Below are 461,600 nucleotides of genomic sequence, written 5' to 3'. Positions count from 1 at the left end.
CCACATTTTGATGTCTTGTCAGCAGTTTAATAGGTTTTCTATAAATACTGTATATAATACTCAACTGTAGCCGTTAAGGGCACTTGCCAGGAGATTCTGGGCCTATTAGAGATGCTTAATAATTTGTCATCTGGTATTCTTTGAGCTGATCTTGAAGAAAGCTCAGGAAATGGTGCATGAGAGATTGTGTCAACCTGTCAGGTGCCACAGTAGGTGCTTAACTTCATACTGAAGTTGGAAAGCCCACTGCAACTTTTCACACAAAGGTCTAGTTATTCCATGGAGAATACTGTACATCCTTCATTGGATCACAAAATAAACTCCAGAGATCATTCCATTGGTGGCAGTCTTCAAAAAAATAAAACACTGTCCACTAGATTTACTCGATCACAAGATCAGCCCAGATCTATTTGCCACAAACATGCTGCATCACTGCATAGTACAGAAACTGCACTGTGGCAGACAGGAAGGCTCTACAACAGGTAGTCTAAACTGGTCAACACAGCACTGGCCATCAAGGATACAAGCATATACAGAAAGCTGCTAGAAAACGGTCAGGATTCCAGCCACCCTGCTCATGGACTGCTTGTCTCACTCCCACCAGGTAGGAGGCTATGTAACATCCACGCTAGGACCAGCAGACTCAAAAAGTTATGTTCACCAAGTAGTAAGGCTGATCAACACCTCCACCCACTAACCCAACCTACCTCTACTTTATCATTTACTGTCAGAACCACCTTATGTACAGACACTCATGTCCCTTATGTCACTTTATGGACATACAATCAATCTGTGATAAAAAGCTAACTTAAATATTTATATTTATTGTGTTTCTTTTTAAATTAATACGTTCTTTCTTCATCATATTGTGTTTTTTTGTGCTCATAAGATCTGGAGTAACAGTTAGTTTGTTCTCCTTTACACTTGTGTACTGGAAATGACAGCAAACAATCTGAATTTTGAACAGGCACAATTGTGATAATCTCTCCTATACAGAATACCACTAATGCTTTGTCATAATGGCGGGCAAAGTGAAACAGCAAGCTCATGTTGCACACAGGCCCCAGTCAAATGTACTAAGAAGCCAAAGTTAACATTCTTCTCTAGATGAAATGGGAGATAAGGTGATACATGTGATGTACTTCAAAGCTGGTGGGGAGTATGAGTTAAGCTTTAATGAAAATCCAGCACTGTAATAACTTATTTTGCGTTGCTTATTCCACATTATGAAATCTGAACAACAAAACAAATAGACCTCGATGTCCCTCTCTATTATAAATCTCTAAGTACGACAGTAGCACGTTCAATATACTTGACATTTAATGGCCAATGAGAAACAGCATTTCACATTACAATGCAATGAACTGTAGAATTGCTAATGATAATGGATTTGCAAGTCCTGTTTTACAATTAAGAATGCAAAAATGTAGATTTGTTAAAGCGAAAAGATCCCAGGTGTACAACATCAAAGTGCTCACATAGCTACTGGGAAATAAAACTGACTCCTTTTAACGAATACTGAAAAGCCATTGCCTCGTGAAGGTTTTGGCTCTGATGTGACACAGCCTTAATAAGGTGTTACCAACATAATAACACATTTCTTACATTACATTTTGAATAAGTTCAGATGAAATCTTTTTAGTCTGACTTTCATGATGCTCCATTGACAAAATCCATCATTTAGTTTTTCTTTCCAGGAACCTGATACAAGTAACAATGATAGGCCAGCATGTTGATTTCTTTTTGCTGGACTTCAAAGTTATTACTTTTTAGTTATTCTGGACAGAATTCATTTTATTTTAAGTTTACTTGCTCATTTATGTAAGAAAATTGGAAAAGCATGTGAACTATTCACTTTAGAAAATGTTTGAAAACAGTGTATTTCCTTAGGTAACCGTCTCATAAACAATTATTCCATGTACTCTTCACTGAGAAGTTCTTCGATATTTATACCCTCTATATCAGTCGACTCAGTCTTGCTCGTGGTTTTGGGGGCCCTGGAGCTCACCTCTCTTTGAGAGTGGCTGCCCTGGCTACGCTGGGTGCTTTCTGGCTGGCTGGACTCCTTCTTTACATCTCGGCTGCTGCTCAGAAGCTTCTGACTCTCAATGAAATACTGATTTGGATGACTCAGAGAAAACCCCACTTCATCAATCTACAAAGTGGATAGAAACAAAAATAAGTTAGATTGTACGTAACAGTTTAAAACAAATTGAAGTACAGTACAAGCCTCAAAGGAAGCTGGTTGTATAAAGATTATAAACAACTTCTATGCTGAAAGTTTAATATTTCTAGTAAAGGAAGAAGAAAACTCAATTTTAAAATGTTATTTTAAAGACCAATGAAGAAAACAAACCTATTAGATCATAAGACATAGAAGCAGAAATAGGTTATTCAGCCCATCAAGTCTGCTCCTCTATTGGAGCCTCTGTCAAAATTACAAAAGGAGATTTACTGGTTCTGATTATGTTGAATGCAATATAATTTTATGAAATTATGGAAAATGGTTTTAACAAGCTAAAATTTCTTTAGTCTTCTACTCAGTATAATTAAGGCTGATTAAGGATAGTCATGGCTTTGTGCGTGGTAGGTCGTGTTTAACGAATTTTGTAGTTTTTCGAAGGAGGTTACCAAGAAAGTAGACGAAGGAAAGGCTGTGGATGTTGTCTACATGGACTTTAGTAAGGCCTTTGACAAGGTTCCACATGGGAGGTTAGTTCAGAAGGTTCAGACACTTGGTATCCATGGAGAGGTTGTAAACTGGATTCGAAATTGGCTGTGTGGGAGAAGACAGAGTGGTAGTGGACGATTGCTTATCAGACTTGAGGCCTGTGACTAGTGGTGTGCCTCAAGGATCTGTGCTGGGACCATTGTTGTTTGTTGTCTATGTCAATGATCTAGATAATAATGTGGTAAATTGGATCAGCAAGTTTGCTGATGACACTAAGATTGGAGGTGCTGTGGACAGTGAGGAAGGCCATTAAAGCTTGCAGAGGGATCTGGACCAACTGGAAAAATGGGCCAGAAAATGGCAGATGGAATTTAATGCAGACAAGTGTGAGGTGTTGCATTTTGGAAGGACAAATCAAGGTAGGACATACACAGTAAATAGTAGGGCACTAAGTGCGGAGGAACAAAGAGATTTGGGAGTTCGGATACATAATTCCCTGAAAGTGGCATCACAGGTAGACAGGGTTGTAAAGAAGGCTTTTGGCATCCTAGCATTAATAAATCAAAGTATAGGAGTTGGGATGTTATGGGGAGGTTGTATAAGACATTGGTGAGGCCAAATTTGGAGTATTGTGTACAGTTCTGGTCACCTAACTATAGGAAGGATATCAGTAAGATTGAAAGAGTGCAGAGAAGACTTACTAGGATGTTGCTGGGTCTTCAGGAGTTGAGTTACAGGGAAAGATTGAACAGGTTAGGGCTTTATTCCTTGGAGCATAGAAGAATGAGGGAAGATTTGATAGAGGTTTACAAAATTATGAGGGGTATAGACAGAGTAAATGCAAATAGGCACTTTCTACTTAGATTAGGAGAGAAATACGAGAGGACATGGCTTTAGGGTGAAAGGGGAAAGGTTTCAGGGGAACATTAGCGGGAACTTCTTCACTCAGAGAGTGGTGGGAGTGTGGAACGAGCTGCCATCTGACATTGTAAATGCAGGCTCACTCTTAAGTTTTAAGAATAAATTGGATAGGTACATGAATGGGAGAGGTCTAGAGGGTTATGGACTGGATGCAAGTCAATGGGACTAGCAGAATAATGTTTCAGCACAGACTAGAAGGGCCGAATGGCTTGTTTTCTGTGCTGTAGTGCTCTATGGTTCTAGTATATTAAAATTTTAAATATTAAAATTTACTAACATTCGACAAGTCACAACTGAGGGAACAATCAAACTTGCTTTTCATAGATCAGCTACACCAAATAGTTACAGGATAGTGATCAATCTTCCAGTTGAAATAGTATACTTAAAAAACATGAGCCTTGAAGTCCCACACTACCAGATTCAGGAACAGCTATTGCCCTTCAACCATCAGGCTTCTGAACCAGAGTGGATAACATCATTCACCTCAACACTAAACTGATTCCACAACCTATGTACTTACTTTCAAGGACTCTACAACAAATGTTTTCAATATTATTTATTACTAATTTACTTATCGTTAGTATTCGTTTTTTTTTGTATTTGCACAGTTTGTCTTATTTTGTACATTGGTTGTTTGCCTGTCTTTGTGTGTGGCTTTTAATTAATTCTACTGTGTTTCTGTATATATCTACTGTGAATGCCCATAAGAAAATGAATCTCAGGGTGGAGATGGTGACATATGCAAACTTAGATAATAAATTGACTTTGAATTTAAACAAGGTAGATTTACCTTGCAGTTTAAAATGTCAGAAACAACAACAGCAATTTCCAATAAAGCAAATCATTTATGTAACAATGCAAAGAATCTTCGAGGAATCTTGGAAATGCTTTACTAGCAAGTTACTATTGAAGTGGAGTGGAGGGACATTGTTGTGAGATTAAATATTTGTGTCAAAGATCCCACAGGCAGCAAATTAAAGAATAAATGAACGATTTCAGTCTATTTTAGTTGTGTTCACCTGTGAAAGAATCCAGAATACTCAAAAGACTCTTCTTTGAATAAAGTCATAGAGTATATGAGACTCAGGCCGAAGGGGTGGGGAAACTTAAACTCTAGATATGCTACTTGTTCAGTTCTGATTTAAACTGTCACTCTATGACTCTATTCAAAGCACAGCCTTTTTGGCATTCTGGATTCTTTCTCTCATATACAAATGTGATTTGTTTCCACCTATCACTACACATCATAAACAATATTGGTTAAATATACTGAATGAAGAGGAGGGAGCAATTTCTGGAATAAAAGAGTGAACAAAATTATTTGGCGTGTAGCAGTTTTACAAACAAAATTATCTAGCATTTTGAAGTAAGTTATTTTCTTTAAAGACATATCATAAATCCTACTTCTAACTCCATGGCTCACTTTGAAGGACTCTACAACTCATGTACTCAATATTATTTATTATTATTTTCTCTTTTTTATATTTTCACAACTTGATGTCTTTTGCACATGGGTTATTTGTCCGCCTTTGCTGTGTGTAGTTTTTTTTCATTGATTTTAATGTGTTTCTTATTATTTACTGTGAATGCCCACAAGACAATGAATCTCAGGTTAGTATATGGTGACATACATATACTTTGATGATAAATTTACTTTGAACTTCAAATGTGCTGATTGCCTATTCTAAATCAGTTCCACAGTTTGTGGCTATATTTTGTTTGATTCCATTCATATTGGCTCATGATGTTTTATTCCACTGGAGCTGTAATTTAAATGTATATTATGCTTTTATTTCCTTGGGTGCATTTTAACATTCTTCTTTACCTTACTGTAAAGTAGTCTTCTGAATGGCTGAAGACGAAAAATTACAATAATAAATTTGACAAATAATTCACAAGTGAATATTTGGAATCCTTGCGTGGCAAAGCATCATGTCAAATATTAAACAAGCATCTTGACTGTCTGCAAGTTTTGATTCATGTATGATTCTTTGTCGTAACTTTTTTCTCTGACAGTATCTTGGATTGTTACATTCGTGTTTTTAACATTCAGCTCAAGATGAAATAGGAGATAATATTCCATAAAATGCCTTGATAAAACACTTGTCATTTTGATAAATGGTCCAACAAAAAGACTCATGTGATTTAATTATCTATTAAGATAAAATGTGATCTCAGCTGACAATATACAGTGCAATAACTGGTTTTAACTCACTGAAAGGAAACACTGGCCTATTTAATGAATCAGGTTTTACATATTCATATTTTTTCCCTTTTCCCACTCAAGAAATGTAGGCTACTGCAAACTACAAAAGACTGCTGCAAAATACAAATGCAATGTATTGTGCCTCAGTAATAAAACCATAAAAAATTAACAAATGATGGCAGCTAATGACAGATGTGAGTCGTCTTCTGAGACTCTAACTTTCATGCACCAGTTGCAGTCACTTCCCAAAGCTGACAAAGTCATTCTCATTACTCTGCAGTTGAAATTAAACATGTCCTTACATTGTGGGTTAGCTCAAAGTATTTCTGACAGGCCAGCTGGTAATGCATTCCCTTGACTAAATCCATAATCTGTAGAGGAGAAAAAAGAGAGACATTGAGAAAACTTGGCTCATCCAGTTCCCGGAGTAGTGCATAGCAATAATAAGCATTTAAGTATTGCATAATGGCTTTGTAAATGTGGCAATCACAAGCAGCAATAAAAAAAAACATACGTATTCCCGACAAGATCATTCAAACACATTCTACCTTTTAACTGAAATCCAACCATAAGACATAGGAACAGAATTAGGCCATTCAGCCCATAACAACTAGCAGGTTTAATCTTGTGGAGATGGCTGATAAGTAGAATAACAACAGTATGAGATTTCCGTTATTCCAGTGATTTGAATATAGTGACTCACATGGATGCTGAACAATGAACGAACGGTCCCAGTCTGAGCAGCTATTATCAACATCTTGTTATTCACTCTTTCCTCATTCATGATAAATTTTGTCTATTTACTTGAAATAAAGTGCCATCCAGATCAGTTTTCTCAAACAGTTGTTGAGAACTTAAGTTTATTATGTGATTTAACAGAATTTCTATTTATTTTCCAAAAATGAAATGTAATCCAAAGTGGTGAAGTGAGAAAATAATCTTGGAAATGTTGGAAAATTTGTTGATATTTCTTATTTGTATCAAATACAAACACTGCAAGGATTTCTAACACCTGGCAGCTACCATTGATTATCAATGTATAGGTATTGATAGGTATCTCTGCCAATGTCATTTAGCAGATCAAAGCAAATTACATTGTTAAAACTTAACTACACAGCAGCTATGTAAAGGTTCAGTTAACAATTCAATTTTTATCCTCTGACAGTGTTACTGTATTTGTGTTTATATTTATTTCTTACATCCAAGGGAGTAAAAATCTTTATGTTGCTTCTCCATCACAATGTACATGCAATAAAAAGGGTAAACGTGAGAGGATATTACCCAAACACTAAGATTGTTTTGTATACATGTATGTACAGTCAGAAATTGTGATTTCCTTCAATGTGGCTCCCTTACATGAACTGGGAAGATTTGAATGCAAGTATTCTCCAACAAAGATGCTTAAAGCCACAAAATTATTTAAGTATTTGACCTGTTTGTTTTTTCTTTCAGAGGCTGAACAGATAAAATCCATCACAGGACTGAATGTCACATGCCCACGAGGGGAATAAAACCAGCTATTGTTTTATGCTTAATAAAGTGAAGCTAAAATAACACAAATTGCACACCTCACCCTTGTTCTGTGTGATGCTAATGCCCTGAAGACTCTTTTTGGTCTGCAGTTGTGCCACTAAATTAAGACATGAGCATTGCATTCCCGTAAAGCCTCTGGACTACAAACACGGGAGACATAAATGTCAACAGTCATTTCAAACACTATTCATTATATGCTGTAGGGCAGTGTTGTAAGAACAAGGAAAATAAAGAGATCCTTACAGAAGAAACAAAGGAGCTTCTGTTCGTCTAGTATGTTTGCCTATGCAAGGGGTCAAACGCGAAACATAAATTATCAAGCAGCATATGTAACTCCCCATTTTGACTGACTACAAGTGACTACTGAACTGATTCCATCACCTATGGACCCACTTTTAAGGACTCTACTACTCATACCCTCAGTACTATTTATCTATTTTTTTGTATTTGCAGTTTGTCTTTTTTTGCACGAGTTGTTTATCAATCTTCGTAGTTTTTCCAGTGATTTTTACTGTATTCTTTGTTCTGTTGTGAATGCCTGCGAGAAAATGACATATAGTGATATACACTTGGATAATAAATTTCATAGTCATAGTCATACTTTATTGATCCCGGGGGAAATTGGTTTTCATTACAGTTGCACTATAAATAATTAAATAGTAATAAAACCATAAATAGTTAAATAGTAATATGTAAATTATGCCAGGAAATAAGTCCAGGACCAGCCTATTGGCTCAGGGTGTCTGACCCTCCAAGGGAGGAATTGTAAAGTTTGATGCAACACAGGCCACGTTTGAACTTAGAACAAAAAAACTGACCTCATCCACAAGTACTGTTGTCCACGAGGAGAGCAAGGCGCATGCATTCAGTAACATCAATCTTTTTTTTATTCCTTTCAAATGTTCCTTCCTATCCTTACTGAGCTGGCCTTTGCAAAGCATTCTGCTCCATCACCATTAAGAATCAAGAAACTTAGAGTAGGATATGGTAACAGAAACGTACTTTGCTAATATATTTACTTTGAACTTTGAAGTATGATTTTGTTTGCACCAACAATTTGCGACTGTAAAGCTAGCACAGTTATCCAGAAATTCCCAATAAAGTGCTATTTCATGGAAGGCAATACGTGAATGCGAAATGTCTTGCAATATTCCCATTTACCACCACAATAATGAGGTCATGTACATCCACAGAGAGGAAATGGGAAAGAATGGACAATCATTTCTCAGCTATGTTAAGAGTCAAGTCCTATTCCAGTGTCTTCAGCACATTCTCACCTGATGCTCCCACAGCAGTACTGAGGACACTGTATTGTGGATAAAGTATAAAGGCTTCAAGGACCAAGAATCAATTTTATTCACTATATAACACGTACATGTATTAGAAATTTGCTGTGATGTTGTGCTGCAACATGTAATGAAAAAAAACAATGAAGTTTTTAGCACAGATATAGAATAAAATGGGCACAAATACATAAATGCCAGCATGTATTTACAATGATGTAAGCAGCATTATAAAAAGTGGTTTAATGTGTTTACAGTAATAAGACTTAAGTAATTAGAAAGAGTTGGCTTGGGGGGGGTGGTGTTGCTAACTAAAATGGTTGATCAGATCAGATAAATAAATCAGGGCCACCACAGCTAAGTCAGATGAACATTACAGAGTGGATAGTCACAATCAGAAGGTACATACAACAAATATATTTTCTGTGATGTTCTGCCCCAAGGTACTTAAAGTTGCATTGTTAAAACAGCTTATTTAGTCATTACCATGCTGTGTGGAATCCTGCTGTTCATAAATTAGATGCCAGTTTGTTACTATATAATTAATAGATTTCAAAAAAGTGAATCCGAGCATGAAAGGTGCTATGTAAATACAAGTTTTAATTGGTCAACTCGTTGCTCCTTCTCTGAGTAACACTAGGAGGAACCCAGTTGGTGATCATTTACAGGCCACAAGCTGACAATTTATAAGACAATGTAAAAACTTGAAAATATAATACTTAGAAGGCTCCAACATTGTGTGTAGGAATGAGACTTTGCACTTTTAATGGTGTAGAGGGGAAAACTGGAGGAGAAAATTAAAGTGGTGAGAAGAAAAGTGGTTTGGACAATTCCAGATTTGTATGGGATACAGTTATAATTCAAAACCCCATTGGACCTTAAAACGTTTGCATCTCCAGATTACTTGGGAGCTGTCTCAATTTATTCTGCAACATCGTCAGCAGCCCACTACTGGGAGCCAAATTTGATTGTGCTGGCAGAGTACACCTGACTTAAATGATAATTATTCGGTTGGAAATAGAACCCGATAATAATAACTGCCATCTTCAATGTGAATTTTTAGGGAAGAAGCCACCAGTGCTTCCAGTTGACCATTTACAAGACTCACATAAACTTTCTGATATTAGTGCATACAGTTTATTTGGGTAGTAGGCTTTTTTTATATACATGAAAGCCACAACAAAGAGCAGCAACAAAGCTTGATCCAAAATGCAGTAACTATCTGAAATGGGGGTTCACCATGTCTAGTCAGATTGAGACAATTGATTTAGATATACTAAAGTTGACTCTTATTTTGATGAATGTAGGAGTTCATCAGACTTTACACATCTTTAAGTATTGCCCTAGATTTTGCTGCTGATATGAAGACTTTATTTTAAGATACATCATTCATGAACTTGTAGGACTCTGCAGTTAACCTCACAAAACAACAGCTCGTCCTCAATCTCCCTTCTGTGCTTCACGTTGCTGCATTTGCACGTTAAGTTCCTATTAACTTCAGTACAGAAATTAGGACAAATACACTACATGAAAATGATAAACTTTAATATGAAACCACCAATGGATTTAATAGAAATAAATCAAGTTAAAAACCAAGAGAAATAGCTGGTGAGAGTTAGGGTTTGATGAGAACTTTCGCCCTCGAATAACAAGTGATGTTGGGTCATCTGTTAATTCTATATATGCAATTAGATATTTTTTTACAAACTAAATCAATGGGACAAAGTTGGAAATATAAAATTAAATAGGATCAGCCAGGAACTCATCAAAGAGCACAATAAGATCAAAAGCTTGCTCTATTCCTGACTCCACAGAAGGCTTGAGATAAAGTCTAATTAAGGGGGCATAATGTGAGATGTGCCATTCCTCCAAGGTCTGAACCAATGTTTTAGGTAATTTTAGGAATTATTAATCTGTATATATATATATACATACACACACACTCAGTGGCCGTTTTTAAAGTGGCCACTGAGTGTATGTTTGTGGTCTTCTGCTGCTATGGTCCATCCACTTCAAAGTTCAACATGTTGTGCATTCAGAGACACTTTTCTGCACACCACTACTGAACACCTTCCTGTCAGCTTCAAGCAGTCTGACCTCTCTCAGTAACAAGGTGTTTTTGCCCACAGGACTGCTGCTCACCGGATGTTTTTTTGTTTTTTTCAACCATTCTCTGTAAACTCTAGAGATTGTTGTATGTGAAAATCCTAGGAGATTAGCAGTTTCTAAGATACTGAAACCACCCTCTCTAGCCACCAACGATCATTCCACGGTCAGTCAATCACATTTTTTCTCCATTCTGATGTTTGGTCTGAATAACTGGACCTCCTGGCTATATCTGCATGCTTTTATGCATTAAGTTGATGAGATGATTGGCTGATTAAATATTTGCATTAAAGAGTAAATGCACGTGTACTTCCTAAAGTGGTCACTGAGTGTACATACACTTTTTTTTTAAAAAAAAGAAATTTTATTTAGAGATGTGATTTGATTCATGTTATCATTTAGATTCCATTTCCCTCTTCCACCCTAGCACTACCTGACTCCAGAGCTCAGATCACTTGTTGCTGGAACAGTCACACACATCAGTTACCAACAGATTGATGGTGGGTAACTTGCTTGCTAAGAAGACCACAGTAATAATCAGAATCACTTCAGAGGCCCCTTTCAAGCGAAACACCAAAATGCTGTCATAAAACAACGAACTTCATGACACATGTCAGTGAACCTGATTCCGAATGTGGAAGTTGTGATCTCGCCAAGAGATCTGCTCTGCTTTCATTCTGGCTGCAGTTCTGGAAGCCAGCAGGGAAGCACAACTCCAGTTCTGCTGGGAAATCTGCCCACAGAACTTGTGATGTGACTCCATCCATCCACTGCAATGCAGATGACCAATTCAGATAGTTTTCAGCTCATTTTGTACAGACCCTGAGCAATAAGTAATTATAATGTGTATAATATTATTAGATTATGATGTATTAATTGTACACATTATTTATATTAAGATTTTCATATCATTAAATGTTTAATCATCATCAAGTTTATGAACATCAGTCACTTTTATAAGCTTTCAAAGCTGTTTGCAGGCCGGGGTTGATCATTTATGGTGGGAAGTGTCACACTGTGCAGCCTCTTGATGATCAGAAGTCAGTTTCAGGAATGTGGTCCAGGTAATGTTACAAAGGAGATAAGGAAGGAGAGGTGGCTCACCCTTCACTCTGTCATACTGGATAGGAACATTCTGTAGCCTGGACATGTCCTTGGGACAGATGATGTGTGTCACTGATCTACATTGAACTATTTCAATAAACTGGCTGGTCTCAGAACTCAAAGCTCTATCACAACAGTCTAACTTGCTATTCAATCATCCACCCAGGGTCACTGACCTACAACCTCCCTCAATTAAGCAAGGGCTGTGTTCTAAAGTGTTCATTCTTGTGATGGCACCCCAGCTGTCCTCTCCTCTAATGTCTCTCCCTTGGCTACCTCTGTATTCTTCCGAGCACTGAAGCCATTCCTGGGTATCTTCATATTCCTTTTTTTTAAAATCACACTGTCAGATGTAGCCATGTCGTGTCTCCGGAATTCCCTTCATAAAGTTCTCTGCAATTCTAGTCTTCTTTAAGCTCTTAGCTTCTTGGCATTGAATCTGCGTGATACTGTGATCCAGAGGCTCTTCAGAAATCAAGAATGAGGCATAAATCTCAGTGGTAACAACCGATTAGTAGATGTTACAGCAATGAAGAACAATCAAAGAAAGAAAAACAACAAAGTCGTAGAGGTCCTCTATTAAAAACTAGCTCAGTCTAGAGATAACAAAACATTCCAGTGGTAAGGAATAATCTGGGAAATATTCAGGTTCAGTGGTGTGACAAAAGCAGCAGAGAAACTTCCAGAAACACACATCAAATTTGCTGGTGAACGCAGCAGACCAGGCAGCATCTCTAGGAAGAGGTACAGTCGACCTTTCAGGCCGAGACTCTTCGTCAGGACTAACTGAAACCCGAAACGTTGACTGTCCCTCTTCCTAGAGATGCTGCCTGGCCTGCTGCGTCCACCAGCAAATTTGATGTGTGTTGCTTGAATTTCCAGCATCTGCAGAATTCCTCATGAGAAACTTCTAGAGCAATGCAGAATCAGATATACTGAAAACTAATTGAACAATTACACACATACACGTGATTATATAAAAATTTATAAACAAGCATATGAAAAAGGACCTAGTGCTTTCCAGGCCTGTATGACGAATAAACTCTTCTTGGGCTTCCATCTGGGTACAGGTATCAATTTTAACCAACAATTTAATGACAAGCTCTGCCATCTTCATCAGGGATGATGCCCAGCCATGTCTAGTCCAGAGGTACACATACCCCTGTCATCTATCCCTCATGATTGATTAGTCTTCATCCAATCAAGTTTCTGCTGTCCCACCCCATTTACAATCGAATTCCAGTTCTTAGGGAAGGATCTTGAACTTTGTTAAAATTCTCTAGTTTTATTTCAATGGCTTCCTTTATCAGATGGTCCCAAAAGCCATTGGCATGGCACAGTAGTTTTGTGCCGTCAAAGTCAATCCTATGGCCATTGCAAATGCAATATTCTGCTACTGCGGATTTCTCCGGGTAACCCAAACAGATACACCACCCATGCTCCTTGATGTGTTTCCACCATGTGCCCAGTCTGGCCGATACGCTGCTTTGCATTACAGGGAATCCTGTAAACAGCAGCTATCCTGAGGAAATGAGGCATTCCTACAGAATGGCTACAAGTTGAAGGAAATCAGTCGGGCCCTTAAAAAGGCCAACAGAAAAACCCGGAAACCCAACAACAAAGAGGAGCACATCGCTACCACCTGTCTTCCCTATATTTCCACAGTTTCTGGAAGGATTACCAGGATCCTGAAGAAATACCAGATTAATGCCATCCACAAACCCATAAGGAAGCTCAAATCACAGCTTATGTAGGTCAAAGATGACCTGAGCTCCTCCAGCATTTTGTGTGTTCTGGATTTCCATAATCTGCAGAATCTCATGTGCCTGGGATAAGAGGACTGTTTTATCAAAAGAGCTAAACAAAAGTCTGTATTCTTTGTTCCTTAGAAGAATGTGGGGTGATCTCAATGAAACATATAAAATCCAAAGGCTTGACAAGGTAACAGTTAAGACTTAGTTCCAAGATAAGGGACCAATCAGTTAAAACAGAAATTACTCTTCACAAAATATTGTGGAGGCGAGACCATTAGAAGTACTTTGGAAGCAAATACATTTTGAAATACATGGCAATTGGGGACTGATGATTTGGCACAGGAGGAGTTAAAGCCTGGAGTAGATTAGGCAAGATCGTACTGAATAGCAGGGCTGGCTTCAGGAGGCAGGCGACCTACTCCTGCTTCTATCTTTGTGTGCTCGTGTTTACAGAAACAGGTCGCTCTGTCCCACCAATCCATGCTATTGTTAATCCATTACACAAATGCAAATTTTGATTTTTCAGACAATAAAGGAAAAAACTAAAATAATATTTTCAATTGTTCAGCAACTTGAAATAATCTGTACATTAAAACTGATTAATTGTAATTGGCAATCCACGATGACCTGACCAGACGAGGACTACTTTGATAAATGCAGGAGACGATGATCAACAATGAAAATGTATTCCAACTGCAGAGGCAGATGTAATAAAACTATACTGATGAAAAACCCCTTGTCTTTTTTCATCTAAGATAAGGCTACCACAACTTATTTTATGCTTCTTAAGGGAGAATGAAAGTCCCAGAGGAATTCATGATGAAATGCATTTATTCTCTCCATTCTCCTACACACACCTGGGGATCTGTTGGTTTGCTGCTAATTATTTTTGAAGAATGGAGCCTGTTACTGCTTTTCAGGGTCACTAAGCAGCAGGATGTATAAGAAACATCTGTCCGTTCACCATAGTTTTAAGCTGTCTCTTACAAGATTCTCAGTATTTGTGCAAAAAAAAAGACTAGGTGAGACTCTTCTTAGGATAATTAATGGCAGAATTTGCCACTACAGGACAGCCATGGCAACATCAAATGAACCCTTTGTACTTCATGCAAGTTTGAATTTATTATTTTAATTGAATCCTTTCCAGTAATGATGATAGGAACAGGATTTTTTTATTATTATGATTGAAAGGACATGGACTTTGCAGGCTGAGCCAGCATTTAACTTGGCAATTGCTAACCTACTTGAATCTCAGCAGGCTTGAGGTGTGGGTATACCCACAATTCTGAATAGGAATTCGATGGGATTTCCACAATTTTGTCCCAGGCATGGTGAAGGAACAGCAATATACACTCAGTGGCCACTTTACTAGGTACAGGAGGTACCCAATAAAGTGGCCACTGATTGCATTTTTGTACATTCATGGTCTGCTGCTGTCGTAGCCCATCCTCTTCAAGGTTCAACGTGTTGTGAGTTCAGAGATCCTCTTCTGCACACCATTCTTGTAACGAGTGGTTATTTGAGTTACTGTCGTCTTCCTGTTACTTAAACCAGTCTGGCCATTCTCCTCTGACCTCTCTCATCAACAAGGCGTTTTTGCCCATAGAGCTGCCACTCACTGGATACATTTTGCTTTTTGCACCATTCACTGTGAACTCTAGAGACTGTTCAGCGTGAACATTACAGATCAGCAGATTCTGATGTTTGGTCTGAACAGCAGACCATGTCTGCATGCCTTTATGCATTGAGCTGCTACCATATGATCGGCCTCTTAGAAAGATGTATAGGGGTACTTAATAAAGTGGCCACTGAGTGTATTTCCAGGTCTGAATGGTGAGTTAGAGTGGTGGGTATTCCCCAAGCTTTTGATACCCTTGACCTTCCAGCTGATAGAGGTCTGGGGTTTGGAAGGTGCTGTCTAAGGAGTCTGGATCAGCTGATGTAGTGCTCCTGAAGATGACACAACTGCTGCTATTGAACATTGGTGGTGGAGTGAGTGAAATGTTGTGAATGGACTGCCTATCAAGCAGGCTGCAATCACTTGTACCATGACTAGCATCTTGAGTGTTAATGAAGCTCTACTCATTCAGGCAAGTGGAGAGTATTCCATCACATTCTTGACTTGAGCCTTGTAGATGTTGGACAGACTTTGGGAGTTAGGTGCTGAGTTACTTGCCGCAGGATTCCTCACCTCCAAAGGGATATGGAAATATAGGTCCACAATTCATTGAAAGTGGCGTCACAGGTAGATAGGGTCATAAAGAAAACCTTTGTAACATTGTCCTTCATAAATCAAAGTATTAAGTACTGGAGAAATGGATGTTATATTGAAGTTGTATCAGACATTGGGTGAGGCTTAATATGGAGTATTGTGTTCAGTTTTGGTCACCCATCTACAGGAAAGATGTCAATAAAATTGAAAGAGGGTAGAGAAATTTTATCAGGGTGTTGCAAGGACCTGACACCCTAAGTTATAAGGAAACGTTGAATAGGTTAGGACTTCATTTCCTAGAGTGTAGGAGAATGAGGGGGAATTTGATAGAGGTACACAAAATTATGAGGGGTATAGATAGGGTAAATGTAAGCAAGCTTTTCCCATTAAGGTTGGGTAAGACTAGAACAAGAGGTTATGATGTAAGGGTGAAAGGTGAAATGTTTAAGGGGAACATGATGGGAAACCTCTTCACTCAGAGGGCAGTGAAAATGTGGAATGAGATGCCAGCGGAAGTGGTGGATTTGAGTTTGATTACAACATTTAAGGAAAATTTGGATAGTTGCATGGATGGGAGGGGTATGGAGGGCTATGGTCCTGGTGCAGGTCAATGGAACCAAGCAGATTTATAGTTTGACATAGGGCCAAAGGGCTCGTTTCTGTGCAAATTATTTTCTATACTCTATAAATAGGAACAGGGCATTCAGCCCCTTTAGTTAACTTCACGTAATAGGCATCCGTTAAGTCTTGTGAGACCATGGATTTGAGCCTTGGAAGGTTTCCAGGGCGCAGGTCTGGGCAAGGTTGTATGGAAGACTGGCAGTTGCCCATGCTGCAAGTCTCCCCTCTCCACGCCACCGATGTTGTCCAAGGGAAGGGCACTAGGGCCGATACAGCTTGGCATCGGTGTTGTCGCAGAGCAATGTGTGGTTAAGTGCCTTGCTCAAGGACACAACATGCTGCCTCAGCTGAGGCTCAAACTAGCGACCTTCAGATCACTAGACCAACAACTTAACCATTTGGCCATGCACCAACACAACTTCACATAGCATTTTGATTAATATTGATTGTCTTAATTTCAACTGTCTATGTTGGTTCCAAAACCTTTACTGCTATTGTTGAACAAAATCATATTATGTTTAATCTTTCCAACCTACCCACAGCTCCAGTGACTTTGGGAAGAAACATATTTCTTCACTCCTTTAAGTGAAGAACTGCTTTTTGACATCATCTCTTAAATGATGAGCTCTAATTTCATTATTCTCCTTGTTTTGGATTCCTCCATGAAAGAACTTAGCTCTTTCCACCTTATCACTTCCTTTTATCATCTTAAGCTCATCCCTTAAACTAATTCCACTCAAGCAATAGTGTTTCACTACAATAGGACAGCATTATTGAGCTACAGAGCAATACAGCACAAAACAAGCACTTCAGTTCAACTCATCTAGGCTGACTAAATTGCCTAAGTGAGTTAGTGCCTGTGTTTGTCCCCAGATCGAAAGCTTTCCCTTCCATGTAACTTTTTAAATGTCATAATTGTACCTGTCTCTAACACTTCCGCTGACAATTTATTCTATACATTCATCATTCTCTGTGGAAAAAGTTGCCCCTCAGGTCCCTTTCAAATCTTAAACAACAGGAATTCTGCAGATGCTGGAAATTCAAGCAATACACATCAAAGTTGCTGGTGAACGCAGCAGCCAGGCAGCAGGAAGAGGTACAGTCGACGTTTCAGGCCGAGACCCTTTGTCAGGACCCTTCGACCCTTCGTTAGTCCTGACGAAGGGTCTCGGCCTGAAACGTCGATTGTACCTCTTCCTAGAGATGCTGCCTGGCCTGCTGCGTTCACCAGCAACTTTGATGTGTGTCCCTTTCAAATCTTTCTCATTTTAAATTTACACATAGAATGATCCCTACTTTTAGCTGAAACATGACATCTCAACTCCTATACTCAATATTCTGTCTGATGATGGAAAGTGTTCCAAATGTCTTCTTCATACCCTTGTCTACCCATGTCTCCATTTTCAAGGAAGTAAGTACATTTGGCTCCAGGCCTCTCTGTTCTACGTTTGTAGAACACTCCCTAGAGCTCAACCATTTATTGTAAACACAAGAGATTCTGCAGATGCTGGACATGTAGAACAACACACAAAATGCAGGAGGAACTCAGCGAGTCAGGCAGAATCTATGGAGGGGAATAAACAGTTAAAATGTTTCGGGCTGAGATTCTCCATCAGGTCCATTTATTGTGTATCTGAACAAATTAACCATTGTGGGACAATCTGAACTATTCAAATGAGAATGAAACAGAGGGCGCCTTTCACTTCAACTCAGGAGGGAGAAGTATTTTCCCTAATCTTCACTTCTTTGCCTAATAACTGTCAAAGACAACATGGTGTTAGGGAAACTGTATGTGGCCATATTCTAATGAGGGCTTGCCCATCCATGTAACTGCTGGCCATCACTAGCATATGGCTACAATTGAGAATGGAATGTTAAGCGATGAGACAAGCTAAAACAACAGAGCTTCAGTCTAGTCGCAAGATTTGGCTTCACAACTTCACAGCAGTTTTGTGCTACATCCAAAAAATATATCAATAAAAATCAACAATAAGTTAGGCACACACAGCACCCCCAGGTTATTGGTTATGAAGTGGGATCACTCACCTGAGTTATTCCTGCAAGTGGAACCTTATAGGACTGCAGCTTTGACTTCAGTATTTCAGGATCACAGTGCCGAAATGGACAGCCTAAGAAGAAAAGCAATGTAGAAAGAATAGTTGATAAAGCATGAGAACCCTGTGCCCTCTCAGACACTGGATGGACGAAGTTCCATGGCATTACTATAGAGCACAGCAGAAAAGTTCGACTATGCCCCCGCTAAATTTTATCCCCTTACCCAACCATACAGCTATAAGAGATTGCTCAGTCATGATCACATTCCACACTTTGGGGTGACAAAGTGATTGCTCTGTTTCCAAAATAAAAGGAGAACATATTGGAGACAATAATGTGGTATGGGACATCTGAGATCACATTATGTTTCTTTGCCAAAGAAAAGCTTGCTTGCTTATGCATTCTACTAAATTCTGCCCAATTTTTCAGTTTGCAAGCATTTGGCTGGTGCGATGATGCAGTCACAGTGTGCCACAGAGTGCTTTCTCATGACAAATGTGTTGTTTCATGGGATAGCTCGACTTAGCTATGGTGTTTGCACATTTTATATCAACACTAATTCCAACATAGAAACTGAAACATAAATAATTCCCAATCTTTCTGCAAAACTGTTACATAAATTTAAGAAATAAATGAGGTCAACACAATGCTCAGATATAATTTTTCGAAACAACCTCTTTATCATTAGATTTTCTAAGATTCATAATCCAAGCTCTTCTCAGAACCTGGCCTTTTGCAGTCTGGCCACAGCGATTATAACTGGGACATTAAGTATTTACAATCTATATTAGCAAATTGGATGAAAAGAACAAATAACCTGCAGCCAGATTTGCTGATGATAACAGGGTAGGTGGGAAAAGAAGTTGTGAGAAGCACCCAAAAAGTCTGCAGAGAAATCTAACAGGCTGAATGGCAAAAATCTAGCAGAGAGAATATTGTGAGGAACAACGTAAAGTTACTCACTTTGATTAGATCAGATTATTGTCATTTACATCAGAGGGTAATGAAATTCCTGGTCCACATGAAGCTTAGAATAGGTAGTATATACTGTATAGCTATAATAAATGATGAGAGCAAAACAGCAGAATGGTGCAAGGATCTGAAGTTGGGGGAAAAATAAATACTAAGGTGACAATAGAATAACCAAGAGAGGTAGAGTTAAGAACATCACGGGGGGGGGGGGAGGCGGAGGGTGTGTGAAAGAGGTGATTGGTTCTAATAGTGGAAAAAGGCTGTTCTTAAATCTGGATGCTTAGACATTCAAGTTCCTGTATCTTCTCCTAGAATATAGAAGAGTGAAAAGGGAATGGCCAGGAAATAAATGTGAATACATAGGAAGTACAGTACAAAGAAACAGAATATTGTTAAATGAAAATAATTGACAGAATACGCTTAAACAAGGCATCTGTGAGTGCTTGGAGATGAAACAGAGAAGGTTAGCACACAGGCACAACAACAAATTAGGAAGGATTATCGAATTTTGGACCATTACAAAGGGAATGGAGTATCAAGATAATAAAGTTTTGATACAACAATACAGGGCTTCACTGGGACAAGAGCTGCTGTACATTATATAGTTTTGATCTCATTTTAGAAGGGATATCTTCGCACTACAGGCTGCTTGGACAAGGTTTACCAGGTTGAATTATGGTTGGAAGGGTTGAGCAGTTTGTGCGTATACACACAGAAAGAATGAGAGATGATTATATTTAATTTGACAGTAAGGGAGCTTAACAGAATAGACGCTGAGAGAATTTATGGAAGAATCTAGATCAGGGTGCATAAACTTAAAATAAAAGGTTGTTCATTTAAAATGGAAAGGCAGTAAAATTTCATCACTTAGAGGACCATGAATCCTTGAAGTTCTCAAATCCTGCTATGGTCATGTTGTTGAATATACTCAAAGATGAAATAGGTAGACTTTAAGATAAAAGGAAAATCAAGGAATCCTATGGGCAGGCAAAAAGCAAGTAGAGTCATGATGCAACATAATGGCAGAACAAGCCCAAGGGATCTTTATAGTCTCCACTCTCTCAAATTAACCTCTGTATTCCCTTCAAAAAATCTCTCTAGTAGTAAATGCAGAAACAAGAGTCCGAATATGCACAAATCAGGATAAAAAAAAGTACTGGAGGAAGGCTACAGATCAGGCAACATCTGTACAGCAAAATGGGCAGCTGATGATTTGGGGGCGAGACCCTTCTTCTGGACTGAAAGAGTAGAGGGGAGAGAGGCAGTATAAAGGGGTGAGATATAGGGATGGAGCAAGTGACAGGTGGATCCAGGTAAGGAGGGGTGATAGGCAGATGGAGGAAGGAAGAGTGGAAATAGTGACAGATGCTGGCAGGTGATAGCTGGGGGTGATAAAGGGGATACAGATCATGAAATATAACAGGACAGGAAGGCAAAGTATGGGATCAAATTCGGAAGGTGGGGTGGACAAATAAAGAACAGTAGTGGGGGGAGTGACTAATGGGAAGTGTATGGGGAGTGGGTAGTTGGAGGAGAGGAAAGAAACATAATGATCAGGACAATACACACAACATGCTGGAGGAACTCTGGATTTCCAGCTTCTCCAGAACCTCCTGTGTGTATGACGTGGATTCGGTGTGTGCAGGAAAAACTAGGCAGATCAGGATTATGAGAAGGGACTGAAAGACAGCAGTTTACCTGAGATCAGAAGATCCAATGTTCATAATGTTGGGCTGTAGTCTAACAAGGTGGAATATGAGGTGCTGTTCCTCTGGTTTGTGTTTGGCCTTAGCCTGGCAATGCAGAAGGCCAAGGACGAACAGGCTGGTGTGGGAAATGTGGAGTGGAATCAAAATCAACTGCAACTTGGAATTCCAGATGGCTACAGCACACAGAGCGCCTATGCTTAGCAAAACAGTTGTCTAGTCTGCGCGTGGCCTCACTAAACTTCCTTTTCCCACACCTTTGAGCATAAACATACAGCCAGTGTTACAACTTATCTGTCCTTTGCATCTCAGTGTAAATCTCCTTTGATAAAAATTGCTGTGAAGCATATTGGACTGTCTTAAAACACTAAGGAGCTGTCTAAATGCAGGGGGCTGTAGAAGGATTGTGCTCCTATTTTGAAGTATTTAGATCAGGATAGCAATGGCATTTAAATTGCTGAGACAAGTTGTTTTCGGACTAGTTCCTAGTGGATAGGTTCAAAATACACATGTCCTTCAAAGCCCACAGAAGAAATAGTGCAAGGGACCGGGGTGAGAGTGGCTTTGTAGGTTTATTCAAAGGCCTACACAGAAGGTGTATATTTTGAACAGGTGTAAGCATACTCACTGAGGTTTGCTTTGCAATGGAATGACAATAAATTGGCAAATTTCAATGAAATTAGAGACACAGGAGACTGCAGATGCCAGAATCCAGAGCAAAACGCAAAATGCTAGAGGAACTCAGTTTTCTCGGGCAGCATTTGCAGTGAGAAATAGATGGTCGCCATTTCTGGTTAAGACCCATCATCTGGACTAAAGGAAAATAGCTCATTGTGAAGGGGCAAGGGGAAGGGATGGGAAGAAGCAGGTATGTGATTGGTGAATCCAGATGAAGAGAGGTAATTGACAGGTGGAGGCTAGGAGGTGATAGATGAAGGGAACATAGTATTGCCAATAATAGAATCTAAAATGAAAAGAGGATGGAACGTAAAACTAAATATGGGAAATGGAGTGGAGAGCTCTCTAACGTTGACTGTCCAGATGCTACCTGACCCATAGAGTTTATTCCAGATTTTGTTTAGTTTGTCTCAAAAAATAGTCCATATCTTAAAGTTTAATAAATGGTTTATGGCTCTCATATGGTTTTACTTGGCCAATGCTTGTGTGGGAGGGCGTTCATAGGATGCCCATTCCCAAAATATGAGCAAAATGTCCTCATCAAGATGGATTGCAAAGTATAGCCTGAAAGAATGGCTCATGGCTCATCTCATTCTTAAATGAGGCAGCTAGGAGTCTGACAGAGCAGAACTGTGATTGGCACAAGCTGCACCCTCAAGACCTGTTGGAAATGTAGCCTAATAATTACTTTTCCAACTGTTCCCTCCAAGTCCTTTCACTGCTTTAAGAGACTGTGACTAGCCTATCAACTTACCATGATAGTCCCCTTGACTGGGTGCATTTGACAGAATAATCTTCATGCAGCTGAATGGTGTATAGTCAGTTCTCTTGCCTTCCTTTCCATAGCTGTGCCGTATATTGTAGGCATATGATTTATCAAACTAGACATCAAAACAGAATAGAAATATATGTATTATTCATTATTTGGTACCGTGCACTCTCATTTGTAAAATGCCCATCGACCTGAAAAATCATTGCCTGACCTGCGGAGTGGTTCAGCATTTTGTTTTATCACTCATGTCTGAAATATGGCTGAACATACAGATGACTGATGATTGGCGTGAGAGCCTATTCCAGTCACCTCAATGCAGTTAGACCAAAACTCAACTTTGATCACCTCATAACAGTACTCATCTTGTGCTGACGTGACTCTCAGATGAAGTGTGACCCATTTAGTTAAGCTACCAGAATTCCAAAACTGCTTGTGCTGTGACAGCAACTGTTATATACAGCAAAAGGTACAAGTGGTGATGGTGGGGATTAACTGGGTGGGAGAATCACAGGTTAGTTCAACATATGTTTCTAAAGAACACAATTACATTCTTTCCATGATACAAAAAATCCTGGCAAAAGTTAAGAGGATGGAGAAAGAAATAGAAGCAACATCAGACTTCATGACTTTTCATAGATCTGGATTGCTTGTTTTGTTTCTCCCTCTACTGATGCTGTCTGAGTTCATTGTCTGTTTCCAAAATGCTCTGTTTTAAATTAATATTTCCATCATCTTCTGTCTATTGCCTTACAATCTTTTTCCACAGAGTGCAGAGGAAAGATAAGCCGTTATTCTTATCTTAAAAGGAGGAGGGAGGAGAAGATGGCGGCGCGACACAGCGCGCGCGGCCATTCCAAATGATATCGTATGTGTAACTAGGGGCTGTGCACAATCCTGATTTGATGGAGACAGCCATGTGAAGCATGGAGGAACACCTGGAGAAACCTCTGAAATGCCCTTTTCGCTGCTGTTGCTACTGTGCGATCAAGAATCTCTGGAGGGGAAGGCCCCAAATCCTCGGCTTTGCCTACTGCCTGTTGTCGGGGCCGGGGTCGAAGCGCTCGGCAGAGATGTTGGAGAGCTGGTCGGAGGCTCGGAGTTTTCGGACGGACTCGGAGTCGGACTGTGGTCAGATGTTTCCAGGATGCTGCATTGGCAAGTTTGCGGCGATGGAGGTTCACTGTCTGCATGAGATGATGGGACTTTCAAGAGACTTTGAGACTTTTTACTGTGCCATGGTCTGTTCTTTATCAAATTACGGTATTGCTTTGCACTGTTGTAACTATATGTTATAATTATGTGGTTTTTGTCAAATTTTCAGTCGGTTTGTCATGTGTTTCTGTGATATCATTCTGGAGAAACATTGTATTATTTCTTAATGCATGCATTATTAAATGACAATAAAAGAGGACTGCGTGTCCTCATAATCTAATCTAATCTAAACTGACAGAACCAACCATAGAGAAAAGCAACATTGCTGTCTTCCCTGTTCATGAGCCATGAAGCCAGGTTTCTTGCAGTTGCTCTGCCAAAATAAATGCCTAGGTTGCATCCTACATATTAAGGTATCATTTTGGGCTTTCTCATAGTACATGTTCAAAGAACACTAGGAACAGAAATCAAGATCAAACATGTTTTTTCTTAAATTAAAGTTGGATTACTGAAAATACTATTCCATATGCATCCTTAACTACAGTGATTTGTAATCCTTCAATTGTAGCTAGTTGGAAAAAATAAGTGGAATAACATCAGAAACAAAAATTGCTTAATGGATGCTTTAAACCTAGATCAGAACTCAACCTACGCCAAAGACAACTAGCTACTTATTAAATGAATTCATTCGTTCTGATTTACAATCTGGAATTTACTAGCATGTGCTTTTCTAAGAACATAAAAGTGAAAGTTTTACATGAAAGCACCTTCAAAATATTTTTATCCAAACATGTTGCTAATACTCACCTAAACTATGGATTCAAATACTTGCAGCAGCTTAATCTTTAATGAGGTGCCAGTAGCCAAGACAAAGGATAAAAACCAATTATTCCTAGTATCTTTGGGCTGTGAATAATGCTGCAGAATCACCATCTTAAAGCTGCTAGCAACTGCCAAGCAAGGAATTTTGCTGAAGAACCTTTCTTTCCTTGGCTCCCAGTAAAAATCAGTTCTACATTTGGCCTATTATTTAATATCAAAGATACAATGGACAAGCAAATACCCCTGAAGCACTCTGCTTGAGTGAAAATTCTACTACAATAGAAACAGCTGGTTAAGATACCTTTGAATATAAAAGTTCATGCAGCCAAAGTGTTAAGTTGGATCATCAAAGTTAGCTAAACTTCGCTTGTTATTCCTTTCTTAAACCTTGCTTTCTGACAAATTTTCAACAAAGCTTTTGACCATCTTCCTTTGGACAGAGAAAGCCATCTGGTCTATTAGGCCTATGCTGGCTCCCAGAGCAATCCTATCACTTCTATTCCTCCAATTTATTTCACAGAACTTATTATTATTAACTCCCTTCAGAACAGAGACGAGGAGGAAGTTCTTTCGCCAGAATCTGTGGAATTCATTGCCACTGGTGCCTGTGGAGGCAAAGTCATTAGGTACATTTAAAGCAGAGGTTGAATTGAAATGAACTGAATTGACTTTATTTCTTACATCCTTCACATACATAAGGAGTAAAAATCTTTACGTTATGTCTCCGTCTAAATGTGTAATGTGTAATCATAGTAATTTACAATAGAGCAGTCAATGTAACATCGAGTACACTCAAATCAGCGTGAGTTAATCAGTCTGATGACCTGGTGGAAGAAGCTGTCCCGAAGCCTGTTGGTCCTGGCTTTTATACTACGGTACCGCTTCCCGGATGGTAGCAGCTAGAACAGTTTGTGGTTGGGGTGACTCGGGTCCCCAGTGATCCTTACACACCTGTCCTTGTAAATGTCCTGAATCATGGGAAGTTCATAATTACAGATGCGCTGGGCTGTCCGCACCACTCTCTGCAGAGTCCTGTGACTGAGAGAAGTACAGTTCCCATACCAGGCAGTGATGCAGCCAGTCAGGATGCTCTCAACTGTGCCCCTATAGAAATTTCTCAGGATTTGGGGGCCCATACCAAACTTCTTCAACCATCTGAGGTGAAAGAGGTGCTGTTGTGCCTTTTTCACCACCCAATCGGTATGTACAGACCACGTGAGATCTTCGGTGATGTGGGTGCCAAGGAACTTAAGCTGTTTACACTCTCAACCCCAGATCCATTGATGTCGATAGGGATTAGCCTGTCTCCATTCCTCCTGTAACCCACAACCAGCTCCTTTGTTTTTGCGACATTGAGGGAGCGGTTGTTTGCTAGACACCACTGTGTCAGAGAGATGACTTCTTCCCTGTAGGCCACCTTGTTATTGTTTAAAACAAGCCAATCTATGTAGTGTCGTCCGCAAATTTAGTTAGAGCAGATTAGAGCAGTGGGAGGCAACACAGTCATGGGTATGCAGGGGGTAAAGGAGGGGACATAGTACACAGCCCTGAGGATCTCCTGTATTGAAAGTCAGAGGGATGGAGGTGAGGGAGCCCACTCTTACCACCTGCCGGCAATCTGACAGGAAGTCCAGGATCCAACTGCACAAGGCAGGGTCAAGCCTGAGGTCTCTGAGCTTCTTGTCGAGTCTGGATGGAATTACGGTGTTGAATGCTGAACTGTAGTCCAAGAACAGTATTCTCGCATAAGCATCCTTCTTCTCCAGATGTGGAAGGACGGTATGTAGAGCAGTGGCTATTGCGTCATCTGTTGATCGGTTGTGTCGGTAGGCAAATTGTAGGGGGTCCATTTTAGGAGGTAGCAAGCTGCAGATGTAATCCCTAACCAGCCTCTCAAAGATTATACTTATTAGTGAGGTGATTGCAATAGGATGCCAGACATTCAGGCATGTTACTTTGGTCTTTTTTGGTACAACATTGTTGGCACATGGCCAAACTGTTAAGGCGTTTGTCTAGTGATTTGACGGTCGTTAGTTCAAGCCTTGGTTGAGGCAGTGTGTGTGTCCTTGAGCAAGGCACTTAACCACACATTGCTCTGCGACAACACTGGTGCCAAGCTGTATGGGTCCTAATGCCCTTACCCTGGACAACCTCGGTGGTGTGGAGAGGGGAGACATGCAGCATGGACAACTGCTGGTCTTCCACACAACCTTGCCCAGGCCTATGCCCTGAAAACTTTCCAAGGCGCAAATCCATGGTCTCATGAGACTAACGGATGCCTATGAGGTACAGGGACAATGGTGGATCATTTGAAGCAGGAGGGCACTCTACACTGGGAGAGGAAGAGATTAAAAATGTCAGTAAACACACCTGCCAGTTGTGCTGCACACATCCTGAGTACTCGCCCTAGGATGCCGTCCAGTCCTGCAGCCTTGCGACTGTCCACTCGTTGGAAACATCTGCATACCTCAGCCTCAGAGATAACCAGGTTGCAGGTTGTAGCGGTGGCTTTCTTTGGAGGCTCAGAGTTAGCGACATCGAACTGAACATTAAAGTGATTGAGCTCCTTTGGGAGAGGGGCCGCGATGTTGGTGGCACCACAATGTTTGGCTTTGAAGTCTGCGATGGTATGCAGCCCTCGCCACAAGTGACATGTGCTATTCGTTGTGAATCTTGACTCAATCTTGTCGCTGTATTGTTGTTTCACAGCCTTGATAGCTTTGCGCAGATCGTAACTGCTTTTCTTAAGCCCTAGCTGATCGTTGGCGATGTAAGCTCGATGTCGCGCTATAAACTACTGATCCAGGGTTTCTGGTTTGGGAAGACCCTGACTGACTTCTGGGGGACAACATCGTCAATGCACTTCCAGATGAAGCACGTGACTCCATCAGTGAACTCAGAGACATCCTCATCACGGAAGACATTCCAGTTGATGTTATTGAAGCAGTCCAGCAGCATGGAGACCGACTGTTCGGACCAACAATGGATGGTTTTAACAATGGCCGCCTCTTATTTCAGCTTCTGCCTGTATATCGGCAAAAGCAGGATTGAAGAGTGATCTGATTTTCCAAAAGCTAGACGAAGGAGAGCTTTGTAAATGTTGCAAAAGGGAGTTTAACAGTGGTCAAGTATCTTATCTCCACAAGGGCTCACCTGGATGTGCTGACAAAACTTCAGAGAGACTTTCGTCGATGACGCTCAATTAAAGTCACCGGCGACGATGAAGGCAGAGGGTGTGCAGTCTCCAGTGTGTTGATGGTCTCGTACAGTTCCTTGAGAGCCAGGTCAGTATCAGCCTGCAGCAGAATGTACACCGCTGTGATGATAACAGCCGTGAACTCCCTAGGCAGCTAGAAGGGTCAGCACAGCAGTACCAGGTATTTCAGGAATGGGGAACAAAAAGATTTGAGTATATGCACATTCTAGAGGTCGCACCAAGCATTGTTGACCATGAAGCATACCCCTCTTCCTGTCCGCCTGGAATAGGAAGAACCCAGTGGGCTCGATGGCATGATCCGGTATCCCGTCAGCCAGGTCTCCACGAAGCACAAAACATTGCATTCCTTTGTTTCCCGCTGATAGGAGATTCTGGCTCTCAGTTCACAAAGCAGTGATGCAGCCAGTCAGGATGCTCTCAATTGTGCCCCTATAGAAATTTCTTAGGATTTGGGGACCCATACCAAACTTCTTCAACTGTCTGAGGTGAAAGAGGCGCTGCTGTGCCTTTTTCAACACCCAGTCGGTATGTACAGGCCACGTGAGATCCTCGGTGATGTGTATGCCGAGGAACTTGAAGTTGTTCACCCTCTCAATGCCAGATCCACTGACGTCAATAGGTGTTAGCCTGTCTGCATTCCTCCTGTAGTCCACAATCGGCTTGTTTGTTTTTGTGACATTGAGGGAGAGGTTGTGTTGGCGCATGGCCAGGTGGTTAAGGTGTCGGTCTAGTGATCTGAAGGTCGCTAGATCGAGCCTCAGCTGAGGCAGCGTGTTGTGTCCTTGAGCAAGGCACTTAACCAGACGTTGCTCTGCGATGACACCGGTGCCAGGCTGTATGGGTCCTAATGCTCTTCCCTTGGACAACATTTGTGGTGTGGAGAGGGGAGACTTGCAGCATGGGCAACTTCCATACAACCTTGCCCAGGCTTGCGCCCTGAACACCTTCCAAGGCGCAAATCCATGGTCTCACGAGACTAATGGATGCCTATTAAGGGAGAGGTTATTTTCCTGACACCACTGTGTCAGGATGATCACTATTAAATGTATCATGCAAAAAAACCAAATAGTTTTCATGAGTTAGTTCATTGTCCATTCATAAATCTGATGGTGGAGGGGAAGAAGTTGAGTGTGTGTCTTCGGGCTCCTCTACCTCTTCCCTGATGGCATCAAGAGAAGAGGGCATGTCATAGATGGTAGGGCCCTTAATGATACCTTTGAGTTCAAAGTTCAAAGTATATTTATTATGGAAGTATATATATGTCAGCATATACAACCCTGAGAATCATTCTCTTCAAGCAATCACAATAAATACAAGGAAACAGAATCAATGAAAGATAGCACCCAAAAGGACGGAGAACACCAATGTGCAAAAAACAACTTTGCCAACACAAAAAAAGAAGCAAAAGAAATAATAATAATAATAATAATAAACAAGCAATAAACATCAAGAATATGAGATGCAGTGTTCTTGAAAGTGAGACCACAAGTTGTGGGAACGGTACAGTGATGGGGCAAGTGAAGTTATCCCCTCTGGTTCAAGAGCCTGATGGTTGAGGGGTAGTAAGTGTTCTTGAATCTGGTGGTGTGGGTCCTGAGGCTCCTGTACCACCTCTCACAGCAGTGAGAAGAGAGCATAGCCTGGATGGTGGGGGTCCTTGATGATGGATGCTGCTTTCCTGCAACGGTGCTCTGTATAGATGTGCTCAGTAGCGGAGAAGGCTTTACTGGGCCGTATGCATTATACTCTTGTAGCTTTTCCGTACAAATTTGCGTACCAGAACTGTGATGCAACTAGTCAATAAACTCTCCACCACACATCTATAGAAGTTCATCAAAGTTTTAGATAACATGCAGAATCTTTGCAAATTTCTAAGAGTGGAGGTGCTACCATACTTTCTTTGCAATGGCACATATGCTGGGCCCATGACAAATCCTCTGAAATGAAAACACTGAGTTACTTAAAGTTGCTGACCCTCTCCACCTCGAATTACCCCAATGAGAACTGGCTCATGGACCTCTGGTTTCCTTCTCCTGAAGCCAATAATCATCTCTTTGGTCTTGCTGACATTGAGTGAGAGGTTGTTGCTGTTACACCACTTAGCCAGATTTTCAATCTCCCTCCTGCATGCTGAGGCATCACCTTTGAAGATGTTCTTGATGATGGAGAAGCCAAGATGGAATTGGTTGAGTTTGCAACCTACTGCAGCTGTTTCCAACCCTGTGCAAGTGGTCTCTCCATACTAGAAGGTGATGCATTTGACTCCAATCTCTGCATTTTTTAAAGTTCACTAGCAGCATGAATATCTATTACAGGCTCACCCTTACCCACCCAACCCATTTTACACAACTTCCTTGTTTGATATTCACCTAACTCATGTTCCATAATCTCAAATTCCACATTCTCACCACAGGATTTTCAAATACAAGCTTTTTTCATGTCCAAACAACATAATAAATTCCTTCAGCTAATCTCAAACATAGAAAGGAATATCTTCCTTCAGTCCTGACGAAGGGTCTCAGCCTGAAACGTCGACTGTACCTCTTCCTAGAGATGCTGCCTGGCCTGCTGCGTTCACCAGCAACTTTGATGTGTGTTGCTTGAATTTCCAGCATCTGCAGAATTCCCGTTGTTTGCATCTTCCTTTCATTGTCAGCATGTCTTCCTGTCTCCTTCAATGAAGAACTACTTTCTCCACACAACGACAGAACCACTTTATAAGGGGACATTACTCACAGGCACATTAATACTTCACCATTGATGACCCAGTCAACTACACCATGTGACAGAATAGTTTGAAATTCAAAAGATATCCTCAATATCTGTTTCAGTACTAATAGAATTTTCACTCATGCATGGAGATGCTGATATATCCTTCTCTATTCAATTTTGTTGTAAAATAACTTAGCAGAACAAAATTTGAAAAATGAATCTTTTCTAGAATTAATGATAAATATTTAAAGGGGTGAAATGATACATTATTTATTATTCCCAATCTCTGTACACTGTAGTGTAGTGGCTAGCGCAACACTATTACAGCACTAGTGGTCAGGGTTCAATTCCCTCTGTCGTCTCTAAGGAGTTCTGTACACGGATTTCCTCCATGTGCTCCGGATTCCTCTCACATTCCAAAGACGGACAGTTAGTAAAGGTTACTAATCTGTGGGCATGCTGTGTTGGAGCCAGAAGTATGGTGAAACTTGTAGGCTGCTCCCAGTACATTCTTGGACTGTGTTGGTTGTTGTCACTTGACATAAGTGACGTATTTCACCGTGTATTTTGACAAATAAAACTAATCTTTAATCTAACAGAATTCTAGTATTAAAATGAGCTACTGCGCTGTTTATTTGTAAGGGTCAAGGTCGATAGATTATACAGTTTTCAGCACAGATAGAACAGACAGAGGGGCAAGGGATGGCAGAAAGAGTGACTGAGGCTAGAAACACAGAAACATAGAAAACCTACGGCACAATACAGGCCCTCTGCACCACAATGCCGTGCCTCCACCACAATGCCGTGCCTCCACCACAATGCCGTGCCTCCACCACAATGCCGTGCCTCCACCACAATGCCGTGCCTCCACCACAATGCCGTGCCTCCACCACAATGCCGTGCCTCCACCACCATCACCAGCACTCATCACTCTCTGTAAGAAAACTTACCCTGACATCTCCTCTGTACCTACTTAAAACTGCGCCCTCTCGTGCAAGTGCAAACGCAAACACGAGGAAATCTGCAGATGCTGGAATTTCAAGCAACACACATAAAAGTTGCTGGTGCCCTCTTGTATAAATCTCCTCTGCACCCTTTCTATAGTTTCCACATCCTTCCTGTAGTGAGGTGAGCAGAACTGAGCACAGTACTCCAAGTGGGGTCTGACCAGGGTCCTATATAGCTGCAACATTACCTCTCAGCTCCAAAATTCAATCCCACGATTGATGAATGCCAATGCACCGTATGCCTTCTTAACCACAGAGTCAACCTGAGCAGCAGCTTTAAGAGTCCTATGGACTTGGATCCCAAGATCCCTCTGATCCTCCACACTGCCAAGAGTCTTACCATTAATACTATATTCTGCCATCATATTTGACCTACCAAACTAAACCACCTCACACCTAACTGGGTTGCACTCCATCTGCCACTTCTCAGCCCAGGTTTGCATCTATCGATATCCCACTGTAACCTCTGACAGCCCTCCACACTAGCCACAACACCCCCAACCTTTGTGTCATCAGCAAATTTACTAACCCATCCCTCCACTTCCTCATCCAAGTTATTTATAAAAATCACAAAGAGAAGGGGTCCCAGAACAGATCCCTGAGGCACACCACAGATCACCGACCTCTATGCAGAATATGACCCGTCTGCAACCACTCTTTGCCTTCTGTGGGCAAGCTAATTCTGGATCCACAAAGCAAGGCCCCCATGGATCCCACACTTCCTTACTTTCTCAATAAGCCTTGCATGAGGTACTTCATCAATGCCTTGCTCAAATCCATATACACTACATCTACTGTTCAAGAAATTGGCATAAGGATACAGCAAGCTCCAATAATCTACTGGACAATTGTTAGAAATCCCGATCGTTTTGCACCTGGCTCGTGGAGATTATTTTTAAACCCACGTGACTCTGGCACTTCCTTTAAATCCACTGGCGACCTATTTCCTGCAGTCCTTTTAAACACTGCAGTTCAGCTCCTAGTATTCCCTTTGGAATCACCCAGTTTGCTAGAAAACTTGGTGTACTACTTCATAACATCTCAAAGAAAAGATAAATTAAAATGTATTATGGTCTTGACAAAGTGATATCCAACAGTCCCTAAAATTTGCAGGACAAATACCAGTGAAGTGTTGTGCATACTGGATTATTGTAGTTTCACTGCAGCGTGAATGAGATTTATAATGTTGGGTTTCTCAGAATTGTGATATGTATGGCCATGAGAGAGTTCTATATGTGTCAGGTATCCAATGTGTTCAACTGCAGGTAGAAATCTCTTCCTAATGGGAATCCAGCAGCAATATAGTAAAGCAATACGAGAGGTGATTGTTAAGTTTGTGGCCTAAGGTAGAAGGAGTCAATTTCAGAAAACCTAGCACATTTATTTTTCAACATATTCCCCTCCTATATGTACATGCAGTCCAGCGGTCGTGGAGCATACGGATCCCTTCTTTGTAGAAGTGCTCCACAGCAGGGGTGATTGATAAGTTCGTGGCCTTAGGTAGAAGGAGATGAGTTATACAGCTCTTGTTACATGCCTGTGCAGTTCAACTCTTTGAGTGATAATGCAGAAAGTTTGAAGTTTCTCATCTCCTTCTACCTCAGGCCACGAACTTATCAATCACCCCTGCTGTGGACCACTTCTGGAGGTCCAAGATGCGGATTTCTACAAAGAAGGGATCCGTATACTCCACGACCGCTGGACTAAATGTGTAAATGTAGGAAAAATAAATGTGCTAGGTTTTCTAAAATTGACTCCTTCTACCTTAAGCCATGAACTTATCAATCACCCCTCGTCTACATGTTTCAGAGAGGAAAATAGTAGAAACCAGGGGACCAGTGGGAAAGTGGCATGAAAAGGGTAGACTGGGCTACCTCCTTCTAGGCTGTCTATTTGTTTTTATTTTCGATATTGCTCACTTTCCCTATCAATCTTCACCATCCTTCATCATTTCCTTACTCTTCTAGTAATCTTCTTGGTCAATCCAGAATTCATGGCCAAACAATTCTTACTGCAGGTATCACAACTCATTGAGTTATTTACCATTCTTGCAAGGCACATCATACGGATTTAATGCCCTTCCCACTTACTGAAAATTCAAGAGATCTTTGGTCCAAGTGGAGCACCTGTGACTTTCCAGATGTGGTATTGTTTCATTTCCCTAACTCACCTCTTCTAAGTTTAAATTACAAGAACTTAAAAATTATCAGGAGCCTTGATGCAGGAGATCAGGAAACACTGATTTCACTGACAAAATGGGCAGCCACTGGAAGTCATGATTTTAAGATAAGTTTCAAAATAACTAAAGGAAGAGTAGATTTTGATTTATGCTATTGCCATTTGACCCATCAGTTCTATGCTGGATCACTCATCAGTCACATTCAACCACACATTTCCTCTAATCTTTTCCCTGTCACCTGTCTATCAACCACACCAGTTACTCCTGCCACCCACCCATCACTGGAGTCATGAGGCTTCAGCACAAACATCCAAGCTATTAGGTTGCACTGTTTAAGGGGATTTAAGGGTTACATCTCAAAAGGAGATGGAAACAGATTTGAAGGGGGATAAAACTGCAGTGCAATAGGCAAAGAGTAGAAATGTGAGTAATTGTCAGTTCTTTCACAAAGCTTGCATAAACAACCTCATCCTGTCTTGAATGATGATGGAATTATCTGATGTGATTCTTGGTGTAGTACTTCTAAAATAAAATCTGCATTTTGCTTTTACAAAGGCTCATTTTGTTTTAAGCGAACTATGGTCAATGAGTATTCAAACCTGCCTCACCGACAGATTCTCATAGAGGTAAATTTGTCAGACTAAATTTGGAAATAGCATAAAAATGGTAATTTTTTTCCCTCTGGTAATCTACTAAGTTTACCAGTTACCCAAAAGTAAATCTATCTTCCCAAGTGTTGGCCCGCAGTCCTGCAAGTAATGACTATTCAAGTGTTCATCCAAGATCTTTTCAAATGTGTTCAGAGTTTCTGTCTCCACTATTTTTATAGGCATTGAGCTCCTGAACTCCCTTCTTTGAAATTTCCATCTAATCCTTCAACCAATAAAATGAAGCCTATATTCTTTAGCTACAGACCTCTCTGAGACTAGAAATTGGCTCTTACTACTTACTGTCTCAGCTTCTCATAACTTTGAATACACTTGGACCCCACTTAACCATAGAACCATAGAAACTACAGCACAGAAACAGGCCTTTTGGCCCTTCTTGGCTGTGCCGAACCATTTTCTGCCTAGTCCCACTGACCTGCACACGGACCATATCCCTCCATACACCTCCCATCCATGTATCTGTCCAATTTATTCTTAAATGTTAAAAAAGAACCCGCATTTACCACCTCATCTGGCAGCTCATTCCATACTCCCACCACTCTCTGTGTGAAGAAGCCCCCACTAATGTTCCCTTTAAACTTTCCCCCCTCACCCTTAACCCATGTCCTCTGGTTTTTTTTCTCCCCTTTCCTCAGTGGAAAAAGCCTGCTTGCATTCACTCTATCTATACCCATCATAATTTTATATACCTCTATCAAATCTCCCCTCATTCTTCTACGCTCCAGGGAATAAAAGTCCTAACCTATTCAACCTTTCTCTGTAACTGAGTTTCTCAAGTCCCGGCAACATCCTTGTAAACCTTCTCTGAACTCTTTCAACCTTATTTATATCCTTTCTGTAACTTGGTGACCAAAACTGAACACAATACTCCAGATTCGGCCTCACCAATGCCTTAAACAACCTCATCATAACATTCCAGCTCTTATACTCAATACTTTGATTAATAAAGGTCAATGTACCAAAAGCTCTCTTTACGACCCTGTCTACCTGTGACGCCACTTTTAGGGAACTTTGTATCTGTATTCCCAGATCCCTCTCTTCTACTGCACTCCTCAGTGCCTTACCATTAACCCTGTATGTGCTACTTTGGTTTGTCCTTCCAACATGCAATACCTCACGCTTGTCTGTATTAAACTCCATCTGCTATTTTTTAGCCCATTTTTCCAGCTGGTCCAAGTCCCTCTGCAGGCTCTGAAAACCTTCCTCACTGTCTACTACACCTCCAATCTTTGTATCATCAGCAAATTTGCTGATCCAATTTAACACATAATCATCCAGATCATTGATATAGATGACAAATAACAATGGACCCAGCACTGATCCCTGTGGCACACCACTAGTCACAGGCCTCCACTCGGAGAAACAATTCTCTACTACCACTCTTTGGCTTCTTCCATTGAGCCAATGTCTAATCCAATTTACCACCTCTCCATGTATACCTAGCGACTGAATTTTCCTAACTAACCTCCCATGCGGGACCTTGTCAAAGGCCTTACTGAAATCCATGTAGACAATATCCACCGCCTTCCCTTCATCCACTTTCCTGGTAACCTCCTCAAAAAACTCCAATAGATTGGTCAAACATGACCTACCACGCACAAAGCCATGTTGACTCTCCCTAATAAGTCCCTGTCTATCCAAATAGATTCTGTCTCTTAGAACTCCCTCCAATAACTTACCTACTACCGACGTTAAACTTGCCGGCCTATAATTTCCCGGATTACTTTTCGATCCTTTTTTAAACAACGGAACAACATGAGCTACTCTCCAATCCTCCGGCACCTCACCCGTAGACAGCGACATTTTAAATATTTCTGCTAGGGCCCCCGCAATTTCAACACTAGTCTCCTTCAAGGTCCGAGGGAACACCCTGTCAGGTCCCGGGGATTTATCCACTTTAATTTTCCTCAAGACAGCAAGCACCTCCTCCTTTTCAATCTGTACAGTTTCCATGATCTCACTACTTGATTCCCTTAATTCCATAGACTTCATGCCAGTTTCCTTAGTAAATACAGACGCAAAAAACCTTTTTAAGATCTCCCCCATTTCCTTTGGTTCTGCACATAGCTGACCACTCTGATCTTCAAGAGGACCAATTTTATCCCTTACAATCCTTTTGCTCTTAATATACCTGTAAAAAGCTCTTTGGATTATCCTTCACTTTGACTGCCAAGGCAACCTCATGTCTTCTTTTAGCCCTCCTGATTACTTTCTTAAGTATTTTCTTGCACTTCTTATACTCCTCAAGCACCTGATTTACCCCCTGTTTCCTATACATTTCATACAACTCCCTCTTCTTCTTTATCAGAGTTGCAATATCCCTTGAGAACCAAGGTTCCTTATTCCTATTTACTTTGCCTTTAATCCTGACAGGAACATACAAACTCTGCACTCTCAAAATTTCTCCTTTGAAGGCTTCCCACCTACCAATCACATCTTTGCCAGAGAACAATCTGTCCCAATCCACGCTTTTTAGATCCTTTCTCATTTCTTCAAATTTGGCCTTCTTCCAGTTCAGAACCTCAACCCTGGGACCAGATCTATCCTTGTCCATGATCAAATTGAAACTAATGGTGTTATGATCACTGGAACCAAAGTGCTCCCCTACACAGACTTCCGTCACTTGTCCTAACTCGTTTCCTAACAGGAGATCCAATATTGCATCCCCTCTAGTTGGTCCCTCTATATATTGATTTAGAAAACTTTCCTGAACACATTTTACAAACTCTAAACCATCTAGACCCCTAACAGTATGGGAGTCCCAATCAATATATGGAAAATTAAAATCCCCTACCACCACAACTTTATGTTTCCTGCAGTTGCCTGCTATCTCTCTGCAGATTTGCTATTCCTACCCTCACTGGCATGTAGCACAGGTAGCAATCCTGAGATTACCACCCTTGAGGGCCTGCTTTTCAGCTTCCTACCAAGCTCTCTATACTCACTCTCCAGGATCTCCTCACTCTTCCTTGTTATGTCATTGGTACCGATGTGCATCACGACATCTGGCTGGTCACCCTCCCACTTCAGAATGTCATGCAATCGATCAGAGACATCCTTGACCCTGGCACCCAGGAGGCAACAAACCATCCTGGATTCTCTGTCACGACCACAGAACCTCCTATCTGCACCTCTAACTATCGAGTCCCCTATCACTACCGCTCTCCTCTTTTTCCACCCTCCCTTCTGCACTGCAGAGCCAGACTCAGTGCCAGAGATCCAGCTACTGCAGCTTGTCCCAGGTAAGTCGTCCCCCCCAACAGTATCCAGTGCGGTATACTTGTTGAGGGGAATGGCCACAGGGGAACCCTGCTCTACCTGCCCTTTCCTCTTCCCGCGCCTGACAGTGACCCAATTTCATGTCCTCTGCTCCTTTGGCGTAACTACCTCCCTGTAGCTACGATCTATAATCTCCTCATTCTCCCCAATGATCGGCAGGTCATCCAGCTCCTGCTCCAGTTCCCTAATGCGGTTTGTCAGGAGCTGCAGCTGGATGCACTTCTTGCAGGTGTCGTTGTCAGGGACACCGGAGGGCTCCCTGACTTCCCACATCCTGCAAGAGGAGCATTCCAACATCCTGCCTGACATTCTCTCTACTCTAAACTATTTGAACAAAAAACTTACTGGAACCTACCCTGGCCTCTGCCTGTTAACACTGAGGATGTGTTTCTCAGATGTGGAGTGCTACATAAATCAGTGCTAGGCGGAGTTATTATAACATTACATAAATGGACATGTGTGCCTGATTTAAAAAAACCAAACCCAGGATATATGATATATTATTTTGTATATACACAGTAATTTCTGGAGTAACAAACACACAAATAGGCCTAACCTGTACATCAGTAGAGCAGCAACATACCACAGCAGCAGTGGAGGGATGCGGGTGGTGGGTACATCTTAAGGGAGGGTCCAGGCTGTGGGTCCTCCTCTAACTTAGACTTCTTCTTCAAGTAGGCATCGACATTTGACTGCCTTTTCTTAAGTTTCCTCTCAGGAAGCAGTTCTTAGTAGCAGGGAATCATGTCAAGAACACCTCGTTGCCTTATTGCTTTGTTCCTAGTCAGGGCCATTATTGATAAACTGGTCCATGATTGTGTGACCGCGGTGTTGCTAGCACTAAGGAATTTTGTGGTGATGTTTCTTGCTGGTGTTACCTCTTCTCCATCCGTGTCCTCAGATTCACCCCAGGATGTGTTGCTTTGTGAGTTCTCGAAGCTCTTTGGATTAAGGCTCTTGCCATGAGTAACTTTTCAACATCACCATCATTAACATCCTGTAATCCCACCTCACTAGGCAGTTCAACGATGTTTTGGATGACTGGTTCCACCTGAAATCTTAGAATGTGTTGTTCCATGCTTCTGGCCATAGCTTCTAAAACACTCCACTCATGCAGTTTGAAGTTACTTCATCCCATGCTGTTCTGATATTGTCTACAGCTTTTACGACATTGTAATTTTTCCAAAATTGTCTGATGTATTTTTGTCTTGACCTTTTGTTTCCTCTGCAAGATGCTTGAATATGCGATGAAGGTAGTAGGCTTTAAAATTCGATATTACTCCCTGATTCATTGGTTGGAGTAATGAAGTGGCGTAGAGTAGAAGGTAAACCACTTCTACAAGAATATAGGTCCGAAGCGTGTCAAGATTCTCAGGGTGGCCTGGGGCACTATCAAACACTAACAATGCTTTAGGTTTAAGGTCAAGCTCCTCACAATACCGTTTCACTGCTGGACGAAAATGTGAAACAAAGCAATTTTGGAAAACATCAATCGTCACCCAGACTTTCTTGTTGGATTTCGAAATCACTGGTAGACTTGACTTTAAAATTCCTTTCATTGCTTGTGGAGTTTCATAGTGATACACAATCATAGGATTTAACTTAAAGTCACCTTTAGCATTTCCTCAGATGCAAAAGATGACCTTGGAACCCAGTTTCTCTTCTCAGGAGATGGAAGTATGAGAAGGCATTCTTTTTCCAAAATAGGCCCATTTCATCCACATTGAAGACAAGCCCGGGAGGATAATTGTCCTTTTCAAGTTAAGTCAAGTCGTGAAGTCACTTTTAATTGTCATTTCAACCATAACTGCTGGTACAGAACATAGTAAAAATGAGACGTTTTCCAGGACCCTGGTGCTACATGAAACAATACAAAAACTACACTGAACTACGTAAGAAAAAACACAAAAACTACACTAGACTGCAGACCTATCCAGGACTGCATAAAGTGCACAAAACAGTGCAGGCACTACAATAAATAATAAACAAGACAGTAGGCACAGTAGAGGGTATAGTAGGTTGGTGTCAAGCCAGGCTCTGGGTATTGAGGAGTCTGATGGCTTGGGGAAAGAAACTGTTACATAGTCTGGTCGTGAGAGCCCAAATGCTTCGGTGCCTTTTGCCAGATGGCAGGAGGGAGAAGAGTTTATATGAGGGGTGTGTGGGATTCTTCACAATGTTGTTTGCTTTACGGATGCAGCTTATGGTGTAAATGTCTGTGATGGCGGGAAGAGAGACCCCGATGATCTTTTCAGCTGACCTCACTATCCGCTGCAGCAAGTAGAGACACTGCTGGGCTTTCTTTGCTATGGAGCTAGTGTTGAGGGACCAGGTGAGATTCTCCGCCAGGTGAACACCAAGAAATTTGGTGCTCTTAACGATCTCTTCGGAGGAGTCGTCGATGTTCAGTGGAGAGTGGTCACTCCACGTCCTCCTGAGGTCAACAACCATCACTTTTGTTTCGTTTACATTCAGAGACAGGTTGTTGGCTCTGCACCAGTCCGTTAGCCACTGCACCTCCTCTCTGTATGCTGACTCATCATTTTTGCTGATGAGACCCACCACAGTCATGTCACTGGTGAACTTGATGAAGTGGTTCGAGCTGTGTGTGGCAGCACAGTCGTGGGTCAGCAGAGTGAACAGCAGTGGACTGAGCACACAGTCCTGGGGGGCCCCCGTGCTCAGTGTGATGGTGTTAAAGATGCTGCTACCATTTCGGACTGACTGAGGTCTCCCAGTCAGGAAGTCTAGGATTCAGTTGCAGAGGGAGGTGTTCAGGCCCAGTAGGCTCAGCTTTCCAATCAGTTTCTGAGGATTGATTGTGTTGAATGCTGAACTGAAGTCTATGAACAGCATTCGAACGTACGTGTCTTTTTTGTCCAGGTAGGTTAGGGCCAGGTGGAGGGTGATGGCAATGGCATCGTCTGTTGAACGGTTGGGACAGTATGCGAACTGCAGGGGGTCCAATGAGGGGGGCAGCGGGGACTTGATGTGCCTCATGACAAGCCCCTCGAAACACTTCATGATGATGGATGTGAATGCAACGGGACGGTAATCATTAAGGCAGGACACTGAAGACTTCTTCGGCACAGGGACTGAATTATGGCAATTATGGCCTTCAGTGTTGCAGGAAAATCCTTGGCTGCCTTGGTGTGAACTAATACGCAATTGGCTGTAAGTGGCTCAGAGCACGTGCAAAGCACTGTCACTGACTGACTGAATGCTTACTGTAATGGCCACTCTTGAGAAGTTTTAAGTGTTGTTTAAAATAAATCTTTGTCATTTAAAAATATTTCAATAAAGAATTGAAAAACCGCGTTGTAATGAATCAATGCTATGGGGGGGTAGCATTATGCGGGGTCTGAGTGTACAGTTATATTTCTCCTCGACCTTAGTTCCAATGAAAACAAACCCAGCCTTGGCACACTTTCCTTGCAATCATAGTTTTCCAATCTTAGCAACATCTTCTTAAATCACCTCTGCAACCTCTCCAGTGCCATCGCTCTCTTCTTCTATTACGGTGAACAGAGCTCTACAGTTGTACAGTCTGTACAGTCACTTGTACAGATCTAGCACAGCTTCACTACTATGCTGTTTAATGCATTGGCCAATAAAGTCAATTGCCCCATCCATCTTACTCACCTATCCCACTATCCTCAAGAATTTCTGTACATGCCCTTCAAGATCCTTTTGCTCATCCATACATTTCAGTATCCCCAGCTACCTCGTGGGCAGTCACAGGACAGACAAAGGTTATGGGACTAAACCCAGACAGCAACTCCAGACTGGAGCCCCTAAGGCAACTGGATGTCATTGAACATCCTTCAGCAGCTCCTGCAGCCAACTTGGTGCCAAACACATTGCTTTATAAGGTTTCCTTTGGACTACACTTGTGAGGCCGAGAGGGGGATCTTGACAACTGGGCATCTCAAGATCTCCATACCTTCTGCTCAGGCTTGTGATGATAATCATCATCACCCATTGTCTTTCCAGACAGGTGGATGCCAACAACATCAACGTTTCAGTATGTTGTCATGTACGCCATTGTTTAGTCTCTCCACATGCACTTCTCCAGATTAAAATGCATTTACAAGTTTTGTACCTACTTCACCAATACTTCCTCTAGTCCAGAACTTCCATTCACAGTATAATCCACACTGCTAATCTTGACCTCCATCTTGGTCCTGATGAAGGGTCTCAGCCTGAAACATTGAGTCTTTTATTCCACTCCGTAGATGCTGCCTGACCTGCTGAGCTCCTCCAGCATCTTATATGCGGCACACTGAATTTCTGGCATCTCCTGTTTACGCTAACCTTGATATCGTCAGCAAACTTTTCAAGTGCAGCTGCCACTTTAAAGTCCAAATCATTTGCATGACAAAATGGGTGTAGTATTAACTCAAAGTGTACCCCACTGCACACAACCTAGTCACTAAAATTTCTGATGACCACTGCTTTTTCCTTGTTTCCACTGAGTCAAGTTATAACCCAATCTAACTTACCACTGTCTCATAGATCATAAGGGTTTTTTTTATATTTTTGATCAATTTGGCAAGTCAGACTTCCTCGCTTCCCTAAAGTTTATATAAACCACATCAAATATGCCATCCTTATCAACACTTTCATCTCCCTAACTATTCAATAATCATATGCAAGTTTTCCTAACAAATCCATACCTTCTGTTTTCAATTAACACCTCTCTCTCTAAAAACTGATGCATGCCATCCAATCTCTCTACCTTTGGATTGACTGATCTTGGATTGCTAGACCCGTTGTACACATTCACATAACAGCTGCAGCACAGCAGTATTTATTTTATCAGAAAATAGTATAGATTTTTTTGTTTATAGTGTTGATTTGACATCGTCAAGCTTATCCATCAATCATCCTTCAAACCAGCAGCTTCCTACAGTGAAGGGTGTTGTTTAAAAAGAGAAACATAGAAACATAGAAAATAGGTGCAGGAGTACTCGTTGGAATTTAGAAGATTGAGGGGGGATCTGATTGAAACGTATAAGATCCTAAAGGGATTGGACAGGCTAGATGCAGGAAGATTGTTCCCGATGTTGGGGAGGTCCAGAACGAGGGGTCACAGTTTGAGGATAGAGGGGAAGCCTTTTAGGACCGAGATTAGGAAAAACTTCTTCACACAGAGAGTGGTGAATCAGTGGAATTCTCTGCCACAGCAAACTGTTGAGGCCAGTTCATTAGCTATGTTTAAAAGGAAGTTAGATATAGCCCTTGTGGCTACAGGGGTCAGGGGGTATGGAGGGAAGGCTGGGTTCTGAGTTGGATGATCAGCCATGATCATAATAAATGGCGGTGCAGGCTCGAAGGGCCGAATGGCCTACTCCTGCACCTATTTTCTATGTTTCTATGTTTCTATGTTTCTCTTTTTAAACAACACCCTTCACTGTAGGAAGCTGCTGGTTTGAAGGATGATTGATGGATAAGCTTGACGATGTCAGATCAACACCATAAACAAAAAAATCTATACTATTTTCTGATAAAATAAATACTGCTGTGCTGCAGCTGTTATGTGAATGTGTACTAACTCACTTAAAATACCATGGAGGTTTGCCCATTTAAAATACATTGTGAAAATTGGACATGTTCTTAACCAATTTCAAATTCTTGTGAAAGAAAATATCTTAGAGAAAACCAGATTGTGAGGACAAGAGTCCATAGAACAGTTTTATAACAGCAAAGTTAGTATCTGTCCTTGAGCCTGGTAGTATGTGCTTTCAGGCTTTACCTCTCTCCCCCCACTCTCCACAGGAATCATTCCTTCCATGATTCCCTTGCCCATTGGTCCTTCCCCATTAATCTCCCTTGTGGCACGGATCCTAGAAAATTTCAGAAATGCTACACCTGCCCATTCACCTCCTCCCTCGCCTCCATTCAGGGCCTCAAACAGTCCTTCCAGGCAAGGTAGCACATCATCTGCGAATCTATTGGGGTTGTGTACTGTATCCAGTGCTCCCAATGTGGCCTCCTTTACATTGGTATGACCTGACGTAAACTGGAGGACCTCTTTGTCGAGCACCTGTACTTCATCTGCAAAAAGCAGAATTTCCTGGAGGCCAATCATTATGATTCCTATCCCCATTCCTGTTCTGACATGTTGGTCTCTTATCCTATCAGATTCCTTCTTCTCCAGCCCTTAGCCTTTTCACCTATCACCTCCGAGCTTCTTGCTTCATCACCCCCCTTCCCCACCCATCTGACTTCACCTATCACATTCTAGCTTGTCCTCCTTCGCTTCTCCCACCTTTTTATTTCTGGCATATTCCCTCTTCCTTTCCAGTCTGGATGAAGGGTCTCGGCCTGAAACATCACCTGTTTATTAATTTTCATTGATATTGCTTGACCTGCTGAGTTGCGTGTGTTGTTTTGTATCTTCTGCCCGATGGGAGGCAGGAGTAAGAAGGAAGAATGTCTTTGATTATGCTGGCTGCTTTACTGAGACAATGAGAAGTGTAAACAGAGTCAATGGAGGGGAGGCTGGTTTCTGTCACATACTGAACTGCGCTCACAACTCTCTGCTGTTTGTAGCGGTCATGTGCAGAGTATTTGCCATACTAAGCTGTGATGTTTTCTATTTCTTTGATAAAAATTGCTGAGGGACAAAGGAGATATACCAAATTTATTTAGTTTCCTGAGCACGCAGAGGCACTGACGATTGCCACTGGTCTAGAGACAATCAGGTTCAAGGTCACAAACCAGCACCAGTCTCTCACATCTGCTCACGATCAGACCCACGAACTATGAGTCAGAGATGCAAGTCATGCTGGAATCTGAAGCAAAAAACAAACTGCTGGAAGAACTCAGCAGGTCAGGCAGCATCTGCGTCAGTAAAGGAATCGCAGACATTTCAGCTCAAGACCTGTCCAGCCCTTACCCACTACGTTCTTTCAACAGTTTTTCTGTAGTCTGCAAATCAGTCTTGACCAGGCTTACTCATCATGATGTCTTTATTTTCTCCTTTTGCCTTAAAACTTATAAGAACAAGTCAATTTCTTTTTAAAGAAAATCATTCATCACCTTTATTCTGTCTTTTTAACAGATTGACCTGAGAGAAAAATAAATCCTTTTTTTAGTTCTCCCATTAGTATGAGGTATTTCTACAGAGTTCTAACTTTAGATCATAAAAGCCATGGAAAATCAGTTTCAAGACTTCAAGTCCAAATGTGAATCACTCTTTACATCTAATAGATATAATTATGAAATCAATCTCAATCTCATTCGCTAAACATACCCGGCATACTACTGAAGTATTAATCTAACTTCTAATTTTACTAATCTTAAAGTATTAGCCGGGGTTTGAAATACTAGAATCATGAAGTCACACAGCACATGGCCTAACTCATCCATGCCGACTAAGATGCCCATCCAAGCTAGTCCCATTTGACCATAAGTTTTACAAAATAATTTCAACATAAAAGCTCTTCAAAACTATTATCGGATATTATTAACCTTTTTAATAAGAACAATAAGATGTAAGGCAATTCTTGCCAATTCTTGATGCTCATGTCTTTCAGCTGTCTGGGGACAGTTCTGAAAATCATAAAAACAAGATGATCTGCAATACTGAAAACCTAGAGTAACAAACGCACAAAATGCTAGAGGAATTCAGCAGGTCAGGTCGCACCTATGGAGAGGAATAAACAGTCAACGGTTCAGGCCAAGATCCTTCATCAGATGTGTGCTAATGCTCTGAAATGCACCCTTTGATATTTAACAACACTGCTCATCACTGGAAGCCTGTTGTCAAAGCCTTCCATTAAATACCCCACTCCCTTATACCTATACAATTGGTGAAACCATGAGCAATACTAAGAGGACCATTTCCATGCAGGAAGTTTTGGAATATCTTCTGCTTTCAGTCACACTTGAATGCATCTTCTCTTAGATTCATACATAGTGAAGATGATTACAATTAAGTCCATGAAGACTTTATTTTGAATAAATACAAAGGCTTTAATGGAGACACAAGACTGCAAATACTGGAATCTGGAGAAAAAGGCTATCTGCTGGAGGAACTGAGCACATTGAGTTGCTCTGTGGGGATGGGAGGAAGGAATTATCAATGCTTCAGGTTGAAATCCTCCATTAAGACAAACTCAGCTTGACCACCTAGGTTCTCCATCACATTAGTTGTTGCTGCAAATTCATTGTATTTTGAAATATAAGTTACCAATTATGGTAATATTTTTCCCTATGTTTATTCTAGTGTTCCCATGGAAAACTGGGACTAAAATAGACACAGAAAATATATCGTTACTCAATGGAAATGAATAAGGCCAATTAATGAAAAGCTGCATGTAACGATCCCACTGTTCCTTAAAAGAACAGAAGAGAGTCTCTAATATTCCTCAATGATACGAATTTGTAACAAATATTAAATTATACAACTACTATTGGAATTGGAATATTATAGTCTCATGCACCAAAGTACATAAGAAAAGCTTGTCCCACCAATTCACTTTATTGGATTTAGTGGAGATATTTTTGTGGTTTCAGTTATGAGTTGTTTGATATCATTTTAAAGATTATTTAAATAGACTCTGTAGAATAGAATCAGAGTATTATAGACCTGAGGCAGCTAATCAATGTTTCAAGTTGACTCCAGCTCTTAAAAAAAAAGAATCCAATTAGTTTTTCCACACATCTGCAATATTTTTTCTCATCAAGTTCTTATCCAATTCCTTTCTGAACATTAAAATTAAATCTATACCCACCACTCTATCTACCACTGAAATAATTCTAAAAAATTGTTTCCTTAATATTGTCTTCATGTTGTCTCTGTTTCTTTTCTAGAGTCCTGCTGGTTCCACATTTAATGAAACAGTCATAGCCCAATAATCACTTTCATTGACTTTTTCTCATATTAACTCTTATGTTCCCCAAGGATATTTCTTGGATTCTATGTCCTTTTTCATCCTACATGGTGTTCTCGCCAACATAATCTGAAAACATCAACCTCCCACATAAACAACACCAAGTTTAATCTCACCACCAATATTCTTGCTCCTCTCCATGGAAATGACAAGAAATAAGAGCTGGTGCTGCATCATCTATGATGGTGTCCTGGCTCACCAACACTCTTTCTTGATGAAGCAGCAAGTTACTTGTACTGCAGAAATCAAATCCATGTTGGGACACCACTTTATAGAATACCTCTGTTCAGTCCCAGAATGTGATCCCCAGCTTCTAGCTGCCTGTCACCCTAATTTGCTATCCCCTTCTCATTCAAATCTCTGCATTCAGCCTCCTGCACTGTTCAGATGAAGCTCAGTCTTAAGCATGAGGAACACACAGCACCTTCTCTTATATACCAGATACCTTACTGCACTCTGGGTTCAACGTTAAGTTCAAAATGGCAAATATACCTGCCTTTTCTTTTACATGAGCATTCATTTCTTCTCCTTCAAGTAATTACAGGCTTTGGTCATTAACTCCTATTTACACTTCTCCAAGACATTTGACTGCTCAATATTTCCAATGTTTTCTTTTTTTAATTTAAACAGATTAATTTTATCACATGTACACTGAAGCATACAGTGAAATACAGCATTTGTATTAATAACCAACACATCCTAAGGATATGCTGAAGGCTGCCCACAAGTGATGTCACACATTCTGGCACCAACATAAGATGCCCACAATACTGGGCAAAGACAACACAGAACACAACAAAGCCCGAGTGTTGATTGGAAGTTGAAACATAACAAAACAAGCAACAACAACAGCAAAACAAGCCCACTCCTCCCTACCCCCTACTCGTGCACACAGACAGCCCTCCAACCCTAGGACCGGCAGTGTTCGACGTCCAGCCTGCAGTGAAGTCATGGATTCGCAAACACTGGGCTTCAACTTCCCCAGTGGACTTCGACTTCCACCGGGCCCTGACTTCCAATCAACTTTTAGGTTGACGTTCAATCTCTACTCCAGGACTCGCCGATGATGATGAATGAGTCCCCAAACTCTGGTCTCACCAAGTCACATACTTAGTGGGTCACCGGCCCTTGTGCCCCCTGACCACATGAAACACCAGTCCCGGAGACCACCAATGGCTCACTGATTGGGAGTGGGGTAAGAGTCCAGTCTTCATTCTCGCTGGTCTATCAGCCTGACAATCAACCACAGATGTCCATTAGACCATATGACATAGGAGCAGAATTAGGGCATTCGGTCCATCGAGTCAGCACGGCCATTTCATCATGGCTGATCCATTTCCCTCTCAACCCCATTCTCCTGCCTTCTCCCAGTAACCTTTCACACCCTGACTAATCAAGAACCTATTAACCTTCACTTTAAATACTCCCATGGTCTCCACAGCTGCCTGTGGCAGCAAATTCCACAGATTCACCACCCTCATCTCCACTCCAAATGGACGTCCCTCTATTCTGAGGCTGTGCCCTCTGATCACACCAAATGAAATATCCTTCCCATATCCACCCCATCTAGGCCTTTCAACATTAAATAGGTTTCACTGAGATTCCCTACACATTCTTCTAAATTGCAGTGAGTACAGGCCCAGAGCCATCAATTGCTCTTCATACAAGAAGCCTTTCATTCCGGGAATCATTCTCATGAACTTCCTCTGAACCCTCTCCAAGGTCAGTACATCCTTTCTTAAACAAGGAACCCAAAACGGCTCACAATACTCCAAGTGAGGCCTCAAATCAAATCATATTAAATTGTTTAACTATCTTTCAAACCATACATGGATACAGTCAAACAAGACAGTGTTCCTCTGTGGCCAAGGTTCATAACACACATTCAAAAAAGCGAGAGAAAAAAACCACAAATCTTTACGCAAGAAAACCCATGTATAGTCCAAGACCCTGAGTGGTATAAAAATTGATGGTGCAGCTCCCAGCAATTCAGCCTGTCATTCCACCGGTCGAACAATGGTGGGCAGCACCAACAGGAGAGCCCAGCCCTCAAATGAGCATGGACACCATGCTACACCGCTCCTGGCATTTCCTCACCTGGACTATACCAACAGGTAAGCCCATGGGTTGAGGCTTAGCCTTGACCACAACAGAGGCCACATTGCTGCCTCATCACCGGTCTCTTCACTAAACAAAAGGAAACAGGCCTGCCGCATCTTACAATCAATGTCCAACAGGGTCTTGTGATTACAAGAGAAATGTCCAAGACAGTCAGTCACGGTTACACTGCATGCTGCTTTCATGCACCAGCTCCTCCTAACCCTCTCCGGCCCAACCGCTGGCCTCACCTTCTCTGGCCCGATCAACCTTTGATACTCTAGCCAGTTGCTCCAAACAACAAGCAGATTACTGATGTGGTAGATTTATTGTACCCATAGTTCTTGGGAGTCCAGTATAATCTTACAATCAAAAGATACACATAAAAGAAAAGTGCACCTTCAGTTGATCCCCAAAGCCGCTGCGTTCAATTGTACCGCCAGCTTACCAGAACACCTCACCAATGTCTTATAAGGCCTCAGCATTATATCCTTGCTTTTATATTCTGATCCTCTTGCAATGAATGCTAACATCGCAATTGCATTATGCACTACTGACTCAACCTGCAAATTAACCTTTAGGGAATTTTACACCTTGAATTTTTTAACTTTCTCCCTATTTAGAAAATAGTTTATTCTTTTATTCCCTCTAACAAAGTACATGACCAAACACTTCACCACACTACATTACATCTGCCAGTTCTTTGCCTATTCTCATCATTTGTCTTAAGTCCTTCTGCAGCCTCCCTGCTTCCTCAACACTACCTGCCCCTCCATCTACCTTTGTATTGTCCACAAAACTATCAATTCAGTCATCCAAATCAGTGGCACACAATGTAAAAAGAAGTGGTCCCAACACCGATTCCTGCAGAACAACACTAGTCACTGGTACCCAATCAGAAAAGGACCTTTTGTCCCCACCTTTTGCCCTCTGCCAATCAGCCAGTGCTTTATCCATGCTGGTATCCTTCCTGTAATACCACAGGCTCTTATGGCACCTTGTAAAAGGCCTTCTGAAAATCCAAGTACACAGCATCCACTGACTGTCCTTTGTCTACCAGGCCTGTTATTTCCTCAAAGAAATCGAAGAGGTTTGTCAGGCAAGATTTTACCTTAAGGGAAACCATGCTAACTTTGACCCCATTTTATCATGTGCCTCCAAGTACCCCAAAATCACATCCTTAGTATTAACTCCAACATCTTCTCAACCACTTAAGTCAGGCTAACTGGCCTATAATTTCCTTTCTTCTGCCTCCCTCCCTTCTTGAAGAGTGTAGTGACATTTATAATATTCCAGTCCTCTGGAACCATGCCAAAATTGATTGATTCTTGGAAGATCATTATACTAATGCCTCCACAATCCCTTCAGCTACCTCTTTCAGAACCCTGGGGTGTAGTCCACTTGGTCCAGGTGACTTATCTACCTTCAGACTGTTTAGTTCCCCAAGCACTTTCTCCCTAGTTAAAAACAACTGCCTTCACTTCTGCCACAACACTCTCGAGCATCTTGCATACTGCTATTGTTTTGCACAGTGAAGACTGATCCAAAATACTTATTCAGTTCTTTCGCAATTTCCTTGTCCCTGATATCTACCTCTCCAGCGTCATTTTCCAGCTGTCCAATATCTACTCTTGCCTCTCTTTTACTCTTAATATGTCTGAAAAATCTTTTGGTATCCTCTTGGATATTATTGGTTAGCTTACCTTCATATTTCATCTTCCCCCGTCCCACCCTACCCATTTACGGCTTTTTAGTTGCCTTCTGTTGGTTTTTAAGAAGTTTCCCAATCCTCTAACTTCCCACTAATTTTTGGTCCGTTATATGCCCTCTTTTACTTTTATGTTGGCTTCCCTTGTCAGTCACGGTTGCGTCATTCTGCTTTTTGAATACTTGTTCTTCTTTGGGATGCATCTATCCTGTCCCTTCTGAATTGCTCCCAGAAACTCCAACTATTGCTGCTCTGCCGTAATCCCTGCCTACATCCACTTCCAATCAACTTTGACCAACTCATACCTCTGTAATTCTCTTTACTCCACTGTGATATAAATTCAGAGTTTATTCAAAGATTCAAAGTATATCTATTCTCAAAACATGCATGTAGTATACAACCCTGAAACTCATCTTCCCATAGATGGGCACAACGCAAAGAAAATCATGGAACCCATTCAAATGTAGCCCCCCTGGCCAGCCTCAGGGTCACTCGGCTCGCTGTCGTCTAGGGAAACAGCCCTCGGCCCTGCCAAACTGGGCAATTAGTTGTGTGGATGCTGTGTGATGTACCCCACCCCGCCCAAATAATAGACAATACACCGGATACGATTAAATGATTTACAGTTAATAGATATTACTGGAACTAAATAATTAATAGAGAATAAAATATAGAAGGAAAATCAAAGGCGCCACACTTATCAAAGTTCAATCTCTTCGTGCACAAACAGTTGGAGCTCAGGACCCTTCTTCTTCACCCTGCGACCCCTTGGACCACCTCGACCGGCTGCCTGGGATCAACAGCGGTGGTCGACCAGACGCTCCACACGAGTCCCTCTCCGTCTCCTCTCCTCGCCGAACGCTCGGGGTCCGACCCCGTTAGCAGACTCACAGCACCTGGTCCATCCTCTGTCTCTCTCTCCCGCCTTCTCCCCCAAAACCCTGCGCGTACAGTATCTTCAAATACACCAGAAACATAACAACTATCTCAATTGGTTCGGAACATATTCTTATCACACTCTAACCCAAAACAAGCTGCTAGTACAAGAACTTACTCAGCATTTAACATAATAAAGAAGCATTCCCAAGTATAACATAACAAAGAAGCCATTTTAATTAGCCTACGCAGTAACATAAAAGATGAAACCCCCTTACACAAAGAAAAACATGAAGCCCTTCCCACATCCCCCCCAAAAAAAAAACAAATTGTGCAAATGGGGAAGAAAACGAGTGAAAAACACAATATAAAACACCAACCCACAAAGTTGTCAGAAAACTCTCGATACATCCAGTTTGGCTCAGTTCAGTTCAATCTAGCGCTGTGTTGTACGTTGACTTCAGGCCACAGAGCCAATCTGCCCTGACCAAAATCACACAAAATAGCAACAAAAAAAGGAGCGACCAGAAACTAGAAACACAACATAATGTGAACTACAAAGACTTCAGTTTCTCCCTCACTAATTGTAGGGTGGATTCTATGATATTATGATCATTGACTTCTCAGGGTTCCTTTATCTTAAGCTCTCTAATCAAATCCGATTACAAACAACCCAACCTGGAATAGCTGATATCCTGGTGGGCTCAACCACAAGCTGCTCTAAAAAGCCATTTCATAGGCATTCTACAAATTCTCTCTCTGGGGATCCAAAACCAACCTGATTTTCCCAATGTGCATATTGAAATTCCTTATGATCATCACAACATTGCCCTTTTACATGCCCTAACATGTTGTAATTTATATCCCACATCCTGCCTGCTCTTTGGAGGCCTGTATGTAACCCCCATCAGGGTCTTGGTACACTTGCAGTTTCTGAACTCCACTCACAAGGATTCTTCATCTTCTGATCCCATGTCACCTTCAACATGGCTCATCCAATTTTCCTCTCAGCCCCAATCTCCTGCCCTCTACCCATAACCATTTATGCCCTGACTGATCAAAAATCTATTAACCTCTGTCTTAAATACACATAAAGACTTGGCCTCCACAGCTGCCTGTGGCAAAGAATTCCACAGATTCACCACTCTCTGGCTAAAGAAATCACTCCTCATCTTCAGTCTATAAGGACGGCCCTCTATTCTGAGGCTGTGCCCGCTGGTTGTAGACTCTCCCACTATAGAAACATCCTCTCCACATCCACTCTATCAAGGCCTTTCACCATTTGATAGGTTTCAATGAGATCATCCTTCATTCTTCCGAATTCTAGGGAGTACTGGCCCAGAGCTATCAGACGCTCTTTATATGACAAGACATACAATCCTCGAATCATTTTCGTGAACCTCCTTTGAACGCTCTCCAGTTTCAGCACATTATTTCTAAGATAAGGGGCCCAAACCTGCTCACAGTACTCCAAGTGAGGCCTCATTGGTGCTTTATAAAGTTTCAAAATTACATCCTTGCTTTCATATTTTAATCCTCTTGAAATGAAGGCTAACATTGCATTTGTCTTCCTCACCAGACTCAACCTTTAGGGAATACAGCACAAGGACTCTCAAATCCTTTTGCAACTCAGTTTTTTTGTATTTTCTCTCCATTTGGAAAATAGTCTACCCTTTCATTTTTCTCTACCAAAGTGCATGACCATACACTTCCCAACAGTGTATTCCATCTACCATTTCTTTGCCCATTCTCTGAATCTGTCCAAGTCCCTCTGTAGCCTCTCTACTTCCTCAAACCACCTGCCCCTCTACCTATCTTCAAATCATCTGCAAACATTGCAACAAAGCCTTCAATTCCATCATTGACATACAACATAAAAAGAATCAGTCGCAACACAACCCTCTGTGGAACATCACTACTCACCAATAGCCAACCAGAAAAGGCTCCTTTTATTCCTACACTTTCTCACCTGCCAATCATTTATCCATGCTAGAATCTTTCCTGTAATACCATGATCTTGTAGCTTGTTAAGCAGCTTCAAGTGTGGCACCTTACCAAAGGCCTTCTGAAAATTCGAGTGCACAACATCAACTGATTCTTTGTCTGTCCTGCTTGTTACTTCAAAGAATTCCAACAGACCTGTCAGGCAAGATTTTCCCTTGAGGAAACCATGCCGACTGTGGCCTATTTTATTATGTACCTCGAGACTTCATCCTTAATAATCAACTCCAACATCTTTCCAACCAGTGAGTTCAGACAAACTGGCCTATAGTTTCCTTTCTTCTGCCGCTCTCCCTTCTTGAAGAGGGGAGCGACATTTGCAATTTTCCAGTCTTGCGGAACCATTCCAGAATCTAGTGATTCTTGAAAGATCATTACTATTGCCTCCACAATCTTCAGCCATCTCATTACTGATGCATCCATGACATCTTCAGCCACCTTTTTCAGAACCCTGGGCAATGCACCATCTGGTCCAGGTGACTTATCTACCTTCAGACTTTTCAGTTTCCCAAGAACCTTTTCTCTAATTATGGTAACTTCACACATTTCATGCCCCCCAACATCTGGAACTTCCACCATACTGCTAGTGTCTTGCACAGTGAAGACTGATGCAAAATACTTATTCAGTTCCTCTGCTATTTCGTTGCTCTCCCCTGCCATTACTACCTATCCAGCATTGTTTTCTAACAGCCCGATATCCGTTCTCGCCTCTCTTCTACACTTTATGTATCTGAAGAAACTTTTGGCATCCTCTTTAATATTATTGGCTACCTTACTTTTGTAATCCATCTTTACCTTCTTAATGACTTTTTTTTAGCTGTCAAGATGTTGCTGACCCTGACACTTGGGAGACAACATACCATCCAGGTGCCTATCTCATCCACAGAATATTGTGTCTACTTCTCTAACTATAGAATCCCCTATCACTACTGCAATCCTCTTCTCTCCTCTTCCCTTCTGAGCCACAGTGTCAGAGACCTGGTTGCTGCAACTCCCCCTCGGTAGGTCCCCCGCTCTTCAGCGGTATCCAAAACAGTATGCTTATTATTGAGGGGAACAGCCACAGGGGTACTCTGCACTAGCTGCCCATTTCCCTTCTCTCTCCTGACAGTCTTGGAGATGATCTCCTGCAACTTAGAGGTGATTCCCGGTAGGTCCCATCTATCTTTCCCTCAGTTTCCTACATCAGCCATCGAGTTGTAGCTCCAGTTCTTTATGACGTTCTCTCAGGAGCTGTAGCTCAGTGCAACAGGTGCAGATGTGGCTGGAGATCTCACAGAAGTAACATGTCTCACACAAAGAGCACAACACATACTCACTGGAGTCATACTCACTGCTCTAACTTTGCATTAACAGATGAAGAATGAAGAAGAAACTCATCAGGTAATACCTCGCTCAAGCCTGTTCTAGCTGAAGCCAGTTGAGCCAAAGCCTCCCCATTCTAATCCTGGTCCACTCCAACAATGGCCACTCTAGAAAACAGATGCACCACTTGTCCCTGCCTTATTTTTATTTGCCCTTGCTAATGAAACACAGCATGACTACATCACAAAAAAAAGCCGAAATCCCACAAAAGCTCCTTTTTCAAAGTCCATAAGACCATAAGACATAGGAGCAGAATGTGGCCATCTGGCCCATTGAGTCTGCTCCTCCATTCAATCATGACTGATCCTTTCTTTTCCCTTCTCCCCCTAACCTTTGATGCCATGTCCAATCAAGAACCTATCAATCTCTGCCTTAAATACACCCAACGACCTGGCCTCCACAGCTGCATGTGGCAACAGTTTCCAAAAATTCACCACTCTTTGGCTAAAGAAATTTCTCCGCATCTGTTTTGAAAGGATGCCCCTCTATCCTGAAGCTGTGCCCTCTTGTCCTAGACTCTCCTACCATGGGAAACATCCTTTCCACATCTACTCTGTCTACGCCTTTCAACATTCGAAAGGTTTCAATGAGATACCCCCTCAACCTTCTGAATTCCAGCAAGTACAGACCCATTTCTCTCTCCTTTGGACCTGTGTGAGGCCTCCTCTACCAATTTGACTGCGATTGTGCTGCCCATATCAACATTGCTGGAGGCCCAGACTGACATCACTGACCCCCAAGTCTCCTCCTCTCTATCCCCAAACCTTCCCAATGATTTTGAAAAAACAACTAAGTCTGAGCCACAACCTTGCCATAGACCACAGCTCATTGACCAGATGATAAGTATGGCAAGATGATTAGTCAAGATGATAAGTATGGTAAGTTATCTGCAACAGTTCTAGGAAAAACTTCAGTGAAAGCAAAGTGAAAGCTGAACAGGCATGTAATTTAAAAGTGGTATGGAAATTAAAGCAAACGTCAAAGGAAATTAAAAACTGAGATGACAGAACTATTTCTGAAAGTGTGGACACAGCTTAGAAAATGCAGTACTCAGTTGTCAAGTTTGGTATTTACATAGGAAAATGACTCGTTTCCATCGTATCATTACCCGTGTGTTGGTGCCTGGATGTGCAAATTAGATTTGACTAAATAAAGATCTTTGCAGACCTCACCTGCAGAATCTTGTTTCCTGGCACTACCAACTGAAGGAATAGTTAAGAAATTTAGATGTAGGAGAGTGTTATCACTCTAGTCCCATATTTTATCTTCCCATATTTTGTTATGACATAGAAGGCCATATGTGTCTATGTTGGTTCCCAGAGTAATCCTATTGCCCACTAATTTCCCCTGTAACCTATTCTCCCAACATTCCTATCAACTCTCCCCAGATTCAGCTAAAATCTACAGATAATTTACTATGGTTAATTAAGCTAGCACTCCACAAATCTTTGGAGTACGGGAGGTAACCAGAGCAAATACACCAGCAGGGATGGTGAACTTTAGGCACACATACCCCATGCACATAAATTTTGTTGGAACATGGCATAGAGCCACCCCTCAAGTCTTTAAACCCCACCCCCTGAAATAAAATGATACCTAATGATTATCTTCACAGCCAAATGAAACAGTAAATAATTTTTTATAACGCGAGAACAGTGGGATGTTCATACAGGGAACATCTCACGCCGGCTTGCTGCCAACTAGACAGTTATGAGAACACACAATGCTGGATGATACGTTTAGAAATCCTCGCAGACCTATTGTACACATCAGTATTTAGATAGCAAAACGTTACACTAACAATACTATTTAGGAATTATGCTGATTTTCATTTGACTCTTTAAAAGATTAATATTAATATTATTAATAACTTTTGAACAGATTTTCTAAAATGCTTCATTTATTTCAATCCGTCTGTTACACTATTATGAATAGTAAAACAATGAAGACACATAAATAAGCAACAGAACTCATCCGTTTCCATTAGAAAGGTCCATAATTATTTTTACAAATGCATTAATCAATGATAACCCCTGCTCAAAATTATCATGGCATATAAGAGCATTTCTTAGAAGTTTATCACCAATTTGAGCACCCGCTTTCAAAAAGGTTTGCCACCCCTGACCTAGAGGAATCACACATGGTCCCAGGGAGACTGTGACACCACAGGTCAGTATAAACCGAGAGCAGAGGAGCTGAGTTTCTCAGCAGACAAGCAAAAGTTCAAAGTAATTTTAACATCAAAGTACATAGATGTCACTATATACAACTTTGAGATTTGTTTTCTTGTGGACATTCACGGTAAGTACAAAAAAAACACTGTACCCAACAAGACAGACAAACAACTAAATTGCAAGACAACAGACTGTGCAAATACAAAAAGAATAAATAAATAAACAAGCAAGCAAGCGAACAATAAATATCATGAATATGAGGTGAAGAGTCCTTGTAAGTGAGTCCGTGGCTTCAATGATGGGGTGAGTGAAGTTGAGTGAAATTATCCCCTCTGGTTCACAAGCATGATGGCTGAGGGGTAATAACTGTTCATTAACCTGGTGGTGTGGGTCCTGAGACTCCTGTACCTCTGTCCTGATGGCAGTAGCAAGAAAGGAGCATGGCCTGGATGGTGGAGTTCCTTGATGATTGAGTCCTGATAAAGGGTCTTGGCCCAAAATGTTGATTGTTTACTCTTTTCCACAGATGCTGCCTGGTCTGCTGAGTTCCTCCAGCACTTTGTGTATTGCTTGGGTTTTCAGAATCTGCAGATTTTCTTGTGTTTGTCCCTGATGATGGATGCTTCTTTCCTGTGACAGTGCTCTGTACAGATATGCTCAATAGTGGGGAGGGCTTTACCCATGATGGACTGGGCTGTATCTACTATTTGTAGACTTCTGTTCAAGAGTATTGGTGCTTCCATACCAGGCTGTGATGAAACCAGACGGTATATCCTTCTATAGAAGATTGTCAAAGTTTTAGATGGCATGTCGAATCATTGAAAACTCCTAAGGATGTACAGGCACTGCCATGTTTTCTTCTTAATAGCACTTACATGCTGGACCCTAACATAGCTTCCGAAATGAAACCACCAAGGAATTTAAAGTTTATGACCCCCTCTACATCTGATTTCCCCGATGAGGACTTCCAGTTTCTTCTTCCTGTAGTCAATAATTAGCTCCTTGGTCTTGTTGACATTGAATGAGAGGTTGTTGTTGTGGCACCACTCAGCCAGATTTTCAAAGTCACTCCGAGATGGTGAGTTGTCACCACCTTTGATTCGGCCAATGACTGTGTTGTCAAAAAACTTGAACATGGCATTGGAGTTGCGCTTAGCAGTAAATGTGCTATGCTTATTTTATAAAGAATCTGAGAAGGAATGCTCTAACTGCACACGAAATAAATGCACACCTGAGAATTGACTGAAGAGTCTGGGAGATATAAACTAAGATATAAAAAAGTCAGGAGTTATTTATAAGAGTGAACTTGCTTTTGTATTGCATCTTTCTTAACACTGGGCAGTGGTGATTTACAGATAAGTGTAAAGGACAGCAAGGTCCCATCATACCCAGAAGTCACATCATGTGATTGTATGAGATTTTTTAAAACAAATTTACAAAAATGCAGCTGTGGCTGACTTTACCTAACACAGATGAAGTGAATGCTATAAAGATTTTTAAAAATGTCAGAAATGCATATTATCTGACAATGTTAATTACATTTTTCTCTGTAAAGCTATATGACGTACAGATGGACTTTCAAGGCTCGTTTCAATTCATGCTCTTCCTATTATTTTTATTTGTACATATCACCTTCTTTTGCACATTGGCTATTTCTTAGTCTTTATGTATAGTTTTCCTTTTATATAAAAGTCAACTGATTATTTTTCCCTGTAAATACTTGCAAGAACATGAATCTCAATGTAATTTAACTTGAAGGACTTAGTGTAGGATTCACGTACTTGCGTACTTGACAAGGGCTCTAAGCTGAAGGGCTTGTTTCATTGTTGTTTTTATGACTCTGTGATTAATCAGTTTTAGCAATTTTGCACACGGAATAAATAATAGTCAAGGTATTGGGGAGAAATGCTTTCTTTAAAATGGTGTCATGAGTTCTTCAGCTTAAGCAGTCAGCATTACACTTTACAGTGCCAGTCCTCAGATCGGGATACAATTCCCATCGCTATCTGGAAAGAATTTGTACATTCTCCCCATGACGGTGTGGGTTTTCTCCCACATGACAAAGACATATGGTTAGAGTTAGTAAGTTGCAGGCATGCTACACTGACACTCAAAGCAGAGCGACATTTGCAGGCTGCCTCCAGCACTTCTCGGACTATGTTGGTTGTTGATGGAAAACAACACATTTCACTGTACATTTTAAACTAAAGCTGATCTTTATTCCATTTGCGAGGGCAAGAAGAACCAAGTGTTTCCATGTTAAACTTTGAAGACAAAGCATCCGACAGTATAATGTGCTTTTTAAACTTTCAACTGCAGATATTATGCATGAATTTTTGGTATAGTTTTGAATTCACAATCCTCTGCCTTGACAATGATGAGTGCTACCAGTTCACCCAACCACACAGACCATTTCCATTTTATGTTCAAAAGAGGAAATTTTTAATAAGAACAGTTGGCAGGAATTGTGCAGCAACTTCAGAATCAGATTTAGGTGGTGAAATGTGCTGTTTTGCGGCAGCAGTACATATAAGTTACACTGAGAAATTACACTGGCAGTACTTAGTAACACCCCCTTTGGCAAGTATCACAGCTTCTAAATGCTTTCTGTAGCCAGCTAAGAGTCTTTCAATTCTCATTTGGGGGATTTTCGCCCATTCTTCCTTGAAAAAGTCTTCTAGCTCTGTGAGATTCTTGGGCCGTCTTGCATGCACTGCTGTTTTGAGGTCTATCCACAGATTTTTGATGATGTTTAGGCCAGGGGACTGTGAGGGCCATGGCAAAACCTTCAGCTTGCACCTCTTGAGGTAGCCCATTGTGGATTTTAAGGTGTGTTTAGGATCATTATCCTGTTGTAGAAGACATCCTCTTTTCATCTTCGGCTTTTTTACAGACGGTGTGATGTTTGCTTTCAGAATTTGCCGGTATTTAATTGAATTCATTCTTCCCTATACCAGTAAATGTTCCCATGCCACTGGCTGCAACACAAGCCCAAAGCATGATCGATCCACCCCCGTGCTTAACAGTTGGAGAGGGGTTCTTTTCATGAAATTCTGCACCCTTTTTTCTTCAAACATACCTTTGCTCATTGTGGCCAAGAAGTTTTATTTTAAATTCATCAGTCCACAGGACTTGTTTCCAAAATGCATCAGGCTTGTTTAGATGTTCCTTTGAACCTTTTGAAGAATTGGAAGACTCTTAGCTGGCTACAAAAAGCGTTTACAAGCTGTGATACTTGCCAAAGGAGATGTTACTAAGTACTGCCATGCAGGGTGCCCAAACTTTTACTTCAGGCCCTTTTCTTTTTTTGTTATTTTGAAACTGTAAAAGATAGAAATAAAAAAGAAATCTTGCTTAAAATATTAAAGAAATGTGCCATCTTTAACTTTATGCCTTTTGGAAATCAGTTCATCTTTTACTCGCTTAGCTATTCACAGTACAGAAATTTTGACCACGGGTGCCCAAACTTTTGCATGCCACTGTATATTTAGAAGTTAAATAAGTAATTCAAAAAGAGTGAGGTAATGTTCAAAAGTTGGTTCACTGGCTGTTCAGAAATCTGATGGAGGGGAAGAAGTTGTTCCTAAAATGTTGAGTGTCTGATTTTTAATGCAGGCAGTGCTGGATCATTGTTGAAAAAATCTATTGCTTTGTTTCGAAAAGCTAAATTTTAATCAGAAATATATTCCCACACAATGATGCAGGTGAAAATGCTTAGGGAACTCAGTCAGGTTTAATTTTATTTTATCCCTTTATGCAATCCAGTTCCTCTGTCAAAGATCACGACAGCACACTGCATTACTATTAATTAGTGCCAATGCTAAGCTCCAAACAAACTGTTCCAGCTCTTATTGATTGCCCTACAAGAAGTCAGCATGGATTTAATGGCCTGAATAGCTAAGTAATCACCTTCCATGTCCTAATGATTCTATGTTCCTTACTAATCCAGGAGCTAAAGCAGTACAAGGTACTAGAAGTGTTAAAGTATCTATTCTCACCACTGTGCCAGCCAATGAGTTGAGAAAGCAAGGCAAAATCTCTGCACAGCAAAAAAATAAAGCAAACAAACTCTGCTTAATCAGAAATTACCCTATTACAAAAATAAAACTGAGAAAGAAAAATACTTTAAGGAAGTTATAACCATCTCACTGCAAGGCTCTATAAAGGATTGCAAGGACTGCTGAGAGGGGCTCTCTTCCACCTATCCGAGATATTTACCAGGACAGTTGAGTACGCAGGGCCCTCAGCATTATTAAAGATCCCTCCCATTTGTCCCACAATCTCTTTGATTCGCTACTATCAGAAAGAAGGTACCCTAGCATTAGGGCAAGGACTGTTAGGCTGGGAAACAGCTTCTTCTCCCAGGCCGTGAGACTACTGAACTCCCTACCTCCCTCAGGTGTCATCACTTCTGAAGCCCCAGTAGTGTTATACTATTTAATTTTTAAGTAGCGAGGTAAATGCACCTAATGTTAAATGTCAATCTTCTGGAATATAACTTATTATTTGTTAGTTTATTTGTGGTAATATTACTTTGCATGTTGTGAGAGTTATATGTACTGTGTTATGCATCTAGAGAAATGTTGTTTCATTTAGCAGTATACAACTACACAGTTGAATGACAATGAACTTCAACTTGAAAGCAAGCCGAGTTATCTTGCAAATTACAGTAAGCAGAAGTCAGTTGCACAATGTAAAAGTCAATCCTGTGTACTTGGAGCACAAAAACACATTAAGACTAGGCCACAAGGCCCCTTAAGTCCGCCTTGGCATTCACTTTAATCATGGCAGCAAACTGGTCTATACCTGGACCAAACAGATTAGTGCCAGAGGTGAACTAGGGGTGTCTGACTTTGAGAACAAAGCAAGATATTACCAAATCTGGGATTAAGATTCTTAGTAAAACATGGGAAATGCTCTGGTGGGTGAAGTTATCCCTCACACAGAAGAAGGGGGTGGCTATTGGGGGTCCATCGTCCCATCTCTGTGGGAGTTCATTGGGATGTTGTTCTTAGCCTGACTATGCCACATTAATGATCCTTCACCTCTCATCAATGGGATGTGTGCTGATGCCACAGTGTGCAGTTCCATTCACATCTCAGAAAATGAAGTGGTCATGGCCCGGTACGTGGACTCAGGACTCCAGGTCTTCCAGCTGTCTCTTGTTTTGGTTGCGTTAATCACAGACACTTGATTCCTAGCTTGGGGCTTCGAATATAAGTAGCCTTGGGAACTGCGTGCTGCTGGTTTGTCTTGTCAAGATTCCCTGGGAGCAACCTGTCAGTGAAAGGCTAGAGCGGCCACTTGCCACCTTTAGGCTGTGTTGGGGAACCATCCCCTCGTGGAGCCTTGCTGTCTCTGTGGTATGGATTTGGCTGTTTCCTGGGCCAGCTGAGTGGCTGCCAGCCACTCTGAGCTAGGTAGGGATCCGGCTGTTTCCATAGCCAGCTGAGGTTATGATTATGAAGACACGTAGTCCTCTTTTATTGTCATTTAGTAATGCATGCATTAAGAAATGATATATTATTTCCTCCAGTGTGATATCACAAAACACAGGACAAACCAAGACTGAAAAAACTGACAAAACCACACAATGATAACATATAGTTACAAACAGTGTAACAATACCATAACTTGATGAAGAAGTCCATGAGCACAGTAAAGTTCAAAGTTTCTCAAATGTCCCACATCTCACGCAGACGGGAGAAGGAAGAAAAACTCTCCCTGCCACACCGACCACAATCCGACTGAGTCATCCGAAAATTTCGAGCTCTGATCAGCTCTCCGACACCGAGTACTGAGCACCATCTCTGTCTGAACGATTCAACCTCCTTCTCAGTCGCCAAAAGCAGGCAAGGCCGGGGATTTTGAGGCCTACTCTTCGAAAGATTCACGACCACACAGTGACGACAGCAGCGAACGGGCGTTTCAGAAATTTCTTCAGATGTTCCTTTGTGTTTTCACATCCATTCTCCATCAAATCAGAATTGTCCATGGCCCCTATTTAACAGATACAATATCATTTTCATCGAAGAGTTGCGCACGCGCGGCGAACTGAGACTCGGAGCAACCCTGATGCAGAGATGGAACTGTCTGTCGTTCTTTGGCGTTTGTCTCTTTTTGTCCTTGCCTCTGTGGGGTAAGTCAGTCTGTTCTGCCTTTGCCTTGCGGGGGTATCTGTCTTGTCCTTGCCTCTGTGGGGGAAGTCAGGCTGTTCTGCTGTTGCCCTGTGAGGGGACCTATCTTGTCTTATCTTGCTTCTGTTGGGTAAGTCCGGCTGTTCTGCTGTTACCTGATAGATGGTCCTGTCCCACCTTGGTATGGAGAAGAAGTTGAGTCCTGGCTTGTCTAAGTATAAGTCCTGGCTCTATGTCTATGTACTGTCCTGTCTCATGTTGGTGTTGTGTTAAAGATGAGTCCTGGCTTTTCAAAGGATAAGTCCCGGCACTATGTTGATGTACAGTTCCCAGTTTGTCTCCGAGCTCCAGCCTCTGAGTTATCAGCCTCCGCAGCTTCAGTCCTCAAGACCCCAGCCACATCCTGTCCTGTAGTCATGTCGTGTCCTTGCCTGGTTCTGGGGCCCAATCCCGAGGCAAGACCCAGGTTCTGGGTCCTTGTCCAGTCTCTGGCTCGGAGCCCAAGCTCAGGCTCCTAGTGCATAGTTCCTTGTCCGGGTTCCCTGTCTTGTCCATGTCCTAGCCCAACTCTGCGTTCTTGTCCCTGCTCCTTGTCTGCATCCTGTCACACCCCTACGCTCATCAAGTCCTGTCCCTTGTACTTCAGTATCTTTGTCTTGTCCGTTCCCAACGCCCCCCCCCTTGTGACAGAAGCTGTTTGTACTACCTGGAACAAGGCCTGGACAAAGTCAGACATGAGTGTTGTATTTATTTGTGCACAGGATAGGGAGGCTCTGTTATTGCCCTTCACCAGGATTTGTTGTTTCTAGTTATACATTTACAGATGTGCACGTAGCTGGTAAGGCAGCACTTGTACCCCATTCTAAATTGGCCCATAAACTGAGTCACTTGTTAGGCAGTTTCAGAGCAGCTAGTAATCAGCGTTGTGTCCAATAGTACAGCCCTGTTTCCTGGTTAAAGTTTGGAATCATTGATGATCTATCACATTACCTACAATGCTACTTAATGACTCTCTCATTGTTATTCTAGAAGTGCTGCCTATCAGTGCAGTGCTGTTATAATGTTGTGACACAGTATTTTTTAATCAAAATTGACACACTTAATACACATTTTTGATTCTGATTTCACTAAAGATCATAGCCTTAAATATCATACATTTGCCACTTCGGCTCAGACCAGTTTATTACACGTTTCCCTGATCTGTACTGTCATAAGTACTGAATGCTAACTAATAGTATTACCAGAGCCTTGCACAGCAAGGCTTGATGGCAAGGACAGTACTACCAGGATGTACGAGCGCAGCAGGTGCATGGGAGCCATCATTCTTCACCAAGAGATGCAACACCCTAACTAGTCCTGCACCGCTGCTGCATCCAAACCCTGAGGCATCTGAGCAACAAGTATAGGAGACCATTCAGCAGAAGGACTGTAGCCCAGCGACACCTTCTCAAGGTCAGTACAGACTGGATAATGAATTCTGGTTTTGCTAGCAACACCCAAACTTTTTTGGGAACGATTTTGTTTTTGAACTTTTATACGTGGCCCAGCAACATGAGCTTTAGTGCTCTGCGAAGCAGTCCTCCCCCATCCCCACTTTTTCCAGAGAACTTCACAAAGCTGCCAACATGCAGATCATATTATAGTGTTTGCCTCCACATGTTCAAACACAACATCGCTCACCTTTTATTAATCTTCCCACTTTTATTTCCCTGTGCCTAGCACCCCTCAGTGACTCAGATGACCTTATGCAACACTGAGCATGTACTGTCCGGTTTGCTTCACTCAGGCTATTAGAGCAGACATGAATAAATAACAATGAGTAAATGAATCAACCATGTGCACAGGCCATCAATTTTCCACATGAGAATACATTCAGCTTTAAATGTGATATTTAAATATTAATGTGCTTCAATCAGAATCAATCTAACCAATTTAGTTTGCTGCAGGATCAGAAGCTGTTTGTGCCCATTATTTTTGCATTCTGATCGAACTTGGCTTCAACAAGGCCTCATCCACCACAATTAGCTGCTGCTGTTGATGATGCAGAATGAAAGTTTTCATGCATTTAATCAGATTCGATTGAACAAACTCTAAAGATAATTAGAAGGTGGACTTCTTCAACAATGCAGTCCTCAGATTAGTTAACTTCTTCAGTTCATATTGCATATTTCTGGAACTAAGACCAATCATTGTACAAAGCTACATAAAGTTACTGTTTTAGCCTGAAATATTTTTTTAAATATTTCAATACTGGGTTAACATATTGCAAGTTTTTGTTTTCCTTTTGTAGTTCTGTAACTCATGTTCCCATTGACACTTACCAATTTTTTACAGATACATCCTAAAAAGCATCCCATCCAGATGCACCACAGCTCAGTATGGCAAGAAGAGTGCAAGAAATTGCAGAGATGCGGGCACAGCCATAAGACCATAAAACACAAGAGCAGAATTAGCCATTCAGCCCACTGAGTCTGCTCCACCATTCAATCACAGCTGATTGTTTCCGCTCTCAACCCCTTTCTCCTGCCATCCCCTGGTAACCTTTGATGGCCTGACCAATCAAGAACCCATTAAGCTCCACTTTAAATATGACTTGGCCTCCACAGCTATCGGTGGCAATGAATTCCGGAGATTCACTATCATCTGGCTAAAGAAATTCCTTCAGGTCTCTGTTCTCAAGGAATATTCCCCTATTCTGAGGCTGTGCCTTCTGGTCCTAGACTCCCCCACTATAGGAAACATCCTCCCCACCTCCACTCTATCTAAGCCTATAAATGAGATATCCCCTCATTCTTCCAAACTGCAGTGAGTACAGGCCAGAGCCATCAAACACTCCTCATAGGTTAACCCAGTCTATCACAAAAACTAGCCTTCTCCATTTACTCTACTCTTACACTGCTTCACAAAAGCAAACAGCATCAAAGATCCCACACCCATCCTTGTCATTCTCCCTTCTTCCAGAAGAATTCTCCCGTAACTTCCGGGGCACCTAGGTGCGAATAGTAGCAGTACCCTCAATGGATGCAATTAAATATTCCCGTTTCAGCCTGATACAACTAAAAAGCACAACTGCTTCCAAGGTCAGTACAGTCAACAAAGATGTCTTAATGCGTTTACATGAACTATCGCTGCTTAAAACTGACGGAAACAACACAGTCTGTGGTCAGAAGGGCCCACGGAGAAAATTTCGGAGTAAGTGTGGGTGGAGATCAGGACTGCAAGTGCGTTTAAATTCCCTATTCCGATGATCTTGCTGGTGAACATGCAGTCTCAAGTGAATAAAATCGATGATCTCAGAGCCAGGGTGCTGCATCAGAAGGACATTAGGACCGCATGTGTCCTTTGTTTCATGGAATCCTGGTTAACCCCTTCTGTACCGGATGCAGTGATTCAGATCGACGGGTTTACTATACACCGTCAGGATAGATCCATAATCTCTCAAAAGCAGAGGTGGAGGAGTATGCCTCATGATCAACTCTTCTTGGTGCAAGAATATATCAGTGCTGTCCCAATTCTGCTCACCAGACCTGGAATATCTAGCAGTAAAGTGTTGTCTTTTTTTACTTACCACGGGAATTCTCTGGGGTCATTATGGTAGCAGTTTACATTCCACCTCAGGCCAATGTCAATCAGGTTTTAGATGATCTGAGTAATGGGATCAATGTGCACGAAACAGCGCACCCTAACGCCTTCACCATCGTTGTGGGAGATTTTAACCAGGCCAGTCTGAAAAAAATCACTAAGCAATTAACACCAACAAATCACTTGCAATACCAGGGGAAACAACACACTGGACCATTGTTACACCACCATCAAGAATGCCTACCGTGCTATTCCACACCCTCACTTCGGGAAGTCTGATCACCCAGCTGTACTTCTACTCCCTGAGTATAGACAGCGACTGAAGACTGCAGCACCAGCAGTGAGGACCGAGAAGGTTTGGGCAAGGGAAGCACAGGAGCACCTACAGGATTGCTTTGAATTGGCGGGATGGACTGTATTCAGGGATTCATTTTTGAATCTGGATGAGTGTGTTGCAGTTGTTACCGACTTCATTAAAACCTGTGTGGATGAGTGTGTGCCTACAAAGACTTACTGTACATTCCCAAACCAAAAGCCACGGATGAACCAGGAGGTACATCATCTGCTGAAGGCTAGATCTGTGGCATTCCAGTCCGGCAACCCAGGCCTGTACCAGAAAACCAGGTATGATTTGCAGAGAGCTATTTCAAGGGCAAAGACACAATTTCGAATGAGGTTAGAGGCGATATCAGATGCACGGCAACTCTGGCAGGGACTGCAAGACATTACTTCCTACAAAGCGATGCTTCACTACCATATGAACTCAACTCCTTCTATGCACGTTTTGAAACGGAGGACACAGCTGCAGTTGTGAAGATCCCTTGTGCACCTGATGACCCTGTGATCTCTGTCTCAGAGGCCGATGTTAAACTCTCTTTAAAGAGAGTGAACCTCGAAAGGTAGAAGGTCCTGATGGAGTACTTGGTATGGCTCTGAAAGCCTGTGCCAACCAAATATCAGGAGTATTCAAGGACATTTTCAACCCCTCACTGCTAAGGGCAGAAGTTCCCACCTGCTTCAAAAAGGCAACAATTATACCAGTGCCAAAGAAGAATAATGTGGGCTGCCTTAACGACTATCGTCCAATAGCACTCACATCAACAGTGACGAAATGATTTGAGAGGTTGGTCATGACGAGACTGAATTCCTGCCTCAGCAAGGACCTGGACCCATTGCAACTTGCCTATCATTACAACAGGTCAATGGCAGATGCAATCCCCATGGCTCTTCACACAGCTTTAGACCACCTAGACAACACAAACACCTACGTCAGGATGCTGTTCGTCAACTATAGCTCAGCATTTAATACCACTATTCCCACAAACCTGATTGAGAACTTGCAGAACCTGGGTCTCTGTACCTCCCTCTGTAATTGGATCCTTGACTTCCTAACTGGAAGACTACAATCTGTGTGGATTGGTGATAACATACCCTCCGCACTGACGATTAATAATGGCGCACCTCAGGGATGTGTGCTTAGCCCACTGCTCTACTCTCTGTATACACATGACTGTGTGGCTAGGCATAGCTCAAATACCATTTACAAATTTGCTGACGATACAACCATTGTTGGTAGAATCTCAGGTGGTGACGAGAGGGTGTACAGGAGTGAGATATGCCAACTAGTGGAATGGTGTCGCAACAGCCTGGAACTCAATGTCAGTAAGACGAAAGAGCTGATTGTGGACTTCAGGAAGGGTAAGTCAAAGGAACACATAGCAATCCTCATAGAGGGATCAGAAGTGGAGAGAGTGAGCAGTTTCAAGTTCCTGGGTGTCAATGTCTCTGAGGATCTAGCGGGGTCGCAACATATTGATGTAGTCATAATGAAGGCAAGACAGCGGCTATACTTAATGAGGAGTTTGAAGCTAACAAATACGCTCAAAAAGCAGAAGGCTGCATCACTGTCTGGTATGGAGGGGCTACTGCACAGGACCGAAAGAAGATGCAAAGGGTTGTAAATCTCGTCAGCTCCATCTTGGGCACTAGCCTACAAAGTACCCAGGACATCTTTAGGGATCGGTGTCTCAGAAAGGCAGCGTCCATTATTAAGGACCTCCAGCACCCAGGGCATGCCCTTTTCTCACTGTTACCATCAGGTAGGAGATACAGAAGCCTGAAGGCACACACTCAGCGATTCAGGAACAGCTTTTTCCCCTCTGCCATCCGATTCCTGAATGGTCTTTGAAGCTTTGGACACTATCTCATTTTTTTTAATATAAAGTATTTGTTTTTGCACATTTTTAATAATCTATGTTTATTTATTATTATGTTTTGTTTTATTTTATTTTCTTTCTCTCCCTCTCTGCAAGATTATGTATTGTATTGAACTGCTGCTGCTAAGTTAACAAATTTCACGTCACGTGCCGATGACAATAAACCTGATTCTGATTCCTCCCCCCTTCTGTTGGGCAGAAGGTGCGAAAGGTTGAGAACATGCACATCAGGCTCAAGGAAACTTCTGCTATAAGCCGCACGGTTGTAAGTTAATTGAACAGACCTCTTGATCTCACAGTCTACCTAGTCATGGCTCTTGCACTTTATTTGTCCACTTCTCTTTCTCTGTACCTTCGACACTATATTCTACATTGTTATCGTGCGATCATGTTTGCTGTTGTGTGCTGGGGCAGCAGGCTGAGGGTAGCAGACACCAACAGAATCAACAAACTCATCCATAAGGCCAGTGACGTTGTGGGGATGGATCTGGACACTTTCACGGTGGTGTCTGAAAAGAGGATGCTGTCCAAGTTGCATGCCATCTTGGTCAATGTCTCCCATCTACTACATAATGTACTGGTTGGGCACAGGAATACATTCAGCCAGAGATTCATTCCACCGAGATGCAACACAGAGCGTCATAGGAAATCATTCCTGCCTGTGGCTATCAAACTTTACACTCCTCCCTTGGAGGGTCAGACACCCTGAGCCGATAGGCTGGTCCTGGACTTATTTCCTGGCATAATTTACATATTACTATTTAATTATTTATGGTTTTCTTACTATTTAATTATTATGGTGCAACTGTAACGAAAACCAATTTCCCCCAGGATCGATAAAGTATGACTATGACTACTGTTTTTTTCTTTTAAACCACCTTGATGTTGTGAATCGAATGACCTGTTAGGATGTCATGCAAACATACAAACAAAGCTTTTCAAATATCTTTGTACACTTTGCAACTAAAAAATTCCCTGCAGTTTTGATGTGACCCCACCCCCCCCAATTATTTTGCACTTTGCAATAGGTACAATGCACAGTAATAGTTAATGACATAATGTCAGTTGAACACCGGGAACACTGGGGAATTAGGAAATGAAGTATAGTATTTGGCCTCGTGAGACTGCTACTCCATTTAATAAGGTTACGGCCCACCTAACCATGATCTCTGCTCTGCATCCTCATCTATCTTTGATAAACTTACACTGTGTTTATCAAGAATCTATCCACCTCTATAGTGAACACAATACAAAGGCTTAGCTATCAACATTCTGCAGAAGAATCACAAAAACAGGAAGAAGCCTTTTACTCATTGCAGTCTATTCTGCCATTCAGTTAAATTCAAGTTCAAAGCTATTTCATTTCTTTTATTCACAACACTAAAACTGGACTCATTCTTAACAAAGAGAAGAGATTCTGCAGATGCCAGGTGAAGGCACTCAGCCTGAAACACTGACTCTTTATTCCTTTCCATAGATGTTGCCTGGCCTGCTTCAATAAAGTTCCTCCAGCACTTGGTGTGTGTTACTCTTCTCTATAAAACTTTGATATAAAATGGGAACAATGTAGTGATACCCAAGTCCCTGGCCAGAATTGAGATGTAAAAGAGTTGAAGTTTAGAAGTAGGAAAGTTTTGGTTATAATTGTACAAGGAGTTAGCGAAGTTACACCTGGGGTAGTGCGCATAGTTTAGGTCTGCTTATCTAATGAAGGATTTAGCAACATTAGTGGCGGTCCAAATGCAGCACAACAGCATAGTGATTAACATAATGCTTCACAGCACCAGCAATCACCAGCTGAGGTTCAATTCCTACCGCTGTCTACAAGGAACTTGTGATTCTTCCCATGGCCATAAGGGTTTCCTTTGGGTGCTCCCATTTTCTTCTGCATTCCAAAAAGACACATGGGTTAGGGTTAGGGTTACTAAGCTATGGGCATGCTATGTTGGTGTCAGAAGAGTTGTCATACTGGCAGTCTACCCCCAGCACGCCCTCAGATTGTGTTGGTCATTGACACAAAACACTTCATTTCACTGTATATTCTGATGGTCATGTGACAAATAAAGCTAAACTTAAAAAAAAGATTCTCAGATTGAGTCTAGATTCTTTCCTGTCACCTGTCTCCAATTAGATGCAAGTTAGTCATTCCACTGTGGGGTGGAAATGGTTTCAAATATTACACAGTAAAAAGAACTGGGTAAATTAATGCAGATCGTAGGAAATAATTAGCCAACAAGAACTAACTGGATGGTTCTTTCAAAGAGCTGGGACAAGAATAAAGGGCAGAATGATCTCCTTCTGAGATGAACAACCTAAAATTCTATTCTAAATTATTTTAACACTGATACACACAGAAATTGAAATGTACTTAGATGACTAGAGGCAAAGGCCATTGGCAAAGTGGTACTATAACCAGTTAACTCAGAGTCACAGCAGTTAGGTAAAATATAATGATAGAAGAGCCAGCAATGTTTTTTAAAAAATTGGTAGCTTCTTATATTTCCTTCTGTGGTTAATATTCAGAATGTACAGCTGATATCTGCCAACTTGCTAGTAAGGCACAAAAGTATTTTCCCATTCTTAAAATGGTTAAACTGAACACGTAGATGACATCCATTAATTCCACTTTTAGAAATTTGCCTTTGGTGCAAAGGAAAGTCATGAAAATTTAACTTTTATCCTGTCAAAATTAAATTTTTCCTTTGCAGAAAAATTGAAATATCACATTGCAGTTTCAAAGACATGAATACTACAATAAGTAACAACTTTTGCATGACTATCAGCATCAGGATTGTGTTACAATGATTAAAATTCACTCCAGGAAAGAAATTTGTTGATGAATTCTGCTGATGAATTACCTTATCTGGTTCTACTTTTCCTTTTATAAACTCTGATTTCCAGAACTGCAAGGCTTGATCTAGGGTGATGCCTATCCCCTTGAGATAAAGTCCATATTGCATGCGACCACCGTGTCGGAGATGATGGTGATCCCGCAGAGCCTTGTGTAACTGCCGCATACAGGGAGGATAAGATTTTGTAGCCAGCTGAAATAATAAAAGAGATAATCACTTAAAACTTTGGTATCACTTAAATGGCAGCTTGAGGTATTTATTTTCAGTATAAACTGGACTTTGTGACTCAGTCTTTGAGTTTGTGTAATTTCAAATGGACTTGATGTACACCTGTGAATCGCAAACATATTTGTGAATTTTTAAAGCACATTTACAGTATAATCCAAACACAGGAGAAACTTGAAGAGTCAAAAGAAACCTATACCTACACCATCAAGTTGATCCAGGGAAACCTTCCCAACGTGCTTCTGAACACTGTAGTCCTGTCCAACATACGCACAGCTGCAAAAGAAAGGAAGTTCATGAAAAACTGCTCATGCATCCTTCACACAAGTATATTTGCTCATACCCCCTGTAGTTCAGCTGCCACAGTGGGTAAACCATCCAAACCATGAAGATCAAGTTTGATGCTCCATTTGCCTTGATTTAACTGGTTATAGTCTCATCAGATTAATGACAAGTTTAGCTCTATTTGTCAAATGAACAGCAAAACGTACAGTGAAATGCATCATTTTGTGTCAAATCCAATTAGCGAGGATTGTGCTGGGCAGACTGCAAGCGTTGCCACATTTCCAGCACCAAAATAGCATGCCGACAGTCACTTACGTCAAAAACTGTACATCTTTGGAATGTGGAAGGAAATCAGAGCACTTGGAGGAAACCCACGTGGTCACAGGGAGAATGTACAATCTCCTTATAGACTTGCAACTGGTGCTCTAAAGTGTTGTGCTAACCACTATGCTACAGCAATAGAAATATTCAGCAACCAAAAGAAAATGGAGGGAGGCACTGTCTCTGCAACATCATAGAGAGCATTCAGGCTAGATACATAACCACTGGTATGGCAACTGCTCTGCATGTGATTGCAAGAAATTGCAGAGTTGTGGACCCAGCTCAGCACATCACAGGACCAATCTCCTCTCTATGAACTCTGTCACTGACTCAATAAAGCAGACAGCATAATCAAAGACCCCTCTCAGCTCAGACATTCTCTCTGCTCCTCTCGCCCCTCTCATCAGGCAGAAGATACAAAAGCCTGAAGGCACACACCACCAGGCCAAGAACAGATTCTATCTCACTGTTATCAGGCTCTTGAATGGACCTCTGATATACTGAGATGGACTCTTGGCCTCACAATCTACCCCGTTATGAGCTTGCACTTCTTCATTTAGTTATACTGCACTTTTTCAAATAGCTTTTACACTTTATTCTGCAAAGTTATTGTTTCACCTTATTCTAGCTCAATGCACTGTGTAATGACTTGACCAGCTTTTCACTATACCTTGGTAAACGTAGCAATAATAAACCAGAACCAAAATAAATTAACAATGACTTTAAAAGTGATGAGTGGGGGGAAAAAACTGACAGGGAAAGTCATAATTAACAATAAATATTGAAGAAAATCTTAGTTAAAACATAATTAATGCCAGAAATCCAAGATCAAGACTTATCAGCCATGACCTTATTGAACCGTGGACCAAGCTTGAGGAGCAAATCAGCCGACTCTTGCTTCTCGAGTTCATGTGTGTGGGAAAGTTCAATTCATTTTGATATCATTTCCATCTTAAGAAAAGGCACGTGAGAAGAATATGATTTACACTAAAGGTACGACTGCGCAAGCACATGGATGTCAGCGAGTTAGACCAGCGGAAGTCAGAGTAGAGGGAGACAAAGCAGGGGAGCTTTGGTTCAATGGGGCTTTGGCGATAGGGGGTCAAGGTGAGGTAAGCTACCTGTGAGGAATAGGAAGTATATCTGTGAGGCCAGAGTTCTGTACTGGGTGTCAGATGTGGGATGTCCGGGAGATTCCCAACCTTCTAGATGGCCACAACTGCACCAGGTGCGTTGAGCTGTAGCTCCTTAGGGACTGCGTTAGGGAACTGGAGATGCAGCTCGATGACCTTCGTCTGGTTGGGGAAAGTGAGGAAGTGATACAAAGGAGCTTTAGGCAGGTAGTCACACCGGGGCCTTGAGAGACAGGTAAGTGGGTAACAGTCAGGAGAGGGAAGGGCAAGAGTCAGATGCTAGAGAGCACCCCTGTGGCTGTCCTACTTAGCAATGTACTCCTGTTTGAGTACTGTTGGTGGGGGGGGGGGGGTGGAAAACGACCTACCTGGGGGAAGCAGCAGTGGCTATGCCTCTGGCTCTGTGACTCAGAAGGGTAGGGAAAGGAAGAGGATGGCAGCAGTGATCGGGGGCTCTATAGTTAGGGGGTCAGACAGGCAATTCTGTGCACGCAGGAAAGAAACACGGATATCAGTTTGCCTCCCAAGTGCCAGGGTCCGGGATGTTTCTGAAAGCATCCACGATATCCTGAAGTGGGAAGGAGAACAGCCAAAGGTCGTGGTACATATTGATACCAACGACATAGGTAGGAAAAGGGACGAGGCCCTGAAAACAGACTACAGGGAGTTAGTAAGGAAGTTGAGAAGCAGGACCACAAAGGTAGCAACCTTGGGATTACTGCCTGTGCCACATGACAGTGAGTATAGGAATAGTGAGGTGGAGGATAAATGTGTGGCTGAGGGATTGGAGCAGGTGGCAGGATTCAGATTTCTAGAACACTGGGACCTATTTTGGGGCAGGTGTGACCTGTACAAAAAGGACAGGTTGCACTTGAATCCAAGGGGACCAATATCCTGGCAGGGAGATTTGCTAAGGTTAATGGGGAGAGCTTAAACTAGAACTGAAGAGATGGAGGAAGAGGTGGTTGGCTCACAAATAGAGAAAGCTTGTAGGCAGTATGAGAGGGAGAATAGGCAGGTGATAGAGGAGGGATGCGCTCAGACTGATGGTCTGAAATCCGTCTATATTAATGAAAAAAGCATCATGAACAAAGCAGATGAGCTTAGAGCATGGATCAATACTTGGAGCTATGATGTTGTGGCCATTACAGAGACTTGGATGGCTCAAGGGCAGGAATGGTTACTTAGAGTGCCAGGCTTCAGATGTTTCAGAAAGGACAGGGAGGGAGGCAAAAGAAGTGGGGGCGTGGCACTGTTGATCAGAGATAGTGTCATGGCTGCAGAAAAGGAGGAAGTCATGCAGGGATTGTCTACTGAGTCTCTGTGGGTGGAAGTTAGGAACAGGAAAGGGTCAATAACTCTACTGGGTGTTTTTTATAGACCTCCCAATAGTAACAGGGACATTGAGGAGCAGATAAAGAGGCAGATTCTGGAAAGGTGTAATAATAGCAGGGTCGTTGTGGTGGGAGATTTTAATTTTCCAAATATTGATTGGCATCTTCCTAGAGCAAGGGGTTTGGATGGGGTGGAGTTTATTAGGTGTGTTCAGGAAGGTTTCCTGACACAGTATGTGGATAAGCCTACAAGAGGAGAGGCTATACTTGATCTGGTATTGGAAAATGAACCTGCTCAAGTGTCAGATCTCTCAGTGGGAGAGCATTTTGGAGATAATGATCATAATTTTATCTCCTTTACCATAGCATTGGAAAGGGATAGGAACAGACAAGTTAGGAAAGTGTTTAATTGGAGTAAGGGGAAATATGAAGCTATCAGGCAGGAACCTGGAAGCATAAAATGGGAGCAGATGTTCTCAGGGAAATGCACGGCAGAAATGTGGCAAATGTTCAGGGGTTATTTGCGTGATGTTCTGCATAGGTACGTTCCAGTGAGATAAGAAAGGATGGTAGGGTACAGGAACCGTGGTGTACAAAGGCTGTTGAAAATCTAGTCAAGAAGAAAAGATTACGAAAGGTTCAAAAAACTAGGTAATGATAGAGATCTAGAAAATTATAAGGCTAGCAGGACGTAGCTTAAGAATGAAATTAGAAGAGCCAGAAGGGGCCATGAGAAGGCCTTGGTCAGCAGGATTAAGGAAAACCCCAAGGCATTCTACAAGTATGTGAAGAGCAAGAGGATAAAAGGTGATAGAATAGGACCAATCAAGTGTGAAATGGAAAAGTGTGTATGGAACTGGAGGAGATGGCGGAGATACTTAATGAATACTTTGCTTCAGTATTCACTACGGAAAAGGACCATGGCGATTGTAGGGATGACTTACAGTGGACTGAAAAGGTTGAGCATATAGACATTAAGAAAGAGGATGTGCTGGAGCTTTTGGAAAGGATCAAATTGGATAAGTCACTGGGACCAGACGATGGGGATGGGAGAGGTTCTGGAGGATTGGAGGGTTGCAGATGTTGCTCCCTTATTCAAGAAAGGGAGTAGAAATAGCCCAGGAGATTATACACCAGTGAGTCTTACTTCAGTGGTTGATAAGTTGATGGAGGAGATCCTGAGAGGCAGAATTTATGAACATTTGGAGAGGCATAATATGATTAGGATTAGTCAGCATGGCTTTGTCAAAGGCAGGTCATGCTTTACAAGCCTGACTGAATTTTTTGAGGATGTGACTAAACACATTGATGAAGGTAGAGCAGTAGATGTAGTGTATATGGATTTCAGCAAGAGGTTGGTGACCAGTGGTGTGCCTCAGGGAACAGTGTCTGTTCTGGGACCCTTCTCTTAGGAAGTGGAGGGATGACACAAAGGTTGGGGGTGTTGTGGATAGCCTGGAGGGCTGTCAGAGGTTACAGCAGGATATCAATAGGATGCAAACCTGGGCTGAGAAGTGGCAGATGGAATTCAACCCAGATAAGTGTGAGGTGGCTCATTTTGGTAGGTCAAATATGATGGCAGAATATAGTGTTAATGGTAAAACTCTTGCAGTGTGGAGGATCAGAGGGATCTTGGGGTCCGAGTCCATCGGACACTCAAAGCTGCTGCGCAGGTTGACTCTGCGGTTAAGAAGGCATACAGTGCATTGGCCTTCATCAATCGTGGGATTGAGCTTAAGAGCCGAGAGGTAATGTTACAGCTTTATAGGACTCTGGTCAGACCCCACTTGGAGTACTGTGCTCAGTTCAGCTCACCTCACTCCAGGAAGGATGCGGAAACTCTAGAAAGGGTGCAGAGGAGATTTACAAGAATGTTGCCTGGATTGGGAGAATGTCTTATAAGAATAGGTTGAGTGAACTTGGCCTTTTCTCCCCAGAGTGACGGAGGATCAGAGGTGAACTGACAGAGGTGTATAAGATGATGAGAGGCATTGATCGTGTGGATAGTCAGAGGCTTTTTCCAGGGCTGAAATGGCTAACACGAGAGGGCACAGTTAAAAGGTGCTTGGAAGTAGGTACAGAGGAGATGTCAGGGGCAAGTGTTTTTTTTATGCAGAGGATGGTGAGTGCATGGAATGGGCTGCTGGCGATGGTGGTGGAGGCGGATATGATAGGGTCTTTTAAGAGACTCCTGGATAGGTACATGGAGCTTCGAAAAATGGAGGGCTATTGAGTAACCCTAGGTAATTTCTAAAATAAGTACACGTTCGGCACGACATCGGGGCCAAAGGGCCTGTATTGTGCTGTAGGTTTCTATGTTTCTATGTATTTTTTTGTAAATTACAACTCAGCTATCTTATTCAGATTTAGGAATCCTTGCAAATTCTTAACACTGCTCTTAAATCATCCTGAGACAACACAGGTACATTGGCATTTCTCTCATCACTGCTCTCAATGCATTTCAGACCTATGCTCAAAGCCATCACCAGCATATGCATACTCTTGACCTCTTTGTACAAACACACACCATCACAGAGCTGTCCTCGTCCAAAGTTCTATTGTATCCTGTATATATTGAGCGCTTCAATGGGAAAAAAAAATTTCTCCTTCTTTTCAGACGTAAGATGACTTCAACAGTTCAAATTCCAGTATGCCTCTGGATCCTTATTCTCTTCACTTTTCTCTAATCTCATCTCTCCCCACCCATTGTCAAGTTCTTAATATCCCTCATCTTCACAACTCTGCTGATAAGCCATCAGTGCCTAGCAGAAGTCTCAGTTTCATTCTCTCATGGCCCCAATATCAAACTCTTCTATTGCCTCCATGGTCCGTTTATTTAATTGAGAGCCCTCACTCCAAACTGTCGACCATTTCTCCTGAATCCAGAATCGCTGGCTCAAGTGGAATCATCTTTCCATCCTTTTACCCTCTCGAGATCTATTCATTATTTACTGCCATCTCTACATTGCCCACTGCCCTTAATCACACCAACACACACAGCCACCCTGCCTCTCCCTTCCCCTTGCAGTTCTTCACTCACAAAGGAACAATCACATCACTATCTTAAAACCTGCAGAGAAAAGAAGCATTTTTAAGTTTAGTGAACTGATTTCCATCTTACCCAATCTCAGCATGAACTGTCAGGATAGTCCGAGCATTCATCACTTCTCCCTTTAACAGAGGCCGAATTAGCTCCCTTTCCACTACCAATCTCCTCGTGATTTAACTCATTCTTACATTATGTAACTTCGACTTTTACTCCCTATACTTTCTTCATATCAAAGGTGCAGCTTTGGATACTCACACGGCCTGAACTATGCTTGTGCTTTCACTGGATGTGCGCAAGTCTTTGTTCAATCCTATTCACTCAACTCTTTTTCTATTGTATTCATGGACGTTCTGGTGCTGCTTTCTGCAGATATTTTATTGCAAAGAAAAATTAATTATTTTTGTTGCCAATTTCTTCCCTACTCTCACTTTTTCATGGCCTATCTGCACATTGTACCTATCCATCCCTCCTTTCCTCCTGCCTGTTCACATCTGTCTGAATGCCACTTGAATGGAGTTATGGTATTTGCTTCTGCCAGTTCCCCTGGCAGTGCATTCCAGGCACCTACCACTCTATGTAAAAAAAACTTTCCCCCTCTCACCTCAAAATCTGTGCAGTCCAGTTATTTGACATTTCCACTCTGTGAAAAAGACTATCACTACCTGCCCTATTTATGCCTTTCATAATTTTATGTATTTCTAGCAGGTCTCCAATGTGCTGGAGGAAACTGCTAAAGCTTGTCCAACCTTTCCTTGTAGCTAATACTCTCTCATCCAGGCAACAACTGGTGAATCACTTCTGTATCCTCTCCAAACATGTTCCCTTTAAACATTTCACCTTTCACTCTAAACCCATGACCTCTAGTTGTAGTCTCACCTAACCTTAGTGGAAAATGCCTGCTTGCATTTATCCTATCTAATACCCCTCTTAATTTTGTGTATCTCTATCAAATCTCCCCACACTCTTCTATGCTCTGGGGATTAAAGTCCTAACATATTCAATCTTTCCCTATAACTCAGGTCCTCAAGTCCTGACAACATCTGTGTAAATTTTCTTTTGCACTCTTTCAATCTTATCGACATCTTTCCTGCAGATACATGACCAAAACTGTGCACAATACTCCAAATTCGGCATCACCATGCAACTTCAACGAAACATCTCAACTCCTGCACTCAATACGTAGATTTAAGGCGGCAAATATGTGCCATAATGTGTCTTTATGACCCTACCTTCCTGTGACGTCACTTTCAAGGAATTAGCAGCTGCAGTATAACTTTGCAACTTTTATACCCACTGTCCCAACAGATCAAGGCATGGCATACCCCCTTCTTCACCACCTTATCCATATGTTGGCACTTTCAGGGAGCTACGAATCAGAATCAGGTTTATTATCACTGGCCTATACCATGAAATTTGTTAACCAACAAGAGAAAATCTACAGATGTTGTAAATCCAAGCAACACACACACAAAATGCTGGAGGAACTCAGCAGGCCAGGCAGCATCTATGGATAAAAAGTACAGTTGACATTTCGGCTGAAACCCTTTGGCAGGACTGGAGAAAAAAATGCTGAGGAGTAGATTTGAAAGGTGAGGAAGGGGGTGAGAGAAATGCCAGGTGATATGTGAAACTTGGAGGGGGAGGGATGAAGCAAACAACTAGGAAGTTGATTGGTGAAAGAGGCAGAAGACCATGGAAGAAGGAAAAAAGGGGTGGGGGAGCACCAGAGGGAGGCAATGGGCGGGCAAGGAGATAACATCAGAGAGGGCCAAAGGGATGGGAAATGATGAAGTTGGGGGGGAGGGAGGTATTACTAGAAGTTTGAGAAATTGACGTTCATACCATCAGGTTGGAGGCTACCCAAACGGAATATAAGGTGTGATTTCTCCAACCTAAGTGTGGCCTTATCCCGACAGTGGAGGAGGCCAGGGATGAACATATTGGAATGGGAATGGGCAGCTACTGGGAGATCCCGCTTGTTCCAGCTTTATCTCCCTTCACCATTTCCCATCCCTTTGTTCCTCTCTCATGTTATCTCCTTGCCCATCCATCGCCTTCCTCTGGTGCTCCTCCCCATTCTTCCTATTTTTCCTTCACGGCCTTCTGCATATTTCACCAATCAACTTCCTAGATCTTTGCTTCATCCCTCTCCCTCCAAGTTTCACCTATCACCTGGCGTTTCTCTCTCCCCTCCCCCACCTTTCAAATTTACTCCTCAGTTTTTTTCTTCAGTATTGCCAAAGGGTTTCAGCCCGAAACGTCGACTGTACTTTTTTTCCACAGATGCTGCCTGGCCTGCTGAGTTCCTCCAGCATTTTGTGTGTGTTGCCATGAAATTTGTTGTTTTGCAGTAGTAGCAGTTCAGTGCAAATTACAAAATTACTATAAATTACAAAATAAAAAAACTCTGTCAATCATATTTATTGTGCGTGTATAACTATTAAGCATCTATTGTAATGAATGCAGACTTTAACACCAAATTTTTGATGTTGAAGAGGAAGAGTAGGACAAGACATTAAAAGCATGTCCTGGGGTTGGAGGCCTTTGTGTGTGTGTGATTGGGTGGGAAAGGGACTTGTTTTGCTGTTGTTATCCTGTTTTGTTTTGTTTTGTTATTACTGTTTGTGCTGCTCGGCTGAACATTGTGGGCATGCTATGCTGGAGTGTAACGCAACACTTGCAGGCTGCCTCCAGCACATCCTTAGGTTGTGCTAGCTGTTAATGCAAACAACACATTTCATTGTATGTTTTGATGCACGTGTGATAAATAAATCTGAATAATATCTGGTTCTGTTTGATGTACACACCAATTTTAATTCCTGTTAACTTGACTGTTTACAGCCCAGCTTAATTTTTCTCCAATCCCTTGATGGCCAGATGACACTGATGAATTTGCATGTTAGTAGTTGCCCTGCTTTATAGCACAGTTCATTATAATCCTAGATGACCCTCTGTGAGATTCCCTTATAAGTTTGTGGGTTTGATTGGTACCATATCACTTTCAAACAATTGGACTACCAGGGTTTCAATTCCTGCATGTGGATTAATGAACAAGTTTGCTTCCGAACTCAGTGTAATCAGAATAGGTAAGAAATTCTTGACCTTTCAAGGTATCACTTGAAATAATGAAAGTACTGCTTGTTTTTTCCCCCTGTGAATACAGCTAAGTAATTTACTCAAGAGTTTACAATTTCACAGATTCTTTGACATTTTTCACAAGAAGACAGCAAGAATACCCTTTGAAGTGTGAAAATTTGCCCTCATGCTGAGTTTTTCGCACTCCATTGGTTATTGCACTCGTCATGAAAGGAATATTCTATGATAAACTCAAAATGTTATCTAACAGTGTCTTCATAATCAGAATTTATTATTCAAAACCAAAGCAAAAGATACAACCTGCTAGCAGACCCTGCTGACAGGAAACCATTTCAAAAACTCAATTGTTGTGCACAGTAGAGACAAATGTTCCTTCGTGACTTGACCCAGTTGAATTACAATGTCCACATTAGCTGAAAACGCTAACATTTCAAATTAAGTGAAGCCGATTTCTATAAATAAAACACATTTGGTTTTATTTTTTCCCCCAGGTGTTGAATCGAGCAACAAATGTTTGAATCCTGCCAAGCAATAAAAATATAGTATATGCATCTGCTGATTTTTTTTTCAGCAAAATGATATTTTCTCAATGTTGCTCAAAAGCAGAGCTGCCAAACTGACAATTAAAATATTGGAAAAGTTCCTGATTTCAAGTTACTAATGAATAGCAATAAACAAAGCAATTCATAATTGAAGTGAAAACTTATTCAGACCTCCTGCTGAAGGGTTTTGGCCTGAAACATCGACTGTATGGGAGGTTAGTTAGGAAAATTCAGTCGCTAGGTATGTATGGAGAGGTGGTAAATTGGATTAGACATTGGCTCAGTGGAAGAAGCCAGAGAGTGGTGGTAGAGAATTGCTTCTCTGAGTGGAGGCCTTTGACTAGTGGTGTGCCACAGGGATCAGTGCTGGGTCCATTGTTATTTGTCATCTATATCAATGATCTGGATGATAATGTGGTAAATTGGATCAGCAAGTTTGCTGATGATACAAAGATTGGAGGTGTTGTAGACAGTGAGGAAGGTTTTCAGAGCCTGCAGAGGGACTTGGACCAGCTGGAAAAATGGGCTGAAAAATGGCAGATGGAGTTTAATACTGACAAGTGTGAGGTATTGCACGTTGGAAGGACAAACCAACGTAGAACATACAGGGTTAATGGTAAGGCACTGAGGAGTGCAGTGGAACAGAGGGATCTGGGAATACAGATACAAAATTCCCTAAAAGTGTCGTCACAGGTAGATAGGGTCGTAAAGAGAGCTTTTGGTACATTGGCCTTTATTAATCGAAGTATTGAGTATAAGAGCTGGAATGTTATGATGAGGTTGTATAAGGCATTGGTGAGGCCGAATCTGGAGTATTGTGTTCAGTTTTGGTCACCAAATTACAGGAAGGATATAAATAAGGTTGAAAGAGTGCAGAGAAGGTTTACAAGGATGTCGCCAGGACTTGAGAAACTCAGTTACAGAGAAAGGTTGAATAGGTTAGGACTTTATTCCCTGGAGCGTAGAAGAATGAGGGGAGATTTGACAGAGGTATATAAAATTATGATGGGTATAGATGGAGTGAATGCAAGCAGGCTTTTTCCACTGAGGCAAGGGGAGAAAAAAAAACCAGAGGACATGGGTTAAGGGTGAGGGGGGAAAAGTTTAAAGGGAACATTAGGGGGGGCTTCTTCCACCACTCTCTGTGTATGGAATGAGCTGCCAGACGAGTATAGAATTAGCTGCCAGACAAGGTGGTAAATGCGGGTTCTTGGATGGGAGGTGTATGGAGGGATATGGTCTGTGTGCAGGTCAGTGGGACTAGGCAGAAAATGGTTCAGCACAGCCAAGAAGGGCCAAAAGGCCCGTTTCTGTGCTGTAGTTTCTATGGTTTCTATGGTATGTACTCTTTTCCTAGGTGCTGCTTGGCCTGCTGAGTTTCTCCAGCATTTTGTGTGTGTAGCTCTTTGTTGACATCACTCTTCCCTCTGATTCATGGTCTTGGGTTCAAGTTTCACATCAGAAAATGAACCACAAACATCTAAGACAACATTTCAGTGTAGGACTTAGAGAGGACTGCTGAGCAATAGATATCATGTTATAGATGACATTAAACTAAGATCTTAAATACTTTTTCCGGAGTAAGTGTACACAAAAAATTATCTAAGGCGACCTAGCAAATATGAAATGACAAACATTTAAATTATTTTCTGAACATCATCCCAGATATCAGGTACAAAGAGATTAGTTTATTTTGTCATACGCTGACTGAAAATTTGAAACATAAAGGGAAGTGCATTGTTTGCATCACACCAAATCAGTGAAGATCGCACTGGGGGCAGCGGGCAAGTTTCACCACACTTTCAGTTCCAACAAAGCATGCTAAACCCAATTTAATAACCCTAACCATATTGTATTATTTGGGATGTGGGAGAAGGCTGGAGCACCTAGAGAAAACCCACATGGTTGGTGGGGGGAGGAGGAGCATATAAACCCATTACAGAGAGACAGCAGTGGAATTGAACCCAGGTCACTGGTGCAGTAATGGCATTATGCTAACCGCATGCCTCCCCTTGACGCAAACCCAAAATAAAGGAAGCAGATACTAGAAAGTACTTGCATCATTATTCCTCTTTAAAAATTGCCATTTTCATTGCTGAAAAATTTACTTTATCCATTGGAGAATTCAAGTTAACAAGTAAATATTTGCTAGATCTGAATAAGGCCCAAGGATAGCTTGCAATTAGTGCCTGAAAGACAACTACCGTCACAAAGATAAAAACAATCATGTGACATACCAGTTGTTTGACCAGGCAGCTATTGTTTGAACTTGATGCTCGCACAATGACGATGGCTCCCACAAAGGGAACATTTTGTTTAAACACAATATTCCTTTTCACTGTGAAGCTGATTACACTGTTGCCCAGCTTGGGTGTCAGATTTCTGTTTAATCTTTTGTATGACTCTAGAGCTTTTCTCCCAACAGTTTTCTAAATGGCAATAACAGTGTCATAATTGACACTTTCAAGGGCTTAAAAAGGCTGATTCTCCAGTGACACAGAATGCATTCCCATCCTTTGGATGCACTATTAAATGTATTCCATTTGATTTTTTTTTAACAATTGCTCCAAAGTTAAACCAGTATACTAAATGAAGTAGAGACTTAAGTAGTTCCTATGATTCCAAGAATGGCATTTGAATAATTTGGACAATTCTCTTCATGTCATTCAAAACGACCTAAGTGGCTACAAAATGCTGATGTCTGCAGCACATGATATTCAATTAGTGTACTAGCACTTAGTAACAAGCATTACAATATGAAGAATAATCTTGAGGCAATTTACAAGAAAGCCCTCATCACTTCCATAGTCAAATCAAGCCAGAATATTATTTTAAAACGCAAACACGAGGAAATCTGCAGATGCTGGAAATTCAAGCAACACACACAAAAAATGCTGGTGAATGCAGCAGGTCAGGCAGCATCTATAGGAAGATGTACAGTCGACGTTTCGGGCCGAGACCCTTCGTCAGGACTAACTGAAAGAAGAGATAGTAAGAGTAGTGCTGCGTTCACCAGCATTTTTTGTGTGTGTTGATATTATTTTTTAAGATCTCCACAAACTCTTATGGGTGTGTTTCTGGGAAGATGGTCATTATAAGTTGAACCTAAGAATGTAATGCAGTTTCCAGTTGGCAGAATTTTGCTCTTAACTATTGGTCTGTGTTGTGTATGTGGCCTGGTTACACAACAATGCTATTAATAAAAACGTTGGAGATGGGAGCTAAGTTTCATGGACCTTTACTAGCATAACCCGAACTCGGCACACACATACAGATCAATACGCACCTAATAGTGCATGCAACGATGTGTTACTAAAACATAAAGTAGTCCCTTATTATACTATAGGCTATACGGTAACCTCCTCCCCTTTTATTTTAATAGTGTATCAACTGTTTTTTTACTGGGGCATTATGCTAAACAAATATGTTTACCCTTAATATACAAACGCCTACCACTTGTTTACTTAGCAACTTAATAATATCAAATTATAACAATGTAATAATATCGAATTATAACAAGCCTTTTTTTCTACTTTTGCTCTAAGACCTATAGTCACCTCCATCTTGCAAAGATGATGAAAGCAAAGTGAAATCCATGAAAAGGTGAATGTTATTCTTAAAAATATGTACAATCATCAAAACTGAGATGGCATTGGAAAGTGTCTTCAAATAGTGTGTTCTTCAGTCCATCAATAAACTTCTTAGTTTTAAAACCGATTTCCATATAACAGTCATGAAAAGTTGAGCTCTGAGCATAGGGAGTTAAGAAGATGTGCACCTCCAACTTGCTAAGAGTTCTAGGCAGCAGATCGCCTCCATATAATGAAGACTCCTCTGTGCAGCTGTCCTAGATATATACGCATCTTTATATGCACATCTATATACACATCATATATACTTGTCTTCCTTACCCATATCTCATTTGTTCCAAATGAGCTAATCACACAGCCAATCTTCGTACTCTCCTTAGATTCCAAATAGGTAACCTGACCTTTATGATACCATCTCTTATCGTCATATAACTTTCTATCTTCTATTCGTGCTTCATATCTTTGTGCTGGTGATTTAGCAAGAGAGCTGGGAAGATGCTCAGGAGAAGACGGAGATGCTGGTCATTTTGGAGATTTAAGATTATTGAGAGTTCACAGATCTTCCATTATCTGTTCATCTGTTAACAAGTAATTTAACTGCGCAGGTGCAGATTTTCATCTTTTGTCTGTAATTGAACCATGGTCATTATCTCTCTTCCTTAGTTTCCTAGTCACTATTGGCTTTACCTCCATAGAATCTCCTGTGGGTTTCATTGTTAGCCTCTCATTCTCAATCATCTTTTACTTTTCTTCTAACTCAATCTTTTTATCTTCAAATTCCCTCACTGCTGCTTTCTTCTCTTTAATATAATTCCTTTCCACTTGTTCTGTCTCTAGTTGCAGAAAAAGTTCTGCATTCTTTCCTTGTATCGTTGTTCTAGTTTATTCATCCTTTTCTGATAATCCTGCAAAGTGCCTTCCTGTAACTGCTGTAGCTGCCTTTTGAGAGATGTCAAATTCTCCTGGTACATCTGCTCTTTTACTTCCAGGTCGTCTTCATCATCCTGCATATTGGCAATATCTGTCTCACCTGTATCCTCTGTATCTTCATCTGATTCACGGGCACGGATACTGTGTTCATTCTCATCATCGAAGCTGTCTAGCCCCTCCTCGTCATTGTAATAGTTGACCATGGGTGAGAGGAGAGCTGCGGACATCTTCCCTGCTGAGCTGCCCTCCTTTGTTGACACAACTAGTGCCTTGATGGTGTGCCATTCCAACTGGATTTTCCTGAGCCTTTCACATCCCAGCAATGGTGGTCCTCCATTTTTCAGCACAGAGATTCAGCTGCTGTGTTTTGTCTCCGTAGGTCACTACCACTTTAATTTTGCCTTCGAGATGCACTTTCTGTCCTGTGTAAGTCTTTAGCAGTAGTTTAGTTCATTTCAGAGGTATGTGAGAAAACAGCCGTTTGTAGTCATGTAGAGATCACTGTTAAAGCTGAGCCTGTGTCCAACTGCATTTTCAGTCTCACGCCTGCCACTTGTGATCCTTACTACTCTTCGATCACCTGTCTCTTTCACGCTGTGAAGTTGCAGACAAGACAATTCACTTTCGTCTGAGCTGTTTTCAGCAGAACTGCTTTCTTCCATTTTGTGTACATTGTTGTATTTTCCTTTCTGGGGTTTCTTGTTTCTCTGTATTTTGTCCTTTTTCTGTTGTTTACTAGCTTTGGGGTGTATGGGGTGTCAGGGAGGGGTAGCACCTCTGGTGGAGGAACATGTCGTGTCCTTTTCAAGGCGGTTAGTCCACCTTTGGTCCCCACCTGGCACTCAGCTCTCACCTGTGGCTCCTCCTAGCTGTTTGCATGTGACAGCGGCCACACCCCGGGCAACGGCTTCGACAAGCTGACTAAACCAGGTGAGGGTAGCTGACGGGTCTCAAACCCTTGGTGAGATAGGGAGTTGTCTATCCCAGCATGTGAGAACAGACTCCGGCGGTTTGAGCGGACGAGACCAATGGAAGGTCCAACGGTCAAGAAAGCAGTCTCTGCAAGCGTCATGAAACGTGTAGAGCAGGACAAGACACAGAAGACGTCCTGCTCATCCACTATGCCTAGTCCCATCTCCAGCCGTCTCGACTCTGTCTTGCCACTGGATCCAGATGGAAATTGGGAAGAGAGAGTGAGGCTGACGCTGCACAACTCTCCCTGACTTAAATCCAAATCATGCACTAGTCTCGACACCATCAAATGGTGTTGAGGTCCGCATCGATGTCGACGATGGACGAACACCAGCTTTGCATACTCTGCCAGTGTGGCCCTGTTTGCCACAGTTTCTGCATGCTTTGTCTTTAAAGCAACAGTCATCAGGGTCATGTGACATGTTCTCACAATGGTAACATTTCTTTCTTTCATTTCTGTTCTGTGATATTTTATCGCAGCATATTCCAGAGATTTTTGTTGCATCTCTGAAGCACCCCGTGCTGCTGTTTCCATTGATATTGCAATGTTCAGCACCTTCTCTAATGTAAGGTCCTTTTCACCCAGGAGCTTCTTCTGTGTGGTTTCACAGTGCATGCCACACACTAACCTGTCCCTCAATGCGTCCGATAGACCAGCTCCAAATTGACCATGTTCTGACAATTTGTGCAATTCAGCACAATATTCAGAAATGCTTTCATTTTTGCTCTGATTCCGTTTGTGAAATTTAAATCTTTCAGCAATGACCAGTGGTTTGGGGTTTAAATGCTGTTGGAGAGTGTCTACTATTTACTTGAACGTTTTGTCAGCTGGCTTTTCAGGGGCTAACAAGCTCCGTAGCAGGCCGTATGTTTTTGTTCCCGTAATACTGAGTAAGATGCTGGTTTCATTTCATCATTAACACCATTACCCTGACAATATAACTCCACTTTCTCACTGTAAGTTGCCCAGGCTTTAAAGCCACTATCAAATGCTGTAATGGTTCCAATCATCGCCATCTTTGTTATGTTAATTTAGCCCCGTTTTCCCCTTGTATTCTTTTTGACTCACGTGTCCTTTTTGCTAGTGCCACGTGCGCACTCTGTCTAGATGCACGTGTTGCTCCTTTTTATCTCCTTTCTGGGGCAGGAAGACCCTCAGCCCCTGGGAGTCAGCGCCGGCTGTGGTCTCGCCTGGACGTGCTGCGGCTCTGACTTTGCCTCTTGGTCTCCCGACGTTCCCAACCCCAGCTGTGCTCCCGCTTCCTTTCGGATTCGCGGCCTCACTCTGCCTCCTTCTCCTGCTCCTTGGCTTGTTCCTTGCGTTCTTCCTCCAAGTGTCGATATCAACTAAAACCTGGCGTTCTGCTAAGTGTCCTGCCTCAACAATTACCATCCCGTTGCTCTCACATCCATCATCATGAAATGTTTCGAGAGGCTCGTCATGAGGCACATCAAGACCTTGCTGCCCCCCCTCATTGGACCCCCTGCAGTTTGCGTATTGTCCTACCGCTGAACAGACGATGCCATCGCCATCACCCTCCACCTGGCCCTCAGCCACCTGGACAAAAAAGACACATACGTTCGAATGCTGTTCATAGACTTCAGTTCAGCATTCAACACAATCATTCCTCAGCACCTGATTGGAAAGCTGGAACTGCTGGGCCTGAACACCTCCCTCTGCAACTGGATCCTAGACTTCCTGACTGGGAGACCTCAGTCAGTCCAGATCAGAAGCAGCATCTCCAACACCATCACACTGAGCACGGGGGCCCCCCAGGGCTGTGTGCTCAGTCCACTGCTGTTCACTCTGCTGATCCACGACTGTGCAGCAATACACAACTCGAACCACATCATCAAGTTTGCCGATGACACGACCGTGGTGGGTCTCATCAGCAAGAACAATGAGTCAGCATACAGAGAGGAGGTGCAGTGGCTAACAGACTGGTGCAGAGCCAACAACCCGTTTCTGAACGTGAACAAAACAAAAGAGATAGTTGTTGACTTCAGGTGAGCACGGAGCGACCACTCTCTGCTGAACATTGACGGCTCTTCCGTTGAGATCCTTAACAGCACCAAATTTCTTGGGGTTCACTTGGCGGAGAATCTCAGCTGGTCCCTCAACACCAGCTCCATAGCCAAGAAAGCCCAGCAGCATCTCTACTTTCTGCGAAGGCTGAGAAAAGTCCATCTCCCACCCCCCATCCTCACTCACCACATTCTACAGAGGATGTATTGAGAGCATCCTGAGCAGCTGCATCACTGCCTGGTTCAGGAATTGCACCGTCTCGGATCGCAAGACACTGCAGCAGATAGCGAGGTCAGCTGAGAAATTCATCGGGGTCTCTCTTCCCACTATTACAGACATTTACACCACACGCTGCACCCATAAAGCTAACAGTATTGTGAAGGACCACACGCATCCCACACACAAACTCTTCTCCCTCCTGCCATCTGGCAAAAGGTACCGAAGCATTCGGGCTCTCATGAGCAGACTGTGCAACAGTCTCTTCCCCAAAGCCATCAGACCCCTCAATACTCAGAGTCTAGACTGACATCTACATCATTTATTATATTGTAATTTGTCCTTCACTGTGCCTATTGTCTTGTTTATTAATTATTATACTGCCCTGCACTGTTTTGTGCACTTTATGTAGTCCTGTGCAGGTCTGTAGTCTAGTACAGTTTTTATGTTGTTATACGTAGTCTAGTGTAGCCTTGTGCTGTCTCACATCGCCTAGTGTATTTTTGTGTTGTTTCATATAGCACCAGGGTCCTGGAGAACATTGTTTCATTTTTACTGTGTACTGTACCAGCAGCTTATGGTCGAAATGACAATAAACTTGACTTGACTTGAAAGACGTAGGTTCATTAACCTCATCACCAATTTGTTGTGTATGTGGCCTGGTTACACACAATGCTATTAATAAAAACGCTGGAGACGGGAGCTAAGTTTCATGGTTCTTTACTGGCATAATCTGAACTCGGCACACATGTACAGATCAATATGTGCCTAATAGCACATGCAACGAAGTGTTACTAAAACATAAAGTAGTCCCTTATTATACTGTCGGCTATATGGTACAGTCTGCAAATGGAACAACTGCAGATATGTATGGTAATGAGTAATGACATCAGTTTTGTAGAATGAAATACAATTAAAATTTAACATGCGGTAAGAAATACACCGATAATTATCAGAAAGACTTGCACTTATATGGCAGCAATAAAGATCTTAATCCCCCGCAAGCATTTTCTAGCCAATTAAGTGTATTTTTTGAAGTGCTGTTAATGTTGTAATATCAGAACCAAGATAAACAATTTGCACTCTGCAAGATCACAAAACAACATTGACCAGATAATCTACTTTCAGTCGTGTTGGTTGAGAGGTAAATACACAGCATTGCTCCAAAGAGAAATTTCCTGCTCTTCAAAATAATGCTGCTGGATCTTACATAGCCACCTGAGCAAGCAGATGTGGGCTCAGCTTAATGTCTCAGCCAAAAATCAGCACCTCCAACATTGTAACCTTCCTTCAACACTACACTGGCTGAATTTTGACTGTGATGTAAATCCAAAGCTACGTGACTGGAAGTGAGAATCACGTCCCATTCAGCAGTCAGGATAAATCTCAAAAACATATGCACCATAAAAAAACATTCAGATTCATTTACCACATACACATCAAGACATACAGTGAAATGCAATGTTTGTGTTAACAACCAGCACAACCTAAGTTTGTGCTAGAGGCAGCTCGCAAGTGTCAACACATATTCTGGCACCAACATAGCATGTCCACGAAGTACCACAGAACACAAACAACAATAGAACACAACAAAACAAGCCCCTTTCCTCCCACCTGCCTACTCACCCACTCCATGTTTAAATGTCAGCAAATCAGCATACAAGGGCAAATTCTTATTTTGGCCTGACCAAGCTTCAATTCAGTATCAACTTTGATGAATCTTGACCACGAGGTCAAAGCATTTAATTCAATTGATGTCATTTCTGTAAGGTTGTGCAACAATTATTTTCTGCCTGTACGGTGAGAAACAAATACTGTAGGGAGTATAAAGGGAGGGTATCTTTGCTCATAGCGTAACAGCATAGTAAACCGTTAGCAGGTTTACTTAATATTAGAGAGTATTTTCAAAGGTTTCAAAGGTAAATTTAATGTCAGAGAAATGTATACAATATACATTCTGAAATGCATTTTCTTCACAACCATCCAAAAAAACAGGAGTGCCCCCAAAGAATGAATGACAGTTAAATATTATGTAACATGCTGTAGGGTTTCACTGCTAATATAATGGTTTCTCTGTAGCAGAAATGCTTGGGTTATGACTGGAGATAACGGGGTTTGGAATGTGGGGGCTATTCAATGAGAGAACTGTTGTTCTTTCTTGTGAGTCTGGAAGAGAGATTTTCGCGAACTCAATATACAAGTTTGCTGATGACACCACAATTGTAGGCTGTATCTTGGGTAATGATGAGTTTGAGTACAGAGAGGAAATTAAGAACCTGGTGGCATAGTGTGAAGACAATAACCTATCCCTCAACATCAGCAAGATGAAGGAATTGGTTGTTGACTTCAGAAGGAGTAGCAGACCACACGACCCAATTTACAAACGTACATTGATGGTACGCAAGTGAAACAGGTCAAAAGCTTTAAGTTCCTCGGGGTCAATATCACACACAAATAACCTGACTTGGTCCAACCAAGCAGAGTCCACTGCCAAGAAGGCCCACCAGCACCTTTACTTCCTGAGGAAGCTAAAGAAATTTGGCCTGTCCCCTAAAATCCTCACTAATTTTTATAGATGAACCGTAGAAAGCATTCTTCTAGGATGCATCACAACCTGGTATGGAAGTTGTCCTGTCCAAGACCGGAAGAAGCTGCAGAAGATTGTGAACACAGCCCAGCACATCACACAAACCAACCTTCCGTTCTTGGACTCACTTTATACTGCATGCTATCGGAGCAGTGCTGCCAGGATAACTACGGACACGACCCACCCAGCCAACACACTTTTCGTCCCTCTTCCCTCCAGGAGAAGGCTCAGGAGCTTGAAGACTCGTACGGCCAGATTTGGGAACAGCTTCTTTCCAACTGTGATAAGACGGCTGAACGGATCCTGATCCGGATCTAGGCCGTACCCTCCAAATATCCGGACCTGCCTCTTTTTTTTTTGCACTACCTTACTTTCCCTTTTCTATTTTCTATTTATGATTTATAATTTAAATTTTTAATATTTACTATCGATTTGTATTCCAGGGAGCGCAAAACACAGAATCAAATATCGCTGTGATGATTGTACGCTCTAGTATCAATTGTTTGGCGACAATAAAGTAAAGTAAAGACAACTTGCTCACCCGGTATTCGACATATCACAGCAAGAGGGGAGGCATAACAAACAACTCACTGATTTACGATGTTAAAAGTCCGTTGCGTTGCTTTTTCTGAGCTCTGTGCCCAAAGATCTCAGGTTCTGGGCACACAGCCAGAGATCTTCTGTCCCCCACGACATACCTATTTCCTGCCAGGTCACCGACCTTCGGTCTGCCCGTCTCCAGAGCCATGAGATCCCGGAACTCTGAAGGCAAGCTAATCTCTTAGGTGTGTTGCCTCCCATGTGCAAGGGACCAGGATGTCTCAGAGTGATTGCAGTGCCTTTTGGGAGGAGAAGTTGAACAGTCAGTTGTTGTGGTGCATGTATGTACTAACAACATAGGAAAAAAGCAGGAGGTAATCCTACAAGCTGAACTTAGGTAGATCGAAAATAAATTTAAAAAGCAGGACCTCAAAGGTAAAAATCTCAGGATTGCTGCCGATGCCACGTGCTAGTCAAGGGTAGAAACAGCAGCATAGTGAGGATAACTATGTGCTTGAGGAATAGTGCAGGAGGGAGGATGTTAGATTTCTGGGGCATTGCGACTGGTTCAGGAGAGGTAGGACCAGTACAAACTGGATCGCTTACACCTGGGCAGGACCAGGATCAATGTCTAAGCCGGATAGTCTCCTCGTGTTGTTGAGGAGGGTTTAAACTAATATGGCAGACTGTGGAAATCCAGGCAGAAAGACAGAGGGAAGAAGAACAGAGACCAAAGAAATAGTCAGAAAATAAATAAGAGTGGAGTACAGAAAAATCAAATGCAAAGGACAGAAAAGTTACAAGATTCTAAAAATACAGTGAGTGTAAGAGCACTTTATCTGAAAGCCTGTAGTATTTGAAACAAGTTTAATGAATTTATGACACAGATTAGTACAGAAGAGTATGATTTAATGGCCATTACAGAACTATGGCTGCTGGGTGGAGACATCTGGGAATTAAATATCCTAGGGTATCAGATTATAGGAAGGTAAGGGAGGTGGGGTAGTGACTTAGATCAGCTCCAATTTGCCTATGTCACAACAGGTCAACAGCAGATGCCATTTCATCGGCTCTTCGCTTAACCTTACAACATCTGGACAGTGATGATGCATACAATAGGATGTCCTTCATTGACTACAGCCCAACATTCACTACCATCACCCTCTCAAAATTAATCAATAAGCTCCAAGACCTAGGCCTCAATACACCTATTTTCTAAACACGGATAAAATTCAAAAATCAGAGATGCTTAGGGACTTGGAAGTCTTAGAGCAGAATTCTCTAAAGGTCAACTTGCAGGTTGAGTTGGTGGTAAGGACGGCAAATGTTATGTTAGCATTCATTTCAAGAGGACTAGAATAAATGCTGAGCATTTATAAGGCATTGGTCAGACCACACTTGGAATATTGTGAGCAGTTTTGGGCACCTTATTTTAAGGAAACATGTGCTGGCATTGGAGAAAGTTCAAAGGAGATATGCAAGAATGATTCTGAGAATCTAAGGGCTAATGTATGAGGAGTGTTTGATGGCTCTGGGCCTGTACTCAACAGTTTAGAAGAATGCCGGAGGATCTCATTGAAACCGACTGAATATCGAAAGGCCGAGATAGACTGGATATGGAGAGTATGTTTCCTATAGTGGGTGGGTCTAAGACCAGAGGACATGGCTTCAGAAAAGAGGGAGCGTCCATTTAGAACAGAAATAAGGAGGAATTTCTTTAGCTGCAGGTGGTGAATCTGTGGAATTCATTGCCACAGATGATTGTGGAGGCCAAGTCATTGAGTTTATTTAAAGCGAAGGTTGACAGGCTCTTGATTAGTCAGGTCATCATAGATTACGGGGAGAAGGTAGGAAAATGGGGCTGAGAAGGTTAATAAATGAGTCATAATGGAATGATGGAGCAGACTCGATGGGCCAATACTATATAAAACCTTGAGATTTGTCTCCTTACAGGCAGACACAAAACAAAGAAACCCAATAGAACCCATTAAAAAAAGACTGTCAAACAACCAATGAGCGAAATAAAGATCATATAAGCAATAAAAAGTAAGCAAATAACATTCTGAATTAAAGTTCACAAAATTGAGTTCACAGCCACAAAGCCAGTCATCACTGCAGCTGGTCCAGGAGTCCGTATGTTCCAGGCCACAGCCTCAATTCAGCGCAGAGACGAGAGACACCTTGCTGAGCAGCAAGCTGAACACCGGCCTGTTCGTTGCCTCTGGCCCCGACACCCTGAACCTTTCAGCACTCAAGTTGGCCAAACCAGCTCGTTCCTCACTCTAAGGCCCGGGCACCGTTGCTTTGAATCGGCTCCAAGTCTGTTCCAGCTCGTTCCCGCTCGTTCCCCACTCTCAGCTCTGGGCCCCGCTGCTTTGATTCAGCTCATGCCCGACCTTTCCAATCCAGCCCGACGTTAAATTGGTCAAATGTCGGCTTGTTCCTCAGGCTCTTGAACCAGAGGGGATAACTTCACTCAGCTTCACTCACCCCAGCACTGAGTTGTTTCCACAAGCTATGGACTCCCTTTCAAGGACTTGTCATCTCATGTTCTTGATATTTATTGCTTTTTTTTTATTTCTTTGTATTTGCCAATGAATGCCCACAAGGAAATGAATCTCAGGATTGTATATAGTGACATATACGCATGTACTTTAATAATAAATTTACTTAAACTTTGAATGTAAATTAGGATGAGATCAGGGCAATCGTGAGAGATGATATAAGATCTAAGAATAGAACTTCATTGTTATTGCTTAAGACAACGAGATTGTGACACTACTACAGTCCATGCAAAAGCAGTTATTTACAATGTGTGGGTATGGCTTAACTTAAAAAAATAACAGCTAATAACCCTCAAAGGCCACTGACAAGCCAGGGTGTAGCATTATTCAGCTGTACAACAGCACTCAGGAAGAAGCTGTTTTTCAGTCTCACTGTCTTGGCTAAGATGTTTCTGTATCTCCTACTGGATGGCAGGAGATTGAACAGACAATGTCTGGGATGGGATGGGTCTTTAAAGATGTTACTGGTGCTTCACAGGCATTGATAATTGTAGACTGTCTCTAGGTCCAGTAGTTGAGTTCCAGTGATATGTTGAGCCGTCCTAATCACCCGCTGAAGTACTTTGTGATCTGTCTTGCTGTAGCTGGAGTACCACACTATCATTCTGCATGTCAGTACGCTCTCTATCGCACATCAATAAAAGTTGGGCAGCAATTTTTGGGACAGATTAGTTCTCCTTAGCACCTTAGGTATTATAGTTGATGATGTGCCTTCCCTACTATCGCAGTAAGGAGCAGAATGTTGAGCCCATCTAGGAGAAGTAAAGGTAGGGAGTGGGGAGAAATTGCAGTTGGGAGTTGTGTATGCTCCACCGAATAATCCAAATAATATTGAAGTAGCACAGGCAATAAAACAAGAAATACCTGATGCAGCTGTCAAGAGGGCTTTAACTTGCACATATATTGGGTGAATCAAGTTGGTCAAGGCAGTCTTGTGAAGGACTTCATAGAAAGCATCTGTGATAGCTTTCTTGAACAGCATCTTAGTGAACCTACAAGGGAAAATGCTGTCTTAGATCTGGTCCTGTGCAACAAGACAGGAAAAGTTAACAACCTTGCAGTAGGGGATCTTCTTGGAAAATGTGATTGAATTTCTCATACAAATGGAAGGTGCAATAGTTTGCTCTTAAACCAGTGTATTGTGCCTAAACAAGGAGGATGACAAGGAGATGAGAGTGGAGCTGGCTAACATAGATTGGGAACACATTATCTGGTGGGACAGTTGAAGAACAGCGCAAGATTTTCAGAGATTTTTCATGATGCTCAAAAAAAAAGTATATCCCAGTTAAAAGCAGGGAAAGCAAGGATGGGAGAACTAGCTTTGGATACACTAAGGACATTAAAGAGGGCATCATAGTAAAAGCTCATGCATACAAAGTCACCAAGAGTAGTGGGAAACCAGAGGATTTGGAATACTTTAAAAAGCAACAAAGAACTACAATAAGGAAAGGGAAGATGGATTATAAAATTAAACTAGCAAAAAATCTAAAACAGATAGTTTTTATAATTATATAAAGCAGAAAAGGGTATTTAAAGAGAAAATTAGGTTCCTTGGAAGATAAGTAGGGGCAATTTATATTGGGTAATGTGGAAATGGCTGAGGCCTTGATCGACTATTTTATAACTGTCTTCATGGTAGAGGGCTCAGCTAACATGAACATAGAACATAGACTAGGACAGCACAGTATAGGCACTTCGGCCCACAATGTTGTACCGACCCTCAAACCCTGACTCCCATATAACCCCCCCACCTTAAATTCCTCCATATACCTGTCTAGTAGTTTCTTAAATTTCACTAGTGTATCTGCCTCCACCACTGACTCAGGCAGTGCATTCCACACACCAACCATTCTCTGAGTAAAAAACCTTCCTCTAATATCCCCCTTGAACTTCCCACCCCTTACCTTCAAGCCATGTCCTCTTGTATTGAACTTCCCACCCCTTAACTTAAAGCCATGTCCTCTTGTATTGCCCTGGAGAAGAGGCGCTGGCTATCTACTCTACCTATTCCTCTTAATATCTTGTATACCTCTATCATGTCTCCTCTCATCCTCCTTCTCTCCAAAGAGTAAAGCTCTAGCTCCCTTAATCTCCGATCATAATGCATACTCTCCAAACCAGGCAGCATCCTGGTAATTCTCCTCTGTACCCTTTCCAATGCTTCCACATCCTTCCTATAGGGAGATGACCAGAACTGGACACAGTACTCCAAGTGTTGCCTAACCAGAGTTTTATAGAGCTGCATCATTACAGCGCGACTCTATCCTTTGACTTATGAAAGCTAACACCCCATAAGCTTTCTTAACTACCCTATCTACCTGTGAGGCAACTTTCAGGGATCTGTGGACACATACTCCCAGATCCCTCTGTTCCTCCACACTACCAAGTATCCTGCCATTTACTTTGTACTCTGCCTTGGAGTTTGTCCTTCCAAAGTGTACTACCTCACACTTCTCCGGGTTGAACTCCATCTGCCACTTCTCAGCCCACTTCTGCATACTATCGATGTCTCTCTGCAATCTTTGACAGTCCTCACCACTATCCACAACACCACCAACCTTTGCGTCATCTGCAAACTGGCCAATTCACCCTTCTACCCCCACATCCAGGTCGTTAATAAAAATCACGAAAAGTACAGGTCCCAGAACAGATCCTTGTGGGACACCACTAGTCACAACCCTCCAATCCGAATGTAATCCCTCCACCACGACCCTCTGCCTTCTGCAGGCAAGCCAATTCTGAATCCACCTGCCCAAACTTCCCTGGATCCCATGCCTTCTGACTTTCTGAATAAGCCTACGGTGTGGAACCTTGTCAACTGCCTTAATAAAATCCATATAGATCACATCCACTGCACTACCCTCATCTATATGCCTGGTCACCTCCTCAAAGAACTCTATCAGGCTTGTTTGACACGATCTGCCCTTCACAAAGCCATGCTGACTGTCTCTAATCAGACCATGATTCTCTAAATGCCCACAGATCCTATCTCTAAGAATCCTTTCCAACAGCTTTCCCACCACAGACGTAACACTCACTGGTCTATAATTACCCAGACTATCCCTACTACATTTTTTGAACAAGGGGACAACATTCGCTTCCCTCCAATCCTCCTGTACCATTCCCGTGGACAAGGATATAAAGATCCTAGCAAGAGGCTCAGCAATCTCTTCTCTCGCCTCGTGGAGCAGCCTAGGGAATATTCCGTCAGGCCCTGGGGACTTATCCATCCTTAAGTATTTTAACAACTCCAACACCTCCTCTCCCTTAATATCAACATGCTCCAGAACATCAACCTCACTCATGTTGTCCTCACCGTCAAGTTCCCTCTCATTGGTGAATACAGAAGAGAAGTATTCATTGAGGACCTCGCTCACTTCCACAGCCTCCTGGCACATCTCCCAACTTTATCTCTAATTGGTCCTACCTTCACTCCTGTCATCCTTTTGTTCTTCACATAATTGAAGAATGCCTTGGGGTTTTCCTTTACCCTACTCGCCAAGGCCTTCTCATGCCCCTTTCTTGCTCTTCTCAGCCCTTTCTTAAGCTCCCTTCTTGCTTCCCTATATTCCTCAATAGACCCAGCTGATCCTTGCTTCCTAAACCTCATGTATGCTGCCTTCTTCCACCTGACTAGATTTTCCATCTCACTTGTCACCCATGGTTCCTTCACCCTACCATTCTTTATCTTCCTCACTGGGACAAATTTATCCCTAACATCCTGCAAGAGATCCCTAAACAGCGACCACATCTCCGTAGTACATTTCCCTGCAAAAACATCATCCCAATTCACACCCGCAAGTTCTAGCCCTACAGCCTCATAATTTGCCCTTCCCCAATTAAAAATTTTCTTGTCCTCTCTGATTTTATGATAATGCTAAAGGCCAGGGAGCGGTGGTCACTGTCCCCCAAATGCTCACCCACTGAGAGATCTGTGACCTGACCCGGTTCCTTACCTAATACTAGATCTAGTATGGCATTGCCCCAGTCGACCTGTCAACATACTGTAACAGGAATCCGTCCTGGACACACTTAACAAACTCTGCCCCGTCTAAACCCTTGGAACTAATCAAGTGCCAATCAATATTAGGGAAGTTAAAGTCACCCATGATAACAACCCTGTTATTTTTGCACCTTTCCAAAACCTGCCTCCCAATCTGCTCCTCTGTATTTCTGCTGCTACCAGGGGGCCTATAGAATACTCCCAATAGAGTAACTGCTCCCTTCCTGTTCCTGACTTCCACCCATACTGACTCAAAAAAGGATTCTGCAACATTACCCACCCTTTCTGTAGCTGTAATAGTATCCCTGACCGGTAATGCCACCCTTCCCCCACCCCCCATCTCTTTTAAAGCACTGAAATCCAGGAATATTGAGAATCCATTCTTGCCCTGTTGCCAGCCAAGTCTCTGTAATGGTCACTACATCATAATGTGAGACCTTCGATACAATCACTATCACTAAATTAGGGATAAACAAACTACTGGGCCTCAAAGTAGACAAGTCCCCATGTCCTGATGGAATGCATCCCAGTGTGCAGAAAGAATGGTGAGAGTTATAGTTATAATGGTGTGATAATTTACCAAGTTTCTCTGGGTTCTGGACAGGTACTAGTGGATGGAAGACAGTGAATACCACGCCATTGATTAAGAGAGGATGTAAACAAAATGCAGGTAACTGCAGTCCAACACACACAAAGTGCTGGAAGAACTCAGCAGGTTAGGCAGTATCTATGGAAATTAATAAACAGCCAACCTTTCGGGTTGAGAACCTTCATCAGGACTGGAAAGAAAGCGGAAAGATGCCAGAATAAAAAGGTGGGGGGGGAGGAGTGGGGGAGGATAAGGAGGACAAGCTGGAAGTTGATAAGTGAAGCCAGGTAAGTACGGAAGAGGAGGTGAAGCTGAGAGGTGATAAATGTTGGAAAGGAGAAGGAATCTGACAGAACCATGGGAGAAAGGGAAGGAGCAGGGCACGGGGGAAGTAATAGGTCAGTGAGAAGGGGTAGGAGGCCAGAGTGGGGAACAGAAGAGTAAAGGGTGTTGGGGGGGGGTGGGGGGGAGAGAACAGAAAGAGAAATCAAAGTTCATGCAATCAGATTGGAGGCTACCTAGACAGAATACGAGGTTTGTTCCTCCATTTTGAGAGTGGCCTCAATGGGATAAAAGAGGAGACAATTGACTAACATGTTGGTACTGGAATGGGGATAAGAATTAAAATGGTTGGCTACCAGGAAATTTCACTTGTTGTGAATGGAACGGAGGTGTTCGACAAAGCAGTCCCCCAGTTTACACTGGATCTCACCAATGTAGAGGAGGCCTCTTCAAGAGCAGTGTATATAGTAGATGACCCCAACAGACTCACAGGTGAAGCTTTGCCTCACCTGGAAGGACTGTCTTGAAGAGGGTAGTGGAGGTGGTGAATGGGCAGCTGTAGCATTTCTGTCACTTGCAGGAATACATGCCAGAAGGAAAATTAGCAGAGCAGGACAAAAAAAACAAAGAAACAAGGCAGTTGTCGGTGCCTTGGAGGTTTATGGCAGGGAGTTTCTCCCTTTTGCCGCCTGCTATCGGGGACTCAGGAGTCGATCGGGACTTGAGACTTTTTTTTTACCGTGCCCATGGTCTGTTCTTTATCAAATTATGATATTGTTTTGCACTGTTGAAACTATATGTTATAATTATGTGATTCCATCAGTGTTAGTCTTTGGTTTGTCCTGTTTGCTGTGATATCACTCTGGAAGAACATTGTATCATTTCTTAATGCATGTATGCATTTCTAAATGACAATAAAAGAGGACTGAGTGTTCTCATAATCTAGATAATCTAGAATCATGGAGGTAGCGATTCTTGTGGAAAGTGGAGAGCGGGGTGGGTGGGGGGGAAGTAACAATGCTTTTGACAGTAGGATCCTATTGAAGATGGCGGAAGATGCAGAGAATAAGGTGTTCGATGGTGAGGCTCATAGGCTGTTGGATGAGGACAAAAGGAAGTTTTTTTCTGTGTTAAGGTGGTGGGAAAACGGGGTGAGCGTGGGAAATGGAGGAGATATGGACAGCATCAATGCTGGAGAAAAGGAAGCCCTGTTCTTTGAAGAAGGAGGACATCTCTGCCAGATGGCTTAACGTCTGTATTTGGGAAAATTCTTGAAGCTATTGTTAAGGAAAAAAAAGCAGGACCTCTGGTTAGAAATGATTCCATCAAACAGACACGGTATGGATTCATGAAGGGCAGGTCCTGTTTAACAAACTTATTGGAGTTCTCTGAGGATATAATGAGTGCAGTGGCTAGAGGGAAACGGGTGGATACTGTATTCTTGGCGATCCGGAAGGCACTCAAGAAGATGCTGCATAAAAGACTTATCCATAAGATACAGTTCCACATAGAGTTGACAGTAATGTGTTAGCATGGATAGAGGATTGGCTAGCTAATTGAAGGCAGAGAGTTGGGATAAATGGATTCACAAGTGGTGATGAATGGAGTGCCGCAAGGTTTAGTGTTAGGCCTGAAACCGTTCACGATATACGTTCATTATTATACATAAATGATTTGAAAGAAGGAACCATGTTTACTGATGACACTAAATTGAATAGAAAAGCAAATTGTTCAGGGAATATGGAGAGGCTGCAGAGAGATACTGATAGGTTAACCGAGTGGGCAAGGGTTTGGCAGATAGAGTACATTGCTGAATGTGAGGTTATCCATATTGGAAGGAAAAATAGAAGATCAGATGAAATAGTGAAAGATTGCAGCACTTGGGAGTGCTTGTGCATGAATTGCAAAAGATTGGTTTTAAAGAAAGCAAATGGAACATTAACCTTCATTGTTAGGGGAAATGAATTTAAGAGCAGGGAGGTTATGCTGCAATTGGTGGAGGCTGCATTTGGAGTACTGGGTGTTGTTCTGGTCTCTTTACTTGAAGAAAGATATACTGTCTTAGGAGGCAGTGCAAAGAAGGTTCACCAGGTTGATTTCAGAGATGAGGGGGTTAACCTATGAGGAGAAATTGAGTCACCTGGGACTATACTTGCTGAAATTCAAATTCTGACAGGGATAAAATATAAAATTATAAAAGGGTTAGATAAGATAGAAGCAGGAAAGTTGTTTCCACTGATAGGCAAGACTAGAATTAGGTTACATGGCCTCAAGGTTCAGGGGAATAGATTTTGGACAGAGTTGAGCAGAAACTATTTTTTCCAGAGAGTAATGAATCTGTGGAATTTTCTGACCAGGAAAGAAGCAGAAGCTACCTTACTAAATATATTTAATGAGATTACAGTAAAATAGATTTTTAGGTAGTAGGGGAATTGAGGGCTGAGGGGAAAAGGCAGGTAGGTGGAACTGAATCCATGGTTGTACAGCTAGGATTCTATTGAATGGCAGAAGAGGCACAATGGGCCAGATGGCTTACTCATGCTCCCATTTCTTATATGCTCAGAAACCAGCAAAATCTTGAGGTAATAAATGCCAAGTTGCAAATGACAAAAGCACAAAATTAGTGGCAAAATTGAGTGTGATCAAATAACCTAAAACACAGTTACAAGGCTTGGTGCTGAATATTGAATGGTACTTGACCTTTTGTACAGACAAGCAAAAAGAAGGGAACAGTGAGGAAAGTACATTAGGTCATAGGATCAGAAAATCAGCCCCTGATGAGATAACTCAGGTCAGTAAAGAATACTAGAATAAACTGGACAGCCAGCAAACTGCCCCAGTACATCAACATCTATCTGACAATGAGTAGTTTTCCATAAGCATGTCATCTTTACAAAAACAGCAGGACAAATCCAATCCAGCTAATTAACATCCAGTCAGTCGATCCTCAAAATGATGAAAGGTACTGTCAACAATGCTATCAAGTGGCACTAACTCACCAGTAATCACTCACTGATGCCCAGTTTAGGATTTAACTGCGCACCTTATCACAGCTTTAGTAGAAGCATGGAAAAAGAATGGAATTTCAGAAGCGAAATGACAGCAAAGGCCCTTTACATCGATACAATATTCGAATGACTGTGGCATTAAGAAATCCGGGTGAAACTGAAGTTAATGGGCATCAAGAGGCAAAACATTCCAGAGGCTAGAGTCGTACCTTTGTACAAAGATAAATGGAAGCAGCTCCACCGGAAGTTAGTTCACCATCTCCTTCTCAAGCACAATTACAAATGAATAACAGATCTATTTCTTGCCCAAAGAGCCCATGCCTCTCCATTACACTCATGTGATCAATTATCCTATTAACCTGTACGTGTTTGGAATGTGGGAGGAAACTGAAGCACCTGGAGGAAACCTACTTTGTTACAGGGAGAGCATATATACGTCTTACAGACAGTGACAAAACTAAACCCAGGTCACTGTTACAGCATGGCGCTACCGTGCTGCTCTATTCTGGCTTTTTCAAAATATCAACAAATAATGTTATAATGAAAGAAAAAAATGATTAGGTAAACATTTGCACAGAAAGGTGAATAGCCCTCCCCTCATTCCCATCACTTGTATCTTAGGTTCTGAAAAGCAGGGAGAATGAATATATTTGATTGCCATTTTGCAAAATTCCACAGGTCTCAGAATTCTGAGGACTGGAAAATAGGAAATACACTCAGTGGCCATTTTATTAGATACCTCCTGTATCAAATAAAATGGCCATTGAGTGTATGTTCATGGTCTTCTGTAGCCTATCGACTTCAAGGTTCAATGTGCTGTGCATTCAGAGATGCTCTTCTACACACCTCTGTTACAATGTATGAGTTATTTGAGCTACTGTCACCTTCCTGTCAGCTTGAATCAGTTTGGCCATTCTCCTCTGACCTCTCTCATTAACAAAGCACTTTCACCCACAAAACTTATGCCCAATGAATTATTTACATTTTCCACAACATTCTCTGTAAACTCTAGAGCAGAGGTTCTCAACCTGTTTTATGCCATGAACCAATAAGCAAAGGGTCCATGAACCAATGGTTGGGAACCTCTGCTCTAGAGATTGTTGTATGTGAAAAATCCCACAGGAGATCAGCAGTTTCTGATACTCAAACCACCCTGTCTGGCAAAAACAATCATTCCAGAGTCATAGTCATGGTGATGACATTTCTTCCCTATTCTGATGTTTGGTTTAAACAACAAATAAATCTCCTGAGCCTGCCTGCATGCTTTTATGAATTGGGTTGCTGCCACGATTGACTGATTAGATATTTGCATTAACAAGGTGTGCAAGTGTATTTTAAAAAGTGGCCTGAGTTTATAATAATGATAAAGCTAATTAAGAAAGGAGCTGAAGAGAAAAGAGGAAATGGATGTCACTTAGTCCAACATGAGTGACAGGGAAGTGCTAGAATCCATTAAGATAATAGAGCGCTTAAGCATCACATGATTAGCCAGAGCGAACATGACTACATGACATTATGAAAGAGAAATCATGTTTAACAAATTAAAGCTCTTTGAAGAAGTAACTACCAGTAGATTTCAAAAAGCATTCAGTAAAGCATCTCATGAAAACAGCTCTATAAAGTAAGGATACTTACAAATGAGGGACAAATTAACTGTGCTGTATCTTGGATTGTCGAAGACAGAAAACAGAGTAGGGGGTAAATGGGTCATTATCAATTTAGCAAGTTGTAACTGGCAGATTGTTCCTTGCACAGTGTTCAGCAAGAAAGGAGCTAAGAATTGGGATAAAGTGGCACTCTCCTGTTAGTGCATCACACCATGGGAAGTCTGGTGTTTCAACATCAGAATCAAAGATTAAAGATTAGCTTTATTTGTCACCATGTACATCAAAACAAAGTGAAATGTGCAATTTAAGTCAATGACCAACACAGTCTGAAGATTTGCTGAGGGCAGCCTGCAAATGTTGCCAACATAGCATGCCTACAACTTACTAACCATAATCTGTATGTTTTTGAAGCACCCAGAGGAAACCCACGCAATCAGGGGAAGAACATGCTAATTCCTTAGACAGTGGTGGGAATTGTAACCCCGATCACTGATACTGTAAAGCGTTACGCTAACTACTATGCTATCATGCCACCTAATCATTCAAACCAATATTTAGCATATATATTATCACAGAAAACACTTCTTTAACACTGCAATATTCTTCCAAGGAAAAGACAGATGCATGGTACCCAGTTAGTACAAGGGTCACCCTCTGGATAAAGCATTTGGATAAGTACATGGATATTAGGAATTTGGAGGGAAATGGGTCAAACATAGACAACAGCTCAATGAGCACCTTGGTAAGCACGGTTGAGATGATCAAAGTACCTGTTTCAATGCTGTATTAACTCTATGACTCTGACTATCTCTTCACTATTTTCATAATCCCAGAAGACTTCTGAATTCTTTTTATATTAACTGCCACTCTGCCACATTATTTTCACTGTTTCTCCTCCACCTGGACCCTCATTCCCCTCAAATAAGATGCTCCCTACCACCCCAATTCTAATTCAGGTTTTTCTTCTTGTGAGCAGATCCTTGGGATCAAAATCAAAGTCAAAGTAAATTTATTATCAAAGTATGTATATGTTACCATATACTGCCTTGAGATTCATTTTCTTGTAGTCTTTTACAGGAAAATAAAGAAATACAATAGAATTTATGAAAGCTTAACAAAGACTGACAAACAACCAATGTGCAAAAGATGACAAATTGTGAAAATAAAATACAAATAATACTGAGAACATGAATTGTATAATCCTTGAAAGAGAGTACTTATGTTGTGGAATCACTTCAGAGTTGTGGTCAGTGAAGTTGTCCACACTGGTTCACAAGCCTGATGGTTGAAAGGTAATAACTGTTCCTGAAGCTGATGGTATGGACCCAAGGCTCCTCCATCTCCTGCTTGATAGTAATCGCAGGAAGAGAACATGGCCTGGATGGTGGGGTCCTTGATGATGAATGCTGCTTTCTTGTGGCACTACTCCATGTCAATGTGCTCAGTGGTGGGGAGGACTCTTTCTACCATAGCTGGGCTGTACCCACCACTTTTCTGTAGCCTTTTCAGTTTCTGGGCATTGGTGTTTCCATACCAGACTGTGTTACAACCAGTTAGGATACTGTCCACTAGAGAATATTCTTATCTATACTCGAAGTTTGTCAAAATTCTAGGTGACATGTCAAATGGAAGATGATTTACTTCCACTCCCATAGTGTGGAGTCTGTGGTGGCTGATGTGGACACATCAATACCATTGATGTCCCATGTCCAACAAGTAGCCTGGAGGTGATAGTCCCTCTGTCATTTATGCTGAGCTTCAGTAGGCTTATGCCACCCTAAACAAGTTTCAAATTTAATTGTCATTCAACTATACACAAGAATACAGCCAAATGAAAGAGCTTTGCTCTGGGGACAAGATTCAAAACACAGTACCAACAGCACACAAAGCACAAGGCAAATATAGCACATATGATTACAATAGCAGTAAAGCACAGTCACTAAAAAAAAATCCCAAGCCCCCGAGTGTCATGTCCTGTCAATTGGAGGTGCATGGGATGATTACCTCCATTCTGAGCAGTCACATGACAGAGATTCACATGAGTGCAGTATTTTTCCCCCATAGATAAGAAAGTTTTGAGAACATTCTTGAATTTTCTCTTTTGTCCACCTGATAGTATCTTGCTGTGACAGACCTTAGAAAAGAATCAGGTTTGGGCATATCCTGTCCATGCAAGCCAAATGAGAACTTGCAGACGTTCTCTGATGACTCTGCGGTGGTTGGGTGTATCGGAGCTGGGCAGGAGTTGGAGTACAAAGGACTGGTGGACAAGTTTGTGGGGTGGTGAGGGAGGAGATGGAGATGGTGATTGATTTTAGGAGGAAGAGGCTATGATGAGTCCTGCATACATTCTGGGAGAAGTTGTTGCGATGGTGGAGGATTACAAATACTTGGGTGGTCACCCTGACAACAGATTTGACTGGAAAGCCAACACCAAGCCTGTTTAAAAGCAGGGGATGAGCAGACTCTATTTTCTAAGGAAGCTGAGATCCGTCAATGTGTGCAGCAGGATGCTGCAGATATTTTACCAGTCTATTGTAGTGAGTGCAGTCTTCTTTGCAGCTTTATGCTGAGGGAGCAGCATCCATGCTGGTGATGGAAAAAATACTATATAAACTCATCAAAAAGACTGGATCTGTCCTTGGCAGACTCAATATTGACTTAGTGGTGGAGAGGAGGTCACTAAACAAACTGTTATCCATTACGGACAATCTGGCACATCCTCTCCATGACCGACTGAATATACAGTGGAGCATCATCTCGAACAGACTAATTCAGCTCTGCAGTCACAAGGACTGTTACAGAAAAGCTTTCCTATCAAATGCAGTAAGCATCTACAACAGTTCATCTCTATGAGACAGGAGAACATACATCATAGTCCAATAGTCTCTTTTATTATTTCATACATTATTATTGCACATTGGTAAATTATTATTGTGTCTATTAAGTGTGCACACTTAAGTCTGCACACTGCTAAGTGTGCTTTTAAATGATGCTGCTGTAACGAAAAAATTTCTCACTCAGAATCAAAAAAGCATTCATCATTATTATTATTATAAGTAGAGGTTGGGATGTTGATTGAGGAGAGTGTGCTGACATTGGTTCTTTTACCTCGCCAGTGGATTTGGAAGATTATAAGAGACAGTGATTGTGGAACACCTCCGATGTTTAAGCTGCCAGAGGGTAGTCCACATCTTGGAAGTACACAGGAGGGTGAGAATCATTGCTGCATGGAGCTTTATGTCACATTGAGGATTTGATCTTCAGATGTCCTTTTCCTCACAAGACCAGAGACCGTGCTGGGCACAGCAGGTGAAGGTGAATTTCATTATTGATGGATGCCTTTACTGTGAGAGTGATCCTGACACATTTAGAATCAGAATTTGAAGAAGGTTTAATCTCACGGACATACGTCATGAAATTTGTTGTTTTGCAGCAGCAATATAATGCAATAGATTAAAAAACTATAAATTACAATAAGAAACATATATAAAAATAATTGAAATAAGTAGTGCAAAAAGAGAGCAAAAATAGTAAGGTATTTTTCATGGATGGTCATTGTTCATTCATAAAACTGACGGCAGAGGGAAAAAGCTGTTCCTAAAACTTTGACTGTGTGTCTTTAGGCTCTTGCACCTCCTCTTTGATGGCAGTAATAAAAAGAGAGCATTTCCTGGGGTGGGGGCACTTAATGATGGATGCTGCCGTTCTGAGGCACCACATTCTGAAGATGTCCTCAATGCTGAGGAGGCTAGTGCCCACGATGAAGCTGGCTGCATCTACAAACCTCTGCAGCTCTTTCCAATTGGAATTGGTCAATATTTCACTCATTGTGAACCTTTTGAGTCATGCTAGTACTGAAACTTGTTCCTCATCTGTGACATTCATCTTAATCCTTCTATCTTATTCAATTCAAGAAAACTCTGGCTATGAATGATCCACCTCTCCCTCCCCCCATAAGAGTATACAGATTCTGTACCTGAGCCATCTCCTCTTAGAACATTATCTGTGACTTAATTATAATTTTGCATACCAATCTTTAATTCCATACCACTATGATCATTTAATGAGCTGCTCTTAATCCCTTTTTTTTAAATTTGCTGCCCTTCAAATACTTCCTTTACTGGAATGTGGTACTATGATCACTCTTCCTTGAATGTTTACTTAGCTAAAATGTTCACCTGACATACCTCATCCCCTCAGAATCAGAACAACTATTTCTTCCTTTCCGTTGAGACTGGAGTAATACTAGTAAAGAAAATACATTTCAAGATATCTACACCTCTTCCCTTTACAGTATACTGGCTACTTGTTTATCAGGACTAGCCATAGAGTTCATTAGCATTAATTACTGTACAAAGAAACAAGATGCGGATATTTTGAAAGGAGTGTGGGAGTGGAGGGTAGGAAGGATTTGTTTTGCTGTTGTGTCTGTCTTATGGTAGACTGACTGTGTGTTGTTCCGCTGAAGACTGTGAACATGCAATATCGGTGTCAGAGGCACAGCAACACCTGAGGTTTGCATCCAGCACATCTTCAGACTATGCTGGTTGTTAATGCAAATGATCCATTTCACTGTAAATTTTGAAATACACATGCCTAATAAATCTAATCTAATGAAGAGGTGAAAGCTGCTCCTACAATAAATATATTATGAACATGTCTAACAACAGGTGGCTGTAGGCCAACTAATCCCAGAACCTACTAACTGGAGTTACCTTAAAATAAAATATTTTGATCACCATATAACTTGGAGTAGAATAATCGCGACACCACTGAAGTCAATTATACTCATTCTCATTGTTCAGTATCTCTAGATACAATGGCCAATGTGTTCACAAAATCGAGGAATTTGGGCTTTGAAATGGATTCTATTAAATTTATCTATCCTACTTGTATAAGAATCTTTCAAGAGACATTTTGGTAAATACATTTTTTACTTCCATGGTTGGGCAGCAAATTAACAGCAATCTCCAAGCTTCTTCTCATCTACTTGGATTATGGAGTTTGGGGAAAGCCACCTGAAAGGAGCTGCCAAAAATGAGCTATGCAAACCTGACTGTGTGGGTCGGCTCATCGTCTCTGCCTACCCCTGCCTCACTGAGCTTGTTTCCTCATACCTCAATTCCATTCTATCCCCTTTGGTTCAGTCCCTTCCCACCTTGCATCCATGACACTTCTTATGCTCTTGATCTTAGTAATTTTCAATTTCCTGGCCCTGACTGCTTCATTTTCACTATGGACATTCACTACCGAAACACTTCTATCCCTCATCAAGGCTTCAAAGCTCCCAGCTTCTTTCTTAACAAAAGAACCATCCAATTCCTCTCCACCTGGCAAAACTGGTCCTCACCCTCAACAAATTTTCCTTCAGTTCCTCCCACTTTCTCCAGACTCGAGGGGTAGTCATGGGCACCTGCATGGGCCCCAGCTATGCCTGCCTCTTTGTTGGCTACACAGAACAATCCATGTTCAAAGCCTTCCCGGTAATATTCCCAACTCTTCCTCTGCTATATTGATAACTGCATTGGTGCTGCTTCATACACCCATGCTGAGTTCATCAATTTCATCAACTTTGCCTCTAACTTCCACTCTAACCTTAAATTCACTTGGTCCATTTCTGATCCCGCCCCTTTCTCGATCTCTCTGTTTCCATCTTTGGAGACAAAACAGTCAACTGACATCTTTTATAAACCTGATTCCCCCAACTCATGCTCAATGGCTTAGAGACATTACATCCTGCTTAGACCTTGAAAAGATTCATTATTCACTTCTTAATTCGGACATGAAGTTCCATAAGGTGTGGGGACCTTTTCTTTAATATTTTCATAAATGCTCTTTAGATTAAAGGTTTATCCTCTTTTTTTTTGTATTTTATTCCCTTACTTTCAGCTTTTTTTTTTCCTGTTTAAGTTTTACGGTTTTTTTCATGTGAAATATATTATAGTTTAGGTAGTAGGCAATACGCTTTCTTTTTAATATTTACAGCTCTGTGGTGACAAAAACTCTGTTTAACATTTCCTTACATCGAAATGGTTGGCTTGGAGTTGTGTAGTGGGAGGGTGGGGAGGATACTAACTTTATATGCTTTTATTTTGGGTGCTTTTTCTTTATTGTTATAAATTGTACATTAGACATGTTTGTTTTGCACTGTATAAATCTCTTTTTTGCCGGTGTTAGTTGTATTGTAGAAACTCAGAAAAAAAATTAATTTAAAAACCCTACTGATGCCCTCAGTTATCTTGTATCTCTTCCAACATCATCTCCTGTAAAAATGCTATTCCCTTTTCTCAGTTCATTCACCACTACTGCATTTGTTCCCAGGATGTGGCTTTCCATTCCAGGACATCTGAGGTGTCTTCTCTCTTCAAAGAATGAGACTTCCCTTCCTCTACTTTTAATGTTGCCCTCAGCCGCATCACCTTCATTATCTGAACATCTGTGCTCACCTCATCTGCCCACCCCCTCAACAGTGATAAGAGTCCCTCTTGTTCCTGCCTACTACCCCATGAGCCTCCGCATGCAACATGTCATCCTCCATAACTTCCATCTCCAAAGGGATCCTACCACTAAACATAACTTTACCTTGCCACCCCCACTGCTTTCTGCAGGGATTGCTCCCTCTGCGACTCTCCTGTCCATTCATTCCTCCCTATTAATCTCCTTCCCAGCACTTATCCCTGCAAGTGCTACACCCGCCCATTCACCTGTGAAGCTGCTGGGGTCGTCTATTGTGTCCAATGCTCCTAATATGGCCGGCTCTATATCAGTAAGACACATCGTAAATTGGAGGACCGCTTTCTCGAGCACCTCCTCCTTCTTTCTTCTTCTATTTGCCTTCTGGTCCCTTATCTTTTCTCATCTGCCTTTCACTTCCCCTGGGTCCCATCCTCCTTCCCTTTCTCCTACAGTCTACAGTCCTCTCCTTTCAGATTCCTTCCTCTCCAGCCTTTTATCTTTCCCACCCACCTGGCTTCACCTATCACCTTTTAGCTAGTCTCCTTTCCCTCCAACCATTTTTTTGTTCTGGTATCTCCCCCCTTCCTTTACAGTCCTGAAGAAGGGTCTCAGCCCGAAACAGCAACTACTTAATTCATTTGCATAGGTCCTGTTGAGTTCCTCCAGTATTTTGTGTAGGCAGCTGTAGAAAAAGTTCCCTCTAGTGGCCAAATAAAAAGATTTTTTAAGCTACCACAGAACAGATGTTTTACACAAAAGCTGCCTGTTCAATCCAAAAGGCCCTTGTTAGTACTTGCACTCCATACCAGTAGATTTCCACCATGTTCCTCTCATCTTGGTAAACTATTTTTACCCCTCTTGATGGGTTTATCTGTTTCCTCTTAAATGCATCTGTCTTGTCTTCCTCATCTACCCTCTTCAGCAGTGACTTCCATCTCCATTATGGACGTGCTTTGGATGAACTTTCCCCCATTTTTTTTTTCATTGGAGATTCATAGCCCACAGATTTGAACACAATGCACAGGAAAGTATTTCTATGATTGCCCTATTTGGCATGAAAGCCTGAACTCAGGTCTCTTCGCAGCCTTCTCTTTACCAGGTAAAAGAGTCCACATTATAGAAATAAGGCCAACTGGTGGTGTAGTGGCATCCACACAGGACTTCAAGGACAGTGGTCCCGGGTCCGAGTCCAGCAAGCTTCTTGCACACTTTCCATCCGTACTAGGTTAACTGTCGAGCTAGTAAATCGGTCTCATAAAAAAAACAAAAACACTAAAGAAATGGCAAGGTTGTGGCTCGATGCGTGACAAGGTGTGGAAAGGAACAACAATGATAAAAATATACCAGTGAATTTATTTTTAACTTATCCCTTTAACTTCTGGAACACTGTCTACTTACTCCAGATCTGATCTAATAAAGAACATAAATAAATTTATAACTTTTCTCACTGTCTTCAGTCCATAAAGATCTGGTGTTAACCAATAAATTGCAATGTGCACAAGGCCTAAGGATGTGCAAAAACAAAGGTGATTTTTAGCTGGAATTTGCAGGAAATGTCTTACTTATTTTACTTAATCCATCCACTTTGTGGTAATGTCATTGCACAATAATAAATCATTCCAGTCCAGTAGTGGGAATGGTATGTAACAAAATAAGCATTTCGCTCAATGCCAAAGAAAAAATATAAAGAGCTGCTCATTAGCCACAGGAAGGGGAGAGGCGCATGTGCTCCCGTCTACATCAATGGTGTGAAGTTTCGAGGGTTGAGAGCTTCATGTTCTTAAAAGTGAGCATCACCAACAACCTCTTCTGGCCCAACCATGTAGATGCCACAGCCAAGACAGCTCACCAAAGCCTCCACTTCCACAGCAGACTATAGCTTAACAGATTGCCGATAACTATTGCCAATTTTTATCAATGCACCAGAGAAAGTACTCTATCAGGATGTATTACTGCTTGGTGTGGCAACAGGCATGGCGAGGGCTCTGCACATGATTGAGAGAAGCTGCAGAGTTGTGGACACAGATCAGCACGTCACGGGAACCAGCCTCTCCTCAATGGACTGTCTATACTGCTCACTGCCTCATTAAAGCAACCAACATAATCAAAGACCCCACCCACCATGGACATTCTCTCTTCTCCCTTCTCCCACTGGATCAAAAATACTAATGCCTAAAATCACGTACCACCAGTCTCAGGGAGAGCTTTTACCCCACTGTTGCAAAACGAATAAATGGTTCCCTAGGACAATTAGGTGGACTCGAGACCTCACAACCCATCTCGTTATGATCTGGCACCTTATTGTTTACTTGCACTGCACTTTCCCTGTGGCTATTACACTTTATTCTGCAGTCTGTTTTTATGTTACCTTGTTCTATGTCAATGCAGTGTGTAATGACTTGATCTGTATGACCAGTATGCAAGCCAAGCTTTCCTCTATGCCTCGGTTCAAGTGCATTATACATCCAAGCTGCAGACACTCAGCACAATACCTCAATAGTACACGCCTGCCCACCATCAGTAGCATCTACATGAAGAAGGCAACATCACCAAATATCCCCACCATCCCGGTAATGCCATCTTCTCACACTGGTAAGAGTATTAAACAGATGACAAAATGGACTCTAGATCTCACAAACTACTTGTTGTCTGTCTCCATTACACCTTCTGTAACTGCAAGCCAATGCTGTGTTCTGTTATTGTTTTCATTTGCATTGTTTAATGAAATGACCTGCATGCACACAGAAAAGAAGGTTTTCACTGTAACTCGATATATGTGACAATAATAAACCAATGTTCCCCCTATTAGAAAGGGATACACAAACCTCTAGACCCCCATCAGATTCAAGCACAGCTACTTCCCTTTAACCATTCTGTCCTCCAACCAACCTGAAAACCCTCATCGTTAACCCAGTCTAGCAACACTATGACCACTTTGCACTAGAATAGACTTTTTTCCTTGTGTAACACACATCAAAGTTGCTGGTGAACGCAGCAGGCCAAGCAGCATCTGTAGGAAGAGGTGCAGTTGACGTTTCAGGCTGAGACCCTTCATCAGGACTAACTGAAGGAAGAGTGAATAAGGGATTTGAAAGCTGGAGGGGGAGGGGGAGATCCAAAATGATAGGAGAAGACAGGAGGAGGAGGGATAGAGCCAAGAGCTGGACAGGTGATAGGCAAAAAGGGATACGAGAGGATCATGGGACAGGAGGTCTGGGAAGAAAGACAAGGAGGGGGAGGGGACCCAGAGGATGGGCAAGAGGTATATTCAGAGGGACAGAGGGAGAAAAAGGAGAGTGAGAGAAAGAATGTGTGCATAAAAATGAGTAACAGATGGGGTACGAGGGGGAGGTGGGGCATTAGCGGAAGTTAGAGAAGTCGATGTTCATGCCATCAGGTTGGAGGCTACCCAGACAGAATATAAGGTGTTGTTCCTCCAACCTGAGTGTGGCTTCATCTTTACAGTAGAGGAGGCCGTGGATAGACATGTCAGAATGGGAATGGGATGTGGAATTAAAATGTGTGGCCACTGGGAGATCCTGCTTTCTCTGGCAGACAGAGCGCAGGTGTTCAGCAAAGCGGTCTCCCAGTCTGCGTCGGGTCTCGCCAATATATAAAAGGCCACATCGGGAGCACCGGACGCAGTGTATCACCCTAGCCGACTCACAGGTGAAGTGTGTCCCTCTGTCCCTCTGAATATACCCCTTGTCCATCCTCTGGGTCCCCCCCCACCTCCCCCACCGTCTTTCTTCCCGGACCTCCTGTCCCATGATCCTCTCGTATCCCTTTTGCCTATCACCTGTCCAGCTTTTGGCTCCATCCCTCCCCCTTCTGTCTTCTCCTATCATTTTGGATCTCCCCCTCCCCCTCCAACTTTCAAATCCCTCACTCACTCTTCCTTCAGTTAGTCTTGACGAAGGGTCTCGGCCTGAAACGTCGACTGCACCTCTTCCTACAGATGCTGCTTGGCCTGCTGCGTTCACCAGCAACTTTGATGTGTGTTGCTTGAATTTCCAGCATCTGCAGAATTCCTGTTGTTTGTTTTTTCTTTGTGTTCTATTTGTATTCTTTCTTGTAAAAATTCATGTCATTCTAGTGACTGTTGTATATCTGAGGCTGTGCACCTGTTGCTGCAAGTAAACTTTTCATTATACTCATGAATACGGTAATAAACTCAACTTTGACTTTGGTACACCAACAGAAATGGTATCTTTTGCACAAGGATTATGACCATCCTCTTCGGTTGATGCTTGAGACACCATGAGTCTGTTTTAAAGTAGAGAGGAGATTTATTCTCACTGTGATTTAAAATATTGATTACTCATCTAACATAACCAGAAATAGATAATCCATAATCCTGTTGTTTGTGGGCCCTTGCAGCAACTAGAGTATAAAACTATTTGATCAGCTCAGCTTTACGGACTGAAGCAATAAACAGAAATAGAGTTCATATTTTTCTTTTTAATTTGCACCAGGGAAGCTAGTTGGGGAGAGAATCTTTCAGGCTCCTGTAATACTTGGACATAAGCAAACAGCCAATCACAGATGCTGCTTCGCCCCTCCCTACAACACCTACTCTTCCAAATCTTGATACATCATTTTTTTCTTTAATACATGTACAGGCAGACAGGTAGGTTTACAAGTACATGTTCAGAAGTAACACCTTGCTACAGTTCAGCATTCAACACCATAATTCCCTCCAGGCTTGACAGGAAGCTCAAAGAATTCGGCCTTGATCCTGTCTTGTGCAACTGGATCCTGGACTTCCTGTCAGATCGCCAGCAGGTGGCACACATGGGCTCCCTCACCTCCAACCCTCTGCCTCTCAACAGAAAAGCCCCTCAGGGCTGTGTACAGGTTTCCCCCGCTATCTGAAGGTACAGCGTTCCTATGAAACGGTTCGTAAGCCGGAATGTTGGAAAGTGAATAAGCAATTACCATTTATTAATATGGGAAACATGTTTGAGCGTTCCCAGACCCAAAAAATAACATACAAAATCATGCCAAATAACACAAAGCCTAAAATAACAGTAACATATAGTAAAAGCAGGAATGATATGATAAATAAACAGCCTACACAAAGTAGAAATACTTTCCTGCAGCACTGTCTAGCGCAGAGAAAATATCTCAGAAGCGCTCTCGGCAGAAACACTCTCTCCGGTAACCTTTAAGCTATGAAGCTGCAAAATCATACCAAATAACACATAAAAATACACAGCCTATATAAAGTAGAAATAATGTATGTACAGTGTAGTTTCACTTACCGGAATTGGGAAGACTCCATTAAATTGCAGTTTTGTCAGTTAAACACTTGCTTATACAAATAACCACCTGATGCAATCGGCAATCGCCTCTGATCTGGGCCGACATTTACGTGCCCGGTGGCACCTAATTAATTAGCTTGTTCATTTTGGTTTTCTTCTTAAAGATGTGCTGGGTGCGTTCCGACTACCGCTGCACTGCTGCATTCTTCGTGGCAATGTATCGGTCCGCGGCCAGGAGGTTAGGGACCACTGCTTAAACTATGAAGCTGCCGTCGCCTCAGAAACCGATCAAACCACCCATGACTACCTTTAAATTCCACTTTCGCAACACTTCCATCACCATCATCCAGTGCTTTCTGTTTCAGCTTATTAATAAGACTGACTGATTTCTCCTTAAGTATAAGAAAACTTAAGGGAACACCATGCTTTGTACATCCATCAATCCACTCAAGCAATAGACTTTCCATTTTATCCATTATGGCAGGGGTCCCCAACCTTTTTTGCACTGCAGACCAGTTTATTATTGACAATATTCTTGCGGAACGGCCAACCAGGGTGGGGGTGGGGGGGGGGTAGGGTTGCCAACGGACAAGAGTAGCAGTTAAATACGTTGTGTTTACCCCGAGAAAGACTACCATGACCGTGAAAGCTTGCGCGGGCACCTGTGTGCACATGCATGACGTGTACGTGCCAGTTTTTTTCTACAAATCATTTCTGGCGATTCTGTTCAGTGAAACTACACTGTACATACATTATTTCTACTTTATATAGGCTGTGTATTTATCATATCATTCCTGCTTTTACTATATGTTCGTGTTATTTTAGGTTTTATGTGTTATTTGGTATGATTTGGTAGGTTATTTTTTGGGTCTGTGAACGCTCAAAAATTTTTCCCATATAAATTAATGGTAATTGCTTCACTTTACGCCATTTCTGCACAAGAGGTTTCATAGGAACGTGCTACCTTAGCGGGGGAAATACGGAACAAGGGCGGTCCCGTATGGGACAAACCAATTTAGCCCAAAGTACGGGATATCCCGGCTAATACGGACAGTTGGCAACTCTGGGGGGTGTTAATCACCAGCAAAATATAGGTGATAAGTCAACTATAAGTCACTTTTAAGTGGCTAATACACTCAATTTCATTTCTAAAAGGGCTTATCTAACGAATTTACAAACGGTTTGTAATATTAAAAACAGCGCATATTTTCCTCGCATGAATATAGTGATAAGTCAATTATAAGTCACTTATAAGTCAACAGCATCATAACATTTTAAGCAACGTTTGAATATTAAACACACAGCACACATTTTCCCCGTATGAACATATAAAATTATTGCAACACACCAATATCGCTGAATCAGTGGGAGCCCTGGGCTTGTTTCCCTGCAACAACGCGGTCCCATTGAGGGGTGATGGGAGACAGCGAAACTCGAAGGGGGTTCCTTATGTCCAGTCTATTCTGCAATTTAGTTTTCGTTGCATTCATTGCAGACAACTCTGCTTCGCAGTGATATGATGTTGGAAATGGAAGCAATGTTTTCAGTACTTTCATGGCTATCTCAGGATATTCAGCCTTGACTTTGATCCAGAATGCCAGCGGAGATGTTATGTCAAACATACTTTTCAGCCCGCCGTCATTTGCAAGCTTGAGGAGTTAATCTTCCTTCCGCGCTGACATGAATGACGCGTGCGTAATGACCTCGCGCACGTTCAAGTTCAACAATGGGCGTGACAGGGAATGAGGAAAGGTGCAGCTGACTCATATCGTCAAATCATATCGTTTCCTCGCGGCCTGGTAGCACATGCTTTGCGACCTGGTACCGGTCTGCAGCCCAGTGGTTAGGACCATTGCATTATTGGATGCCGACTAAGAGAGGCCACTTTGCTACAAGCAGAACCAACAATAACATCAGTAGCTTTCAAAATTCTTTCTCTCTGTGTATAAATAGTGCGAATGGTGGACGCAGGCAAGTTCAACACGCGGACAATGTCCTTACTCTGTTCATCACGATCGAAGTGTTTAATTATGTCTAGTTTTATGCTAAGTGTAACACCCTTACAAGCTCTTTTAAGCTTTTCCGATACCTTAGAACTCATCTTGCTAACGGATGCACAAAGTAAATCGAGATAAAGCACATGTTTAAGCAATACCAGCGAGAATGCAGTTCCGGGGGAGGAGCCTGGCTGTTAGGGCGCGCGCTGCCTTTTTCGTAACAGTGAAAACACCTTCTGTTAGTGAAAACAGGTAACTAATGTAGGTCTTTCGTAACAGCGAGGTGTTGTAACGCGAACTTTCTGAAAATGGGGGCCACCTCTACTAAATCTCCTCCTTTACTCCCTGTACACCTATGACTGTGTCACCACCCACAGCACTAATCTGCTAATTGAATTTGCCAAAGACACTACATTGATTGGCTTAATCTCAAACAATAACCAGGTGGCCTACAGGGAAGAAGTCATCTCCCTGACACAGTGGTGTCAAGAAAACAACCTCTCCCTCAATGTCGCAAAAACAGAACAGCTGTTTGTGGATTACAGGAGGAATGGAGACAGGCTAATCCCTATTGACATCAATGGATCTGGGGCTGAGAGGGTAAACAGCTTTAAATTCCTCGGCATCCACATCACCAAGGACTTCATGTGGTCTGTACACATCAGCCGTGTGGTAAAAAAGGCACAACAGCACCTCTTTCACCTCAGACGGTTGAGGAAGTTTGTATAGGCCCCCCAATCCTAAGAACTTTCTACAGGGGCACAACTGAGAGCATCCTGACTGGCTGCATCACTGCCTCGTATGGGAACTGTACCTCCCAGCACATCTGTAGTTGTAAACTTCCCATGATTCAAGACACTTACAAAGACAGGTGTGAAAAAAGGGCCCGAAGGATCATTGGGGACCGGAGTCACCCCAAACACAATCTATTTCAACTGCTACCATCCAGGAAACTGTACCGCACCATAAAAGCCAGCATCAACAGGCTCCGGGACAGCTTCTTCCACCAGGACATCATACTGATTAACTCATGCTGATTGACTGTTACATTGACTGTCTTATTTATTATAAATTACTATGATTGCATATTGCCTAATTAGACGGAAACGTAACATAGAGATTTTTACTCTTCATGTATATGAAGGATGCAAAACATAAAGTCAATTCAATTCCCAATGTCAATGCCCTTACCAACATTACCTCTCATGCAAACACAGGGCTAACTTTTAAATTGGTGCCAACTCAACCATCACAACAAATCACTTAACAGAGGAACCGAATCAATTGCTGATTCTTCCCATACAATGGACCTTCCAGGTCATGCTCTCTTCTCACTACTACCATCAGACAGGAGGTATTGGGATATTAAGCCCCACATCACCTGGTTCAAAAATAGTTGCTACCCTACAACCATCTGGTTCCTGAACTTCACTCACCCACCTCAACTCTAAACTGACACTACAACTTATATTCTCAGTATTTACTTACTTATATTTTTTTATTTGCGCAGTCTCTCTCCTTTTGCATACCGGTTATTTATCAGTCTTTGTCTATGGATAGTTTTTCATAAAATTCTATTGCATTTCTTTATTTTCCTCTAAAAGCCTACAGAAAATGGATCTCAAGGTAGTATACGGTGACATATATGCACTTTGATAATAAATTTAGTTTGAATTTTGAATTGTGGGCAATTGGACGATCTTTTTCTTTTAATTTAAAACTGACTGAAAATGTGGCATGCATAATCTTCCAAACTGTCCAAGTAGAATCAACAATGCAGTGTATCATCAGAAGCAGGAAGAGATAAAAGATCGCTAATACAAGAAAGCTGAAGCACAACCAAATAGACAGTGCCATCCTGCTCTCCATTCTTCCTGCTTCAGGTTCATGGACACATCAGTATCAGTGGCAAAACAAGACTGTAAATGAACAACCCCACATTTACCTGCCTTGAATGAACGTACTTTGCCGTTACAACCAACTATCATTAAACTACGCATGCTTGTCTACACACATGGAAAGGGCACGTTGAGTTTGCCCTGAAACACTGATAAAAGATTTGAAATTTAAAATTTGCCACCCGCTCAGACATAAGGGTAACTAGTTAGTGATATATGTCACTGCCTATCTAGATCAGGCATGGTCACAGTTTTAGTGCTACGTTAGTTGGGGAATATGACTGGAGAAATTCATACATGGAGTTCTGCATAGATCTCAGAATTAAAATAATGTTCAAGGACTTTAAAATAAAACAGATAGCAACATAGAAACATAGAAAACCTACAGCACAATACAGGCCCTTCGGCCCACAAAGCTGTGCCAAACACGTACTTACCTGAGAAATTACCTAGGGTTACCCACAGCCCTCTATTTTTCTGAGCTCCATATACCTGTCCAGGAGTCTCTATCTCCGTATCCACCACCATCGCTGGCAGCCCATTCCACGCACTCACCACTCTCTGTGTAAAAAAACTTACCCCTGATATCTCCTCTGTGTGTCAAGGTCCGGTCCGTGTAGTCTGCATTCCGGTTCACGGTCCAGTTCATCATTCCTTATTCCAGGTTTTCCAGTTTTTCCTTGTTCTGTTGGGTGCTCTAAGTGAGGCACCTGATTCTCATTTTGGGCTGGCTACATAAACAGCCACTGGGTTCCGCTTCAGTTGCTGGACTATTCCCTCCCCTTCTGCCTGAAGCCTCACATTGTACCTTTGCCTGTGTTCTCGCCTGTAACGCTGTCAGGTTCAACCACCAGGGCAAGACCGGGGCCTTGCTGTGTCTAGATAAGGAACTGTCTTTTGTTGTTTGGAACTGTCTCTTTATGCCCTCGCCTTTGCTAGGTAGGTCCAGCCATTTGCCACTACCTTGAGTTGGAAATGGTCTCTTTGTGCCCTCGCCTCCGCTAGGTAGGTCTGGCCGTTTGTCGCTACGTTGAGTGGAGATCTGTCTCTCAGAGTTCTGTGTACGAGTCCCGGCCCTACGTCCTGCTCCCAAGAAGGGGTCCTGACTCTGTGTAGAGCCCCAGCCCCAAGTCCTGTCCCCAACTCTGTGTTCTGTGTTCCTATCCTCCCTCGACCAAGGCTCTGCGTTCCTGTCCTCCCTCGACCAAGTCCAGGCTTCGTGTTCTCGTCCTGTCCATGTGCCTTGCCCAAACCAGGAGTACCTCACCCAGCCCGGTGCTGGGGTTCCCTCGTCCTGTGCTGGGGTTCTCTCGTCCTGTCCAGGAGTCTCACGTCCAGTCCTGTTGCCACTCCTCGTCTAGATCCGGGATCCGAGCCCGAGTCAAGACCCAGGTTCTTGGTCCCTGTCCAGTCTCTGGCTCGGAGTCCTTATCCAGGTTCCAAGTTCCTAGTTCCTCATCCAGGTCCCGCTTTCCTAGTCTAGTCCTAGCCCAGGCCCTGCATCCTAGCCTCGTCCAGGGCCTGTGTCTTGTCCAGCGTCATTTCTTCCTCATTTCCCTTGCTTGCTTAACACACCTAGTCCTGTACCTAGTACTTCAGTGTCTGTGTCTTGCATTTGGGCCCACTACCAGCGCCCCCCGTTATGACACTGCACCAACTTCCAAGCACCTTAAAACTGTGCCCTCTCATGCTAGCCATTTCAGCCTTGGGAAAAAGCCTCTGACTATCCATGCAATGGAGGAATCTAAGGTGGGGGCTTATATGGGAGGCAGGGTTTGAGGGTCGGCACAACATTGTGGGCCGAAGGGCCTGTACTGTGCTGTACTATTCTATGTTCTATGTTCAATCAATGCCTCTCATCATCTGGACTGATTCAAAGGATTCAACATGGTTTTGTGTAGGGGAGATCATATCTCACATATCTGATCGAGTTTTTGAGGAAGTAACCAAAGAGATTGATGGATGTTAGGCAGTGTATCTAGATGGACTTGAGTAAGTCTTTTGACAAGGTCCTATATGGTTGATTGGTTCTAAAGGTTAAGGCATAAGGGATCCAGGGATGTAGTGGGACTTGATCCAACATTGGTTGGGTGAGAGGGAGATGTTAGTTCACGGTTTTCTCACTGGAAGTCTGTAACAAATGTACAGGGGTTCGTGAGGGGACCTTTGTGTTTATAATATGTGGAAATTATTTAGATGAGAATGTACTGGATGTAATCAGTAAGTTTGTAAGTAAGATGTAGTGGGTCATAGATCAGCCAAAGAATTCAATGGAAAGATGGCAGAAGATATTTAATCCAAACAAGTGTGATGTATGCACTTCTGGAGATCAAATTCTGGTAGGGCAAAGTAAATAGCAAGGACTTTAAGACGTTGATGAGCAGAGAGACTTTTGGAGCAGAAGCCCAAAGCTCCCTGAAAGTAGCAAGACAGGAAGAAAAGGTAGTGGAAAGAACATTTTGTATTCTTGCCTTTGGAAGCTGAGATACTGAGTTTAAGGGATGGAATGTCATGTTGTGTTGTACAAAACATTGGTTATAGCACACTTAAAGTATTGTTTACAGTTCTGGCCACACACAACAGGAAGTATTGGTAAGGAGAACACAGAGCAGATTCACTGGTATGTTGCCTGGAATACAAGGGTGTAGTTAAAAGGAGAAATTAGTTGAATGGATAATGAACCCATGTAGCAATTATTTACAAAGGTGGCATCTGAACGAAGATCGAATGATATTAGTGGATCTGTAAAGGAGAGAATCAATGTATTAACAGAAATAGAACCAAGAGCTTTGGATTTTCTAAGTTAAACGTGAAGACAGCAGATCAGAAAGGAGCTGGAGAACGGTGCATTATGAGGGCTTTGCTGAGGAAATGAAACAGCAGAGGCTTGAACCTTAAGTGACAAAAGCCATGGTATACTTGGCCAATGGGATTAAGGAGATGACTGAAGAAGAGAAGAGGGCTTTCTTTGCCTTCTAATCGCAGACAAATCCTCAACTGAAAATGAGTTCCAACATAAATTACCAACAACAAACCAGGTATAGTCCAATATATAAAGAAAATGTAGAACATTCCAGCATCCAGTTGTCTTTGCAGTTGCAGCATGAAATGCTAAATTTCAGTAAAGTGCCAGTGTTTCTGTTAACACAAACCATTAACAGCTACAGATGTAATTTACAACATGGTAACTAAGCCCTATTCTCACCCCTGGTGGAATGTTTCAGAGTACACACTACAAACAAGCTGCAATAATGAACTTTGTGCAACACAACTATAGTTATTTTAGAAAGGGTACCCTTGATCAATGAACTGAACTACATGCCCATTATTCCTAAAATATCCAATAAATATTTAAGTTTAAGCTTATGAAAGCAATTTAAAAATACATAGGAAAAATACTGCAATCTTACAATGAAATTGTTCATTTTGACATTATAGCTCAGATGTTGTATGCAGCAAATCACCGTCATAAGATCCTCATCAGTGCAGGATTAAATTTAGTATACTGAATGTAAATTGTTCTAAAAGGGATTATTACCTGAGGTGGTTCAGCAGAGGTTGCAGACGCTCATCTGACTGTATAAAAGGCAGCGATCTTGATGTCAACTGCAGAAAAGAGATAATTTTCTAATGAAATCCCAAACAAAAGACAACATTTATAAAGGTACAAGTAAAACTATTTCACTCTTCCGGTCAACTGCTCATCTCATTCATAAATTTAAAAAAACACGTAATTCTGAATAAGAAAATCAGGAAGGAATGTAGAGATTGGAACGTAGCAGCTCTAGCCTGATCTCCAGTCTAAGCCTTCGCTCTGTAGTCCTTCCTTGCTCCACAATCCTCAATATAAAAATCTATCCATCTCACCTTTGCAATTATCACTTAATCCCTTTCCCCACATATATCTGGTTAGTGTTTGGACAGTAGAGAGTTCCAGATTTCCACTACTCTCAGTTTAAACAAGGGCAGCTAATTTCATTACTGAACAGTCCAGGTCTAATTTCAAGGTCATGCCACCATGTTCTGGATTTCTCCTCTGAAGGAAATGTTTTTCCTTCATCAATGTCATTAAAGTCTTTAATCAATTAAATCACCCATTAAATATTTATAATCAAGGAAATGCAAATCTAGTCAGTCAACTGTGTGCTCAAAATCTAAACCTTTTCATGGTGATATTATCAATTTAGTGAACATGTGCTACATCGAATCCATACTGAAATATTCTTCCTGAGGTTCTGGTGCTCCAAATTGAAGTTAGCATCTAAATCAGGCAGATTTAGACCATAAAACCATAAGACAAAGGAGCAGAAGTCGGCCTTTCGGCCCATCGAGCCTGCTCCGCCATTTTATCATGCGCTGATTCATTCCCCATTTAATCCCACTCCCCCGCCTTCTCACCATAACCTTTGATGCCCTGGCTACTCAGATACCTATCAATCTCTGCCTTAAATACACCCACTGCCTCCACTGTGCCCGTGGCAACAAATTCCACAGATTCACCACCCTCTGGTTGAAAAAATTTCTTCGTATCTCTGTTTTGAATGGGCGCCCTTCAATCCTTAAATCATGCCCTCTTGTACTAGACTCCCCCACCATGGGAAACAACTTTGCCACATGCACTCTGTCCATGCCTTTCAACATTCGAAATGTTTCTATGAGGTCCCCCCTCATTCTTCTAAATTCCAAGGAGTACAGTCCAAGAGCGGACAAACATTCCTCGTATGTTAACCCTCTCATTCCCGGAGTCATTCTAGTAAATCTTCTCTGAACCCTCGCCAACGTCAGTACATCCTTTCTTAAATAAGGAGACCAAAACTGCACACAGTACTCCAAGTGAGGTCTTACCTGTGCCTTATAGAGTCTCAACATCACATCCCTGCTCCTATTCTCTATTCTGCTAGAAATGAATGCCAACATTGCATTCGCCTCCTTCACCACCAACTCAACCTGGAGGTTAACCTTAAAGGTATCCTGCACGAGGACTCCCAAGTCCTGTTGTATCTCAGAACTTTGAATTCTCTGCCCATTTATTTCTTCTGCCAAAGTGCATAACCATACACTTTCCAACATTGTATTTCATTGGCCACTTCTTTGCCCATTCTCCCAATCTATCCAATTCTCTCTGCAGACTGTTTCCTCAGCACTACCGGCCCCTCTACCTATCTTTGTATCATCAGCAAACTTAGTCACAAGCCTATCTATTCCATAATCCAAATCGTTGATGTACAACGTAAAAAGTAGCGGCCCCTAACAAGGACCCCTGTGGAACACCACTGGTAACCGGCAGCCAACCAGAATAGGATCCCTTTATTCCCACTCTCTGTTTCCTGACAATCAGCCAACGCTTTATCCACATACGTAACTTTCCCGTAATTCCATGGGCTCTCATCTTGTTTAGCAGCCTCATGTGCGGCACCTTGTCAAAGGCCTTCTGAAAATATTTGAGGTCTCTAACACTAATATTTCGTATTCTAGCAGCTTGGGAAGAAGCCAGAAGGTTGTTTGGCCACCGTGAATAGCCCTTATGAAGTTTTGGATCCTGGTGCTTTTGCAATCCAAAAATCCTTAAAGTCAAGAATAAGGCATACAAATTTAATGCAGCCGTGTTATTAAGTGTTACAAGAACAAAAAATGAACAAAGAGCCAAGAGAACAAAGAAATTGTGATTGTCTTCCACCAAAACCTAGCTCCGGCTAAAAAATAACAACATTCCAATAATAAGAATTAGCATATAAAATAGCCATATTCAAGTGGCCCAACACCTGCAACAGAAAAACTCAGAAGCTTCTCTGAAAATACAAAAGTAGTCATACTGCAATATCTGGAGTATTCACTGAACAATTACATGTAAGCAGGCAATTATATAAACATACAAGTACAGGAAAGTTAAACAAGAAAATTAAATTCTGCACCCTACTCCAACAATAGTTAGGCAACAAGGGTAATCTGGGTGAAGTTAAAGGCCGTGAGGGAGAGAATAGGTTACAGGGAAGTTAATTGGACAAATAGGACTTATGCGACTGCTTAGAAATTGGACTGCTTGTGGGACTGATTAGACTCCAGGTCTAAATGTCCTATGATACTGGGGAAATATTAAAATCTGCTTTATTTCTTGATTTCCAATCACAGGATTAGAGTGATTTATATACTTAGACCCTTAAATCTCTCTGCCCAAACACTGACCCTAGTTTTTTGAAGCTACTGTTGTGACACTGCAGATCCATCTATCAGCTCCCTCACCTTTTGCAGATTAGAGATGTTCACCAGGTTTTCAACAAGTTTCCGTTCTTGAGAAATGTTTGTAACCTAACAGTTTACAATTGAGAAACACAGCCATGAACCGAGTCCCAACATGGCTGTAGATGCCTATAGAGGTGGGTTGTCCTGTAAGGATGGACAAACTGTTGAAGCGTTTTAAATCTCAACTTTGCCATTCCATATATAATAAAGCTCCTATTGACAAATTTAGCCTAAGCCCATCAAGGACAAAAATATTAACAAGAACGCTGCTGCTGACCTCGATGGTATGTCTTTAAATAGGACTCACAAAAAGGACATCAACATGTTTACTAGAATGTATGGCTCTCAGGTGCGATGTAGCAAAATTCCAGTTAGTATCAGTCACCAGCAGATGGAAATTCCATCCTGTTGTTCTTTACTTGTGTGGGTTGAACACAAGTAAAGATAAATTAGCTTTATTTGCCACACGTGCATCAAAACGTACAGCGAAATGCAGCATTTGCGTCAAAGACCAAAGAAGCCTGCATGTGTTGCCACACTCCTGGTACCAACATCACACGCCCAAAGCTTACTATAACCCTAACTCGTAGGTCTGGAATGAAGGGAGGAGACCCGAGCACCTGGAGGAAACCCATGCAGCCACAGGGAGTATGGACAAATTTCTTATGAACAGTGATGGGAAAGGAACCCATATCACTAACGCTATATAGTGTTATAGTAGCTGCCGTGCCCTCCTGTCAGGTGTTTGTTAACTGGAGGACCTGTGCAGCATTTGCAGGCTTCAGCTTTGTAAACAATAGATTAGAATAGATTCAACTTTATTGTCACTGTGCTGAGTACAGATACAAAGCCAATGAAATGCAGTTAGCATCTAACCAGAAATGCAAAGAATAGTGTTATTTACAAAATAACTGTGAATAAAAAGTAAGTGCTACAGTACACAAATATAAAAGTACTGAGACAGCACAATATGGGTACAATACTGCTTAGCGCTCTGATGAGAGGTTCAGCAGGGTCACAGCCTCAGGGAACAAGCTCTTTCTGTGTCTTCTGCTGCAGGAGTGGAGGTTCCTGTAGCACCTACCGGATGGGAGGAGAGTAAAAAGCCCATGGTTAGGGTGAAAGTGAGTTAGCCATGGTTAGGGCGCTCAGTAGGGCGGAACAACGTAATGATTCCACCTTTTTAAAATAAGTGACGTAAGTAAGGTGATTATCCTCTACAGTAGCACTTCACATATTGCTGTTGAAGGAAAAGGGCACATACTTAATGATGTGGTAACCAGGCTGTGTCAATCTGGGGAAAACTGAGTGTCAACCGGAGTGTGGCACATTAGATAGTATTCCAAAAAATATAAGGAAACATTTTATTAACCACAACTGCCTCCCAAATTCATGATCCCTTTTTTTTTTAAAAATAGCACTAGTATCTTTGAACATGTTGGCATTAAAAGGTAATAAAAGTGAAAGGTTAAAGGTTGCCAAAAAGTTAATAATAGGAAATGCTAGAAATCAGAATTAAAAACTGAAAATGCTGCAGAGGTCAATCTGTGTATCTCGACAAGTTGAACAATTCGCCCACAGACAGAATTACAAACAGTAAGTGGAAAAGCTAGTAGAATCAGTTTATGTACCAATCCAATATTTCATAAAACTTTGAATCACACCGATTTATAAACTAACCAATGTTTCAACCTTGTATGTAAAAAATTCTACAGTCAAATGTAACCTTTCCCCTCTTAAGTAGCAGCAATAATGCATAAGAGACCAGTCATTCCGGGGAAATACAGGACATCTCATTTGCATTTAGATGACAGTTTTCTGTGGAGAGAGAAAAGCAAGATTGCAGCTTGTATCTTGGCACACCTTCCTGACATGATCAAGTGGAAATGAACTGAATGATATGCACGCCTCAATGACTGAATGTAGAATTATTAGGTAGCAGGGTAGGAGAGAAAGACTGAGATAAATAAACAAATTGGAGAATATATTCACCTACTATTCCATTTACCTAATTTTATTGCAAAAACTACCAAACATATAACAGCAAAATTGTTTTGGCTTCTTGCATTGGATCTAATAATTCCTTTCTGCAGCAATCAACAGCAAATTTACCCAGTTGTTCAAACATATGGTCATAAAATAGAAGCCATGGAACTTATCAACATCATTTAACTTACTATTTAAATATTCAGTGTTAGAAGTGGAAATACCTTCCATTAAAAGCCTCCATCCATCCAAGAGGTCATTTTTCAACTCTTGGAGAGAGGAGAACAAAAGTTCAAAGTGATCTCAGTCCATTAAGTGGATCTTGGAGAATATTCTGACTGGTTGTATCACTGTCAGGTATGGTGACACCAATGTACAAGATTGTAAAAAGCTCCAGAGGGTGGAAACTCAGCCAGTTCCATCATGGGGTGTGTGTGTGTGTGTGTGTGTGTGTGTGTGTGTGTGTGTGTGTGTGTGTGTGTGTGTGTGTGTGTGTGTGTGTGTGTGTGTGAGTGTGAGTGTGAGTGTGAGTGTGTGTGTGTGTGTGTGTGTGTCCTCCATCGGTCATCGGTTGTGGTTGACCATGGGTACAGCGCCTGTCCGACGTTATAAAGCGAAGCTGGAGTGGCCTCTCCACGGCGCAAGCCAGGGCAGAGTTGATACGGAGATCTGTCTGTTGCCCATGCAGTGGGACCTCTTCCCCCCACCCCCCCATGCTGATGACAAGTCCAAAGGAACAACAAAAGTCAACACAGTTTGGTGCCAGCAGCATTGCAGGAGTTGCCGTGCCAGTGCTGGGTACAGCAGTCAGCCACCTTCGGGACTCCGACTCCAGATTTTTCCTTAGGGTTTACTCCCAAAGCCTTTCCCGTGAGCGGGTACAGCCGCAAGGCAGCGGAGGTTTGAAATCGGAGTTTCCCTCTCCTAGATGAGCTACCATCCGTGGTTAACGAGCCCCATCTGCCCGGAGCAATTGGTTTTAAGGCACCAGTGGCCCGCTTTTGCTCCTTCTCCTGTCAGTGAGAACAGCTCCGCCGGGCATAAGAACTATGCCACACATGAAGGCCAGGAGTTGGACTTGGTTGTCAAAGGCTGTTTGAAACGCACACCGTGAAGAGCATTTGTTTAGCAGTGGGAGCTCATCCCCACTACCACCCTTCAGCTATGACTACTAGTGGGCACTAGCCCCTCCATTATCATCAAGGACATCTTCAAAGGGTGATGCTTCAAGAAGACGGCATTCATCATAATACTTAGGCTGCTTTGCCTTCACTGAGTGACGAGGTTGCTTGGAGAGAGCTGGAGGTTGGATCTGTCTGTGTATATCACCCAGGTCTGATTTAACTAAGATCTTATAAGCTTCTGATAAAATTCTGTATAATCCTCAAATTAAGTTAGAAAGACATCTCACATTCAACCCTCAAAACATCCACATAAATAATTTCAGTGATTCTTGCAAAGCTGCAGAAAGAAAAAACCTTTAGTGCACATTTTAAGTACTACAGAAGTGTATGTCCACTGTGGATAGTTGTGAGTTCCGTTTTATAAACAGAACATCGTGCAATTTGCCAATTCCAAAAATCTACCATTACAATTGCAGAGAAAATCCACCTGGGAGATTTTAATTCTTGGACAAACAACAGTCCATAGGATGTGCAGAAAGATGCCTTGCTAATGTGGAGAACAAGTTACAATAATTCAAGCTGTAAATGGGTATAGTTTGAATTAGTTGGTCATTCCACATGTCTAAACCCGCATCCTCTTGCTCCCTCAAAAACTAAATGAAAAACAAAAACAATGAAATTGAAAGTTAAAGAGAAGAGCTTGCCTTTACAGTGAAACTTGTAAATTATGGACAGTAAAGGGATTGGGCTACACATTTATGAATTTACCCTTATTTTAAAAAATCACTGTACATACCAATAATGATTGTAACAATGATTCTAAACCCTGATAAAAGTAGGGAAATTGCAGGATGTTTCAATTCAAATCACATAAACACAATCACACAACACTGCTGTGCTTTGTGTCTGCAAGCTTCACAGCAATTTGCCCTGCTAATATGATGAACTGAGACCGAGGTTTTGGGCCTATTCCAGGGATTTAGATCTAAGGACTCAATTTGATTCGGGATGCTATTGCTTGCCTCTTTCATTTGCATGATTTATGTTTTCTTCCTCTTTCTCTGTGCATTGGGTGTTGGTCTTTCTTTTTCTTTAATTGGGTTCCTTCGGGTTTCTTGCTTTGTGGCTGCCTGTAAGCAGACAAATCTCAAGGCTGTACAATTTATACATCCTTTGAGATTAAACGTACCTTGAATCTTTGATAAACCTGTAAAGAATGTGCATCAGATGAGATCCAAGTCCTCATTTCCTGAAGAATAATTCAAATATGCAGAATGAGCAGGAATGCTGTCAGCCTGAAGAATTCAAGTACTGGATATAAGAATAAGGAGGAAGCACGTAATGACCCATTAGTAGTGCACAAACTTTGAAAATTCTGAACTATTTTGAGGTACAAAAAGATGGCATATTAAATGCTATCCATTTCAATCTTTTTATATCTGCTGCAACACCTCTTATTTGAGAGGGCCAAGAAGAGCCATTTTGCCGTTTGTTTTTTTAATACTTAAACAGATTTCAGTATATATAATGTCGATCAAACCTCAGTTTATGGTAAGGTGTTTTACAATGGACACCATACTGGTCACTGTTACAACAGTGAAAATGAGAGAAGCAATATGGTCAGCATGATCCCATAATATAAAGTGAGTGGTAGACTGAACTGTTGGTTACTTTGACGGTACATGAAAGGGAGAATAGCTCCCAGTTAGAAGCATTGTTGTTGAGCATTGTAACTTGGGTAAAAAAAAAATTGTCACAGTCTAAGTTGATGAGATTTACAATACAAAATCATTTAATACATAATGTGAGGAGATAAAGTAATTGGCAGAGATGGAAAATGCAAATCTGTGGTAAATAATTTCAGCAAGTAATAAAAATTAAAAGTAAAGAGATAATTTCTCCATTATATACTGAACAGAAAGGCAGAAGTGGGAAACATGATGAGTAAGAAGTAAAAGAAAATTAACTAAATATAAAGGATTCAGAAGTAAACTATGTTAAATTATATCTCACTTAGTTTACATTTTAATGCTTCCATCAATAGCACAAATTTAATAGTTAACTGTAATTCAGCAAACACATGGGAATTGGCACAATACAAACAAATTTTAGTTCTGAAATTATGGAACTTCCATTTATATAATAAAGTGCAGTAATTATGAAAATGGCATCATCCAAGTTTACAGAGCTTTTCAATTTTGACAGTAGATGTAAATCTGTCCCAATACGACACCATGCACATCTGTTCCTTAAAAGTAAAAAAAATCTGTAAACATATAAAGATCCAAGAGTTTATGGAATTTGTCTTTGGTGCATAAAGCACATTTTTTCAGGTTGATATTTCTGGAGTAGCTGGTGTTGGAGAAAATAAATATGGCTGGAGCATGGAGAAACTCCCCGATTATTGTATTCCCAAAATCTGCCGTAGGGTTTTATAAACAAGTGTAACAGCAACTCCAACAGCATTCAAGCATCTTATATTATGCATTTAATTTCTGAGGAGGGCCAATTTTTTTAAAAATTTGACAGCAAGAAAAATTACCACTTATAAACTGAAACCCTGAAATAAAAACAATTTAAAATGAAAGTCATCACTTTGATCAAATTTGAAGAGTTTTGAAAAAGCATTTACCCTCCACAACTGTTTTCATATTTTATTATTATTTCATTTCCTAAATTTAAAATATATTTAAGTTGGATTTTTTGAGCTAATCTACAAAACATTGTGCATCTATCAAACCAATTAACAGGGTTGGCAACGAGCCCAGTTCCCATACAAGCCCGGTGAGGGGCTGTATTTATATCACCTATATAATGTTGTTGGGCCAGCCAGTGGTGTAGTGGTATCAGCACTAGATTTTGAGGCGAATGGTCCCAAGTTCGAATGCAGCCAGGCCCCAAACTGGGCAGCAGCAGTATTTGTGCAGAAGAGCATCTTCGGCTGTATCTTGCCACAAAAACCCAATGGACAACACTATCCACAGAGTCGCTATGAGTCAACAACAACAAATAATGTTACTTTTGAGAAGTTGGGATTATTCTGTCTGTGCAGTGAAGCTTAGATTTTTTTAAATATAAGAGGTGTTCAAAATTGTGATGGGTGATTTCCATTGCCAAGGGATGAGCAATTGAGCTAGATTCTCAAAGCATTTGACCAAAATCAGGGGAAAAAAACTGGAATGCTCTGCCTGACAGGAGTGTGTCATCAGATTCTGTAATAACTTTTCAAAAGGGAATCTAGTCAATACTAGAAACGGAAAAAAAACTGTACGGTTATGTGATAAAAAAGCTGCAAGGCAGACCAACAATCCAACTGCTGTGCTTTACAATACTGCAATTTGAAGTGTTAATGATTACAAGAAGTAATTATATTATACTGATCAAAATTAAGGTCTTCACCTTGGGAGTTAATTAGTTTGACCTTTGGTCAAACAGAGTAAATACATCAACTGAATCTATATGCGAAATTCATTAATGTGATTATTTACATAATCATTCTTCAGAAACAAAAGTTATTGAAACTTAAATGACCCAAGCATCATTGCCTTTTCTGAAATCACATCACATCTTACTCAGAACCCTTGCTCAAATCCCTGTAACTAGCTTCTGTGAGGCATCCTACACAATGTCCAAGTATCAAAATTACCTATAAAATTCCATGAGATTGTATCAAAAATAATTTGTTCTTTTTCCTTCAAACTAGCAGTTTCTTATAATACAGCATGGTAGCATAGCAGGCAGTGTAATGCTATTACAGCACTAGTGATCAGGGTTCAATTCCCACTGTTGTCTGCAAGGAGTTGGTACATTCTCTCTGTGACTATGTGGGTTTTCTCTGGGTGCTCCAGTTTCCTCCCACATTCCAAAGACAGACAGGTTGGGGTTAGGAAGTTGTGGCCATACTATGTTGGCACTGGAAGCGCGATGAGACTTGCGGGCTGGCCCCAGCACAACTATGTTGGTTGCTGATGTAAATATGGCATTTCACTGTATGTTTCAATGTACATGTGACAAATAAAATCTGTCTTTACTTGTGGCCGGCTGGTGGCGTAGTGGCATCAGTACTGGACTTTGGGGCGGAAGGTCCCGAGTTCGAATCCAGTTGGCTCCTGTGCACGCTTTCCATCCGTGCTGGGTTGAGTGTCGCAAAAAATAAATTGCCTGCTACAGAAACATCAACAGCAAAAGGCTGATGGCCTATGCTCTCTCGTGAGTTTAAAAGCAATTTCTCTTCTTCTCAGTGGACGGGTTACTGAGGGTTAGTAACTTGTGGATATGCTTTGTTGACGCTGGAAGCATGGCAATGACTGTTTTGGTCGATGACACAAATGCGATGACACAAATGACACATTTCACTATACTTTACAAATAAAGCCTATCTCATACTATCCTCCTTCAATACCTCTCGACCATCACCCTCACCTGATTCTATTCACCTACCCAGTCACTGCCAGAGAATCATCAGTAAATGCTCTTCTTTCCATGTCTAAACATCAATTCTTTCTGAAAAACCACCAACACACATGGCTACCTCATGGGTGTTTCCTGCAACATTGAAAAGCACAATATTGGTTTCCACATGTAGGCTGATGTTACTCAGTTCTCCCTCTCCATTATCTCCCTTGACACCTACCTTGCTAATGCATGGTCACATAGTACCTGACATCCAATTGCGCATGAACTGGAAACTAACAAATACCAAGAAGGCCAAAATCTCGCCTTTGCTTCTCAGCACAGAGTTCATTCCCTAGATATGCATACCATCTTTTTGACAATTACTGAAATATGACCTTTGGATTCACAGTATGAGTGTCACAGTTCACTAGCAGACGTCATCACCGAGATCATTTATTTTCAACTCTAAGATTTTATAAAATTAAAATTTACGAGATTAGCTTCATTTGCCACATCAAAATGTATAGTGAAAGGCATTGTTTTACATCAAAGACCATCATAGTCTGAAGATGTGCAAGGGGAAGTCAACAAGTGTTGCCATGTCTCTAACGCTAACATATCATGCACACAACTTACCAACCCTAATCCGTATGTCTTTGGAATGTGGGGGGAAGCCTGAGCACCTGGAAGAAACCCACAGTTACAGGATGAATGTACAAACTCCTTACAGCCAGTGATGAGAACTAACTCTTGTGAAGAGAGTGAGTTATACTAACCACTATGCTGTGCTCTAATCTGAGGCTTCGTCCCTTGCTGAAATCAGTCAAGGCTTTGTCACCTCAGTCATAACCATCGCAATGCATCAAAAAAATTTTTGGGATCCAGGCTATTTGCTGTTCATCTCTACTTGTTTCTTAAGAAGGTGGAGGTGATAAACTGGCCAATTCAAAGGATATTTTAAGGGTTGATCACATGAGGCGTATCTGGACTCACATGTAGGTCATAATGGAGAAGGATGACAGAATTACCCCTTGAAAGGACAAGAGTGGACAAGGGTGGCGTTTTATGCCTATCCAGTAGTTTTGTAACAATCTATGTCACAATGTTGCTCACTTTGACAAACTCCACAGTATTAACTAAATATAAATTCCACAGCTGTCATGAAATTTGAAGCCAGACATCTGGATTTCTGCTCAGGTAAGTTAACCACTATGCCAGATCACTGCACTTTCCTTTCTCTGAAATGTCCCCCAGTCCTAAAGCCCATAAGGTGCTCTCTTCCAATTATGCCTGAAGATAATCCCAAAATCTAATCACATTAACCTTGATGGGTTACCCTCAAGACCTAAACCTTTGGAATTCTCTTCCACATCGCTTTCTTCCTTTCAGACACTTTTTGAAAACTTCTCCTTAACGAAAAGCTTTTGGTTATTTGGCGTATCTGCTTAAGGGCTCATCACCAACATTTTCTTAATAGTGCTTTTGTGAAGTGCCATGAGGCATTTTGCTACATTAAGGGTACCATACAAATGGAATTTGCTAACTGTCATCCAATGTTTTAAATTTGCTGCAGAAAACATCATGTTTATGACACTTGTGAAACTTATCAATATTGAAAGGCTGCTGGCATTTATTTAATTAAGCATTCACAAAATCAATTGTTTTCCCTTAGAGAACCACAACTTTGGTGTTGGGTCTGGAGGCTTGCATGCTTCAATGACCCAGTGAGCTATGTTAGCTAGTCAGGGCTTCATGCTTTGGCTCTTGGTAGGGTCACCCATGTCAAAGGTCAAAAGGCAGAAGATCCTCTTTACAACTCATTCCTTGACTTCCTCATCAGGATAGCACAGTTAGTCTGAATCGGTGATAGTATCTCCTCACTGACAAACACAAATGCACCTCAAAGAAGCATGCTTGGCCCACTGCTTTACTCTCTCCACACTTATGAATATGTGGCGAAGTACAGGTTAAACACCATTTATAAATTTGCAGATGACACTGCTGTTGCTCGCAGAATCTCAGATGGCAATGAAGAAGTGCACAGGAGATAGATTGGCTGATTGAGTAGTATTGCAACAAAAGCCTCGCAAGACCAAAAAAGTGATCATGGACTTCAGGAATGCAAAGTCAAGGGAACACACACCAGTTCTCACTGAGAGGTCTGTGGTGGAAAGGGTGAGCAGCTTCATGATCCTGTATGTCAACAAAAGGGAGGATCTATCCTGGGCCCAACACATTGATACAATCACAAAGAAGGTACGCCAGCAGCTCTGCTTCATGAAGAGGTTGAGCAAATTTGTATGTCACCAAAGACTTACAAATTTCTACAGATGTACTGTGGAGAGCATTCTGACTGGTTTTATCATCATCTGGTATGAAGATACCGACTCAGGATTGAAAGAGGCTACAGCGGATTGTAGACTCAGCCAGCTTCATCATTCACAGAACCCTCCCCACCATCAAGGACATCTTCAGTGGCAATGCTTTAAGAATGCAGCATCTATCATTAAAATCCCTCACCATCCCAAACATGCTCTCTTCTCATTACAGTACTACCATCAGGGAAGAGGTACAGAGCCTAAATCCCGATACTCAACAATTCAAAAATAGCTTCTTTCTACCTGCTATCAGATTTCTGAATCAGTCCATGAACAGTATCTCTCTTTCCTTTTTTGCACTATTTATTTTGTAATTTATAGTAATTTTAGGTCTTTGCACTGCACTACCACCACAAAACAACTTTCATGTCAAATAAGCCAGAGATAATAAATCTTATTCTGACTTAGTATTTCAATCTGCCCCTACTTTGAAGTCAACACTAGCATATCCCTTACCAAAGAAATGTATCACTTCTGCAATAATGTGAACTCTTAACATTCCCAATACAAGCTATTTTTACACACTGAAGACTATTTTAACACAAGCTTTCCAATTTTGCCCATAAAGAAAGGAACTGAGATTGGATGAAATAATTTCTTGTAGGAACCGAATGACTGATGGGAAAAGAGAGACAATTTACATCAGCTGCAACTAGATTCAAATGCAGGTATGGGAAATGAAAGAATACCTCACCACCATGCTGATTTCAATCTATGTCCAACAATAGTGACTATCACTTATATAGATAACCTTACATAAAGGCATCTCCAAGCATTTTACAGCTAGAGAGGTGAACACTAAAGACAGAAAAGCCATTCATACCCTTGGCATGGTGACAGCACTTTGCAATGAATAGATCAGCTTGAAAGTGCATCGGTGTGGCTGTGCAAAAGGAAATAACTTGAACTGATGAAGTGCCTTTCCCAATCTTCGATATTTCAAGGTAGTTTGCAACTCATCAAGTGCTTTCAAGAGTGCAGTTCTGCAAGGTGAAGAACACACCACATTCCTTTTATGCATTGTTGGTTGAGAGATACACATCCAGGAAAGTCTAGCGCTTTTCTTCAAAATAGTGCTCACTCAAGCAAGGAGACTGAACCTTACTTTGTCTTTCATTCACATGGCATTTGCTCAGAACTACACAAAGTCTGGATTAAAGAAATATGGATTAGATTAAAGATCTAATCTAGATTAGCTTTATTTGTCACATGTACACTGAAGTATTGAAGCATACGGTAAAATGTGTCATTTGCATCAAAACAAATCAGCGAGGATTGTGCTGAGTAGCCCTTAAGTACCACCATGCTTCTGGCACCAACATAGCATGCACACAACTCAATAACCTTAACCATATGTCTTTGGAACGTGGAAGGAAATCAGAAAACGTGGAAGGAAATCAGAACACCTGGAGGAAACACACAGATCACAGGGAAAATGTACAAACTCCTTGCAGACAACAGGTTAAATTCAAACCCGATCACTGGCACTGCAAAAGCAGTATGCTACCAAGCAGGGTGCCAGAAACACAAAACAAATCACGAAGAATTCAGCCTGTTGAACTTCACTGTGCAAATAATGCTGCCTCATTTCCCATATTGTACTTTAACTGCATAATCGTTTGGAACATTGTGAAGTTGTGAAAGGTGCTGTTTAAATGCATTTCAGTCTCTTTGGTACAAAAACTGTGTGACTGAAGTGGACTCACTGGACATAGATAAGCCTCTATTTACCTGATTAGTTCGAAATATTTTCAGTTCAAGAGTCAAGTTAACAGAGCCAGGAGTATAGATTCAAGTATATCTAAACAAATGCCTTTGCTTTAAAAGCCAAGTAAAGATATTTCCAAAGGATTTTAGAAGTCAGAAGTATTGTGGCTGAACAGTCTTGATCTGAAATACTAACTGTATATATCCCATCCATAGATCTGCCGAGTTACTCCAGCATTTGTGTGTGTTGTTCCAGACTTCAAGCATCTACAGAAAATCTTGTATTCATTCATTTTTTATCCTGATTCATCTCATCTTCTCTCACTCCACTGGCTTCCTGAGGTAAATTAGGCTATGTTGCCAGGCCTATTGATTTTGATAATTCCTGTGCAGTCAGCCATTTCTTGACAATGTGATTAGCCAAAGGCTGGTTTCTAGCCGGTGGAAATGAATCACCTATTTCAGTCTTCCCATTGTAGATGATTAGAATATTCAGTTTAGCACTTGCATGTTGAGCTCTTTGTTATCATTAAGGAATGGGATGTTCATGAAGGATCAGCCTCATATAGTTGCTAAAATGTCAAGGACCAGTCATAACAGAGCAAAGCCTGTGCGAGTACAATAACATCATTATCCTTTGACCATCAGGCTCCTGAACCTCAACACTGAACTGATCCCACAACCTATGGACTCATTTTCAAGGACTCTACAACTCATTATCTCAATATTACTTATTCTTTTATTTGCACAATTTGGCTTCTCTTGCACATTGGCTGTTTGTCAGTCTTTGTTGTGTATAGTTTGTCATAAACTCAATTGTATTTCTTTATTTTTCCTGTTTATGACTGCAAGAAAATAAATCTCAAGGTCATATATGGTGACACACTCTGTATATACTTTGATAATAAATTTACTTTGACCGTGTTCATCACTGCAGATATTCACTCTCTTCACCATGAACACAGTTTGAAGTATGACCTTCCGCAAAAGGTTCAAGATTGTTTCACGTCATCTCGTGTAAAGGAGAACGAAATAATTGTTCCTTCAGATTCAATGCAGCATATAAAAACACACTAAGACAAAGAACACAATAATAAAATCAACACAATAAATATAAATACACAGGCTAGCTTATATACATAAAAGTGATGCTTATATACATAAAAGTACAGACTGGAGTGTCTGTACATAAGATGACTCCAACAAAAAATGAGGTGTTGGAGGTTGTGGTGGGGCGGGCTAGTGGGTGGAGGTGTTGATCAGCCTTACTGCTTGAGGGAAGATGCTACGTAGCCTCCTCCCTCATGGGAATGGGGCAAGCAGTCTACAAGCAGGGTGGATGGGATCCTTCATGATATTGCTGGCCTTTTCTGTATATATGCACTGCAGCACCTCTACCAATTAGACCAGCTGTTGTTCCTCAATTGCTGTTGGGTAAAAAGTGATGTAACAGTTCTGGGGGATTATTAACACATGAAGTACATTAATTCAAGGAAATGATTCTCCCCGTATACTTGAAGGAAGGCTGGGATAGGGCATCAAATATTCTCTTTGCTTTTATCATCCATATCTCATGAGTGAGTAAAAATAAGTCTGAGCAGTAAAGGTTCTGCTTGACATAAATTACATCAGATAACAGCATATTTCTATATTTTGTGACAAATATCTTATTCCAATACAAATTTTTACGGTTGTGATTGCAGACTTGCTGGGAGCTGTAATTCCATGGCCGCTCGCCCAGTGTTAATATTGGCAATCAACTGAAGTTAGTATCATGCCTTCAACAATACTGACAAAGCATACAAGATATTTTTCTAAACCAACACCGAGGCATAATTTTGGTTCCGGATTATCATTAGAAATGCACGGGCATCCTCTGAAGTAAGTCAACCGTGATTAGTGGCATGCTTCATCAAAAGATGGATGGATGACAGAAGATATAATGCACCAATCTACCTGGACCTGGCATGGCCACTAGAAGGAAATAAAACTGGAGCAGTGATAAATGTGAAGGGCTGGAGAAGAAGGTATCTGATGGAAAGGAAAATGGACCATGGGAGAAAGGGAAGGTGGGGCTTCACTAGGGGGAGGTGATAGGCAGGTGTTGAGAAGAGGTAAGAAGCCAGAGTGGGGAATAGAAGAGGAGAGGGGGAGGGTGAAAAGAAGTAAAGGAAAAAAAAAATACCAGGAGAAATCAATGTTCATGCCATCAGGTTGGAGGCTTCTGAGATGGAATATGAGGTGTTGCTCCTCCATCCTGAGGAGGGGCCCATTGTGGCAAAAAGAGGAAGCTAGGGACCAACATGTCAGAACAGGAATGGGGATAGGAATTACAATGGTCGGCCTCCAGGAAATTCCGCTTTTTGTGGCTGAAGGATGAAGCGGAAGTGTTCTGACTAGTGCTAGCCACATGCATTTGTGTGGTCATTAGACAGTACACTCTGCTTATACCAAACAGTTTTTAAAATAGCGTCAGTAGTGTGTATGAAACAATTTCACTACTTCAAGAAGTTTGGAACTATGAAAAATTTGATAATACTAACAATCACCTTCAATGTTGCAATTAAAATGAAGATTTGGAGGATGAATTCATCAATGATATTGTATGAAGGCAGTTGATTATCTGCACTAGGTGTCTGCACTGATTTTGTTCATAGCACTCACCAGATGAATTCCTCCATTCAAACTATTAGGAACAATACACAGTTTTATAGTACTCTCTATTGGTAGTGTTCTAATATGTTCCGTATTTCCAGTAGACAGCAGAGCAGAATTAGGCCACTTGGCCCATCGAGTTTGCTCCACCATTCAATACACAATTTGTTACTCAGTTTGTTTCATTATACATTTTTTAAAACTATTTCCATGAAACTTTGGTTAATTGGGACAGCCCCTTAAATGTGCTAGTCCCAATTTGTCCCAACTAACTGGAATTGTTGTATTTCCAACTCATGTTCCAAATGCCGTTTGTTTATTTGTATAATTTGTCTTCTTTTGTACCTTGGTTATTTGTCAGTTATTTATGTATAGTTTTCATAAATTCTATTGCATTTCTTCAGTTTCCTGTAAATGCCCGCAATGTAGTATATGGTAACATGTAGTTTGATAAATTTTACTTCGATTTCAAATTTTTTTTGTAATTCATTTTTTATTGAAATTCAGTATCATACAAACATTTCCATTCAAGATGTATTTCAGCTACTGTATGTATATATCATATATTCATGTTTGCCACAAATCTCCACATAGTATTTATCTGAGATATACACTTATAGAAAAGAAAGAACTAACAAAAGGAAAACTATGTACAAGTAGGGAGTGATCATTTTTTTGACAATATAATCATTGATTTGTGAGAATAAAATCAGGCCTATGGGGTGTTTTAGTTAAACCATTTTTCCCCAGTATGAATCAAGTTGTTCCAATTTATGATTGACAGATGCTGTTATCTTCTCCATTTGTAAATGTCCATTGTAATTTCCATCCATGTGTTTAAAGTTGGGCTCTCCTGTGATAACCATTTCCTGATAAGAGTCTTTTTACCAGCCACCAGCAGTATATTCATTAAATATTTATCTCTTTTCAACCATTCTTGAGGTATATACCCAAAATATATGGTCTTACTTTCTAAGGGTATTTCACATTTAAAAATGTCTTGTAGGGTATTGTGTATCCCACTCCAATGGTCTTTGATAACGAGGCAATCCCAGAAAATATGGTAATGGCTTGCATTTTGATTTCCACAATTTCTCCAGCAAACAAGGAGGTTACTATCATAATGGGATTTCTGAGAGGGTGTAATAAAATATCTTAACAGGTTTTTCCACCTAAACTCCCTCCATTTCTGTGAACTGGTACACTTCCATTGATATCTCCATATTATTGCCCATTCTTCCTCGGATATAGTTATCCCTCCTTCCTTCTCCCATTTTATTTTAATGTATGAAGTCGAGTATGTTTTAAGATTTGACAGACCCTGATGCACGCTTGAAATGATTCTACTACCATTATCTGAATTATATGCTTTTCTAAACAGTTCTATCAAACATGTACTTGCTTGATTTCAAATTTAACTAAAATTTCAAAAAATAATTTAAGAAAATTAGCTCAAAACGTTACCAAATAGTTTTTAAAAAATGGAAGTACAGGTCATTCCCAGGTGATGAACATCTGACTTATGGATATCCCTTAAATAAAATGAACATTTAAAGCATAAGGATAGTCAAATTTGATCATCATCCCCACTTTTTACATTGTCCAAGAACCTAAATTAAAATTTAAATCAACTTTAGTACAAGGACATTTTTTCCAGAGATCATTCCAATTCTGATCCTCTGCATCGAGGACCCATTGTCATTTGATCCCATCATCCAAAAGCCTTCAGATCTCAGTTTCAAATATACTGCTTGATGATCCACCTATTATGCACTGAGATACTTAGATAATACCACAGAACTACAATGTCTATGTAAAATTTCTCATCTTATCCCCAAATGTCTGACCTATGATCTAAGATTATACAGGTTTCCCCCGCCATCCAAAGGTTCCTATGAAACGGTTTGTAAGCTGAAATGTCGTAAAGTGAAGAAGCAATTACCATTTATTAATATGGGAACATTTTTTGAGCGTTTCCAGACCCAAAAAATAACCTACCAAATCATGCTAAATAACACACAGCCTAAATAACAGTAACATATAGTAAAAGCAGGAATGCTATGATAAATACACAGCCTATGTAAAGTAGAAATACTTTTCTGCAATCATTGAAGCACTGTCTAGAGCAGTGAAAATCTCACGCATGCACTCTCGGCAGAAGCACTCGGCGGAAGCACTGTCGGTGCAGGCACTGTCAGCAGAAGCACTCTCTCCAGCAACCTTTAAGCTATGAGGCTGCCAAATCATACCAAATAACAAATCATACTAAATAACACAAAAATATACAGCCTATATAAAGTAGAAATAATGTATGTACAGTGTAGTTTCACTTACGGGAATCGGGATGGTGTGTTAGGCTGAGTTGTCGGAGGTTGGAGTGGTGGGAGGTAGAGGAGACTGGGGTGTCATCTCATCGTAGTCTGTTTCCATTACGGCAGCCAGGTCATCTTCTTCTATGTCTGCCTGCCTCGATGTCGAAGGTCAAGGTTTGTCGTCTGCTGTGGCTGATGTGCAAGGCTTGAAACACTACAGTATGTTTGACTGCTGAGCCTCGCACATTCTTCTATCATACAGTTCTTTGTAAGCACTCAAAACATCCTGCAAACCTGCCCTAAACCTAAGAACCCTTTCAAAATTAAAGTCATACTTTCCTGCAATCATTGCAGCGCTGTCAATCGCAGCGAAAATCTCACGCAATTGCTTCACATTCAGTTCCTGGACGACTTCACTTTCGCTACTGCGTTCAGTCTTGATTGTTATCTTATCCTCTTGCAATTGCATCAGCTCTTCATCTGTCAGTTCTTGGTCATGGGATGCCAAAACCTCTTCAACATCATCTTCGTCAACTTCCACAAACCCAGCCTCCTTAGCCAAGCTCACTATTGTCGTATTTATTGTTGATGGTTCAAAGCCTTTAAAATCGTTCACTGCTTTGGAACATAGTTTCCTCCAAACGCCATTTCTCATCGAGACCGTTAGCCTATCGAGAGCATCTCCAATGTTGGCGATTGTCAGTTCTATATTGTAGTCTTTCCAGATCTCTTGCAAAGATGCTTCGGAGTTGCCCTCTCTGTCAATGGCACTTACAATAAAACGCATCACATTTTGCGTATAGTAAGCCTTAATTTTGGCTATCAGGCCTTGGTCACACGGCTGCAGCAACAACGTCATATTTGGCGGTAAGAACACAACACGAATGTTACCGCCATACTCGGTAATGGCAGGCGGATGAGCAGCACAATTATAGACAATCACAAGACACCTATTATCAAGGTTATTTTCTCTACAGTATTTTTCAACAAAAGGACTAACGTATCTGCTCATGTACTCAGAAAAAAGCACCTGAGTGTTCCAACTGCTTGGATGTGAACGGAACACAACGGGAAGTATTTCCTTATCAACGCCTTTAAGTGTCCTCGGATTTTCTGAATGGTACACTAGTAGAGGCTTAAGGACAGCATCACCAGTGGCGTTAATAATAGGCATTCGATGCCTTGTGTCCCTTAGCCTGCTTTTCTTCTTTTGAAATAAATGTCTTACTCGGCAATTGTTTTCCAATATATTGCAGTTTCGTCACAGTTAAACATTTGCTTATACGAATAACTACCTGCTGTAATTATTTTCTTCAGTTCTGCTGGGAACTTTTCAACAGCTTCAGTATCAGCCGAAGCACTCTCTCCAGTAAACATTAAACTATGAAGTTGCCCTCGCCTCAGAGACCGATCAAACCACCCGTGACTACCTTTAAATTCCACTTTCACAACACTTTTATCACCATCGGCCAGTGCTTTCTGTTTCAGCTTATTAAAAAGACTGACTGATTTCTCCTTAAGTATAAGATAACTTAACGGAACACCACGTTTTGTACACCCATCAATCCACTCAAGCAATAGACTTTCCATTTTATCCACTACTGGATGCCGACTAAGACAGACCACTTTGCTATGAGCAGAACCAACAGTAACATCCGCAGCTTTCAAGATTTTTTCTCTCTGCGTATAAATAGTGCCAATGGTGGATGCGGGCAAGTTCAACGTGCGGACAATGTCCTTACTTCGTTCACCACGATCGAAACGCTTAATCATGTCTAGTTTTACACTAAGTGTAACACCCTTACGAGCTCTTTTAGGCTTTTCCGATACCTTCGAACTCATCTTGCTAATGGATGCACAAAATAAGTCAAGATAAAGCACGTGTTTAAGCAATGGCTGCTAGAATGCAGTTCCAGGGGAGGAGCTTGGCTGCTCGGGGCACACGCTGCCTTTTTTTTCTGCATGCTGCTATTTTTTCGCGCGCAGCCTTTTTTCATAACAGTGGAAACACCTTCTGTTAGCGAAAACAGGGAACTAATGTAGGTCTTTCATAACAGTGAGGTTTCGTAAAGCGAACGTTCGAAAAACGAGGGACAACTGTACATTAGTCCTAATCCTAGACTCTCAACCAGATGAAATAGCCTCTTAGCATCCATCTTGTTAATACCTCTCAATATTTTATTTGGTGAACAAACAGGATGGCTCTGTCTCAAGTCTCATTCACCTGACCAGTGGTTAAATGCCATCCATTTTATCTGCTAAGGAAGTTTTCCACCACCACACTGGTAGCTTTGTACATTCCATCTCAGGCCAACATCAGATAGGCACTGGAGGAGCAAAGCAAGAGAATCAGTAGGCAATAAACTGTGCATACTGATGCCTTCCCTTTCATTTCAACCAGGTCAGCTTGAAGAAGACTCTGCACAACTACCACCAACATTTCACCTGTGGAACCAGAGGAGCCAACACACTTGACCACTGTTATACCACCAAGAATGCTCACCATTCCATCTCACACCTACACTTTGGAAAGTCGAATCACTCAGCTATACTTCTACTCCCAGCATTTAGGCAGAGACTAAAAACCACTGCACCAGTTGTAAGGACCAAGAATGTATGGTCAACGGAGGCAGAGGAGTGCTTGCAGGACTGGACAATATTCAGGGATTTAGCTTCAATTCTGAATAAATGCATCACAATTGTCACTGATTTCCAAGACCTGTGTGGGGGAGTGTGTGCCTTTGAAAACGTACCAGACATACCCAAACCAAAAGCCATGGATGAACCAGAATTTGTTGTCTGCTGGGGCCTAGATCAATAGCATTCAAGATCAGTGATCTAAGAGTGAGAAAACAATTCTGATTGAAGTTAGAGATGGAATCAGTTCTAAGCCAGCTCTGGAAGAGTTTGCAGGTTATTATTTCCAACAAAGTGAAACACAACTTCATGAATGATTGTGAGTGAGAATAAAACCACACCTGTGCAAACGGGCAAGCGGGCAGTAGTCCGTGCCAGGCAAAAAGCAAACTCTAGCTGGCCGGCTCTCCCGTCCATTCTGCTCCCCAATGTCCATTCCCTGGACAATAAATTGAACTACATCCGACTCCAACGAAATACTCGGCGGGAGTACAGAGTCTGCTGTTTCACAGAAACATGGCTAACCAATGGAATCCCGGACGCCGCCATTCAGATGGACGGAATCGTCTCGTTTTGAGCAGACAGAGATGCAGCTCTTTCCGGTAAGACTCACAGTGGTGGCTTGTGTGTTTACATCAATACGGAATGGTGTAAGAACTCTGTGCTGGTTTCCAGAAACTGCTCATCGCTAGTGGAGTTTGTGATTGTCACATGCAGACCATTTTATTTACCATGGGAATTCACCACTGTCCTTATAGTCAGTGTCTACATTCTCCCCAGTGCTAATGCTAAGGAGGCGCTCTGTGAACTGTATAGGGCTATTAGTGAACTGTAGAATGCACACCCTGATGGACTGTTTATTGTCGCCGGAGAATTTAACCAGATGAACCTTGTCAGTTCTCCCCAGATTCCATCAGAGCGTGGACTTTGCAACGAGAGGGGAGAATGCGTTGGACCTTGTTTACACAAACATTCCCCACGCATACTGGGCAGAGCCCTGCCCCCACCTCAGTTACTCAGACCACATCTCTGTTGTGCTAATCCTAGCATACAGACCGCTCATCAGGCACTCCAGACCAGTTCAGAAGCAGGTGAAAACCTGGCCAGCAGGAACCATCTCAGCTCTTCAAGACTGCTTTGAGTACACTGACTGGCACATGTTCAGGGAGGCTGCAACCAATGGTGACTCTACCAACTTAGAGGAGTAAACGGCACCAGTGATTAGCTACAAGCGCAAGTGCACTGATGACGTCACTGTGGCCAAGATCATCACTACACGCGCTAACCAGAAGCCATGTGCGTGCGCTGCTGAGGACCCATGACTCCACCTTCAGAACAGGCGACAAGGCAGCCCTAACAACAGCGAGGGCCAAACTGTCCCGGGCCATCAGAGAGGCAAAGAGTGCACATGCCCAGCGAATCCACAGCCACTTCCAGGACAGCGGCGACATGCAGCGCATGTGGAAGGGCATTCAGGACATCACCAACTACAGGACAACATCATCTGACTGTGCAGGTGATGCCTTCCTCCCAGATGCGTTAAACAACTTCTACGCTCATTTTGAGGCAGAAAATGACATAGTGGCGAGGAAGACCAACCCTCCTCCAAATGACCAGGTGCTGTCCGTGGCTGATGTGAGAACCCTGTGCAGGGTCAACCCATGGAAGGCTGCTGAACCAGACAATATTCCTGGCAGAGTGCTTAGAGGATGTGCAGACCAGCTAGCAGATGTTCTCACTGACATCTTCAACATCTCCCTGAGCAGCGCCGTCGTTCCTACATGCTTCAAGGCCGCCACCATCGTCCCCGTGCCGAAGAAGTCTTTAGTGTCCTGCCTCAACAACTACCATCCCGTTGCACTCACATCCATCATCATGAAGTGTTTCGAGAGGCTCGTCATGAGGCACATCAAGACCCTGCTGCCCCCTTCACTGGACCCCCTGCAGTTCGCGTACCGCCCAACCGTTCAACAGACGACGCCATTGCCATTAACCTCCACCTGGCCCTAACCCACCTGGACAAAAAAGACACGTACGTTTGAATGCTGTTCATAGACTTCAGTTCAGCATTCAACACAATCATTCCTCCAAAACTGACCGGAAAGCTGAGTCTACTGGGCCTGAACACCTCCCTTTGCAACTGGATCCTAGACTTCCTGACTGGGAGACCTCAGTCAGTCGGGATCGGAAGCAGCATCTCCAACACCATCACACTGAGCACGAGGGCCCCCCTAGGGTTGTGTGCTCAGTCCACTGCTGTTCACTCTGCTGACCCACGACTGTGCAGCAACATCATCAAGTTTGCCGATGATATGACTGTGGTGGGTCTCATCAGCAAGAACGACAAGTCAGCATACAGAGAGGAGGTGCAGCGGTTAACGGACTGGTGCAGAGCCAGTCAACAACCTGTCTCTGAATGTGAACAAAAGAGATGGTTGTTGACTTCAGGAGGACACGGAGTGACCACTCTCCGCTGAACATCGACAACTCCTCTGTAGAGATCGTTAAGAGCACCAAATTTCTTGGTGTTCACCTGGCAGAAAATCTCACCTGGTCCCTCAACACCAGCTCCATAGCAAAGAAAGCCCAGCAGCGTTTCTACTTTCTACGAAGGCTAAGAAAAGTCTATCTCCCAACCCCCATCCTCACCACATTCTACAGAGGTTGCATTGAGAGCATCCTGAGCAGCTGCATCACTGCCTGGTTCGGAAATTGCACCGTCTCAGATCACAAGACTCTGCAGCAGATAGTGAGGTCAGCTGAGAAGATCATCGGGGTCTCTCTTCCCGCCATTACAGACATCTACACCACACACTGCATCCACAAAGCAAATAGCATTATGAAGGACCCCACGCACCCCTCATACAAACTCTTCTCCCTCCTGCCATCTGGCAAAAGGCACCGAAACATTCGGGCTCTCACGACCAGACTGTGCAACAGTCTCTCTCCCCAAGTCATCAGACTCCTCAATACCCAGAGCCTGGACTGACACCAACCTACTGCCCTCTACTGTGTTTATTGTCTTGTTTATTATTTATTGTAATACCTGCAAAGTTTTGTGCACTTTATGCAGTCCTGGGTAAGTCTGTAGTCTAGTGCAGTTTTGTGTTGTTTTATGTAGTTCAGTGTAGTTTTTATATTGTTTCATCTAGCACCATGGTCCTGAAAAACATTGTCTCATTTTTACTGTGTACTGTACCAGCAGTTATGGTCGAAATGACAATAAAAAGTTACTTGATTTGACTTGACTAACTGCAGCATCTGGTGACCCTGTGATCTCTGACTCAGAAACCAACATCAGAACATCTCTCAAGAGGGAGAACCCTTACAAGGTGTCAGGTCTGGATGTGTAGCAGGTAGGGCAATGAAAACCTGCACCAAACAACTGGTGGGAGTATTCAAGAGCATCTCCAGTCTCTCACTGCTATATTTAACGCTCCAACCTGCTGCATAAAGTCGATAATCATGCCAGTGTCCAAAAAGAGCAAGGTGAGTTGTCTCAATGACTATTGCCTAGTGGCGCTCACATCTACTATGATGAAATGCTTTGAGACGCTGGTTATGACTCCTGCCTAAGCAAGGACATGGACCCACTGCAATTTGCCTCTCACCACAATGGGTCAATAGCGAATGCAATCTCACTGGCTCTATTCATCATTGGATCACCTGGGCAATAGCAACAGCTATATCAGGCTGCTGTTTATTGACTACAGCTCAGTGTTCAACACAACCATACCCTCAGTTCTAATCAACAAGCTCTAAAACTTGGACCTCCGCACATCCCTCTGCAAATGAATCCTGGACTTCCTCAACAGGAGACCACAGTCTGTGCGGAACGGAAAAAACATCTCCGTTAACGCTGACGATCAACACCGGTGCACCTCAAAGATGAGTGCTAAGCGCATTGCTCTACTCTCTCTATATCCACGACTGTATGACTAGGCACAGCTCAAATGGCAGCTATCAATTTGCTGACGACACATTATGGTTGTCAGAATTTCAGATGGTGACGAAGAGGCGTACAGGAGCAAGATAGATCAGCTGGTTGAGTGGTGTCACAACAATAACCTTACACTCAATCTCATTAAGGAGGACGAATTGATTGTGGTCTTTAGGAATGGGAAGTTGAGGGAACACAAACCAATCCTCAGAGGGATCAACAGTGGAAAGGGTGAGTAGTTTCAAATTTATGGGGTGTCAACATCTCTGAAGATCTATCCTGGGCCTAACATATTGATGCAATTGCAAAGAAGGCAAAACAACAGCTGTATTTCATTAGAAGTTTGAGGAGCTTTGGTCTTTCACCAAAAGCACTCACAAATTTCTACAGACGTAGTGTGGACAGCGTTGTAATGGGTTGCATCACCATCTGATATGGAGGGGCCACTGCAAACGATCAGAAAAGGCTGTAGAAGTTTGTAAACTCAGCCAGCTCCATCATGGGCACTAGCCTCTCCAGCACCAAGGACACCTTAAAAAAAAAAGTGGCTCAAAAAAGCAGCACCCATTATTAAGGACCATTGAGGAGGTGGTAAAGAGCCTAAAGAAACACACTCAATGTTTCTGGAACAGCTTCTTCCTCTCCACCATCAGATTTTTGAATGGCTAATGAACCCATGAACACTATCTCAATATTTTTTCCTTGCTTTTTGCACTACTTAATTTATATATTTATTGTAATTTATAGTTTTTATTATGTATTGCAATATACTGCTGCTGCTAAACAACATTTTTCACAACATTTGCGAGTTAAACCCAATTCTGATTCTGGGCATCTTGCACAAACATATCAATGTGAACACTTTCCATTCTCTTCCCTTTACTGACATGAAAACAATCTAACTCAATCTCTCTATTTCCCCTTCCTCAGACAATCCCCACAATACTTAATTACGTGATGTGATAGCGAATAAACCTTAAAGAGACCATCACTTATGAGTTAAACCGGGGAATAGAAGCATCTTCACTTCCGTTCCCCCCATGGCACATCTCAAAGCTCTTTTATTTTCAGTGACGAGAACAGATTTCTTAAAATTGATTTCTAATTAACACACAAAATATGGAACAGATGAAATTGCGGTTACCTGACAAGGCTAGTCCAGATCACACTTTTAGAACTTGTCAGCACAAGAAGGATTTATTATTTATTGCGATACCATTGACAACCCCAGCCCATAATCTTTGTCAAGAGGGAATTAAAACCTACCTCTTTAGCCCTAATCCATCAAAACAGAAGTTTCATGGTACTAAAATAAACTTATAAAATAAAATATAGGCATTGAGGAACAGATATGCAGGCAGATTTAGGGAAGGTGTAAAAAACAATAGTGCTGTTCAACTTCCCTAATATAAACTGAGATCTTCTTCTTAGTGCAAGAGGTTTAGATGGGGCAGAATTGGTTAGGTGCATCCCAGAGGGTTTCTCAAATTAATTTGTAGATGGTCCAAGGAGGGGCTATATTGGACCTTGTGTTGAGTACTGAGCCCAGACAAGTGATTGACATTTCAGTGGGTGGGTGAGCAGTTATAGAATAGTGACCCAAGTTCCTTAAGTTTTAAGGTAGCAATGGATAAGGTAAGATTAGATCTTGTGAAAGAGTATTAAATTGGAGTAAGGCAAATTACAAGAGCATTAAGCAGGAACTCGGGAGTTAATAGGGAATGGCTGTTTTTGGGCAAGTCCACATCCAACATGTGGAGGATGTGGAGGCCAAGTACTGTACGTTCTAGACAGAAGGAAGACAAAAATGGCAAGGTAAGAGAACCTTTGATGTCGAGGGAAGTGATGAATTTAATGAAGAAAAAGAGAAAGTATGTAAATCTTAGGAAGCTAGAATCAAACAAAGCCCTTCAGAATGAAATGAATCCAGAAAAGAACTCAAAATGGGAATTAGGAAAGCCAGGAGGGGCCATGAAAAGTCCTCGGCAAGTAGATTAAAATAAATCCCAAGACATTTATTCCTACATCAAAAGCTAGAGGATAGCTAGGAAGAGAATAGCACCACTTAAATATAAAGGGGGGAACATTTGCTTGGATGCAGAGAATAGGGGTGAAATCCTTAATGAGTAGTTGCAACTTTACAAAACTCCAGTTAGGCCACATCTGGAGTACTGCATACAGTTCTGGTTCTCTCATTATAGGAAGGATGGTAAAAGTTTGAAGAGTGCGATAGAGGTTTATCAGAATGCTGCCTGGATTAGAGCACATGTGTTATAATGAAAGTTTGGACAAACTTGAGTTGTTTTCTCTGGAGCAGCAGAGGCTTGGGGAGAACTGTTAGAGATTTATAAGATTATAAGAGACATAGATAGAGTAGAAAAACAATATATTTTTCCCAGGGTTGAAATGCCTATTACCAGAAGGCATGCATTTAAGATGAGAGGGGCCACAGAATGGTGGGTGCCTGGAATGCGCTGCCTGGGGTGGTGGTAGGGGCAGATACATTAGAAACTTTTAAGAGATGTTTAGACAAGCACATTAATGTCAGGAAAATGGAAGCATATGGACAATGTGTAGGCAGAGGGGATTAGTTTAGTCGGCTGCTTGAATATTACTTTAATTGGTTCAGCACATTGTGGGCCAAAGGGCCTGTTCCTGTATGGTACTGTACTGTTTTTAGTTCTAAATTTATGGTAATAAACGTCGCGGTAATGCTGCTCATTGTTTCAGCTTGTCATCACACTAAGATGTAGAAATTGAACACTTCAGGTCACCTCAGTCTGGCTATCATTAAAACTCTTTATTTAGAAACTCGAATCACTGCACCAATAAAAATAAAAGTCAAGCATCCAATGGCTATTGTTGTAGGACAGAACAGTTCCCTTTTCGATTGTCCGTCCTGACTTTGTTGTAACAAAAAGAAATTAGTTCAGATGTTATCTTTTAAGATTGATAATAGAGCTGGCACGTTGCACTGTTCTAAATGAAAAAAAACAATTTAGTCTCAAAGCAGACCATTTGCACAGACAGACACTTTGATTACAAGGTCAAATTGAAATTGTAAATATACGACTTAGACACCGCAATTGTTCTAACTGCTTTTCATATGTAACATGCTGCTTCCCATCTATTATGTTGAAGGGACAAAAGGTAATCTATGAAGAATCAGATATGCAGTTTTAGTTGAATTCAGCTTTCAAACACAGGTGGGGAGAGGTTGCACTCCTAGAAAACTGCATCTCACAATGCAAAGTCACCTACACGTCAGAAAGCACGAGTTTTTAAAAAAAGTTGCTTTCCACTCCCCCCCCACCACCAACATAATAAATAAAATATGCACGCACACGAGAGCAAAATTTTTGGCAGTGATTTGTGAATTCTGCAAGGGTGAATTTCTGTTACCCAAACAGCAACCTAGAAACTTGTTACAAAAAAGCAGCTCAAATTTACTGCATACGGGTCTTCCCCAAAATAAGTTTATTATGCAAATTATGAGAATGATTATTATACGAGAATGATTCCAGGAATGAAAGGGTTACCATATGAGGAATGTGTGGCAGCTGCATTCCCTGGAGTTCAGGAGAATGAGGGGGCGGGGAATCTCACTGAAACATTCCAAATGTTAAAAGGCCTGAACAGGTTAGATATGGCAACGTTATTTCCCATGGTAGAGGAGTCTAGGACAAGAGGGCACGACTTCAGGATTGAAGGATGTCCATTTAGAACAGAGATGTGGAGAAATTACCTTCGTCAGAGGGTGGTAAATCTGTGGAATTTGTTGCCACGAGTGGCTATGGAGGCCAAGTCATTGGGTGCATTTAAGGCAGCGATAGGTAGGTTCTTGATTAGCCAAGGGCATCAAAGGGTATGGGGAGAAGGCAGAGGAGTGGAGATGACTGGAAGAATTGGATCAGCCCATGATTGAATAGCAGAACAGACCCGACGGGCCAAACGGCCTGCTTCTGCTCCTATATTCTGGTCTTATGGACTTAATGTTTTCTTGTTCTCCACTATTAAGGGTAAGGATTATTTAACCGGTGAATATTGTGACATTATCAATGGATGAATGATATTTAATTTAAAAAACTCACTGCCTGCATATCGTCATCCAACTTATCAAATAACTGATCACCAACACCTCCATAGATCATTTGCAACTACCATTCAACATAACAAAGGAACAGAAAACTGAAAGAATATATTGTAGATCAATATGCAGATCAGTTGAACAGAGTTTAAAACCTCAAGTCCCAATGTGCTACTGATAATTTAATTCATGCTCCTTCAGAACCTAATCACTTCAAAACTCAGGCATAATAACACAACTGCTTGACCTTTACCCCAATGGACTACGTTAAATTTCAAATGTTCAATGTCCAAACGTAAACAAGCCAGAGGACTCATTTCTTCCTCACAACTAAAAATTTGGCCCAAAACGTTGACTGCTTATTCATCACCAAAGATGCTGACTTATCTGCTCAGTTACTCCAGCATTTTGTGTGTTGCTCTGGATTTCCAGCATTCACAGAATCTCTTGTAATCTATATTCACTGGATTCATACTTTAGGGTTATTGAAGAAAATACCAACAAATCTTCTTTTTGTACATGAATGAATCTAGTCCTTATGTCTGGAATTCCACATGGGGCTGGAATTGATTTTAAAATGCAAGGTGGTGGGTTGCTCTCCCTTTAATGGTTCAACTTTACCTTAAATAAGCAAATACGTGCTGGGTACGTCTGAGCCTGGTGGTATTTTGTGGAGTTGGTGACAGCTGTCCCAGTACTACTTTCATCAATTCCAACCATCATTGACCTTAAAAGTTAACTCTGTTTTTCTCTCCAGACGGTACCCGAACAACTGAGCATTTCCAGCACCTCCTTCTTTCATCAGAGCTCAATCACTGAGTATCTATGGATCATAACATTTAGTTGGTTCTCAATGACTCTCTGCAATTAAAGTCAAAGTCATGATGGATTGTTGAAGACTTTCGTTTAACATAAATGTGTCTTATTGTCTAGGCTGTTCAATAACCCCTGTAGACATAAGGAGCTACATTTCAGGGAGTCAATAACTACTTGCTTGATACTGATTAATTTATATTGGGGGATAGAGTTTGAAGTAGTCACTTTGTTACTGGTCTTTCTCACTTATCCACTACAAATATTAAAAAACCGGAGTAACGCTGCATCTTTAGTAGATTTCATTGGAGGTTCAGATTCAGATTCATTTATTTATCACATGTATATGTATCAAAGCATATAGTGAAATGTTTTGTTTGTGTCGCAACTTGAGGATGTGCTTGGGTAGCCTGCAAGTGTCACCACACATTCATGCACCAACACTACTAACAAAATGTATCCATTCTGGATAAGTGACAAAAAGCCTAATCAAAGAGGTGATTTTTAATCTCTTGAAAGAAGAAAGGTTGCAAAAGGTGGCCGACAAAGTCAGTAGTGAAACAGCTAAAATAAGGGATGTGCATAAGGTTAGAAATGGAGAAACTCAAAGTCAAAGATCAAAATAAATTTATAAAAGTACATATATGTCACCATTACTACCCTGAGATTCATTTTCTTGCAGGCATTCACAGAAAAAAGAAATACATTAGAACCAATTAAAAAACTACACACAAAAACTATGAAACAACCAATGTGTAAAAAACAAACTGTGCAAATTCAGAAACCAATAAACTTTCAAAGTACATTTATTATCAAAGTATGTATACATTATACAACCTTGAGGTTTGTCTCCTTACAGGCAGCCACAAACAAAGAAACTTCAAACGAACCCATTTAAAAAGTCTGTCAAATACCCAATGTGCAAAGAGAAAAAAAGCAAATCTTGCAAACAATAAAAGTAAGTGTAACCCCCAGGTTCAGTGGGCTACGTTAGTCTCGGGGAAGGCAGTCGAAGCCCCCGCCAAACTAATGAGATTTTGCTTGTGTGGATGCTGTGTGTTGTGTTCCCCTGTTACAACTCAGTACCATGAAAGATCAGGCAGTACACCATATGGAATTAAACAATTGAGCTTTATAATTCTTAATTTGACTATAGTGTTAGTGCAGAAAACAAAAAGAAAAAGAGCCCAGTTTAATGAAACAGTCTATTGTGCACACTGGAGCTCATGGTTTTCTGTCCTTGAACGCCCCATCGATTTCCTCTAAGTGTCGTAGACTCCTGGTCTAACAAGTGCCATTTAATTATTGAGGAACATACATTTCACCTCACTCTAGACCATAGACACATGCAGAAAGTACGACCAACAGCAAAAGAATGGAGCAAGGAGGACAACTTAGGTCAACAAGAGTCAAACATCATGCCATAGACTTTGCCATTACGCCAAAATAAATAAATTGGTATACTCAAGGAAACAAAACTCTCCAAAATCAAGAATACTGAACTCCTCATATCGTGCCAAGGGCCGGGAAATAAAAAAGGCTCTCAAGATCAAGCTCAATCCATACATGACTACCAGTTTGTTTCATTTTTCAATGAGATTGTATAACCCAACTGCAATTATCTTATCATATCTTTTTATATCTTGGATTTAATTGAATCTACCAATGTCAGATTTAATGTTAATAACACCCTTGGATCAAGTTCCAAAAGAATTCCCAATTTTCATCATTTGCTGAAGAAATGCTTCCCAAGTTCATTCACCATAGAGCAGGCCCTATTTCTTGTGGCTACGTATCCTGGTCCAGGACTTCACAACCAATAGAAATGGTTACTCTGCATCTGCATCTTCGAGTTCCTTAACAACTTGAAGACTTTGATAAAGGAATTTCTTAAATCTCCAAATTATAGAGGTGAAAAAAAAACACAAGTTAGTGTAATCTCAAACACATCAAATTCTGCAGGTGCTGGAAATCTTGAGCAATGCATAGAAAACTCAGTAAGTCAGACAGCATCCATGGAGGGGAATAAACAGTTGACATATCAGACTGAGACCTGTTCTTTGGGCCAGTTCTGACGAAGGGTTTTGGCACAAAATGTTGACTGTTTATTGCCCTACATAGGCGCTACCTGACTTGCTGGGTTCCTCCAGCATTTTATGTGTAGTTTGTGTAATCTCTTTTGAATTGGCCCTTTAGAATCCATGTGTCATTCTGATAAATCTATGTAATACACTTTCCTAAGTTACATCAAATACCAAACACAGATGAGGTCTAACCAGTATTTTGTACAGGTATGGCATGACTCTTAAGCCTTGTATTCCTGTACTTCAGTCATAAAGGTCAGCATTCTCCCCACCCAAGCAAAAAGGTGCCATTACTGCCTTTTTACAAGCAAAGTGTTGGTTTAAGAACTTTCAAGTAAGTAATCATTATTTAAGGTTCACATGACAAATAGAGAAGAGCAATAGAAAACCTAACTGGGAAGAGGGAAAACTTCAAGTGGAATGAAGGAATCTAGCCAGGGATAAATGGGACCAAAGACAGACGGGAGAAAAAAAAACTCACAAGACAATGATAGATCAGCATAGGGATGTTCTCATAAAAGGGAAAGTAAGAGGGAAAAGGAAGGGAAAATTGAAGCCAAGCCTTCTTAGATGACAAGAGCAAAGTACAAAGAAAAGGAGTATATCAAGCGAATTTGTTGAGATAAGCCAGAGAAATTCTGGAGGGAAAGTGAGGAAGAAAATATGACTGATAGAAAGGCGATATAAAATACAAACACAGAATGATAGCAAAGCGGCCTCAATTGTGTTTAAACAATACATACACTCAGTGGCCATTTTATTAGGTACCTCCTGTGCTTATTGAGGTGGTTGCTGACTGTATGCTCGTGGTCTTCTGCTGCTGTAGCCTATTCACTTCAAGGTTCAACATGCTGTGCGTTCAGATGCTCTTCTGCACACCATTGTTGTAACACGTGGTTATTTGAGTTACCGTAGCCTTCCTGTCAGCTTGAACCAGTCTGGCCATTCTCCTCTGATCTCTCTCAGATGGTTTTTTGACCACAAGACTGCCACTCACTGGATGTCTTTTCATTTTTGTACCATTCTCTGTAAATCCTAAAGACCATTAAGAGTGAAAATCCCTGGAGATCAGCAGTTTCTGAGATACTCAAACCACCCTGTCTGGTTACAACAATCAAGTCACTTAGATCACATTTCTTCCCCGTTCTGATGCTTGGTCTGAACAACAATTAAACCTCTTGAACATGTCTACATGCTTTATGCATTGAGTTACTGTCACATGATTTGCTAAGATATTTGCATTAACGGGCAGATGTACATGTACCTAATAAAGTGCCCACTGAGTACATGAGGGAAAAAAATAGGAAAGGTGGGGCCAATTAAAAGTAAATGAAGCTAAGGTTGGAGGATCACTTTGCATGGTTGATGTCAATGTTTTCCAAGGAAGAGGATACTGACAAAATATCAGTCAAAACAGATGGCAGAATAATGGTTGGATGAGAACTGACTGGCAGTGTGTACTGGAAATCATGGCCGTGTTTAGAATGGAAATGTCAAGTTGATCATCACTCTGAACTGAGAGTGACTGAGTGTGCAGGAGGAGGTAGGGGCTTCAAAGGGAGATGGGCAAGTTGAGTGAGTGGGTGGGAATGTTATATCACATCTAATGTGGGAAATGACAGGTCATCCACTTGGGGCACATAACAGTAAAGCAGAATAATTTTTAAATGTTGAGAAATTAGGTAATGTTGGATTCAGGGATCAGAATCAGGTTTAATATCACTGGCATATGTGGTGAAATTTGTTGCAGTACTTCTAACAAAGGCCAACACGCAGGTGCAGCAAGTGAGTGAGTGGACGGCCAGCCAAGTGGTACATCAGTCTCTATTACACGAGCAGTAAGCAAGTCTTACTGCAATTGTGGAGGGCTTCTGTGACACTGTACCTGCAATGCCATGCAGAGTTTTGGTCTTCTTACCCAAGGAAGAATGTACGAATTTAGACCAAACATTCACTAGATAGGTTCCAGGGACGGTGGGTCTGTTGTGTGAAATGAGACTGCATTGATTTGAAATGTACTCTTTTTAAAGCTCAGAGGGATGAGGGGGTATCATTGAAACCTGTAAAAATTCTATGAGGGCTTGAGAAGTTAGATATAGTTTGAGGACCAGGTAGCACTATTTCAGAATAATAGATAGGCCATTTAAATCTGAAATGTTAATTTTCTTTACTCAGAGGGTTACAAAGCTTTGGAGTTTTCTTTGCCAAACAGGTGTGGAAGCTCTATTGTGTTCAACCAAATCAGAGGTTAATAGATTTACAGTTATAAAGGTATCAACAAATATGAAGGCAATACTCGAAAGTGTAACTGAGGTAAAAAAAAAATCAATCATTATTCTTGACGAATGGCAAAGCAATGCCTTGTGCTGATGTTCAATTTAAGACAGAATTGATTATGTGAGGGAAATAAAACTATAGATTATTATTGATTTCCCACAGTATATGTGACCAGGTCCCAAGATATTTCATGAGGTCTGGAGTTGTTGAGGACTCACACAGCTACTTATTCCCATTTGTCTATCTTCATGCCCTCATCTCTCATGGAATGAACTCCCATGGGACACGACATATACAGGGAACGTAATGGAGGATTCCGGATGTTGTGCAACTAATCTATGACTTACAGACAGACACTTTTGACACTTAAGATCCTCAGGACTAGGCAAGATTGATTGGGCTGAGATCCACCTCCAAATTTCATGCCAAGATTGAGGGTAGGTGGTTTGCTCAAGCATACCTGTTAAGAGTGAACAACATGACTTGAAGGCATAGACTTCAATTTTGGCCTGACTGGGTGAAGGCAGCAGATTTCTTTTCCTGAAAGTAATCATGAGACAGATGGGTGTTTACAAATGCCAGTGAAATCACCATTACTGACAGTTTTTATTAATTGATTAAATTTAAAGTTCTCAACTGCCCTTGGGGGATTTGAACTCATGTTCAAGCAGGCCTCTGGTACCATACTGAATGCTGCCTGGTAATTTAACCTCTGTACCACCACATAAACCACTTATCCATTTTGCTATTCATGTTATTTAAGTCTCTTTTGTAACTTAAGATTAGATGAGTTACATTATTTGTCACATGTACATTAAAACATACAGTGAAATGCGTTGTTTGTGTCAACGACCAACACAGTCCATTGTTGTACCAGGGCAGCCCGCAAATATCACCATGTTTCTGGTACCAACATAGCATGTCCACAACTTTAAAACCCATCTGAGTTTGGAATGTGGGAGGAAACCATAGCACCCAGAGGAAACCCATGTAGTCACGGGGAAAACGTTCCTTGAAGACAGCATAAACTAAACCCCAATTTTCCAATCACTACACTGTAAAGCATTATGCTAACCACTACACACCATGCCGAATTTATGGTGCCATACTCTTTGTTTACATTGCAGGCTTGTTCGTTAGCTAAATCTGGAAATTCAGCTCTTAATGTCATTATTCCAGTCATTAATTAAAAGAGTGAAAATTTGAGTTCCCAAAACAGACCCAGCCAGAATATCACAAATCACTAAACAGAGAATTTACCCATTATCCCTCTGTTTGGATCAGTAATTTGCCCACAGATTACTGAACAATACAGCACAGAAACAGGCCCTTCAGCCCATCAAGTTGCGCTAAACCATTAATCTGCCTCGTTCCATCAATCTGCACCTGGTCCATAGCCCTCCATACATATCCTATCCATGTACATACTTATCCAAATTTCTCTTAAATGTTGAAATTGAACCTGTATCCACCACTTGCACTGGCAGCTTGCTCCACACTCTGAGTGAAGAAGTTCCCCCTCATGTTCCCCTTAAACATTTCATCTTTCACCTTTAATCCAAAACCTCTGGTTGTAGTCTCACCCAACCTCGGTGGAAAAATCCTGCTTACATTTACCCTATCTATACCCCTCACAATTATGTATACCTCTATCAAATCCCCCTCATTTTTTTACACTAAGGAATAAAGTCCTAACCTATTCAGCCTTTCCCTACAAGTCCCAGCAACATCCTTTCAAATTTTCTATTCACTGTTTCAATCTTATTTACATCTTTCCTGTAGGTAGGTGACCAAAACTGCAAACAATACTCCAGATTAGACCTCTCGTCTTATACAATTTCACCATAATATCTCAACTACTGTACTCAGTACGTTGATTTACAAAGGCTAATGTGCCAAAAGCTTTCTTTATTAGCCTATTTACCTGTAAAGCTACTTTCAATGAATTATGGATCTGTATTCCCAGATCCCTCTATTCTACTGAACTCCCTAGTGCCCTACTGTTCACCGTGCAAGACCTACTCTGGTTGGTTCTTCCAAAGTGCAACACCTCACACTTGTCTGCATTAAATTCCATCTGCCATTTTTCCAGATCCCAGTGCATGATCTGATATAGCCTTCCTCGCTGTCTACTACACCCCAAGTCTTGTGCATCTGCAAAAATGTTGATCCTGTTTACCAGATTATCACCCAGATCATTGATCTAGATGACAAACAACAACAAACCCAGCATCGACCCCTGCGACATACCACCAATCGTAGGTCTCCAGAGAGGTAACCATCTACTACCGCACTCCGGCTTCTCCTGCGAAGCCAATGCCTCATTCAATTTACTACCTCATCTTGAAAGCCATGCAGTTGAACCTTTTTGACCAACCTCCCACGCGGGACCTTGTCAAAGGTCTTGCTTAAATCCATGTAAAGTGGTGCTAGGAAATTTATGAACCCCATAGAATTTTCTCTATTTCTGCATAAATATAACCTAAAAAATGATCAGATCTTCATCTAAGTCCCAAAACTAGATAAAGAAACCCCAAGTAAATAATGAACACAAAACAATATTATACTTGCCCATTTATTTATTTTTTATTAAGAAAAATGATCTAGTATTACATGCATTTGTTAGAAAAAGTATGTGAACCTTTATTTTCAGTAACTGGTGTGACCCCCTTGTACAGCAATAACTTCAACCAAACGTTTCCGGTGACTGTTGATCAGTCCTGCACATAGGCTTGGAGGAATTTTAACCCATTCCTCCTTACAAAACTCCTTCAACAAAGAAATGTTGGCTGGCTTCCTTGTATGAACTACTTGCTTCAGGTCCTTCCACAACATTTCTTTAGGATTTAGGTCAGGATTTTGACTCAGTCATTCTGAAACATAAATTTTCTTCTTTTTAATCTATTCTGTTGTTGATTTACTCTTGCCTTTCAGAACATTGTCTTGTTGTATTATCTAATTCTATTAAGCTTCTGTTGACAGACTGCTACCCTGACATTCTCCTGCAAAATATTTTGAATTCACTGTTCACTCAATGACTGCATGCTGTCCAAGCCCTGGGGCAGCAAAGCAGCCTCAGACCATGATGCTCCTTCCATCATGCTTCACAGTGGGGATGATGCTTTGGTGTTGGTGTGCAGTGCCCTTTTTCCTCCAAACATAGCAGTGTTCACTTCTGCCAAGAAGTCAAATTTTGTCTCATCGGTCAACAGAACATTGTCCCAGAAGCATTGTGGAATATCCAGGTGGATTTTTGCAAACTTGAGGCATGTAGCAATGTTTGTTTTTGAGTAGTGGTTTCTTCCATGGTGTCTTGTCATGGCACTATTCTTGTTCAGTGATTTTCTTATAGTGGACACATGAACAAGTTTAACACATGAACTTGAGCAAGTTCTAGAGAATTTTGCTGTTACCTTTGGGTTCTTTTTCACCTCCTTCAGCATTGCATGTTGTGCTCTTGATGTGATCTTTGCAGGATACCCACTCCTATGGAGAGTAGCAACGGTACTGAGTTTCCTCCATTTGGAAACAATTCCTCTTACTCTGGACTGATGAACACTCAGCTCTTTAGAATTGTTTTTGTAGCCTTTTCCAGCTTCATGCATCTCTACAATTCTTCTTCTAAAGTCCTCTGAAAGTTGTTTTGATCAAGGCATGGTTTGCATAAACAGATCTTTCTTGAGAAGAGCAGGCTCTGTCAGTAACCTGACTTCTGAGTTTTCTTTATATAGGGCAGTGCACTTCTACAACCCACACCTCCAACTCAATCTGATTGATTGGATGATCTGACTCCAGAGGCTCACATGCAAATACATGTAATATTGGGTCATTTTTCCCAATAAAGAAATGAACAAGTATAATGTTTTGGGTTGTTTATTTAATTGGGTTCTCTTTACCTAGTTTTTGGACTTGCATGAAGATCTGATCACATTTTAGGTCATATTTATGCAGAAACAGAAAATTCTACATGGTTCACTAACTTTCTAACACAACATCCTCTGCAGATCTACAGTATATTATTCCATACAACCCATTATCACAAAGGCCCTGCACATAAAACTGAATAAAGAAATATTATTGGCAATCGTGTCTGGTATTTTAGTAATAGGTTTGCAGGAAAGTAATAGTTTTTAGATTGACATAATTCATGTAATAGATTTATATTTTTTAATTGATTTAAATATAGCTGGTTACACTTACACTTAACAATTGCCAAATACTTTAAGCCTCGTATACTGTGCAAACCCAGAAAGCAGAAGACCGAATTGATCAAACAAGTAACTAGATGCCTTATAATGCAAATATAGTTTGAAAAATTAGCTGATTAGAAAATTAATTCTTGAATTAGCCCTCCAAATTATCATTCCATTTCAGCTAGAACTTTTTCCACCTAATACCTCACATAATCAAAGGTGTGCATTGACAGAAATGGCATGGAAAAGTGCAAAGCAGGTGAAAGAGAAATTTAGCAGACGTGTTCAAATTGATCTGAAGTCTTGATACTACCGTGAACAACATTTCTCCAACCAGAAGACCCAGCTGTCAGACAACTTGCTGAGAAACCAGAAGTTGAGAAATCCATTTTAGATAGATAGATACTTTATTAATCCTAAAGGAAATTACATTGTTACAGTAGCATTACAAGTGCACAGACATAGAAGAGAAAAAAGAAAGAATAAAAAATTAAGTTACCTCAAACAATCTAACAGGAGAGATTCATAACTTTGCCAGCTATAGGTTGACTCTATTATAGAGTCCAATCGGCCAACATAAGAATGACCTCATATAGCGCTCTTTGGAGCAGCACAGTTGTCTTAGTCTATTACTAAAAATGCTCCTCTGTTCAGCCAAGATGGTGCGCAAAGGGTGAGAAAAACTGTCCAGAATTGCCAGGATTTTCCGTTGGGTCCTTTGTTCTACCATAGCTTCCAGTGTGCCCAGTTTGACTCCTATAACAGAGCCAACCTTACTAATCAGTTTATTGAGCCTGTTGGCATCACCCATGTTGATGCCATTGCCCAGCATACCACCGCGTAGAAGATTGTACTGGCGACAACAGACTGGTAGAACATGTGAAGGAGAGGTCTGCATACTCTGAAGGCCCTCAGTATCCTTAGGAAGTAGAGGCGACTCTGGCCCTTCTGTGTTCGTGCTCCACTCAAGTCTGTCATCCAGGTGCACCCCCAGGTACTTGTAGGTCCTCACCATCAACAGTAACAGGGCGTAGTGTGGGCTTAGTCTTCCTAAAGTCCACCATCATCTCCATTGTCTTTCTGACGTTGAGCTGCAGATGATTCAGCTTGCACCATTTGACAAAGTCCTCCAGCAGGGCACTGTACTCATCCTCCCATCTTCCCTTTATACACTCAACTATTGCTAAGTTATAAGAGAATTCCTGCAGATGATATCACTCAGTGTTGTATGTAAAGTCTGAGATATACAGGATAAACAGGAAGGGAACCAATACAGTGCTCTGTGGAGCCCCAGTGCTGTTTATAGACATGTCTGACACACAGGTTTGAAGCTACCCAAACTGTGGTCTGCCAGTCAGATAGTCCATTATCCAGGATATGATGGGAGTACTAACCTGCATTGAGGATATTTCATTAGGAGTTTGAGGAGATTTGGTAAGTCACTAAAAGCTCTGGCAAATTTTTATAGATTTATGGTGGAGAGCATTCTAAATGGTTGTTTTTATCACCACCTGGTATGGAGAGCCACATGGTGAGCCAGTGCACAGGATTAGAAAATGCTGAAGGTAGTAAATTCAAGCAGCTCCACCAAGCGCCTCCCCAGCATCGAGGACACCTTGTCATTAAGAACTCCCACCACTCGTTACATGCTCGTCTCATTGCTACTATCAGGGAGGAGATACAGGAGCCTGAAGACACACTCAAGATTTTAGAAACAGCTTCTTCCCCTCCACAATCAAATTTCTTCATGGTCCATGAACACCACCTCAGTGCTTTTCTCTCTTTTTGCACTACTTACTTTTTTAAATGTATTTCTTATTGTAACTGTATTGCATTGCACTACTGCCACAAAACAACACATTTCGCAATATATATCAGTGATAATAAACCTGATTCTAAACTACAGAAAATTGTTCAGATCTGGGGTGCACTGTCCAAAAAAATGTAGGAAGCAGAATCAAAAATAACCTTCAAAATGGAATTGAAGTGGAAAAATCTTTCATGGCCGTGGGGAAGAGTAGGAGGAGTGGGACTAATTAGACTGCTCTCTCAAAAAATTCTGCACGGACCCAGTGGACAAAATGACTTCCTTCTGTGTTCCACCATAATACACAGATCTCTAAGTAAACTTATTACAATTGACACTGAATAGATTTCAAATACAAATATAAACTTTAAATAAATTCATGACAAATTAAAAATCTTGGTTATTGCAAAAGCTCTGCAGACTTTTTTGGAATGGAATAAGACATTTCAAAATTTAGCAATCTACAGCACATGAGATGAAAGATCTGGTTTGTGAAGCATCCAGTGGTCCCAAGAAATAAGACGGCAGTGACAGGATGAAAATTTCTTTTAATTTATCTACAGCTGAAATGGAAATCCAGTCACCAAGGGCTGTCAGTTGGATAGTTTTAAATTAACATTGCATTGCCCTAGTGTGTTACAGAACAGACTGAACAAATACACACCTATTCCAACATGGAATCCTAATGCAGCATTCATGTTCACTCCAATTATGCACAAGTTGCGAGCTAAGCAGAAAGTTCCTTTACAAATTTGTTAGTTATTTATCAGGATGAGACTGTATATGCTTGGCTGTCTGCCATGAGAAGAAAAAAAGATCTTCTTCACTCCTACTTTATCAAAATACATAAAATTACTAATTCAAAACACAATACATAAATTCCAAACATTGTTATTCCTCAGCCAGCATTCTTGATTTTTTTTCCTTTTGCAGTGGCATTCAAAATTATAATTTTAAACTATTTATTTTATTTAGAGATACAGCACAAAATAGGCCCTTCCGGCCCACTGAGCCATGCAGCCCAGCAACCCATCAATTTAAACATGACCTAAACACAGGACTAGTTACAATGAGTAATTAACCTATTAACTGGTACGTCTTTGGGCCGTGAGAGGAAGCTGCAGCACCCGAAGGAAACTCATACACACACGGGAAGTACGTACAAACTTTCTCACAGAGGATGTCGGAACTGAACTCCGAACTCCATCGCCATCACACTACTCACTGGTCTACCATTTCTCTCAGCAGTGAATCCTCTTATTAATTTCAGTTAAAGAGCAACTTACTGATTCCTCCCCATACTTATTTTAAACATGAGCTATTTAGTTTTACTTGGAGGGGAAATGCTTTTTCATCAAAGAGCAAAAACCAGTGTTCCACTTCTATATCCAATGTAAAATATTCACAGAGTGGTATATTCTTAGTGTACAATTTATATTACAGTTTGGGGGAAAACCTTGTAACCATTGTGAGTGTGATAAACATTTTTGCAAGAAAGAGTTTGAACAGGGTTTCATTTTCTGTTAATGCAGGATTTTTTTAAAGAATGATTCTGAAGATCCAAGGTTCAATAAGTAATTTGTCTTTTTGCTTGGAAGCGTAATGACATATCATATCAGTTACTCTGCACTGAAATGTTCTGTACTGGCATCAACTACCACTGAACAATTTCCGTTTCACTTCAACTCTTATGGAGATGGAGATTTAAGTACCTAAAAGCCAAGGCACAAATGAAATATTACATCAGTAATTAAAATTGTAAAATATTAATTCTGGCCTCAATTTTTTTCTTCAATCTTGAGAAACATATCATTCAGAAATCACATTATGTAGTTTGAAAGCATAATATAAACTAACCTTTGACAGGCCAGCAAGTCTCACTGCAAGTCGGAGCCCAAAAAGCTGCAGACTTCATGCAATATAGGTACCAGCATGATACAAATGTAAAATGGAATTAAATCTTTATTAAAATGAATCTTTTTTTCCTCCTCTAGCACAGAACTGAAAACATTTCAGCATTCTCCCTTTTTCATTGCATCTCCTGTGGCTGCTTGTCAATCAAAGAGAAACAGTGATTAGACTGAGCACACACACCAGTGAAGCGCTAACAGAACAAAGGCAATATGTGTTGTGACAACAGAAATTTGCCATATTCCCAAGGTTGCTGAAAAGCCAAGGCTAGAAAAAACAATACTCTTCCATAAGCAGTGCAGAAGATACTGAAGTCATTCTTAATTTCATTCAAGCTATTTTAGCCATTCTTAGACACATCTTGTTGGGTCCTCTAGACCCTGGAGTCCACCAACATGGCCTGGTGACACAGTCTCCCTTAAAACAACAAAAGCTTCCAACTTAATATATTGAAAGGTCTGAATGGGATCACCAAAGTCTCAAAATCAATTTACTGTAAAAGCTTCCATCACCCCTCCCCACAAAACATTAGACAAGACAGACACACAGAATTAGACACTGTGTTTGCTCCACCATTCTATCTTGGCTGATTTATTATCCCTCTCTACCCCAATCTCCTGCCTTCTCCCCATAACCTTTGACGTCCTTACTAATCAAGAGCCTATCAACCTCCGCTTTAAATATACCCAATAACTTGGCCTCCACAGCTCTCTTGAATCCCACAGAGTCATCGCCCTCAAGCCAAAGGAATTCCTCAACACTGTTCTAAAGGCACATCCTTGCATTTTGAGACTGTGCCCTCTGATCCTAGACACTGCCACTGTAGGAAATATCCTCCCCACTATCTAGGCCTTTCAATATCTGATGGGTTTCAGTGGGATTCACCACCCCCTCCCCACACCATTCTCCAGCAAGTACAGACCCTAAGCCATCAAATGCTTCTCACATTGTTTACCCTTTCATTCCCAGGATTATCCTCTTGTCAACCTCCTTTGGACCATCTCCAATGCCAGTGCATCCTTTCTTAGGTAAGGGCTCACAATTGTTCACAATACTCCATATATGGGCTGACCAATACCTTATAAAACCTCAGCATTGCATCCTTGCTTTTATTTTCTAGTCCTCTTGAAATGCATACCAAAATTGCATTTGTCTTCCATCGATTCAAACTGGAAATCAACCTTTAAGGAATCCTAAATACTTAAATTTCAAAAATGCAATTTGTTGCGTTCCCTCACACTTATGTTTCCTTTCTTGAAGGTGATCCCTAAAAAAGGCAGCATCCATCATGAAGGACCACTATCGCCCAGCACATGGCCTCTCCTCCGGGTGGTGGCACAGGAGTCTAAAGACACATACTGAATACCTCAGGAACAGCTTCTTCGCCTCCATCAGATTTCTAAATGGTAAATGAACCCATGTACACTACCACAATTTTTGTCTCATTTTGAATTATTTAATTTAATTTTTAAAAATACATTTCTAATTATAATTTATTTTTTATTATTGCAGTGTACTGCTGTCACAAAACAAATTTCATGACGCATGCCAGTAATATTAAACCAGATTCTGATTCTGAATGCAGTAGGTAAACTGCTCTCCTGGATAAACAGAAAGTCATCTTGAGTTTAAGTTATTAGCCTGGATCTGCGTCATCAGACAATTAAATGTCAATATAAATAGTGGGAGGCACACAGTAAATTAGGCATAAAATACACAAACGGAGTTAATGTTTCAGGTTTTATGTCTGGTGAAATATCAGTTTCTTCTTCCACAGACATTAGCTTTCCTGAAGTGTTCTCATCATTTTCAAATTTTCAGCGTTTGTTTTTTTTTTATTTTCACTCGGTGTTGATCCTAGCTTTGTGAGTAGTTTCTTCAACATAAGGTCATGGGATCAAGTTCTATTTCATGGAATTTAGTACAAAGTCCAAGCAGACGTTTCCAACATACCAAAGTTGTATGCCACTGCCAGAGGCACTCCTTTCAGATGAGAAACTGAACACAATCTCTCAGGTAAATACAGTGACCTAATGGGTCCATTCAAAGATGGATTAATATTCATTTTGCAACCTGAAACAATTAATTTCATACAAGAGAAAATCTGCAGACGATGGAAATCCAAGCAACACACACAAATGCTGGAGGAACTCAGCAGGCCAGGCAGCATCTATGGAAAAAAAGCACAGTTGATGTTTCAGGCTGAGACCCTTTGGCAGGACAGAAGAAAAAAAATGAGGGGTAGATTTAAAAGGTGGAGGATTAGGAGAGAAACACAAGGTGATAAGTGAAACCGGGAGGGGGAGGGATGAAATAAAGAGCTGGGAAGTTAATTGGTGAAAGAGAAACAAGGCTGGAGAAGGGGCAGTCCGATAGGAGAGAACAGATAGGAGGCCTCCCTCTGGTGCACCTCCCCTCTTTTCTTTCTTCCATGGCCTTCTGTTCTCTCCTATCAGACTCCCCCACTATCTCACTATTTTTACTCTCTTTCTGTACCACTTATTTACTTTTTATCAATATTTATTATGGTAATTACAGTTTTTTATTATGCATTGCAATATACTGCTGCTATAAAACAACAAATTTCATGGCATTTGCCTGCGATACTAAACCTGATTCTGATTGTAAACACTCTACAAAAAAAACTTTGTCCTCATAAATCCCCTCATGTCTTTTGTCCATTATCTTAAATCTCCAGTGCATCCCAGTGTACATGAACTTTCCTTTGCTGGAAACCATCAGTTTCTTAATACTCTATCTAAATTGACGAATTTGCATTTATCTGACAAAGATGCTCTGAACTACTTGCATGTGAAGTAAGCACATGCTGTCTTCCCCTCCATGCTTTGGTTTCTTTGAAAATTCATGGCAAATCATGGCTTGCCCATTTAAAACAGCTCCACTGGTGAAAGTTGGAAATCTTTTTTATAAGTTTCCAGTAGCCCAGAAAATACATTAAAATACATTTTCATAAAATCAAGTGCTGACGATACACAAATCAGCACAAAACTACTCCAGATACACAAGACAGAATACAAGTGTTCAGTTTTGAGGAGACTGCTAAAGCGTACGGTAGGGAAGTTGTATTACCTACCATATTTTCCATAATAAAAATTCTCAACATTCATCTTTAAATAACCCTATCTTATGAAAATTCTACATACTAAGTCATTTCTGATAAAATTAGGTTCCATGTTAAAAATACACGCCCCTTTTCCCAAAGTCTCACCTCCATACATATGCTCTGCTCGTACTGATCTGGAATTAGGGCAAAGCTATTTTGATAAACACCAGTAAAGAATGAATCATTTTCACTGTACACTGAAGAGACAGGCAGACATAGAAAAAGAGGGGAAAATGTGTAGGTGAGAGAGAAGATGTGATGTGGCAATGAGCTGAGCAGGTATTGGAACACTCCATATAATTTTAAAATAAGCTATTTTCAGAATATAGCACACAGTCTAGCAGAGATTTAATGTTCATATGATATTGGTATACTCCTTAATTGCTTGTGCACTGGCATATTCCTTTATTCAGCTGCCACAGACTTGGCCTCAGCCCTCCTCTTCAATCTATGGAAACTACCAAACAATTGCTTCAAATAAGAGATAAAACGAGGGAGAATGGACAATTTTCTCCATTCTTAAATCCGAATGTTAAAGGAAGCCTGGAGTAGTTGCTGTTTGGTTTCTGTATTACAAAATTACATTTGAAATCATTCTTGTGGATTAAATGCATATGTTAAAACTCATCTAACTCCTTGTGGGAGAGTTAAATAGGCAATATACTCATTTGCTGCACCAGTGGTCTCATGGTATTACAATACTCATGGATTATTTCACTTGGGCAAATTTATATACTTGCTCCTCCACTCATGTCAGTAACAACCTGCAAACCATATATCCAATCTTTTCTCTACAAACTGACAAACACTGGTTGATTACTATACTACTAAAATGCTGAAAACTTAGGTAAAGCATGACACAAAAATAAGTCACTGCATGGAGCCATATGGATAGCAATGTTTGTTAGTTTAACCCAACTACACTGATCATTTATTCAGAAACACTCTCAATGTCTTATGTTAAATAAAATTTTATTTCATTTGAAGTGTTAACACAACTTACAAGGGTTTTGAATCACACACACGCATTAACAGCCAGCATTAAAAATAGCAAATAGGATGAGAAAATGATTTGACTTAATAATAGGAAACGTTCTACACAATTTACTCAAACTAATTATTTGTGTAGAGAGACTTTCTTTGAGAGAGAAAGCTGTCCAATAAATTTAAGTAATTTCACTATTAACTTATAAGTAGAGATTCTGAAGGTTGCAAGGATGCTATTAGGCCATCTGTTAAAAAGCAAGCTCTCATTACCACTAGCTAACTCTTGAGCTTTTCTGTATATCTCATTAACTCAAGAAATGAATCAAAGCATGTGATGTACTTAATTCAATTAAATGACTTTTAAATTGAGTCAACTACAAAAGTTACTTTTTTTGCACACAAAATCTATGATATTCATTCGTTCAACTCTCATTTCATCTTTTTAAAATAAGATTCTATCCTAAAGAAGAAACTAGGCATTGAAAAGCAGCAGAAAACTGACATTGTTTTGGCGTTGCTCCACTGCACCATACAAGACAAAAATCACTGATTCTTTAACAAATAAAAAAGGTATTCCATTGAATAGGCAGCCAAGGCAAAGCAAGACAGTTTGGAAATCAGACAATGAAAACAATTTAACAATACAACAATACTGTTTATTCATTTAAAATGAGGCTGGCAATTTATATTCAAGAAATTAGACCAAGATCTGATCTTTGGCTGAAACCAGCAGGCAAACACCAAGCTATTGCCATGTTCGAAAAGATGTTTCACATAATTCAAGCTGTGTTGCAAAGCCAAGACTTCTTCAACACAGCATGCTGTCACATCAACAGCACTATGATGTACATGTACTTTAACATATCATCTTCTGAACACAAGTTTAAAGAGGAAGTACCAGTGTGGCATTTCGCTCTGAACTCCCAATTCTTCACATCTATTCATCCTTCTCTTGAATTCTCAAAGGTTCCATACATCATAGCACAGGAAATAAAAGCCCTATGACCGTTAAGTCATTTCTACAATTCAACAAAATAACAAATCAGCCTCAACCCCAGAATCATTGTCTTGAATCCACATTTCCCTGGATTGCCCTCAAGCCCATAAATCCAGCACTGTCTGCCTTGAATACATTCAATTACTGAGCAAAAAAATTATTATGCAACCTACCATTAAGCATTATCAACCACACAATCAAATCTGTTCATGCTCTCGCCCCTCATACATCTATCTTCTTTCAACCCTACAAAATTCCAAAGAATTGGGACTCTCCGATTATGGACACATATGCATTATTTGTCATTCTCGTTGCTATACAAAAACCTTAAAATTCTACAATTTCTTCCATTATTACCTCTTAGTACATTTCTCTGTAAATTGTGCCTCTATGAACTTCAATAACAACAAATGCCAATTTTGACTGATAACAATGCTATGAATGTCCTTGTGATGCTTTTGCAATGCAGCACAGTAGTATTGTGGTAACTGTAACACTTTACAGCACCAGTGACCAGGGTTCAATTCCCAGCTGCTGTCTTCAAGGCAGGGGTTCCCAACCTTTTTTTTGCCATGAACCAATCCCATTAAGAACCAATGTAGATTGGGAGACAGCTTCATCGAGTACTTTCTTTCTGTCCAACACAAAAAGCAGCCACCCATTTCAATTCTACTCTCATTCTCACTCCAACATATCAGTCCATGGCCTCCTCTACTGCCAGGATGAGGCGACACTCAGGTTAAAGGAGCAACACCTTATATTCTTTCTGGGTAGCCTCCAACCAGATGGCAGAACATCGATTTCCTGAACTTCCTGTTTCCCTCTCTCACCTTATCTCCATACCTGCCCATCAGCTCCCTCTGGAGCTCCTCCCCCTTCCCTTTCTTCTATGGTCTTCTGTCTTCTCCCATCTGATTTCCCTTTCATCAATCAACTTCACAGCTCTTGCTTAACCCTTTCCCCCCTTCCAGTTTCAGTAATCACATGTCACTTTGTACTTCTTACTCCCCTCCTCCACCTTCCTTTGTACTTCTTCATCCGCTTCCTTTCCAATCCTGAAGAAGCGCCTCACCCCAAAATGTCGACTGTTCACTCTTTTCCATGGATGCTGCCTGGCCTGCTGAGCTCCTTCAGCATTTTGTATTTGCTGCTTTGGATTTCCAGCATCTGCAGATTTTCTTCTGTTTGTGATACCATTAAGCAAGGAACCCCTGCTCTAAGGAGTCTCCCTGAGACTGTGTGGGTTCCCGCCGACATTCCAAAGATATATGGTTAGCTAATTGTGGGCATGCTACGTTGGTGCCGGAAACATGGTGACACTTGTGGACTGCCCCGAGCACCTCCTCAAACTGCTTGGTCATTGATCCAAATGACGCATTTCGCCATGTTTCAATGTACATATGACAAATAAAGCAAATCTTTAAAAGAGCCTTATCTTTGCAAGTCACAGAAAATAGTCAATGAGAAGTATCGCTACATGTTGAGCTTATTAATAAAACTGGACAGTGTTCATTGTAGAAGGAAATTTTTTTAAGTTGTTCTAAATCATTTTGCTAAATAAAACACTCAAATCCATCAAACAACCATTAAATCTACTGTCAAACAAGATTATGAACGCATTAGGGATTGAAGAGCCAAGTTACTTAAACAGTGTAGATGGATATACCCTCTCTTGCAGATATGAGGTCTAGGAAATATTGATTATTTGCTTCTTACTGTCCACAAACCTGCAGATGCTGCTATACTGACATTTTTCCAGTGAATCACAATCAAGTATCATTGCACTGATTAGAGGGAGAAGCAGCCAAAAGTTCAAGAGAAAGTGCAATACTTTTAAGACCAGTTTTAATATCAGAGACACCTCAAATCCATCAAACACAAAACATAAAACATTCCGATCAAAGGCCACGAACCTAAAATATTTCTCTCTCCACAGATGCTGCCTAACATGTTGAGTATTTCAAGCATTTTCTGATTTTATTTCCGATTGCTAGTGAAACCCCTTTTTACTGGGCGTTTCTAGAGAGGCGGCTCATTAGCCCCTCGCTAACAGCCACTGGACTCAGCAGTGAGAAAACCACCTTCCTCAAACTCCATATGTCTAGGGTAGATATGACTTTGATCGGCCAAATCTGAGAGATTGGGAAGTCTCGTCCACCCGACCACTGATTTGTCTGAATACTGTATAATTTACTGCCCCCATGCAACTGTCAATTGCTAAATAACAGAATGTACACTACATTCAATTATAAAGAAAGTATATTTATGAATGTTAATTTAGTCAGTTATTAAAGAAAAGAAATAAAAAAAACAAAAGGGCCCATCATAATTAAAAGTCAAACGTGCACATAAGTTGGAGCTTATCTTGAAGTTGTGTTTAACTCACGCGCTGGACCCTCTGTCTGTATGAAAGCACACATCACCTTCCGATCGCTTGAAATCCACTTTGAATGAACTGGCTCCGCCACAGGAGTATTGGTCCTTCCTCCTTGAAGCCATTCATCGGCACAAAGAACCTTGTGCAGCAGGATGGCATCCCCAGCCATCTTCCATCTTGTCTTCTCTTAGTTCCCGCCAAAAAGACCTTGACCAACACGAGTGTCCATCACAAAAAACATCTCTACCCAGCGTTCTCTAGAACCTTCTCCCAATTCCACCATCCTGATTGGCCAACACAACATTCCAAAATTGAACAACAAAGCCCCTTTTCTTAACTCAAACCCAAACAGGCTGAACGCCGATCAGGCTGCTCTTACAGAAATGCCAAAATAAAATACCAACAGCATAACAGTAACAATTTTCATAGTCATAGTCATACTTTATTAATCCTGGGGCCAGGGCATTACACTACCATCCAGTGTTTTTCTTTTGCAACAACCCATAGGTAGTGGTGTGTTAGTGTGATGCAACTATAGACCAGTTATCCAGCTGAAACAAATGCAATAGTACTGTGTCACAGTTTGGATATTGTGTGACAAGTGGCTCACCTCCCAAAATGCCCACTTTGCAACATCTACAGGCAAAGTCACCTTCACTCGCTGGAAATACTGCAAATGTCACTTCACTCTGTAAGAATGTAGCACCATGGTCCTGAAAAGCATTGTTTTGTTTTTACTGTGTACTGTACCAGCAGTTATTGTCGAAGTGACAATAAAAAGTGACTTGACTTGACTTGAAAGGCGGGAGGCAGAAGAAAAGAATCTATAGGCCAGTTAGCCTGACTTCAGTGGCTAGAAAGATGTTGGAGTTTATTAAGGATGAGACTTCAGTGTACTCAGAGGTGCATGATAAAATAAGCCAAAGTTAGCATGGTTTTCTAAAGGGAAAATCTTGCCTGACAAATCTGTTGGAATTCTTTGAGAAAATAACAGGCAGGAAAAACAAATGAGAGTCAGTTTGATTTTTAAGTCCTTTGACAAAGTGCTACACATGAGGCTGCTTAACAAAATAAGAGCTGATGATATTACAGGAGAGGTATTAGCGTGGACAGAAGATTGTCTGACTGGCAGGAGGCAGAGTAGGAATAAAGGGTCCCTTCTTTGGTTGGCTGCTGGTGACTAGAGGTGTGCTGGAGGTGCCAGTGTTGAGACCCATTCTTTTCACATTATATGTCAATGTTTTTGATGAAGGAATTGGTGATTTTGTGGCCAGGCTTATGGACAACATGAAAATAGGCGGAGGGGCTGGCAGTGTTGAGGAAGCAGGGCATCTGCAGAAGGACTTGGGCAAATTAGGGGAATGGGCAAAGGAGAGGTAGATGGAATATAGTGTAGGGAAGTGCAAAACCATGCACTTTGGCCAAAGGAATAAATACTTGAACTATTTTCTAAATAGGGGGATATGTCAAAAATCAAGGTGTACAGGGAGCTGGAAGTCTTCATGTGGGATTCCCTAAAGGTTAACTTGTAGGTTGGGTAAGTAGTAAGGAACACAAATGCAATGTCAGCATTCATTTTGAGAGAACTAGAATAAAAAACAAGAATGTATCTGAGGCTTTATAAGACATTGGTCAGACTGGACTTGGAGCATTGTGAGCAGTTTTGGGCCCCTTATCCAAGAAAAGATGTGCAGCCATTGGAGAGCATCGAGAAGTTGTTCACAAGAAAGACCCCAGGAATGAAAGGGTTAACATATGAGGAGAGTTTGTTGTCTTTGGGCCTGTACTTGCTGCAGTTCGGTAAAATAAGGTGGGATCTCATCAAAACTAATCAAATTTTGAAAGCCCTAGATAGAGTAGATATGGAGAGAATGTTTCCTATAGTAGGGGAGTTTATGACCAAAGGGCACAGCTTCAGAACTGAGCACCATCCATAGAAGAGATGAGGAAAAATTTCTTTAATCAGAGTGGAGTGAATCTGTGGAATTCATTGCCACAGACAACTGAGCAGGCCAAGTCATTGGGTATACTTAAAGAGGAGGTAGATAGGTTCTTGATTAATCAGGGCATCAGAACTTATGGAAAGAAGGCAGGAGAATGGGGTTGAGAGAGATAATAGATCAGTCATAATGAAATAGCAGAGTAAACCTGATTGGCTAAATGACCTAATTCTGCTCCTGTCTTGTGGTCTAATGGACAAGTGAAGCTGTAACAACATCCAAGAAATGCTGCCTGATCCACTGAGTCGTTTTTCTGTTTCTTTTATTGATCCGGATTCCAGAATTGCAGTCTCCTTGTGTCTCTAACATCTGGAGTTATACTGTTTTTATAAATGCACATTAAAAAAAATCTTGTCAGGATGCACAACACCTTGGTATGGCACCTGCTTTGCATGTGACCACAAGAAACTGCAGGTTTCCGTAGCTCAGCACATCACAGAATAAAAGCATCCCTTCCTCGGACTCTGCCTCAGTAAATCAGCCAGCGTAATCAAAGATCTCACCCACGCAAATATTCTCTCATCAGGCAGAGATACCAAAGGCTAAAAGCACGTACCACCAAGCTCTAGGACAGCTTCAACCCACTGTTACAGGAATATTGAATTGTTCCCTGGTACATTAAGATGGTCTCTTGACCTCAGAATCTACCTCTTTATGATATTGCACTTTAATGTTCACCTGTACTTTGTAGCTGCTACACTTCATTCTGCATTGAACATAGAAGAACATAGAATAGTACAGCACAGTACAGGCCCTTCGGCCCACAATGTTGTGCCAACCCTCAAACCCTGCCTCCCATATAACCCCCCACCTTAAATTCCTCCATATACCTCTGTCTAGTAGTCTCTTAAACTTCACTAGTTTATCTGCCTCCACCACTGACTCAAGCAGTGCATTCCACGTACCAACCACTCTCTGAGTAAAAAACCTTCCTCTAATATCCCCCTTGAACTTCCCACCCCTTATCTTAAAGCCATGTCCTCTTGTATTGAGTAGAGGTGCCCTGGGGAAGAGGCGCTGGCTATCACTCTATCTATTCCTCTTAATATCTTGTACACCTCTATCATGTCTCCTCTCATCATCCTCCTCTCTGAACAGTAAAGCCCTAGTTCCCTTAATCTCTGATCATAATGCATACTCTCTAAACCAGGCAGCATTCTGGAAAATCTCCTCTGTACCCTTTCCAATGCTTCCACATCCTTCCTATAGTGAGGTGACCAGAACTGGACACAGTACTCCAAGTGTGGCCAAACCAGAGTTTTATAGAGCTGCATCATTACATCGTGACTCTTAAACTCTATCCCTCGACTTATGAAAGCTAACACCCCATAAGCTTTCTTAACTACCCTATCCACCTGTGAGGCAACTTTCAGGGATCTGTGGACATGTACCCCCAGATCCCTCTGCTCCTCCACACTACCAAGTATCCTGCCATTTACTTTGTACTCTGCCTTGGAGTTTGTCCTTCCAAAGTGTGCCACCTCACATTTCTCCGGGTTGAACTCCATCTGCCACTTCTCAGCCCACTTCTGCATCCTATCAATGTCTCTCTGCAATCTTCGACAATCCTCTACACTATCTACAACACCACCAACCTTTGTGTCGTCTGCAAACTTGCCAGCCCACCCTTCTACCCCCACATCCAGGTCATTAATAAAAATCACAAAAAGTAGAGGTCCCAGAACCAATCCTTGTGGGACACCACTAGTCAAAACCCTCCAATCCGAATGTACTCCCTCTACCACGACCCTCTGCCTTCTGCCTTGTTACTGTTTTTTTCCCAAACCTTATTCCACCTCAAAACACTGTGTAATAATGAATTGATCTGTATGAACATTATACAAGACAAGCTTTTCAGTATACTCTGGTACATATATGGCAATAGTAAACCAATACCACAAATTTCTTCCTGGTTTTACACTGCCACCTAGAGGTCTGCTTAAATAGGGTTTTGCTTCACAACAGGGCAAATCAAAGGACTTTCAGAAATTATGTTACTGTCACTTACATCAAATATTTTCATACCTTCAACATCTTCAAACAAAAAAAATGAGCAAAGAAACAAGATCATCTATTCTTAAACATTTTTCACACTCAGAGATTACTGTAGTTCAAATCTCATCTGCTATGGCTCTATACCGAGAAGAACTGAAATAAAACATTTTTTTGTGGGGAAAAGTGTTCCACCATTTCACCCGAACCAAATTTATATGAAAAAAACCATATCCCAATCAATGTCCTGGAAGACTTAGCTCTAGTCTTAATATTTATATATTTCTGTCAGACACCATCTGTCTGAAAAATACACAAAGCTTTCAAAAGATTACTATTTCATCAAAATCTCAAATTAGGATGATCTTTGCTCTGGCTTATTGAAGGTACACCCAGAGTGGGGAATTGGTGATGAAAGAGTGAAAGCAGGGAGAGGGAGGCATCAGGTGAAGGGAAGATTGAGATTTGGGAGGAAGGGATGAGAGGAAGGATGAGATGAATGAGACAGAAAAAAAACCGTGGCTAAATTACCAGTTTGTTCTCAAAGTGACAGAAGTTGTCATCAATCGTGTTATCAAGTAGTGTGTACTTAGCCACTGTCATGGTCAGTACCCTGCTCCAACATTTGACATCCATTGTTTACATCCCATCTGGTGAGGCTTATACACATCGAGATTCAACAAGAGAATTTCCTGCTATGACACGTCTTCCTATCACTTATGGAGACCTCCAAGAATTTATCACTGCCTCCACTTTCTCAATGATAAAGAGCCTATTTTTAAAAAATCAATAAATAAATCGTGCAAGGTTATTGTTGTGACACCACTCAACCTGCTGATCTATGTTACTCCTCGAAGCCTCTTCATTGACATCTGAGACTCTACAAACTACAGTGCTGCCCCCTGTGGATTTATAAATGGTGTTTGAGCTGTGTTTAGCCACACAGTTAGAGAGTAGCATAGGCTAAGCGCACATCCTTGAGGGGTGACTGTTCGATAACAATGAGGAGATGTTATTACCAATTCACATTGAACGTAGATTTCCAGTAACTGCAGATCGGCGATAACATCCAGTTGCAGAGAGGTGTACAGAAGATTTGAACCTTGATTATTAGTACTGAGGAAATTATAGTTTTGACTGTTGAGTTATAATCAAAAAATAGTATCCGACCATATGTCTTTTGGTTGTCTAGGTGCTCCAAAGCAGAGTAGAAATCCAGCAAGATTGCAGCCGCTGTAGACTTGCTGTGGTGTTAGTTGAAATGCAGTGAGTCCAGGTCCTTGCTCAGGCAATAGTTCTAGCCATTACCGAGCTCTCAAAACACTTCATTGCAGTAGATTTGAGTGCTACTGGGCAAGTCATTGTAGCAACTCACCCTGCTCGATTTGGCCACTGGAATGATTACTACCTTTACGAAGCAGGTAGGAACCTCAGACCGCAGCAGTAAAAGTTTGAATATCTCCTTGAATATACATTTGAAATCTTCACAACTTTTCTGTTGTGTCTAGTCTTAAATATTCCAATGTCCTTGTGATCACTATCCCAGACATTTATGCTTCATAACCCTATTGTCCAAGCCCACATCACTCATCTCTATTTCCCAGAATTCATCAGTAATTGACTGTACGTTTACCAACCATGCCAACATACGCCCTTCTGCATTCTCCTTGCCCTATTAGAGATGCCATGCTTTCAGCCAGATGGGTTGAACTCTTGAATACATTTGAAATTCTTCTTACCTCTCTCCTCACTCATTCTGTTTAAAACTTCCCTCTTGAAACCAACCAGCTTTTGAAAACGTCCCCTAATATCTTCCTCCTCGGCTCTGTGTCAATTTTCATCTGACTGCGCACACCTGTAAAGAATCTCTCAAGCTTTGCTCAGTTAAGGACACAACCAAAGTACAAGCTGCTGTATCAGGAAGGCAACCTATCAATTGAGCTGACTAAGTGGTACTCAAGTACCAAGGGAAATTAAGCTGACTGCATATGCTGAGACTGCAGAACCCAAAATCTGTTCTTCGTCACTACTGTGGAAAAATATTAATTCCCAATCTTGAATTTTGAGGACGACTAAGATCTGCAAGTGATGACATTTTAATGAAAAGGGCAATGAACACAGAACTGGACACAAATGACAAACAATAAATTACACAATTCTACAATTAATTTTAACCTTTATTGCAGATACTAAATCATTTACTGTTACTGACAAAAGTATTTTTAAAAAAAGATTAGAATGCATTTAAACTCTATTGAATTCATTGCCAAAATATATAATCAGAGCTAAACATTACTATCATTAACTTACTATTATTTAGAGATACAGCACAGTAATGGGCCCTTCTACCCACAAGCCCACAACACCCAATTACACCCATATGACCAATTAATCTACCAACCCATACAATTTTGGAATGTGGAAGGAAACCGAAGGAAACCCAAGAGGTTACAGAGAGAACGTACAAACTTCTAACAAACAGCAGAGAGAATTCTTCTGACATTTAAAGGAACTCCATCTTTCGGAGGAACAAGATAATTACAAGCAGATACAGTAAAACTCCAACCTTCCAGCACACTGGTGGCCCTTGACTGGTAAAACTTCCAAAGGACTGCATGTTATTCCTTTAATACCTCCAACATATTTTAAACTTTACTTTTATAGATGTTACATGGCATCATAACTACCTTTCCATTGAACCCAGTAAATCACGGTCTCCAGTCTGTTGAAAGGGAGCATAGCAAACATCAACCTGTGAGCAAGATACACTATAATTGGGATTTCCAAAGAATCAGAGAGCAGATTATTGGATATGACTATAATTGCTTCACATATTTGAAACACCCGTAACAAACGGCATAGAAACAGGTTATACTGGGATTATCTTTCACTTCATTCTTCTTCCTGTCATGTCTATCCATCCTGATGTTCAAAGTAAATTTATTATCAGAGGACATGTATGTCACCATATACTACCCTGAGATACATATTCTTGCAGGCATTCACAGTAGAATCAATGAAAAACTACAGAGACTAACAAACAAGCAAAGTGCAAACAACAAAAAAGAAATAATAAACCGATAAACAAATAAATAAACAATGCTGGGAACTCGAGCTGTAGTCCTTGAAAGTGAGTCCATAGGTTGGGTTCAGTGATCAGCTGAAGTGAAGTTATCCACCCTGGTTCATGAGCCTGATGGTTGAAGGGCAATAACTGCTTCTGAACTTGGTGGTGTGGGACCTAATATTGTAATTTATAGTTTTCATATGCATTGCACTGTACTGCTACTGCAAAATAACATTTCACAACATATGTCAATGATATTTAACCTGATTCTGATACAGGTGTCCCCCGCTTTTCGAACGTTCGCTTTACGAAACCTCACCGTTACGAAAGACCTACATTAGTGCCCTGTTTTCGCTAACAGAAGGTGTTTTCACTGTTACGAAAAAAGGCAGCACGCGCCCCGAGCAGCCAAGCTCCTCCCCCGAATTCAGAACTCCATTCTAGCCAGCACTGCTTAAACACGTGCCTGTGAGCAGCCATTTGCAAGATGAGTTCTAAGGCATCGGAAAAGCCCGAAAGAGCTCGTAAGGGTGTTACACTTAGCGTAAAACTAGACATACTTAAGCATTTCAATCGTGGTGAACGAAGTAAGGACAAAGTGAGTTTGGATTCTGGAAGTTGACGAAGATGATGTTGAAGAGGTTTTGGCATCCCATGACCAAGAGCTGATGCAATTGGAAGAGGAAAGGATAACAATCGAAACCGAGTGAAGTAGCAAACGGACCGAAAGTGAAGTCGTCCAGGAACTGAACGTGAAGCAACTGCATGAGATTTTCGCTGCAATGATAAAATATGACTTTAATTTTGAAAGGGTACGTCGGTTTAGGGCATATTTGCAGGATGGTTTGAGTGCTTACAAAGAACTGTATGATCTAAAAATGCGCGAGGCTAAGCAGTCAAGCAAGCCTTCCACATCAGCCACAGCAGACGAGGAACCTCGACCTTCGACATCGAGGCAGGCAGTCATAGGAGAAGATGACCTGCCTGCTCTGGTGGAAACAGACGACACCCCTGTGTCCCACCACCCCAACCCCCAAGCCGCGGACAGATACCGATTCGCGAAGAATGCAGCAGTAGCCAGGAGGCACCCAGCACATCTTTAAGAAAAAAAAGCCGAAATGAACAAGCTAATTAATTAGGTGCCGCTCGGCACGTAAATGTCAGCTCAGATCAGAGGCGATTGCTGATTGTGAGCGCTTGCGTGAGATTTTCGCTACGGAGAACAGTGCGGCAATGATTGTGGAAAAGTATTTCTACTTTATATAGGCTGTGTATTCATCATATCATTCCTGCTTTTACTATATGTTACTGTTATTTTAGGTTTAATGTGTTATTTGGCATGATTTGGTAGGTTATTTTTTGGTCTGCGAACACTCAACTTTTTCCCATATAATTTAGTGGTAATTGCTCCTTCGCTTTCCGACATTCCGGCTTACGAACCATTTCATAGGAACGCTCTACCTTCGGATAGCGGGGGAAACCTACACATACAAATACAAGCGTTCCAAGATAAAATAAGACAAAGGCTCCATATTTGTGCCATTCCACCAACCTCATATTTCAAAAGATTGTAAGGATCAAAAATTGCATGGTTTGTGGTACAGCTCTTGAACAATTAATTCAACCTCAAACTGTTAGCAGCGACAGCAGGTGTTAACAGTTCAGAGGCCTGAATACCAAGTGAAGCACTTGTGCTGAGTAATGAGGCAATAACTTAATTAAATTTAGCTACTCAATGAATGGACTACCAATTGTTTGATGCCATCTTGTGATGGGATCTGAACTGGTCAGAAGCACTGAGTGCAAGTAAATACATAGCCTCTCAATTCGTTAATTTTTAGAAATAATATTAAAGAATATGAAAAATGATCTTGGTAGAATTTCTGAATTATGCTTTGAACCAAATTCATACTGTATAATAACTGACTTAAACAACAAACCAGCAAAGCTAAAATGCTACCTCAAGGCGAAACATTCCACACTGCAAGTGCCTAAGTGCTGCCAACTCCCAACTCATCACCTTTCCTGTACAAAGGAATGCACTGTCACCATGCAGTCCAATCGCTGGCCTACACTTATCGTCACATGTGCTGATCAAAAATCAATCAGCTGATAATCAGCAAACTCAGCTTATTCATTTCACAGGCCAAGAATGATGAATGGCACCTGTTAATATCGAAGAGCTCAGATATAAAATGAGACAAGAAATCATTCTCACTCATGAGTTACAGGACTGTGTGGATCACGTAATAAATCACTAATAGGTTGAGATAGGTCAATGGCTATGTTCTCTCTAAGCACACACATTTTTCAACCAGCGCATAAAAGAAATTAATGTGTGCACAAAAAGTTAGTTACCTAAAATAATGTAGCAATTTAATAATTATACTTACTGAAAATAATCTTTTAGCTAAATGTTTCTGTTAACTAGTTAGTCAGTTTTTCAAATACCACAATGCACATCACTAATTTACGTCACCTCACCCTTCCTGTTACGGTTTGTACAGCTGCATCATGGTGGCAGCCATCTTTGGCAGACAGTGTGCATTTCATGAAGTTTACAAAGATCTGTTTCAAATCCTGTAGATAGCTAACTAAGTCTTTATTGAAAAAGATCAGTCAAATGACCCTGTGGCTAAATACTACCACAAGAAATTGATAAACATCACATACAAAGTAGCTTTACAGGTTTTAAGTGACGTCTTTGATGAACTGGCTGCACTGTGCAAGATTCTGCAAAAGAGTGGCCTGACACACTAATCAGTGAGTCAAAATGATTCACTTCATTTTGCACGAGGCAAAATTAACAAGATAAGAAAGCAGCATCTGGGAGACAATGTTTCGTGGAGTGACAAAGTTAAAGTTTTGCTAAGCCAACAACGTGAAGAAAACATCACAGTAGATTCAAGTTCACTGTCGACTTTTATAAATAGTCTTTGTGTTCATTTAGAAGAAAGGTTTCCTGAAGATGAGGTAGAAGAATGGTCAGCTTTTGATTTCTCCATAATTGCAGATTGTGACTTCACATTTGGCGATGAACAAGTTAATGTCCTATGTCTAAAATAACATGATTTTCTAGCTGAAAATACTGTAATAGTTAGACAATTTAATGATCTCAAATTTTCCGTGCAAGAAAAAATTAAATCCAAACTGATTTCAAACTTTGCTCAAATGGTGGCATTTGTGCTTCAAAATGAACAGTTTTGTGACCTTGCACAGTTGATGGACATTGAGGGAACCTTTCTTGCATCTGGTGCGGACTGTGAGCGAGGTTTCAGCCTAATGAACAAACTCAATAACAAACTGAGAAACCGTTTAGGTGAATGTCATTTGGATATGTTTATGAGAATCAAAAGCTATCAATTGGATGGAAGTTCTATTAGTCTAGATAAGAGTTTACAAAGAATGGGTAAATGCCAAAGACAGGAGAGAGAAAAAATAACTGATTGACTTAAATATGTATGTTATTTTGTTGTTATTCTGTGCAGTTTTATGTCAAATATTTTGTAAGCCTACATAAACTCTGCCATGTGTGCATTCAGTGCGCACATACTTCTGTCACAGGAAAAAAATTTGCTCAACATAAGATTTTTGTGCACATTGACCACTAAAAATTACAGCGAACATTGGTCACCAGGCTGAGTGGTGCCACAAAAACAACCTCTCGCTCAACATCAGTAATCCTAAAGAGCTGATTGTTGACTTCAGAATGGGAAGGAGGGCAGATATGCACTAGTCAGTATTGGGGGACTGGCAGGAGAGAGTCAACAGCTTGAAATTCCTGGGCATTAAAATATCAGATGAACTAACCCAGGCCCAGCACATACATGCAGTCACTGGGAAAATGCACCAGCATTCTTATTTTCTTAGGAGGTTCAGGAGGTCTACCTCAGAATCAGAATCAGAATCAGGTTTACTATCAAACGCATCTTCCCCATTTCACGTACATCTGCTCTCACTCCATCCTCCCGCCACCCCACTAGGAATAGGGTTCCCCTGGTCCTCACCTACCACCCCACCAGCCTCCGGGTCCAACATATTATTCTCCGTAACTTCCGCCACCTCCAACGGGATCCCACCACTAAGCACATCTTTCTCTCCCCCCCGCCCTGCTTTCCGCAGGGATCGCTCCCTACGTGACTCCCTTGTCCATTCGTCCCCCCCATCCCTCCCCACTGATCTCCCTCCGGCACTTATCCTTGTAAGCGAAGCAAGTGCTACACATGCCCTTACACTTCCTCCCTCACCACCATTCAGGGCCCCAGACAGTCCTTCCAGGTGAGGCGATACTTCACCTGTGAGTTGGCTGGGGTGATATACTGCGTCCGGTGCTCTCGATGTGGCCTTCTATATATTGGCGAGACCCGACGCAGACTGGGAGACCGCTTTGCTGAACACCTACGCTCTGTCCGCCAGAGAAAGCAGGATATCCCAGTGCCCACACATTTTAATTCCACATCCCATTCCCATTCTGACATGTCTATCCACGGCCTCCTCTACTGTAAAGATGAAGCCACACTCAGGTTGGAGGAACAACACCTTATATTCCGTCTGGGTAGCCTCCAACCTGATGGCATGAACATCAACTTCTCTAACTTCTGCTAATGCCCCATCTCCCCCTCGTACCCCATCCGTTATTTATTTTTAGACACACATTCTTTCTCTCACTCTTTTTCTCCCTCTGTCCCTCTGACTATACCCCTTGCCCATCCTCCGGGTTCCCCCACCCCTTTGTCTTTCTCCCTGGGCCTCCTGTCCCATGATCCTCTCATATCCCTTTTGCCAATCACCTGTCCAGCTCTTGGCTCCATCCTTCCCCCTCCTGTCTTCTCCTATCATTTTGGATCTCCCCCTCCCCCTCCCACTTTCAAATCTCTTACTAACTCTTCCTCCAGTTAGTCCTGACGAAGGGTCTCGGCCTGAAAAGTCGACTGTACCTCTTCCTAGAGATGCTGCCTGGCCTGCTGCGTTCACCAGCAACTTTGATGTGTGTTGCTTTATTATCAATGGCATGTGTTGTGGAATTTGTTAACTTAGCAGCAGCAGTTCAATGCAATACATAATACAGAAGAAAATAATAATAATAAATAAGTAAATCAGTTACAGTATAGGTATATTGAATAGATTAAAAATTGTGCAAAAAACAGAAATACTAGATATTTAAAAAATGAGGTGGTGCCCAAGGGTTCAATGTCCATTTAGGAATCAGATGGCAGAGAGGAAGAAGCTGTTCCTGAATCACTGAATGTGTACCTTCAGGCTTCTGTACCTCCTACCTGATGGTAACAGTGAGAAAAGAACATGCCCTGGGTGCTGGAGGTCCTTAATAACGGACGCTTTCTGAGACACTGCTCCTTGAAGATGTTCTGGGTACTTTGTAGACTAGTACCCAAGATGGAGCCGACTAAATTTACAACCCTCTGCAGCTTCTCTCGGTTCTATGCAGTAGACCCTCATATCAGAGAGTGATGCAGCCTGTCAGAATGCTCTCCATGGTACATCTACAGAAGTTTTTGACTGTATTTGTTGACATTCCAAATCTCTTTAAACTCCTAATAAAGTATAGTTGCTGTCTTGCCTTCTTTATAACTGCATTGATATGTTGGGACCAGGTTAGGTCCTCAGAGATCTTGACATCCAGGAACTTGAAACTGCTCACCCTCTCCACTTCTGATCCCTGTATGAGGATTGGTATGTATTCCTTCGTCTTACCCTTCCTGAAGTCCACAATCAGCTCTTTCTTCTTACTGACGTTGAGTGCCAGGTTGTTGCTGCAGCACCACTCCATTAGTTGGCATATCTCACTCCTGTACACCCTGCCGTCACCATCTTAGATTCTACCAATAATGGTTGTATCATCAGCAAATTTATAGATGGTATTTGAGCTATGACAAGCCACACAGTCATGGGTATATAGAGAGTAGAGCAGTGGGCTAAGCACACACCCCTGAGGCGCACCAGTATTGATTGTCAGCAAAGAGGAGACATTATCACCAATCTGCACAGATTGTGGTCCTCCGGGCAGGGTGTCGAGGATCCAATTGCAGAGGGAGGTACAGAGGCCCAGGTTCTGTAACTTCTCAATCAGGATTGTGGGAATGTTGGTATTAAATGCTAGCTATAATCGATGAACAGTATTCTGACATAGATGTTTGTGTTGTCCAGGAGGTCTAAAGCCGTGTGAAGAGCCATTGAGATAGCATCTGCTGTTGACCTGTTGTGGCGATAGGCAAATTGAAATGGGTCCAGGTCCTTCCTGAGGCAGGAGTTCAGTCTAGTCATGACCAACATCTCAAAGCATCTCATCACTGTAGATGTGAGTGCTACCGGGTGATAGTCATGAAGGCAGCTCACATTATTCTTCTTTAGCACTGGTATAATTGTTGCCTTTTCGAAGCAAGTGGGAAATTCCGTCCGTAGCAGTGAGAGATTGAAAATGTCCTTGAATGATCCTGCCAGTTGTTGGCACAGGTTTTCAGACCCCTACTAGGTATTCCATCGGGACCTTCCACCTAGCGAGGGTTCACCTCACCTAACATCGGCTTCTGAGACAGATCACAGGGTCATCGGGTGCAGCAGGAATCTTCACAGCTATACTTATATTCTCCCTTTCAAAGCGGGCGTAGAAGTCATAGAGTTCATCTGGTAGTGGAGCATCGCTGCCATTCATGTTATTAGATTTCGCTTTGTAGGAAGTAATGTCTTGCAAACCCTGCCAGAGTTGTCGTACATCCAATGTTGCCTCCAACGTCGTTCGAAATTTTCTCACTGCCCTTGAAATAGCCTTCCGCAAATTATACCTGATTTTCTGGTACAAGCCTGGGTTGCCAGATTTGAATGCCACAGATCTAGCCTTCAGCAGACAACGTACCTCCTGGTTCATCCACGGCTTTTGGCTTGGGAATGTACAGTAAGTCTTTGTAGGCGCACACTCATCCACACAGGCTTTAATGAAACCGGTAACAACTGCAGCATACTCATCCAGGTTTGAAGATGAATCCCTGAATGCAGGCGCTCTTGTGCTTCCCTTGTCCATACCTTCTTGGTCTTCACTGCTGGTGCTGCAGACTTCAGTCTCTACCTATACTCAGGGAGTAGAAGTACAACCAGGTAATCAGACTTCCCAGTGAAGATGTGGAATAGCACAGTAGGCATTCTTGATGGCGTGTAACAATGGTCCAGTGTGTTTGCAAGTGATGTTGAAATCCCCCAAAACGATGCTGAAGGTGTTTGGGTGCACTGTTTCGTGCATGTTGATCCCATTGGTCAGATCATCTAAAGCCTGATTGACATTGGCCTGAGGTAGAATGTATACTGCTACCAACATGATCCTGGAAATCTCCAATGGTAGGTGAAAAGGACAGCACTTAACTGCTAGATATTCTACGTCTGGTGAGCAGAATTGGGACAGCACTGATATATTCGTGCACCTTGTCATCTATCACTCTAAAAACCTTTTACAGATGCACTGTTTAAAACATCCTGACTGGCTATATCATGGTCTGGTACATCAGTTCAAATTCACAGGAACATGAGAAACTACAGAGAGTTGTGCATCACAAGCATATCTTCCCCAGCAGTGGCAGTATCCACAGGAGGCATTGCGTCAAGACTGCAGTATCTATCAACAAAAATCCCCAACATCCAGGCCGTGCATCCACTCACAGCTCCAATTCGACAGGGATTAAAAAAAGCCGCAAGTCCCACACCACCAGATTTAAGAACCTCTCCTTCTCTTCAACCATTTGGTTCTTGAACCAAACAGCAAAACCCTAATTGCCACTGCAGCTCAGCAACACTATGACCACTTCAATCACTTTGCACAAAAATGAACTTTGATTTGTTCTAATTGTTCTCTCGTTTAAAAAAAAAGAATATATTTAATGTTTATGTTTTTATATGTGGATATTGCTTGCCCGTAATGCTGCTGCAATTAAGTTTTTCATTTCATCTGTGCTTGCTTGCATGTACCTGTGACAATCAAGTCAACTTTGAACTGCTGGGGACACATGCAATGAGAATGCGTCATTCAAAAAAATGGCTTGCATCTTCATAATCCATGCTGTTAATGTGAAATACTGTGAAATCATAGAAAGATTCACAGTTGCATTTGGTAGTGTAACATGGATGCATCCTCGACACAAATACTCATGTCTATCCCTGCAGAGAAAGTGGTTAAATTCCTCTAACATTAGATTAGCTTTATTTGTCACATGTACATCAAAATAAACAGTAAAATGCATTGTTTACATCAATAATCAACACAGTCTGAAGATTGTGCTGGCCAGCTCCAAGTGCTGCCATGCTTCTGGTGCCAACATACCATGCCCCCTACTAACTCTAAACTGTACATCTTTGGAATATGGAACACTCAGAGGAAACCCATGCAGTCACGGTGAGAGCGTACAAACTTCTTCATGATTGCTGGTGCTATGAAGGGTTACAATACCACTCTGTGGCATCTAATTGGATGGTATCACCTTCACTCAATGAACTACAAAATTCCACTTCCCAAATGTTGATTTTTATCATGTACCTTTTCCCGATCATTTGTGCTCACTGTGTCACTCAGTTCAACAAATCAAACTCAAGTTTGGTGTCACATCCTTCAATGGATACATTCCTCCAACATCCACAACCACTCTTCCCCAAAACCATCTGCAAATTCTAGCACTTTCCCAATCCTTTGCTCAGCACCCCACCACTGAAGCCCATGGCTTCAACTACTCTAAGCTCTTGAACCCCTCCCCTAAATCACTCCACAACTTTCTTCCAAAAAAGACATTCTTTGATACCCATATATTTGATCAAACGTTTAGTGGCTTGGTTACCACTTTCTTATGTGGCCCAAGCCAATTGTTTTCAACAAAAATCTTACGGAGTGCCTCCTAAAAAGTAAAATCAAGTGACATACAAGCTTACACTGTCAGAGGAACTCAATGCTTTTTGCACTTGTCTTGACTGACAAAGATGGAGGCACCTTCACGAACTCCCACAGCCCCCTACAACTCTGTGATTTCAGTCTCTGAGGCTGACATGAGAGCGTTCTTCAGGAGGGTGAACCCATGGAAAGCATCTGGCCCATAAGGGGCCAAGTACTGTAGACCCGTGCTAATAAACTGGCTGGAGTGTGCACTGATATCTTGAACCTCTCACTTTGGCAGTCTGAGGTAGCACCTGCTTCAAGCAGGTTTCAATCATACTGAGCCCAAGAAGAACATGGTAACCTGCCTCAATAACTATCATCCAGTAGCACTTACATGCACTGTGAAGAAGTGCATTGAGAGGTTGGTGATGAAAATATCAACTTCTGCCTGAGGAGCGACTTGGATCCACTCCAATTTACCTACCAGCACAACACATCAACAGCAGAAGTCATTTCACTGGCTCTTCACTCAACCCTGGAACGTCTGCATAATGAAAATGCATACAACAAGATGCTCTTCATTGACTACAGCTCGACATTTAATACCATCATCACTCAAAACTAATCAATAAGCTCCAATACCTAGAACTCAATACCCCCTTGTGCAGCCGGATTCTTGATTTCCTCACTGGAAGATCCAGTCAGTTTGGATTGGCAACATCTCCTCCACAATCATCATTAGCACAGATGCACGCCAAGGCTGTGTGCTCAGCCCCTGTTGAGCACCTCTATTCTCTTTACACTTATGACCATGAGCCCAAGCACAGCTTCAGCGCTATATTTAAGATGACACCACTGTTTTTGCCCAAATCATAATTCAAAGTACATTTATTATTAAAGAATGCATGCAGTGTACAACCCTGAAATTAGTCTTCCACACAGTCATGAACCATGCAACCAACCTGTTCAAAGAAAAACATCAACCCCCCCACTCCATGCACAAAGAGCAACAAAATAAAACCATATAAAAAATATAAAACACAAAAGACGTATTTTAGTACAGTTCAGTGTTCATTACCTGTAGGCCGCCTGATTCAAAAACTGCTCAATGGTGGTAACAAACAAAAAGAGCAACCAGAACTAGAAATAAAACACATCATAAAAACTGAATGAGTCCAAATCTACAATCCGTGTCCATTAAACCTTGCTCCAGCCTCATCTGCCGACATCATCAAGGGAGAGAGAGATCACCCAAACGCAAGGATCTTCCCTCAGGGGCAGTGACAGGCTGGTAGACAACACTGAACACTCATGCCTTCTGCACCCACCTCAATAATTTCTACCTTGCTTGGCATTTCAATCGGTGAGATAGGCGAGAGATGGAAACGATCATGGGCCCCCACCCTGCCTCCATGCTGCATGCTTTGGTCGTAGCCTTGTGGAACCCTCTTGGAGACAGCAAAGCGCCAGGTCGCCCAATCAGCCCAAAATCACATCAACAGAATGTAGGTTACAGGCTCTAACAGTAGCAGAACCATAATAAAACAAGGCTTAAGAGAAGTGAAAAGAATTGTTTTGTGACCTGTCTTGAGGATGTTGCCTTTAGTAACGTTGACGAACCAAAGGTGGTAACGAAATAGCATATAGGAGGAAGATTGAAAATCTGGCTAATTGCTACCACAGCAATCTTTTACTCAATGTCAGTAAGGCCAAGGAACTGATTACTGACTTCAGGAGGAAGAAACCAGAGGTTCATAAGCCAGTTCTCATCATAGGAATCAGTGGTGAAGAAGGTCAGCAACTTTAAATTCCTCAATGTTATCACATCGGAGGACCTGTCCGGAGTCGAACACATAAATGCCATTATAAATCACAGCAACACTGCTACATTCTTGGAAGTTTGCGAAGATTCAGTATGTCATCTAAAACTTTCACAAATTTCTATAGATGTGCGGTGCAGAGCATACTGACTGGTTGCTTCATGGCCTGGCATGGAAACAATGGAAAAGCCTACAAAAATTAGTGGATACAGCCCAGTCCATCACAGGTAAAGCCATCCTCACCATTAAGCACATCTGCAGAGCATCATCCAGGCCATGTACTCTTCTCACTGCTGCCATCAAGGTGGTGGTACAGGAGCCTCAAATGCCAGGTTCAGAAAGTTATTACCCCTCAACCAACAGGCTCTTGAACTACAGGGGATAACTTTACTCATCTCAACACTGAACAGTTCCCATAACCTGTGGTCTCACTTTCAAGGACTATTCATCTCACGTTCTCAATATTAATTGCTTATTTTGTTTGTTCTTTCTTTCTTTTTGTACTTCCACAGTTTGCTGTCCTTTTCACTGGTTGTTTGTCTCGTGTTTTTCATTGATTCTATTGTGTTTCTTCACGTTCACTGTGAAAGCTCACAAGAAAATGAATCTCAGAGTTGCATATGGTGACATACATGTACTTTTATAATAAATTTACTTTGAACTTTGTGACATTATAGCAAATCAAAGTATAAATCATATCTATTCATAATCTCACACAGATTCCCAGTTCTCACATTCACTAGACACAAGCATACACAAGTTATCTACCCAATGTAAAATTAAAATCTGGCTATCGACTAGCTTTATTTACCAGATATACATCGAAATCTACATCGAAACATACAATGAAATGCATAGTTTACATCAATGACCAACACTATGTAGTGGGGGCAATCCACAAGTGTTGTCAAGCTTTCAGAGCCAGCATAGCACGCCCACAACTTACTTACCCTTACTAACCTGTACAGCTTTGGAAGGTGGGAGGAAACCGAAGCAACAGAAGGAAATGCACAGGGTCACGGGGAAAATGTATAAACTCATTACAGTGGCGAGAATTGAACCAACATCGTTGGCACTGTAAAGCACCATTCAGTCAATAGTAAATTTCCAGAAATTAGTAGAATTAATACATACTGCTTTCCTAAATTAGTCACTTTAATACATACTGATTTCAATATAAAGCGTTTAAATAAAAATGTCTTTCATATTTGTACCTTTAAAACTTCTATCCTTTGTTAATGTTAGATGAAAAGAACAAGGTGTTTGTGGAGCATGAAAACTAGTATAGACCAGTTTAGCAAAGTGACTTGTTTCTGTGGAGTAAACTTTCATATGCACACTGATAATAAAAAGTATTTATGTTACAGAAAATTACACTGATCCAACAATTTAAATGCATTACATGAAATGCCTTTCAAGCAACAAGATTCTCATTAAATTCTCCACTTCCTTCCAGACATGCATTTCACAAGATATGGACTTCAATACTGCTGGTTATTCAGAGTCAATAATTTAGTTAAATATCTGAGCAGTTCCAAGACGGATTTAAAAAAAAGCATCACATATGTACAACAATCTACTGAGGTATGTAAATGATAAGCTGACAAACCATTTTAATAAACATATTGTTCTATATCTAAATTCAGTCAAACACTGCAGGATTATCACAACTATGAACACAACACACCGCACCACTATTACACCACCATCAAGAACACTTACTGTGCCATCCCACACTCACACTTTGGAAAGTCTGATCACCTGGCTGTTCTTCTACTCCCAGAGGAAAGGCAGAGATTGAAGGTTGCTGCACCAGTAAAGAGGACCAAGAAGGTATGGATAAGGGAGGCAAAGTGCTTACAGGACCGCTTTGAATCAGTGGACTGGACAGTATTCAGGGATTCAACTTCAAGTCTGAATGAATATGCAACAGTTGAAACTGGCTTCATTAAAACTAGAGTGGATGAGTGCATGTCTACAAAAATATACAGTACACACTGGAATCAAAAGCCGTGGATGAACATGGAAATTCGTAGTCTGCTGAGGGCTAGATCTGTGGCATTCAAGTCTAGTGCACCAGGACTATACAAGGCAGCCAACTGCAACTTATGAAGGCTATCTCAAGAGCAAAAGAACAATTCCAATTGAAGTCAGATGCAGAATTGAATGCACATCAACTCTGGCAGAGTTTGCAGGCCATTACTTCCAACAAAGCAAAACTTAATATAATGAATGGCAGTGATACATCACTCTCAGATGAGCTCATTGCCTTTTATGCATGCTTTGAATAAAACTACAGCTGTGAGGATCCCTGCACCATTCAGTGACCCTGTGACCTCTGTCTCGGAGGCCAGCGTCAGAATGTCTTTCAAGAGGGTGAGCACTTGCAAGGGGACAGGCCCCAGCAGTGTACCTGGTAGGGCTCTGAAAATCTGTGCCAACAAACTGGCGAGCGTGCTTAAAGACATTTTCAATCTCTCATTGCTACAGTCAAAAAGTTCCCACCTGCTTCAAAACAACAACAATCATAGAAAGATAGAAAACCTACAGCACACTACAGGCCCTTCCACCCACAAAGCTGTGCCGAACATGTCCTTACCTTAGAAATTACCTAGGGTTACCCATAGCCCTCTATTTTGCTAAGCTGCATGTACCTATCCAGAAGTCTCTTAAAAGACCCTATTGTTTCCGCCTCCACCACCGTCACCGGCAGCCCATTCCACATACTCGCCACTCTCTGCGTAAAAAAAAAACTTACCCCTGACATCTCCTCTGTTCCTACTTCCACGCACTTTAAAACTGTGCCCTCTCGTACTAGCCATTTCAGCCCTGGGAAAAAGCCTCTGACTATCCACACAATCAATGCCTCTCATCATCTTGTACACCTCTATCAGGTCGTCTCTCATCCTCTGTCGCTCCAAGGAGAAAATCATACCAGTGCCCAACATCAAGGGTGAGCTGCCTTAACAACTATCATCTAGTAGCACTCACATCCACGATGAAATGCTTTGAGAGGTTGGTTATGGCTAAAATCAACTCCTGCTTAAGGAAGGATCTGGACCCACTGAAATTTATCTTTCACCACAAAAGGACTACAGCGGATGCAATCTCATTGGTTCTTCACGAGGCATGGATCACCCGGACAATATTAATATTTACATTAGGTTGCTGTTTATTTACTACAGCTCAGCATTTAACACAATCATTCCTACAGTTCTGATCAGAAAGCTCCAAAACCTTGACCTCTGTATCTCCCTCTACAACTGGATCCTTAGCTTCCTCAGCAGAAGACCACACTCTGTGCCGATCGGAAATAACATTTCCGCCTTGCTGATACTTGACACTGGCGCACATCAAGGAAGTGTGCTCAGCCCACTGCTCTACTCTTTCTATACCCACCACTCCATAGCTAGGCCATCTCAAATTTTTCCCAAAGACACAACTATTGTTGGCAGAAATTCAGATGGTGAGGAGAAGGCCTACAGGAGTGAGATAGATCAGCTGATTGAGCAGTGTCACAGCAACAATCTTGCACTCAACGTCAGTAAGACCAAACAATTGATTGTGGACTTCAGAAAGCGCAAGGCTAGTGCACACACAACAGCCCTCATCGAGGGATCAGGTGGAAAGGGTGAGCAATTTCAAGTAACTGGGTATTAGCATCTTTGAAGTTCTATCCTGGGTCCAGCAGATCGATGCAGTTACAAAGAAAGCACCACAGCGGCTATATTTCATTCGAAGTTTGAGGAGATTTGGTATGCCACGAAAGACCCCTGTAAATACCTTCAGAATATACTGTGGAGAGCATTCTAATTGACTGAATCACCGTCTGGTATGGGTGGTGAGGTGCACTGCACAGGATCGAGATAAGCAGCAGAAAGTTGTGAACTCAGGCAGCTCCATCATGGACACTAGCTTTCCCAGCAGCCTGGACATATTCAAGCAGCAAAACCTGAAAAAGGCAGCATCCATCATTAAAGACCTCCATCACCCAGAACACACCCTCTTCATATTGGTATCATCAGGGAGGAGGTACAGCCGGCTGAAAGCACACACTCTATGATTCAGTAATAGCCCCTTCCCTTCTGCCATCAGACTTCTGAATTGACATTGAACCCATTAACACCACCTCACTACTTTTTTCCCTCTTTTTGTACTATTTATTTAATTTAACTAGTTAAATATATATATTACAGTAATCTACAGAATTTTTTTTATGTATTGCAATATACTGCTGCTGCATAACAAAAATTTCACCACATATGCCAGTGATACTAAACCTAATTCTGATTCTGTTTCATCCTAAACCATTCAGTGAAGAATATCTGGCCTTTGGCTGCAGCACACAAAAAGTTTGTCTTTGCTAAACATGTATATTCCAAGCTAGTCCTTGATACCATAAGAAACCCTGCAAGAAAATTGTTATAAAAACTGTTGACGGCAGCTTTGTAAGTTCGGCAGCATGAGGCATCTCTGAGGGTAGCCCACAGGCTTTACTGAGATAGGACTGTGTTAGTCATCTTCGATATGTTATTGTAACCAACACACACTCCTGCACAGGGCTGGATTCTTCGGTCTTCTGTAACAATTCTTTTCCCTCGTGCACAAAAGCAGAATAAGCAAACTCAGTGAAGCAAGGTTCAGTACAGATCACTGAGCTACTCCATTTCACAGCGAGGTCAGCACACAGGCAGCTGTCAAGATCAGTGTCACTTACTTTTATCAGCGTGTCTGTCTTCTGGTTGAGACATTAGTTCAAAAAACAAGGAAGCTCACTGAAATGGCATGACCAATACTAATCGCTCAACCACCCTCACCAAAATATATAATCTGTCCACTACCAGACTAGCATTCAAAAGTTTTTCTCTATGTAAAATGCATGCTTTATTTCCAATACTGTGATTAAACTTCAGATAGTTCACTGGGTTCACACTGGCAGTTAGAGAGCAATAGAATAGAAAGCACCATCTCACTACTTAATAAGCTATTTTATCACAGAGCAGCCATAAATTAATAACATGTATATCGAACAGCTTTTGTCTTGTAAGTATCATGACCATTTATCTGAAGTACTTACAACTTGGTAAACATGTGTCTTGTATAAATGGCAAGTGTAAGCAACTTCCTGCGATCAACAAACACCATTGTGTACAACTTACATGAAAAATAGTTTCCATGAACATTGTGATGACATATGTTTCTACCATACATAAGGAGACTAAAGCCTAGAATATTCAGAAAGGCACTGAAAGATGTGGGCTGCTTTTCATATTATGCTAATAAGCCTATTTTGTCAATGTGGTAACAACTAGGCAAGTAAAATATGCAACATTTCAAACTAGTTACTAAACTAATAAATCAGAGAATATTTTTCTTCAAATTTCTGTACAAAATTAGGGAAAAGACAAAATAAAGCTTCAAAGTTAAGGATAAATAAAACTAAAAGCAGCATTCTACCATTGTTTTCATTTGAATGGACAGCTAATTTATTTAAATGATAAATCATAGATCATGTAAAAGAATAAAATTCAAGCTTATTATTTTCACAGACAACATGCCAAGTACTTAATTCCAGCTAGGTAATCTTAAGTTTCATCCAGCTATTGTCCCATTTGAAACTGATGCACCTCCTAGCATCACTACCCTTGAACTTCAACAGTCACAAGTTGTTGATAGAACACAGAAAGTACAGCACAGCAGTCCACTCAGCCCACAATGCCATGCTGATCTTGTAACCCACTCCAAGATCAATCTAACCCTTCCCTCCCACTTAGTCCTCCATTTTCCTTTCATCCATATGCCCATCTAAAAGTCTTTTTCAAATCCCTAATGTATCTGCCTCTACCGCCACCCTCGCACATGTTTCATGCACTCACCACTGTCAGTGTGAAAAAACCTACCTCTGACAACCCCACCCCCATACTTCACTCCAAGCACTTTAAAAGAATGCCTTCTCATATTAGTGATATTAGTCATATTGCCTCCCTAAAAAATACTGGCCACCCACTCAATCGATGCCCCTTGTCATAAAACAGTACAGCAAAGGAACTGCCCCTTCGGCCCATAATGTTGTGCCTAACCAATTAAACTAGTAATCAAATGGATAACTAAACGAATCTCTTCTACCTACACAATGCCGATTTCCCTCCATTTTTTTCATATTCATGTGCCTATCTAAACGTCTCTTAAAAGTCCCTAATACATGTTCCTCTACCAACACCCCAGGCAGCACATTCCAGGCATCCATTACTCTGCATAAAAAACTTGCCCCTCACTTCTCCTTTGAAATTACCCCCTCTCACCTTAAATGCATGCCCTCTGATATTAGATATTTTAAACACAGAAAAAAAGATACTGTTTTTCTGCACCATCTATTTCTCTCATAATCTTTTAAACTCTATCAGATCTCCCCTCAGCCTCCTCTGCTCCAGAGAAAAAAAACTCAAGTTTATCCAACCTTTCATTATAGCATGTGCTCTCTAATCCAGGCAACATCACTGTAAGCCTCTTCTACACCCTTTCACCCTCATCCTCCTTCGCTCCAGAGAAAAAAAAACACTAGTTTCTCACTCTCTTCTCGTAAGACATGCCTTCTAAACCAGGCATCTTGATAAATCTCCTCTGCAACATCTCTAATGCTTCCACGTCATTCCTATAATGACACAACCAGAACTGAACACAATACTGAAAGCGTGGTCTAATCAGTTTTAACGAACTACAACATCACCTCCTGGCTTTTGAACTCAATCCTCAACGAATACATTTTCATTTCACTCCATATTCAGGTTGTTGCTCTTTTAAATAAACACACAGAGTGGTGGGTGCCTGGAACGTGCTACCTTGGCGGTGGTAGAGGCAGATAATCAGGGAATTTTAAGACACTTTTAGATAGGTACATGAAAATGACGAAAACGGAAGGATATGGACATTTTGTAGTCAGAGGGGATTAGCTTAGTTGGTCATTTGATTACTGATTTAATTGGTTCAGCACAACATTGTGGGCTGAAGGGCCTATTTCTGTGCTGTACTGTTCTATATTCAGTTGGTTTACAACCTACAGTAAGTACTCACACATACAATGAACAGCAGTACAAGCTTAATTGATCCTTTTCTTTGTACGGTGTTCTTTCTCCAAAACAATTTAACCTGTGTACATTATAGATGTGACATTCTCTTTATCTGAAGGTCCCTTCTTTCAGGCTAGGGCATAATAAGAATGCTTCTTTTCCCAGATGGTCAAGAAAATAGTTGATCTCCAATTAAATGACAAGCTCAATTCTCCTTGTTATAAACCTCTGCCATACAAGAAGGTCTCATCTGTTCTTCATCACTTCAGCACTGATAATTCTTCAGTTCCAATATTCTCAAGTTACTCATTCAAAATCTCCTGTTATTCAAATTCAATAACAACATCAGTTTTCCTGATGAAGGCTCTCAGGCCAAAACATAGGCTCTGTATTCCTCTCCACAGATGCTGCCTGACCAGCTGAGTTCCTCCAGCATTTTGTGTGCGTCACAATCAATTTTTAAGCTGTTTATGAAAGGGTTTTATTATTTCATAGTGATTATTAGTTTAGAGAAATCTCATTATTCATAACTTAAATAATATTACCACTCAGCAAATATGAGATATATAAACATATTGATGAGAAATAATGTGCTAAATGTGCTCCTTATTTATCAATAATTGTTCATAATATCAGGTACCTGTAGACCAAAAGTTACAAGAGCAAGTCATTTATACCTTAAGTAATGCAAATCACTAGTTGGAAAGGTAAGCTTTCCTCACACACAAATACTCTTGCCTCAGTGTATAAGACCAGGAGACATAGGAGCAGAATTAGGCTATTTAGCCCATCAAATCTGCTCCACCATTTCATCATGGCTGATCCAATTTTCCTCTCAGTCCCAATCTCCTGCCTTCTCCCCAAGTCCCTTCATGCCCTGACCAATCAAGAATCTATCAACCTCAGCCTTAAATATACATAAAGATTTGGTGTCCACAGCTGCCTACGGCAAAGAATTTCACAGATTCACCACTCTCAGGGTAAAGAAATTCCTCATCTCCATCCTAAAAGGACACCTCTCTATTCTGAAGCTTTGTCCTCTGGTCTTAAGACTCTTCCATCATAGGAAATATCTTCTCCACGTCCATTCTATCAAGGCATGTCACCATTCAATGAGGTCACCCCTCATTCTTCTGAATTCTGGTGAATACAGGCCCAGAGGCATCAAACACTCTTCATTTGACAAACCATTCAATCCTGGAATTATTTTCATGAATCTCCTTTGAACCATCTCCAATTTCAGTTCATCCTTTCTAAGATGAAGGGGCCCAAAACTGCTCACAATACTCCAAGTGAGGCCTCACCACTGCTTCATAAAGTCTCAACATTACATCCTTGCTTTTATATTCTCATCCTCTTGAAATAAATGCTCGCATCCATTTGCCTTCCTCACTGCAGACACAACCTGCAAAATAAACCCCTTTGATACCCTGACTGATCAAGAATTTGTTAACTTCCATTTTCAATATACTTAATGACATGGCCTCCACAGTTGTCCGTGACAATGAATTGCACAGATTTACCACACCCGGCTAAAGAAATTCCTCATCTCTGTCCTAAAAGGATGTTCTTCTACTCTGAGGCCGTCCCCTCTGGTCCGACACTCCCCGACTATAGCGAACATCCTCTCTATCTAGGCCTTCCAATAATCATTGTTTCAATGAGATTTCATTTTTCTAAACTTCAGTGTGTAAAGCCCTAGAGCCATCGAACTCTTCATATTTTAACCCTTCAATTCCCAGTTTCATCCTTGTGAAATTCCTCTGGACCCACTTCAATACAAGCACGTCCTTTCTTAAATATGGGCCAAAACTGCTCATAATACTCCAAATGCTGTCTGATCAATGCCTTATAAATTCTTTGCATTACATCCTTGCTCTTAAATTCTCATCCTCTCAAAATAACCGCTAACATTGCATTTGCATTCTTTACACTGACTCAACCTGCGAGTTAACCTTTAGGGAATCCTACACAAGGACTTGCAAGTCTCTCTTCATCTCTGATTTTTGATGTTTACCCATTTAGAAAATAGTCCATGCCTTTATACCCTCTACCAGTGTACAAGAATATTCACTCCACTACAATATATTCCATCTGCCATTTTTTTGTCCATTCTCCCAATCTGACTTTTGCTTCCCTCTACTTCCACACTACCTGCTCCTGCACCTGTCTTTGTATCACCTGCAAACTTGGCCACAAAGCCATCAATTCTATCATTCAAATCACTGACATATAATGTGAATGGTCCCAACACCGATACCCTGCAGAACACTGGTCAACGGCAGCCAACCAAAATAGGCCCCCTTACGGAAACCACGCTAACTTTGGCTAATTATTATCAAGTGCTTCCAAGTACCCCGAAACCTCACCCATAATAATGGACTCCAACATCTTACTACTGAAGTCAGGCTAACTGGCCTCTAATTTCACTTTTTCTGCCTACCTCCCTTCTTAAAAGAGCGGAGTTACTGTTGCAAATTTTCAGTGCTCCAGATCCATTCCAGAATCTAGTGATTCTAGAAAGATCATTGCTAATGTATCCACAGTCTCTTCAGCCACCTCTTTCAAAACCCTGGAATGTAGTCCATCTGGTCCAGGTGACTTATCTACCTTCAACTCTTTTAGCTTCTCAAGCACCTTCTTAGTAACAGCAACTACACTCACTTCTGCCCGTTGACACTCTTAAATTTCTAGCATATTGCAGGTGTCTTCTTTAGTGAAGACTGATGCTAGATACTTTAATACACCTATCATTTCTTTATCCCCCATTGCCACCTCTCCAGTATCATTTTCCAGGGGTTTGATATCCACTCTCAACTCTCTTTTATTCTTTATATACATCTGAATGAAATTTAGTATCCTCTTTTTTATCGTTGGCAAGCATACCTTCACATTTCATCTTCTCTCTTCTTATGGCTGTTTCAGATGCCTTCTGTTAGTTTTAAAAATCTTCCCAATCCTCTAACTTCCCACATTATATCCCTCTCTTTTGATTTTAAGTTGTCTTTGGCTTTCCTTGCCAGCCATGGTTGCAACATTCATTCTTTAGAATACTTAGTCTTTGGCATATTTCTATCCTTCACCTTCTGAATTGCTCCTAAAACTCCAGCTATTGCTGTAGTGCCATCATCCCGGCTTGTGTCCCCTTAACTTTGGCCAGCTCATCTCTCATGCATCTGTAATTCCATTAACTTCACTGTAGTAATGATACATCTAACTTTACCTTCTCCCTCTCAAACTGCAGGGTGAATTCTATCATAGTATGATCACTGTCTCCTAAGGGTCCCTTTACTTTAAGCTTCCTAATCAAAGCTGGTTAATTACACACACCTAATCCAAAATTGCCTTTCCCCTGGGTTCAACAAGAAGCTGCTCTAAAGAGCCATCTCCTGGGATCAAGCACAAACCTAACTTTCCCAATCTACTTGCATATACACTCAGGTACAGGAACTTCCTGTACCTAATAAAGTGGTCACTGAGTGTATGTTTGCTGTATTCTGCTGCTGTAGCCTATCCATTTCAATGTTCAATGATTTTTGCATTCAGAGATGCTCTCCTACACTCCACTGTTGTAATGGGTGGTTATCTATGTTACTGTTGCCTTCCTGTCAGCTTGTCCAGCCATTCTCCTCTGACCTTTCTCATTACCAAGCTATTTTCACCCACAGAAATGCCACTTACTGGATATTTTTGTTTTCCACAGCATTCTCTGTATACTCGAGAGACTGTTGTGCATGAAATTAGCAGGGTATCAGCAGTTTTTGAGATACTCAAACCACCCTGTCTGGCACCAACCATCATTCCACAGTCAAAGTCACTTTAGCCACATTTCTTCCCTACTCCGAAGTTTGGTCTAAAAACAACTGAACCTCTTGACCCTGTCTGCATGCCTTTATGCACTGAGTTGCTGCCACATGATTGACTGATTAGATATTTGCATTAATGAGCAGGTGTACATATGTAAGTAATAAAGTGGCCACTAAGTGCATATTTACATTCCACTCTTTATAATTTGAACCACATTATCCAGCACAGCGAGTAATGTACAATGAGTCATCAAATGAATGAAGAATGACATATTTCATTTTCCACTAACACCCAGTATCAGGTGCGTTCTGGAGAGGAAGATATATCACGAACATATGTTTTCATTTATTGAGTTAGTTCGCCTCAATACATTTGTCATGTTATGATTGAAGAATACAAAGTCATCTTGACTCAATTTTTAAAGATTCTCGTCTGATCTTTGCTTTAAATATCAACAGACAGTTCCTTGGCATGTACTAGATGGTAACAATGAGTGACCACTGCCTGCAGCTCTCTGCAATTAAAGAGAATTGAAACAAATTCAATTACTGTTTATGAGTAGTTGAGGGCAAAAATGTGAATAAGACTGGCAGAATGCCAGCTAGGGACTTGATCTAAATCAGGCTGGATTTAACAGTCCCTCAGTGCCTTTTGGTCTCAACAAGATTTGAAATCAGATGCATGAAGTCCACAGTAACACACACAAAATGCTGGAGGAACTCAGCAGGTCAGGCAGCATCTATGAAGAGGACTTCATCACCTTCAGGATCTGGGCACAAAATATTGGATCCTTTATTCCTCTCCATAGATGCCGCCTGACCTGCTGAGTTCCTCCAGCATTTTGTGTTAAAGTTTAAATGATTTTTTTCCAAGTATTGCCAAGTAATCTTGCATTTCATTCTCTACTCTTAGTTCAATCCCACATAATATCACACCATTTATTTCTCTAGAACAATCCATTTCCTCCCACATGCACACCCTTCTCCTTTCAGCCTGGTACCCACCTATGTCAAGTTAGCTTAAAACCTTCCTGAATGCATTAGAGAACTGCGCCTATTGTACCCTTGTCATGGGCAAAAGACCCAGCTCATTTGAGGAGCAACTTGTCTGTCACACAAGGTCACATCTCTTCCAGATCACAACAATCCAAATCCCTGCCTCCTGTACCATCTTACCAACCATGCATTAATCTGCACAACCTCCCATTTCTGTTCACTCTTTCACATGGCACCAGTAGAGATTAATCACAGATTAATCAGCACCTCATGAACCACAAATGTTGCCTGCTCACTCTCTTCATTCTGCATATTCAACATACCATCCAGTGAGATGCTGGATCATGGAGTTAATATATCCTCCTGAAACTAGGTCTGCCACTGCAGATATGCTCATCTATCACAACCCAGCTCCCAAACCTACATTAAGGGAATCCTCAATCATCAATGCTTTCCTTACCCTGCTCCTCCAACAGCAAAACCAACAGTTTCAAAGTCTTTTAAATTAATGCATGGAGTTTAGAACTTGTGTACCATTGAGTTAATGCTTCTTTTTCCTCAACTGATATTAGTTTTCCAAATTATTAGTTTAAGTTAATAAACCCTTCCAATACTTAATCTTAGATCCTTAGCTGTTCTCAAAGGCACCCGGCTTAGTGCCCTCAGGCCCTAACACTCATTCGATTTTGTATTGATCCTAACCTCACTTTTAACTTTTATCTGTGTTTTCAAGTTGCTCCAAGTCTTTGCCTCCAGAGACAGGGATGGCTTAATACCTCTGGGTCCCAATTTCAACTATCTCCTGCTCATAATCGGCCTTGCCAACAAATTTCATAAATCAGTCTTAATTTCTGTCAATGAATAATAATGTCAGCAATTTTACCTGTTTAGGGTGCCTAATTCTCTCAGCTCATCCCATTTTGTCAATAGAGTCAAAAGACTTCTCTCCAGCTCTCCATCCCTCTGAAATGCTACAGCACTGGGGATAAGTGATTCTTTCAACATTGCTTCAGATGCAAGCCATATAAATGCAAGTGGTAATGTATAGTCTGTGCACAGTGGTAAATACTTCTTTTTCAGAACTGACGCTTTCATTTAACTGTTCAAAATAAAATGGAAGTTGCACAGTAGCATAACAGCATAATGCTATTACAGCTCCAGTTTTCCCCTCCCCCCCACCTTCCAACGATATATGGATTAGTAGGTTACTTGGTCATGTTGGGTATTATTGGGCTCATTAAACCAGAGGGTCTGTACTGTGCTTTATCTCTCTAAATTTAAGAAAAAATGAAATCTAACATGTCAAATTTAAACTCTTACTATTTCCAGTCCAATGTGTTCATTTACTTAACAAGTCACCTCACAATAATTCATGGTCTATTAAAAGTGTCAGTCAAACTGTCAATACATATACCAAAAATAAACCAAGAACCATTAATGAGTACTCCATCATTTGAGTTCTCTATTAAAAATGAATCTACCACAAACAAACAGGCTAATTGTAAAAGTTTCTGAACCATTCTAAAAAGAAAATTAAGGACATTCATGAATGAATGACTGTAACTAGAGGGTTATTATTCTCCTTCAATACACATCCATTCTTTCTCCCAAGTTCTCAGCTCAATTACTATGTGCAAAACTTTTCCCATCATTTATAAAATCCCATTTCTGATACATGCAGAAGATTCATAATGTAACCATAATGAAAACCATCTTAATTATCTTACTACATTCCAAAAACTTGTCTGCCCGTAATTTTATAAATGTATTATAAATATTTATGGAACACAGGTTATACAATATCCGCAGCACAATTTGTTACAGCATTCATCACGTTTGATCTTAAGTATAATCTCCAAAGGAATTCACAAATTAAACCTACATGGCCCAATCATCCAGGCCCTCATGATAAAGTATACACTATATCCTTGGCTAAATTGGAATTGAGAATAATTTAAAAGCCAGATTAATGTCAAATCTTTACTGCTCAAACAAAAAGCTCCAAGCCTGACTTTCTGAACAAGAGCATCAAACCTCTCACTACTACTGCTGGGCATAGTTATACATTCAGACACAACACCTGTGTGGTAATATGAAACAAGGAGAAATAAAAGAAACAGAACATAAAAGGAAAATAGTTGAACAAAAGGAATAAAGAGCTAGAATGGAAAATGCACCGACATAGTAAATTCAACTCAAAATGTCCCAAAATACTTAATAATCAATTAATTTTACAAAATGAAAATAGGAACACTGGAACTGCTACAAATCTGAAATAAAAACAGAAATACTTAGCAGGTTAGGCAAAATCAGCGGAAAAAGAAACAATTAACATTTCGAGTGTGGAACTCTTTGACAGAACCAGGAGAGAAGAAAAACAGGTTGGTTTTCCGTGGAAGAAAACATAAGCAAGGTATGAGTACAATAAAGGGAACATGCCTAATAGACTCAAGACCAAATGGGTTGACAGACAGCACAGAATGCTTCATTGTTTGTTATTCATAGCACAGTTACAGGACATGGCAAATTGATCTGGATGATATCCTGGTCCACTCCATACCTAGTGGCAGTTTTCCAGGCAACCACTGCTACTTCAAAACCTAATTCAAAATGTCAGGAATTTCTAAAAATTATTCAACATTGTCAAAACACAATTATTCCATTCCCTCTCCACAACAGTTAACAACTCATGCAATATGTGGCTATCAATGAAAAGAGTTCAAATTCATGTAATCTGACAGGGGTATCTACACTAATGTGTCATCTCACCCATATTCCAAAGTTGCATTATTACAAGGGATACAACAGCACCATAACCAAAGGAAAGTCGCATGATTTCTGTTGCCTGTTCTCCTGATCAACTAAAATAAACCAAGAGTTCAAGATTCAAGTACATTTTTTAATCAAAGAATGTATAAATTACACAATCTTGAGATTAGCTTGCTCACAGATAACCACAAAGCAGGAACCCGAAAGAACCCAATTTAAAAAAAGAAAAAAAAATAAAAGACCAACACCAACAAGAAAAAGAAAAAATGACACAAATCATGCAAACAACTGTGCATTATTTTGAAATATACAAACTTGAAAATTTTGGGTCTGTTCAATTGGTTTGGAGATTAACCTGTCAAAATTAAAAGAACTTAGAGAATTTCCAACAAGTTAAAGAAAAATGAACAACTATTCAAGTTGCCACTGTGGACAAGCCATCCAGTATTGTCCTGAGTTCTGCTGTGACATTCTCCCTTGTCAGTAACTCAACCTCTCCACTTCTTTTGCCTCTCTCTATCACGGCTAAAATAACAAAACCCAGAAACATTGAGCTGCCAGTCCTGTCTCTTACACAACCAGGTCTCTGCAATGAGAATATCATAATTCCATGTACTGAACCAGATCTAAATTCATCCTCCTTACCCTAATACTACTTAATTACCCATAAACACATTTCAGTCCATCGTCCCACTGTTTGTTAGTCTATTCTTTGCTGTCCTTCCTTTCAATTCTTTACTTATCACACCACCTTTTCTTTTAACCTACCATCTGTTTCCCCACTACTGAGGCTCCCATCACTCCACCATTCTTTTAATAACTTTGTTCTTATAATTAATTATCTAATCTAAATATCATACATGTTTTATAATAACTGAAACTGTTCAGTAATTTGGATTCTAAGGAAACTGTTACCAGTTGCTTTGAAACTGGCAGGCCACTTAAAATTGACTCCACAGCCAAACATGGCACAACTGTGATCCCTCTAGTTGACTAAAGTCAACTGAGAGGAATAAATTTGAATTTGGTCAAATTTAAAGTTTCCCTTCAGACTTCATACAGAGTGAAACTGATAACCTGCTATCTACTATTTAGAAGTTCCAATCATTCAACATCAGGTGATGTTTCCCAAGCTCCTCAAACTCACTGGGTATCAATTCCCATCCGTCCTTTAAACTTACTAGGTTCGCTGTAAAATTTACTGTGCAACATATTTTAAAGAGGTGAATTAAAAGCATGTCAAGAGATAGGAATAACATCCAATATGCTGGAAAATCTGCCAGACAAAAATCCCGAAGCATACTCACTCAATTTGTTTAAATGAAATATAGAGAAATAAAGTTGTTCAAACCAGATTTTCTGCATCTTGTTTTAAGTTCAAAGTAAATTTATCATCATAGTACATACATGTCACCATATACAACCCTGAGATTTGTTTTCATGTGGACATACTCAATAAATACAATAATCAGAACAGAATCAATGAAAGACCACACCAAAAAGGGCTGACAACTGGTGTGCAAGAGAACAAACTGTACAAATACAAAGAGAAAGAAAAAAAGGAGAAAAAAGAGAAAAAAGGGGAAAGAGAAAAAAAAAATCTTGTTGAGAAAAATAAATAAGTAAATAAGCAATAATATTGAGAGCATGAGATGAAGAGTCCTTGAAACTGAGTCCACAGGTTGTGGGAACAGTTCAGTTATGGGGCAAGTGAAGTTGAGTGAAGATATTCCTTATGGTTCCAGGGTCTGATAGCTGAGGGGAAATAACTCTTCCTAAGCCTGGTGGTGAGAGTCCTTAGGCTTCTTCCTTTGCGGTGAGAGCATGACCTGGGTGGTGACAGTCCCTGATGATGAATACATGGAATGTTGTGCTACATTCAAAAGCCCCCTCAGAAAACGAACCATGTCCAACCTGCTAGAATTTAAATGTCTACCATGTTGGGCAATGGGATAAATTAAATATATTTATCACCCTCCTTCCTAACCCTTAATTAGTCAAGATGTTTTGTCTAAGGGCTTGAAAGATGACAACGCGTTCAACTGCAGCAGCTTCTAAGGGGCCAACCAAAGATGATATTGTCCTTTTTAAATGTTTTTTTTCCAATTGCAAGACTCTGCTGGACATTAAGAATACAATCACCACATCAGTGAGTTGTTCTTTAGTGGAGAAACTGAAGAAGCTGGACTTAATGTGGATGTTGCTGCTGCCTGCGCCAGAGAGACGTCAGAGGAGTTGGTTATGTGCAGGTGGTGTGCACTTTAACAGCAAGCGATCGCCTTAGTCACTTTTCTTGTGATCTCAAAATATTGTTGGACACTGTTGATGTGGAATGCTGCAAGTCCAATTCACTGATTTATTGGTGGACATTAGGGGAGCCGAGCAGCCTCAGTCATAGTGAGGACTCGGCCTCAAAGCCAGTATTGCCTGTTTACATCTCCCATGAGAGATGCAATAGAGTTGCTGTATTTCACTGGAGGCGTGGTGGTGTGGCATCCAAGCTGGATTCGGTGCTGCCCCCAAAGGTCATTTCAGAAGACAAGCTGTACTGTGTTCAACTGCAGACTGCTGCAACATTCCTGCAACTCAGGTTCTTGGATTTTTTTGTGTGTGACCGCATTTTACTGATATCTTGTATATGCGCTATATGTGACTAGTGCTGTATATGACGGTTGGTACCCTGTTTTTCACCTTGGCTGCGGAGTAATGCTGTCTTGTTTGGCTGTATTCATGAATGGTCGAATGACAATTAAATTTAAACTTATTTTATATTTAAATATTGTTTATTTCAGGCATTCTGAAGAACTATGACAGTATTAAATATTTTGCCAAATGATCCAATGCAACAACAAATAAACTCATCGGCTTCCAGCCAGAAACAGGTATTGATTTTAACTGACGTTTCGATGACAGACTCTGTCATTTTCATCAGGGATGATGCTTGGACTTATCTAGTCCAGTGATATTCATCCCCCCACCATCCGTCCCTCTTGAGTGGTTAGTTCTCATCCAGTCAGGTTTCTGCTGCCCTCCCTTGTTAACAATCGAATTCCAGTTCTTACTTAGAGATCTTCATCTTTGTTAAAATTCTTTTCCTCTAGTTTTATTTCAATGGCTTCCTTCACCAGGTTGTACAAAAACCCATTGGTGCAGCACAGTAGTTTTGTGCCATTGAAGTCAATCCCATGGCCATTGCGAATGTAATATATGGCTAACAGCGATTTCTCCATCATCATCATCATCATCAGGTGCCATGTCCAGTTTGAGCTTTGACTGCCATGGCCCACACACTCGTTTCGGGTCAAGTGGATCAATTCATTGGTATTCATTTCCAGTTCCCTGGCTGCTGTCTCCATCATCATTTGTCTTTGCCTTCCTCTTGCTTTCTTCCTTTCGATCTTTTACATAATTACCGTGCATTCTAACTCCTCTTTCCTAATCACATATCCAATGAAGTTACATTGCCTTTTCACGATCTCATACATTATTTCTCTTTTTGTGCTTGTTCTGTTCATGACATCCTTGTTAGATATTCGTTTTGTGCATGATATCCTTTGCATCCTCCTCAAAATCCACATCTCTGCTGCTTCAATTCGTTTCCTCATGTTACTAGATATTGGGTAACCCAAAAGGTCACACCTCCTCTTCTCCTTGATGCAGATTTCCACCGTGCGTCCCAACTGGATGATATACACTGCTCTGCATTCAAAAGAAATCCTGTAAACACCAGCCATCCTGAGTCCCAGGTCATCTTGATTTGAGTTTCCTTATGGGTTTGTGAATGGTATTAACCTGATATTTCTTCAGGATCCTGGCAATCCTTCCAGAAACTGTGGAAATATAAATCCTATATAAACCTACAAGAGGATCACAACCTTGTCATTGGGTTTGGAAACATGCGTGCTTTAATGACCCAGAAAGTTTCGTTGGCTGGAATCAGTGCTTTATGCTTTGGCTCTTGGTAGGGTCACCCATGCCAACAAGTCAAAGGGTAGAGTGGTCCACCAGTCCTCCAGCTTCAGGGGTTCAGTTCAGGAATAACAACCTTGAATGATAAAACAAAATTGTTATGGAAAGAGCAATGAAGAATCCTTCTACATCTGAGTGCGACAGAATTCCAGAACCTCCACCAGGGACTTGCATGACTGTCAGTAGTGAAAACCAAGAGAAAGCTGCTGACATGATGAAGGAAGCCCCGAACACCATCAGAGATGGAGGACCTTCATTGATGCCCAAGACACCAATGGTGTAACAGTCAGTAAGTAGAGAAACCTGTGCAGAGAAGAAGAAACTCCACACTAGCGAGGAGGAACTTAAAAGTCTTTGGTAAAAGACATTTACAAAATCCCTTCTAAGCAAAACACCAGCAAGAAAAATTCAGTCCAGGCACTTCAATAGTCAAAGCCACTGCAGAAAAAAAATGCAACTTGGTTTGCACTGCGTTAAAAAGGAACTGATAACAAGCACTCTGTGATCCAAACATGGGAACACCAATGCCTTTCCTGCTCCAGAGTTGCAAAATGGCTGGCATATGGCTGTGGGACAGTTCATTACCTCTGGGAATATAAAATCTATTTTCCAAAAATGTTGGAACTTATAATTTTCTTGCTAAAGAATGAAGATTAGGAGAGAAGTCTAATATTTTATCTTCTAAAGCTATGAAAATGCTGATTCTTGGTCAACAAAATGGTCTCACTTCTCAAAATAAAACGACAAAGTGTGGTGTATGTTAGCGAATATTGACCTCTGACCCTATAAGCTCTTAGACCATCTGTGAATTACTTAGTCCCATCAAAGGTGTTTGAACATTCAGATGTGTCTGCCACTGCAGATTTACAATTCAAAAGGATTGTGAACCAAAAATATTGAAGTTAATGATGTTATTATAACTATTGAAATTGTATTGAATAACCTACTGTTAACTTTGATCTTAAGGGTATAAAAGATGTGATGTACTTTGAGTTTGAGAGACTCTACAGAGAGAATCGCCAGAAGAATGCCAGCTTATCATGATGAATAAAAACTTCTATATCAGCAACTTCAGTGTTTCTCCAGTCACAACAGCATGCAAGGAGGACAATTTTACCTTGCATCTATTGTAAGGTTTAAAAAAAGTCGTGCAGAACTCATCACTTCAGATTTTATTGACTGGAAGAACCCACTTGTTCTTCCATTCAGTGAACAGCAAAGACAACTGCCTTCGCCTGTTTTTGTTTGGAATTAGAGTAAAAGATATACTTTTTACAGGGGGGGGTTGATTGATAAGTTTGTGGCCTAAGGTAGAAGGAGTCAATTTTAGAAAACCTAGCACATTTATTTTTCGCAAACAACAAGAATTCTGCAGATGCTGGAAATTCAAGCAACACACATCAAAGTTGCTGGTGAACGCAGCAGGCCAGGCAGCATCTCTAGGAAGAGGTGCATTCGACGTTTCAGGCCGAGACCCTTCGTCAGGACTAACTGAAGGAAGAGTGAGTAAGGGATTTGCAAGTTGGAGGGGGAGGGGGAGATCCAAAATGATAGGAGAAGACAGAAGGGGGAGGGATGGAGCCAAAAGCTGGACAGGTGATAGGCAAAAGGGATACGAGAGGATCATGGGACAGGAGGTCCGGGAAGAAAGACGGTGGGGGAGGTGGGGGGGGACCCAGAGGATGGACAAGGGGTATATTCAGAGGGACAGAGGGACACACTTCACCTGTGAGTCGGCTAGGGTGATACACTGCGTCCGGTGCTCCCGATGTGGCCTTTTATATATTGGCGAGACCCAACGCAGACTGGGAGACCGCTTTGCTGAACACCTGCGCTCTGTCCGCCAGAGAAAGCAGGATCTCCCAGTGGCCACACATTTTAATTCCACATCCCATTCCCATTCTGACATGTCTATCCACAGCCTCCTCTACTGTAAAGATGAAGCCACACTCAGGTTGGAGGAACAACACCTTATATTCCGTCTGGGTAGCCTCCAACCTGATGGCATGAACATCGACTTCTCTAACTTCCGCTAATGCCCCACCTCCCCCTCATACCCCATCTGTTACTTACTTTTATACACACATTCTTTCTCTCACTCTCCTTTTTCTCCCTCTGTCCCTCTGAATATACCCCTTGCCCATCCTCTGGGTCTCCCCCCCCCCACTTGTCTTTCTTTCCGGACCTCCTGTCCCATGATCCTCTCGTATCCCTTTTGCCTATCACCTGTCCAGCTCTTGGCTCCATCCCTCCCCCTCCGGTCTTCTCCTATCATTTTGGATCTCCCCCTCCCCCTCCAACTTTCAAATCCCTGACTCACTCTTCCTTCAGTTAGTCCTGACGAAGAGTCTCGGCCTGAAACGTCGACTGCACCTCTTCCTAGAGATGCTGCCTGGCCTGCTGCGTTCACCAGCAACTTTGACATTTATTTTCCAACATAGTCCCCTCCTACATTTACACACTTAGTCCGGCGGTCATGGAACATACAGATCCCTTTTTGGACCTCCAGAAAGTGGTCCACAGCAGGGCTGATCGATAAATTTGTGTTATTAACTTCAAATTTTCTGCATAACCACTCAAAGAGTTGAATTGCACGCGCATGTAACGAGAGCTATTTAACTCATCTCCTTCTACCTTAGCCACAAACTTATCAATCACCCTTCGTATTTATGATGGTCCCTTGCTCTGTTATTTCCAGGGAGGTAATAGGGGAAGCTAACAGGATTTAATCTCCCTCCTGGTACTTATACCTGAAAGTGGAAGTAGTACAACACCTGCCCATTCATCTCCTTCCTCACCTCCATTCAGGACCCCAAATAATCCACCTTGGTGAGGGAACACTTCACTTGTGAATCTGTTGGGGGTGGCTACTGTACCCGATGCTCCCGATGCGATGTAGATTGAGGGACTGCTTTGTTGAGCACCTTCACTCCATCTACAAAACGAGGATTTCCCATTGGCCAACAATTTTAATTCCAATCCCCATTCCGACATGTCGGTCCATGTGCTCCTCTACGGCCACAATGAGCATTCACTCAGGTTGGAGAAGCAACACTTTATATTCTGTCTGGGTAGCCTCCAACCTGATAGCATGAATATCAATTTCTCCAACGTCCAATAAAATTCCACCCTCCCCCTTCCCTATACTTCAATTCTCCACTCTGGCTCCCCTCTTACCTCTTCTTCTCACCCATCACCTCCTCCTTGTGCCCCTCTTCCCCTTTCTTCCATTATCCTCTTCTATCAGATTCTTTCTTCTCTAGCCTTTTACCTCTTCCATCAATCACCTCCAGTTTCTGACTTCATCCCCCTGCTCTCCCTCTCGCCTGGCTTCACCTACAGCCTCCTCCCCCACCTCCTTGTTCTGGCTCCTTCTGCTTTCCATTCCAGTCCCGATGAAGGGTCTCAGCCTGAAATGTCAACTGTTTGTTCTTTTCCATAGCTTCTGCCTGACCTCTGACCTGCTGAGATAGTTAACATGCACAATTAAACAAGTGGATACAAGTGAGGTTAATTCTAAATTTTCCAGCTATTCAAATAGGATTGACAGATTGAAATATGCTGTGGGAATTTGGATACAAAGATCTTAATCACAAAACCTTATCGCCTCAGAGGCATTTTTCACTCTTGTCATATTACACACTTGCATATTTATAGAACACATGGGATCCAGAACCAAAACAATCCTATCCACAAATAGTATTCAAATCTATTAACGGTACAAAAAATAATGTCACACCAACTTACGTAACAGTGGAGAGAGTCTTTTGATTGGTTGCATTGCAGCCTGGTATAGAAACACCAATGCCCTTGAATGGGAAAGTCTACAAAAAGTAGTGGATCCAGCCTAGCCCATCAGAGATAAAGCTCTCCCCACTACTGAGTACATCTATATTGAGTGTTGTCGCAGGAAAGCAGCATCCATTGTCAAAGACCCCACCCCCCAAACCACCCAGATCATGCTCTCTTCTCACTGCTGCCATCAGGAAGGAGGTACAGGAGCCTTAGGTCCCACAGCACCAGGTTCAGAAACAGTTATTACCTTTCAACCATGAGGCTCTTGAACCAGAGGGGATAGCTTCACTCAACTTCTCCCACCCTCACTCACCTCAACACTAAATTGTTCTTACAACCTATGGACTCACTTCCAATGACTCTCCGTATCATGTTCTTGATATTTATTGCTTATTTATTTATATCTGTGAACGTCAATGAGAAAATGAATCTCAGGGTTGTATATAGTGATATATTTATTTTTTTTTTTTTACTTTGAACTTTGTTCTATCTACTCTCCTGAATGTTAAAGCACAGCTGTGGTATGATATAGAAATTGTGTCTCAACAAGAAGTTGAATACAGGACATAAATATGGTTTACTGGCTCATCACAGAACAACATGGATATTTTGCCTAGCTATTTTACAAGATAGGCACAAGAATGATAGAAAAATGGAGGGCTATTTAGGAAGGAATAGTTAGATTGATCTTAGTATAGGTTAAAAGGTCGCATAACATCATGGGCCAAAGGGTCTGTACTGTGCCTTAGTGTTCTATGTTCTAAGACAGGACTTTGCTGTCCAAGTTGCATGCCATCTTGGACAATGTCTCCCATCCACTACATAATGTACTGGGTGGGCACAGGAGTACATTCAGCCAGAGACTCATTCCACCGAGATGCAACACTGAGCGTCATAGGAAGTCATTCCTGCCTGTGGCCATCAAACTTCACAACTCCTCCCTTGGAGAGTCAGACACCGAGCCAATAGGCTGGTCCTGGACTTATTTCCTGGCATAATTTACATATTACTATTTAACTATTTATGGTTTTATTACTATTTAACTATTTACGGTGCAATTGTAACGAAAACGAATTTCCCCTGGGATCAATAAAGTATGACTATGACTATTAAAAAAACATTTTCAAACATTTGCTATTTGATGAGGGTTAACTGTGGTGTATTGACAGGCAGCTATAGATGTACAGACCAAACCATGTCAACTGGGAAGGGAGGAAATAATGACTCCCAACCTACAGGAGTTGCCAAGTGTCTAGAGGTCTGAAGTCCACCATAATTAGCATCTGCAAAGAGTTTCTTGGCTTCTCTACCAAAATCGCCGAAACTGGCTTGATGAGATTGACCCAAGAGATCCAGGAGCTAATTAACTGCTAACAAATGGTGTTCTTGTGGTGGCACAGTAGCATAGCAACTAGTGTGACGCTATTACAGCTCAGGTCATCGGAGTTCAATTCCAGCATCCTTGGTAAGTAAGTTTATAAGTTCCTTCCTGGTGCCTTGGGGCTTCGTCGAGGTGCTCTAGATTTCTCCCATATTCCAAAGGCATACAAATTTAATTGATCATTGTAAATTGTTGCAGGATTAGACTAGGGTTAAATCAGTGAGCTGTGGAAAGGACAGTTCTGCACCATATCTGTAAATAAATATATAAAAATTCCACCTTGCCTCAACTCCACTGGCAGCTGATGGCTGAGGTTCAATGGTAAGCGTGACCAAAAGAACAGGATATGCACTGATAACAGGTTCCGCATACTAACCAGCAATCCCATAAAAGACAAAAATCAAGATGATTGATCTGTAATTTACTCATTCTGTAACTGTTCTGTAACCCTCAAAGCCAATGTAAATTTACTTTGCAAATCAGGAAATTCAGAAAGGAGAAAAGCATCAGCATCCACAATGTCCCATTTCAAAGAGTTGAGTAACTGGACAGAATATCTTAATCGTTTCCCCTCTTGCATGTTGTTTCGTTGGAAATATCACTCCGAAACGTGAGTGATGCTATGTTGGTTTCGGAATGAGTGTCAACACTCATGGGCTGTTCGCAATACATCCTTGGGTACGTTGGTTGTTAACACAAATGATACAGGTCACTGTTACAATGTTTATGTGATAAATAAAACTGAATCTGATGGAACCAACAATCATTCATTAAAATTCCTGTTAAGATGGCATTGGTGAAGCACTCCAACAACTTGCCGGAAGCAAACAATACTATAAATTACTGTATTTAACATACAATCACAGCAATCAATAGCCTGTAACTTTCCTTTGGGAGTTGAGCTTTGAACTGCCTGCATCACCTGGCATTTTAGCAATGTGTACTGAGTCTCGAAGGTGCAGCACTGTTGCGGTGTGCCAGGTGCAGGCTCTACTGAGGTGACGAGGCCCAGACCCAAGAGCAGGGATTGAGCCAACATTTGGCCTTTGCTGGAGCGAACTTGGAAGCGATTCGTTGCGGCAGAACTGAGTAGAGGCAGTGAGACCCAGGTCCAAGAGCGAGAAGCAACCCGAGGTTTACTGGTTTAAGCATCGGAGCAGATCGAAAAGGTCAGTATCAGGACTGGAGGCGGGGCAGGAGCCGGTGTTCAGCTCGCTGCTCCACGAGGTTTACTCATCTCTGCACTGAACTGAGGCTGTGGCCTGGATCGGCTGCAGTGATGACTGGATTCGTTGCTGTGGATTCACTTTCATGAATTTCAGTTCTGAATGTTATTTGCTTACTTTTATTGTTTGCACAATTCATTCTTTTTTTCTGCACATGGGTACTTGAAAATATTTTTTTTACATGGGTTCTATTAGGTTTCTTAGTTTTATTCCTGCCTATAAGGAGATGGATCTTGAGGTTGTATACAGTTTGATAATAAATGTACTTTGAACTTTCAACTTTAAAATCTCAATTCAGGAGTGAACTGAAAAACCAATGTGTGCTTCAGATTTTGAATGTGGACCTCTTCTGCCTGTGGTGATAAGGCCTGCCTGTAAGTGCACAAGATTTTGATTTTGTCAGACATGCTTTGCAATTCCAAATGAACCCTAATGCTGACAACATAAACTCTGATAGTGCTTCTCATGCATATGGAAGTAAATTAGCCACAAACCAAAAGAAAATCCGAACCTTGCAGAAGAATCCATTTCAAAGCCACACTCCCTCACACTTCTGGAGGAACTGATGATCGTACGAAAATTAGCAGGGATTGAAAAAGTAGGCTAAAAAAAAACTGCTAAAAATTCTACCTTTGCATTGTGAGTAATAGTTTGAAGTTAGCGAGGTGTCAGTTACACAGCAAACCTTGGTAAATGATCATGAAGAGAACCAAGTAAACAAACTCATCAATGTGAATGTAGACAGGCCATCACTGGAACCGAATCAGAAGTATTACTGCATCAAATCAGTCATTCAGCACAATCAATAAAAGGCATGTTCAGAATATTGCAGCACCACCCAAAACAAAATGGACAATTTTCACATCTACCCTTTGCTTCTGATTAACTTCCAGCATAGTGCACCCAGTATATCAAAGTGTAGAACAGCCACAATTTGTCTTCATCCAAAGCCTCAGCGGGGAACAGCTCTTACTTCCCAAGCCAATTGTTAGAAAACTAATGCCATTGCAGCTTCAAGGTAGCAAGTTGAAGTATGAAACAGTCACAGCCCTGAATTCCAGAAATCTGAAATCAGTCTCCATCTGATGCACTTTGAAAGTTTGGTCTGGGGTATTTGCATTTAATCAAGAGAATACAATTCAGTGGAGAAAGCTTAATACACTTGCTGGAAAATCCAATTCTGTAGAGTAATTCAGGATAGTGGCCATTGTTTAAAGCCCACAAGAGTTTTACAGCAACCCACATATCTCTCAAAAATAAGATGGTACTGTAACAAGTAAGGGACTAGTAAAATTATTCCATCAATACTTAATCATTCTGTCAGAGTCCAAGTGTTCCCGAGTGCTTCTGTGCAAGACATCTTTCTTCATGGTAAGAAAAGAAATTTTCTCCTCGACAAAACCAGATCCATCACAAAACTGAATTTGCACAATGAAACAGTAACTGCCATCTCAGTATTCTACCATCACCTAGCAACAAAAACCTGCCAATGGTTTCTCAGCAATAAGCTGCGCATGGATGGATTCCAGTCTGTTATACTGCAGCAATGTGTCTATGAAAGTGTAACAAGGGCAAATAAAAAGAAAGTAAATATCTCACAAGGCCAAAACTTCAAGTTCAAGTTTATCGTCATTCAACTATAAACATGTATAATCACTGAAACAAATAACCCTCCTCCAGACCAAGGTGCACAATACAGTACATACAACTCACACACAACATATCAGGGAGTTCAGCAGGAAAGAAGCTGTTTCCCATACGGTTTCCAGAACTTTTAAAACATATAGATTCATTCACAAAAATAATTCTTAAAAGATTTCTTTGCCTGGGCACTATTTAAAAAATATCAATGAAAAGAGAGCAATGCCTCTCATCTCTAAGCAGTCTGCTTGGACAGCAAAATTCATAAATCTCAGCAACTTTATTTGCACCTCTCCCAAAGCATCAAGCTCCACTCCCCAATGTTCTTCATATCAGCACTGATATATTTAATCACAAATAAGAGAAAATCTGCAGATATTGTAAATCTAAGTAACACACAAAATGCTAGAGGAACTCAGTAGGCCAGGCAGCATCTCGGGAAAAAAGTACAGTCGACATTTCTGGCCAAGACCCTTCAGGACTCTTTTCCATAGATGCTGCCTGGCCTGCTGAGGTCTTCAAGCACTTTGTACGTTGCTGATACAATTAATGACAAGTTTGAACTTAAAAGAACTTTAGTAAATGTTTCTACTCCAACTTTATTTTAGACACAAAGAAATCTGTTATCAATTTCCTCACCAGAATTAAGATCTGGGGAAGAGTGAATTTCATTTTTCAATCTGAATACATCCAAAAGCAATTTCTAGGAAAGGAAGCAAAAGATTATTTTGCAATACGAAAAATTAAGGATTCTGCCTCGCTTCAGCAATGAATCAGTCACCTTTAAGATCAATTATTATTGATTATAAAGAATTCAATCACTTATTAAACACAAGAAACAACACAAGAATCTCAGATTTCCTAAGAAACGTCTGTGCTCCATATACAGTACATAAGGACATCTACCTGCACAAGCTTTCACACCCACTACCAGTACAAAATTAGCCATCTCCAGAGGACAGTAAATTTTAATATTGGTGAGCAGAGCTAATTTTCAATGAGTGAAAGGATATTTGGAAAATAAAATTACAAGTCTTTGGAGAGCAAAACCTTTTGAAAAGTTCTACCAGAGATCTAGCAAGGGTGCCAAGGATCAAATAGCCATGATGTTTATTGCTCTGTAGATTCACAACCAATACTAACTGTAAAGGTGACCAGGACCTGCAGTTTTACTCAGTAGCAAGGAGATTCATGCCAACTTCTCACATAGAATGTTTCAGCTATCGAAGAAACAGTAACCCGATTTTAACACTTCATGACTAGGAATGATGCCTTCAGGTGTAAAGGTCCCAACATCCAGAATTTTTTTTCCATAAACTCTCTGCTTCCTTTCTTGCTTTTGCCCTTCAGGAATTCTCTTCTAACATTTTGCACACTTGTCCTCATCTAACCATAGAACATTACAGCACAGAAACAGGCCTTCTGGCCCTTCTCGGCTGTGCCAAACTATTTTTCTGCCTAGTCCCACTGACCTGCACCCGGACCATATCCTTCCGTACACCTCTCAACCATGTACCTGTCCAAGTTTTTCTTAAATGTTAAAAGTGACCCCGCATTTACCACTTCATCTGGCAGCTCATTCCATACTCCCACCACTCTCTGTGTGAAAAAGCACCCCCCCCAATGTTCCCTTTAAACTTTTCCCCCTTCACCCTTAACACATGTCCTCTGGTTTTTTCTCCTCTTGCCTCAGTGGAAAAAGCCTGCTTGCATTCACTCTATCTATACCCATCATAATTTTATATACCTCTATCAAATCTCCCCTCATTCTTCTACACTCCAGGGAATAAAGTCCTAACCTATTCAACCTTTCTCTGTAACTGAGTTGCTCAAGTCCTGGCAACATCCTTGTAAACCTTCTCTGCACTCTTTCAACCTTATTAATATCCTTCCTATAATTTGGTGACCAAAACTGTACACAATACTCCAAATTCAGCGTCACCAATGCCTTATACAACCTCACCATAACGTTCCAACTCTTTGATTTATAAAGGCCAATGTACCAAAAGCTCTCTTTACGACCCTATCTACCTGTGACACCACTTTTAGGGAATTTTGTATCTGTATTCCCAGATCCCTCTGTTCTACTGCACTCCTCAGTGCCCTACCATTTACCTTGTATGTTCTACCTTGGTTTTGTCCTTCCAAAGTGCAATACCTCACATTTGTCTGTATTAAATTCCATCTGCCATTTTTCAGCCCATTTTTCCAGCTGGTCCAAATCCCTCTGCAAGCTTTGAAAACCTTCCTCACTGTCCACTACACCTCCAATCTTTGTATCATCGGCAAATATGCTGATCCAATTTACCACATTATCATCCAGATCATTGATATAGATGACAAATAACAATGGACCCAGCACTGATCCCTGTGGCACACCACTATCACAGGCCTCCACTCAGAGAAGCAATCCTCCACTACCACTCTCTGGCTTCTTCCATTTCTCCCTCATCTGGTTCCAGTTAAGTTTTGTTTGATAATGCTCTTGTGATACAGGGTTGTTTTATTTCATTAAGCACTTAAATGCAGCATGCTCATTATTGAATTGTAGCAAATCCCACAAATGGCCCCTAGAAAGTTCACATAAAACTCACTACGGAAGCTTTGTGACTGGTTATCAAATCTATCCATACTATCCTTTGGCCAGAACAATTACATACTTAGAGATACTGATTGCAACCCTTCAACAGTAAACCCCACCATCTTCCTCAAGTACAAGTTAGTCAAATGACAAGACCCCCTCGAGCCACCTCCTTATACACCCTCTCGAGTGAGCAGGGCATGGGCGAGGTTTAGTGCTCGATCTCGATTGGCTAGATCTAAATTACCCATTTCTGACAAGTTAGTTTGAATTGGCCTTGCACTGACTGGTTGATTTTTTTATCAAATCCTCTTTAGGAATGTGTGGTCCCAGACTGGAGCTATCTCTACACTCTTAGAACCTAAAAGCTCAATGAAATACATGACTAATTTACTTTAGATTTGTTCATTGTGGAAAAATAATTGGCAAGGGTACTAGAACCTAATAACCTACCGTAAATTCTGGTGTATAAGCCGAGAATTTGGCCCTAAATTTTGGTCCTAAAATTAGGAAGTCGGCTTACACAGAGACTGCCAACTTTGGAAAAACGAATACACAGAAGACAGGTCATACTTATTGGCTGTTTCTGAGTCAAATACAAACGCTTATGAAATCTACACAAAAGAAAAGATCAGCAAAAGACATTACGTTTCTCAATTTCCTTGTACACACTGTTGTCGTCAAACGTGCAGAGCTTGAAACTCTCACATTCTTCATTACCTGACTCCCCGAAGATCGCGTCCCATTCTTTGGCAATCACCATATCATCGTTCCACTGTCGACGCATGAAGTCTTTGAATGGTTTGTTTAAACTCACATCTGGTGGCTGGAGCATGGACGTCAAACCACTGGGGATGACTGCAATGTCCGTATTTTCAGCTTTCAATGCTGCTTTTGTCTCACCTGACAAGTGCGCTTTGAACATGTCCCAGACAAGTAGCGACTTTTCCTTCCTGAAACCCTCGGGACATTGACACCACACCTCTTTAACCCACTTCAAGCAACCCGCTTCATCCATCCAGCCCAGTTCTTGAACGTAAACAACAACACCCCATGGGAATTTTTCTTTCTTTGGGAATGTTTTCCTCTTAAAAATCACCATCGGTGGTAGTTTGGTCCCATCAGCCATACACATTAACACAACAGTAAAATATTGCTTCTCATGTTCATCAAAGTTGCTGGTGAACGCAGCAGGCCAGGCAGCATCTATAGGAAGAGGCGCAGTCGACGTTTCAGGCCGAGACCGGGTCTCAGCCTGAAACGTCGACTGCGCCTCTTCCTATAGATGCTGCCTGGCCTGCTGCGTTCACCAGCAACTTTGATGTGTGTTGCTTGAATTTCCAGCATCTGCAGAATTCCTGTTGTTTGCTTCTCATGTTCAGTTGTTTTGACAAGGACTGTTCTCTTCCCCTTCTGATTGACAGTGCAGTTACCAGTAAAATCAAAGAACATTGGTGTCTCATCCATGTTACCAATCAGTGAGAGCGGGTAAGAATGTGCCTTTCGATGCTTGATTACAAATGATTGGAAGGTCGTAATCTTATTCTCAAGGTCGCTCGGCACTTCTGAGCAATCTTTGTTTTTTGTCTCAACCCAAGATCACGTCTATTCATAAATCCAGACGATCACTGGTGATTCACCCACTCTAAAACTTTTTCTTCCAGTTCTGGCCACTGGCATGTTTTTCCACGGTTTGTACATTTCGTCTTTGGCATTTCCCTCAGCCTTTCTCCACTTTCTCACTTGTTTCTCATTTACACAAAACTTCTTAGCAGCTGCAGAATTATTCGTTCCTTTAGCAAAATGAACAACCTTCAGCTTGAAGCCAGCGTCATATTGCATTCGTTTTAATCTTTTGAACATGGTGGTCGCAAACTCAATACTGAGTACACGTACTGATCCCGCCACCGTGTTATGTTTTAACGAAATTACGATGGGCGCTAAATGGTTTCCCTCCCTGATTTATTTATTAAGAATTCACTTATAATGCTCTACAATGTGTAGGGCTATTTTCTTAGCAGGTACTGGTTCACAAAATTTCCAGGTTCCAGATCCGGCAAAGCTGAGTACCGTCATGTGAGATCTTGTGATCTTTTCTGGTTAAATCAAAAACCTCTACAAAAGGGGTCAGCTTATACATAGGTAACATGAAAAAGTCACATTTTTAACCTTGAAAATGGTGGGGGTCGGCTTATACACCAGAATTTACGGTATGTTGCTATGATCTACTTGGGGAGATGACAAAACATAGGTCAAAAGACCCAGCGAGTTGAAGTCAACCCTTTTGAAAACTAATTCTAATACTAACAGTCCTGCTGAAGGGGCTTAGCCCAAAACATCGACTACACTGTTTTCCATAGACGTTGCCTGACCTGCTGAGTTCTTCCAGCATTTTGTATGTGTTGCTTGGATTTCCAGTGTCTGTAGATTTTCTCTCGTTTCCAATAGTACCTTTCTCCAATTTCTCCCACAGCTCTAACTCTTTCTTTTCTTCAGATTATTTCATGAGATTCTAGCATTTTTCAAAGAGATGTCTGAAATCGGACCGTGCTTTCAAGTTGCAAGCTTTTCGGGAATCTTGACATTCAATACACAAGTACGAAATTGTATTATATAACGGTTTATCCAATAAACAGAAGCATTCACAAAATAATCTTCAATATTATTGTGGCGATCACTGCCTTAAAACTGCAGTAGAAAATGACAATGCAATGGACTCTGACTCCACAGCTGTGGACTCACTTTCAGGGACTCTGCAGTTCATGTTCTATGTACTTTGCATTTTTTTTTTGCTCGATTTGTTCTTTTTCGCACATTAGATATTTGTCAGTCATTACTGTCAGCAGGCTCTTACTTCCAGGGTGCCTAGGGGTGACTCTCAATGGATACAACTAAATATTTTCATTTCAGCCTGATACAGCTAAAAAGTACAACTGCTTCCAAGGTCAGTACAGTCAACAAAGACGTATTAATGCATTTAAACGAATTATCATCACTTAAAACTGACAGAAATGGCACTGGTTGTGGACAGAAGGGTCCATGTTGGATTCCAAGTAGGAAACGTGTTCGCAAGTTGGGGATACCAGCGCGTTTAAGGAAATGGGGTTTTTTAAACTCCCAATACCGACTACAGAACATAGAACATAGAATAGTACAGCACAGTACAGGCCCTTCAGCCCACAATGTTGTGTCGACCCTCAAACCCTGCCTCCCATATAAGCCCCCACCTTAGGTTCCTCCATATACCTGTCTAGTAGTCTCTTAAACTTCACAAGTGTATCTGCCTCCACCACTGACTCAGGCAGTGCATTCCATGCACCAACCAGTCTCTGAGTAAAAAAACCTTCCTCTAATATCCCCCTTGAACTTCCCACCCCTTACCTTAAAGCTATGTCCTCTTGTATTGAGCAGTGGTGCCCTGGGGAAGAGGCGCTGGCTATCCACTCCATTCTTCTTATTATCTTGTACACCTCTATCATGTCTCCTCTCATCCTCCTCCTCTCCAAAGAGTAAAGCCCTAGCTCCCTTAATCTCTGATCATAATGCATACTTTCTAAACCAGGCAGCATCCTGGTAAATCTCCTCTGTACCCTTTCCAATACTTCCACATCCTTCCTATAGTGAGGTGACCAGAACTGGACACAATACTCCAAGTGTGGCCTAACCAGAGTTTTATAGAGCTGCATCATTACATCGCGACTCTTAAACTCTATCCCTCGACTTATGAAAGCTAACACCCCATAAGCTTTCTTAACTACCCTATCCACCTGTGAGGCAACTTTCAGGGATCTGTGGACATGTACCCCGAGATCCCTCTGCTCCTCCACACTACCAAGTATCCTGCCATTTACTTTATACTCTGCCTTGGAGTTTGTTCTTCCAAAGTGTACCACCTCACACTTCTCCGGGTTGAACTCCATCCGCCACTTCTCAGCCCACTTCTGCATCCTATCAATGTCTCTCTGCAATCTTTGACAATCCTCTACACTATCTACAACACCACCAACCTTTGTGTCATCTGCAAACTTGCCAACCCACCCTTCTACCCCCACATCCAGGTCATTAATAAAAATCACGAAAAGTAGAGGTCCCAGAACAGATCCTTGTGGGACACCACTAGTCACAATCCTCCAATCTGAATGTACTCCCTCCACCACCACCCTCTGCCTTCTGCAGGCAAGCCAATTCTGAATCCACCTGGCCAAACTTCCCTGGATCCCATGCCTTCTAACTTTCTGAATAAGCCTACCGTGTGGAACCTTGTCAAAGCCTTACTAAAATCCATATAGATCACATCCACTGCACTACCCTCATCTATATGCCTGGTCACCTCCTCAAAGAACTCTATCAGGCTTGTTAGACACGATCTGCCCTTCACAAAGCCATGCTGACTGTCCCTGATCAGACCATGATTCTCTAAATGCCCAGAGATACTATCTCTAAGAATCTTTTCCAACAGCTTTCCCACCACAGACATAAGGCTCACTGGTCTATAATTACCCGGACTATCCCTACTACCTTTTTTGAACAAGGGAACAACATTCGCCTCCCTCCAATCCTCCGGTACCATTCCCGTGGACAACGAGGACATAAAGATCCTAGCCAGAGGCTCAGCAATCTCTTCTCTCGCCTCGTGGAGCAGCCAGGGGAATATTCCGTCAGGCCCTGGGGACTTATCTGTCCTAATGTATTTTAACAACTCCAACACCTCCTCTCCCTTAATATCAGCATGCTCCAGAACATCAACCTCACTCATATTGTCCTCACCATCATCAAGTTCCCTCTCATTGGTGAATACCGAAGAGAAGTATTCATTGAGGACCTCGCTCACTTCCACAGCCTCCAGGCACATCTTCCCACCTTTATCTCTAATCGGTCCTACCTTCACTCCTGTCATACTTCTTTTCTTCACATAATTGAAGAATGCCTTGGGGTTTTCCTTTACCCTACTCGCCAAGGCCTTCTCATGCCCCCTTCTTGCTCTTCTCAGTCCCTTCTTAAGCTCCTTTCTTGCTTCCCTATATTCCTCAATAGACCCATCTGATCCTTGCTTCCAAAACCTCATGTATGCTGCCTTCTTCCTCCTGACTAGATTTTCCACCTCACTTGTCACCCATGGTTCCTTCACCCTACCATTCTTTATCTTCCTCACCGGGACAAATTTATCCCTTACATCCCGCAAGAGATCTCTAAACATCGACCACATGTCCATAGTACATTTCCCTGCAAAAACATCATCCCAATTCACACCCGCAAGTTCTAGCCTTATAGCTTCATAATTTGCCTTTCCCCAATTAAAAATTTTCCCGTCCTCTTTGATTCTATCCTTTTCCATGATAATTATAAAGGCCAGGGAGCGGTGGTCACTGTCCCCCAGATGCTCACCCACTAAGAGATCTGTGACCTCACCCGGTTCATTACCTAGTACTAGATCTAGTATGGCATTCCCCCTGGTCGGCCTGTCCACATACTGTGACAGGAATCCGTCCTGGACACACTTAACAAATTCTGCCCCATCTAAACGCTTGAAACTAATCAGGTGCCAATCAATATTAGGGAAGTTAAAGTCACCCATGATAACAACCCTGTTATTTTTGCACCTTTCCAAAATCTGCCTCCCAATCTGCTCCTCTGCATCTCTGCTGCTACCAGGGGGCCTACAGAATACCCCCAGTAGAGTAACTGCTCCCTTCCTGTTCCTGACTTCCACCCATATTGACTCAAAAGAGGATCCTGCTACATTACCCACCCTTTCTGTAGCTGTAATAGTATCCCTGACCAGTAATGCCACCCCTCTTCCCCTTTTTCCTCCCTCTCTATCCCTTTTAAAGCACTGAAATCCAGGAATATTGAGAATCCATTCCTGCCCTGGTGCCAGCCAAGTCTCTGTAATGGCCACTACATCATAATTCCATGTATGTATCCAAGCTCTCAGTTCATCACCTTTGTTCCTGATGCTTCTTGCATTGAGGTACACACATTTCAGCCCTTCTACCTTACTGTCTTTACACTGTTTATTCTGCTTCTCTTTCCTCAAAGCCTCTCAGTATGTTAGATCTGGCTTTACTCCATGCATTTCTTTCACTGCTCTATCACTTTGGGTCCCACTCCCCTCGCAAATTAGTTTAAACCCTCCCGAACCATGCTAGCAAACCTACCTGCAAGGATATTGCTCCCCCTCGAGTTCAGGTGCAACCCATCCAATCTGTACAGGTCCCACCTTCCCCAGAAGAGATCCCAATGATCTAAAAATCTAAAACCCTGCTCCCTGCACCAACTCCTCAGCCACGCATTCAACTGCCATCTCCTCCAATTCTTACCATCTCTGTCACATAGCACTGGCAGCAATCCTGAGAACGTCACCCTTGAGGTCCTGCAGGCAAAAGTTCAGTCTCTGGTGAATAAAATCGATGATCTCAGAGCTAGGGTGCTGAATCAGAGGGACATCAGGGCCATGTGTGTCCTTTGTTACACGGAATCCTGGTTAACCACTTCTTATGTACCGGATGCAGTGATTCAGATCAACGGGTTGATTATCCACCATCAGGCTAGATCTATACAGTTTGTCAAAAGCAGAGGTAGAGGAGTATGCCTCATGAACAACTCTTCTTGGTGCACAAATATATCAGTGCTGTCCAAATTCTGCTCACCAGACCTGGAATATCCAGCAGTTAAGTGCCGTCCTTTTTACCTACAATCAGAGTTCTCTAGGGTCATTTTGGTAGCAGTATACATTCCACCTTAGGCCAAGGTCAATCAGGCTTCAGATGATCTGCACAATGGGATCAACACGCATGAAACAGCGCACCCTAACACCTTCACCATCATTTTGGGAGATTTTAACCAGGCCAGTCTGGAAAAAAATCACTAAACAATTACCATCAACAAATAACTTGTGACACCAGAGGAAACAACACACTGGACCATTGCAACACCACCATCGAGAATGTCTACCGTGCTATTCCACACCCTCACTTCGGGAAGTCTGATCACCCAACTGTACTTCTACTCCCTGATAAAAGGCAAAGACTGCAGAATGCAGCTCCAGCAGTGAGGACCAAGGTGACATGGACCAGGGAAACACAGAAGCACCTACAGGACTGCTTTGAATTGGTGGACAGGACTGTATTCAGGGATTCGTCTTCAAACCTGGATGAGTATGCTGCAGTTGTTACCGTCTTCATTAAAACCTGTGTGGATGAGGGTGTGCCTACAAAAACTTACTGTACATTCCTAAATCAAAAGCCATAGATGAACCAGGAGGTATGTCGCCTGCTGAAGGCTAGATCTGTGGCATTCAAGTCTGGCGACCCAGGCCTGTACCAGAAAAACAGATATGATTTGCAGAGGACTATTTCAAGGGCGTTAAGACAATTTCAAACGAGGTTGGAAGCAACATCGGATGCAACTCTGGCAGGGTTTGCAAGACATTACTTCCAACAAAGCGAAACCCAATAGCATGAATGGCAGTGATACTTAACTACCAGATGAACTCAACACCTTCTATGCCTGCTCTGAAAGGGAAAATGCAACTACAGCTGTGAAGATCCCTGCTGCATCTGATGACCCTGCGATCTCTGTCTCAGAGTCCAACGTTAGGCTGTCTTTAAAGGGAGTGAACCCTCACAAGGCAGAAGGTCCCGATGGAGTACCTGGTAAGGCTCTGAAAACCTGTGCCAACCAACCGGCAGGAGTATTCAAGGACATTTTCAACCTCACTGCTATGGCCAGAATTTCCCACTTGCTTCAAAAAGGCAACAATTATACCAGTGCCTAAGAAGAATAATGTGAGCTGCCTTAATGACTATCGCCTGGTAGCACTCACATCTACAGTGATGAAATACTTTCTCGAGAGGTTGGTCATGACTTGTCTGAACTCCTGCCTCAGCAAGGACCTGGACCCATTGCAATTTGCCTATCGCCACAACAAGTCAACAGCAGATGCAATCTCAACAGCTCTTCACGTGGCTTTGGACCACCTGGACAACACATTTATGTCAGGCTGCTGTTCATCGACTATAGCTCAGCATTTAATACCATCATTCCCACAATCCTGATTGAGAAGTTGCAGAACCTGAGCCTCTGTACCTCCCTCTGCAATTGGATCCTTGACTTCCTAAACGGAAGACCACAATCTGTGCGGATTGGTGATAACATCTCCTCCTTGCCAACGATCAACACTGGTGCACCTCAGGGGTGTGTGCTTAGCCCATTGCTCTACATTCTATATACTCTACTCTCTATATACCCGTGACTGTGTGGCTAGGCATAGCTCAAATACCATCTATAAATTTGCGGATGATACAACCATTGTTCGTAGAATCTCAAGTGGTGACGAGAGGGCGTACATGAGTGAGATATGCCAACTAGTGGAGTGGTGTCACAGCAACAACCTGCCACTCAACGTCAGTAAGATGAAACAGCTGATTGTGGACTCCCAGAAGGGTAAGACAAAGGAACACAAACGAATCCTCATAGAGGGTTCAGAAGTGGAGAGAGTGAGCAGTTTCAAGTTCCTGGGTGTCAAGATCTCCGAGGACCAAACCTGGTCCCAACATATTAATGCAGTTATAAAGAAGGTAAGAGAGCAGCTATACTTCATTAGGAGGTTGAAGAGATTTGGTATGCCAACAAATACACTCAAAAACTTATATAGGTGGACTGTGGAGAGCATTCTGACAGGCTGTATCACTGTCTGGTATGGGGGCGCTACTGCACAGGACTGAAAGAAACTGTAGAGGATTGTAAATTTAGTTGGCTCCATCTTGGGTCCGAGCCTCCAAAGTACCCAGGACATCTTCAAGAAACGGTGTCTCAGAAAACCAGCATCCATTATTAAGGACCTCCAGCACCCAGGGCATGACCTCTTCTTTCTGTTACCAGCAGGTAAGAAGCACAGAAGCCTGAAGGCACACACTCAGCAATTCAGGAACAGCTTCTTCCCGTCTGCCATCCGATTCCTAAATGGACATTGAACCCTTGAACACTATCTCACCTTTTAAATTTATCTTATTTCTGTTTTTTGCAAGATTTTTAATCTATTCAATATACGTATACTTATTTACTTATACGTATACTTGATTTACTTATTTTTATTACTATTATTATTTTAATATTTTTCTTCATCTTCTATATTATGTATTGCATTGAACTGCTGCTGCTGTTAACTGATTTCACATCACATGTCGGTGGTAATAAACCTGATTCTGACTGTGTATGATTTTCCATGGTTTCTATTGTGTTTCTTAGTTTTGTGCGTGCCTGCAAGAAGATGAATCTGAAGGTTGTATATGGTATACATACTTAGATAATAAACTTTAACTTTGAACCATGTGATTATATATTCAATAACAGTTCTAGTTGTGCCATTCGAGAGATAAATATTTGGGAGATAAAACAGAAAATTATTCAGGATAAAATATTTACGAGATAACCCTACTTTTCATTGAATGAAACACATAACCTTTGGCTTCCATCTGAGCAGATTTACGACCTTAGTATAACATGTTATCCAAAAAACACACATCCAACAGTGCATCACCCTTTCATATGGGGTATATGGGGTGTCAGGGAGGGGTAGCACCTCTGATGGGGGAACATGTCGTGTCCTTTTCAGGGCGGTTAGTCCACCCTTGGTCCCCACCTGGCACTCAGCTCTCACCTGTGGCTCCCCGTAGCTGTTTGCATGCGACAGCGGCCACACCTCGGGCAACGGCTTCGACAAGCCGGCTGAACCAGGTGAGGGTGGCCGACGGGTCTCAAACCCTCGGTGAGATAGGGAGTTGTCTATCCCAGCATGTGAAGACAGACTCCGGCGGATTGAGCGGACAAGACCAATGGAAGGTCCAACAGTTAAGAAGGCGGTCTCTGCAAGCGTCGTGAAACGTGCAGAGCAGGACAAGACACAGAAGACGTCCTGGTCATCCACTGCGCCTAGTCCCATCTCCAGCCGTCTAGACTCTGTCTTGTCACTGGACCCAGATGGGAATTGGGAAGAGAGAGAGAGGCTGATGCTGCGCAACTCTCCCTCACTTAAATCCAAGTCACGCGCTAGTCTCGACACCATCAATAATGGTGTCGAGGTCCTCATCAACGTCAGCGATGGACGAACAACCCTTTCAAGTAATATGCTGTATTTTTAATCTAGATGATGTGCAAGAATGCTGCCCACATAGCCAAGGCACAAATCAAAACTGCAGTTCCTCTAACAGTTGTAGCTTCTTGCCCAACAGCAGAGAATTCAAGTTCAGTGGACTGGAAACTCTAGTTGGAGTCTGCAAGTTCAGAGTTGGAACAATCATCTTGAGTTAAGACAGAATAACAGTTGGAGAGGTGTTCTTTTCCTGAAATTCTGCACCCTTTTTTCTCCAAACATACCTTTGTGCATTGCTGCCAAAAAGTTCTATTTTAATTTCATCAGTCCACAGGACTTGTTTCCAAAATGCATCAAGCTTGTTTAGATGTTCCTTTGCAAACTTCTAACGCTGAATTTTGTGGTGGGGACACAGGAAAGGTTTTCTTCTGATGACTCTTCCATGAAGGTCATATTTGTGCAGGTGTCACTGCACAGTAGAACAGTGCACCACCACTCCAGAGTCTGCTAAATCTTCCTGAAGGTCTTTTGCAGTCAAACGGGGGTTTTGGTTTGCCTTTCTAGCAATCCTACGACCAGTTCTCTCGGAAAGTTTTCTTGGTCTTCCAGATCTCAACTTGACTTCCACCGTTCCTGTTAACTGCCATTTCTTAATTACATCACAAACTCAGGAAATGGCTACCTGAAAACGCTTTGCTATCTTCTTATAGTCTTCTGCTTTGTGGGCATCATTTATTTTAACTTTCAGAGTGCTAGGCAGCTGCTTAGAGGAGTCCATGACTGCTGATTGTTGGGACAAGGTTTGAGGAGTCAGGGAGTCAGGAGTCAATCTTTGAAACTTGCATCACCTGGCCTTTCCTAAGGATGACTGTGAACAAGCCATAGCTCTAACAAGCTAATTAAGGTCTGAGACCTTGGTAAAAGTTATCTGAGAGCTCAAATCTCCTGGGGTGCCCAAACTTTTGTATGGTGCTCCTTTCCTTTTTTTCACCCTAAGATTGTACAAAACAAAAATAACATACTAATCTTTCTTAAAATGTTGAAAAGAATATTTCATCTTTAGCTTTATGACTTTCGGGGTTCAGTTCATCTTCTACTCACTTAACTATTTACAGTAACAGAAATTTTGACCGGGGTGCCCAAATTTTGCATGCCACTGTACATTGCCCTTGGTCAAAGCATTTACAGTCCCAATTTGCACTAAGATTCCCAGCACAATCTACAAAAAAGTATCAATACTTCTACTGCTTGACAAAGAAAACTATCCAGCTACAGTACAGTTCAGAAACTGAATTCCCCTTACTATGCAACAGAGTACAAAAGCAAGTACAAATCCAGAATAATGCACAAAGCTGTCTGAGGAATCATTATTTTTACATGGCAAGTCTTGCCTAAGTGAAAAAAATACAGATTGGTTGGGCATAGCATGAGACACACTCTTCTTACCAAGCCCACCTTAGTTTCTTGGAAGTGACTCCCCAAAACAAATCAATCATCAAGGACTCATCAGTTTGTGATTTCTGATGCTGGAGGTTGAAGAGCATGCACAGCAGACCAGGTTTAGCTTGTCAATTCAACTTCTCTACCCTCAAAGTAAAACACCAATAATCCACTTCCCAACTAATTGGAAATCTCATTAGTTCAGCACCTAATTCATCAAGTAATGTCTGCTGCACTCCCTTTCCATTCACAGGGATCCCAATCCTCACCCTACCTCTCCACTTACTGGGAACTTTCAACTTAGCAGGTTCACTGGAAAATTTACCGTACTGAACAACAACTTAATGAAAAGAATTAAAAGAACATGGAGGTATGGACAGACAATACAATAATCCAGGTATCTGCCAGCCCAGCAACATCAAAACAAATGTGCCAGGTTACTCATGCTTTCAAAATGCAACAATTCATTAGTAATAATAAAACAGATCGCTTCTTTTAAAAAGGCGAAGTCAGGAAAACACTCACCAGTGCCCGTTGAGGAGCCAACAGTGGAAAAGTTGAGCAGCTTTAAGGTCCTGGAGTCAACAACCAGGCCTAACACATTGATACAATCACACAAAGGCATACCAGCAGCTCTACTTCATTCAGAGTTTAAAGAGATTTGGTATATCACCAAAGACTTAATTTCTATGATGTACAGTGGAAAGCGTACTAGCTGGTTGTATCACAGCCTAGAATGGAGCTTCCAATGGATTGGATTGCAAGGGGCTGGAAAGGATTTTAGACTCAGGCAGCTCCATCACAGGCACAATGCCCCAACCACTGATGACACCTTCAAAAGGTAGCAGGTGGTACAGGAACTTGAAGACCCACACTCAACAATTCAGGAACAGCTTTTTCATCTTAGTCATTGGATTTCTTTCCCATGAACAACTTCATTGTTCCTTTTCATTTGCACTATTTATTTATTTATTTTGTAATTTTGCACTGAGCTGGTACTGCAAAAGAAACCAAATTTCACGCCAAATAAGACAGTGATAGCAAACCTGATTCAGATTCAGTGAACAACACTGGAGTAGACACTGCACATCAGCTGGACAGAGTAAGGTCTTGGTCCACTGGCAAGGAGAACCAAGATGAATGGAGATGCATGGGCATCAAAGCAACATAAATGCTGGCACATCTATCAGAATCAGATTTTATTATCACCAGCATGTGTTGTGAAATTTGTTAGCTTAGCAGCAGCAGTTCAATACAATACATAATATACAAGAAAAATAATAATAGTAATAAATAAATAAATTGCAGCATACATATATTGAGTAGATTAAAAATCATGCAAAAAACAGAAATAATATAAATTTTTAAAGTGAGGTAGTGTTCAAGGGTTCAATGTCCATTTAGGACTCAGATGACAGAGGGGAAGAATCTGTTCCTGAATGGCTGAGTGTGTGCTTTCAGGCTTCTGTACCTCCTACCCGATGGCAACAGTGAGAAAAGGACATGCCCTGGGCACTGGAGATTCTTAATAATGGATGCTGGCTTTCCGAGACACCACTCCTTGAAGATGTCCTGTGTACTTTGTAGGCTAGGACTTAAGATGGAGCCAACTAAGTTTACAACCTTCTGCAGCTTCCTTCGGTCCTGTGCAGTAGCTACCCCATACCAGACAGTGATGCAGCCTGTCAGAATGCTCTCCACGGTACATCTATAGAAGTTTTTGACTGCATTTGTTGACATACCAAATTTCTTCAAACTCCTAATGAAGTATAGCCGCTGTCTTGCCTTCTTTATAACTGCATTGATATGTTGGGACCAGGTTAGGTCCTCAAAGATCTTGACACCAGGAACTTGAAACTGCTCACTCTCTCCACTTCTGATCCCTCTATGAGGATTGGTATGTGTTCCTTCGTCTTACCCTTCCTGAAGTCCACAATCAGCTCTTTCATCTTACTGATGTTAAGTGCAGGTTGTTGCTGCAACACCAATCCACTAGTTGGTATATCCCGCCCCTGTACGCCCACTCGTCACCACCTGAGATTCTTTACTTTATACTTCATTGTTGCCAAACAATTGGTACTAGAACGTACAATCATCACAGCAATACTTGATTCTGCGCTTCACACTCCCTGGATTACAAATATTAAGTATTTAAAATATTAATAGTTAAAATTAGTAAATATTAAAATTTTAAATTATAAATCATAAATAGAAAATAGAAAAATGGGAAGTAAGGTAGTGCAAAAAAACCGAGAGGCAGGTCCGGATATCTGGAGGGTATGACCAAGATCCGGGTCAGTTTCCACTCAGCAGTCTTATCACAGTTGGAAAGAAGCTGTTCCCAAAACGTACAAGTCTTCAGGCTCCTGAACCTTCCCCCGGAGGGAAGAGGGACAAAAAGTGTGTTGGCTGGGTGGGTCGTGTCCTTGATTATCCTGGCAGCACTGCTCCGACAGCATGCAGTGTAAAGTGAGTCCACAGACGGAAGATTGGCTTGTGTGATGTGCTGCGCCGTGTTCACAATCTTCTACAGCTTCTTTCGGTCTTGGACAGGACAACTTCCATACCAGGTTCTGATGCACCCTAGAAGAATGCTTTCTACGGTGCATCTATAAAAATTAGTGAGGATTTTAGGGGACAGGCCAAATTTCTTTAGCTTTCTCAGGAAGTAAAGGCACTGGTGGGCCTTCTTGGCAGTGAACTCTGCTTGGTTGGACCAAGTCAGGTCATTTGTGATATTGACCCCGAGGAACTTAAAGCTTTTGACCTGTTCCACTTGCGCACCACCGATGTAAATTGGGTTGTGCGGTCCGCTACTCCTTCTGAAGTCAACAACCAATTCCTTCATCTTGCATTTTCTTCGCACCATGCCACCAGGTTCTTAATTTCCTCTCTGTACTCAAACTCATCATTACCCGAGATACGGCTTACAATTGGTGTGTCATCAGCAAACTTATATATTGAGTTTGATGGAAACTTGGCTACACAATCATGGGTGTACAGTGAGTACAGCAGGGGGCCGAGTACATAGCCTTGTGGGGCACCAGTGCTCACAGTGATTGTAGAGCAGAGCTTGTCCCCTATTTTTACAGCCTGGGTCCTGTCTGTGAGGAAGTTGAAGATCTAGCTGCAGATCTGATTGCTAAGGCCCAGGTTCTGGAGCTTAGGGATCAATTTATTTGGAATGGTGGTATTAAAGGCAGAGCTGTAGTCAACGAAAAGGAGCCTTATGTATGCGTCTTTATTCTCCAGGTGTTCTAAGGAGGAATGTAGGGCCAGAGAGATGATATCTGCCGTTGGCCTGTTGCTCTGGTAGGCGAATTGCAAAGCGTCGAGGTTGACCGGTAGGCTGTGGTTCATGTGTGCCATAACCAATCTCTCGAAGCACTTCATAGCAATTGATGTCAGAGCCACAGGCCAATAGTCATTCGGGCATGCCACCTTGCTCTTCTTCGGCACTGGGATTATCGTTGCCTTCTTAAAACATGAGGGGATCTTAGACTGAAGCAAGGAGCAGTTGAAGATGTTAGCAAACAATGGTTGTATCATCAGCAAATTTATAGATGGTATTTGAGTTTTGGCTCGCCACACAGTCATGGGAAGTCGAGGATCCAATTGCAGAAGGAGGTACAGAGACCCAGGTTCTGTAACTCCTCAATCAGGACTGTGGGAATGATGGTATTAAATGCTGAGCTATAGTTGATGAATAGCATCCTGACATGAACGTTTATGTTGTCCAGGTGGTCTAAAGCCATGTGAAGAGCCATTGAGATTGCATCTGCCATTGACCTATTGTGGCGATAGGCAAATTGCAATGGATTCAGGTCCTTGCTGAGGCAGGAGTTCAGTCTAGTCATGACCCATTTCATCACTGTAGATCTGAGTGCTACCAGGCGATAGGCATTAAGGTAGCTCACATTATTCTTCTTAGGCACTGGTATAATTGTTGCCTTTTTGAAGCAATTGGGAACTTCCACTTGCTTCAATAGCAAGCACACAGAGACAAACATGCCCTTGTTCTTGTGTCCATCCCCCAGCCTCTGTTAGTTAAAGGAAGTCAGGGTGCTGGGTTTGTTTGAGAGGAAGCCAGAGGAGGACATGTTGAGACACTGAAAGAAGAAATTCAGGGACGGGGAGGATTCAGGTAAGCAGAGTTAGCCCACATGAAATGATATGATCTTGGAGCACCGAGACCCCTTTGGAATGAAAAGCATAGAAAAATCTTTCGCTTGAACAGGAATCACATTTCGTAATGTGATCTTGGTACAACTCTGAATAAGAAAAATACTTTCTCGCCATTTGATTATACCCGATCGGAGAGGTTAAAGAAAAAAATCCGTAGCCAGTGAAATTGATACCAATGTTTTGCATTTGTATGGTGATTTAATTTAACAAAACGTCCCAAAAGTATGGTGATGCTGATTCAATCTCCAATGTGATACATGAAGTTCATTTAATTTAAAAGATGAATTCTTAGAATAGTCTATCATTGGCCAACTTCGGCCAAGGCTATAATCTCTAGAACTCTGGTTAACAATTTTGAATAGTTCCTTTCATGCAGAATCTCAGTAAACATCAATTGCAATCCTTAATGGAGATAGAAAGGACTACAAAAGCTAGAATCTGCCAGAGGAATTCAGCAGGTTGAGCTACATTTCTGAGAGGAAAGGAATTGTTGATTTCTTGTATTGGTCCTGGTGCAGAGTTTCAACCTTAACTATCAACAATTCCTCCCCACGGACGTTGCTCATCCTGTCGAGTTCCTCTAGTAGGCTTTTTGTTGCTTCACAATCTGTAATTCTGGCTCAAATTAAAGGGGCTGCAGTTTCAATCCAAACTAAAATCAAATATCATTTTTGGAACAGACTAACCAGTAAAGCGGCACGGAAGGCAATAGTCTCAAGAAAAAGACTACTTCTTTAAGCCTAACTGTTGCTACTAGTTGATGAAGAATCTCCAACAAAACAACTTACCCCTGAATAACAGAGAAGTACAGCAAGAACTGATAATTGTTGTTCAATTATTCAGAAATCCCAACTGTTTGCCATCTAGTTCACGAGGTAATATTTATCATGCTACTTTTGATCTTCCAGGGTCATGATTCCTGTGTTCCCCTATCACACCCGTCACAGCTTCTGGACTCCCTCCCATTCAACAGGGTCCTGGTTTTCACTCGACCTCCTACACCCTAGCACCCTAGTTCCTGTGCTCCTTCCTACCCTCACTTGAACCTTGGTTCCTGCACTCCACAAACACACAAAGGTCCTGAGCTTGTTTCAACTCAACTGGTTCTGTAAAAAAGTATATTTAAACTTGTTTAAATTACAGGAGTTATGGGAATTTTAATGTGATACTAATAATCAGTACCAAATAAATTTAAACTATGAAGAATTTTAAAAACGGATTGAAAAAATAACATGCAAGTTAATTACTTATGCAACATGTTTCAAAGATATGAATTAGGAGAACTCAACCCTCAAGACTGCTCAGATTTTTCCATGAGATAATAGTTCATCTGCCTTTACTTTCAATTCCACATCCCCGTTTGTGTGTAATAACCTTTCACCCTCTTGCTCATCAAGAATTTATTTGCCTCTCTTCAGAATATTCAGGCACTACATTCATCATCTTTGGGGATAGAGTTCCAAAGACTCGTCACCCTTTTAGAGGCACAATTTCACATCATCTCACCTTCGCCTCACCTCCTTTGCTCTATTTTATTTTAAAACAGTTGAAGATTCTTCCACAAGAGAAAAAAAAACGTTAACAGTATTCCACATGCATCTCACCAATACCCTATATAATCGAATTATAACTATCCTGTTTTGCACTCAATTCTCCCAGCAATAGACAATACACTTTGCTAACTCATCTAACTACTTGCTGTACCAGAAATATACAGTCGGCCCTCCTTATTCGCGAGGGATTGCTTCCGGGACCCCTCGCGGATACCAAAAAATGCAGATGCTCAAGTCCCTTATTCAACCTGTCTCAGTGCAGTAGACATTAGGACCCGGTGGTGGAGCTCTGAATCCACAGTGTTTCTGTTCACGAAAATAATCACGAACACAATTGAAAATAAAGTGGAAATAATAAAGCAATCGGAAAGAGGTGAAACACCATCAGCCATTGGAAAAGTGTTAGGCTGCAGTCGGTCAACAATCGGAACAATTTTAAAGGATAAAATGAGAAAGGCCCTGCCCAGATGAAATCTACAATTATTACTAAGCAACGCAGTGGTTTAATTATTGGGTTTTGAGGTTCTGGGTTTTTGATTCTCCACATCAACCCGGCAGGGATGGAGAGCGTGCTCGGGAGTGATCTGTCACTGGATCGAACTCAGGAACTTCCGTTCCCGAGCCCGGCGCTGAAACATATGTTTCTTAAGTGTTTTATATGCATAGAAAGATAAAATATATACTATATACTAAGACAAACGTTTGACTAACTGACACTAAATAATACCCGATGTACCTATTCTGACTTACTTAGTAAGAGAACTTCGGTTTTTTTTTCGATCCCGATCCACGATAACCTACGCACATCCTCCCGTATACTTTAAATCATCTCTAGATTACTTATAATACCTAATACAATGTAAATGCTTTGTAAAATAGTTGTTACACTGCATCGTTTAGGGAATAATGACAAGAAAAAAAAAAGTCTGTACATGCTCGAACAACAAGTGCTGAAAGAGCACTTCCGGGTTTTTCCGATTCGCGCATGCGGAACTCGCGGATAAGGAGGGGCAACTGTATGCACAAGCATCCTCTGCTCTTGGAGCTCTGCACTCTTATTATTTAAATAACATGACTCTTTTAATGTAATTACCAAAATAAACCCTTTCACACGATCGCTACATGATACTCATTTTGCTAGATTTTTGTCCACTCATTTAACATACCCATACCACCTTATAACATGCTTATGTCCTCCTCAAAACTTAACTTTCCTACCATTGTTTCATCAGCAAATTTAGGAACTATACCTTCAATGCGTTTATCCATTTGGTCACAAAAATCACAATCAATCTTTGTGGCATACCATTCAGCCATCCCATTTATGCCTTCCCTTTGTTTTCTGTTAGCCAGTCTATCTTCTGTCCAGCGCAATATGTTACTGCTTACACCAATAGCTTTTATTTTCCACATTAACCATTTGCCCTCTTGAAATACAAGTTTCCACTGGTTGCCCTCCAATAACAATGCATATTACTTATCCAAGAAACAATGAATTGGTCAAAAATAATTTCCCTTTCACAGACACACATTGGTTTTGCCAGATGACTTTGATTTTCTTTTTCCAAGTGCCCTGCTATAATATTTTAACAATAGCTTGTTGGATTAAGATGTATATTGTCATTTTTTTCCCTTGCATTTCAACCTTCTTTATGCTTGCTTATGTGATTCTATAACCACATGTTTGTCCAGTGGATTTTCAGTCACCTGTATTACAGCTGGTTCAGTATTTTTTGTAGTTTCTTTGGCTGCAGCCTGTCATGCCATAGAATAAACACAGGCTATTCTTATCAAAAGAATTTTTTATGTCTAGTTTGAGTTAGTTTTCAGTATGAAGACAAACAAATTCTCAGTTCTCGGCCTGAAACGTCGACTGCGCCTCTTCCTATAGATGCTGCCTGGCCTGCTGCGTTCACCAGCAACTTTGATGTGTGTTGCTCTCAGTTCTTTATTCTTCTTTAACTTCTTCAGTTATTTCTTAGTTCTTGCTTATTGCTTTATAACCACCTAATAAAACAGCTATAACCACAAGATTTCCGACTCATTCTCAATTTACAAAGAACCTTGTGGACAATATAATCTCTAGATCCAACAGCTTCTAACATTTTCTCTCAAGCAAACATTAAGCTAACAGATCAACAGTCTACTGTGTTCAAGCCTTTCCATTTTAAATAAAGAAGTTATATTTTTTATTTTCCAAACCAATGTAAACTTTCCCAAATTGATAGAATTTTGGAAAAGTGAGTTCAATGCACCAACTACATCACTGGTGACCACTTTTATGATCCTTGGCTGAAGACAGTCAGGAATTGGGGACTTGTCAGCCTGCAATTTGCTCAGTACCAAGTCCTTGGTGACTAATTTTATGGAGTTCCTCCTTATTACCCTTCAAGTTCCTAATTTACAGCTACTTCTGGAATGTTACTTCTATGCTCTAAAGATTGGTACAAAACACCTTTCTAATTTATCTGCCATCTCATTGTTTTCGATTACTAATGCCCTTGACTCATTTTCTGCAGAACCGATGGTCACTGTTAGCGCTTTTATCAAATATCTGCAAAAATTGTTTTTATATTTCTGGCTAGTTTTATCTCACACTCCAATATTTTCTTGTTATTAATATTTTCGTCATTTCTTACTGTTTTTTTTTTAAGTATCCTATCCAATCTTCTTTCCTGCCAACCATCTTCGTAAGATGCGTTTTATCTCCACACATCATATTCTCCAACTTCTTTAGTTAACTATTCATGGAGAGTCCTTCCTTGGAATTTTTCTTTCTCATTGCAGTGTACCTATTCTGCCATTTTGAAAGATCTCCTTATATGTCTACTGTTTAAATATGATTACTGATTATTAACTTAATATGTCAGTTTCCTTTAGGTTAATTTTTATAGCCAAGGGATTCTGCAATGCTAGAAATCCAGAGTAACACACACAAAATGCGAGGAATAAATGGCTGATGTTGTGGATCAACTGTTTATTCTTTTCCATAGATGCTGGCTGACCTGCTGAGTTCCTCCAGCATTTTGTGCATGTAACTCCATTTCTACGCCTTCTTTGTAACCCTTACAGAAATAACTGGACCCATTCTTCTCTCCCTTAAACTGATTTAAAACTAAATTATATTATGAACCTGACTACAGAGGAACAGTGCCATGATGAGGTTACTAATTAAGTTCTATTACATCAGCGTTCAAAATAGTCTCAACAAACCTTTAGACAGGGAACAGTGGCGAAATTGCTGCCAAGATAAAAGAGACAAATGCAGATAATGAAGAGTTCACTGTTTACTCTGAGTACACCAATAAATAAGCTTAATTCACCCAAAATAGTCGCTCATTTCCTCTCTTCCACAGATGCTCCATAATCAACTCAGTGATCGGAGAATAAGCGTGTTTTTATTTGAATTTCCAATATTCATGGTGTTTTATGTTTGTAGAGACTTCAATACTGGCACCCCTGCAGAGGTTACAGTGATCGGAGAATAAGCGTGTTTTTATTTGAATTTCCAATATTCATGGTGTTTTATGTTTGTAGAGACTTCAATACTGGCACCCCTGCAGAGGTTACAAGGGGACATTTAAAAACGTACTCAGGGAATCAGTCAAGATATCATCAGCTTTTCTCATCTTTCAACTAATCTCTTATTTTAAAGTATTTTGGGAGAACATGTGCTCCTATTGCAAATTCAGAAAGTTAAAGTTCCCCGGATGTGTTAGCATGGAGGTAGTCAAGTTGCAGATAATGACAAGAACATTAGGACTGTAGAATTGCCAACCATAGATTGAACACCATAGCCTCAATCTAAAGGCTGATTTATACTTCTGCATCAACTCGACGCCGTAGTAGCTGCGAACCCTACGCAGTGCCTACGCAGATCCCTACACCGTAGCCTGACGCGCACCTCTCCCAAAATGTAACTGCGCGTCGCGGCAACGCAGACTGCAACAGCTGTGATTGCTCCGCTTGGTAGCATCGCTTTTCCTCCTACGCTGCAATAGCTTCCCATTGGGCAACTGATGGGCAGGGAAGGAACTCTGGCTGCAATGCTTTCCACAAAGCTTTACAGACCTCCGAAATTATGGAGGCCACATTTTGCTTTTACGAAAAAAGACGCTCGCATCTCATTTACCCCGAAAAAGATTACTATGACCATGAAACCTTGCACGGGCATGTGTATGCACATACATGACATACGCAAATTGCAGAGCGACACAGACACACCAACACACACGTATAAATGCTCACAACGCACGTAGGTCACTTGCATAGGTTACGGCATCAAGTTGATGCAGAAGTATAGATCAGCCTTAAGACCCCAACAGGAACCCAAACCATTTACTCAGATGTCTATTTCCAATGCACAAGTCATTTCATTTGAAGGAACAATTCAAAGTTATGGTGCAATGCTTTGTGTCGATTTCCTCTTTTCCCCCCTTACAATAAAAGCGCACAATGATTTTCTTATTTCCATTACAACACATTTACTTCACAGGCAGAATTGATAAGAAATTGCTTTTGGACTTTCATACCTACAAGGAAAATAAATTTTTTAAAAATGCAACCTTGCGCAAAGAAATACTTACAGCCAATGACTTGGAAAGTCTCTGTCGGAATTCATTCTGAATTATAATCACTATTTCCATATGAGGTATGTATGCGACCCCTCCCCTGAGGAAGACCTTCCGAACTCGGACTAGTTCAAGAACTTCAGTAAAAGGGACCTATTAGAGGTAATAAAACAGGCTAATGGAAAATCTGCAAAGAAAAATGGCATATAATTGCTTATCATTTATTACATCAGTGTTTCTCTGTCCATTTCTGTGCTTGTTACACCAGGTTTTCTCATATTCACATAAGAATAGCACCATTCCACAAATCCAAACTGCAGATTTTAAGCAGTGCTCACTAAGTAGAGGAAGGGATAGGAAAGCAAACTCTGTATACTGCCAACTTAAAAGCTGTTGTTAAATTCATCAAGTGTGTTGAAAATGTCAACATCTAAAGATCAGCAGCCTTCAATTAGCTGAGGAAGCCCTGGCCTTAGTGTTAACACCGACAGCTCCAGCAAAGAACTGTCTCCCATCCAAGAACAGGGTCAGTAAAATGATCTCATTAAGTTAAATGCCAAATTAAATCTATTCAATTGGAGTTGTTAAATTTTATTACCAAACGTAGCACTCAACTGACCATAGCTTCTGGAAAAACACATACCTCATGGTGTTGATCAAAAAATGCCACAGGATACAATCAAGTGAAGTATAATTTCTCTCAATGCACGAGGTGCTTTGCTTGCTTTTATTAACAGACAAAAAGGAACTTTATTATAGCTAGTCAATAGCTAGGGCAGCAGTGCATCTCAAGGTGTACTTCTTACAGAAAATGGTATGAAATAAGCTTATCTGAGGGTTAAAGGCCAACTATTACAGCAAAGTGAAACTGTTATCTTGAAATTGGTGCTGCTATTTCCTCATAATATGAGAAACATTCAGTTTTGTTTTTTCCAGTTATATATTCTGGAGCACTGATGTTTGAGGTATTTAGTATCAGGAATAAGTTATTCAGCCCCTTAATTCACTCATATCACTGCTTTTATCACTGCATATCATCTGTTTCCATAAAATCTATCAATATGCCTTGATCATTTAAATTGACTCAACATCCACAGACTTTTGAAAGAAAGACATTACACCCATCGCCCTCTGTAAGGTGCTTCCTAATTTCATCCCAGCTCTGATTATAAAATGCTGCTCCCACATTGTGGGCAGCGGTCCCTGTCAGAGCAAACAGTCTCGCCCACTCTCTTCTGATTATTAATTCAAACTTAAGGCCTCAATTAGCTCACCTTCTTAATTTCTATACTCAAATGAATACAAGTCTCCATCGAGCACATCTACAAGGAGTCCTGCCTCAACAAAGCAGCAAAAATCATCAAGGACCCACCAACCCGGCCATGCTCTCTTCTCACTGCTGCCATCAGGAAGGTGGTACTGGAGCCTCAAATCCCACATTACCTGGTTCAAGAACAGTCATTACACCTCAACCATCAGGCTCTTGATCCAGATGGGATAACTTCACTCACTCCATCACTGTACTGTTCCCACAACCAACGGACTCACTTTCAAGGACACATCATCTCATGTTCTCAATATTTATTGCTTTCCGTGCGCAGGATCACTAAGACCTCCTGGGTTTTATAAAAGTTCCACATAGATCAAAGTTCAAAGTTAATTTATTATCAAAGTACATATATGCCACCATATACAACCCTGAGATTCATTTTCCTGAGGGCATACTCAATAAATCTTTAGAATAATAACTATAACATTATCAATGAAAGACCACCCAACTTGGGTGTTCAACCAGGGTACAGAAGACAAAAACAGTGCAAATACAAAAAGAAATAAATAATAATAATTAATAAGCAATAAATATCTAGGACATGAGATGAAGAGTCCTTGAAAGTGAGTCCATTGGTTGTGGGAATGATGGGCATGTACAGCTGAGTGACATTACCCCCTTTGGTTGGAAGAGCCTGATAGCTGAGGGGTTGTAACTGTTCCTGAATCTGGTAGCACAAGTCCTGAGGCTCCTGCGAGAAGACAACATGTCCTTAGTGGTGGGAAGCCTGACGATCGATGCTGCTTTCTTACAACAGTGTTTCACGTAGATGCGTTCACTAGAAGGGAGAGCTTCACCCATGATGGACTGGGCTGTATCCACTAATCCTCGTATGATTTTCCATTGTAGGATGCACTCTTACATCCATTTTTGGAAGAGGTTCTGATCAGGAAAGAAATAACTTCAAGCATGATTCAATTGTAATCTTCAAAGAGACAGTGGGCAAACACTTGTCAGAACTATTGGTTAGAGGCATAAGAGCAGATTAATTTGATAGGGCTTTCAAAGACCAAGCCAGCACAGTTTAATGATCTGAACAACCTTAGTTAATTCTGTGTAAAACTACAATTTTCTACGTCCCAATCTCCTGAAAACATATTTTTATTAAAAAAAACACCACTTTCAAGTAGATCATTAGCAGATTGAGCTGACTATTGAGCAAACCTACAATGAATATTGCCACAATAAAGACCATGCCCTTCTCTCACTGTTGCCACAATGACACTATTGTGTTTATTATTACATTTAGGTTTTTTTATTATATTTACAAAGTTTGTCTTTTGCACATTGATTCCCTGTCAGTCTGTGTGGAGTTTCTCACTGATTCCATTTTTTTTGTTCTACTGTGAATAATTGCAAGAAAATAAATCTCAGGGCAATACAGGACCAGCTGGTTAACACAAAAAATATCAAAAATACTTAATGAAAGACCAACAAATTCACGTTGATAAATGCAGAAAATGCCAAGAGAAACCTGAAATAATACCTTACAGGATCCTGCAGCAGTTTTAACTCAATAGGATTACTTACATAGGCACAATCAAGTGGCAAGCATTCACTAAAATCAAGTTTTAAAGGAAGTTTCAAAAAGTCACCTCATCTTACCATAAATCCAAGTCTGAATCAGAGTCCTACAAATTATGACTAAACCAGTATTACAGATGATACAATCTATAATAACTGTCTAGATATATTAAAAAACTTTCTTAATAGATATAACCATTCCAAACACACACACACAGAAATCAATAACTGAAAAAGACCAGAAATGCTGAATTGAAGGAGGAAACTGAAAGACTATGGAACATGAACAGTGTATACATTGTCACAATTTTTTTTAATATACTACTGTGAACACCTGCAAGAAAATGAATCTCATGGTAGTAAATGGTAGCATTTGCAGAACTGTGCAGAAGTCTTAGGCACATGTATGTAGACTTTGTGCCTAAGACTTTTGCAGAGTACTGTATCTTGGTTAAAATAGGAAAGTAGTTGGGAAAGAAATAGGAGAACTAGACTTTGTATTAGCTTAGTGCCAAGTGTTGTTTTGTAACTAGAAAGACAATACACAGAACTGAGCAAAAGTCTTAGGTACTCTAGCTATGTGCATGTGCCCAAGACTTCTGTACCATAATGAACATACTTTGATAATAAATTTACTTTGAACTCTGAAGTCAAACTCATGATATTTCCTCAATTCATTAACCTTTGGAGTTACTATGGTTAATACATCCTACTCACATAATAAGGAATAAGGGCAACAGAACATTTAGGGATGGATATAAATCAGACCAATTGATTATTTTGTGAATAGTGGCCATGATGCAAATTTAATATTTTACCTGAGACAGGATTCTCAAATTTAAGGCAGGAAAAATCTATGTTAGGTGCTCCAACTTTGAATTCAGTGGAAATTTTCAGGTTGGATCAAGAAAATACAACAGGGTAAAATTATTGCTAGCATTACCATCCATGTGATGTGCAAAAGCATGGAGACTGCTGGATAAGCATCAGACAGCAGGCAATGGTTGCTGGTATCACATGCACAAATTCCACTTTGCCTGCAAGGTCACTGAGAATGCTGAAGCAGATTTTATCCATGTGGCTGGCACCTGCTTTCATTTTATTTAAAAGGACCCAGGCCTTAAAGACACTCCAATAATGAATCAAAGTCAAATTCTTCCACAAGAACAGATTTTCTTTTAAACCTTCATAAATGTTAAATAGCTATATGCTCTGACAGCAATGTCAAATCATCCCTACAACAATCTGCCTGAACACCATCTTCCTAACCTCGCCTCGTGCAATCATACCATAGGGACCAGCCCACATATGGCTCGTAGACATTGTCTGAGTCACTCTAAGTAAGGGGTCCTAAACTTCTTTATGCCATGGATCCCTACCATTAACCCCAGGTTGGGAACCTCTGCTCTGTGAATGAGAAATTCAGGTTCACAACAAATTGAAATTAATAGATAAAGGATGAAATACAGTGGAAAGCATTCAAAGCAACATATAGATGAAAGTTGTCAATAGAAAACTGCAGAGCCAAGAAATGTTCTCTTTAAATCAGATGTACAAATATTAGAAGAGAAGGAAGAAAGAATTTAAAAAACATGTTACTTCAAACAGTCTAACAGGAAGGGGGGGGGGTCATCACTTCCCCAGCTAGAGGTCGACTCATTAGAGTCAGATTCAGATTCACTTGTTTATCACATGCACATCAACGATGGCCAAGGGCAAGAATGACCACATATAGCGCTCTTTGGAGGAGCACAGTTGTCTTAACTTAATCTGAAAGTTAAATTCAAAATTTGCAAATGGAGTTACAAGATAAAATATGAAATATTTAAGGTGATTAAAATTAGTCTGCGTATCAACTGGGAAAGATATCAAAGCAAATGAATGGATAAAGAATAAAACAAGGGGAAAAAAGGGAACAATAATGGCCACAAATCCAAAAAAAACCAGGAAACTGAATATTAAAAAAAAGCACTATTATGTCGAATGCAAAGTCTCAAAAGGTGCGCAGGATTGGGAGAGAGATAGTTGTGGCTTACTAAATAGTTCTTTCAAAAAGCCTTCATGTGCAGATGGGTCAAAATGAAGCTCTCTGTGCTGTATCATTAATTGATTAAAAAATTAAAACACAGACATCAAAAGTCAAAAGTTTCATTTGAGAAGCTTGGTGGATAAGATGAAGTACAAAGCTGGGTGTGAAAAAGTCACATAAAACATTATTTAATGTGAATCGATGCAAAGAAATGAATATAAATTGGAGAATTATAAACTGGGAAGTAAGGAACCTGATGTCTACCAATCTGAGTCATCTGGAGGCTGCCTGTGCTGGGGTTGCGTGCGTGCGTCGAGGAAAGGGGCTGGACATTGTGGGCATACTATGCTGGCACTGGAATGTGTGGTGACACTTGCGAGCTGTCCCCAGTGCACCCTTACGTTGTGTTGGTTGTAACACAAACAACATATTTCACTGCATGTTTTTGATATACATGTGATAAATAAATCTGAAGCTGACTTTGATATCTTTGCAACTTCAATGTATTGAAAAAGAATGATACAAGGCAAAACAAGGGGGCAATAACAATCAATAGGTTTGTTTGTGTATTTTTATTCCTTCTACAATGAGAAAAGGATAATGTGTGGAGTGCATATTGCATGATACAGCTGGATGCATCACATCTGTTTCATTACTGGGGCAAATGCAGTTCACCATTCTTTGCTATACAGTCTTAACTGTCTTCTTGACAAATATTCTATATTGGTAATTAGGGAATCATTGTAATTGATTGTGATATTTCCTAGTGAATTATTAAGTTCAGAGAAATCAGAGTTGTTTGGATAATGCAGATTATGCAATGTTTCACAAGCTCCACAGCCAAGCAGTGGAAGTGAAAGTGGCCAGCAGAACACTTCATCTGGTAAGACTCATGAACTAAAGTGATCCTCACACTTGTATTGCAATTATTGTCACTTTCAGATGAACAGAGTTCCTTCTCCTTCCCATTCTATGCTACACCAGGCTCTGCTCCATAGAAACATAGAAAATAGGTGTATGAGTAGGCCATTCGGCCCTTCGAGCCTGCACCGCCATTCAGTACGATCATGGCTGATCATCCAACTCAGAACCCTGTACCTGCCTTCCCTCCATACCCCCTGATCCCTTTAGCCACAAGGGTCATGTCTAACTCCTTCTTAAATATGGCCAATGAACTGGCCTCAACTGTTTCCTGTGGCAGAGAATTCCACAGATTAACCACTCTCTGTGTGAAGAAGTTTTTCCTCATTTCCGTCCTAAAAGGCTTCCCCTTTATCCTTAAACTGTGACCCCTCATTCTGGACTTCCCCAACATCGGGAACAATCTTCCTGCATCTAGACTGTCCAATCCCTTTAGGATTTTATACGTTTCAATAAAATCCCCCCTCAATCTTCTAAATTCCAGTGAGTATAAGCCTAGTCAATCCAGTCTTTCTTCATATGAAAGTCCTGCCATCCCAGGAATCAATCTGGTGAACCTTCTTTGTACTCCCTCTATGGCAGAATGTCTTTCCTCAGATTAGGGGACCAAAACGCACACAATACTCCAGGTGTGGTCTCACCAAGGCCTTGTACAACTGCAGTAGTACCTCCCTGCTCCTGTACTCAAATCCTCTTGCTATGAATGCCAGCATACCATTTGCCTTTTTCACTGCCTGCTGTACCTGCATGCCCACTTTCAATGACTGGTGTACAATGACACCCAGGTCTCGTTGCACCTCCCCTTTTCCTAATCGGCCACCATTCAGATAATAATCTGTTTTCCTGTTCTTGCCACCAAAGTGGATAACCTCACATTTATCCACATTAAATTGCATCTGCCATGAATTTGCCCACTCACCCAACCTATCCAAGTCACCCTGCATCCTCCTAGCATCCTCCTCACAGCTAACACAGCCACTCAGCTTTGTGTCATCCACAAACTTGGAGATGCTGCATTTAATTCCCTCATCTAAGTCATTAATATATATTGTAAACAACTGGGGTCCCAGCACTGAGCCTTGCGGTACCCCACTAGTCACCACCTGCCATTCTGAAAAGGTCCCGTTTATTCCCCACTCTTTGCTTCCTGTCTGCCAACCAATTCTCTATCCACATCAATACCATAACCCCAATACCGTGTGTTTTAAGTTTGCACACTAATCTCCTGTGTGGGACCTTGTCAAAAGCTTTTTGAAAATCTAAATATACCACATCCACTGGTTCTCCCCTATCCACTCTACTAGTTATATCCTCAAAAAATTCTATGAGATTTGTCAGACATGATTTTCCTTTCACAATTCCATGCTGACTTTGTCCGATGATTTCACCACTTTCCAAATGTGCTGTTATCACATCTTTGATAACTGACTCTTGCATTTTCCCCACCGCTGATGTTAGGCTAACCGGTCTATAATTCCCCGGTTTCTCTCTCCCTCCTTTTTTAAAAAGCGGGGTTACATTAGCCACCCTCCAATCCTCAAGAACTAATCCAGAATATACAGCGTTTTGAAAAATTATCACTAATGCATCCACTATTTCTTGGGCTACTTCCTTAAGCACTCTGTGATGCAGACCATCTGGCCCTGGGGATTTAACTGCCTTTAATCCCTTCAATTTACTTAACACCACTTCCCTACTAACATGTATTTCCCTCAGTTCCTCCATCTCACTAGACCCTCGGTCCCCTACTATTTCCGGAAGATTATTTATGTCCTCCTTAGTGAAGACAGAACCAAAGTAGTTATTCAATTGGTCTGCCACGTCCTTGTTCCCCATGATCAATTCACCTGTTTCTGACTGTAAGGGAGCTACATTTGTCATAACTAATCTTTTTCTTTTCACGTATCTATAAAAGCTTTTACAGTCAGTTTTTATGTTCCCTGCCAGCTTTCTCTCATAATCTTTTTTCCCTTTCCTAATTAAGCCCTTTGTCCTCCTCTGCTGGACTCTGAATTTCTCGCAGTCACACTCACAACACGCTGGAGGAACTCAGCAGGTCGGGCAGCATCAGTGGAAAAGATCGGTCGACGTTTCGGGCCAGAACCCTTCGTCAGGACTGTAGGGGGAAGGGGCAGAGGCCCTATAAAGAAGGTGGGGGAAGGGAGGTAGGGAGGTGATAGGCAGGAAAGGTGAAGAAAAAATAGGGGAAAACACAATGGATAGTAGAAGGAGGCGGAACCAAGAGGGAGGAGGTAAGCAGCTGGGGGAGGGGGCAGAGTGACATAGGGATAGGGGAAGGGAGGGGGAGGGAATTACCGGAAGTTGGAGAATTCTATGTTCATACCAAGGGGCTGGAGACTACCTAGACAGTATATGAGGTGTTGCTCCTCCAACCTGAGTTTAGCCTCATCATGGCAGTAGAGGAGGCTATGTATGGACATATCTGAATGGGAGTGGGAAGCAGAGTTGAAGTGGGTGGCTACTGGGAGATCCTGTCTGTTTTGGCGGATGGAGCGGAAGTGCTCGACAAAGCGGACCCCCAATCTGCGTTGGGTTTCACTGATGTAGAGGAGGCTGCACCGGGAGCACCGGATGCAGTAGATGACCCCAACATGCTCACAAGTGAAGTGTTGCCTCACTTGGAAGTACTGTTTGGGGCCCGGAATGGTGGCAAGAGAGGAGGTGTAGGGACAGGTGTAGCACTTGTGCTTACAGGGATAAGTGCCAGGTGGGAGATCCGTGGGGAGGGACATGTGGACCAGGGAGTTGCAGAGGGACCGATCCCTGCGGAAGGCGGAGAGGGGTGGAGAGGGAAAGATGTGCTTAGTGGTGGGGTCCTGTTGAAGGTGGCGGACGTTGCGGAGGATAATGTGTTGGATCCGGAGGCTAGTGGGGTGGTAGGTGAGGACAAGTGGAACTCTGTCCCTGTTGTGGTGGCGAGAGGATGGGGTGAGAGCCAAAGTGCGGGAAATGGAGGAGATGTGGGTGAGGGCATCATTAATGACAGCAGAAGGGACACCACAATCCTTAAAGAAAGAGGACATTTGAGATGTCCTGGAACGGAAAACCTCATCCTCGGAGCAGGTGCGGCGGAGACGGAGGAACTGGGAATAGGGAATGGCATTTTTGCATGTGGCTGGGTGGGAAGAGGTATAGTTGAGGTAGTTATGAGAGTCAGTGGGCTTGTAGAAGATGTCAGTGGACAGCCTGTCTCCAGAGATGGAGACCGAGAGATCAAGAAAGGGGAGAGAAGTGTCCGTGATAGAACAAGTGAATTTGAGGGCTGGGTGGAAGTTAGAAGTAAAGTCAATGAAATTGACGAGCTCCGCATGGGTGCAGGAAGCAGCACCAATGTAGTCGTCAATGTACCAAAGGAAAAGTTGGGGAGCAGTACCAGAATAGGTTTGGAGCACAGACTGTTCCCCATAACCAATGAAGAGGCAGGCATAGCTAGGGCCCATGTGAGTTCCCACAGCTACACCCTTCTCCCAGTCCTCAGGTGTGCCACTTTTTCTGGCCAATTTGCATGTTTCTCTTTGGAATTGATACTATCCCTAATTTCCCTTGTCAGCCACATATAGTAGCCAACTTCTGGCTACATCAACACAAATCTGCAATCATCTCAAAATCTATGTGGTCCAGAAGATTTGGTAAGCAGTGAATTTAGCCTAAAGCTATCAGCAGAGATAGTAATTACTGTAGCCTTTCAGAGTGCTCTGCACATCTGTATTTCAAATACACCATGTTTATAAATGAAAACTATACTGAAGGAGACAAAAGATACTAGAACTTGCAGGAGGAATTCAGGGGTCAGGCAACGTCTGTAAAGGAAAACAGTTGAGGTTGAGTTGAGAGCCTTTGTCTGTTCTTCATCTTCTTCAGTCTCAATAAAGGGTCTCAAGCCAAAATACTGACAATACCACAATGCTTTCAGATTGAATGCCTACAATTGTTCAAGTTTTTCAAAACAGGACAAGAAATCTTCTGCTTCATCTGGAGGCTGGATGAAGACAACGTGGAATAGTATCTCAATATTTAATTGGGTCAATCATTTTGAAAAGAACAGATTCGCATGTACTAAATTTGCCTTAGAGATTTTGTTCAGGCCACGTTTCTGTATGAGATATCTAACGGATTTCTTCCTATAAGAAATGTGCAGAAGTTAAAATCAAACAAAAGCCATATGTGGAAAATGAACTAATGAGACATCATTTTGATGAGTCAAGTAGAAGGGCTGATTAAGGATGACTAAAAATTGTTAGCAAACTCTTCCTTTCAGCTTTACAGGTTTAGTTAACCTGATTAATACACTCTTCTCGGGCTTCCAGCCGATAATTGACCCTGGGACGCACGGTGGAAACCCTCATCAAAGAGCACAGGAGGTGTATCCGTTTGGATTACTCAGAGAAATGAGCGGCAGTAGAACATTGCATTCGCAACGACCGTAGGATTGACTTGGACAGCACAAAACTGCTGTGCCGCGCCATTGGCTTTTGGGAGTGCATGGTGAAGGAAAACATTGAATTTTAACAAAGACGAAGGTCTCACTCTCCATTAGAACTGGATTTCGATCATAAATAAGGTGGTACAGCAGAAACCTGATTGGATGAGAACTAATCAATTAGGAGGAACGGATGATGGGAGTAGAAATACCACCGGACTAGATATGCCCAAGCATCATCCCTGATGAAGGTGGCAGAGTTTGTTATCGAAATGGTGGTTAAAATTGATACCTGTACCCAGCTGGAAGCCCAAGAAGAATTTATTTGTTATACATGTCGGAAAGCCCTAGATCCTTTCTTTTGCCTGATTAGTTTTATTTCCTCATATACAACTGGTGTTGGTTGTACTGATGGACCGATGGGTACTATTAACAGGCAAAATCCCTTCCGTTCAGCCTACTTAGCCTCAGGAAGAGGCTAACAATATGATCCACTGGTTTGCACACCATGGCACCAAACCATTCCTGTGGTATACAATATTCAACATTATGAACATTCAAGATGGTTTAATATCATTTCCAGTACACAAGTATAAAGAAGAATGAAATAATTGTTACTCTGGTTCTGCTGCAGCACTTAAAAAAAAACATGCACAACAAAATTAAGAACACAATAATAAAAAAATACAATAAATATAAATACATATAATAGCTTATACAGATTGACTGCATGTCCATAAAGAGGCACTAAGCACAGAATTGACAGGAAATGAAAAAGTAGTGGTTGTTAGGGGTGTGGAGGGGTTGATCAGCCTTACTGCTTGGGGAAAATAACCATCTTTTTGAGTCTGGTGGTCCTGGAGTGGATGCAATGTAGCCTCCTCCCTGATCAGAGTGCAATAAACAGTCCATGAACAAGGTGGATGGGATCATTCATGATGTTACTGGCCCTTTTCCTGCATTGTTCAAAATACATGTCTTTGATGGAGGTTAGGCTGGCGCTAGTGATGTGTTGAGCAGTTTTGACTACCCATTGTAGAACCTTCCTAACCGCCACAGTGCAGTTAACATTACACGCATTTAACATTAACAAGAATTCAAAACTAAGCCACTTATGAATGAAGATTTTTAAATGCTCAGTGTGCGTTCTGAAAGTTTAAAAGTTGCAGAATTCTTTCAATTTTGCAGTGTTCAAAGATCTTAAAGCATGTTAGTTTTAGCAGTACATTCACCTAAACAAGCATTAATCAAAAGGATGCGGTCTATTAGAATAGATAATCATTCTGCCAAGAAAAGCAATGAGATGAAATATCTTTATAAATTTTAAATTTCTTATATCCAGAGGTTAATATTGTTTTCTTTTTCTGTGAAGCTAATATAAAATCTGGGAAGAAAAATGAGAAAGTTAAACAAGAAAAAACTATTCAAGTTTTGATCTGTTCCTCCAATTGGTATAGTCCTCACCTTGTAAAAGACTTGGCATTCTTTCCAGTTTTGTCCAAATGAACTCTTCATTTTTTCTAAATAGCGCTCTTTTTCCTCTTCCTTAATCTGAAATGAGACAAAAAAAATCATTTCACAGGTTGAGACATTGTTTTGGCACTCACAAATAACAGAGCATTTAACACATCCCAGATTGCCCAGGGCAATGAAAAGGCAATTACCTGAGAAAGCCACCAGTTACTTCTCAAATGACATACTGACCTGAATGATAAATAAATACTCAGATCCGCTGTTGCCAATACAAAATGCAGCCCATCAGTCCATCTAACAACTTAACATTTCATTTTGTTTCCCCAAATGCAATAAGGCCTTGATTCATGAAATTAGAATTGAAAAATTGCACAATGACAAGAAAATTACTTCTAGAACACAGCAAGTTATTATGAAGTTAAACATACTGAACAAACAGCCTCAGCATGGAGTCTGAATTTAACATCAAATTAAGCCATTCAGCCTTCCAGGTTCATCTTGGTACTGATGGTCTAAGATAAATAACAACTTTATCCAATTCTACCACATACCACTCTAAACACAAGAGACTCTGCAGATGTTGGCAATCTTGGAACTCAGCAAGTCAGGCAGCATCAACAGTTGACATTTCAGGCTGAGACCCTTCATTACAGTCCTGCACATCATTTTCTCTGTACAATAACACTTCATTCTGCACACTGTTACTGTTTTACCAGCTCAGTGCATGATTACAATGAATTGATCTCTATAGATAGTATGCAAGAATTTTTCTACTATATCCCAGTCACATTTCAAAACATATATCTAATTTCACAATGAATTCCTCATTGCATTTGTTAGTCATCACTTCTTTCAGGTTCCAAGTCAATAATTACACAGCATCTACCTCAAACTACTTTATGATGTTTAACTTCCAATCAGTAACCTCTCCATCCTTGTTCTGGAGAATCACAATTGGCTTTTGTTCAACAAGCTGATTAATTCCCTTCGACTGCTCCTCCCTGCAGGTTTGTAATTTATTCCTAGGATACAATTCCATTTTGACAGTGAACACCAAATCATATACAACTCAATATTGTCATGTCACACATGGGAATATTGGACCAGGCTAAAACCATTCAACTCATGTCAAGGTCAATTTACACTTATGCGTCGAATCAATGCCGCGTAGCCATGTACCCTATGCCGTAGCCTGACGTGCACCTCCTCAAAAATGCAACTGTGATTGGTCCACTTGGTAGCATCACATTTCCTCCTACGCATTTCTACCATTTTCGAATTGAGAGAGAAGAGAGAAGAACGTGAGTTGGAAAATGGACCAAATCATCAAATCTACCTACCGATATCCGAAAATATTTGAAATGCATGTCTCTCAGTGGCCGGACAAGCACAGAAAGTTCACCCTCCTTCTGCCTCAATCTGTTCAATGGTCGTACACACCATCTCCTCCCACGTCTTCTCTCTTTTCTGCGTTGCAGTAATTTCAATAAAAGTAACTCTTGTTCAACATTAATTAGCTCCAACTCCAACATGATGTGTTCAGTTTCAGTCGCCATTGTTTGAAGTACACAAAGAAACTCAACACGAAGAAACTCAACACAGTGGCATAGGAACCCCACCACCAACTAGCGTTCTGGTGGTGAATTGCAGAGCGACACAGACACACCAACACACAAGTATAAATGCTCACAACCGTGTAGGCCACTTGCATAGGCTACAGCGTAGAGCCTATGCACAAGTATAAATCAGCCTTCAGCTTGTCATCATGGCTGAGCTATTCCTTAACTTTATCTACCACTTTGATTCTGTATTCCTTAATAACTTCTCTCAAACAAAAATTCCATGTCGTAAGATACAGGAGCACAATTAGGTCATTTTGGCCCTTGGAATCTGCTCCACCATCCAATTATTGCTAATATCTTTTCAGCCCCATTTTCCTCCTACTCCCCTTAACCTTTAATACCCTTACCAATCAAGAACCTAGGTGGCACAGTAGTGTAACAGTTAGAGTAACGCTTTGCAGCTCAGTTCCCAGCGCTGTCTGAAAGAAGAATATACATTCTTGCTGTGATTCTGTCAGTTTCCTCTGGGTTCTCCAGTTTCCTCCCACATTCCAAAGACACAAGGGTTAGTAGTTAATAGGTCACAAACGTGTAATTGGGCAGTGCAGGTTCTTTGGGCCAGAACAGCCTGTTACCATGCTATATCACTTAATTAAAAAAATACATGAAACTGCCTTAACTATGCATCTTGGTCCATCTCAGTTTTAAAGAAATGTCCTTTTATTCTGAGACTGTGCCCTCAGATCTCCTACTAATGTAAAAATCCTCTCTGCATCCACTCTATCCAGTACACTGTATGCCTCTGAATATCCAGTAGTTTTCAATGAGATCTCCCCTCATTCTCCTGAACCTTATTGAATAAAAGACCAGAGATGAGAAGATTTATAGTTCCATGCTAATGATCCCTAAACCCAGTAAGCATCAATCTGAAATATTCACTGTTTCTCCCTTCACAAATGCCACCAGAAATGCTGAATAACTCCAGTATGTCATTTTTTTTTTAAATTTCAGATTTCTGGCATCTGCGCTTTTCCACTCTACATAAAAGTTCAGTATTCATATGCATTACAGTGACATACGAGGCATGATTGATAAGTTCGTGGCCCAAGGTAGAAAGAGTCAATTTTTGAAAACCTAGCAAATTTATTTTTCAACATAGTCCCCTCCTACATTTACACACTTGGTCCAGCGGTCATGGAGCATATGGATCCCTTCTTTGTAGGAGTCGGCATCTAGGACCTCCAGAAAGTGGCCACGAACTTATCAATCACCCCTTGTATTATGCAGTTTAAAAAAAAACCACAGGCTTAAACATAGCAAAAAAAAAAGCAATTTCCACATTTGTCTGAGAATAAAAGAGGCTTCCAAAAGCCAAACTCAAAGCTGATAATATTGGTAAAGCTTTCTTTACCGATCCTGGTTGGAAGGTCCAATATTAACATAAAGTTTAAAATAATGCTTTAGAAGGAATAATTTGTGCAGTTTAAATAGATTCAAATATTGCTCTTTTTGGTTACTTTTATTAACAATGCATTTTTTTTTTACACATTTGCAATAAATTGTAAAATATTGTAGTACTCAGCAACTCCAACACAATGCTTCAGTTTACATTTGGAATTAAACCCCCCATGTTCCTTCCCCTGCAGCTTACTATCGCTAATCAATTAGTAGTATCTGCAAAATCATTAGTGTATGTTACTTCATGGCCTCTGGCTTTAACATCCACTTCAATAATGTCATTTCTGAACCACTGCTCCAATTTCTGAAACTGCGAGCGATGGCAATGATTATGCTGTGACCACTTACACAGCAACTTGCAATTATATGCTGCCTCTAACAGAGCAAAAAGCTGATACCCAACCACTTAAGGAGATGTTGGGAAAGATCAGTAAAAGTTTGGGGAAAGAGGTAGAAATTTTAAAAATACAGAGGCAAGGGGTTTTGGAAACAATTCTGGAACTTTGGGCATTAGTAGCTGAAATCATAGTTGTTAATAATGGAGAAATTAAATGCAGGAGGCCACATGACCAGAATTAGACTAGTTCAGATGTTTTGAATTGGTGGGGCTAGGAGAGACAATAGTGAAGGGCAAGGCTGCCGTGAAACTTTAGAGAATGAGGGAGAGGAATTTTGAACTTTAAACTCGACATTCATGACAGATAACCAATTTCAAATCAACAACCTCAACCATCCCTTCAGCAAGATTTGTTTTGGTTCAGATCACCCTTCCATTGTTTAATAATTACATAGAGTCATAAAGCACTGCAACATATAAACAGGTATGTCAGCCCATCTAGTCCATACCGAATTATTATTCTGCCTAGTGGCCTCAACTGCACTTGAAGCATAGCCCTCCATACCCATTTCATCTATATGCTCATCCAAATACATCTTCCCATTCTCAGTCCTCCCCTTCTGCCTCTCTACCCTATCATAATCCTTTGCTTCCATTTGTTCTGTATTTGTTTCCTGTAAGGCAAGTCCCTAAGAGATCAAGTTAGCTGTTTCTCCTTCCACTATTACCTAACCTGACAAGCATTTTCGAAACACTACAGTGGGTGGAAATTTGAAATTAAAACAGAAAATGCTGTAAACGTTCACCAAGTCAGGCAGCATCTCTGGAGAGAGAGGAACAAATAACATCCTGGTTCAAAGACTCCTAAAGCTTTCATTCAATTGATGGTACGAACATAGATTTTTCTAACTTCTCCCTCCCCTTCTCTCTTTTTTCATTACCTATTCTAGTTCCCCTCTTACCCCTTCCCCTCTCCTGCTCATCATCTCCCTCTGGTGCCACTCCTTCCCTATCTTCCATGATTCACTGTCCTCTCCTATCTGATTCCCTCTTCTTCAGCCTTTTATCTCTTCACCTTATCCCCTCCCAGAGTCTTACTTCATTTATCTTCCTCCCACCCACTTCCACCCTCACCTGGTTTCACAGATTACCTCCAATCTTGTACTCCTTCCCCTCGCCCCACCGTTCTGGCTTCTTCTCCCTTCCTTTCTGGTCCTGATGTTTATTCCTCACTACAGATGGTGCCTGACATACTAAGTTTTTCTAGCATAGTGTGTGTGTTGCTCAAGAATTCCAGCATCTGCAGAATGTCTTGTGTTAATGAAAATGGCTTTATCTTAAAGTATATTAATAACACAGTTTTAAAATATTCAGAACTGTTGAAATCTGAAATATCAGATTTAGAAGTACCACCTAACTTTAATTGAACAAAAATTGAATAAAACTGCAGAGAGATTGACAAGTTAGTATCAACAAACAAACCATAAGTTGGGCCTGTTGTTCAAATTGGTGAAGTGCCTCACAATTACCCGCAACCTTATTTGGAGTAAAGATATATTATAGCCTAAAGAAAGTGTTCAATTGAACACCTCATCTATGAAGCCTCATGTTACAGAGATTATATGGATGCAATTGTTCGTTACCCATTTTTAAATTGGCTCAATGCCATTTAAAATGTCCTCACTTGTGGAAACCACTGATAAACATCTATGGTAGCCAATAGCACCAGCTTTACAAACAGGAGAGGAGTGAAGTAGTAACGCTGCCCTGAAAATAGTGATTTAATAATTCATTCTATTTCCTGTGCAAGATCAATATTTGAAACATTATTGGATTTCTGCTCCACAAGAGCATCCAGCAGCTTCACTAGAAGAAAACCTGTGCCCAGAAGAGAAGCGCAATGGCTAATTTTTCTCATTTGAAGTTTCTATTGCATCTTAATCCTTTAACTTTCGAATGAAAACTTATGGGAATAGAAATAGCAACAAAAGTTTACTTTCAAAACAAACAATTGGAGCAAAAGGGAGTTATTGGGAAAAACACAACAGAGTGGGACAGAAAGGTAGTAATCTCTGGATTACTCCTTGTTCCATGCACTAATCAGGACAGGAATAGGATAATGGTATAGATGAGTGAGTGGCTGAGGAAGTGGTGCAGGGGGCAGGATTTCAGATTTTTGGATCATTAGGATTTCTTCTGGGAAGGTATGACCTGTACAAATAGGACAGGTTACATCTAAACTCAAGAGAACCAATATCCTTGTGGGCAGGTTTGCTGGAGTTGTTGGAGAGGGTTTAAACTAAGTTGGCAGGGGGATGGGAACCGGAGTGATAGGGCTGAGGATGGGGCAGCTGGAATACAGTACTGTGCAAAAGTCTTAAAGACACCCTCAAGCTTTCATAAATATTTTGTTTCAGATGTTTATTTTTTGATTCTGCATTAATATGTCAGTAAAGAGCAAATTTTAGATTTCCAAACATTCATTCTCCAAAAATTAAATGTTAGATAAAATTTTGTATTTTGTTAAAGAAAGTAACATATTAAGTAACTGACCACTTTTCAAATAAAAACTTGATTACTTTGTACATATATTGCCCAGTTTAACCTTCAAATCAGCATTTTTTTACACCACGGCAAGAGTGAGCATAGAAACAAGACACAAGGTAGTCAGCCTGCATCAGCAAGGTTTCTCCCAAGCAGAAGTTTCACAGCAACAGGAGTTTCAAGATGTGCTGTCCAAGCTTTTCTGAAATAGTACAAAGAAAAAGGCAAGGCTAAGGACCAGAAGTGCAGTGATTGGCCATGGAAACTGAGTATAGCAGACAAAAGATACATCAAACTGACGTTCCTTCTAAATCAGAAGTAGTCCAGCATTGTTATAAGCTCTGAACTCACAGAAACCACTGGAACCCAAGAACATTGCTCTACACTCTGGAGAGGTTTCGTCAGAAGTGGTCTTCATGGAAGAGTTGCTGCCAAAAAGCCATTCCTCTGAAGTGGAAACAAATCCAAGAGATTCGCCCAAGCACAAAAACACTAGGACTGAGGAGCTGAACAATGGCAGCAAGTGCTCTGGACTGGCGAATCAAATACGAGACAGTTTGTCCATAGAAGAGTTAGAAAGCACTGATGGATAAGTGTCTGCAGCCAACAGAGAAACACAGTGGAAGTTCACTGCAGGTTTGGGGCTGCATTTCTGCAAATGGTGATTTGCTCAGAATCCTCAATGCTGAGAAGTATGAGCAGATTCTCATCCATCACACAATACCATCAGGGAGGCGTCTGACCAGTCCCAACTTCATTCTGCAGCAGGATAATGACCCCAAACACACAGCTAAGGCCATAAAGAACTATCTTCAACAAAAAGAACAAGGAGTTCTGCAGCAGATGATACAGCCTCCACAGAGCCTTAAGCATCATCACAGAGCGTCATCATCAAGGCTGTCTGGAAATACCTGGAAAGACAGAAACAAGCAAGAGAGACAAAGTCTGCAGAACTGTGCCAAGTTTTCCAAGATGCTTGGAACAATTTACTAGACTAATTTCTTAATAAAACTGCACAATAGTGTACCAAAGAGAAATGATGCAGTTTTAAAAGCAAAAGGTGATCACACCAAATATTGATTGATTTAGTTTTTTTAATTGTTTACTACGCTTCATAGTAATATTTTTGACATTTAGAAAATTTTTCAGTTTTTGAAAGCATCTTCGCTTTACAGAATTCTTTTTACATGTGCTTAAGGCATTTGTGCAGAACTGCATTTCCTTAAAACTGAAGCTTTTAATGGTATGCAGAGTACTGTCTGTCATTTCGTGGTACTGATTTGTAACAGGGCTACAAATCACTCAGCAGCCACACAAACAGGGGGATTTGGGGGGGCTTGCACTTCCATCACCCACATTTGGCGGGGCCTGAAGGTGTCTTCCCTGGACTTACGCAGCCGACAGAACCAGAGTGTTACACACATAAGACACAAACCCATCCTGACATTCTCCCACACACTTGATCATTAGACAGGCAATACACAGTCAGGCAATTACAAGCTGGGGAGGACCAGCTTACAATAGTTCAGCAATGTACTAACTGTAATCTTATAAATCTTCCATTAAGTGATGTATTAAGTACAAAACACATGACGAAAGACAGAAAACACTGCTCTTCACCAGCTAGCTCACTGAAGCTACAATTCAGAGTTTGAAAACCCATTCATCTTAGCAGTTGATTCTACAAGTGAATGGGACGCCCCCCAAACCCCTGCGCGGGAGCCCGCAATTCAGATGCACAAATATGCAAATCTGCATTAGGATATCAACTCTGATTACGGTCAATGCAATAACTTTAGTGCAACCTCTGAATAAAACTGACATGCTCAAAATGAAAAAGCAGCAGTTTTTGCAAAGCAACACACACAGAACACTCGAACTCAGCAGATGAGGCAGCATTCACGGAACAGAGTAAACAGTCGATGCTTTGGTCTTGTTCTCATGTGAACCAATGCGACCATATGATCTTAGTTTTTAATATCCACTCCAGTTGATAGTGAGGACCAAACTGTTTTAAATGTCATGCTATCCAGAAACGAACACCTCTACAATTAAAACAAATTAATTCTGGCCAATAAGTTAAGAGTTTAAATTACATCTGGCCTCAGAATTGTTCCATCTGTAGATCAGTGCTGGACAAGAAGAGTTTGTGAGCTGAATGACTTGAATAACATTTGGCTCCTGAAAGCCACATTTAATAAATCCCTTGTTTGATTTACAGAAATAAATTCCACAACTGGGCTCTTCAAAATAAGCTGATTTAAAAAATCAAATTGTACTCCAATGCATGCTATGTTCTTAGGCAGTTATGGGCATTCCCCTTGTCCAGTCAAAAAAAAAATCAATCAACACACACAAAATGCTGGTGGAACACAGCAGGCCAGGCAGCATCTATAAGAAGAGGTACAGACGATGTTTTGGGCCTAGACCCTTCGTCAGGACTAACTGAAAGAAGAGATAGTAAGAAATTTGAAAGTGGGAGGGGGAGGGGGAGATCCAAAATGATAGGAGAAGACAGAAGGGGGAGGGATGGAACTAAGAGCTGGAAAGTAGATTGGCAAAAGAGATACGAGGCTGGAGAAGGGAGAGGATCATGGGATGGGAGGCCTAGGGAGAAAGAAAGGGGGAGGGGAGCCCAAAGGATGGACAGCAGGCAAGGAGTTATAGTGGGAGAAAAAAAAAAGAGAATAAAAGGGGGGAAAATAAAAAATAATAAATAAGGGATGGGGTAAGAAGGGGAGGAGGGGCATTAACGGAAGTTAGAGAAGTCAATGTTCATGCCATCAGGTTGGAGGCTACCCAGACGGCATACAGGTTTCCCCCGCCATCCGAAGGTAGAGCGTTCCTATGAAATGGTTCGTAAGCCGGAATGTCATAAAGTGAAGAAGCAATTACCATTTATTTATATCAGAAAAATTTGTGAGCGTTCGCAGACCCAAAAATAACCTACCAAATCATGCCAAATAACACATAAAAGCTAAAATAACAGTAACATATAGTAAAAGCAGGAATGATATGATAAATACACAGCCTATATAAAGTAGAACTACTTCTCTACAATCATTGCCGCACTGTTCTCCATCGCGAAAATCTCACGCAAGCGCTCTCGGCAGAAACACGGCGCAAGCGCTCTCAGCAAAAACACTCTCTCCAGTAACCTTTAAGCTATGAAGCTGCCAAATCATACTAAATAATGCATAAAAATACACAGCCTATATAAAGTAGAAATAATGTATGTACAGTGTAATATCATTTACCGGAATCGGGAAGACAGCACCAAGCACAGTGATGATGGTGCGTTAGGCTGAGTTGTCGGAGGTTGGGGTGGTGCAGTGGTCCCCACCCTCCAGGTAGCAAACCGATACTAATCCGCGAAGCATGCAGGGGTGCAGCGGTGGCCGGGATGCACCCAGCACATCTTTAAGAAAAAAGCCGAAATAAACAAGCTAATTAATTAGGTGCCGCCTGGCACGTAAATGTCGGCCCAGATCAGAGGCGAGGCAATCGGCAATCACCTCTGATCTGGGCCGACATTTACATGCCGGGCAGCACCTAATTAATTAGCTTGTTTATTTCGGCTTTTTTTTCTTAAAGTATGCACGGTGCCACCCGGCTACTGCTGCATTCTCCGCGAATCGGTATCTGTCCGCGGCCCGGGGGTTGAGGTGGTGGGACACTGAGGTGTCATCTCATCGTTGTCTGTTTCCATGAGGGCAGGCAGGTCATCTTCTTCTATGTCTGCCTGCCTCGACGTCGAAGTTCGTCGTCTGCTGTGGCTGATGTGGAAGGCTTGAAAACTGACAGTATGATTGACTGCTAGCCTCACGTATTTTTCTATCATACAGTTCTTTGTAAGCACTCAAACCATCCTGCAAATATGCCCTAAACCGACGTACCCTTTCAAAATTAAAGTCGTACTTTATCATTGCAGCGAAAATCTCACACAGTTGCTTCACATTCAGTTCCTGGACAACTTCAATTTCAGTCTGTTCACTACTGCATTCGGTTTCGATTGTTATCCTTTCCTCTTCCAACTGCATCAGTTCTTCATCTATCAGTTCTTGGTCATGGGATGCCAAAACCTCTTCAACATCATCTTCGTCAACTTCCACAAGCCAAACTCACTTTGTCCTTACTTCGTTCACCACGATCGAAATGCTTAATTATGTCTCGTTTTACGCTAAGCGTAACAACCTTATGAGCTCTTTTAGGCTTTTCCGATACCTTAGAACTCATCTTGCATATGGTTGCTCACAGGCACGTGTTTAAGCAATGCTGGCTAGAATGCAGTCTGAATCCAGGGGAGAGCGGCTGCTCGGGGCACGCGCTGCCTTTTTTCGTAACAGTGAAAACATCTTCTGTTAGCAAAAACAGGTAACTAATGCAGGTCTTTCGTTAGTTCACAACAGGGGGATGGGAACCAGTGCAGAGAGACAGAGGGGTGTAAAGCGAGGGTAGAAGCAAAAAGTAGTAAGGAGAAAAGTAAAAGTGGCAGGCCAATAAATCCAGGGCAAGCATTAAAAAGGACCACTTTTCAACATAATTGTATAAGGGCTAAGAGTGTTGTAAAAGAGCGCCTGAAGGCTTTGTGTGTCAATGCAAGGAGCATTCGTAATAAGGTGGATGAATTGAAAGTGCAGATTGTTATTAATGATTATGATATAGTTGGGATCACAGAGACATGGCTCCAGGGTGACCAAGGATGGGAGCTCAACGTTCAGGGATATTCAATATTCAGGAGGGATAGACATGAAGGAAGGGGAGGTGGGGTGGCGTTGCTGGTTAAAGAAGAGATTAACGCAATAGAAAGGAAGAATATAAGCCGGGAAGATGTGGAATCGATATGGGTAGAGCTGCGTAACACTAAGGGGCAGAAGACGCTGGTGGGAGTTGTGTACAGGCCACCTAACTGTAGTAGTGAGGTCGGAGATGGTATTAAACAGGAAATTAGAAATGTGTGCAATAAAGGAACAGCAGTTATAATGGGTGACTTCAATCTACATGTAGATTGGGTGAACCAAATTGGTAAAGGTGCTGAGGAAGAGGATTTCTTGGAATGTATGAGGGATGGTTTTTTGAACCAACATGTCGAGGAACCAACTAGAGAGCAGGCTATTCTGGCCTGGGTTTTGAGCAATGAGGAAGGGTTAATTAGCGATCTTGTCGTGAGAGGCCCCTTGGGTAAGAGTGACCATAATATGGTGGAATTCTTCATTAACATGGAGAGTGACATAGTTAATTCAGAAACAAAGGTTCTGAACTTAAAGAGGGGTAACTTTGAAGGTATGAGACGTGAATTAGCTAAGATAGACTGGCAAATGACACTTAAAGGATTGATGGTGGATATGCAATGGCAAGCATTTAAAGGTTGCATGGATGAACTACAACAATTGTTCATCCCAGTTTGGCAAAAGAATAAATCAAGGAAGGTAGTGTTCCAAAGAAGAACCATACAAATTAGCCAGAGAAAGTGGCTCACCTGAGGACTGGGAGAAATTCAGAGTTCAGCAGAGGAGGACAAAGGGCTTAATTAGGAAGGGGAAAAAAGATTATGAGAGAAAACTGGCATGGAACATAAAAGCTGACTGTAAAAGCTTTTATAGATATGTAAAAAGGAAAAGACTGGTAAAGACAAATGTAGGTCCCCTACAGACAGAAACAGGTGAATTGATTATCGGGAGCAAGGACATGGCAGACCAATTGAATAATCTTTGGTTCTGTCTTCACTAAGGAGGACATAAATAATCTTCCAGAAATAGTAGGGGACAGAGGGTCCAGTGAGATGGAGGAACTGAGCGAAATACATGTTAGTAGGGAAGTGGTGTTAGGTAAATTGAAGGGATTGAAGGCAGATAAATCCCCAGGGCCAGATGGTCTGCATCCTAGAGTGCTTAAGGAAGTAGCCCAAGAAATAGTGAATACATTAGTGATAATTTTTCAAAACTCGTTAGATTCTGGACTAGTTCCTGAGGATTGGAGGGTGGCTAATGTAACCCCACTTTTTAAAAAAAGGAGGGAGAGAGAAACCGGGGAATTATAGACCGGTTAGCCTAACGTCGGTGGTGGGGAAACTGCTGGAGTCAGTTATCAAAGATGTGATAACAGCACATTTGGAAAGCGATGAAATCATCGGACAAAGTCAGCATGGATTTGTGAAAGGAAAATCATGTCTGACGAATCTCATAGAATTTTTTGAGGATGTAACTAGTAGAGTGGATAGGGGAGAACCAGTGGATGTTGTATATTTGGATTTTCAAAAGGCTTTTGACAAGGTCCCACACAGGAGATTAGTGTGCAAACTTAAAGCACACGGTATTGGGGGTAAGGTATTGATGTGGATAGAGAATTGGTTAGCAGACAGGAAGCAAAGAGTGGGAATAAACGGGACCTTTTCAGAATGGCAGGCGGTGACTAGTGGGGTACCGCAAGGCTCAGTGCTGGGACCCCAGTTGTTTACAATATATATTAATGACTTGGATGAGGGAATTAAATGCAGCATCTCCAAGTTTGCGGATGACACGAAGCTGGGTGGCAGTGTTAGCTGTGAGGAGGATGCTAAGAGGATGCAGAGTGACTTGGATAGGTTGGGTGAGTGGGCAAATTCATGGCAGATGCAATTTAATGTGGATAAATGTGAAGTTATCCACATTGGTGGCAAAAATAGGAAAACAGATTATTATCTGAATGGTGGCCGATTAGGAAAAGGGGAGGTGCAATGAGACCTGGGTGTCATTATACACCAGTCATTGAAAGTGGGCATGCAGGTACAGCAGGCGGTGAAAAAGGCGAATGGTATGCTGGCATTTATAGCGAGAGGATTCGAGTACAGGAGCAGGGAGGTACTACTGCAGTTGTACAAGACCTTGGTGAGACCACACCTGGAGTATTGCGTGCAGTTTTGGTCCCCTAATCTGAGGAAAGACATCCTTGCCATAGAGGGAGTACAAAGAAGGTTCACCAGATTGATTCCTGGGATGGCAGGACTTCCATATGAAGAAAGATTGGATGAACTGGGCTTGTACTCGTTGGAATTTAGAAGATTGAGGGGGGATCTCATTGAAACGTATAAAATCCTAAAGGGATTGGACAGGCTAGATGCAGGAAGATTGTTTCCGATGTTGGGGAAGTCCAGAACAAGGGGTCACAGTTTGAGGATAAAGGGGAAGCTTTTTAGGACCGAGATTAGGAAAAACTTCTTCACACAGAGAGTGGTGAATCTGTGGAATTCTCTGCCACAGGAAACAGTTGAGGCCAGTTCATTGGCTATACTTAAGAGGGAGTTAGATATGGCCCTTGTGGCTACGGGGATCAGGGGATATGGAGGGAAGGCTGGGGCGGGGTTCTGAGTTGGATGATCGGCCATGATCATAATAAATGGCGGTGCAGGCTCGAAGGGCCGAATGGCCTACTCCTGCACCTATTTTCTATGTTTCTATGTAACAGTAAGGTTTTAAAAAGCGAACGCTCGAAAAGCGGGGGACACCTGTACAAGGTGTTGTTCCTCCAACCTGAGTGTGGCTTCATCTTGACAGTAGAGGAGGGCGTGGATAGACATATCAGAATGGGAACTGGACGTGGAATTAAAATGTGTGACCACTGGGAGATTCTGCTTTCTCTGGCGGACAGAGCGTAGGTGTTCAGCGAAATGGTCTCCCAGTCTGCGTTGGGTCTCGCCAGTATATAGAAGGCCGCACCAGGAGCACCGGATGCAGTATATCACACCAGCCGACTCACAGGTGAAGTGTCACCTCTCCTGGAAGGACTGTCTGGGGCCCTGAATGGTGTAGCACTTGTTCCGCATACAAGGATAAGTGCCGGGAGGGAGATTGGTGGGAAGGGATGGGGGGGGCACGAATGGACAAGGGAGTCACGTAAGAAGCGATCCCTGTGGAAAGTAGAAAGGTGTGGGGGGGGAGGGAAAGATGTGCTTGGTGGTGGGATCCCGTTGGAGGTGGCGGAAGTTACGGAGAATTATAATACTCAGAATTAGTATTCACAACTTTCATGAGGGAGGAACCTAACTTACACTGTCAGAAACAGAAAGATAGGAAAATGTACAGAAACAAATCATTTGGCTGACATTATAAGGTTCTAAAACTTAAACTACACTCACAAATTGCTGGACAAACTCAGCAAGTCAGGCAGCATCCATGGAGGGGAATACATAGCTGACATTTCGGGCCAAAACCCTACATCGGGACTGGAAAGGAAGGAGGCAGAAGTCAGAATAAGAAAGTGCAGAGAGGGGAAGATGTACAAGCTGGCAAGTGATAGGTAAAAGAAGTGGGTGGGCGAGGGGAGGGTTGAAGTAAGAAGCTGGGAGGAGATAGGTGGGAGAGGTAAAGGGCTGAAGAAAAAGCAATCTAATAGGAGAGAACAGTGGACCTTGGAGGAAAGTGGCGGGGGGCAGGAAGGAAGTGGGGAAGGTTCTCGGCAGGTGAGGAAAAGAAAAAGCGTAACCAGAATGAGGGGAGCGCGAGAAATCTGCACCATATCATTACCATACACAAAACACTGGAGGAACTCAGGAAGGTCAGCCAGCATCTATGAAGAGAAACGGACAGTCAACATTTTAGACCAACCAAACTTTTGAAATGACCATTTCCCTCCGTAGATGCCGACTAACCTGCTGAGTTCTTCCAGTGGTTTTGCTCCAGATTCCAGCATCTGCAGTCTCATGTGGCCACTCCACAACACCCTTCTTCCAGCTCTGCTTCTCTCATTCTATCAGCTCATATATCCCCCTTTGCCCCTCATGTACAGTACCGTGTGAAAGTCTTAGGCACATACATATATACGTAGCTATGGTATATGTTATCTTTCCAGTTACTAAATAATATAAAGCTAAGTATTGTTACTTCTGTTTCCCAACTACCTTCCTATTGTAACCAACATAGTCCTGTGCAAAGGTTTTCAGCACCCTAGCTACAGTATTGTAGCTTCTCTGTGAATGCATTATTCCAGGGGTCCCCAACCTTTTTTGCACTGCAGACCGGTTTAATATTGACAATATTTTTGCGGACCAGCCAACCCGGGGGGCGGGGGGGGGCAGAGTGAGGTTGCAAACGGACAAGAGTAGCATTCGAATACGTTGTGGTTACCCGGAAAAAACTACAATGACCATGAAGCCTTGCGCGGCACCAGTGCACATGCGTGACCAGCGGATGCCAGTACCTGCCGATTTTTTTTTCCTGCAAATCGTTTTTGGCCATTCTGTTCAGGGGTGGTGTTAATCACGACTGGAATATAGATGATAAGTGGCTCAATTTGGTTTCTAAAAGGGTTTATCTAATGAATTTAATATTAAACATACAGCACATATTTTCCTCGCATGAATACAGTAATAAGTCAATTATCAGGGGAGGACAGGGGAGCTTGAAGTAAGTGTTGAACGAACTTCCAGTAGAAGTGGTACAGGCAGGTTCAATATTATCATTTAAATAAAAATTGGATAGCTATATGGACAGGAAAGGAATGGAGGGTTATGGGCTGAGTGCAGGTCCGTGGGACTAGGTGAGAGTAGCGTTCGGCACGGACTAGAAAGGCAGAGATGGCCTGTTCCCGTGCTGTAATTGTTATATGGTTATGTAAGTCAATAGCATCATAACATTTTAAGTAACGTTCGGATATTAAACATACAGCACGTATTTTCCCCATATGAACATATAAAATTATTGCAACACACCAATATCGCTGAATCGGTGGAGCCCTGGGCTCGTTTTCCTGCACAAGACTGTCCTATCGAGAGGTGATGGGAGACAGCGATACTCAAAGGGGGTTCCTTATATCCAGTCTATTCCGCAATTTAGTTTTCGTTGCATTCATTGTAGAAAAGCCCACTTCGCAGCGATATGATGTTGAAAATGGAAGCAACATTTTCAGTGTTTTCATAGCTATCTCAGGATATTTAGCCTTGACTTTGATCCAGAATGCCGGCACAGATATTATGTCAAACATACTTTTCAGCCTGCCGTCATTTGCAAGCTCGAGGAGTTGATCTCCTTCTCGCGCTGACATGGATGATGCATGGGTAATGTCCTCGCGTGCGTTCAAGCTCAACAGTGGGCGTGACAGGGAATGAGGTAAGGTGCAGCTGACTCATGTCGCCAAATTGTATCATTTCCTTGCAGCCTGGTAGCACATGCTTTGCGGCCCGGTGGTTGGGGACCGCTGCATTATTCTATCTCCCTTTACTGTTTCTAGTTCTTGTGAATTCCCCATTCTCATGATGTCTATCTAAAGCAGTTTATCTGGAACACTCCTTTATACTTACAGCAATGACCCTATCACATAAAGACACTTCATGAAAGAACAAAGTTCAAAATCTTTCCTTCTCCAGAGATCACTAGCCAAATGTATTTTTCTGAGCTACACTGATTTTGATACCACGCTTGCAAACCTATTGTGTCATTTCTCCCATGTACCAATTTATATTTTGTGTTCAGTGCTGTGATATATCCAAGAAACTTATTTGTTTTACAAAGCTACTGCTCTAGGGAAGAACACTAATTAGTCATCTAATTTTTTTCTTACAACAGCTTCATTAACTCACATCTCCATTTTAACAGTTAGTGAGTCTTGCTCCAAATCCAAACTGCCAGAATACTTTGAGAAAGTGGTTTTATTGCTACAAAAAGATTAAAAAGTCAATTTTTTAAAACTTTCTTTTTGGGCCAATGCATCCTCTAATGGCAACCTCCATTTTCAGCCCACACCAAGTCAGATATGCCCTATTTCAGTGCCAGAAGGATGAACAGATACAGGAGAGAAAGAAAAAGATACCAAATACTTATATCGATTTTTGCAAATTTCTACAAATGTACCATGGAGAATACTTTAACTGGCTGCATCACCATCTGGTATGGAGGGGCAAATGCAAAGGATCAGAAACAGCTGCAGAGGGTTGCTCAGCCAGCTCTGTCATTGGGCACAAGCATCCCCACCGTCACGAATATAGTCACAATGTGGTGCTTTAATAATGCAGCATCCATCATTAAGGACCCCAGCCTCCCAGGATATGCCTTCTTCTCAACGCTTTCAGGGAGAGGGGACAGGAGCCTCAAGACACACGCTAAACATTTTTGGAACAGCTTCTTCACCTCCACCATCAGATTTCTGAACTATCCATCAACCCATGAACACTACCTCACTATTTTGCTCTTTTTTTGCACTACTTATTTGATACACAGTCTAATTTTTAGCAAAACAGAAGAGCTAAGAGACAAGTTCAAGACAGCAAAGAAGAATCTCTTTGCCACCTACGACCGACTGAAGGAAGAGGAACTAGCTGAGAGGATTAGAGAGATAGAGGCTGCTAATGAAGACATCCAGCAGGGAGAAGCATGGCGCCTAGTCAATGAGATCAGTAGACAGAAGAAGTCCCCATTAGGTCAAATAAGTGGTAAAACAGCAGAGGACTGTCCAGACATGGTTTACCCACTTAAGAACCTGCTGGGAAGCCCTCCAACGATCACAGAAGAAGAAGAGGACATACCCACGACACTAATGCAAGTCAACATCGATGACGGCCCATTCACCATTGAGGAACTGAAGGCGGCCAAATATGCACTCAAACAGGGCAGGAGCACTGGACCAGATGGGATACCACCAGATGTCCTGAAGAACTGCGACCTGGACGACATCTTGTTGGACATATATAATATGGCACTGATGAAAGCCAACAAACCAGAACAGTGGTCACTCTCAAACATTATCCCAGTCCCCAAGTCTGGATCCCTCATAAAGACAGATAACTACCGCAGTATCAGCGTGACCTGCATCTTAGCAAAGTTATACAATCGGATGATCTTGAACAGGATTCGCACCGCCATTGATCATAAGCTAAGATTCAATCAGAATGGTTTTCAGCAGAAGCACACAATAGTAACGCAAATGCTTGCTCTCCGTAGGATCATCGAAGTCAAGAAGAACAACCTACCAGCCGTGCTTATTTACATCAATATTCGCAAAGCTTTTGACTCCATTCACAGAGGTAAACTGCCGAAGCTCCTGAAAGCTTATGGAGTGCCAGACCATCTACTGAGAGCAATAGAGTCCAGCTATACCAAAACCATGGCGAAAGTTGTATCACCAGATGGAGAAACAGCAGTGTTCGAGCTCCTAGCTGGTGTGCTGCAAGGAGACACTCTGGCACCCTACATCTTTATAATCGTCCTTGATTACGCTCTGCGACAAGCTACCAAAGATCATGACAAGCTTGGTTTTACCATAAAACTAGGACGAACCAAAAGGGTCAGATCAGTTACGTTCACAGATCTAGATTTTGCAGATGACATCGTCCTGCTCTCTGAACAGACGGAGGAAGCACAGCAGCTAGTGACAAAAGTGGAAATTGAGTGCAATAAAGTTGGACTTCACCTAAACGCTAAAAAGAGAGTAAATAGCGTTTAACTGCGACGAAGGTACTCTCAAGACCGTAAAGAATGATACCATTAAGAAAGTCTTTGACTACAAGTACCTCGGGTCAAGAATGATGAGTTCGGAGAAGGACATAAAGATACGGAAGGCACTAGCACGGAGGGCTATGAACGACATAAAGGAAATCTGGAAGTCGAACTTGACCAGAGGGCTTAAAAAGAGGATTTTCATAGTAGCCATAGAGTCCATTCTCATGTACGGATGCGAGACGCGGGCACCCACCAAGACTATGCGAAAGTCTCTAGACGGCTGCTATACACGAATGCTCCGGATGGATCTTGACGTCTTTTGGCAACAGCACATGAGAAACATCAAGCTCTATAATGACCTACTGATGCTCACCACTAAAATCGAGGCGAGAAGACTGCAACTAGCGGGACACTGCTTACGCCACCCCAAGCTACCTGCCAGCCTAATCATCATATGGGAGCCCAAGCACGGGAGGATGAACCCTGGGTGCCCTCCCAAGACTATGGTCAAGACGTTCCTAGAAGACAGTGGCACGGCTAATGTAGATGAACTGAACACACTGATGAGGGAGAGGGAGAAGTGGAGAGTCCGTCATCGTGCCCGACACCGGCCCCATAGGCCTGAGTCAACATACTAGTAGCAGTAATTTTTGTGATTTTTTTTTTTTAATTTTTTTTTAAGGTAGCTCACTGTACTGCTGCTGCAAAACCACAAATTCCACAAGATATGTCAATGATAATAAACCAGATTCTATTCTGAACTTCCCACAGCAAGAATACAGTAAGATCAGAATATTTTATTTAAACTGGTTGGAATTAAATTGCTCTAGAGGCACTGGTGCTGTTGCAAAAACCAACAGAACAGATAAAAAAAATGGTCATCCCTCCATGAAAAATGATGAAATAACAGATGAGGAAAGGTAATGGAATTATAGAAACTGCATGGCTTAAATAAAGCACACACTGTGATACTGGTGCTTCCTTTTACAAGAAATAGAAATACAACGCGGCTTAATTGAGAGACAGCATGCACCCGAGTGAGGCAGAATAACTACTCACAGCGTGGTACTCCAAAGAATTATTTTTAAGGAAGTCTTGCTGCTTGTCATAGAGCTCACCAAACCGAAAACGGAATAAGTCCAACTCCTGCTGAATAAACCATCGTCTCAAGTCCTCCCTAAAGATAAGGGGAAGTGGCATCAGGGGAAATGGAGAGAAAGAGAATTAAATAAGAGTGAGTACACGATCACAGATCAATCAATCAAACATGACAAACAGGGACACTCCCTTCATTAAGTACAAATCCAGAGATTCTGGGAAGTATTAAATTGGGAAGCAATGATCAGGTGTTCGTAAGCACAGCAGGTCATCATATTGAAGAACAGTAAAATAATTCTAAAGTTCTGAGCCACTGAGATGAGAAAAAATACAATTCCATGGGAGATCTTTGGAAAAAAGAAGCTTTTGTGAGCTCTGATGAAGGGTCTTGGCCAAAAATATCGACTCTTTATTCCTTTCCATCAATCCTGTCTGACCTGCTGAGTTCCTCCAACATTTTGTTACTCTGGATTTCCAGCATCTGCATAATCTCGTGTTTAGCATCTGAACTTTGTTCATTGATGAAGTGACTTCCTGTGATAGCTCAGTAAGGTTTCATACCTCATAATTAGACAAGACCACTTGCTTAACAGTTTATGTGATATTAGTATCATAGAGTCACACCAGGTTTGTGCAAACCATCAGCAGCCTTTCAGACCAAATCTACACTAATCCCATCTTATTCTCTATACATTCCCATCAACTCCCCCCACAGTCTACAACTCACCTACATACCTGGGGCAATTTAAATTCACACATCCTTCCACGTAGTTTTGGCCTCTTTACTTGAGAAAAGATATACTGGCATTGGAGGCAATGCAGATGGTTGATTCAAAATATAAGGGGGTTAGTCTATAAGGAGAGATCAAGTCTCCATAGACTATATGCGTTAGAATAAGAAGAGATCTTATAGAAATTATGAAGAGAGTAAGAAAGAGGCAGGGAAGTTGTTTCCACAGGTAGCTCAGACTAGAACAAGGACACATAGCCTCACGGTTCAAGGGAATAGATTTAGTGCAGAAAGGAGGAGAAACTACTTCAGCTACTGCACAGAGTCTTGTCATCTTCAGAAGTTTTCGGATGACTCTGCCATAGTTGGATGCATCAGCAAGGGAGATGAGGCTGAGTACAGGGCTATGGTAGGAAACTTGGTCACATGGTGTGAGCAGAATTATCTGCAACTTTATGTGAAAAAGACTAAGGAGCTGGTGGTAGACCTGAGGAGAGCTAAGGTACCGGTGACCCCTGTTTCCATCCAGAGGGTCAGTGTGGACATGGTGGAGGATTACAAATACCTGGGGATACGAACTGACAATAAACTGGACTGGTCAAAGAACACTGAGGCTGTCTGCAAGAAGGGTCAGAGCAGTCTCTATTTCCTGAGGAGACTGAGGTCCTTTAACATCTGTCGGACGATGCTGAGGGTGTCCTACGAGTCTGTGGTGGCCAGTGCTATCATGTTTGCTGTTGTGTGCTGGGGCAGCAGGCTGAGGGTAGCAGACACCAACAGATCAACAAACTTATTCATAAGGCCAGTGACGTTGTGGGGATGGAACTGGACTCTCTGACGGTGGTGTCTGAAAGGAGGATGCTGTCCAAGTTGCATGCCATCTTGGACAATGTCTCCCATCCACTACATAACGTACTGGTTGGGCACAGGAGTAGATTCAGCCAGAGACTCATTCCACCGAGATGCAGCACAGAACGTCATAAGAAGTCATTCCTGCCTGTGGCCATCAAACTTTACAACTCCTCCTTTGGAGGGTCAGACACCCTGAGCCAATAGGCTGGGCCTGGACTTATTTCCTGACATAATTACATATTACTATTTAACAATTTATGGTTTTATTACTGTTTAATTATTTATGGTGCAACTGTAATGAAAATCAATTTCCCCCGGGATCAATAAAGTATGACTATGACTATGACTAACTGCTTTTCCCCGGACAGTAGGGAATCTATAGAATTCTCTACCCAGGGAAGCAGCAAAGACCAACTCATTAAATAGGTTTAATACACAGTTAAATAGATTTTTAAATAGCGGGAGAATTCTGTGTTATGGAGTTGAGTCCACCACCAGATCAGCCATGATCTTATTGAATGGCAGAACTGGTTCAATGGACCACATAGCCTACTCCTGCTCCCATTTCTTATGTGGGAGGAAAAGGAAGCACCCAGGGGAAATCATGGTTTTAAAGAAAGAACGTGCAAACTCCATGTGAACATTCAGTACCAAGAAGCACTAGAAACAGCACACCACCAATAACATCACGACACCACCCTGGTCAACATCCATATGACCAAAAGAGCGGCATATTTTCATTTTCTACCTGAACGAGTTGATTCCTCAACCTATGCACAAAATTGTACTAATTTTGAAACTTTCACGAGCAACACACACAAAATGCTGAGTTCCTCCAGCATTTTGTGTGTGCTGCTCGAATTTCCAACATCTGCAGATTTTCTCTTGGTTGTGATTTGAAACTTTCACCCTTGTTTTCAAAGCTCTCCACAGCCTTTTTGCTCTTTTGGTATCCTCCTGCCCTACAATCCTCCAAAAACTCAAATATAAACAGGGTACCAAAAACATTCAGGTCAAGCAGTCTTGGAAAAAGATAAAGTTAATAGATCTGAACATTAGAACATCTCAGGTTAACTTCACCCCAAAAATGTCCACTGTATTTCTCTTTCCACCGCTGGGTGTTTTCAGCATATTCTGGTTTAATTCCAGTATCTGTAGTATTTTTGATATAGCTTTTATGGATTTCTGTCCTTTCACAGCTTCCAACCTAAACGGCACTGTAACTGCATCTTCCTCCAAAAGCCAAACTGCTGCTTGGCAATCCACCACAGGTCAGCTACAGTAGACAATGAAGATGCTACAAGCTTCAAGTTGAAGTTTAAGTTTAATTTTCATTCAACCATACATGAATACAGCCAAACGAAACAGTGTCAGTCCAGGGCCAAGGTGCAAAACACAGAACCAATATAGTGCTACACAGCTCAACAGATATATAGCACATAAGACAGCAGGAAACGTACAGCCACACAAAAAACTAATAATATAGCCCAAGTCCCTCAGTGCCACGTCCCATAGACCAGAGGTCCCCAACCACCAGGCTGCAAAGCATGTGCTACCGGGCCATGAGGAAACGATATGATTTGGCGATATGAAACGATATGAGTCAGCTGCAAACAAGAAGAAATCCGCAGATGCTGGAATTTCAAGCAACACACATAAAAGTTGCTGGTGAATGCAGCAGGCCAGGCAGCATCTCTAGGAAGAGGTACAGTTGATGTTTCAGGCCGAGACCCTTCGTCAGGACTAACTGAAGGAAGAGTGAGTAAGGGATTTGAAAGTAGGAGGGGGAGGGGGAGATCCAAAATGATAGGAGAAGACAGGAGGGGGAGGGATGGAGCCAAGAGCTGGACAGGTGATTGGCAAAAGGAATACGAGAGGATCATGGGACAGGAGGCCCAGGGAGAAAGAAAAAGGGGAGGGTGGAAAGAGAGGGGGAGAGAGTAAAGAGAAAAAAAAATGTGTGTATACAAATAAATAAATACCAGATGGGGTACGAGGCGGAGGTGGGGCATTAGCGGAAGTTTGAGAAGTCGATGTTCATGCCATCAGGTTGGAGGCTCCCCAGACAGAATATAAGGTGTTGTTCCTCCAACCTGACTGTGGCTTCATCTTTACAGTAGAGGAGGCCATGGATAGACATATCAGAATGGGAATGGGACATGGAATTAAAATACGTGGCCACTGGGAGATCCTGCTTTCTCTGGCGGACAGAGCTGTCAGCTGCACCTTTCCTCATTCCTTGTCACGCCCACTGTTGAACTTAAACGCACGTGAGATCATCAGTTGGTTATTAACCTACAACTACTCGATGAGTAAAAAACAAGTCACTTGAGAGTTTCTTTGGAAGAGGTGATAGGGGAAAAAAGGCCTAATGATGATGATAACACAGAGACAGCTGAGGCTGAGACTGCAAAAAAAAAAGCTTCCTTCCACAGAAAATGCAGTCGGCCCTCCTTATCCACAAGTTCCTCATGCGCGAATTCAACCAACCGCGAATCAAGAAAACCCGGAAGTGCTCTTCCAGCACTTGTTGTTCGAGCATGTACAGACTTTCTTTTCTTGTCATTATTCCCTAAGCGATGCAGTATAACAACTATCTTACAAAGCATTTACATTGTATTAGGTATTATAAGTAATCCAGAGATGATTTAAAGTATATGGGAGGATGTGCGTAGGTTATTGTGGATCGGGATCGGAAAAAAACCGTAAGTTCTCTTACCAAGTAAGTTGGAACAGGGACATTCGATATTATTTAGTGTCAGTTAGTCAAACGTTTGTCTTAGTATATATTTTACCTTTCTATGCATATAAAACACTTAAGAAACATATGTTTCAGCACCAGGCTCAGGAACAGAAGTTCCCGAGTTCGATCCAATGACAAACTGCTCCCAAACATGCTCTCCATCCCTGCCGGGTTGATGTGGAGAATCAAAAACCCAAAACCCAATAATTAACCACTGCATTGCTTAGTAATAATTGTAGCTTTCATCGGGGCAGGGCCTTTCTCACTTGTATCCTTTAAAATTGTTCCGATCGTTGACCAACTGTAGCCTAACGCAATTCCAATGACTGGTGGTGTTTCACCTCTTTCCGATCGCTTTGTTATTTCCACTTTATTTTCAATCGTGATCGTGATTATTTTCATGAACAGAAACACTGCGGATTCAGAGCTCCGCCGCCAGGTCCTAATGTCCACCGCACTGAGACAGGTTAAATAAGGTCCAGGGTTCCGCTAGGTCCTAAGGTCCACCGTATTGAGACAGGTTGAATAAGGGACTTAAGCATCCACGTTTTTTGGTATCCGCAAGGGGTCTTGAAACCAATCCCTCGCGGATAACACGAGGAATTCTGCAGATGCTGGAAATTCAAGCAACACACATCAAAGTTGCTGGTGAACGCAGCAGGCCAGGCAGCATCTCTAGGAAGAGGTACAGTCGACGTTTCAGGCCAAGACCCTTCGTCAGGACTGTAATTCTACCCCAACAAAAACCTCGTGTCCTGACGAAGGGCCTCGGCCCGAAACGTCGACTGTACCCCTTCCTAGAGATGCTGCCTGGCCTGCTGCGTTCACCAGCCACTTTGATGTGTGTTCCTCGCGGATAAGGAGGGCCAACTGTACAAGTCATACATAAAATATGGCTTTATTGTGGCTGGTGACTCACACACTCCAAGCCCCCTGTGTATGATATGTGGAGACAAGTGGTCTAATGAGGCAACAAAGCCCTCAAAGCTGCTTCGGCACCTTGAGTCCAAGCACCCTGCACTTAAAAGACAAACTCATTGAGTTTATTTTGAGCGGAAAAAACGTGAGCAAGCGGGACAGAAGCAAGTGCTGAGACCCACCACCTCCACAAATGCTGCTGCTCTGAGAGCGTCTACTTAGCGGCTAGCCGTATTGCTAAGGCTAAGAAACCTTTCACTGTTGGGGAAGAATTGATTCTGCCTGCTGCCAAGGACATGTGCCGTGAACTGTTGGGAGAAGCTTCAATGTTGTTGAAGTTATCAATTGCATCAAAGCAAAAGCCCTTAACTCACATCTGTTTGAACAGCTTTGCGAGGAAATGGATGCAGAGCACAAACGCCTTCTCTTAGACACTGAAGTCAGGTGCCGATCAAGGGGGAGAGCCCTGGCCAGGGTTTTTGAGTTAAGAGAGCCGCTACAGAGATTTCTTTCAGGAAAAAAGTCACCACTGGCAGCACACTTCAGTGACGAGGAGTGGATAGCAAAACTCTGTGTGACATCTTCAACCTGCTCAATGAGCTCAATTTGTCACTTAAGGGGAGAATGACAACTGTCTTCAAGTTGGCAGATAAAAGTGTCTGCTTTCAAAGCCAAACTGGAACTGTGGGGACGGCGAGTGGATAGGGGCATATTCGACATGTTCCCAACATTAGCAGGTATTTTGGGAAAGACTTGAGGCTGCACCGTCCTTCTCACAGCTGGTGCGCGATCACCTGTCTTTGTCGTCGACAGCATTTGAGCGTTACTACCCAACCGCAAATGACCCAAGACGTGCAAAGGAATGGGTCAGTGACCCATTTGTGAATGTCCCCGGTGAATCATCCATGTCAGTGCGGGAAGAAGATCAACTTCTAGAGTTTGCAAATAATGCTGGGCTGAAAAGTATGTTTAACATAACATCTCTGCTGACATTCTGGATCAAAGTCAAGGGTGAATGTCCTGAGATAGCCACGAAAGCACTGAAAACGTTCCTTCCATTTCCGACATTATATCTCTGCGAAGTGGGGTTTTCTGCAATGAATGCAATGAAAACTAAATTGCAGAATAGACTGGACATAAGGAACCCCCTTCGAGTATCGCTGTCTCCCATCACCCCTTGATGGGACCACCTTGTTGCAGGGAAACAAGCCCAGGGCTCCCACTGATTCACCGATATTGGTGTGTTGCAATGATTTTATATGTTCGTATGAGGAAAATATGCGGTGTGTTTAATTTCCAAACGTTACTTAAAAGGTTATGATGCTTTTGACTTAACACTATATTCATGGGAGGAAAATATGCAGTGTGTTTAATATTAAATTCGTTAGATAAATCCTTTTAGAAATGAAATTGAGTGTATTAACCACTTATAAGTGACTTATAGTTGACTTATCACCTATATTCCGATCATGATTAACACACACCAACCCGCCACCCCCGGTCGGCCGGTCCGCAAGAATATTGTCAATATTAAACTGGTCCGTGGTGCAAAACAGGTTGGCGACCCCTGGTGTAGACTGACGGTGCATAGGATATCATCAGCAACAACAGTATGCAGCTGTTCGAACATCACGCACTAAATAAAAGGGCAGTCACACACAAACACAATCCAGTTTGTCTTACACTGCGCGAACACTGAAGGGCAGCAACCAACGGGAAAGGTCAAGCACCAACCCAGCATGGATGCTATGCCACACAACCTCCTGCGACTTCTCCCCTGGGCAGCTGCAAGGGGCAATCCACAGCAGGAAGCCCTGGTGTGTGCTACAACCAAGGTCAAGCAGTTCCCCCGCCATCAGTCTCGCCAATGAACCAGTGAACCAAGGTCCTGGGATCACAAGAAAAACATCCAAGACAATCATTCGCACCACTTATTGGATCGCGTACGACCTCTAACACCTTCTTCCCTGGGTGGCTGAAGCAGACTGCAACACAGTGCACAACAAATCCAGCTCCACTACCATGAAGAAACTTGCTACTGAGGTAAATCTGTGGTACTTGACTTTCTTGATAACCAGCATTGTCTTGCAACCATAAAAAAGATGTAAGGGACCCAGAGGAGCCACTGTGTCCAAGCACTGCTATCTTACTGAAAATCGCAATGGAAGCTTCTCACATGGGTCGGAGCCATTCAGTGATGTGATTACAATACAAAGAGAGGAATTAAACGCAAGATCTTGCTCCATTTAATACTGGAAAAGGCAAATACACCATCATGCTTCAGGCATTGTGGCACATTGTAACAACAGCATTTAGTAAACAAAGGGGAAGCATGTACAGCTTACTGCAAGAGCAACCACCCAAATCAGCAAGATGACCTTGAATGTAGCTAGCACCCATATTAAGGTAAAAACACTCCACAGTATTAGCAAACAAAATTCAACCCTAAGCCTTAAGGAGACATCATAAGACAGGATGAAGCCATTCGGTCCACCATTTCTTCATGGCTGATTTATTTTCCCTCTCAACCCCATTCTCCTGTCTTCTCCCTATAACATTTGATACCATTACTAATCAAGGACCTATCAACCTCTGCTTTAAATATACCTAATGGCTTGGCTTCCATAGCCATCAGAGGTAGATAACCAAAGGAATTGTTCAAAATTATGAGTCTTAGAAAAGAGGACTGTTAGCAAGGGAGGGAACAGCAGCTGTCGATGGTACAGCCAAGAAAATAGTGAAGTGCAAAAGGACAGAATTTTTTTTACCAGAGCTGTGGGGCAAGCAAATACTTTGGAGATAGGAGAACCAAGATAATGAAGCATCCCAAAAGCAAGACTGAGAATTTTAACATTAAGCTGCTGCTGGAGCAGGAGCTAACTGAGGTCAGAAGGCCAAAGGGGGATGAATAAAAGAAACTGGCACAAGTTTTGATAACTCCCCGAGAGCATCATCGGAGATGCATCACCGTCTGGTACGGGAAGTGCAAGGCATCTGACCACAAGCCTCTACAAAAGATTGAGAGCACTGCTGAGGGGATCATGAGGTGTCTCTTCCACCCAGAGATATTTATCAAGCGCACTACATACGCAGGGCCCTTACTGTTGTCAATGACTCCTTCCATCCGTCCAACAATCTCTTTGACTCACCCCCGCCACCCCCCGAACATCAGACAGGAAGTGCTGTAGCATTAGGACAAGAACTTCTAGGATGGGAAACAATTTCTTCTCCCAGGCCAAGAGACTACTGAACTCCCTCCCATTCCCAGGTTTCATCACGTATGCAACGCCAGCAGTATTATAATGTTAATTGTTTAATTTTGTATTATAGATGTACCTTATTTGTCAATTTATTTATGGTAATTATTACTTAGTGTATTGTGTGTGAGTAACATGTAGCACCTTGGTCCAGAGGTGCTATTTCATTTGCAATATACATAAATATGGTTGAATGACAATAAGCATGAACTTAAACTATCCTTAACTACACACATTTAGCAATTTACATCATCTGTTGAAAAATGTTGATGTATGAATTCCAATCCCTTACGTCTCTGCAAGCTGCAGAGCACTGTTGCCTGACCAGCTTTAAGTTCTGACTCTCCAAAGGTACACAGCTTCACAAACCACCAAAAAAAATTCAAAACTAGACCCAGAATATGGTCCCAATGCACCCTCTGGTGGTCAACCATTGTAAAGCTCATTGTCTCCCAACCTTGTTTCCAAAGAAACACAAGAGATTCTGCAGATGCTGAAAATCTTGAGCAACGCACAATAAAAAAGCAGGGACTCAGCAAGTCAGGCAGCATCTATGGAGGGGAATAAAGAGCCAACCTTTCAGGCAGAGACGCTTCAATATTTTCTTTCTTTTCTTTTTAAATCTTTTTATTAATTTTCAAAATTATAAACTCAATAACAAAGTTAGTACAAAGAGATTAGAATAATCTTAATCAGCATTTACAAAAAGGATTAAGTAACATAGGTATAATAGACTTCCAAACTCATAATGAAATTAGTCATAAAAAAAATAAAAAGAATATATATATAAACCAAAAAAAATCCCCAGAAGAAAAAGAAAAAAAAACCAGAAAGAAACAGAACAAAACAGGGCTAGACCAATATCTTGAATCAGACACGTTCAGTAATGTCGTCAACTCCGCTCCTCTGTTCATATAATTTAAGTTAGAAAAAAGATTCGGAAAGGTCAGATTACATCATATGAAAATGTTGCATAAAAGGTTTCCAAGTTTCTTCAAATTTAACCAAAGGGTCAAAAATATCACTTCTAATTTTTTCTAAATTTAAACTTAATATAGTTTGAGAAAACCATTGGAATGTAGTAGAAGGATCAATTTCCTTCCAATTCTACAAAATAGATCTTCTAGCCATTAAAGTAACAAATGCTATCATCCGACAGGCTGAAGAAGACAAAGATCTACGTTCTACCATTGGCAATCCAAAAATTGCCATAATAGGATGGGTTTTAAATCATAGAACTGTTGAAATAATATCAAAAATATCTTTCCAATATTTTTCCAAAAGAGGACAGGACCAAAACATATGAGTTAAAGAAGACACCTCAGAGTGACATCTACCACAAGTAGGGCTTATATGGGAACAAAAACGAGCTAGTTTATCTTTGGACATATGGGCTCTGTGTACTAATTTAAATTGTATTAATGTATGTTTAGCATGTATAGAAGAAGTATTAACTAATTGAAAAATTTTCTCCCATTTCTCTATAGGTAGACAAAGTTGGAAGTTCCCTTTCCCATTCATTTTTAATTTTATCAGATATACCTGGCTGTAACTTCATAATTATACCATAAATAACTGCTATTAATCCCTTCTGAAAAGGATTTAAACCTAAAATTTATCAATAATGCCAGTAGGATTTGAAGCCAGAAAGGTAGGCAACGTAGAATTTTAAAAATTTCTTATTTGTAAGTATCTAAAAAAAAATGGGATCTAGGCAAATCAAATTTCTTAGATAACTGCTCAAAAGACATAAAACAGTTATCCAGAAATAAATCACAAAAACATATTATACCTTTCGTTTTCCATATCAAAAAGGCTTGGTCCATTACCGAGGATTGAAAAAAAGAAATTAGATATAATAGGACTTGACAACATAAATTCATTCAGGCCAAAAAATTTACGAAATTGAAACCATATTCGCAATGTATGTTTAACTATAGGGATAAACGTTTGTTTATTCAATTTAGATAGTACAAAAGGAAGTGAGGTTCCTAAAATGGAAGCTAAAGAAAACCCTTGTACAGAGTGGCCTTCAAGGTTTACTCAATATTTTCTTAGATCCAATCTGCTTCCAGCTCCTGTCCAAGATGCACCAGAAGAACTGTGCAGCAGACCCATTGTTTCAGCCTGCTCTTCCATCGTCATACTACATCCTTTCTCCATTTGTCCAGGTGATTCCCACTAACATCCATGACATTTTCAATGCCCTCCACCACTTTGACATTTTCTAATTCGCTCATCGAAACTGCTTCACCTTTCTCAATCGCCCACATTAACCCAAAGCAGAGGTCCCACTGGTTGTAACTTAACGATGCCCATTCAGTACCCTTCCACCAATACTCATGGCAAGCTGAACTTGTTGCTCTCTGAAGAGCTACTTGTTACTTCTACTGCAATCATTATGCCTTTAAAATCTAAATCCCATGACTCTAAGAATTAATGTTATTTTAAATTTTCTTACAGGTTTGGCAATCTCCCAACCACAATCTCCCTCATTACAGCCTTGCACCTTATTGTCTAAGCACACTACACTTTCTCTGTTACTCTTTATTCTGCACTCTATTGCTTCGCCTTGTACAGCCTCAACGTACTGATGTGCTGAAATGATCTGTATGGATGGCATGCAAAACAAAGTTCTTCACTGCACCTCAGACCATGACAACAATAAACCAATTTACACTAATTCCACCTGCAAACTCATCCTCATATTGATCAACATTTCTTTCAACTCCATTCATTTTCTCTAGATCAATGGTGTCTCTTTGGAATTACTTTTTGTGAAAATGTGTGGAAGTTTTTGATTAGTACAAATATTATTTTTACCCTCTTCTAGTCCTCTTGAAATTAACGCTAACATCGCATTTGCCCTCCCCCACCACTAACTCAACCTGCAAATTTACCTTTTAGGGAATCCTACACAAGGACTCCCAACTCCCTTTGTGCCTCAGATTTTTCGAATTTTCTCTGCATTTAGAAAATAGTCTGTCCTTTTATTTCTTATACCAAAGTGCATAACCATATACTTCCCAACACTGTGAGATTAGAACAGATTGTGTACTGAATACAAAATACTTAGCATCTAATAGTTGAAGTGCAAAAAGCTGAAGGTTACTAAACTAAAATCATTACCTCATTTTCAAAAACAAGTTCAAACTGGTTTTGTAAATTTTACATTGTACTTACGAATGGCAGTAAGCAAGACGCAGTATAAAATGAGAGATGTGATCTTTCCTCCTCATTTCATAATCATCCATTTTCTCCTCATTGAAAACCTGATGGAAGCAGATAGATAAAAGTACTTAAAATTAACCAGGCTGAAAATAATACCTTGCCAATATACCAAGACGGCAGAAAGAAAGTAGCTGGAAGTTTACAGATTTAGAGCACAATACAGTAGCAGTGACCCAGGTTCAATTCCACTGCTCTTTGTAAGGAGTTTGTACCTCCTTCCCATGACTGCATGGGTTTCCTCCAAGTGCTCCAGTTTGCTCCCACATTCCAAAGAATGTGAGTTAGTAGGTTAATTACAGCTACCTGGACTATTCCTCTTCCCACCATGTCTCTTGCAAAAATGCCATCCCCTTCTCACAATTCCTCTGCCTCCACCGCATCTGCTCTCAGGATGAGGCTTTTCATTCCAGGATGAAGGAGATGTCCTCCTTTTTCAAAGAAAGGGGCTTCCCTTCCTCCACCATCAACTCTGCTCTCAAACGCATCTCCCCCATTTCACGCATATCTGCTCTCACCCCATCCTCCCGCCATCCCACTAGGAATAGGGTTCCCCTTGTCCTCACCTACCACCCCACCAGCCTCCGGGTCCAACATATAATTCTCCGTAACTTCCGCCACCTCCAACAGGATCCCACCACTAAGCACATCTTTCCCTCTACCCCTCTCTCAGCTTTCTGCAGGGATTGCTCCCTATGCGACTCCCTTGTCCATTCGTCCCCCCCATCCCTTCCCACCGATCTCCCTCCCAGCACTTATCCTTGTAAGCGGAACAAGTGCTACACATGCCCTTCCTCCCTCACCACCATTCAGGGCCCCAGACAGTCCATACAGGTGAGGTGACACTTCATCTGAGAGTCAGCTGGGGTGATATACTGCAGCTGGTGCTCCCGATGTGGCCTTCTATATATTGGCGAGACCGGATGCAGGCTGGGAGACCATTTCGCTGAACACCTACGCTCCGTACACCAGAGAAAGCAGAATCTCCCGGTGGCCACACATTTTAATTCCACGTCCCATTCCCATTCTGATATGTCTATCCACGGCCTCCTCTACTGTCAAGATGAAGCCACACTCAGGTTGGAGGAACAACACCTTGTATTCCGTCTGGGTAGCCTTCAACCTGATGGCATGAACATTGACTTCTCTAACTTCTGTTAATGCCCCACCTCCCCTTCGTACCCCATCTGTTATTTATTTATTCTCTCTCTCCCCCCCCTTTTTCTCCATCTGTCCCTCTCACTACTTGCCCGTCCTCTGGGCTTCCCCCCTCCCCTTTCTCCCTAGGCCTCCCATCCCATGATCCTCTCCCTTCTCCAGCCTCATATCCCTTTTGCCAATCAACTTTCCAGCTCTTAGCTCCATCCCTCCCCTTCCTGTCTTCTCCTATCATTTCGGATCTCCCCCTCCCTCTCCCACTTTCAAATCTCTTACTATCTCTTCTTTCAGTTAGTCCTGACGAAAGGTCTCGGCCCAAAACATCGACAGTGCCTCTTCCTATAGATTCTGCCTGGCCTGCTGCGTTCAGCAATTTTTGTGTGTGTTGCTGGGTTAGTAGGTTAACCGGTCACATGGCTATAATTGGGTGGCACAGGCACAGTGGGCTGGAATGGCTTGTGACTGTGCTGTATCTCTAAGTAAAAGAACATGCTTATAACCTAGAGCAATCATTTAAAAGATTATTCAAACAAGTTCAGGCAACCCACTTCCTCTATATGCATATTTCTCTGTAATATAACATCCATCTGTGACATTCACTCCTTCTGTTGTTTTTCTTTTTCCTTCTCTTTATTTCTGAGTAGAGGACATGCCTTCCTACCCTGCACACTGCAGTTGTACATTCTCGTGTCTCTATTCTCACTCTCGACATGTTCCTATTCATTCAATGACCAGATAATTTTAACCCACAGTCACCTCGGGTGTCAAACATGCACACCTTCACCCCCACACATCAAACTACTTTTGTCTCCTTCCCAGGTCTGCCAGACCTGGAACATTTACACATCTCTCACAAATATGGCCTGACTTGCCAAACATTTTTACCATTTACAATGTATTGCTGAAACTTTTTCAACCAGTTCTCTCATTACGCTTGACAGAAGAAATCAAATCATCCAAGAATACAAGTAAAATCAAAAGTAACAAAACTACCAGAAACTAATCAACTTAGTGAATTTAACTGACTGTTGAAGACTTTGCAATTCCATCAAAAGCAGTAGCTCAGCACCCATGCTGTTGGCCAAGAACTATTTAAAATCTTTTCTTTAAAAGGTTGATAGCTTTTTTGACTATTATAAATTGCCCCCCCATGGGCAAGTAAAATATCTTAATTCCACTTATAACTTATGGATTCTATCAAGGGAGCCTATTTCTTTTGCACTATTTATTTTTGTAACTTATGATTTTACTGCTGCCACAAAACAACAAATTTCATGATATATCATCATAAACCTGCTTCTGATTCCTAACATAACCATGTAATTTATACAGTCCAGTAAGCCTCATATCAGTGGTACGGAAACTTTGGAGAGGATATGAGGGGTAGGATTTATGCGTGTTTGGAAAGGCACGGCCGCTCCAGGACAGTAAAAATGGCTTTGTGCAGGGAAGATCGCGCCTCACAAACTTGACTGAGATTTCTGGGGAGGTGGCAAAGGTACTTGCTGAGGTTAAAGTGGTGGATGCTAGCTACATGAACTTTAAGGCCCTGATGATTGGTTGATTCAGGAGATAAAAAATGCATGGAATCCAAGGTGAATTGCAAGTTTGAATTTGGAACTGGCTTCATTAAGAAGTAGGGGTGGAAGAGGGTTAATTAGGCTGAAAGTCTGGGACCAATAAAGCATCAGTGCTCTAATATCATCTAGTGTGGGAGCATTCCCGATCTCAACCCAAGTAAAAAAGGGTAGAGAAATCGGATGAAATATTGAAGTAGGATTCTTGTAAAGTATAAAAGCTTACCCTGTAGGGAAACTTCAACTTTCGAAGTTCACACTCCAGTTTCTTGTTATAAGGTTCAGATCCTCTGATGTAACCGATGCCAATATTTTCTACACTCTTGAGAACTAAAAGAGAAGAAAATAATTAATTCCAACCAGATCTAATCTATTATACCAACTGTAACTGCAATTTATGATAGTTCTTGAAAGCTCGTGTTTCAGTGGAACCAAAGAAGCAATTCAAACTGATTAAAACTCAGATGCAAAACTGAGTACAATTTAACAGTCCATATTGTGGTCACTCTTAAGCAGTGCAGGATTCTACCACCAGTGTAAGTGGCAGCCACTTTTACTTAGCTCTTAACCTGGTTTTAAGATCTGATGTTCAGGAAGTGACTTCTCATATTACCTTCTAACAATAATTCACAGCATCTTTATTAAAATTGAAGATCCTGAGATACCAAATGAAGGTATTAACCGTTGTAATTTGTAACAAGTACAGTTAATTGGGACACATCGGAACTAGTACATTTTGGCCTAAATTTTGAACATTATCAATATTACAACTGTAGTATAAAACCGTGTATTAACTCCTAATAGTAATCGAGAGAAGAATTCACCAAGTGTATGTGTTCTTCTGATTGACTGTAAATGAGCCAAATCAACGCAGATATCTCGTGCAGATAATGGACTGCCTTCGTACAATGCTGTCGATGATTGCATCCTCTAAATCTTTATTTTCATTATAACATTCAAAATGATTGCCATAATCTCCAAATTTTTCATAGTCCCCAACTTGTTTTAAGTGGTGAAATAATTTCATTTTCACTCCTGGACATTTCTGGCCTCTCCAAGCCTGAATGCTTGAAAACACAGTGAGCAAAACGGTTCTGAATTCTCACCAACTATCAGTGATAAAGATCCCTGTCTTTTGAACACAAGTGCACACAACTGACGCTATTTTATAAACTGCTTGCTCTAAGCACGATACAGTGCCTAACAGCCACACATGTGCATGCATCTGATGCTAGTTAGAAACTGTTCAGCAATTAAGCAGCACAGTGTCCCAAATAAAAGAAAGGAATCCGGGCTGCTTTCTCAATTAGTTTTTGTTCTTTAAGAGTTGTGCCAAATAAGCAGCTGCTTCGATTAACTAATGGCCCAATTAACTAGAATCCATTGTATAGAAATATGGTAGCACAGGTAACCAGAGGCTTGGTTAGACAACAGATTTAGGGTCTTCCTAAAGAAGAAGACAACTGCAGAGGTTTGAAAACAAGCTGCAAGAGCTCAGGCATGGTTACTAATGGTTGGCTGAAGAAAATCAAGAATATGTAAGAGGCCAACATGAGAGCAACACATGTTTGGGAGTGAAACAACTTAGATGATGTTACAGATTTGAGAACAAGGCCATGGGGTAACCAGCTATATGGAGTATCTGCACTGCAATCGGCTAGAAAGACAGTAACAGCCAGGTAACCAAAGGTACCTTTCATTGTATGTTGCAGCACTATAGTTAGCTTTTTTTTTATAGAAGTACAGTAATTAGACAACATATCTAGATAATAAAGATTAATCCATAACTGCTACGGAGAAATTTCTATTTTCCTGGGTTTCCTTCACTTTCGAATTTCACTTGCTCTCTCTTATCACCAGGTTGAGTAAAGCCCATGAATAAATACTGTAACTTCCAATGAGAACCAAAAAACTTCAATTTGCAATGGATTAAATGTAAGATTAACTGAAAGCAGTATTTCACAAATAGATGGGATTAAGTTTAAATTTAAGAAGCATTGGATTAGACAGCACAGAGAATATTCCACTTCTACAATCTGGACGAAATGCAAAATTTCCAGGAGTGATAAATATCTGGATAATAAAGAAAATAAATTTAATTAATAGCAAGTTTATCGATATCAAAAACAAAAGCATTAAGGTTCCTAATGAATTAGAATCAGGTTTATTATCATTGACATGTGTCATGAAATTTGTTATTTTGTAGCAGCAGTACATAAAATTTACTATAGTTACAATAAGGAATATAAAAATTAATAGTGCAAAAAGAGAGAAAAAACAGTGAGGTAGTGTTCATGAACCACTCAGAAATCAAATGGCACAGGGGAAGAAGCTGTTCCCAAAATTCTGAGTCTCTCTCTTCAGGCACCTGGTAAGAGATGCTTCAGCAGAGTTTGCTCCTGTTATCAGCCAACAACCTTAACACGAATCATTTCCCAGAACCCTATAATCCTGCTCCTAACCAGTCCCGTTAATTTTCCTTTTTAATTTTATCATGAGTACAACACACTCTGGCAAGGCTTGTGTTGACAGTCATTCTTAATTGGGCAGACACACTACTGGGCTCACACGAGCATAGAACCCAGACTGGGCCGATGCTCCAAAGTTCAGAAGATCCAATGAGCAAACTTATATGGAGCGCTGCCATAAGAAAGCAGCATCCATCATCAAAGATGTCCACTATCCAGGCCACACCCTCTTCTCACTGCTATTGTTCCCACACCAGCAGGTTCACAGTTATTACCCTACAACCATCAGGCTCCTGAACTGGCGTGGATAACTACCTTCACCAATATGCTGAACTAATTCTAAAACCACTATACAGTCACTTTCAAGGCCTCATATTCTCAGCATTATTTTGTATTTGCAGAGCTTCATCTCCTTTTGCACCGTGGCAGCACCAATCTTAGTTTTTTTCATGTTTTTTTTATTTTTCTGTAGAAAAATGAATCTCAAGTTTGTGAATGGTACATATACAGTGGATTCCAGTTAGTTGAGCCATTAGTTAATTGGGGCAGCCACTTATTTAGCACAACCTTCAAGAACCCTAATCGAGAAAAGAGCTGGGATTTCCTTCACCTAGTTGGGACACAGTGTTGGCGCGTGGCCAAGTGGTTACAGCGTTCGTCTAGTGATCTGAAGGTCACTAGTTCGAGCCTTGGCAGTGGCAGTGTGTTGTGTCCTTGAGGAAGGCACTTAACCACACATTGCTCTGCGACACCAGTGCCAAGCTGTATGGGTCCTAATGCCCTTCCCTTGGACAACATCGGTGGCGTGGAGAAGGGAGGCTTGCAGCATGGGCATTGTCTTCCATACAACCTTGCCCAGACCTGCACCCTGGAAACCTTTCAAGGCACAAATCCATGGTCTCACGAGACTAACGGATGCCTATATAAAGTTGGGACACTACATCAGGACAGGAAACTGTTGCCAAATAGTTTCTACCTAGCATCAGTCACACGTACTTGTGGCAGTTAGACACTACATTGTGCTAAGGGAGAACGATTTTTAAATAGCATCAGTTGCGTATGCGTGCATTATGTTATTCCTTTGGGTTGACGGACACTGAATTAAAAAGCAGTGATTTTTGCCATTACTTCATACAGGAAGGCAATGAAAACAGCACATTATCTGCAATAGGTGTTTGGGGATTTTGTACATTGACAGTCAATCAAAAGAACAAGGCAGCGTACACTGGATGAATTGCTCTGTTGATAACTATGACAAACTATTACACAGTTTTATAGTACTATAATAGTATTGGTAGTGTTTAATTGTTCTATATTTCACTTAAATTCAATTGAACAGTAGTTTGTCCTTTTTTACTATTTTCCATGAAACTTTGGCTAATTGAGGCAGCCACTTAAATGAGCCAAAATGTACTGGTTTTGATGTGTCACAAATAAGTGCATACATTTTAATAAATTTATTTTGAACAAGAGAACACGTGGTACAGCTGCCTCACCTCATAACTCCAACAGTCCAAGTTCAATTCTGAGCTCTGTCTGTGCTGTTTGTACATTGCCTGTTATCTAACATTTCATTAGGAGTTTGAAGAGACCCAGTACGTCACCAGACTCTAGCAAATTTCTATGCATGTACCATGGAGAGCATTCCAACTGGTTGCATTACCATTTGGTATAGAGGGGCCATTGCACAGGGTCAGAAAAAGCTGCAGAAATTGCAAATATAGCCAGCTCCATCATGGGCATATATATCTCAAGGTACTGCTGGCACAGAACAATAAATTTCATGACACATGACAGTGCTACTAAACCCAATTCTGGTCTATGCACATTTAATCCAGCGCCTCTGGGTTCCACTCGCATCCCAAAGACATGAGGGGAGGTTAATTGGTCACTGAAAATTATCCCAAATTCATAGGTAAATTACAGAATCAACAGGGAATTGATTGACAGGAATGCAGCAAGAATAAGATTAGATTATTGTCAGATTCATGTAAATTAGTGTGGGAATGTACAGGGGAAAAAAGAAAGCAATAATTTGAATGGATGAAAGGAACGAAACAACCCTACTCCTAAATAAGAATGTCAGCAGGGAGCATTGATAGGTTGCCAGGCAACAATTAAAGAGAAGTAGTTTTATGATAATGCAGATGTGGATGTTCAAAGGTTTGAGAGATTAAAATAGCACAGCAGAACAAAATAAAAAATCCGGAGGTTCTTTAATTTTCAGCACGACAGTTTTGCCTTGAAAGAATGAGCCTACGTTGTACTTTGTATGATTTAGCCACATCTGGCAGTGCATGGGGTTAAACAACTATTTCCCTTCCTTTGCGTCCTTGACATGCAAAAACGAAACAAATGAAGGAACAAAAATAAGTCTCAGTCCTATCAAAATTGGAACACATTTTCTGAACATCAGATAACCCAAACCAAATAAAGTGTAGCTATATAATTCAACTCAAAATCAAATCATGGTTAGAAAGACATTATGAGAGTGGAGAAGGGAAGGGATAAAAGAATTTTTTATAAGTTAAAGGAGCCAAGAAACATAAATCTGCAGATTCTTGGGAAGTAGCAGAAAAGAAGATTATGAAGAAATCAAATCTCTACTCTCGCTTAAGTTAAACGGGAAAGTGCCGGGACAGTAACAGGTCAGGCAGCATCGTTTTTCAATCCGTGCCCGACTCTTAGCTTCATATGATCTATACATCGGTGGCACATCTGCGTGGGATTCTGCTGGCAGGAATGGTTACCTACATCCCTTCAAACCAAAACGCACGAACACTCTCACGTTTCTCTGCACCCGCCCCTACCCTCTCCCCCTTTCAGGACACGGCGGGCCGGCGATGGGCCTTCTTACGTTTCAGCCTCTCCACTGCCAGGCTCTCGAACTCCTGCAACGAGATATCACCACACGGAGGCTGATCGTAAAACTGGATGGGTAATGGGTACAGTTCCGCCAGCGGGGAAATCGTCCTCTTCGCCCTAAAGAACTGCATTTTCACTCGCCCTCTCCACTCCGCTACAGCGCTCACGGAACTGCAAATTCCCGCCACTCGGAACACCTCCCCCCGTCCGACGGGCAGGAACCACCAATCACCGTATCCGCCTTCACTGCAGATCCGCCCTATAGGCCACAAGAGCCAATCACAGTTCCCAATCTGCTTTACCTATAGGCCACAAGTAGCCAATCACGCTGCCCTCGAAGGCACAACCTTCCGTGTTAGCCCGCCCAACAAGAGAGTTTAGCCAATCATAGTCCGCAATTCACAGCGCTGTTCGTGAGCATAACTAATAGACCAACACAGACGATCATAGTTCCCGCCCTATGCGACTAAGCAACCAATCACAGTGCCTATAATGGACTCAATCTTCAGTGAAGGACAGCATAGTCCCCGCCTGGTAGAACAGTGCATCCAGTCACCGTGAGCAAAACCTTGCGCCCTGGCCCGCCGAATAAAGTTCGAGGTTCAAAGAAAATTTATGATCAAAGTACATATAAATCACCAGATACGATCCTGAGATTCATTTTCTTGCGGGCATATACGATAAATCCTTAATAGAATAACAACCGTAATAGAACCAACGAAAGACTGCATCAACTTGGGTGTTCAACCAGTGTACAAACGACATAAAGAAAATAATAATAATAAATAAGCATCGAATATCGAGAACATGGAAGTCCTTGAAAGAGAGTACATAGGTTGTAGGATCAGTTCAGTGATGCAGCAAGTGAAGTTCAGTGAATTTATCCTCCCTGGTTCAAGAGACTGATGATGAAGGGGTAATAATGGTTCCTGAACCTGGTGACATGAGTCCTGAGGCACCTATACCTTCTTACTGTTGGCAGAAGTGAAAAGGGAGCATGACCTGGGTGATGGGGGTCTCTGATGATGGATGCTGTTTTCCTGCACATGTAGATGTGCTGATGGAGGGAGGGATTTATACCTTACAGACTGGGCCATATCCACTACTTTTTGTAGAATATGGTGTTTCCATACCAGATAATAAAGCAGCCAATCAATATAATCTCCACCACACACCTATAGAAGTTTATCAAACTTTTAGATGGCATGCCGAATCTTCACAAACTTCTAAGGAAGTACAAGCACTGCCTTGCTTTCTTCATAATTACACTTACATGCTGGGCCCAGGTCAGATCCTCTGAAATGATAACGCCAATGAATTTAAAGTTGCTGACCCTCTCTGCCTCTGATTCCCAGAAGATCAATGGATGATGGATGTCCGGTTTATTTCTCCTATAATTAACTCCTTGGTCTGCACAGCCTATCACAGTATTTGATGAGCACTGTTCAGCAGCTCAGTGTGATGACATGGAATTTGGTGCTTCCTCCCATCTGGTGACCAACAGCAGCCGACAACATGCCTGGAGAAATAAGCGTAGGTGGTTGCAAATCTTCCTCTTGGTCAGGAGGAATAATGACAGGTTGTCAGACTGCAAGAACAGTTGTGGACACATAATAGTGACCAGAAGCAGAATAACCAAGTCCAAACCAAGTGAACGGGAAAGCTGAGCAAAAGTTGCATCTTGTAAATTGGTAAATTGATTTATTATTGTCACATGACATTCAGTGGAAAACTTGGCTGGCACACTGTTGATACAGATAAGTTATTTAAAACATTGCATTGAACTAATACAGGAGGGAAAAAATAACCAGCATGAAAAGTAGAGTGTAACAGAAAAATTGCAGTACAGGTCGATAATAAGGTGCAAGATCATAATGAGGCAGATCAAGAGTCTTACCAGGAAATCTTTCAATAGTCATAACAGATCAATAGTCAGAAGCTGCCCTTGAGACTGGTGGTATGTGCTTTCAGACTTTTGTATATTTTGCCCAGTGGGAGAGGGAAGAATAGAGGGTATCTGGAGTAGATCAGTTCTTTGATTATGCTGGCTGATTTACCAAGTTAGCGAGAAGGACAGTCCATGGAAGAGAGGCTGGTTTCCATAATGTGCTGATGTATGCCCACAATTCTCTGTAGTTTCTTGCAGTCATTGGTGGAGCAATTGCCATTGCATCCTATCATTATGCACCTTCACAGGATGCTTTCTATGGTGTATGGGTAAAAATTGGTGAGGGTCAAAAGGCTATAACAAATTACTTTAGCCCTCCTGAAGAAATAGAGGTGCTGGTGAGCTTTCTTGGCTGCAACGTCAATGTGGTTCACCCAGAATGAAGTATTGGCAGTGTTCCTTCCCAGGAACTTGAAGCACTCAGTCTCCTCAACTTCATCACTGTTGATGTAGACAGATGCACTGCTGCCTTTCTGAAGTCAATGACTCTTGTTTTCCCAGCATTGAGAGAAAGGGTTTCAGCCCAAAACGTTGATAATAATAGGTGCTGCCTGGCCTGCTGAGTTTCTCCAGCATTTTATGTGTGTTGTTTGGATTCCAGCCTCTGCAGATTTTCTCTTGTTTGTGAGAGAAAGATCACTGTCTTGACAACCCCATACCACTAAGATCTTTATCTTTCTCCTGTACTCCAACTCATCATTATTTGAGATATGGCTCACTACAGTGGTATCATCTGCAAATTTGTGGAAATTGGCCATGCAGTCGTGAGTGTAATGGAGTAGGAAGCTGTGGGTAGATCTAATGTACCCACAGTTTAAAAAGAAGTTTAAAAAGAAGACCACTATATCCAACGGGCAGCGGAGTGAGAGGCAGCAGAGCGATAGGACTTTGGCTCAATGGGCTTAGGTGGTAACGGGACGAGGCGAGGTGTTATTTGCAGAAAGGAGGAAGTATGTGTGTGAGGTCAGTTTTCTGTGCTTGATGTCAGATGTGGGAGGTCCTGGAGTCTCCCAGACTCCTGGACAGCCATATCTGCACCAGGTGTGTCGAGCTGCAGCTCCTAAGGGCAAGTTAGGGAACTGGAGATGCAGCTTGATGACCTTCACCTTCTTCTTTCTTCTTCTTCTTTTTTGTTTAATGGCGGTTGGCAACCAGTTTTCAGTGCATTACCGCCACCTGCTAGACTTGTGGTGTTCCAACCAAATAAGTCCTGGAGTTCTCTACTTTAGCCAATCTAGTTCAGCCTGCAGTTCTCTATTAGCTTCACTCTGTAGTTGCAATTCCTCGTGAATGCTTAATGCGCTCATTAGATAATGCCGCAAACTGCTATTCTTCCCTAATTATGTCACATGTTTTCGCGTAGCTACATTACCTCAGTAACATTGATTTCATCTACATCACTTGTAAGACTAAAATCATCTTGTTAAAGAATAGTAATTATCGCACGTTATACTTTTAAACTTCTTGTTTTTCCAAGTCTATCTGCTTTTTCGGGTTTTCCTTTTCTTGGATCGTAGCCTGCAGTTGTTTGCTGAGACCTCGGAGTTCTTCATTTGCTTCCACGTTTTCATTTTATAATCTGAATGTAGATAATTCACCTTGCAACAAATTCTTTTTCTTTTTGTATCCTTGTAATAATTTCCTCCATTTTCCAATCTCTTTCCAACTCACCGTTGTTCTTGTCGGGTACTTCTATTTGTTGTTGTAGTTCTGCACATTTACCCTGGGCTTCAACCATAAAATCTGAGGATTTTCCTTAAGTTCTGAAACATTTCTTAAATTCTTAACCATTTGCGATAAGTATACTGCCATTAAAATTCCATCTCCCCTGCCTGTGAACTGTTGGATCCTCCATTCAGCGTTTCTTTGACTTCTTCCCACCGAATTCCTTTAATACCAAGATACTTTTCTGCAGACTTGACGATAATTTTAATTTTCTCAGTTCTTTTGCTTGTTTGCGCTGAACAATTAATTGCATCCACCATAAAAAGCACGAACTCCTTTCTACTCATTAATAGTGTATCCTTATTTTTCATATTACAGATCTCACAATTCACCAGTTTATTATTCCCTGTATTTGTTTGCTTGACAGCCTTTTTTTCATCAACTTCTTTCACTGCCTCTGCATAACTGATTCCTTGAGTTACTTTTACATACTGTATCTCAGCCGCCTTCTTGCTATAAATGCACCCTTGATAAGCTGCGCTGTGTTCCTCGCCACAATTGCGGCATTTCAGCCTAGCGCTCGCTTCACATTTCCCATATTCATGTATTCCAGCGCATCTCCCACACCTTTGTTTTCCTCTGCAAACTGCCGCAATGTGCCCGAATTTCTGATATTTATAGCATCTTACAGGCGGTGGTATATATATTCTAACCGCATAACACATATACCCTAAGTAAACGTTAGTCGGCAATCTTTCTTCATCAAAGTTAATCATTACCGATGAACTATCACACTTTTTCCCATTTCTTGTAACTTTCAACCGTTTGGCCTCAATAATTTTTGTTCCTTTTGTGTTCTGTTTAATCTCATCCATAGTAACTTTTGTTGATATCCCCGAAATAACTCCTCTAGTCCACTTTCTATTGTTGGGTATTAAGCATTGTACTTCTTTGCCGTCTATTTTACATAATCTTATCACTTTACCTTGCTGAGAACTACCACGACAAATCACTAATAGTGATCCATTTCGTAAAATCTTTGCTCCTTTAATCTCGCCTAGAATTTTGTTGAGCATCTTCGTCAAACGAATCGGGTTCCAATCACCAAAAGACGCCCCGTCTTCGCTTAGTTTTATAATTGCTTTAATTTCATCTTCTTTCCATTGTTTTGCTGTCCTGCTTTGATCATCCGCTGACTCCTCAGAGTTTGATATCCCGTACCTCTGCTTTCTTTTCTTCCTCTTTCCATTCCGTTCCTCCTTCCCGCCGACCTCCATCTCTAGTTCACTTCCACTCTTGCCAAAAACTTCCTTCAACAGCTTGGCTCTTTCCTTGATGTTCTCTCTCTCCACCATTTTCCATTCAGCCGTCTCAACCCACTACTTCCAACACACATTTAATCTCCTCTCGACTCCTAACTCCAAGCACCCAAACCAGCCAGTTCATAACCTTCACCTGGTCAGGAAGAGTGAGGAGGTGACAGAAAGGAGTTATAGGCAGGTGGTCACACTGGGGCCATGGGAGACAGACAAGTGGGTCTCAGTCAGGAGGGGGAAGGGGAAGAATCAGGTACTAGAGAGTACCCCTGCGGCTGTATCCCTGACAATAAGTACTCCTGTTTGAGTTCTGTTGGGGGGGGGAACAGCCTACCTGGGGGGAGCAACAGTGGCCGTGCCTTTGGCTCAGAGTCTGGCCCTGTGGCTCAGAAGGGTAGGGAAAGGAAGAGGAAGGCAGTAGTGATAGGGGACTTGAGAGTTAGGGGGTCAGACAGGCGATTCTTTGGACACAGGAAAGAAACTCGGATGGTAGTTTGCCTCCCAGGTGTCAGGGTCCGGGATGTTTCAGGTGGCGTCCAAGATATCCTGGAGACCAGCCAGAAGTCATAGTACATATTGGTACTAATGACATAGGTAGGAAAAGGGAAGAGGTCCTGAGAAAAGACTACAGGGAGTTAGGAAGGAAGTTGAGAAGCAGGACTGCAAAGATAGTAATCTCAGGATTATTGCCTGTACCACGTGACAGTGAGTATAGGAATAGAATGAGGTGGAGGATAAATGCGTGGCTGAGGGATCAGAGCAGGGGGCAGGGATTCAGATTTCTGGATCATTGGGACCTCTTTTGGGGCAGGTGTGACCTGTACAAAAAGGACGGGTTGCACTTGAATCCCAGGGGGACCAATATCCTGGCGGGGACATTTGCTAAGGCTGCTGGGGAGAGTTTAAACTAGAATTGTTGGGGGGTGGGAACCAAACTGAAGAGACTGGGGAAGAGGAAGTTGGCTCACAAATAGAGAAAGCTTGTAGACAAATGTGTGAAGCAAGATAGGCAGGTGATAGAGAAGGGACGCACTCAGACCAAAGGTTTGAGATGCATCTATTTTAACACAATGAGTGTTGTGAACAAAGTGGATGAGCTCAGAGCGTGGATCAGTACTTGGGGATATGATGTGGTGGCCATTACAGAGACTTGGATGGCTCAGGGATAGGAATGGTTACTTCAAGTGCCGGGTTTTAGATGTTTCAGAAAGGACAGGGAGGGAGGCAAAAGAGGTGGGGGCATGGCACTGTCGATCAGAGATAGTGACAGTGTCACAGCTGCAGAAAAGGTGGACGCCATGGAGGGATTGTCAACGGAGCCTCTGTGGGTGGAGGTTAGGAACAGGAAGGGGTCAATAATACTACTGGGCGTTTTTTATAGGCTGCCCAATAGTAACAGGGATATCAAGGAGCAGATAGGGAAACAGATCCTGGAAAGGTGTAATAATAACAGAGTTGTCATGATGGGAGATCTTAATTTCCCAAATATCAATTGGCACCTCCCTAGAACAAGGGGTTTACATGGGGTGGAGTTTGTTAGGTGTGTTCAGGAAGGTTTCTTGACACAATATTAGATAAGCCTACAAGAGGAGAGGCTGTACTATCAGATCTCTCAGTGGGAGAGCATTTTGGAGATAGTGATCATAATTCTATTTCCTCTACAATAGCATTGGAGAGAGATAGGAACAGACAAGTTAGAAAAGCGTTTAACTGGAGGAAGGGTAATTATGAGGCTGTCAGGCAGGAAATTGGAAGCTTAAATTGGAAACAGATGTTCTCAGGGAGAAGTACGGAAGAAATGTGGCAAATGTTCAGGGGATATTTCTGTGGAGTTCTGCACAGGTACGTTCCAATGAGACAGGGAAGTTATGGTAGGGTACAGGAACCATGGTGTACAAAGGCTGTAATAAATCTAGTCAAGAAGAAAAGAAAAGCTTACAAAAGGTTCAGAGAGCTAGGCAATGTTAGAGATCTAGAAGATTATAACACTAATAGGAAGGAGCTTAAGCAGGAAATTAGGAGAGCCAGAAGGGGTCATGAGAAGGCCTTGGCGGGCAGGATTAAGAAAAACCCCAAGGCATTCTACAAGTATGTGAAGAGCAAGAGGATAAGATGTGAAAGAATAGGACCTATCAAGTGTGACAATGGGGAAGTGTGTATGGAACCGGAGGAAATAGCAGAGGTACTTAATGAATACCTTACTTCAGTATTCACTATGGAAAGGGATCTTGGTGATTGTAGTGATGACTTGCAGCAGACTGAAAAGCTTGAGCATGTTGATATTAAGAAAGAGGATGTGCTGGAGCTGTTGGAAAGCATCAAGTTGGATAAGTCGCCGGGACCGGATGAGGTGTACCCCAGGCTACTGTGGGAGGCAAGGCAGGAGATTGCTGAGCCTCTGGCGTTGATCTTTGCATCATCATGGGGACGGGAGAGGTTCCAGAGGATTGGAGGGTTGCGGATGTTGTTCCTTTATTCAAGAAAGGGAGTAGAGATAGCCCAGGAAATTATAGACCAGTGAGTCTTACCTCAGTGGTTGGTAAGTTGATGGAGAATATCCTGAGAGGCAGGATTTATGAACATTTGAAGAGGTATAATATGATTAGGAATAGTCAGCATGGCTTTGTCAAGGGCAGGTCGTGCCTTACAAGCCTGATTGAATTTTTTGAGGACGTGACCAAACACATTGATGAAGGAAGAGCAGTAGATGTAGTGTATATGGATTTCAGCAAGGCATTTGATAAGGTACCCCATGCAAGGCTTATTGAGAAAGTAAGGAGGCATGGGATCCAAGGGGACATTGCTATGTGGATCCAGAACTGGCTGGCCCACAGAAGGAAAAGAGTGGTTGTAGACAGGTCATATTCTGCATGGAGGTCGGTCACCAGTGGAGTGCCTCCAGGATCTGTTCTGGGACCCTTACTCTTTGTGATTTTTATAAATGACCTGGATGAGGAAGTGGAGGGATGGGTTAGTAAGTTTGCTGATGACACAAAGGTCGGAGCTATTGTGGATAGTGTGTCAGAGGTTACAGCGGGACATTGATAGGATGCAAAACTGGGCTGAGAAGTGGCAGATGGAGTTCAACCCAGATAATTGTGAAGTGGTTCATTTTGGTAGGTCAAATATGATGGCAGAATATAGTATTAATGGTAAGACTCTTGGCAGTGTGGAGGATCAGAGGAATCTTGGGGTCCGAGTCTATAGGACGCTCAAAGCAGCTGCGCAGGTTGACTCTGTGGTTAAGAAGGAGTACGGTGTATTGGCCTTCATCAATCGTGGAATTGAATGTAGGAGCCAAAGGGTAATGTTGCAGCTATATAGGACCCTGGTCAGACCCCACTTGGAGTACTGTGCTCAGTTCTGATTGCCTCACTACAGGAAGGATGTGGAAGCCATGGAAAGGGTGCAGAGGAGATTTTCAAGGACATTGCCTGGATTGGGGAGCATGCCTTATGAGAATAGGTTGAGTGAACTCGGCCTTTTCTCCTTGGAGCGACGGAAAATGAGAGGTGACCTGATAGAGGTGTATAAGATGATGAGAGGCATTGATCATATGGATAGACAGAGGCTTTTTCCCAGGGCAGAAATGGTTGCCACAAGAGGACACAGGTTTAAGTTGCTGGGGAGTAGGTACAGAGGAGATGTCAGGGGTATGTTTTTAACTCAGAGAGTGGTGAGTGTGTGGAATGGGCTACCAGCTACGGTGGTGGAGGCGGATACGATAGGGTCTTTTAGGAGACTTTTGGATAAGTACATGGAGCTTAGAAAAATAGAGGGCTGTGGGTAAGCCTGGTAATTTCTAAGGTAGGGACTAGGGACATGTTCAACACAACTTTGTGGGCCGAACTGCCTGTATTGTGCTGTAGGTTTTCTATGTTTCTAATGAGGCACCACTTTTGATGATAATCATGATGGAGATGCTACTGCCTAGATAAATATGTCAGGAACATGAGGGATTTTATCAGCAAGGTGTGTTAGGTGGTGACTCTCCAATCTTCTTCTGTCCAAAACATGCACTGGATTCATTAAGCTCATCAGAAAGAGATGCTGTTGTTGATAATTCTGCCTGTCTTTGTCCTGTAGCCCAGTAGAGCACATAAGCCCTGCATTGTCTGTTAGCTGGTCTCACACTTAAACTTGTTCCTTGGCATTCCTGATAGCTTTACGAAGGTCATATCTCAATTTCTTGTAAATATCAGGGTCACCTGCTCTGAACACTACTGTCCTAGTCTTTCGTAAGAAGCGCATCTCCCAGTTCATCCATGGTTTCTGATTTGGGAACACCCGATTGTCCTCTTTACACAATCCCCAATACACTTACTGATACAGTCTGTGACATGATACTTATCCAGGCCGGCTGTTGAGTCTTTGAACATAGATCAGTCTGCCTGTCACCTACAGGAAAATAGATAATTTATATTTGTGGAAAGATAAAGACATAAAATATGGCTTTATATGCAAAATATTAAGTTTTAAAAGTTTAAAAATAAATGGGAACATGAAGTTGATTACGTAATAAATATTTTGTGAGGAACTACTTGCATTTATGTGGGGCTTTGCAGTACAATGAATGGTGATTTCCCTGTGACATAACATTGTGTGAATTTTGCCTGACATAATGAATACTCTGTTAGCACATTTTGTGCTTTATTTCAGGGTTCCAGCATCATTCCATCTGAAATGCAGTTAGTTGTAATACAGGAAACTGAATATCAGTTTACACAGAGCAAGATCGCACAAACAGAAGTGTAAAAAGGAACGGGTAAAGAAAACAACTTACCAGACTGTTTTAGTGATGATCATAATTGAATAAATGTTGACAAGAACAACTCAAGAGTTGATTGTACATGAATACTTTGACAATTAAATGAACCTATGAACACAATAATAAAAAAGCACAATGAATGTAAATCCTTAAGATAGCTTATATGCATAGATTTATCTATACATATAAATAGGCCCTTCAAGCCTGCTCTGACATTCAGTAGGACTATTTCTGATATCCTACCTCAGTCCCATTTTCTTGAACTATCCCCCAGAATCGCTGGTTCCCTTAATGTGAGGGTTTTTTTTCTGTTTTGCATCAGAGAATCTCATAATCCAATCAGCAAATCTCCGATAATCCAGCATCCAATTGTTCTGAAATCCTAATGGTCCACCATCTTCTTCACTCAGTGGTCTAGAATATGAGCAAAGGGTCCTGAATGTACATTCGGAACTGGGAGTCCAGAGTCAGGCTGGGGTCCATTCTGCAAGTGGTTGGAATTGAAGTTGCAGGAGGTCAGAGCCAGGTTCCCTCTAAAAACTCTGGATTCACTGGAAAGTTTATTACATCAGAGAAAAACATATAAAGTGAAATATGCTCTTCTTTCAGTTAGTCCTGACGAAGGGTCTCGGCCCGAAACATCGACTGTACCTCTTCCTAGAGATGCTGCCTGGCCTGCTGCGTTCACCAGCAACTTTGATGTGTGTTGCGTAAAGTGAAATAAAACTGTTTGAAATAGTCGAGTAAATACATTAAACTGGCACCATCAAATTTTCAAGGATACCGCATTATCAGATTTTTACTGTAGTCATTTGTCATTAGTTGAAGTCAGGCAAAATTCAAAATCATAAAGTTGGCAGATCTAGGATATTGAGAGCAGTGTTGAGCATCTTATCTAATGTGTTGGTATTGGAGAGGTTCCAGATGAGACTCATGTGAATGAAATGAAAGGGTTAACATACAAAGGGCATTTGATAGCCTTGGGGCCTGTACTCACTGGAGTTGAAACCTATCGTACATTGAAAGACCTAGATGGAGTGGACAGGGAAAGGATGTTTCAAATAGTGGGGCAAGTCAAGGACCATCAGGGCCAGCCTCAGAATAGAAGGACATCCCTTTAGGACAGAGATAAGGAGGAATTTATTTCGCCAGGTGGCCGAGAATCTGTGGAATTCATTGCCACGGATGGCTCTGGAGGCCAATTCATGGAGTATATCTAAAGCAGTGATTGATAGGTTCTTGATTAGTATGGGAGTCAAAGGTTACAGAGAAAGCAGGAGAATGAAGTTGAGAGGGAAAATAAGTCAGTCATAATAGAATGACAGAGCAAACTTGATGGACCAAATAGCCTAATTCTGCTCCAATCTCTTATGGTCTTATAAGGCATTTGTTAAAAACAGTCATAGAGCTCTCCCTGTCCAGAGCTGACGGAGAGATGCAAATCTCAGGGGTGGGATTTCAAACCACAATCTTCTGATTTAAAAATTAGAAAACTGTAAATGAGTCATAGCTGACGAGTCATAGCTGACAAGTCATAGCCTCCCACCACCCTACCAGGGATCGGGTTCCTCTTGTCCTCACCTACCACTCCACCAGCCTCCGAGTCCAGCACATAATTCTCTGAAAATTCTACCATCTCCAAGCACATCTTCCCCCCCCCCACTTCTACTTTCTGCAGGGATCACTCCCTATGCGACTACAGTGTGTTTCCAGTTTGCCTTCCTGTACGTTAGTGAGACCAGACACTGCTTCACCAAGCATCTATGTTCCGTCCACCAGAACAAGCTGGATCTCCCTGTGGCCAACCATTTTAACTCCACTTCCCATTTCCATTCTGATATGTCCATCCATGGCCTCCTCCACTGTCGTGATAAGGTCACACTTAGCTTGGAGGAACAACACCTTATATTCTGTTTGGGTAGCCTCAATTTTTCAAACTTCTGGTAATGCCTCCCAACACCCCCCCCCCCATTTCCTATCCCCTTTCCTTTCTATTACTTCACTTCACCAATCAACTTCCCAGCTCTTTATTTCATTCCTCCCCCACCGGGTTTCACCTATCACTTAATGGTTCCCTCTTCCCTCCCCCCACCTTTTTAATCAACTCCTCAGCGTTTTTTCTCCAGTCCTGCCGAAGGGTTTCAGCCCAAAATGTTGACTGTACTCTTTTTCCATGGATGCAGCCTGGCCTGCTGAGTTCCTCCAGCATTTTGTGTGTGTTGCTTGGATTTCCAGCATCCGCAGATTTTCTCTTGTTCATAGCTGACGAGCGTACATTTTAACTTGTCCTAATATAGACAACCATTTCCAAAGAATAGGAAGCTAAATGAGCAATTCATCAAAACCACAAAAATATGGCAATAAACTGCTGCAGGAAGTGCCCCAGATGGAATGACTGTAATCTGTGAGAATTCCTCCTCTGGTTTGTTTCCAACATATTTAACATACCTTGAGTGGCACTAGAGGGAGGCAGAGATGACAAGACCAGCCCCTGCCTATTCACCTGCCCATTACACTAATTATTGGATCATGCATATCACTTCTACCTTGTTTGTAAGTTCCTTGCCTCTGGTTTCTTTACTCTCTTTTGGAATAACCTTTGTTAGTGAAGTCTTGTTTTCCTTTGTTGGAAACTCTAGTTTCTGAAACAGTAGATTATTTTTATTTTGATTTTGCCTGTGAAGTTTTTGGACCCTCTGCCTGTACCTTGTCTGTTAAAGAATCCAGTAAAGCCTTGTTGGATTTTTTTCCTGTAGTTTTGGGTGTAGTTGGGTTCACCACTCAGTGTAAGGGAAGGTAAAACTGAAGAAGTTACTTGGTCAGCTGTGATAATATTCAGAGATGCAAGTGAATTACCATTTGTGATATAAGATGAGGATTATATAATTTACATAACGTATACTGTGAAATACAGTTGAGGAATGTGTAGAGCAGGGGTTCCCAACTTTCTTTAATGGTAGAGGTCCATGACATCAAGGTTGGGAGTACCTGGTGTGGGGGAGATAATTAGATCTATCCAATAAAACATAATTGTTTATTAATTTGTGGAGAATGAGAATAATTATCTCCTGGCGACTTATCCAATAGGAACTTGAATACACAGCTGAAGTGAGAAAAGAAAAAAGTGAAAGTAGAAGTTAGCAAAAATAAGGGTGAGGAGCAAATAAAAGACTAAAATTATAATATTAATGTGGGAAGTATTTGCAATAAGGTAGGTGACTTAACAGTATAAGTTGACTCAAGCAGTTATTTAGATGCTACTGAATTTCATGCTGCAAGTTAACCAAGAATGACCATAAAATTAATCAGCAGAATTAGGCCATTTGGCCTATTGAGTCTACGCTGTCATTTGATCATGGCTGATCTTTTTTTTCCCCTCAGCCCCATGTTCACAATACTCACCAGTGCCTTATAAAGCCGCAGCATCCTATCTCTACTCTTGTATTCTAGGCCTTTTGAAATGAATGCAGACATTGCATTCGCCTCCATCACCACTGACTCAACCTGCAAGTTAACCTTGAGGGTGTTCTGCACAAAGATTCCCAAGTCCCTTTGCATCTCAGATTTTTGGATTTTCTCTCTGTTTGGAAAATAGCCTACACATTTATTTCTACTATTAAAGTGAATGACCATGCATTTTCCAACATTGTATTTCATTTGCCACCCTCTTGCCCATTCTCCTAATCTGTCCAATTCCTTCTGCAGTCTTTCTGTTTCCTCAACACTACCTGCCCCTCCACCAAACTTTGTATCATCTGCACAGTTGCCAACAAAGCCATCTATTCCATCTAAATCATTGATATCCAGCATAAAAAGGAGTCCCAACACCAACACAACTACACACTGGCAGCCAACCGGAAAAGGATCCTTTTATTCCTACTTGCTGTCTCCTACCAATCAGCCAATGCTCTATCCATGCCAGTAACTTTCCTGCGATACCATGGGCTCCTAACTTGGTAAGCAGTCTCGTGTGTGGCACTTTGTCAAAGGCCTTCTGAAAGTCCAAATGTACAACATCTACTGTATCTCCTTTATCATATGTGTAATCTCCTCAAAGAATTCAAACAGGTTTGTTAGGCAAGATTTTCCCTTAAGGAGACCATGCTGACTTTGTCCTATCTTATCATGTGTCACCAAGTACTCCATAACCTCATCCTTAACGATTGACTTCAACAACTTCCCAACCACTGAGGTCAGGCTAACTGGTCTGTAACTTTCTTCCTGCTGCCTTCCTCCTTTCTTAAAGAGTGGAGTGCCATTTGCAATTTTCCAGTCCTCTGGCACCATGCCAGAGTCCAATGATTTTTTTTTGAGAAATCATTACTAATGCCTCCACAATCTCTACCGATACCTCTTTCAGAACCTGAGGGTGCAGTTCATCTTGCCTGGGTGACTTGTGTATCTTTAGGTCTTTCAGCACCTTCTCTCTTGTAATAATAACTGCTCTCACTTCTCTTCCCTCATACTGATAACCTTCTTGGGGCACTGCCTTTTACAGATGTTCTCAATGGTGGGAGGCTTGTGCCCCTGATGGAGCTGGTCGAGTCTGCAATAGTAATCATGCATGACTTTTGTCCACACATACATTGGTTCAGCCTGATTAGTGAAAGCAAAGGAAAGAGGACTTCTTGAAATGTATAAACAATGGTTTTTAGAGCAATACACTGAGGAACTATCTGGAAGACTGATAATCCTACACTGTATATGCAATGAGAAAGCAATACACTTACAACCTTGTTATGTGGTCTGTCATGGAAGAGCAGATGTAGTATAATAAACACGAGCTTCTCCAGCTCTGGAAAGCTTGACCAACACATATGATGCCGAGGGAGTGCAGCAGGTCAAGCAGCATCTATGAAGGGGAATAAACATTGGTGTTTTGGACAGAGACCTGAAATGTCGACTGTTTATTCCTCTCCAGAGATGCTAAGTTCCTCTAGCATTTTGTGAGTTGTACATAGCATAAAATAATTCTTCATTTAGATTAAAATGGTCCACATGTGGGGTCACAGTCTCATGATACAAGATAAAATGAGAAATTAAGTTAATGATCAGCCATGATCATGTGGGAATAGGCCTCCAAATGGCCAAACAGCCAACTTCTGCTCCTAACTTCAGATGGTCAACCATGAAATCCTCCCCCAGTAGATCTGTCCTTTCTTGGAGTGTGGTAATGGCTCTGAATTCCTTGTCATTAAGCATTACCTTGTTTACTACGCCACCCTTGTTTACTGCCTGTTTTCACTGCTGTTTTCATTGACCAACAAAAGACCATTGCCTTCCACACCTCTCTTAACCATCCAAGTTTCTCTTAAATGTTATAATTAAGTCACGATGGTGCTGGTGAACTATGGCGATGTTTTGTGGGCTGCGGACAATACTTCTAAATACAGTACATGCATCACTTCTGCTCGCTGCCCTCTTAGTGAAGTAGTTTCTCCTCAGATTCTCTTTAAATATTTCACTTTCAGACTAAACTTGTGACCACTGGTTCTGGTTTCACCCACCCTGGGGTGGAGTATGTGCCTGCATGCGTTCGCATTTTGTCAGATCTCCTCTCACTCATCTGCATTCCATGGAATGAAGTACTGCCCGCAGGGATCCTGCCGCAGGGAGCGGGTGTCGTGACTCCGCTGCAAGGACGGGATGCTGGTGCTGATCCGCTGCCATGGCAACGACGCTCACGTGCAGCAAGAACACACGCGCGCGCACGGTCTCAGCCCGCCCTCGCGACGCCTGCTCAGTATTGTCCCTACGCCCCCCCCCACCTCCACAGCTCGGTTTCCGCTTCCGCCAGTTGTCCGGGGTACCGGGCGGTGATTGTCCCGCCCGTCCAGTCCTGTCTTCGCTGCTGGTCCGAAGTGATGCCCCGCGCTGCGGCCGACTGAGGTGTAACGGGAGCGGAGGAGCGGCCGAAGGTAGGAGGAAGGTAGAGAGGGCAGGCTGAAGGAGCGGGTGCCCACCCCTGTCTGCGGTGGGGGAGGGCTGCGCCTCCCCTCTCCTGGTTTTGGGGAAGAAAGTGGGGCAACAGAGTATGGTGGCAAGTCCCCTATCTGGGGAGTAGGATTGAGTCTTCCGCGAGGTTAGGGGAGGGTTGTACGCCCTGCCTGCTGAGTATGCTGGTTGTCCGGTGTTTGTAGAGTGGGATCGAACCCTCTGGGGTTGAGGGAAGGCTGTACGCCCTGCCTGCAGAGTATGATGGTGGGTTCCCTATCTGGGGAGTAATATTGCGTTCTCTGTGAGGTTAAGGGAGTGCTATGCGTCCTGCCTGCAGAGAGGACGATTGAGTGCTGATCCCACCGCAGATGTATTACTGTATATTCGAGCCGGTGTTTTGGACATGCACGTCAACTGGTAAGGTAGCTGGAGAGATACCAGGGTACCTTCAGCCGACTGAGGTGGCTTGCTCTTTGTCTGCCCCCATCTACCATTCACAACTAATTCCATCTCCTGTGCCCTAAGTGCGTGTCATCTTGCATGCTTCTTCAGTCCACCAATCACCTTGACTCCTGTCTCACCAATCGTCTTTAGTAGCCATCTTATCTTCAACTCTTTCCCCATTCAAGGTTTTGATCCAAAATGTCAACAGTTTCTTCCCTCCCGTAGTTCCTCCAGCAGATTATCTGTTGCTGCGAATTCCAGCATCTGCAGGCTCTTGTGTCCGTAAGACAGAGGAACAGAATTTGGCCATTCAGTCTGTCAAGCCTGCTCAGCTTATTACACCTGCCCTCTCACCATATCCCTTGATGTCCTGATGAACCAGGAATCTATCAACTACTGCTTTAAATTTGTCCATGGACTTCACCTCAACTGCAGTCTGTAGCAGAGCATTTGAGAGATTCAACACTCTTTGGCTAAAAATAATCCCCCTTACTTTTCGAAAAGGTTGCCCCTCAATTCTGAGGCTGTGCCCTCTAGTTCTTGATACCCTACCAGAGGAAACATCCTCTCCACATCCACCTTATCTAGTCCTTTCAATATTCAGTGAGTACAAGCTGCCAAATGCTCCTCATATTAACCCCTACACTCCCAGAATCATCTTTGTGAACCATCTCTGGACTCTCTCCAATGACAACACATCCTTTCTGAGACACGGAGCCCAAAACTATTGACAATACTCCCAAGTGCGGCCTGACCAGTGTCTTATAAAACTTCAGCATAATTTCCTTGTTTTTATATTCTGTTCCCCTTGAAATAAATGCCAACATTCCATTTGCCGCCTTTACCACAGACTCAACCTGTGAATTAACCTTCTGGGAGTCTTGCATGAGGACTCCTAAGCCCCCTTGCACCATTGATGTTTGAATTTTCTCCCCATTTAGATAATAATCTACACTATTGTTTCTTTTACCAAAATGCATTATCATACATTTCCCAACATAGTATTCCATCTGACACTCTTTTGCCCAGTCTTCTAATATGTCAAATTCCTGCTGCAATCGCGTTGCTTCCTCAGCACAACTTACCCCTCCACCTTGTGTTCGTCCATCGTCGACGTCGCTGAGGACCTCAACACCATTATGATGGTGTTGAGACTAGCGTGTGATTTGGATTTAAGTGAGGGAGAGTTGTGCAGCATCAGCCTCACTCTCTCTTCCCAATTCCCATCTGGATCCAGTGGCAAGATAGAGTCAAGATGGCTGGAGATGGGACTAGGCACAGTGGATGACCAGGATGTCTTCTGTGTCTTGTCCTGCTCTACACGTTCCACAACACTTGCAGAGACCGCATTCTTGACCATTGGACCTACCATTGGTCTCGTCCGCTCAATCCACCGGAGTCTGTCTTCACATGCTGGGATAGACAACTTCCTATCTCACCGAGGGTTTGAGACCCGTCAGCTACCCTCACCTGGTTTAGCCAGCTTGTCGAAGCTGTTGCACAGGGTGTGGCAACTGTTGCATGCAAACAGCTACAGGGAGCCACAGGTGAGAGCTGAGTGCCAGGTGGGGACCAAAGGTGGACTAACTGCCTTGAAAAGGATGCAACATGTTCCCCCACCAGAGGTGCTACCCCTCCCTGACACCCCTCCATCTGTCTTTGTATCATCAGCAAACTTTGCACAAAGCCATCAATTCCACTACCTAAATCATTGACGAACAAGGTGAAAAGTAGCAGTCCCAGGAATGATTCCTGAGAAACACCCTCAGCCTGTGCTATTTTTGGGTTAATTCCCAGGATGACATTTTTGGGTATCAGATAGGGAACCATTGCTTTGAGTAAATTGGAGAATGAAGGTTGGCTCCTTGGGGAAGAAGGATATGGTTTACTGTCCCAGGTTATAAAGGTGTTGAGGACTGACAACGCCATCAGGACCATAGCATTATGGACCGAGGTTTAGCATTTATTTAATAACTTGCACTAAATTATGTTGTAATTAATGGTGCCAAAATGTTTAATTAATCTGAATTAGGTTTATTGATCTGACTTGTGACATAAAATTAGTTTTGTTGCAGCAGTACAGTACAAAAATGGTAAAATGACTATAAATTACAAAACATAAGAGTGCAAACAAAAGGAATAACCAGTAGTGTTCATAAACTGCAGAAATCTGATGGCAGATGGGAAAAGCTGTATCTTTTAAATGTTGAGGCTCCTGTGTCCTTTCCCCTGATGGTAGTAATGAGAACGGACATGTCGTGGCTGGTGAGGGTCCTTGGTGATCTGCTGTGCCAGACCACCCCCTCCCCACCCATTACATGCACCAATTTTGATTTGTAACTCCTCATTCATGTAGTTACCCTCATTCTTCCTTGGTGCTGGGGGTGAATGCTAGTATAAGGGGATCATTCAGCAGTACGTAGTAACTTTTGTTTTGCTGCAATTTACTTTAAGCTTCTCATACAAATGCTATTACACCCTAAATGACAAAAAATGAACCAGTTTTGAAACATGTAATTTTACAGCAGCTAACTGAAAGACAGATTAATGCCAGGCTGGCAGTTTTACCTTTGACTGTCCTCTCATTGCTATTTGTAAGTAAACCATTTTGAATTAAAGTTAGTAATGTTGTAATTTTATCACTGCCTGCATTGCAAATTCTAAATTTTTAGTGAAGGGGCAATTTACTGACATATTAAGAGTTGAAGTAACAAGGAAGGAAATCAAGAAAAGCCAAAAGTTTTGTGAAAGCATTGAGCCATTTCTTCCAATTCTCCAATCTGTCTAGTCACAGACCAGCTGCGTTATTGTTTCAAGCTTTTGCTAACCTTGGAACAATACTGCTTCGAAAACTGTACTGTTTAGTTTTGACTGGTTTTAGATTTGTTTTCTCTGATCTTGCCGTTCTATTCACTTCAAATCCTGTATCCCTTCTTTCCGTAATGGAGCTAGTCATTCCACGTCTGGCAGAGTCTGGCACTGAATACTTTTGGCATCATAATTGTTAATGAGATTTTGTACCTTACGCATGGTCTGATTTCAAGAATGCAATTTTCTCCTTCCTGAAATTTCCCTGTTTATCTTTGGCTCTTTCCCTGCACCCACCCAACTCCTCAGCCACTGCCTTGGGAGGATAATTTGTTTCAGTCTGTATGAGGCATAATTTATACAGAGCTCTACAGCACATATGCTGCCAAAGTAAAGAAGGAAATTGCATTTATATAGTACCAATTTACTGTACATTCAGAAGAATTAAAAGGCTACATGTGTATGAATTAGTTTGAAGACAGAACATTATAGCACAGTACAAGTCCTTCAGCTCACAATGTTGTGCTAACCTTTTAACCTATTTCAAACTCAATCTAAATCATCCTTGCCTAGCAAAAACAGAATTGGATTTAATGTCACTGGCATATGCCATGAAATTTATTAACCTTGTGGCAGTAGTACAATGCAATACATGATAATATAGGGAAAAAACTGTAAATTACAGTAAGTACATATCTGTATATCAAATAGTTTAGTGCAAAATCAAAAATAAAAGAAGTAGTGAGATAGTGTTCATGGTTTCAATATCCATTCAGAAATCAGATGGCTGGGTAAAAGAAGCTGTTCCTGATCACTGAGTGTGTGCCTTCAGGTTACTGTACCTCCTCCCTGATGAGGGCATGTCCTGGGTGGTGGGGGTCCTTAATGATGGACGCTACCTTTTTGAGGCACTGCTCCTTGAAGAAGTCTTGGATACTACGGAGGCTAGTGCCCATGATAGAGTTGACTAAGTTTTTGACTTTCTGCAGCTTTCTTCAATCCAGTGCAGTAGCCCCTCCTTCCCCCATAGCAGTCTGTGATGCAGCCAGTTAGAATAATCTCTGTGGTACATCGGTAGAAATTTTTGAGTGTTTTATGTGACATTCTAAATCTAGTCAAACTCCTAATGAATATAGTTGCTGTCTTGCCTTCTTTTTAGCTGCATCGATATGTTGGGACCAGATTAGGTCCTCAGAGATATTCACACCAAGGAACTTGGAATTTTCTCACTCTCTCCACTTCTGATTCCTCTATGAGGATTGGTGTGTGTTCCCTCATCTTACCGTTTCTAAAGTCCACAATCAGCTCTTTGGTTGTCCATTTTTCTATCATCCATGTTCCTATCGAAGAGTCTGTTAAATGTTTCTAATGTATCTGCCTCTCTAGCCACCCCTGGTATTAGTTCCATGCACTCACCACTCTGTGTTTTTTAAAAATTGTCTCTGATATTCTTCCTTGTGTTCCTCCAATCACCTTAAACTTATGCCCCCTTGAAGGGTTGAAGTGAGCTGTTCCATTTGAATCAAAATCCCACAAAGGGAGCAGGATGAATGGAATTTTATTCAGATTTGGACAAGTTTGGCATTTAATGTTTCATTTTGAACAGAGATCTTTGCTCAGCAGAATAAATAGAAAGAGTCTTGGTATAGTGCAGTTTTGGATGTCGTATCATCAACAATGTAATGGTGCTTGTTTGTGACACATCAAATGCAGGACGGGAGCTTTAATCGACAGGTCACTGATTCTGAAAAACTAAACCATTCAGTTGCTACATTCTATTGCCAGTTTTGTTCCCAGTTAAATTTACTTCAAAAATCCTACTTTTCAATTGATCCACTTCATTATTTTCTCCCACCTTGACCTGTTTATTGTTTCCTCTGATCTTACCAAATGCTGCTTGTTTATTTCTTAGCTGTGTCTCTTTCATAATGAACTTCTGTCCAAAAATTACTTCACTTGTATACTTCCATTCCACCTTAAGCTTTTGCTGCAAACTTTTCACCCAGTCACTTAATTCCAACGTGATCAAATTATAAACCTTGTGTGTTGTCTCGCTATGGTTAGAAACAGTTAGCTTGAAAAACATTCCAGATGCTTAAAACAAAATGCTGTTTCAAAAATGTTAATGTGCAGTTTGCCTAAAGGTCAGTTCAAATGAGTGAATCGTGACAGCCCACTGGAGTCATGAATGCAGCTGTCATTAAAAATACAGATGGAGTAGTCATTTTATACTTGCATGCTTTAGGATAATGATGGAGGCTGTGGAATGTTAGAATAGACTTGATGGGCTGAATGGCCTAATTCTGCTCCAATGTCTTATGGTCTTCAGTCTCATGGACAACTAATACTTGAAGTAGTACAAGCATCAGTGACAATGCAAGTTACGGGTGAAAACCAGAATCTACCCCTCAGCACTTCTGTGATTTGGGATGTCTCTGGTTAAGTGCCATTGTGGATTTATAGGGTGTTTTAGATTCAGAGTAGAAAACGGAATGTTACATCATATCAAGCAGTACTGCATCTGTTTAATGTTAGCAGCTGTGTCTTAACACGCTGTCCTTGAACTCAGGAATTCCCCATTTCAAGTTTTACAGCTTTTGTTCCTCTCCTTCCTTAAGAAACTTACTTAGAATTGCCAGTTTTTGATCCAAAAGGTGTTTTTCATTTGATGTCAAAGTTTGTTTTTTGTTTGAGCCATTTGGATGGTTTACACAAGTTTGGACAAGATATAAATGTGAGTGGTTGTCTGGAATGCAAAGGTTGACTTTAACTCTGGGGAATTTGGATGTCTAGCTCTAAGTCTTTTAATTCTAACTATTCAGAGAAAAACATCTATTTCTCTAATGCTGTTAATGTAGGAAAGCATCACAAGGGAATTCAGTGGTATCAAACAATAATTCATACTGGCCTATACATTGCCATATTATGCTAGAATAAGCTTAATAGCCTGCTCTATGTTCTAAGTTGTTTTATTGGCCAGAAATTCAGTAGGACCAGCAACATAAATGTGGCTTTGGGAGAAGGATAGGGTTGGATTTTTTTGGGTGAGTGTTAGATTTTGTCTATCCCCAAAGAATTTTCCACCATCTGGACTGTTGGCAAGATCAGTATGGAATACTACACAAGTCTGGTCTTCCTGCATAAGGAAGGATAAACTTGGAGTAAAGGGAGGTGCTGGGATGACAGTTTTGTCATGTGAGGACTAGGATTATACCTAGAGGTTAGAACAATGAAAGGTGATACGATTGAACTGTACATAATTCTTAAGGAGCTTGACAGGGCAGATGAAGAGTTGATGGTAGAGTGTTTAAAACCAGGGCTCCCATTGTCTCAAAGTAAGGGATTGGATAATCAGAACAGAAATTAGATGAAATTTCTCACCTAATGGATGCTGAACCATTGGAATTCGCTCTCTGAGGGCTCAGGAGGCTCAGACAATATTCTGAACATATCAATACATTTGAAATTATTGGGGAAATTTTAGGTTGTTGTAGACAAATGGCAAACAGTTAAAATTCAGCAATGGTCTTTTTGAATGACAGGGCTGGCACAAGGGGTTGAATGGCTTTTATTATGTTCCAATCCGTAAAATCAGCTATCCCAACATGACCCAAACCCACAAGAATAATGGCAACTGCCACATGAGAAAATAATCACACTATGCTGACTTCTCAATGAATCACCATTCCTTTATTGCCACTGGGTTTAAATTACCCAAGACTATTATGCAATTATCTATACTGGAAAGACTACAGGGGTTCAAAAAAGTCAGTTCACATTAAGGGCAGTGAGAGATGGGCACTTGCCAGTAGTGAAAATGGAATTTTAAAAATCTCCTGTATAAGAATCCACATGAATGTCAATTAAATTATGCCAATTACAGCTTAGTGTGGGCGTTACAGCACTTTCACTTTACGTTGTGCTATAAACTTGATTTCAACCGTGGAACAATCGGAGCTCAATGTTATAACGGAATAGTAAAAGCAAGTGTTTGTAGTTGCAGAATTACAGAAATTTAACAGTTGTCTTTTTGTTTGGCTGCATGATACACTTTAACTTAGTGGAGAACATATTCTGGACCAGGAACGATAGGAACTTCAGGTACCGAAGATAACATTTGAAGTTGATTTCAGAAATGATGAACTCAAAATGAATGCCAAGCAATTGACCTGACCCTGATACCCTGGGCATGGAGTTGTGTGTCAGGTTGTTGTCCATCTGTCTTTCCTGACCTTTAGTTAACTCGCTGCATGTGATTGAAATCTAGCTGATGTTTTGTCTTTGATTTTGTATGTCTCAGTCATATTTCTATAGCCTGACTGGTTGACTGAAGGATTGTGCTGGAGTTGGTTCCGTCTTCACACACTTCCGATCTCATTTACCAAAGGCCAAGAAGATCAGATGAACTCAAATCTGTAGAGGATCCATTGCAGCTCCTGTATCATCGTGCTTGCGTGAAAATCCAGTCCAATAACCTCATATTTGGCAGTTTCTACTAATTCTGCCCTCTTCAGTAAGGAATGAATAGTTTTAATTTTAATTTGATACATAACTTCTATTTATTTGCTTCCTATGCAGAGTTTTTTAAAACAATGATTTGTAAAATTATTTGTACTCTCATCAAAGAGTTCAAATTATTTGGAGAGACCTTGTAACAGATGAAAAGAAGTGTCCTTTTTGTTCAATATTGTCCCTTTGCTGCAGCTGCTGCCTAAAAAGACCTGTTGCTAGTGGCATTTTGGCAAGAGCTTACCAAAATGAAAGGCTGTCAGATGAATGGCAAATACTATAATTTAACAAATTGACAAATACTCAAGCCCTCATTTAAAGGCTTCTTGTGTTTAGAGTCTTGCAGTTTTATTTTGCCAAATTGATATTTGCAGATTGATCGGACTAGGCAGAATAATAGTTCAGCATGGATTAGATGGACCAAGGGGCGTGTTACTGTGCTGTAGTGTTCTATGACTCTAAGTGCTGCCATGACCCACCCATACAGCTGAGCCAGTAGTCTGTGTGCCCCACTAGCAAAGTGATAAGCACTATGCTATTGCAGCTCAGGTTATCAGAGTTCGGAGTTTATTTCTGATGCCTTCTGTCAAGAATTCGTTCATCCTCCTCAGAACACTTGGGTTTCTTCCAGGTGCTCCAGTTTCCTCACACATTCCAAAGATATACTGGTTAATTGGTCATTGTAAATTGTCCTGTGTTCAGGCTAGGGTTAAATAGGTGAGTTACTGTGCAGTGTGACTCTTTGGGCTGGGAAGTTGCTGTATCTCTAAATATATAAAAATAAATGAGTGTACAAGGAAAGTAGCCTGGCTGGATATTTGCAGGATAGCCAAAGGACACTCTTCCATGCAGTCTCATTGTTTGATTCTATCTCTACATGTGAAACATGAAGTCAGTCCTCCGGCACCCAATCATCACCTCAACAGTGGATGTGCCTCAACATAAGAGAGCAAATGCTGCAGACATTTTTATTTCCCCAGTGTCCCTCATCCAAATCACAATACATCAAGAATGAACAATCTGCTTCTGACATCTAGTTGTTGTTTCCTCAAGGTGTCCTTTAAACTGTATCTGGAAGCACCAGCAAGATTTAAACAGAAGGAGATAATGTACTGCCTGCCCTGATTTTGATGACTACAGATGTCAACAACGGAGTCTTAAATTTAATATTATCAATTAGGAACTGAAGGATGCAAATGTTGTTAGGATATATCGTGGGCCTTGTTATTTTTGTTTAAAATTGCTAAGGTATTTGAATAACAGTAATGTGCTGTCCATAAATTTAGTTTTACTATAATTTAGTATAAAGATCAACATCTACAGCATGTGACTTTAGTCAAAGATTACATGGAATTTTCAGCACATGAAAGGCCTCTTAGCTTTGCTACTGTATCCACATGAACCTCTTCATTTTGCCCAATCAACATATCTTTTCATTTCTTTCTCCCTTATGAAAGAAGAAGGTTAGTTAGTATCACTTTATTTGAAGACTATAATACCATGGCATTTTTCTTGGCTTACTGAGAAAAGGATCAATAAATTGTGGCACTGGTAAGTTGGGTGTTCTGAATATTGGTTGTGTAATAGGAGGTGATGATTATGGGTACTTAATTATCTGATTCAGAAGGCAAAGAAAAGGAGGTCAGAAGCGGTCTGACAATTCCTGTGCAATTCCTACCAAATGACTGTAAAGCAAGAGAACCTTGTGCTTGAATACTCTCTTGACAGCCAGGTAATGATGGATGTCTTTTTATGAAGGCACCTCTTGAATTTTTCATTATGTGTGAAACGTAGAGTCATTAGTTTGGTTTCATTTCAAGTGCACAGCATAGCAAGGAGCTATTGATTGTAAAATACAGAAGCCAAGTAATTCTCTTGTCTTTCAGGTCAATGAAGTAGAACCGGACTTCCTTGTTTTTAACTGCAGAGAGTGCAGTAGTATTCCTCAACCTGCTTATGAGAGCAGGTCCACATGCGCAGTCCAACCATGATGGAAGAGGATATTGAAGTGGCCATCAAAGTGGTGGTTGTTGGCAATGGGGCCGTGGGTAAATCGAGCATGATACAGCGATACTGCAAAGGTATTTTCACCAAGGATTACAAGAAAACCATTGGGGTGGACTTTCTGGAAAGACAGATTCAGTGAGTAAATAGTTGTAACATTTAATTGTCTCTTCCCAAAAGTGAAATATTACAGATTTCAGGAATTTGAGATAAAATCATGGAAATACTCATAAGGTCATAGAGCATCTACTGAGAGAATTCATGTTCATAAACTAATGAAAAGTCCTTACCTATATTTCTCTGCAAATACTTCTGGACCTTGTGGAGTATTTACAGTATTTTGTTTTTTTTTAAATTAAGGATGGCCCCTTTGTCAAATCTAAAGCATCCAGTGTTTTGTAACACAGGCAATCTTGCATGTATTTGAGCAGACCATGCCCTTGATAATTTAGGCCTAGGCATTTTTTGTTTTTGCTGTATTCGCTTGATAAAAATAGTGCCAAATCATGCTGAACAATTGAATGTTTGACTGATTTGGGGCTTCCTTCTTCCATTCTGTCACTCTCCTGAGCAGCACCCTCTGTGGCCCAAATTCCAACTGATCTGAGTGATGTTACTTCAACAAACTCTGCCACTCTACTGACTTCCTTGGTCGTTGAGAGTGATAATAGTTACCTTTCATAGTACAAAGATCACAACAAATTACTGTATAAGTCACTCAAGGCTGACACTACAATAGCATTAACAAATTATACTACGCAAATGAGGAATTCTGCAGATGCTGGAAATTCAAGCAACACACATCAAATTTGCTGGTGAACTCAGCAGGCCAGGCAGCATCTGTTGGAAGAGGTACAGTCGACTTTTCAGGCCGAGACCCTTTGCCAGTCCTGACGAAGGGTCTCGGCCCGAAACGTCGACTGTACCTCTTCCTAGAGATGCTGCCTGGCCTGCTGCGTTCACCAGCAACTTTGATGTGTGTTAGTTGAACAAATTATACTATTGGTTTTTCAGTATTGCATGAGTAAATAGAGAATTTAATACGTCCATCCTCCACTTCACAACACACTGCTATGCTTCCAAATTACTTTTAACCTTTATCAAATCTCTTTTAATTTGGTTCAATTTGACTTGATGTATGTACTCTTATCTTTATAGCTCAGCATACATTCCTTTGTTTCAAGAACTTGGAGGGCAGTTACATCACAGGCAAAGTATAGATTCCAGCTACATCTACATCCTAAGCTTTCCTTCAGTCCCATAGCCTGCACTGTCCCACAGAGCGGTCTGAATTCAACTAGTTAAGTCAAACACATCTTCTGAGTGAAGACACAGGAAATCAGATATTGTTATTAACTTCCCCCCCGGCTTTTGTTGTGCCATTATTTAATCTAACCTCTCATCCCCACTTGTAACTAAAGAAAATTCAAACTTTTAATGACCCATTTGACTTGGGGGCTACCCCTCAGCTCCTCCATCCCAGTGCTAAATTCTATTGCACTTCTGTAATCCCCAGTAGAAACCTTGTCCATGTTTATTTACATCTGTAGACTTGGTTTCACCCAATTCTATCTTGTTTTTTTTTGTCCACTATCAACTCTGACTTATTCAGATCAAAACCTTGTGGATTCCTCCTTGCATGTGTGTAATACATCCATTCTCAGTGACCTGTATTGAATTCCTTTTGATCCATTGCATTGCTCATAGTCATAGTCATACTTTATTGATCCCAAGGGAAATTGGTTTTCATTACAGTTGCACCATAAATAATTAAATAGTAATAAAACTATAAATAATTAAATAATAATATGTAAATTATGCCAGGAAATAAGTCCAGGACCAGTCTATTGGCTCAGGGTGTCTGACCCTCCAAGGGAGGTGTTCTAAAGTTTGATGGCCACAGGCAGGAATGACTTCCTGTGACGCTCAGTGTTGCATCTCGGTGGAATGAGTCTCTGGCTGAATGTACTCTTGTGCCCAACCAGTACATTATGTAGTGGATGGCAGACATTGTCCAAGATGGCATGCAACTTGGACAGCATCCTCTTTTCAGACACCACCGTCAGAGAGTCCAGTTCCATCCCCACAACATCACTGGCCTTACGAATGAGTTTGTTGATTCTGTTGGTGTCTGCTACCCTCAGCCTGCTGCCCCAGCACACGAGAGCAAACATGATAGCACTGGCCACCACAGACTCGTAGAACATCCTCAGCATTGTCTGGCAGATGTTAAAGGACCTCAGTCTCCTCAGGAAATAGAGATGGCTCTGACCCTTCTTGTAGACAGCCTCAGTGTTCTTTGACCGGTCCAGTTTATTGTCAATTCATATCCCCAGGTATTTATAATCCTCCGCCATGTCCACACTGACCCCCTGGATGGAAACAGGGGTCACCGGTACCTTAGCTCTCCTCAGGTCTACCACCAGCTCCTTAGTCTTTTTCACATTAAGCTGCAGATAATTCTGCTCACACCATGTGACAAAGTTTCCCACCGTAGCCCTGTACTGAGCCTCACCTCCCTTGTTGATGCATCCAACTATGGCAGAGTCATCAGAAAACTTCTGAAGATGACAAGACTCTGTTGCTGTGCTCAACTTCAATTTAATTCATGGTCTCATTTCTATCTCTTCAACCTTTTGCATTCCCTTCAACTCTTCAACCTGGTCTTGTGCCGATTCCTATTTTGCTCCAGTCATGGTGGCTGGTCTGACCCAATGGAGTTTACCTCTGTAAACTGCCATCGTTTGTATTTTCTCTTCATTTTTAACGATTGAATCAAAATACATCAATCCTGCAAGCTTTTGTTTGTATCATGAGTATTTTGCACCATGATTTCATCATCTCCTTTCTAAAATTCCTTTTGGCACACCCAGTTTAATGTAGAGCATATCTTTAAGTGTTAGATCATATTCATCCCCAATGATTCAGCTATATTCTCTCATAATAACCAATTATTCCAAACCTCAAACACGTGAGCCTTGTGCAGCAGTAGAATTGGCAGGAGCACCAGAAACAATAGCATTATGAAGTTCAAGAGGAGTCTTCACCTCAAGGTGCCTTTTCTGTCTTGCCACTTATTTTTATTCCACCCTCTGCCCCCAACAAAGGTTCTACATTTCCCCTTCCAATCATTTTTAAAATTCATCATGCATTTTTCCATGCTCTGCATTCCTGACAGAATAAGTCACAGAGTTCAAAGGCAGTTGACCATATCTTCTCTGGCACTGGCTGTTTCTCAAAAATGGCAGCATGGTAGTGTAGCAGTTAGCAAAACACTATTACAGCACGAGCTGTAAGACTGGTTTCAATTCCTGCTGTGGTCTTTAAGTAGTTTGTATGTTAGGGTTAGGGTTAGGGTTAGGGTTGACTGCTTGGATTTCGTCTAGGTGCCCTGTTTCCTCCCACATTCCAAAGGTGTACAATTAGGGTTAGTGAGTTGTGGGCATACTACATTGATGCCAGAAAGGTGGTGACACTTGGGGGCTGCTCAGCACAATCATCACTGATTTTAATGTACATGTGACAAATAAAGCTAGTCTTCATCTTCTTTGCCAGCTATCTTAAAATTTCTCACAAGGAATTGGCAATAACTAGCTAGGCCATGTAATATTGTTAAGTCCCTGCTTGGTTCATGGTCTTTCCCAAATTAGCTGGCCCTGACGACTTTAAAGTAGAGAAGGGGAAGAGAGCCAGGACACGTCTCTGGGCAGCTCTGCTACTTGCCTGTGATACAACTGACTGAGATACCTTGGAATTAAAGAGTAAAACTGAAACAGTATCTATCTGTTAGCACTTACAGAAACTTCAGAATTAGAATCAGTTTCACCATTCATTGATCATGATTGATCTTGTCCTAACTTCACTTTTATTGTCCTAACTTTACTTTGATTTTCCCTATATCCTTTATTCCTTTAAAGTAAAGAGTTGAATAAACCCAATGTCCTACTACCCACAGTCCTCTGTCATGAAGAATTACAATAAAATTATAGCAAACTTTGCAGAGGAAATTCTTATCTCACTCCTAAATAATAAATGCCATATCCCAAGACCCCACTCCATTGCTGCTGAGAAACAAACTACCTTGCCAGCCTCTCTGTGATATTGTCCCACATTTTCCTGAATTCTGCTGAATCATTACAAATTACCGTCTTGTCAGAAACAATCCACTCATCCGAGAAGTCAGTCTAATGAATCTTCAGTGTGGAGCTCGTGTGATACATTTGTCTTATGCCTTTTTACATATTATGTACATTTGAGATACATCACCTTTAATTTTGCTATTTTTCCTTGAATTGACTTTGTTAACTGATGTCTTTGACTGACACTTTGTTTATAATCACTATAACTATTAATCTGTATTGTAGCTTTTCTCCTTTTTTAATTTTATAGCCTTTTCCTTACTTGAACCACGTGCCCATTTTGTGCCCTTTTAATTGCTTTAGCTCTTAACCTATCCATTTCACAAAGACACTAATTCCATCCAAGTTTACACAGAGCCAAAATAAAACAATTACAGGTGCCAATGGCTATGAATCAAAATGAGTTTTAAGTTGCTACTCATAAAAAACTTAACAATTCATGAACTGCAAGATCATACCTCAAATAATTGATTTTTTAGGTTTGTCCTTTGGAACATTGCTGCCTTGGGCATCTCTTTTGTGCAATGTCTTTGTCTCTTCAAGAAAAATTCTACTGTTGCTTTAGAACCATTTCTACATAGATCAGATGCTCATACAAACAGTCATCAGACTGATGGCTCTAACCCAACCAGACAGACCAGTAGTAAAATGTTGATGTAATGGTATTGGTGCAACTTCTGCTTCAGCAAGTCAGTGTGGGATGGAGGATCTTTCTCGATGGACTGCAGTTGTGACAGTGGAAGGATTTATAAGGCATTGGTCAGTCCACACTTGGAGTATTGTGAGCAATATTGGAACCCACCCTTCTCTAAGAAAGGATGTGCAAGATTAGGAGAGTGTCCTAAGGAGATTCATGAGAATGATCCCAGAATGAAAGGGTTAATGTATAAGGAATGTTTAATGACTCTGGGCCACACCAAAACTAGTCTGAATGTCCTGTGTTTGGGCCATATCTCTCAAAATCCTACCCCTCTATGTACCTATCCAAGTGCTTCTTAAATGATACAATTGTACCTGCCTCAACCACTTCCTCTGGCAGTTCATTCCATGTATTCACCACCCTCTGTGTTGTCCCTTTTAAATCTTTCCCCACTTACCATAAATCTATTTCCTTCCAAGTTTTGGATTCCCCAGCCCTGTGGAAAATACTGTTACCATCCACCTTATGCCTCTCATAATTTTAAACATTTCTAGTTGATCACCCTATGTTCCAACTTGCACCTTGTAAGGCATGAAAATGCCCAACGCAGGCCTCTCATGGTCTGAGTCGACGTTCCCTCCCCCTCCCCCCTCCAAGAAATAAAAACTGAGCCTGGCCAACCCCTCCCAAGAATTCAAGCCTCCTAGTCTTAGCAACAACCTCAAATCTTTTCTGCATTCTTTCCAGTTTAACCACATCTTTCCTATTACGGGATAACCACAGCTATACAAAACAGCTTCACCAATGACTTGTGCAACATGTCTCAGGTCCTTTAGTCCATGTCTTGACTGATGAAAGCCAGCATGTCAAATGCCTATTTCACCTTGTGCCAGCATGCTAAATACCTATTTCACTACCTTGTCTACCTGTTGCACTGCTTCTTATAGGAAAGTAACACAAGTAAAATGGATAGGGCCAACAAACAGAAGCAAGCCAAAGACAGCCACAAAATAGTTTATGATCTTATTGGTGCCAAACAGCTGTTCTTGAGATCTTGCAGCACTATGTGTAAATAAGCATGGTTAAGTAAAATAAAGACTCCATTAAATGCTAAGTGTTCACATGGTCTACAGTTAGCATCTTATTTCAGGTTCTGAAGGCATGGTTAGATCTGAAGTTGTGCATTTCTCTTTCAGAGTTAATGATGAGGATGTCAGATTAATGTTGTGGGATACAGCAGGCCAAGAGGAATTTGATGCCATCACAAAAGCTTACTATAGAGGTGAGTTTAGTCACTCTTAATTGGAATTGTAAACCAATATCAATTACAGTTCTTGATTGGTATATTTAAATTATATTCAACCCTGTTTACAGAATCCAGTGTAATCATGAATATTTTGTGAAAATTCTTGACTGCATCTAAACTTTCTATGAGGACTTTTTTTTAATACCTAGTTAAAGATGACCAGAGAATATTGTCATAGCTGGCAACAATATATCCGATCAATACAGCATATGGGCTTGACCACAATACACACAAATGCTTGAGAAACTCAGTAGGTAAGGCAGTATATATTGGAAATAAAGGAGCTGTCCTGATGAAGGTTCTCAGTTCAAAAAGTTGAATGTTTATACATTTCTATAGCTGCTGCCTGACCTGCCGAGTTCCTCCAACGTTGTGTGTGTTGTACTGGATTTCCAGCATCCGCAGAATCTCTTCTGTTTCGATGAGCTTGAGGGCTGATCCATCTGCATGACAAGCTACTTAAGTTCAATAGTGTGAGCCAAAGCAGTTTTTAAGAAAAAAATAGCTGTTTAAAGTTTTAACATCGACCTCTAAAGACTACAACTTTCAGTATTTCAACTAAGTTGTGCTTAAATTCTCTTTTTCTCTCTCATTCCTTCTGCTAACTCCCCCCCACCACTCCCCCACTCGCCCCCACTCTTGAATTCATGTATCAGTAGAATGAGATATTTTTCCTGATCCTTATTAAGTGCTGTCCAACGTCATCATTAAGATGAGGTTGTAAATTGTGCACCAGAATACTGTGATGCTCGAAAATTGTGGAAGAGTAAGACCTGTTTTTAAAAAAAACCTATTGGTGTTTCTGTCATTAGTGCAGTAAAAATCCCCTATAGTAATGAGTTACATACCCTTCATTTCCATCTTTGATTTAGTCACTATTAAATCAAGTATTTTCTCTCTCACACATCTTCCTTGATGGTGTTTTAATCTACACTCATCTTAAGTCCAAGAGACACAGACTTGAGCAGATATGCTAGACAGCTGTTTTAGCTATTTACTGTCAGATGTGACTGGATCACTTAAAGTGCAATCCAGCCCTGTTCAAAGATTATAATGGAATACAAAGATAACCCACAACTTATTTCCTCTGCTGCGAATCATTATCTTAAGTCCTCCTCCCCTCTCTCTTCTATCATTGTTATTACTCCCTCCCAACAAGTGCAGGAATTCTTGGATTTCTTCATCTCAAAAATTGAGACCAGCTGTTTGGCTCTACTTGCATCTTCCCTTCCTTCCAGCAATGCATCAAACCAAAGTACAGAAGTTCCACCCATCCCTGGCACCATTTCCCTATTTTTCCTTAATTTTAATTTTATTAATCTGGAGTAAAATTTATTTCATTCTTCTTTACACTTTTGTACTAGAAATAACATTAATATCTTGAACATTAAATGATCTTGAATCCATTAACTTTTATGCTTATCAGCTTAGCTTGTCAAAGTGAACACCCTCCTGCTCCCTCAACACTAGTTCACCACCCAGCTCCTCTGCATTGTTACAACATTAGTTATTACATTAATAGTTCCATTTCTTCAGAAAGTGCAACATTCTTCCAATTTTACTGTCATAATCAGTCCCTCTAAACAATTCATGACTGCAAACCGTCCTGCCTCTCATTTCTGCCCCAGGACTACATTCTTCCAAACTTGTGGCCACATTTTGCAGAATTTGTTTAAATTTCTTCAATTGGATTGTTGTCCAGTTGTGATGCAGAAGTCACACATGTCAACCTAAGTGCTAGCAGGAAGGCTAACCCTTGTATTTTCCAAATAATTATTTTGCCTCTTCTATGTTGTTCCACTTTTGTCCAGCTGTGTGGGACAGCACTGATTCCACTCTTTTTAATCTATCAGTAGCTTTTCTATAGTTGTTGCTTTACCTGTGGTTGATCTCAATGAACTATCATTGCCACCCTACGTCCACTTCCCCTTCCAACATGCTGCCACATTGTATTGTCTGAGAATATTCTGTTTGTTTCCACATTGACAACATTCAGCTCTCCCTTTCCTCACTTGAATCCCTTCCTTCGATCTAAAGCATCAGATTGAAATCTAGTACTGGACAGGATCAAATTTCCTCTGTTTTTATTAAGAAATCCAATGTCATTGTGATTAATCCAATTACAAAATGTTGTTTTGTAATCACCAATATCACTCTCTGGCTGAAGCAGAATTTCCTTTTTTCTTTCTTTTTAAATCTTTTTATTAAATAAGTATACAAAAAGGTAAGCCATATAGACACTAATATACTGTTAGAATATAATAAAATTACAGAAGATATTAATACAAAAAAATACTACAAACAATGTAATTTAAACATAACATACCAAGGTAACATAATAGTGTACTAATTTTATATATATATATCAATAGAGAAAAGGAAAAAAAAACCTCCAAAAAAAAACCCACCGTGCAACTAACTAAAAGCAAAGCAAAGCAATGGGCTAACTTGAAACCAAACAGAGTTAAACTTAAAATCACGTCCTCAATCCCGACCTCCATTAAAAACAGTAAAAAAAAACAAGAAGGGTATATATTACATTAAATGAAAATATTGAATAAAAGATCTCCAAGTCTGTTCAAATTTAAATGAGGAGTCATAAAGATTGCTTCTAATTTTCTCCAGATTCAAGCATAATATCGTCTGAGAAAACCAAAAAAAGGTAGTTGGAGCATTAAGCTCTTTCCAATGTTGTAAGATACATCTTTTCGCCATTAAAGTAAGAAATGCAATCATTAAAGTTGCTGGTGAACGCAGCAGGCCAGGCAGCATCTATAGGAAGAGGCGCAGTCGACGTTTCAGGCCGAGACCCTTCGTCAGGACTAACTGAAGGAAGAGTGAGTAAGGGATTTGAAAGCTGGAGGGGGAGGGGGAGATGCAAAATGATAGGAGAAGACAGGAGGGGGAGGGATAGAGCCGAGAGCTGGACAGGTGATAGGCAAAAGGGGATACGAGAGGATCATGGGACAGGAGGTCCGGGAAGAAAGACGGGGGGGGTGCGGGGTGACCCAGAGGATGGGCAAGAGGTATATTCAGAGGGACAGAGGGAGAAAAAGGAGAGTGAGAGAAAGAATGTGTGCATAAGAATGAGTAACAGCTGGGGTACGAGGGGGAGGTGGGGCCTAGCGGAAGTTAGAGAAGTCAATGTTCATGCCATCAGGTTGGAGGCTACCCAGACGGAATATAAGGTGTTGTTCCTCCAACCTGAGTGTGGCTTCATCTTTACAGTAGAGGAGGCCGTGGATAGACATGTCAGAATGGGAATGGGATGTGGAATTAAAATGTGTGGCCACTGGGAGATCCTGCTTTCTCTGGCGGACAGAGCGTAGATGTTCAGCAAAGCGGTCTCCCAGTCTGCGTCGGGTCTCACCAATATATAAAAGGCCACATCGGGAGCACCGGACGCAGTATATCACCCCAATCAACTCACAGGTGAAGTGATGCCTCACCTGGAAGGACTGTTTGGGGCCCTGAATGGTGGTAAGGGAGGAAGTGTAAGGGCATGTGTAGCACTTGTTCCGCTTACACGGATTCCAGACCTAATCAGTTCCCCTCTACCACCACTCCGCTCCGTCTAGCGGAATTAGTCCTTACTCTTAATAATTTCTCCTTTTGCTCCTCCCATTTCCTCCAAACTAAAGGTGTAGCTATGGGCACCCGTATGGGTCCTAGCTATGCCTGCCTTTTTGTTGGGTTTGTGGAACAATCTATGTTCCGTGCCTATTCTGGTATCTGTCCCCCACTTTTCCTTCGCTACATCGACGACTGCATTGGCGCTGCTTCCTGCACGCATGCAGAACTCGTTGACTTTATTAACTTTGCCTCCAACTTTCACCCTGCCCTCAAGTTTACCTGGTCCATTTCCGACACCTCCCTCCCCTTTCTAGATCTTTCTGTCTCTGTCTCTGGAGACAGCTTATCCACTGATGTCTACTATAAGCCTACTGACTCTCACAGCTATCTGGACTATTCCTCTTCTCATCCTGTCTCTTGCAAAAATGCCATCCCCTTCTCGCAATTCCTCCGTCTCCGCCGCATCTGCTCTCAGGATGAGGCTTTTCATTCTAGGACGAGGGAGATGTCTTCATTTTTTAAAGAAAGGGGCTTCCCTTCCTCCACTATCAACTCTGCTCTTAAACGCATCTCCCCCATTTCACGTACATCTGCTCTCACTCCATCCTCCCACCACCCCACTAGGAATAGGGTTCCCCTGGTCTTCACCTACCACCCCACCAGCCTCCGGGTCCAACATATTATTCTCCGTAACTTCCGCCACCTCCAACGGAATCCCACCACTAAGCACATCTTTCCCTCCCCCCCTCTCTCTGCATTCCGCAGGGATCGCTCCCTACACAACTCCCTTGTCCATTCGTCCCCCCCATCCCTCCCCACTGATCTCCCTCCTGGCACTTATCCGTGTAAGCGGAACAAGTGCTACACATGCCCTTACACTTCCTCCCTTACCACCATTCAGGGCCCCAAACAGTCCTTCCAGGTGAGGCATCACTTCACCTGTGAGTCGACTGGGGTGATATACTGCGTCCGGTGCTCCCGATGTGGCCTTTTATATATTGGTGAGACCCGACGCAGACTGGGAGACCGCTTTACTGAACATCTACGCTCTGTCCGCCAGAGAAAGCAGGATCTCCCAGTGCCCACACATTTTAATTCCACATCCCATTCCCATTCTGACATGTCTATCCACGGCCTCCTCTACTGTAAAGATGAAGCCACACTCAGGTTGGAGGAACAACACCTTATATTCCGTCTGGGTAGCCTCCAACCTGATGGCATGAACATTGACTTCTCTAACTTCCGCTAGGCCCCACCTCCCCCTCGTACCCCAGCTGTTACTCATTTTTATGCACACATTCTTTCTCTCACTCTCCTTTTTCTCCCTCTGTCCCTCTGAATATACCTCTTGCCCATCCTCTGGGTCACCCCGCACCCCCCCCCGTCTTTCTTCCCGGACCTCCTGTCCCATGATCCTCTCGTATCCCCTTTTGCCTATCACCTGTCCAGCTCTCGGCTCTATCCCTCCCCCTCCTGTCTTCTCCTATCATTTTGCATCTCCCCCTCCCCCTCCAGCTTTCAAATCCCTTACTCACTCTTCCTTCAGTTAGTCCTGACGAAGGGTCTCAGCCTGAAACGTCGACTGCGCCTCTTCCTATTGATGCTGCCTGGCCTGCTGCGTTCACCAGCAACTTTGATGTGTGTTGCTTGAATTTCCAGCATCTGCAGAATTCCTGTTAAATGCAATCATTCTACGGGCTGAAGGGGAGAGATTACTGGAAATTTTAGGTAGTCCAAAGATAGCAGTAATAGGGTGAGGAGAGATATCTATATTCAATACCTTAGAGATAATATTAAAAATGTCTCTCCAACAAGTTTCCAAAGTAGGGCAAGACCAAAACATATGAGTTAAAGAGGCTATCTGCCCCGGACATCTATCACAAAAAGGATTAATATGAGAATAAAAGCGCGCTAACTTATCTTTGGACATATGTGCTCTATGAACAACTTTAAATTGAATTAGGGAATGTTTAGCACAGATAGAGGAAGTATTGACTAATTGTAAAATCTGCCCCCAGTCATCCACGGAAATGGTAAACCCCAATTCCTGTTCCCAATCTGCCCTAATCTAATCAAATGGAGCTTTCCTAAGTTTCATAATAATATTATAAATCATAGCCGATGCACCTTTCTGACATGGATTAAGGTTGATTATAGTATCTAAAATGTATGTAGGAGGAAGCATTGGAAAGGAAGAAAGTATAGTACTTAGGAAATTTCTAACTTGTAGATATCTAAAAAAATGTATTCTTGATAAGTTATATTTATTAGATAATTGTTCAAAAGACATAAGGGAACCATCTAAAAATAAATCCAAAAACCATGAAATACCCTTAGTCTTCCAAGTTTGAAAAGCACGATCCGTAAAAGAGGGAGAAAAAAATATGTTACCTAAAATAGGAATCGCTAACCCAAATTGATTAAGATCAAAAAATTTTCTGAATTGAAACCAAATACGCAAGGTATATTTAACTATCGGGTTAGACACCTGTTTAAGGCGTTTCCAATCAAAAGGAAGAGAGGAACCTAAAATGGAGCCAAGTGTAAAACCCTGAACAGATTGTAATTCCAATACTACCCATTTAGGAATGGATAGTATATCCTGATCCAGTAACCAGAATTTCATATGTCGAATATTAATTGCCCAATAATAAAATCTAAAGTTAGGTAATGCTAAGCCTCCATCTCTCTTGGCTTTCTGTAAATGTATTTTACCCAGTCTCGGGTTTTTATTCTGCCAAATAAATGAAGAAATTTTAGAGTCAACTTTGTCAAAAAAAGATTTTGGAACAAAGATTGGTAATGCCTGAAATATATATAAAAATTTTGGCAAAAAAAACATCTTAACTGCATTAATACGACCAATCAAAGTTAAATATAAAGGAAACCATTTAGATGAAAGTTGAGTAATATGGTCTATTAATGGTAAAAAGTTAGTCTTAAATAAATGTTTATATTTACAAATAATTTTAATCCCAAGATATGAAAAATAATTATTTATCAATTTAAATGGAAATTTATAATATAAGGGAAGTTGTTTATTAATCGGAAAGAGTTCACTCTTACTAAGATTTAATTTATAACCTGAAAAAAGACCAAATTGTGCTAATAACTCTAAAACAGCCGGGATGGATTTTTGAGGATTAGAAATATATAAAAGTAAATCATCAGCATAAAGTGATAATTTATGGGACTTTAAGCCCCGAGTTATCCCAGTAATATTTGGAGATTCTCGAATGGCAATTGCAAGAGGTTCTAATGCAATATCAAATAATAAGGGACTAAGAGGACAACCTTGTCGAGTACCTCGAAAAAGAGGGAAAAAAGGTGAACTTAAAGAGTTAGTACGGACCGAGGCCACAGGAGAATAATATAAGAGTTTAATCCAGGATATAAATTTCGAGCTGAAATTAAACATTTCAAGCACCTTAAATAAATAAGGCCATTCTACTCTATCAAAAGCTTTCTCGGCATCTAAAGAGATAACACATTCAGGAACATTTTGTGAGGGAGTATAAACGATATTTAACAGTGTACGAATATTATAAAAAGAGTAACGACCTTTAATAAAACCCGTTTGGTCTTCCGAAATAATAGAGGGAAGTACTTTTTCTAATCTATTTGCTAATAACTTAGAAAAAACTTTAGAATTAACATTTAATAAAGATATTGGTCTATAAGATGCACATTGAGCAGGATCTTTATCCTTCTTTAATATTAAAGAAATTGAGGCTCTATTAAAAGATTCAGGAAGTTTACCAAGTTTCAATGAAGCCTCAAAAACCCTACAGAGCCAAGGGATTAATGAAGGAGCAAAACATTTGTAAAATTCTATGGTAAACCCATCAGGGCCAGGGGCTTTCCCCAAATTCATAGAGAAAATAACATTCTTAATCTCATCCATGGTAATGGGAGTATCTAACATAGAAGCCATATCCTGTGAAATCTCAGGGAAGTCTAAATTATCTAAAAAATCATTCATATATTTAGAATCTCGAGGAGACTCTGATTGATATAAGGAAGAGTAAAAATCACAGAAGGTTTGATTAATCCCCACATGATCAAGTATCAGTCGATCATTTTGGTTATAAATCTGATTAATTTGAGATTTAGCATAATTAGACTTCAATTGATTAGCCAACAGTTTGCCAATTTTGTCACTGTGTACATAAAATTCACTTCTTGTTTTCTTTAATTGGTTTACAATCGAGGACGAGAGTAATAAACTGTGTTCCATTTGAAGTTCAGTTCTTTGTTTATATAACTCCTCAGAAGGAGCTATAATATATTTCTTATCAATTTCCTTAATCTTGTCCACAATTACCAACTCCTCCTGCTTCTGCTTCTTCCTCAAAGCAGCAGAATACGAGATAATCTGACCACGAATATAAGCTTTAAAAGTGTCCCAAAGAGTGTTAACAGAAATGTCCTCTGTATGGTTAATTGTAAAAAAAAGATCAATCTGTTCATTCATAAAGTTAACAAAGTCCGAGTCCTGAAGCAACAGCGAATTAAAATGCCATTGTCTATTATTTTGTATATTGGCCAGAATTTTAATAGAAAGCTTAGGTGGAGCATGATCCAAAATGGTTATAGAATCATAATCACATTTAATCATGGAGGAAATAAGACGAGAATCAATAAAGAAATAATCATAGGAATAATAATAGGAATGATGAACATGTGAAAAAAAAGAAAAATCTTTTTCCTGAGGATGCAAAAAGCGCCAAATGTCCGTCGACCCAGAATCAGAAAGGAATGAATTAATCAAAGTTGCAGATTTAATAGGTAAGGTCCGTAAAGGAGCCGAACGGTCCAAAGCTGGAGACAAACAGGTATTAAGAAAAAAAAGTGTAAATATAAAAAAGATCAGCTGATTATTAAACAGTAAAAGAATAAAAAAAAGATAACTCAATTAAAATAAACACATAACAGAATAAAAGCCAGAAAATATATTAAAAAACCGCAATAAACCCCAGACCCATGAATAAACAGAACAACAAAAAAAATAAGATTATTAACATTAACTAGTTATAAAAACCTACAAAACAAAATAGATTTTAAAAAAAACTACAAAATTTAAGGCCACAAAGGAAATACGTAAAATGACAATAAGGAAGTAACCACCCAGAATCCCCTGGGAAAAAGAAAGAAATGACGCAGTTAAAAAGAAAGTTTAGCAACCATATTAAGTAATCAAAAATAAACTTTTCTGCCCAAATAGGGCAAAAAAAAATTAAGACCGACAAATTCACAGCCTCCAATCAACGGAGATAGTTAAAAAAATTACAATTAAGATGTTGAAGGTGAAAATTGATCCAGATAACTCTGGGCATCCGATGGAGAGTCAAAAAAACGGAGGGCTCCATCCAACGTACAAATCCTTAGACGTGCAGGGTAAAGAAGCGCTGGTTTTAAATCCATCTTGTAGAGTTCTGACATCACAGATCTGTAACGAACCCGTTGATCCCGGATTGGTTTACTGAAATCTTCCACGAATCGGAATTTAAGATCCAAAAAATCAATGAAACCTTTAGATCGAACAAATCGAAACAGTTTCTCCTTGTCTTGAAAGTAATGAAACCGTAAAATGACATGTCGAGGTTTATCTGACCTAAGCAAGTATGATGGAACTCTGTGAACGCGATCCAATAGCGGTGGTTGATCAGGAAATACAGTAGGAAATGCATCTTTTAAAAGTTGAGAAAAATACTTCATAGGGTTATCAGATTCAACAGCTTCACGCACCCCGATCATTCGTAGATTCTGCCGTCGCATTCTAGATTCTAAGTCAGAGGTTTTAAAGGTCAGAAAGTCAAGTTTCTTCTTCATTACATTAATTGTTTCTTCGATTTTCCCCATCTTAAGCTCACTTTGTTGCGTGGATTTTTGAAGATCAGATATAGCCGACTTATGTTCCGTAATAGATGTTTGTATCTTATCAATTGAATCGGCAATTTTCTGGAAATTAATTGAAATTTCAGCACGAATCAGCTCCGTAACAGAGGTTGAAATTTCCCTTTGAATTAACTCCGATATAGCTTTCAAAGTCACTGGTGGTTCAGTCGGGGGGAAATCAATACCTTTTGGTTTAACCGGAGGTTTGCCATCCTTCCCGTTTTTCCCAATCTTAGACATAGCAGACCTTAAACGCATCCAGTTACCGAAGAGCCCAATTTATTTCAAAGTATTGTAAAAGTTGATGCCTTAATTGTTAATTAAAATATAGCTGATCATAAGAAAAAAAACTCAGAGGTAATGGAGCGAGTCAAGAACGCGACTTCACTCCATGAGCGCTACCGGAAGTCCAGAATTTCCAATTTGTACAAAACCAAAACATTGGAAGAACTCAGCAGATCAATCAGCATCTGTGGAAGCAAAATTAGGGGTGAATACTCTGCATTAGGACTAAGTGGGAACAGGATATATTGTCTCTCAAAATGTTGGAGGAACTCAGCATGTCAGGGATGCTGTCTGACCTGCTGAGTTCCTCCAGCATTTTTTGTTGTTCTGGATTTCCAGTATCGACCAAATCTCTTGTGTTTACGAAAAATTGTCAGTATACCTATAGCAGGATGGAGGAGGGTGGGTAAGTAATAGGTGAAATAATATGGGGTGGGAATGATGGGCAGGTGGGAAAGATGGGTTGAGACAGGCTCATACATGGCAGGTGAAATTAGATGGGGAAGGGATAATGGGTAGATGGAACCAGAGCACTTGGGTCAATCTGATGTTTTGATTGGCATAACATCAATCTTTTATGCAGCACTAATCATGTTATTTCTTTCTCATGTCTCTTTGTACGGTAACCCAGCAAGCACTGTTGTGCATTTAATATTTCAATAATATTGAGTGAGTAATTTTGCATACATATGGTTTGATTTAGCGCTCTTTGTTTACATATTGGGGTTACATGTAAGAAGTACGTCAGTGCCATACGTCATGACGTTATATGTGCCTGCCTTGCTTAAAGTAAAAATGAAGTGTACGTTAATCCCCGGGTTCCCCATGCTTTTCTTTTGATTAGTTTTAAAGTGACAAAATATAAGTGGTGACGAGTAAGTTTTAAAATTAACCTTGAGACGACGACCTGTTGAAGCATAGTGAGATGCTCAAGTTTAAAATAAAAAGTGCGGTATGGGTACTTTTCAAGAAGGGAGAAATGGCCAGTTTTTTTTTCAGAAAAAGGGCAGCACATGCTTCTTCGGGAAGTTACAGAAATAGTTGAGTTTTTTTAAAATGGAAGATAATGGACAAATTCACAGGTTTATAAACAGATAATAATCGTAAATATAAAAAGAAGCAGAAATGGCTAGCTATGTTGGAAAGATAGATGCTTTCGATTTCACAACAAATAACTGGATATTGTATACTGAGCAAATAGAGCAGTATTTTAAAGCAAATGGAATACCTGATGAGGAACGAGTGCTGGTTTTGCTGTGTGCTTTGGGTGGAAAGCATTGTGTGGACATGCTTGGCTAAGACAACTATAACCTGATTGGAGATCTATCCACAATTTGCATGCTACATCCCCTGTAATAGAGTCAACCGAAAGCGAATTAAGAAAGGTACTAGATGATGCCTTAGCAGTGTTCAAGGATGGTGTTAGAAAACTCTGACATTTTAAGGGTAAAAATAGTGTTAACTGAAAATGCCATACCTACCTAAGTTTTGCAAAGCCCGTCCCGGTTCCTTATACCATCCATAATAAAGTACCCAGTCAGCAAGATTGCATGGAGGCTGAAGGAATTCTTTCCAAGGTTGAGTGGAGCCCAATAGCCAAGAAGAATTGGTCTGTCAGGATCTTTGGTGTTTTTCTAAGGTCACCATCAACCCAGTACTGAAAGTAGATCAATACCCTCTGCCCAGGACAGAGGATATCGTTGCAAACCTTTCGCGAGGAAAACACTTTAGCAAAATGGACTTAGCTGAGGCCTACTTGCAGATGGAGATGGAAGAAGAGTCCAAAGTGTTTCTCACCATAAACACTCACAAAGGGCTTTATCGCTATAATAGGCTTATTTTTGGAGTAGTACCTGCACTCTGGTTGAAAGCTATGGACCAAGTGCTGCTAGGCTGCCTAGACATTCCGTATCACCTGGATGACATCATTTTTACTGGTGGGGATGAAAAGGAACATCTCCAAAATCTCAAGACAGTGTTAAAAAGATCAGACGATTATGGGCTCGGAGTATGACACAACAAGTGTGAATTCTTTAAACCAAGTATCACTTACCATAGTCACGCCATAGATGCACAAGGATTACCCAAGTGTGCTGAGAAAATTCAAGCAGTGGTGGATGCTCCAAGGTGAAAGGACATGTCACAGTTGCAGTCCTTTTTTAGGATTTGTCTATAGCAGGTTCCTGCCAAACCAGGCTACTGTGCTCCAGCCCTTGAACTTCATTACTATAGATAGGGAAGAAATAGCAATGGCCAAAGCAGTGTGAGATGGCTTTCAAAAAGTTGAAGGAAATGGTAATGTCAGACATTATACTCACATTATGATCCACATTGTCCAATGAAGTTTGCCTGTGACGCCCCGTCTTAAAGTATAATTGCAGTAATGTCACATGTTAAGAGTGATGGAAGTGAGAGCCTCATAGCCTTTGTATCATGTTCCCTTAATGCTGCAGAGAAAAATCACGCATAGATTGACTGGCCTTGAGTCTGGTTTAGGGTGTAAAACGTTAGTGAATTTACCCTCATTACTGACCATCAACTGCTAGTGTCCATTTTCAATCCACAGCAGCAGCACAAATACAGAGATATCTCTGTTTCTTAGAGGACACAATTACAAATTCAAGAGGACGACTAATCATGGAAATGCTAACAACACACACAAAATGCTGGAGGAACTCAGCAGGCAAGGCAGCATCTATGGAAAAAAGTACAGTCGACATTTCTGTCCGAAACCCTTCAGCAGACTCCTGAGGAAGTAGAGGTGCTTTTGTGCTTCCTTCACAATAATATTTGTATATGGGTCCAGATCAGGTCATTTGAGATGGTGACGCCCAGAAATTTAAAGTTACTGACCCTCTCAATCTCTGATCCTCCGAGGGTCACTGACTCATGAAGTCAACTATCAGTTGCTTGGTCTTACTGACATTGAGTAAGAAGCTGTTGTTACACCACTCAGCCAAGTTTTCAATTGCCCTCCTGTATGCTGATTCGTCACCACCTTTGGTACAGCCCACAACAGTTGTGTCATCAGCAATCCTGTTAATGGTTTTAGAGCTGTACTTAGCTGCACAGTATTAGGTGTAAAGTGAGTAGAGCAGGGGACTAAGTGTACTGTACATACCTGCGGTGCTCCTGAGCTGATGGAGACCGGAGGAGATGTTTTTGCCAATCCGAACTCATTGGGGTCTACAAGTGAGGAAATCCAGGATTCAAATGCAGAAGTGGGTATTGAGGCCCAGGTCTTGGAGTTTACTGATTAGTTTTGAGGGTTCAGAGACATTGGAGAGGGTTTAGAGAAGATTCACAAGAAATATTCCAGGAATGAAAGGGTTACTGTATGAGGAACATCTGGCAGCTCTTGGGCTGTATTCCCTGGAGTTCAGGAGAATGAGGGGGGGATCTCTTAGAAACATTCCTAATGCTAAAAGGCCTGAACAGATTAGATATGGCAAAGTTATTTCTCATGGTAGGGGATTCTAGGACAAGAGGGCATGACTTCAGGATTGAAGGACGTCCTTTTGGAATTGAGATGCAGAGAAATTACTTTAGTCAGAGGGTGGTAAATCTGTGGAATTTGTTGCCATGAGTGGCTGTGATGGCCAAGTCATTGGGTGTATTTAAGGCAGAGATAGATAGATTCTTGATAGCCAAGGCATCAAAGGGTATGGGGTGAAAGAAAGGGAGTGGGGATGACTGGAAGAATTGGATCAGCCCATGATTGAATGGTAGAGCAGACTCGATGGGCCGAATGGCCTTTCTGCTCCTATGTCTTCTGGTCTTATGGGATGATGGTGTTAAATGCTGAGCTGTGATTGATAAAGAGCGTCCTGATGTATGCATCTTAGCTGTCCAGATGGTCCAGGGTTGTGTGAAGAGCCAATGAGATGGCATCTGCTGTAGACCTGTTGGTTCGGTAGGTGAATTGGAGCAGATCCAAGCCACCATTCAGGCAGGAGCTGATATGTTTCAACACCAGCATCTCAAAACACTTCATCACTGTGAATGTAAGTGCCACTAGGCGATAGTCACGTAGACAGGTTACCACACTTTTCTTGGCACCAGTACGATTGAAGCCTGTTTGAAGCAGGTGGGTGCCACACACTGCCACAGTAAGATTGAAGATATCCACGAATACACCAGCCAGTTGGTTGGCACAGGTCTCTGGTACTTGACCGGGTACTCCATTCGGATCGGATGCTTTCCTTGGATTCGTTCTCTTGAAGGCAGCCTGCATGTCATCTTCAGATACTGAGACCAAAGGATCATCAGGAGACATTCGGATGCACGATGGTTCCTCCCTGTTCTGGTGGTCAGAAGTGAGCATAGGAGGCTTTGAGCTCATTTGGAAGCGAAGCTCTGCTTTAACTATGTCGCAAGATGTAGCTTCGTAGGAGGTTATGGCATTCAAACCCTGCCACAGCTGTCGAGCATCCCTTGTTCATTCCAGTCCAGTCCGGAATTTCCACTTCGCCCAAGAGGATTTCTGGAGATCATACCTGCATCTCTTGTAGTATTCTTGATCTCTAGACTTGAATGTCTCTGATCTGGCTCTCAGCAGGTTCCAGATTTCATTGTTCATGCAGGACTTCTGATTGGGGAAATCCCCGAACAGTTTTGTGGTGACACACTCATCCACAGCTGTTCTAATAAAGTATGCAACAAACCCGGTATAATCATTCAGGTCCTCGGATGAGTTCTTGAGCATGGCCCAGTCCACTGATTCAAGGCAATCCTGTAACCGTTCCTCAGCCTCCCGTGACCACCTCTTGCTTTTCTTGATCTTTGGAGCCTTGCTCTTTAGGCTCTGTCTGTATGCAGGTAGCAGGACAGCCAAATGATCCAACTTACCAGAATGCAGTCTCTGGAAGAAACAATAGGCTTTCCTTATTGTAGAGTAGCAGTGGTCTATTGTATTGGGACCTCTGGTGCAACTGGTTATGTGCTGGTGATAACTGGGCCGGGTTTTCTTCAAACAGGCCTGGTTAAAGCCGTCGACTATAATTTGAAATGCGTCAGGATGCGCCGTTTCTTGTTTACAGACATTGTGCAGCTTCGCGAGTGCTTGCTCATAATCGGCCACTGGTGGTGAGGATCACAGATGAGAACTCTCGAAGCAAACTGTGTGGTTTATATTTAATAGTTGTTCTAAGTTAGGGGAACAGGAAGTTGACAGAACCCCAACATGTGTGCACCAACGGGAATTGACTAAAAAGCATTTGCCACCACCTCTTTCTTTACCAGAATTTGAGGTTCGATCTATTCTGAAAATCGTAAAACCTTCTGGTTGGATAGCTGCGTCTGGTGTGTTTACTGTTAACCAAGTCTCAATGCAACAAACAATTGAGATCTGCCTGATCTGCCTCTGATAGAGCAGCCTTGCCCTGAGATCGTCACTCTTATTTTCAAGTGACTGTACAGTTGCTAACAAAGTAGTAGGCAGAGGAGGCCTCATCTCTCTGTGCTTCAGCATGAACTGAATCCCACCTCTCCTTTGGCATTTTCAGCCTTGGTGTTGACTCTTCAAGGCACCACGCTTTAAGGGTTCGCTTTTAACAGCTCCACATTGAAATGTCAAATATGAAATCTGAAGATCGTTGATGTAATTTTGTAGTCTGTTAAGAGGCATTTTACATGCTGCAGATTGCAACAGAAGTCTCCCTGTCACTGCAGAGATGATCCAAAAGGAAACCAGAAAATATCCCATACTGTCTCAGGTCTACATGACAACCCAAAATGGCTGGAATGTGCAGCAGAAATTCCAGTTCTCTCATTTTTAACCAGTGCCAGGATGAACTTGCCTTTAATGGAGGTTGCCTTATGTAGGGATTGAGAGTTGTTTTACCATCCAAGCTGAGAGGTAAAGTGTTGAAGGAAATACATGCCGGTCATCTACGTGTCATCAAAATGAATGTGTTGGTTCGAAGCTTTGGTGACCTGAGATTAGACTGAGAAGCTTGCTATGCACTGTTCAGAATGTCAACACGTCCAGAAGATGCCTAGAACAGCACCTCTCCATCCCTGGGAATGGCCAGAGGTTTCATGTGGATTTTGCTGGACTGTTCTTGGACACAAATACCTTGGTAGGAGTGGATGCAGCTACAAAATGGCCAGAAGTGTTCCCAATAGCCTCCACTACAGCCGTGTGTTGAGAAACATTCTTTATGAAGTTCCAGAACACTTGGGGATAATGGACCACAGTTTTTTGCGGAACAGTTGCAGTCATTCCTGAAAATTAGTGGAATAGGATGTATTACATCTGCATGTACCACCCAGCTGCAGATGACTTGGCAGAAAAGTTTGTCCACACACAATATTTTACATATGTGAGTTGAGATGTATTCTATGTTGAGTTGGATGTTTTGCTAAGCAGGGAGGAGCGTGGTGTTGTGTACTTAATATTTCAGTAATTTTGAATTGAATTGACTGTATAACTTCCTTCATATACATGAGTAAAAATCTGTACATTAAACCTCCGTCTAAATGTGCAAAGTGCAATTTTAGTAATTTATAATAAATGTTATGTACAACAGGATAGCCATATAACATTGAAATACAGTTGCGTCAGCATGAATTAAGCAGTTTGATGGCCTGGTGGAAGAAGCTGTCCCGGAGCCTGTTGGTCCGATGTAAACATATTGTTTGATTAAGCATTCTTTGTTTACATAATTATGGGTTGTATGGAAGAAGTACTTAAATGCCACATGTCATTACACCACAACGTATATGTGCGTGTCTCACGGTAAGTAAAAACGAAGTACACTATTTTCTCGTGCTTCCTGTGTTTCTTTTTCTTTTAGTTTTTGAGTTACAAAACATAACACTGCACTTCTCCAGCTCTCACCTTGGTCATTGATTATTGGATTCAATATCAAAAGGTAACTCCTGAGAAAAGCCATATTATGCTATATAAATGTCTGTTGTTGGAGATGTTCATCTATGATCCAGAGTAGTGAATGTTCTGATATTACAACATAATATTGTCAAGACCACATTGTAGAATAATTGCAGTGGGACAGAATTCAAAATGACCAGAAAATTTCTCAATGAGTAATGCATGTATATGTAATACATAAATGTATATGTACTCAATGTATAGTCATAATGCTCAAGTGAGATCAGTCCAATTTTTAATTTGGTTGCTTTGATAATTGATCACAGGTGCTCAGGCATGTGTGCTGGTATTTTCCACCACTGATAGAGAGTCTTTTGAGGCTATCTCAAGTTGGAAGGAAAAGGTTGAGGCTGAAGTCGGAGATATCCCTACCGTTTTGGTACAGAACAAAATAGACCTCCTGGATGAAACTGTACTTAAAAAGTATGTAAATAACATTTTTGATTGACTGAAGTTGACTGGCATTGTAAACTATTCAATTTCATATAGTTGAAATATGTAACTTTGTATTTATAAAGTGCCTTAATATTGTAAAACATTCCAGTGTGTTTCACAGGAATGTTATCAAGTAAACTTGAACATAAATGTCCAAAACAGAAGACATGGGTTTAAGATGACTATTAGGAGGGAATTTGAGGGCATTTTTATTCACCTGGCAGGTGGTTGTAACATGGAATGTACTGCCACAGAGTGTAATTGAAGCAATTATGGACCAAGTGCTAATAAATGGGATTAGTATAGATAGATACCAGATGGTTAGGATGAACACAGTGAGCCCAAGGTCCTGTTTCTGTCTTATATGACTCTGAACTCCCACAGAAGGTATTTTTGACCGGAAAATTTCTCAATGAGTTTGGCTTAACAAACCTAAAAGATGTTTGAAGCGTTAGAGTGCTACATATGTAAAACTCCAAATCTTAGGGCCCAGGCAGCCAAAGCCCTAGACTCTGTGGTAAAGTGAGTAGCCAGCTAGAGTCTTAGTTTCTTGAAATGAAACCTCAGATCACTGTGTGGAAATGGAAGAGAGAAACACACAAGAAGTGACTGAAAGAATGTAATATAACAGCAGGCAATTGCACACTGTGGTAGCTTACAGGTACACCCAGAGAATTCCTATGTAGTGGGAAAGTATTGAATCTGATTATGCTTGATCCAGCCAGCTGCTTCAACTTGCATCCAGCACAGTGCCCATCACCACATATTTGCAGCACCATGGGATTGAATGATTTAGAGTCTGGATTCCTCAACTATCCACAAGATAACATCCCAAATACTGGTGATTAACCATTACATGCCAGTTCCTAGGACACCTTAAAGCTATGTTGACAAGTTGCTTCAGTCAGAGGCTTAAACCATAATATAAATGTCGTGCTGAAGGGTTTTGGCCTGAAACGTCAACTGTGCTCTTTTCTATAGGTGCTGCCTTGCCTGCTGAGTTCCTCCAGCATTTTGTGTGTGTTGCTTGGGTTTCCAGCATCTGCAGATTTTCTCTTGTATATGAATGTCTTTTGAAAGTTTTATTTAAACCAATTCCCACTTGACCCATACAAAGCTTGTTACACCTCAATGAAGCAGTTGTGTGTTTATTTGTTACTTATTATCATAAATACCCAAGCTAACATTACAAGTGAATGACTAAAATTGAAATCAAACTATCAGAAGGGAATGATGACTAAAATGACTGAGATACCAATAGCTCAATTTCAGAGTAATCAAGACAAATTCAACATCAACAAGAATAGGAAGAAAGAATTTAAATTGGGGAAGGGAAACATTTTGAGACCTAAAGCTTACATTTAATAGAAAAGGAGTTTCCCAACTCCAAGTCAAGCTGCTACATTGCGCAGCAGTCATGTGGAAAATTACCAGGTGGAAAAAATGTGAAAAATCATGTCTCAAAAGGGAGGGCAAATCTAAACCAGCTAATCAGATCAGTCTGCTGTCAGTCATAACCAAAATGATAAAAGGCATCCCTTGACCAGTGTGATCCAGAAACAATAAGACCTATTGCTACTCTTGTCTTGGGTTTGACAGGAGCACTCAACTCCACATCCATTTCAGCCTTTTAAAAAAAAAAGAGCCTAGCCTTGTCTGTGGTCTGAGGAACCATAGTAATACCAGTTCTGACTCCCAGATCATTTCCATCATTTACAAGACACAAGCTTGCCATTTAGCTGGATATATGCAGCACTAATTAGGTTAAAATGTGACTTGGAGTGGAACTTGCTGCTGTCCTTATTCTCAGTGGTAGACAGCACAGGCAAGAGATTCTGTAATAGTGTGTTTGGCAAGTAATTACACTGCATTTTACAGACAATAGACATCCATCAGCTGCAACATTCATTCCCTCTATGAACAGTATACCAAGACTGCAGCGTACACAACCTACAATGAGTTTGCTTCACTCTTTAACAAGATCAGAGCTAAGTTTCTCTCTGGTTCATTCTGAATTGTGTAATTACCTATCAAACATTTACCATTTTCATTTTTCACAGTTGCAAAAGGTTCCCAGCCTCAATGTACTTGTCTCTGGGGCAGTGGAGTGAGTGTTCAAGGTTTCCACTTGCCCTTTTGTAAATTTGTATTCTTCATTTGTTTTCTGATATCAAAACCTTCAACGGCAACAAATGATATAGAGGAAGTAAAAGTTTATACATGCAAACTGTTACCTTTACAGAATCAGCATAATCTTATTTCTATTAATGTCAAAAAGATAAAGTACTCAAGTTTATATCTGTTTTAATTCTGATTTGAAATGTAGTGAAGAAGCAGAGGCTCTTGCTAAAAGGTTGAAGCTAAGATTTTATCGGGCTTCTGTGAAGGAGGATTTGAATGTGAATGAAGGTGAGTTATCTTATGGATTTTTCACATCTAACCTTGTATTTTATTCGATTCCATCAGTTTTTGGTTTGTAATTAAGAACATTGTTTCATTAAGATTATGATGAGTGGCTTTCGTTACTATACTCAATAGGGCACCGTAGTACTGTAGTGATTAGCGTGACTAATAGAGCTTTGGGGGCATTGGAGTTCAGAGTTCATTTCTGATGCTGTCTGTCAGGAGTTTGTACCTTCTCTCTGTGACCACTTGTGTTTCCTCTGGGTGCTCTGGTTTCCTCCCATAGTCCATAGATGTATCGGTTAGTAATTTAATTGGTCATGGTAAATTGTCCTGTGATTATGCTAGGGTAAAATAGATGGGTTGCTGGGTGATGCAGCTCACTGGGCCAGAAGGTTCTGTTCCATGCTATATAAATAAATATACCTGGGTATGCAGACAGTGATGTATAACAGAAGTTCCTTCTCTTCAGTTTCAAATGCAGAACAAAAAAAAACTAATTTATGTAGAACAATTTGTTTCTTGCGTATGATGTGTTTGATTGCAGGAGGCACACTATATTCTGCTGTCATATAAAGATTTCTTGAAACATATTTTCCAAATCCAGCTGTATTTTGAATGATATTTGAACAATTCTTCTCATTAAATTGTTTTAATAACTGGCAATATTGGTATCAGAATCAAGTTTATTATCACCAGCATGTGTCGTGAAATTTGTTAACTTAGCAACAGTTCAATGCAATACAAAATATAGGAGAAAAACATAATAATAAATAAATCTTAAACAGTATATGTATATTGAATAGATAAAAAATCAATCAAAAAACAAGTAAGAAGAATATCTTTATTGCCATTGTTGTGGAGCAATGAAACACAGTTTAGCAGCTCAACGTTTTGCAGCATGACAAAGAATATATACATAAAATAAACTAAAACCTCAGGAGTGCAGTCCAAAATTAATAATATATGGATGGCGGGTTAGGACTATTGCAAACCTGCCATTCCTGGAAGTGTGATGCATTTAGCTGCCGCCGTCTTAGGAGGGGGGCAGGAGAAGGGAAGGGGTGTTATACCTTTCACTGCTTGTGGGTAGAAGCTGTTAAGGTGTCTCTTTGTTTTCGTCCTTAATGCTCTGTATCTCTTCCCAGAAGGTAGAGGGGAAAACAGGTGATGTCCAGGATGAGTGGGATCCTTTGAAATACAAGTAGCCTTCTTTTGAAGTCTGCCAGTATAAATGTCTCTGAGGGAGGGTAATGTTGAGCCAATAACCTGCTCTGCTACCCTCACCACCTGCTGCAAGTCCTTCCTGTTCTGTTCTGTGCAGCTGGCAAACCACACTGCACAGCAATATGTCAGGAGGCTCTCTATAGTTGTCCGATAGAAGTTGATCAGCGGGTGATGAGAGAGGAGAGCGTGCTTTAGCTTCCTTAGGAAGTAGCGCCCCTGTTGGGCCTTCCCCACCTGTTAAGAGATATGGGCAATCCAGGTGAGGTCAGCCGAGATGTGGACGCTGAGGAACTTGAAACTCTCTACCCTCTCCACCTCTTTCCCATATATGCGCAGAGCAGAGTGCTCGACGCGCTTTGATTTCCTGAAGTCTACTATCAGCTCCTTGGTTTTTGTGATGTTCAAGTCCAGGTTATAACGACAATACCATTCTGTCAAATGCTGTACCTCTTCCCTATAGGCTGTCTCATCACAGTCTGATATGATACCTATTAGGGTGGTATCGTCAGCAATTTTGACAATGGTGTTGGTGGAGTGAATGGTAGAGCAGTCATGGGTGAAAAGAGAATCGAGGATGGGGCTGAGAACACACTCCTGTGGTGTACCGGTGTTCAGGATGAGAGTAGATGATGTGTGTTCTCCCATCCTGCCACTTTGGGGTCTGTTACTCAGAAAATCCAGTATCCATGAGCACAGTGAGCTGCCAAGGCCCAGGTTGCTCAATTTCTGCACCAGTTCGTAGGGGATGACTGTATTAAAAGCTGAGCTGTAGTCCACAAACAGCATTTTTACATAGGTGTTATCCTGATCCAGGTTTGTAAGGGCTGTGTGGAGAGCTGTGATGACTGCATCCTCTGTCGATCTGTTTGCACGATACGCAAACTGGTATTTATCAAGGTCAGCAGGTATGGCAGACTTAATATAAGACAGTATGAGTCTCTCAAAATATTTCATGATGATAGGAGTTAGAGCAACTGGGCGATAGTCATTAAGGCAGTTCACTGTACTTTTCTTTGGTATGGGTATTATTGTGGCTGACTTAGGGCAGGTGGGGACTACAGACTGTAGTAGCAAGAGGTTGAAGGTGGTAGTAAATACTCCCGCTAGTTGATCTGCGCAGTCCTTAAGAATCCTTCCGGTGACTCCATCTGGGCCAGCTGCTTTCCTCGCATTGACTCCGTGCAGGGCCGATCTGACCTGGTGTTGGTGTAATTGTATAGGGTCATCCTTCTCTGTTAGTGCTGACTGGATGCCAACTTCTCCATTCTGACTGTCAAAGCGAGAAATGAACTGGTTCAGAGTGTCTGGCAGTGTCCTTTCTGAGGAGTTTGTGACTGTATAGCTGTCCTTGTAGCCAGTAAGAGTCTTTATCCCCTGCCACATGCATCTGGAGTTGTTATTGGTAAAGTGCTCCTCTATACGCTGTTTATATCTGCGCTTGGCCTCTCTGATGCCGCTTTTCAGGGCTCTTCTTGCCTGCCCGTAGGCCTGTAGATCCCCAGATTTAAAAGCAGCATCCCGTGTTCTTAGCAAGATCCTCACCATGTTATTGAACCAAGATTTTTGGTTCAATAGCATGGTGAGGATATATGTTTTAAAAGTGAGGTAGTGTTCATGGGTTCACTGTCCATTTAGGAATCGGATGGCAGAGGGGAAGAAGCTGTTCCTGAATCGCTGAGCATGTGCCTTCTGGCTTCTGTATCTCCTTCCTGATGGTAACAGTGAGAAAAGGGCATGCCCTGGGTGCTGGAGGCCCTTAATAATGAATGCTGCCTTTCTGAGACACTGCTCCTTGAACATGTCCTGGGTACTTTGTAGGCTAGTACTCAAGATGGAGCCAGCTAAATTTACAACCCTCTGCAGCTTCTTTCAGTCCTGTGCTGTAGCCTCCCCCATACAGGACAGGGATGCAGCCTGTTGGAATGCTCTCCATGGTACATCTATAGAAGATTTTGACTGTATTTATTGACATTCCAAACTTCTTCACACTCCTAATGAAGTATAGTCACTGTCTTGCCTTCTTTATGGCTGCATTGATATGTTGGAGCCAGGTTAGGTCCTCAGAGATCTTGACTCCCAGGAACTTGAAACTGCTCACTCTCTCCACTTCTGATCCATCTATGAGGATTGGTATGTGTTCCTTTGTCTTACCATTCCTGAAGTCCACAATCAGCTCTTTTGTTTTACTGATGTTGAATACAAGGTTGTTGCTGCAACACCACTCCACTAGTTGGCATATCTCACTCCTGTACACCCTCTCGTCTCCATCTGAGATTCCACCAACAATGGTTGTATCATCAGCAAACTTATAGATGGTATTTGAGCTATGCCTAGCCACACAGTCATGGGTATAGAGAGAGTAGAACAGTGGGCTAGGCGCACCAGTGTTCATCGTCAGCGAGGAGGAGACGTAATCACCAATCCACACAGATTGTGGTCTTTCCATTAGGAAGTCGAGGATCCAATTGTAGAAGGAGGTACAGAGGCCCAGGTTCTGCAACTTCTCAATCAGGATTGTGGGAACGATGGTATTAAAAGCTGAGCTATAGTCGATGGACAGCATCCTGACATAGGTGTTTCTGTTGTCCAGGTGGTCTAAAGCCGTGTGAAGAGCCGTTGAGATTACATCTGCTGTTGACCCATTGTGGCGATAGACAAACTGAAATGATTCCAGGTCCTTGCTGAGGCAGGCATTCAGTCTAGTCATGACCAACCTCTCAAAGCATTTCATCACTATAGATGTGAGTGCTACCGGGCGATAGTCATTAAGGCAGCTCACATTATTCTCCTTAGGCACTGGTATAATTGTTGCTTTTTTTGAAGCAAGTGGGAACTTGTGCTCACTGGATACATTAGATTTTTTGTGTAAAATTACATTGTTTTAAATGAAGATAGAAATGTCAATTACATCTTTTTCAATCCATGGATAAAATTACAGAAACTTGCTTAAACTTAGAAATTAGCAATGAACATTGAAGGGAAGAAATTGATGCTTGCCAATCGGATGTCCATAAGAAAGCTTTTACTTATTCATCCAATTCCTTTGCAGTACTGTCACTGTTGGTATCTCTCTGATCTTCCTGAACTGGTTTGGCAAATAGCAATCAATAATAGTTAAAGAAATTATTCTGCTTCTGAAAGATGCTGAAGCTTTTTAAATTGACAAGGTTGTGTGTAAAGTGCACAGATATTATCCAATCTCTGGATTTTTAAAAATATCTTTTGTTTATTCCATCTCGAAATTTGTGTCTGTGTTGTTTCTTTGGTGGAGTGCTTTAACAAAGCTGTGCATTAAAACATAGAAACATAGAAAATCTACAGCACAATACTGGTACTTCGGCCCATGTTGCTGTGCCAAACATGTACTTTAGAAATTACCTAGGGTTACCCATCGCCCTCTGTTTTTCTAAGCTCCATGTACCTATCTAGGAGTCTCATAAAACACCTTATCATATCCACCTCCACCACTGTCGCCAGCAGCCCATTCCACGCATTCACCACTCTGCGTTTTTTTAAAAAAAACAACAACCACTACTTACCCTTGACATCTTCTCTGTTCCTCCTTCCACGCTCCTTAAAACTGTGCCCTCTTGTGTTAGCCATTTCAGCCCAGGGAAAAAGCCTCTGACTATCCACACGATCAATGCTTCTCATCATCTTATACACCTCTATCAGGTCACCTCTCATCCTCCATCGCTCCAAGGAGAAAAGGCCGAGTTCACTCAACCTATTCTCAAATGGGCATACTCCCCAATCCAGGCAACATCCTTGTAAATCTCCTCTGCAGCCTTTCTATGGTTTTCACGTCCTTCCTGTAGTGAGGTAACCAGAACTGAGCACAGTACTCCAAGTGGGGTCTGACCGGGGTCCTATACAGCTGCAACATTACCTCTCGGCTCTTAAACGTAATCCCACGGTTGATGAAGGCCAATGCACTGTATTCTTTCTTAACCACACAGTCAACCTGCACAGCAGCTTTGAGTGTCCTATGGACTCGGACCCCCAGGGTCCCTCTGATCCTCCACCCTGCCAAGAGTCTTACCATTAATTCTATATTCTGCTATCATATTTGACCTACCAAAATGAACCACCTTACACTTATCTGGGTTGAACTCCATTTGCCACTTCTCAGCCCAGTTTTGCATCCCACCGTAACCTCTGACAGCCCTCCACCCTATCCACAATACCCCCAACCTTTGTGTCATCAGCAAATTTACTAACCCATCCCTCCACTTCCTCATCCAGGTCATTTACAAAAATCACGAAGAGAAGGGGTCCCAGAACAGGTCCCTGAGGCATGCCACTGACCTCCATGCAGAATGTGACCCGTCTACAATCACTCTTTGCCTTCTGTGGGCAAGCCAATTCTGGATCCACAAAGCAAGGTCCCCTTGGATCCCCTGCCTCCTTACTTTCTCAATAAGCCTTGCATGGGGTACCTTATCAAATGCTGAAATCCATATACACTACATCTACTCCTCTACCTTCATCAATGTGTTTAGTCACATCCTCAATTTAATCAGGCTCGTAAAGCACAACCTGCATTTGACAAAGCCATGCTGACTAGTCCTGATCATATTATGCCTCCCCAAATGTTCATAAATCTTGCCTCTCAGGATCTTCTCCATCAACTTACCAACCACTGAAGTAAGACTCACTGTTCTATAATTTCCTGGGCTACCTCTACTCCTCTTTTTGAATAAGGGAACGACATCTGCAACCCTGCAAACCTCTGGAATGTCCTGACCCATTGATGATGCAAAGCTTATTGCCAGAGGCTCAGCAATCTCCTCCCTTGCCTCCCACAGTAGCCTGGGGATATCTCATCTGGTCCCGGAGACTTACCCAGCTTGATGCTTTCCAAAAGCTCCAGCACATCCTCTTTCTTAATGTCTATATACTCAAGCTTTTCAGTCCACTGTAAGTCATCCCTACAATCACCAAGGTCCTTTTCCGTAATGAATCCTGAAGCAAAGAATTCGTTAAGTATCTCCACTATCTCCTCTGGTTCCGTACACACTTTTCCACTGTCACACTTGATTGGTCCTATTCTGTCAAATCTTATCCTCTTGCTCTACACATACATGTAGAATGCCTTGGGGTTTTCCTTAATCCTGCTTGCCAAGGCCTTCTCATGGCCCCTTCTGACTCTCCTAATTTCATTCTTAAGCTTCATCCTGCTAGCCATGTAATTTTCTAGATCTCTATCATTACCTAGTTTTGTGAACCTTTCGTAAGCTTTTCTTCTTGACTAGATTTTCAACAGCCTTTGTACACCATGGTTCCTGTACCCTACATCCTTTCCCTGTCTCATTGGAACATCGCTCAAATATCTCCTGACGTTCTATGCAGAACGTCACTCAAATATCCCCTGAACATTTGCCATATTTCTGCTGTACATTTCCCTGAGAACGCCTGTTCCCAATTTATGCTTCCAAGTTTCTGCCTGATAGCTTCATATTTCCCCTTACTCCAATTAAACGGTTCCCTAACTTGTCTGTTCCTATCCCTCTCCAATGCTATGGTAAAAGAGATAGAATTGTGATCACTATTTCCAAAATGCTCTCCCACTGAGAGACCTGACACCTGACCAGGTTCATTTCCCAATACCAGATCAAGTACAGCCTTGTAGGCTTATCTACATATTTTATCAGGAAACCTTCCTGAACACACCTAACAAACTCCACCCCATCTAAACCCCTTGTTCTAGGGAGATGCCAATCAATATTCAGGAAATTAAAATCTCTCACCACGTCAACCCTGTTATTATTGCATCTTTCCAGAATGTGTCTCCCTGTCTGCTTCTCGATGTCCCTGTTACTATTGAGTAATCTATTTTAAAAAAAACACCCAGTAGAGTTATTGACCCCTTCTTGTTTTTAACTTACACCCACAGAGATTCCGTAGGCAATCCCTCCATGACTTCCTCTTTTTCTGCAGCTGTGACACTATCTCTGATCAGCAGTGCCACACCCCCACCTCTTTTGCCTCCCTCCCTGTCCTTTCTGAAACATCTAAAGCCTGGTACTCTAAGTAACCATTCCTGCCCCTGAGCCATCCCTGTAATGGCCACAACATCATAGCTCCAAGTACTGATCCACACTCTAAGCTCATCTGCTTTGTCCATGATGCTTCTTGCATGAAAATAAACACATCTCAAACCATCAGTCTGAACGCCTCCCTTCTCTATCACTTGCCTATCCTCCCTCTCACACTGCCGACAAGCTTTCTCTATTTGTGTGCCAACTGTCCCTTCCTCCATCTCTTCAGTTCAGTTCCCACCCCCCCCCCATCAATTCTAGTTTAAACTCTCCCCAATAGCCTTAGCAAACCTCCCTGTCGGGATATTGGAGCAACACACATCAAAGTTGCTGGTGAACGCAGCAGGCCAAGCAGCATCTATAGGAAGAGGCGCAGTCGATGTTTCAGGCCGAGACCCTTCGTCAGGACTAACTGAAGGAAGACTCTTCCTTCAGTTAGTCCTGACGAAGGGTCTCGGCCTGAAACGTCGACTGCGCCTCTTCCTATAGATGCTGCTTGGCCTGCTGCGTTTACCAGCAACTTTGATGTGTGTTGCTTGAATTTCCAGCATCTGCAGAATTCCTGTTGTTTGTCGGGATATTGGTCCCCCTCGGATTCAAGTGCAGCCCATCCTTTTTGTACAGGTCACGCCTGCCCCAAAAGAGGTCCCAGCAATCCAGAAATCTGAATCCTTGCCCCCTTTTCCGTTCACTCTGCCATGCATTTATCCTCCACCTCATTCTATTCCTATACTCACTGTTGCGTGGCACAGGCAGTAATCCCAAGATTACTCTTTTGTGGTCATGCTTCTCAACTTCTTTCCTAACTCCCTGTAGTCTGTTTTCAGGACCTCCTCCCTTTTCCTCCCTATGTCGTTGGTACCAATATGTACCACGACCTCTGGCTGTTCACTTTCCCACTTCAGGATATCATGGACGCGATCAGAAACATCCCCGACCCTGGCACCTGGGAGGCAAACTACCATCCGTGTGTCTTTCCTGCTTCCACAGAATTGCCTGTCTGACCTCGCTGCTGCCATCCACTTCCTTTCCCTACCCTTCTGAGCCACAGGGCCAGAGGTACAGCCACTGTTGCTTCCCCCAGGTAGGTTGTACCCCCCAACAGTACTCAAACAGGAGTACTTATTGTTAAGGGGGACAGCCATAGGGGTACTCTCTAGTATCTGACTCTTACCCTTCCCTCTCCTGACTGTTACCCACTTATGTGTCTCTCGAGGCCCCAGTGTGACTACTTACCTAGAGCTCCTCTCTATCACTTACTCATTTTCCCTGACCAGACAAAGGTCATGAGCTGCATCTCCAGTTCCCTAACACTGTCCCTAAGGAGCTGCAGCTCGACGCACCTGACACAGTCGTGACCATCCGGGAGGTTGGGAGTCTTTCAGACATCCCACATCTGACACTAGGTACAGAACACCGGCCGCACAAACATGTTTCCTATTCCTCACAAGTAACATACCATTATTGCCTAAGCCCCGTTGAGCCAAATCCCTCCTACTGTCTCCCTCTACTCTGTCACCCGCTCTGTAAGGCTGTCTTCTATTTCAATCCTCCCCGCCGGTCTAACTTGCTGATGTCCATGCGTTTGTGCAGTTGTGCCTTGATCAAACTGCTGAGGAAAAAACTGTCTTCTTTTAAATCCTTCCTGCCGGCCTAACTCGCTGATGTCCACGTGCTTGTGCAGTCGTGCCTGAATCAAATTGCTGAGGAAAAAACTGCATTGATAGGATAAAATGATTAAATATTAAACTTTCATCACTTGGTGTATTGTGCATCTTTTGGAATGCTGTTAAAATTATTTTAACTCATAAGTTCTTGAAATTAGTGACGTTTTAACACATTTTGTTTAAAAACAATCCATTTCTCTGGGCAATGGGACTTTAAGCAAAATGATCACACCCAAATCATGTGCATTGCACTTGTTAATGACTTTGGAAAGGAAACATAATTGTAAGATACAAGCTTAAATTATTGTCTCCACAGTTTTCAAGTACCTGGCTGAGAAGTACCTTCAGCGACTCAAACAGCAAACCACTGAAGAAGAACAAGTGCACACAACAAGCAATCGCATAGGTACGTTCTGCCTCATCTTCAGCCGATACTCGTAAACATCTCTAGGGCATATCTCAATTGTCTTTAATTTTTTCTCTTATAACCTCAATGTCATATTTACAGTATCTGAGCTTTCAAAGACTTCCATTGTTAAAAGGGCATTGTTGGATTTGGAGCTGGCATTGTCCACAAGGTTCTTCATGAATGAGGTGAAAATATTGTGATTACAGCCTTTTATTAGACATTCATTCCAATAAATAAAGAACAGCAGGTAACTAATTCTAACCTTAACCAACTCTACTGTAAGTAAGGAGGAAAGAAAAGAACACTTTACCTTGTGGTCAGTCTTTGTACTGTATACCAGTACCAGCCAGCAGTTCTCTAACAAGGACAGCTTTGATTTACTTAAACTGCCTTGACTTCCCAGGCTTACAGACAAACTACAAAGGTAAAGAATCAGCTGTACTGCAAATTGCTGAAAATGCAACAAACCCCAACCTCCCCTCTCCACTGACACTACCAGCCTCCCTCTCCCTCTGATCCTAGCTCTCAAGACTCCAGCCTTGAACTCCTGGCCGGGTCTTCACATGCTGCTATTGTGACTCCTGTCTCCCCATCCCCCACCATCACTCTGCAATCCTGTTTCCCTCAGATCCCATCATCAGCTCCTGGGCCCTCAGAGGCTCCATCCCACCCTCCCTTCTCCACTGACACTACCAGCCTCCCTCCCCCCTCTGATCCCAGCTCTCATCCGTGCCGGGTCTTTACCATCCCCTCCGACCTTCAACTCTCTGAGGCAGAGCGCTCTGTCCTCAGTAAGGGCCACACCTTTGTCCCTTTTTGCCCACACCTCAACAAGTTCCGCGTGCGCCATGATGTTGAACTCTTCTTCCGCTGGCTCCGTCTTCATGCCTACTTCTTTGGCAAGGACTCTCCCACCCCCACCGATGACCCCTTCTCATGTCTTCAACCCTCCTCCTCTTCATGGACACCCCGCTCTGGTCTTCTGCCTGCTCTGGATCTCTTTATTGCTAAATGCCGACGGGACATCAACCGTCTCAACTTCACCACACCTTGTTCTAATTCCAACCTCACTCCTTCAGAACGCTCTGCTCTCCACTCCCTCCGCACCAATCCTAGCCTTACTATAAAACCCGCTGATAAGGGGGGCACTGTTGTAGTCTGGTGTACTGGCCTCTACCTTGCCAAGGTACAGCGACAACTCACTGATACCTCCTCTTATTAACCCCTCGATCATGACCCCACCAAGGAGCACCAGGCCATTGTCTCCCACACCATCACCAACCATCCCATCCACTGCCACTAACCTCATAGTTCCCACACCTAGCATTTCCCGTTTCTACCTCCTACCCAAGATCCACAAACCTGCCTTTCCAGGTAGACCCATTGTCTCAGCTTGCTCCTGCCCCACCGAACTCATTTCTGCATACCTCAACACTGTTTTACCCCCCCTTGTTCAATCCCTTCCCACCTATGTTCGGAACACTTCTCACGCTCTGGATTTTTTCAATGATTTTAAGTTCTCTGGCCCCCAGCACCTTATTTTCACCATGGATGTCCAATCCCTATATACCTTCATCCCCCACCAGGAAGGTCTCAAAGCTCTCCGCTTCTTTTTTGATTCCAGACCTAATCAGTTCCCCTCTACCACTACTCTCCTCTGTCTAGCGGAATTATTCCTTACCCTTAATGATTTCTCCTTTTGCTCCTCCCACTTCCTCCAAACTAAAGGTGTAGCCATGGGCAGCCATATGGGTCCCAGCTATGCCTGCCTTTTTGTTGGGTTTGTGGAACAGTCCATGTTCCAAGCCTATACTGGTATCCATCCCCCACTTTTCCTTCACTACATCGACAACTGCATTAGTGCTGCTTCCTGCATGCATGCTGAGCTTGTTAACTTAATTAACTTTGCCTCCAACTTTCAGCCTGTCCTCAAATTTACCTGGTCCATTTCCGACACCTCCCTCCCCTTTCTTGACCTTTCTGTCTCTATCTCTGGAGACAGCTTATCTACTAATGTCTACTATAAGCCTCCAGACTCTCACAGCTACCTGGACAATTCCTCTTCCCACCCTGTCTCTTGCAAAAATGCCATCCCCTTCTTGCAATTCCTCCGTCTCCGCCGCATCTGCTTTCAGGATGAGGCCTTTCATTCCAGGATGAGGGAGATGTCCTCCTTTTTTAAGGAAAGGGGCTTCCTTTCCTCCACCATCAACTCTGCTCTCAAACGCACCTCTCCCATTTCACGCACATCTGCTCTCACCTGATCCTCCCGCCACCCCACTAGCCTCCAGGTCCAACATATAATTCTCCATAACTTCCGCCACCTCCAACAGGATCCCACCACCAAGCACATCTTTCCCTCCCCGCCTCTCTCTGCTTTCCGCAGGGATTGCTCCCTACGCGACTCCCTTGTCCATTTGTCCACCCCATCCCTTCCCACCGATCTCCCTCCCAGCACTTATCCTTGTAAGTGGAACAAGTGCTACACATGCCCTTACACTTCCTCCCTCACCACCATTCAGGGCCCCGGACAGTCCTTCCAGGTGAGGCGACACTTCACCTGTGAGTCGGCTGGGTTGATATACTGCGTCCGGTGCTCCCGATGTGGCCTTCTATATATTGGCGAGACCCAATGCAGACTGGGAGACCGTTTCGCTGAACATCTATGCTCTGTCCGCCAGAGAAAGCAGGATCTCCCAGTGGCCACACATTTTAATTCCACATCCCATTCCCATTCTGATGTGTCTCTTCCTGGCCTCATCTACTAAGATGAAGCCACACTTAGGCTGGAGGAACAACACCTTATATTCCGTCTGGGTAGCCTCCAACCTGATGGCATGAACATTGACTTCTCAAACTTCCGTTAATGCCCCACCTCCTCTTCTTACCCCATCCCTTATTTATTTTTTTTTCCTTTTTTTTCTCTCTCTTTTCTCTCTGTCCCTCTCACAATAACTTCTTGCCTGCTCTCTATCTTCCTCTGGTGCTCCCTTCCCCCTTTCTTTTTCCCTTGGCCTCCCGTCCCATGATCCTCTCCCTTCTCTAGCCTTGTACCCTTTTAGCCAATCAACTTTCCAGCTCTTAGCATCCCTCCCCCTCCTGTCGTCTCCTATCATTTCGGATCTCCCCTCCCCCTCCCACTTTCAAATCTCTAACTATCTCTTCTTTCAGTTAGTACTGACGAAGGGTCTTGGCCCAAAATGTCAACTGTGTTTTTTCCTATGGATGCTGTCTGGCCTGCTGCGTTCCACCAGCATTTTGTGTGTGTTGAGCAAACATTTACAAACAGGTAATTATGCAAACATGAGCATAAAGTTCAACTCCATGAAAAACGAGAGTTTAGACCCTAATCTGGGAGGACCTATGTGAAACTAGGTGACTAAAGTAAGAGAAAAAATTCTCATCTGGAATCCCTTCAAATATAGAGTAACACACACAAAATGCTGGAGGAAGTCAGCAAGTCAGGTGTCATCTATGGAGAGGAATAACCCGTCAATATTTCACGCTGAGACCCTTCATCAGGAAGGGAAGGGGTAAATAAAAAGATAGAGGGAAGGGAGGAGTACAATCTGGCAGGAGATAGGTGAGAACAGGTGAGGGGAATGGTAGGTGTGTGTGGGCGGTGTGTGGAAGAGCAACTGATCACAACACTCAAGGCCAGGAAACATCCTACATATTTTTCTCTCTCATGAATATTACCTTACTGTACAGGTCCTTCGTCCACAATGTTATGCCACTTAATTCCTCTTTCACTTCCTTTCCCTCCACTGGTGTGTGTATGTGTCTGTGTGTGTGATTCAATGGCTCTGACCTGTGACTGGGAGGAGCATTCTTCTGATTGCCAAACCTCAAGGGGCTTGAGGTTGGTGGAAGGCACTGGATTGGACCTTGGTAGTCAGTGAGGGGAATTAATATTTAGGGAAGCTTCAGTCACACTTGGGAGTGGGAAAGTTATTAATTTCTTTGAAGTTAGTCCAAGTTTTGGAGGAGATAAAAGTAGTTACTACCTTTATGGAAAAACCCTTTGTATAGTTTGAGAGCAGCCTTGAGGGATGTGTTACCTCAGTGTTCTTCCTTTGAATTACACAAATTGAAAGCACAATGACTGGTAACTGTACACAAGATGAATCCTGTTCATTTGCTGCAATTCCTTCCTCCAGGGGTATTTAACACAGCTGGTGGCAGTCACTCTGGGCAGAACCCAAGCACAATTAACGGTGGTGACGTTATCAGCCTTCGACCAAACAAACAGAGGACCAAGAAGAACAGAAGCCTCATGGGCCGCTGTGGGAGGCTGTAGCCATCTCCCTGCACCCAGAATTAACATTCACTGTCTGTAGAAGTGTTCTGACCAGTAAGAGGGGTTTTTAATTTAGATATTCTGATACATCAGTGATTGGTAATAATTACGGAAAACGCAGTACTTGGCTAACTGACAGTTCTGCCTATGCAGAAGCTTTCTGCAAACAAATGACCATGGCTTGGAGATTGTTTGGAGAGTGTATGCTGGTTTGAGCCAGCATTATGAGTCTGTGAACAGAATGGACGGTAACTGATCTGTCTGATTGCTGATGCTTTGTGTGGGTTGTTCCAAGTTGATAGATTTGTTTGCGAGTTGGTCACCTGCTACATTCTGAAAATCACGGCGCTCAGTTGTGTGACTTCGGCCAGACCTGCAGTGCTGTCTGATGGAGCGATGAACGTAATGTGATTGGTTGGCAAGAGTGTCATTCAAAGGAGCGTAGTCCAGACTCCGGATTGAGATTTTCCAGTCCAGCTAGTAATGCTGTCCTTAAGGGAATTAACATTTTTCAAAGAAAAAAAGTTGCAATTAATTATGGAAATCTATTGTCATTTGAACAGGTAACGTAAACATTGCCATTTGTGCTTTACATTTGTGGTTGTTAATTCTCGAAACTAATTCTGATGAATTGTGCAATATTTCAGTGTTGACTGCAGCCTGGAGAAGGATATTTTGCTACTAGATGATTTTTTTTTCATATACAGATGTTTTGAGTTGATTGTTTGGATAATTTGTATAAAAGAATTGCCATTTGTATTCGAATGTTTGTATTCCTGAATTTGCTGACTAACTGCTTAGATTTTTTTTCTATTGAATGTGTAATCATGTGTTGCTTGTGTGCATGCAACATTAACATCATTTCCTGAAAAGGGTCTCCTCACACAGCAAGAGTTTTGCGCAAGAGTTTTGCACAAGTGCCAAGTCAGTACTGCAATTATTGACTATGCCTTCTATTGTCCTTGCAAGAGCATAAGAAATCCTAAACCAGGTCTCTAAATGACCTATAGCAGGTGGCTATGCTTGCCTGCTGAAAACACCTACCACTCTGCATAGCCACGGGTCCCAAGTTCATGACCGAATGATCATTGCTTTCTATTATTTGCCATGCATGCTTCTTAGTGGGATTAGAGTGCCTTGTAAAAGTATTCAGCCCCCAACCCTTTGTTCACTTCAAAGAAAAATACAACCAGGGATTTTGATCAATTTTTATTTGTGAATCATATGCTCCTTTTTTCACAGTAGAGCTCCAAAACAGGGGGAATTGTAAAACTTGAAAAACTGAAATGTTAGTAGCTCAAAAGTATTCATCCTCCTTTCCTCAGTTCTTAGTTGACCCACCTCACAGTGATTACAGCCAGTAGTCTTTATGGATAATTATCTATTAGCGTTGCACAAGATGATGAGAAAGATTTGTCCATTCTTCCTTGCAAAATTTGCTTTAAGATGTGCCAGGTTAGTTGGGGAATGGCATTGGACAGGGCTCTGACTGGGCCACTCAAGGACATCAATTTCCTTCATTTGAAGCCGCTCCATGATTGCTCTGGCAGTGTGCTTTGGGTCATTGTCCAGCTGAAAAATGAACCTCCTCCCCAGTTTAAGCTTACTGGCAGGTTTTTACCTATGGTCTCTCTGTATTTGGCAGGATTCATCTTCCCATCAATCCTGACCTGATTTCCAGTCCCTGCTGCTAAAAAACATTCCTGTAGCATGATGCTACCTCCACCATACCCTATAGTAGGAATTGTGCTACACAGCTGATGCACAACATTAGATTTACACAACACATGCCGCTTAGCGTTGAGGCCAGAAAGTTCCACTTTAGTCTCATTCGACCACAAGACTTTCTTCCACATCTTTACAGTGACTTCTGAGTGACACTTTGTAAGGTCTTTACGGGCAAGGAAATGCTTTTTGTTTTAGCCAGGGCTTCTTCCTTGCCACTCTCCATAAATGCCCTTTTTGTGTAAGGCTTTAGAGATTGTTGGCCATGAACTTCATTTTGAATTGCAGCCACTGACTTCTGCAGCTCACTCAGAGTAACTGTTGGCATCACAATAGCCTCTCTTACAAGTGCCATTTTTCTGTGGCAACAAAGTTTAGAGGGGTGGCCTGACCTAGCCAGTGTGGCTGTAGTTTGGCCAAAGAAATTCCTCCTCATCTCCTTTTTAAAAGGACGCCCCTATATTCTGAGGCAGTATCCTCTGGTCTTCGACTTTCCCACCATTGAAAACATCCTCCCTATATCCACTCTATCAAGGCCTTTCATCATTTGATGAGTTTCAATTATGTCATCCTTCATTCTTCTGACTACAGACCTAGTGCCATCAAATGCTCTTCATATGACATTCTTATGAATTATTCGTATGATAAACGTTATTCTTATGAATTAATTGAAAACCGGTGATCCTCTAATTTTCTGCATCAACAAGTTGGGTGAGTTGGTAAGGTAATATACAGTACTGCAGCTGAGGAGAGTTAGCTGAGTAATTACAAAGGGGACGAATACTCTTCAGCCTCGCAATTTTGGTTTTTAATTTTTAGTAAATTGGTGACAGGTTTTAGAATTTTTCTTTTGACATGACGGGGCACAATGTTTTCTAGATTAGCACAAAAATCGTACTTCAATATATTTTCAGTTTTGAAAATGAGACAGTAAAATGTGAAAATAGTTGTCGGGTTGGAATACTTTTTGAAGGTACTGTATATGAAATTAAAAAGAAAACATTAAACACTTAATGGCTTAGGCAGAATTTGTGGAAAGAGAAGCAGTTGAGGGTCTTCAACCTGAAACATTAACTTTGTTTCTCTATCCACAGATGTTCCTTGACTTTCCAAGTGTTCCTAGCATTTTTCATTTTTATTTCAGATTTCTAGCATCTGATGTTGATTGTCTTGGAGCTGTCATACTAAGATTAATAGATGATGCTGTAAGGTAATGTTTTATGAATCTGGACACAGCCTAACTTGGAATGTGAAGAAAAGACAGTCAGGAGAAGGTCAGATGTAATGGCAAACTCATGATGGCACATCCATATACCACAACTATGCTCATCCATCACCACCCCCAGCATTCAACTTCCTGACAGCTGGAGGAATCCAGGAGGTATTAAGTTTGGCGGATGAGGAAAGCATTCTCTATTTGCTCAATGTCATCTCACGCAATCAAAACCAGTCTAGGAGATTAGAGATCAGGGATGTGGGCAGCAAAATAGCATATAGCAGTTAGCTTAACGCAGAACACCACAGTGCAGTAGAGCCCATTCGGCCCATGATGTTGTGCTGATCTTATAACCTACTCTAAGAGAAATCTAACCCTTCTCTCTTACATAGCTCTCCATTTTTCTGTCAGCCATGTGCCTATCTAAGAGTTTCTTAAGTTTGCCTAATATATCTGCCTCTAGCACCACCCCTGCAGGGTGTTCCATACATTCACTTTACAATGCCTGTGGTTGCAGTTTCCACTGTTTTCCGTGAGGAGTTTGTATGTTCTCCCTGTGACTGTGTCGGTTTCCTCTGGGTGTTCTGGTTTCTTCCCTTATTCCAAAGATGTAAGGGTCAGGGTTCGTAAGTTATGGACATGCCATGTTGGAGCCAGAAGCAAAGCAACACTTATGGGTTGCCCCTCCCCCACCCACCCAGATAGAACACCTACTTCTCTTAAAAGATAGGTAATAGATGTTCTGTCCCCATTAAAACTATTAAAATAATTTATTGTCTAAAACAGGGGCATTAAAATCATTATCAACACTTTTGCTAGGATGTGAAATACCCTCACATCACTATCATCTTCATTATTAGCATCATAAACGACTATTAACTTGCCCACTCTGTTTCTCATTTAATTTAGCAAATTCCACCATTTGTCTTTTATTGGTCTTGGAATAGAGTTAAATGCAGAATGCAGTGACCTGGGTTCAATCTCAGCTTTGGGGCTGTCTGTGTAGAGTCTGCACGATATCGCTGTGTGGGTTTTCTCTGGATGTTTTCGCTTCTTCCCTCCTGTTCTATCAGAACAAGAAATGTGGTTTGGTTGGTTAACTGGCTGCTACGAATTGATCTTAATGTGCGAGTGAGTGCTTGAATGTGGACAGCATAAACTGGGCTTAGGGTTAATGGAACACACATCAAAGTTGCTGGTGAACGCAGCAGGCCAAGCAGCATCTATAGGAAGAGGCGCAGTCGACGAAGGGTCTCGGCCTGAAACGTCGACTGCGCCTCTTCCTATAGATGCTGCTTGGCCTGCTGCGTTCACCAGCAACTTTGATGTGTGTTGCTTGAATTTCCAGCATCTGCAGAATTCCTGTTGTTAGGGTTAATGGATCACTGTCATGGTCAGTTCACATGTCATAATATATGCTATTCTATATGTCTTAGAATAGAAATATATACAGTAACATATCTCTTCCCTTTTTCTATGCTATTTGGACTCCGATGCATTGCTGCTGGAAATCCGATATCTTCATTTCAATCAGCTCCACTCCTCTTCTCCTTAGACAATGTCAGAAGAATAGAGCTTATTCTATTTCTTGATTTATTCTTCTGCTTCTGACCAGCCACATTGTGGATTAATATAATGGCATTAACTAATTACACAGCCATTTGCAAGAACGGGAGACTCCCAACATCAGACGAGTGCAAAAGCTGTAGATTGTTAAAATCTAAAATAAAACCAGAAAATGCTGGAAACAATTTGCAGATTAAGTAGCATCTGTTGGAAGAAAAAAAGTAAACCTTTTTCTCAAAGACTCCGTCAGAATAAAGAATACTCCATGAATTGTTGAGTGTTTCCAGGTATTTGCATTTGGTCCTAAAAACTGAGTCTGATATTTGTATCAGGGCTGTTGGAGGGAGAGTGTTAGCCACACTGATTTCCCACAGATGATATGCAATCTGCATCATAAATTTATTCCAGCTCAAAGCTTCAAATTCTGGAGGAAGAGTTACTGTGTTGTTTACCAGCAGCTATGTGGAACCAGTCTGTTTATTTTTGCAGGGTTGAGCAACAATATTCATGTGTGGCCAGAACATGTGAAATTGTGCTCCTTGGACCTTGGTTCTGGTGAAAGGAAAGATATTGGTAAGATTTCGGGTATTAGAGATAGTAAATTATGTAAGCATTCATTCGATCAATGGATTTTTGTGCCTGTTGCATTGTCTGTCATCTTGTACCTCTTTTGCTTTGGGAACAAACCAGCTATTGATAGGTGGTTTTGTTCCCTGGTCTATTTCAGATAATCATTGTCTGCAGAAGTTAGACTCCCAATTACTGAACCTGAGGTGTAGGTTTCTAATTCTGTTGATTAAATACTCCAACAATTGAGTTCATATTTTGAATATTATTGGTGCTTCTTGTTAGAGAAGCTAGAATTGCACTGTGGATCACCCTCTGAGAGAGAAACGTAGGCCTTGTTTTTGAACTCCTGATGAGTTGAAGTACAAGCTTCAGTTTTGCCGACCCGCATGAATATTACCTTACAACATAAAAAGTGGCTTCCAAGTTCACAGAACTTCCAGGCATGGATACAGTCCATTCTAACAAAAATGTAAACACTATTAGTCCCTGCAGAAGACTTTATTTTATACAAAGCTATTGTACATTCGATATATATGAAAAATTAGTGTTGTATTTAAATACAATTGTTGTTAAATCAACATATTATCTGTTAAATTTGCTTCATTTAATGGTTTATTTGAGTTCTGCATCTCTTAAATTAAATTAATGTTGGTTTCATTAGTGGGTGCCTGAGAGTCAGGCCATTTGGGGCCATCTTTAGCCAGTCTTTCCCCAAATGCTGATTGCCTCATTTACTCCCTACGGTATCCTGTTTAGTTTCCCAAATGCTGTTTCTTTAGTGTTCATTCACTAACACTCCCTTGCCAGTGAACTGAAGTGGTCAGAACTCCTGAGCATGTGACTGGGACAATGAGCTGTGAATGTGCTTCGGGGAAAATTGGCTTCAGGATACCATTCTGTAGCACCCTTTGTGTTGCTGCTGAGATATTTTGCACAGTTCATTGCCTTTATGCATGCACATTAATTGGAGAGGGAATTGCTATGAATTCCATTTGGTGGAAGGCTTGCTGCAGAATCGTAGGAAATAAAAAAAAAACACAAGGAGCCATCCACCCCATCATGTACTGTCAGCATTCTCATGGAGCATGGCAGTTAGTCTCATTCCCTTTGTGTATACTGTCTCTAGAATATCCAAATAGGCCTATAGCTTGTCCTGGAATTTTTCCCGATTGCACGTCCCTTTTCCCCGTGCATGAGGTAAAATTGGTTGGCATAGAGCCTGCTTCCACTGAACTGTACCCAGAGTTGGATCAGAGCACTGAATAATGAAGGAAGCACCGAAAAGAAACTTGCAAGAAAATAACACCCACTTGGATGGGTGTGGTTGAAATCAGGCAAGCAAATAACATTCAGTTGCCTGCTACTTGTAGAAACCTGGACCTGTTCCAGCTTTTTAACTCAACTTGGTAAATTTCCAGACTTCAGCTTGTTGAATAAAATATTCTCCATTTCAACCCAGTTAGTATGCAAGAATTATAGTCAAAACCAAACAGATCATAGTCTGAAAATTGGAGGCATGTGTACCCACCTTCTCACTCCTCCTCTGAACTCCCTCTTGTTTGCAGCAGTGCACTTGGACAGCCTACCTGACTTTGTCCATCCTGAAGGATAAAGTATGGGATCTCACATCACCTCTAGTTCTTTTGCCCATCTGTGTTCTCTGCTAATGTACCTTCCTTCTCTGGAAATAGTTTCTCCTAATTTATTCTGTCAAAACCCTTTGGGGTTCTGAATGGTCCCATCAAACCTCCTGCGGAACAACAAGGTGGCTCTAGGTTTCATTTGACTGCCCGTGTCTTACTTGGTGTTTTTGTTCCAGCCAACTATCCTGCTCTGTTGGCATGTTCTTCCATTCCTTCTCCATCACATGCTGACCAGCTTCTCCTTGCATCTATCCAGCTGTAACACGAAGTCCTATATTTCACTGAGGAAAGAAGTTTCTCTTGAACTTGTTGGATTAATGATATCAATGATTGCCAGATCTGGACTTCACCCATATTCCCAACATCACTGTGGAAGTGTCTCCCAAATATTTCCTATAAATCCTGTTCCTGATCTTTAAGTCTTTTAATTGATGAAAGCCAAAGATTTTCTTTGAGGTGAGAATGGAAGCCACATTAGCTCTTTTCCCATTCATCAGAAGTTCATTCTCTTTGTAACCTTTTTAAGGGTGTCAAAGGTTATGTGGAGACAGCAGGAGTATGGAGTTGAGAGGGACAATAAATCAGCCATGATGGCCTAATTTTGCTCCTATGTCTTAGAGCAGGGGTAGGCAACCTTAAGCACAAATGATTTTCTAGCATACGTTATTCATTAATTTGAGGCAAAACATAACTAGATGTATTTAGATGGATAATTCCCATATTTCAAGTTTTTTATGGCATTTATCTGGCCCACCGTCCGCTCCGGCCCACAGAGGCAAAAAGGTTGCCAACCCCTGTCTTAGAGTCTTCCCCCTGTTTGAGGAAATTACTGGTAAGAGTGGGGTGCAATAATGGATGTGAAGCCTAATTTCCTACTAACCCACCTCAAACTTGCCCCAGTCAAGCCACTTGAGAGTTAGTTCCATATGAAGTCAGCAAACTTCAGTTTGCTGTAAATTCTGGAGATTTAGTCGTCTGTAATGTCAGATGCAGTACTTGCTGAGCCACCCAGATTCTCATTGAAAGCAAAATGCAACACCGGTGAAGGAGAGCAGACCTCTGGGCTGGACTGGATTAGATTAGATAATTAAAGCCCAAGGGCTTAACTGTCTTAGTGATTGGAAGTGTCCATTCAGAAATATAGGGAAATGCATTGCATATTATTTTCTGGGGGAGTTTTTTCCATTCATTTTCACAAAATGTTCATCAGAATTTCCATCAACCTTGAAGCTCCTGAACTATTTTCTCAGATCTGAAGTGAGTTTAATGTTGGTTTTATTGCCTGTGCTTTGAAAGAAAGATTAAGTTGTGCACAAGTGGGTTTTCAAATCATAAATGAAACATGGCTGCTGTGTATTTTTAGCCGAAAAAATCAAATCATAAAAGCACTGTGTATCCCATTGGCATAATTTTCTCAAGGCATGAGATTTTGGTTTAGATGTGCTCCCACTCTTGCTCTGATCAGGTACAGTAATGCCCAGCATTGTAACTTACTATCACAGACAGAATATTTTATTGATTTCAGAATGGCTTGTTCAACTTGCAAAGAAATCAATTCATTATTATGAAGTGGCTGTGCTAATGTGAATTTTCAGGCACACTTGCATTTGCTATTGAGATCTCCTTGCACACTAATGAGTTGTTGCTGAATTTGTTTTAAGCTGTGTAATAAATCAGTTTTGTGGTCAACTATAACCAGTAAAAAGATTTTGTTAATTAAGTTTCTTTTGTTTCTCCCAACTCTTATGCATGTATCTGTTACAAAGTGCCACACTAAAAACTAATCACATTGCAAATTTAGAACAGTTTTATAATTGTCATTTCTATGTAACAATTTTAATAATAAAAAAGCCCATCAATTTACTTATGAATTCTTTACTGGCTTTTATTCTCCCAAATATATTCAAATTCAATAATCAAGTTCATTCAAGTGGTGTTCAGCAGAATGCAAGTACCTCACACATGTGGATTTCGAGGTTCAATTATTCCCTACAAATCAATCTACTACTCCTCTCTGCTACACCAGCAACACAGCCCAGCTTGCTGTTATTCTTAAAACTTGAATTGCATAGTCCCCATGATGACTTTGAGACAGATGTAGTTATATTCTGGTGTAACACTTGTTTATCCATATCTGGTGCGAACTCTCACTTTCAGCCTGGACATCCAACTTGTCTAAAATCCACATTTCCCACCAGTTCAGCCTCAGAGCCCTTTAATTATTCCTTGAAAAGAAACTTAAATTGCTTCCTGTTGCCTTGACCCTTGTCCACTCTGCACAACTAGTTATCAGACTGAATAAAATCACCTGTCACTCCCTCCAAATGAAAGGTATTATGATGTTGCTATGGGAACCCTAATCCTTGTAGCAATGTGGAAAGGTCCTGGTTCCAAGAATCCTCATGCTGCCTACTTCACTTTCCTCTGGTGTTTTAATGCCTCTGTTAATGTTTTCTTAAAATTTCATTAGTTATCATTCTCCACCCTTTCCATCACCTCCTCACAAAACATGTCTTTACCCATGCCCTCCTTGAAATAATTTCCTTTTGTCTCCTAGAGCTCTTCCCACGTTCAATCTTTTCTGTACTTTACAAGATATTCTACAGCTTTCCATCTCCATTGTATCTGTTCCATAAATGCTGCCTTCAACACCAATGTTTCTTTGTTCAAGATTGCTGACTGTATGCTTCCTATTTTCTACAATCTTCAACCTATCTAATCTCTGCACATCAGATGCTTACTTTAGATTACTCCTACTTACTTCAGAAGCAGAACCATGAACTTCCAGTCACTTGTAACATGAATTCCTGTTCTTCTGCCACTGAAGCTCAAAGCAAGCTCCCAGAATGGCACCTCATCCTGCAGTTAGGCATGTCACACTCTGGAGGAGTCAATGATCCAGCTAGACACCCTTTCAACCTCACATGTTAAGCACTGGAAGAAATCTTCACCCAAAGAAGATCATCAGCTACAATCACGATAGTTGTTAATTGATTTACACTTGATGCTGTTTACCAGTTTCTCTCATTACCTACTTAGCAAGAACCTGCCATTCTTGTCCCTGTAAACTCCAGCTGTCTTGAGCTCCACCGTCTTTTAGAATTCCAGATTTCTACATGGTCCTTATATGAAGAAAAATGTTTCCTGATTTTTACTGCTTTGAATTTAACAAAAGTCTTTACTGCCAAATTAAGATGCCCTCTAGCTTTGAGTTGGAGCTTGTAAGTTCAGATCCCATGCAACCTTACTGTTAAAGATTAGGTTAGCTTTATTTGATATGTACAGTACATTGAAACATGCAGTGAAATGTGCTAATTGTGTCAACGACCAACAGTTCAACAATATGCTGGGGCAACCTACAGGTGTCATCATGATTCCAATGCCAACAACTTACTAACCCTAACATGTACATCATCTTTGTTTTGTTAAGTGAATCTTCTTTGGTCTATTATTTTATAAAGGGTTTGCAGAAATCCTATAGCCACCGTACGTAAAGCAAACTCTTTTGCTGATCATTTAGATCAGATCATCATTGTGCTCAGAGGAACTCAAGTCCACAGCAACCAAGAACTATTTTCCATCATTGCTCCAGTCAAAAATCTCACTAAAATCATTACTATTTTCATTTTATTCCAATTCACTGGAAGTCTGCATCATTAGAAAATAATGTGTTTGTATTTTCATAGTAGCACAATTATAGGAAAGCTCTAGAATTTAGGAATGTAGAAGATTAAACATATTTAACTACATATCACAAGCTATCATTTTATGTAGTGAACTTTATTTTCAACAATATCTTAATTGGTAGTTTAATCTTTTCTGCTCTTACACACACATTATGTATTTGATCAACCATTCCTTTGAGGGATGACCAGAAAGATCTTTCAGATTGAGTGAAGATTTAGCAGGTGAGGGATGTTTCCACAGGAGGAGGCCAGAATTAGGGTCTGTAAATGCAAGATGGCCACCAATAAATAAAGGAGAGCGTTAGGAGAAAACTTCCTCAAAATGGAGATCACTTCCTTGAAAAGTAACTGAGCATTGGACATTGGTGTATTTATAGGGAAAGCTGAATAAATTCTTGAAAGGAAAATGGAATGGAAGAAGATGCTAAAAAGGTGAGAAACAAACATTAGGCATAGCAGCCAAATAAACTATATCTCTGCTGCATATTTTAATTCCATGCACTACATAACTGTGTACTAATAACATTGGTAGCTCCTCATGAAGATGTCTATCTATGTCATGAGGTGTTCAGAGAACTTACAAGCAAATCTAGTACATTATTCCTAGAACAACCTTAAGCTGCCTCTTAGTTCCTTTGAATGTATTTATCTGAGGGAGAATCAGACATCACAACTTCCCAATAAATTTCTTGTCTCCACAGAATTGTACACGCAGTTTACGTTTCATTTTCCATTTGCAGATTTCTAAGAACAAAAATAAAACACAATTAAACAATGTCTTCAACAAATTGATGAGAGCAATTTATGTTTTAATATACAGTAACATTGAAGCTCTAAAGTTTGTCATTCAACTGTACACATATGCAGCTTAATGAAACAGCATTCCTCTGGGACCAAGGTTGAAATCAGTACATATATCACATACGGCACATAAAATAATACTTAGCAGATTAAAAAAATATTCTGTAGAGTCATGTTATATTATTTCTATCTGAGTTTCTTTACATAGGACATTATCACCTATGAACATATCTAGTTTATTCCATTAATAAAAATGCTATCTTGTGATCCCTTAAGTACAGAAATCAATCTAGTGCATCCGCATTGCACTCAACTCTGGTATGTTCTTTCCTAGGTTTGAGGCTGAAGCTGCACACTGTATTTGCTCTAATGAGGTAAAGAACACTGGCACCACAAGTCCAAGTCAGAGAGCAAATGGAAAATTGCACTGGCAGTCACCCCTGCTACATGCAAAATATTGGAAGAACTCAGCAAGTCAGGCAGCATCTATGGAAGGGAATAAACAGTCAATGTTTTGTGTCAAGACCCTTCATCAGGACTGGAAAGGAAGGAGATAGAAGCCAGAATAAGGTGGTGGTTGGTGAGGAGTGGGATGGAGTACAAGCTGGAGGGTGATAGGAGAGACCAACTAAGGGGAAAGGTCTGGGAACCATAGGGAATGACTGGGTTTGATTACACACCAGTATTTTTGTTGTATAATGATCCTCCATTCACTGAATTTCACTGGAGAAGTTGCCCCTTGTTTATCAGGAGGTGTTCTGTAGTTTCACTTATGAGTCAGATTTGCTGCAATTCGGAGGTTTTTTTAAAATGAGAATAAGCCTCTGTAGTGAGCACTCCACTGTGGATGTTGCAGCAAGGTAAGGATTAAGGTAATGGCCAGCTAATGATAGTTTATAGATTGTGTGCCATCAACCCTGTTAAGAGTGGCCATTGAAGAAAGATCTTTGAAGACCATAGCTTCCCTTTTCTCAGTTCCTTTGCCTCTGTCGCATGTATTCCCAGGATGAGGTTTTCCTTTCCAGGACATTAGAGATGTCCTCCTGCAAAGAATGGGGTTTCCCCTTCCTCCACCTTAAAATGCTGTCCTCACTCACTTCTCCCCCATTTCCCATACGTCCATGCTCACCCCATGTTCCTACCGCCTTAACAGGGATAGAGAGTTCCTTTTGTCCTCACCTACCACGCCTTGAGCCTCTGCATCCAGCACATCATCTCCGCAACTTCAATCATCTTGCAAAAGTGGGATCCCACCTTTGCTTCCACCCCTCCCACCCCCGTCCCACTCTTCACAGGGATCACTCCCTCTGTGATTCCCTTGTACATTCATCCTTCCTCGCACTTATCCCTGCAAGTGGCAGAAGTGCTACATCTGCCCATCCACCACCTCCCTCACCTCCATTCAGAGCCCCAAACAGTCCCCTCGTCGATTACTCGTTCCGGTAATTTTCTTCCCCTTCCCCCTTCCCCCTTCCCTTTTTTTCTATTTCCCACTCTAGCCTCTTACCTCTTCTCCTCACCTGCCTATCACCTCCCTCTGGTACCCCTCCTTCTTCCCTTTTTTCCATGGTCCACTTGCCTCTCCAATCAGATTCCTTTTCCTCCAGCCCTTTACCTTTCCCACCCACCTGGCTTCACCTACCACCTTCCAGCTTGTTCTCCCTCTGCCCTTCCCACCTCCTAATCTTTTGGTCTGAAATGTTGACTGTTTATTCATTTCCATAGATGCTGCTTGACCTGCTGAGTTCCTCCAACATTAAGTTTTTGCTCTAGATTTCCAGCATCTGTAGAATCTCTTCTGTTTATGGGTTCTGTATAAAAAATGACATTTCTCTGTTCAGACTTCAGAATAGTGTGGTAATGGGGGCCATGCTGCTCTCATGTGCAAGAGTAAATAAAGTGTAATTGAGGAATGAGTGTGAGTTTTCAGAATCCAGGTAATCGGTGACAACACCACATCCAAGTAATTGGTTAGCACAATGCAGTCAATACTCAGTGGGGGGGTGAGGAGCCAGAGGTCGTGGTACATATAGGTACCAATGACATAGGTAGGAAAAGGAATGAGGTCCTGAAAGGAGAATATAGGGAGCTAGGAAGGGAGTTGAGAAAAAGGACCGCAAAGGTAGTAATCTCGGGATTGCTGCCTGTGCCACGCGACAGTGAGAGTAGGAATGCGATGAGGTGGAGGATAAATGCGTGGCTGAGGGATTGGAGCAGGGGGCAGGGATTCAAGTTTTTGGATCATTGGGACCTCTTTTGGCGCAGGCGTGACCTGTACAAAAAGGACGGGTTACACTTGAATCCTAGGGGGACCAATATCCTGGCAGGGAGATTAGCGAGGGCTACTGAGGTGACTTTAACCTAGAATGGTTGGGGGGTGGGATTCAAATTAAAGAGGCTAGGCGTGAGGAGGTTAGCTCACAACAGGGAGATGGGAACCAGTACAGAGAGACAGAGGGGTGTAAAGTGAGGGTAGAAGCAAAAAGTACTAAGGAGAAAAGTAAAAGTGGCAGGCCGACAAATCCAGGGCAAGCATTAAAAAGGACCACTTTTCAACATAATTGTATAAGGGCTAAGAGAGTTGTAAAAGAGCGCCTGAAGGCTTTGTGTGTCAATGCAAGGAGCATTCGTAATAAGGTGGATGAATTGAAAGTGCAGATTGTTATTAATGATTATGATATAGTTGGGATCACAGAGACATGGCTCCAGGGTGACCAGGGATGGGAGCTCAACATTCAGGGATATTCAATATTCAGGAGGGATAGACATGAAGGAAGGGGAGGTGGGGTGGCGTTGCTGGTTAAAGAAGAGATTAACGCAATAGAAAGGAAGGACATAAGCTGGGAAGATGTGGAATCGATATGGGTAGAGCTGCATAACACTAAGGGGCAGAAGACGCTGGTGGGAGTTGTGTACAGGCCACCCAACAGTAGTAGTGAGGTCGGAGATGCTATTAAACAGGAAATTAGAAATGTGTGCAATAAAGGAACAGCAGTTATAATGGGTGACTTCAATCCACATGTAGATTGGGTGAACCAAATTGGTAAAGGTGCTGAGGAAGAGGATTTCTTGGAATGTATGCGGGATGGTTTTTTGAACCAACATGTCGAGGAACCAACTAGAGAGCAGGCTATTCTGGACTGGGTTTTGAGCAATGAGGAAGGGTTAATTAGCAATATTGTCGTGAGAGGCCCCTTGGGTAAGAGTGACCATAATATGGTGGAATTCTTCATTAAGATGGAGAGTGACATAGTTAATTCAGAAACAAAGGTTCTGAACTTAAAGAGGGGTAACTTTGAAGGTATGAGATATGAATTAGCTAAGATAGACTGGCAAATGACACTTAAAGGATTGACGGTGGATATGCACTGGCAAGCACTTAAAGGTTGCATGGATGAACTACAACAATTGTTCATCCCAGTTTGGCAAAAGAATAAATCAAGGAAGGTAGTGCACCCGTGGCTGATGAGAGAAATTAGGGATAGTATCAATTCCAAAGAAGAAGCATACAAATTAGCCAGAGAAAGTGGCTCACCTGAGGACTGGGAGAAATTCAGAGTTCAGCAGAGGAGGACAAAGGGCTTAATTAGGAAGGAGGAAAAAGATTATGAGAGAAAACTGGCAGGGAACATAAAAACGGACTGTAAAAGCTTTTACAGATATGTAAAAAGGAAAAGACTGGTAAAGACAAATGTACGTCCCCTACAGACAGAAACAGGTGAATTGATTATGGAGAGCAAGGACATGGCAGACCAATTGAATAATTACTTTGGTTCTGTCTTCACTAAGGAGGACATAAATAATCTTCCAGAAATAGTAGGGGATAGAGGGTCCAGTGAGATGGAGGAACTGAGTGAAATACATGTTAGTAGGGAAGTGGTGTTAGGTAAATTGAAGGGATTGAAGGCAGATAAATCCCCAGGGCCAGATGGTCTGCATCCTAGAGTGCTTAAGGAATTAGCCCAAGAAATAGTGGATGCATTGGTGATAATTTTTCAAAACTCGTTAGATTCTGGACTAGTTCCTGAGGATTGGAGGGTGGCTAATGTAACTCCACTTTTTAAAAAAGGAGGGAGAGAGAAACCGGGGAATTATAGACCGGTTAGCCTAACGTCGGTGGTGGGGAAACTGCTGGAGTCAGTTATCAAGGATGTGATAACAGCACATTTGGGAAGCGGTGAAATGATCGGACAAAGTCAGCATGGATTTGTGAAAGGAAAATCATGTCTGACGAATCTCATAGAATTTTTTGAGGATGTAACTAGTAGAGTGGATAGGGGAGAACCAGTGGATGTGGTATATTTGGATTTTCAAAAGGCTTTTGACAAGGTCCCACACAGGAGATTAGTGTGCAAACTTAAAGCACACGGTATTGGGGGTAAGGTATTGGTGTGGGTGGAGAATTGGTTAGCAGACAGGATGCAAAAAGTGGGAATAAACGGGACCTTTTCAGAATGGCAGGCGGTGACTAGTGGGGTACCGCAAGGCTCAGTGCTGGGACCCCAGTTGTTTACAATATATATTAATGACTTGGATGAGGGAATTAAATGCAGCATCTCCAAGTTTGCGGATGACACGAAGCTGGGTGGCAGTGTTAGCTGTGAGGAGGATGCTAAGAGGATGCAGGGTGACTTGGATAGGTTGGGTGAGTGGGCAAACTCATGGCAGATGCAATTTAATGTAGATAAATGTGAAGTTATCCACTTTGGTGGCAAAAATAGGAAAACAGATTATTATCTGAATGGTGGCCGATTAGGAAAAGGGGAGGTGCAACGAGACCTGGGTGTCATTATACACCAGTCATTGAAAGTGGGCATGCAGGTACAGCAGGTGGTGAAAAAGGCGAATGGTATGCTGGCATTTATAGCGAGAGGATTCGAGTACAGGAGCAGGGAGGTACTACTGCAGTTGTACAAGGCCTTGGTGAGACCACACCTGGAGTATTGTGTGCAGTTTTGGTCCCCTAATCTGAGGAAAGACATCCTTGCCTTAGAGGGAGTAGAAAGAAGGTTCACCAGATTGATTCCTGGGATGGCAGGACTTTCATATGAAGAAAGACTGGATGAACTGGGCTTGTACTCGTTGGAATTTAGAAGATTGAGGGGGGATCTGATTGAAACGTATAAGATCCTAAAGGGATTGGACAGGCTAGATGCAGGAAGATTGTTCCCGATGTTGGGGAAGTCCAGAACGAGGGGCCACAGTTTGAGGATAGAGGGGAAGCCTTTTAGGACTGAGATTAGGAAAAACTTCTTCACACAGAGAGTGGTGGATCTGTGGAATTCTCTGCCACAGGAAACAGTTGAGGCCAGTTCATTGGCTATATTTAAGAGGGAGTTAGATATGGCCCTTGTGGCTACGGGGGTCAGGGGTATGGAGGGAAGGCTGGGGCCATGATCATAATAAATGGCGGTGCAGGCTTGAAGGGCCGAATGGCCTACTCCTGCACCTATTTTCTATGTTTCTATGTAATACTCACCTTGTCAAATACACTTTGTTGGATGTGATTATGGTTGCCAACCTTTGCTTTCTTTGGATCCAGGAGGATGATTGAACTGTCAGCATTGCATACATTTCTGATCAGCTTCTCCAGTCTATTCTTAATTTTCTTTTGGTCTTCCAACGCGCAACCCACGATTATGGACTGGAATTTTTGATCAACTGGCCCCTGCAGTGCATCGGAGGAGCAGGCATTGTAGAGAGCTATCAGGCGATTCTTGGCACTTCCCAGATCCTCCAGGAGCTTACCAGCCACCTCGTCAATCAATGCCGTGGCTTTGCTAAGGGATTCCTCCTGCTGAGGACTGCGGATTGTCTCCACAGACACCATCACAGTCAGGGTTCGGCCTATGAGCCTGCTGGCGGTCAAATTGAGTTCCTCCCGTTCTCCTGTGTACAAGTTTGTACAGAACTGATTACTAGGTCTTAAAAAGCACATTCAAATGATAATGCATCCCAATTGGACTTCCATTAATGTCCTTAACCACAACAGTTCATTTAAATAATCTCCAATTTATTTTCCTGCTAACACATTAGGAGGAGAAAGAAAATCTATAATTTAAGTGGAAACTAAATACAATTAATTGCTGGAACTATCACAGTCCTTGGTTTTTGACTACCAATACACAATGAATAATTCCAATCTGCTGCACAAGCCAATGTCTCATTTCATTGGGTCTGTGCTCACTCTGTTGGAGCCACTGGAGAATGCTTTCACATTCCTGTTCTCTCTCCCCATTTCAAATTATTATTAGCATTTATCCAATTCTCCCTAAAGAATTCAAAGTAAATTATTATCAAAGTATTTGTCTGCTACCATATACCACTTCGAGATTAATTTTCTTGCAGGCATTTACAAGAGAAAATAAACTATAAAAACAAACTATACTGAAGCAAAGAGTAGCATGTGCAAAAGAAAACAAACTGGAAATAAAAAAATGTAAAGTTTCCTTGAAATTAGAATCAGTTCAGAGTTGTGATGAATGAAATTATCTATGCCAGTTCAGGAGCCTGATGGTTGTGGGGTAATAACTGTTCCTGAACGTGCTGATGTGGAACTTAAGGTTTCTGCACCTCCTGTCCAACGGTAGTAGTGAGAAAATACTAGTCAAGACGGCGCCAGCAAACAATGCATCCTTAGGTGACATCTTCCAGATAGCCAATCTCTTCAATTATTTCACTTTTTCTATGCCTTCTGCTTATTCTTTTTATCTTGATTGTGTTTTGGAGACTGTTGAGAGCCAGTGATGTGCAGTTTGAAGTTCAATCAAATAATCTAGCGCTCTGCTGATCCCAGAGAAGACCACAAGCATGAGCTACCTCTTGCAGAAGACCAGAGACAGGGTGCAGGCCCACGATTGGCACAATTTCAAAGTGATGAGGAAGACCGAGCATCGAGGCGAATGCAGTGAAAGTAAGTGGTTGCTCTTCATGGAAGAAATAATTTCAAGCAGCTGCTCTACTCGATTCTGACGGGAGGATATTTTTGAAATTCTAATATTTATTTGATTGTTGGACTGTAGTTTATACTGGTCTCCAGTTTTCTGTGTTTTCTTTCTTATTGCCAATTGGTGGGTACAGGTTCTGGACGGGCAATATGTTAGTTTTTGTGAAAGGGAGGCGTTAGGGATTTGGGGTCTGATGTTCTTACGTTTTCTGTGTGGGTGATCTCTTAGTTTTTGTATTTGAGAGAGGGGGTTGGGGGTTTATGCAATTGTTGCAAGGGAGGATGTTATTGTTGCTGTTTTTTGTGAGGGAAGGGTTTGAGGGTTTGGGGTTTGACGATCCAGCTGTCACCTCCATGTGGGCCATCTGTTAACTTTTTGTGCAAAGGAGGGGGTGGGTATTTAGGGGCTTGTGAGTTTTGCTTCTTTTTCCTTTTCATGTGGGGAGTGGAGTTGATGTCTTTTCTTTCAATGACGTGTGTTTTTTTCTGTATTTCTGGAGAAGATGAATATCTGAGTTGTATTGTACAATAAAATGAACCTTTGAAAAGGGACACACATAAAAGTTGCTGGTGAACGCAGCAGGCCAGGCAGCATCTCTAGGAAGAGGTACAGTCGACGTTTCAGGCCAAGACCCTTCGTTGGAACTAACTGAAAGAAGAGCTAGTAAGAGATTTGAGAGGGGGAGGGAGGAGATCCTAAATGATAGGAGAAGACAGGAGGGGGAGGGATGGAGCCAAGAGCTGGACAGGTGATTGGCAAAAGGGATATGAGAGGATCATGGGACAGGAGGCCCAGGGAGAAGGAAAAGGGGGAGGGGGGGAAACCCAGAGGATGGGCAAGGGGTATAGTGAGAGGGACAGAGGGAGAAATAGGAGAGAAAGAAACAGAAGGTGTGTATATAAATAAATAAATAACGGATGGTGTACGAGGGGGAGGTGGGGCATTAGCGGAAGTTTGAGAAGTCAATGTTCATGCCATCAGGTTGGAGGTTACCCAGACGGAATATAAGGTGTTGTTCCTCCAACCTGAGTGTGGCTTCATCTTTACAGTAGAGGAGGCCGTGAATAGACATATCAGAATGGGAATGGGATGTGGAATTAAAATGTGTGGCCACTGGGAGATCCTGCTTTCTCTGGCACTACTTTGAAAAAGGCATGGCCTAGATGAAGGGAGTCTTTGATGGTGGATACTACTTTCTTGTGGCGGTACTCCCAAATGGCACTGATCTACAGGCAAGTGAACATCCAAAGAACACGCTTTGGGATATTTGTAGTGTACAGTTGTAAGTGGGAAGATTTTCTCTTGTAAATTTGCTTAAAAATGATCAGGAAGTTCTTCATTCAAATTCCTGACACACTATCACACCATGGAAATCTCTCCCCCTGCTGTCCAACTTCAGAGTGAATTGTCAGCTTTGAGCAGTTGGCTCACTTACTTAACAATAGAGAGAGAGTTGCATTTGACTTACAACAACTGACCTCAATAGACATGGCAAAGCACAAAATTTAGTAAAATACCTTAATTTATACCGAGATGAGGGAGTGCCTGGAGGAGACAGCTAATTCTGTCTGAGACACAGAAGAGGAATGAATGGAACCAGCAAACAATGGTCAGAAAGAATTAATCTTTAGATTCAGAGAGTTATACTGCTCAACTTGATCATGCTGACTGACCAAGATGCTGATCTAAGCATCTAACCATTTGCCTGCACTTGGCCCATAAAACTTTTTTTTGTCCATGTACCTGGCAAGATATCTCAAGCATTAAACTAATGGACCAATTTAAACATTGGAATTTCAGCCTCTAGCAGCTGGTTTGATATACCCACCATACTTGTGTGACAAACTTGCCCTTCAGATCCCCTTTAAATCTTTCTCCTGTATTCTGATTCTGTGACGATAGAGGATGGGTGTGAAGTGTGAACTTCAAAACGAGAAACAGGCTCATTACCAGTGACACATGTCAATCAATTGTTGTTTTGTGGCAGCAGTACAGTGCAATACACACAAAGTAAATCACACATATAAATAAATAGATAGATAATTCGAGAGAGGAATAGTCAGGTAGTGTCATAGTCATAGTCATAGTCATACTTTATTAATCCCGGAGGAAAATGGTTTTCATTACAGTTGCTCTATAAATAATAAATAGTAACAGAACCATAAATAGTTAAGTAGTGATATGTAAATTATGAAATAAGTCCAGGACCAGCCTATTGGCTCAGGATGTCTGACCCTCCAAGGGAGAAGTTGTAAAGTTTGATGGCCACAGGCAGGAATGACTTCCTATGACGCTCTGTGCTGCATCTCGGTGGAATGAGTCTCTGGCTGAATGTACTCCTGTGCCCACCCAGTACATTATGTAGTGGATGGGAGACATTGTCCAAGATGGCATGCAACTTACACAGCATCCTCTTTTCAGACACCACCGTCAGAGAGTCCAGTTCCATCCCCACAACATCACTGGCCTTATGAATTAGTTTGTTGATCCTGTTGGTGTCTGCCACCCTCAGCCTGCTGCTCCAGCACACAACAACAAACATGATAGCACTGGCCACCACAGACTCGTAGAACATCCTCAGCATCGTCCGGCAGATGTTAAAAGACCTCAGTCTCCTCAGGAAATAGAGACGGCTCTGACCCTTCTTGTAGACGGCCTCGGTGTTCTTTGACTAGTCTAGTTTATTGTCAATTCGTATCCCCAGGTATTTGTAATCCTCCACCATGTCCACACTGACCCCCTGGATGGAAACAGGGGTCACCGGTACCTTAGCTCTCCTCAGATCTACCACCAGCTCCTTAGTCTTTTTCACATTAAGCTGCAGATAATTCTGCTCACACCATGTGACAAAGTTTCCTACCATAGCAGTAGCGTTCATGGTATGTTCAGAAATCTGATGGTGAAGGGGAAGAAGCTGTTCCTAAAACATTGAGTATGGATCTCCTGTATCTCCTCATTGATGATAGTAATGAGGTGGAGGTGTTCTCGCACACATGCTGCCCTTGTTGACTTGGTTGTAGAGGGCACAGGTTTAGGAGGTGCTGTTATGGTATTTTAATGGTAGTCTAGATATGAGGGAGAAAGAGAGGAGGGAGGCAGAGGGTGTGAGGGAAGAAGAGCAGAGGGCAAGGGTGTGAAGGAGAGATTGTAAAAACTGAGATTATCATTCTAAGAGCAGAGAATGTTCCAGAAGTTCTTAGTTAGAAGTTTTCCACAATTTATGAAGAATTTTGACATATAGGAATGGAATTGTTTCCATATACAAGGAAGTCAGTAACTGAAGAACTCAAGGGTAAGTCAAACGAATATGTATTGGAGGTAATTCAGTGGTTCAATCAACTAATTGCTGGAATATGCGAATGCCCTATGAGGAATAGGCTAGGCTTGTATCCTCTGGTGTTTGAAAGGATTTCGGGAAGACTCAGCACAAGACCCTGAGGAGTGGACGTGGAAGGGATGTTTCTTCTTCCAAAAGAATCCACAACTAGGAGTCCGGTATTAAAAATAAAACATTCATTTGAGACAGGGATGAGGCAATTCTTTTCTCTCAGATGGTTATGAATCTTTGAAATTCTGTCCCTCAAAGGGAGTGGAAATGGTGGCCTTGGATATTTTAAGACAAAGAAGATAGTTTCTCGATAAGGTGACCATGATAGAGGGGAATACAGAGTTGAGGTTGAATCAATTCAGTCATGATATTAATAAATAGTGGAGCAGGTATGAAGGGCCAACACTTGCTCTTAACTTGTAAGCTCATATGAAGAAGCTGGAACCAGAGGATGGGTGAAATAATTATTTACAGAGAAATACACTACTTTACCCAGACTCAGTGGGAGGACTAGACCATTTGACCTTTGAACCTGCTTTTCTATTCAATATAATCATGGAAGCAAAACCACATCCCACACCCCCTTGATGCCTTTTGACTTTTCTCCTTCTTCGATGCTTTCAGTGAATTGACCTCTACAGACCTCCTTGGCAGAAAACAGATTGGGGTTCAATTCCCACCGCTGTGTGTTCGGGAGTTTGTACGTTCTCCTCGTGACCTCGTGAGTTTCCTCTGGTGCTCCGGTTTCCTCCCACATTCCAAAGATGTATAGGTTAGGGTTAAGGGTTAGTAAGTTGTGGGCACCCTACGTTCGTGGGCTGTTCCCTATACATTTTCCAGTTGTGATCCGTGATGGTTGTTGGTGCGAATGATGCATTTCACGGTATGTTTGGATGTCTTGATGTACATGTGATAAATAAATCTTTTACCTGTATTTCTTTTCAATATTTACCTGTATTCTAAAGTCCCTGTTATTCCCACCTCCTAACTCCTAAACATATCATAAAGAGAAAATAAAACTAAATGGATAGTTCTTCTAGATATCATCTGACCCATAATATTCCATGATTCAATGAAGTTTTCTCACTTTTTAAACATACATTTATGGAAACAAAACCATTAATGGCAAACATGAATTGAAATGATAAAAGTATCTGAAATAAAAACATCTTAATCAATTTCTAAAAGTAGTAAAAGGTAATAGAAAAATCATTTTCATTTTCTAAAAGGTATGTTTTGTTCTGGTTTCATAGTGACATACTAGGTAGGCATTCTGACAGGCTGCATCACTGTCTGGTATGGAGGGGCTACTGCACAGGACCAAAAGAAGATGCAGAAGGTTGTAAATCTAGTCAGTTCCATCCTGGGCACTAGCCTACAAAGTACCCAGGACATCTTCAGGGAGTGGTGTTTCAGAAAGGCAGCGTCCATTATTAAGGACCTCCAGCACCCAGGGCATGCCCTTTTCTCACTGTTACCATCAGGTAGGAGATACAGAAGCCTGAAGGCACACACTCAGTGATTCAGGAACAGCTTCTTCCCCTCTGCCATCCGATTCCTAAATGGACATTGAAGCTTTGGACACTACCTCACTTTTTTTAAATATACGGTATTTCTGTTATTGTACATTTTTAAAAATCTATTCAATATATGTAATTGATTTACTTGTTTATTATTATGTTTTATTTTATTATTTTTTTCTCTCTCTGCTAGATTATGTATTGCATTGAACTGCTGCTGCTAAGTTAATAAATTTCACGTCACATGCTGGTAATAATAAGCCTGATTCTGATACTAAGGAAAGTTTAAATCTACCTTGTATGGGAAAAAGAAATAGAGAGTAAGGCAGAGGAAAAGATCCTGAATCACTCTTATATGGATTGATAGTTTAGTACCATATCTTTTGAGACTGTTGACTGGATTCAATGCCCTCCTGGTTGACACAAGTCCAACACCTCGCTCCAGAACTGTAGGACTGTCATATTACAGGCTAGGGACAATATGTTGAACTATATTCCTGTGTGCTGCTGCCTGGGTATATGTGAACAATCCCAATTCAAGTTATCTGAAAAAGAGAGGACTATTCTGACCATCATTCATTTCTTGGCCTACACAGTCTAACAACTTCAACCAACGAAGAAGCTTAAAGGCATTAAATTCCAATAGTTAATTCTTTCGTCAATTGCCAAAGGTCACAACAAGAATATTATATTTAAATTATAATTCCATTGCTGACTTCATTTTTTGGTGCCTGACTGATAATGTCTGTTGGCACAGTTTGGTTTGTCTTCCTTTGCACATTGGTTGTTTGTGCGTAGTTTCTCATAAATTATATTGTCTTTCTTTGTTCTACAGTGAATGCCTGTAAGAAAATGAATCTCAGGGTAATATATGGAGACGTATACATACTTGCATAATAAATTTACTTTGAACTTTGGCACAAAGACCTAAAAGTGATTTCTTTACCTCTATCCCCTTACTTAAGGTTATTTATACTTTTGAAATGTCTTATTCTGATAGTAATTTACAAGTGGTCCAGTACTCACGTACTTCGTCATTAGTTCATTGGGTAGAAAGGAGAGGAGGTTGCTGTGCTCTGCCACTCACTGAAATCATTTCTGTGGTGTGTCTGGGTGTCCTTGATGAGCACAATGGGGGAATTCCGCAAATGGTGTTGCAAATAGGACTAATTGTATTTTAATTTGAAACTGTAAATCATTTATGAAGGCAAACACGATATGAAGCCTTAATTACTTTGCTGCTGAATAAACTTCTGTAAAAGAAACACAACTGCAACTCAGCTTTTTCCCAAAGCACCAGAAATCTTTGTATTTAGAGTTTTAACTTAAAATGAAAGAGCAAAAGGACTCACCATCACTGATATTCTTCATGTCTTGGCTGTTCTGCACACTGTGGATCAGCTCCAGTAGAGTCTCTTTCTCTTGCTCCATTGAAGCTGCTGCTTCACGCAAAGCTTCCACCCTGAAATTAGAACGTTCACTCTTTGCATGGTTCTACCCATACACGTAACAGATCCTACAGATGCTGGAAATCCAATTATCACCAATAAACATTCCTGCTCTGTTCTATTAATAAACATGCTACTGTATCTTGTGATCCCCTGAGTTCAGGAATCAATCCAGTGCACCCATATTGCATTCAATGCTGGTATATTCCTTCCTACATTTGAGGCCTGAAATGTCGACTGTACTTTTTTTTCCACAGATGCTGCCTGGCCTGCTGAGATCCTCCAGCATTTTGCGTGTGTTTGTCGATGTTTCAGGCCCAAGCCCTTCCAAAGCATCCACTGCTTAACTGTTTCCACTAATGCTGTCTGCCCTGCTGAGTTCCTCCAGCATTTTGTGTGTGTTACTCTAACCACAAGCTGAGAGGCTCAGCAGGTAGCAATACTGCCTCACAACTTCAGCAATCCAGATCCGATCCTGACCTCAGGTGCCATCTGTGTGGAGTTTGCACGCTCTCCCTGTGGTCCCTGGGTGTTCTGGGTTCCCTCTGCTCAAAGGTTTGTCGGCTGGAACATAAGAAATAGGAGCAGAAGTCGGCCATCTGACACTTTGAGCCTGCTTCACCATTCAATAAGACCGTGGACAGCTCTGCCTATTGCCTTTCCCCGGTTACTCTTTAATTCCCCTGCTATGCAAAAATATATCTAGACGTCTTATGTATTTATTAAGGTAGTCTCTACTGCTTCACTGGGCCAGAAAATTCCACAAATTCACTTCTCCCTGGGAAACAGTTTCTCCTCCTTTTTTCCATCCTAAATCTATTCAGGGGAACTCTAGCCTCACCCTTAATTCAACTTCTCTCTGTTTCAGTTTTTACTGTCTTCCACATTAGCTGCTTCCCTGTCCACTGATGCTGCCCAAACTGCTGAGCGTTCATACTATTCTGCAACCTGCACTACTTTTCTCTTTGCCCCCAGTGGGGTAAAGTTTCTCCTCTCTTTGCTCCGTTGGATCCCTCTCGGAACACCTTTATGAACCATTCCAGTCCCCTTTCAAACTCCGATGTGAACCGGTGGAACTACTGCTGGGTTCTGAGCTGACCGACGCAGCGCGGGATGGTGCGAAAGAACAAGGCGTCGGATCAGTTAACGGCGACAAGGCAGAGGGACGAAACTTTGCCATAAATAGACAGCCTCTATCGCAAGCCGGTGCTAGTCCCCAGGGCCATCTCAGAGCTCTTTCAAAGGGCAAGGAAAGGCTGCAGAATGCATGGGACTCCGTTATATGAATAGAAACCACAGACCAGTTTGCTAGTCTTGACTTGGCTGTTGTTGCCGTGACTGGTTGAGAGCACCATACCTCAGCTCCAGCTCGTCCAGCGTCTCCAGCAGGCGGCCCGACCGGTCTGCCATGGATAAGGTTCGCAGGAACTTGTTGTCGGTATCGCCGCTCTTCAGTTGGCTGATCTTGGCTTGGGCCATGGCTCTTAGCCCGCCGAAAGATCGACCTTACTTCTTCTCTCCTTCCTCCTCCTTCCCTCCCTCTCCCTTGGCAGCCGTCGTCCTGCAGCGACACGAGCATTTCCAAACATGGTGAAACCACCCCCTCTCCCCGGCAGGAAACAAACCTGCAACAGGACGGAGGGGGAGTGGGGTGTAGGAGCAAGATTACAGTACACGCAGCCTCAGCAACACTAGCTCCCGAAAACTGAGGGGAGATTGCAGAACTTGTACCCGTACTTCGTGCAGGTGCAACTCGGTGACCTCGTCTTGACCCAGATGCTGAAAGTTGATGTCAATTTTGGAATCGGAATCTGGTTTAACATCACTGACATGTCCAGGAATTTGTCGTTTTGCGGCAGCAGTGCAGTGCAATACATAAAATTACAATAATATATATACACACACACACACACACATATATATATATATACACATACACACACACACACAAATGCATACATGTAAATTAAATAAATAGTGCAAAAAGAGAGCAAGTATAGCGAGAAACTGTACATTGATTCATTGTCCGTTCAGAAATCTGATGGCAGAGGGGAAGAAACTGTTCCGAAAACGTTGAAGAGGTTTTGTACCTCATCCTTGATGCCAGTAATGAGAAGAGGGCATGTTCTGGATGGTGAAGGTCCTCTATGATGGATGCTGCTCTTTCGAGACATGGCCTTTTTAAGATGTCCTTGATGCTGGGGAGGCTAGTGCCCACGATGAGCTAGCTGAGTTTGCAACTTCTTCAGATCCTGTGCAGTGGTCCCTCCAAACCAGACGGTGACGCAACCAGTTAGAATGCTATCCGTGGAATATCTGCAGACATTTGCTAGTCTTTTGTGACACCTGTGGTTCTGAGGTTGAGGTTGCAAGCAATCTCTGAAAACAGATTTTAATTCTCCACCCCCGCCCCAACCAGCAGGCTACAAAACAAGGTAAGACAAAGTAGAATACAACTCGTTGAGGTTCCAAGATGCTATTTTCTGGCTCCAGATTTGTGATCAATTATATTGTGAATCTAATTTGAACTTGGATTTGAGTATACATTGTGTGTCAGTTGTATGTGAATGTATAGATTTCTTCCCTCCTATGCCAAGAATCCTGCTTAAAATTTAGACTGGAATGTGATTATCTTCTGTACAAGGCACGAACATTGTCAGGCAGGTCCTGTTACCTAGAACCATGGTGAAAACATCCTTCAGAATTTTCTGGATATGTGTGGTCTCTTTAACCAAGAAATGAGAGATCATACAAACTGCCCCCTGGAATCTTACTGAAACCTTATGGGGATAGTCAGCATGGACACAAGAAGAATGTTTCTCTTGAGCAGAGGATAAAATGTGAGGGTAGGAATTAAAATCCCAAAATATGAGCTAAACTCAATGGGACGACGATGAGAAGGAAGTATTATAATGCATTTTGGTAAAAAGAACAATAGTGCAGACTATTATCTTAAGGGAGAGAAGGTTCAAACATCAGAGGTGCAGAGAGACTTAGGAGTCCTCATACAAGACTCCCAGAAGGTTAATTTACAGGTTGAGTCTGTGGTAAAGGCAACAAATGCAATGTTGGCATTTATTTCAAGGGGAATAGAATACAAAAACAAGGAGATAAGTGCTGAGGCTTCATAAGACATAGTCAGGCCGCACCCAAGAGTATTGTCAATAGTTTTGGGCTCCATATCTCAGAAAAGATGTGTTGTCATTGGAGAGAGTTTAGAGGAGGTTCACAAGGATGATTTTGGGAATGAACAGGTTAACATGAGCAGTTCGCAGCTTTGGGTCTGTACTCACTGGAATTTAGAAGAATGTGTGGGGATCTTATTGAAACCTACCAAATCTTGAGAGGACTAGATAAGGTGGATGTGGAGAGAATGTTTCCTTGGTGGGGGTATCCAGAACTAGAGGGCACAGTCTCAAAATTAAGGTGCGATCTTTTAAAACAGAGGGAAGGAGGAATTTTTTTAGCCAGAGTAATGAATCTGTGGAAAATCATGCCAGAGACTGTGGTGGAGGCCAATTCCATGGGTATATTTAAGGCGGAAGTTGATCATTTCCTGATTGGTCAGGGCATCAAAGGATATGGCAAGAATGCAGGTGTATGGGGTTGAATGGGATCCTGGATCAGCCATGATAGAATGGCTGAGCAGACTCGATGGGCTGAATGGCCCAATTCTACTCCTATGTCTTATGGTCTAATATCTCACACTGCATGCGTAAGATGTCCGCTCACACCTCCTCTATGCTTTCTAATCATACTCCTTCCAGAATAAGTACTCTAAGTGTTTCAACTTGTTAATTTTTTTTGGAATTCCCCAACATTACTATCTTAACCACCTCTATCCATGTAACATGGATCGATCATGAATGACCACAAGCCCCTGATTTCAATGGGTTGTACAACTATTATCTGTATACGATGAATGAGTTGATGAATAGAGAGGGTTGTGTTTGAGTTACCCCAGAGTGTGGGTGATTGTGTGGATATTGTGCCAACTGATTGACTCAAAGTGGAGAGCAAATACATATTTTATTTTTCAACCTAACCAGAAAAAAACTCAGCACATTGATAAAGAATTTCAAACATGTACAGCATTTGAAAAAAATATACTTTATAAGAAAAGGCAACTCTTAACTCCTACAGTAGTAGCAATAACCAGACAGGTAAAAGAGGAACATTCCTGGTCAGAAATGTCACCTTTGCAGTTTTTGACAGAATGAATCAATGAAATATTTTAAGATCTGAGGGTCAATGAAAGAAATAAAACTGAGGAAAGGAATCTCTCATCTGTGAAGAACCCAGAAAGTATTCCAGTGGAAGCTGAGGATTGGTCCACTTACCATCGGAACTCTGACTCCAGTCAACAGAGTTCCAATATGGCAACCACACACTTTAACCTAATGCATATTTAACACACACATTACAGCTTACATACATTTCTGTAGGTTTCTTTTTTTTTTACTTTATTCTTCTACCTGCAACAAAAAAACTGTTTGACAAGGCAATGGTCATCCTTCCTTCCCAGCAGTGATGACCTAATGTGGAAAGTACAAGCAACTCTTCCTGCTTCCGTTGAGGAGTTTGGTCATCTCCAAATTTTTACCCATCTGATTCATGGAATCTTGCTTCCGCCTTCCACGAGACCCCTCAGTTATCTTTCTTGCAAGCTTTTCAAAATGGCTTCTTCAATCTCAGCATCTAGAGGATAACAGGCAGAAAGTGTATGATCACAAGCTATTCTCAAGTCCAAAGGATGAGACAACACAGAAGGAAGCCGCTGGCCCCTGTTCCATGCTTCATCTCCATTCCCATAGTTATCCAATTTCTAGTGGAAAGTTACTATCAAACCTATGACATTTCTTCAGATATTGCCCTCCAGCTCACTGGCACCCCTCTGGTTCTTTTGGTATATTTTAAATCTGTGACCTTTGAATTCTGAACCTCATGTCAGTGGACACAGTCTCTATTTATTTCCATTAATATCCTATGTGATATTTGATGTACTGAGTGGGAGATCCACCTGTTATTAAAAAGGAGAACTCTGAATTTATCTATTCTCTCCAAATGCTTTGCAATCTGTCCTAAGTCAAAGTGCCCAGATTTAGAATATTCTAGCCAAGGCCTAAAACAATCACTTTGCAAAATGGCTTCTTCAATTTCAGCATCTAGAGGATAACAGGCAGAAAGTGTATGATCACAAGCTATTCTCAAGTCCAAAGGATCAGACAACACAGAAGGAAGCCGTTTTCCGAGTTTGGTGCTTTTCTCCATTCTCATAATCATCAAATTTCCAGTGGAAAGATACTATCAAGAACCTGCTTGTGACATTCCATTGGATATCACCCTCCAGCTCTGTGAAAAGCTTACCAACACCCCTTTGGTCCATTGATCTACTTTAAAACTGTGTCCTAATTGGCAGTGGACGCAGTCTTCACTTACTCAGTGGCCACTTTATCAGGAACCTCTTGTACCTAATAAAGTGGCCACTGAGTATATGTTTGTGGACTTCTGCTACTGGAGCCCTCCTATTTCAAGGTTTGATGTGTTGTGTGTTCAAATGCTGTTCTGCACACCACTGTTGTAATACATGGTTATTTGAGTTACTGTCACCTTCCTGTCAGCTTGAATCAGTCTGATCAATCTCCTCCGACCTTTCCCAACAACAAGGTGGTTTCACTTACAGGACTGCCACTTACCGGATGTTTTCTGTTTCTGTAAACTCTAGAGACTGTCTTCGTGAAGATAACAGATCAGTTTGTGATTCCCAAACCAGCCTGTCTGGTGCAACAATCATTCGGACAAAGTCACAAGGGTCACATTTCTTCCCCATTCTGATGTTTGGCGTGAACAACAACTGAACCTCTTGACCACATCTGCTTGCTCTTATGCACAAGCTGCTGCCACATGATTGACTTAGATATTGGGATTAATGAGGTGTGCAGGCATACCTAATAAAGTGAATGTATTTATACTGTTAATACACTGACTTTTAAGGAGGTGGTTAGTGTGAGATCTGCCAGTTGTTAAAAAGGAGAACACAATTTATCCAATCTCTCCATACACCTTGTAATCTTTCCTAAATCAAGGTACCCAGAGTAGGCCTAAACAATGGCCCAAGTCCTGATCAGGACATGGCATCTTATATGGAAGATATCTGAGATACAAAAGTCAGCTCACCACTCTCCACCAGCATTTATGCTCCACTCAATTCTCTCCCATCCTTCCTTACATATGCACAGACATATCCTCTAATCTTTTATCCTTCAAACATCCAGCATGGGTCAGTACATGGAACTGCACTGTTGTAGTCATTACAGAGATCTGGCTGTCACAAGGGCAAGAAAGGCTGCTGGATGTTCTGGGGCTTAAATGTTTCAAAAGAGATAGGGGAGGAAGATAAAAGAAGTGAAGGAGGACATTACTAACCAGGGTACCTCAGGAACTTGTACTATTATTTTATGGCAGTATGAGCTGGATCATCACTACATGCTGTGTGTGACTATATGTACTGTGCTTTCCTCCCCCCAACCTGGCCCCAAAGGAACGATGTTTCAATTAGATTTATACATGTGTATAGTTGAATGACAGTAAAATTGAAATTGAACAGTCAAATTACAGGTCCTCCGAATCCACACCAACCATTAAACACTCATTTAATGATTCTTACCAAAAAATTCTATTTTCACCAGTTCAGTTGAAAATACTTATCCTAATGCTTCAATATAATCTAACACCAAATCCTTGATCACTGTTAGGTATTCATGACAAAGATATTCACTTAATAAACACAATCACTGAAGAGTGCTCCCTCAAAAGTTAAAAATTAAAAACAAGATTGTACCTTCATTGGCAGTATCCTCCTTTATCTTGGTTTCTTGCAAACTCAGTGTAAGCGTTTTTTGAAGAGCTTCATCTTCATCGCCACTATCTGGAATTCAAAGAAAAATAATGAAATAACTGCAGTGCCTTGGCTATTGGAAACCAGAGGCACTTACAATCCAACTAGACCATGACAAAGTACCACTGCCAGAAGGGCTTGTTTCATGCTGTATCTCTAAATAAAAAAATAAAAAAAGAATAAAATCTCTTTCCCTTTTAATGTCTATTTGCATTCCCATATCCCTTATCTGCACTCACCATGCAGTTAGCTTGAATTAATGAAACAATTCCTCTGTTAGATACCTGCACATAACAATAATCAACAGAAGGCTGCCATTCAGCTCATCAGGTGTGTGACTGCTCTTTGAAAGAGGAATTCAGTTAGTACAACTTCCTACTCATCCCAATGAGGGGTCTTGGCTTGAAAGGCTGGCTCTTTATTCATCTCCATAGATACTGCCTGACTTGAGTTTCTCCAACATTCTCCAACAATTTCCAGCATGGCAGAATCTTGTGTCCATATTCCTAAGGTAAACCTTCACCCCCTTATCAAGAAACTATCTTACTCCAGCTTAAAATGACCTCCCCTCTGTTAAATGATCCTACTGTATTCACCATTTCTCTCTCTGCAATGCTCAATTTTCAACTTTCAGCTTCGACAGTATTTGAAACATCTCTATGGTTATATGGCCATATTGTAAAGAAAACTAAATTGAACAGATAAAATTTTGAATATATTCAAAAATGATTTTTCCATAAGGCACAATAGTTCTCAAAAAATTATATCCAACAGCAGTATAAAATCACAGACACATTTATTCTAGTTAAGCAGACGCACGGTATTTAATTTTTCTTTTACGATTTTCTGCCCCACCTTTTCCGATATCAGATATACTATTTAATAGAGCACACATCAGCTCCCCTTCCATGTGGTGAGGGTTTAGAACATGGCCTGGCCGCATTGTCTTCTTCAACTGGTTCTTCAGCTCCTCGAAGCCCTTGTCTCCAGAGAGTACAGTGAAAGGGATATGCTTTGGCAACTGCTCATCCATGCGCCCAGCCTGTGGTGAAACAAGGGGAAAAAAAAATACAAAGTGATGGAGGATTGAAAAAAAAACAAAAAATAAAACAAATAAAACACCTTTCTAGCAATCAAATCGCTCTTTGCCTCATCAGAACAGTTCAAATATCACAAATCTATCAACTACAGAACTATTGCCGGAACAGGCAGTTCACCTCAGGCATGGCAGAAGAGAATTTTGGAACAGAAGCCAGGAAATGGGACTTCAGCCCTATGACTCCAGAAGATGGTGAGCTTAGAGAAGAGAATATTAAAAGATTTAACAGACAGGTTAATCCAAGTATCCGGGGAATAAAAGGGTTAATATGAGGAGCGTTTGATGGCTCTGGGCCTGTACTCATTGGAGTTCAGAAGAATGGGGATGGGTGGCGAGGGGGGGGGTAGACTCTCACTGAAATCTATTGACTATTGAATGGCCAAGATGGAGTGGACATGGAGAGTGTGTTTTATATAGTGGGGGACCAGGACCAGAGGGCACAGCCTCAGAATACAATAATGTCCCTTTAGAACAAAGATGAGGATGAATTTCTTTAGCCAGAGAGAGTGGTGAATATGTGGAATTCATTACCAAAGACAACCGTGGAGACCAAGTCATTGGGTATATTTCAAGTGGAGATTGTTTGGTTCTTGATTAGTAAGGGCGACAAGGGTTATAGGGTGAAGGGAAGAGAATGGGGTTAAGAAGAATAATAAATCAGCCATAATGGAATGGCAGAACAGTCTTGATAGGCCAAATGACCTAATTCTGCTCCTATGCCTATAGTCTTAAATAGATTCAAAATTTTCCCAGACGGGAGAAACTGTCAACAAACGCAGAAAGGGCAAACAAACACACCCTACACTGTAAAATTCTTTGACATCTGTTTTATCTTCCATTGGGCAATAACATAACTCAATTGGTTATTTGATTTATATCCAATTAGTGACTACTCTTGTTAATAGACCTGACCAGATATGATCATGGCTAAGTAATCCTTGAGGTATTGGCTTATTACCGTCACATGTATGAAGTACAGTGAGAAACTTTTGTACGTCATCCATACAGATCATTTCATTACCACAGTGCACTGAGGTAGTACAATGGAAAACAATAACAAAATTCAGAATGAAGTATTACAGAGAAAGTGCAGTGCAGTCAGATAAAAAAGTGCAAGGAAGTCAATTTGAAGTCAAGAGTCCATCTTTTCGTACTCGGGAATCATTTAAGAGTCTAGTTAGTGAGATTGAAGCTGTCTTTGAGACTGGTGGTACATGCTTTCAGGATTTTGCACATGATGGGAAGTGGAACAAGAGAGAATGTCTGGGGTGGGTGGGGTCTTTGACTACGTTGGCTGCTCTATTGAGGCAGAGAAAAGTGTAGAGTCCATGGAGGGAAGGCTGGTTTAGAAGATTTCAAAGCACATGTAATCATTACATATTGTGAAGGCAATAGTGTTAACTTTTAACTGTGTCTAAATACATGAATGGTAAAACTGAACTAATAAACACCACGTATAACTGATCAAAACATAATTTGTATTCCCACTGAGGTACTTAAACTTCAAGTCCTGCTTTGTGAAAATCACTTCAGTATTTTAAAATCGGAAAACCAGAGACTGAAATGTCCAAAATGGTCAGCTGTTGTAGCCTCTTAAAGTGGTTTTTGTGATAATGGCATTCGATCAGTACTATTTACCTTATGAATACTGGGAACAGCTCAAGACAGGAAGGAAAGTCAAGGCTGTTGGAATAGACTCAATGGGCCAAAGCGCCTAATTCTGCTCCAAAGTCTTATGTTTGATGGGGATTTAAATTAACAAACCTATCAAAGAGTGTATGAACATATAGCTTTTGAAAATCACACTCAAGCCCTCAAAGGATTTACCCAGAGAAGCCTTAACTCCCTCTCCTGCTCCATTATAGCATCCTTTCATCACTGTTAAACCTATCTACCCTTACAGGGCATAAAAATGGCACTGCTCTAGTTAAAATAAGAGTGAAGTTCCCAACATCTAAAAATACTTCTAAAGCTGCTGTACATAGAAGCTTAGTGTGGACAAAACTGATTGCCATGTTTCACTGCAACTGTGACTGCTGTCCATGGTAAACTGAATTTATGAAAGGTGTCATGTACTAAGTTCCTTTCATTTCCCACAGTTAGGCCATAAATTATACTTCTGTCTTGTCTGCTTCCTTATAAATTTGATTCTATTATCAATGAAACTTAGAAAAAAAAACCTAGAATTCCATGAATAATTATAAAGTCAACCATTAGCTTTCATCTTTAGTTACTTATTAGCAACAATGCACATTAAACAGTTTTAAAAAATACAAACATGCATGCAGATGGCAAAGTCAGCAGCATCCTTCCTAGCACTACACCGTGGATGAAGGAAAAAGCACCCAGTATTGACGAGATAATTGTAGACAGGACAGTTTTCCGGTGCTTTCCAATTATTCTTTCCACCTGGGTGCAAGACAACAAGATTAAAAAATTAGCATAGAAAGATGAAGAACTTTAAAACAAAACAAGGATAAAACTATTTGCTCAGAGATTCAACACCTCAATCCAATACCCTCAAAGAATACATCACAAGAGCAACACACACAAAATGCTGGAAGAACTCAGCAGGTCAGGCAAAGAGTAAACAGTCACTGTTTCAGGTTGAGACCCTTCATCATGAATCCTGATGATCCTACAGAAATTGCTCCCTCAGATGGCCAAATAGGATATTGCTGAATGCATTTGAGGAGGAAGTAGGCAAGTTTCTAAATACGGGACAGCGGAAGAGAGCAGGAATATAAAAGTTCAAAGAAAATTTATTATCGAAGTATATATATGTCACCATATACTAGTCTTGAGATTACTTTTCTTTTAAGCATTCACAGTAGAACAAAATACAATACGTTCAATGAAAAACTACTCAAGGCTGACAATCGATGTGCAAAAGACAAGCTGTGCAAAAGTAATAAATAGATACACAAATATGGAGAACATGAGTCACAGAGTCTTTGAAAGTGTCCATAGGTTGTAGAATCAGTTTAGAGTTGAGGTTAGCGAAGATATCCATGCTGGTTCAGGAGCTTGATGGTGAAGGGCAATAATTGTTCCTGACCCTGGTGGTGTGGGACCCATGACAACTTAATCTCCTCCCCAATGGCAGCAGTGAGAAGAGAGCACAGCCTGGATGGTGAGGGTCCTTGATGATGAATGCTACTTTCTTGTGGCAGTGCTCCTTGTAGATGTGCTCAATGGTAACATATGATCAATATAGCATCGAAGTAGTGGATTAGCCCTGATTGACAGCAGGCTCAAGAGCAGAATGGACACCTCTGTTTCTTCAATATAGATCGAGGTCAGTCAGGAGCAAAGCTGCAATTTGCAGATGAAAAATAAGAGAGAGGTTGCCAATTCCTTAGAAGACCCAAGAAAAACAACAAAGGGTTATTAATAAATTGTGAGAAAGTGGTACTAAAGATAATTTGTGCTGTGATGGAAGCAGACTGTCTCTAGCAGTTGGTAGAGGTTTGAATATGCTGTCACAATACAACAGATTTGGAACTGCGAGACACGAGAAAGATTTTCAATAAGAGCTATGAAATTACGAAATCCATCTGCAGGGTTAACACTTGGAGAAATTCACTCAATAACACACTGGACGAATGAGCAAAAGAAACACGTTTGAAGGCATACCAGAAGAAAGTGTGACTGGCTTCACAAAAAGTAATCATCAGAAAATCGATTATTTTCAATGCAAATTTTTTTGGTCTTAACCACAACCAAACTAACCTTGAAAGCCCCAGAAAAATGTGCCTTGATTAAGCTGTCCAGGTAAATGGTTGAAAAAGCCTGCCCAGTTATCCAAATCAATAAAGACAAGGTGTGTCATTGTGCGAAGCAAGTCCAAGTCAGGCAACTCAATATCTTCTTCCCGGATTGTGACTTCCTTTTCACCTGTAAATGACAGCGTGGGGTGGGGAGAAGAATGAAAATTGGTAAGTTCGCATTTGTACGAAGTTACAACTTAAATAATGTTTTAATCAAATGTAGAACAGTACATGCATTAATTTAGTTGAATCTCATTGAACCTATTGAATTCTCTTTGAAACCTAATGAATACTGAAAACCTAGACAGAGTGGATGTGGAAAGGATGTTTCCTATAGTGGGGGAGACTAAGAGCAGAGAAAATAGCTTCAGAATAGAAGGATACCCGTTTAGAACAGGGATGAGAAGGAATTTCTTTAGCCAGGGGTTGTGAATCTGGAATTCATTGCCATAGACAGCTGTGGAGGCCAAGTCACTGGGTATATTTAAAACTGAGGTTGATAGGTTCAGGGTGCTAAAGTTTATGGGGAGAAGGCAGAAGCCAGAAAGGGGTTAATAGTGAAAATCCAGCCAAGATGGCTGGATATTAGGGGTAAGTTGTTATTGCTGTTGTTTGTTCATTTTTTTTTTACGCAGAGAGTGGTGAGTGCATGGAATAGGCTGCTGGTGACGGTGGTGGAGGCGGATACGATAGGGTCTTTTAAGAAACTCCTGGATAGGTACATGGAGCTTAGGAAAATAGAGGGCTGTGGGTAACCCTAGGAAATTTCTAAAGTACGTACATGTTCGGCACAGCATTGTGGGCTGAAGGGCCTGTGTTGTGCTGTAGGTTTTCTATGTTTCCTATGGTGCCTGCATACAATATTCCTCAGTCATGAAACCACATATTTCACCTCTTTTTGTCTTTTACATTTTTTTTTCATCTTGGATGTGATTCTAGAAATGTTGGAGCCTGTGATTTGCTGTTTGGAGATGGTTTGGGTGTTCCAATGTTCTGCAGTCTCTGAGAAGATTCCTGGAGACAAAGGCAGTGTGCGCAACCTCATGGCAGGCAGGCTATGGGATGGTGCACGAGCCGATGCTTGACTCCATTTCGCTGATTAAAGCTTCCATTGTGCATCAATTAAAGCAACAAGGAAGAATAAAGCATCAAGGTGAGTACGGAGGGTGAATGCTGGCTGCCTGTCTTTTGATCACTCTGAACCAGAGAGGGGAGAGCCTGCCACTGTGCCCAGAAAGTGTTGCCCAGGTTTTTTCTGTGTTTTAGATGTGCATATGGACAGGTTTTTTTTTTTCAGTCTTAGAGCTTTTTTTATATATCGTATTTTTCCGCACAGTCTTTCTCTTTTTTTTGTGCAGGGAGGAGGATCGATGTGCCTGTTCCATTTTGTTTGGACTTGCGTGTGAGAGGGTGGATCTGGGGGTTGATGTGCCTGTTCCATTTTTGTTTGTTTTTCTTGCACGGGGAAGTGGAATTTGGGGATTGATGATTGTGCTGCCTTTCTTATCATTCTTGGTTTCATGGTTACCCAGAGAAGAATAATTTCAGATTTGTAAACGTTGATAATAAATGAACCTTTGAAATCAGCCATGATGGAATGGCAAAGCAGATTCAATGGGATGAATGTCCCAATTCTGCTCCTCTGCTTTACTGTCTAATTTAGGATGAAAGATTGCTAACTCCATCATTTACAATGATCTCAGGTATCCCAGTGCCCCGCCTCACTGCACCTACCTCCAACAACTTGTGGCTAAAAAACATTCAAGCTGAAACATGCGTGCTTCACTTCAGGAAGGTCCTGTCCCTGGCCCTTATCACAAATTATTTCAGAACTTGACTCTATTTGGAATAACTTTTAACTTCCAAGCTTGCGAAAATTCAGATCCAATGTAAACAAAGTCTGACCCAAATTCATCCCTCTTTCTTTAATTAGCCTATTACATCAGGCAAGGCTCTGAATAAATAAAGGAACTTGAATCTGTGCCTCTTTTGACAATGGCATCACACAAATGCACACCCCTGGAGCACAAAGGAAAAAAAATATACCTCAAAGTAGCTCAATTTTTTTAAAAATATGAGCAATCACAGGCTCATGGGCTGCATCCAGCTGGCTCCTTGTACTGGGTTGGGTTGAGCATGGAACTAGCAACTCTGCCCCGTATATTAAAAAAAGACAAGTGCTACAGAAACGGCAAGGTTGCCACCCGCTGTGCCAAAAGGCACACAGAAGAACAACAAATGAGAAATCGCAGGTAAAGCTAGTTGCTGAGGTTTACCGACATATTTTTCACACATTCAAAAGATTCACCAACAGTATTTAAATTTCTAACTACACCACTTGGATGCAGATGGGTGATATGACAGAGGTAGTCCTGCCAATGGATTGGACTCAAGATCATGAGTTGAGCACAGGGTCAATTGAGAGACGTTTAGTTCAGTACCAATATCTGGGGAATAGTAATAATTGCCAGTGATCAATGGAATAAGGCAGGGCAAAAAGCATTATCAGGGATGCATCTCACCCTAACCATGGACTTTTTACTCTCCTCTCATCCAGTAGGCGCTACAGGAGCCTCCGCTCCCGCACCAGCAGGCACAGGAAGAGCTTCTTCCCTGAGGCTGTGACCCTGCTGAACCTCACATCACAGCACTAAGCAGTATTGCACCCGTATTGTACTGTCTCAGTACTTTTATATTTGTGTGCTGTAGCACTTTTATTTGCAGTTATTTTGTAAATAACACTATTCTTTGCATTTCTGGTCAGGTGCTAAATGCATTTCATTGGTTTTGTATCTGTACTCGGCACAATGACAAAGTTAAATCTAATCTAATTTAAACAGCCCTTCATGAATATAATTTGCAATGGTTATTTAAGAGACATTGCTCTCAAAATGACCACACAAAATGAGGGGTATAAATAGGGTAAATGTAAGCAGGCTTTTTCCACTGAAGTTGCATGGAACTGGAACTAGAGATGGTGGATTATGGCTGAAAGATGAAATGTTTAAGAACTTAAGGGGGAACTTTCTTCCAGAGGGTGGTGAGAGTGTGGAATGAGCTGCCAGCACATGTGGTGGAAATGGGTTTGATTTCAACATTTAAGAGAAATGTGGATAGGTACATGGATGAGAGGCATGTGGAGGGTTATGGTCCAGGTACGAGTTGATGAGACTAGGTAGATTAATAGTATGGACTAGATGGGCTGAAGAGCTCATTTCTGCACTGTAGTGTTCTATGACTCTATGACAAAAGGTCCAGTATCATTTCAGTCTGTGTTTTTTCTGGGCACAACACCTTAAAATTAGTCTCAAAAGGTTCATAAGAATCACACCACAATGAAAGCAGGATTGCAGAGGTTTGTATTCCATCAGTAATGAATGAGCTGTCTAAAATAACCAAAACTGAAGAAGAAACCTGTCATTCGGTGGGGATAAAGAGTTCAGAACTGGGGCAGAGGGATCTCAATATGTTAACAGCAAGCAGGTGTTTTCCATTGAGCTTGGGTGGGATTAGAACGAGAAGTCATGGGTTAAGGGTAAAAGGTGAAATGGTTAAGAGGAACATGAGGGGGAACTTCTTTTCTCAGTGGGTGGTGCGAGTGTGGACCAAGCTGCCAGCAGAAGTGGTGGATACGGGTTCAAATTTAAGAGAAGTTTGGGTAAGTACATGGATGAGGGGTACGGAGGGCTAAGCAGAATAATAGTTGACAAGAACTAGGTGGGCAAAAGGCCTGTTTCCGTGCTGTAGTGTTCTACGACTCAATGCCCAGCAATACTCCCACGTTCTACATTTAAAAAAAACGTGAAGGCCCAGATAATTGAAATTAAAACAACCATAAGAACAGAGGACATATTGCAGGACAGAATTAGGCCATTCAGACCATCAAGCCTACTCCTCTATTCCATCATGGCTGATCTATTTTCCCTCTCTACCTCATTTTCCTGCTTTCTCTCACACCCTGATTAATCAAGAATCTATTAACCTCCGCGTTAAATGACCAGGCCTGCACAGGTACTTGTGGCGACGAATTCCACAGATTCACCACCCACTGGCTAAATTAATTCCTCCTCACCTCTGTTCTAAATGGATGTTAATCTATTCTGAGGCTGTGCCCTCTGGTTCTAGACTCCCCCACTATAGGAATATCCACTCTAGATCCACTCCATCTAGGCCTTTCAATATTTGATAGTTTTCAATAAGATTCCCGCTCCCACGCTCCATTCTTCTAAATTTCAGTGAGTACAGGCCCAGAGCCTTCAAACACTCCTCATATGATAACCCTTTCATTCCTGGAATCATTCTTATGAACCTCCTCTGAACTCTCTTCTATGTCAGCACATCCTTTCTTAGATAAGGGGACCATAACTGCTCACAGTATCAAGTGAGGCCCGACCAATACCTTAAAGCCTTAGCATTACAGACTTGCTTTTGTATTCTAGTCCTCTTAAAATGAGTGCTAACATTACATTTGCCTTCCTAACCACCGACTCAACTTGTAAGTTAACCTTTAGGGAACCCTGTATGAGGACTTCCATTCCCCTTTACAGTTCCAATTTTTGAATTTTCTCCCCATTTAGAAAATAGTCCACAATTTTATTTCTACTAAAGTGCATGACCATACCAGATGAATCCCATCTGCCTGGTGTGACTGACTTTAAGGCACCGGTAACCTGCTTTTGCCCCTTCTCTGTCAGTAGGAATGGTTCCACCAGGCTTAGCAGCTAAGCCACACACAAAGGCCAGAACTGGACTTGGTTATCAGAAGCTATCTGAGACACACACCATTGGGAGCATTTAATAGATGGGGAGCTTATCCCCAACCCAAAGCTAAAGTAATACGGTAATTGATGCCTATACCCAAGTGAGCAGTAACATATAGATTTGACTTACAACAGAAAGGTGGAGCTGGGTGGTGAAGGGATTGAGGGAGGAAGGGAAAGAGAGAAAAACAAGGAAGAGAGTTTAACCTTCTAATTACTGTTCGCTATTCAGCTGGAGAATAGGTATCAGTAGATATTGATCTGAGTGACCTCTCTAGATGCAAACCCTTTGATTCACTACCTTTTCTAAAATGTCTGTCTGTACAATAGCTGACTGTCCTCTGCTTCTGAGGACGAGCTGCTGCATTGGATCGAGCGAGTGTAACACGGAGGATACCTTGGCTTCCTTTAGTGGTCTGGTGATTCGTCGAGGCCTCGGGATCACAATTTGGTGCTTTCTCCTTGGTATCATTGTGCTGAGCTCCTGTGTGTGGGACGCTGGCTGTATCATCACCATCCGCTGAAGAACGAGCCGGTTGTGGCTCCAGCAATGCACAGTGCTTACTGTGATAGTGCATCTGGGCCCCTTCACAAGTGCTAAAGGACTTACCACAGATGCACTTGACGGCAGTCGCAGCCCTTCTTACCCCATGGCACTCTGTCTGATGAATCTCGATGTCTTCCTCTGATTGGGCTGTTGCAGAACAGGAACAGCTAAACCATAACTTCCCCTGGCTGAATAAGTTTCTCATGCACTGCCGACTGGTCTCCACCCTCTTCTCTCTGGAGCTGCAGTGCAGCTGACAGCCACAGGAAAACCTTGAGGAGCCCTCTGTCGCCTCCATCTCCGCAACTTTGTCCACAGTCGCAGCTCCGTGCTCCACAAAAATGTAGTCAGTGCTATGGAAAGATTTGTAATGGTCCAGAAATTCACTTTCAGAGTTAAACTCTATGTCGTCACATAATCCGCAGAAATACTTGACGTTTAGCTCATCGTTATGCTGATCACGGCTGTGGCGGTACAGCGTTTCCACCTTACGGAAACGTTTCTGGCAGAACCCGCAGCTGTACTTGTGGAACTGGTGACTCGCCAAGAGGCTGCAGTGCTGGGCGACACTCTGCTCAGACTCAAACATCTCCTCACATAACCTACACTGCCACGAGCCGTTTGCCCTGGATTTGTCAGACTGGGTGGCTTCTGTGCCCCATGCCACACCATCTCTCCCATCCAGACCAGCTGATTGCCAGTCTGATTTGGATGGGGAGGGCTCAGGAACCACCAGTTCGTCTTCATCCATTTCCTTTTCATAGTAGTAGGCGTGGCCGCTGTGGCACTCCATAATGTGGGTCATCAGATCTTCCCTCCGGAGCACTTCTGCCTGGCAGCACGTGCACCAGAAGTGGTAGTTGGTCAGGTGAGCCCCCCCGTGGCTGCGGCTCATGTGCAAGTTGATGATGCCAGCGTCAAGTGCCAGCTTGCCACAGACCAGGCACTTGTGGCGGATCCCGTTGGCAGACAGTATGTGCTTCTCCACAGCCTTCTCAGAATCAAAGTATTGGTGACATTCACAGAACCACAAGTAGGCTTGTGGGCTGCTTCTGCCACTGTCGCTCTCCACTTTCTCTTCCTTCAGCTGCAAACCACTGCACTCCCTCCGGCTCCTCTTCGCAGAGCTGGGTGCAGACAGCTGCCCGGAGCTAGAGCAGGCCTTGGCCAGAGCTCTTTTGAAGGGAGAGTTCTTCCTGGCTTTGGACTGCTCCAGGGTCATGCGGAGGTCAGAGGGGAACTTGCTCTTCTCGTTGAAGTGGCAGAACTCCAAAATGGCCTTCTCCATGGTGCCTATCTGGTGAACTTTGTGCACAGCCTGCTTAGCGTGCTGACCGATCTGACTGTCGTCCACAAAGAGCCTGTTGCAGTCCAGGCAGCGTCCCCTCACTTGGAATATGGCAGCAACTTGCCCAATGTCTTTTGCAGACACGGCGACAGGGCCAGCCCTCTTGCATCGTGTCCTGCAAACAAGAAAACTTTATGAGTAGGACATTCACGGAAGTGATCGTCTTCAGTCTCAGTCATAAATGCAGCTATTGACTTCATCCCTCTGGAAACTCTGAGGATGAATATCACCAAAAAACTAGCTTCAAGTACATTGCCACTCTAACACAAAGCCAACTTCACCTCATCAACTGCCAAAACTCTCACATTTTCTATATTATTATCCTAATTAACCTTCATTACCTATAGACCATTCCAGAAGAAGACTGACAGGCCTCCTTTTGTCTAGCCTCCATAAACTTCCTAATATCAACTGGAGTCATACAGCACAGAAACAGGTTGAACTAGTCCAAGTCAAACTGTTATTCTGCCTAGACCCATCAATCCAGATATGGACCATATCCCTCCATATCCTTCCCATTCATGTACTTGTCCAAATTTCTCAAATGTCGCAATCAAACTTGCATCCACCACTTACGCCAGCAGCTCGTACGTACCTGCACCACCCTGAGTGAAGAAGCTTCCCCTCTGTATTGTACTGCTATCGCAAAACAACAAATTTCACCAAATATTATTCATAATAAACCCAATTCTGAAACTAGTATTTAAACAGTGAAAGTCAGTTTTCTGATGTCTAGAAAACAGAATACCCTTAAGCATTTCACCTTTAACCTGATTTCTTGTTCTAGTCTCACCCAACCACAGTGGAAAAAGCCTGCTTTCATTTACCTTATCTATACATCTCATTTTGTGTACTTCTGATGATAAATATACTTTGACTTTGATCAAGGATGTATATGTCACCACATACTACCTTGAGATTCATGTTTTTCCAGGCATTTACAGGAAAATAAATACAATAGAATTTATGAAAAGTTATCCATCATTAAAGACAAACAACCAATGTGCTAAAGACAAATAGTGCAAAAAAAGTGTGTGTATATATACATACACACACACACTTCATAAATAATATTGAGAACGTGAGCTGTAGAGTCATTGAAAGTGAGTCTGTAGGTTGTGGAATTGGAGCTGTGCTGGTTCAGGAGCCTGGTGGCTATGTAGCATAGTATCAAATCCTCATTCGCCTATTTACCAGGGAATAAAGCACTAGCCTATTCAACCCTTCCCTATAACTCAGGTCCCCAAGTCCCAGCAGTACCCTTGTAAATTGCCCATGAGCTACTTCAAACGCAAACTGGCCATTGTCCCTGTGCTCAGTGAACTACAGTGGCTTTCAGTTGATCAGACAAGTTCAGAGTGAACATGCAAAACCACTTGAGCAACTTCAGTCTTAATTACAGTTGCTAATTAAAATTTTCACGCCTTCAAAAAGGTGGGATCCATCATTAAGATACTTTATTGATCCCAAAGAAAATGTCAGTGCTACAGTAGCATTACAAATGCACAGATATACAAATATTAGAAAAAAAAGTAAGAAAGAATAAAAAAATAAGTTATCTCAAATAGTCTAACAAGAGGGGATTGACTCATTATTGAGCCTAATGGATGAGGGCAAGAAAGCCCTCATATAGCGCTCTTTGGAGCAGCACAGTTGTCTTAGTCTATTACTAAAAGTGCTCCTCTGTTCAGCGAAGGTGGCATGCAGAGGGTGAGAAACATTGTCCAGGATTGCCAGGATTTTCCAGAGGGTCCTTTGTCCTATCACTGCCTCCAGTGTGCCCAGTTCAACTCCTATAACAGAGCCAGTCTTTCTAATCAGTTTATTGAGCCTGTTGGCATCTTGGCATCTCCCATGTTGATGCCACTGCCCTAGCACACCACTGCATAGAAGATTGTTCTGGTGACGACATACTGGTAGAACATATGAAAGAGAGGTCTGCATACTTCAAAGGCCTCAGTCTCCTCAGGAAGTAGTGGCAACTCTGGCCCGTCTTGTACACAGCCTCTGTGCTGATGCTCCACTCAGGTCTGTCATCCAGGTGCATCCCTAGGTAGTTGTAGGTCCTCACCATCCATAGTAACAGGGAGAAGTGCAGGCTTGGTCAAATGGTGCTTGCTGAATCATTTGCAGCTCAACATCAGTAATAGAAAGGAGATGGTGGTGGACTTTAGGGAGACCAAGTCCTCCACCAGGGCCCTCTATTCATCTTCCCACCCTCCCTTTATACACCCAACTATTGCTGTGTCATCAGACAATTTCTGCAGATGATATGACTCAGTGTTGTATCTGAAGTCTGAGGTATACAGGGTAAACAGGAAAGGAACCAATACATTAAAAAAAAACTATAAGGACATCTATAACCCATTCATGCCCTCTTCTCAATGCTACAATCAGGGAGCAGGTACAGGGACCTGAAAACATGGACTCAATGTTTTAGGGGTAGCAACTTCCCCTCCACCAAAATTTTCAACAGTAATCACAGCATTCAATCCAATCCCTAGTGTTCTTAGCTTAAACAGAATAACTCCTTAACCCACCTTCTCAGTGTACAGTCACAATGAAAATACTCAGTAGTTCAATTGTAGTTCAGTCGATGACGTTTTAACAGAACCTCAAGTAACAATCACAAGAGATGTTACAGATTTTAAGCAGGCGTGTATTCCTTGCTTTTCTTTTGATTTTAATTCAGTTCTCCACCCTCTGCAGTACTTTATTTACAGAATTAAAGCCAGTCTCTTAATCAAATAGTGTGAAACAAGTATCACACTAACGAAGAAATTAGAAGTTAAAGAAGTGCGAGACGGGCTGGGGAAAGAAAAAGGAAAGCAACAGTGGTTTCTAACAAGTTATCCTTTCCAATTAACTGCGTCTGAGAAAACCAATTTCTATCTTCAAGCTATCAGGTGAAAAATAAAGATAACAAATTTATATTACACTTTTCAAATCATATTTACAGGCAAGTAGTAAAAGCCTTTGGAGGAGATGTTAGTAGAACATGACTAGAAGTCTGGCCTTAATTGCCTATCTCAAGAAAGAGACAGAAGACAAAATAAATTCCAGATCCTAGTGCCCAGACAGCCTAACAGAAGGGTGAAAAATACAACGGACACAATCACGGACAAACTCACCAACCTGAAGTGTGCTGTCAATTCAATATGGCTTCGAAGCATCTGTTGACAATCTGTACACTTAACGTGGAAAGGAACTTCCTGACATAGAGAGATTAGAAGCTTCTTTGCATAGTTAGGAAAAGGAAGAGGGCTGCGCGTTCCCTGCTCACCTGTTGAAAAGAATTAAAGAAAAATCAATTAGGATTCAGAGAACATGCCCTCTTCTCCTTGCTACCATGAGAGAGAAGGGACAGGATCCTGAAGACACACTCAATGTTTTAGGAACAGCTTCTTCCCCTCCATTAGATTTTTGAATGGACAATGAACCCATGAACACTACCTCACTATTTTTGCTCTCTTTCTGCACTATTTAATTAGATTTTTATATATTTCATATTTATTATATCATTGAACCTTTGATAATAATTGAATCTTAGAATATTTTATGTACAAAGTATACAACTCTGAAATTTTTCAATTCTCTGGGTCCGGGTAGCCATGAAACCAAGAAAGAAAAGAAAGGCAGCACGATCATCAACTTCCCAAATCTCACCTCCCCCTCCCCACAAAAAACTGGAACAGGCACACCAAATCCCAAATCCATCCCCCACCCCGGCACAAAAGCCAAACAAAATGGATCAGGCACATCAACCCCCCAAAATCCCTCTTCCTGCACAAAAAAAACGAGAAGATCAGGCGAAACAACACAATATAAAAACTAAGCCTGAAAAATAGACCAGAAGAAGTATGTATTGCATGGTACTGCTGCCACAAAATAACAAATTACACAACAAATGTCAGGAAGACAAGTATAGGTAGAATCCAGCCAACTTTCAACACTGATAAAGTACCAAATATGAAACATTCATCTTATTTCTCTCTCAAGAGGTGTTGGCACCCTGCTGTTTCCAGTATTTGGTTAGAAGTCCAGAATCATCTATTTTACTAAATGCCAGCAGAAAGTCTGTATTATATCATGCAAAAAACCAGTGGCTTATTTGGTTGTAAGGAGAATCTCTCAACCAGCCCAAGAATTCATGACAGAAAATTACCCAGATGAGGCTTAGTATTCCCTGATGACACTAGAATTTACTCAAAGCATGAGGATTTTTTTAATGAATGGTTTGAAGCTGTTAAAAGCCTGGTTTCAGTATATTTGTTGTTTATTTATTCATTTTGTCAGGAGCTTGGCATTAAAAGCAACACCAATACATGTACATCAAAATATAATGAAAAGCACCATATCAACTCAGCAAGGATCGTTCTTCGCAGCATATAAGTGTCAGCACATTTTTGGTGCCAACATAGCATGCCTGAACCAGATCTTATAGCTCGTGCTAGCCACTACGCTACCATGCGCTGTACAAATGATCAAAGAATCAAAGGATCAACCAATATCAATGTCCCACTAGCCAATCTTATATGTTCAACTTCACTGAGCTAAGTTGAACATACTAAAACAATATTTTATCAATTGAAGTGATTCCCTAAGAAGAAGAATTCATGCAGAAGTTCGGTTTCACATTTACTACTTAAAAACATCCATGCATAAACATTTCATTATACACCCCACCAAAACTTACCACTCAGTTTATGCCTTTCAAGGAAATGGTTTGCCTTGGTCATGTGTTGCAAGCATTCATTCCTCAAGTTAAATAATAAATAGCAGCTCGGGCAGGCAAAGCACTGACAGATCTGTGGCTCCAGGTCACGTCGGTGACCTTCAGCATTCCCAGAATCAGCCTGCAAAATAAAATATGTATTCATTTATTAATTTAAGCTTTTACTGTAACAGGCTGGGGATCTCAATGAAACCTAATAAATACTGAACGGCCTTGATAGAGCTGACATGGAGAAGATGTTTCCTATCGTGGGGAAGTCTGGGATCATAGGGCACAGCCTTAGGATACAAGGACATCCCTTTAGAACAGAGATGAGGGGGAATTTCTTTAGTCAGGGGGGCGGTGAAACTGCGGAATTCATTGCCAAAGATGGCTGTGGATGCCAAGACAATGGGCATATTTAAAGCTGAGGTTGATAGATTCTTGATTGGTAAGGGCATCAAAAGTTATAGGGCGAAGGCAAAAGAATGGGGTTGAGAAGGACAATACCTTGTCGAACAGGTAATCTTCAGGCCATCCCAGTGAGGTTTATTACTCTATGTGCTGGAGTGTAACTGTGTGACTGTATGTACTGTGCTTTGCACCTTGGCCCTAGAGGAACAATGTTTCATTTAGCTGTATACATCTGTATGGTTGAATAACGATAAAATTGCCATTGAACTTATATTTATCGCGTTTTTTTTAATTCTGTTCTTTATTTTTTTTTATGCTGTATCAGATCTGGAGTAGCAATCATTTTGTTCTCCTTTGAACTTGTGAACTGAAGAATAACAAATAACAAATTTTGGATTGTACCTTTAGAGCCAAATGATCTTCATACTTCTGGAGGTTCACAAATTGCTGACAGCATGCAACACAAACATACAAAGTGGATGGAGACCCCTGAAGTGTAATAGTTGGATCACATGGCGAATGGTCAAACCTGTTGTTTTGGAGAAAAAGGAAACATTCAACAGATGACTACTTGGTATGAACTACACTTCAAAACTGAACAAAAGCAATGACGAGAGGAACAAGATGCTCAATAAAAAGTTAAGTGATTACAAGAATAACCTTGTTTTCTTCCTCCTGACCTATGTTCTAAAGGACTGTCCTACTATGCCCTGTGGTCCTAGACTCCCCCATTATAGAAAACATCTTTTCCACATTCATATGGTAGGTTTCAGTGAGATCCCCATTCCTCTGAACTCCAGCAAGTACAGGTCCAAGAGCATCAAACACTCCTTATACCTTAACCCTTTCATTCCCTGGATCATTTTTCTTGAATGTTCTCTAGACTTTCTCCAATGTCAGCACATCCTTTCCTTAGACAAGAGGCCCAAAACTGATCATCACAATACTCCAAATGCAATCTGACCAATAACTTAAAAAGCCTCAGAATTGCATCCTTGCTTTTAATATTATGTAATCTCAGAAGTGATAATAGCCCATGTGCGCTATTCCAATATTGGTTAAACAAACTCTATACCCTGGTAGCATCTGGGATAAAGCCTGTATAGGCTTTATCCCAGATGATCTGGATTCCAATTCCACCCAACATCTTATCTGCATTTACTTTCAAGGGGTAAGTACACCTTGTATAATCCCATTATTAAATGTTCCCTGCAACGAAAAAAGCAGTCAATGATTCAGCCTTCAATTAGATTGTGCTTGATCAGCAACTCAACTCCTGCCCACTGTTACCCTCAAAAACAATTCTATAACAAAAATCTATTAAAATAGTGTTAATGCCTGATCAATACCAGGCTTTAAAAGCTTTAGGGAAAAAGTTGCAAGTTTGCAGCTCTGTTTACATGAAGATCTTTCTGACATATTACTGAATACTGCTTGTGAAAATTGATGGTTGAGAAAAGCCATACGCTCAGTGGCCACTTTATTAGGTACACCTGTACCCCAGCTCATTAATGCAAATATTTAATCAGTCGATCATGTAGCAGCAACTCAATGCATAAAAGCATGCAGACATGGTCAAGAAGTTCAACTGTTATTTAGATCAAATATCAGAATGGTGAAGAAATCTGATCTAAATGACTTTGACCATGGAATCTTTGTTGGTGCCAGACAGGGTAGCTTGAGAATCTCAGAAACAGCTGATCTCCTGGGAGCTTCACAAGTCTTTAGAATTTACAGAAATGGAGTGTGTTGTGTATGTTACACAACAAAACTATAAATAAAAACACTAGAGACTAGAGCGAAGTTAACAGGGCTTTTTACTTAGGAACCCGAACTGAACACATATATACAGATCAATACGCGCCTAATTAGCGCATGCTCAATAACGTGTTACTACGACATAAAACAGTCCCACATTATACAGCAGGCTATATGGTACACTCCTCCCCTTTTATTTTACAAACCCCATTTCCAGAAAAGTCGGGATATTTTCCAAAATGCAATAAAAACAAAAATCTGTGATATGTTAATTCACGTGAACCTTTATTTAACTGACAAAAGTACAATGAAAAGATTTTCAATAGTTTTACTGACCAACTTAATTGTATTTTGTAAACATACACAAATTTAGAATTTGATGGCTGCAACACACTCAACAAAAGTTGGGACAGAGGCATGTTTACCATTGTGTTACATCACCTTTCCTTTTAATAACTTTTTAATCGTTTTGGAACTGAGGATACTAATTGTAGTAGATTTGCAATTGGAAATTTTGTCCATTCTTGCTTGATATAAGACTTCAGATGCTCAACAGTTCGTGGTCTCCGTTGTCTGATTCTCCTCTTCATGATGTGCCATACGTTTTCAATAGGAGATAGATCTGGACTGGCAGCAGGCCAATCAAGCACACGCACTCTGTGTCTACAAAGCCACGCTGTTGTAGCCCCTGCAGAAGGTGGTCTGGCATCGTCCTGCTGAAATAAGCATGGATGTCCCAGGAAGAGACGTCGCCTTGATGGCAACATATGTCTCACTAAAATCCTAATATACGCCTCAGAGTCAATGGTACCTTCACATAGATGCAACTCACCCATTCTGTGGGCACTGATGCACCCCCATACCATCACAGCTGCTGGCTTTTGCACTTTTTGCTGATAACAATCTGGATGGTCGTTTTCATCTTTGGCACGGAGAACTCAATGCCCGTTTTTTCCGAAAACTAGCTGAAATATGGACTCATCTGACCACAGCACACCGTTCCACAGTCTTTTGGTACATCTGAGATGAGCTCGGGCCCAGAGAACTCGCTGGCGTTTCTGCAGAGTTGATGTATGGTTTTCTTCTTGTGTAATACAGTTTCAAGTTGCATTTCTGGATGCAGCAATGCACTGTGTTGAGTGACAATGGTTTTCCGAAGTACTCCCGAGCCCAGGTGGCTACAATTGTCACAGTAGCATGACGGTTTCTTAGGCAGTGCCACCTGAGGGCTCGAAGATCACGCGCATTCAACAGTGGTTTCCGACCTTGCACTTTACGCACTGAGATGTCTCTGAATTCTCTGAATCTTTTCACAATATTATGTACTGTAGATGTTGAAAGACCTAAATTATCTGTAATCTTGCATTGAGAAATGTTCCTTTTGAACTGACTAACAATTCTCTCACGAATTTTGGCACAAAGGGGTGAGCCACGACCCATCCTTGCTTGCAAAGACTGAGCCTTTGATGGATACTACTTTTATACCCAGTCATGATACCTCACCTGCTACCAATTAGCCTGCTTAATGTGGAGTCTTCCAAACCGGTATTACTTGAATACGCTGTGCACTTTTCAATCTTATTTTAACTCTGGCCCAACTTTTGTTGAGTGTGTTGCAGCCATCAAATTCTAAATTTGTGTACATTTACAAAATACAATTAAGTTGGTCAGTAAAACTATTGAAAATCTTTTCTTTGTACTTTTGTCAGTTAAATAAAGGTTCACGTGAATTAACATATCACAGATTTATGATTTTATTGCATTTTGGAAAATATCTCAACTTTTCTGGAAATGAGGGTTTGTAAAAGTGTATCAACTGTTTTTTTTTAAGTTAACAGGGGCACTACACTAAACAAATACTGTATGTGTACCCTTAATATACAAACGCCCACCAACTGTTTAATTAGTAACGTAACAGTATGAAGTTATAACAAAGTAATGTAATAATAATAATTATAACTGAAGTCTCTGGGAGGGCCCTTCTCTGCCTCTCCGGGTAACGTCTGCCCTGCAACGTTTGATTTCGGGCATCAGGTGGGTCCTCAGCACTGATGACAGGCTTATCTGCGGGCGAGGCTGATGTGGTCACATCAGGAGTGTTTGCTTCTATGTCTGGGGAGTCAGGGCAAGATGTTATGTTTTCCACCTGAGCATTCAGGATTTGATCCACACGACGTGTTTCTATGTCATGGGAGTCCAGGCAAAGTGTTGAGTTTTTCACCTGAGCATCCCGGATCTGAGCCACATGACGTCTCCATACATTCTCTCCTACCTGCACTTTATAGATCAGTGGCCCATCTATGGCGGAAATAATACCTGGCTGCCACTTTTCAGTCCGGTAATCCCGTGCAAGAACTCACTGTCCCACATTGAAGCTCCCTGTTGACAACATTCAGGTGTTTGAACTGTCTGTTCTCCACATCACGCCGTACATTTGGTTTGAGAAGATCCATGTAGGACCTCAGGTTCCTGTTCAGAAACATCATCGCTGGAGTCTGGTTAGTGGTTGCATGTACTGCATTACCATAGGCAAGGAGGGAGCTGTCTATCTTGTGTTGTAGTGGTCGATTTTCCACTGTCCCTTGCCTTGAGGGCTTTCTTGAATGTCTGTACAAATATTTCTGCCAAGCCATTTGTGGATGGATGGTAAGGAGCTGATGTAAAGTGCTTGATTTCATTGTTCCTCACAAAACTTTGGAATTCTTCAGAGACAAATTGTCGTCCATTGTCTGGCAGATTTGCTCTGGTATCCCATTCCTGGCAAACATGAACCTCAGCACTGTAATGGTCTTTTCCACTGTGGTTGTCTTCATTTTGATGACCTCTGGCCATTTGGAATGTGCATTGATGGTGATTAAAAAGATAGAGTCCATGAATGGTCCAGCAAAGTTGATGTGCACCCGCTGCCATGGTGATGAGAGCCACTCCCACGGGTGGAGAGGGGCTTGTGATGGTGTGCTCTGGATCTTTTGACATCCAGAGCAGTACACGGTCACATCCTCAATTTGTTTATCGATTCCTGGCCACCGCACATAGGCACAGGCAAGACTCTTCACCATCACGGTACCCAGATGCCCTCGTGCAGTTCCTCCAGCAGTCTGGTGCATAACTTGGGAGGAATCACAACTCGTGAGCCACATATTAGTGTTCCCCAACATACTGACAACTGCTCCTTCCTCGCTGAGAAGGCTGGAAACAGTGTGTTACCCCGCACTGACCACCCCTTTACCGTGATGTCATACACTTTTGACAACATACAGTCATTGCGTGTTTCCCTTTCAACAAGGCTGTTTGTTACTGGTAATTGTTCAATTATTGTTGTGTGAAAGATCTCCGCTGAATCCATTTGCGTAGTTACCTCAGAAGTGGGCAGTAGTAAATGTGACAAACCGTCTGCGTTGCCGTGTTGCTTGGTCCCCTTGTGTTCGATGTCGTACCTGTGACCTCCTAAGAAAAGGGACAATCGCTGTAGCCTTTGTACTGTCATCACTGGAATGCCTTTCTTTGGGTTGAAGATTGACACAAGAGGCTGATGGTCAGTCAACAGAGTAAACTTTTGGCCTTACAGGTAGTGACTGAATTTCTTGACTTCCCACACGAGGCTCTGTCAATCTGTGCATAGTTGCATTCAGCTGAAGTTAGCGTTCTTGAGGCAAAGGTTATTGGTCTTTTGGGGCCATCGGCAAACTTGTGCGATAACACAGTCCTATCCCATGGGGCGAGGCATCACAAGCTAGTCGGATAAGTAAGGAGGGGTCAAAGTGCGCAAGCACCCCGTCTGAAGTTATGAGTCTTTTAGTTTCCTGAAACGCTTTCTCACAGCTCTCAGTCCACTTCCATTGTGTCCCTGCCTGTAATAATGTATTTAGTGGGTGTAGGACTCTGGATAGGTTAGGCAAGAACTTGTGGTAGTAGTTCACGAGACCAAGGTATGCTCTCAGCTCAGACACATTTTCAGGTGGTGGTGCCTTAAGCACCGGGTCTGTCTTGTCTTGAGACATGTGTAAGCCATCTTTGTCGGTCACATGCCCACAGTAGGAGATTTCCTTTTTGAAAAACTCACACTTCTGTCGATTAGCTCTGAGCCCATATTCTCGTAACCTGGAGAGCACTCGTTCAAGGTTAGAAAGATGTTTGTCGTCATCTTTGCCGGTGACAATGCTGTCATCCAGGTAACACTGAGTCCATGGAATCCCCTGCAGGACCTGGTCCATTGCCCTTTGCCAGATTGCAGGCGCTGATGCTATCCCAAACGCCAACCTGTTGTACTGGTAAAGTCCTTTGTGTGTATTTATTGTCAGGTTTTTCTTGGATGCTTCCTCGATTTCCATTTGAAGGTAAGCCTGGGTCAAATCAATTTTTGTGAAATATTCCCCTCCTGACAGAAAAGCAAAAATGTCCTCAATATGAGGTAGAGGATACTGTACTGTGCGGAGAACTGGGTTAACAATCACTTTAAAGTCACCACATATGCACACCTTGCTTTGTTTTCCCCGTTTTGTGCTGGTGGTTTTCTTCATCACTGGAAGAATATGTGTGGCCCATTCACTCCAATCCACTTTTGACAGGTCTCCAGTCTGCTCGATTTTTCAGTTCTGCCTCTACTGTAGGACAGATTGCATTAGGCACTGGCCTGGTCTTGTGAAATTTTGGACATGCGTTTTCCTCAATCTCAATCTTTGCTTTTATGCCCCGAAGTGTTCCTATTCCTTTCATGAACACTTCCTCAGAGTCAGCAAGTATTTGCGAGTCTCTTAGATGTAGCCTTGCTGCCCTCCTTTGCTGACACATCTAGTGCCTCGATGGTGTGCCAATCCAACTGAATTTTCCTGAGCCATTCACATCCCAGCAACGGTGGTCCTTCATGTTTCAGTACATAGAGGTTCAGTTGCTGTGTTTTACCTCCGTGGATCACTGTCACTTTAATTTTGCCTTCGGGACGCACTTTCTGTCCTGTGCAAGCCTTTAGCAGTAGTTTAGTTCATTTCACAGGTATGTACGAAAACAGTTGTTTGTAGTCGTGTACAGAGATCACTGTTAAAGCTGAGCCTGTGTCCAACTCCATTTTTAGTCTCAGGCCTGCCACTTGTGGAGTGATCCATATTACTCTTCGATCATCTGTCTCTTCCACGCTGTGAAGTGGCAGACAAGACAATTCACTTTTGTCTGAGTCATTTTCATCAAAATTGCTTTCTTTCATTTTGTGCACATTGTTGTGTTTTCCTTTCTGGGGTTTCTTGTTTCTCTGTATTTTGCCCTTTTCCTGCTGTTTGCATACTCTGCCAGTGTGGCCTTGTTTGCCACAGTTTCGGCATTCTTTATCTTTAAACCAACAACCATCAGGGTCGTGACCTGTTCCCACAACGGTAACATTTCTTTCCTTCATTTCTGCGCAGTGGCATTTTATTCGTAGCATATTCCAGAGATTTTTGTTGCATCTGTGAAGCACCTCGTGTGGCTGTTTCTAATGATATTGAGATGTTCAGCGCTTTCTCGAATGTAAGGTCTTTTTCACACAGGAGCTTCTTCTGCGTGGTTTCACAGTACAGGTTTACCCCGCCATCCGAAGGTAAAGCGTTCCTATGAAACAGTTCGTAAGCCGGAAGGTCATAAAGTGAAGAGCAATTACCATTTATTTATATGGGAAAAACTTGAGCGTTTGCAGACCCAAGAATAACCTACCAAATCATGCCAAATAACATATAAAATCTAAAATAACAGTAACATATAGTAAAAGCAGGAATGACATGATAAATACACAGCCTATATAAAATAGAAATACTTCTTCTACAATCATTGCCTGCACTGTTCTCCGTAGCGGAAGTCCCACGCAAACACTCCCAGCAAAAACATGGCACAAGCGCTCTCCAGTAACCTTTAAGCTATGAAACTGCCAAATCATACCAAATAACACCTAAAAATACACAGCCTATATAAAGTAGAAATAATGTATGTACAGTGTAGTATCACTTACGAGAATCGGGAAGACATCGAGCACACTGATGTTGGTGTGGTAGGCTGGGTCGTCGGAGGTTGGGGTGGTGTAGTGGTTCTCAATTGGCAATCGCCTCTGATCTGGGCCGGCATTCACATGCTGGGAGGCACCTAATTAATTAGCTTGGTTATTTCAGCTTTTTTCTTAAAGATGTGCTGGGTGTGTCCCGGCTACCGCTGCATTCTCCGCGGATCGGTATCTGTCCGCGGCCCGGGGGTTGGGGTGGTGGGACACTGGGGTGTCATCTCGTTGTCTGTTTCCATCACGGCAGGCAGGTCATCATCTTCTATCTCTGCCTACCTTGAAGTCGAAGGTCGAGGTTCGTCGTCTGCTGAAGGCTTGCTTGACTGCTTAGCCTCGTGCATTTTTACCTCATACAGTTCTTTGTAAGCACTCAAACCATCCTGCAAATATGCCCTAAACCGACATACCCTTTCAAAATTAAAATCGCACTTTATCATTGCAGCGAAAATCTCACGCAGTTGCTTCACGTTCAGTTCCTGGACAACTTCACTTTTGGTCCAATCGCTACTGCATTCAATTTCGATTGTTATCCTTTCCTCTTCCAATTGCATCAGCTGTTCATCTATCAGTTTTTGGTTATGGGATGCCAAAACCTCTTCAACATCATCTTCGTCAGCTTCCACAAGCCAAACTCACTTTGTCCTTACTTCGTTCAGCACGATCGAAATGCTTAATTATGTATAGTTTTATGCTAAGTGTAACACCCTTACGAGCTCTTTTAGGCTTTTCCAATACCTTAGAACTCATCTTGCTAACGGCTGCTCACAGGCATGTGTTTAGTCAATGCCAGCGAGAATGCAGTGCCGAATCCGAGGGAGGAGCGGCTGCTCAGGGCGCGCGCTGCTTTTTGCGTAACAGTGAAAACACCTTCTGTTAGCGAAAACAGGGAACTAATGTTGGTCTTTCGTAACAGTGAGGTTTCATAAAGCAAATGTTCGAAAAGCAGGGGGACACCTGTACATGCCACACACTAACCTATCCCTCAATGCGTCTGATAGACCAGCTCCAAATTAACAATGTTCTGATAATTTGCGCAATTCAGCACAATATTCAGAAATGCTTTCATCTTTGCTCTGATTCCATTTATGGAATTTAAATCTTTCAGCAATGACCAGCGGTTTGGGGTTTAAATGCTGTTGGAGAGTGTCTACTATTTGCTTGAACGTTTTGTCAGCTGGCTTTTCAGGGGCTAACAAGCTCCATAGCAGGCCGTATGTTTTCGTGCCCATTACGCTAAGTAAGATGTTGGCTTTCTTTCCTTCGTTAGCATCACAATATAACTCTATTCTTTCAATATAGATTGCCGAGTCTTCAATACCACTATCAAATGCTGTAATGGTTCCAATTAACATCATCCTTGTTTTAATTTAGCTCTGATCCCTTGTTAATTTAACCCTAGTCCCTTGTTTTCTTTTTGACTCGCGTGACTTTTTTTTGCTAGCGTCATGAGCGTACTCTGGCTAGATGCGTGTGTCGCTCCTTTTTTTTTAAAATCTCCCTTTTGAGGCAGGCAGACCCTCAGCCCTGGGATTCAGCGCCGGCTATGGTCTCGTTTGGATGCGCTGCGGCTCTGACTGTATCTTTTGGTCTCCCGATGTTCCCGACTCCAGCTGAACTCCCGCTTCTTTTCAGACTCACGGCTTCACTCTGCCTCTTCTGACTGCCGTTATCAATTAAAACACGGCGTTCCGATATGATGCAGGTTCATTAACCTCGACACCAATTTGTTGTGTATGTTACACAAAACTATAAATAAAAATGCTAGAGATTGGAGCTAAGTTGACAGGACTTTTTACTTACAGAACCCGATACGAACACATATATACAGATCAATAAGTGCCTAATAGCGCATGCTCAATAACGTGTTACTACGACATAAAATAGTCCCATATTATACAGTATGGGGTACAGAATGAAAAAAATCCAGTAAGCAGCAGTTCCTTGGGTGAAAATGTCCTGTTAATGAGCAATCAGAGAATAGCCAGACTTATTCAAACTGATAGCAAGACAACAGTAGCTCAAATAACCACGTTACAACAGTGCTGTGCAAAAGAGCATCTCTGAAGGCACATGCTGAAACTTAAAAGTGGATAGGCTACAGCAGCAGAAGATTATGAACATAAACTCAGTGGCCATTTTATTAGGTACAAGTAGTATTTAATAAAGTGGCTACTAAATGTATACTCTCAAGCCTCATCGTCGTGGCTATCCCTCGAGGTCGAGGATGATGGTCTTCGTTCTGTTGATCTACTTATGGGCTCTCAAGGGGCTTATGAGTCCAAGCTTGGCTTTGAAAGTTCTTCCACATTCAGGACAGGTAGTTCCAGATGGCAGATCGGGCTTTGGTTGTTGCTGCCTCTCTTTCCATTTTCTTCCCTTTTCTTCTAATTCTGCACATCTGTTGGCTTTGAAAGTTGCTGTTTCTTCTCGGATGATGGCTTGCCAGAGTTTCCTGTCCTTGGCATTGGTTTCCCAATTGTTGATGTTGATGTTACATTTCTTCATGTTGGCTTTTAAGACGTCTTTGAATCTCTTCTGTTGTCCGCCTCTTTTACATTTGCCTTCTTTAAGCTGGGAGTAGAAGATTTGTTTCGGCAGACGTTCGTCTTTCATCCGAACAACATGACCATTCCATCTTAGTTGGTTCTTGATGACATAGGCTTCAATGCTTGTTGTTTTTGCTTCATTTAGCACACTGACGTTGGTTCTTCTATCTTCCCAGCTGATATTTAAGATGTTTCGAAGACAGCGTTGATGGAACTTTTCAAGTACCTTCAGATGTCGTCGGTATGTTGTCCAGGTTTCTGATGCATACAGGAGCGTTGGGATTACCACTACTTTGGACACTTACATCTTGGTGTCTGTTCGAATGTCACGATCATGAAAGACTCTTATTCGGAGACGTCCAAAAGCTGTTCCAGCGCATTTAAGACGATGTAGGATCTCATCATTAAGGTCGACATTGGAGGAGAGGTGACTTCCAAGATAAGGAAAGTGGTCCACGTTTTCCAGGGTTTTCTCAAGCCTTTTTCATTAAAGATATCACCAGTTCTCCAACCTAAATCCTTGCCATGAGTGTTCCATTCCGTTGCTCTTATTGTGGATTTCTTTATTATCCTAACCCCTTAATTTAATTATTTAATCTATATTCAAGGGAAACAAATCTAGTCTGTCCAACTTATCAATAAGTTTGAGAAATTTAGCTTAACACCCAATTCAGGGTAGATTAGCATTCACTGATTAGGGTTCAGTTACCGCTACCATCCATAAGAAGTTTGTACATTCTCCCCAAGACTGTGTGGATTTTCTCTAGGTGCTCTAGCTTCCTCCCACATTCCAAAGATGTAGAGTTAGAATTAGTGAGTTGTGGGCACACTATGTTGTCACCAGAAGCCTGGTGACTTTTGCAGGCTATCACCAGCACATCGTAAAAAAACAATACAAGCAACGCACTTCGCCGTATGTTTGGAAAATCTTCGTTTACAAATAAAGCAGATTTTTTATCTTTAATTCTGGTGAAAATGCTTTGTTATCTCTCAAAGGAAAATAAATTCTAACTGAGATACAATGTCTTAAATTGAATTCAGAGACTGAAGGAAATAGAAAAGCAGATTGTACATTGGCATCTCAGCCTCATACAGTAAAGTTTAGTAACCTCAGTAGCAGTGCATTACCATTTGATATGTTTATCAATGTTATGGAAATTATTCTGTTATTTTCCAGTTGGCTGTCACGACTGCAATATTTTGGCTTTTACACAATGGCAACCCAACAAAAATCTTACTTCCAAAAAATTAAAAAAGTGTACCTTTTCAAGTGTCCTAGAAGTAGATGGCTATTATCAAATTTCCTGTTACAGTTCATTATTGGGCAGTCAATTGGATCACAAGTCGCAGATGCATTCAAGTGCCTTTTAACTGTGCCACGGCCAAAACTGACAACACCAGGCTTGGGTCCTGTTTTAACAGATACGTTGAAGTGTGGTGCACAGGAAGCAAGTGAGGGAAGAGGGTGGGAAGGGCAAGACATTGAAAAAGCACAAAGGGAAGAGATTTAAAACCCAGATGAAAATAAACTATATACCCGATCAAAGATTAAAATTATTAATTTTCCATATAATTTGCTGCAAAAGTCAAATACTCAAACCTTGATGTTGTTTCCATTCTAATTTTTAATAATATACACTTTAACTGCACAGATCTGCCTTTGTCAAAGAATTGTGTTCAGAAAGTCAGATCACACAGGATGCACTTTCTCATTACTACCGTCATGGAGGAGGTCCTGGAGCCTGAAAACACATACTAAACGTTTAAGAACAGCACCTTCCTCTCCGCTATCAGATTTCTGAACGGACGATTGAAACAACCAATGAACATTACCTCACTATTTTTGATCTCTATTGCGCTATTTATTGAGATGCAGCGCAGAATGGACCCTTTGAGCCATGCCAACCAGCAATCCCCCAATTTAATCCGAGCCTAATTCAGGGACAATTTACAACGACCAATTAGGCTACCAACTGGTATATCGTTGGACTGGGGAGGAAACCAGAGCACCCAGAGGAAACCCACTAAGTCACAGGGAGAATGCTCGAGCTTCTTACAGCTAGCGGCGGGAATTGAACATGTCGTTTGTACTGTAAAGCAGTGTGCTAACCATTATGCTATCATCCATCCCAATTTTTATTTTTATATACATCTTGTTGTAAAATATAGTTTTTATTAATGTATTGCACTGTAATGCTACGCAAAACAAATTTCATGACATAATGTCAGTGACATCCCCACTGCTGCCTGTAAGGAGTTTGCACGTTCTCCCCATGACGAGTGTGTTTCCTCCGGGTGCTCCAGTTTCCTCCCAGAGTCCAAAGACACACTGGTTAGTAGGTTACTTGGTCATTGTAAATTGTCCTGTGATTAAGATAAGATTAAATCGGGGGGAGGGGGGTGGGAAGGGCTTATTCCACACTGTATCTCAATAAATAAATAAACATTAAACTCAATTCCAAGTACAGGTTCATCTTTCATACTCCATGCCCCAATCAGGTTCTTTCCCCTAAATACTCCAGTAGTATGTATGGTACATTGGTGCCAATGTCAATCAATGGTTGTGATCCGAATACATCAACCTTCAATCCTCACAAAACCCACCTACTTTCAGAGTCAGCTGAAATTGCAGCACGAACTGTGCCATATTGCAGACACAAAAGTACTAGTTAATTTTTATCGAACCTTCATAAATCTGTGGGCATTTTCATTTCTGCAATGAAATTCTTTAACCTACGTCAATACTTTATATTTTTGGAGATTTTGGCTAATGCCATTGTATTAAGTGCATGAAGTTTTACCTCAAACTCTTTCCCAAGGCGCAACTTTTAACGCACTGCAATTCACAGTTCTAACCTGGGGAAGGATTGCATTGGTTTCATTCAGGGGGTCTGCAAGCCTGAGGGTCTGGGATTGGGTGAGCAGTCAGCTAACACCCAGAAAATCCAAGAGGGTGGTCAGAAATTGAGGGAGTGGATCAGATGATCAGGCCCATTGCAGGCGGTGTGCGATAATGCAAAATCTGAGGTGCTTCATACGCCAGAGCAAAGAAGTAGATATGTGCTTATTAATATAGAATAAAAGCTTTTTCCAAGAAGTCCTTTTTAAAAGAAAAGTGAGAGAGGGATTCTGAACCATGCAACTGCAAGAAGGACTCATTCTCCATCCTGCCGCACTCTCCATGACCCCAATCAAAGCTTCTTGGGGTCTCTTTCCCTTCCCCCACTACCTATCTAAACCAATTCAGTTTGGTGCTAAATTGGTACAAAGAAAGCCTTTCCATTGTGTAAATCACAAATACACGTCCTGGTGAAGTGTTTCAGGCTGAAAAGTCATCTGTTTATTCCTATCCACAGATGCTGCCTGATCTATTGAGTTTCTCTAGGACATTGTGCTTTCCTCTCATTGTGTGCTTACAAACTCCCCACGTTGCAGAGTAGGTAATCTATTCCCACCAAATGGCATCTATATGCATCCAGCCACTGAGTTCAGTCAAATAACTAATTTGTTGGCTAGGTCTGACTCTCAACCTGCTTTCAAGGAGAGAACCTGCAAAGCAATTGTATTAGGGTTTGAGATAGATTTCCCATGGTACTTTTTTTTTTAGATACTGTATTTTTCTTTTGCCCCCTCAATGTATCCATTACCAGGGAAGTCTTTTTAGCCTCAACATTCAAGTCATCCGCCAGACTTAAATATGTTTCAGCTGCAAGTAAATGCTGCAGCTTTATAATATTCTGGTTAGATCACACTTGGAGTATTGTGCTTAATTCTGGTTGCCTCATTAAAAGAAGATGTGGAAGCTTTAAAGAGGGTGCAAAGGAGATTCATCAGGATACCACCTGGATTAAAGGGCATGTCTTTTAACGATAGGTTGAGCAAGCTAGGACATTTTCCCCCCCTTCAGCCGATGATACATGACTTGATAGAAGTGGACAAGATCATGAGGAGCATAGAGTGGATAGACAGATTCTTTTCTCCAGGATGGAAATGGCTAATACAAGCAGACATAATTTTAAGGTGTTTGGAGGAAAGTAGAGGGATATGTCAGAGATAAGTTATTCACAGAGCGGTGCTGAGTGGAATGCACTGCCACGGGTGGTGGTAAAGGGAGATACAATAGGGGCACTAAAAAGTTTCACAGATGATTTAAAAAAAAAATGGAGGCCTATGTAGAAGGGAAGGGTTAGATTGATCTTAGATCAATCATCTTAAAAAGGTTGACACAACATCATGGACCAAAGGGCCTGTACTGTGGTGGTCTGTTCTACATGTTTGTGAGTATGTGGATGCAATTCTGTAAGACCCTAATCTTGGTCCTTTGTTCATACTACTTAGTCACAAGCATTATGATCAACTAAAATTGTAATCTATGAAACTCGAAAGGAAGCATACCTGGTACTTTCAGCCACTCATTAACACACTTTCTTGCCTCTTCTGCTGCAGTTTGTCCCCGAATGAACTCCAACTCCTGCAAGCCATGAGCATGCTGGGAATCTACCTTCTCCTGTGAGTGGAAACACATAGAACTCAGAGGCAAACTCTTCCCAATAGCAAACCAGTGCTGGATAGGGTCATATGGTTTCAGTAAAACAAAAAGGATCAAAAACACTAGGGATTCTGCAGATGCTGGAAATCCAGAGTAAAACACACAAAATGCTGGAGGGATGCAGCAGATCAGGCAACATCTATGGAAAGGAATAAACAGTTGACATTTGGAGCCGAGACCATTCATCAGGACTTCATGAAATGTCAACCATTTATTCCCTTCCATAGATGTAGCCCAACCTGCTAAGTTCCTCCAACATTTTGAGTGTGTAAAACAATCGGGAGAAGTAAATGTCTTGAGGAAAGTAAACTGTATAACATTAGATTAAAAATTCCAAAAGAAATTACATATAACAGTAACAATAAAACACAAAACAAAATTTGAATATGTTCAAACTTGATTCAGTCACAACCCCCCCCAACCCCCTCACTCTCCCTCCAACAGAATTAAAATAAATCTTCTTGAGATGTATTTTTTTGTGCAGCTTTTCATTGAATCTATTGTATTTCTTTGTATGCCAATAGGAGGACGAAATCTCAGGGTAGAATACGGTAACATATGTGTACTTTGATAATATATTTACTTTGAATTTGAATAATAAATATGAAAACCTTTCTGAAAGTAATACTAGCAACATACATCAAAGTTGCTGGTGAACGCAGCAGGCCAAGCAGCATCTGTAGGAAGAGGTGCAGTCGACGTTTCAGGCCGAGACCCTTCGTCAGGACTAACTGAAGGAAGAGTGAGTAAGGGATTTGAAAGCTGGAGGGGGAGGGGGAGTTGCAAAATGATAGGAGAAGACAGGAGGGAGAGGGATAGAGCCGAGAGCTGGACAGGTGATAGGCAAAAGGAGATACGAGAGGATCATGGGACAGGAGGTCCGGGAAGAAAGACAAGGGGGGGGGCGGTGACCCAGAGGATGGGCAAGAGGTATATTCAGAGGGACAGAGGGAGAAAAAGGAGAGTGAGAGAAAGAATGTGTGCATAAAAATGAGTAACAGATGGGGTACAAGGGGGAGGTGGGGCCTTAGCGGAAGTTAGAGAAGTCGATGTTCATGCCATCAGGTTGGAGGCTACCCAGACGGAATATAAGGTGTTGTTCCTCCAACCTGAGTGTGGCTTCATCTTTACAGTAGAGGAGGCCGTGGATAGACATGTCAGAATGGGAATGGGATGTGGAATTAAAATGTGTGGCCACTGGGCGATCCTGCTTTCTCTGGCGGACAGAGCGTAGATGTTCAGCAAAGCGGTCTCCCAGTCTGCGTCGGGTCTCGCCAATATATAAAAGGCCACATCGGGAGCACCGGACGCAGTATATCACCCCAGTCGACTCACAGGTGAAGTGATGCCTCACCTGGAAGGACTGTTTGGGGCCCTGAATGGTGGTAAGGGAGGAAGTGTAAGGGCATGTGTAGCACTTGTTCCGCTTACACGGATAAGTGCCAGGAGGGAGATCAGTGGGGAGGGATGGGGGGGACGAATGGACAAGGGAGTTGTGTAGGGAGCGATCCCTGCGGAATGCGGGGGGGGGGAGGGAAAGATGTGCTTAGTGGTGGGATCCTGTTGGAGGTGGCGGAAGTTACGGAGAATAATATGTTGGACCCAGAGGCTGGTGGGGTGGTAGGTGAGGACCAGGGGAACCCTATTCCTCGTGGGGTGGCGGGAGGATGGAGTGAGAGCAGATGTACGTGAAATGGGGGAGATGCGTTTAAGAGCAGAGTTGATAGTGGAGGAAGGGAAGCCCCTTTCTTTAAAAAAGGAAGACATCTCCCTCGTCCTAGAATGAAAAGCCTCATCCTGAGAGCAGATGCGGCGGAGACGGAGGAATTGCGAGAAGGGGGTGGCGTTTTTGCAAGAGACAGGGTGAGAAGAGGAATAGTCCAGATAGCTGTGAGAGTCAGTAGGCTTATAGTAGACATCAGTGGATAAGCTGTCTCCAGAGACAGAGACAGAAAGATCTAGAAAGGGGAGGGAGGTGTCGGAAATGGACCAGGTAAACTTGAGGGCAAGGTGAAAGTTGGAGGCAAAGTTAATAAAGTCAACGAGTTCTGCATGCGTGCAGGAAGCAGCGCCAATGCAGTCGTCGACGTAGCGAAAGAAAAGTGGGGGACAGATACCAGAATAGGCACGGAACATAGATTGTTCCACAAACCCAACAAAAAGGCAGGCATAGCTAGGACCCATACGGGTGCCCATAGCTACACCTTTAGTTTGGAGAAAGTGTGAGGAGCCAAAGGAGAAATTATTAAGAGTAAGGACTAATTCCACTAGACGGCGCAGAGTGGTGGTAGAGGGGAACTGATTAGGTCTGGAATCCAAAAAGAAGCGTAGAGCTTTGAGACCTTCCTGATGGGGGATGGAAGTATATAAGGACTGGACATCCATGGTGAAAATAAAGCGGTGGGGGCCAGGGAACTTAAAATCATCGAAAAGTTTAAGAGCGTGAGAAGTGTCACGAACATAGGTCGGAAGGGATTGAACAAGGGGTGATAAAACAGTGTCGAGGTATGCAGAAATGAGTTCGGTGGGGCAGGAGCAAGCTGAGACAATAGGTCGGCCAGGACAGGCAGGTTTGTGGATCTTGGGTAGGAGGTAGAAAGTGTTTGCGTTTGAAAGTAATACTATTCCCTTATTCGCAGCTGTTCTGTATCCTTCAAATCATCCTCCAATTTAAGTGGAACTTTACTTGCTTGCTACTAATCATACCCTGGTCAGACCCCACTTGGGAGTACTGTGCTCAGTTTTGGTCGCCTCACTATGGGAAGGATGTGGAAGCCATAGAAAGGGTGCAGAGGAGACTTACAAGGATGTTGCCTGGATTGGGGAGCATGCCTTATGAGAATAGGTTGAGTGAACTCAGCCTTTTCTCCTTGGAGTGATGGAGGAAGAGAGGTGACCTGATAGAGGTGTATAAGATGATGAGAGGCATTGATCACGTACATAGTCAGAGGCTTTTTCCCAGGGCTGAAATGGTTGCCGCAAGAGGACACAGGTTTAAGGTGCTGGGGAGTAGGTACAGAGGAAATGTCGGGGTAATTTTTTCTACTCAGAGAGTAGTGAGTGCGTGGAATGGGCTGCCGGCAACGGTAGTGGAGGCAGATACGATAGGGTGTTTTAAGAGACTTTTGGATAGGTACATGGAGCTTAGAAAAATAGAGGGCTATAGGTAAGCCCAGTAATTTCAAAGGTAGGGACATGTTCGGCACAACTTTGTGGGCTGAATGGCCTGTATTGTGCTGTAGGTTTTCTATGTTTCTATGTATTGGTTTCTCTTCTCACTCTTTAACATTCAACTGAATCTTCTAAGAATCTATCCCTGGCTCATCCCTCACCTATTTGCCACCCCTCATCAAAATGCATCAAGTTTCACAAACACCAAGAACAAACCTCCAATCAAGTGATTGCCCCTCTGGTCCATATCATATATTCACCCCCAACTTGATATTAAATATTGGGCCCCGTCCCAAATTCAGTTACATCAGAAACACAAGATTCTGGAAACCTTGAGCAACACACGCAAAATTCTAGAGGAACTCGGGAAATCAGGCAGCATTTATGAAGGGGAATTAACAGTGATCCTTCACCAGAACTGCAAAGGAAGGGGCAGAAGCCAGAATAAGATGGGGAGAGGAGGAGGAGTACAAGCTGGCAGCTGATAGGCGAGACCAAGCGAAGGGGAAGGTGGGTTGAGGGGGGAGCATCCAGCTTCTCAGTTATGCAAGACTGTGAAGTTACATGAGACTTGTTTCCAGCTGTGTATCTACAGCAGCTCCAATTCTCTTACATCCACCCACATCAGTTCACCTGCTTCTAAGCCTTTCATCCATGCTTTTGCTAACTCAAGTCTTAACTATTTTGACATCCTCCTGACTAGCATCTCTTCTACCATCATACAAACACTTCTGTCATGACGAAAACTCAACTCAATTTGGTTGCTACACATATTAATATCACAACACAAAAGGATGAAATCTTGAACCTGTTGTACAAGGCTCTGCTGAAGCCATTTCTGTGTCTTATGTGCAATTTTGGTTTAAGCACCAAATGAATACACATTTGCCTTATGGTCAGTGCAGCACAAATCCACGAAATTGGTTCCAAAGATGGAGGTACCGTATAACATACTGGTCAAATAAACTAAACCATCCAAGGAAAGCTGCCAAGTTGGCTGAATAATAAGAAGCAAAGAACAATGATTGATGGGAGTTTCAGAGACAAGGTGACTTCTTATATGTATAAGGTCTTGCATGACTCACTGCTAGGTTTCCTGTCTTTTCTGGTTATTTCCCAAGATAAGGGCTTAAATATAGGAGCCATGGTTATGAAGTTGCAGATGATCCACATCCTTAATAGCACATAAAGAAAAAAAGCTGCAGATTGCAGGGAGATGTAGTCTGGCTGGCCCAGTAAGCACCAAAAGAGCAAATGCAATACAAGGAACTGTACCAAGTTGTGAGTAACTGGATTTCACTGCATAATTTAGGCCATTGTATAACAACATTTTTTTAAAAAAAGACAATACTATGCCACGTGCCAGGGAGGGTAAGATAGGATGCTCTGGCGGATGAACACGTGGCTGAGGAACTGGTGTAGGAGGCACGGTTTCAGATTTCAGGATCATTGGGACCTCTTGTGGGGCAGGTGGGACCTATACAAGAGATATGAGTTACACCTGAACTACAAGGGGACCAATATCCTTGCAGGAAGGTTTGTTAGTACTTTTGGGGAGGGTTTAAACTAGGTTTGCAGGGGGATGGGAACCAAAGTGCCAGAGCAGATAGTGGAGCGGGGGTGAAAATAGATGATGTTAAAAGTTCATGCAAAGTCACAAACAGAAGAGTAAACACGAGAAATACTGCAGATGCTGGAGATTCAAGCAACACACATCAAAGTTGCTGGTAAACGCAGCAGGCCAGGCAGCATCTCTAGGAAGAGGTACAGTCGACGTTTCGGGCCGAGACGCTTCGTCAGGACTAAATGAAGGAAGAGTGAGTAAGGGATTTGAAAGTTGGAGGGGGAGGGGGAGATCCAAAATGATAGGAGAAGACAGGAGGGGGAGGGATGGAGCCAAGAGCTGGACAGGTGATTGGCAAAAGGGATATGAGAGGATCATGGGACAGGAGGCCCAGGGAGAAGGATATTATTCTCCGTAACTTTTGCCACCTCCGACGAGATCCCACAACTAAGTACATCTTTCCCTCCCCCCCCCCGCTTTCCGCAGGGATCGCTCCCTACGCGACTCCCTTGTCCATTCGTCCCCCCCCATCCCTCCCCACTGATCTCCCTCCTGGCACTTATCCTTGTAAGCGGAACAAATGCTACACATGCCCTTACACTTCCTCCCTTACCACCATTCAGGGCTCCAGACAGTCCTTCCAGGTGAGGCGACACTTCACCTATGAGTCGGCTGGGGTGATATACTGCGTCCGGTGCTCCCGATGTGGCCTTCTATATATTGGCAAGACCCGACGCAGACTGGGAGATTGTTTTGCTGAACACCTACACTCTGTCCGCCAGAGAAAGCAGGATCTCCCAGTGGCCACACATTTTAATTCCACATCCCATTCCCATTCTGATATGTCTATCCACGGCCTCCTCTACTGTAAAGATGAAACCACACTCAGGTTGGAGGAACAACACTTTATATTCCGTCTGGGTAGCCTCCAACCTGATGGCATGAACATTAACTTCTCTAACTTCTGCTAATGTCCCATTTCCCCCTCGTACCCCATCCGTTATTTATTTATATACACACATTCTTTCTCTCTCTCCCTCTCCCCTTTTTCTCCCTCTGTCTCTCTGACTATACCCCTTGCCCATCCTCTGGGTTTTTTCTTCCCCCCCCCCGCCCTTTTCCTTCTCCCCGGGCCTCCTGTCCCATGATCCTCTCATATCCCTTTTGCCAATCACCTGTCCAGCTCTTGGCTCCATCCCTCCCCCTCCTGTCTTCTCCTATCATTTTGGATCACCCCTCCTCCTCCCACTTTCAAATCTCTTACTAGCTCTTCCTTCAGTTAGCCCTGACAAAGGGTCTCGGCCCAAAATGTCAACTGTACCTCTTCCTAGAGATGTTGCCTGGCCTGCTGCGTTCACCAGCAACTTTGATGTGTGTTGCTCACAAATAGAAGGGTTGTGTGTGGTGGTATTAATCTTCTGAGGTGTGTCTATTTCAATGCAAGGAGTATTGTGAGGAAGGCAGACGAGCTGAGGGCGTGGAGTGACACTAGGAATTATGACATTATAGCCATTAGTGAAACTTGGCTACAGGAGGGGCAGGACTGGCAGCTCAAGGTTTCAGGGTTCCGATGTTTCAGACATGATAGAGGCAGAGGAATGAAGGGTGGGGGGGTGGTGGTATTGTTCGTCAGGGAAAACGTTATAGCAGTGCTCAGACAGGACAGATTTAGAGGGTTTGTCTACCGAGGCCATATGGGTGGAGCTGAGAAACAGGAAAGGTATGACCACATTAATGGGGTTGTATTATAGACCACCCAATAGTCAGCGAGAATTGGAGGAGCAAATCTGCAGAGAGATAGCAGACAACTGCAGGAAACAAAGTTGTGATAGTAGGGTATTTTAATTTTCCACATCGATTGGGACTCCCATACTGTTCAAGGTCTAGACAGGTTAGAGTTCGTAAAATGTATTCAGGAAAGTTTTCTAAATCAGTATATAGAGGTACCAACTAGAGAGGATGCAATTCTAGATCTCTTATTAGGAAAAGAGTTAGGACAGGTGACAGAAATGTGTGCAGGGGAACACTTTGGTTCCAGTGATCTTAACACCATTAGTTTCAACTTCATCATGGTTAAAGATAGATCGGGTCCTTGGGTTGAGGTTCTAAACTGGAAAAAGGCCAAATTTGAAGGAATGAGAAAGGATCTAAAAAGCGTGGATTGGGACAGGTTGTTCTCTGGCAAGGATGTGATAGGTAAGTGGGAGGCCTTCAAAGGAGAAATTTTGAGAGTGCAGAGTTTGTATGTTCCTGTCAGGATTAAAGGCAAAGTGAATAAGAATAAGGAACCTTGGTTCTCAAGGGATATTGGAACTCTGATAAGGAAGAGAGAGATGTATGACATGTATAGGAAACAGGGAGCAAATAAGGTGCTTAAGGAGTATAAAAAGTGCAAAACAATACTTAAAGAAATCAGGAGGGCAAAAAGACATGAGGTTGCTTTGCAGTCAAGGTGAAGGATAATCCAAAGAGCTTCTACAAGTATATTAAAAGCAAAAGGATAGTAAGGGATAAAATTGGTCCTCTTGAAGATCAGAGTGGTTGGCTATGTATGGAACCAAAAGAAATGGAGGAGATCTTAAATGTTTTTTTTGCGTCTGTATTTACTAAGGAAACTGGCATGGAGTCTATGGAAATAAGGCAAACAAGTAGTGTGGTCATGGAACCTATACAGATTGAAGAGGAGGAGGTACTTGCTATCTTGAGGCAAATCAGAGTAGATAAATCCCCAGGACCTGACAGGGTATTTCCTCGGACCTTGAAGGAGACTAGTGTTGAAATTGCAGGGGCCCTGGCAGATATATTTAAAATGTCGGTATCTACGGGTGAGGTGCCGGAGGATTGGAGGATAGCTGATGTTGTTCCGTTGTTTAAAAAAGGCTCTAAAAGTAATCCGGGAAATTATAGGCCAGTAAATTTGACGTCGGTAGTAGGTAAATTATTGGAAGGAGTACTAAGAGATAGGATCTACAAGTATTTGGATAGACAGGGACTTATTAGGAAGAATCAACATGGCTTTGAGCATGGTAGGTCATGTTTAACCAATCTATTAAGAGTTTTTTGAGGAAGTTACCAGGAAAGTGGATGAAGGGAAGGCAGTGGATGTTGTCTACATGGACTTCAGTAAGGCCCTTGACAAGGTGTCGCATGGGAGGTTAGTTAGGAAGATTCAGTCACTAGGTATACATGGAGAGGTAGTAAATTGGATTAGATATTGGCTCAATGGAAGAAGCCAGAGAGTGGTCATGGAGGATTGCTTCTCTGAGTGGAGGCCTGTGACTACTGGCGTGCCACAGGGACCAGTGCTGGGTCCATTGTTATTTGTCATCTATATCATTGATCTGGATGATAATGTGGTAAATTGGATCAGCAAATTTGCTGATGATACAGAGATTGGAAGTGTAGTGGACAGTGAGGAAGGTTTTCAAAGTTTGCAGAGAGATTTGAACCAGCTGGAAAAATGGGCTGAAAAATGGCAGATGGAGTTTAATACAGACAAGTGTGAGGTATTGCACTTTGGAAGGACAAACCAAGGTAGAACATACAGGGTAAATGGTAAGGCACTGAGGAGTGCAGTAGAACAAAGGGATCTGGGAATACAGGGAATACAGATACAAAATTCCCTAGAAGCGGCATCACTGGTAGATAGGGTCGTAAAGAGAGCTTTTGGTACATTGACCTTTATAAATCAAAGTATTTGTGAGGCGAATTTGGAGTATTATGTGCAGTTTTGGTCACCAAAATATAGGAAGGATATTAGTAAGGTTGAAAGAGTGCAGAGAAGGTTTACAAGAATGTTGCCGGGACTTGAGAAACTCAGTTACAGAGAAAGGTTAAATAGGTTAGGACTTTATTCCCTGGAGCGTAGAAGAATGAGGGGAGATTTGATAGAGGTATATAAAATTATGATGGGTATAGATAGAGTGAATGCAAGCAGGCTTTTTCCACTGAGGCAACGGGAGAAAAAAACCAGAGGACATGGGTTAAGGGCTAAGGGGGAAAAGTTTAAAGGGAACATTGGGGGGGCTTCTTCACACAGAGAGTGGTGGGAGTTTAGAATGAGCTGCCAGATGAAGTGGTAAATGTGGGCTCACTTTTAACATTTAAGAAAAACTTGAACATGTACATGGATGAGAGGTGTATGGAGGGATATGGTCCAGGTGCAGGTCAGCAGGACTAGGCAGAAAAACGGTTCGGCACAGCCAAAAGGCCTGTTTCTGTGCTGTAATGTTCTATGGTTCTATGGTTCTAAGATGAAGAGAAGATTCGTAAGAATGTCGCTGGGGTTAGAAATTTTAAACTACAAAGAGAATACAGCTGGGGTAGATTGATTTTTCAGGACAAGAGGAGGATAAGGGAAACTTCAACTGAACCACATAAAATTAGCAGCCCTGGTAACACAAGCAATAAAAATCCACTTCTCTTAGAGTAACCAATAACTGGGGAAAGGGGTGAAAAAAAGATTTATGGAAATTCAGGGAGTAAGAGGTAGGAGTCTGAACTGCATTGCCCAAAAGTATAGCAAAAGAAAAAACACCTATAAATTACTTTACAAGGAACTCAGTATGCCACAGACATAAGAACATGTCATCCCAACTGTATAAGGCAGTGGCAAGCTCTACTTTTCAAACAGTCTTGATGTCACTGCTCCCAAATTCTCCACCAACTCTATTCTAGTATCCCATTAAGATTGGACTTATGAAAAAATCTTTTAAATAATCCATTTTTGATTCCATAGATCACATACAAGAACCAAAAGAAAATAGAATAAACGTGCCTACATCTGAACAATAAAGGTTAACACATTGAATACAAGTTATCAGATGACTGAAAAATAGGACATCAAGTCAGAGTAAAAGTTTGATGGATAAAGTCTTAACAACCTCTACATTTGTTATTACTTTAAAAAAAAAGCTGCCAAAGATTGTCAGCTTTTTCTATTCATCAGTTTTGTTCAAATATCCAACTGCCTCCTCACTCTTACTGACCCCATCTGGAATATTAACGTTCCATTCATACCTCACTTTCCTTTTATAGGCAGGGCTCAGTGATGGTCACTAACTTTCACCTTTTAAGATGAATTTGCCATTGTGTCATTCCTTCTGACATATGCATTAGAGTACACAGTTCCTTATATGGATAAAAGAGCCCAGCCCCTTGGTCTGGATCTCAGAGCTCAAGCCTGCTGAACTCTTTCTGTTACTTACTTAATGCATCATTGAAACATAGATTCAGGAATGGATTAGGAGATTAAACATCTAGGAGCTTTTTCCTCTGATGAAGAGTGTTTAATTGCAAAACACAACTTCAGAAAGGATTGGCTATTTAGTTCTGAGATGCAAATCCACTTAATTTCATGAAACTTTGGAATTCTTCCTCCCAAAAGGCTGTGTCTATGAAATTGTTATTAAGATTAATAGATAATCACATAAATAAGAGAATCAAAGCAATGATGAGACGGCAAAGTGAATTAGAAGCCCAGAATCAACTGAATAAATTCAACCTATACCTGAATATAGGTTCTGATGAAGGTTCTCAGCCTAAAAAGTACTGTTTATTCCTCCAACATACATCGAAGTTGCTGGTGAACGCAGCAGGCCAAGCAGCATCTATAGGAAGAGGCGCAGTCGACGTTTCAGGCCGAGACCCTTCGTCAGGACTAACTGAAGGAAGAGTGAGTAAGGGATTTGAAAGCTGGAGGGGGAGGGGGAGATGCAAAATGATAGGAGAAGACAGGAGGGGGAGGGATAGAGCCGAGAGCTGGACAGGTGATAGGCAAAAGGGGATACGAGAGGATCATGGGACAGGAGGTCCGGGAAGAAAGACGGGGGGGGGGGGACCCAGAGGATGGGCAAGAGGTATATTCAGAGGGACATAGGGAGAAAAAGGAGAGTGAGAGAAAGAATGTGTGCATAAAAATGAGTAACAGATGGGGTACGAGGGGGAGGTGGGGCCTTAGCGGAAGTTAGAGAAGTCAATGTTCATGCCATCAGGTTGGAGGCTACCCAGACGGAATATAAGGTGTTGTTCCTCCAACCTGAGTGTGGCTTCATCTTTACAGTAGAGGAGGCCGTGGATAGACATGTCAGAATGGGAATGGGATGTGGAATTAAAATGTGTGGCCACTGGGAGATCCTGCTTTCTCTGGCGGACAGAGCGTAGATGTTCAGCAAAGCGGTCTCCCAGTCTGCGTCGGGTCTCACCAATATATAAAAGGCCACATCGGGAGCACCGGACGCAGTGTATCACCCCAGTCGACTCACAGGTGAAGTGATGCCTCACCTGGAAGGACTGTTTGGGGCCCTGAATGGTGGTAAGGGAGGAAGTGTAAGGGCATGTGTAGCACTTGTTCCGCTTACACGGATAAGTGCCAGGAGGGAGATCAGTGGGGAGGGATGGTGGGGACGAATGGACAAGGGAGTTGTGTAGGGAGCGATCCCTGTGGAATGCAGAGGGGGGGGAGGGAAAGATGTGCTTGGTGGTGGGATCCCGTTGGAGGTGGCGGAAGTTACGGAGAATAATATGTTGGACCCGGAGGCTGGTGGGGTGGTAGGTGAGGACCAGGGGAACCATATTCCTAGTTGGGTGGTGGGAGGATGGAGTGAGAGCAGATGTACGTGAAATGGGGGAGATGCGTTTAAGAGCAGAGTTGATAGTGGAGGAAGGGAAGCCCCTTTCTTTAAAAAAGGAAGACATCTCCCTCGTCCTAGAATGAAAAGCCTCATCCTGAGAGCAGATGGGGCGGAGACGGAGGAATTGCGAGAAGGGGATGGCGTTTTTGCAAGAGACAGAGTGAGAAGAGGAATAGTCCAGATAGCTGTGAGAGTCAGTAGGCTTATAGTAGACATCAGTGGATAAGCTGTCTCCAGAGACAGAGACAGAAAGATCTAGAAAGGGGAGGGAGGTGTCGGAAACGGACCAGGTAAACTTGAGGGCAGGGTGAAAGTTGGAGGCAAAGTTAATTAAGTCAACGAGTTCTGCATGCGTGCAGGAAGCAGCGCCAATGCAGTTGTCGATGTAGCGAAGGAAAAGTGGGGGACAGATACCAGAATAGGCACGGAACATAGATTGTTCCACAAACCCAACAAAAAGGCAGGCATAGCTAGGACCCATACGGGTGCCCATAGCTACACCTTTAGTTTGGAGGAAATGGGAGGAGCAAAAGGAGAAATTATTAAGAGTAAGGACTAATTCCGCTAGACGGCGCAGAGTGGTGGTAGAGGGGAACTGATTAGGTCTGGAATCCAAAAAGAAGCATAGAGCTTTGAGACCTTCCTGATGGGGGATGGAAGTATATAAGGACTGGACATCCATGGTGAAAATAAAGCGGTGGGGGCCAGGGAACTTAAAATCATCGAAAAGTTTAAGAGTGTGAGAAGTGTCACTAACATAGGTCAGAAGGGATTGAACAAGGGGTGATAAAACAGTGTCGAGGTATGCAGAAACGAGTTCGGTGGGGCAGGAGCAAGCTGAGACAATAGGTCGGCCAGGACAGGCAGGTTTGTGGATCTTGGGTAGGAGGTAGAAACGGGAAGTGCGGGGTGTGGGAACTATAAGGTTGGTAGCAGTGGATGGGAGATCCCCTGAGCGGATAAAGTCGGTGATAGTGTGGGAGACAATTGCCTGGTGCTCCTTAGTGGGGTCACGATTGAGGGGTAAATAAGAGGAGGTATCCGCGAGTTGTCGCTGTGCCTCGGCAAGGTAGAGGTCAGTACGCCAGACTACAACAGCACCCCCCTTATCAGCGGGTTTAATAATAAGGTTAGGATTAGTGCGGAGGGAGTGGAGAGCAGAGCGTTCCGAAGGAGTGAGGTTGGAATGGGGACAAGGTGCGGTGAAGTCGAGACGGTTGATGTCCCGTCGGCAGTTAGCAATAAAGAGATCCAGAGCAGGCAGAAGACCAGAGCGGGGTGTCCATGAAGAAGAGGAGGGTTGAAGACGGGAGAAGGGGTCATCGGTGGGGGTGGAAGAGTCCTTGTCGAAGAAGTAGGCTCGGAGACGGAGACGGCGGAAGAAAAGTTCCACATCATGGCGAACACGGAACTCGCTGAGGTGTGGGCGAAGGGGGACAAAGGTGAGGCCCTTACTGAGAACAGAGCGTTCTGCCTCCGACAGTTGAAGGTCGGAGGGGATGGTAAAGACCCGGCACGGATGAGAGCTGGGATCAGAGGGGGGAGGGGGGAGGCTGGGTGTGTCAATGGAGAGGCGAGGGTTGGGGTGAGAGGAAGATGGAGCCTCTGAGGGCCCAGGAGCTGACGGTGGGATCTGAGGGAGACGGGATTGCAGAGTATTGGTGGGGGAAGGGGAGACGGGAGTCACAACAGCAGCACATAAAGACCCGGCCTGGAGTTCAAGGCTGGGATCAGAGGGGGGACGGGGGAGGCTGGGGGTGTCAGTGGAGAGGGGAGGGTTGGGGCGAGAGGAAGATGGAGCCTCTGAGGGCCCAGGAGTTGACGGTGGGATCTGAGGAAGACGGGGCTGTGGAGTGGTGGTGGGGGAAGGGGAGACGGGAGTCACAACAGCAGCACATAAAGACCCGGCCTGGAGTTCAAGGCTGGAGTTGCAGTTGGTGGTTGCGCAATCGCTGTGAAGGTGTCCATGGTCGTTGCTGGAGTCCGGGTTTTGAATATGTCCTGAGGTGTTGGAGCCGCCGAGATCAATGGCAGGGGCCGCAATTGAAAGTTCATGCCTGCTAGCGTCGGGGCCGGCAGGCTCTGGAGTCCGTAGATGTAAGATCTTGCGATCTTTGCCTAACATGACAAAGTCAAAAAAACGGCGATTGCAGGCGTGAATCCAACGGAGGATGAAATAACGGGTAGGACCATTACAGACGGCGAAGAAAGTGTCCCAAAGGTGTGGAAGGGTCTGGGATAGGGACACCAAGTACCTCCTCATGGCGGAGAGCGTTGCCTTCAGAGCTTGACGGGAGAAGCGGCGAGAGGCAGAGTCAATAAAATGTGAGTACCTGGGATCCTCAGAAGGTCCAAATTGAGAGGCTTGGAAACGAATCCTAAAGCCAACTGGAGTAAGTTGGCGACGGAGGCACGTTCCAAGAAAGGATATATGGCTGTGATAGCGAGTTTGAGTCAAAGTGTGGTCGAAAAGTTGAAGAGCCGAAGAAATTACAGATGGGGAGCAGTAAGAGATGGTTTCACTGAACTCCCGTCGAAGAGAGGATCTAAACTTCTTCGGTGTAGGCATCACCGGAAGAGACTTCGCAGTAGTGAATTTAAACGCAAACAACAGGAATTCTGCAGATGCTGGAAATTCAAGCAACATACATCAAAGTTGCTGGTGAACGCAGCAGGCCAAGCAGCATCTATAGGAAGAGGCGCAGTCGACGTTTCAGACCGAGACCCTTCATCAGGACTAACTGAAGGAAGAGTGAGTAAGGGATTTGAAAGCTGGAGGGGGAGGGGGAGATCCAAAATGATAGGAGAAGACAGGAGGGGGAGGGATAGAGCCGAGAGCTGGACAGGTGATAGGCAAAAGGGGATACGAGAGGATCATGGGACTGGAGGTCTGGGAAGAAAGACAAGGGGGGGGGTGACCCAGAGGATGGGCAAGAGGTATATTCAGAGGGACAGAGGGAGAAAAAGGAGAGTGAGAGAAAGAATGTGTGCATAAAAATGAGTAACAGATGGGGTACGAGGGGGAGGTGGGGCCTTAGCGGAAGTTAGAGAAGTCAATGTTCATGCCATCAGATTGGAGGCTACCCAGACGGAATATAAGGTGCTATTCCTCCAACCTGAGTGTGGCTTCATCTTTACAGTAGAGGAGGCCGTGGATAGACATGTCAGAATGGGAATGGGATGTGGAATTAAAATGTGTGGCCACTGGGAGATCCTGCTTTCTCTGGCGGACATAGCGTAGATGTTCAGCAAAGCGGTCTCCCAGTCTGCGTCGGATCTCACCAATATATAAAAGGCCACATCGGGAGCACCGGACGCAGTATATCACCCCAGTCGACTCACAGGTGAAGTGATGCCTCACCTGGAAGGACTGTTTGGGGCCCTGAATGGTGGTAAGGGAGGAAGTGTAAGGGCATGTGTAGCACTTGTTCCGCTTACACGGATAAGTGCCAGGAGGGAGATCAGTGGGGAGGGATGGGGGGGACGAATGGACAAGGGAGTTGTGTAGGGAGCGATCCCTGCGGAATGCAGAGAGAGGGGGGGAGGGAAAGATGAGCTTAGTGGTGGGATCCCGTTGGAGGTGGCAGAAGTTACGGAGAATAATATGTTGGACCCGGAGGCTGGTGGGGTGGTAGGTGAGGACCAGGGGAACCATATTCCTAGTGGGGTGGTGGGAGGATGGAGTGAGAGCAGATGTACGTGAAATGGGGGAGATGCGTTTAAGAGCAGAGTTGATAGTGGAGGAAGGGAAGCCCCTTTCTTTAAAAAATGAAGACATCTCCCTCATCCTAGAATGAAAAGCCTCATCCTGAGAGCAGATGCGGCGGAGACGGAGGAATTGCGAGAAGGGGATGGCGTTTTTGCAAGAGACAGGGTGAGAAGAGGAATAGTCCAGATAGCTGTGAGAGTCAGTAGGCTTATAGTAGACATCAGTAGATAAGCTGTCTCCAGAGACAGAGACAGAAAGATCTAGAAAGGGGAGGGTGGTGTCGGAAATGGACCAGGCAAACTCGAGGGCAGGATGAAAGCTGGAGGCAAAGTTAATAAAGTCAACGAGCTCAGCTTGCGTGCAGGAAGCAGCGCCAATGCAGTCGTCGATGTAGCGAAGGAAAAGTGGGAGACAGATACCAGAATAGGCACGGAACATAGATTGTTCCACAACGCCAACAAAAAGGCAGGCATAGCTAGGACTCATACGGGTGCCCACGACTCCCCCACTTTTCCTTCGCTACATCGACGACTGCATTGGCGCTGCTTCCTGCACGCATGCAGAACTCGTTGACTTTATTAACTTTGCCTCCAACTTTCACCTTGCCCTCAAGTTTACCTGGTCCATTTCCGACACCTCCCTCCCCTTTCTAGATCTTTCTGTCTCTGTCTCTGGGGACAGCTTATCCACTGATGTCTACTATAAGCCTACTGACTCTCACAGCTATCTGGACTATTCCTCTTCTCACCCTGTCTCTTGCAAAAACGCCATCCCCTTCTTTCAATTCCTCCGTCTCCGCCGCATCTGCTCTCAGGATGAGGCTTTTCATTCTAGGACGAGGGAGATGTCTTCCTTTTTTAAAGAAAGGGGCTTCCCTTCCTCCACTATCAACTCTGCTCTTAAACGCATCTCCCCCATTTCATGTACATCTGCTCTCACTCCATCCTCCCACCACCCCACGAGGAATAGGGTTCCCCTGGTCCTCACCTACCACCCCACCAGCCTCCGGGTCCAACATATTATTCTCCGTAACTTCCGCCACCTCCAACGGGATCCCACCACTAAGCACAACATTCCCTCCCCCCCTCTCTCTGCATTCCGCAGGGTTCACTCCCTACACAACTCCCTTGTCCATTCGTCCCCCCCCATCCCTCCCCACTGATCTCCCTCCTGGCACTTATCCGTGTAAGCGGAACAAGTGCTACACATGCCCTTACACTTCCTCCCTTACCACCATTCAGGGCCCCAAACAGTCCTTCCAGGTGAGGCATCACTTCACCTGTGAGTCGACTGGGGTGATATACTGCGTCCGGTGCTCCCGATGTGGCCTTTTATATATTGGTGAGACCCGACGCAGACTGGGAGACCGCTTTGCTGAACATCTACGCTCTGTCCGCCAGAGAAAGCAGGATCTCCCAGTGGCCACACATTTTAATTCCACATCCCATTCCCATTCTGACATGTCTATCCACGGCCTCCTCTACTGTAAAGATGAAGCCACATTCAGGTTGGAGGAACAACACCTTATATTCCGTCTGGGTAGCCTCCAACCTGATGGCAGGAACATTGACTTCTCTAACTTCCGCTAAGGCCCCACCTCCCCCTCGTACCCCATCTGTTACTCATTTTTATGCACACATTCTTTCTCTCACTCTCCTTTTTCTCCCTCTGTCCCTCTGAATATACCTCTTGCCCATCCTCTGGGTCCCCCCACCCCCGTCTTTCTTCCCGGACCTCCTGTCCCATGATCCTCTCGTATCCCCTTTTGCCTATCACCTGTCCAGCTCTCGGCTCTATCCCTCCCCCTCCTGTCTTCTCCCATCATTTTGCATCTCCCCCTCCCCCTCCAGCTTTCAAATCCCTTACTCACTCTTCCTTCAGTTAGTCCTGACGAAGGGTCTCGGCCTGAAACGTCGACTGCGCCTCTTCCTATAGATGCTGCTTGGCCTGCTGCGTTCACCAGCAACTTTGATGTTTATTCCTCCAGCAGTTTGTATTTGTTACTCTGGATTTCCAGCATCTGCAGATTATCTCGTGTTTATTCCATTCATGATCTGGACTTCATTCTTAAATATTATCTTTAATTTTATTAGCAGGGTCCCCAACCTTTTTTGCACCGCGGACTGGTTTAATTTTGACAATATTCTTGCGGACTGACCGGGAGGGTGGGGAGGTGTTCTAGTAGGGTTAAACTCACCTCAACATGTCTTTTACAATTAGGGTTGCCAACTTTCTCACTCCCAAATAAGGGACAAAAGTAGCAGTCAAATATGGGACACTTGTGTTTACCCCAAGAAAGACTACCATGACCATGAAGCCTTGCGCGGGCACCTGCGCACACATGCCAATTTTTTTTCCCCCACAGATCGGTTTTGGCTTAATCTTCCCGACTATACTGTACATACATTATTTCTACTTTATATAGGTTGTGTATTAATCATATCATTCCTGCTTTTACTATTTGTTAGTGTTATTTTAGGTTTTATGTATTATTTGGTATAATTTGGTAAGTTATTTTTTGGGTCTAGGAACGCTCAAAAATATTTCCCATATAAATTAATGGTAATTGCTTCTTTGCTTTACATCATTTCGGCACGAAAGGTTTCATAGGAACGCTCTGCCTTCGTGGGGTAAATATAGGACAAGGACGGTCCCGTATGGGACAAACCAATTTAGCCCAATATACAGGATGTCCCTGCAAATACGGGACAGTTGGCAACCCTATGTTCAAGTTCAACAGTGCGTGACAGGGAATGAGGAAAGGTGCAGCTGACTCATATCGTTTCCTCGCGGCCCGGTAGCACATGCTCGGTGGTTGGGGACCGCTGTTATTAGTACCCAAATCTAACCTACAAATTCTCTTGAATCTTGATATTAAATTTCCTTTAAGAAGAAAGGGACAATTTTTAATTTGAGCTGAAGTATTATACTGTTAAAAACAAACAAGACTTTCAATGCAAATAGACAATTACCTAAATATGAGGAACAATTTGACCAAGGTAGATTATTTAAGGGCAATTCAAGGAAAGCCATTAAAAAATATTTCCTAATTCTGTATGTAAATATGTGCCACTGAGAAATAAGCAGAGAAGGTAATAGGTTGATAGTTAACTAACAAACGATACGGTATTAAAAAAATTTCAAATGTTGCCAGAAGAGTAATGGAGTGTTTTGCGTGTGAGTTAGCAAGCTGTTTTGAATAATTTTCTACAATCATTAGCATCAAAGCCTCGTGGATAATCACCCATGAATGAATTTGATAAAAGGGCAAAGCATAATACAATCAAGCATGCTTCGGATGCAAAGCCTTGACAAGAAAATTAACTGGGAAAATAAAAAGAGTGCCACCAATTATTGAAAGGTTTAGATAAACTGGACACATTGAGGATGTTTCCAACAGTGGGAGAGTCTATGACCACAGGGCACAGCCTTGGAATAAAGGGACATCCCTCCAGAACAGAGAAGAGGGATCTTTCTAAGCCAGAGAGTGCTGAGTCCATGGAATTTATTACCACAAATGGCTGTAGAGGCCAAGTCAATGGGTATATTTAAAGCAGAGGTTGATAGTTAATTAGTAAGGGCACCAAAGATTATGGGAAGAAGTGGGAAAATGAGGTTGAGAGGGAAAGTAAGTCATCTGTAATGGAATGGCAGAACAGACTCGATGGGCTGAATGGTCTAATTCTGTTCCTATACCTAATGGAGCCCATAACAGGGGATACAGGCAGGTTAAGCCAATGTGCATACAAAATGAAAAATGAAGTAAATGCAGTATACTCACTTCCTTTCAGTCAGAAGTGTATCAAACATTCTCCATTAGATGGCAAGAAACTTGTACATTTTCAGTGTCCAGAGCAATAGGAATGTCTTTGTACATTAAATGCAAATAACATGCAGAAGTAACAAGAAGTGAAGGGAAAAAAAAGAATTTCTACAAAGAGTTTGGAATCAAAAAAATTGGAAAGACTTGCTGCAATCATACAACATGGCTGGAATACCATGGCTATTTTAGTCTCCATACCTACAACACAACACAGTTGGCTTAAATACAGAACAATATTGATTCATCAGATTGATCGAAGGGATGACAGCAATGCCCTGAGGAACACAGGAATAAAGGTGACAGGCTCAATTAACTGGAAACAAGAATAATGAGAGCCAATCTCACTGAAACATACATAACTCAAAGAAATTGAAAGGGCAGCTGCTTCGAAGTTACAGCCTCTATTTGAAAGTTAAAATTAAAGATCTTCATGTCAGGATCAGAGGCGGTTCATTAGGGAATGATGCAGGAAAACTTCACATGTAATAATGCATCTCTACCTTAATGCTAGTGTGTCAAATGACCGAGATTTTGGTAGATTTGATGAATCGGAGCTGATATGAAAAGGATGGTAATGCAGACTTGAGATAAATAATTAGCTATAACATTATTGAAATGAACACTGAGTAGCCACGTTATGAGTTACAACAGTACCTCTGCTCATTAATGCAAATATCTAATCAGCCAATCATGTGGCAGCAACTCATGGCATAAAAAGCATGCAGATATGATCAAGAGGTTCAATTGTAATTCAGACCAAATATCAGAATGGGGAAGAAATGTGATTTAAGTGACTTTGACTGTGCCAGAAAGGGTGGTTTGAGTATCTCAGAAACTGCTGATCACCTGGGATTTTCACATATAATAGTCTCTAGATTTTACAGAAAATGGTGGGCAAAACAAAAAACCTCCCAGTGAGTGGCAGTTCTGTGGGCAAAAATGCCTTGTTAATGAGAGAAGGTAGAGAATGAACAGACTAGTTCCAGCTGATAGGAAAATGACAGTAACTCAAATAAACGCGTTACACAGCAATGTCCAGAAGAGCAGCTCTGAATGCACAACACTTCGAACGTTGAAGTGGATGGGCAACAGCAGAAGACCATGAACATACACTCAGCGGCCACTGTATTAGGCATAAGAGGTACCTAATAAACTGGCCACTAACTGAGCAGGCTTGAGAAACTATATTAAATTCCATGCTGTGTCACATTGCTACCTTATCCCTCTGCTTTGGATGAATCAAGAACCCTGTCCATTTTTAAGTCTATAATACTCTAGGTGGCAGTCCACACACAGGAAAATGCTTCATATAGTGCCTTCCCAATAAAGATATCTTAGAACATTTGTTTGACCACCTTTAACTCATCAATAATCACTTCTGATCCTCATTTCTGTTCACGTCCAACTTCCCTTCAAGTGGAATCTGCAGCTGAGCAACCCAAAGTGGTAAAATGCGCTCAGTAAAAAGATTTCTCTCAACTCCCCTACTCCACAACTCCCCTGCTCCACAACTCCCCCCCCCCGCCCGCCAAGAACTTTAGTCAATGAACAACTTTTAAAGGGTATCAAACATAGGGGCAGAATTAGGCTGTTCAGCCCACCAAGTGTGCTCTGCTATTTCGTTATGGGTGATTTATTATCCCACTCAACTCCATTCTCCTGCCTTCTCGCCAAAACCTTTCACACCCTGACTAATCAAGAACCCATCAACCTCTACTTTAAATATACCCAATGACTTGGCCTCCACAGCCATCTGTGGGAATGAATTCCACAGATTCGCCATCCTCTGGCTGAAGAAAGCCCTTCTCAACCATGTTCTAAAGGGAAATTCTTGTATTCTGAGGCTGTGCCTCTAGTCCTAGACTCCCTTACTATAGGAAACATCATCTCCAATGAGATTCTCCAGCCACCCCCCATTCTTTTAATCTCCAATGAGTTGAGTTCAGGCCCAGATTGTACAAAACAGGCTTACAAAAAAAAAAGAGTAATGTGATAATAACCAGGTATTGACTGTGTAATTGACCTGAATACTCTTGTTCTACAAAATCTTTTTGTTTTAAATGTATTCTTTATATCACATCACTAGCATCACATCACTAGCACAGCTGGCATTTACACTAAAGATATAAGAGGTGCTCTAAAACTTATCCAAAAGTGTCCCTTTCAGTGGTATTCTCCACCAGTTGTCACTCCATCAGTACCCATCGAAAAGCTGACTTCAGTTTTCTGCTCAGGTCTCAAGAACCAAGTTTAAACGCATAATCTTCTGACTCAGAAGTTCAGAGTGGCACCAAACAAGCCATGAATGATAACATGACCTATCCAAAACCATTAAAACATTCATTCAGACTAAGTCTATTTGAAATAAATCAACTCAGATTAATCACAGTAAAACACACAAATTTAGTTCCTAGCACACCCATTCAATTTAACAAATATTTAGCCCCCAGTGACCACAGTCAGGTTACAATGTCTTCAACAACCAAGACAAAAGGAATCAGTTTAACTGGAAACTTTTCCACTTCATTTGTAACCCATTTTACTTTGCACCAATGAAGCATGTCTGCATGGGTATTATCTAAAGGAAACAGTGCATCAACCTGTCAATGCTTGATAGACAGCACCTCCCAATAATAATGCAACAACAATAATAATACCCCTGGAGAAGGACAGCAGCAGGCACAGAGAAATAGCACAATAGGCAACTCGCTTCGGTCAAACATTCCAATTTAGGACTGCATTTTTGCTTCTTCTATATTGTGGGGTCAAATTAACAGAACATAGAACACTGCAGCATAGTATAATCTCTTCAGCTCACGATATAGTGCCGACTATTTAACCTATTCCAAAATCAATCTAACCTTTCCCTCTCACATAGGCTTCAATTTGTCTTTCATCTATGTGCCCGTCTAAGAATCTCTTAAATGTCTCTGATATATTGCCTCTACCTCAACCCCTGATAGCACGTTCTACGCACCCACCATTCCTGTGTAAAACCTTCTCTGACATCCACCTCCCACCTATACATTCCTCCAATTACCTTAAAGTTATGTCCCCTCCTCGTAACCATTTCCACCCTGGGAAAAAATGTCTGGCTACCCCCTCGACCTATGCCTCTCATCATCTTGTACACCTCTCTCAAGTCGCCTCTCACCATCGATCGCTCTAAAGAGAAAACCCCCAACAAAAAGCTCTGCAACATGCAGAGGCTCAAGAAGCAATATCAACATCATTGCATTGTTGAAATCTGGATGTGTCAACCCCTTATCTATATGCATCAGGTTTCTATCTATGTTTATTATCAGGTTTCTATCTATGTTTATTATCAGGTTTATCTATGTTTTTCTTCCAAAAAAACCCTCATCTCCAAAACCTTCATATGAATACAAGGCAGAATTTACTTGAAAAGCTTTGCATTTTTCTTCTTTCAGCTGCTTCTCAACCTCTACGTGACGTGCCACACGGTCCAATGTCGACAAAACTCTTGCCTTTTGCCAATCAATGTGATCTTTTGGTCTCTAGGAAAAAGAATGCAAATAACAACTGTGTAATTTTTACAACACACTTGAAACAAATAAACAGTGAGGTACATCATCTTCGATTACAGTATTTTTTCCTAAATTCATTTTGGTAATGTTACTATCACAGAGGTCTGTTGCCTAAACTTTAAATGCCCAAGAGTATTAATGATACTCTCTAAACAAAGAATCTCAGTATAATGTTGCACAAGAGGCAGCCATTTCATCATTCTGCCCATGATTACTTTTTTGAAGAATTAGACCCACTCCGCCTATATTTTTCTTGCCACAACCTTCGAAATCCTTTCTTAAGATTACTGCTGAATCTCTTTCTGAAAGAGAGCAAGACCACTGCAATTCCTTGTGTGGCCTGGAGATTTCTTTTGCATGTAGTTTTCAATCTGATCTTCCAAGTACCAATGTGATTCTCACTGCAAAGTTTCCTCTTTCAAACCCCATCATGATTTACAGTATTTGTTAAGCTTTCTTCTCATCATCTCTACTCCAAGGAAAGCAATCCATACTTCTTCAAATCCTCATGAGCTAATCACAATTCCAGTAACAATCCAGTAAATGTCATCTGCACCTTTAAGGCTTTCATGCAATCCACTGAGTCCATACTAATTCAAACAGTAATTCCACTATGCTGCTAATTTCCCATGCAAACTTATTCACACCATATTCCCAACTCTCTCCAGATTCCATCACTCACTGACATACTATAGGCAACAAACAATGGTTGAAAGACAGTTCCTGGCAAGTATAATGTCTCCAGAGAAATCCGCATGGTCACAGGAAGTACATGTAAATTACAAATCGGCACAGAAATTAGGACTGAACTCAGGTCAGTAGAGCTATAGAGTTGCAAGGCTGCATCACTGTGCTGTCCAGGGAACGACTCCAATTTGTTCTTTTTTTAAAAAACTCAGCATTACTTTCTAGCTTTTGTGTTCTACTTAAAAGTCAACAATCACAGATGCTTTTTTTTAAAGAAATAATATTATTGAGTAGTCCAGCAACTTCTTAGAATATTGCGTTTTTGTAGGTCGCCTCTTTATAGGAAGGATGTGCAAGCTTTAGAGAGGGTGCAGAGGTGGTTTACCAGGATGCTGCCTGGTTTAGAGAGCATGTCTGATGAGGATCGGTTAAGCGAGCTAGAGCTTTTCTCCTTGAGTGAAGGAAAATAAGAGGTAACTTAATAGAGGCAAGATGATAAGAGGCATAGTTTGAGTGGACAGCCAGAATTTTTCCCAGGCCGGAAATGGCTAATACAATGAGCACAAATTTTAGGGTATTTGGAGGAAAGTATGGAGGGTGGGGGGGAAGGAATGTCAGAAGCAGGTTGTTTTTTTTTAAAAAACTGAGTGTTAGGTGGGTGGAACTTGCTGCCAACTGTGGTGGCAGAGGCAGATATATTAAGGGACACTTAAATGGCCACATGTATGAAAGAAAAGTGGTGCATTATGTGGGACACTTAATATATCTGCCACTTAATATATATTAAGGGACACTTAAATAGGCACATGTATGAAAGAAAAGTGGTGCATTATGTGGGAGTAAGGGTTAGCTAGATCATGGATCAGGCTGAAAGGTCAGCACAGCACCATGGCCCCAAGGGCCTGTACTGTTCTATGTTCTCATCAGCATGCGCCCTTGGCCTCCGTTCCTGTATGCCCCATTTAAAATTTTGTTTAGTCTACGTTGTCTAATTTTTATTGAAATTAATTTTCATTTTCCACATTACATTTTGAGTCTATCTTTACCTTCCTGAAATCTGTAATTATCCAACTCCAATGGTCTACCTTTGGCTCCCACTTTCTCATTCATCTGCTACTCTTCTACTCACAACTATGCAACTTGTTTGCTCCACCATCTGGTTCTTCTTGTCATTTATAAATCCTCAGACTACCTGTTCAACTCCAATGCTGGATGAATAGAAATTTCCCCTATTACATACTGGAAAGTAAGTAACTACTATCTTCAGAACCCACTGTGGACTCTTTTCTTGAATACAGATGAAATTGCTAAATTGAAATGTAATGCTGGTGTGGAGGAAGAAAGCACAACTGAATAGTTTTAATAAGGAATAAAAGAAATGTAATGTATTATGCACTCAGTGGCTACTCTATTGGGTACACCTGCTCGTTAATGCAAATATCTAATCAGCCAAACACGTAACAACAACTAAAATGGATAAAGGAATGCAGACATGGTCAAGAAGTTCAGATGTTGTTCAGACCAAGCATCAGAATAGGAAAGAAATGTGACCTACGTGACTTTGACCATGGAATGATTAATGGTGCAAGACGGGCTGGTTGGAATATCACAGAAACTGCTGATCTCCTCAGATTTTCACACATAACTGTGTCTGAAGTTTACAGAGAATGGAACAAAAAATGTCTTGTTTATGAGAGAGGTCAGAGAATGGGCAGAGTAGTTCAAGCTGACAGGAAGGCGACGGTAACTCAAGTAACCACGCACAACAATGGTGGGCAGAAGTGCATTGCTGAATGCACAATACGTTGAACCTTGAAGTGGATGGGTTACAGCAGCAGAAAACCATCAATATACACTCAGTGGCCACTTCATTAGGTACAGGAAGCAATGATGCCATTATACACGGGAAAAACTGGAAAGAGGTCATCCAAATGAAGGTGCAAATATATGTTAAAAAGAACCCTTTTCTTTAAAAGAAGTGCTACATTGAATGACTTGATTTTACACGGGAAACACCAGAGGTGGTGACCCAAACACAAAATAGGTTCAAAAAGTTTGTTTTAAAGCATCCAGAATCCCAGATTATTTAAACAGGATTCCATAAAATATAGAAGCAGAATTAGGCTATTTGACCCATCGACTATGCTCTGCCATTTCATCAAGGCTGATCCATTTTTCCTCTCAGCCCCAATCTCCTGCCTCCCTCCCCCCTTGCCCCCCAATATCCCTTCAGAAAAGGAGGAAGTCATAGCGGGGTTGGCTATGGAGTCTCTGTGGATGGAAGTTAAGAATAGGAAGGGGTCAATAACTATACTGGGTGTTTTTTAATAAACCACCCAATAGTAACAGGAACATAGAGGAGCAGATAGGGAGACAGATTCTGCAAAGGTGTAATAATAACAGGGTTGCTGTGGTGGGAGATTTTAATTTCCCAAATATTGATTGGCATCTCCCCAGAGTGAGAGGTTTAGATGGGACGGAGTTTGTTAGGTGTGTTCAGGAAGGTTTCTTGACACAATATGTAGATAAGCCTACAAGAGCAGAGGCTGTACTTGATCTGGTATTGGGAAATGAACCTGGTCAGGTGTCAGGTCTCTCAGTGGGAAAGCATTTTGGAGATAGTGATCATAATTCTATCTCCTTTACCATAGCACTGGAGAGGGATAGGAACAGACAAGTTAGGGAAATGTTTAATTAGAGTAAGGGGAAATGAGGCTATCAAGCAGGAACTTGGAAGCATAAATTGGAAACAGATGTTCTCAGGGAAACATACGGAAGAAATGTGGCAAATGTTCTGAAGATATTTGCGTGGGGTTCTGCGTAGATACGTTCCAATGAGAAAGGGAAAGGATGGTTGGGTACAGGAACCGTGGTGTACAAAGGCTATTGTAAATCTAGTCAAGAAGAAGAGCTTACGAAAGGTTCAAAAAACTAGGCAATAATAGAGATCTAAAAGATTATGAGGCTAGCAGGAAGGAGCTTAAGAATGAAATTAGGAGAGCGAGAAGGGGCCATGAGAAGGCCTTGGCGGACAGGATTAAGGAAAACCCCTAGGCATTCAACAAGTATGCGAAGAGCAAGAGGATAAGACATAACAGAATAGGACCAATCAAGTGTGACAATGCAAAAGTGTGTATGGAACCGGAGGAGATAGCAGAGGTACTTAATGAATACTTTGCTTCAGTATTCACTACAGAAAAGGATCTTGGTGATTGTCGGGATGACTTGCAGTGGGCTGAAAAGCTTGAGCATGTAGATATTAAGGAAGAGGATGTGCTGGAGCTTTTGGAAAGCCACCAAGTTGGATAAGTCACCAGAACCAGACGGGATGTACCCCAGGCTACTGTGGGAAGTGAGGGAGGAGATTGCTGAGCCTCAGGCAATGTTCTTCACATCATCAACGGGGACAGGAGAGGTTCCGGCAGATTGGAGGGTTGAGGATGTTGTTCCCTTATTTAAGAAAGGGAGTAGAGATACCTCAGGAAATTATAGGCCAGCGAGTCTTACTTCAGTGGTTGATAAATTCATGGAGAAGATCCTGAGAGGCTGGATTTATGAGCATTTGGAGAGGCATAATATGATTAGGAATAGTCAGCATGGCTTTGTCAAAGGCAAGTTGTGTCTTACTAGCCTGATTGAATTTTTTGAGGATTTGACTAAACACGTTGATGATGGTAGAGCAGTAGATGTAGTGTATATGGATTTCAGCAAGGCATTTGATAAGGTACCCCATGCAAGGCTTATTGAGAAAATAAGGAGGTATGGGATCCAAGGGAACATTGATTTATGGATCCAGAGCTGGCCTGCCCACAGAAGGCAAAGAGTGGTTATAAATGGGTCATATTCTGCATGGAGATCAGTGACCAGTGACCAGTGGTGTGCCTCAGGGATCTGTTCTGGGACCCCTACTCTTCCTGATTTTTATAAATGACCAGGATGAGGAAGTGGAGGGATGGGTTAGAAAATCTGCTGATGACACAAAGGTCAAGGGGGTTGTGGATAGTGTGGAGGGCTGTCAGAGGTTACAGTGGGACATTGATAGGATGCATAACTGGGCTGAGAAGTGGCAGATGACATTCAACCCAGATAAGTGAGGGGTAGTTCATTTTGGTAGGTCAAATATGATGGCAAAATATAGCATTAGTGGTAAGATTTTTGGCAGTGTGGAGGATCAGAGGAATCTTGGGTCAGAGTCCACGGGACACTCAAAGCTGCTACGTAGGTTGACTCTGTGGTTAAGAAGGCATCCGATGCATTGGCCTTCATCAACCGTGGGATTGAGTTTAAAAGCTGAGAGGTAATGTTGCAGCTATATAGGACCCTGGTCAGACCCCACTTGGAGTACTGTGCTCTGTTCTGGTCACCTCACTACAGGAAGGACGTGAAAACCATAGAAAGGCTGCAGAGGAGACTTACAAGGATGTTGCCTGGATTGGGGAGTATGCCCATTTGAGAATAGGTTGAGTGAACTCGGCCTTTTCTCCTTGGAGCGATGGAGGATGAGAGGTGACCTGATAGAGGTGTATAAGATGATGAGAGGCATTGATCGTGTGGATAGTCAGAGGCTTTTTCCCTGGGCTGAAATGACTAGCATGAGAGGGCATAGTTTTAAGGTGCTTGGAAGCAGGTGCAGAGGAGATGTCAGGGGTAAGTTTTTTTTCTTTACACAGAGAGTGTTGAGTGCGTGGAATGGGCTATCAGCAGCAGGAGGCAGAAACGATAGCATCTTTTAAGAGGCTCCTGGATAGGTACATGGAGCATAGAAAAATAGAGGGCTATGGGTAAGCCTAGGTAGTTCTAAGGTAAGGACATGTCTGGCACAGCTTTGTGGACCAAAGGGCCTGTATAGTGCTGTAGGTTTTCTATGTTTCTATGTTTCATATTCTAACCAACCAAGAATCTATCAAACTCTGCCTTATATATACATAATGACTTGGCCTCCACAACTGCCTGTGTCAAAGAATTCCACAGATTCACCCCTCTATGGCTAAAGAAATTCCTCCTCATTTCCATTATAAAAGGACGCCCCTCTATTCCGAGGCTATGTCCTCTGGTCTTAGACTCTCCACATCCACTCCATCAAGGCCTTCTCCCCTCATTCTTCTGAATTCTAGTGAATACGGGCCCACAGCCATCAAATACTCTGCATATGACAAGCCATTCAATCCCGGAATCATTTTCCTGAACCTCCTTTGAACCCTCTCCAGTTTCAGCACATCCGTTCTAAGGTAAGGGGTACAAAACTGCTCACAATACTCCAAGTGAAGCCTCACCAGTGCTTTATAGAGCAGGGGTCCCCAACCTTTTTTGCACGGCGGACCGGTTTACTACTGACAATATTCTTGTGGACCGGCCGACCGGGGGGTGGTGTTCAAGTAGGGTTAAACTCACCTCAACATGTCTTTTACAGTTAGGGTTGCCAACTTGCTCACTCCCAAATAAGGGACAAAAGTAGCAGTTAAATCCCAGGACACTTTACCCCAAAAAGACTACCATGACCATGAAGCCTTGCGCGGGTATGTGACGTGCACATGCATTAACATGCCGATTTTTTCCCACAAATCAGTTTTGCCTTCATCTTCTGGACTATACTGTACATACATTATTTCTACTTTATATAGGCTGTGTATTTATCATATCATTCCTGCTTTTACTATATATTAGTGTTATTTTCGGTTTTATGTATTATTTGGTATAATTTGGTAGGTTATTTTTTGGGTCTGGGAACACTCAAAAATTTTTCCCATATAAATTAATGGTAATTGCTTCTTTGCTTCGTGCCATTTCGGCACAAAAGGTTTCATAGGAATGCTCTACCTTAACGGGGGAAATACGGGACAAAGGCGGTCCTGTATGGGACAAACTAATTTAGTCCAATATACAGGATGTCCCGGCAAATACGGGACAGTTGGCAACTCTCTGTTCAAGTTCAACAGCGCGTGACAGGGAATGGGAAAGGTGCAGCTGACTCATATCGTTTCCTTGCGGCCCGGTAGCACATTTTGCAGCCCAGTGGTTGGGGACCGCTGTTATAGAGTATCAACATTACATCCTTGTTTTTATATTCTAGTCCTCTTGAAATGAATGCCAACATAGCATTTGCCTTTCACCACAGACTCAACCTGCAAATTAACCTTGAGGGAATCCTGCGCATGGATGCCCAAATCACTTTGCACCTCACATTTTTGTATTTTGTCTCCATTTAGTAAATAGTCTACCCTTTCATTTTTGCTATCAAAGTGCATGACCATACACTTCCCAACACCGTATTCCATCTGCACTTCTTTGCCCATTCTCCTAATCCGTCTAAGTCCTTCTGTAGCTCTCTGGGGAATGTCGACTCAGACCATGAGAGGCCTGCATCAGGCATTTTCATGCCTTACAAGGCGCAGATTGGAAGCCTGTGTGGGGCGCCACTCCTTGCACAGACACTCGAGTAATGTGTGGTTAAGTGCCTTGCTCAAGGACACAAACATGCTGCCACAGCTGAGGCTCGAACTAGCGACCTTCAGATCACTAGACAAACGCCTTACTTCCACAAAACTACTTGCCCCTGTGCTATCTTCAATTCCATCAAAATCAGTTTTCACCAGTATCATTTTCTAGCAGTCCGATATCCATTCTCAACTGTCTTTTACACTTTATATATCTGAAGAATCTTTTGGTATCCTCTTTAATATTATTGGCTAGCTTACTTTCATATTCCATCTTTACCTTCTTAATGACTTTTCAGTTGCCTTCTCTTGGTTTTTAAAAGCTTCCCAATCCTCTAACTTCCCACTATTTTTTGCTTGGTTACATGTCCTCTTTGGCTTTAACGTTGGCTTTTACTTCTCTTGTTAGTCATGGTTGTGTCATCTTTCCTTTTGAATACTTCTTCCTCTCTGGGATGTATGTATTCTGTACCTTCCAAATTGCCTCCAGAAATTCCAGCCATTGCTGCTCTGCCCTGCCAGTGTTCTTTTCCAGTCAATTCCGGCCAACTCCTCTCTCATGCTTCCGTAATTCTCTTTACTCCACTGTAATACTGACATATCTGACTTTAGCTTCTCTTTCTAAATTTCAGGGTGAATTTGACCATATTATGATCACTTGCCCCCAAGGGTTATTTTACCATAAGCTCTCTAATCAATTCTGTTTCATTGCACAACACCTAATCCAGAATAGCTGATCCCTCGTGGGCTCAACCACAAGTCACCTCATAGGCACTGCAGAAAATCCCCCTCCTGGAATCCAGCACCAACCTGATTTTCCCAATCTACCTACATATTGAAGTCCCTCATGATTATAGTAACATTGCCCTTTTGGCATGCATTTTCTATCTTTCATTGTGATTTGTCAGCTACATACTACTGCTTGGGGTCCGTATACAACTCCCATCAGGATCTTCTTACCCTTGGAATTCCTTAGCTCTATCCACAATGATTCAACACCTTCCGACCCCAAGTCACCTCTAATGATTTGATTTCATTTATAAGCAGAGCAATGCCGTTCCCTCTGCCTTCCTGTCTGTCTTTTTGGTGCAATGTGTATCCTTGGACATTAAGCTCCCAGCTATAATCTTCTTTCAGCCATGATGGGCAGTCAATATATGGAATCTTACGTTTTGGTTATATTATACTAATCGAGAGGTCTGTCCGGTTTGGGTTTCTTTAGAAGCTAATTCTGTTAATAAAATTCCTATCATTTCTCTTCTCAGATCCTCAATTCCTTTACCTTCAAGTAATTTAACTGATAATTTTGTAGTTAAAACACACCTTGAAGATTTGGGTACAATTTAGAAATATTTTGGTTTATTGAGTTTTTCACTTTCAAGTCCCATTTTTTCTAACTTTTTTTTTAAACCTTCATTGACTGATGTAGTTTTTAAAGAGTGGAATAGATTGGGTATTAAATGTTTTCAGGATTTGTTTGTTGGAGGTGGTCTCTCTTCATTTGAACAATTGTCTGCTAAGTATAGTCTACCCAAAACCCACTTTTTTCAATATTTACAGATTAGAGACTTTTTGCCTTCTCAAGTACATACATTTCCTAAAAGTCCAGATAAGAATTTACTTAATACAATTTTTAATTTGAAACCCTTCCATAATGGATCTGTATCTTATATCTATGGTATGTTATTGGGAATGAGAAATATTCCTTTAGACAAAATTAAGAATCTCTGAGAACAAGATTTACAGATTCCAATTTCTGAGGATACCTGGAATGAAATTCTTAAATTGGTTAATACCTCATCGTTATGTGCCCGTCATTCCCTTCTTCAATTTAAAGTGGTTCATAGGGCCCACACAACTAAAGATAAGCTCTCTCGTTTTTATTCGGATATATCTCCCTATTGTGATAGATGTAACAATGCAGAAGCTTCACTAATTCATGTGTTTTGACTTGTCTGAGTCTTGAAAAATATTGGAAGGAAGTATCCCAAACTTTTTCGGTGCTTTTTAAAGTAAATTTTAAATCTAATCCTTTGACTGCCTTATTTGGTATTGTTGGAGGAAATGATATTATTTTGGAGTCACACGAGTTTCATATTTTGGCCTTTATTTCTCTTATAGCCAGGAGGACATTGTTGCTTAAGTGGAAGGATGCCACTCCGCCTACTCATACCCATTGATTAAATTATATTATGTCTTGCTTAAATTTACAGAAGATTCGCTGTTCAATTTCTGAACCAAGACAAGATTTTTTAACGTTTTGGGGACCTTTTTTTGAATTATTTTCAAAATCTTTGATTTGCTTTTAAGCACAGATGTTGGCTAACAATATGTTTTATCATATGGTAAGGATTTTTTCCTTTTCTTTTTTTTAAAACCAAACAGATACTTTTTTTCAGGTAGTGGGTTTAGATTTTTTTTGTTTAATAAAATTATCCCTTTTCAATATTATGTTTAAATTTAATGTATGGGATATGGGGTAAAGAGACCATATCTGTGATTTCAATATATTGTAATCGATATATATTATATATTCTACTGTGTATTCTTTTATGTAAGAAATCAATAAAAATATTGAAAAGCCATGATTCACTGATGCCTACAACATCAAACCTGCCAATCTGCAACTGTGCTCAAGTTCATCTAACTCATTCCATGTACCACACACATTCAGATACAACACCTTCAGTCCTGTAGTCACCATTTTCAATTTTGTCCGCCTTTTACATTACAACTCATCCTGTTGACTGCGATTTCGCCCCAACAGCAGCCTCTCCTCACTACACATTGCCTGTGTTTGTAAACCAGCTACCTCATCTTTGGCACTATCATTCGCCTTTCCAACAATACATCTTGCATTGAAATATAGGTAGCTTAGGACACTAGTCGCACCATGCTCAACTTTGATTCCTAACTTTGTCTGAGGTCTTACCAACATCTGCCTCCACAACCTCTCTACTACCTGTTCTGGCACTCTGGTTCCCATCCCCCTGCAACTCCATTGCCCATCTCTCTCCCCCTGATAAACAGCTGCGGCTGAAGTGGATAGACCAACATTCTTAATGTATCTAATTCAGCCTTGATGATCTTCCAATCCTCTCTCACTAAGATGATCTATTTGCATTTCCATACTCAGCTTCTGTACTAGTTGTTCTGGTGCTGAAAGCCTCTGATGGGCATTTGTTACATCCACACAACAGTTCCAATATTACATTGGCTGTTATCCCTCTCACCTGGTAGCCTCTGACCTGTATTTCATTATGCATATTTCACCCATCAGCCCTGTGTACTTTATTATAATCACTCAAATTTTAAACTCTCACCATTGTTTTCAAAACCCTTGAGTGCTCTCAGCCCATCCTATCTCTGATCTCTTCCAGCCCTGTAGCCCTCTATTGACATTTTCCTCCAATTCTAACTAGTTCCACGTCCTCAATTCTTCATCAATGATGTCAATATTCAGTTTCGTAAATCTTTGGTCATTTATCCCAATCTCTCTTTCTGTGGTTGTGGACTTATTTTTCAAAACATTCCTGTGAAGAGCTTTTGGACAGTGCAAAATGCCTGTGTTCAGTTCCGTACACTAAATCAAATCTCTCTGTAGTAACCTGACTAGGTCATAAATACTCAAGGAATAGTAACAAATATTGTGGAAGCTGAAAAAAAATAGAAAATGTTACAAATACTCAAGCAATGTAACAGAAAGAATTAACATTTCAGACCAATAATATTTTATCAGAATCGTGTTAATTCTGACCCTGCAAAACATTACTGTACCATTCTCTTCACTTTGAAGGAATAAAACTCTCGACTTTGTTCTTCCACCAATTATGCATTCTTGGTGCCACTGTTTTTCTTTAATCTGTTTTTCAATTTCCCCAACAGCTCAATTATGGCATATTTTATGAAACGGCTTTGAGCTCCATGCACTGAAAAACACTTATCAAAATCCTACACTGCTTCTGAGAATCAATTTTTCTTGCATTAATTTCAAAAGTTGTAAATATGCATAAGCACATTGGCATGGGACTAAATTTACACACGTTTCACAAGGTTTCCTTCTTTCAAAAATCAATAAATCAGTTTTTCAATTAAAAAGTGCAGTTTTATGGTTAATAGTAATGACACCATCTTTTGAATCTTTTGTAGTAACAAAATTAAAATTCTCTCAAACTGCAATTTGAGTTCTATCGATTTTTAGAGCAAGCCTCTAAATATTTCATCAATAATGTAACTACTAGACCAGTGTTTAAAATTTAGAGCTTTTCATGACCCACATCAACATAGCTTTTCATTCCTTTCTTACTTGTTCACTTACATACATTAGTTTCCTCTCATCCATTTTTAATAGTCACTATTGGTTCCAACCTGCAAGCCTTATGAATGATTGTGAATTAAGTTTCAAAAGAACTTGGATGCCCAACTGGTCCATGCTGTTGACTCTGTTTCACAGCAACGCCCATCACTCCATCACTTCAAGCCATCAGTCTACCTGTCCTTCCTCCTTCAGTATCCTTGCCCAACTTTTAACTGCAGCTGACCTGTTCATCTCAATTACTCCACTGTGGCAACTTGCACATTCTAACTGCTCCTGGGTAAAAAAGTTTTTTTAAAATTGTATTTCCTTTTGGATAGGTCATGGATCGATCACCTTATTGTCTAGTTTGGTTTATATCATTTGAATAGAACCATCTTTTGTGAATTTCTCCTCATTAAATACCTTTGTAGTACTCACTCTGCTGCGCTGTTTAACGTTTCCTTCATTGTCTTCATCGTTTGAGAGATCAATACACTCCAAAACAGGCCTCAATGGCTGCTCCTTTCATCAGAAAAAGAAAACTTGGTTACTTCAGACATGTTTCAACACAAATTTGCTACACTACACCTCACCATTACTCCATCAGAAACAGATCCACATAGAAGGCTCTGCTGTCATACAGTTCCTTAGCCAAAAAGCTGTATTACAGAATAATTCCTGCTACTGTGGAGATACCACCTCACCAGTTACATCACCAATGGGAAGCATCGTGATTGACTCCATAAGTCTTAATCAAAGACATTGCACCACCGCACCTCCCACGACCACCCCCTCCCCCATGCAGCCTACTCTTCTAATTTCCTTCCTAGTTCTGAAAAGGATCTTCAACTTGAAACATCAACTGTCTTCCATAACCCACAGGTGCAGCCGACTCGCTGAGTATTTCCAGCAGCCTCTGTTTTTATTCTCAATTTCCAGCATCTACAGCTTTTTAAATTTTCACTTATTTGCTTTAGAACATAGAAAACCTACAGCACAATACAGGCCCTTCAGCCCTCAAAGCTCCTCAAAGTTGTGCCGAACATGTCCCTACCTTAGAAATTACTAGGCTTACCCATAGCCCTCTATTTTTCTAAGCTCCATGTACCTATCCAAAAGTCTCTTAAAAGACTCTATCGTATCCGCCTCCACCACCGTTGCCGGCAGCCCATTCCACGCACTCACCACTCTCTGCGTAAAAAACTTACCCCTGACATCTCTGTACCTACTCCCAAGCACCTTAAACCTGTGTCCTCTTGTGGCAACCATTTCAGCCCTGGGAAAAAGCCTCTGACTATCCACATGACCAATGCCTCTCATCACCTTATACACCTCTACCAGGTCACCTCTCATCCTCCCGTCACCCCAAGGAGAAAAGGCCGAGTTCACTCAACCTATTCTCATAAGGCATGCTCCCCAATCCAGGCAACATCCTTGTAAATCTCCTCTGCACCCTTTCTATGGCTTCTACGTCCTTCCTGTAGTGTGGCAACCAGAACTGAGTACAGTACTCCAAGTAGGGTCTGACCAGGGTCCTATATAGCTGCATTACCTCTCGGCTCCTACATTCAATTCCACGATTGATGAAGGCCAATAAACCGTATGCCTTCTTAACCACAGAATCAACCTGCACAGCTGCTTTGAGCGTCCTATGGACTCACACCCCAAGATCCCCCTGATCGTCCACACTGCCAAGTCTTACCATTAATACTATATTCTGCCATCATATTTGACCTACCAAAATGAACCACTTCACACTTATCTGGGTTGAACTCCATCTGCCACTTCTCAGCCCAGTTTTGCATCCTATCAATGTCCCGCTGTAACCTCTGACAGCCCTGCACACTAACCACAACACCTCCAACTTTTGTGGCATCAGCAAACTTACTAACACCTCCCTCCACTTCCTCATCCAGGTCATTTATAAAAATCACGAAGAGTAAGGGTGCCAGAACAGATCCCTGAGGCACACCACTGGTCACCAACCTCCATGCAGAATATGACCGGTCTACAACCACTCTTTGCCTTCTGTGGACAAGCCAGTTCTGGATCCACAAAGCAATGTCCCCTTGGATCCCATGCCTCCTTACTTTCTCAGTAAGCCTTGCATGGGGTACCTTATCAAATGCCTTGCTGAAATTCATACATCTACTGCTCTTCCTTCAATGTGCTTCCCAATGTCAAATGTAAAATAAGAAAAAAATAATTAAAGGTTATTATAAAAGAAAAGAAAAAATAATTAAGGGTTCCTTCAAAAAACAAACTATTATCATGTTTTGGCTGGAAATTTCCACCTCGTAACCATTAGAGAATGATTTCCTTCCAAGACATCAAGGAACAGCACTTAAGGCAAAGAACAAGTAAAGAGCTAAAAGGATGCTTTAAAAGCCTAAGCTAAAGATTGCTATACCTCCACAATGTACCCATTCTACAAGTGACTCACAGAAAAATTAAAGATTAAATTTGCTTTATTCTGCCACATGTACTGTACATCAAAACACACACTGAAATGCATTGCTTGCGTTAAATCAATTCAGCGATGAATGCACTGGGTGGCCTGCTTCCAGCACCAACATAGCATGCCCACAACTTGCTAACTCTAACTCGTATGGCTTTGGAACTATATAATATGCAGAAATAACAGAAAGATCATGTTAATAGTACTGGATAAATAGCAAAACAAGAAGAGTCATGTGAAGTGTAGAATGAAAGTGAATCAGCAGGGTTGACTACTCTGGCTCTAAACCGAGCTAAATTACTTGCAATGTAGTCAATATAGTTGAGATAGCTGAACAGATTAGCTGTATGAAGACTTGTTGAATATGCTAATAGACTATATGAAGAAAATTTACAGATGGTTGTAATGTTTTGCAGAATAGAATTCAGGAAAGACTAAATTAATTCAGAATGCAAAGTGTAGATGAATGCACTTCGGTGACAACCTTGCCTTGAATGTACTGGATTAATGGATTCCGAAAGCTAGATGGATAATGCACGAAAGAATGAAATGTCCCGCCATCAATGAGGAATTTTATTTTTGGAAATAAGGTGCTACAAATTAACCATCTTAGCTTTAATGACAGCTCATTCTCAGACATCATACAAAGCCAGAGAAGCAGCTCAGGCTTTCTATTGTTGCTCAAGTGACCAAGAAAATGCAGGAATTCTAGCTAGCCATGGCAAACATTGCTTCCTTTTCCATCAAGTTTAAAAATAAATTTACTTGCCAGTTCTGACTTGCCTGTTTGAGAAGGAGTGGGACAACAAGGGTCATGGATGTTTGAAGAGGGATGGGACGGCAAGGGTCATAGATGAAGGGTTATGGATGTTTGAAGAGGGATAGGACAAGAAGGGCGCCATGGTAGCGTAACGGCTAGCGCAATACTATTACACCTCAGTGTCAGAGTTCAGACTTCAATTCCAACACCATTTGTAGGAGTTTCTACATTCTCCATGTAAATATGGTAATTCAGTTTCCTCCCACATTACAAAGACATACAATTTAGTGGGTTATTAGGTCACTGTGAATTGTCCTGGGATTAGACAAGGGTAGGTTACAGGGTGACGTGGCTTGTTGGGCAGGAAGGGCCTGTTCCACACTCTCTCTAAATAAAATAAAAATAAATTCAAAAATCATAAACAAAATTATGATTTTAAATAGTGCCTTTGACATAATAAAACTTCTCCTATACACTCCATTGGTATGTTATTTTAGAATTTGATAAGAATTTGATGTGGCATCGAGAACCTGGTAAGAATTTAGGTATTAAAGAACAACTGGCAGACATGAAATTCTAGGCGCCTGTCAGTATCTGCTAAAGACCAATATACAGGAAGCAAAGCTTGGAGGAGGTGGAGAGCATCTGAATCCTTTTGAACCTCTGGGAGCTATCACTTCACAAGATAGAGTGAGAGGTGTTTCAGTTTTAAGTACCTGAAGGCACCCTTCTAGTGACAATTGTATATACACTCAAGTAATCACCATACCTGTCTATATGCATATTACTTTCAGGACGAGAGAGAAATTAAGCAGTTAAAATTGTCATTTAAACTACAATGGAAGGCTTAACCAACAGTACCATGTCACAAACAAGAAATCTGCAAATGCTGGAAATCCAAGCAACACACTCAAAATGCTGAAGGAGCTCAGCAGGTAAGGCAGCATCTATGGAAAAGAATAAACAGTCGATGCTTCGGGCCAAGACCCTTGCAACAGCACGCAATTAAAACAAAACCTTCCCATCATCTTAAAAGATTCTTCCCCCAAGCAGTTAATCTGATCAACCATTCCCTCCCCACCCCCACTATTACTTCAGTCATTGCACTGTAAACATTTTATACCACTTTTTATAATGCTGTTTACACTGTAAACAAATGCTGGTATTTATGTATTTTTTATTTCACATCCATACTTTAACCGATAACTTTTCTTTTAAACCATTCTTTAAATCATTTGTTTTAAATCATAATTGTTGAATGATGTTGTTTTTGTTCCATGTTGTGCCAACACCCCAAAGCAAATTTCTAATACATGTGGAGAATAAAGTTGATAAGAATAAAGTACCAGCCTTCAGGCACAGTTCATCTTTAGTGCTGTGACTAGATCTGGTTGATAACCATTTGGTTTCATAAGGAAGACTCAGAGCCACAACAAATCACTTCTGGTAACGGTCAGCTTGAATGGTGTGCATGGCCATGACAATTACTCCAGGTGCAAATCACAGGAAATGGAGTTGCAATTCTGCTTTCATGAAACAGAGGTCTCCCATAACACAAAGGACCAGAGACAAACAGAAGAGCAGACTCAGGAGTCTCGAGGCTTATAATACATACGCTCACAAATATCACTTCATCTTCACTTTCACAATTTCCCGCTGATATCAAAGGATCATTGGACGACATGACAGGAATTGGCAGCCTACAAAGGAAGAGACCAGAAAAATTGCTAATAGCTTTAAAAATCTTGCAGACATGTCTATAATGTCTATTAGTAGACTGTACTTTTTTTAAAGCGAGGCATGAAGGTAAAATAGATGCATAAAACTAGTAAAGATCAACATCTTTTATAAATTTGCCAAATTGTTTGCTGCTTTAGCTTACTAAGCTTCAAACGTAAGGAAAACTGAAGTAGCAGCTACAAATTAAAACAGCTTAAAAGAAGATTTGAAAGAACTTCCTAAGATTCTGATGTCTGACCCCAAACCCATCAGCATGACCATCCCATCACCCTGGAAGTCTCCTCGGTTTTAAGCTCAAGGTTGGTAGCATGGAAAATTGTGAATCTTACACCTTGGTGTCATGATCTCCCAGGAAGACAGTGGGACCTTCACTCCCCCTTAGCCCTATGAATTGGTTCATGACAGACTGGCACATGGGTTCCATCAACCTACCTTGCCTCAAAAAGTCCTCAACACTCTTGTCAAACAATTGCAGTAGAATTTACATTTTCACTATCTCCTTAACCATCACCAATATAAAGCAGATCCAGATTTCCATTACAAGAGACTGAAGATTCTTTGAAATCTAGAGCAGCACACAAGTGCTGAAGGACCTTCCTTGGTCCAAAACATCAAGTGTCCATTTCCCTCCATAGATGCTACTTGACTTATTTAGCATCTTTAGTTCCTTTGTGTTTTGCTGCACATTTTCATTACCTCATGTTATTAAGTTCATTTTTGATTGCATTCCTTAAATATTCTGGCTCTAACTTTAGGATCAAACTACATGTAATGCAGGGCTTTGATGCAAAAACAAAATCAACAATTTCTCCAACCACCCCTCTCCCATGCTGCTTGCTCTCAGTTCTTCCAATAGATTGCCTGTTGCTCCATATTTCAGCAACTGCAGTCTCTTGTATTTGAAGTGCCCTTATTCTGTACCTTACACCAAAATCTAGAAAAAAAATCATTTAACCCCATTTTCAAGCACCTCAGTTAGCCTTTAAATCTGACATATCCACGAATAGCTTGTGCAATCCCTCCTCATTAATTAATTCAACCCTATCTTCTGGGGAAAGGGGCTAAAATAGCTGAGCTCATAATCCTAACAGTTGACATAAAATGAGACTCAAAAGGTGATTACAGAACCTTGGAAGAATCAGGACATTCTAAAGTAATACCTTCAGAACTATTATTTAGAAATAAACTAATTCCTTTGAAACAGGGTGACACTTTAAACAGAAAAGATGTCATAATACTGAACCTCCCCGCCCCTTCCAGTTCGTCTTCTTGGGATGCTGCACTGCTTGGACCAACTCAGCACTATCTCTGCACCGCCCTAACAGAGCGGACTGCCTCCTATACGTCCTCCCCGAAGTAAAGGGTGAAGAGAAGCTCCAAATCTCTTCTTCTGATGCTGCTACTGCCGGTGGGATTTCGTGGAACGAGCACTACATTTAGGCCGCGTCCCGAACCCAGCACTGAGAA

At 41.7% G+C, this 461,600-nt stretch overlaps 4 protein-coding genes across 8 annotated transcripts; 1 reads left to right on the top strand and 3 right to left on the bottom strand.

Annotated features, from left to right (window-relative positions):
• Positions 1 to 943: 943 nt before the first annotated feature.
• On the bottom strand, positions 944 to 294,000 carry prim2 (DNA primase subunit 2). Of its 2 annotated transcripts, XM_063071782.1 has the most exons (13): positions 293,817 to 294,000; positions 288,718 to 288,821; positions 285,712 to 285,800; positions 273,990 to 274,107; positions 254,614 to 254,700; positions 242,920 to 243,057; positions 123,594 to 123,661; positions 71,967 to 72,039; positions 71,545 to 71,730; positions 22,577 to 22,703; positions 18,458 to 18,540; positions 6,101 to 6,169; positions 946 to 2,155 (listed from the first exon to the last, which is right to left on the bottom strand). In XM_063071782.1, exons 1-13 carry the CDS (start codon positions 293,953 to 293,955, stop codon positions 1,910 to 1,912), a joined length of 1,527 nt encoding a protein of 508 aa, XP_062927852.1. In that variant the 5' UTR covers positions 293,956 to 294,000; the 3' UTR covers positions 946 to 1,909. The 2 variants fall into 2 exon arrangements, with proteins under 2 accessions (XP_062927862.1, XP_062927852.1); XM_063071792.1 differs by lacking the exon at positions 242,920 to 243,057 and having other exon boundaries at positions 944 to 2,155.
• A 15,308-nt stretch (positions 294,001 to 309,308) lies between these two features.
• Positions 309,309 to 362,078, top strand: rab23 (RAB23, member RAS oncogene family). 3 transcript variants are annotated; one of them, XM_063040164.1, is made up of 8 exons: positions 309,313 to 309,439; positions 317,011 to 317,223; positions 319,106 to 319,361; positions 325,199 to 325,284; positions 342,223 to 342,379; positions 344,718 to 344,800; positions 354,046 to 354,135; positions 358,299 to 362,078. In XM_063040164.1, the coding sequence occupies exons 3-8, from the start codon at positions 319,192 to 319,194 to the stop codon at positions 358,436 to 358,438; spliced, it is 726 nt and encodes a 241-aa protein (XP_062896234.1). In that variant the 5' UTR covers positions 309,313 to 309,439; positions 317,011 to 317,223; positions 319,106 to 319,191; the 3' UTR covers positions 358,439 to 362,078. The 3 variants fall into 3 exon arrangements, with proteins under 3 accessions (XP_062896231.1, XP_062896234.1, XP_062896244.1); XM_063040174.1 differs by having other exon boundaries at positions 309,323 to 309,439; positions 317,098 to 317,223; XM_063040161.1 differs by lacking the exon at positions 317,011 to 317,223 and having other exon boundaries at positions 309,309 to 309,439.
• A 550-nt stretch (positions 362,079 to 362,628) lies between these two features.
• bag2 (BCL2 associated athanogene 2) lies at positions 362,629 to 384,449 on the bottom strand. Its single transcript, XM_063040181.1, has 4 exons — positions 384,246 to 384,449; positions 382,793 to 382,902; positions 375,125 to 375,534; positions 362,629 to 369,588 (listed from the first exon to the last, which is right to left on the bottom strand). Exons 1-4 carry the CDS (start codon positions 384,365 to 384,367, stop codon positions 369,568 to 369,570), a joined length of 663 nt encoding a protein of 220 aa, XP_062896251.1. The 5' UTR covers positions 384,368 to 384,449; the 3' UTR covers positions 362,629 to 369,567.
• Positions 384,450 to 386,872: 2,423 nt separating this feature from the next.
• Positions 386,873 to 461,396, bottom strand: znf451 (zinc finger protein 451). Of its 2 annotated transcripts, XM_063040150.1 has the most exons (16): positions 461,377 to 461,396; positions 460,009 to 460,093; positions 459,255 to 459,340; positions 455,614 to 455,697; positions 443,611 to 443,727; positions 421,157 to 421,268; positions 418,024 to 418,171; positions 406,841 to 406,967; positions 406,007 to 406,166; positions 404,446 to 404,593; positions 399,717 to 401,425; positions 394,618 to 394,782; positions 393,164 to 393,294; positions 390,642 to 390,828; positions 389,730 to 389,816; positions 386,873 to 387,586 (listed from the first exon to the last, which is right to left on the bottom strand). In XM_063040150.1, exons 3-16 carry the CDS (start codon positions 459,255 to 459,257, stop codon positions 387,540 to 387,542), a joined length of 3,225 nt encoding a protein of 1,074 aa, XP_062896220.1. In that variant the 5' UTR covers positions 459,258 to 459,340; positions 460,009 to 460,093; positions 461,377 to 461,396; the 3' UTR covers positions 386,873 to 387,539. The 2 variants fall into 2 exon arrangements, with proteins under 2 accessions (XP_062896220.1, XP_062896216.1); XM_063040146.1 differs by lacking the exons at positions 459,255 to 459,340; positions 461,377 to 461,396 and adding an exon at positions 460,830 to 461,072 and having other exon boundaries at positions 399,813 to 401,425; positions 455,599 to 455,697.
• Positions 461,397 to 461,600: the final 204 nt, after the last annotated feature.

This window comes from Mobula hypostoma, chromosome 2, assembly GCF_963921235.1.
Source record: "Mobula hypostoma chromosome 2, sMobHyp1.1, whole genome shotgun sequence".
Taxonomy (NCBI): Eukaryota; Metazoa; Chordata; class Chondrichthyes; order Myliobatiformes; family Myliobatidae; genus Mobula; species Mobula hypostoma.
This window is presented reverse-complemented; position numbering and strand designations above follow the sequence as displayed.

Excerpts from the sequence above, each read along its gene's own strand:
- prim2 (XM_063071782.1), bottom strand. The coding sequence starts at position 293,955 with ATGCAGTTCTTTAGGGCGAAGAGGACGATTTCCCCGCTGGCGGAACTG. Across the intron at positions 288,822-293,816 it reads GGCAGTGGAGAGGCTGAAAC|TTCTCAAGAGTGTAGAAAAT; the intron begins GTAAGAAGGCCC and ends CTTCTCTTTTAG. Across the intron at positions 22,704-71,544 it reads GAAAAGTAGAACCAGATAAG|TTTGATAAATCATATGCCTA; the intron begins GTAATTCATCAG and ends TTTGATGTCTAG.
- rab23 (XM_063040161.1), top strand. The coding sequence starts at position 319,192 with ATGCGCAGTCCAACCATGATGGAAGAGGATATTGAAGTGGCCATCAAA. Across the intron at positions 325,285-342,222 it reads CACAAAAGCTTACTATAGAG|GTGCTCAGGCATGTGTGCTG; the intron begins GTGAGTTTAGTC and ends AATTGATCACAG. Across the intron at positions 354,136-358,298 it reads CACAACAAGCAATCGCATAG|GGGTATTTAACACAGCTGGT; the intron begins GTACGTTCTGCC and ends TCCTTCCTCCAG.
- bag2 (XM_063040181.1), bottom strand. The coding sequence starts at position 384,367 with ATGGCCCAAGCCAAGATCAGCCAACTGAAGAGCGGCGATACCGACAAC. Across the intron at positions 382,903-384,245 it reads CTGGACGAGCTGGAGCTGAG|GGTGGAAGCTTTGCGTGAAG; the intron begins GTATGGTGCTCT and ends TTCTAATTTCAG. Across the intron at positions 375,535-382,792 it reads CATGAAGAATATCAGTGATG|GAGAACGGGAGGAACTCAAT; the intron begins GTGAGTCCTTTT and ends ACTTGTACACAG.
- znf451 (XM_063040146.1), bottom strand. Across the intron at positions 421,269-443,610 it reads AAAAATGCAAAGCTTTTCAA|GAGAAGGTAGATTCCCAGCA; the intron begins GTAAATTCTGCC and ends TTCCACTCACAG. Across the intron at positions 394,783-399,812 it reads GACCACTAAAGGAAGCCAAG|GTGAAAAGGAAGTCACAATC; the intron begins GTATCCTCCGTG and ends TGTCATTTACAG.